At 46.9% G+C, this 576,716-nt stretch overlaps 2 protein-coding genes, 1 long non-coding RNA gene and 4 pseudogenes across 5 annotated transcripts; 3 read left to right on the top strand and 4 right to left on the bottom strand.

The window, feature by feature from the left end:
• The first annotated feature begins 52,494 nt into the window (after window positions 1-52,494).
• On the top strand, window positions 52,495-342,217 carry ARAP3 (ArfGAP with RhoGAP domain, ankyrin repeat and PH domain 3). Of its 3 annotated transcripts, XM_063928560.1 has the most exons (35): window positions 52,495-52,782; window positions 85,993-86,152; window positions 128,424-129,462; window positions 167,882-167,943; window positions 172,750-172,820; window positions 173,115-173,191; window positions 178,257-178,523; window positions 178,723-178,792; window positions 190,243-190,363; window positions 193,477-193,664; window positions 197,642-197,748; window positions 205,641-205,840; window positions 222,606-222,691; window positions 224,710-224,892; window positions 227,339-227,489; window positions 230,430-230,564; window positions 230,895-231,048; window positions 240,265-240,367; window positions 240,456-240,654; window positions 240,962-241,025; window positions 254,076-254,239; window positions 256,494-256,706; window positions 274,046-274,151; window positions 275,257-275,404; window positions 279,530-279,598; window positions 279,774-279,848; window positions 280,993-281,107; window positions 281,815-281,943; window positions 282,654-282,787; window positions 283,960-284,042; window positions 305,544-305,579; window positions 330,419-330,482; window positions 332,067-332,204; window positions 339,669-339,707; window positions 340,657-342,217. In XM_063928560.1, exons 3-35 carry the CDS (start codon window positions 128,501-128,503, stop codon window positions 341,272-341,274), a joined length of 5,331 nt encoding a protein of 1,776 aa, XP_063784630.1. In that variant the 5' UTR covers window positions 52,495-52,782; window positions 85,993-86,152; window positions 128,424-128,500; the 3' UTR covers window positions 341,275-342,217. The 3 variants fall into 3 exon arrangements, with proteins under 3 accessions (XP_063784630.1, XP_063784629.1, XP_063784631.1); XM_063928559.1 differs by lacking the exon at window positions 85,993-86,152; XM_063928561.1 differs by lacking the exons at window positions 85,993-86,152; window positions 339,669-339,707.
• Window positions 308,996-309,113, bottom strand: LOC134937241 (5S ribosomal RNA; annotated as a pseudogene).
• Window positions 310,275-310,392, top strand: LOC134936977 (5S ribosomal RNA; annotated as a pseudogene).
• On the bottom strand, window positions 315,470-324,054 carry LOC134935681 (uncharacterized). Its single transcript, XR_010180339.1, has 3 exons — window positions 324,005-324,054; window positions 317,401-317,484; window positions 315,470-316,212 (listed from the first exon to the last, which is right to left on the bottom strand). It is a non-coding gene; the product is annotated as an uncharacterized LOC134935681 (long non-coding RNA).
• A 1,793-nt stretch (window positions 342,218-344,010) lies between the features above and the next one.
• On the bottom strand, window positions 344,011-344,129 carry LOC134937436 (5S ribosomal RNA; annotated as a pseudogene).
• A 442-nt stretch (window positions 344,130-344,571) lies between these two features.
• LOC134937437 (5S ribosomal RNA) lies at window positions 344,572-344,690 on the top strand (annotated as a pseudogene).
• A 63,022-nt stretch (window positions 344,691-407,712) lies between these two features.
• On the bottom strand, window positions 407,713-423,687 carry LOC134935682 (proteinase-activated receptor 3-like). Its single transcript, XM_063930577.1, has 2 exons — window positions 423,491-423,687; window positions 407,713-408,898 (listed from the first exon to the last, which is right to left on the bottom strand). The coding sequence occupies exons 1-2, from the start codon at window positions 423,564-423,566 to the stop codon at window positions 407,859-407,861; spliced, it is 1,116 nt and encodes a 371-aa protein (XP_063786647.1). The 5' UTR covers window positions 423,567-423,687; the 3' UTR covers window positions 407,713-407,858.
• Window positions 423,688-576,716: the final 153,029 nt, after the last annotated feature.

The raw sequence follows: 576,716 nt of genomic DNA on the forward strand, positions 1-576,716 counted from the left end.
CCCCGGCACTTCTCCAAATAAGTTTATATTCACAGTGCTCCCAGCGCGTTGCCATGGTGACCGGCAAAGCCTGAACGTGTCACTTCCGGGCAGGCTGTGACGCCGAGACCGGAAGTGCGGGACGCCTGGACGCTCCGTGGTCTGCGCAGCTGGGAGTCGTGATTGTGGGGGTAAGTGGGGTTAATGTATGTTATTTATACACTTCTTTTTGCACTATTGAATTGTCTGAGGAAGGGGACACGTCCCTGAAACGTTACCTGTTGTTTCCATTAAAAATCTTCACGGGGCGAAGTTTGTTTCCACCCAGCTACAAGTCTGTGAGTGCCACCTGATTTTGTTTGGTATATATATATATATATATATATATATATATTTATTGTAATAGCTCTCTATTAATTGTTTTATATCACCCTGTTACTATCTCAAGTCATCCACTATCCACTCCTTGTCACCCCTGCCTCAACAGTCACCCACTATCTTCCCATCACCCCAATCTCCCACTATCTCCCTGTCACCCATTATCTCCCTGCCACCCCAGTCACCCATTTTTGCAGTGCACGCTGTCACTTTATAAATCTAATCTCATCAAGGGGTGCCAAAATCTATAGTCATTTACCAAAAAACGTAAGCTCGGGCTGGCCCTGTGCTCACCTCTTCTCAGATGCTGTGTCTAGTCCCTTCCCCAGCCATGAGCTGCCCTGCTGCTGCTGCATTCTGAGTATGCAGAGACGTCCCTCCTGCTCCTATACCCCATCGGCGCAGTAATGTGGGGTGGGAAGGTAGTGCAGTAATGTGGTGTGGGAAGGTAGTGCAGTAATGTGGTGTGGGAAGGTAGTGCAGTAATGTGGGGTGGGAAGGTAGTGCAGTAATGTGGGGTGGGAAGGTAGTGCAGTAATGTGGTGTGGGAAGGTAGTGCAGTAATGTGGTGTGGGAAGGTAGTGCAGTAATGTGGGGTGGGAAGGTAGCGCAGTAATGTGGGGTGGGAAGGTAGCGCAGTAATGTGGGGTGGGAAGGTAGCGCAGTAATGTGGGGTGGGAAGGTAGCGCAGTAATGTGGGGTGGGAAGGTAGCGCAGTAATGTGGGGTGGGAAGGTAGTGCAGTAATGTGGTGTGGGAAGGTAGTGCAGTAATGTGGGGTGGGAAGGTAGTGCAGTAATGTGGGGTGGGAAGGTAGCGCAGTAATGTGGGATGGGAAGGTAGCGCAGTAATGTGGGGTGGGAAGGTAGCGCAGTAATGTGGGGTGGGAAGGTAGCGCAGTAATGTGGGGTGGGAAGGTAGCGCAGTAATGTGGGGTGGGAAGGTAGCGCAGTAATGTGGGGTGGGAAGGTAGCGCAGTAATGTGGGGTGGGAAGGTAGCGCAGTAATGTGGGGTGGGAAGGTAGCGCAGTACGGTGGTGTGGGAAGGTAACGCAGTAATGTGGGGTGGGAAGGTAGCGCAGTAAAGTGGTGTGGGAAGGTAGCGCAGTAATGTGGGGTGGAAAGGTAGCGCAGTAATGTGGGGTGGGAAGGTAGCGCAGAAATGTGGGGTGGGAAGGTAGCGCAGTAATGTGGTGTGGGAAGGTAGCGCAGTAATGTGGTGTGGGAAGGTAGCGCAGTAATGTGGGATGGGAAGGTAGCGCAGTGCGGTGGTGTGGGAAGTTAACGCAGTAATGTGGGGTGGGAAGGTAGCGCAATAAAGTGGTGTGGGAAGGTAGCGCAGTAATGTGGGGTGGGAAGGTAGCGCAGTAATGTGGGGTGGGAAGGTAGTGCAGTAATGTGGGGTGGGAAGGTAGCGCAGTAATGTGGGGTGGGAAGGTAGCGCAGTAATGTGGGGTGGGAAGGTAGCGCAGTAATGTGGGGTGGGAAGGTAGCGCAGTACGGTGGTGTGGGAAGGTAATGCAGTAATGTGGGGTGGGAAGGTAGCGTAGTAAAGTGGTGTGGGAAGGTAGCGCAGTAATGTGGGGTGGGAAGGTAGCGCAGTAATGTGGGGTGGGAAGGTAGCGCAGTAATGTGGTGAGGGAAGGTAGCGCAGTAATGTGGATGGGAAGGTAGCGCAGTAAAGTGGTGAGGGAAGGTAGCGCAGTAAAGTGGTTTTGGAAGGTAGCGCAGTACGGTGGTGCGAGAAGGTTGCACAGTACGGTGGTGCGAGAAGGTAGCGCAGTACGGTGTTGCGAGAAGGTAGCGCAGTATGGTGGTGCGAGAAGGTAGCATAGTATGGTGGTGCGAGAAGGTAGCACAGTACATAAAGTAAGTAAAGTGGTGCGGGAAGGTAGCACAGTAGGGTGGTGTGGGAAGGTAGCGCAGTACCGTGGTGCGAGAAGGTAGCGCAGTAAAGTGGTGCTGGAATGTAGCACAGTAGGATGGTGCGGGAAGGTAGCGCAGTACGGTCGTGCTGGAAGGTAGTGCAGTACGGTGGTGCGAGAAGGTAGCACAGTACCGTGGTGCGAGAAAGTAGCGCAGTAAAGTGGTGCCAGAAGGTAACACAGTAGGGTGGTGCGAGAAGGTAGCGCAGTAAAGTGGTGTGGAAAGGTGGTGCAGTACTGGAGTGCGGGAAGATAGTGCAGTAATCTAGTTTTGGAAGGTAGCGCAGTAGTGTGGTGTGGGAAGGTAGTAATGGGGTGCCGGAAGGTAGCGCAGTACGGTGGTGTGGGAAGGTAGCTCATTAATGTGGTTTGGGAAGGCAGCGCAGTAATGTGTGGGAAGGTAGCGCAGTGCGCTGGTACGAGAAGGTAGCAAAGTAATAGGGTGCGGGAAGGTAGCGCAGTAATAGGGTGCGGGAAGGTAGCGCAGTAATGTGGTGTGGGAAGGCAGCGGAGTAATGTGGTGTGGGAAGGCAGCGGAGTAATGTGGTGTGGGAAGGCAGCGGAGTAATGTGGTGTGGGAAGATAGCGCAGTGCGGTGGTGCAGAAAGGTAGCGCAGTAAAGTGGTGCAGAAAGGCAGCGCAGTACGGGAGTGCAGGAAGGTAGCACAGTAATGTGGTTTTGGAAGGTAGCGCATTAGAGTGGTGTGGGAAGGTAATAATGTGGTGTGGGGAGGTAGATGTAGTGCAGAAATGTAGAATACAGAGGTAGTGCAGTGAAATAGTGTGGAGATATAGTGTGAGGAGGTAGCATAGTTATATACTGCAGGGTTGTAGTACAGTGATGTAGTGTGAATAAGTATCACAGTGATGTGTGTGGAGGTAGCTTTGTGATGTAGTGTAGAGAGGTACTGCAGTGATATAGTATACCACCACACCACCCCTACCCGCCCAGGAGAACTTCTCTATGGCTCTGATCACACTACCTGCGTCGGTACATAATGGGCCCTTCCGAAATCTCAGCTCCAGGCCCGTGTGGACCTTAATCTGGCACTGCTCCTCCTCTCTAGTGGATGGCCCAGGTTTGCAGACTCTGACACTGTGCCAGAGATTACTGTGCACGCATAGGCCTTGTACAAGTGGAAATCTCCAGGAAAATGGCTGCTGTGCCATTTTCCCTGTGATATATGCAGTGCCGTCGACCCAGGACTCCGGAAAGGTATTAAACACAGGTGCAGGGTGTGCGGTGTGGGGCCCCTTGGACTCAGGGGCCCATGTGAATCTCTCCTGTTTACAACGTACATTATAGTGAACCTATTAATAAATATTACGGGCAACTCCATAGACCGATGACAAGGTACTTTTCAAACTGGTACTGGGCTTGACACTTTCATGGTCATGATGAACAACACAAGGAACTATTTATTCATCAGTTATAGTAGCTTGTTAGTAGCTTTTCATTTTGACCATTGTACTGTCTTATTTCCATGTCTTATTTATTTCCATGTACTATTTATCTGGCTTACTGTAACAGTGCACCCAAAATGGCTACCTACTCAGGTACTCTAGTGAGCTGGATGAACAAGGCATGGATCTGATGACTTTATAAGGATTGCTTAACTTGTAGCTCACTTTATTGTTCTGTATCTCCCCCGATATGTGTCATCTCTTCCATGGATTGCCTATTCTGCCCAGTGTACCCTAGGAGCCTAAGATGGCTGTCTCACCTGGTACCTTTGTGGGTATGTGGAATAATCCTTGGAAATGACGATGCAAAATGTCTGTCACACCTCTGCCGATGATCCAAAATGGTTGCCACACCTCTGCCAATGACCCAAATGGCTGCAGCGCCTCTGCCTTATGGTTTCTGAATTTCCTAAAAATCTAAACCTCCGTGTTATTTTCATGGTTTCTGTATTTTATACAAAGGTAAAGGAATTTGAATCCTATTGGAAAAAATCGCTATAGTGGAATGTTGTACTTCCTAGATCGTTCTCGCTATCATTCAAACATATCGTAAAGCTGAATACTTAAAAATTCCTCAGATAAGGTCATATTAACTCAATAGGATAGACTGTCCTTACTATACTGACAAGGGGTCTGTGTTACATACTAAGCTCAATGATTTTCTTATAGGATTGTCAACATATTTCACAATGCTTTACAACCACAAAATCTGTGTTACAGTAAGCTGCTTTAAATATTTACCATGGATCATTCCGTAATAAACAGAACTTGAATAATTTACTTTTTCCTTTTCACAAACCCCTGCCTTCTTATATACAGAGAGAGAACAGTATACATTGCATAATCCAAACATAGGGAGACATTTAAGCAGTGATAAGAGTGGAGAAGTGAGCCAGTGGAGAAGTTGCCCCATCAACCAATCAGCAGCTCTGTATAATTTCATAGTATGCAAATTATAGATGTTACTTCAGTGCTGATTGGTTGTCATGGCCACTTCTCCACTGGCTCACTTCTCCGCTCTTATCACTGCTTAGTAAATGTCCCCCATAGTATCCAGTGGTAGTTCCAGAGGTGAGGCTGCAGCGCAGTCCAAAATTCAAATAGGGGAGACACACCAACTGCCACCCCAAACGCTGTAAAACATCGCCAGCCAGGACTCACTGATAGGGTAAAGCCATCGGGTACAGGCGCAGAAGCAGCAACAGACAGAGAACGTCAGGTCATCAGCCCGCCCCCCCAGCCATCAAACATCTATTGACTAGCTAGCTGTCTGCCTGCCTCCAGACTCATGTGTCATACAGTATATAACTGGCAAGCGTACAGATGTGTTGCTAAAGGGAACACTGTACAGATCAGCTGACTGGGCCGCTACGAGATCCGGTATGCCCCTATATTGAAAAAGGAGGTCATGGCTACACCCCATTGTTTGGTATTTACATCATGCTATGCATGCGGAGGGTGATGTGGCTGTGCCATCTTGCAGTGGGCTGTGGTTGCTTCTAAATACCAACCCTGATCCCCCAGAGACCCCTGGTGCCACTGTCTGCTGTTTTCGGGCGCCAGGACAAACTGCTGGACAGATAATGGTATAGTACTTCCTTCTCAGGTTTTTTTTTTTTTTTCAAATATATTTATTGGATTTTTTCAGAGAAGACATTGAGACAATTAGCACAAAATGTACATTGGTAAACAATACAGCATCTCGTGAAAGAGGCAAAAGAAGAATCATGAAGACATAGAAAGTAGCATACCATAAACCGCTGCCTCCTATACATAGTATCCTTACATCCCAGTAGGTATAATGAACCCCACATATTAGTAGTACATTATCCAATAAAGAAAATCTATGTTTATCTCATATCGCTGTGGTTATTTTCTAATAGAAACACACAAGAACAATAACCATACAAATACAATAGTAATTAGCAAGAGTATGAAAGAAGAGGAAGAGGGGGTGGGGGGATGGCGGTGATTAAGTGCATACAATAATCATCTGATCCGGTGGTGCATTAACAATGTAGTCTACCCAGCAGAGTTGGAATAACACTTAGCACCTTAAGTAGAACCACTCAGGTTAACTATACAAAGGAGAATCCTCACATATCCGACCTATGCCGTTTCCAGAGACATTAAGTATCAGGCCCCTTATCTATACACCGATATGCCCACCAATTCGTTTTATCAAATAGTTTAAAAATTCGTGTTTGGGTAGCGTCATCTAGGGTATCTATATATGAACCCCACTTCCTGTAAAATGAAATAGCCCCTTTTTCTAGGTCAGGTAAAGCTGTTTGTCTATCCATATATAGAGTTTTCAAGAGCATCGTCTTAAGTTCTGCTACAGAAGGAGAAGCCTTTGTGGTCCAATGTGACAGAATTATTTTCTTTGTAATAGTAACTATATTGACCATTACAGGCACCATTGCCTTCGACATGCCCTCAGTAACCCATTCAGTATAGTTAGCAAAAAGTAGGGGGTAACGGTAATAAAGATAAATTAAGTCCAAAAGTAGTATTTATAAATCTTAAGACTTTGTTCCAAAATTTCTTTATGACGCCACCCACCCAAAACTGATGTATAAAATCAGTAGTGAATCCCTTACATTTCAGACAGTGAACATTGGATTCAGGATGGAATTTATAGTAAATAGCTTGAGAGGCATAGGCTCTTTGTACCGTCTTAAAATGTACCTCCTGCAAGTAAGAGGATTTTAAGTATTTCATGGACATGTCATAAAAGGATAAAACCTGTGCATGAAATCATTAATGGAAAGATCCCAGTGCCATGATTTTTCCACGCTACTCCATATTTTAGGAGAATCCTTCTCAGGTTTAAACCCCAAACAAACTCTAATGAGGTAACTGACAGAACATTTTTTAAGTACTGCCTGATCAATGTAAAATGTATCAGATTGTGATTAGACAGTACTTGCCTTTGTTTTGTGCCTCCTTTCTGGGAAAGTCTGGAGATCCAAGTGACACACGGCGTGGGACCGTGATTCATATCGGGGCCTCCTTTGTAATTTACCTGTTTGGAGTAAAGATGTTCTCCTTGTAGCTTTTGCCTAAAGACAAGTAGAGGCGAGCTATCCCTCCTGATGAATACATATGATTTCCCGGAGCCTGGGATGGCAGCTGTCACAATACCGACAGGTGAGAATCCCGTCCCAAGAGCTAACTCTGCTCTCCCCTCCCTCACTCTAACCCAACTTTCCCGCAGCCTGACCCTAACCCCCGCAGTGGTGCCTAACCCTAACCCGGGGGGGGGGGGGGGGTTAGGGTCAGGCCAGCAGCATATATCTAACCCACCCTCCCCCACAGTCTAACCCTCCCTGGAGGTGCCTAACCCTAACTCCCCTACCCACAGCCTAACTCTAACCCTCCCACCACTGCAGCCTAATCCTAACTCTCCACCTGCAGCCTAAACCTAAATCCCCCCCATCTGCAGCTTACCAGTAGTGAAGTCCGGCGCATTCCGATCAGAGTCAGGATTCCAGCATCCCGCCGGTATCTTAACCGCATCCCCCTCCTGGGTATAGATCACTAAAGTGGTAGGTTTTTGTACCTGACATAAATTAAAAAAAAATCCGTTTTGTAATTCTGCTTTTTATTTTTCACTATATACAAACCTGAATATGATTAATGGCTGTTTCATTATAACTTTGTTTACCTATTCATTTATTTCTCATTTGACACCTTGTATATCCCGGTGTTTCAATAAAAATATTTACAAAAAAAAATGTGTTGAGATGAATTTATTTGACTGTTTATTTTTTAAAAATGTGGAATCTATCACCCATCAAAGATCATTTTCAAGTTGCAAACATTGTTGTCTTGCAGATATATTTATTGTTGAGTGACTGTCACTGCCCCCAGTTGTGTCCCTCACGCATACAGGAAGCAAGGTACACATTCCGGCTGTAGGATCTGCGCATACGTTGCTCTGCGAATGAGCCCCAATGATTAACACTGGGGGACAAGCAACAAATTTGGATGCAGGGAGAAGCAATTTTGGTTGTTGGGGGAAGCGAGGTGGCTAGCCAGGCGCGGTCTGTGGGTTTTGCCGCAGTTGCACTGGCAGACATTGTGCGCACCTATAGGGGCTGGTGCAATGTCTGATGGTGTGACCAATGTTTAACGGATGGGGTGTCTCAGTAGGAAGCCCATTGGCTGTTGCTTTAGCATAAAGATGCTTACACTGCTGCAATAACGTCCGCCTCTGAATCACGCCCTGTGTGTTTACGGTTAAATGACAGTCACTCTCCCACACAGGGTCCCAGGATAGACTGTAGATTGTCCTCCAGTAGCTGGTGGCCGGCAGTGAGATCGCCTCCTGGCTCCCAGTTCTGATCCCCTGCCTCACTCTCACCATGCCCGCTGTTCTTTGTGCTCTGCCAGTCCACGTCCTGCCCAGCAGATCTTCATAAGGAAACAAGAGCAAAACATCAGTTTATATAGTTAAAGAAATCATTGTCTGCGATATTCCCTCAAAGACGTGCGCAGTTGCTCAGACAGAGCATACGCTGGAAAATACTATAATCACTGTAATTCATATCCTGAGGAGGTTCCGAGTGGCTGCACGGACTGCATGGTGCCTGTCTGGAGCACTCCAGGCGGCACTGAAGCGATTCCAGCTGCAGGATGCCACCCGCCACCGCTCACACACCCCTAGTTACAGCCATGGTGTGTATTTACGCAAACCCTTGGGCACCCAGTAATATGGCTGACAAGCGTATCAGTGGCGGCTGCTGCCCCTGGGCTGGAGCTCTGTCCACACATTGCAGGGGGGAGCCAGTCAGCACATATAAACATACATGTGTTATTGTATGTAATATATGTGCTGGCTGCCGAAGCACGGGAGACGGCACTCTGCTTGTCTATCATCTTCTGTAAGCCCACCATCGACTCCCATTGGCTCACAGAAGTCTGGGGGCGGGCTTATAGAAGATGATAGCCGGCAGGTCAGCGATACACACAGCAGTGGATGCTGAACCCTGGGTAAGGCAGCCAGCACATATATTACATATATTACATACAACATCACATGCATGTTTATATGTCCTGACCGGCTCCCCCTGCAATGTGTGGTCGGAGATGCAGCGCAGGTGCAGCAGCCGACCACTGGTAACAGTACAATGACAAACAACTACACTAACTCTGTGGCAGAGGGTAGGACAGATACCATTAGCAGATGTGATGGGTATAACATTGACGCAGTCATGGCACCTGAGCGCAGACACTGTATGGCAGGATATTAATGGGCTCCAAGTAATATATGTATTTCTGGCAGATGTTACGCTCAGCGTAACATCATGCCTAAACAAGACTGATTATACACAGTTGTGCTTATGAGCAATTAACAAATGACTATTGTCTCTGGTGGCCGGATTTGTCCCCGTTTCTTCTCATGTGTGTTATACTAAATCACCATGAGTGGTCCCACCACCTGTGCCTACAGCCAGTTTACTACCATGAGTGGTCCCACCACCTGTGTCTTCAGCCAGTTTACTACCAATGCCGAACACAGTTGAGCGATTTTATTATTCTGCTCATGAGTCTAAATCACAACGCCCATGGGTACAGATAGTGTGCGCACAGAGTCAGAGGCACATGGGAGACACATGGTCTTAGAAATGTCTTGGAAAAGTGATGGTCGTTCCTGGGCGATGACAGGGAGGTGTCTTAGCGGATGCACTGACACGGTCTGTCTTACAGCTAGTTATAGTAATGGTGTGAGCGTGTTGTTGAAAGCAGTTGAGTACACAGATGCTCAACCGCTCACATAGGAGGCCAAACCTGCATGGAGAGACTGTACCTGCCATATGGCTGGTGCAAGTTGCAACAGTGCGACCAATGGTGGTGTCTAAATATGCACCAAGCCTTATTACAACATCTTTGGACGATGACAATGGACGTCTCTGTCCTTGCACATTTGGGCGCACAGATGTACACCAGGGGAAGGGCTCTGTAGCTGAAGGCACGCAAGTAGCCTACATAGTGCCGTACTGAGTGACACCCATCCAAGTGATACTACTAATTGGAGATATCACATTAGTAACCCCCACAGACTTCTATGAAGTGAAAATCCTCTTTAGTGTCAGATACACAAATATCCCCCTCGTCCTGTTGCACTTCCACTATAGCATCCTCAATTTCTATGTCACCATTTTTACTTGTACTGCTCATCCCCACATGTTCAGAGGATGCGGAAATGATGGAAGGAGGCTTTTCTATTAGTACAGTGTCAGAAATGTCAGACTCACGCATAGCTAACGTGGACACCCCTAGACTTTCCTCAGGGATTTTTAGCCTTAGTGGGAGGTTTTTTAGGCGGGGCACTGATTTGTCTGTTTTACAGGTGACACCTCTGCTAAACTCAGAGTAAGAAGGTGTGGCATCATCATATGAGGTTACAGAAGAAGATTACAGAGGTTACAGAAGAAGTGTTTGGCCCCAGCTTCCGGAATAGGCATTTTTCTAGTGCATGAAACCGCAGTAGCACTAGCTACCACTCACAAAGACCTTGACCTGAACCATTCCATGCCACTGTGTGTGATGTATGGCATGTTGCCAATTTTAAATTTTTTGGCACTAAATTTCTTCTTTAGAGGTGATGATGTTTTCTTTAACATTGTGAAATATTGTTTAGACTTTAGATGCACTTTATTAAACTTTCTGCCCCCTGCCCACCTTTAGTAAATGTGTAAGTACTATAATAATCACTGGCAGCAGCCATAGCACTAGTACTTGGTTGCTGCTTCTGCTCTTCTACCGACTAATCCTTATGGACTCACAGAGAGTAATGGTGGCACCAACTGAACGTTATTTTTTAACAGAGCCTGAACAACACCCAGGGGTCTCACACACCCTCACACATAAGGAAAGACCTTTTTGCCAAAATAGTTACTTTTTTTTTTACACTGTTGGCCTTAATCACGGTCTACCTTTAGCCTGTTGTCCTTTTGATGATGTTAACCTTGAATCCACCAAGATGAAATCTTGGAATCTCATGCTTGCCAATTCTGGATTGTGACCGGCCAGAAACATGGTGAAACTCTTTCTGAGAGGATGTCGTTAATTAAAAACACCCACTTAATGGTAAAAATCGCGCCCAGAAGACATAAATCGGAAGTGGAGAGCAAGCATACAAAAAAGCACACAGCATAGCACATATAGAAAAAGGTCCACAAAACCGTATAAATATTGTACAAGTATTGCGTATGCTAGACTAATCAAACACCGGGGCCAGACCAGCACCACACAGAGCTCATTGTCCACAATTGGTAGCACGCTGTGGGGAAACCAGAAAAACATTCTCCCGTAAAGTGCATGCAGGCGCATGCGCAGCAAACGCAACAGAGCTAACAGTTCCACAGTGAGAAGCATGCCAAAGGCGTGAGTTCCACTGTGCAATGTGCCAAAGGCGTGAGTTCCACTGTGAAATGTGCCAAAGGCATGAGTTCCACTGTGCAATGTGCCAAAGGCGTGAGTTCCACTGTGCAATGTGCCAAAGGCGTGAGTTCCACTGTGAAATGTGCCAAAGGTGTGAGTTCCACTGTGCAATGTGCCAAAGGCGTGAGTTCCACTGTGCAATGTGCCAAAGGCGTGAGTTCCACTGTGCAATGTGCCAAAGGCGTGAGTTCCACTGTGCAATGTGCCAAAGGCGTGAGTTCCACTGTGCAATGTGCCAAAGGCGTGAATTCCAGTGTGAAATGTGCCAAATGCGTGAGTTCCACTGTGCAATGTGCCAAAGGCGTGAGTTCCACTCTGCAATGTGCCAAAGGCGTGAGTTCCACTGTGAAATGTGCCAAAGGCATGAGTTTCACTGTGAAATGTGCCAAAGGCGTCAGTTCCACTGTGCAATGTGCCATAGGCGTCAGTTCCACTGTGCAATATGCCAAAGGCGTGAGTTTCACTGTGAAATGTGCCAAAGGCGTGAGTTCCACTGTGCAATGTGCCAAAGGCGTCAGTTCCACTGTGCAATATGCCAAAGGCGTGAGTTCCACTGTGCAATGTGCCAAAGGCGTGAGTTCCACTGTGCAATGTGCCAAAGGCGTGAGTTCCACTGTGCAATGTGCCAAAGGCGTGAGTTCCACTGTTTAATGTGCCAAAGGCATGAGTTCCACTGTGCAATGTGCCAAAGGCGTGAGTTTTACTGTGAAATGTGCCAAAGGCGTGAGTTCCACTGTGCAATGTGCCAGAAGGCGTCAGTTCCACTGTGCAATATGCCAAAGGCGTGAGTTCCACTGTGCAATGTGCCAAAGGCGTGAGTTCCAGTGTGAAATGTGCCAAATGCGTGAGTTCCACTGTGCAATGTGCCAAAGGCGTGAGTTCCACTGTGCAATGTGCCAAAGGCGTGAGTTCCACTGTGAAATGTGCCAAAGGCATGAGTTTCACTGTGAAATGTGCCAAAGGCGTCAGTTCCACTGTGCAATGTGCCATAGGCGTCAGTTCCACTGTGCAATATGCCAAAGGCGTGAGTTTCACTGTGAAATGTGCCAAAGGCGTGAGTTCCACTGTGCAATGTGCCAAAGGCGTCAGTTCCACTGTGCAATATGCCAAAGGCGTGAGTTCCACTGTGCAATGTGCCAAAGGCGTGAGTTCCACTGTGCAATGTGCCAAAGGCGTGAGTTCCACTGTGCAATGTGCCAAAGGCGTGAGTTCCACTGTGCAATGTGCCAAAGGCGTGAGTTCCACTGTTTAATGTGCCAAAGGCGTGAGTTCCACTGTGCAATGTGCCAAAGGCGTGAGTTTTACTGTGAAATGTGCCAAAGGCATGAGTTCCACTGTGCAATGTGCCAGAACGCGTCAGTTCCACTGTGCAATATGTCAAAGGCGTGAGTTCCACTGTGCAATGTGCCAAAGGCGTGAGTTCCACTGTGCAATGTGCCAAAGGCGTGAGTTCCACTGTTTAATGTGCCAAAGGCGTGAGTTCCACTGTGCAATGTGCCAAAGGCGTGAGTTCCACTGTGCAATGTGCAAAAGGCGTGAGTTCCACTGTGCAAGGTGCCAAAGGCGTGAGTTCCACTGTGCAATGTGCCAAAGGCGTGAGTTCCACTGTGCAATGTGCCAAAGGCGTGAGTTCCACTGTGCAATGTGCCAAAGGCGTGAGTTCCACTGTGCAATGTGCCAAAGGCGTGAGTTCCACTGTGCAATGTGCCAAAGGCGCGAGTTCCACTGTGCAATGTGCCAAAGGCGTGAGTTCCACTGTGCAATGTGCCAAAGGCGTGAGTTCCACTGTGCAATGTGCCAAAGGCGTGAGTTCCACTGTTTATTGTGCCAAAGGCGTGAGTTCCACTGTGCAATGTGCCAAAGGCGTGAGTTTCACTGTGAAATGTGCCAAAGGCGTGAGTTCCACTGTGCAATGTGCCAAAGGCGTCAGTTCCACTGTGCAATATGTCAAAGGCGTTAGTTCCACTGTGCAATGTGCCAAAGGCATGAGTTCCACTGTGCAGTGTGCCAAAGGCGTGAGTTCCACTGTGAAATGTGCCAAAGGCGTGAGGTCCACTGTGCAATGTGCCAAAGGCATGAGTTCCACTGTGCAGTGTGCCAAAGGCGTGAGTTCCACTGTGCAATGTGCCAAAGGCGTGAGTTTCACTGTGAAATGTGCCAAAGGCGTCAGTTCCACTGTGCAATGTGCCATAGGCGTCAGTTCCACTGTGCAATATGCCAAAGGCGTGAGTTTCACTGTGAAATGTGCCAAAGGCGTGAGTTCCACTGTGCAATGTGCCAAAGGCGTGAGTTCCACTGTGCAATGTGCCAAAGGCGTGAGTTCCACTGTGCAATGTCCAAAGGCGTGAGTTCCACTGTTTAATGTGCCAAAGGCGTGAGTTCCACTGTGCAATGTGCCAAAGGCGTGAGTTCCACTGTGCAATGTGCCAAAGGCGTGAGTTCCACTGTGCAGTGTGCCAAAGGCGTGAGTTCCACTGTGCAATGTGCCAAAGGCGAGAGGTCCACTGTGAAATGTGCCAAAGGCGTGAGTTCCACTGTGCAATGTGCCAAAGGCGTGAGTTCCACTGTGCAATGTGCCAAAGGCGTGAGTTCCACTGTGAAATGTGCCAAAGGCGTGAGTTCCACTGTGCAATGTGCCAAAGGCGTGAGTTCCACTGTGAAATGTGCCAAAGGCATGAGTTTCACTGTGAAATGTGCCAAAGGCGTCAGTTCCACTGTGCAATGTGCCATAGGCGTCAGTTCCACTGTGCAATATGCCAAAGGCGTGAGTTTCACTGTGAAATGTGCCAAAGGCGTGAGTTCCACTGTGCAATGTGCCAAAGGCGTCAGTTCCACTGTGCAATATGCCATAGGCGTCAGTTCCACTGTGCAATATGCCAAAGGCGTGAGTTTCACTGTGAAATGTGCCAAAGGCGTGAGTTCCACTGTGCAATGTGCCAAAGGCGTCAGTTCCACTGTGCAATATGCCAAAGGCGTGAGTTCCACTGTGCAATGTGCCAAAGGCGTGAGTTCCACTGTGCAATGTGCCAAAGGCGTGAGTTCCACTGTGCAATGTGCCAAAGGCGTGAGTTCCACTGTGCAATGTGCCAAAGGCGTGAGTTCCACTGTGCAATGTGCCAAAGGCGTGAGTTCCACTGTGCAATGTGCCAAAGGCGTGAGTTCCACTGTTTAATGTGCCAAAGGCGTGAGTTCCACTGTTTAATGTGCCAAAGGCGTGAGTTCCACTGTGCAATCTGCCAAAGGCGTGAGTTTCACTGTGAAATGTGCCAAAGGTGTGAGTTCCACTGTGCAATGTGCCAAAGGCGTCAGTTCCACTGTGCAATGTGCCAAAGGCGTGAGTTTCACTGTTTAATGTGCCAAAGGCGTGAGTTCCACTGTGCAATGTGCCAAAGGCGTGAGTTCCACTGTGCAATGTGCCAAAGGCGTGAGTTCCACTGTGCAATGTGCCAAAGGCGTGAGTTCCACTGTGCAATGTGCCAAAGGCGTGAGTTCCACTGTGCAATGTGCCAAAGGCGTGAGTTCCACTGTGCAATGTGCCAAAGGCGTCAGTTCCACTGTGCAATGTGCCAAAGGCGTGAGTTTCACTGTTTAATGTGCCAAAGGCGTGAGTTCCACTGTGCAATGTGCCAAAGGCGTGAGTTCCACTGTGCAATGTGCCAAAGGCGTGAGTTCCACTGTGCAATGTGCCAAAGGCGTGAGTTCCACTGTGCAATGTGCCAAAGGCGTGAGTTCCACTGTGCAATGTGCCAAAGGCGTGAGTTCCACTGTGCAATGTGCCAAAGGCGTGAGTTCCACTGTTTAATGTGCCAAAGGCGTGAGTTCCACTGTGCAATGTGCCAAAGGCGTGAGTTCCACTGTGCAATGTGCCAAAGGCGTGAGTTCCACTGTGCAATGTGCCAAAGGAGTGAGTTCCACTGTGCAATGTGCCAAAGGCGTGAGTTCCACTGTGCAATGTGCCAAAGGCGTGAGTTCCACTGTGCAATGTGCCAAAGGCGTGAGTTCCACTGTGCAATGTGCCAAAGGCGTGAGTTCCACTGTGAAATGTGCCAAAGGTGGGAGTTCCACTGTGCAATGTGCCAAAGGCGTGAGTTCCACTGTGAAATGTGCCAAAGGCGTGAGTTCCACTGTGCAATGTGCCATAGGCGTCAGTTCCACTGTGCAATATGCCACAGGCGTGAGTTTCACTGTGAAATGTGCCAAAGGCGTGAGTTCCACTGTGCAATGTGCCAAAGGCGTGAGTTCCACTGTGCAATGTGCCAAAGGCGTGAGTTCCACTGTGCAATGTCCCAAAGGCGTGAGTTCCACTGTGCAATGTGCCAAAGGCGTGAGTTCCACTGTGCAATGTGCCAAAGGCGTGAGTTCCACTGTGCAATGTGCCAAAGGCGTGAGTTCCACTGTGCAATGTGCCAAAGGCGTGAGTTCCACTGTGCAATGTGCCAAAGGCGTGAGTTCCACTGTGCAATGTGCCAAAGGCGTGAGTTCCACTGTGCAATGTGCCAAAGGCGTGAGTTCCACTGTGCAATGTGCCAAAGGCGTGAGTTCCACTGTGAAATGTGCCAAAGGCGTGAGTTCCACTGTGCAATGTGCCAAAGGCGTGAGTTCCACTGTGCAATGTGCCATAGGCGTCAGTTCCACTGTGCAATATGCCAAAGGCGTGAGTTTCACTGTGAAATGTGCCAAAGGCGTCAGTTCCACTGTGCAGTATGCCAAAGGCGTGAGTTCCACTGTGCAATGTGCCAAAGGCGTGAGTTCCACTATGCAATGTGCCAAAGGCGTGGGTTCCACTATGCAATGTGCCAAAGGCGTGGGTTCCACTGTGCAATGTGCCAAAGGCGTGAGTTCCACTGTGCAACGAGCCAAAGGCGTGAGTTTCACTGTGCAACGTGCCAAAGGCGTGAGTTTCACTGTGCAATGTGCCAAAGGCGTGAGATCCACTGTGCAATGTGCCAAAGGCATGAGTTTCACTGTGCAATGTGCCAAAGGCGTGAGTTTTACTATGCAATGTGCCAAAGGCGTGAGTTCCACTATGGGGTTCAGTATGGTATGCCGGCGGTCGGGCTCCCGGCGACCAGCATACCGGCGCCGGGAGGCCGACCGCCGGCTTACCGACAGTGTGGCGAGCGCAAATGAGTCCCTTGCGGGCTCGCTGCGCTCGCCACGCTACGGGCACGGTGACGCTATTTTATTCTCCCTCCAGGGGGGTCGTGGACCCCCACGAGGGAGAATAAGTGTCGGTATGCCGGCTGTCGGGATTCCGGCGCCGGTATACTGTGCGCCGGGATCCCGTCAGTCGGCATACTGAAGACCACCCCCACTATGCAGTGTGCCAAAAGGCGTCAGTTCCACTGTGCAGTGTGCCAAAGGCGTGAGTTCCACTGTGCAATGTGCCAAAGGCGTCAGTTCCACTGTGCAGTGTGCCAAAGGCGTGAGTTCCACTGTGCAATGTGCCAAAGGCGTGAGTTCCACTATGCAATGTGCCAAAGGCGTGGGTTCCACTGTGCAATGTGCCAAAGGCGTGGGTTCCACTGTGCAATGTGCCAAAGGCGTGAGTTTCATTGTGCAATGTGCCAAAGGCGTCAGTTCCACTGTGCAATGTGCCAAAGGCTGTGCATTCCACTGTGCAGTATGCCAAAGGCGTGAGTTCCACTGTGCAATGTGCCAAAGGCGTGAGTTCCACTATGCAATGTGCCAAAGGCGTGGGTTCCACTGTGCAATGTGCCAAAGGCATGAGTTTCACTGTGCAATGTGCCAAAGGCGTCAGTTCCACTGTGCAATGTGCCAAAGGCGTGAGTTCCACTATGGGGTTCAGTATGGTATGCCGGCGGTCGGGCTCCCGGCGACCAGCATACCGGCGCCGGGAGGCCGACCGCTGGCTTACCGACAGTGTGGCGAGCGCAAATGAGCCCCTTGCGGGCTCGCTGCGCTCGCCACGCTACGGGCATGGTGACGCTATTTTATTCTCCCTCCAGGGAGGTCGTGGACCCCCACGAGGGAGAATAAGTGTCGGTATGCCGGCTGTCGGGATTCCGGCGCCGGTATACTATGCGCCGGGATCCCGTCAGTCGGCATACTGAAGACCACCCCCACTATGCAGTGTGCCAAAGGCGTGAGTTCCACTGTGCAATGTTCCAAAGGCGTCAGTTCCACTGTGCAGTGTGCCAAAGGCGTCAGTTCCACTGTGCAGTGTGCCAAAGGCGTCAGTTCCACTGTGCAATGTGCCAAAGTCGTGAGTTTCATTGTGCAATGTGCCAAAGGCGTGAGTTTCATTGTGCAATGTGCCAAAGGCGTCAGTTCCACTGTGCAATGTGCCAAAGGCTGTGCATTCCACTGTGCAGTATGCCAAAGGCGTGAGTTCCACTGTGCAATGTGCCAAAGGCGTGAGTTCCACTATGCAATATGCCAAAGGCGTGAGTTTCACTGTGAAATGTGCCAAAGGCGTCAGTTCCACTGTGCAGTGTGCCAAAGGCGTCAGTTCCACTGTGCAATGTGCCAAAGGCGTCAGTTCCACTGTGCAATGTGCCAAAGGCGTGAGTTCCACTGTGCAATGTGCCAAAGGCGTGAGTTACACTATGCAATGTGCCAAAGGCGTGGGTTCCACTGTGCAATGTGCCAAAGGCGTGAGTTCCACTGTGCAATGTGCCAAAGGCGTGAGTTTCATTGTGCAATGTGCCAAAGGCGTCAGTTCCACTGTGCAATGTGCCAAAGGCTGTGCATTCCACTGTGCAGTATGCCAAAGGCGTGAGTTCCACTGTGCAATGTGCCAAAGGCGTGAGTTCCACTATGCAATGTGCCAAAGGCGTGGGTTCCACTGTGCAATGTGCCAAAGGCTTGAGTTTCACTGTGCAATGTGCCAAAGGCGTCAGTTCCACTGTGCAATGTGCCAAAGGTGTGAGTTCCACTATGGGGTTCAGTATGGTATGCCGGCGGTCGGGCTCCCGGCGACCAGCATACCGGCGCCGGGAGGCCGACCGCTGGCTTACCGACAGTGTGGTTAGCGCAAATGAGCCCCTTGCGGGCTCGCTGCGCTCGCCACGCTACGGGCACGGTGACGCTATTTTATTCTCCCTCCAGGGGGGTCGTGGACCCCCACGAGGGAGAATAAGTGTCGGTATGCCGGCTGTCGGGATTCCGGCGCCGGTATACTATGCGCCGGGATCCCGTCAGTCGGCATACTGAAGACCACCCCCACTATGCAGTGTGCCAAAGGCGTGAGTTCCACTGTGCAATGTGCCAAAGGCGTCAGTTCCACTGTGCAGTGTGCCAAAGGCGTCAGTTCCACTGTCAGTGTGCCAAAGGCGTCAGTTCCACTGTGCAGTGTGCCAAAGTCGTGAGTTTCATTGTGCAATGTGCCAAAGGCGTGAGTTTCATTGTGCAATGTGCCAAAGGCGTCAGTTCCACTGTGCAATGTGCCAAAGGCTGTGCATTCCACTGTGCAGTATGCCAAAGGCGTGAGTTCCACTGTGCAATGTGCCAAAGGCGTGAGTTCCACTGTGCAATATGCCAAAGGCGTGAGTTCCACTGTGCAATGTGCCAAAGGCGTCAGTTCCACTGTGCAGTGTGCCAAAGGCGTGAGTTCCACTGTGCAGTGTGCCAAAGGCGTCAGTTCCACTGTGCAATGTGCCAAAGTCGTGAGTTTCATTGTGCAATGTGCCAAAGGCGTGAGTTTCATTGTGCAATGTGCCAAAGGCGTCAGTTCCACTGTGCAATATGCCAAAGGCGTGAGTTCAACTGTGCAATGTGCCAAAGGCGTGAGTTCCACTGTGCAATGTGCCAAAGGCGTGAGTTCCACTGTGCAATGTGCCAAAGGCGTGAGTTCCACTGTGCAATGTGCCAAAGGCGTGAGTTCCACTGTTTAATGTGCCAAAGGCGTGAGTCCCACTGTGCAATGTGCCAAAGGCGTGAGTTTTACTGTGAAATGTGCCAAAGGCATGAGTTCCACTGTGCAATGTGCCAGAAGGCGTCAGTTCCACTGTGCAATATGTCAAAGGCGTGAGTTCCACTGTGCAATGTGCCAAAGGCGTGAGTTCCACTGTGCAATGTGCCAAAGGCGTGAGTTCCACTGTTTAATGTGCCAAAGGCGTGAGTTCCACTGTGCAATGTGCCAAAGGCGTGAGTTCCACTGTGCAATGTGCCAAAGGCGTGAGTTCCACTGTGCAAGGTGCCAAAGGCGTGAGTTCCACTGTGCAATGTGCCAAAGGCGTGAGTTCCACTGTGAAATGTGCCAAAGGCGGGAGTTCCACTGTGCAATGTGCCAAAGGCGTGAGTTCCACTGTGCAATGTGCCAAAGGCGTGAGTTCCACTATGCAATGTGCCAAAGGCGTGGGTTCCACTGTGCAATGTGCCAAAGGCATGAGTTTCACTGTGCAATGTGCCAAAGGCGTCAGTTCCACTGTGCAATGTGCCAAAGGTGTGAGTTCCACTATGGGGTTCAGTATGGTATGCCGGCGCCGGGAGGCCGACCGCTGGCTTACCGACAGTGTGGTGAGCGCAAATGAGCCCCTTGCGGGCTCGCTGCGCTCGCCACGCTACGGGCACGGTGACGCTATTTTATTCTCCCTCCAGGGGGGTCGTGGACCCCCACGAGGGAGAATAAGTGTCGGTATGCCGGCTGTCGGGATTCCGGCGCCGGTATACTATGCGCCGGGATCCCGTCAGTCGGCATACTGAAGACCACCCCCACTATGCAGTGTGCCAAAGGCGTGAGTTCCACTGTGCAATGTGCCAAAGGCGTCAGTTCCACTGTGCAGTGTGCCAAAGGCGTCAGTTCCACTGTGCAGTGTGCCAAAGGCGTCAGTTCCACTGTGCAGTGTGCCAAAGTCGTGAGTTTCATTGTGCAATGTGCCAAAGGCGTGAGTTTCATTGTGCAATGTGCCAAAGGCGTCAGTTCCACTGTGCAATGTGCCAAAGGCTGTGCATTCCACTGTGCAGTATGCCAAAGGCGTGAGTTCCACTGTGCAATGTGCCAAAGGCGTGAGTTCCACTGTGCAATATGCCAAAGGCGTGAGTTCCACTGTGCAATGTGCCAAAGGCGTCAGTTCCACTGTGCAGTGTGGCAAAGGCGTCAGTTCCACTGTGCAGTGTGCCAAAGGCGTCAGTTCCACTGTGCAATGTGCCAAAGTCGTGAGTTTCATTGTGCAATGTGCCAAAGGCGTGAGTTTCATTGTGCAATGTGCCAAAGGCGTCAGTTCCACTGTGCAATATGCCAAAGGCGTGAGTTCAACTGTGCAATGTGCCAAAGGCGTGAGTTCCACTGTGCAATGTGCCAAAGGCGCGAGTTCCACTGTGCAATGTGCCAAAGGCGTGAGTTCCACTGTGCAATGTGCCAAAGGCGTGAGTTCCACTGTTTAATGTGCCAAAGGTGTGAGTTCCACTGTGCAATGTGCCAAAGGCGTGAGTTTTACTGTGAAATGTGCCAAAGGCATGAGTTCCACTGTGCAATGTGCCAGAAGGCGTCAGTTCCACTGTGCAATATGTCAAAGGCGTGAGTTCCACTGTGCAATGTGCCAAAGGCGTGAGTTCCACTGTGCAATGTGCCAAAGGCGTGAGTTCCACTGTTTAATGTGCCAAAGGCGTGAGTTCCACTGTGCAATGTGCCAAAGGCGTGAGTTCCACTGTGCAATGTGCCAAAGGCGTGAGTTCCACTGTGCAAGGTGCCAAAGGCGTCAGTTCCACTGTGCAATGTGCCAAAGGCGTGAGTTCCACTGTGCAATGTGCCAAAGGCGTGAGTTCCACTGTGCAATGTGCCAAAGGCGTGAGTTCCACTGTTTAATGTGCCAAAGGCGTGAGTTCCACTGTGCAATGTGCCAAAGGCGTGAGTTCCACTGTGCAATGTGCCAAAGGCGTGAGTTCCACTGTGCAATGTGCCAAAGGCGTGAGTTCCACTGTGCAATGTGCCAAAGGCGTGAGTTCCACTGTGCAATGTGCCAAAGGCGTGCGTTCCACTGTGCAATGTGCCAAAGGCGTGAGTTCCACTGTGCAATGTGCCAAAGGCGTCAGTTCCACTGTGCAGTGTGCCAAAGGCGTCAGTTCCACTGTGCAGTGTGCCAAAGGCGTCAGTTCCACTGTGCAATGTGCCAAAGTCGTGAGTTTCATTGTGCAATGTGCCAAAGGCGTGAGTTTCATTGTGCAATGTGCCAAAGGCGTCAGTTCCACTGTGCAATATGCCAAAGGCGTGAGTTCAACTGTGCAATGTGCCAAAGGCGTGAGTTCCACTGTGCAATGTGCCAAAGGCGTGAGTTCCACTGTGCAATGTGCCAAAGGCGTGAGTTCCACTGTGCAATGTGCCAAAGGTGTGAGTTCCACTGTTTAATGTGCCAAAGGCGTGAGTTCCACTGTGCAATGTGCCAAAGGCGTGAGTTTTACTGTGAAATGTGCCAAAGGCATGAGTTCCACTGTGCAATGTGCCAGAAGGCGTCAGTTCCACTGTGCAATATGTCAAAGGCGTGAGTTCCACTGTGCAATGTGCCAAAGGCGTGAGTTCCACTGTGCAATGTGCCAAAGGCGTGAGTTCCACTGTTTAATGTGCCAAAGGCGTGAGTTCCACTGTGCAATGTGCCAAAGGCGTGAGTTCCACTGTGCAATGTGCCAAAGGCGTGAGTTCCACTGTGCAAGGTGCCAAAGGCGTGAGTTCCACTGTGCAATGTGCCAAAGGCGTGAGTTCCACTGTGCAATGTGCCAAAGGCGTGAGTTCCACTGTGCAATGTACCAAAGGCGTGAGTTCCACTGTTTAATGTGCCAAAGGCGTGAGTTCCACTGTGCAATGTGCCAAAGGCGTGAGTTCCACTGTGCAATGTGCCAAAGGCGTGAGTTCCACTGTGCAATGTGCCAAAGGCGTGAGTTCCACTGTGCAATGTGCCAAAGGCGTGAGTTCCACTGTGCAATGTGCCAAAGGCGTGAGTTCCACTGTGCAATGTGCCAAAGGCGTGAGTTCCACTGTGAAATGTGCCAAAGGCGGGAGTTCCACTGTGCAATGTGCCAAAGGCGTGAGTTCCACTGTGAAATGTGCCAAAGGCGTGAGTTCCACTGAGCAATGTGCCATAGGCGTCAGTTCCACTGTGCAATATGCCAAAGGCGTGAGTTTCACTGTGAAATGTGCCAAAGGCGTGAGTTCCACTGTGTAATGTGCCAAAGGCGTGAGTTCCACTGTGCAATGTGCCAAAGGCGTGAGTTCCACTGTGCAATGTGCCAAAGGCGTGAGTTCCACTGTGCAAGGTGCCAAAGGCGTGAGTTCCACTGTGCAATGTGCCAAAGGCGTGAGTTCCACTGTGCAATGTGCCAAAGGCGTGAGTTCCACTGTGCAATGTGCCAAAGGCGTGAGTTCCACTGTTTATTGTGCCAAAGGCGTGAGTTCCACTGTGCAATGTGCCAAAGGCGTGAGTTTCACTGTGAAATGTGCCAAAGGCGTGAGTTCCACTGTGCAATGTGCCAAAGGCGTGAGTTCCACTGTGCAATGTGCCAAAGGCGTGAGTTCCACTGTGCAATGTGCCAAAGGCGTGAGTTCCACTGTGCAATGTGCCAAAGGCGTGAGTTCCACTGTGAAATGTGCCAAAGGCGGGAGTTCCACTGTGCAATGTGCCAAAGGCGTGAGTTCCACTGTGAAATGTGCCAAAGGCGTGAGTTCCACTGAGCAATGTGCCATAGGCGTCAGTTCCACTGTGCAATATGCCAAAGGCGTGAGTTTCACTGTGAAATGTGCCAAAGGCGTGAGTTCCACTGTGCAATGTGCCAAAGGCGTCAGTTCCACTGTGCAATATGCCAAAGGCGTGAGTTCCACTGTGCAATGTGCCAAAGGCGTGAGTTCCACTGTGCAATGTGCCAAAGGCGTGAGTTCCACTGTGCAATGTGCCAAAGGCGTGAGTTCCACTGTGCAATGTGCCAAAGGCGTGAGTTCCACTGTGCAATGTGCCAAAGGCGTGAGTTCCACTGTTTATTGTGCCAAAGGCGTAAGTTCTGTCAAAGTCAGAAAAATATCTCTATGCACACTACCATATTTGCACCTCACACAGGTCCGTGCTGCGCATGCGTACGCTCTCCCGTACGTGCGCATACTCACAGTCGCGGGCACCCGCAGGCGCATGGTATGCGTATTTACGGTAGAGTTTATGCGATCGTAGCGTGCGACTCAATCATTACATATTTTCACTATATAATGTATTTTGTAGATCATGGTCCCTTTGATAGATTCTGCAAGTTTGGTTAATATAGAATGTTCATGAACAGAGAAATCCCTCTTTGTTTGATACGAAGGGTCAGACAGGAGTAATACAGTGGTGTTTAGTATCCATCGGAAGAATATTTAATTAGAAATATTCCGGTGTTGGTTTGAAGCAGATCAATCGCTCGTGCGAATAGTTATGGACATAAGAAGTTTATGAACATTTACTTTATTTGCACTTTATTACCCATGCGGCGGGAAACCCAGTTTCCCTCCCACCTGAGCTGTTGGAAATAGTCACAGCCCACCTGTATGAATCAACCTATGACCTTTTGTTATAATGCGAAGCCGAATTCCTGTGTCCAATGAACAATGAGATTGTAGGGACCATTGAATTGTATTGTGTGTGGGGCATAAATAGGCAAGCCGACCATATCCAACTTCACTCTCTTCAACGGTTCTCATTGCTGATAATCGTTAGCTGGATATCGAGGCGCATGCGATCGTTTCCCCTTGTGCGTAAGTTTTCTCCGTAATCATATTGTCTTACTGTGAGCCATCTCTCTCTCTCTCTCTCTCTCTCTCTCCATCTCTCTCTCTCTCTACTCTTTCTCTCGTATTTTCCTTTAATTGTATTGTATTGTATTTCCCGTGTAGTTATCTGGTTAGTTGGTTTATGTTATATTGTAGTGTATCATTTGTACTGTGATTCCTTTTGCAAGTATAATAGTTAAAATACATATAATAGGTTTTGGACCCTAAGCCCAGGTATCTGTGTATTCTTTATAGGGTTAAGTATTCTCTGAGCGTCGGTGACGCTCAAGCAGCTTTGTAGTTAATCAGGTTACACCAGGTTGCACTTACACTCTGTCTCCACACTAAGGTATACTGTGTATCTCATTGTTAAAGGTATAGATATAAAGGTTTTAACGTTGTAAGCGTCTGCACCGCTGGTGATCTCCTCGTGGTCCCGAGCGTACGCTACAGCGAATCATCACGTTAGCCGGCAGCCAATAGCGTGCCTGCCTGTGATCACTGGGCCGTAAGCGAACGTGACGCTTGAGCGTCTCGACTACGGTTGAGCGATCGCTACACAACTTGCGTACCCTTATGGTACTTCTTACGTAGATAGCGTATAGTGTTCTTAGACCTCTTAAAGTGTTTTATATACGATAAATATTTAGCTTTATCAATTGGCGGCTCGCCCGTCCTTCACATATCTGCACTAGGTAGATCAGCAGACATTATCCCTCAGCAAAGGGCGGGAGGTTGTATCCCTCGTAGTGCTGACAGGATAAGCGTCTGCTTCGCTTAGGTAAAGAGTGCTGAAGGAATCCGGGAACCGGAGGTAAGAACAAAACGCTAGTGTCTTTTAAAACTGTTTATTTTTCTGTCTTGCGTACACACGCACGCACACATATATATATATCTGCATTTCTTTTTCTTTTTCATTTTCGTATATCACTCTCCTGTCTGCCAGTTTTATAGTTGATAGAAGTGCTAAAAGAGAGTTGCCGTTATTTCATAGTTTAAGAATAGATAACATAGTTAAAGGATAGACAAACACACAGTTTTTGCCTGGGAGATAAGGCGAAGTCAGTGTGTTGTGTGGTAGATGATCAAGGATCATCTACATTGATAAAAGTATAAATTGTGTTACGGTGGATCTTTGCTTTGCGTATACGTGTCTATAACAAAGACCTGCGTACGCAATCCAAAGGCCGACGCACGCAGCGTATATTACGCAACGGAGCGTCCGGTTACGCCCACGTAGCTCAAGTCACGATAAGTTGATTTTTAACGCAAAGCGATAAATAACGCAAAGCGATAAATAACGCGAGGCGAGAAATAACGCAAGTCTATTTTTGGGTGTCCGAAATGTAATTAACAGATCCTGCTCCTAATTGGTAACACACCTGATCTAAAGAAAAATTTCTGCGCAGAAATAGAAATAGAAACAAAAGTGTACATGTGATGAGTGAGTGTTTTTACAATTTTTAAAGGTTGAACCACAAGAAAAGTCGAGTACTCGTGAGGTACATGCGTGTAAGTGACGTGCACGGTGGCTAGGGAGGCATCCCTGGTTAAATATACAATTTTGAGCATTAGAGTATAGCAGACCAGGAGGTCATACTGTAACAAGACCAGGAGGTCATAGCAGACCAGGAGGTCCAGGTACAGCCGACAAGGAAGTCCGCTATACAGTTCACAGGCACAACACCGAAAAGGGTTGGTGCAACACCCATATAGGCCATATAAGCTCTGGCTGAAGGAATTCGCAGTCGTAAGTTTCGATTCCATTGGTCTTTCCGTACATAAGCTTAGTTGTTTGTGTACTGAACGACTGGACCGCACGTAAGTGTGTGCAGTAGTTAGTAATCTGACCTAATACCATTAGAGTAAAGGGGTCACAAACGCTATTTGTACACTCTAACGTGATTTGTGTAATTTTTTTTATTTTAAGGGAAGTTTGCTGCTCACTCAGGAACTATCCAGCAACCAATAGTTACTGGAAAGAGTAAGTGTTCTTCGGATAACCCTCGCAGGTTCCAGTAAATAGAGGTTCAGGTCGCAGGGGCCCTAGGTCGAGTACGCCAGCACCATATCGGTGTGATCAGGTCGTATTGGTCGGCGTGGGCGAGTGAGTGGGGTACTCGGTAAACCGCCACCGTCAGCCTATTGTGGACATTTGGTTTTGCGTAAGAGTTGGCTAAATAAAGCAACACTTTCGAACTATGGGGCCACTTGTTCAGGTAGGGGGCGATCAACCTCGGTTCGGGTTGATTCAGTGGTCCGACCAATTGGGTCGGCCAGGTATATAATGTGTGAGAAATATGGAAGTCACACAGAAACTTTATGTGATGAATGGGAGAGAATGACTGTACATGACGGGGAGAAATTCCCAAGAGTAGGTAGCTTCAGCTCAGAAGTGTTACAAAATTTAAGGAGGAGGATATGTCTCATAAAATCAACAAAGAGACGAATCCAGCATTATGATTATTTACAGTTGTGGCAACAGGAAGGTGAGATACAGAGAGGTTTGGCTCAGGCGGCGGGATCTGGCTCTAACAGAAAACTGATTGCCACGGCCCCACCGCCACCATATATATCAGGAGAGAAGTTGATTGCGGAGAAAGACGCACTAAGGTGTAACACAAAATCACTTAGTAACTGTGTAAATGTTAATGATAATGTTAACCCATTAACCCATGCAAGTATTAACCCGTGCAAGTTGTACCCTGTTTTGAACTTTCCTCAGGAGTGTGATCAAGAGGACGAATCGGCAACGATTTCAGCGCTCTCTCTAGCAGCCACCATAGCAGAGACCACAGTAGGCACAGCTCCACCCACGAGATTAGTAAAGGCCCCTAGCGGAGGGATAGGTGAGGTCGTATCAACTGGTTGCCTTATTGACAGATGGGAAGGACCATACCAGGTCTTATTGACTAGCACTACAGCACTGAAGGTTGCTGAGAGAGAGACTTGGGTCCATTCATCCCACTGCAAGAAGGTTGCTGATCCAGAGAAGTCCCGTGATAAGGAACAGACGGTAGAGGTTGTATCACTGGAGTGTCTGTTCCAGGAGGACTGAGGCGGCACCTGAGCCTTGAAGACCGAGAGCTGTTGTCGACTCCCCACTCCCTTTTATTATTTTCCTCCACTTCCCATCCCCTCTCCCTCAAATTTCTTTTTCCTCCTTCTCATTCTTCTCCGTTCCCTCCTATAAGATGGACTTGCCCCAAGAGACTGTGATCCGGATTTTCCTGTTGACCATGATGTTGACCAGAGCAGTCTGTTCCGGCGAGAGTACCATGGAGGTCGATAGAGGTTCTGGAATGGGTTCTGATGATAAAGATGGAGGCGTAGTTTTCCAAGATCAACCTAACCAACAAGCAAAGGCGAGTATCAGAAAACGATCCGATAGCATTGACCATAGAAGGAATTGTGACGGATTGTTAGCTGAGGAAAACTGTATCTGTAGGCTCTGTAACAATGTCATTGAAGATGGGTGCATTAAGAAATGCCAATCCAGTTTTAATATCCATATGGACCGGCATCCATTGAGTGACTATCACTCCTTAGTGGGTAATGTGTTAAACAAAACAGATTGTTGGGTATGCTCTCAAGTACCTCAAGGTCATAGCAAATCAGGGCTAGTACCATTTCCTTTAACGATAGGGGAGGTACTTGAGTTAAATGGTGGGAGACCGGTGGACAGGAGGTTTAATATCTCCAGCCCTCCTAGTTTGAAGCTCCACCAATACCATGTGGATAGGTCCCTATTATGTTTCAACATCTCCAATCCCAGAAAGCCGGGAAATTGGGAAGTGTCATGGAGTAACCACACCATGACCTTTTCGCATAGAGCAGATAGAATGCCTACAGATACAGAGCTTGTACGCCACATAGCCAGTAGAGGAAAATCTTTCCGGTATAGGTACACCTTAGGAAATAGGATTACGAGAGTTGGAGAAGTATCACCAGGATACTGTGCACATATCATACAACCTGATACGTGTATTAAGCAGATGGAAGAATTAGGATTAGGAGAGTTCACCTGGAAGGTGTGTAATATGGTTATGTCCTTCTCCGTCCCATATGTTCTCCCCGATGATGCATATTTCATATGCGGGAGAAAGGCGTACAAGTGGCTTGCCCCAAACTCTGAAGGATTGTGTTATATTGGAAAAGTATTGCCTGAAGTGATGACTGTAACACATGATAAAATGAAAGACATACATCGTGGTGCCCAAGCTCCTTATACTCACACCCATTACGAGCACGTTGTTAAAAGGCACCTGATAGAGAAGACAGAGCATCCGGCCTCTGATCTAATAAGTGAATCCACCGGGATTCAATTCTTAATCGCGTTAGATTTCACCCGCACCGCTAGAGGAGTGCTAAATTATAAATACATATCGGCGCTCGCAAATTTGTTAGATAATATCACTGAAATGTATGATGACACGTTTAGATATACTGGAAGGGAACTTCAAGCTTATAAAACAGAACTGGTGCAGCATAGAATGGTTCTTAATTACCTCACAGCAGTGACAGGCGGATATTGTGTTACATTAGCAACACAGTACGGCGTGAAGTGTTGCACGTATATCACGAATAGCACCGAGGATCCGGTCGAGGTCATAGACCAAAAGATGGACGATATTCTCCAATTGAAGTGGGAATTTCGCCGAAAACACAATCTCACTCTTGCTGCTGTAGGTAATGAGCTGACTGGTTGGGTGTCATGGTTGAACCCGCGAAATTGGTTCTCCGGTTTGGGAGACTGGGCTCAAGGAGTCATAATGGATGTTGGGAAGTTTCTCCTATGTATCTTAGGTGTTGTCATATCAATTGGCTTGATATTTAGATGCGGTCAGGCTTTAATGAAGTGCAAACATCGTACCAGGGTAATGAGTTTGAGGAGTGAGGAAACTGTAATTAACCTGGATTTGATTTATGACCCAATGATAGAAACAATGATGTAATGAAAATGCGATTATACGGTCCGTTTCTTTCACCTGTTTTTCTGCTTTTCTCCAAGATAAAAAGACCCCCTTGGACGAGGAAGTTGACGAGACGCTATACAGACAACGGATAGACCAAAGAAGAAGTTTTGACCACTGTAGATACGGACATTTGATGAACTTTGCCATGGATCCCCAGTTTCCCTAGAATTCTTAAACTTACGCTAGCCCAACATTTTTTGTAAATCTAATGGCATTGACAAAGCTTTTTGCTCACACCTAATGGGCAACACAGCGCAAAGAAGACGACTTTCAACTGATACCGAACAAAACTTCAACCGACAGATGTACATTAACCTGACATAGAATACCACCGCATTTACCGTAATTATGTTTTTTCTTCATTTCTACAACCCTCAGGTAATGACACACATAGTATAGGGAATACAGGCACAGATATCAGCAATCACATATTCCCCCATTCATGTATCATCAACTAAAATGTGCTCCCCATTTTGTTCAAAATCCGAAAAGAGCTCGGTAAAGTTTGACAGCCCATCCACAGACCCGTACCACGGGATAAGATGGAATTCAAATGTATACTTCGCAATACCTCGAAGCTTGATTTACAACACGTACGGCACGATGATACATGACCCCCCAAACATGGACTCATACACACATGCTTCTGCTATCTCACTAGGTCATACCCTCTTCCCACCTACTCCTCTCTCCTCCCTTACCCAACCATGGATATGAATTAACCCCTGACATATATTTTTCTCCTTTTGAAATGTTTTAGAAGGTGGCAGTTATTATTGACTGCCAAAGGGTGGACTGTCAAAGTCAGAAAAATATCTCTATGCACACTACCATATTTGCACCTCACACAGGTCCGTGCTGCGCATGCGTACGCTCTCCCGTACGTGCGCATACTCACAGTCGCGGGCACCCGCAGGCGCATGGTATGCGTATTTACGGTAGAGTTTATGCGATCGTAGCGTGCGACTCAATCATTACATATTTTCACTATATAATGTATTTTGTAGATCATGGTCCCTTTGATAGATTCTGCAAGTTTGGTTAATATAGAATGTTCATGAACAGAGAAATCCCTCTTTGTTTGATACGAAGGGTCAGACAGGAGTAATACAGTGGTGTTTAGTATCCATCGGAAGAATATTTAATTAGAAATATTCCGGTGTTGGTTTGAAGCAGATCAATCGCTCGTGCGAATAGTTATGGACATAAGAAGTTTATGAACATTTACTTTATTTGCACTTTATTACCCATGCGGCGGGAAACCCAGTTTCCCTCCCACCTGAGCTGTTGGAAATAGTCACAGCCCACCTGTATGAATCAACCTATGACCTTTTGTTATAATGCGAAGCCGAATTCCTGTGTCCAATGAACAATGAGATTGTAGGGACCATTGAATTGTATTGTGTGTGGGGCATAAATAGGCAAGCCGACCATATCCAACTTCACTCTCTTCAACGGTTCTCATTGCTGATAATCGGGAGCTGGATATCGAGGCGCATGCGATCGTTTCCCCTTGTGCGTAAGTTTTCTCCGTAATCATATTGTCTTACTGTGAGCCATCTCTCTCTCTCTCTCTCTCTCTCTCTCCATCTCTCTCTCTCTCTACTCTTTCTCTCGTATTTTCCTTTAATTGTATTGTATTGTATTTCCCGTGTAGTTATCTGGTTAGTTGGTTTATGTTATATTGTAGTGTATCATTTGTACTGTGATTCCTTTTGCAAGTATAATAGTTAAAATACATATAATAGGTTTTGGACCCTAAGCCCAGGTATCTGTGTATTCTTTATAGGGTTAAGTATTCTCTGAGCGTCGGTGACGCTCAAGCAGCTTTGTAGTTAATCAGGTTACACCAGGTTGCACTTACACTCTGTCTCCACACTAAGGTATACTGTGTATCTCATTGTTAAAGGTATAGATATAAAGGTTTTAACGTTGTAAGCGTCTGCACCGCTGGTGATCTCCTCGTGGTCCCGAGCGTACGCTACGCTATAGCGAATCATCACGTTAGCCGGCAGCCAATAGCGTGCCTGCCTGTGATCACTGGGCCGTAAGCGAACGTGACGCTTGAGCGTCTCGACTACGGTTGAGCGATCGCTACACAACTTGCGTACCCTTACGGTACTTCTTACGTAGATAGCGTATAGTGTTCTTAGACCTCTTAAAGTGTTTTATATACGATAAATATTTAGCTTTATCAATTGGCGGCTCGCCCGTCCTTCACATATCTGCACTAGGTAGATCAGCAGACATTATCCCTCAGCAAAGGGCGGGAGGTTGTATCCCTCGTAGTGCTGACAGGATAAGCGTCTGCTTCGCTTAGGTAAAGAGTGCTGAAGGAATCCGGGAACCGGAGGTAAGAACAAAACGCTAGTGTCTTTTAAAACTGTTTATTTTTCTGTCTTGCGTACACACGCACGCACACATATATATATATCTGCATTTCTTTTTCTTTTTCATTTTCGTATATCACTCTCCTGTCTGCCAGTTTTATAGTTGATAGAAGTGCTAAAAGAGAGTTGCCGTTATTTCATAGTTTAAGAATAGATAACATAGTTAAAGGATAGACAAACACACAGTTTTTGCCTGGGAGATAAGGCGAAGTCAGTGTGTTGTGTGGTAGATGATCAAGGATCATCTACATTGATAAAAGTATAAATTGTGTTACGGTGGATCTTTGCTTTGCGTATACGTGTCTATAACAAAGACCTGCGTACGCAATCCAAAGGCCGACGCACGCAGCGTATATTACGCAACGGAGCGTCCGGTTACGCCCACGTAGCTCAAGTCACGATAAGTTGATTTTTAACGCAAAGCGATAAATAACGCAAAGCGATAAATAACGCGAGGCGAGAAATAACGCAAGTCTATTTTTGGGTGTCCGAAATGTAATTAACAGATCCTGCTCCTAATTGGTAACACACCTGATCTAAAGAAAAATTTCTGCGCAGAAATAGAAATAGAAACAAAAGTGTACATGTGATGAGTGAGTGTTTTTACAATTTTTAAAGGTTGAACCACAAGAAAAGTCGAGTACTCGTGAGGTACATGCGTGTAAGTGACGTGCACGGTGGCTAGGGAGGCATCCCTGGTTAAATATACAATTTTGAGCATTAGAGTATAGCAGACCAGGAGGTCATACTGTAACAAGACCAGGAGGTCATAGCAGACCAGGAGGTCCAGGTACAGCCGACAAGGAAGTCCGCTATACAGTTCACAGGCACAACACCGAAAAGGGTTGGTGCAACACCCATATAGGCCATATAAGCTCTGGCTGAAGGAATTCGCAGTCGTAAGTTTCGATTCCATTGGTCTTTCCGTACATAAGCTTAGTTGTTTGTGTACTGAACGACTGGACCGCACGTAAGTGTGTGCAGTAGTTAGTAATCTGACCTAATACCATTAGAGTAAAGGGGTCACAAACGCTATTTGTACACTCTAACGTGATTTGTGTAATTTTTTTTATTTTAAGGGAAGTTTGCTGCTCACTCAGGAACTATCCAGCAACCAATAGTTACTGGAAAGAGTAAGTGTTCTTCGGATAACCCTCGCAGGTTCCAGTAAATAGAGGTTCAGGTCGCAGGGGCCCTAGGTCGAGTACGCCAGCACCATATCGGTGTGATCAGGTCGTATTGGTCGGCGTGGGCGAGTGAGTGGGGTACTCGGTAAACCGCCACCGTCAGCCTATTGTGGACATTTGGTTTTGCGTAAGAGTTGGCTAAATAAAGCAACACTTTCGAACTATGGGGCCACTTGTTCAGGTAGGGGGCGATCAACCTCGGTTCGGGTTGATTCAGTGGTCCGACCAATTGGGTCGGCCAGGTATATAATGTGTGAGAAATATGGAAGTCACACAGAAACTTTATGTGATGAATGGGAGAGAATGACTGTACATGACGGGGAGAAATTCCCAAGAGTAGGTAGCTTCAGCTCAGAAGTGTTACAAAATTTAAGGAGGAGGATATGTCTCATAAAATCAACAAAGAGACGAATCCAGCATTATGATTATTTACAGTTGTGGCAACAGGAAGGTGAGATACAGAGAGGTTTGGCTCAGGCGGCGGGATCTGGCTCTAACAGAAAACTGATTGCCACGGCCCCACCGCCACCATATATATCAGGAGAGAAGTTGATTGCGGAGAAAGACGCACTAAGGTGTAACACAAAATCACTTAGTAACTGTGTAAATGTTAATGATAATGTTAACCCATTAACCCATGCAAGTATTAACCCGTGCAAGTTGTACCCTGTTTTGAACTTTCCTCAGGAGTGTGATCAAGAGGACGAATCGGCAACGATTTCAGCGCTCTCTCTAGCAGCCACCATAGCAGAGACCACAGTAGGCACAGCTCCACCCACGAGATTAGTAAAGGCCCCTAGCGGAGGGATAGGTGAGGTCGTATCAACTGGTTGCCTTATTGACAGATGGGAAGGACCATACCAGGTCTTATTGACTAGCACTACAGCACTGAAGGTTGCTGAGAGAGAGACTTGGGTCCATTCATCCCACTGCAAGAAGGTTGCTGATCCAGAGAAGTCCCGTGATAAGGAACAGACGGTAGAGGTTGTATCACTGGAGTGTCTGTTCCAGGAGGACTGAGGCGGCACCTGAGCCTTGAAGACCGAGAGCTGTTGTCGACTCCCCACTCCCTTTTATTATTTTCCTCCACTTCCCATCCCCTCTCCCTCAAATTTCTTTTTCCTCCTTCTCATTCTTCTCCGTTCCCTCCTATAAGATGGACTTGCCCCAAGAGACTGTGATCCGGATTTTCCTGTTGACCATGATGTTGACCAGAGCAGTCTGTTCCGGCGAGAGTACCATGGAGGTCGATAGAGGTTCTGGAATGGGTTCTGATGATAAAGATGGAGGCGTAGTTTTCCAAGATCAACCTAACCAACAAGCAAAGGCGAGTATCAGAAAACGATCCGATAGCATTGACCATAGAAGGAATTGTGACGGATTGTTAGCTGAGGAAAACTGTATCTGTAGGCTCTGTAACAATGTCATTGAAGATGGGTGCATTAAGAAATGCCAATCCAGTTTTAATATCCATATGGACCGGCATCCATTGAGTGACTATCACTCCTTAGTGGGTAATGTGTTAAACAAAACAGATTGTTGGGTATGCTCTCAAGTACCTCAAGGTCATAGCAAATCAGGGCTAGTACCATTTCCTTTAACGATAGGGGAGGTACTTGAGTTAAATGGTGGGAGACCGGTGGACAGGAGGTTTAATATCTCCAGCCCTCCTAGTTTGAAGCTCCACCAATACCATGTGGATAGGTCCCTATTATGTTTCAACATCTCCAATCCCAGAAAGCCGGGAAATTGGGAAGTGTCATGGAGTAACCACACCATGACCTTTTCGCATAGAGCAGATAGAATGCCTACAGATACAGAGCTTGTACGCCACATAGCCAGTAGAGGAAAATCTTTCCGGTATAGGTACACCTTAGGAAATAGGATTACGAGAGTTGGAGAAGTATCACCAGGATACTGTGCACATATCATACAACCTGATACGTGTATTAAGCAGATGGAAGAATTAGGATTAGGAGAGTTCACCTGGAAGGTGTGTAATATGGTTATGTCCTTCTCCGTCCCATATGTTCTCCCCGATGATGCATATTTCATATGCGGGAGAAAGGCGTACAAGTGGCTTGCCCCAAACTCTGAAGGATTGTGTTATATTGGAAAAGTATTGCCTGAAGTGATGACTGTAACACATGATAAAATGAAAGACATACATCGTGGTGCCCAAGCTCCTTATACTCACACCCATTACGAGCACGTTGTTAAAAGGCACCTGATAGAGAAGACAGAGCATCCGGCCTCTGATCTAATAAGTGAATCCACCGGGATTCAATTCTTAATCGCGTTAGATTTCACCCGCACCGCTAGAGGAGTGCTAAATTATAAATACATATCGGCGCTCGCAAATTTGTTAGATAATATCACTGAAATGTATGATGACACGTTTAGATATACTGGAAGGGAACTTCAAGCTTATAAAACAGAACTGGTGCAGCATAGAATGGTTCTTAATTACCTCACAGCAGTGACAGGCGGATATTGTGTTACATTAGCAACACAGTACGGCGTGAAGTGTTGCACGTATATCACGAATAGCACCGAGGATCCGGTCGAGGTCATAGACCAAAAGATGGACGATATTCTCCAATTGAAGTGGGAATTTCGCCGAAAACACAATCTCACTCTTGCTGCTGTAGGTAATGAGCTGACTGGTTGGGTGTCATGGTTGAACCCGCGAAATTGGTTCTCCGGTTTGGGAGACTGGGCTCAAGGAGTCATAATGGATGTTGGGAAGTTTCTCCTATGTATCTTAGGTGTTGTCATATCAATTGGCTTGATATTTAGATGCGGTCAGGCTTTAATGAAGTGCAAACATCGTACCAGGGTAATGAGTTTGAGGAGTGAGGAAACTAATTAACCTGGATTTGATTTATGACCCAATGATAGAAACAATGATGTAATGAAAATGCGATTATACGGTCCGTTTCTTTCACCTGTTTTTCTGCTTTTCTCCAAGATAAAAAGACCCCCTTGGACGAGGAAGTTGACGAGACGCTATACAGACAACGGATAGACCAAAGAAGAAGTTTTGACCACTGTAGATACGGACATTTGATGAACTTTGCCATGGATCCCCAGTTTCCCTAGAATTCTTAAACTTACGCTAGCCCAACATTTTTTGTAAATCTAATGGCATTGACAAAGCTTTTTGCTCACACCTAATGGGCAACACAGCGCAAAGAAGACGACTTTCAACTGATACCGAACAAAACTTCAACCGACAGATGTACATTAACCTGACATAGAATACCACCGCATTTACCGTAATTATGTTTTTTCTTCATTTCTACAACCCTCAGGTAATGACACACATAGTATAGGGAATACAGGCACAGATATCAGCAATCACATATTCCCCCATTCATGTATCATCAACTAAAATGTGCTCCCCATTTTGTTCAAAATCCGAAAAGAGCTCGGTAAAGTTTGACAGCCCATCCACAGACCCGTACCACGGGATAAGAAGGAATTCAAATGTATACTTCGCAATACCTCGAAGCTTGATTTACAACACGTACGGCACGATGATACATGACCCCCCAAACATGGACTCATACACACATGCTTCTGCTATCTCACTAGGTCATACCCTCTTCCCACCTACTCCTCTCTCCTCCCTTACCCAACCATGGATATGAATTAACCCCTGACATATATTTTTCTCCTTTTGAAATGTTTTAGAAGGTGGCAGTTATTATTGACTGCCAAAGGGTGGACTGTCAAAGTCAGAAAAATATCTCTATGCACACTACCATATTTGCACCTCACACAGGTCCGTGCTGCGCATGCGTACGCTCTCCCGTACGTGCGCATACTCACAGTCGCGGGCACCCGCAGGCGCATGGTATGCGTATTTACGGTAGAGTTTATGCGATCGTAGCGTGCGACTCAATCATTACATATTTTCACTATATAATGTATTTTGTAGATCATGGTCCCTTTGATAGATTCTGCAAGTTTGGTTAATATAGAATGTTCATGAACAGAGAAATCCCTCTTTGTTTGATACGAAGGGTCAGACAGGAGTAATACAGTGGTGTTTAGTATCCATCGGAAGAATATTTAATTAGAAATATTCCGGTGTTGGTTTGAAGCAGATCAATCGCTCGTGCGAATAGTTATGGACATAAGAAGTTTATGAACATTTACTTTATTTGCACTTTATTACCCATGCGGCGGGAAACCCAGTTTCCCTCCCACCTGAGCTGTTGGAAATAGTCACAGCCCACCTGTATGAATCAACCTATGACCTTTTGTTATAATGCGAAGCCGAATTCCTGTGTCCAATGAACAATGAGATTGTAGGGACCATTGAATTGTATTGTGTGTGGGGCATAAATAGGCAAGCCGACCATATCCAACTTCACTCTCTTCAACGGTTCTCATTGCTGATAATCGGGAGCTGGATATCGAGGCGCATGCGATCGTTTCCCCTTGTGCGTAAGTTTTCTCCGTAATCATATTGTCTTACTGTGAGCCATCTCTCTCTCTCTCTCTCTCTCTCTCCATCTCTCTCTCTCTCTACTCTTTCTCTCGTATTTTCCTTTAATTGTATTGTATTGTATTTCCCGTGTAGTTATCTGGTTAGTTGGTTTATGTTATATTGTAGTGTATCATTTGTACTGTGATTCCTTTTGCAAGTATAATAGTTAAAATACATATAATAGGTTTTGGACCCTAAGCCCAGGTATCTGTGTATTCTTTATAGGGTTAAGTATTCTCTGAGCGTCGGTGACGCTCAAGCAGCTTTGTAGTTAATCAGGTTACACCAGGTTGCACTTACACTCTGTCTCCACACTAAGGTATACTGTGTATCTCATTGTTAAAGGTATAGATATAAAGGTTTTAACGTTGTAAGCGTCTGCACCGCTGGTGATCTCCTCGTGGTCCCGAGCGTACGCTACGCTATAGCGAATCATCACGTTAGCCAGCAGCCAATAGCGTGCCTGCCTGTGATCACTGGGCCGTAAGCGAACGTGACGCTTGAGCGTCTCGACTACGGTTGAGCGATCGCTACACAACTTGCGTACCCTTACGGTACTTCTTACGTAGATAGCGTATAGTGTTCTTAGACCTCTTAAAGTGTTTTATATACGATAAATATTTAGCTTTATCAGTTCCACTGTGCAATGTGCCAAAGGCGTGAGTTTCACTGTGAAATGTGCCAAAGGCGTGAGTTCCACTGTGCAATGTGCCAAAGGCGTCAGTTCCACTGTGCAATATGTCAAAGGCGTTAGTTCCACTGTGCAATGTGCCAAAGGCATGAGTTCCACTGTGCAGTGTGCCAAAGGCGTGAGTTCCACTGTGAAATGTGCCAAAGGCGTGAGGTCCACTGTGCAATGTGCCAAAGGCATGAGTTCCACTGTGCAGTGTGCCAAAGGCGTGAGTTCCACTGTGCAATGTGCCAAAGGCGTGAGTTTCACTGTGAAATGTTCCAAAGGCGTCAGTTCCACTGTGCAATGTGCCATAGGCGTCAGTTCCACTGTGCAATATGCCAAAGGCGTGAGTTTCACTGTGAAATGTGCCAAAGGCGTGAGTTCCACTGTGCAATGTGCCAAAGGCGTGAGTTCCACTGTGCAATGTGCCAAAGGCGTGAGTTCCACTGTGCAATGTCCAAAGGCGTGAGTTCCACTGTTTAATGTGCCAAAGGCGTGAGTTCCACTGTGCAATGTGCCAAAGGCGTGAGTTCCACTGTGCAATGTGCCAAAGGCGTGAGTTCCACTGTGCAGTGTGCCAAAGGCGTGAGTTCCACTGTGCAATGTGCCAAAGGCGAGAGGTCCACTGTGAAATGTGCCAAAGGCGTGAGTTCCACTGTGCAATGTGCCAAAGGCGTGAGTTCCACTGTGCAATGTGCCAAAGGCGTGAGTTCCACTGTGAAATGTGCCAAAGGCGTGAGTTCCACTGTGCAATGTGCCAAAGGCGTGAGTTCCACTGTGAAATGTGCCAAAGGCATGAGTTTCACTGTGAAATGTGCCAAAGGCGTCAGTTCCACTGTGCAATGTGCCATAGGCGTCAGTTCCACTGTGCAATATGCCAAAGGCGTGAGTTTTACTGTGAAATGTGCCAAAGGCGTGAGTTCCACTGTGCAATGTGCCAAAGGCATCAGTTCCACTGTGCAATATGCCATAGGCGTCAGTTCCACTGTGCAATATGCCAAAGGCGTGAGTTTCACTGTGAAATGTGCCAAAGGCGTGAGTTCCACTGTGCAATGTGCCAAAGGCGTGAGTTCCACTGTGCAATGTGCCAAAGGCGTGAGTTCCACTGTGCAATGTGCCAAAGGCGTGAGTTCCACTGTGCAATGTGCCAAAGGCGTGAGTTCCACTGTTTAATGTGCCAAAGGCGTGAGTTCCACTGTTTAATGTGCCAAAGGCGTGAGTTCCACTGTGCAATCTGCCAAAGGCGTGAGTTTCACTGTGAAATGTGCCAAAGGTGTGAGTTCCACTGTGCAATGTGCCAAAGGCGTGAGTTCCACTGTGCAATGTGCCAAAGGCGTGAGTTCCACTGTTTAATATGCCAAAGGCGTGAGTTCCACTGTGCAATGTGCCAAAGGCGTGAGTTCCACTGTTTAATGTGCCAAAGGCGTGAGTTCCACTGTGCAATGTGCCAAAGGCATGAGTTCCACTGTGCAATGTGCCAAAGGCGTGAGTTCCACTGTGCAATGTGCCAAAGGCGTGAGTTCCACTGTGCAATGTGCCAAAGGCGTGAGTTCCACTGTGCAATGTGCCAAAGGCGTGAGTTCCACTGTGCAATGTGCCAAAGGCGTGAGTTCCACTGTGCAATGTGCCAAAGGCGTGAGTTCCACTGTGAAATGTGCCAAAGGCGTGAGTTCCACTGTGCAATGTGCCAAAGGCGTGAGTTCCACTGTGCAATGTGCCATAGGCGTCAGTTCCACTGTGCAATATGCCAAAAGCGTGAGTTTCACTGTGAAATGTGCCAAAGGCGTCAGTTCCACTGTGCAGTATGCCAAAGGCGTGAGTTCCACTGTGCAATGTGCCAAAGGCGTGAGTTCCACTATGCAATGTGCCAAAGGCGTGGGTTCCACTATGCAATGTGCCAAAGGCGTGGGTTCCACTGTGCAATGTGCCAAAGGCGTGAGTTCCACTGTGCAACGTGCCAAAGGCGTGAGTTTCACTGTGCAACGTGCCAAAGGCGTGAGTTTCACTGTGCAATGTGCCAAAGGCGTGAGATCCACTGTGCAATGTGCCAAAGGCATGAGTTTCACTGTGCAATGTGCCAAAGGTGTGAGTTTTACTATGCAATGTGCCAAAGGCGTGAGTTCCACTATGGGGTTCAGTATGGTATGCCGGCGGTCGGGCTCCCGGCGACCAGCATACCGGCGCCGGGAGGCCGACCGCCGGCTTACCGACAGTGTGGCGAGCGCAAATGAGCCCCTTGCGGGCTCGCTGCGCTCGCCACGCTACGGGCACGGTGACGCTATTTTATTCTCCCTCCAGGGGGGTCGTGGACCCCCACGAGGGAGAATAAGTGTCGGTATGCCGGCTGTCGGGATTCCGGCGCCGGTATACTGTGCGCCGGGATCCCATCAGTCGGCATACTGAAGACCACCCCCACTATGCAGTGTGCCAAAAGGCGTGAGTTCCACTGTGCAATGTGCCAAAGGCGTCAGTTCCACTGTGCAGTGTGCCAAAGGCGTGAGTTCCACTGTGCAATGTGCCAAAGGCGTCAGTTCCACTGTGCAGTGTGCCAAAGGCGTGAGTTCCACTGTGCAATGTGCCAAAGGCGTGAGTTCCACTATGCAATGTGCCAAAGGCGTGGGTTCCACTGTGCAATGTGCCAAAGGCGTGGGTTCCACTGTGCAATGTGCCAAAGGCGTGAGTTTCATTGTGCAATGTGCCAAAGGCGTCAGTTCCACTGTGCAATGTGCCAAAGGCTGTGCATTCCACTGTGCAGTATGCCAAAGGCGTGAGTTCCACTGTGCAATGTGCCAAAGGCGTGAGTTCCACTATGCAATGTGCCAAAGGCGTGGGTTCCACTGTGCAATGTGCCAAAGGCATGAGTTTCACTGTGCAATGTGCCAAAGGCGTCAGTTCCACTGTGCAATGTGCCAAAGGCGTGAGTTCCACTATGGGGTTCAGTATGGTATGCCGGCGGTCGGGCTCCCGGCGACCAGCATACCGGCGCCGGGAGGCCGACCGCTGGCTTACCGACAGTGTGGCGAGCGCAAATGAGCCCCTTGCGGGCTCGCTGCGCTCGCCACGCTACGGGCACGGTGACGCTATTTTATTCTCCCTCCAGGGGGGTCGTGGACCCCCACGAGGGAGAATAAGTGTCGGTATGCCGGCTGTCGGGATTCCGGCGCCGGTATACTATGCGCCGGGATCCCGTCAGTCGGCATACTGAAGACCACCCCCACTATGCAGTGTGCCAAAGGCGTGAGTTCCACTGTGCAATGTGCCAAAGGCGTCAGTTCCACTGTGCAGTGTGCCAAAGGCGTCAGTTCCACTGTGCAGTGTGCCAAAGGCGTCAGTTCCACTGTGCAATGTGCCAAAGGCGTCAGTTCCACTGTGCAATGTGCCAAAGGCTGTGCATTCCACTGTGCAGTATGCCAAAGGCGTGAGTTCCACTGTGCAATGTGCCAAAGGCGTGAGTTCCACTATGCAATATGCCAAAGGCGTGAGTTTCACTGTGAAATGTGCCAAAGGCGTCAGTTCCACTGTGCAGTGTGCCAAAGGCGTCAGTTCCACTGTGCAATGTGCCAAAGGCGTCAGTTCCACTGTGCAGTGTGCCAAAGGCGTGAGTTCCACTGTGCAATGTGCCAAAGGCGTGAGTTCCACTATGCAATGTGCCAAAGGCGTGGGTTCCACTGTGCAATGTGCCAAAGGCGTGGGTTCCACTGTGCAATGTGCCAAAGGCGTGAGTTTCATTGTGCAATGTGCCAAAGGCGTCAGTTCCACTGTGCAATGTGCCAAAGGCTGTGCATTCCACTGTGCAGTATGCCAAAGGCGTGAGTTCCACTGTGCAATGTGCCAAAGGCGTGAGTTCCACTATGCAATGTGCCAAAGGCGTGGGTTCCACTGTGCAATGTGCCAAAGGCATGAGTTTCACTGTGCAATGTGCCAAAGGCGTCAGTTCCACTGTGCAATGTGCCAAAGGTGTGAGTTCCACTATGGGGTTCAGTATGGTATGCCGGCGGTCGGGCTCCCGGCGACCAGCATACCGGCGCCGGGAGGCCGACCGCTGGCTTACCGACAGTGTGGCGAGCGCAAATGAGCCCCTTGCGGGCTCGCTGCGCTCGCCACGCTACGGGCACGGTGACGCTATTTTATCCTCCCTCCAGGGGGGTCGTGGACCCCCACGAGGGAGAATAAGTGTCGGTATGCCGGCTGTCGGGATTCCGGCGCCGGTATACTATGCGCCGGGATCCCGTCAGTCGGCATACTGAAGACCACCCCCACTATGCAGTGTGCCAAAGGCGTGAGTTCCACTGTGCAATGTGCCAAAGGCGTCAGTTCCACTGTGCAGTGTGCCAAAGGCGTCAGTTCCACTGTGCAGTGTGCCAAAGGCGTCAGTTCCACTGTGCAATGTGCCAAAGTCGTGAGTTTCATTGTGCAATGTGCCAAAGGCGTGAGTTTCATTGTGCAATGTGCCAAAGGCGTCAGTTCCACTGTGCAATGTGCCAAAGGCTGTGCATTCCACTGTGCAGTATGCCAAAGGCGTGAGTTCCACTGTGCAATGTGCCAAAGGCGTGAGTTCCACTATGCAATATGCCAAAGGCGTGAGTTTCACTGTGAAATGTGCCAAAGGCGTCAGTTCCACTGTGCAGTGTGCCAAAGGCGTCAGTTCCACTGTGCAATATGCCAAAGGCGTCAGTTCCACTGTGCAGTGTGCCAAAGGCTGTGCATTCCACTGTGCAGTGTGCCAAAGGCATGCAAGTGTGCATCCCACTGTGCAACATAAACAGGAAATAGCACAATTTGGGCTGCAGTGACAAAGATAGAGCCACAATAAGGTGCACATACCATAATACATTACACTGTGGAACTCAAGTGTGAATTACAGACTGAAAGTATAGATATATAGCTATAGTCCTGGGGAGAAAACACCTGAGGCCCCTGTATGGTATACAAAATACACACAGCACAGTATAGCATAGAATATCAGAATATCTATAAGGAACCAATATCTACTTATCTGTTCTATTCAGGTCACAGATTGTATAGAATCAAAATCTTAAAAAAATGTAAAAAGTAAAAAATAAATAACAACTATACATACAGTATATAGTAGAAGAAATGAACAGCCCTCCGGGACTTTAACTATCAAATATTTATTTATATTTCTCTTACGTCCTAGAGGATGCTGGGGACTCCGCAAGGACCATGGGGTATAGACGGGCTCCGCAGGAGACATGGGCACTCTAAAGACTTTAGAATGGGTGTGCACTGGCTCCTACCTCTATGCCCCTCCTCCAGACCTCAGTTAGATCCTGTGCCCAGAGGAGAATGGGTGCTCTACAGGGGAGCTCTCCTGAGTTTCTCTGAAAAAGACTTTTGTTAGGTTTTTTATTTTCAGGGAGCACTGCTGGCAACAGGCTCCCTGCTTCGAGGGACTGAGGGGAGAGAAGCAGACCTACTTAAATGATAGGCTCTGCTTCTTAGGCTACTGGACTCCATTAGCAGGGCCGGTTCTTAGCCTTGTGGGGGCGTGGCTTCAAATGGGGGCGTGGTCACGACGCTGAAAGAAAAAATAAATAAAAAAAAGTATACTTACCATCCCCGTTCCTGATCCAGACCGCTGCAGACCCCCATCCGCCGGCGGCGCCGCTCTTCTCCTCTCTTCAATCTATGGGAGAGACGTTATTACGTCTCTCCCATAGAACAGCATAGACACTAGAGGTCAATTATGACCCCTAGTGTCTGTGCCACTATGCTGTGCGGTGCGCGATGACGTCATCGCGCATCGCACAGCAAAGGTCCTCTACATGAAGGGAAACTAGACCGTAGCATCTAGTTTCCCTTCATGGAGAGGACCTTTGCTGTGCGGTGCGCGATGACGTCATCGCGCACCGCACAACTAAGGTCCTCTCAATGAAGGGAAACTAGACGCTACGCGTCTGGTTCCCTTCAAAGCGGGGGGGGCACAGCAGGGCACTGCGGGGGGCACAGTGGCGGATCTTGCCCTGGTGCGGCGCCCTTTCGGATGGCGCCGGCGCCCTCCGGAAGGCGGCGCCCCGGGCAAAAGTACCGCTTGCCCGTGGCAAGAACCGCCACTGTCCATTAGCTCCAGAGGGTCGGAACGCAGGTCTCACCCTCGCCGTTCGTCCCAGAGCCGCGCCGCCGTCCTCCTCACAGAGCCGGAAGATAGAAGCCGGGTGAGTATTAAGAAGAAAGAAGACTTCAAAGGCGGCAGAAGACTTCAGAACTTCACTGAGGTAACGCGCGGCTTGCTCCCACACGTACACACACAGCGGGCACTGTAAGGGTGCAGGGCGCAGGGGGGGGGGCGCCCTGGGCAGCAATATTAACCTCAAAGGGACACTGGCAGATGCATTAGATACTGCAGAGGCGGTGTATTAATAAACCCCCGCCAGTATAAATAATTTGAGCGGGACCGCAGCCCGCCGGTGAGGGGGCGGAGCTTGATCCTCCAGCACTAACCAGCGCCATTTTCTTCACAGCACACTGCAGAGAAGCTGGCTCCCCGGACTCTCCCCTGCTGAACACGGTTACAGAGGGCAAAAAAGAGGGGGGGGGGGGGGGCACATTTAATTGGCGCAGTGAGTGTATTTATATATTTATATAAAAGCGCTGTACTAACTGGGATTTTATTCCAGTGTCCGGTAGCGCTGGGTGTGTGCTGACATACTCTCTCTCTGTCTCTCCAAAGGGCCTTATTGGGGGACTGTCTCCATATAGATATATCCCTGAGTGTGTGGGGTGTCTCGGTACGTGTGTGTCGGCATGTCTGAAGTGGAAGGCTCACCTAAGGAGGAGGTGGAGCAGATGATTGTGATGTCTCAGTCGGCAACGCCGACACCTGATTGGTTGGATATGTGGAATGTTTTAAATGCAAATGTGGCTTTATTACATAAGAGATTGGACAAAGCAGAGTACTGGGATAAAACAGGAAGTCAATCAATGGCTTTGACTGTGTCACAGGGCCATTCAGGGTCTCAAAAACGTCCCCTGTCCCAAGTAGCAGACACTGATACCGACACGGATTCTGACTCCAGTGTTGACTACGATGATTATTTGAAAAAGCTTGGGAAACTCCAGACAAAAAACTGCAGATTCCCAAGAGGATTCTTATGGCGTATCCTTTCCCTGCACAGGATAGGGTACGGTGGGAATCCTCGCCCAGGGTGGACAAGGCTTTAACGCGCTTGTCCAAGAAGGTGGCGCTACCGTCTCCAGACACGGCAGCCCTCAAGGATCCTGCTGATCGCAGACACGAAACTACCTTAAAATCAATTTATACACATACGGGTGCTTTGCTCAGACCGGCAATAGCGTCGGCTTGGGTTTGTAGCGCTGTAGCAGCTTGGACAGATACCTTGTCAGCTGACATTGATACCCTAGATAGGGACACCATTTTATTGACCTTAGGTCACATTAAAGACGCAGTCTTATATATGAGAGACGCTCAGAGAGACGTTGGGCTGCTAGGTTCGAGAGCTAACGCCATGGCGATTTCTGCTAGGCGAGCCCTGTGGACCCGCCAATGGACGGGTGATGCCGAGTCAAAGAGGCATATGGAAGTTCTGTCTTACAAGGGTGAGGTTTTATTTGGGGAAGGTCTCGCGGACCTGGTTTCCACAGCTACCGTGGGTAAATCTACTTTTTTGCCTTATGTTTCCCCACAGCAAAAGAAAACACCACAATATCAGATGCAGTCCTTTCGGTCGCATAAGTCCAGAAGAGGTCGGGCCTCTTCCTTCCTCGCCAGAGGTAAGGGTAGAGGGAAAAGAATGCCTGCTACGGCTAGTTCCCAGGAGCAGAAGTCCTCCCCGGCTTCTACTAAATCCACCGCATGACGCTGGGGCTCCACTGAGGGAGTCCGCGCCGGTGGGGGCACGTCTTCGACTCTTCAGCCACGTCTGGGTTCAGTCAGACGTGGATCCTTGGGCGATGGAAATTGTATCCCAAGGCTACAAGCTGGAATTCGAAGTGCCTCCGCGCCGATTTTTCAAATTGGCTTTACCAGCTTCTCCCCCAGAGAGGGAGATAGTTTTAGCTGCAATGCAAAAGCTGTGTCAACAGCAAGTGATTGTCAAGGTTCCCCTAGTTCAACAGGGAAAGGGGTACTATTCAACCCTGTTTGTGGTTCCGAAACCGGATGGCTCGGTCACACCCATTCTAAATCTAAAATCCCTAAACCTGTACTTGAAAAAGTTCAAATTCAAGATGGAATCGCTCCGGGCAGTGATCTCCAGCCTGGAAGGGGGGGATTTTATGGTGTCACTGGACACATGTCCCCATATATCCCCCTCATCAGGCGTACCTGAGATTCGCTGTACAGGACTGTCATTACCAGTTTCAGACGTTGCCGTTTGGGCTTTCCACGGACCCGAGGATTTTCACCAAGGTAATGGCGGAAATGATGGTGCTCCTGCGCAGGCAGGGAGTCACAATAATCCCATACTTGGACGATCTCCTGATAAAAGTGAGATTGAGAGATCAATTGCAGAAAAGCGTGTCGCTCTCCCTGAGAGTGCTGCAGCAGCATGGCTGGATTCTAAATCTACCAAAGTCACAGTTGGTTCCAACGACTCGGCTATCGTTCTTAGGCATGATTTGGACACGGAACAAAAGAGGGTTTTTCTCCCAATGGAAAAAGCCCAGGAACTCCAGAACATGGTCAGAGACCGGTTAAAACCGAACAGAGTGTCAGTTCATCAATGCACTCGAGTACTGGGAAAAATGGTGGCGACCTACGAGGCCATCCCCTTCGGCAGGTTTCATGCGAGGACATTTCAGTGGGACCTTCTGGACAAGTGGTCCGGGTCCCATCTTCAAATTCATCAGAAAATAAGTCTGTCCCCCAGGGCCAGGGTGTCTCTCCTGTGGTAGCTGCAGAGTGCTCACCTTCTAGAGGGTCGCAGGTTCGGCATTCAAGACTGGTTTCTGGTGACAACGGACGCGAGCCTCCGAGGATGGGGAGCAGTCACACAAGGAAGAAATTTTCAGGGACTATGGTCAAGCCAGGAGGCTTGTCTACACATCAACATACTGGAATTAAGGGCCATATACAACGGCCTACGACAAGCGAAGAATCTTCTTCGCGACCTACCGGTTCTGATTCAATCAGACAACGTCACAGCCGTGGCTCATGTAAACCGCCAAGGCGGGACAAGGAGCAGAGTGGCAATGGCGGAAGCCACCAGGATTCTTCGCTGGGCGGAAAATCACGAAAGCGCTCTGTCAGCAGTCTTCATTCCGGGAGTGGACAACTGGGAATCAGACTTCCTCAGCAGACACAATCTCCATCCAGGAGAGTGGGGACTTCATCAATAAGTTTTTGCAGAGATAACAAGTCTTTGGGGACTTCCTCAAATAGACATGATGGCGTCACGCCTCAACAAGAAACTTCGGAGGTATTGTGCCAGGTCAAGGGACCCTCAGGCAGTAGCGGTAGACACCCTGATGACACCATGGGTGTTTCAGTCGGTCTATGTGTTCCCTCCTCTTCCTCTCATCTCAAAAATATTGAGAATCATAAGACGAAAAAGAGTGCAGACAATACTCATTGTTCCAGATTGGCCTCGAAGGGCCTGGTATTCATAGCTTCAGGAGATGCTCACAGAAGATCCATGACCTCTTCCTCTCAGGGAGGACCTGTGACTTACCGCGGTTACGTTTGACGGCATGGCGGTTGAACACCGAATCCTAGCTAGGAAAGGTATTCCAGAGGAAGTCATCCCTACTCTGATAAAGGCTAGGAAGGAGGTGACGGCGAAACATTATCACCGTATCAGGAGGAAGTATGTATCTTGGTGTGAAGCCAAGAATGCTCCTACAGAAGATTTCCACCTGGGCCGTTTTCTCCACTTTCTACAGACAGGAGTGGATATGGGCCTGAAGTTAGGCTCCATTAAGGTACAGATTTCGGCCCTATCTATATTCTTTCAGAAGGAATTGGCTTCTCTCCTAGAAGTCCACACTTTTGTAAAGGGAGTGCTACACATCCAGCCTCCTTTTGTGTCTCCAGTGGCACCATGGGACCTTAACGTGGTGTTACAGTTCCTAAAATCTCACTGGTTTGAGCCTCTTCAAACAGTTGAATTAAAATTTCTTACTTGGAAGGTGGTCATGTTGTTGGCCTTGGCATCTGCAAGGCGGGTGTCCGAATTGGCGGCTTTGTCTCACAAAAGCCCCTATCTGATTTTCTATGTGGATAGAGCAGATTTGAGGACTCGTCCTCAATTTTTGCCTAAGGTGGTTTCATCGTTTCATATGAACCAACCTATTGTGGTGCCTGTGGCTACGGGAGACTTGGAGGATTCCAAGTCCCTTGATGTAGTCAGGGCCTTAAAAATTTACGTAGCCAGGACGGCTCGAGTTAGGAAAACAGAGGCACTGTTTGTCCTGTATGCAGCCAACAAGGTTGGCGCTCCTGCTTCTAAGCAGACTATTGCTCGCTGAATCTGTAACACGATTCAGCAGGCTCATTCTACGGCTGGATTGCCGTTACTAAATTCGGTAAAGGCCCATTCCACTAGGAAGGTGGGCTCTTCTTGGGCGGCTGCCCGAGGCGTCTCGGCTTTACAGCTTTGCCGAGCAGCTACTTGGTCGGGTTCAAACACTTTTGCAAAATTCTACAAGTTTGATACCCTGGCTGATGAGGACCTCATGTTTGCTCAATCGGTGCTGCAGAGTCATCCGCACTCTCCCGCCCGGTCTGGAGCTTTGGTATAATCCCCATGGTCCTTACGGAGTCCCCAGCATCCTCTAGGACGTAAGAGAAAATAAGATTTTAAATCTTTTTCTCCTAGTCCGTAGAGGATGCTGGGCGCCCGTCCCAGTGCGGACAGATTTCTGCAAGGCTTGTATATAGTTGTTGCTTACATAAGGGTTATGTTACAGTTAAGATCAGTCGTTGGCTGATGCTGTTTTGTTCATACTGTTAACTGGTTGCGTATATTCCATGTTATACGGTGTGGATGGTGTGAGCTGGTATGAATCTTGCCCATAGATTAACAAAAATCCTTTCCTCGTACTGTCCGTCTCCTCTGGGCACAGTTTCTCTAACTTAGGTCTGGAGGAGGTGCATAGAGGGAGGAGCCAGTGCACACCCATCTAAAGTCTTTAGAGTGCCCATGTCTCCTGCGGAGCCTGTCTATACCCCATGGTCCTTACGGAGTCCCCAGCATCCTCTACGGACTAGGAGAAAAAGATTTACCGGTATTTTTAAAATCTTATTATAAAATTGCACAACAAAAAAAAAATCACTTCCAACAGTGTATCAGTGCACCAAAACAGTGTTTTTTTTTTTTGCTGTTTAAAATTATGAAAATACATATTTGAGTCTTAAAGTCCCAGAGTAGATAGATAACAAGTCCCCAATGACAGAAACACAGATAAGAAAAATTGCTTAGATAGATAGATATAGATAGATAGATAGATAGATAGATAGATAGATAGATAGATAGATAGATAGATAGATAGATAGATACTGTAGACGGTAGATAGATAGGCTCAAGATCAGAACATGGGACACCTTGAGCTACTACTACTATCCACGTGGACTATTGGGAATAGTTACCTGTGATGAGCGGAGCGAGCCACCTTGCCCTAAGCGTGGCAAATGTAGTGAGCATAAAGGGTACAGGTTTTTAATGTTCTGAACAAGTTTCATTATGTCCTGAAGCAGTGTAGTTAGATGTGTCCTTATATGTTGTTGCACTAAGCAACTTATGAGATCGACAGGTGTATGCGCACGCTCGTACCTGCGATCCATTTGTAATGCACTGAAGAGCAGCGGGAGCGAGTGTATGCAGCCTGGTGGCTTTTGCGACGTGTGCGCGCGTGTGTACACAGCGGAGCAACATTATGGGGGTAATTCCAAGTTGATCGCAGCAGGAAATTTTTTAGCAGTTGGGCAAAACCATGTGCACTGTAGGGGGGGGGGCAGATGTAACATGTGCAGAGAGAGATAGATTTGGGTGTGGTGAGTTCAATCTGCAATCTAAATTGCAGTGTAGAAATAAAGCAGCCAGTATTTACCCTGCACAGAAACAAAATAACCCACCCAAATCTTACTCTCTCTGCAAATGTTATATCTGCCCCACCTGCAGTGCACATGGTTTTGCCCAACTGCTAAAAAATTTCCTGCTGCAATCAACTTGGAATTACCCCCATTAAGAGGACACATCTGTATACTAACGGTATCCGGTCTCTAGGTTCACCACACTTAGGAGTGACATGCATTCGGTCGACCACTATTGGGTCGACATGGTTTCTAGGTCGGCATGGTTACTAGGCCGACATGTTCTAGGTCAACATGACAAAAGGTCGACATGAGTTTTTCACAATTTTTTGGAACTTTTTCATACTTTATGATCCACGTGGACTGCAATTGGGAACGATAACCTGTGCTGAGTGCAGCAGTCGCAGATCGAGGCACCTTATCCGAAGCATGGCGAGCGGACACGGTGCACTAATTGGGGTTCCCGGTCAGTCTCTGAAGAAAATGACACCAATTCCCCCCCCCCCCCAAAAAAAAAAAACCCGCATGTCGACCATTTGTCACATCGACCTTATGCTTGCGTCGACTCATTTTAGGTGTCGACTTAGTTACTGTCGACCGATAGTGGTCGACCTAGACACTGTTGACCTAAGTGTGGACCACACCCATGCTAACCCATGGGGTCCTAGGGACTGAACTTGAACCAGATATAGATAGATAGATAGATAGATAGATAGATAGATAGATAGATAGATAGATAGATAGATAGATAGATAGATAGATAGATCTCTCCACGGCTCTCCTCACTCGTGCCTCTGTCTTTCTGCTATCTCTTCCTGGATGTCCCAGCGCTTTCTTAAACTCAACATGTCTAAGACTGAGCTGGTCATCTTCCCACCCTCCCGCACAGCCTCACCTCCCACAATCTCATTATCCAATGATGGCACGACTATCTCCCCTAGCCCCCAAGTACGCTGTCTTGGCGTAATCCTTGACTCCTCCTTCTCCTTCAAACCACACATTCAGCACCTCTCACAAACCTGTCATTTTCATCTCAAAAACATTTCCAGGATCAGACCCTTTTCTCACCCAGGATGCCACTAAGATCATTATTCACTCACTGATTATTTCCAGACTGGACTACTGTAATCTCCTCCTAACTGGCCTCCCTGACAATTACCTCGCTCCACTCCGCTCTATCCTCAATGCTGCTGCCCGGCTTATCTTCCTCTCCAAAGCATTACGTCCACCTCCCCTCTTCTACAAGCCCTTCACTGGCTTCTCTTCCCTTTCAGAATCCATTTCAAGCTTCTCACACTGGCTTACAAAGCCCTCACCCACTCCTCTCCCATCTACATCTCTGACCTTATCTCCCTTTACTCTCCCACCCATCCTCTTCGCTCTGCTAATGCATGGACTCTCCTGTCTTCTGATTACTTCCTCCCACTCCTATCTCCAAGATTTTTCACATGCTGCTCCCAGTCTCTGGAATTCTTTACCTCTCCCCCTCAGACTCTCCACCTCTCTACAAAACTTCAAACAGGCTCTTAAGACCCACTTCTTTACCAAACCCAGCCAAATCTCATCCTAACCCTCTTTTCCACGCTCTCTATGTACCCCATCTGTGTCACCCCTGTCTGTCTACCCCTCCCCTTAGAATGTAAGCTCTCACGAGTAGGGCCCTCTTCCCTCATGTGCTTATCCTTTTCTTACTTTATTAATCCTCAACTGCCCAAATCACACATTTTTTTGGCCACCTGGAACTTATCTCTGTTGTTTACTGGTGTAGATATACTTAGTTACCCTGTACTTGTCCTAAATTGTCTTCAACTGTAAGTCACTGTTTTCCTGTTTTGATTATGTGCATATGTACTCGTAATTGGGCGCTGTGGAACCCTTGTGGCGCCATATAAATAAAGGATAATAATAATAGATAGATAGATAGATAGATAGATAGATAGATAGATAGGTATAAGGAGGATAGATAGATAGATAGATAGATAGGTATAAGGAGGATCGATAGATAGATAGATAGATAGATAGATAGATAGATAGATAGATAGATAGATAGATAGATAGATGATAGTTATAAGGAGGATAGATAGATATATTTGAAGGGTATCCGGACTACAGGACGACAACAAAAAGGTCGACACGCCTTAGGTCGACACCAATTGGTCGACACACCTTAGGTCGACATGGACAAAGGTCGACATGGAAAAAGGTCGACAGAATTTTTTCACTATTTTTTTCTTTTTTGGAACCTTTTCATACTTAACGATCCACGTGGACTACGATTGGAACGGTAATCTGTGCCGAGCGCAGCGGTAGTGGAGATAGGCACCTTGCCCGACGCATGGCGAGCGAAGCGAGCCATGCGGGGGACACGGTGCACTAATTGGGGTTCCCGTTCACTCTACGAAGAAAACGACACAAACCCCCCATAAAAAAACTCATGTTGACCTTTCCCATGTTGACCTTTTGTCCATGTCGACCTTTTGTTCATGTCGACCTAAGGTGTGTCGACCAATTGGCGGCGACCTAAGGTGCGTCGACCTTTTTGTTGTCGACCTGGAGTCCTAGACCCATTTGAAGCTGATCGTCCATATCACAAATCAATAAAAATCATTATTTTAAACAAAATGTGATCTGCAAAACTCAGATGCAATTTACTTTTTCAGGGCCACATGGGCAGAGCGACTCCCCGAGTATCGGGATCACCAGCAGAGGCGGCAGCAGGCTGCGGTATGTTGAGCGTGCGGAACAATCGGATCCGGGCGTCCCAGTGCCGCGCAGGGAGGGCTGGTAGCGCCCCAGCAGCAGCAGCAGCAGCAGCAGCAGCAGCACAGCCCACTGTGCTAGCAGTGAGTCAGGATACAGACAGGAGGAGGAGTGAGGGAGCCGCTGAGCTGATGGTTGCAGCCGTCTGCAGAGAGATAACTTCCCTCCTCCCCTCTAATTAGGAGGCAGCCTGGCGGCTTCTGTGAGGCTCATGCAGCCGGGGAGAGTGCCTGAGGACGGGGAGGCAGGGAGAGCGCACAGAGCCTGGAGTCCCAGTGCAGGGGCAGCGCAGCGGTGGCGCATCTGTGCGCCTTGGCGAAGTGCAGAAGAGAGATACTCAGCTTTAAAGTAAACAGGAGGATTGGACTGTCCCAGGGACCATCTGCAATATGCTGGGGACGTGGTGAGTAGCGCTGTACTGTACTGTGTGCTGTCTGCATTACACATTGACTAATAACCTATAGATAATGCATGCTTTTGTTTTATCTTAATAAGTTACCAACAAGAAATGTCTCTATGGTCCCCTGGAGTCTATATCTACAATGTAACTACTTTACTAAAATGAATCAGCATGCATGGGAGTTGCCATAGTAACTGCAGCTATATACAGTATATTACCCAGACATGTCTGTAGCTGGGATATTATTATCCACTACAACTGGCTGCTTTCTAAATATCTTACATACACTTATTGCTTACTGTTATAGATGCACTTTGCTGACCGAAATTATTGTCATCACCTAGGATGCAAAGTGATAGTCAGGGACTGTTGCTACTGAGCCAGGGCACAAATGCAGGTCTCAGGGACTGTTGCTACTGAACCAGGGCATATATGCAGGTCCCAGGGACTGTTGCCGCAGAGCTAGGGCACATATGCAGGTGCCAGGGACTGTTGCTGCTGAGCCAGGGCACAAATGCAGGTCCAGGGACTGTTGCCGTTGAGCCAGGGTACATAGGCAAGTCCCAGGGACTGTAGCTGCTGCGCCGGGGCACATATGCAGGTCCCAGGGACTGTTGCCACTGAGCCAGGGCACATAGGCAAGTCCCAGGGACTGTAGTTGCTGAGCCAGGGCACATATGCAGGTCCCAGAGACTGTTGCTGCTGAGCCAGGGCACATATGCAGGTCCCAGGGACTGTTGCTGCTGAGTCAGGGCACTTATGCAGGTCCCAGGCACTGTTGCTGCTGAGCCAGGGCACATATGCAGGTCCAGAGGACTGTTGCTGCAGAGCCAGGGCATATATGCAGGTCCCAGGCACTGTTGCTGCTGAGCCAGGGCACATATGAAGGTCCCGAGGACTGTTGCTGCAGAGCCAAGGCATATATGCAGGTCCCAGGGACTGTTGCCGCAGAGCGAGGGCATATATACAGGTCCCAGGGACTGTTGCCGCAGAGCTAGGGCACATATGCAGGTCCCAGGGACTGTTGCTGCTGAGCCAGGGCACATATGCAGGTCCCAGAGACTGTTGCCGTTGAGCTAGGGTACATAGGCAAGTCCCAGGGACTGTAGCTGCTGCGCCAGGGCACATATGCAGGTCCCAGGGACTGTTGCCACTGAGCCAGGGCACATAGGCAAGTCCCAGGGACTGTAGTTGCTGAGCCAGGGCACACATGCAGGTCCCAGAGACTGTTGCTGCTGAGCCAGGGCACATATGCAGGTCCCAGGGACTGTTGCTGCTGAGTCAGGGCACTTATGCAGATCCCAGGCACTGTTGCTGCTGAGCCAGGGCACATATGCAGGTCCAGAGGACTGTTGCTGCAGAGCCAGGGCATATATGCAGGTCCCAGGCACTGTTGCTGCTGAGCCAGGGCACATATGCAGGTCCCGAGGACTGTTGCTGCAGAGCCAAGGCATATATGCAGGTCCCAGGGACTGTTGCCGCAGAGCTAGGGCATATATACAGGTCCCAGGGACTGTTGCCGCAGAGCTAGGGCACATATGCAGGTCCCAGGGACTGTTGCTGCTGAGCCAGGGAACATATGCAGGTTCCAGGCACTGTTGCTACAGAGCCAGGGCACATATGCAGGTCCCAAGGACTGTTGCTACTGAGCCAGGGCACATATGCAGGTCCCAGGGACTGTTGCTGCTGAGCCAGGGCACATATGAAGGTCCCAGGGACTGTTGCTGCTGAGCCAGGGCACATATGCAGGTCCCGAGGACTGTTGCTGCAGAGCCAGGGCACATATGCAGGTACCCTGGCAAGAACATTAGGGATATTGTCTTTGGTGGCATGGCAACACCGTAATATCCCCTCGTATTACAGCTTCACTTAACTTCACTATTATAGGATTTCTGCTCTCTTCAAAGCATGGTGACATTATACCCCCAGAGGATAAGAATAGATGTGTGCATAAAAGCATTGCATAAAAGTGGGATGTTAAACATTCTGGAGACAAAACTCTGAATCCTTGTGCTGGAAAACTCAGCATCCTGGTGCTGGTCTTGGTTTTCTTGTGAGAGTCATGAATCACCCTGCTGCCCCCCAACCACCCATAATGACAGAGTAGACTCATCATGACTGAAGTGTTTGTTCAGAGTGATTTCTTGTGTGGTCTAAAAGATTGAGAAGCATGGTTACATTTGTGTATTCTCAAAAAGATATCTATCCGTCCGTCCGTCCATTTATCCATCCATCCATCCATCCATCCATCCATCCATCCATCCATCCATCCATCCAAAGATTTTGGCTAAATTAAGTATCTTACACTATTTCCTTGAGTTCCTGAACAGAGCAAATAGTGCATACACACGGTAAGATTTAGCACAATAGGATTTAGCATAAAGCTGGGTACACACTACAGCGATGTCGGCGCAATATGCCATTTCGTAACGACATATTACCTACATCGCTCAGTGTGTTCGGGGGATTACGCACTCCCGTGGACGCTAGCGACGGACACTTGGTTCTATGTGATGCATATAAAACCAAGCGTTGTCGCTAGCGCCCTGTATTATGTGAATGAAGGACGGAACATGTTTGTTCCGACCTTCACTAGCATCGCCCCAGTGTGTACACACGATCTAGGGTTGACGGGGATTTGTTCCAACATCGGAACGAATACCCGTCGCTCTAGTGTGTACCCACCTTAAGATATAGCATAAGATATGGCTTCTCAAGCCAAAGATCTCGCTCAGAATGGCCCTTCTGAGTGATATCTTTTATTTTCTCGTCTAGTGTGTATGGGCCTTCACTGTTGTGATGACACAAATTAAATACATTATCGAACGTTAAAATTCACGCGGTGCAATATGCACTAGATAGTGTTTGGGGCAGTACGGATGGTGTAATGGTTAGCATTACTGCCTCACAGCACTGAGGTCATGGGTTCGATTCCCAGCATGGTCCTAACTGTGTGGAGTTTGTATATTATCCCCGTACTTGCGTGGGTTTCTTCCGGGTACTCCGATTTCCTCCCACAATCCAAAAATCAGTGGCGTGCGGTGAGGTCAATGGCTGGGGAGGCACAAGCAGCTAACATCTCCCCCCCCCCCCCCCTCCCCAATAGAGTGGGGTGGGGGGGAAGTGTAGCCCCCCCCCTACATTCGTGAAACCAGCACCGGGCAGAACCAGCCAGGGAAGGGTAATGCCATAGCAGGGGAGACTCGGTATGGGGTCCCCCTGCCATGACATTAATCTGCCCCCCAAAACTAGTCAGCCCAGGGCTGGAATTCCTTGGAAGTGGGGGCCCCAAAAAATAAAAATGGAGTCCCCCTCCCGAGCAACAACAAATGCAGGTCCCAGGGACTGTTGCCCAGTGCTATGCCCCGCACCCTTGGTGGGTGTGGGGTTCATTGTTAAAATTATTCTTTACAGGTGGCCTACAGGTCCCAGCAAGCCTTGGAGAACCACAAGTACCAGCATGCCCGGACATAAATGGCCCGCTGGCACCTGTGGTCCACCTGTAAAGAATAGTAATATTGTTCTTTACAGGTGGCCAACAGGTCCCAGCAAGCCTGCCCCAGCATGCTGGCACTTGGAGAACCACAAGTGCCAGCATGCCCGGACATAAATGGCCTGCTGGCACCTGTTGTCCACCTGTAAAGAAAATATTAAAATAAAAACACCATACAGTCTTAAAAAGAAAAAAGTTTTATTGCACAGGGTCTTCACCTGGGGGCAGCGGCCTTTAAGCTCTTTTGCATGGCCGCAGCCTCCCCAGGGCTTCCGGCGTCTTCACCTGGGGGGCGCCACCTCCCCAGGGCTTCCAGCATTTTCCTCTGGCGTCTTCACCTGGGAGGCGGCGGCCTTAAAGCTCTTTTGCATGGCCGCCGCCTTCCCCAGGGCTTCCAGCGTCTTCACCTGGTGGGCGGCGGCTGCTAAGCTCTTTTGCATAGCCGCCGCCCATCCAGGACTTCCACGGTGTCTTCTCTTCAGGAGCTCTTCTCTGCTTCTCCTCCGCCGTCGGACTGACAGCCGCTCCCTCGCGCTGACTTATATAAGTCAGCCGGAGGGGACGGGGCGATGACGCAGCAAGTGATTGGCTCGCGGCGGCCATCTTGAATTTAAAAAATGACGCTAAGGCGCCATTTTTGAAATTGGTAATGCTCCGCTGCCAAACTCTGCACCGCCGCCCGCACCCACACCTCCGCCGCCTGCACTCCCGCTGCCCGCACCTCCGCCGCCAGCACCTCCGCCGACGCCCGCACCTCCGCCGCGCCCACAACAGTGATTGACAGCGGATCCAGTGACGGATCCGCTGGCCAATCACTGTGGCCTCACTGACAGGGGCGTGCTTTCATGGGTTGAAAGCACATCCCTGTGTGAAAGCGGCACCTCTAATGGTGCCACTTTCCCATGCTATTTCAATGGGCTTTTAATGCCCATTGCTAGGCCTCGCCCACGCCCGCCCCCCGCTCCCCATACCTTTCCCTATCTGACAGGGAGGCACCACGATCGGTGCCTCCCAAACACATTTTACACAATAGTAATGATTAGGATAATATAAAGCAAATACTTATGACACAGAATATGCGTCATAAGTATCTTCTTTATATTATTTTAATCAGTAATGACAGGGGAGGCACCTCCTCCCCTGCCTCCCCTGACTGCACGTCCCTGCCAAAAATATACCGGTAGGTTCATTGGTTCCCAACAAAAATTAACACTAGCATGAATGTGTGTGTTTACATGTGATGGGGAATATAGATTGTAAGTTCCACTGGGGCAGGGACTGATGTGAATGGCCAAATATTCTCTGTAAAGCGCTGCGGAATATGTGTGTGCGCTATATAAATAACTGATAATAAATGCTATCTAGCCAAAATTTTGCTGCATGTCATCCAATATAGAATATCGGATTCAACCCGGCGGATCACATACAATATAGTTCATACACACGGCTATCTATCTATCTATCTATCTATCTATCTATCTATCTATCTATCTATCTATCTATCTATCTATCTATCTATCTATCTATCTAAGCAATTTTTCTTATCTGTGTTTCTGTCATTGGGGACTTGTTGCATTTAAACGTATAGACTATATCTTGTAATGCTTAGAGATGTGTCCTAGTCAATTAATTATTCAAATACTGAATCCTTTCAGAAATCAGTCTACTGAATGCCAAACCTGAATTAAACCCCTCATTTGCATATTACAGTTTAGAAGCTGAGGAGGCCTCGATGACCAGATGTAACCTCATCCCTTAGATGCAGTAGCGCTGTGTCCTCGCAGGGAAATTAGGATTTCTGTTTTGTCCAGTGACTTTTCCCAGGTTTCCCAGACTCTCCCCCCCCCAGCTGAATACCAAACACAATCCTTGATTCTGTAGTCATAATGTATCTTGAAATAACATTGAGTAACCTATTTGTGATGAAAGTGTTCCATACACAGACAGTGTGACACAGGGATTGAATTGACAGTGTGGTGTATCAGCTTGTATGGATGGTATGTTATCAGTGAGGCTGTTCAATTTTTTATATGAAGGAGGGGGCGGAGGAGGGGGGTAAGGGGGCATAATCTTAAGCATAATAGAAATCTTTATCCAGAAACCAGGCTTAGAAAGTAGAAAGGAAGACAAGGGATTTCCTAAAATAAGCCCACTATTCTTTTAACAGGAAATAGCACTATAAGCTAGAGAAGAAAAATTATAACTGGACATGCCCTAAAACCACCCCAAACTTAAACCTCTGTTCTTTGCAGGAAGTGGCTGATTAAACTTTGCCAAGTCAGAAAAGTGCCTCCTGTGCACAGTTTAACCCTTTTGTTCCATTGTGGGTTTATTATGCAGTTACGGTGATTTTTATGTTTGCGCAAGTACAGATTGTCATGAGAAAGTAGCCACTTACAGTCGGTAAGATAGGTATGCACACAGTGCTAGAAATCCATGCATTTTCTTTCTGATTTTAGTTTTTTATCACTGGAATCCAAAGTCATCCTTTGTTTTGCAGTTACCGTAATCTTCCCTGTTTACAGCGTGACTTTTAAACCCAGTCCGCTAAGTGATAAAGTGCCGTGTTTTCTCTGTTTGGTAAGCCATCTGGTTATTTTTGTGAACTGTTTAACATAGTCAACAGTTCCTTACAGAACAGTCTTTATTATAGTACAGGTTGAGTATCCCATATCCAAATATCCGAAATACGGAATATTCCGAAATACGGACTTTTTTGAGCGAGAGTGAGATAGTGAAACTTTTGTTTTCTGATGGCTCAATGTACACAAACTTTGTTTAATACACACAGTAATTAAAAATATTGTATTAAATGACCTTCAGACTGTGTATATAAGGTGTATATGAAACATAAATGAATTGTGTGAATGTAGACACACTTTGTTTAATGCACAAAATTATAAAAAATATTGGCTAAAATTACCTTCAGGCTGTGTGTATAAGGTGTATATGTAACATAAATGTATTCTGTGCTTAGACTTAGGTCCCATCACCATGATATCTCATTATGGTATGCAATTATTCCAAAATACGGAAAAATCCGATATCCAAAATACCTCTGGTCCCAAGCATTTTGGATAAGGGATACTCAACCTGTAACAGATTACTAAGGGGTCTATTCATGAAGCAGTGAAAAGTGTGGAGAAGTGCGCCTGTGGAGAAGTTGCCCATGGCAACCAATCAGCTGCTCCGTACAATTGTATAGTATGCAAATTATAAATGTTACGTCAATTCTGATTGGTTGCCATGGGCAACTTCTCCACTGGCTCACTTCTCCACACTTTTCACTGCTTAAATTACTAAGGCCTCACGCCCTCTGATGTATACTACATTATTAATAAGCTTTATATTGCGTCAGTGCATTGCGCATCATTGCACAGAGAATGTCCAATCACTTATTATTTATTAACAGTTACTTCTATAGCGCACACATTTTCCGCACCGTTGCACGCATCTCGGGCGCAATTACACAGAATGCAATGCAGATATTCGCCCGTATGCAGCGTTGCAAATATCTATGCAGCTGCACCGCCACTCTGAATCTGCTTGTTAATCAACCCTGGGATGTAGTCAAAAGGTTGACAGCATGTTGACATAATGTCAACACTGCAATGTCGACAGTTATGGTGTAGATGTTCTTAAAATGTCAACAGGCAGTGTTCCGGTATCGACATTCTCACAATTGGGCTGCAGGGGTGCGGGCGGGCGCAGGGGGGTTGGGTTAGGCTGCGGGGAAGGTTAGGGTTATTCTGTAGAGGGGCAAGTTAAGGTTAGACACTAGGGGGAGGGTTAAGGGTTAGGAATAGCAAAGAAATACCAGCCGGAATGCCGGAGGGCTAACCTGAAAGTGATGGTCACATAACCGCTGGGACCCGGAGGACTTCGCTGGTGGCGCTGCAGCTGCCAGGAGAAGGTAAGTTAACGCTGAGCCACCAGGGTTGCGTTGGGTACGATATGTCAACATTCTAACATGTCGACATTTGATGACGACATATCGTACTCAACCCATCAGCCCAAAGTGCGCATTTAATCCTGCTTTAATAATTTAAAGGGAATACTCATCTACATTTGTTTATGTTAATCTCACTTAACTAAAACACAAACTGCTCAATGGGTACAATTATAGCTAAAGCAATGAGCACAAAAGTGTTGTGTCCAAATTTAGGTAAAAATAGAATAAATCACAAAGTATGAAGTTCTTGCAAGTTTTCATATACATTACATTTATAAAATGTAAAAAAAATCTATACTAAGTTACATCCTCATTTGGAATGATCAGATGGAATTATTTGTGTAATGAAAGGAATTCAATCGTTCCGCCCTGGTAATGGAACTAGTGTCTAATGCTGTATGTTCCGAGTGTCTGGGAACATTTTTTATCTATTTCACCATGAGAACAACTTGGTCGTTAAACAAATATTTCCAACTGGGTAAAATAAATGTATTTCCTGATAATCACTGGAATACATAAACAAATACAAAAAAATTGTCTCATTTATGACAGTTTTTTTTTTTTATTTTATCTTCCACCGAGTCTAAAAATTGCAATCAAGCTGCAATATTTACAATTGCAGTTATATAAATATAAATGTTTTCAGTTGCTTCACTTATTTGCAGCTGATAAAGTGGTCTATTTATCAGTATGTAGCGCTAACTGACAATCTATCTCAGCGACACCGGTTACAGTTGCGCAGGTATTTAAGATGCTCGGACTCCTCTGTGAGGGCTTTCTCCTAATGCTGCCAGTGAATGGTTGCAGTAAAGTATGCTGGTGATGTATATGCACAGTACTTATTATTCAGTTGTTATTCAGGTTTGTTAGCAAACCAAACAAGTAAGCAATTAGCAAGACCATGTTGCACTGCAGGTGGGGCAAATGTAACATGTACAAAGAGATTTAGATTTGAGTGGGCTCTATTGTTTCTGTGCATGGTAAATACTGGCTGCTTTATTTCTGCACTGAAATTTAGATTTAAGTTTGAACGCACCCCACCCACATCTAAATCTCTCTGCACAGGTCCATCTGCCCCACCTGCAATGCAACATGGTTTTGCCCAATTGCTAACTTTTTTTGGTTTGCTAACAAACCTGAATAAGGCCCCTTCACTCAGTGGGCATCCAGTGAAACATCTCCGGCTTAGTTTGTACCCCATCACCGGATATTTCTTAAGGTGGCTTTATGACAGTAATGGGCCCTACACACTGGCAGATCTCACTGCACGATATGAACGTTCTCGTTCATTAATGAACGAGAACCTGTTCATATCGTGCAATGTGTAGGCACCAGTGATTAATGATGCGCAGCCCCACGCTCGTTAATCGTTGGTGCACCGTCGCTTATGCATGCATGCCAATATGGACGAGATTGTCCATATTAGCATGCATTGCTATGGCGCCGGGTAACGGGGGAGGGGAGTGAAAAAACTTCACTCCCCCACGTCCCCTCCCACCCCCCCCTTCCCCGCCGCCTGGTCGCCCGTCTGCTGTATCGGTGGTCGGGCAGCTCGGCGGCGGCTCGCCCAGTCTGTAGGGCCCTTTAGTTTTGAAGTGGGTGAGCACATATTTTGTATTATTTATTTATTTTAAATATTTATTTTCAAAATGTTGCAATACAAAGTGTTCACAATGTAAATAAGAAGAGGTCACCCACATAGTGGAAATGAGACAACGGAATGCACTGGTGTACAAAAATACACATAGCAAAAAAGCAGTAGTCGCACCTCCCAGAATAGATAAGCTGGCTGATTCAGATGCATATCTCAACGCACACGGGTCTCATGGATTTTTGTATACTGTACATGTGCCAAACAAAGACATCTTGCTTCTACGCTTGCGCCGTATCAGGAATCCGCACACGGACAGAGATTGCTAGTGCCTACTGATTGATCCGGCCATTGACGGGATGCACTCTCCGTGAAATTGGCGCTAACTGGGAAGCGAACATGCGAGTGGCGTGGGAATTTTGTGGGCGTGTAAGACGACTTCCTTGTTCTATTGTAGTGTACAGAGTGGAGCTGGGATGTCTGTATCAGCTAGGGGGGCTGTAGCACCCCCCAAAAGTTACTTGCCTTGTCCTCAGCAGTCCATGGACTGGTGGGGACTCTCTGCAGCAGCTGCCAGTAAATTCAGGAGGTGACGCCGGTACGCGCATAAAATCCTGCTTTTTACTATTTTGGTAAAGTGCATTACTGGCAATACAAGAACCAGTATTTATAGTATGGACAAAAAAGAATCACATTTGCTTTTACTTGATATTTCAATTAATAAAAACTTTTTTGGGGGCGTTTGGGTTAAAAAGTAAACTGAAATGATAGAATGAGTAGGATGACTAGTAGAATTTTTTTAAACCCCCCGCACCCCCAAGGTATATGTAATTTTTGTGGGTACCGCATTAAATAAAATAATTGATATTGATGATGAGATGTAATAAGCGCAAATGTGAAAAAAATTACTTTCGGACAAGGGTGAGTACCCTCAGCAGTGACGGGTTTAAGCGATTTATGTAAAATGTTACATTTTCGCATTGTGTACGATAACAAATAAGTATTGCCATTTCATTTTAAAGGGGAACTAAAATGAACAGAAATGTTGTGCAACATGGAAAAATACCCTATTTTTATCGGTAGCATCTGCAGTTCAACTGCATGTTCATGTGTAAGAATAACTCCTGTCTCCATTTAGACTTCTTCTAATGAGCTATGCAGTGTCAGTTCCACTCATATCCACTGACGCTATAACGAACCTGTAACAACTCCACCCCCAACGGAAAAAAAACCCTAGCCTGTAACATGCAGTTAGGAGCTGATTGGTTAATACTCCAAGCACTGATAAATCTCCTCCATGGCCTGTAAAACGGCAAAAGCCGATTAGTTAGTACTTTATCTCTCTCCAACCCTTGATAAATATCCTCTTTAGTTGTTCATTATTTGCAGCTTCCCTATATTCAGTGCCCCCAAAAGACCAGAGAAGAGGCCAAATGGAATATTTTGTCTTCATACTACAAGGAACATATATACTCAACTGTCTTTGTAACTGTTACCTTATAGTTCCACTGCCAACATATTGGGACCAGTTCATGCTGTACCCTATAATTTATCATTTGTGCCTTGACTATGCTGTGGCTGTAATTAGGAGCATGTAGTTATCCACCGTCTCCTCTTGACATTATACGCCTTTTCCACTAGCTCAAAAAACACGGGTAAATGCACGGGGGCGCGAAGTTACCTGTGTTTTTTGCTAGTGGAAAAGGGTCCCTCTGCAAAAACCCGGATCAAGTGATCCGGGAATCCTACCCGGGTATCTTGCCGGGTTGAACACGAGTTCAACCCGGTAAGCTGTGCAGTGTAAATGGAAGCCGTGTCGATGCGACACGGCTCTTATTCACAGTGTATGGAAGAGCGGCGCTAGGAGGTCATGTGATCTCCCAGCGCCGCCCCTGCTGCGTCGCCAGCAGCGTCACCAACTCTGCAATATGCCGGGTTGGTGAGTGCAGTGGGAAAGGGGGCTGAGCACGGACCTCAGCCGGGTAGCACATGTGTCAGGCTCTCGGCTGCGACCCGTGCTTCTTAGGTGGAAAAGTGGTAATAGTAACCTCTCAGTTAATTTCTGTAGCCATAAACATCATGGCCACACTCGAGTGTTTTCTCCATTAGTGCTCATTGAAGGACAGAGATGGGAGCCTCATTAAAGGTACATAAGACAGAATAGCGCATGGACAGGCATTGGGCCACATCTTTCTTCCCACATACTGCAATGAAAGCTCATGCAATGGACTGGGAGTAAAAGAAATGCGGACTATCTCCTGACATAGCTGATGCTAACATCCCTCCTGGGCTGTCTCCCTACTATAGTCATACTGTCTTTACTCCCAAAGGGACAATATTGGAAGCTCTGTATGTGGCTCAAGGCCATGAAGGACTGAATAGCTCTGGTGGCCTTCACCAGCAAGCACATGTATTGGGATTCACAGTCAGACTTCTGATCTCAGTCTGCAACAAGCGCTCAAGGTGGGCACACACTTGACGATAAAGTAAACAACGTCTCTCATTTTGCCCTTCCTGAGTGACGTCGTTTACCATATCGAATAGTGTATGCGCTGCCGAACGACGAGCGATGCGCAGCCCCACGGGTCATTAACGACCCTCGCTGTTGGCCGGGCATGCAGCTCAAATTGGACTGTCGTCCAAAAACTGCATGCACGCCCCGGCCGCGGCATGACGTCACTAAGCGATATCTTGTGCATATCGCTCAGTGTGTACGCGCTGCTGTCGACCGCCCCGGCAGGGGAGGGAACACAAGTGACGTCGCTCATAGAGCACAACGCCTAGTGTGTACCCACCTTTACACTAGATTATTCCTAGTCCAGTCATCTTCCACTTCCCCAAACCTCTTCTTGTCCCAGGGTCTTCTTCCTATTAGCACAGACACCAATCAGACGTCACCTGTGATGTTTGCACTAGACAGATAAAAATGAATAGTTGGTTGTTTTATTGCAGTTCATTGTGATATTTGCATGTAAATGCTGTCTTCGTAAAGGGGTTTTAATTACTGTTAGAACCCAATCGTTTGCTCCCATATGCATTTTAGTTTGTGAAAGACGCACAGTTCCACCACTATAGCAAAATCTTTCATCTATATCAGAGATTTTCAACCTTTTACAACTCGCGGCACACTGAACAAGATGTAAATATTGCCAAGGCACACTCAAATATAATGGTGATGCATGGTGCAGTTGCGCGTCCTAGGACGTCATGTCGCAGCTTCTCCATAGGTAACGCCTGAGCCACATCTGAGAAAGCCAGAAGAGCCCAACATTGCCCGGGCCCAAAATTAGAACTGGCTCTGCAACCACTAAACCCACCAGTATTGATCGTTCCAGGGCCTCAGTAGCGGCAAAACACTGACGGGCCTGGCTGTGCTTCTACGGCAGCACATCTGGAGACTGCTCAGGGCACACTAGTGTACTACGGCACAGTGGTTGAAAAACACTGATCTACATGCTAGTGACAGATGGTACTAATGATTCATATAAGGCACAAATGAGGCTGGAAAAAGCTGCGTTTTTGAGTGAATAATACTAAAAACATTGCTCAGAGTGCAGGGGGTCTCTATTTACCGGCAAATACATTATGTGCACCTTCCTAGCCGGTTCTATACGGGATGCGGTTAACATCCCGGCGATCAGGATACTGACGCCGGGATCCCGACACCCGAAGAAATGCCGGTAGTTGGAATACTACCACCCGAGGGGCACCGGGCCCACGCCACACACTATGCTCGCTGCCAGGGTTCCGGCTGTCGGGATTTACATGCACAGGGAGAGATGTGTCAAGCCTTGGAGAGAGATAAAGTGGAGGCCACTAGCACTTTCCACTTTATCTCTCTCCAAGGCTTAATATACACAATCACAACCTTATCTCAGATATTCCCATTCTGATAAGCTGCTGAAACTTTTTGATATACATTATATAATATTATTATTACTATAAACAGTATATCAGATATTTTAGCAGCTCATCTATATCTGTAAACTCTGTTATATTTTATTTGTCATGGACCTTTAAGGGAGCCTTATTATTAAAGTTAATTATTGCTATTGTGTCTCTTATAACAATGATAATCATACGCTTAAAACTGTATGGCAGGGATTCCCAACAACGGTCCTCAAGGCACGCTAACAGTCCAGGCTTTAAGGATAACCATACTTGAGCATAGGTGGCTTAATTAGTACTAAGGGAAGGGGTGGGGACCGAACTGCACACCCTAATTTTAAACATAATATTTAGTGACAAACATATAGGGGGGGATTCAACTGTAGGCAAAATCTCATTTACCAACAGGTCATGTTTTCTGGATTTCTTTAATCATGCACAGGTGGGTTAATCTATTTTGCTCAGTTTCACCTGCTTTGACAGGCAGAAATCCTGAAAACATGACCTGTTGGGAATACTAGTGTTGAGGTTGAGAACCCCTTTTCTAAATAAAATGTAAATCACATTTAAATTAAATGTAAAGCTTATTCTGAAACTCCAAAGAAGAATTATTTAAAGCTGATTTCAAAGCAGTCCATTCTGCAGTAAGCTTGCGTTAACATGTATAATCTCCGAGGCCAAGTTATAAAACAAGACATTACAGGAGCCCAAAGAATAGATCCTTGTATGTTTGTTGTAGGAGTCAGTTTCAAAGTGTGAACAGTGGGCGAGAAAGGAAAAAGGGGAAAAAAAGCTTATTTTTTATAGTACGCCTGAGAATTAAGTGGGTTTGGGTTATATGAAAGACTGGGTGTATTGTTCAAACCATTGTTAAAGTTATTCATTATATAATTTCTTCCAATGACTGCATGTTGTGTAAAGCATCATTACGCTTTATAGTTAAACCAGGGCCGGATTAAAGCTAGTGGGGGCCCCGGGGCAACGAAGGTGTGTGGGGCCCCAACCAATAAAACTGCCTCTGCCTCCCACCACTGCCACTACAATGCCCCTAAGGCGAGCAGGAGAGAGAATGAGGGGAGTTGGAGAGAGACAAAGAGGGTGTCAGGGAGAAAAGAGAGATGGGAGCGACAGAGAGAGAGAGAGAGAGGGAATCAGGGAGAGAGAGGTGGGAGCGAGGAAGAAAGAGAGAAGTGAGAGAGAGAAAGAGGGTGTCAAAGAGGAAGGGTGTCAAGGAGAGAAAGAGAGAGAGAGAGAGTGGGAGGAGCAAGAAAGAGGAAGAGAGGTGTACTACCTGTTACAGGCTACAGCACAGGTCTCTGATGGGGGGTGGGAACTTCACTGCTGCCGGGAGCCGGTCAGGTAGGGTGCAAAGAAGACCAGGCCGGGGCACTGTTTGCCACAGTGTTGGGGCCCCCAATGTGTTGGGGCCCCTGGGTGACCTGCCTATAATCCGGCTCTGAGGTGATAAAGCTGATTATCTTTACAGGAATGAAAGCTATACCTTAAACATACCTTAAATACACTTTAAACCTTTAGCCGCAGCGGCCGCAATACATAATTCACACTCTACGCACCTTTTACGCTATTAGCGTACAGAGTCCCGTACAGTGTACGGACTTTACGTACACACGCTGCGCTGACGGTACAAAGTACTCACAGCGCATACACACCCAGAGATACACTTTAAACCTTCTACAGCAATGCTATGCAATAATAATACACTTTAAACCTTAGCAGGGCAATGAGGACACAACACCAATTGTGATTTTACCGCTGGGTTCCGACACCACAGTGGATTATTTCTGAAAGGGGGTTTACAATACAAATTATACAATACAATACAAGACAATATAACAGAATAATGGCTACAGGTCAATGTACATACGTGAGTATATTCGCGTGCGCTTCCCGGTCCGGTCCTCCGTCATCAAATAGATAACATTGTGAGTCTTGTGTGTGGCCAGGCTGCAGCAGGCTTTATTTATACAATTCTTCCAAAAGCAATACAATGGATACTGTAATCCCTTTGTCCATTGGACACAGGAATGCACTTTTACAGTACAGGAGAGGTCATAGGTCGATTTGAATAGGTGGGCGATGTCTTTCTCAACTGCTCTTGTGGGTGGTCTCCTCTGGATTCCCGCCGCATACATAATGTACAGTAAATACAGTTTATATCTATATTCTGCTTCTGCACATAACTATCCGCAGGAACATGCGATCTTCTGCAGACCAACACCGGAATGTTATCCTTAAAATACCCTACAGCTGGATACCAAATACCACCTTATAACCTTAGTCTGTCCCCTCTTATCCTGTAAAGGTGAATCCCTTTGTTCTGCAACCATTTAAACAGCTATAACTTTCTGATGTGGTGCAAGGAGACTATGTGTACATTGTGCACTATTTGGATTAAATATGTAATGTGTTTTGATGGCTCTCCATGCGTACACAAACTCTGCCGTAAATACCCATACCACGCGCCGATGCGCAGGACCGCGGGAGCGACCATACGCAAATTGTGGATATGTGCACGCACGGCAGAACAAGTGCACGCGCAGTGGGCATGTGTGTGCAGTTTGTACGTGATGTGTGTTCTGCACTATTTTTCGACTTTGACAGAGGTAAACCTACATTTTCTAAAGATCCAACCTGATAGCCATTTTAAAGCAAAAAATATATTTAATAAGTGAAACTTCAGCTGCCAAATGAATACTTTTAACTTATATGTATACTTATACTTTTATACTATCAACTGGTATTCAGGGATCCAGTATCTGCTGCATTCCCCTTTTCCGATAACAAAAGCAGCCGCCATGGGTTTCTAATACCATCTTCAAAGGTGTTCGCCATTGTAACCTATAGGTTACAGACTGCTAAAAATAGTCATCAGTCCGTCCATGCGCAGTATTGCGGCCGGCCCCAGAAACTGTAAGTAAAGTGATTGCTGTTGGTTTCAATCAAACGTGACTGGTTGCCAGTCTGGTGAGTATCAAATCACAAATTCAAAAAATGAAAACATAAAAAATAAATAAAAGTAGAAATAGAATAATGAATAAGGCGTAGCTAAGCGTTTCGTGATTCCTGACCACTTCTTTAGGTTGACCAGTCACTTTTGAATGAAACCAATATGATGTCATGTCGGACTACAGAAAGCTTTTCTTTGGAGATATAATTCTGATTCTGAGGTGGATGCAGGAGTGATCAGTACTGCGTCTCTGGTAGCAGCGGATCTGAGAAGTTATGTCGACATAAAAGGAAACACCCACTACCGGCTTCTCAGATCCACTGATTGCCCCTGAAGACGCAGCATCGGATCACCATCGCGACCATCGCCCAGATCATTGGACAGCTGTATAGCCCTAAGGTTGCTCAGAATGGCCAGCTGCCGAAGCATGTGAAACTGCAAATGATGATGCAGTCCCTGGCTCCGGCACCCCTCAGAAACAGAGGAAACTGGTTTTATAGTCACAATCACAAAACTCTTGCGCCTGTCAGTCAGGCTCCAGTTTTCTCCATACTGCGTCCGGCGTATGCGCAGTCAACAAACCATGAGACAACTGCGACCAATTTGACAAAATGTATGAATGTTTAATAAATATTGTATTTTTTACTAAAAGCATTCTCATTATCTTCTGTTTTACCTCACATGCTGTCGTTTCTCAAGAGAAAAAGAACTATGTTTTCGAGGTAGCGGGGAGCCACATTGTTAGAGTTGCGCTGTGCGCTTCCTCTGTTGTTCCCAATAGGCATTGGGACTCGGTGCGGTTCGTTATACCAAGCAGGCGTCCCCCTGTGTACCGCCTGGCGTGGAGGAACCATTACACTGTATCACCACTACTAATAATCTAATAATCATGTAGTACACACAGTGTGCGCATATACCTGGCGCACCACAATGCCCAGTATGACCCGAAAGCTCCTAGCTGCAACTGGGTAATCCTTACAACCTGTACCTGCTGATTACCCTGTGTTACCTGTTCCTGTTTTGTACCTGGTTAATAGACCACCCTCTGGTGAAGTCACCTGCCATGTGGACTAACACCACTGCCACCGCCCAGCGTAGTATCTGCCAGTACATGTGTGGTATGTGGTTGAAGCATGTAACGCACGTCTGCTCAGATGTTTACTGACAACATCCTCATATCTTACTGGTGTACGTAATACCTACACCTGCGCTGCCCAATGGTTTTCTGTATGTAGTCGCCAACATTAGTATCGACTAGGTGCTAAAACTCCCTCAGGACCAGGCATCTCATCTCCATATGCACGCTTCAAATAAGTACGAATGTCGGCCTACGCACCCACAGCGCCCTACTATGACACTCCCAGAAGACTAACCTGTACCGTAACCACCCAATTGCCGCCCCAAAATTCCCATTTTATGCAAAAAAAGATTTGTCATCAGATCAGAACAGGGAGCGAAAAATAAATAAAAGTAACATTGCACCTGGGCAAAACCATGCTGCATGGACCAAGATCTTTAATTTGTGATATATATATATATATATGTATCCTTCTGCAATCGAGACACATAGTGGTTGTTCACTTTATGACCATAATATTAACCAAGTTCATTTTATGCCCTAAAGTAGTGCCCTAGCTTATTTTATGCCCCATATAAACAAGGTCGTCTTAACAGCATTGTAGGCCCTGGGCAGAGCAATGTACTGGAGCCCCTATTCACCCATTCACGGGAAGAAAAGAAAAAACCCTCCATAAATGAACTCTTCTGTGCTGTTTTTTCATGTGCTTCCATACAGTGAATGGCTGTAAGCACTTTGAGTGGTGGATATCTCCAGCCATCCACCAATCAGAATGCTGACAGCCATTCACTGTCTGGCTGCAGGCTGGAAGACACATGGAAAATGCTGCCTGGCTGCTCTGATTGTGTGTTATTCACAATCAGAGCAGCTGCCCAGCATTCTCTACCCACCACCCAAGAAGCTCCAGCCCACCCCTGCTCAACGTGGGCCCCGGGCAGCAACCCAGTATGCCTATACTTTAAGATGGCCCTGCATATAAGTACCCCAGTTCACAATTTACCACACACTGGGGCAGATGTATTAACCTGCAGAAGGCATAGGCAAGTGATAAACCAGCGATAAGTGCAAGGTGATAAACGCACCAGCCAATGAGCTCCAATATGTAAATTAACAGTTAGGAGCTGATTGACTGGTGCGTTTATCACCTTGCATTTATCACTGGTTTATCACTTCCTTATGCCTTCTCCAGATTAATACATCTGCCCCAGTGTTCATATTATGCCACATTGTATTCCCCCCAATTCACAGTATGCCACAGTGTAATGCTGCCGGTACACATTATGCCACACGGTGCCTCCAGTTCATATTATGTCACACGGGGGGCAGGAACCAGCCAGCTCCTACCTGAGGGGGATACTTCCTAATGCAGGACATTCTATTTTGAGGGGAGATCTTCTTAATTCAAGCACATTGTCCCTCTCTGGGTCAGTCCTAATCTCCTAATTCCTGCCCCCCAACTTCACAAAGGCTGTTATCAAGGAGAAGCTACTTTCCGGCAGTGCTGGGTTTACTGATTGGCTTAGCTGTGTCTGTAAGGGATCAGTATGGAAAGCCGGCGAGCAGGATCCCGACGTTCGAAATACAGACATTGGATCCCGATAGCAAAGAAACCGACAGGGGTGAGTAAGGGGTACTATTCCCTCTCCCTTACCGCCCTAACCTTAACCCTCCCTACACGCTGCATAATCCTAACCTCCCCCTTAGTGCCTAACCATAACCTTCCCTCCCATCAGTGCCTAAACCTAACCTTCTGTCCCCGCTGCCTAAATCTAACCCTCCCGGGCCGCAGCCTAACCCTCGGCAGGGGGTGCCTAACCCTAACCCCCCCGTCCCTGCACCCTAACCCTCCTGGGACGCTGCCTAACCCTAAACCTTCCCCTGCAGCCTAAACCTAACCCCCCCCTTCCCGCGGCTTACCTCCTCAGCGGCACGTGTGAGGATGTTCGGCATCCCGGCTGTCGGGATTCCGATGCCGGGATGTCTACCTCATCGAGATACCGGTGTCGGTATTCCGAACAGTGTTGGGATTCCAGTGTCAGTGATCCTGACTGCATCCCTCTGTAAGCATGGAACAGGATTGTTGGAGATGGATCCTATCGGTGTGGAGCTTTGCTGAGAGGGAGAGATTGCTACTGACGAGTCCCGCTTGTCAGGCCTGGGCAATGGACCAAACCCAATTTCTTAGCAGGCATTTGTGGGACCTTGGTAGACGCCAGGACTTCTATTCCACTTAGAATCAGACCAGCAATGTTCAAGAGGAATGGGTGATTCTAGCAAATATCAAAAAGTAGTTCCCATATTTGTTTGAAGACCTATTTATTGTATCCTAACTCTGAGATGCCCCTTTGTAGTCAGGTTTATTTCATAGCATTGTTTATGACGTATGTTTTAGAATCCTCTGTATTTCTCTGGCGACCGTCCCCAGGTGGGAATCAGATCTGGCTTGTGGGCTTCGTAGAAAATAATAGTACAATACATTATTTGCAGTTAAATAAGGCTGAGTGTGACTGTTATTCTTTCTCCGGGGGAGAGGGAGAGGGAACGGGCGCGTGGGAGATCTGGGGAGAGGAAGGAAGTCTGAATTTTTAACAATAGCTGGAAACAGACAAGAAGATGGAAATTGGCAGCTAGCAGGCTGGACGCAGGAGCGCAGATGCTGGATTGCAAGAGTACAATCGATTACCATTGGCAGAACAAAGGCTGGCTTCATGTCTGCCCATTTATTTGCCTTTATTGTTCTGTATTTGCTTAGCGTGTGCCCGTCACATACATACTGTGCAGACAAGACATTTTGTAAGCTGAAGCTGTGTTCATGTGAATGTAATCTAGTTATTCAGTAGGAAACAGTGACATCATTGAGGTATGAGGTATGAGAGGCCTCAGTCACTGATTCCTACTGAATGAATATGCTGCAATCTTATATTTATTGGTTCAGCCCATACATCATATGTCTGCCTCTATTGTGTGTAGTACGTATGTTTGAACTGGTTACTGATGATCATTTATTACCAGTTATTTATATACAGTAGCACTCACATAGGGCCCAATGCAGACCTGATCGCTGCTGAGCGTTTCTGCAATGCGCACGCTCGTTACCAGACAACAACAGGCATCACCAAACAGCGACTGCTGGTGCGAAAATGTCAATCGCGCAGCCATTCACAAGATGATTGACATGAAGAGGCCGTTTGGGGGTGGTAACTGGCCGTTTTCTGGGAGTGTCAGAGAAAACACAGGCGTTCCCAGGGAGGGTGTGTGACGTCAGCTCCGGACCTGATCAGCCTGTTCTAATCGCACTGTAGGAGTGAGTCCTGGCCTGCGTAAAGCCTGCACACAGTGGAAATAACGGCCCTCATTCCAAGTTGATCGCTAGCTGCTTTCGTTCGCAGCGCAGCGATCAGGCCAAAAAACAGCAATTCTGTGCATGCGTATGGGGCGCACTGCGCACGCGCGACGTACTTTCACAAAAGCCGATGCAGTTTTACACAAGGTCTAGCGACGCTTTTCAGTCCCACTGCTGGCCGCAGAGTGATTGACAGGAAGTGGGTGTGTCTGGGAGGTAACTGACCGTTTTCGGGGAGTGTGTGAAAAACCGCAGGCGTGCCAGATAAAAACGCAGGAGTGGCTGGAAAAACGTAGGCGTGGCTGGGCGAACGCAGGGCGTGTTTGTGACGTCAAAACAGGAACTAAATAGTCTGAAGTGATCGCAAGCTAGGAGTAAGGCGCCCTACACATTAGGCGATGTGCCGCCGAGGTGCCCGACGGCCGATATGGCCGACGGGCGACCCGGCGGCGGGGGGGCAGTGACGGGGGGAGTGAAGTTTCTTCACTCCCCCCGTAACCCGGCTCCATAGACGTGCAGGCAAATATGGACGATCTCGTCCATATTGGCCTGCATGCACAGCCGACATGTCACCAACGATGAACGAGCGCGGGGCCGCGCATCGGTCATCGCTGGTGACTCCACACTGCACGATATGAACGTTATCTCGTTTATTAATGAACGAGATCGTTCATATCGTGCAGTGATATCAGCATGTGTGTAGGGCCTATAAGTCTCGAGCTGCTCTGAAGCTGCACAATCTGTTTTTGTAGCAGCGCTGCGATCCTTTCGTTCGCACTTCTGCTAAGCTAAGATACACTCCCAGAGGGCAGCAGCTTGGTGTTTGCACGGCTGCTAAAAGCAGCTAGCGAGCAATCAACTCGGAATGAGGGCCAACATTCGATGGTGAGGGAGGTGCAATCGGATTTGCAGCTGTCCGCTGACTGAGGGACATTTGTAGCACAGCGTACACATGCGATCGCACACTTGCACGGGTGAATATACACTCCCCTTAGGCGGCGACTATCTGATCGCAGGACAGCAAAATTAGCAGCCCAGCGATCAGGTCTGAATTAGGCCCATATTCTACAGCGCTTGTCCCAGTGGAGGTTACAGTCTATATTCTCTACCACATGTAAACGCACACACATTCATACTAGGGGTTGGGTATGTGGATAATTTTGTTAGACGCTAATTAACATACCAGTATATTTTTGGATTGTGGGATCTAATTGCTTTTGCACTTTTCCTGTGATCCAGATACTTGAGTTTGCGTATTTGTTTAATTCTAAAATTAGCATATGCGAGCACTTAATTTATTCACTGAACCATGCATGGAGTAAATATCTATATAATAATTATATAAGGTCTGTTGCCGCCACCTCAGTGAATGCACAATGGAAGCCTGAGCTTGTCTGCCCAAACAGCTCCCACTGCAAGGGAGACAGAACAGACCTAGAAGAGGAGGATCAGCTGTCGGGAATGGGGTAAGTATTGAGGGCGGGGGGGATGGAGAAAGGGAACAGAACAGAGGGACAGGCCCGGACAGAGTGGATAGGAGGTGAAGATTCAGCAAGCCCTGCAGAAGTGTGGAAATCACTATATGCTGATACTGTAATCTAAATTGCAGTGTAAAAATAAAGCAGCCAGTATTTACCCTGCACAGAAACAATATAACCCACCCAAATCTAACTCTTTCTGCACAAGTTATATCGCAGCGCAGCGATCGGGTCGGACCTGCACATGCGCCGGCGCATGCTGGGCGGCCGAAGGCCCTTGTATTGTAGCGATCGCCTCTGCCTGATTGACAGGCAGAGGCGGTCGCTGGGCGCCGCCGTTAAGCCGCCGTTTAGGGAGCGTGGTCCGGCCAGCGCAGGTGTGGCCGGACCGTTGTGGGGGGCGAGCCGTGGCGGCTGCGTGATGTCACACGCAGCCGCTGCGACCCGGGCAGCGAGGAGGTTCTCCCAGCCAGCCGCAAGAGCTGCGCTGGCCGGGAGTTACTCCTGAAATGCAAAAGCTTTTGCATTTCTGCGGGGGAGGGGGGGGGGGTTGGCACTGACATGTGGGGTGGACTAGCTCTGTGCTGGGCGTCCCCGCGCATGTCTGAGTGCCTGATCATAGCTGTGCACAATTTAGCAAAGCTACGATCAACTCTGAATGATCCCCATGGTTTTGCCCATCTGCTAACAAATTTGCTGCTACGATCAGGTCTGAATTAAGGGGGTCATTCCGACCTGATCGCACGCTAGCTATTTTTTGCAGCACTGCGATCAGATAGTCGCCACCTATAGGGGAGTGTTTTTTTGCTTTGCAAGTGTGCGAACGCATGTGCAGTCGAGCGGTACAAAAAAGATTTGTGCAGTTTCTGAGTAGCCCAGAACTTACTCAGCCGCTACGATCACTTCAGCCTGTCCGGTACCGGAATTGACGTCAGGAACCTTCCCAGCGAACGCATGGACACGCCTAAGTTTTTCCAAACACTCCCAGAAAATGGTCAGTTGCCACCCATAAATGCCTTCTTCCTGTCAATCTCCTTGCGATCGGCTGTGCGAATGGATTCTTCGTTAAATCCATTGCACAGCAACGATCTGCTTTGTACCCGTACAATGCGCCTGCACATTGCGGTGCATACGCATGCGCAGTACTGACCTGATCGCAGAGCAGCAAAACAACCTAGCGTGCGATCAGGTCGGAATGACCCCCTATGTGTACGGGAGATATTGTATAGTATACGCGCTCCCTCGGATCATATACAACATCAGATATCTTTTGTTCTGCACTTGAGAGCAGAAGATAGCTGCCAGGCCACCATGCCCTGGGATGGTGGTGGATGCGGTCATAGATGATGCATCATACAATGGCCCTCATTCTGAGTTGATCGCACGCTGCCGATTTTCGCAGCACAGCGATCAGGTTACTACTGCGCATGGGTATGCACCGCAATGCGCACGCGCGTCGTACAGGTACAAACAGCATTGTTGCTGTGCAATGCTTCTAGCGACAATTCCATTTGCACAGCCATTCGGAAGGAGACTGACAGAAAGAGGGCATTTGTGGGTGACAACTGACCGTTTTCTGGGAATGGTTGGAAAAATGCAGGCGTTTGCAGGGTGGGTGTCTGACGTCAATTCCGGGACCGGACAGGCTGAAGTGATAGCAAGTGCTGAGTAAGTTCAGACCTTCTCAGAAACTGCAAAAAACAAAATTTTTGTCCCGCTCGGCTGCACATGCGATCGGACACTTGCAAAGCGAAAACACTCTCCCCCGTGGGCGGCGACTATACGTTTGCACGGCTGCAAAAAGTAGCTGGCAAGCGAACAACTCGGAATGAAAGCCAGTGTGTATGCACTGACGATATATCGTTTGCGATGTTGCATCTGCCAGACATTGGACAGTGTGTACCCAGCCTTACTCTCTTAGTTGTCTCTGCTGCTATAAATCTACCAGTACATAGTTATTTTCTATGGCCCTCATTCCGAGTTGATCGGTCGCAAGGCGATTTTAGCAGAGTTGCTCACGCTAAGCCGCCGCCTACTGGGAGTGTATCTTAGCTTCTTAAAATTGCGACCGATGTATTCGCAATATTGCGATTACAAACTACTTAGCAGTTTCAGAGTAGCTTCAGACTTACTCGGCATCTGCGATCAGTTCACTGCTTGTCGTTCCTGGTTTGACGTCATAAACACACCCAGCGTTCGCCCAGACACTCCCCTGTTTCTCCGGCCACTCCTGCGTTTTTTCCGGAAACGGTAGCGTTTTTATCCACACGCCCCGAAAACGCTGTGTTTCCGCCCAGTAACACCCATTTCCTGTCAATCACACTACGATCGCCGGAGCAAAGAAAAAGCCGTGAGTAAAAATACTATCTTCATTGTAAAATTACTTGGCGCAGTCGCAGTGCGATTATTGCGCATGCGTACTAAGCGGAATTTCACTGCGATGCGATGAAAATTACCGAGCGAACGACTCGGAATGAGGGCCTATATTATAATTATATAACAATAGAGCATAAGCTCTGCAGGGCAGTCATCGTTACTCATCACCATCCGCATCCGCCATACCTAACTGTGTTTATTTAAAGCCTATTGTATTCATTGTTGCAAAGTCATCTATGATCCTGTAGCTTTCTGTAAATGTAAAGTGTGTATAAGAAAACAGAAGGTGCAGTATATTCACGTGGTGCTTTGAAGTTGAATTTAAATCTGTTCAGTCATTTGCACTTGCACAGTGTCAGAACTAATTCAGTGCCTTTTACACAAATCAACAAAAAGCCATTGATGTCTTGTAAGTTTCTGTACAAATATAGATTCACAGGACAACATTGATTGTCTACAGATGCACTGCATTTTCCACAGGAAGTTTGGGGATACAGGGTAATTTATTCCTTCTCATTTATTAAGCTGTCCCTGTACAAGGCAGAAAACAGTTACACATTATTAAGTGAAATATGGGATTATCACAGTATTTTTTTTCTATATGTGTAGCTGTAGCCATTCTATTACGGTAGGGGGATCTTACACAGTTGCACAATGGCTAGCAATGCTGCCTCGTAGTGCTTCTGATTATGGGTTCTGTTCCAAGTGAGTTGAGTTCGTATGTTCTCTCTGACGCCTCTACACACTCGGCGATCCGGGGAGGGGGGGGGGGGGTTAGTGACGAGGAAGTGGAGTTCCTTCACTCCCCACGTCACCCAGCTCCATAGCAGTGCATGATAATATGGACGAAATTATCCATTTTAGCCTGCATGCATAAGCGACCCGGCACCAACGATGAACAAGCGCGGGGCCGCGTGGTCGTTCATCGTTGGTGCCTGCACACTGAACGATATGAACGAGTTCTCGTTCATTGATGAACAAGAACGTTCATATCATTCAGTGTTATCGCCTAATGTGTAGGGCCCACAAGTTTGCCTTGGCTTCCCCAAGTTCTGGTATGCTGCCATATAATGTGTTGATCATTATTATTGACACTTACATTTTTTAATCTGTATAAATTATAGAAGAATAAATGAAGAGGAAGTAAATTACCTGTATAAAAACATCACTTGTGTCTTGACTATAAAAAGATTAACCTCCTCCACCACCAATCTATGGGGTATACAAATGGGGTAGCAAAAGGGGCAGTGGGTATAAATAAGGGGCTAGCAACAGTACCATGCATTCTGATCTGCTGTTACTCTTTATCAGCTATGTATTTTCCATAGTAAATATAACAGAGACTGTTGTTTTGGACAGGAGAGGCGGTTGTGCAAATATGCAGCCATGAAACAGCCCCTTTTGCTCTAATTTAGGTCACCTCCCAGTCTGCACCCTGAAACTCCCAGGGAGCACAAACTTCGTCTCAAGCATGAACAATGCCATACGCAATTACGAACAGCATCGGGCCCTTGGGTTTGTGCATTTTCAGCAAAGGGTTTCCAGGACTTTTTGTGACTATCGGAAACTTTTTGTCTGAATCCATTTAACCTACCAGCCTGTTTTTGGATTGTGGGGGTAACCGCAAGGAGGAAACCCACACTAGCCCTGGGAGTACATACAAGCTCCACACCAATAAGGCTTTGGTGGGATTCAAACCCAAGACCTCAGTGCTGTGAGGCAGTAATGCTGACCACTAATCCAAATGTGCGTCTTGATGGGTCATTCATGACATAATCTTTTCTCAGAGAATTGCGGTTTTGCGATCTGTCTGTTACCATGGTGTTACAATATCTACATTATGTCAGCGTATTACAGCTGCACTGATTTTTGTATTTTGACGGGTTCATTGTTGTGTACCTTGGCACAGTTTAGTGTTAAACTCACATTGCATACCTGCAGGCTCGCTGCACTCACAACGCTGCGGGCTCAGTGGCGAGTTACGTTTCTCTATCGTCCTTGTGGATGCTGGGGTTCCTGAAAGGACCATGGGGAATAGCGGCTCCGCAGGAGACAGGGCACAAAAAGTAAAGCTTTCCGATCAGGTGGTGTGCACTGGCTCCTCCCCCTATGACCCTCCTCCAGACTCCAGTTAGATTTTTGTGCCCGGCCGAGAAGGGTGCAATCTAGGTGGCTCTCCTAAAGAGCTGCTTAGAGAAAGTTTAGCTTAGGTTTTTTATTTTACAGTGAGTCCTGCTGGCAACAGGATCACTGCAACGAGGGACTTAGGGGAGAAGGAGTGAACTCACCTGCGTGCAGGATGGATTGGCTTCTTGGCTACTGGACATCAGCTCCAGAGGGACGATCACAGGTACAGCCTGGATGGTCACCGGAGCCGCGCCGCCGGCCCCCTTGCAGATGCTGAAGTAAGAAGAGGTCCAGAATCGGCGGCTGAAGACTCCTGCAGTCTTCTAAAGGTAGCGCACAGCACTGCAGCTGTGCGCCATTTTCCTCTCAGCACACTTCACACGGCAGTCACTGAGGGTGCAGGGCGCTGGGAGGGGGGCGCCCTGGGAGGCAAATGAAAACCTTTTTTGGCGAAAAATACCTCACATATAGCCCCCAGAGGCTATATGGAGATATTTAACCCCTGCCAAGATTCACTAAATAGCGGGAGACGAGCCCGCCGAAAAAGGGGCGGGGCCTATCTCCTCAGCACACAGCGCCATTTTCTCTCACAGAAAGCCTGGAGAGAAGGCTCCCAGGCTCTCCCCTGCACTGCACTACAGAAACAGGGTTAAAACAGAGAGGGGGGGCACTGATTTTGGCGATATTGAGATATATATAAAGATGCTATAAGGGAAAACACTTATATAAGGTTGTCCCTATATAATTATAGCGTTTTGGTGTGTGCTGGCAAACTCTCCCTCTGTCTCCCCAAAGGGCTAGTGTGGGTCCTGTCCTCTGTCAGAGCATTCCCGGTGTGTGTGCTGTGTGTCGGTACGTGTGTGTCGACATGTATGAGGACGATGTTGGTGAGGAGGCGGAGAAATTGCCTGTAATGGTGATGTCACTCTCTAGGGAGTCGACACCGGAATTGATGGCTTATTTAGGGAATTACGTGAGAATGTCAACACGCTGCAAGGTCGGTTGACGACGTGAGACGGCCGACAAACTATTAGTACCGGTCCAGGCGTCTCAGAAACACCGTCAGGGGCGTTAAAAACGCCCATTTACCTCAGTCGGTCGACACAGACACGGACACTGAATCCAGTGTCGACGGTGAATAAACAAACGTATTTCTCATTAGGGCCACACGTTAAGGGCAATGAAGGAGGTGTTGCATATTTCTGATACTACAAGTACCACAAAAAAGGGTATTATGTGGGAGTGAAAAAACTACCTGTAGTTTTTCCTGAATCAGATAAAATAAAATGAAGTGTGTGATGATGCGTGGGGTTACCCCGATAGCAAATATTGGCGTTATACCCTTTCCCGCCAGAAATTAGGGCGCGTTGGGAAACACCCCTTAGGGTGATAAGGCGCTCACACGCTTATCAAGTGGCGTTACCGTCTCCAGATACGGCCGCCCTCAAGGAGCCAGCTGATAGGAAGCTGGAAAGATATCCTAAAAAGTATATACACACATACGGTGGTTATACTGCGACCAGCGATCGCCATCAGCCTGGAGATGCAGTGCTGGGTTGGCTTGGTCGGATTCCCTGACTGAAAATATTTGATTCATATAGAGCATTTAATAGGATGCATTCTATATATATGTACGTGAGATGCACAGAGGGATATTTGCTCTCTGGCATCAAGATAAGTACGTTGTCCATATCACCCAGAAGATGTCATGGACACGACAGTGGTCAGGTGATACAGATCCCATACGGCACATGGAAGTATTGCCGTATAAAGGGAAGGAGTTAGTTGGGGTCGGTCCATCGGACCTGGGGACCACGGCAACAGCTGGGAAATCCAACCTTTTTACCCCAAGTTACATCTCAGCTGAAAAAGACACCGTCTTTTCAGCCTCAATCCTTCCTTTCCCATGAGGGCATGCAGGCAAAAGGCCAGTCATATCTGCCCAGACATAGAGGTAAGGGAAGTAGACTGCAGCAGGCAGCCCCTTCCCAGGAAAAGAAGCCCTCCACCGCGTCTGCCAAGTCCTCAGCATGACGCTGGGGCCATGCAAGCGGACTCAAGGTGGGGGGGTAGTCTCAAGAGTCTCAGCGCGCAGTGGGATCACTCGCAGGTTGACCCCTAGATAGTACAAGTATTATCCCAGGGGTACAGATTGGAGAGTCGAGACATCTTCTCCTCGCAGGTTTCTGAAGTCTGCTTTACCAACGGCTCCCTCCGACAGGGAGGCAGCATTGGAAACAATTCACAAGCTGTATATCCAGCAGGTGATAAATCAAAGTACCCCTCCTACAACAAGGAAAAGGGTATTATTTTTCCACACTATATTGTGGTACTGACGCCAGACGGCTTGGTGAGACATAGTCTAAACTGAAATCTTTGAACACTTACATAAAAGGTTCAAATCGAGATGGAGTCACTCAGAGCAGTGATAGCGAACCGGAAAAAAGGGGACTATATGGTGTCCCTGGACATCAAGGATTACCTCCATGTCCAAATTTGCCCTTCTCAACAAGGGTACCTCTGGTTCGTGGTACAGAACTGTCAATATCAGTTTCAGACGATGCCGTTTGAATTATCCACGGCACCCCGGGCCTTTTACCAAGGTAATGGCCGAAAAGATGTTTCTTCAAAGAAAAAAGGCATCTAAATTATCCCTTACTTGGACGATATCCTGAAAAGGGCAAGTTCCAGAGAACAGTTGGAGGTCGGAAGAGCACTATCTAAAGTAGTTCTACGACAGCACGACTGGATTCTAAATATTCCAAGAATCGCAGCTGTTTTCCGACGATACGTCTGCTGTTCCTAGGAATGATTCTGGGCATAGTCCAGAAAAAGGTGTTCCTCCGGGAGGAAAAAGCCAAGGAGTTATTCGACCTAGTCAGAAACCTCCTAAAACCAGGCCAAGTATCAGTGCATCAATGCACAGGAGTCCTGGGAAAAATGGTGGCTTCTTACGAAGCGATTCCATTCGGCAGATCTCAGGGGATTTGCTGGACGAATGGTCCGGATCGCATTTTCAGATGCATCAGCGGATAATCCTGTCTCCAAGGACAAGGGTGTCTCTTCTGTGGGGGCTGCAGAGTGCTCATCTTTTAGAGGGCAGCACACTCAGCATTCAGGACTGTGTTCTGGGGACCACGGATACCAGCCTGAGAGGCTGGGGAGTAGTCACACAGGGAAAAAATTTCCAAGGAAGTGTGGTCAAGTCTGGAGACTTCTCTCCACATGAATATACTGGAGCTAAGGGCAATTTACAATGCTCTGAGCCTAGGAAGACTCCTGCTTCAAAGTCAACCGGTGCTGATCCAGTAGGACATCATCATGGCGGTCGCCCACGTTATCAGACGGGGCGACACAAGAAGCAGGAGGGCAATGACAGCAAGGATTCTTCGCTGGGCGGAAAATCATGTGATAACACTGTCAGCAGTGTTCATTCCGGGAGTGGGCAACTGGGAAGATTTCCTCAGCATAAATGAATTCCACCCGGAAAAGTGGAAACTTAATCTGGAAGTTTCCACATGATTGTAAACCGTTGGGAAAGACCAAAGGTGGTTATGATGGCGTCCCACCTGAAGCGCCAGGTCAAGAGACACTCAGGCAATAGCTGGGACGCTCTGGTAACACCGTCGGTGTACCAGTCGGTGTATGTGTTCCATCCTCTGCTTTTCATACCCTATGTATTGAAAATGATAGGAAGGAGAGGAGTAAGAACTATACTCGTGGCTCCGGTTTGGCCAAGAAGGACTTGGTTCCCGGAACTTCAAGAGATACTAAGAAGGGTCTTGATTCGGCAAGAACCGTGTCTGTTCCGGGACTTACCGCAGCTGCGTTGACGCCAAGGCGGGTGAACGCCGGATCCTAAGGGAAAGAGGCATTCCGGAAGAGGTCATCCCTACCCTGGTCAGAGCCAGGAAGGAGGTGACCGCACAACATTATCACCACTTAGGTGAAAATATGTGCCAGGGTGTGAGTCCAGGAAGGCTCCACGGAAGAATTTCAACTAGGTTAATTTCTACATTTCCTGCAAACAGGAGTGTCTATGGGTCTCAAATTGGGTCCATTAAGGTTCAAATTTCGGCCTGTTGATTTTCTTCCAGAAAGAAATTGGCTTCAGTTCCTGAAGTCCAGAAGTTGTTAAGGGAGTACTGCATATACAGCCCCTTTGATGTCTCCAGTGGCACTGGGCGATCTCAACGTAGTTTTGGGATTCCTAAAAAATCACATTGGTTTAAACAACTCAAATCTGTGGATTTGATATATCTCACATGGAAAATGACCATGCTGTTGGTCCTGGCCTCGGCCAGGCGAGTGTCAGAATTGGCGGCTTTATCTCACAAAGCCATATCTGATTGTCCATTCGGACAGAGCAAAGCTGCGGACTCGTCCCCAGTTTCTCCTTAAGGTGGTGTCAGCGTTTCACCTGAACCAGCTTATTGTGGTACCTGCGGCTACTAGGGACTTGGAGGACTCCAAGTTGCTGGATGTTATCAGGGCCCTGAAAATATAGTTTCCAGGTTGGCTGGAGTCAGGAAATCTGACTTGCTGTTTATCCTGTATGCACCCAACAATGCTGGGTGCTTCTGCTTCTAAGCAGTCGATTGCTCGTGGGATTGGTAGCACAATTCAACTTGCACATTCTGTGGCAGGCCTGCCACAGTCTAAATCTGTTAAGGCCCATTCCACAAGGAAGGTGGGCTCATCTTGGGCGGCTGCCCGAGGGGTCTCGGCATTACAACTTTGCCGAGCAGCTACGTGGTCGGGGGAGAACACGTTTGTAAAATTCTACAAATTTGATACCCTGGCAAAAGAGGACCTGGAGTTCTCTCATTCGGTGCTGCAGAGTCATCCGCACTCTCCCGCCCGTTTGGGAGCTTTGGTATAATCCCCATGGTCCTTTCAGGAACCCCAGCATCCACAAGGACGATAGAGAAAATAAGAATTTACTTACCGATAATTCTATTTCTCGGAGTCCGTAGTGGATGCTGGGCGCCCATCCCAAGTGCGGATTATCTGCAATACTTGTACATAGTTATTGCTAACTAAATCGGGTTATTGTTGTTGTGAGCCATCTTTTCAGAGGCTCCGCTGTTATCATACTGTTAACTGGGTTCAGATCACAGGTTGTACAGTGTGATTGGTGTGGCTGGTATGAGTCTTACCCGGGATTCAAAATTCCTCCCTTATTGTGTACGCTCGTCCGGGCACAGTACCTAACTGGAGTCTGGAGGAGGGTCATAGGGGGAGGAGCCAGTGCACACCACCTGATCGGAAAGCTTTACTTTTTGTGCCCTGTCTCCTGCGGAGCCGCTATTCCCCATGGTCCTTTCAGGAACCCCAGCATCCACTACGGACTCCGAGAAATAGAATTATCGGTAAGTAAATTCTTATTTTCGCACAGGTTCTATTCCCACTCTATCGGTGTCGTGGACACCCACGAGTGGGAAGAGTCCCTGTTAGTCGACATGCCGACTGCCGGGATTTTCAGGAGGCGGGATGAGTCCACATTACTAAATCCCGTTTTGTCTTATGACAGTTGTTGCGTTTATTAATTCTCATCCAAGCTAGTTGCTGTCTTTTATCGTTTTTGTATCACAGAGAGGCGGCCGGTTGATGGTGGATATATAGGAGGAGAGGGTGTAGTATGGAAGGTAGATAGTAACTAGGTCGACAGGGTCTAGGTCGACCACTATTGGTTGACAGTAACTAGGTCGACAGGGTCTTTAGGTCGACATGGTCTAGGTCGACATGAGTTTTTTGTTTTTTGGGTGTTGTTTTCTTCATAGAGTGACCGGGAACCCCAATTAGTGGACCACATACTTACCTACTTTCTGGCAGCTCTCTCCGGGAGAGAGCTGCCAGGACGGCTCAATGGAGGGGCTGGGCTGGAAAATGACGAGAGGAGGGGGCGGGGAGGAGGCGGAACGGGGCGTGGCAGATGAGGAGGGGCAGAGGTGGAATGAGGGCGGGGTTACAGAGTTACACCATTAAGCCACGCCCCCCGCTCTGTAATGCCGCTATAACCGGCATTTTATAGCAGGGGGCGTGACTATGATGACGCTATTCAACAAGAATCGCGTCATCTACTGTCCGGACCGCCCACTTTACTCTCAAAGTGGGCGGCCGGGCAGGGGGTAACTTAAAAACCGGGAGACTTGTCTGCTCTTCCGTGGGGCCGGGAGGGTCACCCGATTTTCGGGAGCCTCCCGGCCATTCCGGGAGAGTAGGCAAGTATGGTGCACCATGTCCCCTCGCATGGCTCGCTTCGCTCGCCATGCTTCGGACAAGGTGTCTCGCTCCGCTACTACTTCACTCGGCACAGATTATCGTTCCAAACGTAGTCAACGTGGATCGCTAAGTATAAAAAAGGTTCAAAAATAGAAAAAAAAGTGTGAAAAACTCATGTCGACCTTTTGACCTGTCGACTTAGGAAATGTCGACCTAGAGACCCCGTCGACCTAGTTACTGTCGACCAATAGTGGTTGGCCTAGATAGTGTCGACCTAGTTACTGTCGACCTAGAGACTGGATCCCAGGAGGAGATTTATCAAAGCTTGGAGAGAGATAAAGCGGAGAAAAAAAAAAAAAGTATTAACCCATCAGCTCCTAATTGTCATTTTACAGACTGTGTTTGACAAGAGCTGATTGTCTTTAATAAATCTCCCCCATAGTACAGTAGGCTATGTGATTATTTGTTATATATTACAGTACATCTTATTTTGCATCATATTGGATGCACATGTTGTATAGTGATTGTGTATCATTAATAACAAAATGTTGCAAGGCCAAGTACACAGGCTGGGGCAGCGATAGAGCCCCATGAAACAGCAGATAAGCCACAACTGTTTGTGATAACAGTAATGGTGTGCTTACAGTTCATTTCTCAGCTGTTGTCACTTCCCTTTCCTTTTCCTTTGCATAAGAGCCCTGATGCCTAGTGCAGAAATGATGTCCAGGTTGGGAGGATGACGAGATCCTAGCACGCAGCGGTTACACTGACAGGGGCCTGCATTTCAGACAGATTTGCTTAGCAGAGAGCACATGTGGAGAGAGGAGATGGCCATCGCCAGAGATCTGATCCAGGTAACTGTAACCAGTGCTGGGAATGTCATATAACAGATAATAAAATCCATGTCTGCTGAGCTGAGTGCAGGTTCCTGTAACACCATACATGTAATATGCTGTCTGCATGTTCTTGTATACGAAGTCCACCTGAAAATGGGAGAAAACAAAGCTCTTAGTGCTAGCCGCATTCTTTACTTCTGAGCTGTTTCTGGCTTATAGCAGTAGGCAGGTCACCCTATACCGCCCACTGATCACCTGCAACACTGTGGCACTAAGTGTAATGATTTCTTTGTCTCTCTTTCTGTCACACAGACTTACTCAGCCATTGCGACCAGCTCAGTCCTTTTCGTTCCTGGTTTGACGTCACAAAGACACCCAGCGTTTGCCCAGCCACTCCCCCGTTTCTCCAGCCACTCCTGCGTTTTGCAACTCGAACGCCTGCGTTTTTCCCCACACTCCCATAAAACGGCCAGTTTCCGCCCAGAAACACCCACTTCCTGTCAATCACACTACGATCAGCACAGCGATGAAAAAGCTTCGTTATGCCGTGAGTAAAATACCTAACTTTTGTGTAAAATAACTAAGCGCACGCGCTCTGCGAACCTTGCGCATGCGCAGTAAGCGACTAATCGCAGTATAGCGAAAATCGGAAACGAGCGAACAACTCGGAATGACCCCCCATGTGCACTGCAGGTGGGTCAGATGTAACATGTGCAGAGAGAGTTAGATTTGGGTGGGGTGTGTTCAAACTGAAATCTAAATTGCAGAGTAAAAATAAAGCAGCCAGTCTTTACCCTGCACGTTAACCCACCCAAATCTAATTCTCTCTGCACGTGTGGTGGTGAAACTAAATTCGCCGTAAACCTATGGGGAATTATCGCCAGAAATTTTTTGCGGACAATAGCAAGTTTACGTGAGACACAATAAAGGCACAGTTTTTGCCGCCAAAATGGGTTATCGCAGCTGATTGAATTCACCCCCACCTCATTGTCTTTGTGAGTACGTTATTCCTAGACACACTGGGGTAAATTTACTAAAATGGGAGTTCTATCTAAGATGTTGCCAATAGCAACCAATAAGATTGTACTTCTCATTTATCTAGCACCTTCTAGAAGATAATACCTGGAATCTGATTGGTTGCTATGGGCAACATCCCATTTTAAATAGAACTCCAAAGTAAAATCCAAGGCCATTATTTTCAATCCCGGGTATCAGGATTGAAAACCTCCCAATCCCGGGATTGAGTTGGCCATTGAAAATGTTTTGTATTCATGGCCCAGCAGCACAGGCCCACAGGAAAAAAATATAACTATTATTTTTCCTGTGGGCCTGTGATGGGCCATGAATGTTATTTTATTCCTGTGGTGTTATGTTAGGACTCAGCCGGGGCCCCGACACCACAGGTAGAAAATAAATAACATTAATGGCCCAGCACAGGCCCGCTGCCCCAGCCCCCCACACACAACACAGAAATAAATAAAGCCCAGGCAGTGGCACTGTGTCACTGGGTCTGGGCCTGGCCTTTGTGGCACTGGTCTTCAGCAGCAGGACTCCCTCCTTCCGTCCCGACTCCCGCAACCCACTTTCATTGGCACTGGCAGAGTCATTAGGATGGAGCAGGACTGCTGTGCTAGTGCAGCTGAAGGGACAGGCCAGCGTGGGGCTGCTTTGTGTGACCTCTGACATCATGTGGCACAGCGCACAGAGCACAGCGTCTGAGTGCTCAGCACTGCCTGACAGAAAAAAAAACAGCACATGCACAGGGCAATCCCGAAATCCCAGTATTGGAACTTCCAATCCCGGGATTCAGGTCCCAGTAATTGTGGCCCCAAATCCCAGCTGTCATGATCCCGACAGCGGGATCCCGGCCACCAGTATGCCGGCAGTGGGGCAATCGCTAGAAATCCCTTTGCGGGCTCGCTGTGTCATGGACACCCATAGAGGGAGAAAAGCCTGCGGCGCCGGCATTCCGGCAGCAGCATTCCGGAGTCAGCATTGTGACCGCAGGGATCCCGACAGGCGGTCTCGTGATTGCCTCCATAACCATCCTATTGGCAATGATGGCTAATGGCTGTATATTATTTTGTACACTTCTTGGTATACTGGTTTAGGTACTGCTGGGAATTAGGTGCTGGGCACACCTGGGTGTAATAGGATGGGAACTAATGGTTGTTATATCATAGGTATAGCATAGACCTGGTATACTGTAATATGCTTGTTATAATATAGTATGATGGCCATTACAAGTAATTACACCTCTTGGCAATATGCTGGCCATTGATGTTGCATGATAGACTTCAGTGCATATTTGTGCAAAAAAATAATATATATATATATATATATATATATATATATACCTATATAATAAAAGGCTAACTGCTCCTCACCTCTGTTATGTGCACCAGTGAACACTGGAGGCCGCCACACAGACCAAATGAAAGTGATCATGCAGGGAGATGTTACAGCTTGCTGATAATTACATAAAAACACTGATCTGACTGGTTCACACTTGCTGAATATGGAGAGAGAGAGAGAGAGAGAGAGAGAGGGGGTAGGGATAGGTTTTTGGTGTGGCAGTTGCCATTTATAACAACCTTTCAAATTCAAAATTGACTGTATTTTCTATCCTTTTGTTTGACTGGATTTTCTATGGTTACATTAATCTAACGCTACTTCTCACCTCTGTGGTGCCACTGGCAGCCGCTGGAGGGACAAGGACACACAACTATGTACACTGTACCCCCATCATATACTGACCATATATACACACTGCACCCTCATACCCCTCCATATAGTGCCCCCTATATACAGGGCACATCCCTCCTCCATATACTGCTTCCACCATATACCGCATACTCTGCACCCCCTTCCTTCATATACTATGCTGCAACCACAGGTTACTTGCCATCCCGGGACTGGGCAACAAGTAGCAGCAGTAACCAGGAGACGGATGTAGGAACAACCAGATGGTCCCGCAGCGCTCAGGGTGGAGGCACCGGGGACACGTGTGGCCAGTTGCCAGTGGAGGGGGAGAAGGTAAATCAGTCTGGCAGGAAGGGGTGAGACCCTATGTGGGGTGAGCAGTGCGGTGACCGGGAGGAGGAGGGGTCGGCGCTGGGGCTGCAGATGATGCGGTTAAGATGGAGGCAGATAACCGGCTCACCTGCCTTATATATATACTGCACGCCAGTGGATGGGCGGGGTCCTGTGCTTGCCCCTCCCACACCCGCACAGGCCATGCCCAGACCTCTCAGGTCAGCTGCTGGTAGCTACTGTTGTCCTCTACCCCCAGACTAGGCAAGAGCTGTGCGGGGACTAGTGAGCTTACACGTGCCAGTAATGGTGTATATAGTGTAACATCATTATAGCCTGCCCATTACAGATATACTGCATCTATATATATAAAAGGCTAACACTACACCCTCAGCAGCATGACAGAACCCCAGCTCCCAGAGAGAGAGAGAGATGCATGTTCCTTTAATTTGCACAACCACATCCCTAACTTTTGTATTTAAAAGGGTGAGGAATGTCCTGACTATGAGAGTTTGAAGCGATAATGGGGTGGCACACCCCTGCAGCCTACCATTAATTGCATGGCCTACAGCAGGGGTGGCCAACCAGTCTGTGACAAAGAGCCAAAAAATAAGAATTTACTTACCGATAATTCTATTTCTCATAGTCCGTAGTGGATGCTGGGGACTCCGAAAGGACCATGGGGAATAGCGGCTCCGCAGGAGACTGGGCACAAAAGTAAAAGCTTTAGGACTACCTGGTGTGCACTGGCTCCTCCCCCTATGACCCTCCTCCAAGCCTCAGGATACTGTGCCCGGACGAGCGTACACAATAAGGAAGGATTTTGAATCCCGGGTAAGACTCATACCAGCCACACCAATCACACCGTACAACTTGTGATTTGAACCCAGTTAACAGCATGATAACAGAGGAGCCTCTGAAAAGATGGCTCACAACAATAATAACCCGATTTTTGTAACAATAACTATGTACAAGTATTGCAGACAATCCGCACTTGGGATGGGCGCCCAGCATCCACTACGGACTATGAGAAATAGAATTATCGGTAAGTAAATTCTTATTTTCTCTAACGTCCTAGTGGATGCTGGGGACTCCGAAAGGACCATGGGGATTATACCAAAGCTCCCAAACGGGCGGGAGAGTGCGGATGACTCTGCAGCACCGAATGAGAGAACTCCAGGTCCTCCTCAGCCAGGGTATCAAATTTGTAGAATTTTGCAAACGTATTTGCCCCTGACCAAGTAGCTGCTCGGCAAAGTTGTAAAGCCGAGACCCCTCGGGCAGCCGCCCAAGATGAGCCCACTTTCCGTGTGGAATGGGCTTTTACAGATTTTGGCTGTGGCAGGCCTGCCACAGAATGTGCAAGCTGAATTGTACTACAAATCCAACGAGCAATCGTCTGCTTAGAAGCAGGGGCACCCAGCTTGTTGGGTGCATACAGGATAAACAGCGAGTCAGATTTTCTGACTCCAGCCGTCCTGGAAACATATATTTTCAGGGCCCTGACTACGTCCAGCAACTTGGAATCCTCCAAGTCCCTAGTAGCCGCAGGCACCACAATAGGCTGGTTTAAGTGTAATGCTGAAACCACCTTAGGGAGAAATTGAGGACGAGTCCTCAATTCTGCCCTGTCCGTATGAAAAATCAGGTAAGGGCTTTTATAGGATAAAGCCGCCAATTCTGATACACGCCTGGCTGAAGCCAGGGCTAACAGCATTACCACTTTCCATGTGAGATATTTTAAGTCCACAGTGGTGAGTGGTTCAAACCAATGTGATTTTAGGAATCCCAAAACTACATTGAGATCCCAAGGTGCCACTGGAGGCACAAAAGGAGGCTGTATATGCAGTACCCCCTTGACAAACGTCTGAACTTCAGGAACTGAAGCTAGTTCTTTTTGGAAGAATATTGACAGGGCCGAAATTTGAACCTTAATGGACCCTAATTTGAGGCCCATAGACAGTCCTGTTTGCAGGAAATGCAGGAATCGACCCAGTTGAAATTCCTCTGTAGGGGCCTTCCTGGCCTCACACCACGCAACATATTTACGCCAAATACGGTGATAATGTTGCACAGTTACATCCTTCCTGGCTTTGATCAGGGTAGGGATAACTTCATCCGGAATGCCTTTTTCCTTCAGGATCCGGCGTTCAACCGCCATGCCGTCAAACGCAGCCGCGGTAAGTCTTGGAACAGACATGGTCCCTGCTGGAGCAGGTCCTTTCTTAGAGGTAGAGGCCACGGGTCTTCCGTGAGCATCTCTTGAATTTCCGGGTACCAAGTCCTTCTTGGCCAATCCGGAGCCACGAGTATAGTCTTTACACCTCTCCTTCTTATGATTCTCAGTACCTTGGGTATGAGAGGCAGAGGAGGGAACACATATACTGACTGATACACCCACGGTGTTACCAGAGCGTCCACAGCTATTGCCTGAGGGTCCCTTGACCTGGCGCAATATCTGTCCAGTTTTTTGTTGAGGCGGGACGCCATCATGTCCACCTTTGGTTTTTCCCAACGGTTCACAATCATGTGGAAGACTTCTGGGTGAAGTCCCCACTCCCCCGGGTGAAGATCGTGTCTGCTGAGGAAGTCTGCTTCCCAGTTGTCCACTCCCGGAATGAACACTGCTGACAGTGCTATCACATGATTTCTCTATCGTCCTAGTGGATGCTGGGGTTCCTGAAAGGACCATGGGGAATAGCGGCTCCGCAGGAGACAGGGCACAAAAAGTAAAGCTTTAGGATCAGGTGGTGTGCACTGGCTCCTCCCCCTATGACCCTCCTCCAAGCCTCAGTTAGATTTTTGTGCCCGGCCGAGAAGGGTGCAATCTAGGTGGCTCTCCTAAAGAGCTGCTTAGAAAAGTTTAGCTTAGGTTTTTTATTTTACAGTGAGTCCTGCTGGCAACAGGATCACTGCAACGAGGGACTTAGGGGAGAAGAAGTGAACTCACCTGCGTGCAGGATGGATTGGCTTCTTTGGCTACTGGACATTAGCTCCAGAGGGACGATCACAGGTACAGCCTGGATGGTCACCGGAGCCTCGCCGCCGGCCCCCTTGCAGATGCTGAAACAAGAAGAAGGTCCAGAATCGGCGGCATGAAGACTCCTCAGTCTTCTTAAGGTAGCGCACAGCACTGCAGCTGTGCGCCATTTCCTCTCAGCACACTTCACACGGCAGTCACTGAGGGTGCAGGGCGCTGTGAGGGGGGCGCCCTGGGAGGCAATGAAAACCTATTTTTGGCTAAAAATACCTCACATATAGCCTCCGGGGGCTATATGGAGATATTTAACCCCTGCCAGAATCCGTTAAGAGCGGGAGACGAGGCCGCCGAAAAAGGGGCGGGGCCTATCTCCTCAGCACACAGCGCCATTTTCCCTCACAGAAAGGCTGGAGGGAAGGCTCCCAGGCTCTCCCCTGCACTGCACTACAGAAACAGGGTTAAAACAGAGAGGGGGGGCACTAATTTGGCGTTAGAAATATATAAAAAAGATGCTATAAGGGAAAACACTTATATAAGGTTGTCCCTATATAATTATAGCGTTTTTGGTGTGTGCTGGCAAACTCTCCCTCTGTCTCTCCAAAGGGCTAGTAGGTCCTGTCCTCTATCAGAGCATTCCCTGTGTGTGTGCTGTGTGTCGGTACGTGTGTGTCGACATGTATGAGGACGATGTTGGTGAGGAGGCGGAGCAATTGCCTGTAATGGTGATGTCACTCTCTAGGGAGTCGACACCGGAATGGATGGCTTATTTAGGGAATTACGTGATAATGTCAACACGCGGCAAGGTCGGTTGACGACATGAGACGGCCGACAAACAATTAGTACCGGTCCAGACGTCTCAAAAACACCGTCAGGGGTTTTAAAACGCCCGTTTACTTTAGTCGGTCGACACAGACACAGACAGGGACACTGAATCCAGTGTCGACGGTGAATAAACAAACGTATTCCTTATTAGGGCCACACGTTAAGGGCAATGAAGGAGGTGTTACATATTTCTGATACTACAAGTACCACAAAAGAGGGTATTATGTGGGATGTGAAAAAACTACCGTCGTTTTTCCTGAATCAGATAAATTAAATGAAGTGTGTGATGATGCGTGGGTTCCCCCCGATAGAAAATATGGGCGGTATACCCTTTCCCGCCAGAAGTTAGGGCGCGTTGGGAAACACCCCTTAGGGTGGATAAGGCGCTCACACGCTTATCAGAACAAGTGGCGGTACCGTCTATAGATAGGGCCGTCCTCAAGGAGCCAGCTGACAGGAGGCTGGAAAATATCATAAAAAGTATATACACACATACTGGTGTTATACTGCGACCAGCGATCGCCTCAGCCTGGATGTGCAGAGCTGGGGTGGCTTGGTCGGATTCCCTGACTAAAAATATTGATACCCTTGACAGGGACAGTATTTTATTGACTATAGAGCATTTAAAGGATGCATTTCTATATATGCGAGATGCACAGAGGGATATTTGCACTCTGGCATCAAGAGTAAGTGCGATGTCCATATCTGCCAGAAGATGTTTATGGACACGACAGTGGTCAGGTGATGCAGATTCCAAACGGCACAAAGGTGTATTGCCGTATAAAGGAAGAGGAGTTATTTGGGGTCGGTCCATCGGACCTGGTGGCCACGGCAACTGCTGGAAAATCCACCGTTTTTACCCTAAGTCACATCTCTGCAGAAAAAGACACCGTCTTTTCAGCTTCAGTCCTTTCGTCCCTATAAGAGTCATATCTGCCCAGGGATAGAGGAAAGGGAAGAAGACTGCAGCAGGCAGCCCATTCCCAGGAACAGAAGCGTTCCACCGCTTCTGACAAGCTCTCAGCATGACGCTGAGACCGTACAGGACCCCTGGATCCTACAAGTAGTATCCCAGGGGTACAGTTTGGAATGTCGAGACGTTTCCCCTGCGCAGGCTCCTGAAGTCTGCTTTACCAAGGTCTCCCTCCGACAAGGAGGCAGTATGGGAAACAATTCACGAGCTGTATTCCCAGCAGGTGATAATTAAATTACCCCTCCTACAACAAGAAAAGGGGTATTATTCCACACTATATTGTGGTACTGAAGCCAGAAGGCTAGGTGAGACCTATTCTAAATCTAAAAAAATTTGAACACTTACAAAGGTTCAAATCAAGATGGAGTCACTCAGAGCAGTGATAACGAACCGGGAAGAAGGGGACTATATGGTGTCCCGAGACATCAGGGATGCTTACCTTCATGTCCCAAATTTGCCCTTATCACTAAGGGTACCTCAGGTTCGTGGTACAGAACTGTCACTATCAGTTTCAGACGCTGCCGTTTGGATTGTCCACGGCACCCCGGGTCTTTACCAAGGTAATGGCCGAAATGATGGTTCTTCTTCGAAGAAAAGGCGTCTTAATTATCCCTTACTTGGACGATCTCCTGATAAGGGCAAAGTCCAGGGAACAGTTGGAGGTCGGAGTACCACTATCTCGGATACTGTTACAACAGCAGGGGTGGATTCTAAATATTCCAAAATCGCAGCTGATCCCGACAACAAGTCTCCTGTGCTTAGGGATGATTCTGGACACAGTCCAGAAAAAGGTGTTTCTCCCGGAAGAGAAAGCCAGGGAGTTATCCGAGCTAGTCAGGAACCTCCTAAAATCAGTGCATCATTGCACAAGGGCCATGGTAAAAAAATGGTGACTTCCTTCGAAGCAATTCCAGTCGGCAGATTTCATGCAAGAACTTTTCAGTGGGATCTGCTGGACAAATGGTCCGGATCGCATCTTCAGATGCATCAGCGGATAACCCTATATCCAAGGACAAGGGTGTCTCTCCTGTGGTGGTTACAGAGTGCTCATCTTCTAGAGGGCCGCAGATTCGGCATTCAGTTTTGGATGTTGGTGACCACTGAGGCCAGTCCGAGAGGCTGGGGAGCAGTCACACAAGGAAAAAATTTCCAGGGAGTGTGATCAAGTCTGGAGACTTTTCTCCACATAAATATAGCTAAGGGTAAATTTATAATGCTCTAAGCTTAGCAAGACCTCTGCTTCAAGGTCAGCCGGTATTGATCCAGTGGGATAAAACATCACGGCAGTCGCCCACGTAAATAGACAGGGCGGCACAAGAAGCAGGAGGGCAGTGGCAAAAACTGCAAGGACTTTTCGCTGGGCGGAAAATCATGTGATAGCACTGTCAGCAGTGTTTCATTCCGGGAATGGAAACTGGGAAGCAGACTTCCTCAGTAGGCACGACCTCCACCCGGCAGAGTGGGAACTTCATGGGGAAGTTTTCCACATGATTGTAAACCGTTGGGAATTACCAAAGGTGGACATGATGGCGTCCCGTCTGAACAAAAAACGGGACAGGTATTGCGCCAGGTTAAGAGACCCTCAGGCAATAGCTGTGGACGTTCTGGTAACACCGTGGGTGTACCAGTCGGTGTATGTGTTCCATCCTCTGCTTTTCATACCTAAGGTACTGAGAATTATAAGACGTAGAGGAGTAAGAACTATACTCATGGCTCCGGATTGGCCAAGAAGGACTTGGTACCCGGAACTTCAAGAGATGCTCACAGAGGACTTATGGCCTCTGCCGCTAAGAAGGGACTTGTTTCAGCAAGTACCATGTCTGTTCCAAGACTTACCGCAGCTGCGTTTGACGGCATGGCGGTGGAACGCCGGATCCTAAGGGAAAAGGCATTCAGGAAGAGGTCATTCCTACCCTGGTCAAAGCCAGAAAGGAGGTGACCGCACAACATTATCACCACATGTGGCGAAAATATGTTGCGTGGTGTGAGGCCAGGAAGGCCCCACGAAGAAATTTCAACTCGGTCGATTCCTGCATTTCCTGCAAACAGGAGTGTCTATGGGCCTCAAATTGGGGTCCATTAAGGTTCAAATTTCGGCCCTGTCGATTTTTCTTCCAGAAAGAATTGGCTTCAGTTCCTGAAGTCCAGAAGTTTGTCAAGGGAGTATTACATATACAACCCCCTTTTGTGCCTCCAGTGGCACTGTGGGATCTCAACGTAGTTCTGGGATTCCTCAAAACACATTGGTTTAAAACCAGTCAAATCTGTGGATTTGAAGCATCTCACATGAAAAGTGAACATGCTCTTGGACCTGGCCTGGACCAGGCGAGTGTCAAATTGGTGGTTTTTTTCTCAAAAAAGCCCATATCTGTTTGTCCATTCGGACAGGGCAGAGCTGCGGACTCGTCCCCAGTTCTCTCCCTAAGGTGGTGTCAGTGTTTCACCTGAACCAGCTTATTGTGGTGTCTTGCGCCTACTAGGGACTTGGAGGACTCCAAGTTGCTAGATGTGGTCAGGGCCCTGAAAATATAGGTTCCAGGACGGCTGGAGTCAGGAAAACTGACTTGCTGTTATCCTGTATGCACCCAAAAAACTGGGTGCTCTTGCTTCTAAGCAGACTTTTGCTAGTTGGATGTGTAATACAATTCAGCTTGCACATTCTGTGGCAGGCCTGCCACAGCCAAAATATGTAAATGCCCATTCCACAAGGAAGGTGGGCTCATCTTGGGCGGCTGCCCGAGGGGTCTCGGCTTTACAACTTTGCCGAGCGGCTATTTAGTCAGGGGCAAACACGTTTGTAAAATCCTACAAATTTGATAACCTGGCTAAGGAGGACCTGGAGTTCTCTCATTCGGTGCTGCAGAGTCATCCGCACTCTCCCGCCCGTTTGGGAGCTTTGGTATAATCCCCATGGTCCTTTCAGGAACCCCAGCATCCACTAGGACGATAGAGAAAATAAGAATTTACTTACCGATAATTCTATTTCTCGGAGTCCGTAGTGGATGCTGGGCGCCCATCCCAAGTGCGGATTATCTGCAATACTTGTACATAGTTACAAAAATCGGGTTATTATTGTTGTGAGCCATCTTTCAGAGGCTCCGCTGTTATCATACTGTTAACTGGGTTCAGATCACAGGTTGTACAGTGTGATTGGTGTGGCTGGTATGAGTCTTACCCGGGATTCATAAATCCTTCCTTATTGTGTACGCTCGTCCGGGCACAGTATCCTAACTGAGGCTTGGAGGAGGGTCATAGGGGGAGGAGCCAGTGCACACCACCTGATCCTAAAGCTTTACTTTTTGTGCCCTGTCTCCTGCGGAGCCGCTATTCCCCATGGTCCTTTCAGGAACCCCAGCATCCACTACGGACTCCGAGAAATAGAATTATCGGTAAGTAAATTCTTATTTTTCCGCCCAGCGAAGAATCCTTGCAACTTCCGTCATTGCCCTCCTGCTTCTTGTGCCGCCCTGTCTGTTTACGTGGGCGACTGCCGTGATGTTGTCCGACTGGATCAACACCGGCTGACCCTGAAGCAGAGGCCTTGCCTGACTTAGGGCATTGTAAATGGCCCTTAGTTCCTGGATATTTATGTGAAGTGACGTTTCCATGCTTGACCACAAGCCCTGGAAATTTTTTCCCTGTGTGACTGCTCCCCAGCCTCTCAGGCTGGCATCCGTGGTCACCAGGACCCAATCCTGAATGCCGAATCTGCGGCCCTCTAGGAGATGAGCACTCTGTAACCACCACAGGAGAGACACCCTTGTCCTTGGAGACAGGGTTATCCGCTGATGCATTTGAAGATGCGATCCGGACCATTTGTCCAGCAGATCCCACTGAAAAGTTCTTGCGTGGAATCTGCCGAATGGAATCGCTTCGTAAGAAGCCACCATCTTTCCCAGGACCCTTGTGCATTGATGCACTGACACTTGGCCTGGTCTTAGGAGGTTCCTGACTAGGTCGGATAACTCCCTGGCTTTCTCCTCCTGGAGAAACACCTTTTTCTGTACTGTGTCCAGAATCATCCCTAGGAACAGCAGACGTGTCGTCGGAATCAGCTGCGATTTTGGAATATTTAGAATCCATCCGTGCTGTCGTAGTACTACTTGAGATAGTGCTACTCCGACCTCTAACTGTTCTCTGGACCTTGCCCTTATCAGGAGATCGTCCAAGTAAGGGATAATTAAGACGCCTTTTCTTCGAAGAAGAATCATCATTTCGGCCATTACCTTGGTAAAGACCCGGGGTGCCGTGGACAATCCAAACGGCAGCGTCTGAAACTGATAGTGACAGTTCTGTACCACAAACCTGAGGTACCCTTGGTGAGAAGGGCAAATTGGGACATGGAGGTAAGCATCCTTGATGTCCAGAGACACCATATAGTCCCCTTCTTCCAGGTTCGCTATCACTGCTCTGAGTGACTCCATCTTGAACTTGAACCTTTTTATGTAAGTGTTCAAGGATTTCAGATTTAAAATGGGTCTCACCGAGCCGTCCGGCTTCGGTACCACAAACAGCGTGGAATAATACCCCTTTCCCTGTTGTAGGAGGGGTACCTTGATTATCACCTGCTGGGAATACAGCTTGTGAATGGCTTCCAATACCGCCTCCCTGTCGGGGGGGAGACGTTGGTAAAGCAGACTTCAGGAACCGGCGAGGGGGAGACGTCTCGAATTCCAATTTGTACCCCTGAGATACTACCTGCAGGATCCAGGGGTCCACTTGCGAGTGAGCCCACTGCGCGCTGAAATTCTTGAGACGGGCCCCCACCGTGCCTGAGTCCGCTTGTAAGGCCCCAGCGTCATGCTGAGGACTTGGCAGAAGCGGGGGAGGGCTTCTGTTCGTGGGAAGAGGCTGCCTGCTGCAGTCTTTTTCCCCTTCCTCTGCCCCGGGGCAGATATGAGTGGCCTTTTGCCCGCTTGCCCTTATGGGGACGAAAGGACTGAGCCTGAAAAGACGGTGTCTTTTTCTGCTGAGAGGTGACCTGGGGTAAAAAGGTGGATTTCCCAGCCGTTGCCGTGGCCACCAGGTCCGATAGACCGACCCCAAATAACTCCTCCCCTTTATACGGCAATACTTCCATATGCCGTTTGGAATCCGCATCACCTGACCACTGTCGCGTCCATAACCCTCTTCTGGCAGAAATGGACATCGCACTTACTCTTGATGCCAGAGTGCAAATATCCCTCTGTGCATCTTGCATATATAGAAATGCATCCTTTAAATGCTCTATAGTCAATAATATATTGTCCCTGTCCAGGGTATCAATATTTTCAGTCAGGGAATCTGACCAAGCCACCCCAGCACTGCACATCCAGGCTGAGGCGATTGCTGGTCGCAGTATAATACCAGTATGTGTGTATATACTTTTTAGGATATTTTCCAGCTTCCTATCAGCTGGTTCCTTGAGGGCGGCCGTATCAGGAGACGGTAACGCCACTTGTTTTGATAAGCGTGTGAGCGCCTTATCTACCCTAGGGGGTGTTTCCCAACGTGCCCTAACCTCTGGCGGGAAAGGGTATAATGCCAATAATTTTTTAGAAATTAGCAGTTTTTTATCGGGGGAAACCCACGCTTCATCACACACCTCATTTAATTCATCTGATTCAGGAAAAACTACGGGTAGTTTTTTCACACCCCACATAATACCCTTTTTTGTGGTACTTGTAGTACCAGAAATGTTCAAAACCTCCTTCATTGCCGTGATCATGTAACGTGTGGCCCTACTGGAAAATACGTTTGTTTCCTCACCGTCGACACTGGAGTCAGTGTCCGTGTCAGTGTCTGTATCGACCTGAGGTAACGGGCGTTTTAGAGCCCCTGACGGTGTTTGAGACGCCTGTACAGGTATTAACTGATTTGCCGGCTGTCTCATGTCGTCAACAGTCTTTTGTAAAGTGCTGACACTATCACGTAATTCTTTCCATAAGACCATCCAGTCAGGTGTCGACTCCCTAGGGGGTGACATCACTAACACAGGCAATTGCTCCGCCTCCACACCATTTTCCTCCTCATACATGTCGACACAACGTACCGACACACAGCACACACACAGGGAATGCTCTGACAGAGGACAGGACCCAACTAGCCCTTTGGGGAGACAGAGGGAGAGTTTGCCAGCACACACCAGAGCGCTATATATATATAGGGATAACCTTATATAAGTGTTTTTCCCTGATATAGCTGCTGTATATATTTATCTGCCAAATTAGTGGCCCCCCTCTCTTGTTTTACCCTGTTTCTGTAGTTCAGGACTGCAGGGGAGAGTCAGGGAGCCTTCCTCCAACGGAGCTGTGAGGAAAAAATGGCGCCAGTGTGCTGAGGAGATAGGCTCCGCCCCCTTCTCGGCGGCCTTTCTCCCGCTTTTTTATGGAAAAATTGGCAGGGGTTAAATGCATCCATATAGCCCAGGAGCTATATGTGATGTATTTTTTGCCAAAAAAGGTGTTTTTATTGCGTCTCAGGGCGCCCCCCCCCCCCCAGCGCCCTGCACCCTCAGTGACCGGAGTGTGAAGTGTGCTGAGAGCAATGGCGCACAGCTGCGGTGCTGTGCGCTACCTTATTGAAGACAGGACGTCTTCTGCCGCCGATTTTCCGGACCTCTTCAGTCTTCTGGCTCTGTAAGGGGGCCGGCGGCGCGGCTCTGGGACCCATCCATGGCTGGGCCTGTGATCGTCCCTCTGGAGCTAATGTCCAGTAGCCTAAGAAGCCCAATCCACTCTGCACGCAGGTGAGTTCGCTTCTTCTCCCCTTAGTCCCTCGGTGCAGTGAGCCTGTTGCCAGCAGGTCTCACTGAAAATAAAAAACCTACTTTAAACTTTTACTCTAAGCAGCTCAGGAGAGCCCCTTAGTATGCACCCTTCTCGTTCGGGCACAAAAATCTAACCGAGGCTTGGAGGAGGGTCGTAGGGGGAGGAGCCAGTGCACACCAGGTAGTCCTAAAGCTTTTACTTTTGTGCCCAGTCTCCTGCGGAGCCGCTATTCCCCATGGTCCTTTCGGAGTCCCCAGCATCCACTAGGACGTTAGAGAAAACCTTGTTAGGTACGTCAAAGAACCGACATCGAGCCGAAGGTACGCATGCAAAAATGGAATGTGGCCTTGTGACCTGCTAGACCACTTCCATTGTATAAAATACATTGAAAAAGCCACTTTCACATAAAATAATTAAAAAAGCCAGATTCACATAATACACTTCAGCTCCCCATATGTCACTCCAGCCAACACCCTCCTGTCACTTCAGCCAGCTACCCCATGTGTCTCTCCTGCTACCACCCTCGTATGTCACTCCAGCCAGCTCCCCCATGTGTCACTCCTGCTAGGACCCTCCTGTGTCACTCCAGCCAGCTCTGCTTTGAATCACTCTAGCTCACCCTCATGTATCCCTTCAGCCTCCCCACCAATTTGTGCCATTGCAGCAGCCCTTAATGTGTCCTCTGTTTGCTGGTGGGTGCCTCACCTCTAGTATCTGGCTCCTTCAGTTTTCATTCTCCGTAGTGCTGCTGCTTGTCTGGAGTGCAGCGGTTTTTGTATTTGTTGTGGTCACATGATTTAAAGTGTTGGGAGCTACATTTGAATAAAGAAAGAGCCGCATGCGGCTCAAGAGTCACTGGTTGGCCACCGCTTGCCTACAGCTTGGTGTGCCACTGGCATCAGTGGCTGGATATCTCTTCATGTTCCTTACACGAACAGTCTATGGCCCCAAGCCCAGGGCATCATATCCTGTTTGGGATGGCTTACCTGTCACTGACTGCTGCTGATACACCAGACATCCCCACTCTAAGGCCGGCTACAAATCAGAACAGTGTGTAGCCGGCCGATCCGGTGGGCAGTGGGACCTTGTATGGAGGATGTAATGCTGCTTTCGGTAGCATGGCATTGTTAGTGATGTCTTCTGGTTGACGCAACAGTGATTCAATGACGGCAGTCTCCAACAGGAAGTTTTTTTATTAGGTCGCAATGACTTCTGGATTAAAGCTGGTCATTAGTTATACGGTAAGAATTGGATGATCACAATAATGATGAACATGGATGAATTTGTCTCCGCTCTCTCAAGATGGCTGCAGCATCCGCACCTCTGCATAGGCCTGGCGGTCCCCGGCTGCAACATCTCAAGCGCGATCTTGCGGTTTTCCACATTCACAGAAGCACCCGCTGCTGCGTGACTACCCGGTTCGCCCAGATCAGCTCTCCTGCTCTGCTCCTCGACACACATCCAGCTCCTTCAAGGGCTTCTCACCGCCCTCTTCTTCCCACAAGGTTTCGCTTGTTCTCTCCTCCACTGTCCCATCAGCCCCTGCCACCTCACGTGACCTGGCTCTGGACTGTCCCTTAACCCCCGCTGTGCCAGCCAAATGGATCATCAGGTTGCAAACATTGTCATTTATATTTAAAGGGTTTTGACCAGTTTTGGGTGCATGAGGACAAGTGAGAACTCTTAAGGTTGTTGTCAAAAGTGCATGTTGGTGACCTTCTAAAGCAGCTTGAGAGGTTTGGGACCCAGATCTCCATGTGTACCTGTCCTATGTTTGTTTTATGCCTGACGTATAGATCTGTATGTATACACTCATCCGCTACCTTCTAAAAAGTGTCCGTCTGACATTACAGTTTGCTATTTTAGTCTCCTTTTTATGCATTTTTGTGATTTTTGTCGCTTGGGCCCTTATGTGACGGGCTTCATTCCAAAAAGCACATCATAGTGTTCCCTTGAAGTCTAGTTAGAAGTCTGGTTATCAAACTTTCTTGAATGACTGCACCTTAGATTATCAGCATTTTTCCATGGCACCCCTAGGCCAAAAGTATCTTATTGTGAAATGTGGAAAAATCATTAAATTAAGTAAATTGTGATTACCTGTCACCCTTAGGGACAGGGTTGTGCTTCTGTTTGTACACATATTTTATGACCGGCATCCACTAGCACTGGTTTTGCCTATCACATGGATTATACACAGGGCGGGCGACAGGGGTTGTCAAAGGGGACACCTGTACCGGGCCCCAAGGATCAGAGAGGCCCCAAGTATATGCCACTTAATGTCCGGCAGAGATGTGAGCAAGGAATCATCATGGAGTTATTGGGGAGAGACAGACCGTGGTGTGTGTGGAGGACGAAGGAGAGATATACATATTTATATATCTGTATACTGTAGATAAATAAAAATATATATATATTTATTTAATAACCGTTTATTATATAGCGCAGCAAATTCCGTTGCTCTGAGGGGGCCCCAGAGATATCACTCTACCGGGCCCCAAGATGTCTGTTGCCGGCCCTGATTATAAATAATTTCTGTGGTGCCCCTATAAATGCCCAGCGGCACCCGCAGTTTGGGAAACACTGACTTGGACTACTATGCATATGGATATACATGGCATTCTGGGGATATGGCACAAAATGTCAACACTAGAATGTCGATATTGGTCTCAGTGTCGACGTCCCGAATGTTTGCATGGTCGTTATGTCGACATAATGTCAACATTGCCAGAATGTTCACATGGTGCATGTTAACTGTCGGCATGTTCACATAGAGTTTTCAGACAATTCTAGCCCTAACCTTTACCACAGTTGAGTCCTAAAATGGACTGTCGACATTCACAGTTGACATTATGCCCATGTCAACATTAATATCACAATTTAACTCTTGACATTCTAACTGTCGTCATAATGGCTGCATACACATTCTGGTTATCAGCTAAAATGAGTTTTGGATATGTCTGGTCATATCTAATCACAGATAGGGTGTAATTCTGAGTTGATCGCAGCAGAAACTTTGGGGGTCATTCCGAGTTGTTCACTCGTTGCCGATTTTCGCTATCCTGCGATTAGTCGCTTACTGCGCATGCGCAAGGTTCGCAGAGCGCATGCGCTTAGTTATTTTACACAAAAGTTAGGTATTTTACTCATGGCATAACAAAGCTTTTTCATCGCTGTGCTGATCGATTGACAGGAAGTGGGTGTTTCTGGATGGAAACTGTCCGTTTTATGGGAGTGTGCGGAAAAACGCAGGCGTTCGAGTTGCAAAACGCAGGAGTGGCTGGAGAAACGGGGGAGTGGTTGGGCAAACGCTGGGTGTGTTTGTGACGTTAAACCAGGAACGAAAAGGACTGAGCTGGTCGCAATGGCTGAGTAAGTCTGGAGCTACTCAGAAACTGCTAAGAAATTTCTATTCGCAATTCTGCTAATCTTTCGTTCGCAATTCTGCTAAGCTAAGATATACTCCCAGAGGGCGGCGGCTTAGCGTGTGCAATGCTGCTAAAAGCAGCTAGCGAGCGAACAACTCAGAATCACCCCCTTTGTTAGCAGTTGGGCAAAACCATGGGCACTGCAGGGGAGGCAGATATAACATGTGCAGAGAGAGTTAGATTTGGGTGGGTTATTTTGTTTCTGTGCAGGGTAAATACTGGCTGCTTTATTTTTACACTGCAAATTAGATTGCAGATTGAACACACCACACCCAAATCTCTCTCTCTCTGCACATGTTATATCTGCCTCCCCTGCACATGGTTTTGCCCAACTGCTAAAAAATTTCCTGCTGCGATCAACTTGGAGTTACCCCCAAAGTTCCTGCTGCGATCAACTCAGAATTACCCCCGTTAAACGGTATCCGGTCTTTAGGTCGACAGCACTTAGGTTGACATTCATTAGGTCGACCACTATTGGTTGACATGCTTTAGGTAGACATGGTCATTAGGTCGACATGGTCACTAGATTGACATGGCAAAGGTCGACACATGAAAAGGTCGACATGAGATTTTCACATTTATTTTATTTGTAAAAAATTTTTGTAACTTTTTCATACTTTACGATCCACGTGGACTATGATTGGGAACGGTATCCTGTGCCGAACGCAGCGGTAACAGAGCGAGGCACCTTGCCCGAAGCATGGCGAGCGAAGTGAGCCTTGCGAGGGGACACGGTGCACTAATTGGGGTTCCCGGTCACTCTACAAAGAGAACGACATCAAAAAGATATCGTTTTCCTAATGACCATGTCGACCTATTTCAGGTGTCAGCCTAGTCACTGTCGACCATAAGTGGTGGACCTAATGACTGTCGACCTAGTTACTATCGACTCTATGATCCACACCCTTATTAAACCACTGGATAGTTTCTCAGGCTAAACTTCATGTACAGTAACTCATTCCTAGTGAAACTCCCGAGTGTACTGAGGAAACTAGTGTGGATTCTTTGTTTTATTGTACAGCATGTTTGATAGGTAGTATTGTCTGCAACAGACCAGGACATACAGTATCCAGTGACGTATCTATAATGGGTGCAGTGTGTGCGGTGCACACCGTCCCCTGGGTCCAGAGGGGGCCCCCACCGCACACACTGCACCCATTTCTTCTATACTTGCCTTTCCGGCGTCCATCGGTGCCTGTGTGTGGGCCCCCTCCTCTCCTGTAGCCGTCACCACCGCTGCTAGTGCTCTCAGCGCTGAGACTCTGGCACAGTGCCAGAGTCTACAGAGCATGCGCAGGACTCCCAAAAAATGGCGCGGCAGCCATTTTTTCGGAGTCCTGCGCTGAGAGTGTTAGCAGCGGCGGTGACGGCTACAGGAAAGGAGGGGGCCACACACGGAGTCTGCACACGGGTCCCCTCCTCTCTAGGAATGCCTCTGACAGTATCTCTGCATGGTTTTAAGTCCATCAACAAGTCAGTCTTCTTATCTTTACATTCCAGCATTAGTGCAAACCCTGCTGTAGATGGATGAGCAGGCCTTTGTTCTTTCCATTAACTGAAGGTTACTGACCTCAGTCACTGGTGACATATGTATACAATGCACAGAATCCAGACAGGCTCATCCTGAATCACTGTGACCATACCTCCCAACATTGGCTGAAGATGAAGAGGGACACTATGGCACGGCGAAGCTGCATCCACCCGAAAAGGGGGCGTGACCTATAGAAAAGGGGGCATGTATTCGCGGGAGTGCCGTGATCGCGAGCTGTGCACCTGTTTTTCGTCACCATGGGGGCATGGCCAGCTCTCTGTGAGCTGCTGGCATGCCCCCTGTTCCTCCGTCTCTAGTGAATAGACGCTGTTCACCGCTGCTCAGCTAGGCAGAGCAGTGACTGCCAGGAGCCTCCCAACTGCCCCCCACTAACACACACCGCGGGGCACTGCGGCCCACGGGTGGGACAGCGGGACTGTCCCACGAAAATCGGGACAGTTGGGAGGTATGCTGTAAACCCACAATGCTGTGGTCAGGTGACATAAATATTTAAAGATGAATTATTTTTCCTTACCATAATCTCATATCATAGATCACTTAATACTTTCACAAATAAATGAAGGACTGGGGATCGGAGCACTTACCCTGGCGCAGTTTAGCATTCGGTCAGTTCAGTTACCCCAGAGACTGTATATCTGAAAGGGATGTAGTTATGTGACCGGCGATCAGGAGACCGCGGTAGATTACAATAGAGAGCAGTCTGTGTGATAGGGATTGTCAGCTTCCCTGTCTGAGCCTTGTTATAACTTGTTACTCTTTTTATAACGTTGTCTGTGTGCTTTAGCAGTCCCTTCTATAAAATGTAGCTGGATGATGTGCTGCTATGAACGGTATGCTGACAGACCTGTTCCTTGTCAGCTGAAGTCTGTGATCTGCACCACCAGAAGCTAGGGCAGCGCTCACTTCTGAGTGTAGGTCCTCAGCTGTCACTCACCAGGGAAAGGATGTCTTCAGGGGTGTGCTCCGGACTACTGTGGTCTCTTCCATCGGAACTCACTGACACAGCTTTCATGCATAGTTAAGGACCTGCAGCAGGATGGTGGATGCACTGCAGGGATACACACATCAGCTCTGGCTCCCTCGTGCTTCCGCTGACAAGATGCGGCCGCGTCACCACTAGCGCAGTTAGGGTCAGTGTGAGGCTCCTATTGATACACTGCAGTCATGTGGCGGCTAGCCGCACGCGCTGCTGTAACTGTCAGCTGCCCCTCTCCTCACACAGCGCAGGCAGAATCCCCTGGTCTGTCACAGATGGGAGAGACCCTGCCGCAAACTCACAGTCCAGAATTGGAGTCTCTGCTGGCCGGGTCACTTCACTTCTACTCTGTGGGAGTGGGATTACATTTTATCAGCATGTATAACTATAGGGTCTTTGTACTACGCCTGGGAGAGGATAAAGTGGAGAGAGATAAAATACCAGCCAACCAGCTCCTAACTGTTCTTTTTAAAACACAGCCTATAACATGGCAGATAGAAGCTGATTGGCTGGTACTCGCCAGCCTCCCCTTACCTCTGCCGCCGGCACATGATCAGAAGTATAGATTGTAAGCTTGCGAGCCGGGGCCTTCATACCTCTATGACTGTTTATTACCCAGTTTTGTTATATCATTGTTATTTCCAATTGTAAAGCGCAACAGAATTTTCTGCGCTATATAAGAAACTGTTAATAAATAATAATAAGTATCCCACCGGCTGACTCCACACTTCTATGAGGGGACCGCAGCTGTAGATGGGAATCGCCAGAGCTCTGGAATCGCATCACTGGAAGGGGAAGTATACATGAATTGCTACTTATTAAAGCTACAGTATATTGCATCAAAGTGATGCAATCTACAGTGATAAGTAACAATTCTGTTGTCACTTTCTTTATGAATAGACGCTTATATCAAAATAGGTTTTAGATAGATAGCTAGATAGATACAGACATGTTCATAGTACCTCAGGCTAAGAGGTATACTTACCAAATGTCGATTTTCATTTTTTTTTAATTGATGGTAATGGATCGAAATTGATGTTGTACTTCCAGGGCTAAAACACATTTATTTCCATTTAAAAATGAGTATTAAAAATCACCTTTTCGTAAGTGTGCGCTTCAGCTCCTGAAACCCAACATCGATTGAGATTGATTTTCATGATGAAAATCAATGAAAATCAGTCTTTAGTAGATAAGCCCTCCATCTGATGGATGTCAAGCAGGATTTCCCGCCCTTTTATGACAGGACACAAGTGTAAATAAATGAATACACAATATTAGTATGTAAATATGTGAACTATACCATAGATAACTGCATACAATTGGTTATTCCACAAGACATCAAAAATTCCCCATTTATTCCTTTTTTAGTTTACGTCTTTTGAATCTTTTAGAAGTTAGTGGGTGTAGGACAATGGAGAGAATGGGCACCTCAAACAATGCATCACTGTGAGAAACCTTTAATTCCCATATAATTAAAATACAGAATACGTACAGAATAAAAATGTTAAAGGTCTTCCTGTCTTGCTGAAGTCATGGACCAAGCTAGGCTGAGTCACTTAATTGTAATATAGACTCATGTCCTCCGATGTCTCACAGAAAATTCCTACTGCACTATAACTTCCCAGACTCATCCCGTCCATTTCCCACGCATTTCATCATAAAAATATCATAAGGCGGAATGGCCTAACCTGCTAAAGAAACATCTGATATACCTGGTGATCGCTATATATATATATATATATATACGTCTTTGTGCAGCCTGCGATCAGTTCTAAACTGCGTATGCACCACAATGCGCAGGCGCGTCGCATGGGTACAAACCGGATCGCTGCTCAGCGATGGGTTTGTGCGAAGAATCCATTCACACGGGCGTTCGCAAGGAGATTGACAGGAAGAAGTCGTTTGTGGGTGTCAACTGACCATTTTCTGGGAGTGGTTGGAAAAACGCAGGCGTGACCATGCGATCGCAGGAAGGGTTCCTGACCTCAATTCCGGTCCCGGACAGGCTGAAGTGTTCGCAGCAGCTGAGTAAGTCCTGGGCTACTCATTTGTACAGCTCTGCTACTTGCAAAGCGAAAATACACTCCCATATGGGCTGCGACTATGCGAACGCAAAAAATCTCTTGCGAGCAAACAGGTTTGAATTAGGCCCATTGACTCCATATATTTTAATGACCTTTGTATCAATGATATTTGATATAGATTGCTCTATTTAATACCATTGATACTAGCTTCATTATATATGGTCAGATTCTGGGTAAACTAGGAGGGGAAGGGCCTCCTTCAAAACACTGCTATGGGGTACACAAAGTTCTGTCTATGCCCCTGCCTGACTGTATGGCTAGTGTGGCTGTTTCTACCTTCCCCCAACGGAACATAGTAAGAATAGCTTATTGTTTCAATGTTTTTTTTATTGGATGGGTGTGCCTGAGGTACTGTGTATTATTGTGAATGTAAAGTGTATTGGGATGTCAGGTACAGTAGCATGCCACCGGCATGGTTATACAAAACTGAGACAGGATATCCCATGTTAATCAGCATCTGGTCTGGGGCTAGCTAGGGTGATGGTGTTAAGAGCAGTACACACGGGGAGAGATGTGTGCTGAGCGATGTCACAGACCGCTCAGCACACATCTCTCCCCCCTCCCCCCCCCCCCTCTGTGCTGAGCTGCATGCAGGCCAAGCTAGCACCAGCGATAGCGACGCGTGGGGCCACGCCTCGCTATCGATGTGGGGCATGCATACGGAGAGTTGTGTGCTTAAAATCTAAGCAATCTAGTAAGATTTCTTAGAGAACGGATCTCTCCGCATGCCAGATAACCGATAGCCATCTCAGCCCAGCGATCGCCTCTGCCCGATTGACAGGCAGAGGAGACCGCTGGGCGGGAGAGGGTGGGCTGGCGTTTTGGGTGCGCAGGCCGGGCAACGCAGGCATGCCCGGACCGTGCAGGATGGCGGTGGTGATGCCACACGCAGCCGCTGCGACCCAGACAGTGACGGGTAGCTCCCTGCCAGCGCACAGGAGCTGCACAGGTAGGGAGCTGCTCGTCAAGTACAAAAGCATCGTCGCTGTGCGATGCTTTTGTACTTGTGCGACGGTGCAGGGACTGACATGCGGGGCGTACTAGCCCTGTGATGGGCGTCTCCCTGCATGTCTGAGTAACTGATCGTAGCCGCTATGATCAGGTCTGAATTAGGCCTGTAAGCAGCACATCCTGCTCTTCTGTGTGTAACACCTTGTACTCCAGGATGGCTAATCCGTACCACTAACTGATGTGTAACATCCTTGTAAGAACAGTAGACACCATTCTATATACAAGATCCTGCATGACTGCTGTAATTCTGTGATTTATAGGTAAGAGCTAAACTCTAATCCACACCCCGACTTTCCTTTGTTAAACCTCTCACCCTGCCGGGTTCTCTGCAGTCTGGATCCAAAGTATAAGCGGCCTGGGGGAACCAGCCACAAGTCACCAGCAAAGAGGAGGCGGCCAAGTTGTAGCAGGAGGGGTTGTGTATAACGGCGGCTACTTCTCCACTGGCTCTCTTCACTCTTTTCACTGCTTCATGAATAGACCCCTTGGTCCCTATGGGCTACTCACCGCATTTGTAGCCGGCAGAGGGTTCCCCCGGATCCCTTCCCGGAAGTGGCCGATGCACATGTGCTGTCTTAGCTGACTGCGCAGCACCCTCAGCAGCCACTGCAGCAAATCTCAGGGTCGGGCTCCTTGTCCCTGCCTGTGCACAATCATAGGAACGCATATTGCAATGCGATCCCGGGTGGTAAGATCCAACCCAGATCTCATTCAATATGCAATATTTAATAAATGGGCCCCTAATTGTTAAATGGGGTCCTTGGTACACCGTCTCCATTCCTGTTGGCAGGGTGTTGATTAGCCAACAAACTTAGAAGTGGTAATTACTGTCCATTATTGTACTAGCACTCTGGTTATGTACTGGACACTCACATAACACTTAGGTTGAGCGCTATTAACCCAATCTTATCCAGGATATTTACCCTGATTCTGCGTGAAGCCCATTGTAATCTTAATGTCCTGCTATTTCTGGTTAATGTTATCCTAAAGGTTAATACAGTATAACTAGTGAGCTTCACGTTAATGTCTCACATTTCTACTAGGAACTTTGTAGGATCAAGGAGCAGAGGAGACTTAGATAAGAGATGGAAATGTCTACAAGTTACAGATTTCCCCCTTCCTTTATTTTTCTTGCGGGGTCTGTTTTTGCAGCAAAGTGACCTCTCTCATGCTCTGTCCGAGGACCCATGAAGATATTCTGGCGGCTCTCCTCTCCTGCTCAGAAACCTCAGAGAGCTAGCCTTAATAAGTCTAGACATAGACACTTTACTTTATACTTGTTTACAGAGAAAAGAGACGTCAGGTTTGTGTCTTCCCCACGTAAGATTTCTGCAATGTCTCCAATTGGCAGAAATATCTTCTTTGTTGCATCAACATGAAATCTATCAGCCGTTTCATAGAGTTTAGACATTTTCACATATTTGCATTAAAAATAAACAAATACAGGTGTGTATTGCGTGGTCAGCATACTGACGCCAGCATCATAGCAGCGGAATGCCGGCGGGCGCAAGAAGCCCCTTGCAAGCTCGCTGCGTTTGCCGCGCTGCTGGCTTGGCGGCAACTATACCGTGGACACCCATGAGTGGGAATAGTTCCTGTTGGTCGGCATGCCAACCGCTGGAATTGTGAGGATGCGGGATGTAGGGGGAGGTAATATGACTGGCGGTCTCCTGACTGTCGGTCACATAACTACATCGTTTTAGCGAGTCTCGTTCAGCGGGACCCCCTCGGCAGGAAGGAGCGCGCACATGGGCACCTATGGGGCCGTCCACACATATGCGGAGGCGCCACATCCACCAGCCAGATGACGGGACGACCGGATTTCAAGGAGAACACATTTGAATGTGCCACACTGTGTTGTACTTGAAGTCCGGTTGTGGCACCGCAGAACGGCATCCGGCGAAAAAGGCTATGGGGACAATACCAACCCCTACATCCCGCCGGCTCAAAATCCCGACAGTCGGCATGCCGACTAACAGGGACTATTCCAACTCGTGAGTGTCCACGTCACCTATAGAGGGGGAATAGAACCTTTGGCGAGCGCAGCTCGCCTCCAAACCCGCAGCGTTGCAACTGCGCATTCTGCTGCCAGGATACCGGCGGGATGCTGACCGCCGGGATCCTGGCGTCAGGATGCTGATCGCTGGGATCCCGGCCGCCAGTAACTCAACCCCAACCCACATAGAATATATATATGCAGAAAATAAAATCCAGAACGTCACTTACAGAGCTTTATGTAGATAAATAAAGGTGGTAATGCAATGCAGGAATACCTCCTTAATTAGGCCGATGTGGTCAGGCCCGGTGACAGGGGGAGTCAAAGGGGACACACGTCCCGGGCCCCGCCTCAAGGTCCAGACAGCGGGCAGCGGCGGTGGATTTCATCATCAGTGCAAACAATAATATATTGTTCCTGGCATTGCGACAGCCGCGGGTCGCCTGCTGTGTGGTTGAGATTTTTTTTTTTCAGAGTGCCCCCCCCCCCCCCGAGTCCTGTGTTCACACCTCAGTGCCCCCAGGTCACCTGTCATCCTGCCAGCCAGTCCCCGGCCGTTGCGTGTGCTGTGCGGTGCACTGACGTTGCACCGCAGCACCAGTCACGCAGCAGGAAGCTCGTCCGGACCACCCCTCCTCTTACAGTCCTCAGCGCACGCGGCCTCTCTGTCTCTGCTGTGCGAGTGAGGAGCCGCCGGTACGCCAAGCAGGAGCGGCCCGGGACACGAGCCTGGTCAATTAGCGGCTCCGGCGGCTGTGTCAGTGTGTTGCTGCTGCAGCCTGCTGGTAAGGCTTTTCTCACTTGCATAGGGATTTGGGTTTGGTTTAGGGCTTTAGGAAGGGTTTGGGGCGGGATGCATGCATCTGCATTCTGCACATTATGCATGCATCTGCATTCTGCACATATGGATGCATCTGCATGCATGCATGCAGGGTCGTATCTACCCATTGGCCAGGATGGCACTCGCCAGGGGCGTCCGGTCCGCTAGATACACCTCTGCATGCATGTGCATGCCAGATGAGATCAGACTCATCAGAGCAGAATGTCTGTGTGCGGTGGTGACTGGTCATTCAAGCTCAGCTGCTGCTCAGCACAGACAGTACAAAATTCCTGACCATTGTGGGTCTGTGAATCTTAATTTTGGGAAGGGATGATCCCATTATATCGGTATTGTATTGGGCAGGCAGGGTTAGGATCGGGTGACTGGCGTTGGTATCAGGATTTAGTTATGATCCCGACGGCCGGGATCCCGGTGGTCATCATACCGACGCCGGGATCCCGGCCGCCAGAATGCTGGCAGGGGGCCAAGGCATATTCCCACCCGTGGGTTTGGGCCGGGGGGTTGGGGGGGAGGGGGCGGTTGGTTGGGGGGCAATGGGCCCGCAGAGATATCAGTGTACCGGGCCCCAAAATTTCTGTTGCCGGCCCTGGACGTGGTAAAGTAGTAAGTCACAGTATAATATCCATACAGACACAGGTCCTGATTCATACTTGCACACAATTCTGATGTAGACGGTGCATACACCATGATCGCACTGCACATACGCCATGGTGACTTTGTGATACCACTCACTGTGAGATTTTAACGCAGAGTGATTGACAGGAAGGGAACGTTTGGGTGAGGTAACGGTGATTGGTTGCGAAGACGCAAGCGTGTTGTTTACGGGGAGTGTATCTGCTTTCAACTGCAATCATGTATTTTTATTATTTTTATCCTTCATTATTATTATCCATTTATATGGCACAAGAGATCCGCAGCGCCCAATTACAGAGTACATAAGCAAATAATCAAAACAGGAAAACAGTGACTTAAAGGGGTCTATTTACTAAGCCTTGGATGGAGGTGAAGTGGATGGAGATAAAGTACCAGCCAATCCGCTCCTAACTGTCATTTTTAAAACCCAGTCAGTATCATCACAGTTTGGAGCTGATTGGCTGGTACTTTATCTCTATCCACTTTATCTTCATCCAGAGCTTAGTAAATAGACCCCTTAGGGCCAGATGTACTCCTTAAAAAGTGATTTCACGGAGAAATCATCGTAAATATCCAAGGACTTACCTTTATCTTGTTCTACTCTACGCGGACATCTGATCAAAACCAACGGGTTGCATTCCTGCGCTGAGATACACACTAGATTGAAACCTCTGCAACTCTCCACTTAGAAGTCCTTCAGTTTGGAATCTACTGTGCTCTGCATTGGACATCCCAGACAAGGTACTGTGAACTACAATCTATATTTGGCTCCATCCAGCCCCTCACTTAGACATCATCCACCTCTGTTCTCTGAGCAAAAAAATAACTGACTTCTTGCATTAATCAACTAATATACAGCATATTCAGGCTCTGAATCACTGAAGGGTCACTGCTCACTTCAATTTGCAAGAGCCATTCCAAAGGACACATGTTATCACTACCCCCCCACAAGAAATTTACTTCAAAGGCCTCTCACACTGAGATCTGTCACACCTACACAACAGGAATTGGATTCTAACACCTCTCCACAAGTCTGCTTTTGACTAAATCAGCAACAGAAAAAGCAGTTATTTTATTTACAGTATCACTTGTTTCAAATATACCCATTGTATTAAGGAGCAGCAATAGGTTACAGCAACAACGATTATAGCGATTACAATCTAAGATGGCGCCGCAGATGGCTGCCTCGGAGCTACGCAGCTCAGCCAAAATACCTGTTTCCCCTTGTTTTCCCTTGCCCTTGTCTACCCCACCGGTGACCAAATACAGCAGGGAAGCCCTCCTAAGTTGGAGCGCTCCCGAGGTGCTCACCACACATTCGGGCCCGTCGGCGGGCGGATCAGCGGCCCTTGCAGCCCTCGCTGCCCTTGCTGCCCTGTGTGGGAAGGATGCAGACGTTGTGGACACCGAAGTGGATGACCGAGCGGCCGCGCCCCCCCCGCAGCCCAGGTGGCGACTGGCGGATGGATCACCGGCCCCGGAAAGAGAATGACGGAGGCCCTCATGTCGGCCCTAGTAGAAGGACCTGGACTCAGAGGAGAGGCTGTCGCGCAGGCGCCCTAGTGAGGTGGCGGCGGCGAGGGCACCGGTCTGCACTTCCCGCGATCCTGCTTTCGAATGTGTGCTCACTTGCAAACAAGTTCGACGATTTGTCCCTCCTTCTGGGCAGCACAGGGTCAGGCATTACAGGGTCATCCGTCCTCTGCTTTACGGAGACGTGGCTGGACGACCATATTGCAGACAAACCGATGTCTCTGCCGGGCTTCAGTCTCTTCAGGGCCGATCGCTCCAAGGTTCTCTCAGGAAAAACGAAGGGTGGTGGCATCTGCTTCTACATCAACGACGGATAGTGCACCAATGTCACGATCATAGGCAAATCATACAGCCCTCACCTGGAGATGCTGAGTATCAACTGCAACCCCTTCTATTCCCCCCGGGAATTTGCCTCTATTGTCCTTGTTGGAGTGTACATCCCCCCCCTCGCCTGTGCGAACGAAGCCCTGCACCACCTGGCCATATGTATATCCGACATAGAACAAAAACACCCAGACTCTCTGCTTATAGTACTGAGTGACTTCAACAGAACTAACCTGAGCAAGGAGCTACCTAAGTACAAACAACAAGTCACGTGTCCCACTAGAGAAGGGCGCACCCTTGATCACTGCTACACTACCCTCAAGTCTGCCTTCCGGTCTATCCCACGTGCTGCACTCGACCTATCTGACCACTGCCTCGTCCACCTACTTCCTACCTATACACAGAAGCTGAGAGCAGTTAAGCCTGTCGTTAAGACTGTTAAGAAATGGACCAATGAGGCCAAGATGAAGCTCCAGGCCTGCTTTGACTGCACGGAGTGGGGGGTCTTTGAAGCCTCGGCAACTGACCTGAATGACTTGACAGACACTGTCACATCCTACATCAGCTACTGTGAGGACATGTGTGTACCTACCAAGACTTACCGCATTTACAACAACAACTAGCCCTGGTTCAATGCCCAGCTCAGGCAACTTCGTCGAGCCAAAGAGGAGGCCTATAGCAGCGGTGACAGAGCACTATACAACCGTACTAGGAACTCTCTGACTAAAGGAATCAGGCTAGCAAAAAAGCGGTTCTCGGACAAGCTGACAAACGATCTCTCCACCAATGACCCCGTATCTGTATGGAAAGGAATGCAATCCATAACCAACTATAGGAAAACATCAAAGTCCACCGCCATGCACCAAGACCTTGCAGATGAACTGAACCACTTTTATTGCAGGTTCGCAAAAGAAGTCCCCTGCAACCCAAACAATCACCTCTACGATGCCCCGAACACCGACGGCCAACCCCAGGCACTGCATGTCACCCAAGAAGAGGTGGAGGCATTGTTCAAAAGGGCCAAAACCAGGAAAGCTCCGGGTCCTGACGGAGTGTCACCATCTGCCCTAAGAGCATGTGCGGGTCAGCTCGCCCCCATATTCACCAAGATCTTCAATAAATCGCTGGAGCTACAGAAAGTCCCTTCCTGCCTCAAAAGGTCTACTATAGTCCCGGTCCCAAAGAAACCCACTATCACGAACCTGAACGACTACAGGCCGATAGCACTGACGTCTGTGGTCATGAAAACGTTCGAGCGTCTGGTTTTGAATCACCTGAAAACTGTGACTGGCCCCCAACTGGACCCCATGCAGTTCGCCTATCGCTCGAATCGGTGTGTCGAGGATGCAGTCAACCTGGGCCTGCACTACATTCTACAGCACCTAGACATTCCCGGTACCTACGCGAGGGTCCTGTTTGTCGATTTCAGCTCGGCCTTCAATACAATCGTCCCCAGCATCCTCCACCCCAAATTACTTCGCCTAGGGGTCCCAGAAGCTACCTGTTCCTGGATAATAGACTTCCTGACAGATAGGACACAGGTGGTGAAAGCGGGGGAATTCACCTCTCAAGTGCGGTCCATTAGTACAGGGGCCCCTCAGGGCTGTGTCCTCTCACCCCTGCTCTTCTCCCTGTACACAAATGACTGTACCTCAGAGGCGCAATCAGTAAGGATCATCAAATTCGCCGATGACACCACCGTCATCGGCCTCATCAAGGATGGGGACGAATTGGCCTATAGACAGGAAGTAGACCGGCTGGCCCAGTGGTGCATCCACAACAACCTTGAGCTCAACCCCCTCAAAACTGTCGAGATGATAGTGGACTTCAGGAAGAAGTCATCTAGTGCACCTCCGCTAACGATTGCTGACAGTGTGGTATCGCTAGTGGACTCCTTCAAGTTTCTAGGGACCACAATCTCCAGGGACCTTAAATGGGGGTCCAACACTGACGCCACTGTTGGGAAAGCGCAGCAGAGGTTGTTCTTCCTCAGGCAACTAAGGAAGTTCAACATCCCACAGAAGCTTCTGCTCCTCTTCTACTCCGCGATTGTGGAGTCGGTACTGTGCTCCTCGATACTCGTATGGTACAGCTCCGCCAGCGCGAGGAACAGATGCAGGCTCCAAAAGGTGGTCAGAACCGCAGAGAAGATCATCGGGGCCGACCTTCCCTCAGTCCAGGACCTGTACTTGTCCAGAGCTAAAAAGCGGGCAATGAAGATAGTAAAAGACCAGCTACACCCCGGCCACAGCATGTTTAACTTGCTTCCTTCAGGCAGGCGTTACAGGGCTGTCCCCACCAGATCCACCAGAAGCCTCAAAAGTTTCTTTCCCCAAGCGGTCCGCCTGCTGAACTCCTGAACATTGACTGACTAGACGTACATGTAACTAACTTGTGTCCCTACGGTATACCTATCTGTGTAACTTTACTTGCCCCCCCCCCCACACACACACACACCTGCTTACCTGTTACCTACTTGGCTGTTGTATAGCAAACCGAAGACAAATTCCTAGTATACGCAAGTATACCTGGCCAATAAAGCTGATTCTGATTCTAAATTACCAGCCAATCAGCCCCTAGCTGTCATTTGTCAAACCCAGCTTGTACCATGCCAGTTAGGAGCTGATTGGTTGGTACTTTATCACCATGAAATGTAATACTTTTTTCTAACGTCCTAAGTGGATGCTGGGGACTCCGTAAGGACCATGGGGAATAGCGGCTCCGCAGGAGACTGGGCACATCTAAAGAAAGCTTTAGGACTAACTGGTGTGCACTGGCTCCTCCCCCTATGACCCTCCTCCAAGCCTCAGTTAGATTTCTGTGCCCGACGAGAAGGGTGCACACTAGGGGCTCTCCTGAGCTTCTTAGTGAAAGTTTTAGTTTAGGTTTGTTATTTTCAGTGAGACCTGCTGGCAACAGGCTCACTGCATCGAGGGACTAAGGGGAGAAGAAGCGAACTCACCTGCGTGCAGAGTGGATTGGGCTTCTTGGCTACTGGACATTAGCTCCAGAGGGACGATCACAGGTTCAGCCTGGATGGGTCCCGGAGCCGCGCCGCCGGCCCCCTTACAGAGCCAGAAGAGCGAAGAGGTCCGGAAAAATCGGCGGCAGAAGACGTTCCTGTCTTCAATAAGGTAGCGCACAGCACTGCAGCTGTGCGCCATTGCTCTCAGCACACTTCATACTCCGGTCACTGAGGGTGCAGGGCGCTGGGGGGGGCGCCCTGAGACGCAATAAAACACGATAAAAATACCTTACATGGCAAAAAATGCATCACATATAGCTCCTGGGCTATATGGATGCATTTAACCCCTGCCAGAATATACAGAAAAACGGGTGATAAGGCCGCCGAAAAGGGGGCGGAGCCTATCTCCTCAGCACACTGGCGCCATTTTCCCTCACAGCTCAGTTGGAGGGAAGCTCCCTGGCTCTTCCCTGCACTACAGAAAGGGTTAAATAAAAAGAGAGGGGGGCACTAATTAGGCGCAGTATTAAAACATACAGCAGCTATAAGGGGAAAAACACTTATATAAGGTTATCCCTGTATATATATATAGCGCTCTGGTGTGTGCTGGCATACTCTCCCTCTGTCTCCCCAAAGGGCTAGTGGGGTCCTGTCCTCTATCAGAGCATTCCCTGTGTGTGTGCTGTGTGTCGGTACGTTTGTGTCGACATGTATGAGGAGAAAAATGATGTGGAGACGGAGCAGAGTGTCTGTAACAGTGATGTCACCACCTAGGGGGTCGACACCTGAGTGGATGTACTGTTGAAAATTACGTGACAGTGTCAGCTCTGTATAAAAAAACAGTGGTTGACATGAGACAGCCGGCTACTCAGCTTGTGCCTGTCCAGACGTCTCATATACATTTCTGATAATACGAGTACCACCAAAAAGGGGTATTATGGTGAGGGAAAAACTACCTGTAGTTTTCCTGAATCTGAAAAATAACATGAGGTGTGTGATGATATGTATACCCTTTCCCGCCAGAGGTTAGGGTGCGTTGGGAAACACCCCCTAGGGGGGATAAGGCGCTCACACGCTTGTAAGAACAAGGGCTCTACCTTCTCATGAGATGGCCGCCCTTAAGGATCCTGCTGATAGAAAGCAGGAGGGTATCCAAAAATGTATTCACACACATACTGGTGTTATACTGCGACCAGCAATCGCCTCAGCCTGGAGGTGCAGTGCTGGGTTGGCATGGTCGGATTCCCTGACTGGAAATATTGATATCCTAGATAAGGATAGTATATTATTGCCTATAGAGCATTTAAAAGATGCATTTCTATATATGCATGATGCACAGCGGAATATTTGCCGACTGGCATCAAATATAAGTGCGTTGTCCAATTCTACCAGAAAAATGGTCAGGTGATGCGGATTCCAAACGGCAAATCCACGTTTGTACCCCAGGTCGCCTCTCAAAATAAGACGCCGTATTATCAGGCGCAGTCCTTTGTTGGCAAGCGGACAAAAGGTTCCTCTTTTCTGCTCGTGACAGAGGGAGAGGAAAAAGGCTGAAGAGATTACCCAGTTCCCAGGAACAGAAATCCTTTCCCGCCTCTGCAAAAGCCCTCAGTATGACGCTAGGGCCTTACAAACTCAGGCACGGTGGGGGCCCGTTCTCAATGAATTTCAGTGCGCAGTGGGCTCACTCGCAAGTAGACCCCTGGATCCTTCAGGTAATATCTCAAGGGTACATATTGAAATTCGAGACGTCTCCCCCTCGCCGTTTCCAAAAGTCGGCTTTACCGACGTCTCCCTCTGACAGGGAGGCAGTTTTGGAAGCCATTCACCCAGCAGGTGATAATCAAGGTACCCCTCCTGCAACAGGGAACGGGGTATTATTCCACACTATTGTGGTACCGAAGCCAGACGGCCCGGTGAAACCGATTCTAAATCTAAAATCTTTGAACACTTACATACAGAGGTTCAAATTCAAGATTGAGTCACTCAGAGCAGTGATTGCGAACCTGGAAGAAGGGGACTACATGATGTCTTGGGACATCAAGGATGCTTACCTTCATGTAAAAGTTTACCCTTCTCACCAAGGGTACCTCAGGTTATGGTACAGAACTGTCACTATCAGTTCAGACGCTGCCGTAAGGATGGTCCACGGCACCCCGGGTCTTTACCAAGGTAATGGCCGAAATGATATCCCTTCGAAGGAAGGGAATTTTAGTTATCCCTTACTTGGACGATTCCCTGATAAGGGTAAGATCCAGGGAACAGTTGGAAGTCGGTGTAGCACTATCTCAGGTAGTGTTGCGGCAGCACGATTGGATTCTCAATATTCCAAAATCGCCGCTGGTTCCGATGACTTGTCTTCTGTTTCCTAGGGATGTTCCTGGACACAGTCCAGAAAAAGAAAAAAAAAAAAAAAGGTGTTTCTCCCGGAAGAGAAAACCAGGGAGTTATCCGAGCTAGTCAGGAACCTCCTAAAACCGAACCAAGTCTCAGTGCATCAATGCACAAGGGTTCTGGGTAAAAATGGTGGCTTCCTACGAAGCAATCCCATTCGTTAGATTCCACGCAAGAACTTTCCAGTGGAACCTACTGGACAAATGGTCCGGGTCGCATTTTCAGATGCATCAGCGGATAACCCTGTCACCAAGGACAAGGGTATCCATCATGTGGTGGTTGCAGAGTGCTCATCTTCTAGAGGGCCGCAGATTCGGCATTCAGGACTGGGTCCTGGTGACCACGGATGCCAGCCTGCGAGGCTGGGGAGCAGTCACACAGGGGAGGAATATCCAGGGCTTAGGGTCAAGCCTGGATACATCACTTCACATAAATATCCTGAAGCTAAGGGCCATTTACAATGCTCTAAGCTTAGCAAGACCTCTGCTTCAAGGTCAGCCGGTGTTGATCCAGTCGGACAACATCATGGCAGTCACCCACGTAAACAGACAGGGTGGCACAAGAAGCAGGAGGGCAATGGCAGAAGCTGCAGGGATTCTTCGCTGGGCGGAAAATCATGTGATAGCACTGTCAACAGTATTCATTCCGGGAGTGGACAACTGGGAAGCAGACTTCCTCAGCACGACCTCCACCCGGGAGAGTGGGGACTTCACCCAGAAGTCGTCCACATGATTAAAAAACTCGACAGGTATTGCGCCAGGTCAAGAGACCCTCAGGCAATAGTTGTAGACGCTCTGGTAACACCGTGGGTGTACCAGTCAGTGTATGTGTTCCCTCCTCTGCCTCTCATACCCAAGGTACTGAGATTGATAAGATGGAGAGGAGAAAGCACTATATTCGTGGCTCCGGATTGGCCAAGAAGGACTTGGTAACCGGAACTTCAAGAGATGCTCACGGAGGATCCGTGGCCTCTACCTCTAAGAAGGGACCTGCTCCAGCAAGGACCCTGTCTGTTCCAAGACTTACCGCGGCTGCGTTTGACGGCATGGCGGTTGAACGCCGGATCCTGAAGGAAAAAAGGCTTTCCGGATGAAGTCATCCCTATCCTGATCAAAGCCAGGAAGGTTGTAACCGCAAAAACATTATCACCGCAATTGGCGAAAATATGTTGCGTGGTGCGAGGCCAGTAAGGCCCGACGGAGGAAATTCAACTGGGTCGATTCCTACATTTCCTGCAAACAGGAGTGTCTATGGGCCTGAAATTGGGGTCCATTAAGGTTCAAATTTGCGGCCCTGTCAATTTTCTTCCAAAAAGAACTAGCTTCAGTCCCTGAAGTTCAGACGTTTGTAAAAGGGGTACTGCATATACAGCCTCCTTTTGTGCCTCCAGTGGCACTTTCGGATCTCAATGTAGTTTTGGGTTCCAACAGTCACATTGGTTTGAACCACTTAAATCTGTGGAGTTAAAATATCTCACATGGAAAGTGGTCATGCTGTTGGCCCTGGCCTGGGCCAGGCGCGTGTCAGAATTGGCGGCTTTATCCTGAAAAAGCCCTTATCTGATTTTCCATTCGGACAGGGCGGACTTGAGGACTCGTCCTCAGTTTCTCCCCAAGGTGGTTTCAGCGTCTCACCTGAACCAACCTATTGGTGGTGCCTGCGGCTAGGGACTTGGAGGCCTCCAAGTTGCTAGACGTTGTCAGTGCCCTGAAAATATATGTTTCCAGGACGGCTGGAGTCAGAAAATCTGACTCGCTGTTTATCCTGTATGCACCCAACAAGCTGGGTGCTCCTGCTTCTAAGCAGACTATTGCTCGTTGGATTTGTAGTACAATTCAGCTTGCACATTCTGTGGCAGGCCTGCCACAGCCAAAAATCTGTAAATGCCCACTCCACAAGGAAGGTGGGCTCATCTTGGGCGGCTGCCCGAGGGGTCTCGGCTTTACAACTTTGCCGAGCAGCTACTTGGTCAGGAGCAAATACGTTTGTAAAATTCTACAAAATTAATATCCTGGCTAAGGAGGACCTGGAGTTCTCTCATTTGGTGCTGCAGAGTCATCCGCACTCTCCCGCCCGTTTGGGAGCTTTGGTATAATCCCCATGGTCCTTACGGAGTCCCCAGCATCCACTTAGGACGTTAGAGAAAATAAGAATTTACTTACCGATAATTCTATTTCTCATAGTCCGTAGTGGATGCTGGGCGCCCATCCCAAGTGCGGATTGTCTGCAATACTTGTACATAGTTATTGTTACAAAAATCGGGTTATTATTGTTGTGAGCCATCTTTCAGAGGCTCCTCTGTTATCATACTGTTAACTGGGTTCAGATCACAAGTTATACGGTGTGATTGGTGTGGCTGGTATGAGTCTTACCCGGGATTCAAAATCCTTCCTTATTGTGTACGCTCGTCCGGGCACAGTATCCTAACTGAGGCTTGGAGGAGGGTCATAGGGGGAGGAGCCAGTGCACACCAGTTAGTCCTAAAGCTTTCTTTAGATGTGCCCAGTCTCCTGCGGAGCCGCTATTCCCCATGGTCCTTACGGAGTCCCCAGCATCCACTACGGACTATGAGAAATAGAATTATCGGTAAGTAAATTCTTATTTTCAAGGCTTTGTACATCTTTCCCTCAGTTAAAGACAGTATGTGACAAGTACAGGGTATATAAACAGCTATATCAGCAGATAACACTGAAATAAGTATCAGGGTGGCAGAAAACCATGGGATTTGGTGCCGTCGAATATGGTTTAAGTAAGAAAAGGATAGGCACATGAGGGAGAGGGCCCTGCTCGTGAGAGCTTACATTCTTACATGTACGCAGAGAAACATGACTGCAGCGTCGCTGCTGCACGGCCAGTCTGCATGACCATACACTCCCATACAGCGCCCATTACACAGTTTATTATCAAATGAGCAAACAAGAAAACAGCACTTACAGTACAAGACAATATAGGACAGGTATGGAAAACCAGGGCTTAGGTGCCATCAATGGGAGTATGGAGTATAAGATAGTGTAAGTAAGAAAAGGAAAGGCACATGAGGAAAGAAGGCCCTGCTCTTGCGAGCTTACACATCCTCCGAATAGGGAGATGTACTAAGCAGTGATAAAAGTGGAGAAGTTGCCCATGGCAACCAATCAGCATTGATGAATCATATATAATTTGCATACTATAAAAATATACAGAACACATGTGTGGTTGTGCACAGGTTCTAGCGAAGTTATCAGTCGCACTGACGGCCGCAAGAAGATTGACAGGAAGGGGGCGTTTCTGGGTGTCAACTGACCGTTTTCAGGGAGGGTTTGCAAAAACGCAGGCTTGTCTGAAAAAACGCAGGCGTGGCTGGGCGTTCGCTGGGCGGGTGTATGACGTCAAATCCTGACACGAATAGGCTGAAGTGATCGCAAGGCTGAGTAGGTTCAGAATTACTCAGAAACTGCACAAACTGTTTTTGCAGAGCTCGGGTGCACATACGTTTGCACTTCTGCTAAGCTAAAATACAATGGGCGGCGGCATAGTGTTTGCACGGCTGCTAAAATTAGCCAGCGAGCGATCAACTCGGAATGACCCCCATAGGGCCTAGGGGCCGATTCAGACCTGATCGCTGCTGTGCGTTTTCGCACAGCGGGCAATCAGGTCTGAACTGCACATGCGTATGCATCGCAATGCGCAGGCTTGACGGTCCGCAGCGCCGGGACGGTGCAAAAAATCCCATTGCACCGGCGAACGCAAGGTGATTGACAGGAAGAGGGCATTTGTGGGTGTCAACTGACCGTTTTCTAGGGGTGTCTGGAAAAACACAGGAGACCAGGCGTTTGGAGGGAGGGTTTCTGACGTCAGCTCCGGCCATGATCATCGCACTGTAAGAGTAAGTCCTGGGCTGCGCAGAGACTGCACAAAATTAGTTTGTTCAACACATCCGATCGCACACATACACAGCGATTTCCCCCTCCCCCTGTAGGCGGCGACTACCTGATCGCAGGGATGTTCAAACTGAAATCTAAATTGCAGTGTAAAAATAAATCAGCCAGTATTTACCCTGCACAGAAACAATATAACCCTCCCAAATCTAACTCTGCACATGTTATATCTGCCCCTCATGCAGTGCACATGGTTTTGGCCATTAGCTAACAAATTTGCTGCTGCGATCAGATCTGAATTAGGCCCATATTTAGTCAAACTGTCACTGTACGGTTGCATATCTGATCTGTATATGTGTGAGGAATGCATAACACACAGGAAAGAGTCACAATACTTTATGAATGGCTAAACTTGATGGACCTGTTTTTTTGGGTTTTTCAATGGGGCTTAATTACAGGGCTGGATCTAGACCTTGCGGAGCCCCAGGTGAAAAATAGGGGCGTGGCTTCATGGAGACGGGGCGTGGTCAGTTATGCCCCCTGTAGCTGTGCCCACAGTAGTATTGCCCCCAGTACTGTGCCCCCAGTACTGTGCCTGCTGTAGAATTGCCCCCAGTACTGTGCCCCCTGTAGAATTGCCCCCAGTACTGTGCCCCCTGTTGAACTGCCCCCAGTACTGTGCCCCCTGTAGAGTAGAAAAATAAAAAATAAATAGTTAATACTTACAATCCCCGCTTCATTGTGCACCGCACAGCGCCCTCCGGAAGGCGGTGCCCCGGGCAAAAATCCTGCTTGCCCGTAGCAAGATCCGCTACGGCTTAATTACTTCTAATATCTCTTAAACTTAGTTATTCAAGAAATGTCGTCTACTTACAACTAACGTTACCCCAAGTGTAGCGCTATCACATTTATAATCTGCTGTCTGTTCTGGCACCTAGGGTTTGGTACCTCGAATGGGTCCCTTTCACCATTAGTAGCAGAAACCCCACAAATTGGCATAGGCAGCCAGGCAGTGGTTAATAATTAGTAAGTCATCATTAATAGTGCAGTGGCTGGCATTACTGCCTTACAGCAATGAGGTCAAGAGTTCAGTTCACAGTCCTGGTTTGTGGAGTTTGTATGTTCTCCCCGCCAGGGACTGATATGAATATGTGTGCACTGTATAAATAACTGTTAATAAATAAATAGTACCTATAACACCTTCAGTTGGAAAACTGGGTCTTATTAGGCTCCTATCCATGCAGACATGCTCCCATCATTCAAACCATTCCTTCTGTACATGCAGAAAACAAGCTTTTCGTTTGACAGGCCATACTGTATGTCTTTTAGGCCTGTTGTTGGGTACGTGCTTCTCCCAGCAGCATACCTCCCAACTTTGGGGTGTGGCCAAAGAAAAGGGGCGTGGCTTCATGGGGTACCCGCGATTGCGAGCCACGCCCCCATTTTCGGCACTCTGGGGGCATGCCCAGCGCTCTGTGACCCGCTGGCATGCCCCCTCTCCCTCTAACTCCAGTGAATAGATGCTGTGCGCATGCGCACAGCGTCTATTCTCCGCTGCTCTGCTAAGCAGAGCCTCCCAACTGCCCCCCCACCCCCACCGCGGGACAACGCGGCCCGCGGGTGGGACAGCGGGACAGTCCTCAAAAAACGGGACTGTCATGCGAAAATCGGGACAGTTGGGAGGTATGTAGCAGCTGCCACTGGAACATTCCATTGAGATATATATATATATATATATATATATATATATATATATATACACACACGCACACATATACACACACACCGTGTGTGTGTGTGTGTGTATGTGTGTGTGTATATATATATATTTGTTGAAATTAGAACTTTAACCTGTACTAGAGGCGTGCAAATCAACCACTACAAGGCACTTTTTTTTTTTGGGGGGGGGGTACATTGGGACTAATTCAGACCTGTTCGCTCACTAGGTTTTTTTTGCAGTCCTGCATTCGCATAGTCGCCGCCCATGGGGGAGTGTATTTTCGCTTTGCAAGTGTGCGAACGGCCGAACGCATGTGTAGCAGAGCTGTAAAAACAGATTTTGTTCAGTCTCTGATTAGCCCAGGACTTATTCAGCCACTGTGAACACTTCAGCCTGTCCGGGACCGGAATTGACGTCAGGAACCCTAACTGCAAACGCTTGGACACGCCTGTGTTTTTCCAAACACTCCCCGAAAACGGTCAGTTGAAACCCACAAATGCCTTCTTCGGGGTATATTTACTAAAAATACGAGTTTGTCCGATTTGTGTTTTTTTTTCTAAGTCCCAACACGGGAATTTACTAAGCCCAAATCTCGGCAGTGTTTGGGCTATTCATAATGGTTTTGACGGCAAAGTTCAGAAATACGAATGAATAGACCATCGGTCAAATGCGGCTGTTTGTTCATACAACATGGGAATTTACTATTAATTCGTATTTGGGTGTTAGTCTCTGAATGCTCAAGTGCGGGTGTATTTTTTTGCGATTCGTTAAAAAAAGCAGCAAAAAAACAGACCTGCTTTTTCCAGGCGAGTTTTGATAATCATGCACGGATCAGTGAGATCTGTGCATGGTTATCTATGGGAAAGGGTCTGTTTAGTGTAAAAACTGAAAAAATTTTTTTCGTGGGGTCCCCCCTCCTAAGCACAACCAGCCTCGGGCTCTTTGAGCCGGTCCTGGTTGTAAAAATACAGGGGAAAAATTGACAGGGGATTCCCCCATATTTTAACAACCAGCACCGGGCTCTGCGCTGCTCATAATGCACACAATGAAGCCCTGCACGGATCTCACAGAACCGGCCGGGATTCATTGTGTTTTGTCAGGCAGTGTTTTACTAATCACGCCCGTAAAACACTGCCTGACATTACGAATCACATCGACATCGGAAAATACAAATGTGGAAAACTCGGCAGCTTAGTATATGACCGTATCAGGATTCAAAAAGTTGCAGTAAAATGCACCCGATACCATTCGAGATCAAACACCCTTAAAAAACGGCAAAAACACGATTAGTAAATATACCCCTTCCTGTCAATCTCCGTGCGAACGGATCCTTCGCACAAACCCATCGCCGAGCGGCGATCCGCTTTGTACCCGTGCGTTGCGCCTGTGCATTGCGGTGGATACGCATGCGCAGTTTAGACCTGATCACTCGCTATACAAAAACACAGCCTAGCGATCAGGTCTGAATAGCCCCATTGTGCACAAGGACGCATCAATTACTCGCTTGTCCATGACCTCTGAAAAACACTTTTACCTCTTGTTCTGCAATTCTCTATTTGACCTCTATGAGGCCGCCATGTAACATAGAAATATAGAATTTGACGGCAGATAAGAACCACTTGGCCCATATAGTCTGCACCTTTTTTTTTTAACCTTTCGGTAACCTCAGCCCTATGTAGTCTGCATTCCCCATCACCTACTCTTATATTTTGCACCAGTAAGAGGTGGCAGTGCAGAATGACATTGCTGAGCTTGGGTGCCAACAGTAGCGGAACTTGCCACGGGCTTTTGCCCGGGGCGCCGCCTTCCGGAGGGCGCAGGGTGCCAACCGGAGGGCGCCGCACTAGGGCAAGATCCGCTGCTGCTGTGTGCCCCCCACTGCCCGCTGCCCCCCTGCTGCCGCTGGCCGCTGCCCCCCCGCTGCCGCTGTGAAGGGAAACTAGACGCGTACGCGTCTAGTTTCCCTTCGTGGAGAGGTCCTTTACTGTGCGGTGCGCACGCGTACGCGTCTAGTTTCCCTTCGTGGAGAGGTGCGCACGCGTACGCGTCTAGTTTCCCTTCGTGGAGAGGACCTTTGCTGTGCGGTGCACGATGACGTCATCGCGCACCGCACATCATTTCAGTCTGTACAGGGGGCGTAAATGACCACACCCCCTGTATGAAGCCACGCCCCATATTGCCGCCCCGGGGCGCATAGAGCGCCAGAACCGGCCCTGGGTGCCAACACTGTGATCTGGTGCCTTCTATTGATGTGCCTGGCCTAGATAATTAGGACCTGATGCCCCCAGATGAACCTCCAAACCCTAGATCAGTACCTTACACACGAATCTGTGTTTAGTGCTTTATTCAAATAAAATGATTTGGTTTTTATATAATATAATGTACAACTTCACTTTTGAATTCTGGCCTTTGTATTTCTAGGTTGATCCCGCCCACAGTGTGAAAATGGTCCATTGGCAATTTCTTTGGTGAGCGGCTGATTTGTGGCCACCGTAGCCATGACTTCTAGCGGCGATGAAGAGCTGGACATTTCTGATTGGCTACTTGGCATCCACCTTGAAAGGTACCAGGACAGCTTTAAGCAGCACGGCTACCACAGAGTAAGAGACATACTCTCAGTGGACAATGAAGTCCTACAACAAATTGGTGTTGGTGCCACTGGCCACAGAAAGAGAATCATGAGTCGGTTGCGACACATCTCCGATGAAACGAGATCGCTCTCCGCTTTGGGTAGCATGGAGAAAGTAGACTCTCTGGAATATTATAACCGAGATGAACAGGGCAGTGGACCGGGTCATAAAAATAACACAGATGGAAAATTAGGCGCTTCAGAACCCATCGCCAAGCCGGTGCCAAAACCTAGAACAGTGTTTAATAAAATGACTGCAACAGCAAATAAAGAGTTTGCACCAGCAGTGACGTCCACCACCATATCACCTGTTTGTTTAGACAACCATTTGATTGCCTCTAAAAAGTCTTGTATGCAGGAAACTGCTGTTCCAAGAGGAAGCAGCTTCGATTCAGACAACTGTAATTCGTGTACGGGGCCGAAGCCAGGAGGGGTGGAGCTGGAGGCCGGGACTCCTAAGTATACATCCGCTGGGGCTGGGAAACCATTTCATCCCACTTCTTCTCTGCCTGTGCGTCAGAACAAAGAATCTGCACAGCTTGGCTCGTCTTACCAGCAACATATGCTTCAGATGGAAGCGGATACCAAACAGAGCTCTGCATTATCGATTTCACCTTCCTTTGCTGGAATCAAAGAGGAAGTCACCTCCTTTTCAACCAGTCCGACTTCTCCACAGGAAACGCTAACAATGATATCCAATGAGATCTATTCCGGGTTTGGTCCCAGGAATGGGTCTTTCGGCTGTGCCACAGACATTGAAACCCCACAAGTACATTTAATCCCTCTTGACATGATTAGGCAAGAAACTGCATCAACACCAGAAAGAATAAAGTAAGTATAAAAATTTATACCACTTCATTATAAAGTACATGTTTTAATGTATATGTTTCATGGGGAGTTGCGATTACATGATGCGGTGACAAGATAATGTTGAAATATTCCAGTGGAGAATGGATTACTTGATACCTTCAAAAAACACTACATGTCCACTCTGTCTTTGCTTGACTCTGGGAGAATACTTAAAGAGTTGACTCTACAAAACAAAATAAAATCATTACTATGTACAAAAGTCAACATAGGCTAAAATTGACACAGAATTCTATAATTTGACGTTCGCTTTTTAATTGGCAAATACATAAAAACACATCTAATGCTTTTTAAACATCACGTCTTTGATGAGACATAATTACTATGTCTTCCTTCCGTCTTACACACAGTGTCTTAAAGCCTAGAAGCACCGCTATCCTTTAAAATTGATATTAAAAGCTGCAATTGTTGCAAGATTTCCCTAGAAAGGTTTCCACTTTATTTGGTTCATCCATTCTTTTTAAGAATATGCTACATATATAATATATCATTTTTTGGGGGATTTGGTTAGCTGTAAGGAATTTTATTCTACAACTAATATCATGTACTGTATGTAGTTTTTTTTATTTTATTTTAGACAAAGCTGTGTTTTGTGTGCATGCATAATTTATACCTATAGTTGATGTTCATCTGGATACTGTAGTGTTGGTTGCTGCAGCTGCATATGTAGAAAATTGAAAAAAACTAAAATCACACCCATAACACAAATTTTCAAATCTAATTCACGTAATCTGTGAAAAAAGCTCAGTAACAGGCATGGTTTTTTTAAATTAACCATTTGGATGCCGGAATGGTTTCCAGGCACTAAAAACTTGTCATTCAAAAATAATTTACGGCATACGATAAAACAAAAAAAAAAGGGATGTATAATTTGATCATGTGACCTGATCTTTTCAGTAACATTTTTAGACCTTTAATTAATTAATAAGGTGGTTTGTATAACGGATAAGAGGAGGTTAAAATAAAGTCTGCATAGGTCTTAGCGATGGGAACAGTGGGTTCCTACAGATAAGTGTACTGAGGGAGCCAAGCATGGAAGTCTTAGATAGTTTCCTGAAGTCAATGGTTAAGGAAAGGGTGGAGATCACGTTACAGCTGGACTCAGACAATTGAAGGAAGTCTTGACCTTGCTGAAATTATTATAATGACTTTATATAACTTGTTTAAAGGCAATAGCTACACCCAAGCTATACCTGTTTTGGGGAGAAAGATCCACATTAAATATTTTTCTGGTGCAATAGGATTCCCAAAATGCATGGATAATAGATACTTCTGCAGCAAGAGCAGGGTGGATGCATATTGTTACATCAGCATTTAAACCTGATTAGTGGCTGCTTCATTTAGATCGCCGCAGATGAGGAGTTCAACTCTAAAACCGGCCCAAATGAGGAACACACCGTTACCAAATCCAGGGTGGATACAAGATGGTGTTTCGCCAAGGCCTGCACCTGTAGGGATCTCTGCTTCACCGACTACTTCACGGTTGAGGACGACTGCATCGGTGAGACCAGTCCCAGTTGGTAATCAAACTCAGCTACTGCCAAACCAGAAAAGGAGTATTGCACCACCTACTTTTTCTACTGCTTCTCTGAGGCCGAATCCTGTAGGAGATTCAGGGTCACCCAGGCTTCCACGGACAGGGCATGTTGCTTTCCCACGACCTCCACCGATTGGGCATTCTGCTTCTCCAATGTTGCCCCGTGGTAGGAATTCTCCTTCACAACTGTCAAATAGCACAAAGACTGACGACATTCCTAGACCCTTAACTAATGCTCCATCTACCAAGCCTGTGAAGAGTAGACAGTCTACAGTGCGGCAAGAAATAACAGGAATCGGATTACTGCAGAGAACAAAGTCTGTCACAAGAAACACATTTTTACGACCTGCACCGAATGCCAGGAGCAATTCCACAAAATCTCCAGTGGTGGGGACAAATGACATTTCACACAGACCCAATCCAGTTGGGAATGCTGGTTCCTGTAACTTGCCATCGACTAATGTTCCGTCTCAGAAATCTTTTTTGCTGAGGTACACAACTCCAAAAAGACCTCCAGTGCAAAAAGTGGTTCCTGCAACACACTCTGGTCCCGTGAAACCAATTTCCCCTACACACTCATATTTATCAGAGCAAGATTACATGAAATTTGTGGTGACTGTCGGCAGTCCTGTCCCAAAGAGACCCACTACTTTGGGAATTTCACCATCTTCAACTCTTAAAAAAACATTTATTGGGAAACACGTGCCAAATATTCCCTCACCAAAAACAGCAGTAAGTAGCTTGCCTACGCCCAAATCTAAGGCAGGAGACCCCGGTCTCCCACATCAGGCATCGCTTGAACTTGCTGCTTTGCCAAAAGCAAAGTCAACTGGATGGGTCCCAAGGACAAAATGTACAGGGAATACTGCCGCACAAAAATCCAAAGTTATAAAAAAGGATTTGTTACTGAAACCAAAAGAGGCGGAACAGTGCACTACCGAAAGGACAAAAGTAAAGGGGAATAAGTTTTCATTGAAGCAGAAACCGTCGGAAAAATGTGGATTATCAGTGCAGAAATCACCAGGAAGTGTGACTTTCCAGAGGCCAAAGCTAACAGGAAACACTGGTTCACAACCGCCTAAATGCAGGAATGTTGCGTTGAGTATGAAAAACTCACAGCCAAGTGCTGCTTTGCAAAAGCCACTGGTGAATACTGAGGTAACAAGGCCTTCAAGAAATACTGGCATATCACTATCAAAAGTGATCAAGAATATTCCCTCAGCAAGACCAAAACAAAAGGACACAACAGTGACCAATACTACTGCAGCAAGACCACAACCAGTGGGAAATATTTCTTCTTCTGCATCTAAACAGAAAAACACAGTATCCTTAAACTGTGGAAAACCAAATGAAGGTATTGTCCGAACTCCACCGAAAACAATAGCTAGCCAGTTCTTGCCAAGGCTCCCATTTATACAGAAAAGGTCTCCTTCTAAAATGTCCCTCATGAACACTTCCGTTTCCAGAGCAGGAGAGAACAATTATTTAGTCTGTTCTCCAGGGAGGAAAACTGCTTCTAGTGTGACAGAGGAGGAGGAGGATGGTGTAACCTCATTGCAGGATTTATCTCCATTTGAGGACAGTGACGACTTGCACAAAACATATACAGACTCTTGGGAGATGAGCCTAACGGAAGAGTCTTTAGAGGCAGCACTTAGGGCCAATGCTGCCGCATTCAAACCAATTCAGGATGAACACTTAGTCCTGGTTAGGCCAAGGCTATTGGGCTCTCATTTAAGTGACACATTCTTTGAGCAAAAATTTTGGAGTTCCAAAACGAAAGAAGGGTAGGGATAAAAACTTTTCGAAAGAGTGTGAGATAAAAGGGGGAAATGTAGAATATTTTCATATATTTTTAGTTTTGAACCTTAAACCTCACCCTTGATTTTGGCAGCTTGATGTTGTTGTTGGCGCCTGTTTGTTTAGCGTGTTGTGTCTTTAGTGTTTGGAAATCAAATTTTAATTGCCAAGAAATTTTCCCTACCCCTGGCAAAATTTTGAGAAATCTGTGCTTTTATCATAAAGTAATTTTTTTGTGGACTTTTTGTGCATAAAAGGGATTGATACAGCCTCTAGGATTATATCTAGTATTATATCTGTACTTTTTGTGAGGTTCTCAAGGGTTCATGGGTAAACTGCATTGGTCTCACCCACACCTCCATGTCACAGACCGGACACAGGGGGCTATTCATGAAGCAGTACAAAAAGTGTGGAGAAGTGAGCCAGTTGAGAAGTTGCCCATGCCAACCAATTAGCTGCTACGTATAATTTTATAGAATGCATTTTATAAATGTTACCTCAACACTGATTGGTTGCCACTGGCTCACTTCTCCACTTTTTTCACTGCTTCATGAATGGACCCTTCAATCAAGTATCAACTACTGTAGCTTTAAAAGCAAATTACTCTTTAAACAGATACAGTAATGTGCAGATGATATGGAGGTAGGGCCGGGCCTACACCTAGGACTGTGTCAGCCCCGTCCACTCTCTGCGATACCCTGCCCAAAGATTCTTTATGAACTGGTGCAAGTTAGATACATTCATTCTACAAGAGAGTGAAAGTCAATGGTTCTGACTCTGATTGTGAGTTGCGAGCAAAGAAAAAAGAGAGTAAGTAACTTTGCACCTTGGTAAGACCATACTGCATTGCAGGTGGGCAGATGTAACCTGTGCAGAGAGAGTTATGGGCCCTACACAGTTAGTGATAACAGTGAAAGATATGAACGATCTCGTTCATTAATGAACGAGATATCGTTCATATCTTTCACTGTGTATGCATCAATGCTGAATGATGCGCGGCCCAGCGCTTGTTCATCGTTGATGCCGGCTCGTTTATACATGCATGCCAATATAGACAATCTCGTCCATATTAGCATGCAGGGCTATGGGGCCAAGTGTCGGGGGGAATGAAGAAACTTCTCTCCCACCGCCTCCTCGCCCGGCAATTGGCCTGTGTGTAGGGCCCATTACATTTGGGTGAGGTGTGTCCAGACTTAACTATAAATTATAGCATTTGTGGGCTACATGCAAAAGCAGTCGGTATTTATCCTATGTGCTATGCTATCAAATCATAATCAGCCACATTAGTTATCTTTGCAAAACAGTTGGGAGTGGTATGATGTGTTGACATTCATAATGTCGCCATTAATAATATCAACATTAGAATGTCGACTGCTGCAGCAGTTCTAGCAGCATCTTCTGGTCTCGTGGTCATGTGACTGTCATTTCCGGCTGAGTCATCTGATGGAGTGGCATTTGGGTGAGTACACTGGCCCTAATACTAATCCCTACCCATTACCCTCCCTCTAGTGCCTAACCCTACAATTCCTCAGTAGCCTTCCCCTAACCTCCTCCTAGTGCCTAACCCTCCCATCCTACAGCCTAACCTTAACCCTCCTGTCCTGCAGCTTAACCCTCCTGTTCTGCAGCCTAACCCTAACCCTTCTGTCCCGCAGCCCAACCCTCCCATCCTGCAGCCTAACCCTCCAGTCCTGCAGCCTAACCCCCCTATCCTGGAGCCTAACCCTAACCCTCCTGTCTTGCAGCCTAACCCTCCCATCCTGCAGCCTAACCCTAACCTTCCTGTCCTGCAGCCTAACCCTCCCGTCCTGCAGCCTAACTTTAACCCTCCTGTCCTACAGGCTAACTTCCCATCCTGCAGCCTAACTCTACTGTCCTACAACCTAACCCTCCCGTCCTGCATTCTATCCCTAACCATCTCGTCCTACAGCCTAACTCTAACCTTCCCATCCTGCATTCTATCCCTATCCCTCCCGTCCTACAGCCTAACTCTAACTCTCCTGTCCTGCATTCTATCCCTAACCCTCCTGTCATACAGCCTAACCTCCCATCCTGCAGCCTAACCCTGCTGTCCTACAACCTAATCCTAACCCTCCCGTCCTACAGCCTAACTCTAATGCTATGTACACATTATGCAATCCCATACTATACAATATCGTATGATATTGTATAAGATATCTTATCACATAGGATTGTGTGTACATGCTACAAACGCTGTCAAACGATGTCTAGAAACAAAGTCATCACTGGAGTTCTAAAGCACACAATATCGCCTCATCAAGATTGCATGCAGTCCGCTGTACGAGGTCGCAGGCGACCCGCGGGAGCGCGCGTCATACGTCGGATCATGCATACACATTATGCAATATCATTTAGGACTGAACAATATCGATCAGATTGTGAACGATATTGCATAGTGTGTATGGACCATAACCCTCCCATCCTGCATTCCATCCCTATGCCTCCCGTCCTACAGCCTAACTCTAACCCCCCTGTCCTGCATTCTATCCCTAACCCTCCCATACTGCATTCTATCCCTAACCCTCCCGGCCTACAACCTAACGCTAACCCTTCTGTCCTGCATTCTATCCCTAACCCTCCCGTCCTACAGCCTATCCCTAACCCTCCCGTCCTACAGCCTAACTCTAACCCTCCCGTCCTACATTCTATCCCTAACCCTCCCGTCCTACAGCCTAACTCTAACCCTCCTGTCCTGCATTCTATCCCTAATCCTCCCATCCTACAGCCTAACCCTCCCATACTGCATCCTATCCCTAACCCTCCCGTCCTACAACCTAACGCTAACCCTCCTGTCCTGCATTCTATCCCTAACCCTCCCGTCCTACAGCCTATCCCTAACCCTCCCGTCCTACAGCCTAACTCTAACCCTCCCATCCTACATTCTATCCCTAACCCTCCCGTCCTACAGCCTAACTCTAACCCTCCCATCCTACATTCTATCCCTAACCCTCCCGTCCTACAGCCTAACTCTAACCCTCCTGTCCTGCATTCTGTCCCTAATCCTCCCATCCTACAGCCTAACCCTCCCATACTGCATCCTATCCCTAACCCTCCCGTCCTACAACCTAACGCTAACCCTCCTGTCCTGCATTCTATCCCTAACCCTCCCGTCATACAGCCTATCCCTAACCCTCCCGTCTTACAGCCTAACTCTAACCCTCCCATCCTACATTCTATCCCTAACCCTCCCGTCCTACAGCCTAACTCTAACCCTCCTGTCCTGCATTCTATCCCTAATCCTCCCGTCCTACAGCCTAACCCTCCCATACTGCATCCTATCCCTAACCCTCCCGTCCTACAACCTAACGCTAACCCTCCTGTCCTGCATTCTATCCCTAACCCTCCCGTCCTACAGCCTATCCCTAACCCTCCCGTCCTACAGCCTATCCCTAACCCTCCCGTCTTACAGCCTAACTCTAACCCTCCCATCCTACATTCTATCCCTAACCCTCCCGTCCTACAGCCTAACTCTAACCCTCCCGTCCTGCATTCTATCCCTAATCCTCCCATCCTACAACCTAACTCTAACCCTTCTGTCCTGCATTCTATCCCTAACCCTCCCGTCCTACAGCCTATCCCTAACCCTCCCGTCCTACAGCCTATCCCTAACCCTCCCGTCCTACAGCCTAACTCTAACCCTCCTGTCCTGCATTCTATCCCTAATCCTCCCGTCCTACAGCCTAACCCTCCCATACTGCATCCTATCCCTAACCCTCCCGTCCTGCAGTTTATCCCTAACCTCCCCGTCCTACAGCCTAACTCTAACCCTCCTGCCCTGCAATTTATCCCTAACCCTCCTGTCCTACAGCCTAACCCTCCCATACTGCATCCTATCCCTAACCCTCCCGTCCTACAGCTTATCCCTAACCTTCCCGTCCTGCAGCTTATCCCTAACCTTCCCGTCCTGCAGCCTAACTCTAATGTCGACATTCTTAGAATGTCAGCATTTTGCCTGTCAACATTTTAACAATGTCATCATCATAACTCTCCCATATTATGGTGTTGACATAGTTATTGTCAACCTTATGACTGCATCTATTCCAACCAGTTCTTATTGTTCTGTTTTACACATTTATCCCTCAAAACTGTAGAAAGATGGCTGTATCCTTTCAAACTTTAACCTCTGCACCTGGTTTCCTGCAGGGAAAGTGTAAGAATGCAGTATGCATCAGAACTATATCAGCGTGAATGTCTCATGTATATGCTCTAGTTACTATACGCAGAGGGCTTCGGAAACTGTGATGTTGAAAACTGAACTAATTAGGAAATAACCTTTTGTGCAAGGTTGCAATGAATAGAAAAATGCTTGATGCAGCTCTCCAAAGAGGGAAGGGGTTACTGACGCATTCCGCCAAATTCTTAACTATTTCATTTCCAGGTTTCTCAGTTTAGCGTGAGCAGCGTTCATTTGTGTTCAGTACAGCATGACATGGAATCCCCTTCCCGTTCCCACCCCAGCGCTGTCTAAGGATAACGCAATAAGACAGTTATGTCAGAGATGTACTTGTATTAATCAGCCACCACTACTGGATAGTGGACAGCTAATCCTATATTTTTATTTTTACTTTTTTTTTCAAAGCACTTGTAAGATTGTATTAATGCTATATTTTTGTAGTCTTTTCTCGGAGGGATAAAAAAAAAAAAGAATACAATGATATGTTATATATATACTAATTTTAACCTTTGATGCAATAATTTGGAAATGCTAATTTTCTTCTATTGCACTTTTTATTTTTTTCTTGATGTTTCAAAAATTGTTTATTATATTATGTGCATGATGTGCGTGCCTCTGCTGCTTGTTTTGTGTTTTATTGCATTTAATACTGTGACCTGAAAACGCGGGAGTGGATAATAGGTCGATAGTCAAAAGCTCAACTGTATCTAGGGCAACACCAAATGGTCGACAGAGTCAAAAGGTCAACACCGAAATGGTCAACACATAAAAAGTGGAGCATGCAACCCCAATTAGTTTACAGCTATGGCTGAGCTTAGGTTACCGTTACCAGTTATAGTCCACGTGGATGGTAAAGTATGATAAAGTTGGAAAAATAAAAATAAAATAAAAAACATGTCAACCACTGTCATGTCGACCATGCTGTGTCGACCACTGACGTGTCGACATTTGGACCTGTGGACCTTTTGACCATGTCGACCATATGCATGTTGACCATTTGTTGTTGACTTATTGACTGTCAACCTTTTAACTGTCGTCCTATCATCCGGATAGCGAGTTTTAACTGACAGAACTCAGCACTTCCTGTTACGACTGTCCTTGAACCATTATTATTAAAATGATTGTTATATTTTTTTTTATGAAAGAGGGGCTGATGCATTTCACAATGCCTATTAAAGGACATCTTTAATTTTATATTACTGAACGTTTCTTTTTTATGACAAACGTACAATTTCAATACATTTTATTGAAGTCTTAAAGCATTAAGCATTACATTTCCCTGCATCTACATGACTGACAATGCGGGTAATTCAGACCTGTTCGCTAGCAAGCGATTTTTGCACTGCTGCGATCAGATAGTCGCCGCCTACAGGGTAGTGTATTTTAGCTGTGTAAGTGTGCGATCGCTTGTGTAGCACAGCTGTACAAACAGATCTTGTGCAGTCTCTGCGCAGTCCAGGACTTACTCAGCCGCTGCCATCACTTCAACCTGTCCGGGACTGGAATTGACATCAGGATCCCTCCCTGCAAATGCTTGGACACGCCTGCGTTTTTCCAAACACTCCCTGAAAACGGTCAGTTGCTACCCAGAAACGCCTTCTTCCTGTCAATCTCCTTGCGATCGCCCGTGTGAACGGATCCGTCGCACAAACCCCTTGCTGAGCGGCGATCCGCTTTGTACCCGTGCGACGCGCCTGCGCATTGCGGTGCATACAGATGCGCAGTTCGGACCTGATCGCAGGCTGTGAGAAAAGGCACAGCAGTGATCAGGTCTGAATTACCCCCTATGTACAATGCCGTCCCTACTTGTTCTCTGTAGGCCGGTTGTAGGAAGGATTGGGATTGTGACACGATGTACTGTATTAGTATTGCTGTAAGAGGTACAGACAAATCCCAAGCAGGGCCACAAATGACTTCATTTGCAAGGGAAGTTTTTTCCTATAATCTTTTCTCAATTGCTAATCAATCGTCAGTGTGTTCATTATGTTCCCTTTACTGTACATTGCATACTGACAGAGACTGTTCCGAGGTATAATGGGTCATTTATAAAAGCCCGTAATTTTAAAAGCTAAAGCAAATAAAGTGGAGAGAGATAAAGTACCAACCAATCAGCTCCTGACATTTTTCAAACACAGCCTGTAACATGGTTGGTTGGTACTTTATCTCTCTCCGAACTTTTATAAATCTCCCCCAAAAAGAGTTTGTCTATGGCCTGCCCAGTCAGGTGTGACGGAAAAAGAGTTTTGTTCCCCTTTCATGCCATGATTAATCAGATTGGAGGTAGACTGAGGTCTGATGATATTGCAGTGCTATAGTTTTCGGTAAAATACTTTGTTACTCTATGGAGCAGATTCATGTAGCCACAGGGTTTACTAATGGTCTATATGGGGAGGTGTACCTTGGAATGCACACCCTTATTCTAAATATAATAAGAGGTGCTACCATGATGAGACTTGTAGTTCCACAAAGAAAATAAAAACTTGCAGATGCATGCACACTATATAATACTAAGAACTGCTAATCAGAATAATTATAATAAACTCTGCAATCTAACATACATTAGAGCAAAATTGAGGTGCTTTGCATAATTTTTGGACAAAAATATAGGCCCACCAACCATGACCAGTTGACCTCATCTGGTGGGTACCTAACACTAAGGTTCAAGTTCAGGGCACGGGGCCCCCCAGGCCAGCAAGAGCCAACCGCCCCAAGGCTTACCACTAGTAAGAAGTTTAAGTGTTAGAAAATGTTTATCAAAAAAGGGGGGAGAGGAAAGAGAGACTCTGTGCTGGTGCACTCTTATGATTATTATTAGACAATAAAACTTAACTTTTAATTCATATATTTCAAATAGTGTGACTAAACAACAAAATACAACAGAGAGATTCTTGTACGATTACAAGATACCTTGTATGCTTGCAAATTATTTTGCATAATTCATTCCACATAAAAGGGGGTGTAAATAGTGAGTAAATACCAAGGTGAAAATTATTTTTTATTTATATCATTTACTTGGGTACATCTGTCTCTAATCAATATGTTGAGACAGATTTGTTCTCCCCAAAAGGTATCCTTATTTAATGGTCTATAGTTATAACGTGACTCTAAAGGTATGAATCCAGCAACCGCAGTAAGTAAAAATGTTGCCTATGTAGTTTCATAAGCACCTGCAGCTCTATATTTAGGCTGTGGTGTTACCACAACGCTTTTTAATTCAAAGGATTAATGCCTCTCAATAATCTGACCATTCAAATGATATTGATTTCAAAGCCAAAAACACATAGTGCCCTTTAAATGAAAGGACAGTGACCCTGTCCATATACATAACGTGCGCTAATACTGCTTCTCCCCTTAACAACTGTTCATACATTTACCGATTAATGCTGCTGCTGAAACTATAGCAGGTTATTTTTGGTATGGGCGCTTTATCTGAAGAATCAATGAAAAGTAGGATTTCAGTTAATAACCAATTCGATTTTAAGTTGTGCCCTTTAATGACACATTGGTTCTTCATATCTGCTTAATGTTTGCTATACTTTGGGAAACCTGCGTCATTTCAGTTTTTTATCTCACAGGATCTATTTCTTGAAAAAAAACGACAGTACAGTAATCTTTCCCACATAACACTCTTGGTATAGGTTATGCTGACCGGATTGGCTGCACATACAGTCCAAATCTATCACTGCATCTCTAGCCAAGATGTCAGCGTTATTCTGAAAGGGCATAAGGGCAGATACCTGTAACACTTCATCAGCTATTAGGTTTTAAGCCAATTTGCCACACACTTAGGAGGTCATTCCGTGTTGATCGCTAGCTGCCGTTGTTTGCAGTGCAGCGATCAGGCTAAAAATCGACACTTCTGCGCATGCGTATAGTGCGCACTGCGCACGCGTGACGTACTTTCACAAAAGCCGATGTAGTTTTACACAAGGTCTAGCGACGCTTTTCAGTCGCACTGCTGATCGGTGAGTGATTGACAGGAAGTGGGTGTTTCTGGGTGGTAACTGACCGTTTTCGGGGTGTGTGGGAAAAAAACGCAGGCGTGCCAGATAAAAACGCAGGAGTGGCTGGGGAAACGGGGGAGTGGCTGGCTGAACGCAGGGCGTGTTTGTGACGTCAAAACAGGAACTAAACAGTCTGAAGTGATCGCTAGCTAGGAGTAAGTCTCGGGCTGCTCAGAAACTGCACAATCTTTTTTTGTAGCAGCACTGCGATCCTTTCGTTCGCACTTCTGCTAAGCTAAGATACACTCCCAGAGGGCGGCGGCGGCTTAGCGTTTGCACTGCTGCTAAAAGCAGCTAGCGAGCGAACAACTCGGAATGAGGGCCTTAGTGCTATATTTAGAGATAGGAATACATTTATATAGGAAGGGCAATTGTTTGATAAATTATGTTGCATGGCGGGGAGTTGGGGTCAAATTTAAAATGTCCAGACAGATTTGTGGAGAGTTGTAGATGGGAGGTTCACCCAAGCTCACCTCTGATAGGCCTACTTATTATAGCGATAAAACACATTAGCGCTGCTTGCTATTTGCCAGTGGGCCAAGTCCGGACATCCAGTCCACTGCACATGTGTGAGCCAACATGTCATTGGCGTATCTGTAATGGGTACAGGGCACCGATATAGTTGTACTTAACTCTACAGAGCAGCAGAAATCACTGGGAAAATGGCGTTGCGGCCATCTTACCAGAGATTTACGCATGCAGAGTAGAAAAGTCCCCGGAAAAAAGGCGCAGGCAGCATGTTCCTGGAGACCTGCGAATGCACAACATACTCATGCACAAAGCCTGCGTCTTCTGTGCTCAGTGCGCTGCCAGAGAGGAGGGTCCCACACGGAGCCTGCATACTGCTCTCTCCTCTCTTAAATCGCCCCTGCAACATGTGGCCTGGCTGGCAAAGCGGTAAAAAGGACCCTTATTGCTGCCAGACTGTATCACCGGAAGCTGAGTGTCACCCTGTAGACCCATCGACAAAAAAGGTTTTCTATTGCCGCTATAAACCCACGCTTTGAGTGACAGTATTAAAGCAAAGCAGTCCCCTCTTTGACTGCTAAATGCAAAAAAATAGGCAATATGTTACCTGCCTGCAGAGGTTGCATTTATCTCACTTTGCATCACACCATGGTAGTTGCAATTGCTCCTGACTGTAAGTCACCCAATTCTGCACAGTGCCATTTATCACCATGACGAGGCCACACACACACGACGTTAGCCCAAGTGACCACTACCAGCTGCAATAATCCCAGCGTGTGGTCGGTATTATTCATTTACTGAAAATTATAAAATGAAAGTTTCTTGATGGACATTATGGGTTTTGCACCTTGTTATTGAATAACCCCCCTTGTATGTTAAAACGCGTGTATAACGGATTTCTATTTCTTTTTATTTATTGGTTGTAGAACACATCTGTGTCTGATAGATCTTCAGCAATAAAACAGAGTTGATCGCAGCAGAAAATTTGCTAGCAGTTGGGCAAAACCATGGGGGTCATTCAGCGGTGCGATCGGGTCAGCACTGCGCATGTACCGCAGTGCGCCGGCGCATGCCAATTGGCCTGAGGCCGTCGGGCCGCCTCTGCCTGATTGACAGGCAGAGGCGGTCGCTGGGCGGGGGGGGGGAGGGGGCGGAATTGCCGGACCAAACGGGGGGCGGGCCGCAGCGGCTGCGTGATGTCACACACAGCCACTGCAGGCCGTGGAGTGATGAGTAGCTCCCGGCCAGCACGCTAAAGCTGCGCTGGTCGGGAGCTACTCTTGAAGTGCAAAGGCATCGCCGCTGTGCTATGCCTTTGTACTTCTGCGGGGGGGATGCGGCACTGACATGCGGGGCGGGATAGCCCTGTGCTGGGCGTCCCCCCGCATGTCATTGTGAATGATCATATCTGTGCTAAATTTAGCACAGCTACGATCATCTCGGAATGACCCCCCATGTGCACTGCAGGTGGAGCAAATATAAGATTTGCAGAGAGAGTTAGATTTGGGTGGATTATACGTTTCCGTGCAGGGTAAATACTGGCTGCTTTATTTTTACACTGCAATTTATATTTCAGTCTAAACACACCCCACCCAAATCTAACTCTCTTTGCACATGTTATATCTGGCCCCCCTGCAGTGCACATGGTTTTGCCCCTTCACCATCCTCAGCCCACAGATTACGCCAGGTAGCCCTATATACACGTTACTCCAGGTAACCCTATAAACACATTTTACCAGGAAGCCCCATATACACATTACACCAGGTAGCCCCATGTACACATTACACCAGGCAGCCCCATATACACATTACGCCAGGTAGCCCCATACACACCGCCACATAGTAATTGGGGCAGTGCCCTGTCACTGCCTCCCTATCAACCCATATGCTGTATTCACCCTGGTGTGTCTGCCGCCACAGCTTCAAACTCTGCATCACTGGTGGAGTTGGGGGAATCCGCTATGGAGGTCAGTGAAGGAGCTAAAGTAGCCGGGACTCGGTAGCGGGCGCCCGGCATTGTCTGCACAACGTTAGTTGCTTGCGGCCCCTGCTTCCGAGGTTAGTGAATGTCCGATCCGCATGGCTATTAGAGCTGAGGCAGGTTCTATCAGCCACCGGCTCTTATGAAACTGATTATTAACCGCGGTCTGATTAAAAAAAATAGAAAAAAGATAGCAGGAATGCGGGCCTGGGACAGTGCAAGATGGGACACACACTTTAGCTTGTGTGTGTGTGGGGGGGGGGGGGGGGGGACATGGTTACATACTGTACACACTTGCACCTGGAACAGTATACGTGGGTACACACAAATTGTAGCTTCAGGGAAGGGGGGGAAAGGAACACACCAGGGCCTGGGATAGTACAAGAGGATGCACACATACTAGCTTCATGGGGGGGGGGGGGGACTTGACACTGGGGCATGGGACAGTACAAGAGGGCACACACACACTAGCTTAGTGGGGGGTTGACACTGGGGCATGGGGCAGTACAAGAGGGCACACACACTAGCTTCGGGGGGTGGGGGTTGACACCGGGGCATGGGACAGCACAAGAGGGCACACACACTAGCTTCGGAGGTGGGGGTTGACACTGGGGCATGGGGCAGCACAAGAGGGCACACACATACTGTAGCATCGGGGGGTTTTGATACTGGGTCATGGGAAAGTACAAGAGGGCGCACACACTGTAGCTTCGGGGGGGTGACACTGGGGCTTTAACAGTATAAGAGGGCACACACAAACACACATTGTAACTTGGGGCGGAGAGGAAGGTGTACATGCTGACACATACTGGAGCATGGGGGAGGACAGATAGCTATAGTGAGAAGCTGGGGCAAAGCAGTATTGTTCATAATGAGGTTGAGCTACGTGTAGGAGCTCAGTAAAGGGGACACACCTTTGACATAGTTGTGGCCGCTGCACTGTCTCTTCCCACCTTCCTCACCCACACCCATCGCGCACCGGAGATAAAGTGCTAATTGGTGAGAAGCAGACCGGCCCTGATTCACAGGACCCGCCACTCTGCTGCTCACCCTTCTTGCAGCTCCCGGACCCGGCGGCGCCCTCTGGCGGTTTCAACGCCTAGAGATTGCGCTCCACTGGAGCCGCCCTCCCTACCCCACTGCATAGACCCCATGGACTGTTATGGATCACACACTACAGCAGGTTAATCTGAGCTAGAGTTCTTTGCCTCAAAAAGACTAGGGGGGTAATTCAGGCCTGATCGCTGCTGTGCGTTTTCGCACAGCGGGCAATCAGGCACAAGCTGCGCAATGTATGCACCGCAATGGGTACAAAGCGGATCGCCGCTCAGTGTTGGGTTTGTGCGACGGATCCGTTCGCTTGGGCGATCGCAAGGAGATTGACATGAAGAGGGCGTTTGTGGGTGTCAACTGACCGTTTTCAGGGAGTGTCTGGAAAAACGCACCGCTGCCCCCACCCCCAGACACACGCACGCCTCTCCGGCGGTGGTGTCTCTCCAATTCGGCGCCGGCCCATGAGCCAATCAGAGCTCACGGACTAGCAGCTAAGGCTCTTGATTCACTACCGGACCACAAGCTTTGATTGGCTCACGGGCCGACGCCTAATTGAAGAGAGACACCGCCGCCAGAGAGTGAGCAGCAGCAGCAGCGCAGTGAGCGTGGGGTGGGGGGTAGGGGGCTGGTGAGCACTGTGGGGACATGTGTATCTGGCACTGGGGGCATAGCAGGCACTGTGGGGACATGTGTATCTGGCACTGTGGGGACATGTGTATCTGGCACTGTGGGGACATGTGTATCTGGCACTGGGGACATGTGTATCTGGCACTGTGGGGACATGTGTATCTGGCACTGTGGGGGACATGTGTATCTGGCACTGGGGACATGTGTATCTGGCACTGTGGGGACATGTGTATCTGGCACTGTGGGGACATGTGTATCTGGCACTGTGGGGACATGTGATCTGGCACTGTGGGGACATGTGTATCTGGCACTGGGGACATGTGTATCTGGCACTGTGGGGATATGTGTATCTGGCACTGTGGGGTCATGTGTATCTGGCACTGGGGGCATAGCAGGCACTGTGGGGACATGTGTATCTGCACTGGGGGTATAGCAGGCACTGAGGGGACATGTGCATCTGGCACTGGGGGCATAGCTGGCACTGTGGGGACATATGTATCTGGCACTGTGGGGTCATGTGTATCTGGCACTGGGGGCATATATGTATCTGGCACTGTGGGGGCATTTATGTATCTGGCACTGTGGCGGCACCCATTTTTTGGCGTTTTTATATGTATGTGGCACTGTACTGGGGTATTATATGTATGTGGCATTGTACAACATGAAGAAAAACGGGGTTATGATATGAGGTCATACCGAAAGGTCTGCACACAAAAATGGGGGTAGCTTTGTGACAACTAGGCCACACCCCCATATTTGAGCACGCATGATAGCGGCTCTTGCACTTGACTATAGATCTTTTCTGACTCTTTGCCTCTGACTGGTTGGCCACCCCTGTAATAGATAGAGTAATAGTGCAGAGAATAAAATGGAGGATATCACCCTTTCCCCTGCCACATGTCAAAAAGGCATAGGCAATCAAATGCAGATCTGCACAGAATAGAGTAGACCTAACCAGCAGAGTGCAGAGCATTAACTTGTCACATAAGATCACTAACAAGACAATATAATATAACAATAGAAGTGCTGTGGATCCAGTACACCCCCCCCCCCCTTCCCTCAATCTGATATCAACACACAAGAACAAACCCCCCCCCCCCCCCCCCCAAAAACAGAATCATTGTAATGCATAACAATTACACAAAATCCTGATGAGACATAAGAAGCGCAGTCACTGTAACTGGTCTGACAAATGTCTTAGCAGTTCCATCTTTAACTACCTTGACTGCTACTTTCAGAATCTTTCCATCTCCGCTGGCAAAAGTTGTGACAATTAGTCACATTGGCCACTCTTCGATTGATCTGCTTGTCTTTAATAGTACAAGGTCTTTTTCTTGCAAGTTAGTACAATTAGATTGCCATTTACTGTACAATGATTTTGAAGAGTAGTTAGGCACTCATGCTTCCAATGATTCCAAAAGGTATTGGCATGACAATGCACCTGTTTCCACTGGTGTTTGTAGAGGTCTTTATCATTAAAGTTTTCAGATGTAATGGTGGACACACCAGACTTTTGTGTAAGAGGTGTGGCTGGAGTCAAGCTGACTGGCATCTCTGGATCGGTAGAAATTGGTACAAGAGGTTTTGCTATGATGATAGCTGAAACGTTTGCTAAGAAAGTAGTCAACACTTTGAGTAAATTGTTTACAGTCGACATCTAGCAACATATAATCAAATCTTATGAGTGTCAATGTAGACCGAGCTGATCTCTTGTAACAGTAGTAACAAACAGTGTACTTGTGGGCGAAGCTCTGCATCAGATTCAGGGTTTATCAATTCGATAAACCTTGTGCTCTCTGCTGGTGGTTAATCCATCGGTTTCTTCTTTGTTTTACAATTCGAAAGAGTCTGGCAATGAGTGATTCATCATCTTGACATAACAAGAATGTTTTGACCCTGTTAACCAGGTGGTACTCATCAGAAGTGTTGCAGGAACTGACCTAGTGGCATGATCTGCTGGGTTTTTATCTGTAGGCACATAGTTCCATTGTTTCGTAAAGAAAGAACTTTACTACTGTTAGGTTCCTGGTGCTCAGAACAAGGGAGATGTTATAAAGAGAGTCCAGAGCACCAGGACGTAATGCTGGGAAAGGGAAACGGAATGGGAATAGCCCCTGGCACCCTACCTCCGTTGTTTTACCCGTGCTGTCAATTCACTCTTGCGAGACTATGGTTTCTTGGGCCCATGGCAGCCGCGTTTGAAGGGCGGATTAAGTCTGCCCAACTCCGATGCCCCCTCAGGTCTTAAGGAGAGACAAAGAGTGAACTGAGACAGGTTAATAACAAGGGGCCCTCTAACTGAAACAACCAAAGCCAGGGGCTACTGACTAGCCTAAAACTAAATGTATGTGCGGCTTGCCGCCAAAGGAAAAGAACAACAAAGGAAATGCTGACCACACGCCGACACAATACTTTTGTGTATCGGCGGTGACAGCATAAGCAGAACCCTCTGCAAAACACCAGTGACAGATATAACCAAGGAATACAGCGGCCTAGGCCGACGGACGCGGCAAAGCCGCTACTCACAGAACTGGTACAAATACTGGCAAACGGACAGGAACCCCCAATGCTGCCGACACAGACTCTCAGAACTGGAGGACAGGCAGAATCCCAAACGACAGACCGGTGGACACCAAGAAGCCAGAAACTCGACCAGGCATAGGCAAAGCCACAGGACTTCTGGACAGGAACGCTTCACGGCAGGACACGGGATCAGACACAGGAATCGACACAGGGACTGACACAGGAATCGACACAGGAAGCAGCTAGACAGACACTGCTAGACAAGAGCTCAGGAACTGGCAGGAACAAGCTCAGAACTCAAGCAGACTGGAAACCTAGAAATATCACCAGCGTCTGTGAATTGCACTCAGCCAGCATATAACAGAGAGGCCTAATTAATTATGTCATGCAGCTGCCCTGTTGCATGACTCCAAACTGACAAGATGCAATTAGCAGCCAGGTGAGGCTGAACACATGGGAACAAGCTGCAATTACACAGACTCACCACCGGCAACAAACAAGAGTATTCTTAAACAGAGCAACGGGAAATCCTGGCCTGCAAGACAACTTATAAACATAAAATACATAACCAAAATACAAAATGGAAATGAGCCACAGCCGTGGCTCATAACAACTACTCTGTTACCGACATTCATGTGGAATCTTCTAGTTTGGTTGTATATGTAACCTAGAACTACCTTACTATCTGTGTAGAATTTAACTGCATCTGGTTTGATGTCTATTTCTGCTAGTAAATGCTCTGCTATTTCAGCTGCCAGTACAGCCCCACAAAGCTCAAGTCTCGGAATGGTGTGTTGAGGTTGTGGTGCCAACTCAGCCTTGCCTACAATGAATCCGACCTGGCAAGCTCCTTTAGGATCTGTCATCTTTATGTAAGCAACTGCAGCTATGGCCTGTGTTGAAGCATCTGAGAAAATACAATTCTCCTTGCGTTTTGTTGTAATAAGTTATACAGAGGTGTAGTAACGTGGAACTTGGATTTGTTCTAGGGAACGTAAGGATTCCTTCCACATCCCCCATTCTTGTTTCCTTCCTAAAGGTAGTGGAGCGTCCCAGTCTTGTGACTCTGTAGAAAGCCCCCTTAGCAAAAACTTCCCTTGTATTGTTACTGGAGCTACAAATCCAAGTGGGTCATAGAGGCTCTTCGGGTGTATGGTCTTTCTTCTGTTGACACTTGAAATGTAAAGGTGTCTGTCTATATATCCCAACTTATTTCTAGACTGCGCTGAATTGGAGGAGTATCAATTCCTAGATCTAAGTTCTTTAAATCTGTTGAATAATCTTCTGAGTTGAACACTTTCTTAACTCGGGTACTGTCTGAAACAATTTTGTCTCAAATTAGCAACATCTGCCATTGCTTGAGCGCTTTTGAGTAGATTTATAGCTTCATCTTCAGTAGGCAGGGATTTAAGTCCGTCATCCACATAAAAGTCCCTCTCAATGAATTGCCTTGTATCAGCACCACATTCTGTTTCTCCCTCTTGAGCTGTTCTCCTAAGTCCGTAGGTAGCCACTACAGATGAAGGACTATTACCAAAAACATGCACTTTTATTTGGTATTCAATGACTTTATCCTGTACTTTGTTATTGCAGTACCACAGGAACCTTAAATAGTTTCTATTGTCTTCTCTAACAACAAAGCAGTAAAACATCTGTTGGATATCTGCTGTTATAGCGACACGTTTCTTCCTGAAGTGAATTAACACTCCCAGGAGGTTGTTTGTAAGATCTGGTCCAGTAAGGAGGACATTGTTCAATAAAGTACCTTGAAATGTAGCACTTGAGTCATATACCACCCTTAACTGACCTGGCTTTCGTGGATGGTACACTCCAAAGATTGGGAGATACCAACATTCTTCAATCTTTTCAAGTCCAGGAACTTGATTTGCATGGCCTTTGTCGAATATGTTTTTCATAAAGGCTACAAAATGCTCCTTCAATTCTGAATTATTTTCCAAGTTATCCTCAGCGAATTAATTCTTGCAAGAACTTGTTACTTATTGTTAGGAAGACGATATCTGGATGAACGAAATGGGAGTGGGGCAACCCAACGACTTGATTCATTTTTGAAATCTTTATCCATCATTTTTAGAAATTCCTTGTCTTCTATTAAAGGTGCAGTTTTATTGTCATCCTTTGTTGTCTGGAACACAGTATCACCAAGACCTTCGCCACCCTCCTCAGATGTAGTAAGCTCTCTGTCAGTATGATCCACTTGACCTTTTTGAACTGTTCTGGTTAGACTCTCTTTTATCAAGCAGTGATTAGGACATGGTTCAAATAGAGATACACAGCCATTTTTCAGCACATTTATTTTGAAGGCATTTACGTTATCTGGTCTGGCAACCTTGTTGATACAAACGTCACCCACTATCACCCATCCTAAGTCGAGTCTTTGGGCATAAGGTGCATTGTGAGGACAGTTGCATTGTTGTCAAACTTTGTGTACCCTCAGCATGTCTCTGCCAAGCAGAAGAAGAATTTCAGCGGCATCATCCAATGGTGGGATGTGATCAGCAATAACTCTCAAGTGCGGTTGATGATGTGCAACGTCAGGCGTAGGGATCTCACTCCTGTTTGGCAATTGATCACACTCTATAAGTGTTGGAAGAGGAAGTTTTAGGCTTCCATCCACAGTCTCTATTATGTATCCATTTGCTCTTCTTCCTAATGTATCTTTTGTATGTGTAAAGAGTGGGGTTCTCTCCTTTGATAAATAGGTCAAAGAACTCTGACTCAGCTAAAGATCTATAACTTTGATCATCCAAAATGGCATACATTCTGACGGATGTTTAAGGATGTCTTTTGAGATACACCTTGACCAGGCATATTTTTTAACAGGATCGACTGCTATCGCCTTCTTTGCACATGTTAGTACATGACCATTTTTTGATACTCCTTCTTCCGCCGTTCTTTGATACAGGACTGAAGGTGTTGGCATAATTTGGGTAAAAGGGGTCTGGGTGATTTGAGGTAAAGGTGTCTCGGTGTAAAGCTTACATGTTTCTCACTGTCACACTCCAAACATTTAATTATAGATTTACAGTCTCCAGAGAGGTGATTTGTAGAGGAACAGTATCGGAAACAGATTCCAAAGTTTTAAAGTAAATTCTGTCTCTCTTCTAAATTTTTCTCTCTGAAAGTATGACATTTCTTAAGAGGGTGTGGATTCTTGTGCAGAGGGCATTGTCTATCTGGATCCTCTACTTTATTACCTGCTTTGAAAGGAGAAGTCGCAAGTATGTTCGCCTTCGTCTTGTGTACTGAAATAGGTGTTCTGGAGGTATCGTAACCTTTTCACAGTTCTTTCACCCTTTGGATGACCTGGATTGGCTGTAATTTGGGCGTTAAGGACAAAACTTGGATCATTTTTTGTTTTTGCTAAACTGCGAATGAACTTTGAAAAGAAAAAGAAGGGAGGAAAAGCCACTTTATTTTCTTCCTTGTACTTTGAGCCTTGGAAAGTCCATTTTTCTTGCATGCTTTATGGAAGTTTCTCAACAGTGGGTTTCACCCCTTGAGCAGTATTTAAATAGCTCAGTCCTGGTAAAAATGGATCAAGCTCTTAATTTCTGATTATCTGTGTTTGGAATTTTGGGAAAGTTTCTAGCTTTGTTAAGAAGGGTTTCTACAATAACTGCTGGGTTACCGTAACACTCTTCAAGCCTTTCCCATATTAATTTGAGTCCAATTGAGGGATTATTCACATTGACTGACCTGAGTGTTTTCAAGTATCCTGAAGACGTACTCCTCAACCATTTTGCTAAAAGATCAAAGTTCTTCTCTTGCGGTGATGTTCAGGTCATTGATTGAGTTCTTAAAGCTGGATCTTCATGATGTGTAGTTCTCTGGACGGTCATCAAAATTTGTAAGTCCTGTGTTAACTAGCTCACGGCGAACCAAAGACTGTCATATCTAATTTAACAGCCTGTGTATGCTGAGGTGTCTTTAAGATGTTGTGCTTCAATGTATTACTTTGCTTATTTTGACTGATGAGTGAGTTTCTGACGATCAGGCATTTGTAGTATGTAAGCAGGTTTTCGTTCTTGAGAGTAAAATTGCATATCATTCAGCTGACTCATACTTGGTAGGTGGGCCTGATGAGGTGAATTTGCATGTGAGAAGCTTTGTAAATCGCTGTAGACGTTGACAATGTACCTGTTGGATTGTGTATTTAAAGGTTCAGCATTTACAACTGGTTCCTCATTGTCAGAGCAGGGTAAGCTTCTGTGCTTACTGGTATGACTTAGCACATATTCTCTGGTGCGTCTAGCAGGGTCTTCTGAGATAATTTGGCTACTTAGATCCTCTGTGCTATCTTTTTCTATTTCTGCTTCTTTTTCTTGATGCAGTGCATCTAAGCTTTCTTGTGGAGGATAACTTTCAGACACTCTACACTTTTTCTAATTTAATGCAATCTCCCTTTTTCCATAAGAGGATCGTGCATTTGCAGCATCAGCGTCCGCCCGTGCTTTTATGGCGGCATAGCTCATAGGCCCTCATTCCGAGTTGATCGCACCAAGCTACTTTTTGCTGCTGGTGCGATCAACTAATCTCCGCCTATGGGGGAGTGTATTTTAGCATAGCAGGGCTGCGAACGCTTGTGCACCCCTGCTTAGCTAAAAAAGTTTCACACAAAACAAGACCAGGGTAAGAGTTACTTACCCTGTGCGACGGCTTCAGCGATGAAGGTCCCGGTCCTGACGTCAGACATCCGCCCTCCGTTTGCCTGGACACGCCTGCGTTTTTCTTACCACTCCCAGCAAACGTCTGGAAACGGTGAGTATCAGCCCCGGAACGCCTCCCGCCTGTCCATCTTCTTGCAATCGCCGCTGCGATCACATTTGTCGCTGGCGTCGTCGTTGCCCGTCGCCATGCAACGATGCGCGTGTGCAATGCATCCACCGCGCATGCGCATTTCCAACCCGTTCGCACCGCAGCGAAGAACCGCTGCGTGCGAACTGGTCAGAATGACCCCCATTGTAGACATGCCGGAGTGATCTTGATTTTTTGTAATAATGCCTGGATGTACTAGAGCGTTGGGACTGAATTTCCCTTAAGCGGTCTAATCTAGTTTCAGCCTCTATGACTGCATTACATATGAGACTGTCACGTCCCTGATGAAGGTCTCTCTGTATGTCACGTTCCTTCAAGCTTTCCTTTCACATTTGTTTTGGTTAAAAATGTGGAATATTACTCTGACTGCAATCTATACTTCACATAACTGGACCCGAGTTGATCCAAAGTATTTAGAATTTGTTCCTGAACGCTGCTTGCATTTGACACTTTAAGCAAATTGGTTTCAGGCTATCCCAGGTATTTCTTGGTATACATCTCTCTCACTGGTGTATTTGTCCCTGGATTTTTCAGATAGGTTAACTGTGCGTATTGACTTAGTGCCATCTTGGGCCTGCTGGGGCGGTGGTGGGATTTCATCATCTGCAGTTTCAGCAGTTTCTACATAAACATCCTAGTGATATTTGGTGGACCCCCTTCTTTAAAGTAAACCTTCATTACCTTCACAACCAGAAATAAAGACACGGAGACTTGAATTTTGGCAGAAAAATTGCTAGCTATTTATTTGTCCCTAACCAATAGCAAACCTGTAAATAGAAATTTTTATTAAGATGCCGATCCAGCCGGCATATGGTGGCAGCAAAAAGAACGGCTCTATTAACCTAAATTAACCTTAAATTACTAAAACTTCGCAACGATCCTAATTTTAATACAACCATCACACACCGGTAATAGGTGACAACTCAACCCCCACAGTGACTACCCACCGCTCCTGGGTGCCCTGCCGCTGCCTTCCCGGACGGGTGGTCAAGCGGCCAATAAGTCGATGGAGGTGAGTGCACCTAAACCAATACTAAACTGTAAAACACTACAGTTTACCATACAAATAGAAAACTGCCGTTCTTTTCCGCCAAAAGCGAAAGACTCATCCCCAAAGTCTTCGCACCGCCACCATAAACCTACCCTAACTCCTGCAAAACGAAACCCAGATCCTCCAGAAAAAACATCATCCCCTCATTTGATAGATGTACTCCATCAGGCCGGAAAAGGTGGCTGTCTCTGAACCGAATCCTAGGGTGGCGAACCACCCTCCCTCCGTGGGACAGCACCCACTTCGCCACTGCCCCGTTCACCTTTTTCCGTGCCTCATCAATCTGGCGCCCATCCGCCACACCCCTCCAACTCAACCTCGGCACCATCAATGAAAAAACCAACACACAATTGGTCCATGCCGCGGCCACACTTGCCAGATCTTGTATCATGGCCCACCGCAGATCCAGGGATGTCCTCTTCCCCAGGTCGTTGCCACCTAGATGGACAACCAAGACCCTCGGGACTCCATGCTTGCTGGCCTGGCTAACTAGCCTACTCTTCAGCTCGCTCCACATCATCCCCCGCCAGCCAAGCCATCTAACACCCTGTGCTCCAGGCAACGCCTGAGCCCCCTCCGATGCCACAAACTTGGCCGCCCAGTACACATAGGAGTGGCCGACCACCCAAATAGCCAAATTGTCTTCAACCCAACCTGAAGGGGAAAAGAGGGGTAAAATTGATTACTAAAGCTTCATTAATTGCTTTCACCTGAAGGATCTGCCAAAAAGAAAAAACTTTTAGATCTCGCTATTGCAGCAGTCACGGCCTAGCCGATCTGCACCATGCTTCCTTGCCAATCTGAAGCGAACATATACACACAAAGGGGAAGTACAAAATAAATTCAAACGAAATTAAAAAGGGAGGGGGGGGGGAGGGATGGAGGGGGGGGTATAAAATGGGAAACACATGTAATAACTCAGCTGGAGGTGAAAGCGTAAAGACCTGCTGAGGGACTCTGATTAGAACAGATTAGCCGAATTGTAGATTAGAATTCAGTCCGTCAAGTCAGGCAAAAAATCGCAAAATAACTCCAGACCCCCGCTGCCGACTCATGCCAGCAACGACGAGTAGCTAATCCCTGAGTAGGATAAAAAGGGGGAACACCAACAGACGCACAATACCATAACTCACAGAACTGGAACGACATAATACATTGCAAATAAAACAAAGCACCAAGCGCAATCCGACCTCTCATGCAACGGGGCGAATATATCGTCTGTAACTTGACGACTTCCATCGCCCCACCGCCTGGATTTCCGTTCTGGACAAACCCGCTGCCGCAGCCGACGTCGCCGCGCCTATTCGAAAGGAATGGGTACCGAACGCAGCGGGTGGAAGGCCCAAGCCTGTCAAACAATGACTCATCATCCAACGAAACTGGTATTTCGTCACCGGCAGCCCGTCATAGTGCAATAGCCATGACCCCTTCCTAGCGGGCCGCACCGCCACATATTGCACCGCCAGACCTACTGGGCAAACGCTCTCCTCTTGCGCCGGAACCAAGGTGACCCAGCGACCTCTCCCCACTTGGTCCGTCTTAGAGCGCCGCAATCTGCACAGCAAGGACCTCTCACCCACTACCACGTCTCCGACCAGCATGCGCGAATCTGCTCTCTTGGAAGGCGCTACCAACTGCGATACCCTAAAGGCCCCGTGGTAAGCCATTGAGAACGCCAAACTGAACAAAAGCGTCTCATACCTGGACGACGCGACTCGTCCCACCGCCGCGATGACGGCCGGCAACAAAGCCGCATCGATGGGCCGCCTCCCATCTGGAGGCGTCGGCGCTACTCGCGCCCACCCTTTCATTGCCTTCCGTAGAACCTCGCTTTTCGTCACATCGGGGACGCCCCGCAGCTTGCAGAAAAACGAGACTCCAGCCAAGTACCGGGATACCACCGCACGGGACCTACCGGAAACATATAGCTGCCAAATAAAAGAAAGCATCAGCCGATGCCTGCTCTTACCTTTCTGCTGACGACCTTGGACGAACTCCTCCCATTCGCTCCAAGCTTGTCCATAAGCCTTGAGCGTGGCTGGCGCGACTGACCGCAACGCTAGACCCTCCAGTCCGGCCCGATCACCTGCCAAACATAACCGGGACAATGAAAACCTTGGTCGTCGGCCTCGGGCGCCAACAACCAAAACCTCTCCCACTGTCCTCGCGACAAAGCATCGGCAATTCCATTTTCCAAACCGGGCACGTGTTGTGCCCGGAACCATAGGTTCCTACGCAAGCACGTCAAAAGCAATTGCCCAAGCACCCGCAGAACCACCAGCGATTTTGCCCTCTGGTTATTAATCGCATGCACCACGCCCAGATTATCGCATCTAAACAATATGCTGCGATTAGCCAGCCGATCACCCCAGACCTCCAACGCTACCATAATGGGAAAAAGTTCCAGAAGCACCAGATCTTTTGTTAGACCCTCACTATGCCATTTTGCCGGCCAGGATGCCGCGCACCAAGATCCCTCCAGAAAGCAACCGAATCCAGAGGCACCTGCTGCGTCGGTGAACAGCTGCAACCGCTCGCTGCCCACCGCTGGCGCTTGCCATATGCACACTCCGTTGAAATCCTCCAGGAACGAGGCCCAGATGGCCAAATCCCTTTTTATTTCGGAGGACAAACGCACGAAATGATGAGGCCTGGCACACCCCGCCGTCGCCCTTTCAAGCTTCCGGCAGAAAACCCTGCCCATCGGTATTACCCGACAAGCAAAGTTCAGCATGCCCAGCAATGACTGCGCCTGACGCAGCGTGACTTTACGCGAACCTTCGAACCGGCAAATGGTCTCGTGGAGCTTCGAAACCTTGTCCCGGGGCAGGCGACACTCTCCCGCTACCGTGTCAATTTCAATCCCCAAAAATGACAAGCAGGAGGCCGGGCCCTCTGTTTTGTCCGCGGCCACAGGAACACCGAAATGGTAAAAGAGAGCTCGGATGCTAAAAAGCAAGTCGCCGCACCTTGGATCATTTGCCGGACCCGCACACAGGAAATCATCGAGGTAATGGGCAACCCCGTGACCCCCTGACAAAGACTCCACGCACCAATGAAGAAACGTGCTAAAGCGCTCGAAAAATGAGCATGAAACGGAACATCCCATCGGCAAACATTTGTCGATGAAATACTCCGCCCCAAACCGAAAACCCATAAAACGGAATGAGTCCGGATGCAATGGCAATAACCTAAAAGCTGACTCAACATCAATCTTAGCCATGAGGGCCCCGGTCCCGAAGCTGCGGACCATCCCTAGCGCCTCGTCAAATGACTGATACACCACCGAGCAATGAGCCGGCGGTATTGCGTCGTTGACCGACGCCCCCAACGGGTAAGACAGATGCTGAATGAGCCGAAAAGTGCCTGGAGTCTTCTTCGGAACCACCCCAACCGGAGAGATGACCAAATCATCTACCGGGGGTGACCTAAACGGTCCCTCCATCCTGCCCAACCTGACCTCCTTATCCACTTTCTCCCGTAGCACTACCGGCAAGGCTCGGGCAGATTGGAGGTTCCTTTGTGCCCGCACGGACACTTCACTCGCAACAGGCAAGCGAAAACCAAACTTAAAACCGTCGAACAAAAATTTTGCATCCCTTTTATTCGGATACACATCCAACCACTTGACCATCGCTTCCAGCTTAACTGGCGTTGGAGCTCTGCGGAGCGGTCCCGCTCGCTGCCTGCCTGGGGTACGCTTGCTTACCCCGAGTCCCCTGTCGCCCGCCTTTGAAACAAGAGGAGGCTGGGTGGGCTCCGCCATACTGCTGGCAGGAGTGTCGAAAACGACACTGCTTGCCAAAGGAACATGTTCCGCTGTTAAACGCGAAACACTTTCCTCGTGTGGCAGAACGCCCTCCCGCGCGAACGGCCAATCCACCTGTCCTGGCAAATCCTCCGTCCGCGCCGGACCCCTGGGCTGATGCCCCTGCGCGTCGCCCGCCCGCCCCCTGTTTCTGGGGCTCCTCCTCCTGTTGCGAGGCCCGGGTTACTTTAAGCCAGACCTCCACATCCTTAAATCCGAAGTCCATGACCCGCAACCCGTCCTGCTTCTCCCGGAACTCCTGATCATACCGACGCCACTCCGAGCCCGAGGATGTGCGCTGCAAGTCGTGTACGAGATGCAGATACCGGATGACATTCATGTGCTCTTCCGGCCTATCCTCCAAGTAGCACGCCGCAAACACCCAAAAACCTGCCAGCCAATTATCGAAGGACCTGAAAGCCTCGGCTCCAATGCCCTTCTTTGCGGCCGCCGCCTTGTAATCCTTCTTCATGGCCCTTGTTAACACGAACACGTCCACGAAGTCACCCCTCTGGATCTTCTTGCGGCAGCTGTCCCGCAGCCCCCGCATTACTGCGGTGTAGTCGCAGCGAACGACCCCTGGCAAATCGCGGCGCTTTTTGGCCCTACGAGCTTCCTCGCTGATCCGCTTGCGCCGCTTACGCCTCTTCTGCTGCTTTGCTGCCCGCCTGGCAAATTTCTCCGCCCTCTTTTTCGCCCTAGAAGTGCTACTTACTTCGGACGCCTGCGACGACAGAGAAGATGAAGAGGAGGAAGACGAAGAGCTGCGCGAACTCGAGCTCGTGGGAGAAACCGATACAGACTGTACCAACTCACCCGATGACGTCGACCGCTCCGAATTGGCTTCCTCATCCGATTCAGCCCATACATCGTCCTCCACGGAGTCTGCCATCCCTACTTCCTCGTGTTCCCCTGTAAAAGACAAAGCAGAGGAGGAGCCAGCCCGCGCTTGCGGCGCACACCGTGCCCTCCGCATGTGGGGCGCTGCGGCTGCGCGCCCTTGCCCGTCCTGTTCCGGCCCTAGCTCCAGCTCCGCCGCGGCCGCCCCAAGCTCCCGGCAGGCTCGTGCCATACGCTGCGCCGCTGAGGCCCTCCGCCTACCGGACCCGCCTGTCCCCGTAGGCTGGCCGGAATTCCCCGCCGCCCTCGGGGAGGCTACTGCGGCCAACGGCCCCAACGCTTCCACCACTGTGGCCAAGGCCGACGCCAGCGCCCCGGGAGGAACCTGTCCACCGCGACGCACGGCAACGGCCCCCGAAGAATCCCCGGCCCGCGCTTGGGCACGATCACGCTCCCGCCGTCGGTCAAACGTGACCCGGGGACCCAACGCCGTCCGCCTCGGTGGGAAAGCGGAGGCCCCCCTGCCGGACCACTCACTTTCCCCTTCCGAAAACGCCTCCTCCCCGAGCGGATCAGAAATATTCCCTGAACCTGGGGAGGATCCGCTGCAATGAGAAGCGGCGCGTGACGCGGCCCTGCGGCCGCTAATCCATTCTCTGTCCCCCCTCCTCCCCCGAAGGCCGCTGTATCCCGGCTCCGGTGAAGTGGTATGGGGAGACAGGGAAAACCGCGGCGCAGCTGCGCGGGTTCCCCTGCGCGGTCCGCGGTGGGCTCGCGCGCATACTGTGCGCGCGTCCCCCGACCGCTTGCTGCCGTGACCGCATCCGCCTGCCCTCTCCCCTGCTGATTTTGCCGCTCAGCGTTGTCCCCAGTCGACAAACGCTGCACCCTCCTGCTCCTACCTCTCCCCCTGCCGGAATCCGGCAGCCGGGGAGTTAATTGCACTGCCACGTCCTTTCGCCAATGATCCGCCGGCCGTTGTTACTAACCCAGCCGCCGCGCGAGGCTCCAGGACAGGCCCCGCGCGGCGACCATCCGACCCCCGTCGAGCCCTCTCCCCCTGCCCGGCACTGTCACCCGGCCGCTGCAAGGGGGGAGAGATCGGAGCCGCTCCTGCATCGCCATCCGAGCGCCCCCCGCGGCGCGCATGCGCGCGCCCGCGGGCGCCCGACGCCACCCCGGACTCTGCCGCTCCAGGAGGCGAGGGCCGATGCCCGTCAGCCTCCGGACGGCCTGCCAGCACCTCCGGTCTCCCACTCCGCCCGCGCCTGGCCGGCACGGCCGGCCCGGCCCCCAGCGGCGAGGCCGACCAGGCCCACCGCGCTACGCCCGCGTTCGTGGAGGCCCCGGGGGACGGAGCCCCATCCCCCAGGCCACCCACCTCATCACCCGGCCCAGCTCGATCGCCCGAACCGCGGTATCGAGCCGGAAGCCGGGCAGAACGCTGAGGGCGGGCGGACATACTGTCAGGGATATAACCCGGCAGGAGAGGAGAAATACAAACGTGGGTTACACTGATATAACTTGAAAAAGTGGGACACAATGTCTGCTGCTGCAGCACTTACCCCACAGGCAAAATCCTCACAAGAGAGAGATTTAAAATGGCCTCCCCTTACTTATATAACATGAACCCTCCCCTTCACAAAGGGCTGTACTTTCTTCACAGCTAGGTCCACCCCTCACCAGATGTTTAACTCTTTCCTCTCCTATGCAGTCAATTCTCTCTCCTTAGAATTATAGCAAACTTGTGTAAAGTTCTGACTGTATTGACGTAGGGTCTTGGATCTGTAATGGGTGAGATGGAGATTTTACCAGCCTGGCTGTAAAGCTTGAGCCCGCAGAAAGCTTAACTCCTTACTATTCTGACCCTCACTACATGTAAGTAGTGTGTAACTATCCATGTAGCTAAACCAAGTCCATCTCTTAATGCACAGTCTGTGACCTTCTGGAACTTCCGCCTTTTATTAATACAGACTGAAATGATTGTCCATTTAATATATATGTCATTCTCCAGTTTAGATCAATGTACATGTGATAACAAAATTAAATATGGTAAGAGATGTGTAAGAGCGGTAAGGAGATATAAACTTGTAGGGTGACAGCAGACTTAACACAGCCTGTCAACATCTAATACACAGATTAATTGAGCAGGGAATAAAATGGAGGATATCACCCTTTCACCTGTCACATGGCAAAAAACAGCAGCTAACAATGGGGGTATTTCCGAGTTGATCGCACGATGACGATTTATTTTCGCTGCGCTGCGATCAGGTCTCTACTGCGCATGCGTATGCACCGCAATGCGCACGCGCGTCGTACGGGTACAATGCGGATCGTATCTGAGCTATGGATTTAACAAAGAATACATACGCACAGCCGATCGCAACGAGATTGACAGGAAGAGGGCGTTTATGGGTGTCAACTGACCATTTTCTGGGAGTGGTAGGGAAAACGCAGGCGTGTCCGGGCGTTTGGAGGGCGGGTGTGTGACGTCAATTCTGGCACCAAAAAAGACTGAAGTGATCGCAAGGGCTGAGTAAGTTCAGACCTACTCTGAAAATGCACAAAATGTTTTTGTAGAGCTCGGCTGCACAACCGTTCTCACACTTGCAAAGCGAAAACACACTCCCCCATGGGCGGCAACTATGCGTTTACACGGCTGCTAAAAACAGCTAGCGAACGATCAACTCGGAATGAGGGCCAATATGCAAACAAATGCAGATCTGCACAGAATAGAGTAGACCTAACCAGCAGAGTGCAGAGCATTAACTTGTCACATAAGATCACTAACAAGACAATATGATATAATATAACAGAAGTGCTGTAGATTCAGTACAATAATAATAATAATAATAATAATAATAATAATAATAATATGTCATTCTACACACAGATGTCAGACCAGGGAGTGATTGCTCCATACACTATCAATTCCAGAGAACATGTGGTGCTATTTCAATATTTACGTAGTTGAGTGACTGTCGGGCAGCTGCACGTGCATACCTCCCAACATGAGCCACTCCAGGAGGGACAGATTGCTCTGCTTCTGGACTTCCCTCTTAATTTATGATTACCATCACCTGTGCTGAAACACCTTTCTTATCCATTAACCTGTTAAAAACAGGTGACAGTAATCCTAAATTAAGAGGAAAGTCCGGGAGCAGATCATTTTGTCCCTCCTGGAGAGGGTTATGTTGGGAGGTATGCACATGGGTCTTAGCCATGCCCACAGTGGCGATTGAATTGTTATTAGATGCAAATAAATCTTCACAGAAAGTGTAGTCGCAAGATATTAACATGTGCCGTTTTGTGGGAGGTACTGGAAGTGGCAGCCAAAATGTGGGCGTGTCAAGACCATTTTCAGGGAGTGTACCTACCTACATCTGTGAGCCCGTATACTAAATATGACTATAGCATATCAGTTCCCGTGGCTATTCTGCGCTACTATAGGGTCACTCAGATGGAGGATTATTGAAGGATCTGCGATGACTGCTGCGTGTTTGTACGCAGCTGTTTGCATCTGCGAAGTCGCCGGCGGGCGTCTCAATGCATTTCCAGGCGGCGCCGCATTAGCATATTTTTGCATAGCAGCTGCATAAAGAATTGCAGTTTCAATTGCATAAGCGATCACATCACAATCAATTTGTACGTAACAGCCGTGTTAAAATATGCAGGAGGTAAAAAAATATGTTCATTGCTGGCTTCTGCTTCTGCGTCCGAAGGCGCAGCATCGGGTTAACTGCGTGACGCAAGACTAAATCTGCATATCTGCAGATCAAAAACATTGGAGAATAGCGTGACCATCAAATTAGCATCCACCTCTGAATTGGCCCCATTGTGTCAATAAAGACTCAGAAGGCTCAAACTCCAAGCAGAGAAACTACAACAATTTTCTGTATAACAGTAATAAAATGATCCATAAAGGAGATACAATTAAAATTTAATAACGATATTTTTACTGTTCTCACTGCCATTTCAGTAGGTAACATTGACAAACAATAATTCACAATTAAAAAGTTAATATGGGAGTTATATTCAGTGGCAAATTTCCCATTAGGCATGGGTGGCTCTTGTTTGGGGGCGGCACTTGGATGCTTGTGTTGGTAACGTCAGCCAAAAATGTACCAGTAACTGCAATATATTTCCACTGCACTGTACCATATGCCATCATGAATGGAGTATAAATGGGTAAGACATGCATACACTGCCCCTGTAAGCTGTCCTGTTTAGTAAATATGTATAAAAAAAAGTCATAGTGGCTATTTGTATTATTTTATTAAATTGGCTATCATCAAATGAGGGCTTCTAACCAATCTACAAAAAAAAAAAAAAAAAATAGGCAGGTATGGGACAGCCGTTACTGTTGTGCCTAGGGGCGCCCTCACCCCTAAATCCGCCCCTGGTTACTTACTGATAAACCAGAGGAGATCACCCACATGGAGACTCTAATATTGAAACAAATATACTGTACATAAAAATGAACCACTACCCTGTGGAACTATATATTATAATGGATTCAGTATGCTTAACTGGTGGATGGAATGCCAGCTGTCAGCATCCTGAACGTCATCCCACCCGCCAGAATGCTGGCAGCGGGGCTAGCGTTAAGAGTCCCCTTGCGGACTCACTGTTCTCGCCACAGGATCTATTCCCACTCTATGGGCGGGATTCAAATCTTTTATTGCCCCTGAACTCCCGGCGATATCCTAAGGCCCCCTGTTATCGGGCTGATCGCCCATAAGAGACGGGTTTAGATGCTTAAAGCAGCTAAACCCGACTAAAGTCATGGGCGCGATCGCGAAAAGTCCCATTTGGGCGTCCAAACGGGTCACTTTTCGTGCATTTTAGCTCACCACCCCAGGGGGTGGCGAGCTGAGATGCTGATATCGCGCCCATCGGCAGCAACATTTGAATACTGCCGGCGGGCGCGATGGGAGCGGGAGGGGAGCTGCAAGATTTGAATCCCGCCCTTTGAGTGTCATGGACTCCCTCGATTGGGAATAGCCCTGGTGCACCGAGTTGGCGGCATTGCGGGCTGTAGGGATTCCGGCGTCAGTATCCTGACCGCCAGGAACCCGACCGATGGCAAATTAGACGCATCCCACTATAATAGGTGTGCACAAACAAGTACATACAGAACTGTGTGTTGGAACTGATAAGATCGGTTCATTCACGGGTGTGGATTATTAGACCTATACAAAAAAGGTCTACAGTCAATATGTTGACCACTAATGGTCGACATGGAATATGTAGACAGTAGAAAAGGTCGACAGGGTCAAAAGGTCAACATGAAATATGTAGACAGTAGAAAAGGTCGACATGGTCAAAAGGTTGACATGGAAATGGTCAACACAAAAAAAGGTAGACACTATTGATGTTGGTTTTTTTTGGGGTGTTTTGTCACTTTTTCCCACAAACAAGCCTCATTAGTGTATTGCGTCCCCTTGCATTGCTCGCCATGCTTCGGGCAAGGTTGCTATACACAATCGTAGTCCACGAGGATAGTGAAGTATGAAAAAGTTGGGGGGAAAAATGGGAAAAAAACATTGTCACTTTGACCTTTTGACCCTGTCGACCTTTTGACCCTGTCGACCTTTTGACCCTGTCAGCATTTTGAACTGTCTGCCTTTTACATGTCAACCTTTTGGCCCTGTGGACCTAATGCATGTCTACCATTAGTGGTCAACCATTGACTGTAGACCTTTTTAGTGTAGATCTATAGACCGAAGACCTTCAGCGCACAGCTGCATCAGGGTACATGACACTGTATTGAATACACAAAGGACCAGTCTTCAAACTACTCGCCAAGATACTAATGCATTCATTATATGCATTGAATACACTAAATTGTGGTGACTAGTTTATAGATTTACCCTTTCTATCAGCCCAACATGACAACATCACCTGAATGAAAAATGTGGGGAAGGTAATTTATCAGCTGCTGTCATTTTACAGACTGTGCTAGAAAAGTGGCAGTTATAAGTCAATCGGTTGCTATGGGCAACTTCTCTACCTTTCAGCTCTACAAGATTTGACAAATCTCCCCCTACGTGCAAGCAGTGAAGTTACTGCCTATAGGTCAGTTTGATCACATGGACATAACCCCCATACACTGCAGAAAAGTAATGGAGTTTAGGAAGAGGGGGAAATCTCCCTCAACTTGGTTTCCATAAATTCACGGGCACCCGGGTGCCCTCTTTCAAATTATACTGGCCCCTGTGATGTTAGTGTATTAGAATGCTTAATATTTGTAGACCCTCCCTTACTAACATGTGTAAGCCTGAATCTTCAGTGATGGTCCCTAGGACCAGGGGGATGCTGGGAAGTGGGTGGTCCAGTGTGCAGTGTGTCTGGAGTTGGCGATGGAATAAACAGCACAGCAGTGAACTCACATGTCTCTGTGTCCTGATGACTGGATTTACAAACATATGAACAAAACAGCCCCTAGTAGCTATTGTCTGGTGCAAAAATTAAGTTGTCCATAGATGGGGGCACTCCCCCATACTGACACCCACATACCCGGAGAACCCTTGTTTTAAAGAGGAGATTATCATCTCTCAAATAATTTGCTCCCCTTAGTAGCTACTGTATTTTCTGATTGCCAAACTAAAAATCTACAGATGTAGAATTGAGGTCTCCTCCATCTTGTGTCAATAACCGGTCCCCTCATTTCATGCAGTAGGTTTCCTAGTTTAAAAAACGCTAAAGTCTTGCTGGGCTAGCATACTATTCCTATACTTTGTAAGCATTTAACTTGAGACGGCTTTTTGCTCTTTTGAATGTACTCTACATTATGTTTGTTTTTGTTCATGTTTTTTACATTTTCAATTAAAAAGCTAATTTTTGACCTTCTTGGTTATATTGTATTTGACAAGTCAGAATAAGCAAAAAGACTAATGGTATTTTCTGAAAATGCTAAGTTTTCTGAAAAAAAAAAAAAGTTTCTGTGATTGCTGCAAAAAAAAAATCACCTATGTTGGAGTATTACAAGCGCAAACATTGAAAAATTGCCTCAGCTGCAAAAGGTTTAAGTATTTTTCTTCACTAAATCTAGTAATGAAACACGGAGGATAAAACCTGATCAAACAATGGGCTCTATTTACTAAGCCTTGGAGAGAGATACAGTGGACAGTCAAAGCACCAACCAACCAGCTCCTGTCATTTTTTAAGCACAGCCTGTAACATGACAGTTAGGAGCTGATTGGCTGGTACTTTATCTCCGTCCACTTTATGAACAGGAAGAATTGAATACAGCCCTACGGGCCTTATTCAGGTCGCATTGCAAATGTGATGCATACACAATTTTTGAGACGGGGCGGCAGCGCGCATGTGTTCACAGCTAGTGCGGTCGGGTCGCATTAACTGCGAACACTTCTGGCTGATTGACAGATTTTGTTCGCAGACCGTTGCAGGGGCAGTGAAAACGGGGGCGTGTCAGCTGCGTTTCCGGCTACTGCATGATGTTACACGCAGCTGCTCCGATCGATATAATGGTGGCGGGACTCCTGCGCCCCGGCAGTAGGCTTCCCTAGTTTCTGCGACCGCGCACTAATTGCGGCGCAATCGCAATTAGAGTGTGGTCACAGTTGGTAGGCGGCGGGTAGCATGCTCGGCGGCCTTGCCCTGCGGTGGGTGGGCCCCAGCATGTGAAAGAAAGAATTGCAAATTCTGCTTTTTAGCGGAATTTGCAATCCGTACTGAATAAGGGGGGTAATTCTGAGTTGATCGCAGCAGGATCTTTGTTAGCAGTTGAGCAAAACCATGTGCACTGCAGGGGAGGCAGATATAACATGTGCAGAGAGAGTTAGATTTGGGTGTGGTGTGTTCAATCTGCAATTTAAATAGCAGTGTAAAATAAAGCAGCCAGTATTTACCCTGCACAGAAACAAAATAACCCACCCAAATCTAACTCTCCCTGCACATGTTATATCTGCTTCCCCTGCAATGCACATGGGCCCTCATTCCGAGTTGGTCGGTCGCAAGGCGAATTTAGCAGAGTTGCTCACGCTAAGCCGCCGCCTACTGGGAGTGAATCTTAGCTTCTTAAAATTGCGACCGATGTATGCGCAATATTGCTATTACAAACTACTTCGCAGTTTCAGAGTAGCTCCAGACTTACTCTGCCTGTGCGATCAGTTCAGTGCTTGTCGTTCCTGGTTGACGTCACAAACACACCCAGCGTTCGCCCAGGCACTCCCACCGTTTCTCCAGCCACTCCTGCGTTTTTTCCGGAAACGGTAGCGTTTTCAGCCACACGCCCCTAAAACGCCGTGTTTCCGCCCAGTAACACCCATTTCCTGTCAATCACATTACGATCGCCGGAGCAAAGAAAAAGCCGTGAGTAAAAATACTTTCTTCATAGTAAAGTTACTTGGCGCAGTCGCAGTGCGAACTTTGCGCATGCGTACTAAGCGGATTTTCACTGCGATGCGATGAAAAAGAACGAGCGAACAACTCGGAATGAGGGCCATGGTTTTGCCCAACTGCTAACAAAAATCCTGCTGCGATCCACTCAGAATTACCCCCATGGTCCTTGGTCAAAATTAGAGATGTGCGGTTCGAATTTACACGGCTTTCAAAAACAGCAACTTATTGGTTATCCGGCTGTATTTTGGCTAGCCAATAAGAAAAATCAAGATAAATGTGAACTTGCGGTACTTTAGCGTTAAGAACTGAGTAAATCCGAACCCGCACATCTCTAGTCAAAATTGGAAAAGAGTAAATTTCAAGGACAAATCTTATAAAGCTGTCACTGAGACTGAGGGACAGGCAGCAGTTATGACATCTTATTCCCATCATTTCATACCCTCCAGCTGCACCTTTTTAGCAGGTACAATACCTTTTTTTTTTATGGTCTGTACCGATTTTTGGCTCACCAAACTTCCATTGAAAGTATAGGAAAAGGCCTTTTTCCGTGGCCACGCCCCCTTTCATCATTTGTACCGATTTTTATATGTAAAATGTTGGCGGGTATGTCATTTGTTAAATCAACGTGTGTGTGGTTTATAATGCAGTATATACAATACAATAAAATGTGCAAATCCAATGGCTGAATATTCCAACTGGATTAGATGGAATTTGTCATGTAAAATTTGAATGTTATAATCCTACATCTGAAATACATTGCTCTATCACAGTTTTTCTTAACCTCTGACCTCGAAGCACATTGACAGTCTACGTTTTAAGGATAGCTATACTTCAGAACAGGTAACTTAACTAGTGCCTCAGTCATTGTGATGTAATCATCTATGCTAAAGCATGGATAGCCTGAAAACCTGGACTGTTAGTGTGCTTTGAGGACCTAGATTGGGAAACACTGCTGTATCAGATCAGAGTTGTATGAAGAAAGCATTTTTTTTTTTTTTTTGCCATACAATCTAATTAAAATAATTGTATTTAAAATATGGGATTGTAATGCATATGTATCAATTGCATAGTTATGTGGTTGTACAGAAAATAGAACTTTGGTTAAAAGGAGAAAAAATCCTGACCTGTGTATTGCTGTCTGTAATCAGGTTTCCTTATTTTGCTGTATTGTATATCACAATAAGAAATGACAATGTTATTTATTATTAATATACACAGACAGTAACATGTTTCAGTCTATCTAATGAGCTTATTAAAAACTGTTTTTTTTGTTTGTTCATTTTTTACTAACAGCTGCTCATCATCTCCAGAGGTAGACTTACCTGTCGTTCCAGAAAGACCCACCTCTAGTTTAGGTAAGAGAATGGAATTGTGACTCTATTTTACCTATTTTTCCACCTTCCGCAAAAGCTGATATAAGCAAGATCGGTGAAGAGTTCACATGTGCTATGAGGTCGCATCGTACAGATATGTCAAGCAGAGGTGTAAATAATAAATTTACCAAACTTCCTAACGTTGTAGGTGATAAAATGGGTGTGGTCGTGTCACCATTGGGTTATGGTCATGTGATAGTGGAGGTGTGGGGTGTAAATATCACTTTTGAAGCTCTATGCCACAGGTTCTCAAACTCGGTCCTCAGGACCCCACACAGTTCATGTTTGCAGGTCACCTGTAGATTTTTAAAATGTGACAGTTGGTGATACACAGTGCAGCTGTGGGTGACATGGAAAACGTGAAACCATGTGGGGTCCTGAGGACAGAGTTTGAGAACCACTATGCTATACCCCTAACCTCTCTTCCTAGAAACAGCCATCCATTGTCATGTGCACCTGGTATGTAGAGCAGTGATGAACATATTGCCCATCATACTGACTATTAGGGCAAAGGCCTAAATTGGGACAGTTGGGAGTTATGTTTTACTAACAGCACAATAGGTGCAAAATATCCACTTATCCATAGTGACCATTCAGCCAACTGGCTTGCATATGGTATGACTTATCCCAATGAGATGCAGTAATAAGGTGGACATTCACAACACCAACAATCATGATGTTGGAACAGTGTTGACAGTTATTATATTGACACATTTGAAATGCGATAGACAACATGTCGACATCATCAGTGTGTCGATGTGTTCACAATGTCGGCATCTGATATTGGGTAGAGGTTTGGGTTAGGCTGTAGGGGATGGGGGGTTAGGGTTAGGCACCAGAGGGAGGATTAGGGTTAGACTGCAGAAGGGGGAGGGTAGGGTTAGGCAACAGGGAGAGTGTTAGGGATAAAGAACGGTGTTTGTCACATGTCTACGCCAGAACCTCTCCTGATGTGACCACCAGACCTAGAAGCCACCACTGCCATCTGGACCGGGTAAGACACTGCTAGACCACCAGGGTCCACATGATCAATGTAGACCTATTGTACCACACCCCTCCCAGTTTATCATACCTCCCAATGCCCAATTCAAGCAGGACATTCCTAATTTCAGGCTGTGTCTCACTAACTTATCCTGCACTCCTTTGTCCCATGATGGGAAAGTTAGGAGCTGTGTCCTGTTAATTGCTGATCTGGCGCACCATCATTACTCAAAAGTGCTGGCCATGCCTAGGAAGGGATGTGACAGACTCCCAACATGCTGTGTCATGGGTCTCCCTCTTGTACCTTGCCCTGGTTCCCCTACTTCAAATGTTGGGAGATGTTGGGAAATCCCTTACCAGGATTTTGACTGTCGGGATTCCGCTGTCATTCTGATGGTTGGGATAGTGAATGTTGGATTTCGATACCAGCCCATCCCTGGGCTCCTTGCTTTCTTTCTGTTTCTCTTATCTCTTCATTTACTGTGCTATCCTTGGAAAATGGCACAACATATCAACAAACATGTTTTGCAAATATAATTACATGTAATTTGTAATAATATACCTCAGCTTTAATGACAGATTTTGTAATTATATACTTGGTGCATTAAAGGCTTGAGATGGATGCATCAGCATAGTCTTGAAGTCTATATATGCTGAGCAAAATGATCTATCCAGGAGGAAGATGTTAGGTCGGCTGCTTCCAAACCGACAGCTCAGAAATCCAGAAACTGCAATGCTGGTAGTGAAACCTGGGGTCCATACAAGTGGTGCATTGTATCAAGTGGTTTGCAAAAAGGCACAGAAAGATGTGGTTCTGGTTGGTGAGGCTGCACAGATCTTACGTGTGCTGGTTATGATGCCTATATAAAGGTGCCTGATTTATAAATGATAGTAATAATGGGACCAAACTTTCCAATAGAAATCCATCTAGACACCTGTAAATGCCAAATTGTTTCCTTAAAAATATTTAAAATGCCCGCTCTAATATATATTGTAAACGCCTGCACCTCTTATTACCATGTGCCATGAATGTGCGCTATACATAGCAAAACACTGCATCCCATAAGAGAAAACAATACACCCACACATTATCTGAGTTCCAAAGCTCATTGATGTATATATTTGTTATTAAAAGGATATGGATTCAATATATTACAATGTACAGTATACACATAATTACATGATTACAATTTATACAGTAATCAGTTAATACATACAGTTACAGGCCAGCATACAACACCATTATCTTTCTCATATAAATTTGTCTCTCCATATCACTCTTGCTCTCTCTGTAAAATCATGTAGGCACTCCATCATCGTCTGGGACAAAAACAGCAACAGCCTCCTGTGTGATCAGCAATGTGTTATCTAGTTTTTGGGGGAGGGGACTTTCTCATTCATGATGAGTCACTAGTCTATTTGTATATGCTCCACAAGTTCAGCCTTGAAGACATCCAAAGGGGCTGGCCTGAGCTTCCTGTCCACTACCTGTTTGGAATATCTATTGTTCGAATAAAAGTGATTTTACCTTTCATACATTTAATCATAACTATTTGTTGCAATGTCCTACAACTTAATAACAAGTATCAAATGAATCTAACATTAATCTGGTTGCTTAAATACCAAATATGACAGGTGTATCTGGCTTCGTTCAAATAATACACATACATGACATTACTTCATTATATAATTTTAAATCATCAAGATGTCTGGCGCTTGATATTATTATAATTATGTGCTGTATGAAATAAGTGTCGAATCCATCTCTGTGGCATGTCCGTGTAAATGCGTGTGTTACCATATATATTGCTGTGCTCGTGCACGTATTTGCAAGTATAGCGACTTATATGTGTGTAGAGTTTGTATGTTCTTTCTATGTAATATTTTTGACTTCGACACACCCAAGATAAAATTGGATGCAATGCAAAGGAGCATTAGCAATTAACTTCCATCTGTGTGTCCTGAACTTACATGTCAGTGTGACCTATCCATCTCTCCAAGATTAAGGAGCCACACGTATAAGATGCCCCTAACTCAAATTACAGGGACAAGTTGTACGCATAGCCAGTATGACGCAATGAGAGATGCACTTTCCAATCCTACAACAGGCGGTAACAGTCTGTGCGTGAGGATTGGGTTACAGTCCTACAGTCTGCTATAAGATACGTGCAATTTGCGCCTCTTACAATCACTACACATTGGATGGGATTTTCCTTTGGACGCTCCGGGGAAGCACCCTGCTGTCTGTACATCCGTGTTACAGCTCCAGCAGACCCCAGATACAGACCCCGCTGATTAACGGACCAGGCACTGTTGGGTCTGCTCCGAGGTGCGCTGAGGGTCCATTGGTGGCTGGTATCCATTGTTGCTGTGGTGCCTTGCCCCCTGTGTCCTGGTCTGCAGCGGTTCGCTCCCCTTGCTCCCGCCGGCGTCTGCATGCTGGTGCTGCAGATGGATGCGGTGTCCCACGTGTTCCGAAGGCTCTGGAGTATGGGCGCTGCCATGTTTGGTTAGATCAGCTGACCATTGCATCACCAATGGAGAACCAGTTCCTGCACTCATGTCCAATCCGCTTCCAGTAGTTCCTATAAAGGGAACCTCTGCTGAGCCAGCAAGCTGCCAGTGCAATAAATCCAACAGCTTTCAGTGTGACTTGTGTACCTGTACTCCTCAGTGTCTTTCTTCTGAGATCATTCCTGCAGATTTGTGTCCAGCTAAAGCCTCACCTTACCAACCCGGTGTCCAGTCAAAGCCCCTCCAGTACCAGCCCAGTGTCCAGTTAACATCTCACCAGTTCCAGACCGGTGCCCGGAGAAAACCTCATTGGTTCCAGTTCGGTGTCCAGCTAAAGCCTTACTGGTACCAATGCGGTTTCCAGTCAAAGCCTCACCGGTACCAGCCTGGTGTCCAGTTAAATCGTTACTGGTTTCAGCCCGACATCCAGCTAAAGCCCCACTAATCCCAGCCCCATGTCCAGTCTATGCACCGTGGTACCAGCCCAGTGTTTAGTTAACATCTCACCTATACCAGAATAGTGTTCAGTGAACATCTCACTGGTACCAGCACAGAGGTCAATCTGTGTCTCATCGGTGCCAGCCCGGTGTTCAGCCAGTGACTCTCCGGTCCTGCCCAGTGTCCACCGAAAGAACAAGTTGTTTCAGACCAGTGACTTACCAAAGGCCACAGGTACCATACCAGTTAACATTTATCCGGTATTCTGTTACGTATACCCAGTATCACTCCAGTGGATACTTGATAGATACTGCGGTTCAGGAGATGGACACTAAACAGGTATAGAAGATTCAGAGAACTGAACTAAGGCTGCAGTATAGTAATGGTGCCAGACTGGTGCTGGAGGTTGCAGAGCGATGACTGTACTCTGGAGTGATACTGGGTATACGTAACAGAATACCATTAATAAGTTTATCCCTATGCCTTGCACAGTTAATCATCCTTACTTTAACAAGGAGAGGTTTTATTACAAAAGAGGAGGTAAGCAGGAACAAAGCCTAAAAGTTGACTACAGTGAGGCAGATGGACTTGATGAAGTTACTTCAAAACAATATATTTTATAAGAAAAAAAAAATCAAATAATCTTAAATTTCACGCTTAAAGTTATTTTTGCACAGTCAGCTTGCCACGAGGTCACTCTGTGATCCAGCGAGTGTAAAGTGATGGCTCCCCACGGCTTCCTTTTCATTGACATCAGAATATTTTAGAAGAATGCCTTTGTCGCTGTGACATTAAGAAACTTATAGTGTATCATATTTTTCTCTTTTGTACTGAGTTCTGTTTGTTCTAATTTAGTAACAGCTGAAGCAATCAACCCATACTGTGAAACTGTCTTCAACCGGAACCCTCCAACACAAGAATCAAAGGTAAGAACTGGGACTGACTTTGCCAAAATTCCAGGGGCGCATAAGATTGGTGATGTAATAGTGCAAACCGTTCCCAAGCCATAGAGTAGTAGTGATACTGGTGCACCAGCATGTCATGACCTTCTTACACTTTACAAAGTCCTGCTTGTTAAATGCTGACTACATTCATCTCACCACATTTGTTTAATGGGACAAGTTTAAGAGATTTGACGTTATATGTTAGGTTGTCTGTAATAATCGATTGATAAATGATTTTATCATTTAGAGTGATTTTATTTCATTTTCATTACACAGGATGCCAAGAACACCAAAATTAGAACCTGTGCCACAATGCCCATGTTTACTCCTGGCGAAGATCGAAGTCATCCCAGGTAACATTGTCATATTTACCATACTGAAAATGGTACTTTGGTGCCTACTTTTTAATTAATTAATTTTCTTTCTTTTATTTTTTTGGATACATTATATAGAATGAACTATGTAATAGTAATAATCCAGATGTCCACCCAATCTCATATGTAATTTAAGACATATATGATTTGCGCACCATTCATATTTATAATGGGTGCATGGTGTGCAGTGCATACGGGCTTCTGCGTCCGCAGGGGCCCTGCACTGCACGCCCTGAACCCAGAGTACTTTTCTTGTGCTGGCAAGTTATCTTCCCAGTAAACTCTTTGGGAGGATGACGCTACACAGTGAAGCAAAGACTCTGGCTGCCGGCACTGTGCCAAAGTCTTTGCTGTGTTGTGCTCACAAATCATCTTGCCTATTATTACTGGGAACATGGCACCATGTAGGAGGAGTGACCCGCTTGCTGGCGTAAGGGAAGATATGGGGCTGTGGTCTGCACTATGTTAGTAGAAAAAAAAGGTTTGCCTGAATAACAAGATTATATACATTACTTTTTGCATCTTAATTAGCTAACAGTGTACTAAGTACTTAGGATAAGTATTTTTTTTTTTTTTTTTTTGCCGCAAAGGAATTTATAAAGTAGCACATTAAGATGCATATTTTAAGAAAAAGTCACATGGTACGGCTAATTTTCAAAGTCTGTGGAGCTATTTGCCATGATTTAAGAATAGGTGTATCAGCTGACACTGTTTGAGAGAAGTTTAATGGAAGAATTATATAGAGTTAAATGCTAGTGTTGTCTTTTAAGTATTCATGCCCTGTTACTAGTTACTGTATTGTAGGGGATGGAGTTTGGGCGTGTTTAAGCTCATGGGTTTGTCCTTCGGAAGCTTCTATATCAACTTACCTGTTGGACAGCCCAACCTGCCTGCCTAGTTCTTGTTGAAGGCTTTAGCAAGAAAGAAAGGTTGCAGTTACCACCTTGCATTAGTTGTTGAGGTGCTCTCCACACCCATACAAGGGCTAGGCTGATTCTACCCTACTGGGGTCAGCGACCCCAGTAGTGCAGATGGGCATTATGTATAGTGTCATTGAGAGGGGAGTTGGGTATCGTCAGTGGAGTATGAAGGGATGGCAGAAGACCCCCATCTAGGCCTGGTGCATTGTTTTTGCGGATGGTAATACTGTGAGTAGGGTCATCCTTTCTTCTAGAGATGAGCGCCTGAAATTTTTCGGGTTTTGTGTTTTGGTTTTGGGTTCGGTTCCGCGGCCGTGTTTTGGGTTCGAACGCGTTTTGGCAAAACCTCACCGAATTATTTTTGTCGGATTCGGGTGTGTTTTGGATTCGGGTGTTTTTTTCCAAAAACACTAAAAAACAGCTTAAATCATAGAATTTGGGGGTCATTTTGATCCCAAAGTATTATTAACCTCAAAAACCATAATTTACACTCATTTTCAGTCTATTCTGAATACCTCACACCTCACAATATTATTTTTAGTCCTAAAATTTGCACCGAGGTCGCTGTGTGAGTAAGATAAGCGACCCTAGTGGCCGACACAAACACCGGGCCCATCTAGGAGTGGCACTGCAGTGTCACGCAGGATGTCCCTTCCAAAAAACCCTCCCCAAACAGCACATGACGCAAAGAAAAAAAGAGGCGCAATGAGGTAGCTGTGTGAGTAAGATTAGCGACCCTAGTGGCCGACACAAACACCGGGCCCATCTAGGAGTGGCACTGCAGTGTCACGCAGGATGGCCCTTCCAAAAAACCCTCCCCAAACAGCACATGACGCAAAGAAAAAAAGAGGCGCAATGAGGTAGCTGACTGTGTGAGTAAGATTAGCGACCCTAGTGGCCGACACAAACACCGGGCCCATCTAGGAGTGGCACTGCAGTGTCACGCAGGATGTCCCTTCCAAAAAACCTGAACCACTAGCCATGAACATAGGCCAGGGCCTCAGCCGTTCCTTGCCACTCCGTGTGGTAAATGGCATATTGGCAAGTTTACGCTTCTCCGACGACAATTTTATTTTAGGTTTTGGAGTCCTTTTTTTTCTGATATTTGGTGTTTTGGATTTGACATGCTCTGTACTATGACATTGGGCATCGGCCTTGGCAGACGACGTTGCTGGCATTTCATCGTCTCGGCCATGACTAGTGGCAGCAGCTTCAGCACGAGGTGGAAGTGGATCTTGATCTTTCCCTAATTTTGGAACCTCAACTTTTTTGTTCTCCATATTTTATAGGCAGAACTAAAAGGCACCTCAGGTAAACAATGGAGATGGATGGATTGGATACTAGTATACAATTATGGACGGACTGCCACGGTTAGGTGGTATAAAAAAACCACGGTTAGGTGGTATATATTGTAATACAATTATGGATGGACGGACTGCCTGCCGAGTGCCGACACAGAGGTAGCCACAGCCGTGAACTACCGCACTGTACACTGGTTGATAAAGAGATAGTAGTATACTCGTAACAACTAGTATGACTGACTATGACGGTATAAAGAATGAAAAAAAAACCACGGTTAGGTGGTATATATTGTAATACAATTATGGATGGACGGACTGCCTGCCGAGTTCCGACACAGAGGTAGCCACAGCCGTGAACTACCGCACTGTACACTGGTTGATAAAGAGATAGTAGTATACTCGTAACAACTAGTATGACTGACTATGACGGTATAAAGAATGAAAAAAAAACCACGGTTAGGTGGTATATATTATAATACAATTATGGATGGACGGACTGCCTGCCGACTGCCGACACAGAGGTAGCCACAGCCGTGAACTACCGCACTGTACACTGGTTGATAAAGAGATAGTAGTATACTCGTAACAACTAGTATGACACTATGACGGTATAAAGAATGAAAAAAAAACCACGGTTAGGTGGTATATATTATAATACAATTATGGATGGACGGACTGCCTGCCGACTGCCGACACAGAGGTAGCCACAGCCGTGAACTACCGCACTGTACACTGGTTGATAAAGAGATAGTAGTATACTCGTAACAACTAGTATGACACTATGACGGTATAAAGAATGAAAAAAAAACCACGGTTAGGTGGTATATATTATAATAATACAATTATGGATGGACGGACTGCCTGCCGACTGCCGACACAGAGGTAGCCACAGCCGTGAACTACCGCACTGTACACTGGTTGATAAAGAGATAGTAGTATACTCGTAACAACTAGTATGACACTATGACGGTATAAAGAATGAAAAAAAAACCACGGTTAGGTGGTATATATTATAATAATACAATTATGGATGGACGGACTGCCTGCCGACTGCCGACACAGAGGTAGCCACAGCCGTGAACTACCGCACTGTACACTGGTTGATAAAGAGATAGTAGTATACTCGTAACAACTAGTATGACTATGACGACGGTATAAAGAAAGAAAAAAAAATACCACGGTTAGGTGGTATATAATTATACAATTATGGATGGACGGACTGCCTGCCGAGTGCCGACTGCCGACACAGAGGTAGCCACAGCCGTGAACTACCGCACTGTACTGTGTCTGCTGCTAATATAGACTGGTTGATAAAGAGATAGTATACAACAATATACTACTATACTGGTGGTCAGGCACTGGTCACCACTAGTCACACTGGCAGTGGCACTCCTGCAGCAAAAGTGTGCACTGTTTAATTTTAAATTAATATAATATTATGTACTCCTGGCTCCTGCTATAACAACCTGCAGTGCTCCCCAGTCTCCCCCACAATTATTATAAGCTTTTATACATTGATGTGCAGCACACTGGGCTGAGCTGAGTGCACACAGACTGAGTCACACTGTGTGACTGCTGTGTATCGTTTTTTTCAGGCAGAGAACGGATATAGCAGAGAATGGATATATTAAATAAAAGTTAACTTAACAACAACTGCACTGGTCACTGTGGTAAACTCTGTCTGCACAATCTCTCTCTCTCTCTCTCTCTTCTAATCTATTCTAATGGAGAGGACGCCAGCCACGTCCTCTCCCTATCAATCTCAATGCACGTGTGAAAATGGCGGCGACGCGCGGCTCCTTATATAGAATCCGAGTCTCGCGAGAATCCGACAGCGTCATGATGACGTTCGGGCGCGCTCGGGTTAACCGAGCAAGGCGGGAAGATCCGAGTCGCTCGGACCCGTGAAAAAAAACATGAAGTTCTGGCGGGTTCGGATTCAGAGAAACCGAACCCGCTCATCTCTACTTTCTTCACCACTACTTTTTCTTAATTGACGTTAATCTAATATTAAATAAAGGCTGACCGTTTTCCCCGCCAATATTTACATTTGTGTTGTTATTTTAGTTACGTTTATGTCTGACAAGTGTGGGCTGACATCTGGAGTTATGGACTTTAATATCATTATATATATATGATAAAATATATAGTAATATATTCTTTATTAACAGTAATTTTCTCAGCCTACCTAGTGATCTCAGTGCTTTCATGTAGATCACACACAAATGTGGTACCCCATAAATGTGGTACTTACTCTCTAGGTAGGGATCTGTATTTAGGGATTAGGATGAGAGTCCCTTAGCCCCCTAGTTTTTATAGAAGTTTAGGGGAGTCAGACAATAGGGCTATTATTCCATTAAAACTTATGTGCCCAGGAGCTGAACTTTAAGTCACCCTGTCAGTCTTGCTGTCAGATATTTGGTGCCACTTTAGAAAAAACTTTTGGAATAACTGCTAGTGTGTTAGAGGACCGACTGCTGTGGGTTGCTCACTGATTGATGATTGTTCCAGTTGCTTATTCTGGACTTTCCACACCACAACAGAGAGACAGGGGTTCCCCAAAACCCAACACAGTAATTTACACAATAAATAAAGTGAACATTACTTTATTTATTGTGTCAATTACTGTATTGGGTTTTGGGGACCACCTGCCTCTCTGTTGTGGTGTGGGAAGTCCTGAAGAAGCGACCAGGAAAGATTTATCAAATGGTGAGCAACCCACAACAGTCAGTCCTCTAACACACTAGGGGTCACGTTACACAAATATTGATACTCTCACACAGATGAAAATTACCTTCAAATTAATATGTTTATATTTTACAGGAATATCGGTGATGCGGCCAAGGAGAGGAAGGTTGATGGCGAAGAAGGGAAAACACAGCGAATCACACAGATTATAAACAATGAGCAGGAGGGTTACTCCACTGTTGATTTGCCTGCTAATAACAAGAGGTTTAGCCTCCCCTCACACTTGTACAAAGATGAAATACTAGAGGACTTGACCATCTCACCGTATGCCAGTTTCACATCCATACATGACAAATCAAGGCCAGTGCATAGTGGGTGGCTGGACAAGCTATCTCCACAAGGGTAAGTCCTATTCTGGTTAATTTGTTAGCATTTACAGGGACAGTCATGAGCTTTAAATATTTGTCCCTGCATATGTTCCTCTCATTCATTAGAGGCCAACAGCCAATCAGACTCATGTTTTTCTGCAGGATTTTCTCCATTTTAACTGTGATACATCTTGCCCATAATATGTAATTAATTCCTACTTATAATTTTGCAGGAACTATGTTTTTCAGAGAAGATATGTAAGATTTGATGGCAAGAATCTAATGTATTTCAGCAGTGACAAGGTAAGGGGCAGATATCTTTTCACAGGCATTACCCTTTTTTTTTTTGTAAAACTGTTTTTATGTTCTTATTTTCATAAGGTAAAGAGTTACAAACAGTGGTGAGTCAAAAAATGCAAGAAAGGCAGAAATACATACATCCCCACAATCCAAGAATTGCGGGTATCACAGTACCTTACAGCGCGTATCAAATAGTTCTGCATATACTGTACTCATACACTATAAGCTAGATCAACCACTAATAAACATCACAAAATAATAAAGGGAAATACAAGAAGGGAGACAATTCACTCCGTAGTCGCGTGGAGTACACACATTACATACAATCCATGAACTCATGAACCTCCATGAACTCATCAACCTCAATGATCAAATGATCAAGGTGCATACGTATATTAGCATCTACACGTTTATAAAGAATCCAAGAGGTGTTTTCAAAGAGCCTTTCAATATGGCTCTGCGTAGCAATGTCTAGACTGTCAATGTAAAGCTCCCATTTCGAATAAAAGCGAGCAACACCTCTCTCAATGTCTGGCAAGGTGGCTTGGCGTACAAAATAGAGAACACGCAAAAGTAAATTTTTTAGTTGCCCTAAAGAGGGAGACGACTTTTTCGTCCAATGATTCAAAATAAGTTTGTTAGCCACCGTGAGAATGACCGTGAGAATGGGCATAACTCGCCTCCTAAGAGGCCAGCCCTCAAAACAATTACATAAACAGGCTATGGGGTCTCTGGCAACCCCCAGTGAGAGAGTTTGATTAATGAAAACAATAACTTTGTTCCAAAACGTAGCAATTTTCCCACATGTCCAAAAGCAATGAAAAAAAGATGACCTTGACACTCGGCATTTTAAGCATTCACTAGTTCCGTCCGGGATCATATGTGCCCTTTGGGCTGGGGCAATATAAGCCCTATGTAGTACCTTAAAATACACTTCCTGAAGCTGAGCTGAGTGTAAATATTTAAATGTAAACTGACAGGATTTCAGTAGGATAGGCTGCGCCGGGAAGCCCGGTATATCCCCCTCCCAATTAGAAACCGTACGGTTCCACAGTTTTTCCGTCTGCACCACCCGTATATGGTCATAATAGTATGATAATCGATAAGTAGAGGCATCCCTGGCGGGTGCCCCTCTGAATGTAAAAGGGGGAAGAAATATAGCCATTCCCTAATACCTGTGTGCCAGAATCCTTGTATAAGCGAGCCACCACATCTACGAAGGCAGACGGGGCCCCAAACCTATGTAGGGCATCGAATAAATGGTCCAAAGTCACCATATCGAATGCCTTTTCATCATCAAGTGACAGAATAACATTGGTGCCAGTATCTGAGGAAGAATGTAACCCCTGCATCACTGTTAAGACTTTTCTGATATTGACAACCGCCTGACGGCCCCAAATGAATCCTGACTGATCTGGGGGAACAATAGAGGGCAAAATAAGTTTCATCCTGTCAGCTAATATCTTTGTAAATAACTTATAGTCCGTATTGAGCAGGGAAATAGGCCTGTAGGATTCCAGGAGTTCCGGATCTCTACCCGGCTTTGGCAACACCCTAAGGAACGCTGAGTTAAAGAAACTAGGCAGAGCCTGACCTGAGAGCAATTCATTAAAAAATACCTTCAATGTGTCCCGGATATTGGGCAATAGGATTTTGTAATAATCATTGGAGATGCCGTCCGGCCCCGGCACCTTTCCAGTTTTCAGTGCCTTAATCACCCTCTCCACCTCCTCCCCCGAGATGGGTGCCATAAGGGAAGAGGCCTGGCTGTCAGACATCTGAGGTAAACTCATATTAGCCCAAAAGGCCTCTTTATTGGGTAAATGACTAAGGGGCTGAGAATACAATTGGGAGTAGAAAGAACTCAGGACCTCAGTGATCTCGGCATTAGTCCGGACTCTAGTACCGTCACTAGTGCGGAGGGATTTAATTACCGAAGAAGAGTAACGCCCTTTCAATAAGAAGGACAATAATGTACCCGGTTTATTACCATATCTATAAAATGAGGCATTCCTATAAAAAGTGTGTTTAGCTTCCAAGTGGTTCAGAATATTATCAAAAATGGCCTTTTTATTATTGTAATCAGCCCTATTAGTTGGGGTTGAGGATTGCTTAAACCTTTGAAAGGAAGTCGTCAAGTTAGCCTGGGCTTCCAAGTATGAGCCATCTAATTGCCTATCCCTATGTGCACAATAAGTCATAATAACCCCTCTCATGACGGGCTTAGATGCCTGCCAGAACGTCAAAGGCTTCTCAAACTCACAACTAGCATTATTGCTCTTGTAATCTAGCCGTGCTGCTTCCAACATGTTACGAAATTTCAGTGAATTAGCCAGATGTGCCGGGAACCGCCACTGCCTCACTGGACCCTTATCTACGTGTTCCGACGGACCCCTATCCACATGCACCGACAGTTTAATCCAACACAGGGCATGGTCCGAGATGCTAATGGCTTCGATCCTAGCATCCATGACTTTAGGGAACATATGTTCTGATAGTAGGTAGTTAATGCGGGAGAGCGTACCATATGCAGCTGATAAGCAAGTATAATCCCGTTCTAGCAGATAGCACGCCCTCCACACATCCACCACCCACAGTCGGCGTGTTAAATACGGGATACCAACATTTCTATCTAAAACATGAGACGAAACCACATTAAAATCCCCCCCTAACACAATATTAGAGTCTGTATGGCCATATAATTTGTTCAGCACATCTAGGAAAAATGCTTTGGGACGGTTGTTTGGAGCATATATGTTACATAGCAATAAGCGTGTGCAGTCTACTGTAACGTCTACAATAACATACCGACCCTGTGGGTCAATCCGTACAGAATGAACAGTATGAGATAATGACTGTCCAATTAATATGGCCCCCCCCCCCTGTTTCTTAGAGGAGTATGAGGCCAAGGCCAACACGACCACCGGAGTGTGTTAAATTTGGCCATCTCTAGAGGGAGGAGGTACGTCTCCTGCAAGAACGCTATATCCATGCGGAGCTTGTTTAGATACATAAGGATTTTCTTCCTCTTAGCCGGGGAGTTGATACCCCCCACATTCCACGTGCTAATTGTTAGAGAAGACATGCATCTAATCTAAACAAACCCATTGAAGTAATGACGAGTACATAAAGGAAGTAGTGGTCCAGCCACCGCTGCTAATTCCATTGCGACACTTGAGCAAACATGCAGGGGGGACAAGACAAGACACAAATAGGGTAACAGCACATAGAAAAAAAAGGACATAACAGGACAAGAGGCAACAGCTCGCCTCCACCGTCCAAGAAATAAGTACTTCCAGCCATATATAAACCCGTAAGGCTAACTTCAAACATGGCATGCTTACCCCTAGCACACCCCAGCCAATAGCAACATTCAAAAAGGTAAAAGAGAATCCCAGCTTCCACCCAGCCCAACTAAACAGAATAAACTGAGGCTAAGAAGAAAAGGGTTCCTGATACGTATAAATGAGATGAAAAACAATTAGGCAGTAATTCCCCGTTCATGGGTACCATACATATAGCAAGCATATGAACAGTCCCGGACGGAACCCCCAGGCCATCCATCAAGTATCGTTTGCAACCCCAGGCTCAGGGCTTATGAGGTGGAACGTGGAGAGGAAGGAGAAGATGAATGTCCCGATTTCCGCCCTTCAGACAGATATCAGCTGCGTCAGCTACATTAGAAAAGTCCCGAAAGGAGTCCCCCTCAAAGAGCCGTAAACGTGCCGGGTACAGCAGTGCAAACTTCCTGCCCTCCTGGACCAGGCGAGAGCAAATCTGGGAGAAGTCCCTGCGGGCTCGGGATACTTCCGCAGAGTAATCCTGAAAAAGACGAATGTCACCACCATCCCATGAAAGAGCCCTGTGTCTCCTGGAAGCAGACCAAATGGCTTCTTTGTGAAGAAAGTTTAAACAGCGAAAAATCACTACACGCGGCCTCGCATTCTGGGCGGTCCTAAGCGGTGTGCCCTCTCCACTACCATGTCTGCACAGGTATCTTGTATTTCCAACAACTCCGGGAGGGACATTTGTAAAAAATGGTACAGGTCTGGCCCTTTAAGAGATTCAGCTAAGCCCATGATCCTGAGGTTATTTCTCCTTGACCTGTTTTCATGTCGTCTAATTTATTCATAACTTGGTAATAAGATTTCTGCATAGTGTCAACATTCGTTTTTAATTCTGCCATATCTTGGAATACTTCCCCCTATCTTTGCTCAGTGGATAATACTCTCTGTGACAACTGTTTCAGCTGAGACTTAATGTCCTGTGCCATGAGGGGCCCCATTGTTACCTGGATTGCTTTCACCACATCTCCATACGAAACCAAAGCTGCAGGGTCAGGTGAGGCAGGCTGAGATCTGTCATCCAGCAGCGGTGTGCCCTCCAGTGTGTCCGGTGCGGCGGCCATGTTGGATTCTGCCCGGCGCCGCTCAGAGCGGGATCTCTGCTGCTTTGCCAGCATGGTAGAGGTGAGGAACTTCTCCATAAGATGGAGGAGAGTTTCCCCTCACCTAGGCTGCGGGAACTGACGGGATTAAAGCCGCTAATGCGGCACTGCGTGCTGTGCTGGCTGGGGTAACAGCGGAGCTCTCACACCAGGCACCCGATCACATGGGAGCCGGAACCGCAAGTCGGCATTACCCTTTTTTATGTCATCTGTACCATACCTCTCAACATTGCAGAGGACGGGGTTGGGACACTAGACCACACCTCCTTTTGTGCACATTTTGGGGTGTGGCTGAGCCCCATCTCTAGGAGCGTCTGCGCAGCTCACAGCCGGTTTCATCAGTGGGGTGCAAAAAAAGGAAGAAAAAATTCCCTAAGGTAATTCTCTCCAGGCGCTGACTGGGGAGGTTCAACACAGCAGCTAGATGAAGAGGTTGGTCAGACCTCACACGATAATACAAACAGATAAATAATCAGCGCTAAAAGGTCATAGATGAGATGAGTAGGTCAGTAATCATAAACATTTAATTCATATTAAAAAACAATAAAACATCCATATGGAATCAATAAAATAAATGAAGAATTAACCCTTAAAAAAGGGAGGAATATGGAATGTTACTCCCGATCACTTTACTCTCAAAATGGAGGAGATAATAGGACCTGTTCCTTTGATATAGTCCCCTTCTAGGTTTGTGCGGACCAGATAGATAGCCTGAACTAGGCAATAGTTACCACAAGTCTGTCCAAGGGTTTTTAAGCGGCTCAGCACTCCGCAAGATTGCAGTTCCTTGGTGAGGTGGAAGCAAGGCAATGTCCTCAGTTCAGATGGTATACCTCCAGCACAAGTCCAAGAAAAGCAGTAGTGGGGTCTTGGTTCAGGTCCTCAGGTCTCCAGATGGTGCACTTCTTGGATTTGCACCATCTGGAGACCTGAGGACCTGAACCAAGACCCCACTACTGCTTTTCTTGGACTTGTGCTGGAGGTATACCATCTGAACTGAGGACATTGCCTTGCTTCCACCTCACCAAGGAACTGCAATCTTGCGGAGTGCTGAGCCGCTTAAAAACCCTTGGATAGACTTGTGGTAACTTTTGCCTAGTTCAGGCTATCTATCTGGTCCGCACAAACCTAGAAGGGGACTATATCAAAGGAACAGGTCCTATTATCTCCTCAATTTTGAGAGTAAAGTGATCGGGAGTAACATTCCATATTCCTCCCTTTTTTAAGGGTTAATTCTTAATTTATTTTATTGATTCCATATGGATGTTTTATTGTTTTTTAATATGAATTAAATGTTTATAATTACTGACCTACTCATCTCATCTATGACCTTTTAGCGCTGATTATTTACCGGTCTCATCAGTGGGAACCTGTGGCCTGCAGTTGGGACAATGGGACAGTGCACGAAAAGCAATGACTGTCCCGCTACAATTGGGATGGTTGGGAGGTTTACCTTTTAATTTCTCTGTAGCCAAGCCTCCATGTACCAGTTTACACCTATAATTGATAATGAAAGCCAGGCCATGCCATTTGCAGTTTGGGAAGTAGACAAGTTTCAACACTTGTAGCTATCCTTTTTACTATTACCGCTATGCAGTGACGTGCTGTGAAGTCTTTGTCTCTGGGGAGGCACATGGATAGATAGATATATATATATATATATATATATATATATACATCTGCCCCCCTCTCTCACCTGAGATGTGCCCCAGAGTTTAGGCGCCGTTGCTGCTGCTGACTGGGGGATGGAGGAGGAACGAGAGGGGAGAGTGCTGGCCACTGCCGCCGCATGCACTACTGGTCTGGGCTTCCCAGGGCCGCCGCTGCTGCTGCAACAATAACTGCCGGGTTCCGCCGCAGCTTCTCCCCGTAGCATATGTGTGATTAGGCCAGCAGATCCAGCACTAGATCTACTGTCCAATCACATGTGCCTCACTGGCAGGGCTTGCTTTCCTTGCCAGCGAGGTACTTCTATAAGTGCTGCATTTCCCCTTTTGTAATGGACTTTTACAGCCCAGCGATTGGCCTCGCACCCTGCTTTGTCCCCATTCCCACTGTATATGGGAGGCACTAGCTATCAGTGCCTCCCAAACTAATTAAATGTTCTAAAATGATTAGAATAATATAAAGAGGATACATATGACACATAATATGTGTCTTATGTATCTTATTTGAATTATTTTAATCATTAATGACAGGGGAGGCACGTCCCTGCCGCTATGGCTAGAGACAAGGGAATTGCTCCAGAGCCTGATTGGACAGGTGCAGGGAAGGACCGTCCAATCAGACGCTGCATTCACTGTACAGTTCACTTCTCAGTCAGAGGAGATATGAATTAATTTGTGCTCAACGTGTCGTTTGCTCAGCATTGTGTCACCTGAAGGGGGAAATGTATCAAATCTCCTAAGAAATGGAGCTTCTACTAGTCATGTTCTAGAATATACTTGATAAATGATAGGTAAAAGCTGATGCTACGGGCAACTTCTCCACGTCTGCCTTTCTCCAGTCTTTTGACGGTTTAATACATTTAATCCTTAGTTTAATTTTAAAACTATTTCTCCCATGTAACGGTGGTTTCCACTAACATTTAATGGCTGCACACTCCTTTATAGTTATACTTATATATGTCATATAATATCATATATACATATAGATCAGTATTAGTTATCCTTTATTTCTCTTCTTGCTCGTTTATGTCTTCACCTAACCATACTCCTATATGTTCTTCTCTGTTGCTGCAAAGGAACTGGACGCAACGTGAGGTAATTTTACACTGGTGTTACACATGTAAGGATGGGTAGACACTAGAATGACGGGCAATCATACCAATGGTCAGTTCGAATTACCTTCAGCCCGGACCATGCAAGATTGGCCGTACAAACGACACAATGTAATGAACAACGGAACGATACCTCAGATGTATTATTTGTGTCCTCATCCACCTAGCCTCAATACACATGGCGTGAGTGAGCCGCAATGAGCGGTGCAGCATCTTTTTCTCGTCTTTTTGCTCAAATGTGCGTCTTATTCGCAATGCAGTTCACAATGCGACAAAGCCGCTTCACGATACTGTACTGATTTGATATGTGACACTTGTATATCTGTGTGCGACTGAGGGGGGATATCCTATTAGGCCCGGTAAAACATTGGGTGCGAAAAATGTATGTTTTTCGCAGTTTTTCCCGATGTTTCACCGATTTTACAGGCTATCCAGATTGATCGCCTGTAAAAAAATGTGTGTTTTCGGTAGAACCAGCCCCATTTTCGCATGTAAACGGGTCTGTTTCTGGAGATTTGGTTTTGCCTGCCTCAAAATCCCAGATGAGTGGGACAACCTCTAGTGTCCCATGCCCGCTGCAGCAGCAGCAGGCTGGGACTGCAGGCATCTGGAAGCTGCCCTCGGCGCTGTGACCCCCGGTGGAGGACCCCCGGTGGAGGACCCTCTCCTCTGCCCCCAGCAGCAGTCACATGACGGGTGAGCAGCCATGTGACCGGGGAAGCTGGAGGAACAGCACAGCACCGGGCGCTGTCAGGAGCCGGCACCCGGTGCAGCTTCAGGTAACCCCCGATAAGCAACCGCTCGTGCTGGATTATCGGGGGTAATAGGATAGCCCCCGGCGGACAGTTAGCCCTGGTAAAATACTGGGGCTAATTGGATATCCCCCTACGTCTGAATGAATCAATGCAGTCTTTTGAAGTGATTTTGTCACTTTGCATTACGACTAAAACGCACATTTGAGTAAAAAAGACGCTCAGCGCAAGCCGTGTCCCATGGTACCTGGTGCACTAAGAAGGGAAGTTTGGCATGACTGTAGCAATAGTGTATGAGGACACATCTGTACACGCCACTATATGCTGTCATCTAAAGTCTAAAAAGTAAAATTAGATGCCTATTTAACTGTAGATATGTTGAAGAAAAGCATCCACGCCCACTCACTGGAGGGACGCATATACCGATTGGTACCTATTGGTAGTGTTTGCTGTCTTTAAAGAGAAAAGAGAGGTCCAGATCCTCTCATGGTGAATCCAAAATGAAAGTTCCTTTTGGCGCAGGCGCTACCAATTGAACAGTCAGTATCACTTAAGGTGGGTGCACACTAGGCGATGTGCGACATAGCCTAGTGTGTCCCCCTCCCAGGCCGTGCCACCTGACGTGGGAATACACACTGTACGATATCGTTAGCGATATTGCACAGTGACGTCATGCTGCGGCCGGGCCGCGCATGCAGCATTGGACGATGAATCCAAATTGAGCTACATGCTCGGCGACATGAGGGTCGTTAAACGACCCGCAGGATCGCTCATCGGCTGTCGTCAGCAGCATACACACTGGGCGATATAGTAAGCGATATCACTCAGGAGGGTAAAAATTTGCAGTATCGCTTACTACAGTATAGGATGATTCAAGAGTCGCAGTATACCTTTTTGTTTCAAAAACTGTGCAGAAAATGGGAAAACTGACAGATTCAAGATGACCGATTTCAAGACGGCACCCATGTTCGGTGCATACCCTAAAAGATAGCCCACCTCACCCATACCTAACTGGAGTGTTAAGTCACAGTTTTTCAAACAAAAGGGTGTACTGCGACTTCTGAATCACCCTGTATATCGCCTAGTGTGTATCGCCCTTTTGTTGTAATGGCTTCAAGTATATTAAAAGTAGGAGTTACTTGAGTCTAGCTCTCAGACTCCTCTCTTTGGCACACTGCATCCCTAAGTCCCCTTATATCAGCCCGCTGGGTTTTCGCTCTCAATATATCCATAATGGTTTCTTTATGTTCTGTTGGAGCGTGATCAGCAGAGGAATTATTTTAGACGGGCACTATGCCAAAGAACTTTGCAGATATACAGTCTGTAGTTCACCATGTAATTATGGATTATAGAAAATGATTGTCTTCTGCGTTGTATCACTGTACGCTGCATTTACAGCCTTAGAATGTAATGATAAGCCGGACGCCTATTCTTTAGGGAACTTACCTGTTACAAAGTAGATCTGTGATTTTGTGCAGGTTTTTTTTGGGGGGGGCTTCATGTTCTGCCTTTCAGCCTTGTCTTTAATCATCAGGCAGAAACTGTATGTACCTTGCTTAGAGATAGTCTTTGGCTTTAATATGCTTTGTTCATTTAACACAGTTATGTCCATAGAGTAACTACAGGTTGAGTATCCCTTATCCAAAATGCTTGGGACCAGAGGTATTTTGGATATCGGATTTTTCCGTATTTTGGAATAATTGCATACCATAATGAGATATCATGGCGATGGGACCTAAATCTAAGCACAGAATGCATTTATGTTTCATATACACCTTATACATACAGCCTGAAAGTCATTTTAGCCAATATTTTCTATAACTTTGTGCATTAGACAAAGTGTATCTACATTCACACAATTAATTTATGTTTCATATACACCTTATACACACAGCCTGAAGGTCATTTAATACAATATTTTTAATAACTGTGTGTATTAAACAAAGTTTGTGTACATTGATCCATCAAAAAACAAAAGTTTCACTATCTCACTCTCACTCAAAAAAGTCCGTATTTCGGAATATTCCGTATTTCGGATATTTGGATATGGGATACTCAACCTGTATTTACTTGTATGGGAGGTCTTTGACAAGGAACAGTACTACCTGATGATTTAAAAAAAGTTTAGAGAGCATAGGAGAAAGGCACAAAAAAATTAGAATTAATCCATTAGGGTGGGTATAACTCAGCAAGTTACATTTAAAGTCTCAATGATTCCTGAAGATTACCGAGGGCCATTGCGCATCCCTGTGACGGGCGGCGACAATGCATGTGAATGTCAGCCTTATGAAATTTTAATGGTGTTGCTTTCTGCGCCTGCTTTGTTGACCATGGATAATAATGGGAATCAGGGTTCGATTCTGGAGCGGAAGCTTGAGAAACAGCGACAATATCCAAGGTAGAAGTTACCCACTGGTGACTCAGGGAGGTTGTGATGAAATATAACGATACAGGACTCCTAAGAGTCCCTGTTATTGCAATAAGTACAGTTATTCTGGACATATTTATCAAGCCTTGGACAGTGATAAATAGCACAGTGATAAAGGACCAGCTAATCAGCTCCTAACTGCCATGTTACAAGCTGTGTTAGAAAAATTACAGGAGCTGGTTGGTTGGTGCTTTATCACCGTGCAATTTATCACTCTCCAAGGCTTGATAAAGCTTGGCCTTAGTGGTCTTTTCATGAAACAGTGAAAAGCGTGGAAAAGTGAGTCAGCGGAGAAGTTGCCCATGGCAACCAATCAGTGTTGAGGTAACATTTATTAAGTATATTCTATAAAATTATACGTAGCAGCTGGTTGGTTGGCATGTGCAACTTCTCCACTGGCTCACTTCTCCACACTTTTCACAGCTTCATGAATAGACTTTAGTCTGAAGATGGAAGGCCCATATAAAACTCTTTTGTAGGGAACCTTCAAAAGATATTAGGGTACAATAATAACTATATCATGACATTGAACACCAACTTTGAAGATGAGGTTTACAGTTATTAATCCACATTTGCCCTATTGTTAGACCTCAATAACCTACACAGTCACTTAATATAAACCTGATATATAAAATTGTATTATGGATTTAAATTCATATATTTTTCTTTATGTTTTAGTTATAGTTCACCATAATTTCTGACTGTTAAAAATTGGTTGTTCTCTACAAACTTAATTTTGTTATACAATAATATATCAAAATAGGACTTTGGGAAAAAACAAACAAACATATTTATTAAAGTTAGCTGTTTTTATGTGTTTAATGTCACTGTTGTTATTAGCCACTTCCTTATTACAGCAAGTGTCATTTCTGACCTTTTGGTTAATGTTTTAAACCGCAATTGAACTGTCTGATTGTCATTAATGTAAAAAAACAAATCTGATGCATTGTTAAGCACAAAAGACCAAGCAATGATACACACAAATGTAATAAAACAAACCGCAATATACAAACCAAAATAAACCTGGTCTTCTCTTATTCACCGTAGGACATCTATTCCAAAGGTGTGATCCCCCTGACCTCCATTGAGATGGCCCGCTCCACCAAGGAAAACAAGTTTGAAGTAGTCACAAAACACAGGATTTTCGTCTTCCGAGCTGAAAGTGACGGTGAGTCACGCTGCTTCACCATATCTCCAGATTTATTACACTGCTTGTCATAGGCACTGAGGGGGGGAATGGGGGGGGGGTGTTACACCGTGTCTGGCCTCGGGCAAGTCCACCCGCATCCCACTCCCCAATACAGCGCAGCGGTACATCGAGCTGTTCAGTAGCAATCTCTGCACTATACCTTCATGTTGTACTGGGGAAAAAGGAGGGGTGTGGGGGGACGGAGTTAGTAATTTGGAGCAGAAACACTTCAGTATAAACTGTTTTAGTGGCATACCTCACAGGTTTATGTTCTCCCAAATCAGGAAAACTGGTCAGATCATATGGGGTTTGTCCCGCCTGCATGGCTCCGCAAATAGGGTATGGTGAGCTGTGTCTCCGTTTATGGCACAGGGTCCAGGGTACGGTAACATCCCTTCCCAATGGCACTTGTATATGGCTTGTGCCAGGCACTGACTGCAATGGGAGGGGGAGGCTCTGCATGGTGGTGGGAGGACCGCTGAACACGCCCCTCCTCAGTTCTTTAAACACCCCTGTGCCCCACCTAATTATAATTATTGGGGACAGTTGAGAGGTGTTTTCCAATGGGTATCTGCAATCGGGTGGCATTTGATATGCCGGCTGTGGGGATCCCGGCGCTCAGCATACGGGCGCCGGAATCCCGACAGCCAGTATACCGATAACTATTCTCCCTCTTGGGGGGTCCACGTCACCCCTAGATGGAGAATAAATAGTGCGACACCGTGCCCGCAGCATGGCGAGTGCAACAAGCCGGCAAGGGGCTCTTTTGCGCTCACCCTGCTGCCGGCATGCTGGCTGTCGGGATCCCGGCGCCGGTATGCTGAGCGCCGGAATCCCGACAGCCGGCATAATGTAGTACACCCTTGCAATCAGCCTTCATTAAGGCTAAAAAAATAATAATAATCATAATTACAGAAATCTATGTTAAGAATAGAATTTGTCATAATTTCTACACCGCATTTTAGGTGAAATGTAAAATAAATTTGTTATACAATGTAATCAATATAAAAGTTTCCATAGAAAGAGAGAATGCAGGCCTCTGTCTTCTAGAATGTTCTATACGTCGTGTTGACTGAGGTACATCCTGACTTATGACCTGCACTAGCTGCACAACAGGACGTCCTGCACCACAGAGCAGGATGTCTGGATGTTATAGGAAAACATGCTTTGCCACACATTTAGCAGGTCAGGAAGTGGGACGTTCAGGATGCTCTAAATCTATTTTATGCCTCTTTAATAAGTGTTTAATGCGTTTGCATCTCCAGGTTGTTGGGCATAAAGGTTGTTTGCCAACATTCTCAAAATAATTTTCAGGGACAATTTTGCTGCTGAACAGGGGCATCTAGGGGTTAATTCAGACTAGATCACTGTAGCGGCAGCGATCGCAGTCTGAATTTCTTTGTGGAGTGCGCTTGCATCTCAGGGCTGCAATCGCCACTACCTGATTGACAGGCAGAGGTGTTCGTGGGGCGGGAGGGGGCATGCCAACGGTGTTAGGGCGTGCCAGCGGTGTTAGGCGTGTCCAGACCGTTGCGGTGGCTTGCCAAGGTGGCTGCGTGACGCACGCAGCTGCTGCGACCCGGGACGCGGCGGGTTGCCCAGAGCTGCGCAGGCAGGGAGCTGCTCGTCAGATGCAAAAGCATCGCCACTGTGCAATGCTTTTGCTTCCGTGCAGGGAGGGGGGGGGGGGGGGCAGGGCCAGATATGCGGTGTGGACTAGCCCTGTGCTGGACGTCCCCCCGCATGTCTGAGTAAATGATTGTAGATGTGCTAGATTCAGATCTGAATTACCCCCTTAGCCCATAATTACCTACTCTCCTGGAATGTCCAGAGGACTCACTTATTCCAGATGGCACTCCGGGGGCAGTAGGCTAGGGTCCCGGATGCCACCCACTTCCCAAATTAAGCTGGAGGTGTAAGGGGTAGATGACGTGATTCGCAAAGAATCCTATTAATGTAGTCCCGCAAATAGCAGCATTGTATACCAGGGGTGCAGGGCCACTCTGACATGTATTACTGCAATAAGTGGCAATAAAGACTTAGGGGGGAATCGGTTACCCATGGCATGTCGACATTGACCACGGCAACTTTCATCATGTTGACACTAATGAATTGTTGACATGATAAAATTGTTTACAAATGTTCCCGACTAGCGGCGACTTACCTGGTACAGCGGATCCACCAGTTTCAGAGGTCACCCAAGAGTGACTTCCAGCTGTTCCTGCAGCGTTTGCAGCAGTGAGCATCACTAACCTCCATCAGAATCAGTTGCATGCAGTGCTGAAAGTAGGGTGGTATGGGGTGGTACGGAGTACCATTAAGAAATATGGTGATGGTACGCAGTACCAACAGCCCACCGCTGGGGCATAATTTATGAGGGTCATTTTTAGTAAAATGGTGTCAGTGGCATAATTGTGTGTGGCATAATATGCAATAGGCATTACAGTGTGTGGTATAATATGTAATAGGCATTACTGTGTGTGGCATAATGGGTAATGGGCATTACGGTGTGTGGTGTAATGGGTGTTACGGTGTCTGGCATAATGTGTAATGGGTGTTACAATGTCTGGCATAATGTGTAATAAGCATTACGGTGTGTGGCATAATGTGTAATGGGCATTACGGTGTGTGGCGTAATGTGTAATGTGTGTTACGGTGTCTGGCATAATGTGTAATAAGCATTACGGTGTGTGGCATAATGTGTAATGGGCATTACAGTGTGTGGCATTTATGTGTAATGTGTGTTACGGTGTGTGGCATAATGTGTAATGGGTGTTACGGTGTCTGGCTTAATGAGTAATGGGTGTTACGGTGTCTGGCATAATGTGTAATAAGAATTACGATGTGTGATATAATGTGTAATAAGCATTACGGTGTGTGGCATAATGTGACCATGTCCCTATTATCATGTAGCCACTCCCCTAGTTTCATGTGACCACACCTGCTCATGACACATGATCACGCCCATTTTTACTATCAGTACCACTAAGAAAAATTTCTACTTGCACCTCTTGTAATATATGATGTTGCAATTAGAGTGTAATACATTCTTTTGCGTCATCTAACACTTGTGCATCTGTTTATTCCCACAGTGCAAAGGTGCGAATGGTGCTCAACGATACAGAACAGAGTGAAAGAGCAGCGTATGTTTAACCCACGTGCACGCTCAAGTTGTGTCTTCACCGGCCAGAGGTCGGGCTACCTAGAGCTAAAAGGCTTCAAGTCAAAAATCTTTGCAGTCCTCACCACAGACGAATTGTGGGTTCATAAGAATGAACAGGTAAGATTTGGAGGATAGTCTGATGGAGGTCCAAGAGGTCTTCCCCTAATTCAGGTGTGACAAAGAAGCTGTGTAGTGGAAGCACACACAGACTCAGGACTTGTCCACTGCAGTTTATTCAGAATGACTGCAGACCAGTAACCACCACACAGTAAATGTTTACAGCCCTATCACTAGCTAATAGAGATCTACTCAGTGGCTTAAGTTCATTCCAGTTGCCCGGAGGCAAGATAAATATTGGTGCCCCCCCTATTTCCTATATTAAGATAAGTGTGTGTGTGTGTGTGTGTGTGTGTGTGTGTGTGTGTGTGTGTGTGTATGGAGTGTTCTGAAAAAAATGTATGTACTGTATTTATACATTTAAATGTCTTTTATTTTAAATCACACATTTCTTAGCAGTCATACCCAGGATTAGAACCCATGACCTGTTACACTGACAGCAGACACTTTACTGATGGAGTTATTTGCTCCTGTAGAGGAAGCATGAGAATTCTAATTATGTCTAATTGTCTGAGTGAGAAGTAACTTCATATAGTTAAAATTCTCATATTTCCTATACAGGAGCAAACCGCTTCACCAGTAAGGTGTCTGCTTATAGTGTAATAGGTCGTGGTTTCTAATCCTGTGTATGACACTTGTAAAATGTGTATATTCAGTATAATAAAGAGGGTGTGATTTGTAAGGTGCAGGGATCAGTGAGGAAGTCGGCCACTGAAGAGATAGCGGCAGCTATCAATTAATTTAATTCAATGGTGTCACAGAATGGGAGGAGAGGTGCCCCCTTCAGAGCTGGAGCCCAGTGGCAGATGCCTCCGTTGCCTCCCAGAGTTCTTCCTCTGGATCTACTCCATAGTCACTGGCCAGATTTACCAGCATTGGTCAAACAGATAAATAGCCCAGACCGTTTTTTATACCTTGGACTCCTCCTCCCCCTCCCAGACTGACAGGCAAGCGAAACACTCACCCTACCGTCATAAGGGAGCTCTTCACAGGTGCTCTGGTTGATCACTGCCATGCTTTCAGCTGCACCAGACTGCAGTGGAGAGGTGCATTGCAGGTAAGACACACATTTTCCATCCTCCGAATACATGACTTCCCTGGGTTTATCAGCTAATTACCCCTGGTTCCTCTGTAGCACACTGCTCCTATTGCCACACAGGAGAGTGTCTAGCAACTATGCACCCGGTGCTGAGTGGTCAGATCTGTATTGTGTATATTTTCCTGTATGCAGCGTTGTGCACATCTTGCCATGCTCCTGCCTGCTGTGTGCAGTCTTGGTTTTTTGCTAGTGTGTGCATTAGCACCTACCCTGTACTGAAATATATAGTTACACTTGGAAACAGGTGTACTTACTGTTAGAGGCGTGCTGCATCTTTCCTACATAGCCTCCAGAGAGTCAGGAGGCACCGCTTTCAACCTGCCTCATGCGTTATTGCGATTTACTGCTCGTCTTTCCTCCTAATCTGTCACAGGGCACGAAAGTGCACATGTATCTTTGACATGGGGAGACACATAGGAACCCACAAAATCCACTGTGCCACCACCACTACCTTTTTAAAAATTCCCACTGCCTGTTGTGCATATACAGTGAGGATTGGCAGCGTGAACCACAATGCCCAACACATACACTGTACTCACTTGGCTGCAACTGAGGAAATTCTTGTACTCTGTACATGCTGTTGCACATTGTTAACCCTGTGTTATCCTGCTATCTGCTTCTAAGGGTTAATAAACCAATCCCTTGTTAAGTTGATCTATCGCAAGGTTGGGGAAAAAATAATAAAAAAAAAAACCCACAACCTTTTTTTTTTTGTTTTAAACCTGTTTTTTTATGTTTAAAACCTTTTTTTTGCATTCATGTTTTAATGTCTTCCCTGGGGGTATGCAATTAGCCCCGATGTCGGCACTTTTCAGGGATAAAACCGAATCCATGCTAAGCATGCATCTTTTTCCCGATCACGGCCGCGAAAATACATCGATCTGTGACTTTTCATAGATCTCACATGTTTTCACCCAAAAATGGCAAATTTTTGGACAGAAAAGACAGGGGCTAATTAGAAAAAAAGGTGGATAAAAAAAGAAAAAGGGAAAAGCCCGAAAAAAATTTCAGGACTAATTGGATAGCCCCATAACAATCCAAAGTAATTAGGCTTTGTTATGATTTATTTTATATCTTTCAATAAAGCTAATTTTTTAAATGCTTATTATTCCTATTGCATCTGAATGTATGTGGATAGACTACTAAAGATATTAAAACATACAAAGTACACTTGGAAATATCTCAGTAGGACTGAACGTTTTGAATTGAAGTAAACACAAAGGAGATTAAACCATTAGGTATTTCTCTTTGTATTGCCTCTTTAATGTGTTGGAGTTTTTTACCCTTTAAGATTGACAATGTTAGTTGTCGTTTTATCCTGCCCTATAGTATTGTTAAGGAAGAAGTTTATGGAGTCTTAGCTGATGCTAGTCATATTTAGTACCTCTATGATCTGGTTCACCCTCCCTATTTCTCTGTTGTGTGTGTGAATTTACTGCTTTGGAACAGTTCACTCAAATGAAGACCACAAGCAACAAGAATGTGGAAGAATACCAGGGGAATTCCCATATAATAGGCTAATAGGCACCATGTCTGTAGTCACATAATGAAAAAAAAAACCAGAGTGTTTGGGGTTTTTTTTAGCAAAAAAAACCAATTTGGTTAAACCAGCTAAACCTGTTGTCATGTGGACTAATATCCATCTCACACTAATGCCATCTACCATTGCAGTATCTGCTAATATTTACGCTTATGCCTCATTCTGTATAGACCGCAGTTCCACAGGCATGCCTCCACTGATCTTACAGCCTGTTACAGCCCAGGCGTGCTATACAATCATCAGTGGAGATAGAATCAAAATGTGTGCATTACCCGTACATGTGTGCATTCATAGCAGGAGAATGCGCAGTGCGAAGCCCTGTGTGTAAACCTCAGTAAAGTGCATCACACTTGGTTATAATCCAAACATCCATGGTACAAACTAGAGTTGACTACACACTGCTGCCACTTGACTTAGCGGAATACATATGATATCCCGGAGGTCTGGATGCCGTCGGTCACATGATGGACCGCCGCATCCCGACACTGATTATGCTGACATCGGAGGGGTTAAGTATTTCTACCCCCTGTCCCCTAACACCCCTCTTCCCTTGTGCCTAACCCTAGCCTCCCTAATGCCTAACCCTAAAATTTCCCCCCCCTTCCCCCGGGCCCTAACCGCAAGGGTGAACCCCGAAACGTAACCTTCAGCAACCTGTCTGTTGGTGATCTGGCGCCTGTCTTCTGAGTGGTATCGGGATTCCGGCATTGGTCACATGGTTGCAGGCATCCCGACGTGCCGGATGCTTAGCAACATGTGGGTGGCAGTCCAGGTTGCACAAGCTCTGGCTGGTGTTGGGGTGTTTGGATCATATCCGACATTTACAAGATCTGTTTACAGATGGAGACTTGCCCATCTAGGCTTCTCTGCTGCACCTAGGTGCACCAAGGCTTATTAGCACAAGCCTTTCATCTATTGTTTTCAGCTGCAATACAATACAGAGACAACAATACAGCAGGGGATTGAGGGGCACATGTACTAAGCAGTGATAAAAGTGGAGAAGTGAGCCAGAGGAGAAGTTGCCCATGGCAACCAATCAGCATTGACATAACTTTTATAATTTGCATACTATGGAAGTAATTAGAGAGGAGGGCTCCATCTGTATATTGTCAGTAGTCGAATGTATAAATGGATGTTCACCTTTCACCCGCATTTACTGAGGATGCCTGATAACGACCCTATCAATTCTCACGGGATGTTTCTCAGTCATTACTTTCATGTTGGTGTCGCACACGCTGCAATATCAAACAGCATTACTTATAGCAAATACGGCAACTGCAATAAATATAATGTAATAAATTCAATAACAATGTCACTGATTGTACCTGTTTCCTGTAGTATTTCAGAATGGGCATCGGAATGTTTGTGATTGAAATGCACGGCTCAACCATCCGAGATGCACGCAACAAGACGTTTGAGTTAATCACGCCGCATAAAACCTTCAGGTAATAAAAAAAGAAATGGGTCTGGTTTGGATGAAGTCTGACAGGGTTATTTACTAACAAAGAGCAAGGGTTAAATGGATCAACTTGTGGGTTGCTAAAATCGCCAATTTTTGACAGGTTTGCCAGCAGAATGTAACATGGTAGTTGTATTAATGACAACACCCTGGGTTTTGCTTCTAAAAAAATGGCTGACTTAAATCCTGCCAGTAACATCACAGAGTATCGGCACATTCAAGAAACAACAGATCGATTTATTTAGCCACAAATTAGTGCTTAATGATAGTAGGAGCTACCATCGGCTCTAAAAGTGCGTACACACTGGCCGATATATCGGGCATTCTATTGAACGGCCGATATATCGCTGGTCCATTAGCCAGTGTGTACCAACGATCTGTCTGTGAAAGCTGCCATTCACAGACATATTGCGTTGGCCCTGCAACATACATGATGACCAATATATCTGCAGATATATTGGTGCATCGTTCTGTGTGTCCGCCCATACTCTTCCTGCACAAGCCGGTGGTGATTGACGGCTCAACTGGGTGGGCACATGCACATGCCCGCCCAGTTCGGGACGTTAGTCACGACGGATCGGGCAATGTGTATGCACAACACACTGCCCGATCCGCCTATAGATATCACTGACCTGGTTTGGGAGTGTTGTGGACTCGGGGCTTCTTCCGATGACCGGGAAGAGGAACCGCCACTGGGTCGTAGTAGAGATGGCCGGATGTAGGTCTTCCTCATGCAGAACTAAGACGGCAGGCGGGAGGCCCAGAGGAATTCTTGTAGGTCTCCTGTAAGACAAGACTTGTAGAAATAATGAAGGCTGGGGTACTGAGATATTGGAGACACTGTGGTATTGAAGGCACTGAGGTACTGGGAGTACAGGGAGTGCTGGGAGACCCTTGGAGGCACGGAGGTGTTTGGAGGCACGGAGGTGCTTGGAGGCACGGAGGTGTTTGGAGACACCGAGGTGTTTGGAGGGACGAGGTGCTTGGAGGCACGAGGTGCTTGGAGACACGGAGGTAACTGGAGGCACGGAGGTGCTTTGAGGCGCGGAGGTGCTTGGAGGCACGGGGTGCTTGGAGGCACGAGGTGCTTGGAGGCACGGAGGTGCTTGGAGGCACGGAGGTAACTGGAGGCACGGAGGTAACTGGAGGCACGGAGGTAACTGGAGGCACGGAGGTGCTTGAGGCGCGGAGGTGCTTGGAGGCACGAGGTGCTTGGAGGCACGAGGTGCTTGGAGGCACGGAGGTGCTTGGAGGCACGGAGGTGCTTGGAGGCACGAGGTGCTTGGAGACACGGAGGTAACTGGAGGCACGGAGGTGCTTGTAGGCACAGGATGCTTGGAAGCACAGGTTGCTTGTAGGCACAGGATGCTTGGAAGCACAGGTTGCTTGTAGGCACAGGATGCTTGGAAGCACAGGATGCTTGCAGGGACAGGATGCTTGGAAGCACAGGATGCTTGCAGGGACAGGATGCTTGGAAGCACAGGATGCTTGCAGGGACAGGATGCTTGGAAGCACAGGATGCTTGCAGGGACAGGATGCTTGGAAGCACAGGATGCTTGCAGGGACAGGATGCTTGGAAGCACAGGATGCTTGCAGGGACAGGATGCTTGGAAGCACAGGAGAAACGAAGATACTCAGGCATCGGATCTCTGCCTGGTATCTGATTTTAAATTCCCCGCCCTAGCCTGATTGGCGGAGCAGGCAGGTGACGTCAGACCTGCTCCGCCTCCTTGCCCTTGCTTGTGATGGCGGCGCCCTTGCTTCCGGGAAGCCGCCGGAGAGCAGCGCCGACCCGCCGCTGAAGCCGGAGACTGACAGGGGAAGAGAGGCGCCGGGCAGACCAGGCCACCCGCAGGGACAAGCGCGGTCGCCGCTGCCCGAGGTTCGTGACAGTACCCCCTCCTCCAGGAGTGGCCCCTGGACACTTCCCGGGCTTAGTCGGATGTCTGGAGTGGAAGATCCGAATCAGACGAGGAGCCGTTACTTCAGTAGCCCCAATCCAACTTCTCTCCTCAGGTCCATAACCCTTCCAGTCCACCAAGTACTGTAATTTTTTATGAAGATAACGAGAGTCCAGAATAGCTTTGATTTCAAACTCCGCTCCAGCTTCTGCCACTACGGACGTTGGCCTTGGGAGTGCTGAGTGGAATCGATTCAGTATGAGGGGACGGAGTAGAGAAACATGGAAGGCGTTAGGTATGCGAAGATGGGCAGGCAAACCCAGTTTACAGACCACAGGATTTAAGACTTGTAGCACAGGGTAAGGACCGATGAACCTTGGAGCGAATTTCATGGTGGGCACCTTCAACCGGAGATTCCGTGTGGACAGCCATACCCTGTCCCCAACTTTATATTGAGGTGCGGCTTGCCGTTTCTTATCTGCAAAGAACTTGTACCGAACAGAAACCTGCTTAAGATTAGCATGAACCTTTCTCCAAATTTGTCCAAAGTGTCGTAGAGTGGACGCTACAGCAGGAACCTCTATTATCGGAAGGCTTGGAAATTCCGGAACACGGGGATGGAACCCGTAGTTGACGAAAAATGGTGATTCCCCAGTGGAAGAATGAAACAAATGGTTATGGGCAAACTCCGCCCAAGGCAACAACTCCACCCAGTTGTCCTGTGAAGGAGAGAGATACAACCGAAGAAAAGTCTCTAGATCTTGATTGACTCGTTCCGTTTGTCCATTTGTTTGGGGATGATAAGCCGACGAAAACTTAAGTTTAATGTGTAGAGTTGAACAAAGGGCTTTCCAAAACCTGGCGGTGAACTGTACTCCACGGTCAGAAACAATCTCTTGTGGCAACCCATGCAAACGAAAATGTTCTCGGATAAACAATAGAGCCAGTTTCGGTGCTGTCGGAAGACCAGTCAAGGGCACAAAGTGTGCCATCTTCGAAAAACGGTCAACGATAACCCAAACGGTGTTGCAACCCTTGGAACAGGGCAAGTCAGTGATGAAGTCCATGGAAATGTGAGTCCAGGGTCTCACAGGGATAGGCAGAGGACGAAGTAACCCTGCAGGAGGCAGACGAGGAGATTTATGTTGTGTACATTGGGGACATGAATTAACGCAATCTTGTACATCCTTCCTCATGGTGTTCCACCAGTAAGACCTTTGCAGAAACTTGTACATCTTCTGAGCGCCGGGATGACCGGAAAACTTGGAGTTATGGACCCACCGTAGTATTCCTGGGCGGAATCTAGCTGGTACGGACATTCTTCCAGGAGGAGGAGCTGGAGTAGTTAAAGCAGCAGAGACAGAAACTGGATTCAGAATTAAACCCCGCTCCGGAGGTTCATCCTCGTCTGTGGGAACCTGTGAACGGGAAAGCGCATCTGCTTTAATATTGAGAGTCCCGGCACGGTACTTGATAATGAACGAGAATCGGGAAAAGAAAAGTGCCCATCTCGCCTGGCGAGGATTCAAACATTGTGCGGATTTGATGTACAGTAAATTCTTGTGATCCGTGTAGATGGTAAACACATGTTTAGCCCCTTCTAGAAGATATCTCCATTCTTCCAAGGCAGATTTGATTGCCAAGAGTTCCTGGTCTCCAATAGAGTAATTTCGTTCGGCTGGAGAGAATTTACGAGAGTGGAAGCCACACGGATGTAATTTCTTATCAGAGGAATGCTGGGAGAGGACAGCCCCCACCCCGACTGAAGATGCATCAACTTCTAAGAAGAAGGGTTCCTCGAAATTTGGTTGTTGGAGAACTGGAGCCGTCGTGAAAGCTAACTTTAAGCGAGAAAAAGCTACAATGGCTTCCGGAGGCCACAAACTAGGATTAGAACCCTTTCTCGTCAGGGCAGTAATGGGTGCAACAATGGTGGAGAAACCTTTAATGAATTTCCTGTAGTAGTTCGCAAAGCCCAGGAACCTTTGTATTGCTTTCAGGGAAAGAGGCTGAGTCCAATCACGAATGGCCGACAACTTTTCCGGATCCATGCGAAGCTCCGTCCCCGAGATGACATAACCGAGGAACGGAATAGATGTTACTTCAAAGGTACATTTGGAAAGCTTGGCGTAGAGATGATTCTCTTGTAAACGGTGTAGCACCTCTTTGACTTGAGTCCTGTGTTCGACAAGATTCTTGGAAAAAATCAGTATGTCGTCCAGATATACCACAACGCTCTGATACAGCATATCACGAAAGATTTCGTTGACGAATCCCTGGAAAACCGCGGGAGCATTACTAAGACCAAACGGCATCACCAAGTATTCGTAATGCCCATCTCGGGTATTAAAGGCAGTCTTCCATTCATCCCCCTCTCGGATGCGTATAAGATTATAAGCTCCTCTCAAGTCGAGTTTTGAAAAAATGCGGGCACCACGAACCCTATCAAATAACTCTGTGATTAGTGGCAAGGGGTATTTATTCTTAATAGTAATGTCGTTTAGGCCGCGGTAGTCGATGCATGGTCTCAACCCCCCGTCCTTTTTCTTCACGAAAAAGAAGCCTGCACCAGCAGGGGAGGAAGAGGGGCGAATGAATCCCTTGAGCATATTGGACTTAATATACTCCGACATGGCTTGAGTCTCGGGAAGAGACAGAGGATATGTGCGACCACGAGGTGGCGTCTTCCCTGGGACAAGGTCAATAGGGCAGTCCCAAGGCCTGTGAGGTGGTAACAGGTCAGCAGCTTGTTCCGAAAATACGTCCTTGTACCCTTGATATGCCTCCGGAATGTGCTCTTCATCCGTTTTGGAGGTAACACGGAGCGGACAAACAGGAGTAAGACAATTAGTGTGACAAAAGGAACTCCAGGACAGAATTTGTGACGACCTCCAATCGATGTGGGGGTTATGACTTTTCAGCCAAGGCATTCCAAGAACCAGATCATGGGGCATTTCTGGGATTACCAAGAGTTCCAAATCTTCCTGATGTAGAGCCCCGACCCGCAGCTTAACTGGCCCCGTGCGCCACATTATGAGACCTTTGGAAATTCTAGTCCCGTTGATAGCCGTCAGTGAAATTGGCCGCTCGATAGGCCGTAACTTTAAACCCAAACTTTGGGCACAGAAGGAAGAAACGAAGTTCCCTGCAGCTCCGGAATCCAATAGGGCTTCACAAGACCTGGAGACTGAATTGGAGACTAGAGTTACTGGAAGCAAGCAGTCCGAAGTTGGAGAAGCTTTTGTCGTAACTCCCAGCTTGACTCCTCCGGAACAAGCTAGGTCTGCCCGTTTCCCGGACGGACTTTACAAGATTTAAGAAAATGATCTGCGGCTCCACAGTAAAGGCAGAGTTTACCCTCACGACGACGCTGTCGTTCTTCCGGAGACAGTCGGGAGCGGTTAATTTGCATGGGCTCATCTGAGCTAGGTGAGGCCACCGGCCTAGGAGTAGGATTCCGGAACCTGGAACGATCCGAACGGTTACGTTCTCTTCCACGCTCCTGCATCCGAAGATCCACCTTGACGCAAAGGGAAATCAAATCTTCTAATGGATCCGGCAGATCTCTAGTAACCAGCTCGTCTTTCAGCCGGTCGGAAAGACCGTTCCAGAAGGCAGCTCTCAGGGCATCATTATTCCAGCGTAGTTCGGAAGCAATGGTCTGGAAATGAACCACGTACTGGCCCACGGAACGGGCGCCCTGCCGAACACGGAGCAAATCGGAAGAAGCAGTGGTCATTCTGCCGGGCTCGTCGAAAATCCTTCGAAAGGACGAGATGAAGTTGGTGTAGTTGGAAACCATGGGATCAGATCGTTCCCATAATGGAGACACCCAATCCAAAGCAGAACCTTCCAACAGAGAAATAATATATGCTACCTTGGACCGGTCTGTAGGAAAGTTGTGTGCAAGTAGCTCGAAATGTACCTCGCACTGGTTCAAGAAACCACGACAATTTTTGGGATTCCCATTATAGCGGGACGGAGTAGGCAACTGAAGGCGTGGAGTGACACCGGCCGATGGTTGAACATTGCTGGCAACGGCAACTGGTGCGACTGCTGGAACAGGAGCCGGAATTACTGAGGCCAGAGACGCCTGAATCTGATCCAGACGCCCGGACAACTGCTGGAGGTACTGCATCACCTGACCTTGTGCTGCTTCCTGACTTTGCACTCGAGAAGCCAGGTTCTGGATGGCACTAGAGTCCGTGTTCCGATCCCCCGAGTCCATGAGGCCTGAGTATACTATCACTGACCTGGTTTGGGAGTGTTGTGGACTCGGGGCTTCTTCCGATGACCGGGAAGAGGAACCGCCACTGGGTCGTAGTAGAGATGGCCGGATGTAGGTCTTCCTCATGCAGAACTAAGACGGCAGGCGGGAGGCCCAGAGGAATTCTTGTAGGTCTCCTGTAAGACAAGACTTGTAGAAATAATGAAGGCTGGGGTACTGAGATATTGGAGACACTGTGGTATTGAAGGCACTGAGGTACTGGGAGTACAGGGAGTGCTGGGAGACCCTTGGAGGCACGGAGGTGTTTGGAGGCACGGAGGTGCTTGGAGGCACGGAGGTGTTTGGAGACACCGAGGTGTTTGGAGGGACGAGGTGCTTGGAGGCACGAGGTGCTTGGAGACACGGAGGTAACTGGAGGCACGGAGGTGCTTTGAGGCGCGGAGGTGCTTGGAGGCACGGGGTGCTTGGAGGCACGAGGTGCTTGGAGGCACGGAGGTGCTTGGAGGCACGGAGGTAACTGGAGGCACGGAGGTAACTGGAGGCACGGAGGTAACTGGAGGCACGGAGGTGCTTGAGGCGCGGAGGTGCTTGGAGGCACGAGGTGCTTGGAGGCACGAGGTGCTTGGAGGCACGGAGGTGCTTGGAGGCACGGAGGTGCTTGGAGGCACGAGGTGCTTGGAGACACGGAGGTAACTGGAGGCACGGAGGTGCTTGTAGGCACAGGATGCTTGGAAGCACAGGTTGCTTGTAGGCACAGGATGCTTGGAAGCACAGGTTGCTTGTAGGCACAGGATGCTTGGAAGCACAGGATGCTTGCAGGGACAGGATGCTTGGAAGCACAGGATGCTTGCAGGGACAGGATGCTTGGAAGCACAGGATGCTTGCAGGGACAGGATGCTTGGAAGCACAGGATGCTTGCAGGGACAGGATGCTTGGAAGCACAGGATGCTTGCAGGGACAGGATGCTTGGAAGCACAGGATGCTTGCAGGGACAGGATGCTTGGAAGCACAGGAGAAACGAAGATACTCAGGCATCGGATCTCTGCCTGGTATCTGATTTTAAATTCCCCGCCCTAGCCTGATTGGCGGAGCAGGCAGGTGACGTCAGACCTGCTCCGCCTCCTTGCCCTTGCTTGTGATGGCGGCGCCCTTGCTTCCGGGAAGCCGCCGGAGAGCAGCGCCGACCCGCCGCTGAAGCCGGAGACTGACAGGGGAAGAGAGGCGCCGGGCAGACCAGGCCACCCGCAGGGACAAGCGCGGTCGCCGCTGCCCGAGGTTCGTGACAATAGATATATCTGCAAATCCATTGATCTACCAATATCAGAGTGTACCCACCTTTAGGGCATACTTGCCTACCTGACCCTCTCCATGAGGGAGAAAATGCTCTGTTCCTGGACTTTCCTGGTAATGTATGATTGCCATCACCTGTGGTGAAACACCTTTCTTATCAATTAACTAGCTCACCACAGGTGATGGCAATCGTACATTACCAGGAAAGTCCAGGAACAGAGCATTTTCTCCCTCATGGAGAGGGTCAGGTAGGCAAGTATACAGTAGGTGTAACTGTTTTATATGCTACAATAACACATTTCATAGCAGGACAGGACCAACCACTTAGAGATGGTGACCCCAAATCAGCAAAAATGACATTATCTGCATTAATGATTTATCACCATAACAAATAAGGGCATTTAATTGAATTGCTTTCTTGTTCAAATGTCTTAAACTATGGTGAACATTTATTTCCAGTTTCACTGCAGAATCAGAGCGGGAGAAGAAGGATTGGATGGAAGCCCTGCTGGAATGTATATCCGAGTCACTCTCAGACTATGAAGTGGCTGAGAAGATCTGGTCAAACAAAGCAAACAAGTCCTGCGCTGACTGTAAAGCCTTCAACCCTGACTGGGCCTCCATTAACCTGTGTGTCATCATATGCAAGCAGTGTGCAGGTGGGTGCTGGCCTGCGCTGAGTAACATACAGAATACCAACCAGGGGCGTTTTACCAGAGGAGGGGGTCCGTGTGCACCTTCGGGTGGGTCCCCTCCACTGTACGCCGCAGTAGTCTCCAGCATTGTGCCAGAGTCTACTGTGCATGAGCAGGTGTCCGGAAACATGGCGACCGCCATGTTCTGGAGACCAATTTGGCTACGCAGCATCCACTTCAGCAACAATTTTCCCGCAACAGCAGCTCCCGATGCTGGACTCCGGAAAGGTAAGTATTAAAAATGGTTGCACAGTGTGGGGACCCCTGGATCCAGGGCCCATGTGCACTGCAAACATTGCACCCATTATAGAAACGCCTATGATACTAACTGCAGATGCATAGTGGTAGACAGTGGCGTAAGTTTGTCCCAGATGCCCGGAGGCAAAATAAATATCAGTGCCCCCCACCTATATATAGACAAATATATATATATATATATATATATATATATACAGGTTGAGTATCCCATATCCAAATATTCCGAAATACGGAATATTCCGAAATACGGACTTTTTTGAGTGAGAGTGAGATAGTGAAACCTTTGTTTTTTGATGGCTCAATGTACACAAACTTTGTTTAATACACAAAGTTATTAATAATATTGTATTAAATTACCTTCAGGCTGTGTATATAAGGTGTATATGAAACATAAATGAATTGTGTGAATGTAGACACACTTTGTTTAATGCACAAAGTTATAAAAAATATTGGCTAAAATTACTTTAGGCTGTGTGTATAAGGTGTATATGTAACATAAATGCATTCTGTGCTTAGATTTAGGTCCCATTGCCATGATATCTCATTATGGTATGCAATTATTCCAAAATACGGAAAAATCCCATATCCAAAATACCTCTGGTCCCAAGCATTTTGGATAAGGGATACTCAACCTGTATATATATATATATATATATATATATATATGGATGCTGCGGCCGGCACTCCATATGAGCCTTTCTGGTAGCTTTCGCTGGTGCCCTCATAAGGTAATTCAATATCAATCCGGTGATGCGGCACTCATGCTGGTCTTAGAATGAAAAAACGGACAGCCGTCCAAATCTCTTCAACGTTTCAATTTATTTTTCAAATTGTCATCAGGAAGTAATTACTTCCTGATGACAATTTGAAAAATAAATTGAAACGTTGAAGAGATTTGGACGGCTGTCCGTTTTTTTCATTCTGAGACCAGCATGAGTGCCGCATCACCGGATTGATATACCGGTATATATATATATATATATATATATATATATATATATATATAGAGGTGGAGGGGCACCAATATTTATCTTGCCGAATATATATATATCCCACCATTCTTCGCAGGCATAACGGTGTATGCTTGAAGAAAATTCCAAAGGACAGCTCTTGCGACAAGAGCTGTTCTTTGCTATGATAGGAATTCCTGGAGTCCTATCTGCGCATGCGTGGGCAAACACGTGCCACTGGGAGGGATCTATTTCAAACATGGGAGAAGCCCATAGACACCATCTTAGCCAAAAAAAAAAAAAAAAAATATATATATATATATATATATATATATAGCTATATCTATTTATACATATATATATATATATGTTCAATAGGGATAAAGTCTCTGCGCCTTCAGTGCTCTGGTGTGGAAAATTCCTTCAATGTGCAGCTAATAATATATATGCGTACCAGAGATATGATCAAGATATGCCTGTAGTGGTATCTTTAAATGGTCGTCTTCCCTTGTCCTCTTACTCCATATACGGACACCCTCAGCGAGGGGTTTAGGTACAGTTATATAGGCAGAAAGGGAATATATGTGTCAGCAAAATGCTCTTAATATTATAAAGTGACCAGTGACTTGTTAGTGCCAATATTAAAAAAAATATTTATAGAAAAGTGCTATGTGCCTATAGTGTCTCAAAAACCACTATATTGAAAATGTGATTTCTAATGTAATCAGAATCACACCCAAGTGATAAAGTTTAAAAATAAGGAAAGGAAGGTAATAACTCACTCCTTTTTAGAATGCTGCTCCTAATTAGTGATTAGGTGGCGAGCGGAGCGGAGTGAGCCACCGAGCCCGAAGCGTGGCGAGCGAATCGAGCCCGCAAGAGTACTTTTCGGGTACCCTGTTCGGCCGTAGCTCCTCCCCCTGGTGACGTGTCTCCTCCCCCAGGTACTATACATTGTCAAGGAGTACCTTATAGGAGCAGCATTCTAAAAAGGAGTGAGTTATTACCTTCCTTTCCTTATTTTTAAACTTTATCACTTGGGTGTGATTCTGATTACATTAGAAATCACATTTTCAATATAGTGGTTTTTGAGACACTATAGGCACATAGCACTTTTCTATAAATATTTTTTTTAATACTGGCACTAACAAGTCACTGGTCACTTTATAATATTAAGAGCATTTTGCTGACACATATCTTCCCTTTCTGCCTATATAACTTGATAAAGCTAAATATTTATCTTATATAAAACCCTTTATGAGGTCTAAGAACACTGTACGCTATTTACGTATGGAGTACCGTAAGGGTACGCTCGTTGCGTAACGATCGCTTAGCCGTGGTCGAGACGCTCAAGCGTCACGTTCGCTCACGGCCGAGAGATCACAGGCAGGCACGCTATTGGCTGCCGGCTAACGTAATGATTCGCTATAGCGTAGCGGACGCTCGGGACCACGAGGAGATCACCAGCGGCGCTGACGCTCACAATGTTAAACCTTTAAATCTAAACCAAAAACAATGTAATATGCTGTAAAACCTTAGTGTAGAGATAGGGTGTAGATGCAACACAGTGTAACCTTATTAACTTAAAAGCTGTTTGAGCGTCACCGACGCTCTGTGAATACTTAACACTATAAGAAATACACAGATACCGTGCTTAGGGTCCAACGCCTAATATATATATTATGAATGTTATACTTGCAAAAGAATTAATACAATACAAGTCATACACTACAATATAACATAGACTACCTAACCAGATAACTACACAGGAAATACAATACAATACTATTACGTTTAAGAGAGTACGAGAGAAAGAGAAGAAGAGAGAGAGAGAGAGATATGGCCCATAACATCAAGAAAGACAATATGATTGCGGAGAAAACTTACGCACAAAGGAAACGATCGCATGCGCCTCTGGACATCCAGCTCCCGATTTTCAGCAATGATAACCGTTGAAGAGTGAGAGCTGGATGTGATCGGCCTGTCTATTTATGCCCCACACACAATACAATTCAATGGTCCCTACAATCTCATTGTTCATTGGACACAGGAATTCCTCCTCGCATTATAACAAAAGGTCATAGGTTGATTCATACAGGTGGGCTGTGACTATTTCCAACAGCTCAGGTGGGAGGGAAACTGGGTTTCCCGCCGCATGGATAAGTAAGTGCAAATACAGTAAATGTTCATAAACTTCTTATGTCCATAACTATTCGCACGAGCGATTAATCCGCTTCAAACCAACACCGGAATATTGCTAATTAAATACTCTTCCGATGGGTACTAAACACCACTGTATTACTCCTGTCTGACCCTTCGTATCAAACAAAGGGGGATTTCTCTGTTCATGAACATTCTATATTAACCAAACTTTCAGAATCTATCAAAGGGACCATGATCTACAAAATACATTATATAGTGGAAATATGTAACGAAAGAGTCGCACGCTACGAACACATGAACTCTACCGTAAATGCACATACCGCGCGCCCGCGGGTGCCCGCAACAGCGAGTATGCGCACGCACGGGAGAGCGCACGCATGCGCAGCGCAGACCTGTGTGAGGTGCAAATATGGCAGTGTGCATAGAGATATTTTTCTGACTTTGACAGTCCACCCTTTGGCAGTCAACAATAACTGCCACTTCCTAAAACATTTCAAAAAGAGAAAAATATATGTCAGGGGTTAATACATTTACATGGTTGGGTAGGGGAGGAGAGGAGAAGGTAGGAAAAGGGTATGACCTAGTGTGATAGCAGAAGCATGTGTGTATGAATCCGTGCTTGGGGGTCATGTATCATCGTGCCGTACGTGTTTTAAATCAAGCTTCGAGGTATTGCGAAGTATACATTTGAATTCCTTCTTATCCCGTGGTACGGGTCTGTGGATGGGCTGTCAAACTTTACCAAGCTCTTTTCGGATTTTGAACAAAATGGGGAGCACATTTTAGTTGATGATACATGAATGGGGGAATATGTGATTGCTGATATCTGTGCCTGTATTCCTTATACTATGTGTGTAATTACCTGAAGGTTGTAGAGATGAAGAAAAGACATAATTACGGTAAATGCAGTGGTATTCTATGTCAGGTAAATGAACATTTGTCGGTTGAAGTCTTGTTCGGTGTCTGTTGAATGCAGTCTTCTTTGTGCTTTTGCCCATAAGGTGCGAGCAAAAGCTTTGTCAATGTCCATAGATTTACAAAAGTGTTGGGCTAGCGTAATTTTAAAATTTCTAGGGAAACTGGGGATCTATGGCAAAGTTCATCAAAAATCTGCGTATCAGGTTGTCAAAACTTCTTCTTTAATCCATCTGTTGTCTGTATATCGGCTCATCAAATTCCTCGTCCAAGTGGGTCTTTTTACCTTGGAGAAAACGGAAAAACAGGTGAAAGAAACGGACCGTAGAAATCGCATTTTCATCACATCATTGTTTCTACATTTGGGTCATAAATCAAATCCATTGGAATTACAGTTTCCTCACTCCTTAAACTCATCACCCTGGTACTTCGTTTGCACTTCGTTAAAGCCTGACCGCATCTAAATATCAAGCCAATCGTTATGATAACACCTAAGATACATAGGAGAAACTTCCCAACATCCATTATGACTCCTTGAGCCCATTCTCCTAAACCGGAGAACCAATTTCGCGGGTTCAACCATGACACCCAACCAGTCAGCTCATTACTCACAGCAGCAAGGGTGAGATTGTGTCTCCTGCGAAATTCCCACTTCAGTTGGAGAATATCGTCCATCTTTTGGTCTATGACCTCGACCGGGTCCTCGGTACTATTTGTAATATATGTGCAACATTTCACGCCGTAATGCGTTGCCAGTGTGACACAATATCCACCTGTTACTGCCGTGAGATAATTGAGAATCATTCTATGCTGAACCAGTTCTGTTTTATAAGCTTGAAGTTCTCTTCCAGTATACCTAAACGTGTCATCATACATTTCTGTGATATTGTCTAACAAATTTGCGAGCGCAGATATGTATTTATAATTCAACACTCCTCAGGCGGTGCGAGTGAAATCTAACGCGATTAGAACCTGAATCCCGGTGGATTCATGGATCATTTCAGAGGCCGGATGCTCTGTTCTTTCTATCAGGTGCCGTTTAACTACGTGCTCGTAATGGGTGTGAGTATAAGGAGCTTGGGCAACACGGTGTATATCCTTCATTTTGGCATGTGATACAGTCATTACTTCAGGCAGTACTTTTCCAATATAACACAATCCTTCAGAGTTTGGGGCAAGCCACTTATACGCCTTCCTCCCGCATATGAAATATGCATCATCGGGGAGAACATATGGGACGGAGTAGGACATAACCATATTACACATCTTCCATGTGAAATCTCCTAACCCTAATTCTCCCATCTGTCTAGTACACGTATCAGCTTGTACGATATGTGCACAGTATCCTGGTGATACCTCTCCAACTCTCGTAATCCTATTTCCTAGGGTATACCTATATCGGAAAGATTTTCCTCTACTGGCTATGTGGCGTACAAGCTCTGTATCTGTCGGCATTCTATCTGCTCTATATGAAAAGGTCATGGTTTGGTTACTCCATGACACTTCCCAATTTCCCGGCTTTCGGGGATTGGAAATGTTAAAACATATGAGGGATCTATCCACATGATATTGGTGGAGCTTCAAACTAGGAGGACTGGAGATATTAAACCTCCTGTCCACCGGCCTCCCACCACTTAGCTCAAGTACCTCCCCTATCGTTAAAGGAAATGGTACTAGTCCTGATTTGCTATGACCTTGAGGTACTTGAGAGCATACCCAACAATCTGTTTGATTTAACACACTACCCACTAAAGAGTGATAGTCACTCAAGGGATGCCGGTCCATGTGGATATTAAAACTGGATTGGCATTTCTTAATGCACCCATCCTCGACTACGTTGTCACAGAGCCTACAGATACAGTTTTCTTCAGCTAACAATCCTTCACAATTCCTTCTATGGTCAATGCTATCGGATCGTTTTCTGATACTCGCCTTTGCTTGTTGATTATGTTGTTCTTGGGAAACTACGCCTCTATCTCTGTCATCAGAACCCATTCCAGAACCTCTCTCGACCTCCATGGTACTCTCGCCGGAACAGACTGCTCTGGTCAACATCATGGTCAACAGGAAAATCCGGATCACAGTCTCTTGGGGCAAGTCCATCTTATAGGAGGAAACGAAGAAGAATGAGAAGGGGGGAAAATAATTTGAGGGAGGGGGGATGGGAAGTGGAGAAAAACAATAAAAGGGAACAGGGAATCGACAACTGCTTTTGATCTTGTGATTCTCAATGCTCAGGTGCCGCCTCAGTCCTCCTGGAACAGACACTCCAGTGATACAACTTCCTCTACCGTCTGTTCCTTATCACGGGACCTCTCTGGATCAGCAACCTTCTTACAATGGGACGAATGAACCCAAGTCTCTCTCTCGGCAACTTTCAATGCTGTAGTGCTAGTCAATAAGACTTGGTATGGTCCTTCCCATCTGTCAATAAGGCAACCTGAGCGTAGAAAATTCCGTATCATTACATAATCCCCAGGTTCAATGTCATGACAATTACTGTCTGGTAAATCAGGAATCACTAACTTCAAATTATCATTTTGATTCCTTAGCTGTTTACTCATATTAACCAGGTACTTTACAGTCACTTCATTGTTACACTTCAAATCATCCTGAGGGTTAATCATAACATGCGGTTGTCGACCAAACAAGATTTCAAAGGGAGACAGATTAAGAGGGGACCTGGGTGTGGTTCTGATGCTGTATAGTACAATGGGTAGAGCTTCTGGCCATGTCAATCCTGTCTCTGCCATAACTTTGCTCAGTTTATTTTTAATAGTGCTGTTCACTCTTTCTACCTTCGCACTCGCCTGTGGACGGTGTGGAGTGTGCAGCTTGCTATCAATTCCCATCAACTTACACATTCCTTGAAAGACATCACCTGTAAAATGGGTACCCCTATCACTTTCAATTATTCTAGGGATACCATATCTACATACAAATTCCTGCACAATTTTCTTAGCAGTAAACATAGCGGTATTTGTGGCCGCAGGAAATGCTTCGACCCAATTTGAGAAAACATCTATACAAACAAGTACATATTTCAAATTTCGACAAGGGGGTAGTTGAATGAAGTCAATCTGTATTACCTGGAAAGGGCCGCCTGTAGGTGGGATATGAGATGGTTCTGTTGGTATTGCTTTTCCGATGTTCTTTCTCAAACAGGTAAGGCATGACATTGCTCTCTTACTTGCATGAGATGAAAATCCTGGGGCGCACCAATATGCTCTTACCAACTTGCACATTCCCTCCTTGCCCAGATGAGTCAGCCCGTGTGCTGCCTCAGCTAAACATGGAAGATATGCTCTGGGGGCCACCGGTTTACCTTGTCCATCCGTCCAGAGTCCTGAGGACTCCTGGCCATATCCCTTTGCCTTCCAGACTGCCTTTTCCTGTGTGGAACACAAATTTTGCATTTCACACAACTTCTGTGTGTTGATGGTATTAAATACCATCAGTTGCGTGGTGTCTGTCTGTCTGGGGATACCAGCTGCTAACTTAGCTGCTTCGTCTGCTCGGCTGTTACCAAGTGATACTGGGTCTTGGCTATATGTGTGTGCTTTACACTTGATAACAGCCACTCTGTCGGGTTCCTGTATCGCTGTTAGAAGCCTTTTGATGTGGGCTGCATGCGCTACCGGTGTACCAGCTGCCGTCATGAAATTTCTGAGGCGCCATAGGGCTCCGAAATCATGGACTACCCCGAATGCGTATCTAGAGTCGGTGTAGATATTGGCTGATTTGCCCTTAGCCAATTCACATGCCCTGGTTAGGGCGACCAGTTCAGCAACCTGGGCTGAGTGAGTTGGGCCTAGTGGTTCCGCTTCTATGGTGCCTTGGTCATCTACGACTGCGTATCCAGTACTCAAGTCTCCCGAGTCAGACTGTCTGTGACAACTACCGTCCGTGTAGAAAGTTAGATCTACATCTTCCAGTGGATTGTCACTGATGTCAGGCCTTGCGGTAAAATTTTGGGTCAAATATTCCATACAATCATGTGTGTCTTCCTTTGTGTTAAATTCTCCTTCCCCACCACTCTCATCCTCCACCCTTTGTGCCTGTCCAGGCACACCTGGGAGATATGTTGCAGGATTTAATGCACTGCATCTCCTTATGGTGATGTTTACGGGGGCCATTAGTGCCAATTCCCATCTTGTAAACCGCGCTGATGAGACGTGCCTGGTTTGGGCAGAATTTAGCAAGGCTGACACTGCATGTGGTGTATGAATTGTGAGGTTGTGACCTAGCACTACATCTTCGCTTTTCGTTACTAGCAATGCTATCGCAGCAACGCTTCGCAAGCATGTGGGGAGGGATCGCGCTACCGTGTCTAGCTGAGCGCTGTAGTATGCTACCGGCCTGCTGGCATCACCGTGCTTTTGGGTTAAGACGCCTGCCGCGCAACCAGCACTTTCTGTTCCGTACAGCTCAAAGGGTTTCCCATAGTCTGGCATACCTAATGCTGGTGCCTGCGTTAGGCACTGTTTAAGTCTCTCAAATGCCATCTCGGACTCGTCTGTATGCGAAATCCGCTCAGGTTTGTTTGAGGAGACCATCTCCTGCAAAGGTAACGCTAGAATGGAAAACCCTGGGATCCAGTTACGGCAATACCCACACATTCCTAAAAATGTTCTGATCTGTTGCTGGGTTTGTGGCAGAGTCATGTCTCTAATTGCTTGAATTCTATCAGCGGTCAGGTGTCTCAGTCCTTGTGTTAGACAGTGTCCCAAATATTTTACCTTAGTTTGGCATAATTGCAACTTGTCTTTGGAAACCTTGTGTCCTGTGTCTGAAAGATGAAACAGGAGCTGTTTCGTATCCTTCAGGGATGCTTCCAATGAATCAGAACACAGTAGTAGATCATCCACGTACTGTATTAATACTGATCCACTCTCTGGTTGGAAAGACTGTAAACAATCATGCAAAGCCTGGGAAAAGATACTTGGACTGTCTATGAAACCTTGTGGTAATCGAGTCCATGTGTATTGGACTCCTCTGTATGTGAATGCAAACAAATATTGGCTGTCAGGGTGCAGAGGTACCGAAAAGAAAGCGGAGCAGAGGTCAATAACAGTGAAAAATTTCGCAGTGGGAGGGATTTGCATAAGGATGACAGCTGGATTTGGCACTACGGGGAACTGACTCTCAACTATTTTGTTAATCCCCCTTAGATCCTGCACTAGCCGGTAACCCCTCCCCCCACTCTTTTTCACAGGGAAGATGGGACTATTGGCAGTGCTGGACGTTCTTACCAGAATGCCCTGTTGTAGCAAGCGCTCTATTACGGGATACACTCCTAACTCCACCTCTGGCTTCAGAGGGTACTGTGGGATTTTTGGAGCTATCCTACCATCTTTTACTTGTACAACTACCGGAGCTACGTTTGCCATTAATCCAGTGTCCTGTCCATCTTTAGTCCAAAGTGACTCTGGTATCTGGGATGTCATTTCTTCTACTTGGGATGGAGTCCTATTTGTCATAATGGTATGTGACATTAATTTTGATGGGGAGTCTAACATGTCTCGCACTTCCTGAGCGTGATTCTCAGGTATGTCCAAGAATACACCTTCAGGAGTACAATAAATGACACACCCCATTTTGCACAATAAGTCTCTTCCCAGGAGATTAGTCGGTGCCGATGCAGCTAGCAAAAAGGAATGCTTGGTATGTAACGGCCCTACTGTAATCTCGGCTGGTTTGCTAACAGGGTAGTGCTGGACTACTCCCGTTACCCCTATGGCTGGAATTGTCTTACCAGTGGTTCTCATGCCCACTGTCGAATTTATCACTGATTTGGCCGCCCCTGTATCTACAAGAAAGTTTAATGATTTACCAGCTACATTGATTGCAATTTCAGGTTCACTCCCAAGACTTGCAATCAATTTTACTGGCTGCAGATTACAGGTATGGCCACACCCCTATTGGGTATGGTGACCTCCCTGAATCCCGCTGGCAGCAACTGCTTGTGAAGGGGTTAAATGGGAACTACCAGTGGCTTGCCAGTCTCTGTTCGGGGGGTATCTTTTTGTTTCCCCTGTATGTGGCTCATAACTCCGTCTTTGCGGACCTTGCTCCCAATGTCGTGTGTCGTGTCGTTGTCTAGGGGGTTGATATGAGTTTTGTGAATTTTTCACTCTACAGTCTCGTGCCATGTGTCCCTGTCTATGACAAGAAAAACAAGTTACCACATTTGACTTACCCACAGGGTTTGGTGATTTATACAAAGGCTGCCTTGTGGTCAGGGCCTGTATACTTACGGCCATTAACTTATCCCCTTGGGACTCCCTGTGTCGGGTGATATTCCGGTCGTGATCAATAGCAGCCTCTCTCAAAGTAGCCACCGACAGACCTCGCCAACATGGTTGCGTGGTCTGTACTCTTGTCTTTAATGTCTCTTTTAAACCATCCATTAGTACAGATACTGCTACTTCTCGATGGTTTATGTTTGTTTTAATGTCCTCTATACCTGTGTACTTTGCCATTTCTAGTAATGCCCTGTGAAAATATTCTGCAGCAGTTTCTGACTCTTTCTGTCTAATGGAGAAAATCTTGTTCCACTTAACTACCGCTGGGAAATACTCCTTTAACTGTAAACTTATTCTTTTTACGTTATCTTTGTTGTACACATCTGTAAGAGGTACATCCTGATCTAATCCACAGTCAGCCAAAAATTGAGCTGCGTCGACATTTGAGGGTAAACATGCCCTCAGCAATACCTGCCAGTCTTTGTTATTGGGCTCTAAAGTGTTCCCTAGGTCTCTGATGTATTTCTGGCTGGCAACTAAGTCTTTCCTAGGGTCAGGGAACTCAGACACTATGGTTCTTAGTTCCATTCGGGAAAATGGGCTGTACATGGCAATGTTCCTAACAGGAGTGATTCCTGTTGTGTCAGTTTTCCCATTTGGCACTGCTATTACCCTAACAGGATTAAAGTTTACTAACATCACTCTGTGTAGGTTCTACAGCCTGTGGTGAAATGGTTTCAGCGTAGTGTATGGTGCCGTACTTACCTGTAGATACGACCTCACCTATCCCTCCGCTAGGGGCTTTTGTTACTAATCTCGTGGGTGGAGCCGTGCCTACTGTTGTCTCTGCTATGGTGGCTGCTAGAGAGAGCGCCGATATTGTTGCCGATTCGTCGTCTTGATCACACTCCTGGGGAAAGTTCAAAACAGGGTACAACTTGCACGGGTTAATACTTGCATTAGTTAACTTATTAACATTTACACAGTTGCTAAGTGTTTGTTTGTTACACCCTAGTGCGTCATTCTCCGCAACCAATTTCTCTCCTGATATGTATGGCGGCGGCGGGGCTGTCGCTATCAATTTCTTGATAGGATTAGATCCCGCCGCCAGAGCCAATCCTCTCTGTATTTCACCCTCCTGTTGCCATAACTGCAAATAATCATAATGTTGGATTCGTCTCTTTGTTGATTTAATGAGACATATCCTCCTCCTTAAATTTTGCAACACTTCTGGGCTAAAGCTACCTACTCTTGGGAATTTCTCCCCGTCATGCACTGTCATTCTCTCCCATTCATCACATAAAACCTCTGTATGTGAGCCATATTTTTCACACATTACGTACCTTGCCGACCCGACTGGTCGGTTTACTAAATCAACCCGAACCGAGGTTGATCGCCCCCTTCCTGAACAATTGGCCCCCATAACTTGCAGGCGTTGCTTTCACCACCTCTGACCTTATTTCAGGGTCTTCAGCGAACCCTTACAAAAACCAAAATGTTCACGATAGGCTGACGGTGGCGGTTTACCGAGTACCCCACTCACTCGCCCACGCAGACCAATACGACCCACACACTGCCTTAGTGCTGGCGTACTCGACCCAGGGCCCCTATGAACCTCTATTTACTGGAACATGCGAGGGATATCCGCAGAACACTTACTCTTTCCAGTAACTATTGGTTGTTGGACAATTCCTGAGTGACCAGCGAACTTCCCTTCAGAAAATAAAAAATTACACAAATCACATCAGAGTGTACAAATAGTTTTATGACCGGGATCGTACACAAATGGTACTGGTCAGATTAACTAATGTACACAATTACGTGCGGTACAATCGTTCAGCACATAAGCAACTAATCTTATGTACTGAGCGACCAGTGGAATCGAAAATTTCGGCTGCGAATTCCTTCAGCCAGAGCTTTATTGGCCTATATGGGTTTTTGCACCAACCCCCTGGGTTGTGCCCTTTTCTCTTTTATGGCAGACTTCTTAGTCTGCTGTCTGTAGTATGACCTCCTGGTCTACTATTCTCTACTGCTCAAATTTTATGTTTAACCAGAGATGCCTCCCTAGCCACCATGCACGTCACTTACATGTATGTACCTCTGCGAGAACTCGACTTCTTGTGGTTCAACCTGTAAAATTGTATAAACTTATATATACAAAACACTCACTCACCACACGTACACTTTTGCTTCTATTTCTATTTCTGCGCAGAAATTTCCTTTAGACCAGATGTGTTGTGAATTTGGAGAAGGATCTGTTAATCTAAATTTCGGACACTAAAAATAGATTTTTTTTCGCTATTTATCGCCTGATGCGCTACTTATCGCCTGTTGCGCTACTTATCGCCTGTTGCGCTACTTATCGCCTGTTGCGCTACTTAAAAATCAACTGTCGTGTGACTTGAGTTACGTGGGCGTACCCAGACGCTCCGTTGCGTAATTTACGCTGCGTGCGTCGGCCTTGGCATACGCGAGTCTCAGCCCTTTGTTAGAGACACGTGTACACAAAACCAATGTCCACCGCAACACAACTAACACTTTTATCAATGTAGATGATCCTCGATCGTCTACCGCGCAACACACCAATCTCTCCTTTTACCTTAAGTAGAGTTGCATGTGGGTTTTACACTTAAACTATGAAATAGCGACAAATCTCTCTTAGCACGTTTTATCAATTATAAAATGGCAAACAGGAGAGTGATATATGAAAATACACGAATGAAAAAGAAATGCAGATATGTGCGTGTGTACGCAAGACAGAAATAAACAGTTTTAAAAGACACTAGCGTGTTGTTCTTACCTCCGGTTCCGGATTCCTTCAGCACCCTTTACTAAGCGAAGCAGACGCTTATCCAAACAGCACTACGAGGAATATGACCTCCCGCCCTTTGCTGCTGGATAATGTCTGCTGAAATTACCTAGCAGAGATATGTGAAGGACAGGACGAGCCGCCAATTGATAAAGCTAAATATTTATCTTATATAAAACCCTTTATGAGGTCTAAGAACACTGTACGCTATTTACGTATGGAGTACCGTAAGGGTACGCTCGTTGCGTAACGATCGCTTAGCCGTGGTCGAGACGCTCAAGCGTCACGTTCGCTCACGGCCGAGAGATCACAGGCAGGCACGCTATTGGCTGCCGGCTAACGTAATGATTCGCTATAGCGTAGCGGACGCTCGGGACCACGAGGAGATCACCAGCGGCGCTGACGCTCACAATGTTAAACCTTTAAATCTAAACCAAAAACAATGTAATATGCTGTAAAACCTTAGTGTAGAGATAGGGTGTAGATGCAACACAGTGTAACCTTATTAACTTAAAAGCTGTTTGAGCGTCACCGACGCTCTGTGAATACTTAACACTATAAGAAATACACAGATACCGTGCTTAGGGTCCAACGCCTAATATATATATTATGAATGTTATACTTGCAAAAGAATTAATACAATACAAGTCATACACTACAATATAACATAGACTACCTAACCAGATAACTACACAGGAAATACAATACAATACTATTACGTTTAAGAGAGTACGAGAGAAAGAGAAGAAGAGAGAGAGAGAGAGATATGGCCCATAACATCAAGAAAGACAATATGATTGCGGAGAAAACTTACGCACAAAGGAAACGATCGCATGCGCCTCTGGACATCCAGCTCCCGATTTTCAGCAATGATAACCGTTGAAGAGTGAGAGCTGGATGTGATCGGCCTGTCTATTTATGCCCCACACACAATACAATTCAATGGTCCCTACAATCTCATTGTTCATTGGACACAGGAATTCCTCCTCGCATTATAACAAAAGGTCATAGGTTGATTCATACAGGTGGGCTGTGACTATTTCCAACAGCTCAGGTGGGAGGGAAACTGGGTTTCCCGCCGCATGGATAAGTAAGTGCAAATACAGTAAATGTTCATAAACTTCTTATGTCCATAACTATTCGCACGAGCGATTAATCCGCTTCAAACCAACACCGGAATATTGCTAATTAAATACTCTTCCGATGGGTACTAAACACCACTGTATTACTCCTGTCTGACCCTTCGTATCAAACAAAGGGGGATTTCTCTGTTCATGAACATTCTATATTAACCAAACTTTCAGAATCTATCAAAGGGACCATGATCTACAAAATACATTATATAGTGGAAATATGTAACGAAAGAGTCGCACGCTACGAACACATGAACTCTACCGTAAATGCACATACCGCGCGCCCGCGGGTGCCCGCAACAGCGAGTATGCGCACGCACGGGAGAGCGCACGCATGCGCAGCGCAGACCTGTGTGAGGTGCAAATATGGCAGTGTGCATAGAGATATTTTTCTGACTTTGACAAACTGTACCTAAACCCCTCGCTGAGGGTGTCCGTACATGGAGTAAGAGGACAAGGGAAGATGACCATTTAAAGATACCCCTACATGCATATCTTGATCATATCTCTGGTACGCATATATATTATTAGCTGCACATTGAAGGAATTTTCCACACCAGAGCACTGAAGGCGCAGATACTTTATCCCTATTGAACATTTTTACCTATGACTCATTGAAATATGAGTCAATAAGAAAGTCTATGCTGCAGCCCCTACACCTGGGAGTGCTGATGGGAATTGACATGAATGTTTATGCACGAATTATGTTATATTAATCCACCCATTGTAAACGTATAAGGTGTTAAGCGCTTGTTTTACATCCTTATTGCACACATATATATATATATATATATATATATATAACATATGCTGTGTACATATATATATATATATATATATATATCTCACAGTATATCACAACATATATTTACTAGAATATGGCAGTGCACTCAGAGAGGGAGAAAGGGAGCGTACGTATTTATATAGGCACGTACAGAACACAGACACCTCGTTCCTAATCTTCTCCTGGTGCCCCTTCTACTCCTCCTCCTCTGCACCAGTGAAAGAAGGCTCTGCTCTCCCCGTAGAGCGCCAGCCACAATAGGGAATCCGAGGTGAGCGTTGTAGCTGTACCGGCTGCTCTTATCATAACAGCGCCTCGTTTGTCTGTCCCCCCGTCCCTCCTGCAGCAGCAGAAGCTCCTCTCCCAACTTTCACAACCACTGCACAAGTGCTACGCTTTTCTGGAGGTGAGTGCTGGAGGGACCCCATCACAGTCTGCGACCGGCGGGCTTACTGTACAGGAATGAGTCAGTTTGACTCATTGCTGCCATCATGTAACTGGAGACAACACAGGCGAGGTGCCCCCTTCAAAGCAGGAGCCCGGCGGCAGCCGACTCCGTTGCCTCCCAGAGTTCTGCCTCTGGTGGTAGATTTACCAATCAGATTCTACTTATCATTTATCTAGCACCTTCCAGAGATAATAGCAAGAATCTGATTGGTTGCTAAGGGGCAACATCTCCACTTCTAAAACCCGCACCTTAGTAAATATACTCCTTAATGTACAAGTTGGAGAGTAGAATTCTACCTCCAGATTACCCAGCAATATGTATTTCTTGGAAAAAGTATGCAGACGCATTTAACTGGTGGCGCCTTATTTCACATTGTACTTTAACAACGTCATCTTGGGGGTGGTATGATTAGATTGACATGAGAATGTCGACATAGTCACACTGTCGACATGCAGCATTCGTGAATAATAAAGAAGAAAGAGGATCAATAATGGGTAAGGCGTGCAACTTTAGGATGCAGCTATTTTCAAATAAGACGCCATATTCAGAAATAAGCACTTAGAGTACGGGAATAGCTACCAATGGCACAGTATCTAAGCTGCGCCAGATGTATGAGGACACATAACGGCCGCGATGTAATGAAGTCCGGGTTCGGTGGCCGTGCGGGATACAGGCTGAACTCGGATGTTTTTTTAAAGAGGCAATCGTGCACAAAGCTAAACCATGCCTTGTACATGATTGTACCTTTAAGAAAATGTCCGAGACGGCCGCTGAAATCGGACTTTATTACATCCCACCCATAGTCTGTGTGCCTTTCATAATCAGCCTCGTTTCCCAATTCTGATGCTCATTGCAGCTGACAAGTATTCTTTTTCGTATCCCACTAATGGAGTGTTGCAGACAGTAGCATTATCTGCACCGTGCAATTATTTTTCTTGCATTTGTTTGAGTAAGGTACGGTTTTGAAGTATTCCCTTGAGAACCGAGACACGTCACTAACATGCTTATGTTTGTTCTACAGGTCAGCACAGAAGCCTGGGAACAAACGTTTCCAAAGTGCAGAGTCTGAAGCTAGACACCAGCATCTGGAGCAATGAGATTGTGCAGGTGTGACCCCCGTCTTTGTCTACAGATCAGATAGCTGCTACTTGCGTGAGACAGTAACTCATTATGAATGAAGTCTCACGGTGTATGTCTGGACAGGTCTATTCCTCCTGTCACTCTCCTCGCTCTCCTCGGGCCTGTCTTTCAAGCTGTTTGGGCTAAACCTATCACACGCGTCAGTAGCTTTTGCCCCTTGCAGTCACAGGTAGAGACACCTGACCTGGACATGTCACCATTGTTGCTGAACATTGCTAAATATCAAAGTCATTCACAGTGTGGCTTGTTGTCACAGGTATAAAGCCATTCAGTCATTGTCATGTAATTCCTTCCCCCAACCCAAGGTGTTAAGTTATTTTTCATTAATCCTTGTCTTAGAAGTTAGAAGTTCCCATTTAGGATCCTAATAAAACATTAGGCTTATAAGTTTCTAAACTCAAGGTGTCATACATGTATTTAGATATCTTTGTATTATTAGGCGTTATTAAATATTGAAATATATTTACTGTAAGAAAGGGATGGAGTTAAAGGGGGTAATTCAGAGTTGATCGCAGCAGCAAATTTGTTAGCAGTTGGGCAAAACCATGTGCACTGCAGGGGGGTGAGATATAACATGTGCAGAGAGAGATAGATTTGGGTGGGTTATATTGTTTCTGTGCAGGGTAAATACTGGCTGCTTTATTTTTACACTGTAATTTAGATTTCAGTTGGAACACACCCCACCCAAATCTAACTCTCTCTGCACATGTTATATCTGCCCCCCCCCTGCAGTGCACACGGTTTTGCCCAACTGCTAACAAATTTGCTGCTGCGATCAGATCTGAATTAGGCCCAAAATACCGGCTTCCACAAGAAATAGGTAGTTTTGATTATTCTTATGGGGGGGATAATTCTTCACAGAAGCGACTTTTGGATTATAGAGGAGAGCTGCAAGTGGTGGGAGCAGCAGTTCCCGTCATCATGGCTTTTGTGCCCACAACGTCATACCTGTAAATCATGGCATCTAACCTGCAGGGCACGAAGCCACGATACCCTGATTCTCAGCCTAGTGGGCAAGATCTGAGAAGGTTGACACGTGTTTGTTTTAATCAGAAAAATTCCTAGGTCCCAACGCACCCTAGTAACTTTTGACAATATTTGGAGAGTTCTAGGTTACCCAATCATCATTTTCCTGTCTGAGGCGCTCTTTAACCAGTGAAAATGAGCGTTTTAGCCAGCGATATGGCTTTTGTTTTCCATTTCGCCCTACCCATCAATGGGTTGACAGTAGTGTTCTCATATGACAACCCTACTGGTAGTCTACTTTCCCCGGCAAAGGCTGATCTCCTCCTAGGCATAGGGTAAACCTTACCATCTAGTACTACAGCTGTGCTTGTACTGTCACAATTTCTGTTCCATTATCATCATTTAGTTATACATCTTAAAAACAATAAAATAATACTTTATTCTTTGAATACGGTTTTTGGCATCTTTTTTTTTATTTTTATCAATTTTATCTATTTTTAACCTCAAAAGATTTTTTTTTCCACATTAGTGGAACTGAAAGCCCAACTGGGGATTTTCAGTTCCACTTCCCACACGAGAGCTGGCAACTATAGAACGTTACGCACATCTACAAAGACTAGTATAAATTTGTCATTGTTGTAAACTGCAGAATTAGCTTTTAAATAAACAATAACAAAAACCAGTGAGCCTCATTGCCATAATCCTGTCTGTATGAATTACTAGGCAAGTTAAATGTGTATGATTTACATGGCCATGCAGTTAATATGTCATGAAAGTAAATTAGATATGTCTGACCGTTATGTGGCCCAGGGCAATGAGTATATTAGAGGGGCCCCAGTTCTTGTGCAGGAGAATTGCCATTCGCAAAGTGCAGCCGAAACCGGAATGCACCATTTTTATTCTTTGCAAATCAGTGCAAAAATGCTCTCACGTGGTTTCTCTTCTCCAATGTGAGGAGAGAGGCCGGGGCTTTCCTGTTTGCTGTCATGTTTGTAATTGGCTGGTGATCACATTTACAGCTGTTTATCATCCTGGGCAATGATCGAGCAAACCGGTTCTGGGCTGCACGTGTGCCACCATCAGATGTACTCCATCCTGAGGATGGGATAGAGCAAAGACGCGACTTCATAGCACACAAGTACCGAGATGGAAAGTACAGGGGAACACACCCGCAATACAGCACACAGGAGGACATTCTCAAGGTATTGTTTGTAAACTTTACATCATGGGAATGATAAGTATCCTGTCGGTCTATAGCTAAACCTCTGTGTACAAGTGCTAACTTAACCAACAATACCAAAATCACCCTCCCTTCCCAAAGCCCTTAAAGAAAGACACCAGATTTGGCCACTAAGTGCACGCATTTTATAGAATAATTATAAAGCATAAAGAGGGGAGGGGGGCAGGTAAGTGCCAGATCGCAGCCACCTATCTATCAAATTAAAGTAACTGGAGGCAGATACTGGACCACAGATGCCACCTGGGTTGCCAGGGAACCACTCCCAATTTTGGCACAGCACTTGATCCTTGTCTCAGAATGTACTCAGGTCCCACGTGTAAATTGTAGTAATTAATATTTTTACGCACATTTGCTAAGAAGCTCTTGGCATGAGACAGGCTTTGAGAAGCGAACAGCTGGAAGCATTGGGATAGCGTAAGCGTAAGGCTACCAGACTGCTTTCTGGTTCGGGTCCTCAGCAGCCAAAGTACATGCGTGGCCGTCTCTCTCTCCGGAAGAACTTGTGGTATACTGTAGTAGCCAATAGACTACTTAGGATAGCGCCATGTAGTGATGCCGTTATCCCATCAGGGCCAAGCGTTCTGGAGCTAAGTACATATGACAGTTTTGTAGGCCCATAGAATTCTATTGGGGCTGCGACTGCTGTGGTCCATCCATACTAAATTCGTAGGATCCTTAATATTTGCAGGTATCCAGTGGAGACAACTGTTTTCAGGGAATATCCTGCAAATATTATTTGCTAAATAAGCCCCTCTGAGGGATGTCCACTATTGAGTAAAGTGCTGTAGGCAAGATGGGTTCATGTCAAATTGCAAAAACACAGATGCAGTTTGCATAAACTAAGTGGCTGGGCGGCCCTGGCTCACCTCCCTGCACTGTTGGACTGCATCTATTCAGGGATCACTTGTTGCTTTGCAGAGCAGAGTAGTGGTGATCAAAGGCTTCCCCAACCTCCCCCCGCCCACTGGACACTGCGCTGGAGTCTGGACAGTCTGAATGTATGCTATCAACTCTTAAGCTTACACCAGGAGCCTTTCGATTACCCATAAGGCCATACAGTGGCCCCTAGGGGGCCTGCACACTGCCATCCATTTTTCTCCCCACCCACCAAGAGCTATAAAAACATTTCCTCTTCCCTAGCCCCGTCTAAAGGGTCTTGCAATTCCCCCAATTTTGGTAGAACTGTATTAGTGGTGGTGGATACAACTTATGGTGGCTCCTGCCTGCTGCTCTTAGATTGCTGTGAGACACCAGGGCTCAGAGGAGCGTGTACTGAACCCTGATTGGTGGAGCCCACCACTTGTTCCTCTAACAAAAGTAAGGGGACTGGCTACAAAGGCATTTGGCTGCAGCAGTCAGACATCATGGAGGAGTAGGGAGCTGCTTCCATCCCCAGAGCAAGGTACCAGGGATACACATTGCTGTGTGCCTCAGTCTGTCTGCTGTGTGACCCCTCCCATGTGTATATGTAACACATCCTGGGTATATATCTATATGTGACCCCTCCACTCCCATGTACTCACAGTATATGTCTCTATAATTAAATTGTTTGCTGGGCATCTATACGAATAAGCGCCAGACGGAGCAATTCAATTGTTGGTCTGTTTGGGCGCCCTTTAGTTTTGATGCACCCAAAAGCACTGGGTTTAGCCGCGCAAAGCTGAGGAGACTGAGGTGAAGGAAATGCCTATTCATTTTGATTCTTCCTTACAGGTCATTTTGCTCCACTTTTTTTCTAATATGACCCTATCGTTTAACGCATGTTAGCCGTGGGTTTACCGTAGGAAGAAATGTGCTTTGTACCTTTATTTGTGCTTATTGTATGTATAGCAGGCTAAGTAAATGTTAGGGTATGAATGGGTTATGGGAGGGGGGGCCCAAACTAGTATCGTGCCTAGGGCCCCATGGGATCTTAATCCGGCTCTGCCTTCAGGAGGCTGTGTTGGAGAATTTTCAGCGGCCAGCTTTGTTGTAACTTTCTCTGAGTCAATGCCAATCCACGACTCAGGATTCTAGCGTTAGCGAATCACTAACACGACGAAAGACGCGCATGCGCAGTAAAGAAAATTTGAGACTCAAATTGCGTTTAGGACTGACTCTGAAAATGGCCCTTATAGTTTATCTTACCAATGCAAAATCACATTACATGCTATTTAAATATATAAATTATATGTGTGTGTGTGTGTGTGTGTGTGTGTGTGTGTGTGTGTGTGTGTGTGTGTGTGTGTGTGTGTGTGTGTGTGTATATCTACTAATCAATAAATTTGCTTTACTGATTTTTTCTTCATTTTATGTATTGTTGATAACAATGTATGTACTCGAGTGGCTGCAGCTGGCAAATGCGGTTAGAATGCCTTTTAATGTGCAGCGGTGTTGGAGACTGACAGTAGCATTGCCATGTTTTCCAGGTGCTCTGTGGTGCAGTTGCAGGACCAAACTTGCTGAAGACTGTAATGCAGTTTTTCTCAGATGCCGAATCCATTGGCGATCCATGTGACAGTCCTACACTCTCCATACAGGCAGCTGACAGCTGGAGAGCGAGCACCTACAGCATAAATAGTAATTATATCCCTGCCGTATTTCAGCCTACATTAACAGCCACTGAGAAAAGAAGACTTATTAGCAGATTTTTACGTTTTTATTCTGTAAATGTCCAGTAAAAATTTACAGCCGCTGGTGACTTAAGCCTAAAATGTTGTATATATTTACTAATATGAGGTAGCATTGTTAATTTCTGAGGTAAAAGAGGTATAATCCTAAAAATGCCTGTGTTTCTTACAAGCAGTGGGGGCAGCCATTTTTGTGAATCTAGTTGGCCAACTCACTAGGAATAATTTTTACACAGACTCATAAATATTCGTTATTAAAGGGTCTATTTACTAAGCCTTGGGTGGATATAAAGTGGATGGAGCTAAAGTACCAGCCAACCAGCTCCTGTCATTTTTCAAACCCAGCCTGTGACATGGCAGTTAGACACTGATTGACTGGTACTTTATCTCCGTCCACTTTATCTCCATCCAAGGCTTAGTAAATAGAACCCTAAGTCCCTCAGTAATGATATTGGTTCCTAGCAAACTGTTATGGCCCGTACACACTGGCCGATATATCGGCCGTTCTCTTGAACGGCCGATATATCGCGGGTCCGTCGGCCAGTGTGTACGGCCGATACGTCTGTGAACTCCGTCGTTCACAGACGTATCGTGTTGGCCCCGCAGCACAGCCGACGGCCAATATATCTACTGATATATTGGCGCGTCTCTGTGTGTGTACGGGCGGTCGGCCGACCACCCGTACACATTCTGCGGCGGCCGGCGGTGATTGACAGCTGAACTGGGCGGGCGTGTGTACACGCCCGCCCAGTTCATGACGTCAGTCCCCGACGGATCGGCCAGTGTGTATGCTCCACACACTGCCCGATCCGTCCAAAGATATATCTGCCGATCAATTGATTGGTAGATATATCTTCCACTGTGTACCCACCTTTAGATAGTATTAATTTGAGAAAATGGCTGTCCCCGCTGTGTGATATACTTTCGCCATCAAACGAAAAGGCAATCTATTGATAAAGGTAGTTATTCTGCTAAAGTCATCACCGGTATTCATCTGGGTGTTATCTAGCTACACCCGGTACCATCCAGGTAGTAAGGTGCTCTTAACCAGTATTTTGCTAGGGCCCTACGGGGTCTTGTGGCCTGGAGAAGTGATAAAGTGGAAGGTAATAACGCATCAGTCAGTCAGTTCCTAACTGTTATTTTTCAAACCCCGCCTGTAACATGATAGTTAGGAGCTGATTGGCTGGTGCTTTATCACTTCTCCAGGCTTAATAAATCTGCCCCTAGGTGTTGCCCCAAAGGCTTGCACAGCCCTGTTCTCTGCTGCACTAGACCCAAAGGTCCAAAAAAGTTTGGCTCTTTTAAATGACCATGAAATGCTAGAAAGTAATGTCTTTTCAATGAATAAACTCTCAGACATGAGAAATTATTTTCATTACATAGGCACATATAAACCGGATTTATTGCTCTCGGAACAATTCATTTTGAGTCACAATTTCCTTTTATGGCTAGATATAGGCTGTAGTGAATTCCTGGCAGTGTGAAATGCACATTTCTGTACCTTACACAATCATTCCTACACAGCAGCAGCATTCGTGCAGAACAATGGGGGTAATGTCTGCATGGTATCTGCGAGAGACGGCATATTGTCTGCTTACAATAGCCCAAAGCTTATGTGTTTCACTGCCCAGATCAACTTTGCTTACAAATTTCCTTTAGACTTTAGTTCCACTGAAAACAAGAGCTCATTGTTTCAGTCCACGGGCTGCCCACAGGGGGCTATTTCGGTAAGACGTTCTTTGCCTGAACCGTTTACATCTGATTCATAGGGTGAGATTCAAATGATATATCACGCCCAATTCCCTTTCTAAAATGATCTCCGATATCGCACATATTGCGTCCATAGTGATCAGGTTTAGCTGTGTAAAGGGTTGGGTGCCTCGCTACTACGGGGGTAGCGAGCTGAAATAATAATACAACATCCCTGAGGGCAGAAACAGAACGAGTGTGGAAAGCGGTGAAAATAATTGAATCCCACCCATAAAATTCAAAAGAAACCCCCACAACTCACACTGCAATTACTGTAGGTGCACTGTGGATACCACAGCGGCAAATTCTAAGTACTACTTTATTGCTTAATATCATGCAATATTATAATTATCAGGTGGAAATACAGAATTGAACCATAATCATTTATTAGAATGACATCTTAGGGCAGGGATGGGAACCTTCGGCCTTCCAGCTGTTGTTGAACTACACATACCAGCATGCCTTGCTACAGTTTTGCTATTGGGCCATGCTAAAACTGTTGCAGGGCATGCTGGGATGTGTAGTTAAACAAAAGCTGGAGGGCCGAAGGTTCCCAATCCCTGTTTTAGGGGGTTATTCAGAGATGGATGCAGATCTTTCTTCGCGGAGCAAGATATGCGTCCATCTCCTCACATGCTGGGTGGCCGCCCAGCACAGGGCAATGCCGTCGAGCATGTGTGTGGTTCTACCTCACGATGCGTCCGCAATTCAGTGCCACCTCGGGTCCCGTGCATACGGAATACATTTTAAAAGTAGACGGATAGAAGTTTACAAATACATTTGTAATTACAATCTGACCAACAGTAAGAGGATGATGTTCAAACGCAGATTAACAAAACAAGTTAAGCGACATGAAGAAACCTCAGGCTGCATTATTAACATATTATGACGTTTGCTGGCAAAATGATTAAACATGACAGTGGGGAGCTTCCATATTTTACTTGCTATTAATTAACATCGTTTTATGATGTTCTGTTATTTCCTTAAGAAGATGCCAAGAGAAAACTCAGCATATTTGACACATTTAATTAATTAATTTTATTAGTGTTCTCAGAGCTTGTACACTACTTACACATTGATCATTGATTATGTGACTGACCGTATCACTGACTATATGTTGTGCTTGTCACGTCTGCAGCAGAAGGCCTTCCCCCTGACGACTCGCACCAGTCTAGAGTGTACGATGAGATCATGCAGCCCGTGGTGCATTCTGGGTATTTGAACAAGGCTACCGGCGTGAGCAAGACTTTCACAGCTAAGAAGATGAAAGATGGTAAAGCTCTTTGTGATGTTTAATGCGAGGTGTTTGCAGTTAGTACTAAATTACTATTAAAAATTAGAGCAGCCAGCAGAATTATTACTAACGAGAACTGGTGTGTAATCATTATCAACCGGCTTCTGCTCAAAGCCTTCACGTAATGAAATCAGTGAAACTCCCTGCAGCTACTGTAATAAGCTATTATGGGGGTCGATGTACTCTGGGACTTATTCAGGATTGTTAGCAAACCAAAAAGTTAGCAATAGTAGGGCAAAACCATGTTGCACTGCAGGTGGGGCAGATGTAACATGTGCAGAATTAATGTGTAGCTTTGTCTTTGCTCAGAATTCCACAAACACTGGTGTGTCCTGGAAAAGTCCCTCATCTTCTACGAGAATGACAAAAGCACAGATCAAATGGGAAAGATCGAGCCGTCAGAAGTCGTTTGTATGGGAATAAATAAGGTGGACATCTTAAACAGCCCGGTCCCGGTGGAAAGGTATGAGTCCGGATCAAACGCGGCTTGCAGTGGATTAAATGAGGAATGTCAGTCATTCCTGGAAATCTGACCAACATAAAGAAGCATACATTAAGTACTACATGAAAGGTGTTTAATTCACTGGTTCCCAAACTCGGTCCTCAATGCACTTCAACAGTCCAGGTTTTAAGGATATCCATGGTTGAGCACAGATGGTTAAATGAAATTGACTGAAGTACTAAATAAGTCACCTGTGTTCCAGCATGGACATCCTTAAATCCTTAACTGTTATGCATGGGCGGATTTAGGAGTGAGGGCGTCCTTAGACACAAGAGTAACGGCCGCACCCCACCTGCCTAATTTTATTAAGTGGGTATAGGCCCTCATTTGATGATAGTCAATTTAATAGAATAATAAAAAAAAATTATTATACATATTTAGTAAGTAGGACAGCTTACATGGGCAGTATGTGTATGTCCTACCCATTTACAAGATGGCATATGGTACAGTACAATGAAAATATTTTGCAGTTATTGGAACTTTTTGGGCTGACAGTACCAATACAAGCATTCAAGTGCCGCCGCCAAAAAAGTGCTGCCCCTAGGCACAGCCACTGCTGTTATGCCGGGTACACACTAGAACGATGTATACCCAGATAGTATGCTGGACAACATATTGTATTTGCGGTATGCACTAGAACGATGTATACCCAGACAGTATGCTGGACAACATATTGTATTTGCGGTATGCACTAGAACGATGTATACCCAGACAGTATGCTGGACAACATATTGTATTTGCGGTATGCACTAGCACTAGAACGATGTAATGAATTACATTGCATGGCGCTGCATGCGATATCATCCGGTTGGCTGTGCAGCATGGCAGACTGAAGATATCACATGTGGAAGCACTTAAGAGCCCCATACACTAGAGCGATTATGCCCGATTTCAGCCCAATTCGGGCCGATATATTGGGTGACATCGGGCATTTTGGCTGTGTATCCAATCCGATGCGCGGCCCTATGAGCGTCGTATCGGATCCTCCAGATCACTAGTGCTGCACTCGTGATATGTTGGTTCCCGCAATCGTATGGAACCACTCCCGGGAAGCTCCTGGGAGAGTTCAAGAGAAATCACCCCGACTTCAGCCTCTAGACCAGTGGTTTCCAACGTTTTTTGAATCCCGGCACCCTAGAATATCAGAATTTCTCTTACGTCCTAGAGGATGCTGGGGACTCCGTAAGGACCATGGGGTATAGACGGGCTCCGCAGGAGACATGGGCACTCTAAAGACTTTAGAAGGGTGTGCACTGGCTCCTCCCTCTATGCCCCTCCTCCAGACCTCAGTTAGATCCTGTGCCCAGAGGAGACTGGATGCACTGCAGAGGAGCTCTGAAAAGACTTTTGTTAGGTTTTTTATTTTCAGGGAGCAATGCTGGCAACAGGCTCCCTGCATCGTGGGACTGAGGGGAGAGAAGCAGACCTACTTAACTGATAGGCTCTGCTTCTTAGGCTACTGGACACCATTAGCTCCAGAGGGTCGGAGCACAGGTCTCATCCTCGCTGTTCGTCCCGGAGCCGCGCCGCCGTCCTCCTCACAGAGCCGGAAGATAGAAGCCGGGTGAGTATAAGAAGAAAGAAGACATCACAGGCGGCAGAAGACTTCAGATCTTCACTGAGGTACCATGCAGCGGTAACGCTGTGCGCCATTGCTCCCACATTCACACACACTGACGGCACTGTAAGGGTGCAGGGCGCAGGGGGGGCGCCCTGGGCAGCAAGAATTACCTCAAGGGACACTGGCTGACATAGTATATACTGCGGAGGCTGTATATTAAAAAAACTCCGCCAGTATAAAGAATTTGAGCGGGACCGAAGCCCGCCGTTGAGGGGGCGGAGCTTGATCCTCCAGCACTAACCAGCGCCATTTTCTCCACAGCACGCTGCAGAGAAGCTGCTCCCCGGACTCTCCCCTGCTGAGCAAGTACAGAGGGCAAAAACGAGGATGGGGGGGCACATTTAATTGGCGCAGTGAGTGTATTATTGATCTATAAAAGCGCTGTACAGACTGGGATTTTGTTCCAGTGTCCAGTGGCGCTGGGTGTGTGCTGGCATACTCTCTCTCTGTCTCTCCAAAGGGCCTTATTGGGGGACTGTCCCCATATTTATTTATCCCAGTGTGTGTCGGTACGTGTGTGTCGGCATGTCTGAAGCGGTAGGCTCGTCTAGGGAGGAGGTGGAGCAGATGATTGTGGTGTCTCCGTCGGCGGCGCCGACACCTGATTGGTTGGATATGTGGAATGTTTTAAATGCAAATGTGATGTTATTACATAAAAGATTGGACAAAGCAGAGTCAGGGAAAAAGCAGGGAGTCAATCCATGGCTTTGACTGTGTCACAGGGCCCTTCGGGGTCTCAGGTAGCAGACACTGATACCGACACGGATTCTGACTCCAGTGTTGACTATGATGATGCACGGTTACACCCACGGGTGGCCAAGAGTATTCATTATATGATTATGACTATAAAAGATGTTTTGCATATCACAGAGGACTCCTCTATGCCTGACACGAGGGTATGCATGTTTAAGGAAAAGAAACCTGAGGTAACGTTTCCCCCATCTCATGAGCTGAACGCCTTATTTGAAAAGCTTGGGAAACTCCAGACAAGAAACTGCAGATTCCCAAGAGAATTATTATGGCGTATCCTTTCCCCTCACAGGACATTTTACGGTGGGAATCCTTGCCCACGGTGGACAAGGCTTTGACGCGCTTGTCCAAAAAGGTGGCGCTACCGTCTCCAGACACGGCAGCCCTCAAGGATCCTGCTGATTGCAGACAGGAAACTACCTTGAAATCGATTTATACACATACGGGTGCCTTGCTCAGACCGGCAGTAGCGTCGGCATGGGTGGGTAGCGCAATTGCAGCATGGGCAGATAACTTGTCATCTGACATTGACACCTTAGATAAGGATAGCATTTTATTGACCTTAGGTCACATTAAAGACGCAGCGTTATATATGAGAGAGGCTGCGAGAGACATTGGGCTGTTGGGTTCAAGAGCTAATGCCATGGCAATTTCTGCTAGGCGGTCCCTGTGGACCCGCCAATGGACGGGTGATGCCGATTCAAAGAGACATATGGAAACTTTACCTTACAAGGGTGAGGTTTTATTTGGCAAGGGCCTCGCGGACCTGGTTTCCACAGCTACCGCGGGTAAGTCTTCTTTTTTGCCTTATGTTCCCCCACAGCAAAAGAAAACACCTCAATATCAGATGCAGTCCTTTCGGTCGCATACGTTCAGAAAGGGTCGGGGCTCTTCCTTCATCGCCAGAGGTAAAGGCAGAGTGAAAAGAACGCCTGCTCCGGCTAGTTCCCAGGAACAAAAGTCCTCCCCGGCTTCTACAAAATCCACTGCATGATGCTGGGGCTCCACTGAGGGAGTCCGCGCCGGTGGGGGCACGTCTTCGGCTCTTCAGCCAGGTCTGGGTTCAGTCGGATGTGGATCCTTGGGCGATCGAAATTGTATCCCAAGGCTACAAACTGGAATTCGGAGAAGTGCCTCCTCGCCGATTTTTCAAATCGGCTTTGCCAGCTTCTCCCCCAGAGAGGGAAATAGTTTCAGCTGCCATACAAAAGCTGTGTCAACAACAAGTGATTATCAAGGTTCCCCTGATGCAACAGGGAAAAGGGTACTATTCAACCCTATTTGTGGTCCCGAAGCCGGATGGCTCGGTCAGACCCATTCTGAATCTAAAATCCCTGAACCGGTATTTGAAAAAGTTCAAATTCAAGATGGAATCTCTCCGGGCAGTGATCTCCAGCCTGGAAGGGGGGGATGTTATGGTATCACTAGACATAAAGGATGCATACCTTCCTGTTCCCATTTATCCCCCTCATCAAGCGTACCTGAGATTCGCTGTACAGGACTGTCATTACCAGTTTCAGACGTTGCCGTTTGGGCTTTCTACGGCCCCGAGGATTTTCACCAAGGTAATGGCGGAAATGATGGTGCTCCTGCGCAGACAAGGAGTCACAATTATCCCATACTTGGACGATCTCCTGATAAAAGCGAGATCGAGAGATCAATTGCTGAAAAGCGTGTAGCTCTCCCTGAGAGTGCTGCAGCAACACGGCTGGATTCTCGGCTATCATTTTTGAGCATGATTCTGGACACGGAAGACAGAGGGTTTTTCTCCCAACGGAAAAAGCCCAGGAACTCCAAAACATGGTCAGAGACCTGCTAAAACCAAAAAGAGTGTCAGTTCATCAATGCACTCGTGTACTGGGAAAAATGGTGGCGGCCTACGAGGCTATCCCCTTCGGCAGTTTCCATGCGAGGACGTTTCAGTGGGACCTTCTGGACAAGTGGTCGGGGTCCCATCTACAAATGCATCAGAAAGTAAGCCTGTCCCCCAGGGCCAGGGTGTCTCTCCTGTGGTGACTGCAGAGTGCTCACCTTCTAGAGGGTCGCAGGTTCGGCATTCAAGACTGGGTTCTGGTGACAATGGACGCGAGCCTCCGAGGATGGGGAGCAGTCACACTAGGAAGAAATTTTCAGGGACTATGGTCAAGCCAGGAGGCTTGTCTACACATCAACATGCTGGAATTAAGGGCCATATACAACGGCCTATGGCAAGCGGAGAATCTTCTTTGCGACCTACCCGTTCTGATTCAATCAGACAACGTCACAGCCGTGGCTCATGTAAACAAGGAGCAGAGTGGCAATGGCGGAAGCCACCAGGATTCTTCGCTGGGCGGAAAATCATGTAAGTGCTCTGTCAGCAGTTTTCATTCCGGGAGTGGACAACTGGGAAGCAGACTTCCTCAGCAGACACAATCTCCATCCAGGAGAGTGGGGTCTTCATCAAGAAGTTTTTGCAGGGATAACAATTCGTTGGGGACTTCCTCAGATAGACATGATGGCGTCACGCCTCAACAAGAAGCTTCAGAGGTATTGTTCCAGGTCAAGGGACCCTCAGGCAGTGGCGGTGGACGCCCTGGTGACACCATGGGTGTTTCAGTCGGGATATGTGTTCCCTCCTCTTCCGCTCATCTCAAAAATATTGAGAATCATAAGACGAAAAAGAGTGCAGACAATACTCATTGTTCCTGATTGGCCCCGAAGGGCCTGGTATTCAGATCTTCAGGAAATGCTCACAGAAGATCCGTGGCCTCTTCCTCCCAGGGAGGACCTGTTGCAGCAGGGGCCCTGCGTGTTCCAGGACTTACCGCGGTTACGTTTGACGGCACAGCGGTTGAACACCAAATCCTAGCTAGGAAAGGTATTCCGGGGGAAGTCATCCCTACTCTAATCAAAGCTAGGAAGGAGGTAATGGCGAAACATTACCACCGTATCTGGAGGAAATATGTATCTTGGTGTGATGCCAAGGATGCTCCTACGGAAGATTTCCACTACGGCCGTTTTCTCCACTTTCTACAGACAGGAGTGGATATGGGTCTGGAGTTAGGCTCCATTAAGGTGCAGATTTCGGCCCTATCAATATTCTTTTAGAAGGAATTGGCTTCTCTCCCAGCAGTCCAGATTTTTGTAAAGGGAGTGCTGCACATCCAGCCTCCTTTTGTGCCCCCAGTGGCACCATGGGACCTTAATGTGGTGTTACAGTTCCTTAAATCACACTGGTTTGAACCTTTTCAAACTTTTTAATTAAAGTTTCTCACTTGGAAGGTGGTCATGTTGCTGGCCTTGGCATCTGCAAGGCGGGTGTCCGAATTGGCGGCTTTGTCTCCCAAGAGCCCCTACCTGATTTTCCATGTGAATCGAGCAGAATTGAGAACTCGTCCACAATTTCTGCCTAAGATGGTTTCGTCGTTTCATATGAACCAACCTATTGTGGTACCGGTGGCTACGGGGGACTTGGAGGATTCCAAGTCTCTTGATGTAGTCAGGGCCTTAAAAATTTATGTAGCCAGGACGGCTCGAGTACGAAAAACAGAGGCACTGTTTGTCCTGTATGCGGCCAACAAAGTTGGCGCTCCTGCTTCTAAGCAGACTATTGCTCGCTGGATCTGTAACACAATTCAGCAGGCTCATTCTACGGCTGGATTGCCGGTACCTAATTCGGTAAAGGCCCATTCCACTAGGAAGGTGGGCTCTTCTTGGGCGGTCGCCCGAGGCGTCTCGGCTTTACAGCTTTGCCGAGCAGCTATTTGGTCGGGTTCAAACACTTTTGTAAAATTCTACAAGTTTGATACCCTGGCTGATGAGGACCTCATGTTTGCTCAATCAGTGCTGCAGAGTCATCCGCACTCTTCCGCCCGGTCTGGAGCTTTGGTATAATCCCCATGGTCCTTACGGAGTCCCCAGCATCCTCTAGGACGTAAGAGAAAATAAGATTTTAAACCTACCGGTAAATCTTTTTCTCCTAGTCCGTAGAGGATGCTGGGCGCCCGTCCCAGTGCGGACTAATTTTCTGCAAGGCTTGTATATAGTTGTTGCTTACATAAGGGTTATGTTACAGCTTAGATTAGTCTTTGGCTGATGCTGTTTTGTTCATACTGTTAACTGGTTCGTATATTCCATGTTGTACGGTGTGGATGGTGTGGGCTGGTATGTATCTTGCCCTTAGATTAACAAAAATCCTTTCCTCGTACTGTCCGGCTCCTCTGGGCACAGTTCTCTAACTGAGGTCTGGAGGAGGGGCATAGAGGGAGGAGCCAGTGCACACCCTTCTAAAGTCTTTAGAATGCCCATGTCTCCTGCGGAGCCCGTCTATACCCCATGGTCCTTACGGAGTCCCCAGCATCCTCTACGGAGTAGGAGAAAAATATTTACCGGTAGGTTTAAAAAAATAATAATTTTCACTGCACCCCTAAGCCAAAAATTCTTATTGCATTAAGTAGATCGCGTTTATATGTCATCCTTAGGGTCAGTTGTGTGATGAGGGACAAGATTTGCTTCTGTTTTGCCACATATTTTATGACTGGCAGCCACCAGCACTGGTTTTGCCTATTATATTGACCATGAATCATTCGAATTGGTCCTGGACCACCAACCCAGGGCACCCCTGTAAGTGTCCCGAGGCACCAAATGGGAGCCACGGCACACAGTTTGGGAACCTCTGCTCTAGACATATCGTTCTAGTGTATGGGGCCCTTAAGATTGGGTGTATACACTAAACCAGGCCTTGACAACCTGTGGCTCTCCAGCTGTTATGAAAATACAAATCCCAGCATGCCCTTCTACACTTTTGCTATCAGGAAATACTATAGCTGTGGTAGAGCATGCTGGGATGTGTAGTTTCACAACAGCTGGAGAGCCACCGGCTGGCCAGGCCTGCACTAAACGATACGGCCAATATGTCGTTCTGATTTGGCCGGAAACTATATATCAGGCTGAGAATGCTCTAGTATGTACCCGGCATTAGGGGGCCTTGAGGATTTTTTCACATTTACTTTGCTCATTAAGGATTCATTTGTTTACCTTACAGCAGTGGTAAACTCATTGTTATGACTGGGGACTGTTTACCATTTCCAGTTTAAGCGTCAACAGCAATTTATTGTATCTCGTCGTACAAATTTCAGAAATAATTAAACCACATGGGGGTAAATTTACTGAGGTGGGAGTTTTTTTTTAGAACTGGTGATGTTGCCAATAGCAACCAATCAGATTCTATCTATTATCTTCTAGAAGCAGCTAGATAAATGTTAAGTAGAATCTGGTTGCTATGAGCAACATCATCAGTTCTAAAACACTCCCACCTTACTAAACTGCATGTAACAATTAAGAAAAATCACAAATTAGTTAATTATGTTTAATAATGTGGTTTAAAGCAAGATATGTTAGTTGAAGGGAACAAATTGTTGAGTGTATGTGCTGATTGACACTATGTATTAGTGGGCACTGTAATACGGTCACTAAAAATTAATTAATAGGGAAATGATTGGAATAAATAGTTCTATGAAAAAGTTGTTAAGAAAATTATGTAGGAACTTATACATCCAATGCAAATCTAAAATACAGTAGTACTCAGTGTATGTACAGGCATATTTAAAACTGCTTTTCCTGCTTATATACTGAGTGAGATCAATCCTGGTACGAACTATGTAATCAGCTCGATTAGACAAAGTGTTTTTCATTGATTGTTATATGTACTGTTATATATATATGTATGTATCAATGTTGAAAAAAAATAAACCTATAAAAAAAAAGTACTCAAATAAAGAATAAAAAAATCCCACCTTAGTTAAATTACCCCATGGAGTATGATAGAATCCATCTATGTTTTTGAAAGTTGGAACTTGCATGAATTCTCAGTTCCGCAGTCTCCATCTTTGCTGTCATAATATGTTTTTTTCAGAGAGGGCTTTAGAGTAAGAATGAAGGAAACCCCAAAAAAATCCAGTAATTTGAAATGCATTTTGTAATCGATTTAGCCAAACTGACCAACCAAAATCACAGTGTGTCTGGCCAGAAGCTATTTATGTAGCCAGTTTAGAGCGAGAAGGCCAGAAATTGCTAGCTCCAGGTATATGTTGCGGACATGACCAACAAGGACAGTTAGCAGAGAATAAATGAAATTCATCCTCATTTCAGTTGTTTCAGCCAACCAGTGACCACTATTGTAGTGTTTGAGAGGCCATCTGCCAACTGTGCTAATGGGACTCAATGGAATGCAACCTAACTGCCGAATGGCTGGATCTGTACAATATGGCTCCCCTTGTGTGTGCTCAGCCTGGACACAGAGTCAAATAGTCAGCACTTGCAAATACTTAATAAAGCATATAATGAAAAGTCACGAGCCAGTAAGTCACACCTAAGTACCAGGTTGACCTATTAAGGAAGCAGCGTATACATTGACTCCAGTAGACAGATGCCAGTAGTCAGCTTTCTGCAACATGGCTGCCTGACTCCTATTAATCCGTAATACAGATCCAGTGGCAGATTGCCCTATCAGGGAATAGGGCATGTTCAGGTGAGCCAGTGCACCCCGGGATCTTCATATATTACCCAGGTTTGCAGCATAACTGGGCTATAGCACCCAGTGTATTTGGTTTACTAATATTATTAAACGTTGAATCTGTCTGCCACAGTGGGGTGTGACCGATGCGGGCCAATTGCCGGCTTTTTATTGGCCTGCTGCATTACACTCCCCCTTGGAACCTACATAGTGTGCCGCTAAACACAAAAATCTATTTTCATTACAGCCAACATATCATTTATCTAAGTAAGGTGACTGGAACCTGACCATGAAAAATGTGTCTATGTTTTAGGTTTCGCTTCACTTTTGAGATTTTCCTAGCTTCGGACAAAGTGCACCAGTTTGGAACCGATGCTCCTGAAACGCTCCAGACCTGGACCAGCGCGATAGGGAAGGTAAGGGGGTTTATGTTAGCAATCATTTAGAGCTATGTCTGGGAATTCTGTGCTGGGCCCCTGACATAAATTGCTCACCCCCTTGCAGTGGTTCACCCCGATCAGTTGTCACTGCCTCTTGGGGTACGAATTCCAGCGCGTGGGGAGGCTGCGCTACAAAGCCATGCTGAATCCGGATCAGTGGATGGAAGGCTTCTTCCTGCTACAGAAATGTCACCTCTTCATCTGCCCCGAGGAGCCAGGCGCAGCAGAGGACACAGTCAATCTACGTAGTCTCCAAGAGCTCAGTGAGTTCTATTACTTATAAAGGCAGATTTCCACTGTTGTGTTCACCAATGATAGCCTAGGTCCAGCGGTCACCTTGCATATGCTTCTCTATGGGTGTACTGTACCTGACTTCCAACCAGCACACGTCTGTAACCTCCTCATCCTCTCTTACATAGGTCCCCAGTACATGTTCCCAGGTTTACGTGGTGGTGCCTGTCATATAGATTATTGAATCCTATACAATTTTTAATATAATGGAAACTATACTGAAATATATCTTCTGTCCATATTGATTCTTGCTTTTCTTTTTGGTTTCTCTTTCACTAGCTGTATCGCCAAGTACAGAAAATTCAGAAAAAAAAGATATATTAATACTCGTTGAGAAAGGACGGTGAGTTATTTTGCTAACAGTATATCATGTTATTTAAAAAGTCACATGTGCCACCTAGTGGTCACTGCACAGAAGGCAGATCACATTTTAATTTGCAGCATGTTACACATCACACACAAAAATTACATATCTAATCCAGGGCTCTATTTACCTTATAGTTAAACTGGGCACTGTTCAGGTTCAGCCTTGTAAAGGGTTTATGTTTCTTATGCCATGTTTATTCCTTCTATTGTTTTGCTGCTTGTTTTGTACCAACTACCTATTGTTTCCCAGAAAATAATAAAACTATATTTGTTAAAATTCATACAGTCAACCTGTTCTGGTTTCTGTTGGCTTTGAACTTTGCCTTATTTATGGTAATTTCCCATGCTGGCCTCATGGAGGTGCTATTTCCCTTGGTTTGACCGTGATCGGTATGAAATACCTACAATCAAAACCCCGACAGCAATTGACCGACGGTCAAAATCCCGACGAGGGCAAAATCCCGACATGGTCAAAATACCGACATTTAAAATACTGACAAGGTCAAAAATCCGACAAGAGTTTTTCATTGTTTTTTTGGTGTGTATGTCGACATAAGTCGACATGGACACCATATAAGTATACCGCTTGCACTCGCCATGCTTCGGGCGCGGTGCCTCGCTGCGCTTGGCACACTATTATATTCCCTCTCCAGGTCCACTGGGATGGTAAAGTATGAACAAGTCGGTTTCAATGAAAAAATCATGAAAAACTCATGTCGACTTTTAGGCCTGTCAGCATTGTAAATGTCAGTATTTTGACCTTGTCGGTATTTTAATTATCGGTATTTTGACCATGTCGGGATTTTGACCTTATTAGGATGTTGACCGTCGTCAGTTGCTGTTGGGATTTTGACCATCGGGATTTTGATTGTAGGTAAATTGACCGCATCCTGTTCGACCATCACCTATAGAACATCCTCCTACAGATGGAGCCCTGCTCATCTATCCCTTTAATAGGATTAACTGAGCCAGTGCTCTCGGACTTAATCCCCTGCTGTATTGTTCTCTCTGTATTGTATTGCAGATGAGAACAATAGATGAAAGGCTTATGCTAATAAGCCTTGGTGCACCATGGCGCACCAGAGAAGGCTAGATGAGCAAGGCTCCATCTGTATCACCCACTGGAGCTTATGCTGCTCATACGTCCTAGAGGATGCTGGGGATGCTTCAAGAACCATGGGGTATAGACGGGATCCGCAGGAGACATGGGCACACCATAAGACTTTGATTGGGTGTGAACTGGCTCCTCCCTCTATGACCCTCCTCCAAACCCCAGTTGGATTCTGTGCCCAGGGAGACTGGTCACAAACAGGGGAGCTCTACAGAGTTTCTCTGAAAAAGACTTTATGTTAGGTTTTTTATGTTCAGGGAGCACTGCTGGCAACAGACTCCCTGCTTCGAGGGACTGCGGGGAGAGAAGCAGACCTACTTCTGTGAGTTCAAAGGCTCTGCTTCTTAGGCTACTGGACACCATTAGCTCCAGAGGGTTCGATCACTTGGTGCGCCTAGCTGCTCGTTCCCGGAGCCGCGCCGTCACCCCCCTTGCAGAGCCAGAAGAAAGAAGCCGGGTGAGTAAAAGAAGAAAAGAAGACTTCAGTGACGGCAGAAGACTTCAGGTCCTGAGGTACCGCGCAGCGGTCGCGCTGCGCGCCATGCTCCCGATCACACAGCGGCACTGACAGGGTGCAGGGCGCAGGGGGGCGCCCTGGGCAGCATGGGGACCTGAAAGGACTGGCAAAAGTATATGTAAAGTGCCTAGGCACTCAATATAGACCACCGCCAGTATAAAAATGTTAAATTGAGCGGGATCGAAGCGCGCCGGTGAGGGGGCGTGGCTTAGTCCCCACAGCTCTGACCAAGCGCCATTTTCTCTTCACAGAAGCTGCAGAGATACTGGCCCTGACCTCCACACTGCTGTACAAGTAACAGGGTGCAAAACGGGGGGGGGGGGGGGGGGGAGGGGGGCACAGTAGATTTGGTGCTATTATCTATATACTAAAAAAGCGCTAGCAGGGGGGGGCGTGGCCTGGACCTGGCTCTGTGCAGACGTGCAGTTTCAGAGCTCCTGTTGCCTGAGGCCAGATTTCTGCTTAATAATTGTTCCCTACGGCTTGTATCATCCTGAACTGCTCCACCTGTAGCCCTGCTTGGCGCGTGGGTCTCAGGGAGACTTTAAAGTGGTCCCCCGTGACGATAGACGACTGAGGCCTACCACCCCTGTTAAGACCGGGGCCTTGAGTTTGGCGCCTCCCCGGCCGTGAGCTCCGGGAGCGTGCTGGAGCCGGACCGGGATCGGTGGTGGCTCCCTCCCGCCCCGGACGAAGTTCTCCCGCTGCCTCCCGCCTGCTCTGGGGCTCCGGGACCGGCGGTGAGACCAGGGCTCCTCTCTCTGCCCTCCTGAGCCGCGGCAGCGGCGTGTCTGCGTCTGCCCTTCTCCTCCCGGCGGCCATCTTCCTCCACCCGACCTCCTCTCCGGCTGCCCCGACCTGCTCCGGCGGGCGCCGGCCGCGCTCCTCCGCACGCCAGATCATCTAGACGCCCTCCTATGGTGAAGTGGAGTGGCTTGCTGCCTTCTCCGGAGCTCCGGCCGTTCGCGGCCTATACCAGAACCGGGAGCCGCGGCCTGGATTTGAGCCTCCCCCCGCCGGAAGTGCCATATCAGCATGGAAACCCGGAGCTGGCCTTCCCTCAGCCTGCCTGCACTCCTGGGTGGCAATTATCATTTACCTGCTCCTCTCCTACCTGTTGACCCCTACATTTTGCTACAGGGGAGTACCTAGAGGGAAGTGTGCCCTATCAGTCCAGTCCTGTTTCCTATCATCTAAGGTGCAGTGCTGCTGGACTCTAGCTGTGTGCCTGACCTCTCACCCCTCTCTCCTGGAGCCTACCATCTGGGTGCCGCATGCTGGAGATGACCCTCTGCCTGGCCCTGTGTGACACCGATCTTCTGATGTAGTTCAGACCGCTTGTCCACCACCACCCGTGTTCTTTATGCTTACCTAACTCTCTGTCATATATTCTACGAGATCCTGAGCTTCTTTATCATCGTCATTCCGCCTACGGAACCTCATTTCATTGGAATGCCTCCAAAAAAGGTCAAAGGGGTGCTGCCTCCCAGAGTATCTTTTCCATCTCAGAAAGCGCCCCCTGCCGCCTCTTCTCTACGGAAGCCCCCGGTTGCCGCTTCCCCACAAGCTAACCCCTGCAGCCCTGCCTCTATGCCGGGGTTTGACCCTGATTCTGATGCACCTTTCACGGTCAAAACTCTGTATCAGGTCCTCTCAGCGTTTAAATCTGAGTTGACTCAAGATCTCACAGCCGCTGTTCGGGAGGTTAAGACGGAGCTGCACGCAATAGGAGACCGTACGGACCATTTAGAGAGGAAAGTAGAGGAACTGGTCTCGTCTCATGATGACCTCATAGCGGCCCACGATCAGCAGCAAAGTGACCTTGAGGCGTTTAAACTCAAGATTGCAGATATAGAGGACAGATCCCGGCGCAATAATAACAAGATCCGAGGCATCCCAGACTCCGTGCAGAATTCCGAGTTGGAGAATTACGCTACCGTGCTGTTCCAGAAACTTCTGCCTAGAGCCGACCCCAGAGACCTGCTTATAGACAGGATTCATAGACTGCCTAAACCACGCTCAGTTGCTCCCTCGCTCCCGAGAGATACGCTCATGAGAGTGCATTTCTTCACAACCAAAGAACGCATCCTGAAAGCGGCCAGGGAAGCGGGCGACTCCGAATCGGATGTGCTTGGCGGATTACAACTGTTTCCGGACTTCTCTGCTCTGACCTTGGCCAAACGACGAGCATTCCTTCCTATCACTTTGGCACTTCGCGACCAAGACATCACGTATAGATGGGGTTTTCCGGTGAAGCTCGTCATCTCGTATGAAAATAAGTTCTACACAGTGACTTCATTGGAGGCTGGAGTCAAACTACTGGCGGAGTGGGATATCTCTATCACGCTGCCTCCTGGATCCAAGAAACAGCCTACCCTTCAATCGGAATGGGTCACCGCCTGACGTTGACACCTTCAGCTTTGGTTTTCACTTTGGACTGTATCCTGTACCGTTATCACAGAAGGGACTCAGTCACTATCCTTGTTGGGGTCACGTGAGTTGCCCTGCTTGCAGTTGTGTTAATGGTGTCCCATCTCTCCATGTTTATATCTTAGATTATATGTATCTGTTTTTTCTTTTGTTCTAATTTGTATTGTTGGTAGGCATATTAGCTCCTGCTTTCTTTTCTTTTTCCTGTTCAGTTTCATGGGTGGTGGCGCTAGGCCACATGTTCCCCCCTGGTAATATACTACTGCATTTGTTTGCTTTCCTTGCAGTAGTTATGCCGACCCGATGTACTGGGTCGTTTTGGTTTGTTTCTTTCCTCTCCCCTCCCTTCACCCTTCCTCTTTCCCCCCCCACCTTCTATATTATGATGTAGGTATTCGCTGTTTGAGACAAATCTACCTCTGTATGTGTCAAGGTCTTTCACCACCCACAACATGTATTAGTTTGCTCCGATGGTTCAGGTCTTATCCATGAATGTCAAGGGGCTGAACTCATCTAATAAGCGTAGGCTGGCTTTGGGTTATTTTGCTAGGCATAAAGCTGATATTGTCACGCTGCAGGAGACACACTTTTCATCTGTAGCACCTCCTATTTTTAAAGATCGCAGACTCCCTCTAGGTTATTTTGCTAATGGCCCTTTTAAGAGGAACGGTGTGGCTATATTGTTTAGGGACTCCATCTCCTTTATTTTGCACTCTCAGATAGCTGATAAAAATGGCCGGTATCTTATATTGAGCGGCCTTTTAAAATATAAGCCGGTTACTCTGGTCTCAGCATATGCCCCGAATTCAAACCAAGTTGCTTTTATCCGTAAGTTATGTGTAGCTATTCAGAAGATTCATACGGGCTCCCTTCTTCTCACGGGGGATTTTAATTTAGTCCTTGACCCTAAACTGGATAGGTCTCCCAGGCCCTCTCCCTCCTCTTCAACCTCCCCCAACGCTCCCTCCTTAGCCTTTCGTAACCTCTTAGCTGAATTTGACCTCTATGACATTTGGCGAGTGCAAAACCCTACTGGTCGGGAGTACACTTATTATTCCCCCGTCCACAACTCTTACTCCCGTATTGATTTTATGTTTTCGGACAAATGGACCCTCCAGTTTGCCAGATCCATGGACATTCTCCCTATAACTTGGTCAGACCATGCCCCGCTGACTCTTAAATGGGATGTTGCTAGTCAACACTCTCCCCCCCCCCCCCCCCCCCCCCCCCCCCCCGCCCTTGGAGACTCTCTCCTCACTTGCTGTCTAACCCTGTCTCAAAAAAAATCATAGTTGACAGTATCTCATCCTATATGGAATTTAATTCCCCCTCGGACACGTCCACCCTGAACTTTTGGTGCGCACTTAAGGCCGTTACCAGGGGGGCAGCGATTCAGGCGGGAGCGCAGCTTAAGAAACTTATCCAACAACGCCAGTCCGATTTGGAGCTTAAGTTGAAGGACAAAAATCAATCTAGACCTACGAAAACCCTACAGAAGCAGTTAGCCGACATTAGGTCCCAACTCCAGAAAATACTTATGGAGTGCACCCAGGCCTCACTAAATAGGATGCGTCAGAAGTTTTATCTAGCAGGGAACAGGCCGGGGAAAATGCTTGCCCGTAAGCTTAGAGCTCAGCAGGCTCGGAATAGAATCAAGCTCATTGTATCCCCCACAGGCACCAAAATTTCTAACCCAAGGGAGATAGCGAATCAGTTTGCCAACTTCTACTCCCAACTTTATAACCTCTCGACTGATCCTTCTACCCCTCAGCCTACCCCCTCCTCTATCAACTCCTTCTAAGCTGATATAAACCTCCCAACTATCTCAGACGATCAATTAGCATTACTGAATGCCCCTTGGTCCTTATCGGAAACCCTTCAAGTGATCAAGTCCCTTCCTCGAGGTAAGGCGCCGGGCCCCGATGGCTTTATTAATGACTTTTATGTTTCGCTCCAAGACCTCCTAGCTCCCTCTCTGGTGGCAGTTTACAATGACATTACCTCTTGAAGTACCCTCCCTGAGGAGATGCTCGAGGCGCGTATTGTCACGATCCCCAAACCGGGCAAAGATGTGACCTCTTGTCAAAATTACCGTCCCATTGCGCTATTGAACGGGGACATTAAAATATATGCTAAATGAATAGCTTCTCGATTGAACGCCCTCCTCCCCTCCCTGATACATCCGGACCAGGTTGGCTTTATCCCGGGAAGACAAGCGTCTGATAATATACGCAGGGTTTCTAACCTTGTCGATTCCCTAGCCCCTAAGCATGGTCTCCTTCTGCTATCTTGGGACGCAGAGAAGGCCTTTGACCGCTTAAACTGGTCTTATATGCGAGAAGTTCTACTAAAATTTGGCCTGCGCGATCGCATCCTTTCTTCGATATTGGCCCTGTATAGCTCCCCGTCGGCCCGGGTCTTCAGTAATGGTTTTTTATCTCCTTTTTTTCCAATTTACAATGGCACCCGCCAGGGCTGCCCTCTCTCCCCTATCATTTTTGTACTGGCCATTGAGCCTCTGGCAGCTAGGCTTCGAGCGGACCCGCAGTTCCCTGGACTGCGATTAGGCGCCTCGCTACACAAACTGTGTTTGTTCGCGGACGATGTTCTTTTATTTGTAACGGACCCTTGCACTACACTTTCCCACTTGCACAACATTTTAGATATGTACTCTACAGCATCCTATTATAAATTAAACGCCTCTAAGACCGATGCTTTGCCCATTAATCTCACACACTCCTTGGCCCTCTTACGCGCTAAGTACCCATACAACTGGCAAACATCCTCGATACGATATCTAGGTATCTCCATCCCCCCATCTACCTCTTCTGTTTTTGAGGTTAATCTTCCTTCTCTGTTGTCCTCCCTTCAGCTGTTCACCAAATCATGGCTCAATTATGAAGTTTCTTGGTTGGGGCGTCTGGCCGCTTTTAAAATGTCGTTGCTCCCCAAATTAATGTTCCTGTTCCGAACTATCCCTTTTATTTTCCCCAAGAAATATCTAGATAAGGCCACTGCAGTCCTCACCAATTATATATGGTCTTCGCGCCCGCCTAAACTTGCTCGCGCGAGGATGTCTCTGCCGAGGAGAGCCGGTGGCCTGGATATGCCTAATTTACCACTGTACCAGGAAGCCTGCCTTTTGGCCCAGATTAAAGAATTCTGCAGAGATATGCGTCCGGGGTGGACGTGTCTGGAGGAGGCGGCCTGCCCCCGCTTTCCCCTGAAAGATCTCTTTTGGCTGCCCAAACCCCTTCGGCCACAGGGCTTAAACCTCCTTCCCTCTACCCGAGCCACGCTCCAGGTTTGGGACAAATTGACTGCGGCCATATCCCCTTCTTATCATAATATGTCTTTAGTATCACTACGAACGGTGGCAGCCCTAGTCCCTAATCTTAATCTGGCAGGCTGGCGGTCCAGGGGGATGGCGGTCCTGGGAGATTTGTTTAATGGGTCTGTGCTCGCCTCCTTTTCTGATATTCAGGGACGCTTCTCTTTGCCTGACTCTGAGAGGCTTCGATACTATCAAATCCATATTCAATTGTACTGGGTGGAGGTATTTGGGCTCATCAATAAAGTTCTGAATCTTGATTTGTCCCATTCCCCCCTTATAGCTTTATTGAATGTATACCCACGATCCGTGGGTGCACATTTACAATATGTCTTAGGACATATCTGTCTCGCTGCACGTGCGGCTTTAGCCCAAAACTGGAAACAGCCCACACCGCCTCCCCTATTGAAGGTTTTACACAAAATACAGCTGCACTTCTTGATGGAGACTGAGCACATCACATACTCCTTCACCGCTAAATCCCCCCTGGTGCGTTGGATGCCCTGGCATCTGTTTATCACGGAGGGTGAGGGTGCTACACTGATACTACGTTCCCCTCCCCCAGACATGCACCCTCCGGTCCTCTCGGCTGATGAGGCCCCCTCCCCCCTCCCTAAGCCTGGGATGGCCTTCTCTTTAGTGCTGTATTTATAATATGCCCATTGCCGCCTCTCCCCTATTTTTGTTTTTCTTTCACCTTGTATTACTATCTCTCATTATTTTAGGTTCACTGCAATTTCTTTGATGTACTTCTCTGATGTACCTGTTTGATTGATTTTGAACTGTTTGTACATGTTTGCCATTACATTGTCTCATGTATTCATGTACCTATCCCCCCCCCCCTTCTTCCTTCTGTACCCCTGTTTTGCAACACGAAAATTCAATAAAAACTATTGATGATAATGATAAAAAAAAAAGCGCTAGCAGGTCTGAGTCATTGTATGTAAAGTTTCAGTACCGAGTTGGGCGCTGGGTTGTGAGCTGGCAAACTCCCTCTGTGTCTTTCTAACAGGCTTTGCTGTGGGTCTGTCCCCTATAGCCCAGTGTGATTGTAGGTGTCAGTACGTGTGTGTCGACATGTCTGAGGCTGAGTGCTCTTCCCAGGAGGAGGCTGGCATGGGGACAGAAAAGGCTGTGGGAGTGACTGTGTCGGCACCGCCGACTGCTGAATGGGTAAATATGTTGAGCGTTTTGAATGCAAATGTGGCTCGGTTGACTAAGAGATTAGATAAATCAGAGTCTAAGACCCAGACATGGAGGAAATCCATGGAAGATGCACTGTCACAAGCTCAGACCTCTTCGGGGTCACAGAAACGTGCATTTACCCAGATAGCGGATACAGATACCGACACGGATTTGGATTCCAGTGTCGACTATAGTGATGCCAGATTAAATCCTAAACTGGCTAAGTGCATTCAGTACATGATTGTGGCGATAAAATACGTATTACATATCACGGAGGACCCTACTGTTCCTGATACTAGGGTCTGTATGTTTAAGGGAAAGAAACCTGAGGTAACGTTTCCTCCCTCTCATGAACTGAACGCTCTTTTTGAAAAGGCTTGGGAAAATCCTGACAAGAAGGTGCAGGTCCCCAAAAGAATTCCGGTGGCATATCCGTCATATCCGTTCCCCTCTGGGGACAGGGAAAAGTGGGAGTCAACCCCCACAGTGGACAAAGCTCTATCACGTCTGTCCAAGAAGGTGGCGCTTCCGTCTCCTGACACGGCAGCCCTAAAGGATCCTGCGGATCGTAAGCAGGAAAATACCCTGAAATCCATTTATGTCACTACAGGTTCGCTACTCAGGCCTGCCGTTGCTTCGGCATGGGTGAGTAGCGCTATTGAAAAATGGGCAGATAACTTGTCATCTGAGGTAGATACCTTGTACAGGGATAACGTACTTTTGACTCTGGGTCATATCAGGGACGCTGCAGCATATTTAAAAGAAGCTGCAAGAGATATTGGCCTTTTGGGATCAAGGGCCAATGCCATGGCTGTCTCGGCTAGTAGGGCATTGTTGATTCATCAGTGGAATGCTGATGCTGACTCGAAGAAGGCTATGGAGTCTCTACCGTTTAACGGTAGTGTCTTGTTTGGTGACGGCCTCACTGACCTGGTATCTACGGCTACCGACTTCTACCAAATCCACCGCATGACGCTGGGGCTCCTCTGCGGGAGTCCGCACCAGTGGGGGCACGTCTCAAACTCTTCACTCAGGTCTGGGCTCGCTCGGCCCTGGATCCTTGGATATTAGAAATAGTGACCCAAGGGTACAAATTGGAGTTTCAAGACGTGCCCCCTCACCGATTTTTCAAATCGGCCTTGCCAGCTTCTCTTCCAGAAAGGGAGGTGGTATGCGCTGCGATACTAAAACGGTGTCAAAATCAAGTCATTGTCACGGTACCCCAGTCGCAACGGGGGGAGGGTTTTTATTCAAGTCTGTTCGTGGTACCAAAGCCGGATGGCTCGGTCAGACCGATTCTGAACCTAAAATCCCTCAATTTCTTTCTAAAAAAACTCAAATTCAAGATGGAATCTCTCCGAGCAGTGATCTCCAGTCTGGAGGAAGGGGATTTTATGTTGTCGCTCGACATAAAGGATGCCTACTTACACGTTCCTATATATCCTCCACATCAGGTTTACCTGAAGTTTGAGGTTCAGGATTATCATTACCAATTTCAGACGTTGCCGTTTGGTCTGTCCAGGGCTCCGAGAATTTTTACCAAGGTTATGGTGGAAATGATGGTTCTCCTGCGCAAGCAGGGAATCACAATTATCCCATACTTGGACGATCTCCTCATAAAGGCGAGATCCAAGGAGCAACTGCTAAAAAACGTTGCGCTCTCTCTGACAATTCTGCAACAACACGGTTGGCTCCTAAACTTGCCAAAATCAAAATTGGTTCCTACGACACGGCTTTCGTTCCTGGGTATGATTCTGGATACAGAATTACAGAGAGTCTTTCTTCCAGTGGAAAAGGCTCTGGAAATACAGAACATGGTAAAACAGATTCTGAAACCGGCAAGAGTGTTGATTCTTCAATGCACTCGGTTGCTGGGGAAGATGGTGGCGGCCTACGAGGCCATTCAGTTTGGCAGGTTCCCTGCCAGGGTGTTTCAGTGGGACCTGTTGGACAAGTGGTCCGGGTCTCACCTGAACATGCACCGGAAAATATTCCTATCTTCTAGGACCAGGATCTCCCTTCTGTGGTGGCTGCACAGTTCTCACCTTCTGGAGGGACGCAGGTTCGGGATTCAGGATTGGATCCTGGTGACCACGGATGCAAGTCTTCGAGGCTGGGGAGCTGTCACACAGGGGAGAAATTTCCAGGGAAAATGGTCAAGCCGGGAAGCTTGTCTGCACATAAACATTCTGGAATTAATTGCCATTTACAACGGCCTTCTGCAAGCGGAACATCTTCTTCGCGGTCTGCCCGTCCTGATTCAGTCAGACAACATAATAGCAGTGGCGTACATAAACCGCCAGGGCGGAACAAAGAGCAGAGCGGCGATGGCGGAGGCCATGAAAGTTCTTTGCTGGGCAGAGAGACATGCAAGCGCTCTGTCAGCAGTCTTCATTCCAGGATTGGACAAATGGGAAGCAGACTTCCTCACCAGACACAATCTCCATCCAGGAGAGTGGGGTTTTCATCAAGAGGTCTTTGCAGAAGTGACAAGTCATTGGGGAATTCCTCAAATAGACATGATGGCATCTCGCCTCAACAAGAAACTTCAGAGATATTGTTCCAGGTCGAGGGACCCTCAAGCAATAGCGGTGGATACCCTAGTGACACCGTGGGTGTTTCCGTTGGTCTATGTGTTCCCTCCACTTCTACTCATTCCAAAGGTGATAAGGATCATAAGAAGAACAAGGGTTCAGGCGATACTCATTGTTCCAGACTGGCCAAGGAGGGCCTGGTATCCAGATCTTCAGGAGTTGCTCATAGAAGATCCCTGGCCTCTTCCTCTACGAGAGGACCTGTTACAACAAGGACCGTGCATGTTTTAAGACTTACCGCGGCTGCGTTTAACGGCATGGCGGTTGAACGCCAAATCCTAGCCCGAAAGGGTATTCCCAGTGACGTCATTCCCACACTTCTTCAGGCTAGAAAAGAAGTAACGGTAAAGCATTACCACCGTATTTGGAGAAAATATGTATCTTGGTGTGAATCCAAGAAGGCTCCTACGGAGGAATTTCAGCTGGGGCATTTGCTCCATTTTTTGCAAGCAGGTGTGGATGCGGGCCTAAAGTTAGGCTCCATTACAGTACAAATTTCGGCCTTATCAATTTTCTTTCAGGAAGAATTGGCCTCCCTTCCAGAAGTTCAGACCTTCGTGAAAGGCGTACTGCACATCCAACCTCCCTTTGTGCCCCCAGTGGCACCATGGGATCTTAATGTGGTGTTGCAATTCCTGCAATCTCATTGGTTTGAACGTTTACGTAAGGTTGAGTTAAAATTCCTTACCTGGAAAGTAGTCATGTTGTTGGCCTTGGCATCCGCAAGGCGGGTATCTGAATTGGCGGCTTTGTCTCACAAAAGCCCCTATTTAATCTTCCATGTTGATAGAGCGGAGTTGAGGACTCGTCAGCAATTTCTGCCAAAAGTGGTTTCATCGTTTCACGTAAACCAGCCTATTGTGGTGCCAGTGGCTACTGACGCCTTGGCGGAATCGAAGTCTCTCGATGTGGTCAGAGCTTTGAAAATCTATGTCACCAGAACGGCTCAAATTAGGAAAACAGAGGATCTGTTTGTCCTATGGGCTCTCAACAAGATTGGGGCTCCTGCTTCCAAGCAGACTATTGCACGCAGGCTCATTCTACGGCAGGATTGCCGTTACCGAAATCGGTGAAGGCCCATTCTACCAGAAAGGTGGGCTCATCCTGGGCGGCTGCCCGAGGGGTCTCGGTATTACGGCTATGCCAAGCTGCTACTTGGTTGGGATCAAACACTTTTGCGAAGTTTTACAAGTTTGATACCCTGGCTGAGGAGGACCTCTTGTTTGGTCAATCGGTGCTGCAGAGTCATCCGCACTCTCCCGCCCGTTCTAGAGCTTTGGTATAAACCCCATGGTTCTTGAAGCATCCCCAGCATCCTCTAGGACGTATGAGAAAATAGGATTTTAATACCTACCGGTAAATCCTTTTCTCTTAGTCCGTAGAGGATGCTGGGCGCCCGTCCCTGTGCGGACACTATCTGCAGTACTTGTTTCATAGTTATTGCTTGTGTTACACAAAGGTTGTGTTTCAGTTATGGTCAGCCTGTTGCTGATTTTGTTCAAGCCGTTGACTGGAATTCTGATAATGCCATGTTGTACGGCGTGTTTGCGGTGTGAACTGGTATGTATCTCACCCTTAGTTAACAATAAATCCTTTTCCTCGAAATGTCCGTCTCCCTGGGCACAGTTCCTATAACTGGGGTCTGGAGGAGGGGCATAGAGGGAGGAGCCAGTTCACACCCAATCAAAGTCTTAATGTTGTGCCCATGTCTCCTGCGAATCCCGTCTATACCCCATGGTTCTTGAAGCATCCCCAGCATCCTCTACGGACTAAGAGAAAAGGATTTACCGGTAGGTATTAAAATCCTATTTTCCTTTCCATGCAGCCTAATGGTGTCACGATTCTCATTCCCTCTAAAGGACACTGTACCTGCAAGGCTTTACACGTGCTGATTTTTTGGCATGGAGCACGGACATTAAGGCAGCGGCCTGCAGCGGGGAAAACATGTTACGAGACCAGCAGCTTAGTAGAAATGACATCCCTATCATCGTGGACAGTTGCATTGCTTTCCTTACCCAATACGGTGAGTCTTTTATTCTACGTATATTAGATCCAAGGTCCAATAAAACGCCAGAGAACTTTTTACTGCATGTAAATTGCCCCTTAGTTAGTATTCCTGATGAGGACTCAATTATTTAGAGTTTAAGTTGTGTTTTACTAACCTGGTGCAGAGAGCGTAGATGTACTCGACTAATAAAAGTAATGCCTCATTGGTTGCTATGAGAGATGACCAGCAAAATCCCATTGCATTACGCAGCAGTACTGGCTATATTGCAGAAGTGCAAAGTGGAGAACAGGTCCTTTCTATATAAGTCACGTGCAGTTCCGAATACGGGTGCTTTCAGACTGCGGCTGAATGCTGATGCGAGTATTCGCTCATGTCATTTCGTGCGATGTTTGTAAATTCAGTCTTCATGGATCGTTACAGATTATGGACAAAAATAGAGCCCCCCCCCAAAGAAACAGTCAAGTTTTCTTGTTTGGTTTGATATGGGAAGGCCAAGGAACCCTCTACGGCGATATTCTGCAGGCAAAATGTATTTATTTATTACTAGTTATTTATATAGAGCACACACATTCCGCAGCGCTTTTACAGAGCATATTTGCCCATTCACATCAGTCCCTGCCCCTGTGGAGCTTACAATCTATGGGGGTCATTCCGAGTTGTTCGCTCGGTAAAAATCTTCGCATCGCAGCGATTTTCCGCTTAATGCGCATGCGCAATGTCCGCACTGCGACTGCGCCAAGTAAATTTGCTATGCAGTATGGATTTTTACTCACGGCTTTTTCATCGTTCTGGCGATCGTAATGTGATTGACAGGAAATGGGTGTTACTGGGCGGAAACAGGCCGTTTTATGGGCGTGTTGGAAAAAACCCTGGAGTGGCCGGAGAAACGGAGGAGTGTCTGGGCGAACGCTGGGTGTGTTTGTGACGTCAAACCAGGAACGACAAGCAGTGAAATGATCGCAGATGCCGAGTAAGTCTGAAGCTACTCAGAAACTGCTACGAGGTGTGTAATCGCAATATTGCGAATACATCGTTCGCAATTTTAAGATGCTAAGATTCACTCCCAGTAGGCGGCGGCTTAGCATGAGCAAATCTGCTAAAATCCGCTTGCGAGCTAACAACTCGGAATGACCCCCTATATTCCCTATCACATGTGAACGCACACACATTCACGCTAGGGTTAATTTTGTTGGGAGCCAAATATATATTTTTGGATTGTGGGAGGAAACCGGAGTACCCGGAGGAAACCCATGCAAGTACGGAGAGAATATACAAACTCCACACAGTTAGAGTCATGATGGGAATCAAACCCATGACCTCAGTGCTATGAGGCAGTAATGCTAACCATTACACCATCCATACTTCCCCTAATGTACGCCATGCGCAACAGGATGAATGACTTGCGGAACTGTCTTGAAAATGTTGCGCTCATTACCAGTAGGTATAGGTTATGGTTTCCTTATTTTTTGAATCACTCGTAATCAAAATAAAAGTTTATTCCGCTGACTTTAGGAGAGCCTCAGTATGTATATACAGTACAGAGCCCTGATCTCTGGGTGTAGTATGGTCTGCCGGCGGCCGGGCTCCCAGCGACCAGCAAACCGACGCCGGAAGCCCAACCGCCGGCATACCGACAGCGTGGCGAGTGCAAATGAGCCCCATGCGGGCTCGCTGCGCGAGCCACACTGCGGGCATGGTGGCGCGCTTCTCCACGCTATTTATTTTCCCTCCAGGGGGGTCGTGGACCCCCACGAAGGAGATAAACTGTCGCTATGCCGGCTGTCGGGATCCCGGTGCTGGTATACTGTGCGCCAGGATCCCGACAGTCGGCAACCTGAAGACCACCCCTAATCTCAACATCACTGAGTCTACTCTGGGATTACATGAAGAGACAGAAGGATTTGAGCAAGCCTTTATCCACAGAAGATCTGTGGTTAGTTCTCTAAGGTGTTTGGAACAACCTCCCTCCCGAGTTCCTTCAAAAACTGTGTGCAAATGTACCTAGAAGATTTGATGTTGTTTTGAAGGCAAAGGATGATCACACCAAATATTGATTTGATTTAAGTTTCTCTTCTGTTCATTCACTTTGCATTTTGTTCATTGCTAAAAATAAACCATTAACACTTCTATTTTTAAAAGCATTCTTACTTTGCAGCATTTTTTCCACACCTGCCTAAAACTTGTGCACAGTATTGTGTATTGATGTATGTAACAGATATCTGTGTCAGGGTGTATATTCTGAGTGTGTTAATCTGAAATCCCATTGCAGGCCTTTGTCATGAGGGAATATATCGTAAAAATGGCGCCAAGTCACGGATAAAGCTGCTGATGGACGAGTTCCGCAGGGATGCACGGAACGTCAAACTCCGCATCAATGACAACTTCATCGAAGATGTGACGGATGTGTTAAAGAGGTTTTTCCGGGAACTCGATGATCCAATTTTCACCACAGAACTTCACCCACAGTGGAAAGAAGCTGCAGGTAAATCACCATTGACACATCATTGTATGAGGATCTTGTACTATATCGTAACCCTAAGAGTTTTTGCTTCTTACTATACAAGAAAAATCATTGCTAAATATCTTTCCTAATGTTATCCCTGTATTGTAGCACATGGGGCCGGATGTAATGGCTTGTGAGACGGCCGGAGCTCCGAGACTCCGCCCGAACTCGTATGTTTTTTTTTTTTTTAAATTCTTTATTTTTCATTTTGTAATATAGAACATTTTTCCAAATATGTCAACACACATATCAAAAATAGAGCGTATACAACAGTCTCATATCTTGTCAACTGTAAATATACAAAACATCAATAAATGGTTACGAAAAGAGAAATTAACAGATTCATATACGTTATCCTAAACCGTGCAACGTTCATAAAAAGTTACAGAATCTGGAATAAAGAGCAACTTCGGAGCAATATTGCATAGTAACACAGTATTCAGACAAAGTGTGAGGTCGCAAAAACCATTGAAAACAAACAAAAAGAGGGGGGAGACAAAGGGAAGAAGGGAGGAAGGAGAAGAAAAATGGGGGGGGGGGGGGCAACAAGCCACGGACGTAAAGACATTTAGAGGGCAGTGTGAGGGCCCCATGAACTTCCATATTCAGTGTGTATTCAGGGTGCATAGTCAGCATAGGTCTTAGTGGTCTTAAAGTCAATCCAGAGAAACCAGGTTGCCACATAGTCCGAATATTTGTCTAAGGCGGCAGAATAAACATCTTCCATATACATATAGAAGTCAATGCGCTGGAACCACTCCCATATTGTCGGTGGGTTAGTGGATTTCCAATGTACCGGGAGTATAGCTCTTGCCGCATTATTTAAATGCTTAAGAAGGGACTTCTTGTAGCGAGAAGGGGGTATATCTGAATGTGATAGTAGCCAGAAGTCCGGACCCAGTGGGACCGGGCTTCCCAAAATCTTTGTTGACAGGTCCATAATTGTGTTCCAAAATGGGATAATTAACGGACAGTCCCACCATATGTGGATCAATGTGCCAGTATCCTTACTACATCTCCAACATAGGGGAGAGACTGCGGGGTAAATTTTATGTAAGAGAGACGGGCATCTATACCATCTTGTCAGTAATTTGTATTGTGTTTCCACAATGTCCAGACTAGTGGAACACTGTGCCATAACCCTGCAATGTGTGTCCCATTGGATCTTGATTCCCCGATGTTTCAGATCTTTATCCCAGGCGTCACAGAAAGAGGGGACCGTAAGAAAAGAACTCTGTCGAAGAATCTTATAGATGCCTGACACCACATGTGAGGGGGCTATCTCCTGACTGCACATGGATTTAAAGGGAGTGAGAGCCTTATAAAGGTCTGTCGCCTCTCGCTGTGATGTAACAAAGTGGTGTACCTGAAGGTAGAACCAATAGTCTTTAGCGGGTATATCACCCGTTTTCTGTATTTCAGCGAACGTTTTGAGTTTGCCATGTGCAATCAAGTGAATCACCCTAGTCACACCCGCTCCCCCCCATCTAGAAGCAATCTTATTGGACCTGCCCGGGGGGAATAATGGATTGTCGAATATAGGCATAAGGGACGTTTGTTTAGACGTGAGTCCCATTTTATAACGAAGTGTCCTCCATAGAGCCAATGTGGGCCCCACAGTAAGATGTGGTGAGCGACCAAACCTAGGGGACCAGGGCACTGCCTGTAGGTTAAGATTAGTGGAAGAAGATTCCAGGTCGACCCACTGTTTCCTATGGGAAGCAGGGCGAGACCAGTCTATAATTCTATGTAGTAGTGCGGCATGGTAATATGTGGAAATCATAGGTAATTGTTGCCCGCCTTGTGATTTCAGCCTAGATAAATGGCTATGCTTGAACCTAGGCTTCCGGCCGTCCCAAATGAAATGGCTTATCGCCTTGTGTGCTTCGGCTAAGAATTGTGGGGGAAGTTTCAGAGGGATGGTTTGGAAAAGGTATAGCAACCTGGGGAGAATGTTCATCTTTACTATATTTATACGGCCTAGCCATGAGAATCTCTGCGTGAGCCAGTGCCTCATCTCCTGTCGCAATTTGCGCAATAAAGGAGTGTGGTTAATACTAGCTATAGTAGTGAGTGTCGATGGGATTTGAATTCCTAAATATGTAATATGGGATTTTTGCCATGTGAATTGGAATGATTGCGATAAGGAGGATACCGCAGCAGGTGGGAGCGTGACATTCATTGCCATGGATTTTGAATAATTAATTTTAAAATTCGACATGTCTCCGAATCGTATGAATTCTTTCATAAGGTTGGGTAGGGAAATCAAAGGATTTGTTATGACCGCCAATAGGTCGTCTGCAAAGAGGGCCAGACGATGCTCAATTTTGCCCACTCGCAGGCCCGTGATGCTAGGGTTGGATCTAATTGCCCGAGCCAGGGCCTCCATGCATAGAACAAAAATTAAGGGTGACAGCGGGCAACCCTGACGTGTGCCATTGGAGATTGATATGGGTTCAGAAAGAACGCCATTCACCCTTACCCGGGCCGACGGGGCTCTATATAATGAAAGGATTCTCTGCAAAAAAACATCTCCTAGACCCAAGCGTCGGAGCACTGCCTCCATAAAATCCCAATCCACCCGATCAAAGGCCTTTTCTGCGTCTGTGGAAAGAAGCATGAGGGGAGTATCAGTTATCTGCGCATGCGCTATCAGATCAATGACTCTAATAGTATTGTCCCTTGCCTCTCTGCCCATAACAAAGCCGACCTGATCAGGGTGTAGTATATCTGGCAGTAATGGTTTAAGGCGATTAGCCATAAGTTTTGCGAACAATTTAATATCTACATTTAATAACGATATCGGTCTATAGTTGGAAGGGAGCGTCGGGTCTTTAGAGTCTTTTGGGATGACAGTAATATGGGCGCTTAAGGACTGGCCTGATAGAGGAGTCGTTAATGAAATGGCATTGCAGGCCTGAAGAAGAAGGGGGCTGAGTTTCTCCTGAAAGGCCTTGTAATACGTGACTGGAAAACCATCCGGCCCTGGGCTTTTACCGTTAGGAGATGACTTTAGGGCAGCCAGCAGTTCTTCCCCAGTAAAAGGGTCGTCTAGGGCCTGAGCAATGTTTGCTGGGAGAGTCGGGAAAGTGATTTCATCTAAAAAATTTTGTATGTTGCGTATGTGATCTGTGCGTGCAGTTGATGTCCGCGTGGAGGTCAGATTGTATAAGGCTGAGTAATAATTGTGGAAAATCTCCGCTATCTCTGTATCAGAGGCCCGAGATATCCCGTCAGCGCCTGTGAGTTTAGATATGTACGTTAAAGATCTCTGAGCTCTAAGAGCACGTGCCAGGAGTTTACCAGGTTTGTTTCCCCATCTATGATATTTATGTCTGCATTTACGGAACGCCCTGCGGGTACCGTCACTAAGTAAAGTATTAAGAGCTTGTCTCGCTGTTTGGAGTTCGGCATAAGTATCCGACGCCAGCGTAGACTTGTGGGTCAGTTCCAGTTTTTTTATTTTTTCTAGTAAGGCATTTCTACATTCAACCTTCTGTTTTTTCAGACGTGAGCCTAATTGTATGCACTGGCCTCTAATCACACATTTATGTGCCTCCCATAGTACAACCGGGGATACATCGCCAGTTGTGTTCAAAGAGATGTAATCATCTATTGCTGTCTCAATTTGGGCTCTACAAACAGGGTCCCGGAGGAGTTGTTCATTGAATCGCCAGCGCCAGTGTTTGGGGGGAGGATGGCGGAGAGAAAGTGTGAGCGCAATTGGGGCATGATCCGATATTGTTATTTGGCCGATGGTCGCATCAATCAATAGATCTAGATGAGCATGGCTCACGCAGAGGTAGTCTATTCGGGAGTATGTATTATGTGGGGGTGAGTAAAAAGTATAATCTTTATCTGAAGGATGCAAAAGACGCCAGGCATCAACTAGTTGAAAATCATGTAGAACAGCTCTAAATCGTCTGGATTCTTTAAGCGTGTTCCGTGGAGACCCAGAGGAGGAATCTAAGCGAGGTTCAAGGACCCAATTAAGATCACCTCCCACTACCAAAGTGCCCATCAGGTTCTGCTCGATTAGTTCTAGTGAATCTTTAAGAAACCGAGTTTGGCCTCGGTTAGGAAGGTAGAGATTTACAAAGGTAAATGTCTGATGTGCTATAGTAGCTCTAACCAAAATCCCCCTCCCATCACCTATCAGCATTTCGGAGACAGCAATCTGAGATGTTTGGCAAAAAGGATAGCAACACCCCTAGCCCTCGCCCCAGAATAATCGTTAAAATAACCATTGGGGAAGTGACGGGAGCGAAGACCAGGGGAGGCCCCTCGTTTGAAATGCGTCTCCTGTAAGAAAATAACCTCTGCCCCATCAGTATGTAAGGTATGTAGCAGGCCCGACCTCTTTTCAGGGATATTTAAACCCTTCACATTGTAGGAAACAATTTTTAGGCTAGCCATACATAAAAAGTATAGGGATCAACTGGCTTAACGATATATCAGGACTACGACTCTGACTCTGACATAGTGCTGGATCATAAGTAACCTGAAATTGGTTGTGGCATAAAGGAGGGGGGGTAGTCGGGTAAACACATGAGGAAAGAAAGGAAGACATGGGTACATGAACATAGAGAAAGAAAGGGAGAAACCAAAAAAGAGACATAGACTTAGACAACAACATGTAGTGGTAATCTCTGCATTGATAGCCATGGGTATAAATTAAGCATCCCATGGTCTAAGAAATATACAGCAGAGAAGGGGGTCCAAAGGGTAACAGCGGGTTCAACAATATTAGATAGTTAAGTAAAGAGGTATTTGAAAGGGATACATCATGGTCAGGAAGGAGATGGGAGGAGGGAAATCAATCAACCGCCTCCCTCCATCTCGCCACCTAATCCTTTACGGCCCACAGGAAGCCTCTCAAGCCAATTACATTAATAACTTGTAATAGTGCGGGAGTGGTAGGCATTCTCAGGGTAATTGAAGCTCAAATTTGAAACAACCTATATAGAAAAAAAAAGATCAATGTGAGCCTTCAATAAGGTAGCATAAAAAGGATATCACAGTTTAGGGTGGCAGACGCATTCATGAGGTTTCAGATGTTTCATTGGATCTGCCCGCCCGGTTGCGTCGTCTGGAGGCTTCCACTCTTTTCCAAGGCTCCCTGCGGGGTAATGCCGTAGTGGGAAGCTGCAAAGGGTCTGTCCAATTTGGCAGTGAGATTAACGGTAGGCCCAGTGCCGTGCAGAATGCTGGGACGCCATCATAGTCTTCCAGGACATATCGGTTCCCATCGCGGGTAACTTGGACGCTTAGAGGAAAGCCCCAGCGGAATCTGATATCCTTCTTCCGAAGAGCTTCCGTGAGGGGGTGGAGGAGACGCCTCTGTTGTAAAGTCATCCAGGAAAGGTCATGGAAAATCTGGATTTGGTGGCCATTGAAAGCTATGTTCGAGGCCTGTCTGGACTTCTGTAGGATAGTCTCTTTCACCTGGAAGTAATGTAGCCGGCAGAGGACGTCTCTAGGCCGCTCCGTAGGTGCTCCCCTCGGTCGTAGTGCCCGATGTGCTCTGTCAAACACTATTTGAGAGCTGGGGTCGGCACCAAGAAGGTCGTTAAATATTGTAGTCAATGCCGCAACCAGGCCCTGGGGTAGCACATCTTCGGGTAGACCTTTGACCCTCAAGTTATTCCGTCTCCCTCTGTTATCTATATCATCCAGTCTACGCCTCATTTCAGTGGTGGTATGTGAGTATCGGGATACAAGATCGTGGAGATCTGCGAGCTTAGAGTCCGTTTCATCTCTGTGATCTTCCAGGTCAACTACTCTGTTTGCTACTTGCGTGAGATCAGATTGGATATTGGAGAGACTCGCTTGTAGGGAGTCATGGATTCTTTTTTCCATATTGGATAAATCTTGTTGGATGTCTTGGCGAGTCGGAAGAGAGCGTAGTTGTATGAGGACTGCCGCCATATCTGCAGAGTCTTTACTGGCAGATCCAGCTTGGCGATGTTTTGGAGAGGGCGGGACCCCGGTATCTTCCATGATGATTGGCGGCAAGTGATCAATGAGAGCGTTGGAGGTGGTAGGGTCAGGGACGGGGGTGCCAAATAGAGTATGGAAGGCTGCGGCTTGTGTGGCTGCGGATTTAACTTTTGATGCTTTACCAGAGCGGCGCCGTCTTGTCATTTGTCTAAGTGAAGAGAACAGAGTCCAGAACAGAGCCCCGAGGAAGAGAGCATTAGGACATATCCCAGTTAGAAGCTCAACCCGCTATCCCCTCTGCGTGGTTTGGTCTTAATGTAGCATAATATACGTCAGGCGAATGCCTGGAAATACCGAAGTCGGCAGTGCGGCAGCATATAAAACCCTGTTGGCCATATTCCGCTTTTGGGGCTCACATATCCCTGGTGGGGAAGCCGCGCCGACACCGGCGGCCGTTAGGAAGCAGTCGGAGGACGAGGGTCACAGGATCCACGACTCGGCCGAACCCCCCGTGCCCCGGTTAAGGGTCACGGGTGTCTGTGTGGCCGTCTCCCGGTCCCGAGAGTGTGGGGGCCAGTGGGGAGGTTTCAGGTCAGGAATTTAAGAAGATGTTCCAGACCATAAAGGATTCACCGATGCGTGGCCTCAGGCCCCCTATCGTCCCCGGAGCACCTGTAAGGTCGCCTCCATAAATTACCTCCGTCCGGAGGCTTCAAGTGTTCTGCCTTCACAGGCTGCGACTGCACTGAGGGGTCCAGGTGGTGAGGGGAACAGAGAGGTATAGAGAGGGAAGCACAGGTGTATGTGCCAAAACTTATGTGCAGCTCCCCCTCCCGTCCGGGAGTACAACCAGAATTTAGTCCCCGGCTCTTGCAAGGCGAGAGGGCCGCAACCCGCAGAGCAGGCCTAAACCTCCTCCCGATTCCGCGGCTCCCTCCCACCAATGCCCGAGCACGGGGACAGGAAGACTGGGGCACGTGTGTTGGGGGGCAAAGAGCCCCAGAGAGAATAAAGAAGGGGCACTCGCAGGGGTGCAGGCCAGGTTTCACAAGGGGCCAGGAGAGGCACTTCCTACCTCTCGGCCACCGGTTCCCGCCCCGGCTCGTCGGAGCTCCGTCACGGGTGTCCCCACCGCTGAATGCTGTGGCGCTGTTAAGGAGAGCGGCAGATCAGGTGTCCTGCGCCGCCGTCAGCCGCCTCGTGTCCTCCGGGTCCCTGCAAGATGGCGCGCGTCTCTGCTGCAGAGCCCGCTGTCCGGGACTCCAGGGACCGGCAACGCTACGTCCTCAGGGGTAAGCAGAGCTAGTCGGATGTCTGGTCAGCCGCACCAAGGGTCTCAGGATCGTCGGGAGGGCGTTCATGTACCAACGCGATTCCAGAGGTACTGGTCCGGATCCTCAGTTACTCCAGGCCCCGGCTTCGGTCTGGGGGGAGGGCCACAACCCGCAGGAGCGCTCAGAAGCACTCCCCGATTCCGCGGTGTCCCCCCAGGGCAGCTCAGATGGTCCCAGAGCGACAGGAGGGTGAAATATGTGAAGGTGGGTGAGCCCAAATAATGTAAAACGGGCTTTAAGCAGGGCAATATGTAGGAGCTCCTAGGCTGCACGTCTTTCTCCCTCAGCAGCCAAACCACGCCCCCATGTTTTTTTTTTTAAAGCTGCAAACGTTTACAAGGCAAAACCTGTTTGTGCTGGAAGGTAATCTTCCAGCAGCTGCCAATCTTATGGGGACCTCCCAACCCCTTGTTCCGTCCCTCAATGCCTGCCGTGTAATGTAAGGCCGGGATGTCATGCTGGTCCAATCACCAATGGTCTGATACTGTATATTGGCCATAGATGTTTGAGTGAAATGTGATTTATTTATTTTTTAAATTGTGTTGGAAAAGTTTTAAATAGAAGTTCTTAACCTAAATCATAGAAAAATAGACAATTTCTGAGTGTTTTTTGTAGAATATAAAAGCCGGTTAAGAACTTTACTGACAGCCCAAATGGGGCTCCATGCTCACAGTAGCGGCTCTTGCCATGGGCAAGCAGGCTTTTTGCCTGGGGCGCCGCTGTCCTGAAGGTGGCACTGCCGTGGCAAGAGCCGCTACTGGTGCCGTGCGGTGTGCCTGACGTCATCGCGCACCGCACGGCATTGTGGGTCTGGTGAGTATTTTTTTACTTTTTTTGTTTTGTTAAGCGGCGCTACTACGGGCATAAACACAGGGGGCACAACTCAACAGGGGGCAAAACTACTGGAAGCACAGCAACAGGGGGCACAGCTACTGAGGGCACCGCTACAGGGGGCACAACTACTGAGGGCACAGCTACAGGGGGCACAACTCTACAGTGGGCAAAACTACAAGGGGCACAGCTACAGTGGCATAACTGTGACCACGCCATTCCCCCATGAAGCCACGCCCCTATTTTTACGCGCACTAACCCTGTTTTACCTGTCGGGGGGGGGGGTCAAAGGAAACTTTTGCCCTGGGAGCCACACGTTCTAGAACCGGCCCTTCATGCACATGCCCCACTCCGACACTGCACAGAATTGCCGATGACCAGGTGCCAGGCGATAGCATCTACAACCCTTGAATACACTATGGTATGCCGGCGGTCGGGCTCCCGGCGACCAGCATATCGGCGCCGGGAGCCCGACCGCCGGCTTACCGACAGTGTGGCGAGCGCAAATGAGCCCCTTGCGGGCTCGCTGCGCGCGCCACACTATTTTATTCTCCCTCCAGGGGGGTCGTGGACCCCCACGAGGGAGAATAAGTGTCGGTATGCCGGCTGTCGGGATTCCGGCGCCGGGATCCCGTCATTCGGCATACTGAAGACCACCCCATTAAAATACACCATTTTAAAAAGTTAAATACAATAAAGAGTAAAGTGATCAGGGAGCATCCCTGCGACTTGGCCTGTGTGGCCTTTCCACATATACAGTTCTGTTTAATGTGCTCATTAATTAGCAACTATGTTTTGCACTTAATGGATACATGTAATAGCCTCTGAGCCAGTAACACAGCTGTGTGTCTTATATGTATCATAGCGGTTATTATCCAGCAGCAGGCACATGAGCCAGTGACACAGCTGTGTGTCTTATATGTATCATAGCGGTTATTATCCAGCAGCAGGCACATGAGCCAGTAACACAGCTGTGTGTCTTATATGTATCATAGCGGTTATTATCCAGCAGCAGGCACATGAGCCAGTGACACAGCTGTGTGTCTTATATGTATCATAGCGGTTATTATCCAGCAGCAGGCACATGAGCCAGTAACACAGCTGTGTGTCTTATATTTATCATAGCGGTTATTATCCAGCAGCAGGCACATGAGCCAGTAACACAGCTGTGTGTCTTATATTTATCATAGCGGTTATTATCCAGCAGCAGGCACATGAGCCAGTAACACAGCTGTGTGTCTTATATGTATCATAGCGGTTATTATCCAGCAGCAGGCACATGAGCCAGTGACACAGCTGTGTGTCTTATATGTATCATAGCGGTTATTATTATCCAGCAGCAGGCACATGAGCCAGTAACACAGCTGTGTGTCTTATATGTATCATAGCGGTTATTATCCAGCAGCAGGCACATGAGCCAGTGACACAGCTGTGTGTCTTATATGTATCATAGCGGTTATTATTATCCAGCAGCAGGCACATGAGCCAGTGACACAGCTGTGTGTCTTATATGTATCATAGCGGTTATTATCCAGCAGCAGGCACATGAGCCAGTAACACAGCTGTGTGTCTTATATTTATCATAGCGGTTATTATCCAGCAGCAGGCACATGAGCCAGTAACACAGCTGTGTGTCTTATATTTATCATAGCGGTTATTATCCAGCAGCAGGCACATGAGCCAGTGACACAGCTGTGTGTCTTATATGTATCATAGCGGTTATTATTATCCAGCAGCAGGCACATGAGCCAGTGACACAGCTGTGTGTCTTATATGTATCATAGCGGTTATTATCCAGCAGCAGGCACATGAGCCAGTGACACAGCTGTGTGTCTTATATGTATCATAGCGGTTATTATTATCCAGCAGCAGGCACATGAGCCAGTGACACAGCTGTGTGTCTTATATGTATCATAGCGGTTATTATCCAGCAGCAGGCACATGAGCCAGTAACACAGCTGTGTGTCTTATATTTATCATAGCGGTTATTATCCAGCAGCAGGCACATGAGCCAGTAACACAGCTGTGTGTCTTATATTTATCATAGCGGTTATTATCCAGCAGCAGGCACATGAGCCAGTGACACAGCTGTGTGTCTTATATGTATCATAGCGGTTATTATTATCCAGCAGCAGGCACATGAGCCAGTGACACAGCTGTGTGTCTTATATGTATCATAGCGGTTATTATCCAGCAGCAGGCACATGAGCCAGTGACACAGCTGTGTGTCTTATATGTATCATAGCGGTTATTATCCAGCAGCAGGCACATGAGCCAGTGACACAGCTGTGTGTCTTATATGTATCATAGCGGTTATTATCCAGCAGCAGGCACATGAGCCAGTGACACAGCTGTGTGTCTTATATGTATCATAGCGGTTATTATCCAGCAGCAGGCACATGAGCCAGTGACACAGCTGTGTGTCTTATATGTATCATAGCGGTTATTATCCAGCAGCAGGCACATGAGCCAGTGACACAGCTGTGTGTCTTATATGTATCATAGCGGTTATTATCCAGCAGCAGGCACATGAGCCAGTGACACAGCTGTGTGTCTTATATGTATCATAGCGGTTATTATCCAGCAGCAGGCACATGAGCCAGTGACACAGCTGTGTGTCTTATATGTATCATAGCGGTTATTATTATCCAGCAGCAGGCACATGAGCCAGTGACACAGCTGTGTGTCTTATATGTATCATAGCGGTTATTATCCAGCAGCAGGCACATGAGCCAGTGACACAGCTGTGTGTCTTATATGTATCATAGCGGTTATTATCCAGCAGCAGGCACATGAGCCAGTAACACAGCTGTGTGTCTTATATGTATCATAGCGGTTATTATCCAGCAGCAGGCACATGAGCCAGTAACACAGCTGTGTGTCTTATATGTATCATAGCGGTTATTATCCAGCAGCAGGCACATGAGCCAGTGACACAGCTGTGTGTCTTACATGTATCATAGCGGTTATTATCCAGCAGCAGGCACATGAGCCAGTGACACAGCTGTGTGTCTTATATGTATCATAGCGGTTATTATCCAGCAGCAGGCACATGAGCCAGTAACACAGCTGTGTGTCTTATATGCAGGGCCGGCTCCAGGCACGTTCGACTAGAGCGGCCGCGCAGGGCGCCACCCTTAATGGGCGCCGCGCGCTGGCGCCGCCATCTTTGTGCCTGGAGCCAGCCTGCAGTGCTTCATGGCCTGAACTCCTGTGTACGCGGCTGTGCGGCGCCGGCGTCTGACGTTAGACGCCGGCGCCGGGCAGCGAGCATAGCGCGCACACAGGAGTTTTAGAAGAGCCGCCCGCGTCCTCGGCGGCACTCACCCTCCCGCCACCACCGCAGGTACATGTGATGGATGGAGTGCAGCAGCCAGCTGCTAATGCATGTATGAAGGCTGTGGCACGTACTATGTGTAACGTGTCTGCCTTTGGTCCTGGATTAATAGACTGTAGATAAGGGTGACATGGATTTCCATCTGTTATTACACGAGCAAGGTACTGAAGCCTACTGCCACAGCGTTCTTGGCTACTCTTCTGATTAATGTCACCTTTGTGTGAACCTTAGGGAGATTTACATTTAATACCATTTGTTGCATACATGTGACATGTACACTGATTTATTGTATGGTGAACGATGCTCAGTGTTTATGTGATTGCTCAGTGCTTGTGATGCTCATGTGTATTATGTCCTGGTGATGTGGGTCTGTTCACAGCAATCTAGAAACAATTGCCGTCACTCCAAGTTAGATGCAAAAGACCGGCCAGTGCTGACAGAGTATCAGGTTGGTTACAGTATATTCATATGGATGTGCTTCCCTGGTCACCAATACATGTAGGAAATGCAAGAGCAATGGTCAAATTAAATGAGCACTTCCAGTGCTGTAAAAGGCTGGTTTAAGGTCAGTGTCTGCTACTACCAATGATATTGTCAATATATGCTCCCAGAACAACTAATGGGCCAAACCCACTGTAGTGCCCCCATTTCATATTATGCCACTGTGCCCCAAACGCCAGTGATGTAGTTATGGAGTCGTGTGTGAGCCCCTGGCTGCCATGCTGTTATTCCAGCACTGGGGCAACAGCAGAGTTACATAGACCACCAAATAGCCCCCCTGTCTGTCAGTGGCTGTTCCTGTACCACAGCTGCTGACCATTGCACTGGGAAATCCTCAGTAATACACCCAGGATATACTAACTGGCCTAAGAAGGAGGGATGTATCTGTCTTGTGGAGCAGATCATGTGAGATGATCCTCCTCCAAATGCCTTAATAAACTTGTTAGTCCGGTTACAATTAACCCCTACACCTCTGTCTGCCTTTCAGCAATATGATCAGTACTTCTCCCTGTGGGGAGTAGTAACATCCCTTTCTGCTAGCCCTGGTTACAGATGATGTTTGTTTGGGGATTTCTTCTAGCTAATTGCTCTTCATAAAGGGAGTACATCAGATGAGATGCAGGCAGTAGACCAGTCCTATTGATCTGCTTTGATGCAATTTAACGTGCCATGTAGACTCTCAGGCATTGGCGCAGAGCTTGATGCTTTAGGTTTCTGCAGTATAGCTATTGGATATGTAGAAAGGCAAGTTGTCCAACAAATTACAGTTTATACATTTAGCCACATGCAGCAACTTTGTTCATTAAAAAAAAAACGCATTTCAAATTTGTAAAGCAATGCAAACAGTAAAACTTATTTTGTTAAATACATTACCCTACTAGATGGCTTTCCTTGCTCGGAAAAGAAAGTGCACTGACATGACTGAGAGATGCCTCATTCAGAGGTTATGCTTGGTGGTAAACTGCTGTACCTGGTCGTTTTGGCTTCTGTGTTGTAATCAGAGGCAGAACTCTTGCACTGCATATCTTGCACTGTGGGGGCATATCTTGCACTGTGGGGGCATATCTTGCACTGTGGGGGCATATCTTGCACTGCATATCTTGCACTGTGGGGGCATATCTTGCACTGTGGGGGCATATCTTGCACTGTGGGGGCATATCTTGCACTGTGGGGGTATATCTTGCACTGTGGGGGCATATCTTGCACTGTGGGAGTAATTATGTATCTGGAATTGTGGGTGCATATCTGCACTGTGGGTGCATTTATGTATCTGGCACTGTGGGGGCATTTATGTATCTGGCACTGTGGGGGCATTTATGTATCTGGCACTGTGGGGGCATATCTTGCACTGTGGGGGCATATCTTGCACTGTGGGGGCATATCTTGCACTGTGGGAGTAATTATGTATCTGGAATTGTGGGTGCATATCTGCACCGTGGGGGCATTTATGTATCTGGCACCGTGGGGGCATTTATGTATCTGGCACCGTGGGGGCATTTATGTATCTGGCACTGTGGGGGCATATCTTGCACTGTGGGGGCATATCTTGCACTGTGGGAGTAATTATGTATCTGGAATTGTGGGTGCATATCTGCACCGTGGGGGCATTTATGTATCAGGCACTGTGGGGGCATTTATGTATCAGGCACTGTGGGGGCATTTATGTATCAGGCACTGTGGGGGCATTTATGTATCAGGCACTGTGGGGGCATTTATGTATCTGGCACTGTGGGGGCATATCTGCACTGTGAGGGCATTAATGTATCTGGCACTATGGGGGCATATCTGCGCTGTGGGGGCATTTATCCATCTGGAACTGTGTGGCCATTTATATAGCTGGCACTGCTGGGGGGCATGTCACGTGTAGCTGGCACTGCTGGGGGGCATGTCACGTGTAGCTGGCACTGCTGGGGGGCATGTCATGTGTAGCTGGCACTGCCGGGGGGAATATCATGTAGTGTTCCCGCTAGGCGTCTGTGGCTGGGCAGTGTGTCTCAGTGCTCTACCTGGCGCAAAGTGTCTAACGTGCTTTGCCTGGCGCAAAGTGTATAGGAGGTTCTACCTGGTGCAATGTGTATTAGCTGCACTACTGTGTGGTGTAATGTGAATTGCCACTATAATGTGGCTACGCACCTTCCCCACGAAGTAACTCCCCTAAATTTTTGCTGCGCGCCTTCGGCGCGCACTGTCCATGCTTTAGCGTGTGGAAATGGGAACAACAAGCATTACAGTATGTACATCATTTTGCCCACCTAACTTAAAAATGTGCCCTCCCTGTGATCAGCAACCTGCCCTAAAAAGTGAACACTATCATGTGTAGCTGGCACTGCTGGGAGTCATGTCACGTGTAGCTGGCACTGCTGGAGGGCATGTCATGTGTAGCTGGCACTGCTGGGGGGTGAGACCACGTCCACTTTTTCAGGAGGCCACGACCACTTTTACAGGAGCGCGCGCCGAAGGCGCGCGCATGGGGGTTGGGGGGGGGGGGCACTTTTACATATTCTCGCTCAGGGTGCTAGTAGGCCTGGAGCCGGCCCTGCTTATATGTATCATAGCGGTTATTATCCAGCAGCAGGCACATGAGCCAGTAACACAGCTGTGTGTCTTATATTTATCATAGCGGTTATTATCCAGCAGCAGGCACATGAGCCAGTAACACAGCTGTGTGTCTTATATGTATCATAGCGGTTATTATCCAGCAGCAGGTACATGAGCCAGTGACACAGCTGTGTGTCTTATATGTATCATAGCGGTTATTATCCAGCAGCAGGCACATGAGCCAGTAACACAGCTGTGTGTCTTATATGTATCATAGCGGTTATTATCCAGCAGCAGGCACATGAGCCAGTAACACAGCTGTGTGTCTTATATTTATCATAGCGGTTATTATCCAGCAGCAGGTACATGAGCCAGTGACACAGCTGTGTGTCTTATATGTATCATAGCGGTTATTATCCAGCAGCAGGCACATGAGCCAGTAACACAGCTGTGTGTCTTATATTTATCATAGCGGTTATTATCCAGCAGCAGGCACATGAGCCAGTAACACAGCTGTGTGTCTTATATGTATCATAGCGGTTATTATCCAGCAGCAGGCACATGAGCCAGTAACACAGCTGTGTGTCTTATATTTATCATAGCGGTTATTATCCAGCAGCAGGCACATGAGCCAGTAACACAGCTGTGTGTCTTATATGTATCATAGCGGTTATTATCCAGCAGCAGGCACATGAGCCAGTAACACAGCTGTGTGTCTTATATGTATCAGAGCGGTTATTATCCAGCAGCAGGCACATGAGCCAGTAACACAGCTGTGTGTCTTATATGTATCATAGCGGTTATTATCCAGCAGCAGGTACATGAGCCAGTGACACAGCTGTGTGTCTTATATGTATCAGAGCGGTTATTATCCAGCAGCAGGCACATGAGCCAGTAACACAGCTGTGTGTCTTATATGTATCATAGCGGTTATTATCCAGCAGCAGGCACATGAGCCAGTGACACAGCTGTGTGTCTTATATGTATCAGAGCGGTTATTATCCAGCAGCAGGCACATGAGCCAGTAACACAGCTGTGTGTCTTATATGTATCATAGCGGTTATTATCCAGCAGCAGGCACATGAGCCAGTAACACAGCTGTGTGTCTTATATGTATCATAGCGGTTATTATTATCCAGCAGCAGGTACATGAGCCAGTGAAGTCACTTGTTCCCATAGATAACATCCTGCTTCCTATAGAATTACAAGATGTATCTATGTTGTTCATTTATTTACCATAATAGAGGTTCTGCTCAGTAACCATGGAATTATATCTTGTGAAAAGCCACAAAAGGACAATAACACTTTCCCTTTTTATTACATTCATATTATATTTTGACTGTTTGTTTTATTTATCTTTCAAATCTCTAACTTACATACATCTCAGCATTTCAAAAGGCCAGAGGAACATTTAAAGGGTCACTAAACTGCAGAATTAAAATTTGCAGATATGAACCATAGAGGTTAAATAAATTGTTCAGTGTTACATTACTTTTCCATTGCAGCTCAGTAAGAAGTAATGTACAGTCGTATTACCCAACTACATTACAGTCAGCTGAAGCTGCTCTCAAATTAGTATTGCAGTGTCCTGATGGGATCTCACACTGCTGAGGATGCAGTCTTCTGAGTCGCTGTGACATCACTGGCCCACCCACTACAGAGTCTACCAATCCGCACTAGGCATTTCTGCAGCTCAAACGCTGCCTGCTTAGGTGGAAAAGCACCTCCCACCCTGTGGCAGAGCAGTCACAGAGAGCATGGTGGACGTATGTTGTCCAGTATAAAACACAGCAGTTACAGTATTTCAGGTATTGGCTTTTCCCACAATTATAAGGGTAGATCCAATTAGCCATGAGGTCCTGACAGTAGCATAACATGTTATGCAGTATTCACACGTGAGCTTTAGGAAATGATCTATGAGTAGTCGGATCCCCAGTCTGGTGGGAGGCATTTCTGTTAATCGCTGCTTTATATAACAGGGGAGAACTGTGCCACACACTCCTGCCACTGGTGTGTATGGCAGTAAAAGGGTAGTAGGAAGTGAAAGGGGCAGACTAGATGGGCCAAATGGGCAGACTAGATGGGCCAAGTGGTTCTTATCTGCCGTCACATTCTATGGGCGGTATTCAATTCTTTTTACCCCCCTTCCACACCCGCTCTGTTTCTGCTGACGGTCGTGGTATAATCATTTCAGCTCGCTACCCCCGGGATAGCAGGGGCACCCAACCCTTTACGCAGCTAAACCTGATTACTATGAGCGCAATATGAGCGATAACAGGGATCAGTTTAGAAAGGAAATTGGGCGTGATATATCATTTGCATACCGCCCTTAGTCTCTATGTTTTGTTATTCTAGAGAGGCATCATAGGGGTCATCCAAGTGATTTCAAGCTCATCCCAGCTCACCAGGTTGTGGCAAAGCCCTCTCCATAACATGGCCACACCCCTACATTACATAGCCACACCCCTCCCTTGACCCAATCTGCGCAGCTTGCCACCGAGCCCGCAAGGGGCTTCGTTGCGCTCGCCCTCCTACCCCGCCGGGATTAAGCCATACCCAACCCGTTTATACTGCCAAACTAAATACTTAGTGAATTGTGCTATTATTGACCTATGTTTGAGAAAAGACAATTATGTGGATGTTGATGCTGACAACACCCCTTCCTGCCACTCATATAAAAAAGGGAAAAGTCCATGAAATCCAGGAGTCTTGCAGACATTCCAGGAGAGTAGGTGATTACAGTATGATAAAGGGTTATTCATACTCAGATATTTATACTCCTTTTTTCTATCTAGCATCATTATCCCTATTTGTCATCCAATTGACTTATTTTTCAGAACATCCTGAAAGGTCAAAGAGATTGGAGAAATATATGGAACTGATTAACCATCTTCCGAAGGTCAACCGGGCTACACTGGCTGCACTGATTGGTCATCTCTACCGGTAATGAGATTTAATGATCTGAAATATTACTGTCAATTCCAAGGTGTGCAGAACATGCCGTATTATAATTATTATTATAATTATAATTATTATTATTATTATTACATTTTATTTATAGGGCGCCACAAGTGTTTCGCAGCACCGTACAAAGGACAGTACAGGGAGACAAAACTTAGCATTACAGTAAATAAATAACAGAAATAGAGTACTGGTAACAAAGAGCACCACAATTCTCAATACATAATACAGCTTAGATGTAAGTAGCGAGGGAGTAATCATTGTACTACTTGGGGCTGGCGGCCATAGATAGAGAGGAGCCTTTACCAGCAGGAGAAAAAGCAGGTAAAGATGGTCGCTGAGTGAAATGTGTCGAGAAGAGGGCTTAGACAACAAGAGGAAAGAGGGCCCTGCTCTGAAGAGCTAACAATCTAGTGGGAAGGGGCGACAGACAGATGACATGAGGTGCAAGCAAGCAGGAGGAAGCCTGATGGCAGTATGCAGGCAAAGCAGAGATGTTGAAGGCATGGGGCAGGGGGATGGAGGAGCAGCCTCAGGACTAGGTTATGCATCGGAGGGGTACGCTTTGATAAATAGGTGGGTTTTCAGTGCCCGTTTGAAGCTTTGCAAGCTCGGGGAGAGTCTAATGGAGCGAGGGAGCGGGTTCCACTGAAGGGGTGCAGCATGGGCAAAATCTTGAACCCATGCATGGGAAGCAGTGACCAAGGCAGAGGAGAGGCGGCGGTCATCAGCCGACCGTAGTGGGCGGGAGGGAGTATGAAGGGAGAGTAGGTTGGAGATGATAGTAACACAGACACTACAGCTGGCTAAACATCGACTGATCCCACCGCTGGGCCAGAGCGCCAGACTTACAGATCGCAACGATAGCGATAGTTATTGGACGGTTGAGTTTCAGCAAGAGTCTTGTTGTTTCAGTCTGTTGCATGGGGAGACGCATGGGGGGGGGAGGGGGCATGTTGTCATAAATCATTACAATGGCTTCAGTTCCTGCAGACTGTGCCATCTGCTCCAGTTTGCACCTCTTTCTGTGGCAATATAAATTAGTATCTTGTTGTTTCCAAATGTATTTCTCTATCATTTATCCCAGGGTCCAGAAATGTGCAGCTCTAAACCAGATGTGCACCAAGAATCTGTCCCTTTTATTCGCTCCCAGTCTATTTCAGACGGAGGGGAAAGGGGAACATGAGGTGAAGATAATGGAGGATCTGATAGACAACTATGCCAGCGTTTTCTGTGTGAGTGGTATTTTTTTATTGTGATTTTTGTGCACTTCTTGAGTTTACCTTCTGAGGATTTGTCACCTGTGGATTTATAACTGAGCAGCCTCCCACTCTGTTGAAACGTATCTTTCCCAGGCCAGTAGATGGCAGACTGAGGAGTAGCCAGACATCCCTTGGATACATCTTGCAGTCTGCACTTGCCTACTGTTTCCTGCTGTGTTCTAGGAGATCAGGGGGAGGGAGGTCCACGTGGGAGGGGCCTAGGCGACTCATGGGGGAAGGTACATGATTGCATGATTCACAATTAATCTCGTCATCATGTCCTACTCAGTTCACAGGAGAAGTGTATGGGATCCGGGAGTTTTGTCTACTCTCCTCCAGAGGAGCCAGGACAACTCCAAATTTGTACGTCCCTTGGAAATGCTGGGAGAGTAGACAAGCATGCATGTAACTGCAACCGCATGCATCATTCATTGCATTATCCCATCTGACGTGCAGCACATCAGATGGGAATATGCAGTGAACGATTGGCATGTAAACCCCCAGTCACTAGTACACTCTATACACTGCATACAATATAGATATCACTTAGTGTGTACCCAGCTATTATAGCGATAAGAGAGATTTTCATCTCTGCATATAGAAGTATTGTACCACGGATTTCAAGACACTAAGGCAGGGGTTCCCAACCTCAGCCCTCAAAGCACACTAACAGTCCAGGTTTTAAGGATAGCCATACTTAAGCATAGGTGACTTAATCAGTACCTCAATTATTTTGATTTAACCATCTGTGCTCAAACATGGATATCCTTAAAACCAGGACTGCTAGTGTGCTTTGATGACTGAGATGGGGACACACTGCACTAAGGGCCAATATATCAAGGCATATATGTTGGAAAGAGCACCCAGCTCTTACCTCAATTGCCCTCAGATGACTGCTTTGGCCAGTGACCAGAGTTGTAACAGAGCAAGTGTGTGCAGGGCTTGTAGCCCTGCCGTCTTCCTTTTGCCGAATTCTGAATCAGCTCTGCTCTATTATTGGACAAAACTGCGCTATATGTAGGGGTTGGGTACGGCATCTCGATGGTCAGAGTGCCGGCAGCTTGATCCTGATGGTGACAATGGCGTAAATTTTTGGTAAGCATTCTAAGGCTAACCCCTACCCTAAACCACCACTGCCACAGCCTAACCCTAACCATATCCCCCGAAACATAACCCTAAGCCCCTCCTCCTGCAGCCTCATACTTACCATTTGTAGTTGCCAGCATTTTTACCTGTCGGGATACTGCCGCCGGTATTGTGAGCTTTGGAATTCTGACGGTCTGGATGCTGACTACATCCCTATTTAGCAAATTAATATTAAAAATGGATAATTGGGTCTGAGTGGTATGTACTGTAGTCACTAAGTTGACATTCACAATGTCAACATCCATAATGACAGCATGGTTAAAATGTCAATACCTTAGGGGTTAGCAGTAGGGTTAAGGGTTGGGTTGGGGTAAGCAGTAGGGCTAGCAGTATGGTTAGGGTTAGTGATTGCATTAGGGGTAGCAGTGGGGTTAGCGGTAAGGTTAGGGTTAGTGGTTGGGTTAGGGGTTTGGGTTATGGGTAGGGTTAGTAGTGGGGTAAGCTTAAGTGGTAGAGTTAGGGTTTAGAGGTAGGGTTACTGGTAAATTTAGAGTTGGCAGTTGGGTAAGTGCTAGGGTTAGTGGTAGGGTTAGCAGTTGGGTTAGGGTTAGCATTAGGTTTAGTGGTTAGGGTTAGCAGTTAGGTTAGGATAAGTGGTTGGGTTAGGGTTAGTGGTAGGGTTAGTAGTGGGGTTAGGTTAAATGGTAGAGTTAAGGTTTAGAGTTAGGGTTAGCAGTAGGGTTAGTGGTAAAGTTAGGGTTGGCAGTTGGGTAAGTGCTAGGGTTAGGAGTTAGTGGTAGGGTTAGCAGTTGGGTTAGGGTTAGCATTAGGTTTAGTGGTTAGGGTTAGGATTAGTGGTTGAGTTAGGGTTAGTGGTAGAGTTATGGTTAGCAGTAGGGTTATCAGTTGGGTTAGGGTTAGTGGTAGGGTTAGGGTTAGCATTAGGTTTAGTGGTTCGGGTTAGCAGTAAGTTTAGGATTAGTGGCTGGGTTAGGGTTAGCAGTAGGGTTAGTGATAGGGTTAGGGTTAGCATTAGGTTTAGTGGTTAGGGTTAGCAGTAAGGTTAGGATTAGTGGCTGGGTTAGGGTTAGCGGTAGGGTTAGGGGTAGCAGTGGGGTTAGTGATTAGGTTAGGGTTAGCGGTAAGGTTAGGGTTAGTGGTTGGGTTGGGGTAAGCAGTAGGGCTAGCAGTATGGTTAGGGTTAGTGATTGCGTTAGGGGTAGCAGTGGGGTTAGGGATTAGTTTAGGGTTAGTGGTTGGGTTAGGGGTAGGGTTAGTAGTGGGGTAAGGTTAAGTGGTAGAGTTAGGGTTTAGAGGTAGAGTTAGTGGTAAAGTTAGAGTTGGCAGTTGGGTAAGTGCTAGGGTTAGTGGTAGGGTTAGCAGTTGGGTTAGGGTTAGCAGTTAGGTTAGGATAAGTGGTTGGGTTAGGGTTAGTGGTAGGGTTAGTAGTGGGGTTAGGTTAAGTGGCAGAGTTAGGGTTTAGAGGTAGGGTTAGCAGTAGGGTTAGTGGTAAAGTTAGGGTTGGCAGTTGGGTAAGTGCTAGGGTTAGGAGTTAGTGGTAGGGTTAGCAGTTGGGTTAGGGTTAGCATTAGGTTTAGTGGTTAGGATTAGTGGTTGGGTTAGGGTTAGTGGTAGAGTTAGGGTTAGCAGTTGGGTTAGGGTTAGTGGTAGGGTTAGGGTTAGCATTAGGTTTAGTTGTTCGGGTTAGTAGTAAGGTTAGGATTAGTGGCTGGGTTAGGGTTAGCAGTAGGGTTAGGGTTATCATTAGGTTTAGAGGTTAGGGTTAGCAGTAAGGTTAGGATTAGTGGTTGGGTTAGGGTTAGCAGTAGGGTTAGGGTTAGCATTAGGTTTAATGGTTAGGGTTAGCCGTAAGGTTAGGATTAGTGGTTGGGTTAGGGTTAGCGGTAGGGTTAGGGTTATCAGTAGGGTTAGTGATAGGGTTAGGTTTAGTGGTTAGGGTTAGCAGGAAGGTTAGGATTAGTGTAAGGTTAGCAGTAGGGTTAGTGATAGGGTTAGCATTTAAGTTAGTTACATTGTTACCTTGTCTGGTCAGTATACAGTATCTGGGGCATTTGTAAGTGCAGCTTATTGTAATCAATTTGTTAATTAAATGTTCCCATAAGAGCTGATTCTGAGTCGGATGGATCTCTTAGCACAGACAAGAATAAAGTTTGAGCATATAGTGAATGCACAGAAGTGAATATACAGTAAACATTGTTGCTTATCTCCGCCCAATTCTGAGTTGGCCGGATCTTGGTTGGATCTCTCTTTGTGTGAGATGGGCATTTTCGGGAATGGAACTGGGAGGTGGAACTGTCGAGTCTTGTGGGCGTGTCTTGTGCGTGTAGCTAGAGTTCCGTGCTAGTCATACATATGTAGATGGGAAGCCTGGGTCTGACTGTTCTCTCGCACACAACATGGCGCTGGTGCATCTGCCGATAATAATGATGATAATTGCGCCTGTGAACAGGAAACAGTGGGCAGCACGGTCTCCTGCTTGAAGCCGATTGGAAGATCGCTTTAGCCCTGCGGATCTTGGCTTTAGTATAAGTTAGTAAATCTGCCTACAGCGGCATCACACAACCATATACACTCTGCGTCTCACTCAGAGTCAGCCCCATAGTTTGTATGGTCTTTTGTAAATTATTAACTTGCCTTCTGCAGAACTGCACTAGTTACATGAGGCCGCAGACAATGGAGGACATTTACTAAGCAGTGATAAGAGCGGAGAAGTGAGCCAGTGGAGAAGTTGCCCCATCAACCAATCAGCAGTTCTGTATAATTTTATAGTATGCAAATGTTAGATATTACTTCAGTGCTGATTGGTTGCCATGGGCAACTTCTCCACTGACTCACTTCTCCACTCTTATACACTGCTTAGTAAATGTCCCCCAATGTCTGGTATGCAGTTTATAGTGGACTGACGAAAAATAGGGTTGCATATGCATTGCACTACTGTATGTTTGCTGTATACGCTGTCAAATGGGGAACATTGTTTTTTTTCTCCTTCAGATTGACGAAGAGCATGTTACGCAGATGGACTTGGAGAACAGCCTAATAACCACCTGGAAAGATGTCCAGGTAATGTAGCACAGTGATGTGATCTACACAGCGTGATCTACGTGCAGGTTCTGCTAAACATTTATGCTTCTTCTGTGTAGACTTGTCACATGTTTAATACATAGAAACTAACATGTTGCTATTTATTTAATGCAAATGTGCGCAAGACACAAAAACTTCACTTTTCTGCCAACAGTTATCCCAAGCCGGAGATCTGATTATTGAGGTTTACTTGGAAAAGAAGGAGCAAGACTGCTGTGTTACCTTAAAGGTCAGTAATTCTAAACACACTTATAATATGTCACTTATCCATTATATCAGTGTTTCCCAACCTCGGTCCTCAAGGCACACTAACAGTCCTGGGGATAAATTTTCTAAGATAGGAGTTCTATTTAAGATGGGATGTTGCCCATAGCAACCAATCAGATTACAGGTACAGATTCTAGAAGGTGCTAGATACATGAGAAGTAGAATCTGATTGGTTGCTATGGGCAACATCCCATCTTAAATAGAACTCCCATCTTAGTAAATGTATCCCCTGGTTTTAGTGATATCCAGGCTTCAGCACAGGTGACTTAATTAGTAGCTCAGTTATTTTGATTTAAACCATATGTGCTGAAGCCTGGATATCACTAAAACCTGAACTGTTGGTGTGCCTTGAGGACCGTGGTTGGGAATGCCTGCATTATACTATTGTCTTTCTATAGGCCTGCGTTTCTATAGGCCTGCGGCTACACTGTGGCGTCATTATTATGCTGCTGATATAGGAATTCATGGTAACCAGTGGCGTATCTCTAATGGGTGTAGCAGGGTCAAAACTAGGATTTTTCCACCCAGGGAAAAGCAGTAATGTGGCGCAAACCCCAAGACCCCTCTTCCCAGTGTAGCAGCCTGTGCCTGGAGTAAGACCCCGTTGATCTCCAGACAAGATACTAGTTTCATGCCCCTTGTCACCTCTCTCTTCATCCAAGCAAAGTTTAATGTAATCGGTCCACTGGGAGCTAGTCTGGAGAATTGGTTGCACAATGGATGACCCAGCTCTGTCACACCCCAGTAACGCCATGCACGCCATTCTATTGCATTGAAAGAGGGCACGTGATGGGCGGGTATGTTCATTGCAACATCCGCCAAGGAACGGAAGATGCTCAGACTGTTTTCAGATACAACAAAGTCAGATACATAAAGTTAGATGCAGAGAAACACACAGGTATAGATAAAACTGTAAATGTATGTAATAAGCAGAACGTGACTTTATGGGCCATATTCCCAGCTAGTGCAGATGATCTAACTAGATGATATTTTATACAGTTGGTAAATAACAATCTGCCCTTATAGAACAGCCTGACACAACAACACTGAGCTGTCATTCTCTGTATAATATTACATGAGTGACTTGTGACGCAATTCTCCATTAGGTCTCCCCAGTGATGACAGCAGAAGAACTGACCAATCAGGTTCTGGATATGCGGAATATAGTGGCCAGTATGGACATCTGGTTGACCTTTGAAGTCTTTGAGAATGGTGAACTGGGTAAGTGCTGGAATAAAAGCCATTATGCATTATGCTAGTAGATCCCCTTTATGAGTAATCAAAGCATTTGTTTTAATTGGAGTACATAACATTTATGGAGAACCCTTCTGCCTGCAAGTTCTCCCATTATAAATCCAGTCAGTGTGTTAGTCTGGAATCCTGTCTTGCCTGGTTATCTATCATTAGGCTGTCCTTACTGCCCCCTGATTGTGAGTCACATGCTGTTGCAACTGATTAAGGGGGACATTTACTAAGCAGTGATAAGAGCGGAGAAGTGAGCCAGTGGAGAAGTTGCCCCATCAACCAATCAGCAGCTCTGTATCATTTTATAGTTTGCAAATTATAGATGTTACTTCAGTGCTGATTCTCCACTGGCTCACTTCTCCACTCTTATCACTGCTTAGTAAATATCCCCAAGTCTTTTGCCATAGTCACATCTGCGACTTTATGCTAATGCTCGAATCATCATTTCCCAGGTGTACATCCATGTGTCTCATATGTGCAAGGACTGAGACACCCACTTTGCACACACACAGTAACATCTCCATGACCACCATCACTGTATGTGACTCGGTGTCAGACCCATAAAGTGTCACTACAGGGAACAGTAAGGAAAGACAGGCTGTGTCCCATGACAGGTGTGGGATTTAGCACACCACTATTTGCCACTGTATGCCAGTAATTGTTCTGTTATTGCCTCTGCCCAGAGAGACCTTTACATCCCAAGGAGAAGGTCCTAGAGCAAGCCCTGCAGTGGTGCAAGCTGGCGGAGCCCAGTTCTGCTTTCCTTCTTGTAAAGAAGATCTCCTTTGGTGAAGGAAGCTGCCTCTTCACAGGTGACCGGCAACTGCACATTGGGGAATGCATATAGGGGGTCATTCCGAGTTGATCGCTCGCTAGCATTTTTTAGCAGCCGTGCAAACGCATTGTCACCGCCCACTGGGGAGTGTATTTTCGCTTTGCAGAAATGTGAACGCTTGTGCAGCAGAGCGCCTGCAAAATCTTTTCGTGCAAATCAAGACCAGCCCTGTAGTTACTCTTCATGTGCGTTGATTCTAACGACGGAGGGACGGCTTTTGACGTCACACACCCGCCCAGCGAACGCCCAGCCACGCCTGCGTTTTTTCTGCCACGCCTGGGTTTTTCTAAGCACTCCCTGAAAACGGTCAGTTGCCACCCAGAAACGCCCACTTCATGTCAATCTTCCTGCGTTCCGCCGTGTGACTGGAATGTTCATTACACTCTGTGCAAACCCACAATGCTCATTGTACCCGTACGACGCGCCTGTGCATTGCGGTGCATGCGCAGAAATGCCGATTTTTTTAGCCTGATCGCTGCACTGCGAACAACGGCAGCTAGCGATCAACTCGGAATGACCCCCATAGTCACTGCGTTTATGGAAAATACAGTTCTTAAATGAATCAAACCAGGCTATGCCTGCATGATACTGACTGGGCAAAAGTATAAATGCATTGCGTAGAGAAAGGTCTAGGAGGCCTAATTATCAGTATCGCTCTGACAGCAACTTTTATTTTATTTTATTTAGGTACTAAGAGAGAAACGCCAAAGTGTGGACTGCTGAAGTGCAGAGAGGAGACGGGAAAGCTGCTGGGCAATAAGTTCCAGGATAGATATTTTGTTATACGGGACCACAAGCTTCTGCTTCTAAAGGAAAAAAAGGTATTGCAATATATAGAACTTACAGTAACTTTTATGTGAATCCAACATTTATAGAGTGCTGCCACCTAGTGTGGACACCAGGTCTGTGCGTGCCTTTTCTGTATGCCAGTAGGTTAGTATCAACTCAATTTTCACTTCACTTCTACCTAATTCAGTAGGTTCCCCCTTCTACCATCTAACTGACCCAAGTATGGCTATGTCTTTACCGCTGCCATCAGTTACACACAGCTGCTATAGGTCTACCGGAGAGGTCAGCCATAATGAAGGAAGTAACCCTTTGCCCATGGCAGTACCTTTCCCATTAAACATAATGGTAACCCACCCACATAGCAGTCACCCACTTCTGCACATCAAGCATATATGACACTTCCAATCAGAACAAGCCACCACACACCAATCCCTGTGTTCCCTTTATTTGGCATTCCCAAAGGTATATCCAGCCCATCTCTGTATGATGCACCCCGCTTCTACTAAACGTCATACACCCCCCATCTCCAGACTACTCTGCAACTGTTGCGAGCCACAAACATTTCCATCAGTCGCTTGTTTTCTGAAAGAGATCCATACATTTCTGAGATCTGCTCCTTTATAAACTTCTCTGACCACATCATTATGTACTGAGACCAACACCTGAGCCCCTATCTCCCCCCCCCCCCCCCCCCCCCCTTAGTTCCCACTTTAACAAGTAGGTAAGTCTTTGGAAAAAGCCATATAATATGATAAAGCCCACGGGCCAATGTTTTCTATGTACATGCAACCCAACAGGCTACAGAATTCAGTAAGTACATCATTGTTGGTGTCCCCAAAAACTGGCGAGCATTTAAATGACCTCTTTTCCCCAGTTCTGCTAGACAGAATCGAAAACGCCAGTGCGACTTCTCAATTGTCCCAGGAATCATTACGGTGGTTGTAAAGATCATTTGTCCACATACCTATATCAACATATTTTTTTCTTAATGTTCTGTCCAAGATGAGCCCCCAACCTTCCATTAAAGCCATGTTGTTAGCTGTTCGGGTAAAAGCAGTGTCTCAACTAGTGACATCACTGAGACACCGCTGTGCGTCTACCTCTTCCTAGTAAATCGGTTGTCTGCATTCACCTGAATATTGGTTCTGTGCACAGAATGGTTTCCTTTGATTGCAGCTGACAAATGAATATATTTATGTTACAGAGCTCCAAGCCAGAAAGAGAGTGGCCTCTTGAAACTGCTAAAGTTTACATGGGGATTCGGAAGAAGATAAAGCCTCCAACCCTGTAAGTACTGGAGCATTTAACTTTGTTGTTACTTACTAATATTGGTGCCTGGCTGGGAGGGTTCTCCCTTTCATCACCAATTCCATTTTTAAGTTCAGGGGGCTTCAGTTTAACAACTTTATATTTTTACTTAATTGTATCTTCTTTTTATAATCCATTTTTTCCAAACTTTTATAAAATGTTTGGAGAGGAGCAAAGCATAGATATACACAGTAGAAGTGATTAATGTAGAGAATGCAACGTCAATTACAATACAACATTTCACAAAATGTATGTAACAAGGAAATGAGAAAAGGAAAAGAGAAAGGTAGAGGAGAGAAATGGAGTGGTCAGTCACCAAGGGCCGAGGAGTGATCAGAAGAGGTAGGGTTCATAATCGACAAAACGAAGGATGTCTTGTGCAATTACAAAGGTCAAAAACTAAAACCGGTCTTAGTTGTACACGTGAAACGTTTAGGCAGAGGTTCTCAAACAAGGTCCTCAAGACACCCTAATGGTCCAGGTTTTAAGTATATCCATGGTTCGCACAGGTGGTTAAATAAAATTGATTGAGGTACATAATTAAGTCACCTGTGGCCAAGCCTGGTCCGTTGGGGTGCCTTGAGGATCGCTTTTGAGAACCTCAGCATTAAGGGGTAAGACACATAGGGGTGGTTTTGAAATCAAACCAGGTTGCAGCACATTTATCAACAGTAGAGAAAGTGATATCATCGATAGACATGTAGAAGTCCATCCTATGATACTGTTTAGTAATAGTCGGAGGAGGGAGGAACTCCAGTGCACTTGTGTTACCGCCCTTGCTGCATTATTGATAAGCTTGAGCAGAGATTTTTGTTGGTGGATACACAAATCTCAGAGTATGAAAGAAGCCAAAACCAAGGGAGTGACCAATGATTACTTCAGTTCAGTTTGGGTGCAAATTCTCTAGTACAATGTGAGGTCCCTTCCCGTCCGAGGTGCACCTGCCAATGTAGACAAGAAGTGGCGACTTTGAAGGAAACGCCAGTAGCTCCTAACATGGAGGATATACTCAGTCCTCAAAAGTTTACACTTGGCATTAGCAGTCACTAATACCACTGAAATCCAAGAGCGAAAGTCTTCTTGTTGGGCACCCAGAGATAACGAGGGGTTGTGTAGAAGGGATATAAGGGGGGAAGATGTTGGTGAGGAAATCCCTACCTGATATCTACTGTAAGGCACTGCCATGTGTAGTTACGTGACCGAAGGTATACTGCCAGCTACATCCCGCTCACCTCACTATCCCAACAGTCGGCATGCCGACTAGCAGGGACTATTCCTAGTGTCCACGACACCCATAGAATGGTAACAGAACCGGTGGCAAGCGCCCCCTGCCGGCCATCTAAATGTTCGGATCCCGCTGTCGGTATGATGACGTCACAAAATACCAACCCTATGTCCAGGGTGGGGCCAATAGTAGAGTGAACATCATTCTGAATTTTTTGGCGCCAAGGAAAGTATTGCACAGGAGAAACATCATTCTGTGCTCCACACCTTGGTGTTTCCAATAAAACAGGACTGTATGTTTAATTCTGGGTTTGACTCAATGGAGGTCGGGTTGAAAATTAGGAAAAATGTCATTGCACTGAACCAAGAGAATTTCTGAGAGGACCAGCTCACAAGCTCTCTACGTATCTTTTTCAGCAGGGGCACGTGATTGAGAGAAACAATTTGATTAGCATGTCTCGGGAGCAGGATCTCCATATATTTTTATTGGATTTTCTTTTGTTAGGACAACAGGGAAATTGACTAGGATGCACATAGTCTCGAGACTGAACTGGGCACCTAAGGATCCCCTTCGCCCATCTCCTCCTATGCTATGCACAGAGAGTTCTGCCAATCAGAGCTAACTGTACTAGGAGCACTGGCTGCAGAGACGGAGACACAGCTGTCTCGGGGGGTGATTCACTCCTGATCACTGCTGTTCGTTTTCATACAGCGGGCGATCAGGTACTAACTGCGCATGCGTATGCACAGCAATGCGCACGCGTGTCAGACAGCAACAAAGGGCATCGTCCGTCAACGACAGGATGGTGCGAAAATTCCGATCGCACGGGAGTTCGCAAGGTGATTGACAGGAAGAGGCCGTTTGGGGGTGGTAACTGACCGTTTACTTGGAGTGTCAGGGAAAACGCAGGAGTTCCCAAGCGTTTTCAGGGAGGGTGTCTGACGTCAGCTCCGGGCCCGATCAGCCTGTTCTCATCGCATTGTAGGAGTAAGTCCTGGGTTGCGCACACACTGCACACAGTGGATTTTTGCAGCTCTGCGTACACATGGGATTCCACACTTGCACTGCGAATATACATTCCCCCTTGGGTGGCGACTATCTGAACGCAGGACAGCAAAGTTTGCAGCCCAGTTATCAGGTCTGAATTACCTCCTTAGGGGGATATGTACTAAGCAGAGATAAAAGTGGAGAAGTGAGCCAGTGGAGAAGTTGCCCATGACAACCAATCAGCTGCTCTGTATACTTTTCTAGTATGCAAATTATAAATGTTACGTCAATGCTGATTGGTTGTCATGGGCATCTTCTCCACTGGCTCATTTCTCAACTTTTATCACTGCTTAGTACATGTCCCCATGAGTCTCAAGGAAAAATAACTTAGTCTGCCAGATGAGGTTATTGGTACTCAGACCCCTGTGTGCACTACTGCCTTTCTCTAACACAGTGTAGAAAATGACAACTTCTCCATTTTCTCACTAATGATTGCTACTGTACATCTCCACCTATGACTTTTACTTAAAGGAACATATACACAGGATTTTTTTCACTGTTAATAAAAGACCAGAACAGTAAGTTCTGCCCAATAACTGTAGTGTCTTTGAAGGGATGATAGGTACAGTAGGTACAGCAGTGCAATCATTTGTTCCACATTAAGTTGTTAAGGGAATTTTTAAATATTTGTGAAAGTTGATTATTGAACTTTTCATTTACTTTCACTAAAAATAGAATTAATTGTTTTCAGTACGTTTTGTATGTTTTTGTTTTAAGTAGGCTGCAATACAGACTTTTAGCCTGCAGATGGCAATGTTGCAGTTACTTTCTATAGATTCAGCTAAATACCTTGTTACATTGCAGTTTGAGATAATTATTGCCTTGTGACTTAAATCGATTAATTTCAAAGATCAGATCCCTCAGTTTCCTGACATGAAATGTTAGACTTAGCTGTTTGCCTCATTGTAGACTACCCTGAAATATAGAGAACCTAATTCTGCAGAGTTACTTCCATTACTGTATAAAACATAGGGCCTAATTCAGACCTGATTGCTGGGCTTATAATTTTGCTGTCCTGCTATCAGATAATCGCCGCCCAAGCGGAGTGTATATTCGCCCGTGCAAGTGTGCGATCGCATGTGTACACCATGTGCGAAAATGTCCCTCAGTCAGCTGACATCAGCTTTTTGGACCGTACATTAGACTGGATGGCTGTTTCCTGGGGCGTTCTAAAGATACCCTTATGTGAACGCGTGACAGAATTAATATGTAAGTGATCATATTATTATTATTATTATTATTATTATCCTTTATTTATATGGCGCCACAAGGGTTCCACAGCGCCCAATTACAGAGTACATATGCACATAATCAAAACAGGAAAACAGTGACTCACAGTTGAAGACAATATAGGACAAGTACAGGGTAACTAAGCATAACTACACCAGTAAACAACATAGAGATAAGTTCCAAGGTGGCCAAAAAACTGCAGGATTTGGGCAGTTGAGGATTATTAAAGTAAGAAAAGGATAAGCACATGACGGAAGAGGGCCCTACTCGTGAGAGCTTACATTCTAAGGGGAGGGGTGGACAGACAGTGGTGACACAGATGGGGTACATAGAGAGCGTGGAACAGAGGGTTAGGAAGAGATTTGGCTGGGTTTGGTAAAGAAGTGGGTCTTAAGAGCCCGTTTGAAGTTTTGTAGAGAGGTGGAGAGTCTGAGGGGGAGAGGTAAAGAATTCCAGAGAAAGGGAGCAGCACGTGAAAAATCTTGGAGATAGGAGTGGGAGGAAGTAATCAGAAGACAGGAGAGCCGGCGTGCATTAGCAGAGCGAAGAGGACGGGTGGGAGAGTAAAGGGAGATAAGGTCAGAGATGTAGATGGGAGAGGAGTGGGTGAGTGCTTTGTAAGTGAGTGTGAGAAGTTTGAATTGGATTCTGAAAGGGAAGGGAAGCCAGTGAAGGGCTTGTAGAAGAGGGGAGGTGGACGTAGTGCTTTGGTGAGGAAGATGAGACGGGCAGCAGCATTGAGGATAGAGCGGAGTGGAGCGAGGTAATTGTCAGGGAGGCCAGTTAGGAGGAGATTACAGTAGTCCAGTCTGGAAATAATCAGTGAGTGAGTAATGATCTTAGTGGCATCCTGGGTGAGAAAAAGGTCTGATTCTGGAAATGTTTTTGAGATGAAAATGACAGGTTTGTGAGAGGTGCTGAATGTGTGGTTTGAATGAGAGGGAGGAGTCAAGGATTACGCCAAGACAGCGTACCTGGGAGCTAGAGGAGATAGTCGTGCCATCAATGGATAATGAGATTGTGGGAGGTGAGGTTGTGCGGGAGGGTGGGAAGATGATCAGCTCAGTCTTAGACATGTCAAGTTTAAGAAAGCGCTGGGACATCCAGGAAGAGATAGCAGAAAGACAGTTGGAGGTACGAGTGAGGAGAGCGGGGGAGAGGTCAGGGGAGGAGAGGTAGATTTGAGTGTCATCAGCATAGAGGTGGTATTGGAAGTTAAAAGAACTAATGAGTTCACCTAAAGAGGACGTATAGAGTGAGAAAAGGAGAGGACCAAGAACAGAGCCTTGGGGGACACCAACAGTTAGTGGAAGTGGGGTGGAGGTAGCATCATGAGAGGAGACAGAGAAGGAACGATCAGAGAGGTAGGAGGACAGCCAGGAGAGGGCAGTATCACGCAGACCAAGAGAGTGAAGGATTTGCAGAAGGAGAGGGTGATCCACAGTGTCAAAAGCAGCAGAGAGGTCAAGAAGAATAAGCAGAGAGTAGTGGCCCTAAGTTTTGGCTGCATGGAGGTCATTGCATACTTTTGTGAGGGCAGTTTCAGTGGAGTGGACAGAACGGAAACCAGACTGGAATGGATCAAGCAATAAGTGAGAGGAAAGAAAGGCAGTGAGGTGATTATAGACAATACGCTCAAGAAGTTTGGAGGCAAAAGGGAGGAGAGAGATGGGTCGATAGTTGGAGAGAGTGTTTGGATCAAGGGTAGGTTTTTTAAGAATAGGGGAGACAAGAGCATGCTTAAAAGCAGAGGGCACAGTGCCTGATGAGAGGGAGAGATTGAGAAGGTGAGCAGGATTGGAACAGGCAGAAGGAGAGAGGTAGCGGAGGAGGTGGGAGGGGATAGGGTCAAGTGGGGAGGTTGCGGGGGGGGGGGGGGGGGGAGAACGGATAAGGGCCATGACTTCCTCACCAGATACATGGGAGAAAGATGTCAGAGTTGGTAAGAGGGAAGGGGAGGGGTGGCAAGAGAAAGGTGGTGGCTGGTTGCTGGTCTGGTGGGATGTGATGTCCTGACGTATGGAGTCAATCTTGGATGTGAAATAAGTGGCAAAGTCCAGCGCAGACAATGAGGAAGGGAGAGGGGGTGGTGGTGGGCAGAGAAGGGAGTTAACAGTGGCAAAGAGCCGCCGGGGGTTGGAAGACTGAGTAGAGATGAGGATTTTGAAGTATGATTGTTTAGCGAGGGAAAGGGCAGTACTGAAGGATGAGAGCATAAATTTGAAATGGCGGAAGTCTGCTTTAGAGCGAGATTTCCTCCACTGTCGCTCGGCAGTATGTGAGCATTTTTGAAAATATCTGGTGCATTTGGTGTGCTAGGGTTGAGGTGTTGATCTGCGAGGGTGAATAGTGGTTGGCGGAGCAACAGAGTCAAGGGCAGAAGTAAGAGATGCATTTTATAGGGTTGTGGCTTGTTCAGGGCATGTGAGAGAGAGAAGAGGAGAGAGAAGTGAGTCAAACAGAGAGGATAGGGATGAGGCGTCAATAGCCTCAATGTTACGCTTAGTGATGGTAGCCTTAGGAGGGCGAGATGGGGAAGCAGAGATAGATAAGTTGAAAGAGAGCAGGTGGTGGCCAGAGAGGGGAAAAGGGGAATTGGAGAAATCAGAAATATCACAGCGGTGAGTGAAAACCAGATCCAGTGAGCTCCCGTTCACATGGGAGGGTGAGGTGGTCCACTGGGAGAGACCAAGTGAAGAGGTGAAGTTAAGGAGTTTAGAGGCAGGTGATTTTGTGGGGTCATCGATAGGGATGTTGAAATCACCTAGAATAATGGAGGGAATGTCAGAAGAGAGGAAGTGAGGTAGCCAGGAAGCAAAGTTGTCGAGGAATTTGGAGGAAATGCCAGGTGGACGGTAAATGACAGCAACTCGAAAATTAGTATGTTGGTAGAGGCGTATTGCATGGACCTCAAATGTAGAGAATGTAAGGGATGGTTCTGGAGGTATAAGTTGGAATGTGTAGCTTGAGGGTAAAAGGATCCCAACAGCACCCCCATGGCGACCCCCGGGTCGGGGTGTGTGTGAGAATGTGAGGCCCCCAACAGAGAGGGCAGCAGGAGAAGTGGTGTCATAGGGAGTAATCCAGGTTCCTGTAATGGCCAGGAGGTGCAGGGAGTTGGAAATGAAAAGGTCATGAGTGAGGGCCAGTTTGTTGCAAACAGATCTGGCATTCCAGAGGGTACAGGATAGGGGGTAGGAGTTTGTGGGAGAGATGTGAATGAGATTAACAGGATTGCTGTAGCGTTGAGGTAAGATTGATGTGGAAGGAAGGGATAAAGAGGGTGTAATGATGGAGCTGGGGCCTTGGCTAGGAAAGGAGACTGCAGGAGTGAGGCAGGGAGGGAGTGTAGTATGATAGTGGTGGGGGAGAGGTGAGGGGACAGGTAGAGGAGGGAGAGAGCAGGGTTGAGTGGTGGGGTAGAGAGCCTGTGAAGGGGCAGAAGTAAATTGCAATGGGGAAACAGAAGAAGAGGGGAAGGGAGGCAGAGGGGAGGATGGTAGACAGAGGAGAGGAGAGAGGATGAGATGTAGGAGACTGGTAGAGAGGAATAGAGGTGGTAGCAGGGGACAGAATAAAGGATTAGGAAGACAAGGATTAATGGGGGTTGCCAGCCTGGCCATAGTGTGGATGGGGTAAATAGTGGTAGTAAAATGAGAATAGGAGTTAGAGTGGTGGCTGAATGAGAGAGCAGTGAAATTTGCAGAAACAAGTACGATTTGCAAGTATGTAATATATGGTTATTGCATACAAGGTTAACAGTTAGATGGAAAATTACACAGTGTTAGCAAACCGTAAGTCAGTGTTACTTCATTACAATGCTTCTCAGTGAAACATTTGTTTTCCAGGTATTTGCAGGGTCCTATGATCATATGTTATGAAGTTATCCCGTTGAATTATATATTGAAGAAATTATATCGGGGGTTAAAGATACCTTGTTTGGCCTGCGGGTTAGAACCCTAATGTAAATTCTTAATTACGAGGGTGTGTTCCCCGGTGTATTAGCTGCAAATCCGTTCGCACCTCACAAACCATCGAATGATTTTCCCACTGTGTACAGTCTGTGCGCAGCCCAGGACTTACTCCTACAGTGTGAAAAGAACAGGCTGATCGGGTCCAGAGCTGACGTCACACACACTCCCAGACAACGGCCAGTTACCACCCGCAAATGGCTGTGCGATCGAAATTTTCGCACCAGCCTTATGCTGTTTAACGATGGCTGTTGTTTGGCCATGCGTGTGCGCATTGCGGTGCATACGCATGCACAATCGATAATCGCCCGCTGCGCGAAAATGCACAGCAGCGATCAGGTCTGAATCGGGCCTATAGAGCATTACTCCCGCAGCAACATCTCTACCTAAAACGTTAGTAGTTTCCTTATTTGGAGTACTTTTCATTCTGTTCTGTGAATCAGAATCAGCTTTATTGGCCAGGTATACTTGTGTATACTAGAAGTTTGTCTTCGGTTTGATATACAACAGTCAAGTAGGTAACAGATAAGCAGGTGGGGGACAAGTAAAGTCACACAGATAGGTTTACCGTAGGGACACAAGTTAGTTACATGTACGTCTAGTCAGTCAATGTTCAGGAGTTCAGCAGGCAGACCGCTTGGGGAAAGAAACTATTGAGGCTTCTGGTGGAGCTGGCGGGGACGGCCCTGTAACGCCTGCCTGAAGGAAGCAAGTTAAACATGCTGTGGCCGGGGTGTAGCTGGTCTTTTACTATCTTCATTGCCCACTTTTTAGCTCTGGACAGGTACAGGTCCTGGACTGAGGGAAGGTCGGCCCCGATGATCTTCTCTGTGGTTCTGACCACCTTTTGGAGCCTGCATCTGTCCCTCGCGCTGGCGGAGCTGTACCATACGAGTATCGAGGAGCACAGTACCGACTCCACAATCGCGGAGTAGAAGAGGAGCAGAAGCTTCTGTGGGATGTTGAACTTCCTTAGTTGCCTGAGGAAGAACAACCTCTGCTGCGCTTTCCCAACAGTGGTGTCAGCGTTGGACCCCCATTTAAGGTCCCGGGAGGTTGTGGTCCCTAGAAACTTGAAGGAGTCCACTAGCGATACCACACTGTCAGCAATCGTTAGCGGAGGTGCACTAGAAGCCCCCAAAGCCTCCAGTGGCTCAGAGCCAGCTCATTGCAGCAGCCAATGTCCTGTGTGAATGAAACAGGCAGCGCGTATTTTATCTTATTTTTATTTGTCTTTCCCTTCTAACTTTCCAAGAACTTTGAATAGGAAGTTCAAAGTGGATGAGTATCAACAACACATACTGTATGGCCCAAACAGGGGCGTAGCCAGAACTTTGTGGGCCCCATAGCAACATTTTGAAGGGACCCCTTTCCCAGTGCTTCTAGAGAGACACCTCTCCGCAGCAGTTTATTAATGTTATGTCCCATAATAGTGCCCTCGTCCATTTTCTGAACCATAGTAGTGCCCTTGGTCCCATTATGTCACATTGTAGGGCTGCCAATAGACATAGGGGGTAATTCCAAGTTGATCGCAGCAGGAATTTTGTTAGCAGTTGGGCAAAACCATATACATTGCAGGGGAGGCAGATATAACATGTGCAGAAAGAGTTAGATTTGGGTGGGTTATTTTATTTCTGTGCAGGGTAAATACTGGCTGCTTTATTTTTACACTGCAAATTAGATTGCAGCTTGAACACACCACACTCAAATCTAACTCTCTCTGCACATGTTAAATCTGCCTCCCCTGCAGTGCACATGGTTTTGCCCAACTGCTAACAAAATTCCTGCTGCGATCAACTTGGAATTACCCCCATTATGCAGCACAGTGTCCCCAGTTCATATTATGCCACACTATAATGCCTCCACTTCATATTGTGCCATGTTACAGTGTCGCAGTTCTTATTATATAACATAATGTTCTCCACTTAATTTTATACCACATTACAATGAGGGGAATAAGCAGGTCCAAGGGCATAACTAGATATTTTGTAGGTAAGGGCCCCTATGTACCACCCAGAGGTGAAAAATATACAGATGTGTCTTTCCTGATCTTACACATGATACATATACAGGTGCGCATGCATGGCGGTAAGGATAAGCTGCATCTGCAATTACCCCATGCAATGCGTATTAGCTGCGGGTGCACTAGTTTGCGGGGACTTATACCGAGATCGCATTGCCATGATGCATACGTGCGTAACACCAGGAGGGACACAGCTGTGTATAACACATGTAACTGTGACAGGGAAGGTGGGCCCCTCTCGGCTCTGGGCCCCATAGCAGCTGCACACCCTGCACCTATGTTAGCTACGCCCTTGTATATAACACATGTAACTGTGACAAGGAAGATGGCCCCTCTCAGGTCAGGGCCCCATAGCAGCTGCACTGCCTGCACCTATGTTAGCTACGCCCTTGTATATAACACATGTAACTGTTACAGGGAAGGTGGCCCCTCTCGGCTCTGGGGCCCTTGCAACTGCACTCCCTGCCCCTATGGTAGCTACACCCTTGTATATAACACATGTAACTGTGACAGGGAAGGTAGCCCCTCTCGGGTCAGGGCCTCATAGCAGCTGCACTGCCCGCACCTATGGTAGCTACGCCCTTGGGTACATGATGATAAGGGATGATCTAGACATTGTGGCAATTACAGAGTCATGGTACAATGAAAATCATGACTGGGACATAGCTATACCGGGATATACTTTATTTAGGAAGGACAGAATTGGAAAAATCGGAGGAGAGGTAGCAATGTATGTAAAAAAAAAAAGCATAAATACTACATTTATACAAAGTAAGGAAGGTTTGTTCTGAACTGTTTGCCCGTGTGGCGCAATGCAGCCCGTCCACTACAAATGCCAAAGTAAAAATCACCAATTTTACAAGAGCAATATACAATGTGAGATATGGGGTGGTATCTGTCTATGTACAGGGCGCATATAAAATAATTATAACGTGGAGTACATCCCTTTTGTTAATGAGAAGATGGTATATCCTTCGTATGACAACTTGATGGTTTCTCTGATTTCTTCTTCCTCCTCTCGTAGAGTCATATAGTGATCCCAATGATCATATAAAACAGAAGTAAAGACAAAAATGTGTAGAACAGTTTGTCACCAATTAGTTATTTCCACAAATTTAGGAAATAGAAGGGCGTACCCCACTCACACAGAGACAAGTGAGTGGAAACCCATAAAGGTATCTTTCAACCAAGCAAATTTCTTTAGAGTGTTGAAGACTAAATTTCAGGAGCGTACCCAAAACTCACAATAGTGGAATGATGAGAAATCACATAAGGGTATCTTTAAAATCTTTTGATCTGTCAGAACTTGATGGTTTCTCTGATTTCTCTAACGTCCTAAGTGGATGCTGGGACTCCGTAAGGACCATGGGGGGATAGCGGCTCCGCAGGAGACTGGGCACAAAAGTAAAAGCTTGAACTAGCTGGTGTGCACTGGCTCCTCCCCCTATGACCCTCCTCCAAGCCTCAGTTAGATTTTTGTGCCCGAACGAGAAGGGTGCATGCTAGGTGGCTCTCCTGAGCTGCTTAGAGTAAAAGTTTATTTTAGGTTTTTTATTTTCAGTGAGTCCTGCTGGCAACAGGCTCACTGCATCGTGGGACTAAGGGGAGAAGAAACGAACTCACCTGCGTGCAGAGTGGATTGGGTTTCTTAGGCTACTGGACATTAGCTCCAGAGGGACGATCACAGGTTCAGCCTGGATGGGTCCCGGAGCCGCGCCGCCGGCCCCCTTACAGAGCCAGAAGAACGAAGAGGTCCGGTGAAATCGGCGGCAGAAGACGTTCCTGTCTTCAACTAAGGTAGCGCACAGCACTGCAGCTGTGCGCCATTGCTCTCAGCACACTTCACACTCCGGTCACTGAGGGTGCAGGGCGCTGGGGGGGAGCGCCCTGAGACGCAATAAAAACAGAAATACCTTAGGATGGCAAAAGAAATACATCACATATAGCTCCTGGGCTATATGGATGTATTTAACCCCTGCCAGTTTTCCAGAAAAAAGCGGGAGATAAGGCCGTCGTGAAGGGGCGGAGCCTATCTCCTTAGCACACAAGCGCCATTTTCCCTCACAGTTTCCGCTGGAAGGACGGCTCCCTGACTCCCCTGCAGTCCCTACAGAATCAGGGTAAAAACGAGAGAGGGGGGGCACTATTGGCAGCTAAATTATAAACAGCAGCTATAAAAGGGAGTAACACTTATATAAGGTTATCCCTATATATATATATAGCGCTCTGGTGTGTGCTGGCAAACTCTCCCTCTGTCTCCCCAAAGGGCTAGTGGGGTCCTGTCCTCTATCAGAGCATTCCCTGTGTGTGTGCTGGGTGTCGGTACGATTGTGTCGACATGTATGAGGAGGAAAATGATGTGGAAGCAGAGCAATTGCCTGTATTAGTGATGTCACCCCCTAGGGAGTCGACACCTGACTGGATGGTTGTATTTAAAGAACTACGTGACAATGTCAGCACTTTACAAAAAACTGTTGACGACATGAGACAGCCGACAAATCAATTAGTGCCTGTCCAGGCGTCTCAGACACCGTCAGGGGCGATAAAACGCCCGTTACCTCAGTGGGTCGACACAGACCCAGACACGGATACTGAGTCCAGTGTCGACGGTGAGGAGACAAACGTAATGTCCAGTAGGGCCACACGTTACATGATCACGGCAATGAAGAAGGCATTGAACATTTCTGACACTACAAGTACCACAAAGAAGGGTATTATGTGGGGAGTGAAAAAACTACCAGTAGCTTTTCCTGAGTCAGATGAATTAAATGAGGTGTGTGATAAAGCGTGGGTTTCCCCCGATAAAAAAGTGCTAATTTCTAATAAATTATTGGCACTATACCCTTTCCCGCCAGAGGTTAGGGCGCGTTGGGAAACACCCCCTAGAGTAGATAAGGCGCTCACACGTTTATCTAAACAAGTAGCGTTACCGTCTCCTGATACGGCCGCCCTCAAAGAACCAGCGGATAGAAGGCTGGAAAATATCCTGAAGGGTATATACACACATACTGGTGTTATACTGCGACCAGCACTCGCATCAGCCTGGATGTGCAGTGCTGGAGTGGCGTGGTCGGATTCCCTGACTGAAAATATTGATACCCTGGATAGGGACAGTATATTACTAACTATAGAGCATTTGAAGGATGCATTACTATATATGCGTGATGCACAGAGGGATATTTGCACCCTGGCATCAAGAGTGAGTGCTATGTCCATTTCTGCCAGAAGAGCGTTATGGACGCGACAGTGGTCAGGGGATGCGGATTCCAAACGACATATGGAAGTATTGCCGTTTAAAGGGGAGGAGTTATTTGGGGCCGGTCTATCGGACCTGGTGGCCACGGCAACGGCCGGAAAGTCCACCTTTTTTACCCCAGGTCACCTCTCAGCAGAAAAAGACACCATCTTTTCAAACTCAGTCCTTTCGTTCCCATAAGTACAGGCGGGCAAAAGGCCACTCATTTCGGCCCCGGGGCAGAGGAAGAGGAAAAAGACTGCACCAGGCAGCCTCTTCCCAGGAGCAGAAGCCCTCCTCTGCTTCTGCCAAGTCTTCAGCATGACGCTGGGGCTTTACAAGCGGACTCGGACACGGTGGGGGCCCGTCTCAAAAATTTCAACGCGCAGTGGGCTCACTCGCAAGTGGACCCCTGGATTCTGCAGGTAGTATCACAGGGGTACAAACTGGAATTCGAGACGTCTCCCCCTCGCCGGTTCCTGAAGTCTGCTCTACCAAAGTCTCCCTCCGACAGGGAGGCAGTTTTGGAAGCCATTCACAAGCTGTATTCCCAGCAGGTGATAATCAAGGTACCTCTCCTACAACAGGGAAAGGGGTATTATTCCACGCTGTTTGTGGTACCGAAGCCGGACGGCTCGGTGAGACCAATTTTAAATCTAAAATCCTTGAACACTTACATAAAGAGGTTCAAATTCAAGATGGAGTCACTCAGAGCAGTGATAGCAAACCTGGAAGAAGGGGACTATATGGTGTCTCTGGACATCAAAGATGCTTATCTCCACGTCCCAATCTACCCTTCTCACCAAGGGTACCTCAGGTTTGTAGTACAAAACTGTCATTATCAGTTTCAGACGCTGCCGTTTGGATTGTCCACGGCACCTCGGGTCTTTACCAAGGTAATGGCCGAAATGATGATTCTTCTTCGAAGAAAAGGCGTTTTAATTATCCCTTACTTGGACGATCTCCTGATAAGGGCAAGGTCCAGGGAACAGTTAGAAGTCGGAGTAGCACTATCTCAGTTAGTGTTACGTCAGCACGGGTGGATTCTAAATATTCCAAAATCGCAGCTGATTCCAACGACACGTCTCCTGTTCCTAGGAATGATTCTGGACACAGTCCAGAAAAAGGTGTTTCTCCCAGAGGAGAAGGCCAGGGAGTTATCCGAGCTAGTCAGGAATCTCCTAAAACCAGGCCAGGTGTCAGTGCATCAGTGCACGAGGGTCCTGGGAAAAATGGTGGCTTCTTACGAAGCGATTCCATTCGGAAGATTCCATGCAAGAACGTTTCAGTGGGATCTTCTGGACAAATGGTCCGGATCGCATCTTCAGATGCATCAGCGGATAACCCTGTCACCAAGGACAAGGGTGTCTCTTCTGTGGTGGCTGCAGAGTGCTCATCTACTAGAGGGCCGCAGATTCGGTATTCAGGATTGGATCCTGGTGACCACAGATGCCAGCCTGAGAGGCTGGGGAGCAGTCACACAGGGACAAAATTTCCAGGGCTTGTGGTCAAGCATGGAAACATCTCTTCATATAAACATTCTGGAACTAAGGGCCATTTACAATGCCCTAAGTCAAGCAAAACCCCTGCTTCAGGGTCAGGCGGTATTGATCCAATCGGACAACATCACGTCAGTCGCCCACGTAAACAGACAGGGCGGCACGAGAAGCAGGAGGGCGATGGCAGAAGCTGCAAGGATTCTTCGCTGGGCGGAGAATCATGTGATAGCACTGTCAGCAGTGTTCATTCCGGGAGTGGACAACTGGGAAGCGGACTTCCTCAGCAGACACGACCTTCACCCGGGGGAGAGGGGACTTCATCCAGAAGTCTTCCAAGAGATGGTAAACCGTTGGGAAAAACCAAAGGTGGACATGATGGCGTCCCGTCTCAACAAAAAACTAGACAGATATTGCGCCAGGTCAAGGGACCCTCAGGCAATAGCGGTGGACGCTCTGGTAACACCATGGGTGTACCAGTCAGTGTATGTGTTCCCTCCTCTGCCTCTCATACCCAAGGTACTGAGAATTATACGGCAAAGGGGAGTAAGAACGAAACTAGTGGCTCCGGACTGGCCAAGAAGGACTTGGTACCCGGAACTTCAAGAGATGCTCACGGAGGACCCGTGGCCTCTACCTCTAAGAAAGGACCTGCTCCAGCAGGGACCTTGTCTGTTCCAAGACTTACCGCGGCTGCGTTTGACGGCATGGCGGTTGAACGCCGGATCCTGAAGGAAAAAGGCATTCCAGAAGAAGTCATCCCTGCCCTGATAAAGGCCAGGAAGGATGTAACCGCGAAACATTATCACCGCATTTGGCGAAAATATGTTGCGTGGTGTGAGGCCAAAGAGGCCCCTACAGAGGAATTTCAACTGGGTCGCTTCCTACATTTCCTGCAAACAGGACTGTCTATGGGCCTAAAATTAGGGTCCATTAAGGTTCAAATTTCGGCCCTGTCGATTTTCTTCCAAAAAGAACTGGCTTCAGTGCCTTAAGTCCAGACGTTTGTCAAAGGGGTACTGCATATACAGCCTCCTTTTGTGCCCCCGGTGGCACCTTGGGATCTCAATGTGGTTTTGGGGTTCCTAAAATCACATTGGTTTGAACCACTCACCACTGTGGAATTAAAATATCTCACATGGAAGGTGGTAATGCTGTTAGCCCTGGCTTCAGCCAGGCGTGTCTCAGAATTGGCGGCTTTATCTTATAAAAGCCCTTACCTGATTTTTCACACGGATAGGGCAGAATTGAGGACTCGTCCTCAATTTCTCCCAAAGGTGGTTTCAGCGTTTCACGTGAACCAGCCTATTGTGGTGCCTGCGGCTACTAGGGACTTGGAGGACTCCAAGTTACTGGACGTAGTCAGGGCCCTGAAAATATATATTTCCAGGACGGCTGGAGTCAGGAAATCTGACTCGCTGTTTATCCTGTATGCACCCAACAAGCTGGGTGCTCCTGCTTCTAAGCAGACGATTGCTCGTTGGATTTGTAGTACAATTCAGCTTGCACATTCTGTGGCAGGCCTGCCACAGCCAAAATCTGTAAAAGCCCATTCCACAAGGAAGGTGGGCTCATCTTGGGCGGCTGCCCGAGGGGTCTCGGCTTTACAACTTTGCCGAGCAGCTACTTGGTCAGGGGCAAACACGTTTGCTAAATTCTACACATTTGATACCCTGGCTGAGGAGGACCTGGAGTTCTCTCATTCGGTGCTGCAGAGTCATCCGCACTCTCCCGCCCGTTTGGGAGCTTTGGTATAATCCCCATGGTCCTTACGGAGTCCCAGCATCCACTTAGGACGTTAGAGAAAATAAGAATTTACTTACCGATAATTCTATTTCTCATAGTCCGTAGTGGATGCTGGGCGCCCATCCCAAGTGCGGATTGTCTGCAATACTTGTATATAGTTATTGTTACAAAATTCGGGTTATTATTGTTGTGAGCCATCTTTTCAGAGGCTCCTTCGTTTATCATACTGTTAACTGGGTTCAGATCACAGGTTGTACGGTGTGATTGGTGTGGCTGGTATGAGTCTTACCCGGGATTCAATATCCTTCCTTATTATGTACGCTCGTCCGGGCACAGTATCCTAACTGAGGCTTGGAGGAGGGTCATAGGGGGAGGAGCCAGTGCACACCAGCTAGTTCAAGCTTTTACTTTTGTGCCCAGTCTCCTGCGGAGCCGCTATCCCCCCATGGTCCTTACGGAGTCCCAGCATCCACTACGGACTATGAGAAATAGAATTATCGGTAAGTAAATTCTTATTTTCTTCTTCCTCCTCTCGTAGAGTCATATAGTGATCCCAATGATCATATAAAACAGAAGTAAAGACAAAAATGTGTAGAACAGTTTTTCACCAATTAGTTATTTCCACAAATTTAGGAAATAAAAGGGTGTACCCCACTCACACAGAGACAAGTGAGTGGAAACCCATAAAGGTATCTTTCAACCAGGCAAATTTCTTTAGAGTGTTGAAGACTAAATTTCAGGAGCGTACCCAAAACTCACAATAGTGAAATGATGAGAAATCACATAAAGGTATCTTTAAAATCTTTTGATCTGTCAGATGCGTACCCCAACTTACACAATTTTCAGTTGGAACATATACATAAAGGTATCTTTTAAATTTTCTACCACCAAGGAAAATGCGTACCACAACTCACTGGATATGGAGGTATTCAACTCCTATCAGGGTATCTTTATCCTCGGTCTCAAGAAATTATATCACATAGGATACACGAAGAAAACAGGGAAGGATTCCTCTTTGTTTAGTTAAAACGGAGGTTTTTTTCCCCAAATGCATTAAAAAGTCAAAAGCATTTCTTCTTATGAACAGATGTCGAAATACACATGGCAAAAAATAAAAAAATAAAAATTCAGAAATAAATCCAAATCTGGTCGTCCCAGGCTACTCACAGTACTGTTTGTTCAACGCGTTTCGGTCTTTAACAGGACCTTTATCAAGTTCTTGCCCTTTGGGTGACCATAGAAACGGGAAAAGTCGATTATTCGTATTGGTGTGATATACAGGCCACCAGGTCAGGAAGAGGAACTCGACAAGAACCTATTGCAGGACATAGCTAAAATGGCATTAAAAGGAGAGGTAATAATCATGGGAGACTTTAATCTTCCTGATGTAAACTGGGAGGTGTCTGTTGCTAGTTCCACCATAAGTAGGGACATTTTAAATTCCCTTCAGTGAGCATCCCTCCACCAACTGGTGAGGGAGCCCACTCGGAAAGACGCAATAAATGGACTTAAACTTACAAATGGAGACAGAATATCGAACGTAAAAGTGGGTGAAAACCTGGGATCCAGTGATCATCAAGCAGTATGGTTCAGCATAAAGACAGAGACTGACTCATCCCATACAAAAACAAAGGTGTTGGATTTTAGCAAGGCTGATTTTGTAGGGATGGGAAAATGTGTAAGTGATTCTTTGGCAGAGTGGACGAACTTGGAAGCAGTGCAGGAGAGGTGGGAAACATTAAAATGTGCAATATTAAAGGCAGCAGACCTTTGTATCAAAAGTGTTAGGAAAAACACAAGGAAAAGGAAGCCAGTGTGGTTTGCAAAAGCAGTAGCAAATATTGTGAATGCAAAAAAGATGGCTTTTAGGAAATATAAGCAGACACAAAATAATGAAGACAAAGAGTTATATCTTCTTAGACAGAAGGAGACTAAGAAGGTAATCAGATGTGCAAAGGCACAAGCTGAGGAGAAAATGGCCCAGTCAGTGCGTAAAGGAGGCAAAACTTTTTTTTAGGTATATAAGCGAAAGGAGAAAAACAAAAGGCGGAATAATAAAACTAAAGACAGAGACTGGGAGTCTTGTTGAGGGAGAAAATTTAATAGCAGATCATCTTAATAATTATTTTTGCTCAGTATTTACTACTGAAAGAGAGGGGAAGGGGCCACAGTTAAGTTGCAGGGATATTCAGGAAAATTAAACAAGTACATTTACAGAGGAGAAGGTCCTAACAGAACTCTCAAAGCTGAAAGTGGACAAATCTATGGGGCCAGATGGGATACATCCAAGGATACTAAAAGAACTTAAAGAGGTGCTGGTAGCACCATTGACAGAATTATTCAACCAGTCATTAGCTACAGGAGTAATTCCAGAGGACTGGAAAAGAGCAAACGTAGTCCCACTGCACAAAAGTGGAAGCAAGGAAGAGGCAAACAACTACAGACCAGTAAGTCTTACATCAGTAGTAGGGAAATTGATGGAAACACTCTTAAAAGAAAGAGTTGTAGATTATCTCAAATCCGGCAATTTACAGGATCCCAAACAGCATGGATTCACTGGGGGGAGATCATGTCAAACAAATCTTATTGACTTTTTTGACTGTGTGACTAAAGTGATGGATAAAGGTGGAGCCATGGATATAGCTTATCTAGACTTTAGTAAGGCTTTTGACACTGTTCCACATCGCAGACTGCTAAATAAACTTGAAAGTTTGGGATTGGATATTAGGATTATTGAATGGATAAGATCTTGGTTGAAGGATAGAAAACAGAGAGTTATGGTAAATGGAGTGTATTCACATGAAGGAAATGTTACCAGTGGAGTACCCCAGGGATCTGTACTTGGACCAGTGCTTTTTAATATCTTTATTGGTGACATTGCAAATGGCATTAAAGGGAAAGTATGCCTTTTTGCAGAGGACACAAAGGTATGCAACAGGGTAGACACACTAGGTGGGGTAAAACAAATGATTGAGGATCTAGGTAGACTAGAGGAATGGTCAAGAGTGTGGCAATTACAGTTTAATGCCAAAAAATGCAAAATCATGCACTTGGGTCTCAAAAATCCAAAGGCTAAATATAGTATTAATGGCACTATACTGGAAACTACTGAGGAGGAAAGGGATCTAGGAGTCACTATTTCAGATGACTTAAAGGCAGGTAAGCAATGTAACAAGGCAATGAGGAAGGCTAATCAGATGCTTGGCTGCATTGGGAGAGGAATCAGCAGCAGAAAGAAAGAAGTAATAATGCCACTGTATAGGTCATTGGTACGGCCTCATCTAGAATACTGTGTTCAATTCTGGAGGCCATATCTTCAAAAGGATATTAATACATTAGAAACTGTACAAAGAAGGGCAACTAAAATGGTGCATGGCCTACATCACCAAACATACCCAGATAGACTAAGAAAGCTCAATATGTATAGTTTGGAGCAGAGAAGGGAAAGGGGGACATGATAGAAACTTTCAAATATATCAAGGGTTTTAACAAAGTCCAGGAGGGAAACATTCTCCAAATGAAGAGAAGCAATAGGACACGAGGAAATGCACTGAGACTGGAGGGGGGGGGGGGGGGGGGGGGGGTTCAGGGGAAATTTGTGGAAAAATTACTTCACAGAAAGGGTAGTGGACAAGTGGAATAGCCTCCCATCAGAGGTGGTAGAGGCTAAGACAGTAGAGCAATTTAAACATGCATGGGATAGACATAAGGATATCCTTACAAAGAAATAAGGATCAAATAAGGTTGGAGATAAAAATAATGTAAAAAAAAAAGGGGCAGACTAGATGGGCAAAGCAGTTCTTATCTGCCAACAAATTCTATGTTTCTATGTTTCTATATGTAACAGTTCACGAGTTGCAGGACCCAACGCTACTCCAGAGATTTACAGTAGCTGTTAGATTTAAAGAGGCAATACTTTAAAAGGCAAAATCAACATGGCGTTGCCTTTTAAAGTATTGCCATTTTAAATTTATAGACTAAATCGCTAAAATCACACAAGTTTCTGCAACTCGTAGTCTATTATATATGGGCCATTGTCTGTGTCAGGTAGTAGTATGGAGTGAACCATTATAAGTTTTGGGGAACCTTGCAGATTGGGGAGATTAGTTTCCATCTCCATAATTGTAAGTGTGGATTAGCAAAATGATGTCAAACCCTACTTACAACCTTTTTGGCTGCACCCTGCGGGAGGGGGCTCCAATGTTGGAGCAAGTGGGGAAAAGTGGCACAGCATAGGTGGTTGGGTGGGGGAGTGATTGCGGTTACTAATGAAAACACTGGTTATATCTGTAAATTGTCCTGAAATATGGGATATAAAAATCTATACAAGTAGGATCCTAGTAGCAGAATGTTAGCATAATATGGAACAGCAGTAAGCAACTAGATAAAGCACAATGTTGCTCTCCTGTTACTGTCTTCAGGTTGGCTTGTCCAGGACACAGCAGCTTCAGAAATCAGGTGGTAGCAAGTAAGCCCACAGGTGTCAGCAAGCTATTTTATGTGCACAGACGGCAAGCAGGTGAAGTTCAATCCAGGGGTTCAGAGTCCAAGGTATCCAGCAAGGGAGGAAGGACCCAGGCAGAAAGCAGGTTACGTTTATTTTATTGGTCATAATCCAAGTTATGCAGCAAGGTGTATAAAGGCACAAGCAGAAGTAAGTCACAAGCCAATCTAGGGATCAACGTTCAATATATCCAAAAAGCGCACTCTGAGAGCATTAACAGGAGATAGGGAGCAAGCATCCGACTAGTCACCTAGCACCTGGTGTGAGGGGAACCTTCTGTATAAGGTCAGAGAAGCAAAGTGTAGACACTTCAAGCAGCTAAACTGTGCGCAAAAAGTTCCTGGAGTTCCAGCCACCAGAAGGGCCAATGTGGCTGCTAGACTTGGGGACAGCACTCTAATGAGTGACAGCAGTAGGGCTCTTCACCCTTTGATAATTCTTTACTTGTGTACAGTATATGAGAGGTGTTTTTAAGCCGAAAACCTCATGTTTTTGTCTTCTTGCTGAAAAAAAAAGCAATTACTATTCTTAATCTGTAATCATAACTTTCTGGAATGTGTAAAAGTTTCTGGAATCTGTTCTAGGTAAATAAATACTGTTTGGAAAATTGGGAATTAACAATACAGCTTCTGCAGTACCACCCACGCCCAATAGGTGGTGATACAGAGCTAAATGAGTAAAATTTTTATTTTTTAACTATTCTGTGCCTTGCATGCTTTTTTAAGGCAAAGAAAATATACATTGTAACCTTGCCATTTGAATGATTTGTGTTTGTCCTTTCTATGTGTTTACATTTTACATATGCTACACATAGGCCTAAACTGTACAGCTTGCCATATTTTGAGATAAATTGGAAACCCACAATCACACCTTTTCCCTCCTGAAAGTCTTGCTCTTGCCTCTATTCACTGTCATAAAAAAAATAACTTCCTAAGTGCCAGAGTAAGTTTCCATGTTGATGTTTGTATATATTGCTAATTGCAATTTATTGGTTATTTTCCAGGTGGGGCTTCACTATTTACTTGGATAAACAGCAGCTGTAAGTATTCTGTTACTGTACCAATATACTTGTATGAGAACTGGTAATGACTGAAGGAGTTCAGTATGATTTACCGGCGGAACAGGATGCTGACAGCGGGGCGAGTGCAGATATCCGGTGGCTCACTGCACTCGCCTCAGGATATATTCCAACCCTATGGGTGTCGTGGACACCTGCGAGTGGGAGTAGTCCTGTTGCGCAAGGATTCTTGCTGGCGGCATTGTCGGCTAGTGGGATTCCGGGGTCGGTATTCTGATCACCGGGATCCTGACAGCCGGCAAATTACACGCATCCCAACTGAAGAGCCAATTTTCTGACACTAATTCACATTGGCACAAATGTCCTCGGGTTTTGCATGTGAACGTGCATCCACCCAGGATTTGTGTGTCTGTGGAAGCAAACTTACCAGGGTTCATTGCTGAGAGACGGGAATTGCTGGCTGCTAGGCCCGGCAAATTCCCGGCTCTTAGGGTGCATACACACTAGAACGACATTGAAAATGATGCAGTCATCTGCGACGGGACCCAACATTGGGAAATGCATACACACTTGCCAATGCCGAGTGTTACGCGGGCGGCCGTACTGCATTCGACAGCATGCCCTCTTCTACGATATCGCGTATTGGATCTGCATGCAGGTCTGACGGGTGCCGTTGCAGACGAGTCGCGGGGGTGAGCATTGTGCGATATATCATCTGTACACACTAGATGATATCGTTCTGAACCAGCCGATATTGGCCGGATCATATACAAGATGCCAAGTGTGTACGCAAGTCTGAAAGGGGTATAAGATCCACTGAATAGATCAGGGAGAATTTCATGTTTTAAAGATAATCAAAGTTTAAGTTAAAAAACAGCTTTATTTTCTCTTTACATTGTGTTTTCAGTTTGGACGATAAGTCACAGTATACATGTACATATCACAATCATAAAAGGTCTTATAGTAAAATAGAATTAAACCTAACAGTAACCAACATTAATTGTAATAAGTCTAGCTAATGTCTATCATCTGATTGGTTGCATTGGTTTATAGCGCATTTTTCTCTTTGTACCATGTTGTTAAATAGGTGAAATCACCTTATTTAATAGAAAGAAAACCCTGTGAGCAATGCATGTGGTAACCCATAGCAACCAATCAGATACCGGGCTAGATGCACCATCGCTTGGAAAGTGATAAAATGGAGAGTGAAAAAGCACCAGCCAATCAGGTCCTAACTGACATTTTTCAAACACAGCCTGTGACATGGCAGTTAGGAGCTGATTGGCTGGTGCTTTTTTACTCTCCATTTTATCACTCTCCAAGCGATGATGCATCTAGCCCATAAACTTTCTTTAGTCTGACAACTCTACAATGGTAGCATCTAGTGCTGGGTACACACTTTCCAGTGCCCACCCAGCTGTGACATCAGATACGACACATTGGACGGATGATTGGTATTTGTGTATCAGGGTTGTAGCCTGTGTGTATTGTGTGCATTTTCTATAAAACTAGGGATTGTGAGCCCAGAACGTAGATATCCTTCGGTATGCTGAAAATGGCCCCTAGCGAGGGGACTTTTTAAAGGCTTTGAGCAATAAACATCGCTATGTGAATAAGACACAAAAGCACACTCTGCTGATATGCAGCGTGCCTGTATTCTGTGTGCGACTGCAGCTGTATCTGCATCCGAAATTATATGTTCCAGTCTTTTCCAGGTTTCCATGAAAATAATGTAATGTAGCATTTCGTATGCAGATACAGCTGCAGTCGCACACAGAATACAGGCATCAGAGCTGTAACAGGGTCTCTGAGCGCCCTATGCTAGCCCCACCCCCTTTGTGCACGACATTGTGCATAGGGGGAGGGGCCATCATCAGCTGAAACTGCAGCAGTGACCAGAGTATCTTGAAGATGCTCCGGGCTGCTGTAAACATGGCACCATAGGACGCTACAGGCGTCACTGATGCAGTGTTACTGGCTGCAGGGTGCTGTTCCAGGTAACCTGCTAGCCAGAAGCAAGAGCCATGGAGCAGCAACAGTGCTGCCTATAGAGCCCTGTATGGCCACACCAGTCACACAGCCCTAGTTACGGCCCTGATAGGCATGCCACATATAATCAGCAGTCTGCTTGTGTGACTTATTCCAGACGTCGGCCAGGTGTGTACCCAGCACTAGACATCTAAGCCTTCAGCTGTGGCCCCAGCTCTCTCCTGCTTTATTATCAGCTTGTAACACTTGTTGAACATGTCATCTGATATTACAATTAGGTGTCTCTTTGATCAAATGTTATTCTAATTTATTACTGATATTATGTGTGTGTGACCTTTCTGAAGGTTAGAAGGCCACCCATGTGACCCATGAAGTGAATCACTGATCTTAGGTCTAATTTATTGCTATGGGTCATGGGTCCGGTTGCAAAGAAACAAAGCATTCAATGTACTGATGTTTGGTACATTGCGCATGTGCAGGATCTATACTGCGCGTGTGCAGGATCTATACTGCGCGTGTGCAGTATGAATCCTGCGTCCTCGGGTGCAGTGTGGCTGCAGGCGTCAGGTGCTGTACTGCGTGTGTGCAGTATGAGTCCTGCGTCCTCTGGTGCAGTGAGGCTGCAGGCGTCAGGTGCTGTACTGCGTGTGTGCAGTATGAGTCCTGCGTCCTCGGGTGCAGTGAGGCTGCAGGCGTCAGGTGCTGTACTGCGTGTGTGCAGTATGAGTCCTGCGTCCTCTGGTGCAGTGAGGCTGCAGGCGTCAGGTGCTGTACTGCGTGTGTGCAGTATGAGTCCTGCGTCCTCGGGTGCAGTGAGGCTGCAGGCGTCAGGTGCTGTACTGTACATTACTACTATGATGAGTGTGAATCCGCACCAGTATCATATAAATGTGTAAATATTGGAATGATAAGGTAACCAATATGTGAGCAGTTAGCAAGACAAGTTTAGAACTGCTTATCGATTGGTGGTGCTCCCAGAAATTTGTAGATGAACTACATTGAAAAAAAGAGAAAAGACAAATAACCTTTTTTGGGAGCACTCTTGAAAAATGTATAGGTGTGATAAAGATAGAGATATTGTAATTAAAACTTAACCTTTAATTGATCTTTGTATAAAAAAAATGTAATATAATATATAGAAAAATAAGAGAAATGGAAAGCAACGATACTCTTAGTAAAAGGATCTTGTTGACCTTTTTAACAAATGGGGTACAAGATCGTTATGTAGGTGAAAATATATGGGTATACCTTGGATAACTGCATCTGTTATAGTAAGGGACAAAGAAATGCCAGCAAATGATGGTCAAATCTGGGGATGGTGTCTGACTGCGGATAGAGAGATGAAGAAGAGAAGAGGGAAAAGAAAGAGAGAAAGAAAGAAAGAGAAAAGAAGAGAGAGAGAGAAAGAGAAAAGGAGAAGGGTGAAGAGGATGTTCTCCTTGGAAAATGGCCCACTGCACCTGGTATTCTCAGGAGGTTCCCCTTCCTAATACTGACCAGGCCATATCTGCTTTGCTTCCGAGATCGGACAAGATCGGGCGTATTCAGGGTAGTATGGCCGTGGGCCATTTGTTAAAGGAGAAGAAAGTTCCACTTCTGCTATCTGTACTTTACATTAAATCAAAACTGTTAATAGTTCGAAATTGTATTTCCAGATGAGAGAGTGTGTGAAGAAAAAAATATTGGAATTTGAAACCAGCGTTGTGAGAGAGACAGGAAAGTGAATACTGAAGTACCGAGATGACAATCCTTGTAGAAGCCAAACTGACGGAGCTATGATAGTGAAAGTATGCTCGTCAGAATCTTATTGATTAATAAATAAATAAATAAGTAAATAGACAATGTATTAATTGTTCTGAGAAAAAGTATCAATTAAATAAAAAATTGAGGGATCCAATTAGGGCAATGTAAAGTTGAGGTGAAACCGCTGAATAGTGCACACTGGGTTCATTAAATATACAAAAATTAATTCATTAAAGGCAAGTTCATAGCAGAAACACCAAAAAGCATAACAAGAAAAAATTAATTGAGCTCAAGGCTGACTCCAAAAATCACTGAAATCTTAATAGAGGTAAAGTTAGACATAGATTAATTTGATTGGTATTGACAAACTAGGTACATATATAAAGAGAGACACACTTTAAAGCTCAAGGCTGGCTCCAAAGCATTGCTGTGGTCCCTATAGTGATTGATAAATAGATATCAGGTATCAGAACAATTAATACATTGTCTATTTACTTATTTATTTATTTATTAATCAATAAGATTCTGACGAGCATACTTTCACTATCATAGCTCCGTCAGTTTGGCTTCTACAAGGATTGTCATCTCGGTACTTTGAATTAATTGTCTGTTAATTAACAATTATTTATCAATTAAGTCTAGGACACAATCTTTACGAATTATCAAATTATTCATTCATTTTTTTCATTTATGTCTGCACTGTCTTTTATTGTAAACAGTCAGCCAGCATCCAGCTCCTGTTGCGCCTTTCCATCAGAGTAATACCAGTCTATACAAATTGTTAGAAGACAGGATCCTACAATCATCACCAATTCATATTCAGTATTCACTTTCCTGTCTCTCTCACAACGCTGGTTTCAAATTCCAATATTTTTTTCTTCACACACTCTCTCATCTGGAAATACAATTTCGAACTATTAACAGTTTTGATTTAATGTAAAGTACAGATAGCAGAAGTGGAACTTTCTTCTCCTTTAACAAACGGCCCACGGCCATACTACCCTGAATACGCCCGATCTTGTCCGATCTCGGAAGCTAAGCAGATATGGCCTGGTCAGTATTAGGAAGGGGAACCTCCTGAGAATACCAGGTGCAGTGGGCCATTTTCCAAGGAGAACATCCTCTTCACCCTTCTCCTTTTCTCTTTCTCTCTCTCTCTTCTTTTCTCTTTCTTTCTCTCTTTCTTTTCCCTCTTCTCTTCTTCATCTCTCCATCCGCAGTCAGACACCATCCCCAGATTTGACCATCATTTGCTGGCATTTCTTTGTCCCTTACTATAACAGATGCAGTTATCCAAGGTATACCCATATATTTTCACCTACATAACGATCTTGTACCCCATTTGTTAAAAAGGTCAACAAGATCCTTTTACTAAGAGTATCGTTGCTTGCCATTTCTCTTATTTTTCTATATATTATATTACATTTTTTTATACAAAGATCAATTAAAGGTTAAGTTTTAATTACAATATCTCTATCTTTATCACACCTATACATTTTTCAAGAGTGCTCCCAAAAAAGGTTTTTTGTCTTTTCTCTTTTTTTCAATGCTGTACTGTACATTGTCAGTATGAATCCTGCGTCCTCGGGTGCAGTGAGGCTGCAGGCGTCAGGTGCTGTACTGTGCGTCTGCAGTATGAGTCCTGCGTCCTCGGGTGCAGTGAGGCTGCAGGCGTCAGATGCTGTACTGTACATTGTCAGTATGTGTCCTGCGTCCTCGGGTGCAGTGAGGCTGCATGCGTCAGGTGCTGTACTGTGCGTGTGCAGTATTCATAGTATCTAAGGTTGAAAAAAAGACAATTGTCCATCGAGTTCAACCTATTTGTGGTCTCCTATGCACGATTATTTTGTAGAAAATTTTGACTGAAGTTGATGACTGCCCTTACGTTTTCCCCCTCTTTTTTTATAATAACCATAGTGCGTGACTATGCCCCGTAACCCTGGATATCCTTATCCATTAGGAATTTATCTAACCCATTCTTAAAGGTGTTGACTGAGTCTGCCATTACAACTCCCTCAGGCAGGGAATTCCAAACACGTATCGTCCTTACCGTAAAAAGCCTTTACGCCGTATTGTGCGGAATCTCCTCTCCTCTAACCTGAGCGAGTGTCCACGAGTTCTCTGTGTTGATCTAACCAAAAACAGGTCCTGCGCAAGAGCTGTATAATGTCCCCTTATATATTTGTAAATGTTGATCATGTCCCCTCTTAATCTCCTCTTTTCCAGTGTAAACATGCCTAGTCTTGCAAGCCTTTCTTCGTATTCCAGCGTCTCCATACCCTTAATTAGTTTGGTCGCCTGCCTTTGAACCTTTTCTAGCTCCAGGATATCCTTTTTGTAGTAAGGTGCCTAGAATTGTACACAGTATTCAAGGTGTGGCCTCACAAGTGATTTATATAATGGGAGTATAATACTCTCGTCCCTATGAATCCTGCGTCCTCAGGTGCAGTGAGGCTGCAGGCGTCAGATGCTGTACTGCGCGTGTGCAGTATGAGTCCTGCGTCCTCGGGTGCAGTGAGGCTGCAGGCGTCAGGTGCTGTACAGCATGTGTGCAGTATGAATCCTGCGTCCTCGGGTGCAGTGAGGCGGCAGACGTCAGGTACTGTACTGCGTGTGTGCAGTATGCGTCCTGCGTCCTCGGGTGCAGTGAGGCTGCAGGCGTCAGGTGCTGTACTGCGCGTGTGCAGTATGAGTCCTGCATCCTCGGGTGCAGTGAGGCTGCAGGCGTCAGGTGCTGTACTGCGTGTGTGCAGTATGAATCCTGCGTCCTCGGGTGCAGTGAGGCTGCAGGCGTCAGGTGCTGTACTGCGGGTGTGCAGTATGAGTCCTGCGTCCTCGGGTGCAGTGAGGCTGCAGGCGTCAGGTGCTGTACTGCGGGTGTGCAGTATGAGTCCTGCGTCCTCGGGTGCAGTGAGGCTGCAGACGTCAGGTGCTGTATGGCACATGTGCAGTATTAATCCTGCGTCCTCGGGTGCAGTGAGGCTGCAGACATCAGGTGCTGTACTGCGCATGTGCAGTATGAATCCTGCGTCCTCGGGTGCAGTGAGGCTGCAGACATCAGGTGCTGTACTGTATACGTGCAGTATGAATCCTGCGTCCCCGGGTGCAGTGAGGCTGCAGACGTCAGGTGCTGTACAGCATGTGTGCAGTATGAATCCTGCGTCCCCGGGGGCAGTGAGGCTGCAGACATCAGGTGCTGTACTGTATACGTGCAGTATGAGTCCTGCATCCTCGGGTGCAGTGAGGCTGCAGGCGTCAGGTGCTGTACTGTGCAGTATGAATCCTGCGTCCCCGGGTGCAGTGAGGCTGCAGACGTCAGGTGCTGTACTGCGCGTGTGCAGTATGAATCCTGCGTCCCCGGGTGCAGTGAGGCTGCAGACATCAGGTGCTGTACTGTATACGTGCAGTATGAGTCCTGCGTCCTCGGGTGCAGTGAGGCTACAGGCGTCAGGTGCTGTACTGTACATTGTCAGTATGTGTCCTGCGTCCTCGGGTGCAGTGAGGCTGCAGACGTCAGGTTCTGTATGGCACATGTGCAGTATTAATCCTGCGTCTTCGGGTGCAGTGAGGCTGCAGACGTCAGGTGCTGTACTGCGCGTGTGCAGTATGAATCTTGCGTCCTCGGGTGCAGTGAGGCTGCAGACGTCAGGTGCTGTACTGCGCGTGTGCAGTATGAATCCTGCGTCCTCGGGTGCAGTGAGGCTGCAGTTGTCAGGTGACTGACAGTCTGCAGCCGTTTAGGAACGGGGCGATAATGAGCTCAGTTTCACAGAATAAGAGGCGTGTCACCTCCGTTTTCTTGGCGTGCCAAGGTCAGGGTCTCCATCTGCTATTGGAGATTTCCCGGCCATAGTGACGGAGCTGCAGCGGCCGCCGGTCTGCATAACCTGAGGGTCACTTAGCTGGCTGATGGTGTTGCAAAGGACACCAAGGAAGCAGCAGCTATACTCTTTCCATCCGTGCCTGAATCAGGCCCGATGTTATTGAGTTGGCCTCCATTGACACAGTAAGGTCCATGCATGAATAGTCCAGGAGGACATCTACTGCCCTCTTATGGCTGGTTCTGTAGAACATACTGTATCTCCCAACAAGTGAAGGCATGAAAGTGGGACACAGCCAAAAGGTGAGGTTGTCACGTCCTGTTAAAGGCATGGTCAATTGGTCATGTCACATTGGGAGTGGCATGTCTAGCGACGTTGCTGCTGAATGCATAGTGTGACTTACAGAGCTGCTCCTACCTTAAGATATATGTGATGGGGTTTCTGAGTGGCATTCTGGGGGGGGCAATATATGGCATATTGTGTGGGCATCAGGACATAATATGGGGGACTCTGTGTGGCATACTGTTTGGTCACTGTGATAGTATGGAGGCTCTGTGGCACACTGGGGGGGCACTGGGACATAATATTAATATAGAAAGGTTTGTGTGGCATACTGGAGGGGCAATGTGTGGCATTGGCACATAATAATATAGGGTTTCTTGCTGAGGGTGCATGGGAACATAAGATTAACATGGGGGCTCTGTGTGGCTTACTGAGGTGCAATGTGTGGCATATTGGAATAGGTTATTGTTTATACTGTACATTTTATTGGTTGGAGCTTCCACAAATTAGTTGCCCTGGGGCAACCACAAACCTTAATCCAGCCCTAGGCTTAGAAAAGAGGCTGCTGCCAGTGTTTACTCTTTATAAGTGCACCAACTAGAGAGACAATGAAACAGCTTCTCCCCAATAATTTGGTAATGTCCATTCGTGACAGAGCAAAAATAGACACTAAGAAAAACAAGTGTTGAAAGAGCAGCTGTGGTATTTACATCTCTGCTCAGATGACTGTGAGGGCCATGTGGAGAGTTGGCATCAGGAGTCACTTGTGGCACTCCATCATTATAGATCTAGCTGAGAAAGGGCCTCTCACCTGTGACCCCCTCACGTGATTTCAGAAGGTCCTGACAGTGGGCAGAGGGGATCTAGCACTACTGAACCCTACTGTTAGCCTGAAGCAGCGGCAGGATGTGCAGGAAAGACACCTGCCGCTCATTGCAGCACTATATGGGCCCCATCCTCTCCATGGTAGCAGGCGGAGCTATAAAGAAGGTGGGCCCACCAAGAATTCACATGGCCCCTCACTGGGCAAATCCGACCCTGGCTATTGCCATCTTTTAATAGCATTAGAGATGGTAGCCTATAGACTACAAGATTGCACGTTTTGGGTGGGGGGGGGGGGGGGGGGAATTGTCTTCATTATTTATATCCATGAAAAATTGAGTATTTCTTATTTCTGTGGTTAGAAATGATGGGGTCAATTCATTATCCTGGGGGGATGAGTTTCCATGGTAACAGTGTGGTAACACTGCAAGTGGCGCTGCAACTTCCACCCCTTGCAGCCTGGTCTTGCACCAGACTTGTGGGTTTTTGTGTACAGGCACATAGCCATATTTACTCACACCGCAAGGGGACTTACAGCTAATTTAATCGACCCTTATTCCTGTTGGGGGTAAATTATACATTAGCCCTATATATACTGTAGTCCTGAAATGACACACCCGCTGACGTCTTTCACATTTTCTCCTTACAGTATAGCTTTTGTTTTTGCCCAGAGAGACTCCTTGTGATACTTCAGTAAAGGTTATACGCCAATAAACGGTTTGTCTCAGTACCGGCAGATAAAGGAGAAAGGTTCAGGTAATTGAAACATAAGTAGAATGAGAAGAAGTAGAATAGGAGCAAATATCAATAGCTGTCAGAAAAGAAGGTTTACGGCTTATCCAAAGGATGCAAAAATGCAGAACGTTAATTAGCGCTGTGTTGATTGGACTCTGCAATAAGACAGTACGGGCTAGATATATAACAGTGCTAGTTCTATAAAGGTGCAAGTTTAGCGCTACACTTGTTCCTTTTTTTTAGAGCTTGCACATGTAATAGGATGCAATAACATGCAAACTACTAGGAAAACAGGTGACATAGGTTAAAATAAATGAGCTTACACAGGGGTGCATGAGAAGATGTGACCACAAAAAAAGTAAAAAAATTAACCAACATTTATCAAAACATTAATCCCCTGCTCTCGCCATTTCCAGGTTTGAGGTGGGCATGTGACCACATTGTAAAAATAAAAATCACAGAGATCAACACTCACAATAAGAAACAATGGGGTTTTATTTCATGAACTGATCATTGCATTTAAGCTTGCAGCCCACGTCAAGGGACCCCATTTTGCTGCAAGTCCTTAGGACCACACCACATGTTGCCAGACCTCCAGGGACCAATTAGCGATGTCACAAGCCCAGGAGAGGCGCTCTGTCCGGTGCCGTAGTGCTAAAATGCGCTGCTTTAATCTGTTGGATATGTGTTTGGTACCTCCTGCATTGACTGTGGATGTGATTTGAGCCAATGTCACTGGAGCAGATGGCTCTGGAGCAGTTATTGAACCAGGAGCCAGGGTACTAATCCACAGATAATGATGTAATATGCAGACAGCATTTTCTGGATTTAATAGGGCACCCTTAGAACTATTGGGCTGTCTAAATCGTGACTGGAGTTAGTGAAGGCTGGTTTGTCAGAATGGATCACGTGATACTGTCCAAGATGGTGCCCATGATGCAGAACCGCAGGAACTGCACATTACAGAAGGGTCTCAGGATTGCTCAGGTGGCCGCCGGAGACACAGATGGCAGTAAGGTGACACCTCCGGACCCAGTAATGGGGACATGGACATTGATGTGTGACAGCCAGTGGGGGTTGGCTGCACACTGGTAGCACGATGGGCATTCCGTCCTGATGTTACATATGGCTCCGCTGATAGTGATATAATAGGGCCAAAGTCTTCCGGAGTGTGGTCATGGATATTCTGTCCCAGCATGCAGCGCTTCCCTCAAACATATCCAGTCGTCAAGCAGCTTCTGTGGCCATTTTATACACAATTGCTGATAAAGGAGAAGACAAAAACCATATTACTATTAGTAGAGATGACCATAAGGGTCCAGTAAGGAGCTGACTGTCAGCTGATGCTAAATACTGTCTCTGTTGCTGCATAGTTACCTCACAACATAATTTATTATTAACGTCACACTGAGTGACACTGTGCCAGAGCAATAAGGGTTAAATTACCCATTGTTGGGTTCTTTCTCAGGGAATTTGCACATGGCCAGCCAGGTCACACTTCCTCAGTGGCACTGAAACCCCACTGATAGTGACCACACCTATGGTGGGCTGTCAGCTAAGAAGAGAGCTGAGAATACAGTCAGACCTGCAAGGGGCAGGCTGGCTACAAAATGACCAGTTGGGAGGCAGAGGGAGGTCTGTCCCAGGAGCAGGGCTGTAATTAATGATGTATGAGCTGTGCCATTGCGCAGGCCCCTGGGGACATCACCACAGCTGCCCCAGGGGACATCTGGTCAGTGCTGCGCTTCCCAGAGGGCTCAATACGTGAGTTTGTGCCCAGAATGGGGGATAAGATGTTTGTTGCTTTTTTTGCTTCATTTGAGCCGACAGTAAAGTGTAATTTATGTGTAATCTCTGAGTTGTTGGCTGGAGACCCTTATTTGCCACCACAAACTCTGCACCACTGACCAAACCTATCCAAGTATAATTCTCCAGTAATGTTGCAGTATTTTAAAACTATCGGAGAATACAGAAGAGCAATTGGGCCAAAAAGTTTTTTTTATCTCTATAAGAGTTGCTACATCTGTATAAAAGGGTGTGATTCGGGATCCCGTGGTCGGGATGCCGGTGGTCACATGACTGACACCAGCATCCCGACCCTGAGAATCCCAACAGGGGCTGGGTAATTACTTTACCCCTCCCCTGCTCTCTTCCCTAACCCGTCTGGGGTGGTGACTAAGGCTAGTACCCAGGGAGTGGCGGCTTGGTCTAAGACTCTGGGAGGGTGGGGCTTCAGCTAACCACTCTCTAGTGCCTAACCCTATCACCCCCTCCCCGGTCTTAACCCTAACAAGGTGCCCTTGGGATGTCGGCCTTTTGGTGTTCCGGCGTCTGTCACATGACTGCTGGTATCCTCAGTGCCGGGACTAACCGTAGAAAATTGTACATGTAAGTAACTTACAAACTGGAGCTCAGTAAACATTTACATTTGTACTTGTAAGTTTTCATACCTGAAAATCTGGCATGTATGTGAGGATGATGAGCATGAGGCCAATTGCCAGAATCCACTCCGCCACTACAGCGATGATGTTAACCTTAAAGGAAAAGAAGAACATGTAATAAGTTACTGTGTAATCACTGTATTATGGAAGCTGAGCTTTATCTCCCGCTGATACTCCATGTTACAGGTGCAGCAGATGCTGTGACACGGCGCTCCTGCATACTAGTTACACTCAGCTGGTCACACATGCAGAGGCGTTGTCAGTGCCCCTCCCCTGGTTACTCCACAGTGCATACAGATGGGAGTGACAGAGGGGAGGGGTATGGATAGTACAGCTGCTTAGGGATGGCCATCAGTGGGTTAATCGGTGGTTAACCTTGATGATATAAACTATTCACAGGTAAACAGTCAATGGTTTCAACCATCGATGGCCATCCCTGTGCTATAGATTAATATGCCGCCGGCCAATCAGAGCATAGGGTAGGGTTTCGTAGGTCCTCTGGGGAGCGGAGCTAGGCTCGTACCCGGCAATAAGCAGGAAGTTGAAAAAAAAAAAGCATTGTTGTCTCTATACCATCAATGGTGGAGAACCATTGGTTCTCTGCCATCGATGACAATACTATTTGACATTGTTCACCAACCATTGATGATTTGTAATCATCGCTGATCATCCCTACGGCTGCTTGTTTGTCACAGATGAGTTGGTCAGTTACACAGGAAACCAGCATAAGAAGTCACAGGATATAATATGCAATTGGATGTGACCTCTCCCTTGTGGGCGCTAGATCCTTTTGAATATCAAATCTCCAATAAGGATAACAGATATCAAATATGATAAAATGATAAAGTAAAAATTAAATTTAATATAAAAACAAGTGTGTGAACATTGGATATAAAATGTGATATAAAACATGAGGTGCAATCACAATGAAGGCAGGAAGATAATCATACCCATGGGGTGGGTGGGAGCCGCAGGTGTTGAGAAAAAGCAGAGTACTCCGGGAAATACCCTGCTAATGGCTCCGGAGATTAGATTCCCAATAGCCGTCCACGTGACCCTCAGCATACAAAAGGTGTCTGTCTTGATGGTGGAAAAGGCACAGCAGGGCAAAGCCTCATGTTTTATATCACATTTTATATCCTATGTTCACACACTTGTTTTTATATTAAATTTAATTTTTACTTTATCATTTTATCTAGAGATGAGCGGGTTCGGTTCTCCGAGATCCGAACCCCCTCGAACTTCACCTATTTTACACGATTCCGAGGCAGCCTCGGATCTTCCCGCCTTGCTCGGTTAACCCGAACGCGCCCCCGAACGTCATCATCCCGCTGTCGGATTCTCGCGAGATTCGTATTCTATATAAAGAGCCACGCGTCGCCGCCATTTTCACTCGTGCATTGGAGATTGAACGAAGAGGACGTGGCTGCGTTCTCTCCCTGAAAAGCTCTGTATCTGTGCTCAGTGTGCTGCAAATATCTGTGCTCAGTGTGCTGCAAATATCTGTGCTCAGTGTGCTGAAAATATCTACTTTCTCTGCCTGAAAACGCTCCATATCTGTGCTCAGTGTGCTGCAAATATCTGTGCTCAGTGTGCTGCATTGTGGGGACCACCAGTATATAATTATAGTAGTACAGTACAGTAGGCCATTGCTGTATCTTGCATCTCTGTGTCAAGTATACTATCCATATCTGTGCTGCATTATTGTGAGCAGTATATAGTAGGACAGTGCAGCATTTTGGTGACCAGCAGTATACATATAGTACAGTACAGTAGGCCATTGCTGTATCTTGCAACTCTGTGTCAAGTATACTATCCATATCTGTGCTGCATTATTGTGAGCAGTATATAGTAGGACAGTGCAGCATTTTGGTGACCAGCAGTATTCATATAGTACAGTACAGTAGGCCATTGTTGTATCTTGCAGCTCTGTGTCAAGTATACTATCCATATCTGTGCTGCATTATTGTGAGCAGTATACAGTAGGACAGTGCAGCATTTTGGTGACCAGCAGTATACATATAGTACAGTACAGTAGGCCATTGCTGTTGATATATTACTGGCATATAATTCCACACATTAAAAAATGGAGAACAAAAATGTGGAGGGTAAAATAGGGAAAGATCAAGATCCACTTCCACCTCGTGCTGAAGCTGCTGCCACTAGTCATGGCCGAGACCATGAAATGCCATCAACGTCGTCTGCCAAGGCCGATGCCCAATGTCATAGTAGAGAGCATGTAAAATCCAAAAAACTAAAGATCAGTAAAATGACCCAAAAATCAAAATTAAAAGCGTATGAGGAGAAGCGTAAACTTGCCAATATGCCATTTACGACACGGAGTGGCAAGGAACGGCCGAGGCCCTGGCCTATGTTCATAACTAGTGGTTTAGCTTCAAATGAGGATGGAAGCACTCATCCTCCCGCTAGAAAAATGAAAAGACTTAAGCTGGCAAAAGCACAGCAAAGAACTGTGCGTTCTTCTAAATCACAAATCCCCAAGGAGAGTCCAATTGTGTCGGTTGCGATGCCTGACCTTCCCAACACTGGACGGGAAGAGGTGGCGCCTTCCACCATTTGCACGCCCCCTGCAAGTGCTGGAAGGAGCACCCACAGTCCAGTTCCTGATAGTCAAATTGAAGATGTCACTGTTGAAGTACACCAGGATGAGGATATGGGTGTTGCTGGCGCTGAGGAGGAAATTGACAAGGAGGATTCTGATGGTGAGGTGGTTTGTTTAAGTCAGGCACCCGGGGAGACACCTGTTGTCCATGGGATGAATATGGCCATTCACATGCCTGGTAAAATTACAAAAAAAAATCACCTCTTCGGTGTGGAATTATTTTAACAGAAATGCGGACAACAGGTGTCAAGCTGTGTGTTGCCTTTGTCAAGCTGTAATAAGTAGGGGTAAGGACGTTAACCACCTAGGAACATCCTCCCTTATACGTCACCTGGAGTGCATTCATCAGAAGTCATTGACAAGTTCAAAAACTTTGGGTGACAGCGGAAGCAGTCCACTGACAACTAAATCCCTTCCTCTTGTACCCAAGCTCCTGCAAACCACACCACCAACTCCCTCAGTGTCAATTTCCTCCTTAGACAGGAACGCCAATTGTCCTGCATCCATGTCACTAGCAAGTCTGACGAGTCCTCTCCTGACTGGGATTCCTCCGATGCATCCTTGAGTGTAACGCCTACTGCTGCTGGCGCTGCTGTTGTTGCTGCTGGGAGTCGATCGTCATCCCAGAGGGGAAGTCGGAAGACCACTTGTACTACTTCCAGTAAGCAATTGACTGTCCAACAGTCCTTTGTGAGGAAGATGAAATATCACAGCAGTCATCCTGCTGCAAAGCGGATAACTCAGGCCTTTGCAGCTGTGTTGGTGTTAAACGTGTGTCCGGTATCCTCCATTAGTTCACAGGGACTTAGAGAATTGCTTAAAGTATTGTGTCCCCAGTACCAAATACCATCTAGGTTCCACTTCTCTAGGCAGGCGATACCGAGAATGTACACAGACGTCAGAAAAAGACTCACCAGTGTCCTAAAAAATGCAGTTGTACCCAATGTCCACTTAACCACGGACATGTGGACAAATGGAGCAGGGCAGACTCAGGACTATATGACTGTGACAGCCCACTGGGTAGATGTATTGCCTCCCGCAGCAAGAACAGCAGCGGCGGCACCAGTAGCAGCATCTCGCAAACGCCAACTCATTCCTAGGCAGGCTACGCTTTGTATCACCGCTTTCCATAAGAGGCACACACCTGACAACCTCTTACGGAAACTGAGGAACATCATCGCAGAATGGCTTACCCCAATTGGACTCTCCTGGGGATTTGTGACATCGGACAACGCCACCGATATTGTGCGTGCATTACATGTGGGCAAATTCCAGCACGTCCCATGTTTTGCACATACATTGAATTTGGTGGTGCAGAATTTTTTTAAAAATGACAGGGGCGTGCAAGAGATGCTGTCGGTGGCCCGAAGAATTGCGGGCCACTTTCGGCATTCAACCACCGCGTGCCGAAGACTGGAGCACCAGCAAACACTCCTGAACCTGCCCCGCCATCATCTGAAGCAAGAGGTGGTAACGAGGTGGAATTCAACCCTCTATATGCTTCAGAGGATGGAGGAGCAGCAAAAGGCCATTCAAGCCTATACATCTGCCTACGATATAGGCAAAGGAGGGGGAATGCACCTGACTCTAGCGCAGTGGAGAATGATTTCAGTGTTGTGCAAGGTTCTGCAACCCTTTGAACTTGCCACACGTGAAGTCAGTTCAGACACTGTCAGCCTGAGTCAGGTCATTCCCCTCATCAGGCTTTTGCAGAAGCAGCTGGAGAGATTGAAGGAGGAGCTAAAACGGAGCGATTCCGCTAGGCATGTGGGGCTTGTGGATGGAGCCCTTCATTCGCTTAACCAGGATTCTCGGGTGGTCAGTCTGTTGAAATCAGAGCACTACATTTTGGCCACCGTGCTCGATCCTAGGTTTAAAGCCTACGTTGTATCTCTCTTTCCGGCAGACACATGTTCAAAGACCTGCTGGTGAGACACTTGTCAACTCAAGCGGAATGTGACCTGTCAACAGCTCCTCCTTCACATTCTCCCGCAACTGGGGCTGCGATGAAAAGGCTAAGAATTCCGAGCCCACCCGCTGGCGGTGATGCAGGGCAGTCTGGAGCGAGTGCTGACATCTGGTCCGGACTGAAGGACCTGCCAACGATTACTGATATGTCGTCTACTGTCACTGCATATGATTCTGTCACCATTGAAAGAATGGTGGAGGATTACATGAGTGACCGCATCCAAGTAGGCACGTCAGACAGTCCGTACGTATACTGGCAGGAAAAAGAGGTAATTTGGAGGCCCTTGCACAAACTGGCTTTATTTTACCTAAGTTGCCCCCCCTCCAGTGTGTACTCCGAAAGAGTGTTTAGTGCAGCCGGTCACCTTGTCAGCGATCGGCGTACGAGGTTACTTCCACAAAATGTGGAGAAGATGATGTTCATCAAAATGAATTATAATCAATTCCTCCGTGGAGACATTCACCATCAATTGCCTCCAGAAAGTACACAGGGACCTGAGATGGTGGATTCCAGTGGGGACGAATTAATACTCTGTGAGAGGGGGATGTAGACAGTGAAAGGGGTGAGGAATCGGAGGATGATGATGAGGTGGACATCTTGCCTCTGTAGAGCCAGTTTGAGCAAGGAGAGATTGATTGCTTCTTTTTTTGGTGGGGGCCCAAACCAACCAGTAATTTCAGCCACAGTCGTGTGGCAGACCCTGTCGCTGAAATGATGGGTTTGTTAAAGTGTGCATGTCCTGTTTATACAACATAAGGGTGGGTGGGAGGGCCCAAGGACAATTCCATCTTGCACCTCTTTTTTTTTTTTTTTTTTATCTTTGCATCATGTGATGTTTGGGGCCAATTTTTTAAGTGCCATCCTGTCTGACACTGCAGTGCCACTCCTAGGTGGGCCAGGTGTTTGTGCCGCCCACTTGGGTCGCTTAGCTTAGTCATCCAGCGACCTCGGTGCAAATTTTAGGACTAAAAATAATTTTGTGAGGTGTTCAGAATAGACAGGAAATGAGTGGAAATTATGGTTATTGAGGTTAATAATACTATAGGATCAAAATTACCCCAAATTCTATGATTTAAGCTGTTTTTGAGGGTTTTTTGAAAAAAAACCACCTGAATCCAAAACACACCCGAATCCGACAAAAATTTTTAAGGGAGGTTTTGCCAAAACGCGTCCGAATCCAAAACACGGCCGCGGAACCGAATCCAAAACCAAAACGCAAAACCCGAAAAATTTCCGGTGCACATCTCTAATTTTATCATATTTGATATCTATTATCCTTATTGGAGATGTGATATTCAAAAGGATCTAGCGCCCACAAGGGAGAGGTCACATCCAATTGCATTGCTTGTCCCTGAGGAAGTCATTTAGGGGACCCCCATACCCTCCCTACGGCTTGCTTCAGATCTCATACAGCGCCACATTGCCCCCACTTTCCACAAAAACAGGATATAATATATTAGCTTTCATTACCCAGACTTCCTGGGACTATTAAATGCTACTTTCATATTGAGACAACTACACAGGAGACACATGTGTTAGTTTTATTCATTCGTTTGTGAGCTGTCCACCCATTAACGAGGTCTATATGTGGAAAGTGGGGGTTCTGTACGTTAGACACTTCAATTAAATTAATTCTCATTAGGCTTGCGTATTCTGTCTGTCATAATAATAATAATAATAATAACATGCTTGCTGACCTGGAATCTCTCCTGATGTGCCATAGCAGCACAGTTACATGTTATTACCGTCAGTATGTGGATGTGGAGCTCTGACACCTGCACTGTGCCACATGAGGATGCGGGGACACGGCCCACAGGAAACACTCTGTGACCAGGGAGTGGGGCAGGAACCAGGTTCTTGGCCATGTGTCTGGGCGCTGTCACGCTGAGTTGGGGTAACTGTACCGTCACTCAGGTGACAGTCTGCCCAGGTCAGTGTAAATGTGCAGCAGAAATGGGAGACACTATATATGTGTACCTGGGACACATTGATTACATACATGTACAGTGTATGAAACATACCTTCTGACACAGTGCTCCGTGACAGCCATGTATCAGTGTCACCTTACATGTAATAACTGAGAGGTGGATATATTCAGGAGAACATTATTTTAGCAAGATAAATGAAGTTAAACCAACCCTTACAGCGGGCGGTAATGGAGTCTGAGATCGCCGGGGGTGCGGGATGCCAGCTGACCTTGGGCATTTTTTTAAAGGGGCAATCACTTACAGGGCATGATTTTGCCTTGTAAGTGCTTGCCCTTTTGCTGTATACTATATACTGTAGGTCCCGCTTTATATAGCCTTGGAGAGTGATAAATTGTACAGTGATAAACTGCCAGCCAATCAGCTCCTAACTGTCATTATTCAAACACAGCCGGTAACATGGCATTTAGGAGCTGAGCTGATTGGCTGGTACTTTATCTCTGTGAAATGTATCACTCTCCAATGCTTGATAAATCTGGGCCCTAAATGTATAATTTCCCAAAATCCTGTAGTTTCCCCTCCAACATTCTTTTGTACATATTTACTATGCAGCACCTTTCACAGCCGCTGCATCCTTGACGGTTTTGGACGTTGGCCTTATAGAGGTATTCCAATTACATACAAACCCAGCCTGGTTTTGTATTTAATATTATTGTACCTTTAAATCCAGTTGCCAATGAGAGTATGAGATCCTGAGGCACGGGATCCCAGCGTTCGAAATACCGGCGCCGGTATCCCGCTGATTAAACAGCCAACAGGGGTGAGTAAGTGGTGTTCTCCCCAAACACCTAACCCTCCCTACCTGTAGCCTAACCTTAACCTTGCTCCTTGGTGCCTAACCCTCACCAGCCTCTGGAGGTGCCTAATCCTAACGCCCCCCCATCCCCGCTGCCTAAACCTAACCCTTCCCCTATACCCTAACCCTCCCTACCTGTAGCCTAACCCTAACCACCCCCTGGAGGTGCCTAAACCTAACCCCCCAACTCTGCTGCCTAAACATAACCCTTCCGCCCATAGCCTAACCCGCCAAGGGGGGGTGCCTAACCCTAACCCCATCTCCTCGCAGCCTAATCCTACCCCCCCCCTAAACGTAAACCCCCCTTGTGGTTTATGTCTCCAGCTACGTCTCTTCGCTCAGCATCGCGGCTGTCAGGATTCCTTCGCTGAGATGGTGCACCCATTTTGGATGCCGGTGTCGACTTTCAGAATAGTGTCGGGATTCCGGCGTCATATTCTGACTGCTGAGATCCCGATTGCCGGGATCCTGACTTCTTCCCAATCAGACAGTAGTTGAATCCAAATTGTCTATCACATGAAAAGGATACTGGTAATAAGAGCACATAATGCCACCAAACAGAACGCCAGCTTAAGGTGAATAATGATCTTGTTCCTGCCCGGCATTCTGTAAAGACATACAGCCTGACCGATGTTGTATATTATCGCACCTCCAAATGCCAGTATTGCTCCCATATAGTGCCAGTCTGAATTGTATTGCTCCTGAAATGAAAACACAAACCGTAATATCTTATAATTCCCTGTGCTGTAATCATTTACAGAATCATCAGACCAGTTATCTGAGCATATAATAAACTTCAATATAACACCAATCTATAGAAAAGATCTGAGTAACATGTTCTGATACAGCAATGATTTTTTCCAATGCTCCTTCAGATGTGCTGCGTAGTCGCAACATTTTTATCTCATGCGTGTGTGCTACAGTAAGAATCTATTCCATGAATGCACAAGTGCAGCCTTATCTGCTCACACATTCACAGTCAGGGAACCATGACACTGTTACTGGAGGCTATCATTACTTCCTTACATACTGCTGCTCCTATCGGGATGTGGTCTATATACCAACAGTCAGGATCCCAACACTCAGAAGATCTGCAGAATCCTGACCAATCCCGTGGTTGCGGTTACCTGCAGGCACTAGGGAGAGGGTTATGTTAGGCTGTGGGATGTGGGAGATTAGGGTTAGGCTTTGGGGGAGATTAGGGTTAGGCTGTGGAATGAGGGAGGATAGGGTTAGGCTGTGGGGGTGAGGGAGATTAGGGTTAGGCTGCGGAATGGGCTAGGTTAGGGTTAGGCTGCAGAATGGGGGAGGATAGGGTAAGGCAGTGGGGGAATTTAGGGTTAGGCTGTGGAATGGGAGTGATTAGGGTTAGGCTGTGGAATGGGAGTGATTAGGGTTAGGCTGTGGAATGGAGGAGATTAGGGTTATGCTGTGTGGGAGATTAAGGTTAGGCTGTGTGGGAGATTAGGGTTAGGCTGTGGAATGGGAGAGATTAGGGTTAGGCTGTGGGGGAGATTAGGGTTAGGCTGTATGGGAGATTAGGGTTAGGCTGTGTGGGAGGTTAGGGTTAGGCTGTGGAATGGGGAGGATAGGATTAAACTGTGGGGGTGGGGGAGATTAGGGTTAGCTGCGGAATGGGGGAGGTTAGGGTTAGGCTGTTGGGGTGGGGGAGATTAGGGTTAGGCTGTGGAATGGGGGAGGATAGGGTTAGGCTGTGTGGGTGGGGAAGATTACAGTTAGGCTACAGAATGGGGGAGGTTAGGGTTAGGCTGTGGGGGTGGGGGAGATTAAGGTTAGGGTGTGGGGGATATTAGGGTTAGGCTGTGGAATGGGGGAGGTTAGGGTTAGGCTGCGGAATGGGGGAGGTTAGGGTTAGGCTGTGGAATGGGGTAGGTTAGGGTTAGGCTGTGGGGGTGGGGGAGATTAGGGTTAGGCTGTGGGGGTGGGGGAGATTAGGGCTAGGCTGTGGGGGTGGGGGAGATTAGGGTTAGGATGTGGAATGGGGGAGATTAGGGTTAGGCTGTGGGGGTGCGGGAGATTGGGGTTACGCTGTGGAATGGGTGAAGTTAGGGTTAGGCTGTTGGGGTGGGGGAGATTAGGGTTAGGCTGTGGAATGGGGGAGGATAGGGTTAGGCTGTGGGGGTGGGGAAGATTACAGTTAGGCTGCAGAATGGGGGAGGTTAGGGTTAGGCTGTGGGGGTGGGGGAGATTAAGGTTAGGGTGTGGGGGAGATTAGGGTTAGGCTGTGGAATGGGGGAGGTTAGGGTTAGGCTGCGGAATGGGGGAGGTTAGGGTTAGGCTATGGAATGGGGTAGGTTAGGGTTAAGTTGTGGGGGTGGGGGAGATAAGGGTTAGGCTGTGGGGGTGGGGGAGATTAGGGTTAAACTGTGGAATGGGGGAGATTAGGGTTAGGCTGTGGGGGTGGGGGAGATTAGGGTTAGGGTGTGGAATGGGGGAGATTAGGGTTAGGCTGTGGGAGTGCGGGAGATTGGGGTTACACTGTGGAATGGGGGAGGTTAGGGTTAGGCTGTTGGGGTGGGGCAGATTAGGGTTAGGCTGTTGGGGTGGGGGAGATTAGGGTTAGGCTGTGGAATGGGGGAGGATAGGGTTAGGCTGTGTGGGTGGGGAAGATTATAGTTAGGCTGCAGAATGAAGTAGGTTAGGGTTAGGCTGTTGGGGTGGGGTAGATTAAAGTTAGGGTGTGGGGGAGATTAGGGTTAGGCTGTGGAATGGGGGACGTTAGGGTTAGGCTGCGGAATGGGGGAGATTAGGGTTAGGCTGTGGAATGGGGGAGGTTAGGATTAGGCTGTGGAATGGGGTAGGTTAGGGTTAGGCTGTGGGGGTAGGGGAGATTAGGGTTAGGCTGTGGGGGTGGAGGAGATTAGGGTTAAACTGTGGAATGGGGGAGATTAGGGTTAGGCTGTGGGGGTGAGGGAGATTAGGGTTAGGGTGTGGAATAGGGGAGATTAGGGTTAGGCTGTGGGGGTGCGGGAGATTGGGGTTACGCTGTGGAATGGGGGAGGTTAGGGTTTGGCTGTGGGGGTGATTAGGGTTAGGCTGTGGGGGTGCGGGAGATTGGAGTTACGCTGTGGAATGGGGAGGTTAGGGTTAGGCGGTGGGGGTGGGGGAGATTAGGGTTAGGCTGTGGAATGGGGGAAGTTAGGGTTAGGCTGCGGGAGGGGTGGGGTAGGGAGAAATACTTACCTGCAAGCCGTTGGGATTCTGGCCATCGGGAACCCGTTGTCAGTCTTCTGACTGCTGGTATTTCTCACCCAGCCACTCCTACCACCTTTTCCCTCACACAGCTGCCTCAGTTTCCCCATACAGACTGTACCTGCAGCTACATGCCCCTAGTCTGCCCTGTCAGTCAGTCTGCCTACAGCCACAATGCTGCATCTACTGTCAGTGGTCTGTTATTGACATGTATAATGATTCCTCTCACCCATTAGGCTAGCAATCAGATAGTCAGTATGTGTAGTGTAAGGTGCCTGCACTCTGTCACTGTGTATAGGATGTCTCACCTATTACATACCTGAATAAAAGCGACGACCATAATTCCCCCACAGGACATCCAGCCAATCAGGAGCATTACCTTGTGGACAACCGGATGGATCCCTCTTATGTCACCGCTCCGAATTGCCATGTACTTATAGTACACATACGTAGTGCCTGTCCCTGGAACAACAGCAATACATTATATTAGCCCATCAGCTTCACATATGCCCAGGAATAGGGAATGCGGTTATGTGTCTCTGGCGGACCCCTCACAATCCCAGCGGTTGGCATGCCGACCAATAGGGACTATTCCCACAACACCCAGCGTGGTGAGCCCAGCATGCCGGCATCGGTATGCTGTCGCCGGTCACGTAATACACACCCAAGAATAGAGATGCCCTCCGCTTATCACATTATTATATTGTGTACTATGTATATAATATAAATATTATATATATTATAACACTTATAGATGTCATCTACCAAGCAAAAGGCTCTATTAGATTCCTCACTATTTCTCTATTAGATCCCCGGACATAACTGGCTTATAGGTAATATCTCCTACTATAATGATCATAGCATGACAGATTATAATGCAACATAGGTGTGTGTATGTGTGTGTGTGTGTGTGTGTGTGTGTGTGTGTGTGTGTGTATATGTATCTATGTTTATATATGTGTGTTTATAAAATGTATCTATATATAGACAGTATGAGACGCTTACCAAGGAGGGCAGACACACAAAGCACCACCGTGAATACCAATGACTCCGGTCTGTTGACTCCGAGATCACTGGGGAAAGAATAAACCAATAACTGTGAATGAATCTGGTAGAAACTATCTCACTGTGGCATTTCCCCATTACCCAGGCCTAGCCAGCTTATCTGCCTGGTCTTAGCACCAGATGTATACAGTATATAGGTATTTCTTACCTGATATACAGAATAGATGTTATTAAATGACCCTGAGTTATGGTCATTGTCAGGGCAATGGCGATTCCCACACACGTCCAGAGAACCCAGAGGCCTGGTAGGAACGCCAAATCCTGAATCGCCATGATAGATACAGTATAATACGCCGATATACAATAACACACCAACACGTCTTCTCTCTACCACTCTCTCTCTACACTCACAGGAAAACTGTATTTTTTTTTTTGCACTAAGGCTCACAGCAGTGATGTCATACAAGCTCAGTGATGTCACAAGAAAGTAATTTGCATATTTAAAGGCATATGCTCAATTTTAGTGTAGCTATTTTGGTTACCATATATTTATGAAGTAAATGTAATTGTACTTTCTTACATATATTTCCCTGGCATTTCCATTGCGTTTTGGGGCAGATAGGGCTTTCTTTGGTAGGGCAGTGAAATAAATATATTTTCAGTTTAATAGCATTGTTCAGCACAAATAGAAACAATACTCCTTTCTATAATTCCTCCAATAGTGACTTTGATTTGCACATTTCCCAACCGTCCCAGTTTTAGCTGGACAGTCTTGCTTTTCGGCCACTGTTCCACTGTCCCACCTTCTCAGGATGAATAGGCTAATACTATCTGGGCCAAGGGGAAATCCGACAGAACAGCAGCCCCCATTGAAACGGACAAAGAGGGGAAATGTAATAATGTGTGAGAATCAGAAAGTGAGAGATTTTGTGACAGTTTTCCTGTGTTTTTTGTTTTTTTTGTTTTTTTTTTAAGTCGCAATCATTTACATGGCAAAACCAGGTTGGTGTCCCCTGTGGACCAGGCCAATTTTGTGTGTCCCACTAAACATCTGCTTATTCGTACTCTTAGTTGTATTTAGACAAATGTGACATCAGAGAGCAGCATCTACACTGTATTTAAATAACCATCACTGACAATTATACTACATATGGCATGGTGCAGAGTAATCCGCATGGTGCAAGGTGAAGATTTGCCACGTCCATAATCATATTTTATTTCTGCACTATAGCAATATAGACAGAGATGAAAATTTACCTAAAAGAAAGAACAGTGGCTTTGTGCACATATATAGTATGTGTGTGGTAACCCTTAGTAACCAGTCAATTTCTTCAAGTAACAGTATATAGTTGGCAGCTAGAATCTGATTGGCTGATATAAAATACTGCACCAAATACACTGATTGTGCTAGGAATAGACATTTTTTTATTTTGCAGGTACCTATGCTGCACAGCGCAGACAGAGATGTGGGACTGGATTACAAGTATCCTCAAGGCCCAGGTAATAATTCTAACACCGGTACTAGTATTTTAAAGTCCAAGTTGTCAGCTTGTCACTGGAGATTTAGGAGTTGGGAATGTAGCGGGTCTGCCCTCTATCTCGCATGGTGCCTGCAGGCCATAGCCAGATTAATGGGGGGATGCAGGGCATACTGTACCCCGGGCCCCCCATTGTCACGGAGCCCCCCGGCCAGAGTACACTGACATTACTAGCTTTCCCTCTTAAGCAGCAGAACCAGCAGCCAGAATGGGAGCAGGACAGTATTAAGTGCAGGCAGAGACACAGGAATATCAGGTTTCATGAGCTACCGACAGAGCTTTCTGATCAGAGGAGAGATAGAAGGGTGGAGAGAGCTGTAACATATGGATCCCAGCTTCTCCCTACCTGGGTGTCTGAGTTCTGTGTAAACTCTTATGCAACTAAACCATTTGGGTCTAGAGATAGAGACACACACAAAGAGTCCTCCTGAGTCCTGTCCCAGTGTGTAAGTAGTACAGAGGCTGCTGCTATTCTTGCATGTGACAAGATAACTTATTTTATTTTTCTATGTGTATTTTAAGGTTAAGTTGTGTTTGTTCTACTACAAGAAAAGTTTATAAAACAGTTGTTTTTCAATTAGGTGGAGCTATAAACAGTACCCAGGCATTATTAAACTATTAGTTAAAACTAATATACGCCATTGGTATAAATTTAATATACACAATCCATACCTCTCACCATGACTTATTCCAGGAGGAACAAAATGCTCTCTACCTGGACTTCCTTCTTAATTTATGATTGCAATCACCTGTGTTGAAATACCTTTCTTATCAATTAAATTGTTCAACACAGCTGACGCCAATCATATATTAAGTGGGATGTCCAGGTAGAGAGCATTGTGTCCCTCCTGGAATGGGACATGTTGGGAGGTATGCACAATTTAATATACATCCCCCTCCTTCCATCGGGGCCCCCCTGTCTAATGTGCCCCGGGCACCCCCAACGCTTAATCCGGCCTTGCTGCAGGCAGGAGTCAGGAGGACTGATCCCTGTGCCGTGTAGCCCCACCCTCTCCTCAGACCATGCCCCATTCTTCTCCTCCTCAGGCAGTCCAGTTGCTGCACTTAGTGCATTCTTAATGTTCGAGAGGGACCCCTAAGTGAGGGGGGCTGGGGATCGTGCCTCCTGTGCCACCCCACCCCCACCTCCCTTTCCCCTAATCCAAGGGATACAGAGAATCAGGTGTACTGTATACAAAAATGGATTCATCCAGGCTCATTCAGTTACTCAAGAGGTAATGCAGCTGCACAGATTTCTAGCCATTACGTTTTGGAAATCTGATTTGTTTTGCTGTAACCTCTGTGGGGTGCTACCTGAAACACGCATGATATCCTGGCCGGAAATCCCGCAATGCATAAGCTCCAAAGGTTCCACTAGAAGCTTGCGGCTAATTGAATCAGCCCCATAGAGAGTTTATTTCCCCCAGGAATATATTTTTTAATCTAAAACATCAGTAATACTACAATGGCCAATTAACTCACCAGGTCTGACTATAGTTGTGTTAATAGCAATGCTAAACTAAACCTTCCATCTCTCTTTTTCCAGCATGATGATCTCCGCCCGGTGATTTTAAGGCGTCACTCCTCCTCTGATGTGACCAAGCAAAAATTTGGTACCATGCCTTTAGTGCCAATTCGTGGGGATGACACCAATTCCATCATGGTCTCTGCGAATCAGACACTGGTGAGTTTCTTTAAAGCCACACCATGGCAGTCAAGCAGAGACAGAGCAGCTTTAAAAGGTATATTCCCAGGCAGCATGTGTTCTGTGCCATTACATGCACCCAGGTTAAAAAAAAACCACAAAGATATTCAGGGCCATCTTAACGTATAGGCACACTGGGCAACTGCCTAGGGCCCCAGAATTCTAGGGGCCTTCAAACAGGGACGAGCCTCCAAAAACAGAACTTCAGCAATTTGTAAATAGCATTCCTAAAATAATGTTCCACTGAATAAATAACTTATTTCCATAGTTATATAAAACAAGAATTTACTCACCGGTAATTTTATTTCTCATAGTCCGTAGTGGATGCTGGGGACTCCGTAAGGACCATGGGGATTAGCGGCTCCGCAGGAGACTGGGCACAACTATAAAGAAAGCTTTTAGACTACTGGTGTGCACTGGCTCCTCCCACTAAGACCCTCCTCCAGACTTCAGTTAGGATACTGTGCCCGGAAGAGCTGACACAATAAGGAAGGATTTTGAATCCCGGGTAAGACTCATACCAGCCACACCAATCACACCGTATAACTCGTGATACAAAACCCAGTTAACAGTATGATAACAACTGAGCCTCTCAACAGATGGCTCAACAATAACCCTTTAGTTAAGCAATAACTATATACAAGTATTGCAGACAATCCGCACTTGGGATGGGCGCCCAGCATCCACTACGGACTATGAGAAATAGAATTACCGGTGAGTAAATTCTTATTTTCTCTAACGTCCTAAGTGGATGCTGGGGACTCCGTAAGGACCATGGGGATTATACCAAAGCTCCCAAACGGGCGGGAGAGTGCGGATGACTCTGCAGCACCGAATGAGCAAACTCAAGGTCCTCCTCAGCCAGGGTGTCAAACTTGTAGAATTTAGCAAACGTGTTTGACCCCGACCAAGTAGCTGCTCGGCAAAGTTGAAGAGCCGAGACCCCTCGGACAGCCGCCCAAGAAGAGCCCACCTTCCTCGTGGAATGGGCTTTTACTGATTTAGGATGCGGCAGTCCAGCCGCAGAATGTGCAAGCTGAATCGTACTACAGATCCAGCGAGCAATAGTCTGCTTTGAAGCAGGTGCACCCAACTTGTTGGGCGCATACAGGATAAAGAGCGAGTCAGTCTTTCTGACTCCAGCTGTCCTGGAAACATAGATTTTCAGGGCCCTGACTACGTCCAACAACTTGGAAGCCTCCAAGTCTGTAGTAGCCGCAGGCACCACGATAGGTTGGTTCAGATGAAAAGCTGATATCACTTTGGGAAGAAACTGGGGACGAGTCCTCAATTCTGCCCTATCCATATGGAAAATCAGATAGGGGCTTTTACATGACAAAGCCGCCAATTCTGATACACGCCTGGCCGAAGCCAAGGCCAACAACATGACCACTTTCCACGTGAGATATTTCAAATCCACGGTTTTCAGTGGCTCAAACCAATGTGACTTTAGGAAATCCAACACCACGTTGAGATCCCAAGGTGCCACTGGAGGCACAAAAGGGGGCTGAATATGCAGCACTCCCTTAACAAAAGTCTGAACTTCAGGTAGTGAAGCCAGTTCTCTCTGGAAGAAAATCGATAGAGCCAAAATCTGGACCTTAATGGAACCCAATTTAAGGCCCATAGTCACCCCTGACTGTAGGAAGTGCAGGAAACGGCCCAGCTGAAATTCCTCCGTTGGGGCCTTCCTGGCCTCACACCACGCAACATATTTTCGCCATATGCGGTGATAATGGTTTGCGGTTACTTCTTTCCTAGCTTTAATCAGCGTAGGAATGACTTCCTCCGGAATGCCCTTTTCCTTCAGGATCAGGTGTTCAACCGCCATGCCGTCAAACGCAGCCGCGGTAAATCTTGGAACAGACAGGGCCCCTGCTGCAGCAGATCTTGTCTGAGCGGTAGAGGCCATGGGTCCTCTGACATCATTTCTTGAAGTTCCGGGTACCAAGCTCTTCTTGGCCAATCCGGAACAATGAGTATAGTTCTTACTCCTCTTCTCCTTATTATCCTCAGTACCTTTGGTATGAGAGGAAGAGGAGGGAACACATAAACCGATCGGTACACCCACGGTGTTACTAGAGCGTCCACAGCTATCGCCTGCGGGTCTCTCGACCTGGCGCAATATTTTTCTAGCTTTTTGTTTAGGCGGGATGCCATCATGTCCACCTGTGGCTTTTTCCACCGGTTTACAATCATTTGAAAGACTTCTGGATGAAGTCCCCACTCTCCCGGGTGGAGGTCGTGCCTGCTGAGGAAGTCTGCTTCCAGTTGTCCACTCCCGGAATGAACACTGCTGACAGTGCTAACACGTGATTTTCCGCCCATCGGAGAATCCTTGTGGTTTCTGTCATTGCCGTCCTGCTTCTCGTGCCGCCCTGTCGATTTACATGGGCGACCGCCGTGATGTTGTCTGACTGGATCAGTACCGGCTGGTTTTGAAGCAGGGGTTTTGCCTGACTTAGGGCATTGTAAATGGCCCTCAGTTCCAGAATATTTATGTGCAGGGAAGTCTCCTGACTTGACCATAGTCCTTGGAAGTTTCTTTCCTGTGTGACTGTTCCCCAGCCTCGAAGGCTGGCATCCATGGTCACCAGGACCCAGTCCTGTATGCCGAATCTGCGGCCCTCTTGAAGATGAGCACTCTGCAGCCACCACAGCAGAGACACCCTTGTCCTCGAAGACAGGGTTATCAGACGATGCATCTGAAGATGCGATCCGGACCACTTGTCCAACAGGTCCCACTGAAAGGTTCTTGCATGAAACCTGCCGAATGGAATCGCTTCGTAGGAAGCTACCATTTTTCCCAGGATCCGCGTGCAGTGATGCACCGACACCTGTTTTGGCTTTAGGAGGCCTCTGACTAGAGATGACAGCTCCTTGGCCTTCTCCTCCGGGAGAAACACTTTTCTCTGTTCTGTGTCCAGAACCATCCCTAGGAACAGCAGACGTGTCGTAGGGACCAGCTGTGACTTTGGAATGTTTAGAATCCAGCCGTGCTGTTGTAGCACTTCCCGAGATAGTGCTACCCCTACCAACAACTGCTCTCTGGACCTCGCCTTTATCAGGAGATCGTCCAAGTACGGGATAATTAAAACTCCCTTCTTTCGAAGGAGTATCATCATTTCGGCCATTACCTTGGTAAAGACCCTCGGAGCCGTGGATAGACCGAACGGCAACGTCTGGAATTGGTAATGACAATCTTGTACCACAAATCTGAGGTACTCCTGGTGAGGATGGTAAATGGGGACATGTAGGTAAGCATCCTTGATGTCCAGTGATACCATGTAATCCCCCTCGTCCAGGCTTGCAATAACCGCCCTGAGCGATTCCATCTTGAACTTGAATTTTTTTATATATGTGTTCAAGGATTTCAAATTTAAAATGGGTCTCACCGAACCGTCCGGTTTCGGTACCACAAACATTGTGGAATAGTAACCCCTTCCTTGTTGAAGTAGGGGCACCTTTACTATCACTTGTTGTGAATACAGCTTGTGAATTGCCTGTAACACTGCCTCTCTGCCTGAGGGAGTGGTTGGCAAGGCAGATTTGAGGAAACGGCGGGGGGGAGACGTCTCGAATTCCAGCTTGTACCCCTGAGATACTACTTGAAGGATCCAGGGATCCACCCATGAGCGAGCCCACTGATTGCTGAAGTTTTTGAGACGGGCCCCCACCGTACCTGGCTCCGCCTGTGAAGCCCCAGCGTCATGCTGTGGACTTAGAGGAACCGGGGGAGGACTTTTGCTCCTGGGAACTGGCTGTATGCTGCAGCTTCTTTCCCCTACCTCTGCCTCTGGGCAGAAAGGACGCGCCTTTAACCCGCTTGCCCCTATCGGGCCGAAAGGACTGTACCTGATAATACGGTGCTTTCTTTGGTTGTGAGGGAACATGGGGTAAAAATGTAGACTTCCCAGCTGTTGCTGTGGAAACGAGGGCCGAGAGACCATCCCCGAACAACTCCTCACCCTTATAAGGCAGAACTTCCATGTGTCGTTTGGAATCTGCATCTCCTGTCCACTGCCGAGTCCATAACCCTCTCCTGGCAGAAATGGACATTGCACTAATTTTGGATGCCAGCCGACAAATATCCCTCTGTGCATCCCTCATGTATAAAAGTGCGTCTTTTATATGCTCTACGTTTAGCAATATAGTGTCCCTGTCTAGGGTATCTATATTTTCTGACAGGGAATCTGACCACGCAGCAGCAGCACTGCACATCCAGGCTGAAGCAATAGCCGGTCTCAGTATAACACCTGTGTGTGTATATATAGATTTCAGGATAGCCTCCTGCTTTCTATCAGCAGATTCCTTCAGGGCGGCCGTATCCGGAGACGGTAGTGCCACCTTCTTTGACAAGCGTGTGAGCGCTTTATCCACCCTAGGGGATGTTTCCCTAGTGTTCACTCTAGGAGTGAAAAGGGGCAGGGCGCCGGACTCAGGGGGTCACATGTGCGCGCGCGTCGAAGCCGCGCGCGCGTCCGAAATGGGGGCGCGGCCACGCAAATTAGGGGGCGTGGCCACGCCTCCGTCATTTTAGGGGGCGGTGCGGCCCACAGACGCTACTATAGAGAGCGTCTGTGGCCGCCGACGTCACTGTTGGGGGCGTGCCCAGCACCTCCGTCGGTGCTGGGCTTCCCCCAGCCCTCTCCCAATGCGTGAATGGATGCCGCGTGCATGCGCACGGCATCTATACACGCCGGGAGGGCAGGGAGCGGGCGGCTGTTCTAGCAGGGCGCCGCAAAAGGGGCAGGGCGGGTTTTGCCTGTTAAAAAACGGGCAGGGCGCGGCGCCCTGCTAAAACAGCCTAGAGTGAACACTATTTCCCAGCGTGACCTATCCACTGGCGGGAAAGGGTACGCCATTAGTAACCTCTTAGAAATTACCAGCTTTTTATCAGGGGAAGCCCACGCTTCTTCACACACTTCATTTAACTCTTCAGATGGAGGAAAAGCTACTGGCTGCTTTTTCTCTCCAAACATTATACCCTTTTTTGTGGTACCGGGGGTAACATCAGAAATGTGCAACACATTTTTCATTGCCTCAATCATGTAACGTGTGGCCCTACTGGAAGTTACATTAGTCTCATCGTCGTCGACACTGGAGTCAGTATCCGTGTCGACATCTGTGTCAGCCATCTGAGGTAGCGGGCGTTTTAGAGCCCCTGATGGCTTTTGAGACGCCTGGGCAGGCACAGGCTAAGAAGCCGGCTGTCCCACAATAGGTATGTCGTCAAACCTTTTATGCAAGGAGTCGACACTGTCGCGTAAGTCCTTCCACAGCACCATCCACTCAGGTGTCGACCCCGCAGGTGGTGACATCACGTTTACAGGCATTTGCTCCGCCTCCACATAAGCCTCCTCATCAAACATGTCGACACAGCCGTACCGACACACCGCAAACACACAGGGAATGCTCTGACAGAGGACAGGACCCCACAAAGCCCTTTGAGGAGACAGAGAGAGAGTATGCCAGCACACACCAGAGCGCTATATAACTCAGGGATCCCACTATCAATGAGTGTTTTCCCTTATAGCTGCTTTTTTATATATATCATATATATATATTATCTATACTGCGCCTAAATTTAGTGCCCCCCCTCTCTTTTTTACCCTTCTGTAGTGTTCAGACTGCAGGGGAGAGCCAGGGAGCTTCCTTCCAGCGGAACTGTGAGGGAAAAATGGCGCCAGTGTGCTGAGGGAGAAGCCCCGCCCCCTTTTCGGCTGACTTTCTCCCGCTTTTTCTGGAATACTGGCAGGGGTAATTTTACATCTATATAGCCTCTAGGACTATATATGATATATATTTGCCAGCCAAGGTGTCATATATTGCCCTCAGGGACTCCCCCCCCAGCGCCCTGCACCCATCAGTGACCGGAGTGTGAGGTGTACATGAGGAGCAATGGCGCACAGCTGCAGTGCTGTGCGCTACCTTGGTGAAGACCGAAGTCTTCTGCCGCCGATTTTCCGGACCTCTTCGTTGCTTCTGGCTCTGTAAGGGGGACGGCGGCGCGGCTCCGGGAACGAACACCAAGGTCGGGTCCTGCGGTCGATCCCTCTGGAGCTAATGGTGTCCAGTAGCCTAAGAAGCCCAAACTACCACCTGTTAGGTAGGTTCGCTTCTTCTCCCCTTAGTCCCTCGCTGCAGTGAGTCTGTTGCCAGCAGATCTCACTGTAAAATAAAAAAACCTAAATATACTTTCTTTCTAGGTGCTCAGGAGAGCCCCTAGTGTGCATCCAGCTCAGCCGGGCACAAGAATCTAACTGAAGTCTGGAGGAGGGTCTTAGTGGGAGGAGCCAGTGCACACCAGTAGTCTAAAAGCTTTCTTTATAGTTGTGCCCAGTCTCCTGCGGAGCCGCTAATCCCCATGGTCCTTACGGAGTCCCCAGCATCCACTTAGGACGTTAGAGAAAGTAGCTTATAGATCTTACTAAATTTCCTAACTAGCGGCCCACCTGGGTGGCGAATGCGGATAAATGGGCAAATTCAGAGATGGGCACAATAGCACAGCTTCTTTGTACACAGCGGCTGTGATACAGTATGTTAACGCTTCCAGTAGGTATCTTAAGTGGAAAGACTCCCACTGCCGACTTTTGTGATCAGCTGGTGCTTCCGAAGATGCAGCATCAGAGCATCTGTGTAACCATCGGTCATTTCAGTAACCCTCAGGTAATAGGGTGGCCAGGATATTCATGCTCCCGGGGACAATGAAGCATTCTGGTAGATGCAGACACTGCAGACATATATTTATATACTCCTGTGGACAATGAAGCTTGTTGGGAGACGCAGACACTGTCCTCTGCACTCCTCGAAAGTGTGGCAGACATGCCTCTATTTCATGAATGCTGCCCTTCCCCCCCCACCTCCCCCCACCCATCCATATCCCCAAACGGCTTAGGGGGCACTGCGACTGTTGTCACATCACAAATCTACCTGTGTGCAGAAAAAATATCGGAGATGCGTGTAAATATTCTGTTTACGTGCATGTCTAAAGCAGGCCTGGAAAAGGAAATTTGTCTCTCTGATAGAGCAGCTGGAAATGCCGGGTTCCCAGGGCCTGTATGTGTGTGTGCAGCCATTTTCAGACTGCACTCAGGCCAAGAGCGGTCATTTTCTGACCACTGCTTCCACTGTACCAATCTCATGTACTACGATATTGGGACAATTTAAGCTTAATTGTACCCAGTGTTACAGCAAACTAACTAGAGAAATACCCATTTCATGCTCTAAAGTTGCCACTGTTGGTTTATTTGTGTAAATGTTTCCTTTTTAAAGTAATATGTAGAAAGGACCTTGAGCTTGAGGTGAACTTAAAACGCTCTACTGTCTGTTCTCACTACCACTTTCAGCAGGTTCCTGGGTGGTTTTCTCACCCTGGCACCTATATTTTAAAATGTCACCCACTTTCCTGTTCCTCTTTCATACATGATTTCTGTTCCTCAGCGTCGTCTCCACACACGAAGGACTCTGTCAATGTTCTTTGTAAGTACTTTGTAAGTTCTTTGGCAGTATGCGGTACTGCATATGTTTCTAACATGCTTTGCATGCTGCATGTCCATTTACTAGGCCACAGGTTCAGTATGACCCGCACAAGTGTCCTTTTTTGTTCCCATTCTGTTATCTGTAACCACTACTTCTGCAAGATATACAGGTTATAGGCAAAGACAACAAAAACTCACTTCATAGGGTGTTACACCGCCATGTGTAACCGGGACAGGCTGACTGCGCTATGGCGTTAGACTTCCCAATAGCCAGATTTATGCAAGAGGTATTTAGCACTGTTCCTCCAATGCATAAGATGCTCAACTGACATCTGGTGGATGGGTGCCGAGTTTCAGGTGACAGCCCACATTATCCTCTAAATATTAAATTGGCTTGAGATCCGGGAGTATATTTACTGATAGACTGCTTATCCATAGTTTTAAAACAGCAATAAGAATACATGCTAAGCAAGCCTTGTTTTGCTTTCTTTTTTTGCTATTGCCGTTTTAATACTATCGGCCAAAGCCTCCAATGATGAGCTACACCTGTGAGGAAGCCCTTGCTACCAATATTCTTGGTGTCCCCCATGTACCCAGGTGTTTCCATTTTTCTTTGTACTCTAGCTGTAAGTAATGAAGTTGTTAATGTAATCTATGAAACCTGTAAATCCACTCCTGCCCCCAGTATACAGATTGGAATAGACTTTGTAGACTGTACAGCTCTGTCTTTCCTGTAAAACTAAGGCATGTAAAATTAGTGTTTTTGGCGTTGGAGTACTAACTTGAATGCACTGCACTTGGCATGTACTTGGCATGTTCTTGCTGTGTGCAGTCACTCTCTGCATGAGTAATGACACCATTGCATACTGTTTATGCTTTCCTGTTACAGTTAGAACATTAAACGTTGCAATTATCTCATTTTGTTAACAAGAGTCATTGTCACTTTCTAGCCAATGAAGATGCACCAGGACTCCCTGGAGGAGCTCCAGGAAAAGCAGGATGATGAGCATGAGCCTGTGTATGAGGAGGTGGGGAATTTTCAGAGGGTTCCACCTCCAGAGCCCGACTGTATGCTGGCAACAGAACGACTTCAGCTGCCTCCTCCCTTGGACCGGACGAAAAAGCCAGTACTAAGCCAGAAACAAATAAAGCCCCCAGATTCTGAACCAACGATGCCCCGGTCGCCAGAGAGACCAGAAATGGAGAACTATAATAAGACTCATTCTCTAGACAGAAATCTTAGTGTCCCAAGTGACATCATTAGAACAACAATGCCTGATAGAGTATCTGGAGCTAGCATCATAAAATCCGCTTCTCTTGAAAAACAGATGGAGCCAAACTGGACTCAGAGCAGTCATGTGAGGAGCCAGGGGGGGAAAAGCACGCTGGACTTGAGCGCATTGCCATTGTTCTTTGAGCCGACAGCCCCCACAGATCCCAAGATTCCTGCATGGAAGAAGACATCTCCGCTTTCTAGTAATATGCAAGACAAACTTCTTCAGGAACTCAACACCATGCTCAGTAAGAAAAATGACCCTGGCTCAGGACCAGGACAGCAAGTGACGTGACTGAGTAACGTCACATCCCTATGAATATCTAGGACAACCGCGGACTGTAACAGCGCCCCGGTGTATTTCTGTACAGTGCGGACTGAGAAATGGCAATGGCAGTCTGAGCTCTCCTGGTTACAGGGGACTGACCTTTAGCTTTGACTTGTGTTATATGTAATCTAAATATATTATTTGTATAAACAGTAATTCATGGTCATCTATGTCCTCTGATCAGAAACAGGATGCAGCGGAAAGTTATACAACACACATTCATGTATAGAGTCCTTGTTGTGCCCAAACTATTTAATTCCCAGAACTACTAAGTTATATTCTGTATTCAGAAAAGGCTGCCAGGTGTAGTGTCATGCCCCCGGCTGATTTCCTGCAGCCCTGGCAGGGTTCCTGTCACCTGATGTAAAATGACACAGCGGCTGCAGAGTTTCCTGAAGGTTGCGACGACAAATTCTAACCCTCAGCATTAACTGGAGTCAGCAGTATACTCTATAGGAGATTGCGCTTGGACGTAAGGGGGCTACAGCAAATGCGCGTTTTGTAGACGGGTCTGGTGGGTTTTAGCAGGGGCATGCTCCGTGGCTGGGCACACACATTCACTGCCGGTACCAAGTGTAGATGGGATGGCTGGCTCCTGTGTGCTGATTTGTGTGTAAACAGAGACCTGTCGGTTTCATCTCTTGCATCAAGGATATCACTGGTACCAGTGTGTGCTGATAATGATAGCAGCTGTGGAAAGGGACAAGGCAGACCCATAGGTGTGTACTACAGGCACACATCTGCAGTGTGACAGTAATTGTGGCCAACTCTGCCTGCAGCTCTGAATCAGCCCGATGTGCAGTGACTGCCCGAGGTGAGGTTGGCAGCTAAGATGTAAGTGTATAGTGTATATGCGGGTGTGAGCTATGAGGGTTTTTTTTTGTTGTTAATTAAAAACATGTAAATATCATCCATGTGAATTCTTTACATCATCTGTTACAAATGGTAAGCCTGGTCCTATTGTGTTTTTTCACTACAGCATTGAAGACACCTGTGTCCTATCATATAGCTGCTGCGCCGCTTCCCATACCTTATGTATTGTGTAAAAGCAGACAATCAACACCAAGAAGAGATTTGTTTAATCAGATCACATACATTTCCAGACTTTGCCCCTGGCCCCTCCCCTACTCATCATGATTTTCTTCCTGCTTACATACAGGTGGAGGCTGAATCTGCCCAGCCTACACAGGTACAGGCATAGAGGCTTTGCCTATACCTCCCAACATGGCCCTCTGCAGGAGGGACACAATGCTCTGCTTCTGGACTTTTCTCTTACTGTATGATTGCCGCCACCTGTTTTGAACAGGTTAATGGATAAGAAATGTGTTTTAGCACAGGTGATGGCAATCATAAATTAAGAGGAAAATCCAGGAGCAGAGCATTCTGTCCTTCCTGGAGAGGGTCATGTTGGGAGGTATGTTTGCCTGAAGGATGGAAACATTGGTGATTAGATATTACCAGGACCATATCATACCTCCCAACATGACCCTCTCCAGGAGGGACAGAATGCTCTGCTTCTGGACTTCCCTCTTACTGTATGATTGCCGGCACCTGTGCTGAAACACCTTCCTATCCATTACCCTGTTCAAAATAGGTGCCGGCAATCATAAATTAAGAGAAAAGACCAGAAGCAGAGTATTTTGTCCCTCCTGGAGAGGGTCATGTTGGGAGGTATGCCATATGAGCCTACAGATAGAGCCATCTTTATCTTGGCCTTTAATAGGATTAATTGAGCCAGGGCAGTCAGACTTAATATCCTGCTGTAATGATTTAGGGAGCTATTTACTAAGCCTTGGATGGTGATAAAGTCACTGGAGATAAAGTACCAGCCAATCGGCTCCTAACTGTCATTTTTCAAACACAGTCTGTGGTATCAAAGGGAAAAAAAGAGACTCTTTTGTGGGCGCACTCTTATCTTAGATTGACATATGAGAAAATCAGAAAGTTCATCTAAAAATTAACTTTTATTAATATAATGACAGTAAAAATGTTCAGTGGTCAAAAGGCATCAAAGTAATAATCAAGCTTGATAGCAGTAAATTAGCTGATGTTAAATAATATAGTGCAGTACTACAGTATAATCAGTAATGATTATTAATAATTATTAATAATTAACAATAATTGAATGATAAAACTCGCATGATAAGTACCGGCTGCCGATGTCCAAGGTCTTAATGGGGGTATTAACCCAACCAATACGCGTGTCAGATAAGGCACTTGGGTGCACTAGCTTAATACTAGTGTAATTAGGGTGCCTGATGGTGTAATGTACCCAGCTGTCGTAAGTAAAGAAAGAGAAAGTATATGAAAAGAGATGGCAGAGTGAATCTGCTGTCAGTGTTATAGGCCCTACACACTGGCCGATTTTCTGAAAGATATGAACGATCTCGTTCATAAATGAACGAGAACTCGTTCATATCTTTCAGTGTGGGGACTCCAGCGATGAACGATGCGCGGCCCCGCGCTCGTTCATCGCTGGTCTCCCGTCGGCTGTGCATGCAGGCCAATATGGACGATCTCGTCCATATTTGCCTGCACTTCAATGCAGCCGCGTGACGGGGGGAGTAAAGAAACTTCACTCCCCCCGTCACTGCCCTCCCGCCGCCGGGTCGCTCGTCGGCCGTTTCGGCCGTCGGGCACCTCGGCGGCGCATCGACAAATGAGTAGGGCCCTTTAGTCTCTGAGCGTGATAGGCCAGTCTCTTCTCTACTAAACTGAGTATTCCTCAAGGGTCGCCCACTTGAGTACTGACCCAGCCCTACACTGATTAGCTTCCAAGATCGGACGGTTTTGGGCGTTACCAGTGTGGTATGATAGTAGAGACAGTAATGAATGATGATCCGATGCTTCTGGAATCACTGATGAGAGTTCACGAATTACATAGTAAAGCTGGATATGAAGTTCAGCAAGTGTTGAACAATGATCTATACCATAAATTGTCAATTTATGGTATAGATCATTGTTCAACACTTGCTGAACTTCATATCCAGCTTTAGAACGAACTGCCTCAGACTATATCAGATAATAGTTTCATCCGGCTATCAGATTTGAGGTATTGTTATCTACTAAGCATCTAGGAGCCTCATTTTTCTTCTGCTTGTTTCATTCTTTTCTCATTTTCATGGACTCTCACCACTGATTCAGGGTTCGTCCCTGTCTAACATTGGCAGCAGATCCATCTTATCCTTGACATCCTTTGATACTATGTAATTCGTGAACTCTCATCAGTGATTCCAGAAGCATCGGATCATCATTCATTACTGTCTCTACTATCATACCACACTGGTAACGCCCAAAACCGTCCGATCTTGGAAGCTAATCAGTGTAGGGCTGGGTCAGTACTCAAGTGGGCGACCCTTGAGGAATACTCAGTTTAGTAGAGAAGAGACTGGCCTATCACGCTCAGAGTCTAACACTGACAGCAGATTCACTCTGCCATCTCTTTTCATATACTTTCTCTTTCTTTACTTACGACAGCTGGGTACATTACACCATCAGGCACCCTAATTACACTAGTATTAAGCTAGTGCACCCAAGTGCCTTATCTGACACGCGTATTGGTTGGGTTAATACCCCCATTAAGACCTTGGACACCGGCAGCCGGTACTTATCATGCGAGTTTTATCATTCAATTATTGTTAATTATTAATAATTATTAATAATCATTACTGATTATACTGTAGTACTGCACTATATTATTAAACATCAGCTAATTTACTGCTATCAAGCTTGATTATTACTTTGATGCCTTTTGACCACTGAACATTTTTACTGTCATTATATTAATAAAAGTTAATTTTTAGATGAACCTTCTGATTTTCTCATATGTCAATCTAAGATAAGAGTGCGCCCACAAAAGAGTCTCTTTTTTCTCCCTTTGTTGTCTCCAGTTACCATTGACTCAGGGTGCACCACCAAATCAAAAATAAGAAAACAAGGTTTTCTTTATATCTGTCTATTTTGGTTATAATATTTATCTGTGATATTTATTTCAGACCGGTGCGGTATTTCCCCTCAGACCCTAACAGTCTGTGGCATGGCAGTTAGGAGCTGATTGGCTGGTACTTTATCTCCAGCGACTTTATCTCCATCCAAGGCTTAGTAAATAGACCCCTTAATCCCCTGATGTATTGTTCTCTCTTATTGTATTGCAGCTGAGAACAATAGATGAAAGGCTTATGCTAATAAACCATGGTGTGCCTAGGCGCAGCAGAGATGTCAAGATTATCGTGGCTCCCTGGTACTTAGTAAAATGATTTGGGGTGCTCATGTTACCACCCAAATACCTAACCACCCCACCCGCAACCTGACCATAAAACATACCTCCCAACATGACCCTCTCCAGGAGGGACACAATGCTCTGCTCCTGCACTTCCCTCTTAGTTTATGATTGCCGGCACCTGTTTTGAACAGGTTAATGGATAAGAAAGGTGTTTCAGCACAAGTGCCGGCAATCATAAATTAAGAGGGAAGTCCAGGAGCAGAGCATTCTGTCCCTCCTGGAGAGGGTCATGTTGGGAGGTAGGGTCAAATGCCAGGCATACACCTGGTTAGTGGCTGAGTGGCAGATGTACTAAGCCTTGGGAGAAAAATAAACTGACAACCAATTAGCTCCTTGCTGTTATTTTTAAAATTCAGACTGTAATATCTATGACAGTTAGGAGCTGATTGGCTGGTAGGTTATCTCCGTCCACTTTATCTCTCTCCAGGGCTTCGCATTGAAGCAGCACAAACATTGGGAATGCTTCTACACACTTAGACCTGGCTCCGCTGACAGATTTTAGCTAGGGGGCAGCAAACTACTCTAAATATCTGCCATCCCCAGTGAGCCCCTAGTAATGCAGTGTTATCCCATTGGAAATGCTGCCTGCCGGACAGGTTGTCCCATGGGGAGGTGTTTTATTATGTGCATGGGTGAGATTATGTTTTTCTACATGTAGAGGTAGGAGCCACCACTGGTTGGCTAGTACTTTATCTCTGTCTGCTTTATCTCGCTCCAAAGCTTAGTACATAGACTTCTTTGACTGCTTCCACCTTGTTTTACTTTCAGTTTCCTGATTAGTGTTGCTCTGCACTCTATGCCGGATGGTATTGAGGATCCGTTTGTCATCGGGGCATCTCATGTTTACCTACAGCATCTGTTTTGTTGCAGGGGACAAGTTATTGAGACAGGATTGTTAAGCAAACTGGATCAGAACATTTAAATTCCAATGTACTGATCCAAAATGTATCACTGAGGTGACAGAAGTTGATTCTGGTGCCTGGTTTTCAAATTGGAAACTGTGTGTTGGACACTGCTACTGCGGGATAATCTGCGAGACACTAATGGGCATAATTCAGACCTGATCGCTCCTCTGCGAATTTGCAATCGGATAGTCGCCGCCAAGCCAGAGTGAAAATCTGCCCCGTGCAAGTCTGCTTACGCCTTGCAAAAAGCTTTGCAAACGCCGGTCAGCTGCAAATCCGTTTGCAACCCGCTCACCATAGAATAATTTCTCATACGTCCTAGAGGATGCTGGGGACACTTCAAGAACCATGGGGTATAGACGGGATCCGCAGGAGACATGGGTACTTTAAGACTTTGAAAGGGGTGTGAACTGGCTCCTCCCTCTATGCCCCTCCTCCAGACTCCAGTTTAGAATCTGTGCCCAGGCAGACTGGATGCACACTGAGGAGCTCTACTGAGTTTCTCGGAAAAGACTTTATGTTAGGTTTTTTATGTTCAGGGAGCACTGCTGGCAACAGTCTCCCTGCTTCGTGGGACTTAGGGGAGAGAAGTCAGACCTACTTCTAGTGAGTTTAAAGGCTCTGCTTCTTGGCTACAGGACACCATTAGCTCTTGAGGGTTTGGAACACTAGGTACGCCTAGGGGTTCATTCCCAGAGCCCGCCGTCACCCCCCTTGCAGAGCCAGAAGTCAGAAGACAGGTGAGTAGAAGAAGAAGACTTCAGTGACGGCTTCTGAGGTACCGCACAGCGATCGCGATGCGCGCCATGCTCCCACACACAGCGGCACAGTAGGGTGCAGGGGGGGGGGGGGGGGGATAAAAATCCTCTTTTAGGCTGGCAATGTCAAATTGGAGTGCCTTGACACTAAATTCTTTGCTAGATTAAAAAAAAAGAGCGGGCTGAAGCGCGCCGTGCAGGGGGCGGGGCTTAGCCCTCACAGCTCTCTTCAGCGCAATTTTCTCTCCAGAGCTGCAGAGACGCTGGTCCTTCCTCACCACTGCTATATACAAGTAACGGTGCAAAACGAGGGGGGGCACAGTAAATTTGGTGCTAAATTAAGTGTTTATAAAGCGCTGCAGGGTCTGAGGCATTATATAGTAAGGTTTCAGAACCAGGACAGGTGCTGGGTTGTGAGCTGGCAAACTCCCTCTGTGTTTCTCTGACAGGCTTTACTGTGGGTCTGTCCCCCGCCCTTTAACTAATTTAACACCAACCATGATCAGGACACTGCAAAGACTCCCAGAGGAAGACCTAAACGGTTGAAACGCGTTGGAGGAGACGAACGAGGAACACCACACATCAGCGGACAGCAGGAGAGTGCTGCAAGACCTTCGGACCCACGGCGCAGACACCGGTAAGCCGTACAGATGGACGGGCAGCAAGAGAATCCTACAGGTGAGTTCTCCGTTGTGGGGAGGTGCGCTATTGCCACAGGCTCCAAACAGATCCTGCGACGAAGCTCCCTCCCTCGTGACCACGACTAGCCCGGCGAGTGTTTACGGGCTCACGGGGAAATCCGTAATAGGACGAACCGGCAGAGCGGGCACACAAACCAAGCGGCAAGTCTGTCCGGAGCCGCCGAGAGATCTCGCTGTCCCCCGCACCTGTACCCCTTATCACTGCGGCCGCAACGAGAGTGCACTCAAGTTACACCAGCTTTCACTTACAGAGGTACGGGACGCCGTCCTCTGTTATAAAGACAGACATTGAAAGGAACTTTTACAGACCGGTAAAGACCGGGGTTATCCTATACCCGTGAACCTTATTAAGGAACCACAAATTGACTTATCAACCATTTCCAGCATATTAGTCTGTGTGCTATTGCACACATGCTAAATACTACAAGGAATTGATTATTAAGATCAGTGGCACAAGGACTGAGTTATATGCTAAGTGCTCCCCATTGGAGCACAGGATCGTGAATTCCGTTTCATGCATTTTATTTCATTTTTTATTATTTCATTCTCATTTCACTTCATATTTGAGTGTGATTATTATCATTGTGTTATGCAAGTAAAACTTTTTCTTTATAGTATCTAGTTTACTGAGCTGTATTATTTCACAATCATTTAGAACTGTAGGGGATGAGCGCAGTCAGGTCAAGAACCATTTGCATTACGTTGTTCAATTTAAGGGCAAGGACACCCTTTGATTAGCAGCACATCCCAAACAGTCAAACTACCCCAGTGCGCAGATTACCCCCCATCTGTCCCCCTTTTGGCCCAGTGTGTCTGTGGGTGTCGGTACAGGTGTGTCGGCATGTCTGAGGCAGAGTGCTCTTCCCAGGAGGAGACTGTGTTAGGGGCAGAAACGGCTGTGGGAGTGACCCTGTTGGCACCGCCGACTCCTGACTGGGTAAATGTGTTGAATGCTTTGAATCCTAATGTGGCTCTTATTAATAAGAGATTAGATAAATCTGAGTCTCAGAACCAGGTATGGAAAATATCTGTGGAGGATGTGTTATCACAGGTCCAGACCCCCTCGGGGTCACATAAACGTTCGTTTGCTCAGTTAGCAGACACAGATACCGACACGGATACTGACTCCAGTGTCGACTATAGTGATACCAGATTAGACCCAAAATTGGCAAAGAGCATTCAGTACATGATTGTGGCAATAAAAGACATGTTGCATATCTCCGAGGACCCTGCTGTTCCTGATACTAGGGTCTGTATGTACAAGGGAAAGAAACCTGAGGTAACGTTTCCTCCCTCTCATGAACTGAATACCCTCTTTGAGAAAATGTGGGAAAATCCTGACAAAAAGTTTCTGATTCCCAAAAGGATTCAAATGGCGTATCCGTTCCCCCCTGGGGATAGAGAAAAGTGGGAGTTACCTCCCATTGTGGACAAGGCGCTATCACGGTTGTCTAAAAAGGTGGCTTTACTGTCTCCTGACATGGCAGCCCTTAAGGATCCTGCGGATCGTAAACAGGAAAATACGCTAAAATCCATTTACGTCACCACAGGTACACTACTCAGACCAGCTATAGCATCTGCGTGGGTGAGTAGTGCTATCGAAAAGTGGGCAGATAACTTGTCATCTGATATAGATACCCTGGATAGGGATACCATCCTTTTAACACTGGGTTATATCAGGGATGCTGCAGCCTACCTAAAGGAAGCAGCGAGAGATATTGGCCTCTTGAGATCAAGGGCCAATGCCATGGCAGTCTCAGCTAGGAGAGCATTGTGGATTCATCAATGGAATGCTGATGCTGATTCTGAGTTGGTATCTACGGCTACCGAGGGTAAGTCGTCATTTTTGCCTTATGTTCCTCCACAACAAAAGAAAGCTCACCACTTGCAGATGCAGTCCTTTTGGCCAAATAAATACAAAAAAGGCCGAGGTTATTCCTTCCTTGCTAATAGAGGAGAAGGTAAAAGATCTCTGGCCGTGGCAGGTTCTCAGGAGCAGAAGTCCTCCCCGGCTTCTGCCAAATCCACTGCATGACGCTGGGGCTCCTCTGCGGGAGTCCGCACCGGTGGGGGCACGTCTCAAGCTCTTCAGTCAATTCTGGGGTCGTTCGGCCCTAGACCCGTGGATTTTAGAAATAGTGTCCCAGGGGTGCAAACTGGAGTTTCAAGACGTTCCACCTCGACGTTTTTTCAGATCAGCCTTACCAGCTTCTCTTCCGAACAGGGAGGTAGTTTGCGATGCAATACAAAAGTTGTGTCTGAATCAAGTCATTGTCAGGGTTCCCCTGGCACAACAGGGAGAAGGCTTTTATTCAAGCCTGTTTGTGGTCCCGAAGCCAGACGGCTCGGTCAGACCAATTCTGAACCTAAAGTCCCTCAATCTTTACCTAAGAAAATTCAAATTCAAGATGAAATCTCTCCGAGCAGTGATCTCCAGTCTTGAGGAAGGGGATTTCATGGTGTCGGTCGACATAAAGAATGCCTACTTACACATCCCCATATATCCTCTGCATCAGGCTTACCTGCGGTTTGCTACTCAGGATTGTCATTACCAATTTCAGACGCTGCCGTTTGGTCTGTCCACAGCTCCGAGGATTTTCACCAAGGTAATGGCGGAAATGATGGTTCTCCTTCGCAGGCAAGGAGTCACAATTATCCCTTACCTGAACGATCTTCTGATAAAGGCGAGGTCCAAAGACAAGCTGGAGCAGGACATTGCGCTTTCCCTGACAGTTCTGCAACAACATGGTTGGCTCCTAAACCTGCCGAAGTCACAGTTGAATCCGATGAAGCGGCTGTTGTTTTTGGGAATGATTCTGGACACGGAATTAAAGAGGGTTTTTCTTCCAGAAGAGAAGGCTCTGGAAATTCAGAGTTTGGTCAAACAAATTCTGAAACCAGCGAGCGTATCAATTCATCAATGCACTCGGTTGCTGGGGAAGATGGTGGCGGCCTAAGAGGCCATTCAATTTGGCTGATTCCATGCCAGGGTGTTTCAGTGGGACCTATTGGACAAGTGGTACAGATCCCATCTGCACATACACCGGAAAATAATCCTATCCTCCAAGACCAGAATCTCACTCCTGTGGTGGCTGCGCAGCTCTCACCTCCTAGAGGGACGCAGGTTCGGGATCCAGGACTGGATCCTAGTAACCACGGATGCGAGTCTCCGAGGCTGGGGAGCAGTCACACAGGGGGAAAACTTCCAGGGAAAATGGTCAAGCCAGGAAGTTTGTCTACACATAAACGTTCTGGAGTTAAGGGCCATTTACAACGGCCTTCTTCAAGCGGAACGTCTTCTTCGCAACCGGCCCGTCCTAATACAATCGGACAATATAACTGCAGTAGCGCACATAAACCAAGGCGGAACAAAGAGCAGGGCGGCAATGGCAGAGGCCACAAAAGTTCTCCGCTGGGCGGAAAGACATACAAGCGCTCTGTCAGCAATCTTCATTCCAGGAGTGGACAACTGGGAAGCAGACTTCCTCAGTAGACACGATCTCCATCCAGGAGAGGGGGATCTTCATCAAGAGGTCTTCACGGAAGTGACAAGTCTTTGGGGAATTCCTCAAATAGACATGATGGCGTCTCGCCTCAACAAGAAACTTCAGATATATTGTTCCAGGTCGAGGGACCCTCAAGCAATAGCGGTGGACGCGCTGGTAACACCATGGTTGTTTCAGTCGGTGTACGTGTTTCCTCCGCTTCCACTCATTCCAAAGGTGCTAAAGATCATAAGAAGAACAAAGGTTCAGGTGATCCTCATTGCTCCGGACTGGCCAAGGAGGGCTTGGTATCCAGATCTTCAGGAATTACTCATAAGAGATCCCTGGCCTCTTCCTCTACAAGAGGAACTGTTACAGCAGGGACCGTGCGTGTACCACGACTTACTGCGGCTACGTTTGACGTCTTGGCGGTTGAACGCCGGATCCTAGCCCGAAAGGGTATTCCCAGTGAAGTTATTCCCACACTTCTTCAAGCTAGAAAAGGAGTAACGTCTAAACATTATCACCGTATTTGGAGAAAATATGTGTCTTGGTGTGAATCCAAGAAGGCTCCTACGGAAGAATTTCAACTAGGGAGTTTTCTCTATTTCCTGCAAGCAGGTGTGGATGCGGGCCTAAAGTTAGGCTCAATTAAAGTACAAATTTCGGCCTTATCGGTTTTCTTTCAAAAACAATAGGCCTCCTTTCCAGAAGTTCAGACTTTCGTGAAAGGAGTTTTGCACATCCAACCTCCATTTGTGCCCCCAGTGGCACCATGGGATCTTAACGTGGTGTTGTATTTTCTTCAATCACATTGGTTTGAACCTTTACAGAAGGTTGAGTTGAAATTTCTCACTTGGAAAGTGGTCATGCTATTGGCCTTAGCATCCGCAAGGCGGATGTCTGAGTTAGCGGCTTTGTCTCACAAGAGTCCTTATTTAATCTTCCATGAGGATAGAGCGGAGTTGAGGACTCGCCAACAATTTCTGCCGAAGGTGGTTTAATCGTTCCACATGAACCAGCCTATTGTGGTACCAGTGGCTACTGACGCCTTCGCGGAGTCAAAATCTATCGATGTTGTCAGGGCCTTGAAGATTTATGTCGCCAGAACGGCTCAACTTAGGAAAACGGAAGCAGACTATTGAGCGCTGGATCTGCAATACGATTCAGCATGCTCATTCTACGGCTGGATTGCCGTTACCGAAATCAGTGGAGGCCCACTCTACCAGGAAAGTGGGCTCATCCTGGGTGGCTGCCCGCGGAGTCTCGGCATTACAACTCTGCCAAGCAGCTACTTGGTCGGGTTCAAACACTTTTGCGAAATTTTACAAGTTTGATACCCTGGCTGATGAGGACCTCATGTTTGGTCAATCGGTGCTGCAGAGTCATCCGCACTCTCCCGTCCGTTCTAAAGCTTTGGTATAAACCCCATGGTTCTTGAAGTGTCCCCAGCATCCTCTAGGATGTATGAGAAAATAGGATTTTAATACCTACCGGTAAATCCTTTTCTCTTAGTCCGTAGAGGATGCTGGGCGCCCGTCCCAGTGCGGACTCTAACTGCAGTTGTTAGTTATGTTTTCAGTCACACGGGTTGTGTTACGTTATGGTCAGCCTGTTGCTGACGTTGTTCATGTCGTTGACTGGAGTTTTCTGTTAAATGCCATGTTGTACGGCGTGTTTGAGGTGTGAGCTGGTATATGTCCCACCTTAGTTAACAATAAATCCTTTCCTCGAAAATGTCCGTCTCCCTGGGCACAGTTCCTATAACTGGAGTCTGGAGGAGGGGCATAGAGGGAGGAGCCAGTTCATACCCCTTTCAAAGTCTTAAAGTGCCCATGTCTCCTGTGGATCCCGTCTATACCCCATGGTTCTTGAAGCGTCCCCAGCATCTTCTACGGACTAAGAGAAAAGGATTTACCGGTAGGTATTAAAATCCTATTTTTTCCAGTCTGTGTGTAGCCCAGGACCTTCTCCTACAGTGCGATACAAACAGGCTGATCGGGCCGGAGCTGACGTCACACACCCTCCCTGAAAATGCAGGTCCCTCCTTGCAGTCCTTTTGTTTGGCAAGGTCCAGAGGCAGGGGCCGAGGGGTCTCCACTACTTCCAGAGGATCTCGTGGTAAGTCCCGTAAACCTGCAACTGCTGTCTCCCTGGACCAGACCACCGGATCCCCTGCCTCCGCGAGACGGTTAGCCCCAGCAGCAGGGCGACTTTCAGGTGTGTGCTCGCCTTCAACACGTCGCCCACGTGTGGGCAGAGTCCTGACGGGATCCTTGGGTGAGGGATCTCATTTCCCAGCGATACCGGCTGGAATTTCAAGCACTTATCTCCGAAAGCCCTGATTTCTCTGTTATGGTGGCTACAAGTTCCTAACCTGGTAGAAGGCAGGAATTTCGATATCCACTCGTGGATTTTACTGACAACGGGGCCCAGTTTCAAGGTATATGGTTGGTTCAGGAATCTACTCTACCAATAAATGTCCTGGAACTCAGGGCAATTTACAATGTCCTTCTGCAAGCTTTCCCATCTCCCGAGGGATCGAGGTTCAATTGGACAACGCCACGGCGGTGGCGTACATAAACCGACAAGGGGGAACAAGAAGCAGTGCAGCGATGCGAGAAGTGTCAAAAAGGCAGAGGCGATCGCAGGGCTGAGACAGCCGTCGGCTGTCTGTCATGCACAGTTCAGACCTGATCAACTGCTGTGCGAAAAGGCACAGCAGCGATCAAGTCTGAATTTGGCCCATGGTTTTGCCGAACTGCTAACAAATTTGCGGCAGCGATCAGGTCTGAATTAAGGGGGTCATTCCGAGTTGTTCGCTCGTTATTTTTTTCTCGCAACGGAGCGATTAGTCGCTAATGCGCATGCGCAATGTCCGCAGTGCGACTGCGCCAAGTAAATTTGCTATGCAGTTAGGTATTTTACTCACGGCATTACAAGGTTTTTTCTTCGTTCTGGTGATCGTAATGTGATTGACAGGAAGTGGGTGTTTCTGGGCGGAAACTGGCCGTTTTATGGGTGTGTGTGAAAAAACGCTGCCGTTTCTGGGAAAAACGCGGGAGTGGCTGGAGAAACGGAGGAGTGTCTGGGCGAACGCTGGGTGTGTTTGTGACGTCAAACCAGGAACGAAACTGACTGAACTGATCGCAGATGCCGAGTAAGTCTGGAGCTACTCAGAAACTGCTAAGAAGTGTCTATTCGCAATTCTGCTAATCTTTCGTTCGCAATTTTGATAAGCTAAGATTCACTTCCAGTAGGCGGCGGCTTAGCGTGTGCAAAGCTGCTAAAAGCAGCTTGCGAGCGAACAACTCGGAATGACCCCCTAAGCCCTTAGAACAGTTTCAAACGTCAAAAATTCTCAAGGTAAATTCCAGTAACTTGTCAGCGAAGAAAACTGTTGCCCAGAACATAACTCTTCGGTTTCATTTGGAGGGCGATGTGAGAGATTCTCTGCCTTTCTATGGGGGGACAGCGGGTGTGCAACCCGATTTTCGGGAGCCTTCTGGCCTTTTGGGGAGGGCCGGCAAGTATGCCTCACCATTAATAAGTGATAATATGACATTAGTCCTATAGTGGTATGTAGACTGAAAGACATAGGGGGTCATTCCGACCCGATCGCACGCTGCAGTTGTTCGCAGCAGTGCGAATGGGTCTGCACTGCGACCGCAATGCGCAGGTGCGTTGTTGCCCGGCGACAGTCGCCGCTGGGCAGCGACGAGAATACAGAAGATTGCGTTCGCAGCAACGAACGCAAGAAGATTGACAGGAAGAGGCCGGCCGGGGGTGTCAACTGACCGTTTTCTGGGAGTGCTGAAGAAAACGCAGGCGTGTCCGGATGTCAGCAGGGAGGGATCCTGACGTCAGCTACAAGAAGATCCATCGCAGCGCCTGAGTAAGTTTTGAGCTGTGCAGCGAGTGCACAAACTTTTTGTTTGTGCAGCTCTCTGCACAAGCGATCGCTCCCCTGCACACCCCTAATTCCCTCCCCTGTAGGCGGCGATTACCTGGTCACAGCAGTGCTAAAAATAGCCTGCGTGCGACCAGGTCGAAATGACCCCCATTGTGTTTATTTGAATACATTAGGACATATCTATTAAATGTCATTTGGAAGAGTTTCTCTCTACTGAACTTAAATCCTGTGAAGAGTGTTAATGCATATTATTGCAAGATTTATTTACATGCATTTACAAGGTGGTATTCAAATGATACATTCCCGTTATCGCACATAGGTGGTCATTCCGAGTTGATCGCTCGCTAGCAGTTTTTAGCAGCTGTGCAAACGCTAAGCCGCCGCCCACTGGGAGTGTATTTTAGCTTGGCAGAAGTGCGAACGAAAGGATCGCAGAGCGTCTACAAAGTTTTTTTGTACGGTTTCAGAGTAGCTTGCGATCACTTCAGACTAAGAAAAAACAATTTGTGTTCCCTAATGCACACACTGAGTGAAAAATAATACTACATAATAATCAGATAATACGGAGCTCTTAGTTACGTATATCTGCAGATATAGGGTTAAGCCCCCAGGCCGATTGGCAAGGCGTCTCCGTCACTGGGGGTCCCTAATACTAGGTATGGGTCCGGGGTGCAGGACCCCATCACGTCGGCACAGGTCGGCTACCCCAGGTCAGCACACAGGTGAAAATTAGGGGTTAATAAGAAGCACATAAGTGCTATGTAAGTGAAGTGTGATTAAAATATTACAAACATATATACAAAGTGATAGAAAAAATAATAAGTGCCAATAAAGTGTTAGGGTGTGCCGACCTGAAGCCGCCCAGCCATACCAACATAGGGGCCACCGCACCCCACACCCACCCCATAAATAGTTATTATTATTATTATTACATTTAATTTATAGGGCGCCACAAGTGTTTCGCAGCGCCGTACAAAGGACAGTACAGGGAGACAAAACTTAGCATAACAATAGATAACAAAAATGGAGTGCAGGTAACAAAGAGCAACACAATTCTCAAAACATAATACAGCTTAGATGTAAGTAGCGAAGGAGTAATCATTGTACTACTTGGGGCTGGCGGCCATAGATAGAGATGAGCCTTTACCAGCAGGAGAGAAAGCAGGTAAAGATGGTCGCTGAGTGAAATGTGTCAAGAAGAGGGTTTAGACAAGAGGAAAGAGGGCCCTGCTCTAAAGAGAGCTAACAATCTAGTGGGGAGGGGCAACAGACAGATGACATGAGGTGCAAGCAGGTAAGCCTGATGGTGGTATGCGAGCAAAGCAGAGATGTCCAAGGCATGGGGCAGGGGGATGGAGGAGCAACCTAAGGACTAGGTTATGCATTGGAGGGGTACGTTTTGATGAATAGGTGGGTTTTCAATGCCCGTTTGAAGCTTTGCAAGGTCGGGGAGAGTCTAATGGAGCGGGGGAGCGCATTCCAATGAAGGGGTGCAGCACGGGCAAAATCCTGAACTCGTGCATGGGAAGCAGTGACCAAGGCAGAGGAGAGGCGACGGTCATCAGCCGACCGTAGTGGGCGGGAGGGAGTATGAAGGGAGAGGAGGTTGGAGATGTAGGGAGCAGTGGAATTAGAGATGGCCTTGTATGTGAGGGTGAGGAGTTTGAAGAGGATTCTGTAGGGGAATGGGAGCCAGTGTAGATTTTGTTGAAGGGGAGTGGCAGAAGTGGTGCGGCGGGAGAGGAAGATGAGCCTAGCTGCAGAGTTGAGGACAGATTGGAGGGGAGCGATGTGGGAGCAAGTGAGGCCAGTGAGGAGCACATTGCAGTAGTCAAGTCGTGAGATGACCAGTGAGTGGATGATTAGTTTAGTTGCACTCTGGGAGAGAAATGGCCTGATGCGAGCAATGTTGCGTAGCTGGAACCGACAAGATTGCGCCAGAGCTTGGATGTAGGGTGCAAAGGAGAGGGAGGAGTCAAGAGTGACGCCCAGGCAGCGGAGTTGGGGAACGGGGGAGATGATAGTGTTGTCAACAGTGATAGAGATGTTTGTAGGGGGTGTTGCTCTGGCTGGGGGAAAGATAATAAGTTCAGTTTTATCCATGTTGAGCTTCAGAGAGCGCTCAGACATCCAGGAGGAGATGGCAGAGAGGCAGCTGGAGACCTGAGAGAGGACAGAGGGGGACAGATCAGGAGAGGAGAGGTAGAGTTGTGTGTCATCAGCATAGAGGTGGTATTGAAGGCCAAAGGAGTTAATGAGCGCACCCAGGGAAGAGGTGTAGAGGGAGAACAGAAGGGGGCCTAGGACAGAACCCTGAGGGACACCAACAGGAAGGATGGAAGGGTGTGAGGTGGTTCCGGAGGCAGACACAGAGAAGGAGCGGTTAGTGAGGTATGAGGTAAACCAGTCAAGGACGGTGCTAGAGAGGCCAACATTTTGGAGTGTGCGGAGGAGGAGAGGGTGATCCACGGTGTCAAAGGCAGCAGAGAGGTCCAGAAGGATGAGCACAGAGAAGTGGCCCTTGGATTTGGCCGAAAGCAGGTCACTGGTGACTTTCACCAGGGCAGTCTCGGTGGAGTGGAGTGGGCGAAAGCCAGATTATAGTGGATCAAGGATGGAGTGGTCAGAGAGGTAGCTTGTGAGACGGCTGTAGACCAGTCGTTCAAGTAGTTTGGAGGCGAAAGGGAGAAGAGAGATGGGGCGGTAGCTAGTGAGTGATGAAGGGTCGAGGTTGGCTTTTTTGAGAATAGGGGACACCAGAGCATGTTTGAATGGTGAGGGAAAGATGCCAGTAGAGAGCGATAGGTTAAAGAGGTGAGCAAGGTGGGAGCATGCAGAGGGGGGGAGGGAGCGGAGAAGACGGGAGGGGAGGGGGTCCAAGTGGCAGGTTGTGGGGGGAGAGGATAAGATGAGGGAGTGGACTTCCTTGTCTGAGGTGGGACGGAAGCAGGACAGAGTGGGATAGATGGACGGGAGGGATGGTGGGTGCAGGGGGGCAGCAGAGGGGTGACGGGAGGAGATGTAATTTTGAATATCCTCAATTTTGGAGATGAAGAAGGAGGCAAAGTCAGTGGGAGTGAGGGAAGAGGGGAGGGGAGGAGGAGGGGGGCGAAGGAGAGTGTTGAAAGTTTCAAAGAGTCGGCGTGGACTGGAGGACTGAGAAGAGATGAGTGTTTGGAAAAAGGATTGCTTGGCTAGAGAAAGAGCAGAGCTATAGGAAGAGAGGATAAACTTGAAATGGAGAAAGTCCGCCAGAGAGTGGGATCTCCTCCAGGAGCGTTCTGCAGACCGTGAACATTTTTGTAGGAATCGTGTGAGTTTGGTGTGCCAGGGTTGAGGTTTGGAGCGGCGGAGGGGGACAGATGAGAGGGGGGCCACAGAGTCAAGAGCAGCAGTAAGGGAAGAGTTATACAAATATGTCTGGGTCTAATTGCCCAGTGTAAGGCCACATGATAATAGCTCCTACAGTATCTGAGAGCCAGCTTACCTGGAGACACCCCTAACTTCTCCAATGGCACTCTGGAGTCAGCAATCCCTCCTAATGCTGACCCATCCATGCCTCTCTAAATACAATGCTATATGTGCATTGGATCACTTCAGACTATTCAATTCCGGATTTGACGTCACACACCCGCCCAGCGTTCGCCCAGCCACGCCTGCGTTTTTCCTGGCACGCCTGCGTTTTTCAGAACACTCCCTGAAAACGGTCAGTTGACACCCAGAAACGCCCACTCCATGTCAATCACTCTGCGGCCACCAGTGCGACTGAAATGCTTCGCTAGACCCTGTGTGAAACTACATAGTTCGTAGTAATAGTATGTAGCGCGTGCGCATTGCGCCGCATGCTCAGAAGTGCCTTTTTTTGCATCATCGCTGCACAGCGAATGAATGCAGCTAGCGATCAACTCGGAATGACCACCATAGTAATCAGGCTTAGCTGCGTAAAGGGTTAGGGCGCCCCTCACTACCCCAAGTGTAGCGAGCTGAAATTATAATACCACCACCGTCAGCAGAAACAGAACAGGTGTGAAAGTGGTGAAAATAATTGAATACCGTCCACAGTCTCTTTATCCTTGAATAACTGAGCTGAAGTGGTTGTACAGACATCCTGGTTACAGAATAAATGGGTTGGGTTTATGTGACCGACAGTGGGATCCCGGCTGTTACATGGCCGGCGGGGGGGGCGAGCGCAACTAAGCCCCTTGCGGGGCTCAGCGGCAGCAGTCTCATCACTCTCACTCAGGAGCGGGCTAGGTCAGGGGAAGGGGGGGGGGGGGGTAGAATAACACAGATCAATGGCTATCAAGCAGCAGGGGCTAACAAAAAATGGCTGCACCCATAGCAGGCTACTGATCGACCAATAAGGAGCCATGTTTCCTTTCTCTGGAACCCAAGGGGTTGGAGAGTGGAAAAAAGAAGAATTTACTCACCGGTAATTCTATTTCTCGTAGTCCGTAGTGGATGCTGGGTACTCCGTAAGGACCATGGGGAATAGACGGGTTCCGCAGGAGACTGGGCACTCTTAAAAGAAAGATTAGGTACTATATCTGGTGTGCACTGGCTCCTCCCTCTATGCCCCTCCTCCAGACCTCAGTTAGGGGAACTGTGCCCGGAAGAGCTGACATTACTAGGAAAGGATTTGGAATCCAGGGTAAGACTCATACCAGCCACACCAATCACACCGTACAACTTGTGATAACTATACCCAGTTAACAGTATGAACAACAACTGAGCCTCATTCAACAGATGGCTCATAACAATAACCCTATAGTTAAGCAATAACTATATACATGTATTGCAGAAAGTCCGCACTTGGGACGGGCTCCCAGCATCCACTACGGACTACGAGAAATAGAATTACCGGTGAGTAAATTCTTATTTTCTCTGACGTCCTAGTGGATGCTGGGTACTCCGTAAGGACCATGGGGATTATACCAAAGCTCCCAAACGGGCGGGACAGTGCGGATGACTCTGCAGCACCGAATGAGCAAACTCAAGGTCCTCCTCAGCCAGGGTATCAAACTTGTAGAATTTTGTAAAAGTGTTTGATCCCGACCAAGTAGCAGCTCGGCAAAGTTGTAAAACCGAGACCCCTCGGGCAGCCGCCCAAGAAGAGCCCACCTTCCTCGTGGAATGGGCTTTTACTGATTTAGGATGCGGCAGTCCAGCCGCAGAATGTGCAAGTTGAATCGTGCTACAGATCCAGCGCGCAATAGTCTGCTTTGAAGCAGGAGCACCCAGCTTGTTGGGTGCATGCAGGATAAACAGCGAGTCAATTTTTCTGACTCTAGCCGTCCTGGAAACATAGATTTTCAGGGCCCGGACTACGTCCAGCAACTTGGAATCCTCCAAGTCCCGAGTAGCCGCAGGCACCACAATAGGTTGGTTCAAATGAAACGCTGATACCACCTTTGGGAGAAATTGGGGACGAGTCCTCAATTCTGCCCTGTCCATATGGAAAATCAGATATGGGCTTTTACAGGACAAAGCTGCCAATTCTGACACACGCCTAGCTGAGGCCAAGGCCAACAGCATGACTACCTTCCACGTGAGATACTTCAACTCCACGGTCTGAAGTGGCTCAAACCAATGTGATTTTAGGAAATCCAACACAACGTTGAGATCCCAAGGTGCCACTGGAGGCACAAAAGGGGGCTGAATATGCAGCACTCCCTTAACAAACGTCTGAACTTCAGGCAGTGAAGCCAGTTCTTTTTGAAAGAAAATAGACAGGGCCGAAATCTGGACTTTAATGGATCCCAATTTTAGGCCCATAGTCACTCCTGACTGAAGGAAGTGCAGAAATCGACCCAGCTGAAATTCCTCTGTTGGGGCCTTCCTGGCCTCACACCAAGCAACATATTTTCGCCATATGCGGTGATAATGTTTTGCTGTCACATCCTTCCTAGCTTTAATCAGCATAGGAATGACTTCATCTGGAATGCCCTTTTCCATTAGGATCCGGCGTTCAACCGCCATGCCATCAAACGCAGCCGTGGTAAGTCTTGGAACAGACAGGGCCCCTGCTGTAGCAGGTCCTGTCGGAGCGGCAGAGGCCAAGGGTCCTCTGAGATCATTTCTTGTAGTACTGGGTACCAAGTTCTTCTTGGCCATTCCGGAACGATGAGTATAGTTCTTACTCCTCTCTTTCTTATTATCCTCAGTACCTTTGGTATGAGAGGAAGAGGAGGGAACACATAAACCGACTGGTACACCCACGGTGTCACTAGAGCGTCCACCGCTATCGCCTGAGGGTCCCTTGTCCTGGCGCAATATCTTTTTAGCTTTTTGTTGAGGCAGGACGCCATCATGTCCACCTGTGGCCTTTCCCAACGATTTACAATCAGCTTGAAGACTTTTGGATGAAGTCCCCACTCTCCTGGGTGGAGGTCGTGCCTGCTGACAGTGCTAGCACGTGATTCTCCGCCCATCGAAGAATCCTTGTGGCTTCTGCCATCGCCATCCTGCTTCTTGTGCCGCCCTGTCGGTTTACATAGGCGACCGCCGTGATGTTGTCTGACTGAATCAGCACCGGTTGGTTTTGAAGCAGGGGTTCTGCTTGACCCAGGGCATTGTAAATGGCCCTTAGTTCCAGAATATTTATGTGTAGGGAAGTCTCCTGACTCGACCACTGTCCTTGGAAGTTTCTTCCCTGAGTGACTGCCCCCCAACCTCGGAGGCTTGCATCCGTGGTCACCAGGACCCAGTCCTGAATGCCGAATCTGCGGCCCTCGAAAAGATGAGCACTCTGCAGCCACCACAGCAGAGACACCCTGGCCCTCGGGGACAGGGTGATCAACCGATGCATCTGAAGATGCGATCCGGACCACTTGTCTAACAGATCCCACTGAAAGATCCTTGCATGGAACCTGCCGAAGGGAATTGCTTCGTAAGAAGCTACCATCTTTCTCAGGACTCGCGTGCAGTGATGCACCGACACCTGTTTTGGTTTCAGGAGGTCCCTGACCAGAGATGACAATTCCTGGGCCTTCTCCTCCGGGAGAAACACCTTCTTCTGTTCTGTGTCCAGAATCATGCCCAAGAACAGCAGACGCGTTGTAGGAATCAGCTGCGACTTTGGGATATTCAGAATCCAGCCGTGCTGTTGTAGCACTTCCCGAGATAGCGCTACTCCGACTAACAACTGCTCCTTGGACCTTGCCTTTATAAGGAGATCATCCAAGTACGGGATAATTATAACTCCCTTCTTCCGAAGGAGTATCATCATTTCGGCCATTACCTTGGTAAATACCCTCGGTGCCGTGGACAGACCAAACGGCAACGTCTGGAATTGGTAATGACAGTCCTGTACCACAAACCTGAGGTACTCCTGGTGAGGTGGGTAAATGGGGACATGTAGGTAAGCATCCTTGATGTCCAGTGACACCATAAAATCCCCCTCTTCCAGGCTTGCAATAAACGCCCTGAGCGATTCCATTTTGAACTTGAACTTCCTTATATAAGTGTTCAAGGATTTCAAATTTAGAATGGGTCTCACCGAACCGTCTGGTTTCGGTACCACAAACATTGTGGAATAGTAACCCCGTCCCTGTTGAAGGAGGGGAACTTTGATTATCACCTGCTGAAGGTACAGCTTGTGAATTGCCGCCAGTACTACCTCCCTTTCCTTGGGAGCAGCTGGCAAGGCTGATTTGAGGTAACGGCGAGGGGGAGACGCCTCGAACTCCAGCTTGTATCCCTGAGATACCACTTGTAGAACCCAGGGATCCAGCTGTGAGCGAACCCACTGGTCGCTGAAGTTCCGAAGACGCGTCCCCACCGCACCTGGCTCCACCTGTGTCATGCGGTGGACTTAGTGGAAGCAGGGGAGGATTTTTGTTCCTGGGAACTGGCTGTCTGGTGCAGCTTTTTCCCTCTACCCCTGCCTCTGGGCAGAAAGGACGCGCCTCTGACCCGCTTGCCTTTCTGAGGCCGAAAGGACTGTACTTGATAATATGGTGCTTTCTTAGGCTGTGAGGGAACCTGAGGTAAAAAAGTCGACTTCCCAGCTGTTGCTGTGGATACGAAGTCTGAGAGACCATCCCCAAACAATTCCTCACCCTTATAAGGCAAAACTTCCATGTGCCTTTTAGAATCAGCATCACCTGTCCACTGCCGAGTCCATAATACTCTCCTGGCAGAAATGGACATTGCATTAATTCTAGATGCCAGCCGGCAAATGTCCCTCTGTGCATCCCTCATATATAAGACGACGTCTTTAATATGCTCTATGGTTAGCAAAATAGTATCCCTGTCAAGGGAATCAATGTTATCTGACAGGGTATCAGACCAAGCAGCTGCAGCACTACACATCCATGCTGAAGCAATTGCAGGTCTCAGTATAGTACCTGAGTGTGTATACACAGAGTTCAGGATAGCCTCCTGCTTTCTATCTGCAGGCTCCTTTAAGGCGGCCGTATCCTGAGACGGCAGTGCCACCTTTTTTGATAAGCGTGTGAGCGCCTTGTCCACCCTAGGGGATGTTTCCCAACGTAACCTGTCCGTTGGCGGGAAAGGGTACGCCATTAGTAACCTCTTAGAAATCACTAATTTCTTATCTGGGGAACACCACGCTTCTTCACACAATTCATTTAACTCATCAGATGGGGGAAAAGTCACTGGCTGCTTTTTCTCCCCAAACATAATACCCTTTTTTGTGGTAACCGGGTTAATGTCAGAAATGTGCAACACATTTTTCATTGCCGTAATCATGCATCGGATGGCCCTTGTGGATTGTACATTTGTCTCATCCTCGTCTACACTGGAGTCAGACTCCGTGTCGACATCTGTGTCTGCCATCTGAGGTAGCGGGCGTTTTTGAGCCCCTGATGGCCTCTGAGACGCCTGGGCAGGCGCGGGCTGAGATGCCGGCTGTCCCAAAGCTGTTCCGTCATCGAACCTTTTATGCAAGGAGTTGACACTGTCGGTTAATACCTTCCACATATCCATCCACTCTGGTGTCGGGGCGACATCACACTTATCGGCTCCTGCTCCGCCTCCACGTAAGCGTCCTCATCAAACATGTCGACACAGCCGTACCGACACACCGCACACACACACAGGGAATGCTCTGACTGAGGACAGGACCCCACAAACTCCTTTGGGGAGACAGAGAGAGAGTATGCCAGCACACACCAGAGCGCTATATAACAGAGGGATTTACACTAACACAAAGTGAATTTTCCCCCAATAGCTGCTTATATCACCTTTTGCGCCTAAATTTGTGCCCCCCCTCTCTTTTTTACCCTTCTTGTAGTGTATACTGCAGGGGAGAGCCTGGGGAGCGTCCTTCCAGCAGAGCTGTGAAGAGAAAATGGCGCTGGCTGTGCTGAGGAAGATAGCCCCGCCCCTTCAGCGGCAGGCTTCTCCCACTTTTTATAATGTTAATGGCGGGGGTTTTTGCACATATACAGTGTTATACACTGTATTATGTGCTTTTTGTGCCAAAAGGTATACTTATTGCAGCCCAGGGCGCCCCCCCCCCCCAGCGCCCTGCACCCACCAGTGACCGGAGCGTGTGGTGTGCTGTGGGAGCAATGGCGCACAGCTGCAGTGCTGTGCGCTACCTTATTGAAGACCGGAGTCTTCAGCCGCCGATTTTCTCCTGTTCTTCCGTCTTCTGGCTCTGCAAGGGGGACGGCGGCGCGGCTCCAGGAACGAACGATCGAGGTCGGGCCCTGTGTTCGATCCCTCTGGAGCTAATGGTGTCCAGTAGCCTTAGAAGCACAAGCTAGCTGCAAGCAGGTAGGTTTGCTTCTCTCCCCTCAGTCCCTCGTAGCAGTGAGTCTGTTGCCAGCAGATCTCACTGAAAATAAAAAACCTAACAAATACTTTCTTTTCTAGTAAGCTCAGGAGAGCCCACTAGGTGCATCCAGCTCTGGCCGGGCACAGATTCTAACTGAGGTCTGGAGGAGGGGCATAGAGGGAGGAGCCAGTGCACACCAGATATAGTACCTAATCTTTCTTTTAAGAGTGCCCAGTCTCCTGCGGAGCCCGTCTATTCCCCATGGTCCTTACGGAGTACCCAGCATCCACTAGGACATCAGAGAAAGAGCGTGGGGCATATAGGGTTTTCTACCAGATCTGCTTAATGTAAAGGGAGATGGATGTTTCCTTCGGCTGGGTCCACTCTCAGCTGCAGCACACAGTTGACGTCCTACCCGGCTACCAGCAGCCCATGAGGAGTAAAGAGGCACACTGACAGCAGGTAATATTCAGCACTGGGCACACTATAGTACTGTGCAACGCTGGGCACGCCATAGAACTGTCCAGCAGTGGGCACACCGTCATACAACGGCTTCAGCGTTCTGTGTTTGGTGGGCTATGACTCCTAGTAACATTGTATTCAGTTACAGACATGTCCCCCCAGTGTCGGACTGGGGTATGAACGGCCCACCGGGGGGATGCAGTGGTAGGGGCCCATGTTTAGGGGTGTGGCCACTCTCCCGGGAAGAAGGGTGGGGGTGGCTAGCTGCCACAGAGGCTTTGTTAATAATTGGAGAGTGCTTGATCTGGGCACCTGATATATTTATATATTAAGTACTGCTAGTGTTTGCATGATAATCAGGCCCAGTGCTACCCGCTCAGCGAAGGGGATGCAGTGCAGGGAGGCGCTAGGTTGGAGGGGTGCTTACTCTGCTCTGCATCCCTTCCCTGCTGCTGTGCTGCCCTGTCCCCCCTGCTGCTACTGCCGGCTGCTCTGCCTGTTACTGTGTGACAGGCAGCAGCGCCGGCAGCATGAAACGCCTACTCCCCTCCCCTGTGTGACAGAGGCTGTGTACAGATCCGAAGAGGGGGCAGGGCTACATGAGACGTAGGGGGAGGAGATACACGGGATGGAGCGGGCGGAGCTACATGGACCAGGCAGCTGTACAGAGGGAGAGTAATTACAGTGGCGGCCAGCCAGACTTGGGTAAGTGGAGGGTGAGAGAGAAGTGTGTGTGTGTGTGTGTGTGTGTGTGTGTGTGTGTGTGTGTGTAGGGTGGGGGGGTGTATGTGTGTGTGTGTGTGTGTGTGTGTGTGTGTGTGTGTGTGTGTGTATGGTGGGGGTGTGTATGAGGTGTGTCTGTGCGCGCGCACATTATGACGCTACTACTGGGGGGGGGGCATTACATTTACGGATGCTACTACTACTGGGGGGCCATTACATGTAAGGACGCTACTACTACAGGGGGGGGGGGGCATTACGTATAACAACGCTACTCCTGGGGGAGGGGGCATTACGTATAAGGACGCTACTACCGGGGGGCATTACGTATTAGGACGCTACTACTACAGGGGGGGCATTACTTATAACAACGCTACTACTGGGGGAGGGGGCATTACGTATAAGCACGCTACTACTACTGGGGGGGGGCATTACGTATAAGGACGCTACTACTACTGGGGGCGAACATTACATGTAAGGATGCTACTGTTCCTGGGGGAAGCATTATATGTAAGGACGCTACTATTCCTGGGGGAAGCATTACATGTAAGGACGCTACTACTACTGGGGGGGCACTACATGTAAGGACGCTACTACTACTGGGGGGGCATTACATGTAAGGACGCTACTACTAATGGGGGGGCATTACATGTAAGGATGCTACTACTACTGGGGGGTCATTACGTATAAGGATGCTACTACTGGGTGGCATTACGTATAACAACGCTACTACTACTGGGGGGCCATTACGTATAAGCACGCCACTACTACTGGGGGGGGCATTATGTATAAGGACGCTACTACTACTGGAGTTGCATTACATGTAAGGACGCTACTACTATTGGGGGGGCATTACGTATAACAATGCTACTACTAATGGGGGGCATTACATGTAAGGACGCTACTACTACTGGGGGGGCATTACGTATAAGGACGCTACTACTACTGGGGGCGAACATTACATGTAAGGATGCTACTGTTCCTTGGGGAAGCATTACATGTAAGGACGCTATTATTCCTGGGGGGAGCATTACATGTAAGGACGCTACTACTACTGGGGGGGCACTACATGTAAGGACGCTACTGCTACTGGGGGGGCATTACATGTAAGGACGCTACTACTAATGGGGGGGCATTACATGTAAGGACGCTACTACTACTGGGGGGGTCATTACGTATAAGGACGCTACTAATACTGGGGGGGCATTACGTATAACAACGCTACTACTACTGGGGGGGCATTACGTATAAGCACGCCACTACTACTGGGGGGGCATTATGTATAAGGACGCTACTACTACTGGGGGGGCATTACATGTAAGGACGCTACTACTATTGGGGGGGGGCATTACGTATAAGGACGCTACTACTAATGGGGGGGGGCATTACATGTAAGGACACTACTACTGGGGGGAGCATTACATGTAAAGACGCTACTACTACTACTACTGGAGGGCCATGATGCTACTACTACTGGGGAGGGGGACATTACATGTAAGGACGGTACTACTACTGGGGGGCATTACATGTAAGGACGCTACTACTACTGCGGGGGCATTACATGTAAGGACGCTACTACTACTGGGGGAGCATTACATGTAAGGACGCTACTACTACTGAGGGGGCATTACGTATAAGCACGCTACTACTACTTGGGGGCATTACGTATAAGGATGCTACTACTACTGGGGGGGCATTACATGTAAGGACGCTACTACCACTGGGGGGCATTACGTATAAGGACGCTACTATTACTGGGGGACATTACATATAACTATGCTACTACTACTGGGGGGGCATTACGTATAAGGACGCTACTACTACTGGAGGGGACATTATGTATAAGGACAGTACTACTACTGGGGGCGCAATACGTATAAGCACGCTACTACTACTGGGGGGCATTACGTATAAGCACGCTACTACTACTGGGGGGACATTACGTATAAGGACGCTACTACTACTGGGGGGCATTACGTATAAGGACGCTACTACTATTGGGGGGGCATTACGTATAAGGACGCTACTACTACTGGGGCGGGCATTACGTATAAGGACGCTACTACTACTGTGGGTGCATTACTTATAAGGATGCTACTACTATTGGGGGGGCATTATGTATAAGGATGCTACTACTACTGGGGGGGCATTATGTATAAGGACGCTACTACTACGGGTGGGGCGTTACGTATAAGATGAATAAGATTGTGCTACTGTGTGGCGTAATTTTAAATGGGTGTACTATTGTGTGGCCATGCCCCTTCCTTGTGAGACCACAACCCTTTTTACGGCGCGCGCTGACTCTTTGTGAAACATGGGAGGATTCAAATTTATAGTTTGCAGGGGGGCGCCGAACACCCTAGCACCGGCCCTGATGACAATGTACCAGCTTAACAACAGCAATGCAAAACAGAAAATACACCATAGTCCTGTGCAGTATCAGGTAACATATGTATAATGTATACTTCAAGTGCACAGTCTAGAACTTGATCCCTAGAGGAGAAGGTTTGCCCCCGAACACCCTAACACACTAGCACCAGCTCTGATGACAATGTACCAGCTTAACAACAGCAATGCAAAACAGAAAATACACCATAGTCCTTTGTATTCCAGACCCGTTCGGACGGCTGCAAAAAAAGCAGCGTGCGAACGGGTCGGAATGACCCCCATTGGGTCCGAGTTGATCGCTCGCTAGCAACTTTTTGCAGCGCTGCGATCAGATAGTCGCCACCTATGGGGGAGTGTATTTTAGCTTTGCAAGTGTGCGAATGCTTTTGCAGCCAACGGCACAAAAACGTTTTTTGCATTTTCTGAGAAGCTCTGGACTTCCTCAGCCGCTGTGATCACTTCAGTCTTTTTGGTCCCGGAATTGACGTCAGACACCCGCCCTGCAAAAGCTTGGACACGCCTGTGTTTTCCCAAACACTCCCAGAAAACGGTCAGTTGACACCCACGAACGCCCTCTTTCTGTCAATCACCTTTGCGATCGGCTGTGCGAATGGATTCTTCGCTAAATCCATCGCCCAGCACCGATCCTCTTTGTACCCGTACGATGCGCCTGCGCATTGTGGTGCATACGCATGCGCAGTTTTGCCGAGATTTAACCTGATCGCAGCGCTGCAAAAAGTTGCTAGCGAGCGATTAACTCGGAACGACCCAGCATACAGTACCACATCTTATACTTCACTTGGGTGCATAGAGGCAGTCTTAAGAGAGGAGGGGGCCCGCGTGCAGACTCCAGGTGGGCCCCCTCCTCTCCACAGCACCATAGGCTCCGGCATTGTGCCGGAGCCTACTGCGCATGAGCAGGTCTCCGGAAACATGGCGCCCGCCATGTTCGGATACAAAATTTGTACCGCGTATGCGCGGCAGCCATTTTAGAGGTGATTTGTTTTTTGCAATGGCTGCAGCGCCTGACGCTGGACTCCGGAGAGGCGAGTACTAAAATATGGGTGCAATGTGTGCACTGTGGGTCCCCCCAGGGGCCCATATGCACCGCACACATTGCAGTCATGATAGAAACGCCTATGCATAGAGGGTGGTTTGATCAATCTCAGCCATAGAGAGTTGACATTTTTGGAAAAGATTAGACGTATTGTGACTAACATGACTTTGGGTAGAAAAAAGCCAGGATGCATTGGGACCCCTACACTTTGCCCTAAAATGAAACCAGCCTGTTTTAGAAACTCAGCAGCTTCCTATGCTGATGTCACGTGTGTCAGCAACACCTGAGACTAAGCAGAACTTATTTAAAAACCCGTAAGTGAAACTCATACTGTGATTGCACAAGGTTAATTATGAATGTGGGGGTCATTCCGAGTTGATCGCTCGCTGCCGATTTTCGCAGCGCAGTGGTCAGGTGAAAAAACTGCATTTATGCGCATGCATATGGCCCGCAATGCGCACGCGCGACGTACGGGTACAAAGCTCTTTGTGGTTGAGCTCAGGTTCTAGCAAAGTTTTCCTTCGCACTGACGGCCGCAAGAAGATTGACAGGAAGCGGGCGTTTCAGTGTGTCAACTGACCATTTTCAGGGAGTGTTTGCAAAAACGCTGGCGTGTATGAAAAAACGCAGGCGTGGCTGGGCGTTCGCTGGGCGGGTGTGTGACGTCAAATCCGGACACGAATAGGCTGAAGTGATCGCAAGCGCTGAGTAGGTTCAGAGCTACTCTGAAACTGCACAAACTGTTTTTGCAGAGCTCGGCTGCACATGCGTTCGCACTTCTGCTAAGCTAAAATACACTCCCAGTGGGCGGTGGCATAGCGTTTGCACGGCTGCTAAAAACTGCTAGCAAGCGATCAACTCGGAATGACCCCCTATGTTGGGACTTCTGCAAAGTCTGCAGGTTATCAAAACAACAGGACAAAATACAATTTTTGTTCTAAATCAGATCAGTAAGAAGTCACTTCTGCCCCTTATGCAGGTACAGATGTTGGAGCATGTGCAGGCAGACTTCACCGGAGAGGGTTCCTGCAGATCCCTCTCACCAAGAAATCTGCAGAATGCATTCAGTGGATTGGTAAATTCGGCACTGAAGACCTCTATTGTGGCTGCTTTGGTAAGAAAATGAGGATCCCCCGTAGATACATTCAGGGGATACATGATATTTGCTGATACCCATCATGCAGTGTGTTCAGGCGGCACCATATGTCAGGCCGGCAGATTGATATGTACCCGGTTTTACACAGTCCTGTGACTATATATTGCTGGGGGAAGTGACATCACAGGTTTTCCTCTTTAGCCCATTATTAGGGCATTTTGCACTTTAGCAACATGAAGTTTGTATTATATTTATGTAGTAATGTTTAAATGGATTCAGTATGTTATCCCTGCTGTCAGGATCCCTGCAGTCAGGAGACAGATGCCGGGATACCAACAGCTGGAATACCAGAGTAGATCGCAGCTTGTGCGCTCGCTGCAATTTTCTGCGATTTGGACCTGGTGATAACGTTATATTCTCCCTCAGGTGGTGGCGTGGACCACCACCCAAGTAGGGATTCTGGCAATCCCGACAGCCGGTATTTCACCGGGTGTCGGGATTACGACGTTGGACGCCTAACAGTCGAGATCCCGACAGCTGGCAAATTGACTGCCTCCCATTTAAATTTCTATTCTTTCTGTGGCAGTGATGTTCCCAAGTAACATTGCAATTAGTTGAAACATTTTTAAACAAGTATTCTTAGAATTTCGCTGTTTGCCAAATACAGGGTTAAAAAAAATCCCCATAATCTTCACTGTAAATGCTATATGCTGCAATAGTAGTGTCAGGAACAGAATCTAATGGTTCCTCTAATCCTCTCTCAACTGCTGATGACAGAATGGATTAGCGGTATTAAGACACTCAGAAAAGCACTTTTTTAAAACAGCCGGATAGATCTAGGAGTCAGCTCTCTGGCAGTGTCATTTTGGCTGTCACATATGGGCCATTGTTTGTCCAAACTGGTAGTATTATAGATCAGACCATTAGACATTTTGGAAAACCTTGCCTTGGCACCGTGGTCGGGCATCCGGGATACAGTTAATAACTTAATATACAGGCTGTTGGGATCCCGGCGTTCAGAAGATCGATGCCGGTATCCCGACAGCCGGTAAAATGCAGACCGCAGCTCAGTATTCCCACTCCACGCCACCACCCGAGTGGGAATAGATCTCACTGCGCTCGCTGCCAGGATTCCGCCTGGCAGGATGCCGCTATCTCCATCCCGTCAGTCGGGATTACATATGTATCCAGTGCATCCACCTTGCAGCTAGGCGCTAATTCAGATGTGGACGGAGGTTGCACTAATATGGTAATGCAGCAGGAGGCGTCTTATATAAGTAGACACCTCCCGCAAGCATTTATGCTACAGTGCTGGATCCTAGGATGCAGCATCAGATCACCTGTGACACTATCGGGCGGCTGCGTAATCCATGGGGTGGGCCACCTAAGATGGCCGCTGCAGCTATGCCCAAGATGCCAGGAAATCTCTATCTTCTAACAGAGGGGGTCATTCCGAGTTGTTCGCTCGCAAGCTGCTTTTAGCAGCTTTGCACACGCTAAGCCGCCGCCTACTGGGAGTGAATCTTAGCTTATCAAAATTGCGAACGAAAGATTAGCAGAATTGCGAATAGACACTTCTTAGCTGTTTCTGAGTAGCTCCAGACTTACTCTGCATCTGCGATCAGTTCAGTGCTTGTCGTTCCTGGTTTGACGTCACAAACACACCCAGCGTTCGCCCAGACACTCCTCCGTTTCTTCAGACACTCCCGCGTTTTTCCCAGAAACGGCAGCGTTTTTTCACACACACCCATAAAACGGCCTGTTTCCGCCCAGAAACACCCACTTCCTGTCAATCACACTCCGATCACCAGAACGAAGAAAAAAACTCGTAATGCCGTGAGTAAAATTCCTAACTGCATAGCAAATTTACTTGGCGCAGTCGCACTGCGGACATTGCGCATGCGCATTAGCGACTAATCGCTCCGTTGCGAGAAAAAAATAACGAGCGAACAACTCGGAATGACCCCCAGAGATCCTTGCCTTGTCACTCTCCCCAGACACACTTCCATTTGTGGGAAATGGCGGCCATTGCTGTCCCCTCATGGCTGCAGACTATCAATCTACTGATGTCTGCAGCCGAAGTGCATCTAACAACGCAGGACCCGTATTGCATATGCACAGTACAGTTGTGACATATGCGCAAAGTACCAAACATCGGATCTTTGCATCATGTCCTTCGAGATCTGAATTAGGCCCCATTAGCACAAATGATCAATGAACACATACAGAACCAGACGTGGCTATGGTTCGATTCATCCTGCAGGTATAGATGAGGATAGCTGGGCCCATACATAAATGCAGACAATTACTGCTGGTGTACAGGCTAACTGACCTCCAAACTACAGTGTGTAAGGCAGCTTCTATCTGCAGTCTGTAAACTGATAATTGAGGAAACATAAAATAGTGTATGAGAAGTTAAATAATGTGCCTCATAGACTCTTGCTCAAGTCACGGCAAACAGCCCCTCTTGTGGTGCTAGGTCCTGTGCGTCTCGGTCACAAAGCTTCTTTCTTCCTCAAAATTTGTATTTTATTCGCATTAATTAAACAACTGGAAGTGATAAACTATTTAGCTAGCTTGCACTGATGAATCGCATGTGCAACACTTACTGTACATATCTGTGTGCAACCGAGTCTGAATCTGTATACGAACTGCTATGATGCTGGGGGGCTTTTTCTCACGCTAAATTCCATTGTGCCACTTCTGCAACTTTGTGCTTGTGTAAACTGTAAAACTAATCTCTGTCGCAGACCAACGTCTCTAGTATACTTTGAAAAATACGAAACGTCTTGTGCTGTGTTGCTAGGTGCGGGGTTAGACAGGCTTACAGGGAAACCCCCGGTGTGCCCCACTGTCCTGTGTCCCCACCTCCTCCTATAAGGATCAGGTTCCAGACTATGTTCTTGATTTATACATTATACATATGTTACCTTATACTTCACAGGACTATGGTTTATTGACTACAGTGCATTGCTGTTATTAATCTGGTACATTGTCATGCATGCACTAACAGTATTTACTGAATATATTTATCAAAGGGCCCAACCATGCATTCTCTAATTGTTAGGAAAACCAATGTAGTGGCTGGCCACACCCCCTCTGGAGACTTATCACACCCCTAAACATGGGCCCCTACCACTGTGTTCCCCCGATAGGCCCTTTATGGCCCAGTCTGACACTGGCTAGGTGTATGCATTGAGGACACATCTGTTAGTGACTTTTGACCGAAGCCTTTTTTATTTTTGAAAAGTAGGCTATGATCTGTGCACATATACAATTCCATCTGTGTCAGTAATAACACACAAACCACAAGAGGAAACAGTCTATGCGCTCATAGGATGTAACACAAATAACCCACTGTCATGTGCCAGACACGGCATACTGTTTATATGCGCAGGAATGAAAATTAATGTGCTTTTGACTCACGAAAAGTCTAGACTTAACGCCAACCTAAAATACTTTATAGCAGTGATGTAAGTCTCATGTGTTTATAGCAGATCTATTTATATTGTAGATTTGACATTTATGTATAACGAACAACAAACTATTAGGCCAAGGTTACATATACGTGCATACACAAAGCTGCCTATTCGTGATGATTCCGCAATGTTCTCTGGACTAACTGTCATTTTTCAAACTCAGCATGTGACATGACAGTTAGGAGCTGATTGGCTGGAACTTTATCTCTGTTCACATTATCTCCATTCCATTGCTTAGTAAATACACCCCTATATATCATTGCCCCTTTAGCCGGGTTAGCTGCTTCAATAAGCAGCCGCCTCATTGTATCTAAAAGTGAACTGCGAACCTTAACCTGTGACTTATTCTGAATCAGCTGCAGACGCGAAATGCGTCCAACTCCGCAGAGATAACAAATGCGCTGTGTAAGTAACAGGAGCAGCAGGCGCAGAGGTGCTGGGAATATAATAGGATGTGTGGCTTGACTATGGGGGTCATTCCGAGATGATCGTAGCTGTGCTAAATTTAGCACAGCTACGATCATTCACAGTAACATGCGGGGGACGCCCAGAACAGGGCTATCTCGGCCCGCATGTCAGTGCTGCCCCCCCCCCCCCCCCCCGCAGAAGTGCAAAGGCATAGCACAGTGCCGATGCCTTTGCACTTCAAGAGTAGTTCCAGACCAGCGCAGCTTTATCGTGCTGGCCAGGAGCTACTCATCGCTCCCCAGCCCGCAGCGGCTGCGTGTGACGTCATGCAGCCGCTGCGGCCCGCACCTGTTTGGTCCGGCCACGCCTGCGTTGGCCGGACCGCGCCCACGAAACGGCGGACAAACACCGCCATTCCGCCCCCCCTGCCCAGCGACCGCCTCTGCCTGTCAATCAAGCAGAGGCGATCGTAGTGGCCCGACGGCCTTCGGCCATCTGGCATGTGCCGGCGCACTGTGGCGCCGGCGCATGCACAGTTCTGACCCGATCGCAAGATAAACTGCAGCGTGCGATCGGGTCAGAATGACCCCGAATGAGTACAAAAAATGCTAATAATTACAGTCCACCCTAATGTTCTTGTGTCTCCCACCTCAACCATCATCAGTATCGGCAGTTGCACCAGCCCCATACAGGGTACAAGAGAACCATCAGAAACTTCCCTCTGCCGTTTGCGCAACACAGAATAGAACAGACATACAGCTACATACTCACGAGACTCCTATGACAATCCCATGAGATGATTCTGTTGTGTGTGTGACCGCGAATGCCCATTTTCCATGAAGTGAGTTCCATTCAGGATTGCTATTTGTGGCTCATAAGTTCTCTTTATCTTGTAAAACGAGTATTCAGTTCATCTGTACTCTTGCTTGTAAATCCCAGTTGCAGCACTTTAAATGTATTTGCATTAATGAGTGTGACTCAGGTTATGTCCACCCTAGTGGGCTCATATGGCTCATATTATAGAGCATCTTGGCCAACGTTTGCATCAACTTGCCCACAACAAGCCCAAACTGTACTTTGGGGGGTCTACAGGCGCCCCCCAAACATCGGCCCTAAAAAATGTCACAACTTGCATTTCAGTCCAAAGTTGTATGAGGTCCTGCAAGTGTAAGCCGTCTATTAATTTATTGTGCTTGACATTAACAATACACTTTAAATTAGCTTATCAACTAAAAATAAAGACACGGACACAACTGCGTTGGATTAACTGGTCATTGAATTTATTAATTGGAATGACCTTATTCGTAGTGGGTGGCCAGGAAGACGCTACAACTAACCAGCTCTAGTCACAGATCTTATAAAATGGCGGCGACTAAACACCTCAACTGAAATGGCGACGACTGAAATGCCCCATCTATGTATGTATCAGCATAAACTGTGTTGTGAAGGTCTCACCATCCTTTACTATAGCACAGTGAGGACGCTCCTGAGGGAAGCGTCCATCGCTCCCCCCCCCACAAGGGCAGGACACAGTCGCCGTCCTTCAAAAGGGGTAAGTGCCCCACAACACCACTTTTGCTACACGTGACCGCTGGCCAGTAGCGCCTTCCCGCCCACTAATTCTGAAATATATATTAGTAAGCCAAATCAAAAAGAGCCAAATTCAAGAGCCAATAGGATGGGTGGGTTCTTCCAAATCGACAAGAGGAAGGATCCTGGTCAGCTTCTCCCTACATACACTAAAATCACTGTCTCTATACTCACTGATAGGCTGGCCCTAACCAATTACAACTCACTACAAACCTTGATCTACCTAGCAACAGATGACAAATTAAGCCAATCACAAAAATTCAAGCCCCTTATATAGATTTCGTGCCTAGGCACTTTGGATATATACAGTAGCTTGTTAAATACAACATTTACCTAATTTAGTGATAATCCTGCAGAAACTGCTGAAAGGTTATATAGACAGACAGACAGACAGACAGACAGACAGACAGACGAATTGTATATACGAACACATTTTCTACAATTTTAAAATTGCTCTTATATGCTAGAGCCAATGAACATGGTGATGCAAAATTTAAATCCTGTTGTAGAGTGGAGATTTAAAAGGGGCAGACTAGATGGTGGCCAAGTGGTTCTTATCTGCCGTCAAATTCTATGCTTCTATGAGATGCCTGGGTGCCCCTTTAAAAATATCTCCCTCCACCTTTTTTATGTGGCTTTAAAAATCTCACTTTGCCAATGCCACTTGTCTTTCTTGCGATGAGGACGAGGCTTTGATGCCGTGAATCATTTAATCGGCCCCCATCTACGCTGTGTGAGGAAAAGAGGCCTTTCTGTATATCTCTTCTCGTTCTTTTGTAGCACACAGGGCAGACCCATGATGTTGTCATTAGAGATGAGCGCCGGAAATTTTTCGGGTTTTGTGTTTTGGTTTTGGGTTCGGTTCCGCGGCCGTGTTTTGGGTTCGACCGCGTTTTGGCAAAACCTCACCGAATTTTTTTTGTCGGATTCGGGTGTGTTTTGGATTCGGGTGTTTTTTTCCAAAAAACCTAAAAAACAGCTTAAATCATAGAATTTGGCGGTCATTTTGATCCCAAAGTATTATTAACCTCAAAAACCATAATTTCCACTCATTTTCAGTCTATTCTGAATACCTCACACCTCACAATATTATTTTTAGTCCTAAAATTTGCACCGAGGTCGCTGTGTGAGTAAGATAAGCGACCCTAGTGGCCGACACAAACACCGGGCCCATCTAGGAGTGGCACTGCAGTGTCACGCAGGATGGCCCTTCCAAAAAACCCTCCCCAAACAGCACATGACGCAAAGAAAAAAAGAGGCGCAATGAGGTAGCTGTGTGAGTAAGATTAGCGACCCTAGTGGCCGACACAAACACCGGGCCCATCTAGGAGTGGCACTGCAGTGTCACGCAGGATGTCCCTTCCAAAAAACCCTCCCCAAACAGCACATGACGCAAAGAAAAAAAGAGGCGCAATGAGGTAGCTGTGTGAGTAAGATAAGCGACCCTAGTGGCCGACACAAACACCGGGCCCATCTAGGAGTGTCACTGCAGTGTCACGCAGGATGTCCCTTCCAAAAAACCCTCCCCAAACAGCACATGACGCAAAGAAAAAAAGAGGCGCAATGAGGTAGCTGTGTGAGTAAGATAAGCGACCCTAGTGGCCGACACAAACACCGGGCCCATCTAGGAGTGGCACTGCAGTGTCACGCAGGATGTCCCTTCCAAAAAACCCTCCCCAAACAGCACATGACGCAAAGAAAAAGAAAAGAAAAAAGAGGTGCAAGATGGAATTGTCCTTGGGCCCTCCCACCCACCCTTATGTTGTATAAACAGGACATGCACACTTTAACCAACCCATCATTTCAGTGACAGGGTCTGCCACACGACTGTGACTGATATGACGGGTTGGTTTGGACCCCCACCAAAAAAGAAGCAATTAATCTCTCCTTGCACAAACTGGCTCTACAGAGGCAAGATGTCCACCTCATCATCATCCTCCGATATATCACCGTGTACATCCCCCTCCTCACAGATTATCAATTCGTCCCCACTGGAATCCACCATCTCAGCTCCCTGTGTACTTTGTGGAGGCAATTGCTGCTGGTCAATGTCTCCACGGAGGAATTGATTATAATTCATTTTAATGAACATCATCTTCTCCACATTTTCTGGATGTAACCTCGTACGCCGATTGCTGACAAGGTGAGCGGCGGCACTAAACACTCTTTCGGAGTACACACTTGTGGGAGGGCAACTTAGGTAGAATAAAGCCAGTTTGTGCAAGGGCCTCCAAATTGCCTCTTTTTCCTGCCAGTATAAGTACGGACTGTGTGACGTGCCTACTTGGATGCGGTCACTCATATAATCCTCCACCATTCTTTCAATGGGGAGAGAATCATATGCAGTGACAGTAGACGACATGTCCGTAATCGTTGTCAGGTCCTTCAGTCCGGACCAGATGTCAGCATCAGCAGTCGCTCCAGACTGCCCTGCATCACCGCCAGCGGGTGGGCTCGGAATTCTGAGCCTTCTCCTCGCACCCCCAGTTGCGGGAGAATGTGAAGGAGGAGATGTTGTTGACAGGTCGCGTTCCGCTTGACTTGACAATTTACTCACCAGCAGGTGTTTGAACCCCAGCAGACTTGTGTCTGCCGGAAAGAGAGATCCAAGGTAGGCTTTAAATCTAGGATCGAGCACGGTGGCCAAAATGTAGTGCTCTGATTTCAACAGATTGACCACCCGTGAATCCTTGCTAAGCGAATTAAGGGCTCCATCCACAAGTCCCACATGCCTAGCGGAATCGCTCCGTGTTAGCTCCTCCTTCAATGTCTCCAGCTTCTTCTGCAAAAGCCTGATGAGGGGAATGACCTGACTCAGGCTGGCAGTGTCTGAACTGACTTCACGTGTGGCAAGTTCAAAGGGCATCAGAACCTTGCACAACGTTGAAATCATTCTCCACTGCGCTTGAGACAGGTGCATCCCACCTCCTATATCGTGCTCAATTGTATAGGCTTGAATGGCCTTTTGCTGCTCCTCCAACCTCTGAAGCATATACAGGGTTGAATTCCACCTCGTTACCACTTCTTGCTTCAGATGATGGCAGGGCAGGTTCAGTAGTTTTTGGTGGTGCTCCAGTTTTCTGTACGTGGTGCCTGTACGCCGAAAGTGTCCCGCAATTCTTCTGGCCACCGACAGCATCTCTTGCACGCCCCTGTCGTTTTTTAAAAAATTCTGCACCACCAAATTCAAGGTATGTGCAAAACATGGGACGTGCTGGAATTGGCCCAGATTTAATGCACACACAATATTGCTGGCGTTGTCCGATGCCACAAATCCACAGGAGAGTCCAATTGGGGTAAGCCATTCCGCGATGATCTTCCTCAGTTGCCGTAAGAGGTTTTCAGCTGTGTGCGTATTCTGGAAACCGGTGATACAAAGCGTAGCCTGCCTAGGAAAGAGTTGGCGTTTGCGAGATGCTGCTACTGGTGCCGCCGCTGCTGTTCTTGCGGCGGGAGTCCATACATCTACCCAGTGGGCTGTCACAGTCATATAGTCCTGACCCTGCCCTGCTCCACTTGTCCACATGTCCGTGGTTAAGTGGACATTGGGTACAGCTGCATTTTTTAGGACACTGGTGACTCTTTTTCTGAGGTCTGTGTACATTTTCGGTATCGCCTGCCTAGAGAAATGGAACCTAGATGGTATTTGGTACCGGGGACACAGTACCTCCAACAAGTCTCTAGTTGGCTCTGCAGTAATGATGGATACCGGAACCACGTTTCTCACCACCCAGGATGTCAAGGCCTCAGTTATCCGCTTTGCAGTAGGATGACTGCTGTGATATTTCATCTTCCTCGCAAAGGACTGTTGGACAGTCAATTGCTTGGTGGAAGTAGTAAAAGTGGTCTTACGACTTCCCCTCTGGGATGACCATCGACTCCCAGCAGCAACAACAGCAGCGCCAGCAGCAGTAGGCGTTACACGCAAGGATGCATCGGAGGAATCCCAGGCAGGAGAGGACTCGTCAGAATTGCCAGTGACATGGCCTGCAGGACTATTGGCATTCCTGGGGAAGGAGGAAATTGACACTGAGGGAGTTGGTGGGGTGGTTTGCGTGAGCTTGGTTACAAGAGGAAGGGATTTACTGGTCAGTGGACTGCTTCCGCTGTCGGCCCAAGTTTTTGAACTTGTCACTGACTTATTATGAATGCGCTGCAGGTGACGTATAAGGGAGGATGTTCCGAGGTGGTTAACGTCCTTACCCCTACTTATTACAGCTTGACAAAGGGAACACACGGCTTGACACCTGTTGTCCGCATTTCTGGTGAAATACTTCCACACCGAAGAGCTGATTTTTTTGGTATTTTCACCAGGCATGTCAACGGCCATATTCCTACCACGGACAACAGGTGTCTCCCCGGGTGCCTGACTTAAACAAACCACCTCACCATCAGAATCCTCCTGGTCAATTTCCTCCCCAGCGCCAGCAACACCCATATCCTCCTCATCCTGGTGTACTTCAACACTGACATCTTCAATCTGACTATCAGGAACTGGACTGCGGGTGCTCCTTCCATCACTTGCAGGGGGCGTGCAAATGGTGGAAGGCGCATGCTCTTCACGTCCAGTGTTGGGAAGGTCAGGCATCGCAACCGACACAATTGGAGTCGGACTCTCCTTGTGGATTTGGGATTTCGAAGAACGCACAGTTCTTTGCGGTGCTACTGCTTTTGCCAGCTTTAGTCTTTTCATTTTTCTAGCGAGAGGCTGAGTGCTTCCATCCTCATGTGAAGCTGAACCACTAGCCATGAACATAGGCCAGGGCCTCAGCCGTTCCTTGCCACTCCGTGTGGTAAATGGCATATGGGCAAGTTTACGCTTCTCCTCCGACAATTTTATTTTAGGTTTTGGAGTCCTTTTTTTACTGATATTTGGTGTTTTGGATTTGACATGCTCTGTACTATGACATTGGGCATCGGCCTTGGCAGACGACGTTGCTGGCATTTCATCGTCTCGGCCATGACTAGTGGCAGCAGCTTCAGCACGAGGTGGAAGTGGATCTTGATCTTTCCCTAATTTTGGAACCTCAACATTTTTGTTCTCCATATTTTAATAGGCACAACTAAAAGGCACCTCAGGTAAACAATGGAGATGGATGGATTGGATACTAGTATACAATTATGGACGGGCTGCCGAGTGCCGACACAGAGGTAGCCACAGCCGTGAACTACCGCACTGTACTGTGTCTGCTGCTAATATATAGACTGGTTGATAAAGAGATAGTATACTCGTAACTAGTATGTATGTATAAAGAAAGAAAAAAAAACCACGGTTAGGTGGTATATACAATTATGGACGGGCTGCCGAGTGCCGACACAGAGGTAGCCACAGCCGTGAACTACCGCACTGTACTGTGTCTGCTGCTAATATAGACTGGTTGATAAAGAGATAGTATACTCGTAACTAGTATGTATGTATAAAGAAAGAAAAAAAAAACACGGTTAGGTGGTATATACAATTATGGACGGGCTGCCGAGTGCCGACACAGAGGTAGCCACAGCCGTGAACTACCGCACTGTACTGTGTCTGCTGCTAATATATAGACTGGTTGATAAAGAGATAGTATACTCGTAACTAGTATGTATGTATAAAGAAAGAAAAAAAAACCACGGTTAGGTGGTATATACAATTATGGACGGGCTGCCGAGTGCCGACACAGAGGTAGCCACAGCCGTGAACTACCGCACTGTACTGTGTCTGCTGCTAATATATAGACTGGTTGATAAAGAGATAGTATACTCGTAACTAGTATGTATGTATAAAGAAAGAAAAAAAAACCACGGTTAGGTGGTATATACAATTATGGACGGGCTGCCGAGTGCCGACACAGAGGTAGCCACAGCCATGAACTACCGCACTGTACTGTGTCTGCTGCTAATATAGACTGGTTGATAAAGAGATAGTATACTCGTAACTAGTATGTATGTATAAAGAAAGAAAAAAAAACCACGGTTAGGTGGTATATACAATTATGGACGGGCTGCCGAGTGCCGACACAGAGGTAGCCACAGCCGTGAACTACCGCACTGTACTGTGTCTGCTGCTAATATAGACTGGTTGATAAAGAGATAGTATACTCGTAACTAGTATGACTATAAAGAAAGAAAAAAAAACCACGGTTAGGTGGTATATACAATTATGGACGGGCTGCCGAGTGCCGACACAGAGGTAGCCACAGCCGTGAACTACCGCACTGTACTGTGTCTGCTGCTAATATATAGACTGGTTGATAAAGAGATAGTATACTCGTAACTAGTATGTATGTATAAAGAAAGAAAAAAAACCCACGGTTAGGTGGTATATACAATTATGGACGGGCTGCCGAGTGCCGACACAGAGGTAGCCACAGCCGTGAACTACCGCACTGTACTGTGTCTGCTGCTAATATAGACTGGTTGATAAAGAGATAGTATACTCGTAACTAGTATGTATGTATAAAGAAAGAAAAAAAAAACCACGGTTAGGTGGTATATACAATTATGGACGGGCTGCCGAGTGCCGACACAGAGGTAGCCACAGCCGTGAACTACCGCACTGTACTGTGTCTGCTGCTAATATAGACTGGTTGATAAAGAGATAGTATACTCGTAACTAGTATGACTATAAAGAAAGAAAAAAAAACCACGGTTAGGTGGTATATACAATTATGGACGGGCTGCCGAGTGCCGACACAGAGGTAGCCACAGCCGTGAACTACCGCACTGTACTGTGTCTGCTGCTAATATAGACTGGTTGATAAAGAGATAGTATACTACTAATATTATATATACTGGTGGTCAGGTCACTGGTCACTAGTCACACTGGCAGTGGCACTCCTGCAGCAAAAGTGTGCACTGTTTAATTTTAATATAATATTATGTACTCCTGGCTCCTGCTATAACCTATAACTGGCACTGCAGTGCTCCCCAGTCTCCCCCACAATTATAAGCTGTGTGAGCTGAGCACAGTCAGATATATATATACATTGATGCAGCACACTGGGCTGAGCAGTGCACACAGATATGGTATGTGACTGAGTCACTGTGTGTATCGTTTTTTTCAGGCAGAGAACGGATATATTAAATAAAACAAACAACTGCACTGTCTGGTGGTCACTGTGGTCGTCAGTCACTAAACTCTGCACTCTCTTCTACAGTATCACAGCCTCAGGTCAATCTCTCTCTCTCTCTCTCAACCCTAATCTAAATGGAGAGGACGCCAGCCACGTCCTCTCCCTATCAATCTCAATGCACGTGTGAAAATGGCGGCGACGCGCGGCTCCTTATATAGAATCCGAGTCTCGCGAGAATCCGACAGCGTCATGATGACGTTCGGGCGCGCTCGGGTTAACCGAGCAAGGCGGGAGGATCCGAGTCTGCTCGGACCCGTGAAAAAAACATGAAGTTCGTGCGGGTTCGGATTCAGAGAAACCGAACCCGCTCATCTCTAGTTGTCATCTGTGTCATCATTCCACACACACCTCCCCCCCATCCGCACTTGTTCTCTGGAGGTTAAAAAGCAACAAGTTAAGGTTTTGCAGTGTTTGCTTACTCTGTACTCATTACACCTAACATCTCCCCTCTGTAAACTACATTAATATAACTCTACATACATGCTAAGACCAAAGCTGAATTTGCAGGTCAGCCATCTTGTGCTGAGAACTGGAGCAGAACACGACATCTCCGGGATCCATAGCATAATCTGGGGAAAGTCATGGGAAAAGCAATCCATCCGCCCAAGACTGTTTTTGTCATGCCCGAAGATATAAGGTTCTATGTACCAGGTGTTGAATAGAGATAAAGTGGAGAGAGCTAAAGTGCCAACCAATCAGCTACTAACTGTCATTTTTCAAACACAGGGGGCTATTCAGAGCTCAACACAGACGAGCGTCTGTATGCAGCGGCTGCATTCGGAGGGTCTGCGCACGCACACCGGCCGCAGTACGCCTGCTTGGCGGTGGGGTGGCGGGAGCGTTTTTATGGTGGCTGTGTGACGTCACACGCAGCTGCTCTAAAAGAAAAATGGCGCCGGACCGTCTGCCAGCGCATTCAGAGGTCAACTTTAAATCGATGCGTCCACAATTTAATTGCGAACGTATCGTGAGGCGGCGCCACACTCATGCCTGGCGGCCTTGCCCTGTGCTGGGTGGACCCCGACATATTAGTAGAGGGACGCAGATCTGGCTGCGGGAAGCAAGATCTGTGTCCATCTCTGAATGAAGTCCACAGCCTGTAACAGTTAGGAGCTGATTGGCTGGTACTTTATCTCTGTCCAAGGCTTGGTACTTAGACCCCTAAATGTGGTGTTAATGTTTGTTAATGCACTAAATAAATTCAGCTTATATGAACAATTACTATATTTTTTATGGGGAGCATTAGACTATTCACAAGCTGGCTGTTCAGGCCCGCAGGCAGGTACTGTCAAATAAGACAGTACAGAACGTGGTATGTAGTGAAATTAGTTTATGAAATGCGACATCGGTAGCTTGTGACGTATTGCCATATACAGTAGACTGATCAATGATTTAACACTGACAGTACTGCCTCTCATAGGCGAAACTAGAGATCTGGTAATGGGTGGTCCCAAGTAGAGAAAAAATTCTTACTGGTACTGTGTGTGTGGGCGTGGCCATGTGTCACAAGGGGCATGGCCAATGTAAATAGGTGTGTGTCAACGTGATACGCTCCATTTCCCTTCACTCTGAGAACATTAATTTCCATTCCATATGCACCTTACCTTAATGGTGGTTTCTCACAACAGATGGGAAACCTCTGAAGAAATGTCCTCCCTGGTGAGACGGCGTCTTCTTTAGTCGGTATTCACTATTCATGTAGGAAATCACATGGTCTGGCAGATGATGGTTTGTGTAGGAATATAACCAAAGTCATTGTCATACAACAGAGAGTCATGCCACCTGACCTACCCCCTGCATCTCCCAGCTACACCATTATCTCCCCCCTGGGTCTCTCAGCCACACCGTCATCTCCCCCCTGCATCTCTCAGCCTGCCCACTTTAATTCTATGTCTCTCAGCCTGCCCCTCATTCACTCAGCGTCTCTCAACTTGACCTCCCCTCCTTCACTGTGTCTCTCAGCCTATTTCACTCCTCAGCCTGCGCCCCCCCTCCTTCACTGTGTCTCTCAGCCTACGGCCCCCCACTCCTTCATTCCGTGTCTCTCAGCCTGCGCCCCCCCTCCTTCATTCTGTGTTTCTCAGCCTGCAACCCCCCCTCCTTCAATGTGTCTCTCAACCTGCGTCCCCCCCTCCTTAATTCTGTGTCTCTTAACCTGCGTCCCCCCATCCTTCATTCTGTGTCTCTCAGCCTGTGTCCCCCCTCCTTCATTCCGTGTCTCTCAGCCTGTGTCCCCCCCTCTTTCACTGTGTCTCTTAGCCTGCGTCCTCACCCTCCTTCATTCTGTGTCTCTTAACCTGCGTGTCCCCCCCTTCTTCATTCTGTGTCTCTCTCACCACCCCCCCCCCCCCCCAAAAAAAAAAACCCAACCCACAGCTTTTCATCTGGCTGTCTCAGAGACAGAGACACTGGCTGACGGATGGCCACACTGCAATTAGTTTGGACTCCTGGCCTGGGCTGTCGTCTGCCGGTATCTGCACAACCATTTGCACTACTGCCGCAGCCCACGCCCACAGTCAGACAAGCGAGCGGGTGGGCGTGCAGCCGTGGAACTTCAATCAAGGCAGCTCCACCTCAAGGCTGTGGTGACCGGGCAGGTGCGGCATGCGGCATGACGTCATCTAGTCACGCCGCAATAGAATTCAACACACACGGGGCCCTGGAGCAGAGGAGCTGCAGCGCGGGCCGAGTATCGTCCTCCCGGCCAGCAAATGCATTCGTGACCATGAGGACACTAATTAAACTAATGCATTCATAAATCGAGTTTTGGGCTAATGGGTGGTCCGGTACACCCCAGGACCACCCCTAGATTCGCCTATGCTGCCTTTATAGCTATAAGGTGACTGTACTGTAGTCAGAGCCTGTGACAGTGGAATGGCCTCCGTCCTCCTGCCCACACAGGCTAAAAAAATAAATAGTGGTGACATCACAAGCGCTGCCGGCACTGAGAATACAGCAGACAGTAGCTTATGCAAGCCACACACATGTTCATATTACAGATGTGTCCACATATACGCATACCTTCCAACTGTCCCGATTTTCGCTGGACAGTGTCGTTTTTTTGGGACTGTCCCGCTGTCCCACCCACGGGCCGCAATGTCCTTCGGTGGGGGGTGGGGCAGCTGGGAGGCTCCTGTCATCGCTGCCCTGTTTAGCAGAGCAGCGGTGAATAGACAGAGGGAGGGAGCATGCCAGCAGCTCACAGGGGGCATGCGAGCAGCTCACAGAGGGCATGCCCCCTCAGTGCCAAAAATGGGGGTGTGTGGCTCATGATTGTGGCACTCCCACGAAGCCGTGCCGCTTTTTATAGACCACGCCCCTTTTGAAAATCCGGCGTGCCTTCGTCGCGCAAATGTCCCTCCCAGGGCCGGCTCGAGGCATGTTCGACTTGAGCGGCCACGCAGGGCGCCACCCTTGAAGGGCGCCGCACGCTGGCACCGCCATGTCGGAGCCTGGAGCCGGCCCTGTCCTGTAGCCTGCTGTCCTCCCGCGCCTCCTGCTTGTACAGTGAGCTGTGCGCGCTATGCGGCGCCTTCGTCTGATGTCAGACACCGGCGCAGCACAGCGCACACAGTTCTGTTTCAGACAGCGTCGCGCACAGCAGCACTCCCCCTCCCTCATAGTCGGCAGAGCAGGTACTGGGGGCATATGTGGCACTGTGGGGGCATTTATCTGGCACTGTGGGGGGCATTAATTTATCTGGCACTGTGGGGGCATTTATCTGGCACTGTGGGGGCATTTATCTGGCACTGTGGGGGCATTTATCTGGCACTGTGGGGGGCATTCATTTATCTGGCACTGTGGGGGCATTTATCTGGCACTGTGGGGGCATTTCTGGCATTGTGGGCACATTTATCTGGCACTGTGGGGGGCATTAATGTATCTGGCACTGTGGGGGGCATTTATCTGGCACTGTGGGGGCATTTATCTGGCACTGTGGGGGCCTAGGGGCATTAATGTATCTGGCACTGTGGGGGCATTTATCTGGAACTGTGGGGGGCATTTATCTGGCACTGTGGGGGGCATTAATTTATTTGGCACTGTGGGGGGCATTCATTTATCTGGCACTGTGGGGGCATTTATCTGGCACTGTGGGGGGCATTAATGTATCTGGCACTGTGGGGGGGCATTAATGTATCTGGCACTGTGGGAGGGCATTAATGTATCTGGCACTGTGGGGGCATTTATCTGGCACTGTGGGGGCATTTATCTGGCACTGTGGGGGCATTTATCTGGCACTGTGAGGGGGCATTAATGTATCTGGCACTGTGGGGGCATTTCTGGCACTGTGGGGTCATTTATCTATCTGGGACTGTGGGGGCATATCTGGCACTGTGGGGGGCATTTATGTATCTGGCACTGTGGGGGCATTTATGTATCTGGCACTGTGGGGGCAATTATGTTTCTGGCACTGTGGGGGCATTTATGTAACTGGCACTGCTGGGGGGCATGTCATGTGCATTTGGCACTGCTGGGGGGCATGTCATGTGCATTTGGCACTGCTGGGGGGGCATGTCATGTGCATCTGGCACTGCTGGGGGGGCATGTCATGTGCATCTGGCACTACTGGGGGGCATGTCATGTGCATCTGGCACGGCTGGGGTGCATGTCATGTGCATCTGGCACGGCTGGGGGGCATGTCATGTGCATCTGGCACGGCTGGGGGGCATGTCATGTGTAGCTGGCATGGCTGGGGGGCATATCATGTAGTGTTCCCGTGTCTCAGTGCAATACCTGGTGCAATGTGTCGCAGTGCTCTGCCTGGCGCAAAGTGTCTAACGTGCTCTGCCTGGCGCAAAGTGTCTAACGTGCTCTACCTGTCGCAGTGTGTATAGGAGGTTCTACCTGGTGCAATGTGTATTAGCTGCACTACTAATGCGAAAGGTCCATGATTTCGAACGGAGCAATAAGAATTACAGTATGTACATCATTTTGCCCTTCTAACTTAAATATGTGCCCTCCCGAATGCAAAATGTGCCCTCCCCGTGATCAGCACCCCTGCCCTAAAAAAATCCTAGAGTGAACACTATCATGTGTAGCTGGCACTGCTGGGGGGGCATATCATGTGTAGCTGGCACTGCAGCGGGGCATGTCATGTCTATCTGGCACTGCTGGGGGGTATATCATGTCTATCTGGCACTGCTGGGGGGCATGTCATGTGTAGCTGGCACTGCACTACTGTAGACATTATGGGCCTAATTCTGAGTTGATCGCAGCAGCAATTTTGTTAGCAGTTGGGCAAAACCATAGGGGTGATTCCGAGTTGTTTGCTCGCTAGCTGCTTTTAGCAGCATTGAACACGCTAAGCTGCCGCCCTCTGGGAGTGTATCTTAGTTTAGCAGAATTGCGAACAAAAGATTAGCAGAATTGCGAATAGAAATTTCTTAGCAGTTTCTGAGTAGCTCCAGACCTACTCACAGATTGCGATCAGCTCATGCCGTTTCGTTCCTGGTTTGACGTCACACACACGCCCAGCGTTCGGCCAGCCACTCCCCCGTTTCTCCAGACACTCCCGCGTTTTTCCCTGACACGCCTGCGTTTTTCCGCACACTCCCAGAAAACGGGCAGTTTCCGCCCAGAAACACCCACTTCCTGTCAATCACACTCCGATCACTTCAACAAAGAAAAATCTTCGTTCGGACGTGAGTAAATCTACTAAGTTTTGAGCTAAAATACTAACCGCATGCGCATTTTTGCCTTAATCGCTCCGTTGCGAAAATCGGCAACGAGCGAACAACTCGGAATGACCCCCCATGTGCACTGCAGGGGGGTCATATATAACATTTGCAGAGAGAGTTAGTTGGGTGGGTTATTTTGTTTCTGTGCAGGGTAAATACTGGCTGCTTTATTTTTACACTGCAATTTAGATTGCAGATTGAACACACCACACCCGAATCTAACTCTCTCTGCACATGTTATATCTGCCTCCCCTGCAGTGCACATGGGGGGTCATTCCGAGTTGTTCGCTCGCTAGCTGATTTTAGCAGCATTGCACACGCTAGGCCGCCGCCCTCTGGGAGTGTATCTTAGCATAGCAGAATTACGAACGAAAGATTAGCAGAATAGCGAATAAATAATTCTTAGCAGTTTCTGAGTAGCTCGAGAATTACACCTACACTGCGATCAGCTCAGGCCGTTTAGTTCCTGGTTTGACGTCACAAACACGCCCTGCGTTCGGCCAGCCACTCCCCCGTTTCTCCAGACACTCCCGCGTTTTTCCCTGACAAACCTGCGTTTTTTAGCCAACGCCGGGAAAACGCTGAGTTACCACCCAGAAACGCCCCTTTCCTGTCAATCATTTACCGAACACCAGTGCGACTGAAAAGCGCCGCAGACGCTACAGCAAAACAGATACGTTTTTAGTAAAATAACTAAGTGCATGCGCTCTGCGTACCTTGCGCATGCGCAGTAAGCGACTAATCGCAGTATAGCGAAATTCGGCAACGAGCGAACAACTCGGAATGAACCCCATGGTTTTGTCCAACTGCTAACAAAATTCATGCTGCGATCAACTTGGAATTACCCCCATTGTGTGTAAGGAACACTACTGTAGCTGTTATGGGTAATGCTGCTAATTTTTGTGCGTAGAGGGGGTGTGAAAATATATTTATTTATAGTTTGATGATATGAAGTTGTGAGGCCCCGCCCACTTTTCCCAGGAGGCCACGCCCACTTTCCAGGAGCATGGAAGGGGGCGCTTTGAAATTTTCTTGCTCAGGGTGCTAGTAGGCCTGGAGCCAGCCCTGGTCCCTCAGCCATCACAAATGTAGGGAGGTATGCATCCGCCTATCCTCTAGTAGCCCTGTTTGGCATGCCACTGAGTCTGCAACTACTGTAAGCCACACCACTTGTCACCACACATTTTTAAATATGCGTTTTATTCACATATCTGATGTGACAAAAGTACAATCCACATATACCCTAGCTAGACACTGGCATTGTGTGTAGTTGCTGATTATGACTCAGACACCAACCTGTGTAAAAACACAAAAGACTGAGGACTGATACAAGCGAGCAGTGCACTCGTCATTGTGCTTAATCTATGGCTTTATATTATTCCTTTGTGACACAAATAGTAAGCAGGAAGTGATCGGACTTATATCCTGTCACTCTCACTTATGGGGAGGTTTATCAGAGCCTGGTAAGATTTTGGGGCATATTCATCATGAAAAAACTGTGCAATGAGAATTTTTAGTTTTCAGTTCTCATTGAATTCTCTTTTTGAGAAGACAGTTTTTAAAAAAGTAGTGATGTGCACCGGAAATTTTTCGGGTTTTGTGTTTTGGTTTTTGGATTCGGTTCCGCGGCCGTGTTTTGGATTCGGACGCGTTTTGGCAAAACCTCCCTGAAAATTTTTTGTCGGAATCGGGTGTGTTTTGGATTCAGGTGTTTTTTTACAAAAAACCCTCAAAAACAGCTCAAATCATAGAATTTGGGGGTCATTTTGATCCCATAGTATTATTAACCTCAATAACCATAATTTCCACTCATTTCCAGTCTATTCTGAACACCTCACACCTCACAATATTATTTTTTAGTCCTAAAATTTGCACCGAGATTGCTGGATGGCTAAGCTAAGCGACCCAAGTGGCCGACACAAACACCTGGCCCATCTAGGAGTGGCACTGCAGTGTCAGACAGGATGGCAGATTTAAAAAATAGTCCCCAAACAGCACATGATGCAAAGAAAAGAAGAGGTGCAATGAGGTAGCTGTGTGACTAAGCTAAGCGACCCAAGTGGCCGACACAAACACCTGGCCCATCTAGGAGTGGCACTGCAGTGTCAGACAGGATGGCAGATTTAAAAAATAGTCCCCAAACAGCACATGATGCAAAGAAAAAAAGAGGTGCAATGAGGTAGCTGTGTGACTTAGCTAAGCGACCCAAGTGGCCGACACAAACACCTGGCCCATCTAGGAGTGGCACTGCAGTGTCAGACAGAATGGCAGATTTAAAAAATAGTCCCCAAACAGCACATGATGCAAAGAAAAAAAGAGGTGCAATGAGGTAGCTGTGTGACTAAGCTAAGCGACCCAAGTGGCCGACACAAACACCTGGCCCATCTAGGAGTGGCACTGCAGTGTCAGACAGGATGGCAGATTTAAAAAATAGTCCCCAAAACAGCACATGATGCAAAGAAAAAAAGAGGTGCAATGAGGTAGCTGTGTGACTAAGCTAAGCGACCCAAGTGGCCGACACAAACACCTGGCCCATCTAGGAGTGGCACTGCAGTTTTCTAGCGAGAGGATGAGTGCTTCCATCCTCATGTGAATCTGAACCACTAGCCATGAACATAAGCCAGGGCCTCAGCCGTTCCTTGCCACTCCGTGTCGTAAATGGCATATTGGCAAGTTTACGCTTCTCATCAGATGCTTTTAATTTTGATTTTTGGGTCATTTTACTGAACTTTTGTAGTATACTTGACGACACAGAGGTAGAGCAGTGGACTACTGTACCGTACTGCTATATATATATATATACTGGTGGTCAGCAAAATTCTGCACTGTCCTCCTACTATATACTGCGCACAACTAAAATGCAGCAAAGGTATGGATGCATAGTATACTTGACGACACAGAGGTAGAGCAGTGGACTACTGTACCGTACTGCTATATATATATACTGATGGTCAGCAAAATTCTGCACTGTCCTCCTACTATATACTGCGCACAACTAAAATGCAGCACAGGTATGGATGCATAGTATACTTGACGACACAGACGTAGAGCAGTGGACTACTGTACCGTACTGCTATATATATACTGGTGGTCAGCAAAGTTCTGCACTGTCCTCCTACTATATACTGCGCACAACTAAAATGCAGCACAGGTATGGATGCATAGTATACTTGACGACACAGAGGTAGAGCAGTGGACTACTGTACCGTACTGCTATATATATATATACTGGTGGTCAGCAAAATTCTGCACTGTCCTCCTACTATATACTGCGCACAACTAAAATGCAGCACAGGTATGGATGCATAGTATACTTGACGACACAGAGGTAGAGCAGTGGACTACTGTACCGTACTGCTATATATATACTGCTGGTCAGCAAAATTCTGCACTGTCCTCCTACTATATACTGCGCACAACTAAAATGCAGCACAGGTATGGATGCATAGTATACTTGACGACACAGACGTAGAGCAGTGGACTACTGTACCATACTGCTATATATATATACTGGTGGTCAGCAAAATTCTGCACTGTCCTCCTACTATATACTGCGCACAACTAAAATGCAGCACAGGTATGGATGCATAGTATACTTGACGACACAGAGGTGGAGCAGTGGACTACTGTACCGTACTGATATATATATATATATATACTGGTGGTCAGCAAAATTCTGCACTGTCCTCCTACTATATACTGCGCACAACTAAAATGCAGCACAGGTATGGATGCATAGTATACTTGACGACACAGAGGTAGAGCAGTGGACTACTGTACCGTACTGCTATATATATATACTGGTGGTCAGCAAAATTCTGCACTGTCCTCCTACTATATACTGCGCACAACTAAAATGCAGCACAGGTATGGATGCATAGTATACTTGACGACACAGAAGCAGAGCAGTGGACTACTGTACCGTACTGCTATATATATACTGGTGGTCAGCAAAATTCTGCACTGTCCTCCTACTATATACTGCGCACAACTAAAATGCAGCACAGGTATGGATGCATAGTATACTTGACGACACAGAGGTAAAGTAGTGGACTACTGTACCGTACTGCTATATATATATACTGGTGGTCAGCAAAATTCTGCACTGTCCTCCTACTATATACTGCGCACAACTAAAATGCAGCACAGGTATGGATGCATAGTATACTTGACGACACAGAGGTAGAGCAGTGGACTACTGTACCGTACTGCTATATATATACTGGTGGTCAGCAAAATTCTGCACTGTCCTCCTACTATATACTGCGCACAACTAAAATGCAGCACAGGTATGGATGCATAGTATACTTGGCAACACGGAGGTAGAGCAGTGGACTACTGTACCGTACTGCTATATATATACTGGTGGTCAGCAAAATTCTGCACTGTCCTCCTACTATATACTGCGCACAACTAAAATGCAGCACAGGTATGGATGCATAGTATACTTGACGACACAGAGGTAGAGCAGTGGACTACTGTATCGTACTGCTATATATATATATATATATATATATATATATATATATATAGTGGTGGTCAGCAAAATTCTTCACTGTCCTCCTACTATGTACTGCGCACAACTAAAATGCTGAACAGGTATGGATGCATAGTATACTTGACGACACAGAGGTAGAGCAGTGGACTACTATACCGTACTGCTATATATATACTGGTGGTCAGCAAAATTCTGCACTGTCCTCCTACTATATACTGCGCACAACTAAAATGCAGCACAGGTATGGATGCATAGTATACTTGACGACACAGAGGTAGAGCAGTGGACTACTGTACCGTACTGCTATATATATACTGGTGGTCAGCAAAATTCTGCACTGTCCTCCTACTATATACTGCGCACAACTAAAATGCAGCACAGGTATGGATGCATAGTATACTTGACGACACAGAAGCAGAGCAGTGGACTACTGTACCGTACTGCTATATATATACTGGTGGTCAGCAAAATTCTGCACTGTCCTCCTACTATATACTGCGCACAACTAAAATGCAGCACAGGTATGGATGCATAGTATACTTGACGACACAGAAGCAGAGCAGTGGACTACTGTACCGTACTGCTATATATATACTGGTGGTCAGCAAAATTCTGCACTGTCCTCCTACTATATACTGCGCACAACTAAAATGCAGCACAGGTATGGATGCATAGTATACTTGACGACACAGAGGTAAAGTAGTGGACTACTGTACTGTACTGCTATATATATATACTGGTGGTCAGCAAAATTCTGCACTGTCCTCCTACTATATACTGCGCACAACTAAAATGCAGCACAGGTATGGATGCATAGTATACTTGACGACACAGAGGTAGAGCAGTGGACTACTGTACCGTACTGCTATATATATACTGGTGGTCAGCAAAATTCTGCACTGTCCTCCTACTATATACTGCGCACAACTAAAATGCAGCACAGGTATGGATGCATAGTATACTTGGCAACACGGAGGTAGAGCAGTGGACTACTGTACCGTACTGCTATATATATACTGGTGGTCAGCAAAATTCTGCACTGTCCTCCTACTATATACTGCGCACAACTAAAATGCAGCACAGGTATGGATGCATAGTATACTTGACGACACAGAGGTAGAGCAGTGGACTACTGTATCGTACTGCTATATATATATATATATATATATATATATAGTGGTGGTCAGCAAAATTCTGCACTGTCCTCCTACTATGTACTGCGCACAACTAAAATGCTGAACAGGTATGGATGCATAGTATACTTGACGACACAGAGGTAGAGCAGTGGACTACTATACCGTACTGCTATATATATACTGGTGGTCAGCAAAATTCTGCACTGTCCTCCTACTATATACTGCGCACAACTAAAATGCAGCACAGGTATGGATGCATAGTATACTTGACGACACAGAGGTAGAGCAGTGGACTACTGTACCGTACTGCTATATATATATATATACTGGTGGTCAGCAAAATTCTGCACTGTCCTCTACTATATACTGCGCACAACTAAAATGCAGCACAGGTATGGATGCATAGTATACTTGACGACACAGAGGTAGAGCAGTGGACTACTATACCGTACTGCTATATATATACTGGTGGTCAGCAAAATTCTGCACTGTCCTCCTACTATATACTGCGCACAACTAAAATGCAGCACAGGTATGGATGCATAGTATACTTGACGACACAGAGGTAGAGCAGTGGACTACTGTACCGTACTGCTATATATATACTGGTGGTCACAGCCAAATTCTGCACTGTCCTCCTACTATATACTACAATGCAGCACAGATATGGAGCGTTTTTCAGGCAGAGAACGTAGATATTTTCAGCACACTGAGCACAGATATTTGCAAGCACACTGAGCACAGATATTTGCAGCACACTGAGCACAGATATTTGCAGCACACTGAACACAGAAACTAAGAGAACACAGCCACGTCCTCTCGCTATCATCTCCAAAGCACAAGTGAAAATGGCGATGATGCGCGGCTCCTTATATAGAATACGAATCTCGCGAGAATCCGACAGCGGGATGATGACGTTCGGGCGCGCTCGGGTTAACCGAGCAAGGCGGGAAGATCCGAGGCTGCCTCGGAATCGTGTAAAATGGGTGAAGTTCGGGGGGGTTCGGATCTCGAGGAACCGAACCCACTCATCACTATAAAAAAGTGATAATTTTCCCCTCGGCACCTCCCTGCACCCACTGTCGGCAGTGTGTCCAGCTGCCCGGCTCACCTTGATGGTATGGTTCATAAAACATGGTAAAAAATAACACAAACTCCACCGCCACCGCTAAGTTCCAGCTCCATGTGTCCCGCTGGCCAGCTCACCTTTCTACAGCCGCAGCTGCCTCACCGCCGGCTCTGCGTGCCCTGCTGTACCTCGCCGCAGCCGCTCCACCGCTCCCAGTGCCGGCTCCATGTGCCTCGCTTTTCCTCGCCGCACCCGCCCCAACGCTCCCAGTGCCGGGTCTGTGTGTCCTGCTGTACCTCGCCGACGGCCCCCTTTCCCCGCTTCCCTGCCGCCAGCTCCTTTACGATCAGGGCTGCCGTGCTAACAATGCAGCTGGGGCCCCTCTCCTCCGCTTCCCAGCTGCCGACTCCTTTATTTTCATGGGGCTGCAGAGCTCACACTGCAGCTGCGGCCCCCACATCACTGCAGTGTCCCTCCCAGGCGGCTCGTAATTGCCGGGGCAGCCCAGGGGGAACACAATAGCTCCCGTAGTCGTGGTTCCAAACCCCCATCTGCTTCACAAGCTGCCGTCTAAACGGCAGGATGGCGAACAAATTGTCAATCAAACAAAAAAAAATGCTTTTTTCGGAGTTTAATGAATGTCACAATTTCTACATCTCATGGGGAGTGTAGAAATAGTATCCGGTCTTTAGGGCGACAGCACTTAGGTCGACACTCATTAGGTTTACCACTATTGGTCGACATGGGCACTATAGCGACATGGCAAATGTCGACACATGAAAAGGTCAACATCAGTTTTTCACCCCAAAAAATTTCCTTTTCCCCCCCTACTTTTCCACTTTACGATCCGCGTGAACTACGATTGGGAATAGTAACCTTGCCCGAAGCCGCGAGCCATGCAAGGGGACTCGGTGCACTAATTGGGGTTCCCGGTTACTTTACAAAGAAAACGATACCCCCCCAAAAAAACTAACTCATGCCGACCTTTTGTCGTGTCGACCTAATGACCATGTTGACCTATTTCAGGTGTTGACCTAGTCACTGTCAACCAATAGTGGTCGACCTAATGACTGTCGACCTAGTTACTGTCAACCCAACGAACCACACCCTGTAGAAGTTGTGACATTTTATTGATAATAAATAGGCCTCATAAAGTGCAGAGAAACAGGGGCGTCGTTATTCTCTATGACACTTGGGTGTAGCCCACCTATGAATCTCAGCCTTTGCAGGACCTACTGCTAGACCCAGGGCTGCCATCAGAAATTGTGGGGCCCGGGACTGACAAAATAAACAGGGCCCCTCCCAAAAAAGATTCTGCCGCACTGCTCCACTCCTATGTGATGTCATACATTGTGACATTACATATAGGTGGGGTGTTGCGGACCAGTTTACAGAGAACTGATGTGCAGATTAGGCTTGTTTTAAGAAGTCCTCCCAGGGCATCAGCCTGCTGTTGATTCACAGACTGCTGCAGCTTGACAGGTATTGGCGGTAGGAGCCAGAGGTGGGCCCCCCTCTCTGTAAGGGCCCGGGACACCAGTCCCCACAGTCCCCCCCTGATGGCTGCCCTGACTAGACTACAAGGCGTTTGCTTGGTGTATTTATAGGTGTCCCATTTACAGAACAGCTACATGGACAGTAGGGGCAGGAAGTTGCAGCCAGGCTGTAACAGTGCACGTGGTCAGAGCTCCTATTCTGGGAAATTCCAAATTCCTCTTAGGCACCATGACTGAAATGGTCTGGTTTTCTTATAATATAGAGTGAATAAAGAAAAATGTTAAGCAATATAGTGCTCCTGGCATGACCACTATGGGGCTTCTCAGCAAGGTTGGCGTGGTGATTAGTATTACTGAGGTCATATGCTCCATTAGGGATGTGGTCAGTATCCTGGCAGTCAGAATAGCAACAGTGGCATCCCGATGATCAGAATCCTGACTGCTCTCAATGGTAAGCACTGGGGTTGAGGTTAGGGTTAGGGACTAGGGGGAGGGTTAGGCTGGGGGCCAGTTAGGGTTAGGCTGCAGGAGGGACAGTTAGGCTGTAGGAAGGGTGGGTTAACTACTATAGGTCAGGACCGTAACTAGGTGTGTGCGGAAGGTGCATTGCCCACAGCGCACTTGCCCTGTGGGTGCACCTTCTACATACACCCCGAGTGGCCGAAAAATATCCCTCCCGCTGACGGTCGCCCTCCCGCTCCCGCTCCCCTGTTCCTTGTGCCCGCAGCAGCCCCAAGCTCCAACCAGCTGGAGCCGCTGATCGCTCGCTGTCATGCTGTGTCAAGTCAGCAGCAGCGCTGAACAGGATATCCCCACTGCGCTGCTGCACTCCCGCTGTCCGCCCCCTCTCTTCCTGTGAAGTGGACAGACTGTGCAGAGGAGTCAGGAGCTGGCAACAGCGCTGGAAGAACGTACACATCACGTAAGTGCCTACACAGATACTACACTACACTATATTACACTACACTTCGCTACAATACAATACACTACACTATATTACACTACACTTCAGTACACTACACTACACTATATTACACTACACTATACCACAGTACACTTCACTACTGTATACTACACTACACTATATTACACTACACTTCACTACAGTACACTACACTATATTACACTACACTTCACTACACTACACTACACTACACTACACTATACTACACTACACTATACCACAGTACACTTCACTACACTACACTACACTCTAAGGGTAGGGGGGGTGTAAGGGGGAATCTGCCTGCCGTACTGTGTAAAAGGGGGACATATCCTGCCGTAATGTGTAAAAGGGGGTCTCTGTCTGCCGTAACGTGTAAAAGGGGGACTCTGCCTGCCGTAATGTGTAAAAGGGGGTCTCTGTCTGCCGTAACGTGTAAAAGGTGGACTCTGTCTGCCTTAATGGGTAAAAGGGGACGCTGTTTGCCGTAATGTGTAAAAAAGGGGACTCTGTCTGTCGTAATGTGTAAAAAAGGGGACGCTGTCTGCCGTAATGTGTAAATAAGGGGACGCTGTCTGCCGTAATGTGTAAAAAGGGGAATCTGTCCGCCTATATGTGCAAAAGCGGCTCTACCTGGTGTAGTGGCGCTACTGTGTGGCGTAATTTGAATAATGAAGACTACTTTGCACCGTTATAAGAATTGGTATTATTTTGTGGCCACACCCCTTCCCCATGAAGCTACGCCCCTATATTTTTTGCGCGCACCTACGACGCGCACTGCCCCTATTTTACATGGGGGGGGGGCGCCGATGCCGTTTCTTGCACACAGCGCTAAAATGTATAGTTACGGCATTGCTATAGGTACAGGGGATGCGGCTGCTACAGGGCCTGGGATAACTGCAGGGCTGCTGCCCTGCACCCAGTCATACTGCAGCATACAGGCTTCCCCACCGCTACAGCAATGAATGCGTTCCCGGCTGTCCTCGTTATCTCCCTTCCTTCCTACTGTGACTGCACGTGTCACACCCCCTGGGATGTGATCAGGTGGAGCTGCAGCTCCAGGCTCCCCATCAAAATAGACCCATAGCATCTGCTGCTGTGCTGCAGACAGGATTTTATATTCCTGATATAGTAGCTTCTAGTGTCCATCCGAGACCCCGCCTTCCTGACTGCAGGTCGCAACGCCTTTTCCCTCCCTGCAATATCGGGCTAGGCGGGGCTGGGGGGCAGGACGGGTCTTCAGAGGAAAGCCACCAGACACTATGCCGATTCCGACCATTGCAGGCCATAAAGTGAGCTTGCCCTGCAGTTATGCTGCTGACTCCCCATGGGAGGGACCTGGCACACACATCTGGTCTGTCTCACTTTCACCTTATCCCTTCCCACCACTCACATTGCCCTTCCTTCTGCTGAATTCTCTCGTCCCTGTTTCTTTCTCCATAGCTCCACTTCTGGTGGGGGGTTGCATGCCTGCGCTAGTAATGAGAGGGCCAGGTCTTCATGGGCCATGCACTGCCTATCCAATGTTACAAGCAGCACACACTGTGGGGTATGAAGCTGAGGGCTCAGTACTCAAAGCTGTTGAGGGATGGGTCTGCTGCCCTACTGCTGCTTCACCTGCATGGGAGGGCTGTCCCTTGGCCGTGAGACCAGTTGTCAATCTATGCATGATCTTACATCTGCGGAGGTAATTCAGACCTGATCGCTCGCTAGCATTTTTTGCAGCGCAGCGATCAGGTCAGAACTGCGCAGGCGTATGCACCGCAATGCGCAGGGGCGTCGCACAGGTACAAAGTGGATCGCCGCTCAGCGATGGGTTTCTGTGAAGAATCCATTCGCACGGGCGATCGCAAGGAGATTGACAGGAAGAAGCCATTTGTGGGTGGCAACTGACGATTTTCAGGGAGTGGTTGGAAAAACGCAGGCGTGTCCAAGCGTTTGCAGGGAGGGTTCCTGATGTCAATTCCGGGCCTGGACAGGATGAAGTGTTCGCAGCGGCTGAGTAAGTCCTGGGCTACTCAGAGACTGGACAAGATCTGTTTGTACAGCTCTGCTACACATGGGTTTGCACACTTGCAAAGCTAAAATACACTCCCCTATGGGCGGCGACTATCTGTTCGCAGCAGTGCAGAAAAACCCTAGCGAGCGATCAGGCCTGAATTAAGCCAATTGTACCCAGTGGAGCAAGTAGAAAAAATGTCTTACAGGTACTGTATGAGCGTGCCGAAGGCGAGCACGCCAAAAATGGGTGTGGCCAAATGCTGCATGGGGCGTCGCCAATTAAAATGGGGGCGTGATACACATATGGGGGGGGGCAGATACGCATATGACCCCAATAGTGCCAGATACACGTTGCCCCACAGTGCCAGATATACATTGCCCCACAGTGCCAGATACACATTGCCCCACAGTGCCAGATACACAAATGCCCCCACTGTGTCAGATATACATTGCTCCCCCAGTGCCAGATACACAAATGCCCCCAAAGTGCCAGATATGCCCCCAGTGTCAGATACATATATGCCCCCAGTGCCAGAAACAGAAATACCCCTAGTGCCAGATACATATGTCCCCACAGTGCCAGAAATGCCCCCAGTGCCAGATACAGAGATGCCCCCAGTGCCAGATACAGAGATGCCCCCAGTGCCAGATACAGAGATGCCCCCAGTGCCAGATATGCCTCCCAGTGCCAGAACAAAGTTCAGGAGGGAAACATTCTTCAAAGGAAGAGAAGTATTAGAACTCGAGGACATACACTGAAACTGGAGGGAGGCAGGTTCAGGGGAAATGTAAAGAAAAATTACTTCACAGAAAGGGTAGTGGATAAGTGGAATAGCCTCCCATCAGAGGTGGTAGAGGCCAAGACTGTAGAGCAATTTAAACATGCTTGGTAGGTATAGGCATATGAACATCCTTACAAAGAATTCAGGTTCAAAAAGGGTTGAGATTACCTAAAGGATAAAAAAAGGGGCAGACTAGATGGGCCAAGTGGTTCTTATCTGCCGTCAAATTTTGTTTCTATGTTTCTATACAGAAATGCCCCCACAGTTCCAGATATGCCCCCAGTGCCAGAGAGAGAGATGCCCCCAGTGCCAGAGATGCCCCAAGCACCAGGTACACATGCCCCCCCTTCCTCTGCTGCTTACCGCGCTGCTGCTGTCGTCCTGTTCCTGTGTGTGAGGGGAGGAGAGCGTAGCGTGTGCCTCTCCTGCCCCTCAGTCTCCAGCAGCGGTGCGGGTGTCACTCTACCTTCAATTAGGCGCCGATCCATGAGCCAATCAAAGCTCGTGGTCTGTCAACCAATCAGGAGTCTTGGCTGCCGGTCCGCAAGCTCTGATTGGCTCATGGGCCTGCGCCGAATTGAAGGTAGACACTGAGGGGCAGGAGAGGTGCACGCTGCACTCTCCTCCTCCCCTCATGCAGCAGCGGCGCGGTGAGCAGCGGAGGGAGGGAGGGAGAGAGCAGCGGCCCGGCAGCGGTGGGTATGGCACACCCACAGCTAAATTCTTAAGGGTACCCACCCACTTATACCACTGATTGTACCTTAGCAAAAGTTACACCAGAGTGTAAATTGACTACAAGAACAGGAAGGGAGGGGGGGGGGGCGCTTCAGGCGTGTGTTAATGTTCTCCCTGTGGTTCTGTGGGTATACTCAGTGTACTCTGGTTAACCACACTGCAAAAACATACTAGTACAGTAGGTTAATTAGCTGCCAAATCGTATATTCTGACTACCTCTGTATTTGCTATGTGGAACTTACTGTGCTGTGACCTGCCCTCCCTCTTCTTTCCTTTCACCTAACAGGTGTTTTGAACATTTTTAATAACAAAAATGATCTGAAGAAGCTTCTGATAACACTGTAAGCCGTAAAATGTGTTAAGGAGCTGATCCGGAGGTAACTCTGGGACAGATGTATTAACCTGGAGAAGGCATAAGGAAGTGATAAACCAGTGATAAATGCAAGGTGATAAACACACCAGCCAATCAGATCCAATAGGTAAATTAACAGTTAGGAGCTGATTGGCTGGTGCGTTGATCACCTTGCACTTATCACTGCTTTATCACTTTCTTATGCCTTCTCCAGGTTAATACATCTGCCCCTCTGTGCTTTATTTGCATTATCACATCTTCGTACAGATACAGCAAGACAGGAGTGGATTGGGAGGCTTATTCCCCACTTTGGAGGCTAATTTCCTGCTAATTGTACAACATACTTGCCTACTCTCCAGGAATGGCCGGGAGGCTCCCGAAAATCGGGTGACCCTCCCGGCCCCCCGGAAGAGCAGGCAAGTCTCCCGATTTGACGGGGTCCCCCCTGCCCGTCCGCCCACTTTGTGTGTAAAGTGGGCGGTCCGGGCAGACGATGACGCGATTCTTGCTGAATCGCGTCATCATAGCCACGCCCCCTGCATTGTAATGCCGGTGATCGCGGCATTACAGAGCGGTGGGCGTGGCTTAAAGGAGACATCACCGTAACCACGCCCCCGTCCCGCCCTTGCTCCGCCCCGTGCCGCCTCCGGCCCACCCCCTCCATTCGTCAGAGTGCTCCCGGCCCGCCTGTTGAGCCGACCTGGCTGCTCTCTCCCGCAGAGAGCAGCCAGAATGTCGGTAAGTATGTTGTACAAGCAGAATAGGATCTTGTGGGGGAGGGAGATCTTGGACTACACAGGCTAATTACACATATAGGGGGTAATTCCAAGTTGATCTCAGCAGGATTTTTGTTAGCAATTGGGCAAAACCATGGGGGTCATTCCGAGTTGTTCGCTCGGTATTTTTCTCTCGCAACGGAGCGATTAGTCGCTAATGCGCATGCGCAATGTCCGCAGTGCGACTGCGCCAAGTAAATTTGCTATGCAGTTTGGTATTTTACTCACGGCATTACAAGGTTTTTTCTTCGTTCTGGTGATCGTAATGTGATTGACAGGAAGTGGGTGTTTCTGGGCGGAAACTGGCCGTTTTATGGGTGTGTGCGAAAAAACGCTACAGTTTCTGGGAAAAACGCGGGAGTGGCTGGAGAAACGGAGGAGTGTCTGGGCGAACGCTGGGTGTGTTTGTGACGTCAAACCAGGAACGACAAGCACTGAACTGATCGCACTGGCAGAGTAAGTCTCGAGCTACTCAGAAACTGCACAGAGAAGTTTTTTCGCAATATTGCGAATCTTTCGTTCGCAATTTTGATAAGCTAAGATTCACTCCCAGTAGGCGGCGGCTTAGCGTGTGCAAAGCTGCTAAAAGCAGCTTGCGAGCAAACAACTCGGAATGACCCCCCATGTGCACTGCAGGGGAGGCAGATATAACATGTACAGCGAGAGTTAGATTTGGGTGTGGCGTGTTCAATCTGCAATCTAATTTGCAGTGTAAAAATAAAGCAGCCAGTATTTACCCTGCACAGAAACAAAATAACCCATCCAAATCTTACTCTCTCTACACATGTTATATCTGCCTCCCCTGCAGTGCACATGGGGGGTCATTCCGAGTTGTTCGCTCGCAAGCTGCTTTTAGCAGCTTTGCACACGCTAAGCCGCCGCCTACTGGGAGTGAATCTTAGTTTATCAAAATTGCGAACGAAAGATTATCAAAATTGCGAATAGACACCTCTTAGCAGTTTCTGAGTAGCTCCACACTTACTCGGCATCTGCGATCAGTTCAGTGCTTGTCGTTCCTGGTTTGACGTCACAAACACACCCAGCGTTCGCCCAGACACTCCTCCGTTTCTCCAGCCACTCCCGCGTTTTTCCCAGAAACGGTAGCGTTTTTCGCACACACCCATAAAACGGCCTGTTTCCGCCTAGAAACACCCACTTCCTGTCAATCACATTACGATCACCAGAACGAAGAAAAAACCTCGTAATGCCGTGAGTAAAAAACCTAACTGCATAGCAAATTTACTTGGCGCAGTCGCACTGCGGACATTGCGCATGCGCATTAGCGACTAATGGCTCCGTTGCGAAAAAAAAATAGCGAGCGAACAACTCGGAATGCCCAATTGCTATCAAAAACCCCCATAGTAAGAGGTGCTACCATGCTGAGACTTGTAGTTCCACACAGATAGAGAAAGTACAGTGCCGACGCACAATACCAAGCCCCGCTAGTCAAAATAATTATAATAAACTCTGCAATCTAATATAGAGCAAATAGAGGTTCTTGGTATACGATTGTCCCAAAAATACTAGCCCACCAATCAGCATCAAGCATCACGTCATCTCATCGCTCAGCGGCTTACCACATCCTGTAAATGGGTCCCGGGTCAGTAAAACCCTGTTAGGTACCTGACAAGAATTCCCGTGTGACAGGACGTGGGTCAACCTTTTTCCACTGAGCTAAATCCTGGGCTGCTGCGCAATAACCCGGGATTTTCAGATCCGTGGAAAAGGTGTACTGGCGACCTCGTCTCTGGTGGGTTCATAATACTAAGTTTAAACTCGGGGTGCAAAACCCCAACAAGCCGGCAAAAGCCAGCCACCCCAGGGCAGCACACTAGTGAAAAGCTGAGGTGTTAGTGAGTGTTAATAAGTAAGAAGCAAAAGTTATGTATTAAAAAGTGTTACACAGGTGAAAGTAGTTACTAAGGGCGGGATGTACTGTCACTGATCGCCGCCCCTTGCCACCTACCGCAGCGATGCTAATCGCATATGTACTAACATATGTGATTAACATCGCAATGCGGTATACGAGGCTTCCGCGATGTTGTCTGCAGGGTCAGCGTGGGTCTCCGTCACCTCCTAGACCCGGGAGGTATGCCGGGGTGGGGAGGTCATCGTGAGCGACGCAGGGCAGCAGCGGGATGTGGCGGCGGTAAGAAGCCCATTAGTGATACCCTCGGTGGCGAAAACCCGGCGGCCGGGGGTTAGTACATATGAAAATGCGGTAAAAACCCCCAAAACGGGGGTTTTACCGCATTGTCCCTTTAGTACATCCCGCCCTAAAATACTAAAGTCTAGTATTAGTAGAAAAAATATTAAAGAGTGTTAAAATGCTAAATTAAATGTTATAGTGTGCCACACCCAAGGCAACCCGGCCGCACCAATCTATGAGGAGCCGCGCCCCAAACTCCTAAAACTGACAAATTGTACAATTATTACCCTCATTGTGCCTTAAGTTTCAATATGCAGTCTGTGAGTACCAGAGACTATGGGGGTCATTCCAAGTTGATCGCTCACTAGCTAGTTTTAGCAGCCGTGCAAACGCTCTGCCGCCGCCCACTGGTTATTGTGCATTTTAGCTTAGCAGAAGTGCGAACGCTTGTGCAGCCGAGCTCTGCAAAAACAGTTTGTGCAGTTTCTGAGTAGCTCTGAACCTGCTCAGCACTTGAGATCACTTCAGCCTATTCGTGTCCAGATTTGATGTTATACACCCGCCCAGCGATCGCCCAGCCACGCCTGCGTTTTTTCAGACACGCCTGCATTTTTGCAAACACTCCCTGAAAACGGTCAGTTGACACCCAGAAACGCCCCCTTCCTGTCAATCTTCTTGCGGCCGTCAGTGCGACAGAAAACTTCGCTAGAACCTGTGCACAACCACAAAGGGCTTTGTACCCGTACGTCGCACGTGCGCATTGCGGTGCATATGCATGCGCAGAAATGCCGATTTTTAGCCTGATCGCTGCGCTGCAAACAACGGCAGCTAGTGATCAACTCGGAATGACCCCCTATGTTAGTTAAAAACATTCAGGCCAGGTGGGAGGAGTGTCACTCCAAGCTGAAGGAGTCCCAGCCTTCATATGTACTATGTACACTGAAGTACCTATTTCAATAATAAAAAAGTATTTCAATAATTTAAAAAAAAATAGCTTTTATCATTTTTTTTAAAGATTTTTTTATTTTATTACCCCCAAATCACCTTTGTTCTACTTGTTTTGCATTTTTCGTTTAATTACGTCATAATGAAATAAATTCAAAAACATTTTACATTATTTAACTTTTTTTTAAGATCTACAAATCAGCATTTTGACACCTTTTAAAAGTGTGCAGTACTTTCCTTATGCCCACTAACAGCCTTCTATATGGTCCTACTAATGATGCTGTCACTCTTTTGGGGTCCAGGAAGGTCTTCCCACTTTTTCATGCTCTTTTCCCAATTCGCCTTTTGGACAAAATTCGCACACATTCACTGCTAGTGGTGCAAACTGGCATTTCTAATTAAATTGTGTGAATCTCTGGTGCACGTATGAGGGCAAAGTGTGCGAGCGTAACTAAGTGAGTTTGCCTTCTGTAAACTCACGCCTAATTGAATTAGCCCCAACTGTACTAACCAAACAAACAAAGCATATCTGCATCACTGATTTACTAAAAACTGTGTGGATTACTGTGGAACTAATTGTAATGTGAAAAGAGGAGAATTGTCACAATAAGTGACGTGGTCTATGGGGATGATTAAGAGGCGATCGCTGCAACGGCAGCGATCGCAGTCTGAAGCCTATTGTGCTAAAAGTATCTCACTGGTGCGATTGCCTCTGACTGATTGACAGGCAGAGGCGGTCGCGGGATGGGAGGGGGTGTGCCAATAACGTTAGAACGTTGTCGGTGGGGCGCGGTCCGGACAACGCAGGCGTGTCCGGACCATTGCAGGGGTGGGCCGCGGCAGCTGCACAGGCAGGGGGCTGCTAGGCGGGTGCGAAAGCACCAAGGTACACCACTGCAGCTGCACGCGGAGATGTATACATCTATTAATCACCCATAAATGAGTGTGAATGGTTATGGTGCAAGCCCAGTTCTAAAAAATCTGCAAGACGTGTCTGCAGAACAGTAGCGGATCTTGCTACGGATATGCAGGATTTTTGCCCGGGGCGCTGCCTTACGTAAGGGTGCCGCCGCCATCCGGAGGGCGCCGCCGCCATAGCAAGATCCGCTACTGGTACCTCCGGTGCTTGGTAGATGCTGTGCAGTGCGGTGATGCCGTGCGGTGCGCAATGAAGTCATCGCGCACTGCACGGCATTGTGGGAGCGGCATATAGACACTAGGGGTTATGATTGACCTCTAGTGTCTATGTGGTGCTATGGGAGAGACGTAATGATGTCTCTCCCATAGATCAGATGAGGATTGCCGCCGGCAGCTGGAGATGGATGGCAGCAGCGTTCGGGAACCAGGAGCGGGGATGGCGAGTATTAATTAATTTTTTTTTGTAAGCGGCGCACCTCTACTGGGGGCACAAACGGGGGCACAACTCTACTGGGGGCACAAATGGGGGCACAACTCTATTGGGGGCACAAACGGGAGCACAACTCTACTGGGGGCACAAATGGGGGCACAACTCTACAGGGGGCATAACTGACCACGCCCTTTTATGAAGCCACGCCCTATTTTCACCCAGGGCGCCACAAGGGCTAGAATCGGCCCTGCCGCAGAACGAACGTTCAACTCTATATAAGCCCCACAGTATGTAGGTAATAAGTACATATTTTATTTTATTATATTATATAATATTATGAAATAACAGTTCTATAGAAGAAAATCTTTATTGTCAAAACAGTAAATTTCTCAGTCACTATTAGTAACTATCGCCAAAGAGATATATATTGTAATTAATTTATAACAGACTCTAAATATACTGTATATATATTTAAGTAAACATTTTAATTTGTCAGTATGGTATATAGATCCCAGATAAACAGTTTTTCTCCAGGTGTTAGTCTAATAAGCATCCGTTCTTCTTACCATCTCTTTATTGTCTGAAGAGCATGGAATCCTAGTTCTTTTAGTGCTCTCACTTGATTCGCTGTTTCCTTCTTTGTTGATACAAAGCGTATCTTTTACCATTACCCAAAAGTCATTTGAAATATAATAGTAGATAAAAGGGTCAATACAACTGTTAAATGACGTCAAAGACAGAGCCACAGTGTACCATATATAGAGTTGATTATGGCAATCCCAGTCTGTCTCCAAGTAATGAAGGATAAGTAAAATATTACTGGGTGTAAAGCACAGGATGAACATGAGGAGTACCAAAATGATTAGTCTTATCACGTGTCTATGAGATTCCCTGTTCGTTGCCAGAGTCACCAAAATTGGCACATACGAAAACAAAATGGCTACCAAAGGAATAACATATCCAACGATAAAAAGTACAATAAAATAGTTGGTGTACCATTCGTAGCCCTTGCAGTGTGGCCAGATTTCATGGCAGGTCGTAATACCTGGGCTGGTAAATGTTTTTGTCTGAGGCACAAACAGAAACATTGATACGCCGGCTATTACCACCAACCAAATTCCAATGGAAATAGCCGTAGAGCTTCTCCAACTCCTCACGCCTTTGGACCAAAAAGGATGAACCAAAGCAAAGTAACGGTCAACACTAATGACTGTGAGAAAGAAGACGGAGCAATACATGTTTCCATAGAACACAGCCGTGACAATCCGGCACAGAGCTTCACCAAAAATCCAGTTGTTCCCCAGGAAGTGGTAAGTAATCTTAAAGGGCAACGCCAACATAAATAGCAAGTCAGCGGCTGCCAGGTTCATTAGTAAGAGCGTGGACGGGATCTTCTTGGCTTTGAAAACGAGCACCCACAAAGCAATGCCATTGGCTGGAAGGCCCAAAATGAATACGATACTATAGAAGGATGGGACAATGGTGGTTGCCATGGTAGATTCCAGGTGTCCCCGAATGTCATCGTCTAGAATTGAAGAATTACAATTATCCAGGCGTGTGACTCTGCCTTTTTTCTTAGCAGCTGTAAGGAAGAGGTAACATTAATTCATTTTCATATACTTGAACATGTATTTGAAGACATCATTTTAAAAGAATAGAGTTACTTGTTTCATGTAAGCAGAACTCTTGGAAATGTTTCATATTCTAGATTTCTTGTCTAGCCTTTTCCAACAGAGAATCATAGAAATATCTGAGGTAAGTCTTTCATTGAAATTACTTATATGCAGACCATTTTTGGAGGGGCAGTTTTGATTATTTGCCACACGCAAAAAAGACATGGGGGGTAATTCCAAGTTGATCGCAGCAGGAATTTTGATAGCAGTTGGGCAAAACCATGTGCACTGCAGATGGGACAGATTTAGCATGTGCAGAGAGAGTTAGATTTGGGTGTGGTGTGTTCAATCTGCAATCTAAATTGCAGTGTAAAACTAAAGCAGCCAGTATTTACCCTGCACAGAAACAAAATAACCCACCCACAGCTAACTCTCTCTACACATGTTATATCTGCCTCCTCTGCAGTGCACTGCACATGGTTTTGCCCAACTGCTAAAAAAGTTCCTGCTGCGATCAACTCAGAATTACCCCCATGGTCTGACTGACTGCATGAGTGGAACAAACCAGGAGTGACCTTTGGTGGGAGAGGCCATTTTTTCCATCAAAATATTGGGAATATGACTCTACCTGTACATCATACTTACTGATTCCTGGTCTGCCCCTTTGCGAAGAGCCACCCAAGATTTGTTGTTCCGGTAGAGTAGACAAGCATGTTCCATGTACAGCCAGCAAGAGAGATACAGTATTTGGCCAGATGTATTAAACCTTTTAAAGGGGACTAGCTGTTATGGGCAACTTTTCCACCTTCCTCTTTAGGATAGTTGATACATCTCCCCCACAGTGAGGAGCAGCGTAACGCAAAGTTATGATAATAGAAGCCTGCAGAATAGTCACACTACTCTTTTGGACATGTGCAAAAATTAGATTTTGTTTTGCGGCGTGAGATTAAGGGAATAGCATAAAGGAGAGGGGGTGACATTTTCAGGGGTGTTTCTTGTGGATAGAGAAGGAAAAAAAGGGTGCTCCTCAATAAAGTGCAATATGTACGAATCAACGTTTGTCTTGCCAGTATTGATTATTTTGGGAACTTGTGAGTGTTACTGTACGCCATCCTGAGATAGCGTACAGTCCCCAATAGTGTTCACAAGCTTGCAGCAGTGGAATAATTTTCAGATTCCTCCCTGCTGTGTCTCCACTGCCTTTGGCTCTCAGCTTCACCTCTGCCCCTCCTTGGTACCAGCAGCCTGTAATGGAACACTAGCAGGCTAGAAGGAGAGTGAAGTAGAGACAGTGCTGGTGAATGGGAGAGGAGGTTGCAGGGACACTGTGGGTGACGGGAGAGAGGAAGCTGCGGGGACACTGTGGGTGATGGGAGAGAGGAGGCTACGGGGACACTGTGGGTGACGGAAGAGAGAAGGCTGCAGGCACACTGTGGGTGACGGGAGAAAAGAGGCTGCAGGGACACTGTGGGTGATGGGAGAGAGGAGGCTGCGGGGACACTGTGGGTGACGGGAGAGAGGAGGCTTCAGGGACACTGTGGGTGACAGGAGAAAGGAGGCTGCAGGGACACTGTGGGTGACGGGAGAAAGGAGTCTGCGTGGGCAGAGCCGGTCATAGGCATAGGCAAACTAGGCAATTGCCTAGGGCATTTGCTATGCCTATGGGCATCAGCAGCTTCTGCTGATTAAAATGATATGCAGCATGCCTATATTCTGTGTGTAGCATTTCATATGCAGATACAGCCACAGTCTCACACAGTATATAGGCATGCTGCATATAATTTTAATCAGCAGAAGCTGCTTGTGCATCCTAGCTACATAGCAATGCAAATAAGATGCATTTTAATATAAAAAAAGGTGCCCGACATTAGCATTGAGGCAAGATTTATGAGGACACATCTGTATCCAATCAGAGGCAGAGCTCACAGTGTTAGTGGCAGTGTGAGTGCTGTGTGCATGTGAGTGGGTTGGTTGTGCAGTAGTGTTCAGATTATGTGTAAGGAGCATTATGTGTGTCATGTAAAAATGCATTAATCATGTGCAACATATGTGTAGGGTGCACTATGTGTGTCATTTTGTGTATAAGGACATTAATAATGTGCGGCATATGTGTAACAGGGTACTACTGTATGTGTGTCATTATGTGTATAGGGGCACTAATAATGTGCAGCAAATGTGTAGGGGGCACTGTGTGTCATTATGTGTATAAGGGCATTAATAATGTGCGGCATATGTGTAAGGGACATTATGTGTAAAAGGGCATTAATAAAGGTTGTCATATTGTGTAAGGCGCATTATGTTTATAAGTACATTAATAATGTGTCTCATATGTGTAGGGGCATTACTGTGTGGAATGTGTGTAAATGCATTACTAATGTGTGGTATTATGTGTAAAAGGTGCTCTACTATGTGGCATTGCATATAGAAAGGGCATTACTGTGTCATCTAATGTGAATAAAGAGCAATAGGGTGTGATGTAATGTGAATCAGAAGCTGTACTGTGAGGAGTTACATTGATAAGGTAAAGTGATACTACTGTGGGATGTAATGTGAATTATGGACACTATCTCATGATCATATGTGAATAAAGTTGCAGTATTGTGTGGCGTAATTTGAATTGGGGTTACTATTGTGTGGCCATGCCCCTTGCCAGCAAAAACACACCCCTTTTTGGGCTGTGCGCCAAATGTGTGAACTGTTCCTATTTAAAATATAGGAGGTACAAACACCAAAATAAGGACTGTTATGGGTGAGGGGTAATGGTGCTGGGAAAGAGGAGCAAGGTCAGAGGTAGAACCAGCGGTGGTGATAGGGGGCACCAGCCAAAATCTTGCCTAGGGCATCATATTGGTTAGGGCCGGCTCTGTGCGTGGGCGCTGCAGGTGACAGGAGAGGGGGCTGCTCGGATACATTCCATGTAGTCTCCTCCATGCAGCTTTTCGGAAGTGATACATAAGGAAAGCAGAATGATGAATGGCAGTGATTTTTACTATAAACATGCGGCGAGTTAGATACATATTCCACGCTAGTCTTTTTTTTTTTATCTATCATCATGAATAGGCCCCTAAAAATATTGATAAATCAGTAGTAAAAACACAATTTCATACATGGTACATAAAATACACCTAAGAAGTGCAGATGTATCCTCATTCACCGAGCGGTTTTGTGCCACATGTGATGCTTGGCGCCACTTAGACGCTGCACCATGGGGAGTTATTTCTACTTTTTTCCTACATTTTGCATCTTTTACTCATGATAGCTACACACAATGGTGATCTCAGTGCACCCGGCACACCAGGCTAGCATTCTTGGTGCCCAGGAATTGGTGTACAATCACAGACCTAGCATAACTTTACATGGCGTCAGGCATGGTAACTCATATCGGAAATCTGTCTTCTGCCTGTTTACTCATATTACTGTAGACTGAGTCACAGAGAGAAGCTACAGGAAATGCCAGCAGTCAGGGCACACGTGCTTTGTACACTTGTCGCATTAGTGATGCAACTAAGATGAATATTATGAAAAGTCAGGATGGTTGTCGCGGCTAAGTCACAAAGTCCGATTGTACAAAGGTGTGTATGTGGACACATCTGTAGCAGCAGTTTCATAATTAACACTGGAGGTAATTCAGACCTGATTGCTGCTGTGCGTTTTCTCACAGCGGGCGATCAGGTCCAAACTGCGCAGACGTATGCACTGCAATGAGCAGGAGCCTCGCATGGGTACAAAGCGAGTCGCCGCTCAGCGATGGGTTTGTGCGACGGATCCGTTCGCATGGGCGATCACAAGGAGTTTGACAGGAAGAAGGCGTTTGTGGGTGGCCACTGACCGTTTTCAGGGAGTGGTTGGAAAAATGCAGGTGTGTCTGTGCGTTTGCAGGGAGGGTTCCTGATGTCAATTCCGGCCCCGGACAGGCTGATGTGATCGCAGCAGCTGAGTAAGTCCTGGGCTGCGCAGAGACTGCACAAAATCTGTTTGTACAGCTCTGCTACACATGCGATCGCACACTTACACAGCTAAAATACACTCCCCTGTAGGCGGCGACTATCTGATCGCAGCAGTGCAAAAATCGCTTGCTAGCGATCAGGTCTGAATTACCCCCACTCTGTGTCCATTGTGTAGATTGTATCTGTGAGAAACAGAGAATATACCGCTCCCCAGAATGGAGAAGTGGTAGTAATAGCAGAATGTAAGGTGAATAAAGTCCACAAAGTTACTCAGCCTCAGAATTATCAAACCACACACTTCCACTATAAACTAATAAAACAGATAATTATGGGGCAACAGACTACCGCACTGGGCTGATGCAGTTCTGAAGCTGCTTAATGAGTGCCGGTAAGTACTCATCCCAGGGGATCCATTCATCATAAGGACGACAGTAACCACTTCAGCATTTCTAATGTCTACACCAAATATGTCAACATGGTTCAAACTGTCATCAGAATGCCGACATGTTCACAATGTAGACATCTGAAGTGCTGTCAATCGGACAATGACGACTGTTAGAGCTAGGTGCTGTTTGGAGAGTTAGGGTTAGCCTGCGGGGGGAGGGGGGTTAGGGTTAGACTGCATGGGAGGGGGAGTGGCCTTATGGTTAGGCACTAAGGGGGGTTTAGAGTTAGGCAAAAGGTATGACACTGCTAGACCACCAGCAAACTTTTGTCAACAGTTCACCGTGTCGACATACAACATCCATATAGACATGACAGATGTCAACATAGTAACTGTCGACTAAGTGCTCAGCTTAATGCCAGACGTTACCAGGAGCAAAATGTACGGAACCATATTTACTGACTTTTTTGAATTTTCCTATCCTAGAGAAGCCGGGAGAGAAGCAGGTGGGCTGTGATGGGGGCGGGGCCGGCCTAGTTGCGTTATTAGGCTCCTCCTCTTTTGGTTTTTATGTCCCATTCTGCCCACTTGACTAGGAAGTGGGCTTGATGTGGGAGGGGTGCCTACTCTTCCAGGGGTGTGGTGGATAACCCGAAAGATCTGGAGTTCCCTGCAGGTTCCTGGAGAGTAGTCAACTATGACATGAACCAATGGCTGCAATAAATAAGTATTTTCCAACAAACTGAGATCCTCTCTCCTTCGTCAATGTTGTTTAGTGACGGAAGACAGGTTAACAAACACTTCATGAAAACAAAACATCTGTGTTTAGCCTGGGAAGTTTTCAGCAGATGCCTTAATTTGTAAGTAATGCATTGCTATTGTAACATCTATGCAAATACAAATAGCCTCAGGCTTAGGCGTATGTCTCAGAGGCCTATTATTATAATGTAATTTATAGGGTGACATAAGGTGTCCGCAGCACCATATAGTGATAAGAATACAGGGGGGATATTTATCAAAGTTGGAGAGAGATAAAGTACCAACCAATCAGCTACTAACTGCCATGTATGTGTTTGAAAAAAGAGTCACTGAATGTGCTAATTGGTTGATACTTTATCTTTGATAAATCTCCCCCACAATTACACAAGTACTGTATAGCATCAATACATGGAATTCCCATAAGCACAATGACAAAACCAAAGACAGTGAAAGCAGGGAGGAATAGTATCCGGTCTTTAGGTCGACAACACTTAGGTCGACACTCCATTAGGTCAACCACTATTGGTCGACATGCATTAGGTCAACATGGTCATTAGATCGACATGGCAAAGGCGGACACATGAAAAGGTCGACATGAGATTTTCACATTTTTTAACTTTTTCATACTTTACGATCCACATGGATGCAACAAAAAAAGGGGGATACCAAGAGTGGTGCTTGGGCGCGTTATGGGCTGTTGTTCTAATGCTGCTGCTAAACAACAGGATTAGTCAATCCTGATACCTGGACATGCATACAAAGAAAGAAATAATTAATAGCAGCGCTAAATTCAATGAATTAATAAAAAGTGAGATGGATTGAATGAAAACAGATTAAAATATTTAATAATAACTCTGATTAGTAACCAATAAAAAGTCAATATGACCACCGGCAGAATTAATGAACCAAAAATGTCCATTCCTTTTAAATAACTGGACACCAGTTTAGGCAGAATATATAGGCTTAGGAGCTGATTGCACAGTCCCATAGGAATATTACCGCTTCTTATGCTGCTGGAGGGAGAAATAACCCATAGAAGATCCTTCAATTGGGAGTTGGTAGCATGTTCTCAATCCTCACCAGTATGCGGAGCTTGGCTTGCGGGAAAGTCCTTGGTATTAATTCATTGAATTTAGGACGATCCACATGGACTACGATTGGGAATAGTAACCTGTGCCGAGCGCAGCGCACCTTGTCTGAAGTTCGCTCGCCATGCGAGGGGACGCGGTGCACTGATTGGGGTTCCCGGTCACTTTACGAAGAAAAAAACACCAACATTTTTATTTTAAAACTAATGACCATGTCGACCTATTTCATGTGTTGACCTAGTCACTGTCGACCCATAGTGGTTGACCTAATGACTGTCGACCTAGTTACTGTCACCCAACGATCCACACCTAGGGGAATAGAGGGTATGATAATGGGGCTCACTGCCTTGCTGTGTAAGTGATTGCCCCTTTAAAAAAATGTCCGTGTTCAGCCGACATCCCGCACGGCCGTCGATTCGGGCGCCATTACACCTGGCCCCTTATGTTAATATTGAAGTGTGACACTCTTTGACGTTCTGCGGGACCTAGTTTGAGAAACACCGCTGTATGTTATTCAATCAACATATCCTATTCCGCTGATTAATGCCAAAAAATTGTCATGTTTTATAGGTAATGTTAATGCTGCTTCGTTCTGTACCTGCCCCACTGTTATAGAATACTGTCAGTTTCCCTATTGCTGCAGATGACATTCGTTAAGTGCTTATCTTTTTTTAGTAGTATATGTTTATACTAGGTGCTTCATCGCGCCCTACGGGCGCTCTTCACACCGTCGCAAGGGGCTACGCCCCCTTAACCCTTGCATGCCTTTCTGGCGTTCAATATTTGTATTATATGGAGTATTACCTGCATTCCAATATTAGTATTTAAATATTGCACAATGAAAGGACGTGCGATGGTGAAGGAGGCGCAGCCCATTGCGACGGAGTGAACAGCACCTGCAGGGCACGATGTATAGAATGTAGCGGGTGCCGGGAGGACTGCGGATGGGGGAGGGTGTCTGTAGACGCTGCGGGTGGAGGGGGGGCGGATGCGGGGTGGGGGGGCCCGGATGGGGAAGGGTCGGGAGGTGCTTCGGGTGGGGGAGGGGCAGAGGAGTGGGGGCTGCAGATGGGGGAGGGGTCCGGAGGCACTGCAGGTGGGGGAGGGGCAGGGGTGCCATGGGTGGGGGAGGGGCAGGTGTGGGGTTGTTGCGGATGGGTGAAGGGTTCCAGAGGTGCTGTGGGATGGGAAGGGGCGGGGGTGCCGGGGGTGGGGTAGGGGGTCCGGAGGCGCCGCAGGTGGGGGAGGGGAAGGTGCGGGTTGTGCAGCGGATGGGGAAGGGGGTCTGGAGGCGCTGCAGGTGGCGGAGGGGCAGGTGCGGGGGTGCCGTGGGTGGGGGAGGGGTGGTCGAGGGGGGGGGGATCGCGGATGGAGGAGGGAGTCTGCAGATGCTGTGGGCGGAGGGGGGGCAGGTGTGGGGGGAGACATATATGGGTGGTGGATGGTGGAGGGGGTCTGGAGGTGCTGTGGATGGTGGAGGGGTGGGGGAGTGGGAGCCATGGTTGGTGTAGGGGGTGTGGAAGGGAAGGTGCGGAGGTGTGGTGCATTGGGGAGGGGTCTGGAGGCGCTGCGTGTACTGTACCTGCCAAAAAGGTAGTTGGAGGGTATGCAGTAATAGGGCCAGGACAGGGTGACAGGGTCAGAACAGGGGTGACGGGGCCAGGACAGAAATGACAGGGACAGGTTAGGGGTGACAGGGCCAGGGTAGGGGCAGCAGGACCAGGACAGGGGTGACAGGGCCAGGATAGGGGTGACAAGGCAAGCACAGGGGTAACAGGGCCAGGATAAGGGTGACCGGGCCAGGATAAGGGCGAAAGGGCCAGGATAAGGGTGACAGGGCAAGGGCAGGGGTGACAGGGCAAGGCCAGGGGTGACAGGGCAAGGCCAGGGGTGACAGGGACATGACAGAACACAGGGCACGGGAGAGATTGGTATTAGGGACAAAACAGTGGTGACAGACAGATGTGTCTTACCGGAGTCACTGCTGCTGGCTGCTGCTGTTCCACTCCAACCTGTTGGGATCTGCTGCTGGTGGAGACTTGGCATGGCTGACTCTCTCAGGCTGGAGTCCTGCTTCCTCTGCCCATCCACATCCCTCCCCCCCCCCACTCCTCAGTCACACCGCGGACCTCGCGCGGCTGCCGGGCACTGTGGTAAGGGGAGACTGGGAGTGACTGGTTAGCCCCCAGGAGACGCTGCGGCTGGAGGGAGGAGGAGGTCATAGCATGCACGCGGCGCAGACCTCGCGGCTGCCGGGCAATGTGGTAAAGGGAGACTGGGAGTGACTGATTAGCCCCCAGGAGACTCTGCGACTGGAGGGAGGAGGGGGTCGGTGCCTGCAAGCAGCGCGGACTTCTGCAGCGCTGCCCGCCAGCTAAAGTGTGAGAAGGACCTGGACGCACATCACTGCGGGCGGCAGCGCTGCAGCTAATGGTGGGGTTGCCGGGGGTGGAGATAACAGAGGCAGTACGGAACCTGCACAGCGGCAGATGCCCCACAAAACTGCAGCTAAGAAGTGTGGAGTGTGCCAGAAAGTGACGCTCCTCCGCGCCAGAGAGCCCCTGCTGAGTATGCTGATGTGGGGGGTCAAGTACACAGTGAGCCGGTGCCCGTCTGTCTGTACGGCATACCCCCTCACACACCCCCATACCTCCCAACTGTCACGATTTTCGCGGGACAGTCCCATTTTTTTGGGTCTGTCCCGCTGTCCCACCCGCGGGCCGCAGTGTCCCGCGGTGGGGGGAAGGGGGGGGGCAGTTGGGAAGCTCCTGTACTCGCTGTTCTGCTTAGCAGAGCAGCGGTGAACAGACGCTGTGCGCATGCGCACAGCATCTATTTAGTGGAGACAGAGGGAGAAGGGGCATCAGGGGGTACAGATTAAGGGGGGGTCCGGCAGCAGAGCCGGATTAAGGGGGGGCCTAGGGGCTATGTACCGCAGGCCCCACAGTTTTAGGGGCCCCCCCGGCTAGAGTAGCTCTGTCCCAGCTCTGAAGCTCCCCCGTCCTGCCAGCAACAGCAGCAGCATTGTGCTACAGTCTGCACACGCTGCTGCGTGTTGGCAAGTCTGTGGTGTTGCAGGGAGGCAGCAGCCTCCCTGCTTTCTTCTGCCTGTGCGGGTGTGTAGAGGGGAGCGACCACCCCCTCTGGATTTACCCCTAGCTGAGGGGCCAAAATCCCATTAAAAAAAAAAAACAGTTCCCGGATTTTGCATAAGGGGCGTAGCCACGCGTCCCGTGATTAGGCCACGCCCCCAAACCCACAGCAGGCACAGCAATGAGATAGGGACCCCCTGTCTCAAGTGCCCTGGGCCCCCCGGACTCATAATCCGTCCCTGGGGGCATGCCAGCAGCTCACAGAGCGCTGGGCATGCCCCCTCACTGGTGAAACCGGGAAGCCACGCCCCCTTTTCAGTGGCCACGCCCCCTTTTCGCCGAACGTGTCCCTCCTTCTGCCTGAAGAAAGCTGGGAGGTATGCACCCCTGCCTGTGCCATGCCCATACCATCTGCTTCTTTTCCTAGTCTCCTATAGATTTGCCCAGATCTGTGACTCATTTGACTAACTCCACCCAGTGTTGTGACTCCGCCCAGCATTAGCAAATGAGGCACAAAGTCACAGATCTGGGCTATTATATAGGAGATTATGGGCATTTATTATAGGCATAGCTAAATTATTTATCTTAAATATTTGAAATAGACGAGATGTTGTGCTAATGACCATTGTTAAAGTGAACAGTTTGTCCTTTAACACCTCTGGGAGCCTACAGACATAACTGCACATTAAACACTGTAAAATTCCATAAAAAGCCAGAATTCTCACAAACAAACAGCTAAGGGTTCATAAATCAACAGTAAAAAAAAAACTATGCAGTAATTTTGTCCAGGTCTGAATCTGACATCTGTAAAAGAAGGCAGAGATTCCTGACAGCATTAGCTGACAACCACTGACTCTTAGCTGACAACCACTGACTCATAAGCATATAGTAAAATGGGATGCTGAACCTCATCTTTTAGCCTTGCTGCGAATAAAGTATTCTTGGATTACAGTCACTGGGGCTAATGCACAGTTAAATCCCACCATCGATAGCCACCCATCAGTTACCGCCCAGGAATGCCCTTCGACACTGCATTGATCTCCATGCAATTCTGTTTTGCATCCTCTGGTGGTAACCGGATGGCCTTTCGGATGCTTGCACCATATGTTTTACTTGCATCCACCTCTGAATCACCCTCAGTGTGTGACTTTAGGTACAGTATGTACTGTTCACAAATGTGCTGCATTATATCACAAGGCTGCTTGTAAGTTTTAGCTGTGCCCTGTTTTTAACTGCTTGTTCCCCTTTTTGAAAGTAGCTGGAATGGTGAGATGGCACAGTGGTAAGCATGGCTGATTTTGGTATTTAGGTTTGATTCTATCCAGAAATCTATTGCAAAGCACACCAATATATGGGGTTGGGTATGATATGCTGACAGCCTTAATATTGAGGTTGACCGTGCTGACATTCATCATGTAGAGAGTGATGAAATGTTGACATGGCAGACTGTTGACATATCGCCTCTGTGTCTTACTTTCACCTGGCAGCTGGATCCCAGCGGTCATGTGACCATCACTAATCCTTAACCCTACCCTTAACCCTCCCTCTAGTGCTAAATCATAACCTCCACTCCTTCCGCAACCTAACCCTAATGTTGATATTCAGCTAATGCCAACATTTCACCTGTCGACATTCTGAAAATGTTAAAATGTCGATAGGCAATGTGTTGACATTTGCCAACATAATAACTAGCTTTTTTACTACATCAATAGGCATTTCTAAAATGGGTGCAAGGTGTGCGGTGTACACGGGCCCCTGTACACCCTGCACTATTATACTTACACCTCGGGAGTCCTGTGTGCCAAGTGAATTTCACATGCGTACTGGAGATGTCCCCGGGAACATGGCATGGAAGCCATGTTCCCGGAGACCTGCGCATGCACAGTAGGCTCTGGCATAATGCCAAAGTCCACTTGCTGCCAGAAAGGGGGCCCGCAATGAAGGCCGCACGCGGGCCCCTTCCTCTCTTAAAATTACCCTGACAACATCCCCAAAATATCCGAACCCCCCCGAACTTCACCTATTTTACACGGTTCCGAGGCAGCCTTGGATCTTCCCGCCTTGCTCGGATAACCCGAACGCGCCCGAACATCATCATCCCGCTGTCGGATTCTCGCGAGATTCGTATTTTATATAAAGAGCCTCGCGACGACGCCATTTTTACTCGTGCATTGGAGATTGAACGGAGAGGACGTGGCTGCGTTCTCTCCCCGAAAAGCTTCGTATCTGTGCTCAGTGAGCTGCAAATATCTGTGCTCAGTGTGCTGCAAATATCTGTGCTCAGTGTGCTGCAAATATCTACGTTCTCTCCCTGAAAACGCTCCATATCTGTGCTCAGTGTGCTGCAAATATCTGTGCTCAGTGTGCTGCATTGTGGGGGCCACCAGTATATAATTATAGTAGTACAGTACAGTCAGTAGCGGATCTTGCCACTGGCAAGCAGGACTTTTGCCTGGGGCGCCGCCTCCCGGAGAGCGCCGCACCAGGGCAAGATCCGCTGCTGCTGTGCCCCCTGCTGCCGCTGGCCGCTGTGAAGGGAAACTAGACGCGTACGCGTCTAGTTTCCCTTCGTGGAGAGGTCCTTTACTGTGCGGTGCGCGATGACGTCATCGCGCACCGCACAGCAAAGGTCCTCTCCATGAAGGGTACTAGACGCTACGCGTCTAGTTTCCCTTCGTGGAGAGGACCTTTGCTGTGCACGATGACGTCATCGCGCACCGCACATTTCAGCGCTACAGTAGTCTGTACAGGGGGCGTAAGTGACCACGCCCCTTGTACGAAGCCACCCCCACCGCCCTATTGGCACCCGGGGCGCACAGAGCCCCAGAACCGGCCCTGAGTACAGTAGGCCATTGCTGTATCTTGCAGCTCTGTGTCAAGTATACTATCCATATCTGTGCTGCATTATTGTGAGCAGTATATAGTAGGACAGTGCAGCATTTTGGTGACCAGCAGTATACATATAGTACAGTACAGTACAAGTAGGCCATTGCTGTATCTTGCAGCTCTGTGTCAAGTATACTATCCATATCTGTGCGGCATTATTGTGAGCAGTATATAGTAGGACAGTGCAGCATTGTGGTGACCAGTATACTACAGTACAATAGTCCAATGCTGTTCTCACTGCTCAGTGTCAGTTCTCCGTAGTATCATCAGTGCTCAGTAAAATCAGTGCTCAGTATAATCAGTGATTGATCAGTATAATCAGTTCTCAGTATAATCAGTGCGCTGTTAGACATGCGCCCATTTTCCGCCATTAGTGCATTGGGATTAGACAATTGATGAAGTTATTGTGTACCCGGTACAAAATCCTATCTAGATTCCCCTTCATTAGGCAGGCGATAGCGAGATTTTACCAATTAATATCAGTGATTTATAATTAATTATTAATTACAGTGATCTTGCCAAATGATTCCAGTGATTTTGTCATGTTCTTCCAGTGATTTGGACCAATAAAACCATTGATTAGAACGAATAATTCCTGTGCTTTTGTCATTTTCTCCCAGTGATTTGGACCAATAATACCATTGATTAGAACAAATAATTCCTGTGATATTGAGGTGTTTGTGTCGCTTAGCTTAGACATCCAGCGACCACAGTGCACCTCTTTTTCTCTTTTCTTTGCATCATGTGCTGTTTGGGGACTATTTTTTTAAGTGTCATCCTGTCTGACACTTCCGTATATGTCCAGTGGTACTGCCATTTGATATAATTCCCGACATTACTGCCATATAATTCCAGTGATTTTGTCATTTTCTTCCAGTGATTTGGACCAATAATACCATTGATTAGAACGAATAATTCCTGTGATTTTGAGGTGTTTGTGTCGCTTAGCTTAGCCGTCCAGCGACCACAGTGCACCTCTTTTTCTCTTTTCTTTGCATCATGTGCTGTTTGGGGCCAATTTTTTTAAGTTCCATCCTGTCTGACACTGCAGTGTCACTCCTAGATGGGCCAGGTGTTTGTGCCGCCCTCTTGGGTCGCTTAGCTTAGTCATCCAGCGACCTCGGTGCAAATTTTAGGACTAAAAATAGTATTGTGAGGTGTTCAGAATAGACTGGAAATGAGTGGAAATTCTGGTTATTGAGGTTAATAATACTATAGGATCAAAATTACCCCCAAATTCTATGATTTAAGCTGTTTTTGAGGGGGTTTTGAAAAACACCACCCGAATCCAAAACACACCCGAATCCGACAAAATATTTTCAGGGAGGTTTTGTCAAAACGCGTCCGAATCCAAAACACGGCCGCGGAACCGAATCCAAAACCAAAACACAAAACTCGAAAAATTTCCGGTGCACATCTCTACTATGAACTGCCATTATTTTAGTTTGGAGTAGAGGAGGGAAAGGGGGAACATGATAGAAACTTTCCAATATATTAGGGGTACAGGAGGGAAACATTCTTCAAAGGAAAAGAAGTATAAGAACAGGAGGACACATGCTAAAACTGGAGGGAGGGAGGTTAACTGGAAATTTGAGGAAAAATTACTTCTCAGAAGTGGTAGTGGACAAGTGGAACAGCCCACAATCAGAGGTGGTAGAGGCTAAGACTTTAGAGCAATTTAAACATGCTTGGGATAGGCATAAGGATATCCTTACAAACACCTAAAGAATAACTAGGTTTTGTGGTTATTATAAGGTTAAAAAAAGGGCAGACTAGATTGGCCAAGAGGTTCTAATCTGCCCTATGTTTCTATTGTAAACACACCCAGTATTTAGCTACAATATGAACCTTTCAATGTTTGTTTGGATGAAAACCAGTGCCAGTAATCACCTACAGCTGATACAGGATTCAACGTACGGTCCACACTATGGATAAGTGCACAGACAATTATGTTATTAGTTTTGAAAATAATTTCACTGATTTATTACTTGTTTCTGGAACAGTTTAAAACCAGCCCACAAGAAGAGGCGGCTGTACTGCGTACCCCTGAGTACCACCATAAACAACAGAGCAATGAGTCTTCCATATATGTACTAGGAGCAGACTGATAGAAACTGTGAGCACATAACGGGTTATCTATGAAAACATATACAATAATCTAGACGAAGAACGCTTGGAGAAGAGCTACATATGGTTTTTCTGCGCTAACATCTGCTTTAAATTCATGACCTCTTTATAGTTGAAGGTCAAAGAGATTCTTCTAAAATGTGTTTTGCATTTGCTGCTGTTCACAATAAGCCTGGCAAATGCATTAATGGTTGGGCAACATTTTTAAAAACGTGCAAGTTGAAGATTCAGAAAGAAGACATTTAAAGGACAGGGCACACAAACGAGTTGCTTTTACCTTTTGCGCAGGCAGCCTCGGAGAGGTCCAGGAGGCTACAGACAATGACAATAACACATAGCGCACGCAAAGACATTCCGAAATGCTGCAGTCTTGTATCTCTTTTCCTCCAGCTCCTTCGTCTCCTTCCACTCTTGCTCAATTGTTCTGTTTAACTAACGGAATACATCTATCACCAGACCTCTGAGGCTGCAGTGTCATCTGTTGCTTGCGTAAATGAAAGTTAAAATGTAAAATACCTCCCCTCACATCCTTTTTCCTTAATGGGTAGCAGTGCTACCATGCTGGTTGCCTTATTGTGTGGCTATGTATCTTACTATGTTTTGCTTATAGCAATAAAGTGCTGCAGACTACACATCCCCCCCTGCATATAATACTGTAAATTAAGAAAGCTAATTTATATATATATATATATATATTGGCACGTGACAGTATAGCATGTTTAAAATATATTATTATTGATCATGTACCAGCCAATTTGAGAGGGGGCAATACAGATGGGTCCACCGTTATCTTGAGTAGTTTTCTGTGCCTAGTCACAACATGATTTATTAGCATAAACCCTTCATCTATTGTTCTGTATACAATACAGAGAACAATACAGCAGGGGATTAAGTCATTACAGCAGGGGATTAAGTCATTACAGCAGGGGATTAAGTATGACTGGCCAGTCACAGTTAATCCTATTAATGGTCAAGATAAATGTGGACCCATCTGTAGATCTTTGCGGCTTTTGCAGAAAGAGTCAAAATGGATTCATGAACTTCAAACATTGTCTCCAAAGGGTCTCAATGAGACATTGGGGTTGCATTGTTTTTTATAGTCTAATTAGACGATGGTCCGTGTCAGAAGGCTTGATTGTGGAGTAATATTTTGTGTTGGACATTTTATGCTTATATTGCAATTTTTCAGGTTGGTCTATGCATGTTATGACTGTATCTGTGCCTGAGCTACATCTGTTTTTAATTTTATGTTATGTGTGTTTCTTTGTAATGTTATACTCTCTGTGGTTTTACATGTTGCATTTTGCATTGACTTCAGGGTGACGCTTTTGGTAGGAGGGACGGCAGGATGACGTCATCTGTGGGCGTCTGAACGCCGGGTCCACGCCGGAGCTCACCGCACATGGGAAGGGGATATAAGGTATGTGGTTACTGTCAGTGGCGGAACTAGCGAGCGGTGGGCTCAGGTGCGACAAAATGCTTTGGGCCCCCCCCCCCCCCCATCCCATTCAAGTCCACCCCCTCACCCCGGGAGAGGATCTGGTGAGGGGGACCTGCTCAGGGCCAGAGAAATGGATACCTAGCAACAGTGCCGTAACTAGACATTTTAGCACTGTGTGCAAGAAACGGCATCGGAGCCCCACCCCTGCATGGAAAACAGGGGCAGTGCGCGCCGTAGGCATGCGCAAAAATACATAGGTGTGTGGCTTCGTGGGGAAGGGGCGTGGCCACAAAATAATACCAATTCATAAAACGGTGCACAGTATTCTCCATTATTCAAATTACGCCGCACTGTAGCATCACTACACCAGGTAGAGCCCCTTTTACACCTTACGGCGGACAGATTCCCCTTTTTACACATTACGGCAGACAGCGTCCCCCTTTTACACATTAAGGCAGACAGCGTCCCCCTTTTTACACATTAAGGCAGACAGCATCCCCCTTTTTACATATAACGGCAGACAGCGTCCCCTTTTTACACATAACGGCAGACAGCGTCCCCTTTTTACACGTAACGGCAGACAGCGTCCCTTTTTACACATAACGGCAGACAGCGTCCCTTTTTACACATAACGGCAGACAGCGTGCCCTTTTTACACATTACGGCAGACAGCGTGCCCTTTTTACACATTACAGCAGACAGCGTACCATTTTTACACATTACGGCAGACAGCGTCCCTTTTTGCACATTACGGCAGACAGCATGCCTTGTTACACATTACGGCAGACAGCGTCCCCTTTTTACACATTACGGCAGGCAGATTCCCCCTTTTTACACATTACGGTAGACACTGTCCCCCTTTTTGGAAAGAAAGAAAGAAAGAGAAGAAAGAAAGAAAGAAAGAAAGCAGCACAGGGGTCAGGTTAGCATTACAGGGGGTCAGGTCAGCAGTATATGGAGTCAGGTCAGCAGTATATGGGGTTAGGTCTGCATTACAGGGGGTCAGGTCAACAGTACAGGGGGTCAGGTCAGCAGTATATGGGTTCAGGTCAGCATTACAGGGGGTCAGAACAGCAGTATATGGGTTCAGGTCAGCATTACAGGGGGTCAGGTCAGCAGTATATGTGGTCAGGTCAGCAGTACAGAGGGCCAGGTCAGCAGCACAGGGGTCAGGTCAGCAGTATATGGGTTCAGGTCAGCATTACAGGGGGTCAGAACAGCAGTATATGGGTTCAGGTCAGCATTACAGGGGGTCAGGTCAGCAGTATATGTGGTCAGGTCAGCAGTACAGAGGGCCAGGTCAGCAGCACAGGGGTCAGGTCAGCAGTATATGGGTTCAGGTCAGCATTACAGGGGGTCAGGTCAGCAATATATCGGGTCAGGTCAGCAGTACAGAGGGCCAGGTCAGCAGCACAGGGGTCAGGCCAGCAGTACGTGGGGTCAGATTAGCATTACAGGGGTCAGGTCAGCAGTATGTGGGGTCAGGTCAGCAGTACAGGGGGTCAGGTCAGCAGTATGTGGGGTCAGGTCAGCAGCATGTGGGGTCAGGTCAGCAATACAGGTGTCAGGCCAGCAGTACAGGGGGTCAGGTCAGAAGTATGTGGGGTCAGGTGTGCAGTACAGGGGTCAGGTCAGCAGTACAGGGGTCAGGTCAGCAGTATGTGGGGTCAGGTGTGCAGTAGAGGGGATCAGGTCAGCAGTACAGGGGTCAGGTTAGCATTAAAAGGGGTCAGGTTAGCATTACAAGGGGTCAGGTCAGCATTACAAGGTGTCAGGTCAGCAGTATGTGGGGTCAGGTCAGCAGTACAGGGGTCAGGTCAGCAGTATATGGGGTCAGGTGTGCATTAGAGTGGATCAGGTTAGCATTAAAAGGGGTCAGGTTAGCATTACAAGGGGTCAGGTCAGCAGTATGTGGGGTCAGGTCAGCAGTACAGGGGTCAGGCCAGCAGTACAGGGGGTCGGGTCAGCAGTATGTGGGGTCAGGTGTGCAGTACAGGGGTCAGGTCAGCAGTACAGGGGTCAGGTCAGCAGTTTGTGGGGTCAGGTGTGCATTACAATGGGTCAGGTCAGCATTACAAGGGGTCAGGTCAGCAGTATGTGGGGTCAGGTGTGCAGTACAGGGGGTCAGGTCAGCAGTATGTGGGGTCAGGTGTGCAGTACAGGGGTCAGGTCAGCAGTACAGGGGTCAGGTCAGCAGTACAGGGGTCAGGCTAGCATTACAAGGGGTCAGGTGTGCAGTATGTGTGGTCAGGTCTGCAGTACAGGGGTCAGGTTAGCATTACAAGGGGTCAGGTGTGCAGTATGTGTGGTCAGGTCTGCACTGCAGTACAGGTGGTCAGAGCTGCAGCATAGGGGGGCAGGTCACAGAGGCAGTAGCTGCCAGGCGGAGTCACTGACCGTGTGGGAAGCGGAGCAGGTGCCCAGCCCCAGGAACGCGATGCTCTTGCCGTCACTCAAGGGTAGGCGGTGGCTCTCCGCTGTCAGATCCATGCCGGGACCCGGAGAGACACACTTGCTGGAGACTGCACCAGGCCCGGCCACCTCGTTACTGGCACTCCAGGGGGCGGGGAGAGGACGGAGCCCGGGGAGGCGGAAGACCCGGCGGAGACCCAGCATCCGTGAAGATATTCAAGCACCACAGCCACTCGGGCTCTGCTGCCGCTCTCGCTGCTGCTGCCTGCATCTCCGTCTGAGGACCGGGGAGGAGCGCGCAGCGCGCCTCTCCTAACCCTCGGTCCAACTCTGGTAGGCCCAACCCTCACACAAAAGAGGGCATGGCTAAGAACCAGTAGGGCCTACCGGTGATCTCCTCGGCTCCCCGGTGGCCCAGTCTGAGCCTGGCTGTGTGCTGCGGGCAGCGGTTGCCCACAGCACACAGCGGCATGTAATGAGTCAGTTTGACTCATTACATGCCTTGGGCCCCTGGACAGAGGCGGGCCCCAGTGCAACGCACTGGTTGCACTGGCGGTAGTTCCGCCTCTGGTTACTGTGTCTGTTTGAACCTGAGGACGAAGTGATTAAAGCTTCGAAACGTTGTTTCTGCATAACCTGCTTCTGTGTATTTGTATTACCGGAGTGCCGCCGACTGGACGCTATATATATATATATATATATATATATAACAGGGCCGGTTCAGGGGCTTTTTGCGCCGCGGGTGGCAATAGGGGGTGTGGCTTCATACAGGGGGCGTGGTCAGTTACGCCCCCTGTACAGTAGTAGCGCCGCTGAAATGATGTGCGGGGTCATCGCGCACCGCACAGCAAAGGTCCTCTCCACAAAGGGAAACTAGACACTATGCGTTTGGTTCCCTTCGTGGAGAGGACGGGAGGGCAGCGGGACACAGCAGGCAGCGGGGGGCACAGCAGCAGCGGATCTTGCCCTGGTGCGGCGCCCTCCGGAAGGCGGCGCCCCGGGCAAAAGTCCTGCTTGCCCGTGGCAAGATCCACTACTGAGATATATATATATATTTATATATATACAATAGCAAAAAAGAGGCGGCACTCGGAGACTTGAAGGTGCAAGTAAATTGTATTCCACAAAAAGAAGTCTCCTAACATTCTCAAAGGACTTGGGAGGGGGTTTCATTTTGGTCGACTCCCCATTTGTTTCACCTCTTGGGGTCTATTCAGCAACTACGTTGATATGGACCAAATATTTTTGACCAATACAGTTTTCCCGCTATTTATGAAAAAACTTCTCAGGGACAGTGGTTGCGTTAACAACTGTCCCTGCGTAGTCCCCGCAAGCAGTTTTGCATTATTTATTTACAAAGCTGTGTAATTATACTGCCGACAGCACTGAGAGTGTAATGCCAGAATGAGGGGAGGAGAGCGGGAGGAGTTGCAGCTGGCTGCAGGGACTAAGGGGTCTATTCATGAAACACTGAAAAGAGCGGAGAAGTGAGCCGGTGGAGAAGTTGCCCATGGCAGCCAATCAGTGTTGAGGTAACATTTCCAAAGTGCACTCTATAAAATTATACATAGCAGCTGATTGGTTGCCATGGTCAGGTGGCATTATATTATGTAAGCCTTTAGGGATTTTTTTTAATGGTTTTATACTACATGATTACCAGAAAATATTAAACGCTGTAGAATGCAATGAATTGCTCTCTATAGTGCGATGTTGTAGGAGTCGGGTATTAATGTAAAAATTATGTAGTTACTGTATCTTCTCCGTTAGCCCTTTCCTGGGGATACAGTTAGATTGCCAGCAGTCGGGATCCCAGCGGTCAAGATACAGATGACTGACAATGCAGCCAGCTGTAATAACGGCTAACAGGGCTTATTCCCACTCGTGGATGTCCACGGCACCCATAAAGTGGGAATAGAACCTGTGGCAAGCGCAGCTTCGTTGCGCTCACCCCCCTGACGGCATTCTAGCAGCCAGGATCCCGGGATGACCGTCGGGATTTTGAACGCTGGCAACCCGTACCCAACGTCTTTCTTACATAGCTGGGATACTTAAATCATGTGTAACCATTTGTTTCCACATGATGTAAGTAAAATTTTGCTTGCTGAATACAAACACAGGCTTTAGTATAGGTAGGCCTCTATATCAAATATGATGGGGGTCATTCCGAGTTGTTCGCTCGTTGCTGATTTTCGCAACGGAGCGATAAAGGCAAATATGCGCACGCGCATGGTACGCAGTGCACATGTGCTAAGTATTTTAGCACAAAATTTAGTAGATTTACTCACGTCCGAATTAAGAATTTTCATCGTTGAAGTGACCGGCGTGTGATTGACAGGAAGTGGGTGTTTTTGGGCGGAAACTGACCGTTTTCTGGGAGTGTGCGGAAAAACGCAGGTGTGCCAGGATAAAACACGGGAGTGTCTGGAGAAACGGGGGAGTGGCTGGCCGAACGCAGGGCGTGTATGTGACGTCAAACCAGGAACGAAACGGACTGAGCTGATCGCAATGTAGGAGTAAGTCTCGAGCTACTCAGAAACTGCTAAGAAATTTCTATTTGCAATTCTGCTAATCTTTCGTTCGCAATTCTGCTAAGCTAAGATTCACTCCCAGAGGGCGGCGGCTTAGCGTGTGCAATGCTGCTAAAAGCAGCTAGCGAGCGAACAACTCGGAATGAGGGCCATGGCAGAAATGTTGATCTCAGAAGATATTAGTTTGTGTACGGGAAAAAACAAAGTGCAATGGCACTGAGGAAAGACTAGAGCTCTCACAGCTGCTGCTTTCGTGAAAACATCTGCCTGGTTTAAACAAAATCAGGAATAAACAAAAGAAAAAGTCAGTTCATGTAACTAATAATTAGAGATGAGCGCCTGAAATTTTTCGGGTTTTGTGTTTTGGTTTTGTGTTCGGTTCCGCGGCCGTGTTTTGGGTTCGACCGCGTTTTGGCAAAACCTCACCGAATTTTTTTTGTCGGATTCGGGTGTGTTTTGGATTCGGGTGTTTTTTTCAAAAAACCCTAAAAAACAGCTTAAATCATAGAATTTGGGGGTCATTTTGATCCCATATTATTATTAACCTCAAAAACCATAATTTCCACTCATTTTCAGTCTATTCTGAATACCTCACACCTCACAATATTATTTTTAGTCCTAAAATTTGCACCAAGGTCGCTGGATGACTAAGCTAAGCGACCCTAGTGGCCGACACAAACACCTGGCCCATCTAGGAGTGGCACTGCAGTGTCACGCAGGATGGCCCTTCCAAAAAACCCTCCCCGAACAGCACATGACGCAAAGAAAAATAAAAGAAAAAAGAGGTGCAAGATGGAATTGTCCTTGGGCCCTCCCACCCACCCTTATGTTGTATAAACAGGACATGCACACTTTAACCAACCCATCATTTCAGTGACAGGGTCTGCCACACGACTGTGACTGATATGACGGGTTGGTTTGGACCCCCACCAAAAAAGAAGCAATTAATCTCTCCTTGCACAAACTGGCTCTACAGAGGCAAGATGTCCACCTCATCATCATCCTCCGATATATCACCGTGTACATCCCCCTCCTCACAGATTATCAATTCGTCCCCACTGGAATCCACCATCTCAGCTCCCTGTGTACTTTGTGGAGGCAATTGCTGCTGGTCAATGTCTCCGCGGAGGAATTGATTATAATTCATTTTAATGAACATCATCTTCTCCACATTTTCTGGATGTAACCTCGTACGCCGATTGCTGACAAGGTGAGCGGCGGCACTAAACACTCTTTCGGAGTACACACTTGTGGGAGGGCAACTTAGGTAGAATAAAGCCAGTTTGTGCAAGGGCCTCCAAATTGCCTCTTTTTCCTGCCAGTATAAGTACGGACTGTGTGACGTGCCTACTTGGATGCGGTCACTCATATAATCCTCCACCATTCTTTCAATGTTGAGAGAATCATATGCAGTGACAGTAGACGACATGTCCGTAATCGTTGTCAGGTCCTTCAGTCCGGACCAGATGTCAGCATCAGCAGTCGCTCCAGACTGCCCTGCATCACCGCCAGCGGGTGGGCTCGGAATTCTGAGCCTTTTCCTCGCACCCCCAGTTGCGGGAGAATGTGAAGGAGGAGATGTTGACAGGTCGCGTTCCGCTTGACTTGACAATTTTGTCACCAGCAGGTCTTTGCACCCCAGCAGACTTGTGTCTGCCGGAAAGAGAGATCCAAGGTAGGTTTTATATCTAGGATCGAGCACGGTGGCCAAAATGTAGTGCTCTGATTTCAACAGATTGACCACCCGTGAATCCTTGTTAAGCGAATTAAGGGCTGCATCCACAAGTCCCACATGCCTAGCGGAATCGCTCCCTTTTAGCTCCTTCTTCAATGCCTCCAGCTTCTTCTGCAAAAGCCTGATGAGGGGAATGACCTGACTCAGGCTGGCAGTGTCTGAACTGACTTCACGTGTGGCAAGTTCAAAGGGCATCAGAACCTTGCACAACGTTGAAATCATTCTCCACTGCACCTGAGACAGGTGCATTCCACCTCCTATATCGTGCTCAATTGTATAGGCTTGAATGGCCTTTTGCTGCTCCTCCAACCTCTGAAGCATATAGAGGGTTGAATTCCACCTCGTTACCACTTCTTGCTTCAGATGATGGCAGGGCAGGTTCAGTAGTTTTTGGTGGTGCTCCAGTCTTCTGTACGTGGTGCCTGTACGCCGAAAGTGTCCCGCAATTCTTCTGGCCACCGACAGCATCTCTTGCACGCCCCTGTCGTTTTTAAAAAAATTCTGCACCACCAAATTCAAGGTATGTGCAAAACATGGGACGTGCTGGAATTTGCCCATATTTAATGCACACACAATATTGCTGGCGTTGTCCGATGCCACAAATCCACAGGAGAGTCCAATTGGGGTAAGCCATTCTGCGATGATCTTCCTCAGTTGCCGTAAGAGGATTTCAGCTGTGTGCGTATTCTGGAAAGCGGTGATACAAAGCGTAGCCTGCCTAGGAAAGAGTTGGCGTTTGCGAGATGCTGCTACTGGTGCCGCCGCTGCTGTTCTTGCGGCGGGAGTCCATACATCTACCCAGTGGGCTGTCACAGTCATATAGTCCTGACCCTGCCCTGCTCCACTTGTCCACATGTCCGTGGTTAAGTGGACATTGGGTACAACTGCATTTTTTAGGACACTGGTGAGTCTTTTTCTGACGTCCGTGTACATTCTCGGTATCGCCTGCCTACAGAAGTGGAACCTAGATGGTATTTGGTAACGGGGGCACACTGCCTCAATAAATTGTCTAGTTCCCTGTGAACTAACGGCGGATACCGGACGCACGTCTAACACCAACATAGTTGTCAAGGACTCAGTTATCCGCTTTGCAACAGGATGACTGCTGTGATATTTCATCTTCCTCGCAAAGGACTGTTGGACAGTCAATTGCTTACTGGAAGTAGTACAAGTGGGCTTACGACTTCCCCTCTGGGATGACCATCGACTCCCAGCAGCAACAACAGCAGCGCCAGCAGCAGTAAGCGTTACACGCAAGGATGCATCGGAGGAATCCCAGGCAGGAGAGGACTCGTCAGAATTGCCAGTGACATGGCCTGCAGGACTATTGGCATTCCTGGGGAAGGAGGAAATTGACACTGAGGGAGTTGGTGGGGTGGTTTGCGTGAGCTTGGTTACAAGAGGAAGGGATTTACTGGTCAGTGGACTGCTTCCGCTGTCGGCCCAAGTTTTTGAACTTGTCACTGACTTATTATGAATGCGCTGCAGGTGACGTATAAGGGAGGATGTTCCGAGGTGGTTAACGTCCTTACCCCTACTTATTACAGCTTGACAAAGGGAACACACGGCTTGACACCTGTTGTCCGCATTTCTGGTGAAATACTTCCACACCGAAGAGCTGATTTTTTTGGTATTTTCACCAGGCATGTCAACGGCCCTATTCCTCCCACGGACAACAGGTGTCTCCCCGGGTGCCTGACTTAAACAAACCACCTCACCATCAGAATCCTCCTGGTCAATTTCCTCCCCAGCGCCAGCAACACCCATATCCTCCTCATCCTGGTGTACTTCAACACTGACATCTTCAATCTGACTATCAGGAACTGGACTGCGGGTGCTCCTTCCAGCACTTGCAGGGGGCGTGCAAATGGTGGAAGGCGCATGCTCTTCACGTCCAGTGTTGGGAAGGTCAGGCATCGCAACCGACACAATTGGACTCTCCTTGTGGATTTGGGATTTCGAAGAACGCACAGTTCTTTGCGGTGCTACTGCTTTTGCCAGCTTGAGTCTTTTCATTTTTCTAGCGAGAGGCTGAGTGCCTCCATCCTCATGTGAAGCTGAACCACTAGCCATGAACATAGGCCAGGGCCTCAGCCGTTCCTTGCCACTCCGTGTGGTAAATGGCATATTGGCAAGTTTACGCTTCTCCTCCGACAATTTTATTTTAGGTTTTGGAGTCCTTTTTTTACTGATATTTGGTGTTTTGGATTTGACATGCTCTGTACTATGACATTGGGCATCGGCCTTGGCAGACGACGTTGCTGGCATTTCATCGTCTCGGCCATGACTAGTGGCAGCAGCTTCAGCACGAGGTGGAAGTGGATCTTGATCTTTCCCTAATTTTGGAACCTCAACATTTTTGTTCTCCATATTTTAATAGGCACAACTAAAAGGCACCTCAGGTAAACAATGGAGATGGATGGATACTAGTATACAATTATGGATGGACTGCCGAGTGCCGACACAGAGGTAGCTACAGCCGTGGACTACCATACTGTACTGTGTCTGCTGCTAATATAGACTGGTTGATAAAGAGATGTAGTAGTAGTATGTATGTATAAAGAAGAAAGAAAAAAAAACACGGGTAGGTGGTATACAATTATGGACGGACTGCCGAGTGCCGACACAGAGGTAGCTACAGCCGTGGACTACCGTACTGTACTGTGTCTGCTGCTAATATAGACTGGTTGATAAAGAGATGTAGTAGTAGTATGTATGTATAAAGAAGAAAGAAAAAAAAACCACGGGTAGGTGGTATACAATTATGGACGGACTGCCCAGTGCCGACACAGAGGTAGCTACAGCCGTGGACTACCGTACTGTACTGTGTCTGCTGCTAATATAGACTGGTTGATAAAGAGATGTAGTAGTAGTATGTATGTATAAAGAAGAAAGAAAAAAAAACCACGGGTAGGTGGTATACAATTATGGACGGACTGCCCAGTGCCGACACAGAGGTAGCTACAGCCGTGGACTACCGTACTGTACTGTGTCTGCTGCTAATATAGACTGGTTGATAAAGAGATGTAGTAGTAGTAGTATGTATGTATAAAGAAGAAAGAAAAAAAAACCACGGGTAGGTGGTATACAATTATGGACGGACTGCCCAGTGCCGACACAGAGGTAGCTACAGCCGTGGACTACCGTACTGTACTGTGTCTGCTGCTAATATAGACTGGTTGATAAAGAGATGTAGTAGTAGTATGTATGTATAAAGAAGAAAGAAAAAAAAACCACGGGTAGGTGGTATACAATTATGGACGGACTGCCCAGTGCCGACACAGAGGTAGCTACAGCCGTGGACTACCGTACTGTACTGTGTCTGCTGCTAATATAGACTGGTTGATAAAGAGATGTAGTAGTAGTAGTATGTATGTATAAAGAAGAAAGAAAAAAAAACCACGGGTAGGTGGTATACAATTATGGACGGACTGCCGAGTGCCGACACAGAGGTAGCTACAGCCGTGGACTACCGTACTGTACTGTGTCTGCTGCTAATATAGACTGGTTGATAAAGAGATGTAGTAGTAGTATGTATGTATAAAGAAGAAAGAAAAAAAAAACACGGGTAGGTGGTATACAATTATGGACGGACTGCCGAGTGCCGACACAGAGGTAGCTACAGCCGTGAACTACCGTACTGTGTCTGCTGCGACTGGATGATAAATAATGATATTAAAAATATATATATATCACTACTGCAGCCGGACAGGTATATATTATATAATGACGGACCTGCTGGACACTGTCTGTCAGCAGAATGAGTTTTTTATAGAATAAAAAAAAAAACACCACACAAGTGAAGTCACACGACGAGTGTTTAACTTTTTCAGGCAATCACAATATAGTATACTATACTACTAACTATACTGGTGGTCAGTGTGGTCAGGTCACTTGTCAGTCACACTGGCAGTGGCACTCCTGCAGCAAAAGTGTGCACTGTTTAATTTTAATAATAATATGTACTCCTGGCTCCTGCTATAACCTATAACTGGCACTGCAGTGCTCCCCAGTCTCCCCCACAATTATAAGATGTGTGAGCTGAGCACAGTCAGATACGAGTGTTTAACTTTTTCAGGCAATCACAATATAGTATACTATACTACTAACTATACTGGTGGTCAGTGTGGTCAGGTCACTGGTCAGTCACACTGGCAGTGGCACTCCTGCAGCAAAAGTGTGCACTGTTTAATTTTAATAATAATATGTACTCCTGGCTCCTGCTATAACCTATAACTGGCACTGCAGTGCTCCCCAGTCTCCCCCACAATTATAAGATGTGTGAGCTGAGCACAGTCAGATATATACATAGATGATGCAGCACACTGGGCTGAGCAGTGCACACAGATATGGTATGTGACTGAGTCACTGTGTATCGTTTTTTTCAGGCAGAGAACGGATATATTAAATAAAACTGCACTGTCTGGTGGTCACTGTGGTCAGTCACTAGTAAACTCTGCACTCTCTACAGTTCTACAGTACTCCTAAGCTCCAGTAAATCAGGTCAATCTCTCTCTCTCTCTCTTCTAATCTAAATGGAGAGGACGCCAGCCACGTCCTCTCCCTATCAATCTCAATGCACGTGTGAAAATGGCGGCGACGCGCGGCTCCTTATATAGAATCCGAGTCTCGCGAGAATCCGACAGCGTCATGATGACGTTCGGGCGCGCTCGGGTTAACCGAGCAAGGCGGGAAGATCCGAGTCGCTCGGACCCGTGAAAAAAAACATGAAGTTCGTGCGGGTTCGGATTCAGAGAAACCGAACCCGCTCATCTCTACTAATAATCCCTCAGATTATAAAGGGAGCCAGATAGTTAATATCTTTGGGGGGAGTGGAGATGTGTACCAGTGGAGAACTTACCCGTAGAAACCAATCAGCTTTGAGGTAACATTTATCAAGTGCGTTCTCTTTTTACTGCTAGATTAAATATAAGTAAAGGTTTGTCAATGAATCATATTATACGTCATCAAAAGTGAATCACATCGATTTACATATCAGCTGGAGCAGAGAGGCTACTGTCTCTATGTAACCCTAATAATGATAAACAGAATACATAGTTCACGCCAGTAATATTACCACTCTGAAGGAGACAATAGAGGTCAGTATCCGAACTTGGCAATGTCCCAGAATCAGGTCCCTATCACTGGTCCATGATAACAAATTATTAAACACATCTAAACACAATCAACAAAAAAAGTTTATTTGAATGGAACATTGGCCCTCATTCCGAGTTGTTCGCTCGCTAGCAGATTTTAGCAGCATTCCACACGCTAAGCCGCCGCCCTCTGGGAGTGTATCTTAGTTTAGCAGAATTGCGAACGAAAGATTATCAGAATTGCGAATAGAAATATCTTAGCAGTTTCTGAGTAGCTCGAGACTTACTCCTACACAGCGATCAGCTCAGCCCGTTTCGTTCCTGGTTTGACGTCACAAACACGCCCTGCGTTCGGCCAGCCTCTCCCCCGTTTCTCCAGACACTCACGCTTTTTATCCTGGCACGCATGCATTTTTCCGCACACTCCAGAAAACGGTCAGTTTCCGACCAGAAACACCCACTTCCTGTCAATCACACTCTGATCACTTCAACGATGAAAATTCTTCGTTCGGACGTGAGTAAATCTACTAAGTTTTGTGCTAAAATACTTAGCGCATGCAGTGCGTACCATACGCATTTTTGCCTTAATCGCTCTGTTGCGAAAATCGGCAACGAGCGAACAACTCGGAATGACCCCCAATGTCCAAACTGTTCGGGCTAGATGCATCATCACTTGGAGAGTGATAAAATGAAGAGAAAAGGCACCAACTAATCAGCTCCTAACGGTCACAGGCCCTGTTCGAAAAATGGCAGTTAGGAGCTGGTAAGCTGGTGATTTATCACTTTCCATTTTATCACTCTCCAAACAATGATGCATCTAGTCCTTCTTCTTTACCACTTTATGATAATTACTAGTCTAGTAGACCCAGTATATGTCGGGTCAACTCAGTCCCCTCCTCATCCTCCCCGTTCCACCCTCCAATCTGTTCAGCCCACGTCTTTCTGCTGTTCTGGCCCCCAACACCTCGCTCCCCCGTCGTCCTATCCCACCGCCCAACGCTATGCTCCCCAGCTGCCATACTTACCCCATTGTCTTCTAGGCTCCATTGTCTTCTAGGCCCAGCCCATTAGCCTTTGGGATGTACTCCCATTATATGGGGCTCATTTATCAATGAGTGATAAAACTTGTTGTGAATGATAAAACGAGTTGCGTATGATAAATGGTGCTCCCAACTGTTATGTGTTTGAAAAAAATGACAGTTGGGAGCTGATTGTCATCGCGTTTTATCATTCACAACTAATTTTATTACTCATTGATAAATGGACCCCTATGTCTTTTGTTGTTCTTCCGTCCAGTCGAAAATCCTGCTGGCTTTGTAACTGAATTGAAAAGTTGTACAGTGAATAGGACAAAGGTGCCATAATATTATCACAAAGAACAAAAGAGTTTTTTTTTTAATATGTTAATTAAAATAAGAATTTACTTACCGATAATTCTATTTCTCGTAGTCCGTAGTGGATGCTGGGGACTCCGTCAGGACCATGGGGAATAGCGGCTCCGCAGGAGACAGGGCACAAAAATAAAGCTTTAGGATTAGGTGGTGTGTACTGGCTCCTCCCCCTATGACCCTCCTCCAAGCCTCAGTTAGGATACTGTGCCCGGACGAGCGTACACAATAAGGAAGGATATTGAATCCCGGGTAAGACTCATACCAGCCACACCAATCACACCGTATAACTTGTGATCTGAACCCAGTTAACAGTATGACAAACGTAGGAGCCTCTGAACAGACGGCTTACAACAATAACAACCCGAATTTGTTTGTAACAATAACTATGTACAAGTATTGCAGACAATCCGCACTTGGGATGGGCGCCCAGCATCCACTACGGACTACGAGAAATAGAATTATCGGTAAGTAAATTCTTATTTTCTCTAACGTCCTAAGTGGATGCTGGGGACTCCGTCAGGACCATGGGGATTATACCAAAGCTCCCAAACGGGCGGGAGAGTGCGGATGACTCTGCAGCACCGAATAAGAGAACTCAAGGTCCTCCTCAGCCAGGGTATCAAATTTGTAGAATTTTGCAAACGTGTTTGCCCCTGACCAAGTAGCAGCTCGGCAGAGTTGTAATGCCGAGACCCCCCGGGCAGCCGCCCAGGATGAGCCCACTTTCCTTGTGGAATGGGCCTTGACAGATTTAGGTTGTGGCAAGCCTGCCACAGAATGTGCAAGTTGAATTGTGCTACAAATCCAACGAGCAATCGTCTGCTTAGAAGCAGGAGCACCCATCTTGTTGGGTGCATACAATATAAACAGTGAGTCAGACTTTCTGACTCCCGCCGTTCTTGAAATATATATATTTTCAATGCCCGGACCACGTCCAACAACTTGGAATCCTCCAAATCGTTAGTAGCCGCAGGCACCACAATAGGCTGGTTCATGTGAAACGCTGACACCACCTTAGGCAGAAAATGAGGACGCGTCCGCAGTTCTGTCCTGTCCGTATGGAAAATCAGATATGGGCTCTTATATGATAAAGCCGCCAATTCTGATACTCTCCTGGCTGAAGCCAGGGCCAGTAGCATGGTTACTTTCCATGTAAGATACTTCAACTCCACCGATTTGAGCGGCTCAAACCAATGGGATTTGAGAAAATCCAAGACTACATTAAGATCCCACGGTGCCACTGGGGGCACAACCGGGGGCTGTATATGTAGTACTCCTTTTACAAAAGTCTGGACTTCAGGAACTGAAGCCAATTCTTTCTGGAAGAAAATCGACAGGGCCTAAATTTGAACCTTAATGGACCCCAATTTGAGGCCCATAGACAATCCTGTTTGCAGGAAATGTAGGAATCGACCCAGTTGAAATTCCTCCGTGGGGGCCTTCCTGGCCTCACACCACGCAACATATTTTCTCCAAATGCGGTGATAATGTTGTGCAGTCACCTCCTTCCTGGCTTTTACCAGTGTAGGAATGACCTCTTCCGGAATGCCTTTTTCCCTTAGAATTCGGCGTTCAACCGCCATGCCGTCAAACGCAGCCGCGGTAAGTCTTGGAATAGACACGGTCCCTGCTGAAGCAGGTCCCGTCTTAGAGGTAGAGGCCACGGATCCTCCGTGAGCATCTCTTGAAGTTCCGGGTACCAAGTTCTTCTTGGCCAATCCGGAGCCACTAGTATCGTTCTTACTCCCTTTTGCCGTATAATTCTCAGTACTTTTGGTATGAGAGGCAGAGGAGGGAACACATACACTGACTGGAACACCCACGGTGTTACCAGAGCGTCCACAGCTATTGCCTGAGGGTCTCTTGACCTGGCGCAATACCTGTCCAGTTTTTTGTTGCTGAGGAAGTCTGCTTCCCAGTTGTCCACTCCCGGAATGAATACTGCTGACAGTGCTATCACATGATCTTCCGCCCAGCGAAGAATCCTTGCAGCTTCTGCCATTGCTGTCCTGCTTCTTGTGCCGCCCTGTCTGTTTACGTGGGCGACTGCCGTGATGTTGTCCGACTGGATCAACACCGGCTGACCCTGAAGCAGGGGTTTTGCCAGACTTAGAGCATTGTAAATCGCTCTTAGCTCCAGTATATTTATGTGAAGAGACATCTCCAGGCTTGACCATACTCCCTGGAAGTTTCTTCCCTGTGTGACCGCTCCCCAGCCTCTCAGACTGGCATCCGTGGTCACCAGGACCCAGTCCTGTATGCCGAATCTGCGGCCCTCTAACAGATGAGCACTCTGCAACCACCACAGAAGAGACACCCTTGTCCGTGGCGATAAGGTTATCCGCTGATGCATCTGCAGATGTGATCCGGACCATTTGTCCAGCAGATCCCACTGAAAAGTTCGTGCGTGGAATCTGACGAATGGAATCGCTTCGTAAGAAGCCACCATCTTTCCCAGGACTCTTGTGCATTGATGCACAGACACTTTCCCTGGTTTTAGGAGGTTCCTGACAAGTTCGGATAACTCCCTGGCTTTCTCCTCCGGAAGATACACCTTTTTCTGAACCGTGTCCAGAATCATTCCCAGGAACAGCAGACGTGTCGTCGGGGTCAACTGAGATTTTGGAAAATTCAGAATCCACCCGTGTTGTTGCAGCACTAGTCGGGTTAGTGCTACTCCGTCCTCCAGCTGTTCTCTGGACCTTGCCCTTATCAGGAGATCGTCCAAGTAAGGGATAATTAATACGCCTCTTCGTCGCAGAAGAATCATCATTTCGGCCATTACCTTGGTAAAGACCCGAGGTGCCGTGGACAATCCAAACGGCAGCGTCTGAAACTGATAATGACAGTTTTGCACCACGAACCTGAGGTACCCTTGATGTGAAGGGCAAATTGGGACATGCAGGTAAGCATCCTTTATGTCCAGGGACACCATAAAGTCCCCTTCTTCCAGATTCGCTATCACTGCTCTGAGTGACTCCATCTTGAACTTGAATTTTTGTATGTACAGGTTCAAAGATTTCAGATTTAGAATAGGTCTTACCGAGCCGTCCGGCTTCGGTACCACAAATAGCGTGGAGTAATACCCCTTTCCCTGTTGTAGGAGGGGTACCTGACTATCACCTGCTGAGAAAACAGCTTGTGAATGGCTTCCAATACCGTCGCCCTGTCTGAGGGAGACGTTGGCAAAGCAGACTTTAGGAACCTGCGAGGGGGAGACTTCTCGAATTCCAACCTGTAACCCTGAGATACTACCTGCAGGATCCAGGGGTCCACCTGTGAGCAAGCCCACTGTGCGCTGAAATTCTTGAGTCGACCCCCCACCGCTCCTGAGTCCGCTTGTAAGGCCCCAGCGTCATGCTGAGGGCTTTGCAGAACCCTGAGAGGGCTTCTGTTCCTGGGCAGGGGCTGCTTGCTGCCCTCTCTTACCCCTTCCTCTGCCCCGAGGCAGATATGACTGTCCTTTTGTCCGCTTGTTCTTATAGGACCGAAAGGACTGCGGCTGAAAAGACGGTGTCTTTTTCTGTTGGGAGGGGGTCTGAGGTAAAAAGGTGGATTTTCCGGCAGTTGCCGTGGCCACCAGATCCGATAGACCGACGCCAAATAATTCCTCCCCTTTATACGGCAATACTTCCATATGTCGTTTGGAATCCGCATCACCTGACCACTGTCGCGTCCATAAACTCCTTCTGGCAGATATGGACATCGCATTTACTCTCGATGCCAGAGTGCAAATATCTCTCTGAGCATCTCGCATATAAAGGAAAGCATCCTTTAATTGCTCTATAGTCAATAAAATACTGTCCCTATCCAGGGTATCAATATTTTCAGTCAGGGAATCCAACCAGACGACCCCAGCACTGCACATCCAGGCTGAGGCTATGGCTGGTCGCAGTATAACACCAGTATGTGTGTATATACTTTTTAGGGTAGTTTCCAGTCTCCTATCAGCTGGATCCTTGAGGGCGGCCGTATCAGGAGACGGTAATGCCACTTGTTTTGATAAGCGTGTGAGCGCCTTATCCACCCTAGGGGGTGTTTCCCAGCGCGCCCTAACCTCTGGCGGGAAAGGGTATAATGCTAATAACTTTTTTGAAATTAGCACTTTTCTATCTGGGTTAACCCACGCTTCATCACATACATCATTTAATTCCTCTGATTCAGGAAAAACTACAGGTAGTTTTTTCACCCCCCACATAATACCCCTTTTTGTGGTACTTGCAGTATCAGAGATATGCAAAGCCTCCTTCATTGCCGTGATCATATAACGTGTGGCCCTACTTGAAAATACGTTTGTTTCATCACCGTCGACACTAGATTCAGTGTCTGTGTCTGTGTCGACCGACTGAGGTAAAGGGCGCTTTACAGCCCCTGACGGTGTCTGAGACGCCTGGGCAGGTACCAACTGGTTTGCCGGCCGTCTCATGTCGTCAACTGATTTTTGTAATGTGCTGACATTATCACGTAATTCCATAAACAAAGCCATCCATTCCGGTGTCGACTCCCTGGGGGGTGACATCACCATTATCGGCAATTGCTCTGCCTCCACACCAACATCGTCCTCATACATGTCGACACACACGTACCGACACACAGCAGACACACAGGGAATGCTCTTATCGAAGACAGGACCCCACTAGCCCTTTGGGGAGACAGAGGGAGAGTTTGCCAGCACACACCCAAGCGCTATAATATATATGGGAACAACCTTATATAAGTGTTGTTCCTTATAGCAGCTTAAATATATCAAAATATCGCCAAAAAATGCCCCCCCCTCTCTGTTTTACCCTGTTTCTGTAGTGCAGTGCAGGGGAGAGTCCTGGGAGCCTTCCTCACAGCGGAGCTGAGCAGGAAAATGGCGCTGTGTGCTGAGGAGAATAAGCCCCGCACCCTATTTCGGCGGGCTTTTCTCCCGGAGTTTTAGATATCTGGCATGGGTTAAATACATACATATAGCCTCAATGGCTATATGTGATGTATTCTTTTGCCATAAAGGTATTAAATATTGCTGCCCAGGGCGCCCCCAGCAGCGCCCTGCACCCTCCGTGACCGCTTGGTGTGAAGTGTGTGACAACAATGGCGCACAGCTGCAGTGCTGTGCGCTACCTTCATGAAGACTGAAGAGCCTTCTGCCGCCTGTTTCTGGACCTTCAATCTTCAGCATCTGTAAGGGGGGTCGGCGGCGCGGCTCCGGGACGAACCCCAGGGTGAGACCTGTGTTCCGACTCCCTCTGGAGCTAATGGTGTCCAGTAGCCTAAGAATCCAATCCATCCTGCACGCAAGTGAGTTGAAATTCTCTCCCCTAAGTCCCTCGATGCAGTGAGCCTGTTGCCAGCAGGACTCACTGAAAATAAAAAACCTAAAAACTTTTTCTAAGCAGCTCTTTAGGAGAGCCACCTAGATTGCACCCTGCTCGGACGGGCACAAAAACCTAACTGAGGCTTGGAGGAGGGTCATAGGGGGAGGAGCCAGTACACACCACCTAATCCTAAAGCTTTATTTTTGTGCCGTCTCCTGCGGAGCCGCTATTCCCCATGGTCCTGACGGAGTCCCCAGCATCCACTTAGGACGTTAGAGAAAAAAGGGGTGAGATGTACTCAAGGGAAAATGCGGGAACCACCCCCCTTCCCAAAAACGGTAGTTTTCGACGTTTGCCGCATTTCGCATATGTTCTAGGATGCAGTACCCTATAGAAGCCTTCCGCCTTTCACCCAAAGCTGCAGCCCGACTTTTACAACTGGACAGACCCGGCAATAAGATGCTAGCAAGGGAAGGGGAGGAGCCGTGGCTGCAGCTGGACAGTCCCGGCAATAAGGTGCTAGCAGGGGAAGGGGAGTAGCCGTGGCTGCAGCTGGACAGACACAGCAATACGATGCTAGCAAGGGAAGGGGAGGAGCCGGGGATGCAGCTGGACAGTCCCGGCAATAAGGTGCTAGCAGGGGAAGGGGAGGAGCCGCGGCTGCAGCCAGACAGACCCGGCAATAAGGTGCTAGCAAGGGAAGGGGAGGAGCCGCAGCTGCAGCCGGACAGTCCTGGCAATAAGGTGCCAGCATGCACAGTGTGAGGAAATCCTTATAGACACCTCAGCTGCAGGGGGGGGAAATATAACTTTTTACGAAAATCTGATATTTTTATTAGAGAGGCATGATGAATAGTGAAAAAAAGGGAAATGAAAAGGTGAGAATTGAAAATGAAAAATTCTCATTTCACAATTTTTTAATAATGAATATACACCTTAAAGAGGTACAATAGCTAAGGGATGTTTTATTTGGATAAACATTATTTAAAATGTGTCTGTGGAAATACATGTTCCAGCATGTGTTGTCTGCCATAAACTGGAGAATGGCTGTCAGTGCAGTTCTCCAGTAGCTGTCAGCAGAGAAATCAGTGCTGGTTACTAATAATAGTAGTAACCAAATCTTTCACTATCACCTACAACATTCTTGTGTGACAGACTTGAGAAAGCGCTTCCACTGAATTGGGTGAAACTTGGGTGTAATAAGTGGCATTTTGGGTGCAAAAAGTCTCGCTAAGGATATCATATACAGTAGGAGGAGGTATGAATGAAAGAAAGTGAAGACTATCACACATAGGTCAGAGACAGTTCGTATACTCTGTACTAAGCTCGCAGTCAGTTTACGGTACATGAAATATTAGGTGCAGCTGGATAGCGTTTCACAAATATTCTAAATATGAGACAATCTACTGCATACACTGCATTTCAGATTCTCAGATCCACCCCCCTCTCCCCTTCTCTCTCCTGCATGACTGTTTATCTCTCCACCTATCTCCTTCCCTCTCTGCCTGTCTCTCATTCTCACTCTTTCATGGCCTGGAGGAAATATGGGAGGGGCAGGGAGGATATTGAACTGCACCCCATGATTCTAAACATAATAAGAGGTTTTGAGACTTGTAGTTCCACACAGAAAAAGGCAGATGCACACTCCATAGGTCTAAGCACTGCTAATCAAAATAATGAAAATAACTCTGCAATCTAACATATGACTCGCAGGGTTTAGAGCTATAGAGTGTGCATCTGCATTTTTTTTTCTATATGGTCCGGAGGCAGCAAGAGGGGTCTGCGATTGCACTGTAGCAAACTTCTCTCTGTATCCCTGTGACACAGAGCCCCTGATTACCAATATGGCTTCTCATGGGGGATGGTCACAGCACCAATGTAGGCGGGAGAGCAGGATCCCCTATCCCGGGATGCAGTCGGAATGCCGACTGCTGGGATTCTGGCAGTCGAAATACTGACAATTAAATCCCGACACCCGTTGGAATCCCGACGCCGGACCTCCGAAAGGGGTAGGTGACCGATGCCGGAATCCCGACCGTAAGTATAGCCGCTCGGTTTAGGACCAGGGGAGGGGGTTTAGGTTTAGGCTGTGTGTGTGTGGGGGGGGAGGTTAGGTTTAGACTGTGGGAGGGAGGGTTAGGGTTAAGCTCCCCCAGAGGGGGGTTAGGGTCATGCTGTGGGAAAGGGAGGGTTAGGTTTAGGCAGCGGGGATGGGGACTTAGGTTTAGGCTCCTTTGGGGGGTGGTTAGGGTCAGGCACTAGGGGGAGGTTAGGATTAGGCTGCAGGAAGGGAGGGTTAGGGGGTAGGGGAGGGAAGAGAACACCACACACTCACTCCTGTCGGTCTTTCCAACATTGGGATCCTGGCATCGGTATTATGACTGCCAGGATCCTAAACCCCCTATCCCAACTATAGGGCAAACCTTCTAAATAGGACAAGGGACAAGTAGAAGTATTGCCCATAGCAACCAATCACATTCCACCTATCATTTTATAAAATGTACTAGATAAATCACAGCTACAGTAATATCTGATTGGTTGCTATGGCGACACCTCTACTTGTCCTCTTTAGAAGTTTTGATAATGCTCCCACATGACTCGTTCAGTTGAAGTCTGCTCATTGAACTGTAAGCGCGATGGTTTCCGGATGATAGGTCGACAGTAAAAAAAATCTACAGCCAAGGATATAGCATTTAAAGGAGAGAATTTTAGAAAAACCATGAATTAGTTGTTATTTAGACTTAAAAACATCTGGGTCATTATAGTTAAACTATAGTTACATAAAGATTAGTGTAAGAATTATAATACAGGTTGAACTCTATGAACATTTTGTCTTTTCAACCTCAACTATGTTACTATGTTATGTCAATAGGTCAACCTCAAATGGTCGACATGCATTAGGTTGACAGGTACAAAAGGTCAATATGTAAAAGGTAGGCAGTACAAAAGGGTCAAGAGGTTCAAAAGGCCGACATGACAATGATAAAAAAACACATATGGTCGACATAAGTTTTGTTACATTTTGTTTTTAACTTTTTTTTTTCAAATTTTTCATCATTTACCATCAGCGTGGACTACAATTGGGAATGGTAATCTTGCCCGAAGCGTGGCGGTACACTAATAGGGGTTTATTGTGTGGAAAAAAATAAAATTGTGTTAACATTTTTTGTGTTGACCATTCCCAGGTTAACCTTTTGACCCTGTTGACATTTTTAACTGTCTACCTTTTACCTGTAGACCTTTTGACTCTGTCAACCTTTTCCATGTCGACCATTTTGGGTTGATCTACAGTATTGACTGTAGACCTTTTTAAAGTAGATCTAATGCACCAAAGCCAGCCCACCCAGGAGGACACTGGGTCGGTGTGAGGGTAGTGGCTCTTCTTACTGCCATGTAAAGAGTCCGATCATCTCAGCAGGTACTGGCACAGCTCCGGCTAATGCATCTCGCTCTCAGGGGATCTCACCTGCATTTCATAAAGTAATAGTAGTAGTAATAATATGCAAACCTTAAAGTTCCCAATGATACTATCTGTTTGGAGATGGATCAGTAAGTATCAACTGATAGGCTGAGTAATTTATCCATTTCTACTTACAGTCATTCCTTCCGATGTACAGTCATTGATGTACATACTGTATCGGTGAGTTGATCTAATCTACTCTGCCCAAAACCGGCATGTACAGTGTTAGGACGTAAATCTTCCAGACTGGTGCAGTGTGTGCTGTGTGGACCCCCCTGGACCCAGGGGCCCGTGTTCACCGCATACATTATAAAAACGCCAATGGCCCATCCACTCCACTATAAACAACTTTTTATTCTCACACACACCTACAACTTCACAGCGGAGTATGCTGTGCGACATTCCTGTCAGGTAGGTCAAAAGTCAAAAACTGATACACTTGCTAGGTATGAATTCACCAATGCAGCGGTGCAAATATCCTCACTGTAGCTGGGGAGAAGTGGTGCATTCGATATAATATCCCGGTGGACGAGATGTCGGCGGTCAGAATACCAACAGCAGCATTTCAACCATTAGGATCCTGACAGCTCCACAGAAAGTACCCTAACCCTCCCCTGCCCCCTACTCTAACCCTCACTTGTGGGTGCCTAAACCTAACCCTTCCCATTGGTGCCTAACCCTCCTTCCTCACTGCCCTCCCTTACCCTTATAAGTGCCTATCCCTAACCCCCCTCCTTGGTACTTAACCATCCCCTTCCCGTCCCTGTACCCTAGCCCTAACCCTCCTTCTAATGCCTAAACCTAACCTCTCACCCCTCGCAGCAGGACATGAGCGCGTCCCGCTGAAAGAATGATCGGGACTCCGGGTGTCGGTATTTTGACACTGGTATCCCGTCCTCTGTTAAGATTTTGATGGCGGTCTTATGCCACCGTTCGGGATTCCGGCATCGGTATTTGGACTGCCGGGATCATATCCGGCAATATTTTATCTACATCCCGAAGTAGTCAAGCAATGCCATGCCACGCTGTGCTCTCAGATGATGCCCCACAGAGCATGGGCGGCAGGTAGAGCAACATTAGTGAGCTCTTCACCACATTTTCCTGTGAGGCCTGTGATGCCATCTTCCACACCTGAGCCTTGTATGTAGTTATAGTTGCTGTTATTAGACCTCTCCCTTTGCCTAGTGTATACGTCTGCCTGTAATATACACTGGGCAATAGAAGTGGGTTCCAGATGATAGGTCGACAGTCAATAGGTCAACCCCATATGGTCAACATGCATTAGGTTGACAGGTACAAAAAGTCCACATGGTAAAAGGTCAACATGTAAAATATCAACAGTTTCAAATGGTCAACATGACAACGGTCGATACATATATGGTCGACACAAGTTTTTTACATTTTAATTATAAGTAAACAGTTGGGGGGAGGGTTAGACAGAAGGAAAGAAGGGTACAAGGGAAACAGAGGGGAGTGCAGCTTCAAACAGCATAATAATTAGTATACAAACAAGCAGTAAATACAGTACGTCAAACCATCAATGCACAAATCTAGAACAACTAACGCTGTCCTGTTAGATATCTCAGGGCACAAGAAATGTGACCAAATATAGTTAAGGGATACGTGACCCCCCAAATATCAAACCGTTTTAAAAAGCCATATGTCAGAGGGGGAGGAGCTCTATGATAAGTCAACCAGGGGGCCCGTGATTCTGTGAAGGGTGATGATTTACATTCGACTACACTGGACAGCAATTCCATATGATACGCAGAAGCGTATCTAAGGTAGGGCGAGTGGGGCACGTGCCCTGGGCGCCTTGGCAGGCCCAGGAGAGGGGGGCGCCGCCGGCGGCCAAGGCATCATGCCCCACTCGCCCCTGTCAACCCGAAATGTGAGGGAAGGAGAGCGCAGCGTTTCTCCCTCCCCTCAACGCCGCTGCCAGCACTAGCAGCGCTGCTGTGTCCGGTCTCCGGCGTTAGCCAATCAGAGCTTGCGGACTGGCTCCTGATTGGCTGCCGGTCCGCGATCTCTGATTGGCTAGCAAACCGGCGCCAGACAGCCGCCGGAGACCTGGAGCGGTGAGGGGAAGGAGAGGCGCTGCGCTGCACTCTCCTCCCCTCACATAACAACAAGCGGCCGGTGAGTGACTGGGGGGGTGGGGCGGCGGCGGCACAGTGGGGCATGTATCTGGCACCAAATGGGGCATGTAACTGGCACTGAGTCGGGCCTGGCACTGTGGGGCATGTAACTGGCACCAAATGGGGCATGTAACTGGCACTGAGTGGGGCCTGGCACTGTGGGGCATGTACTGGCACTGTGGGGCAATGTAACTGGCACTGTGGGGAATGTATCTGGCACTGTGGGGCAATGTAACTGGCACCAAATGGGGCATGTATCTGGCACTGTGGGGCAATGTAACTGGCACTGTGGGGCAATGTAACTGGCACTGTGGGGCAATGTATCTGGCACTGTTGGGCAATGTATTCGGCACTGTGGGGCAATGTATCCGGTACTGTGGGGCATGTATTCGGGACTGTGGGGCATGTATCCGGCAACGTGGGGCAATGTAACTGGCACTGTGGGGCATGTATCCGGCACTGTGGGGCATTGTATCTGGCACTGTGGGGCAATGTAACTGGCACTGTGGGCCATTTTCAGTGGCCACACCCCTTCTGGAGTGTGGCCACACCCCTTCTGGAGTGTGACCACGCCCATTTTTCTGGCGCACGCACATGCTTCTTTTTGTGTGTGTTTTTTTTTTTTTGGGGGGGGGGGAGCGCCATTTTCCATCTTGCCCTGGGCTCCGAAAACCCTAGCTATGCCTCTGATGATACATATCCCATACAGCAGCGGTAATGGCAGCCATGGATGGAACAGGGTGGAATTACCAGTGGCAAGCAATTCTACATTTCGTTGCGTTAAGGGAGAGGTATTTCTAAGCAAGAAAAAAAATATTTTGTTTCCCCCAGCACTCTGAATGATAACAGTAACCAGATTTAAATCCTACACAATATTACAATTCAGAGATCTTGGTTACATATATTTGCGCAAATGTATAAATAAGCCCCCAAGCTGTGTCAAGGCCTCACTGTATATTGGGGGTCCCTAATGCTATATCTAGGTGCAGGGTGCGGCAACCCAAAAATCAGCATAATCCAGAAAGCCCAGGGCAGCATACCAGTGAAAAAACTATAACGTTAATAAATTAGTTTTAGGAAGCCGAAGCTATATACAGAAAGTGATACAAAAATAATGAAATGTAATTATAATAAAGAAATAGCGTTAGTGAAGAAATTAGTAAGTGATAAGTGTTAATAGAATGTAAAGGTATGCCACACTAGAGCCATCCAGCCCAGCCAATCCACGGGTACCACACCCCACACCTCCATTTCCCCATTTTGGGTCTATGATTATCCAGCAAGGAGCCAGCATGATAATGGCTCCTTACTTAATATATCTAAGCTAAGAATTACCTACCTTGGAGCAATGCCATAGTGCTCCATATGGCATATCAGGACTTGCACCTCCTCCTAATGCAGGATTCTATCTACCTCTCACAACAGACATACTCATATATAGTGGTAGATGCTCAATTAGCTTAGTGATATCACTCAGGTGCATGCAAGGGAGGGGTATTCCTAAGCAAGAAAAATAGCATTTTATTTCCCCCGGCACCCCGAATGAAACCAGTAACCAGATTTAAATCCTACACAATAATACAATTCAGAGATCTTGGTTACATATATTTGTGCAAACGTATCAATAAGCCCCCAAGCCGCGTCAAGGCCTCTCTGTATATTGGGGGTCCCTAGCGCTATATTTAGGTGCAGGGTGTGGCACCCCAAAAATCAGCATAAGACAGAAAGCCCAGGGCAGCATACCAGTGAAAAACTATAATGTTAATAAATTAGTGTTAAGAAGCCGAAGCTATATATAGAAAGTGATACAAAAATAATGAGATATAATTAAAATAAAGAAATAGTGTTAGTGAAGAAATTAGTGATAAGTGTTAATAGAATGTTAAGATATGCCACACTAGAGCCATCCAACCCAGCCAATCCAGGGGCACCACACCCCACACCTCCATTACCCCAATCTGGGTCTATGATCATCCAGCAAGGAGCCACGTGATAATTAGTGATGAGCGCCTGAAATTTTTCGGGTTTTGTGTTTTGGTTTTGGGTTCGGTTCCGCGGCCGTGTTTTGGGTTCGACCGCGTTTTGGCAAAACCTCGCCGAATTTTTTTTGTCGGATTCGGGTGTGTTTTGGATTCGGGTGTTTTTTTCAAAAAACCCTAAAAAACAGCTTAAATCATAGAATTTGGGGGTCATTTTGATCCCATATTATTATTAACCTCAAAAACCATAATTTCCACTCATTTTCAGTCTATTCTGAATACCTCACACCTCACAATATTATTTTTAGTCCTAAAATTTGCACCGAGGTCGCTGGATGACTAAGCTAAGCGACCCTAGTGGCCGACACAAACACCTGGCCCATCTAGGAGTGGCACTGCAGTGTCACGCAGGATGTCCCTTCCAAAAAACCCTCCCCAAACAGCACATGACGCAAAGAAAAAAAGAGGCGCAATGAGGTAGCTGTGTGAGTAAGATTAGCGACCCTAGTGGCCGACACAAACACCGGGCCCATTTAGGAGTGGCACTGCAGTGTCACGCAGGATGTCCCTTCCAAAAAACCCTCCCCAAACAGCACATGACGCAAAGAAAAAAAGAGGCGCAATGAGGTAGCTGTGTGAGTAAGATTAGCGACCCTAGTGGCCGACACAAACACCGGGCCCATCTAGGAGTGGCACTGCAGTGTCACGCAGGATGGCCCTTCCAAAAAACACTCCCCAAACAGCACATGACGCAAAGAAAAAAAGAGGCGCAATGAGGTAGCTGACTGTGTGAGTAAGATAAGCGACCCTAGTGGCCGACACAAACACCGGGCCCATTTAGGAGTGGCACTGCAGTGTCACGCAGGATGTCCCTTCCAAAAAACCCTCCCCAAACAGCACATGATGCAAAGAAAAAAAGAGGCGCAATGAGGTAGCTGTGTGAGTAAGATTAGCGACCGTAGTGGCCGACACAAACACCGGGCCCATTTAGGAGTGGCACTGCAGTGTCACGCAGGATGTCCCTTCCAAAAAACCCTCCCCAAACAGCACATGACGCAAAGAAAAAAAGAGGCGCAATGAGGTAGCTGTGTGAGTAAGATTAGCGACCCTAGTGGCCGACACAAACACCGGGCCCATCTAGGAGTGGCACTGCAGTGTCACGTAGGATGTCCCTTCCAAAAAACCCTCCCCAAACAGCACATGACGCAAAGAAAAAAAGAGGCGCAATGAGGTAGCTGTGTGAGTAAGATTAGCGACCGTAGTGGCCGACACAAACACCGGGCCCATTTAGGAGTGGCACTGCAGTGTCACGCAGGATGTCCCTTCCAAAAAACCCTCCCCAAACAGCACATGACGCAAAGAAAAAAAGAGGCGCAATGAGGTAGCTGACTGTGTGAGTAAGATAAGCGACCCTAGTGGCCGACACAAACACCGGGCCCATTTAGGAGTGGCACTGCAGTGTCACGCAGGATGTCCCTTCCAAAAAACCCTCCCCAAACAGCACATGACGCAAAGAAAAAAAGAGGCGCAATGAGGTAGCTGTGTGAGTAAGATTAGCGACCCTAGTGGCCGACACAAACACCGGGCCCATCTAGGAGTGGCACTGCAGTGTCACGCAGGATGGCCCTTCCAAAAAACACTCCCCAAACAGCACATGACGCAAAGAAAAAAAGAGGCGCAATGAGGTAGCTGACTGTGTGAGTAAGATAAGCGACCCTAGTGGCCGACACAAACACCGGGCCCATTTAGGAGTGGCACTGCAGTGTCACGCAGGATGTCCCTTCCAAAAAACCCTCCCCAAACAGCACATGACGCAAAGAAAAAAAGAGGCGCAATGAGGTAGCTGTGTGAGTAAGATTAGCGACCGTAGTGGCCGACACAAACACCGGGCCCATTTAGGAGTGGCACTGCAGTGTCACGCAGGATGTCCCTTCCAAAAAACCCTCCCCAAACAGCACATGACGCAAAGAAAAATAAAAGAAAAAAGAGGTGCAAGATGGAATTGTCCTTGGGCCCTCCCACCCACCCTTATGTTGTATAAACAAAACAGGACATGCACACTTTAACCAACCCATCATTTCAGTGACAGGGTCTGCCACACGACTGTGACTGATATGACGGGTTGGTTTGGACCCCCCCCAAAAAAGAAGCAATTAATCTCTCCTTGCACAAACTGGCTCTACAGAGGCAAGATGTCCACCTCATCATCATCCTCTGATATATCACCGTGTACATCCCCCTCCTCACAGATTATCAATTCGTCCCCACTGGAATCCACCATCTCAGCTCCCTGTGTACTTTGTGGAGGCAATTGCTGCTGGTCAATGTCTCCGCGGAGGAATTGATTATAATTCATTTTAATGAACATCATCTTCTCCACATTTTCTGGATGTAACCTCGTACGCCGATTGCTGACAAGGTGAGCGGCGGCACTAAACACTCTTTCGGAGTACACACTTGTGGGAGGGCAACTTAGGTAGAATAAAGCCAGTTTGTGCAAGGGCCTCCAAATTGCCTCTTTTTCCTGCCAGTATAAGTATGGACTGTGTGACGTGCCTACTTGGATGCGGTCACTCATATAATCCTCCACCATTCTTTCAATGGTGAGAGAATCATATGCAGTGACAGTAGACGACATGTCCGTAATCGTTGTCAGGTCCTTCAGTCCGGACCAGATGTCAGCATCAGCAGTCGCTCCAGACTGCCCTGCATCACCGCCAGCGGGTGGGCTCGGAATTCTGAGCCTTTTCCTCGCACCCCCAGTTGCGGGAGAATGTGAAGGAGGAGATGTTGACAGGTCGCGTTCCGCTTGACTTGACAATTTTCTCACCAGCAGGTCTTTCAACCCCAGCAGACTTGTGTCTGCCGGAAAGAGAGATCCAAGGTAGGCTTTAAATCTAGGATCGAGCATGGTGGCCAAAATGTAGTGCTCTGATTTCAACAGATTGACCACCCGTGAATCCTTGTTAAGCGAATTAAGGGCTCCATCCACAAGTCCCACATGCCTAGCGGAATCGCTCCGTGTTAGCTCCTCCTTCAATGTCTCCAGCTTCTTCTGCAAAAGCCTGATGAGGGGAATGACCTGACTCAGGCTGGAAGTGTCTGAACTGACTTCACGTGTGGCAAGTTCAAAGGGCAGCAGAACCTTGCACAACGTTGAAATCATTCTCCACTGCGCTTGAGACAGGTGCATTCCACCTCCTATATCGTGCTCAATTGTATAGGCTTGAATGGCCTTTTGCTGCTCCTCCAACCTCAGGGCAGGTTCAGTAGTTTTTGGTGGTGCTCCAGTCTTCTGTACGTGGTGCCTGTACGTCGAAAGTGTCCCGCAATTCTTCTGGCCACCGACAGCATCTCTTGCACGCCCCTGTCGTTTTTTAAATAATTCTGCACCACCAAATTCAAGGTATGTGCAAAACATGGGACGTGCTGGAATTTGCCCATATTTAATGCACACACAATATTGCTGGCGTTGTCCGATGCCACAAATCCACAGGAGAGTCCAATTGGGGTAAGCCATTCCGCGATGATCTTCCTCAGTTGCCGTAAGAGGTTTTCAGCTGTGTGCGTATTCTGGAAAGCGGTGATACAAAGCGTAGCCTGCCTAGGAAAGAGTTGGCGTTTGCGAGATGCTGCTACTGGTGCCGCCGCTGCTGTTCTTGCGGCGGGAGTCCATACATCTACCCAGTGGGCTGTCACAGTCATATAGTCCTGACCCTGCCCTGCTCCACTTGTCCACATGTCCGTGGTTAAGTGGACATTGGGTACAGCTGCATTTTTTAGGACACTGGTGACTCTTTTTCTGAGGTCTGTGTACATTTTCGGTATCGCCTGCCTAGAGAAATGGAACCTAGATGGTATTTGGTACCGGGGACACAGCACCTCCAACAAGTCTCTAGTTGGCTCTGCAGTAATGATGGATACTGGAACCACGTTTCTCACCACCCAGGATGCCAAGGCCTCAGTTATCCGCTTTGCAGTAGGATGACTGCTGTGATATTTCATCTTCCTCGCAAAGGACTGTTGGACAGTCAATTGCTTGGTGGAAGTAGTAAAAGTGGTCTTACGACTTCCCCTCTGGGATGACCATCGACTCCCAGCAGCAACAACAGCAGCGCCAGCAGCAGTAGGCGTTACACGCAAGGATGCATCGGAGGAATCCCAGGCAGGAGAGGAATCATCAGAATTGCCAGTGACATGGCCTGCAGGACTATTGGCATTCCTGGGGAAGGAGGAAATTGACACTGAGGGAGTTGGTGGGGTGGTTTGCGTGAGCTTGGTTACAAGAGGAAGGGATTTACTGGTCAGTGGACTGCTTCCGCTGTCACCCAAAGTTTTTGAACTTGTCACTGACTTATTATGAATGCGCTGCAGGTGACGTATAAGGGAGGATGTTCCGAGGTGGTTAACGTCCTTACCCCTACTTATTACAGCTTGACAAAGGGAACACACGGCTTGACACCTGTTGTCCGCATTTCTGTTGAAATACCTCCACACCGAAGAGCTGATTTTTTTGGTATTTTCACCAGGCATGTCAACGGCCATATTCCTCCCACGGACAACAGGTGTCTCCCCGGGTGCCTGACTTAAACAAACCACCTCACCATCAGAATCCTCCTGGTCAATTTCCTCCCCAGCGCCAGCAACACCCATATCCTCCTCATCCTGGTGTACTTCAACACTGACATCTTCAATCTGACTATCAGGAACTGGACTGCGGGTGCTCCTTCCAGCACTTGCAGGGGGCGTGCAAATGGTGGAAGGCGCATGCTCTTCACGTCCAGTGTTGGGAAGGTCAGGCATCGCAACCGACACAATTGGACTCTCCTTGTGGATTTGGGATTTCGAAGAACGCACAGTTCTTTGCGGTGCTACTGCTTTTGCCAGCTTGAGTCTTTTCATTTTTCTAGCGAGAGGCTGAGTGCCTCCATCCTCATGTGAAGCTGAACCACTAGCCATGAACATAGGCCAGGGCGTCAGCCGTTCCTTGCCACTCCGTGTGGTAAATGGCATATTGGCAAGTTTACGCTTCTCCTCCGACAATTTTATTTTAGGTTTTGGAGTCCTTTTTTTACTGATATTTGGTGTTTTGGATTTGACATGCTCTGTACTATGACATTGGGCATCGGCCTTGGCAGACGACGTTGCTGGCATTTCATCGTCTCGGCCATGACTAGTGGCAGCAGCTTCAGCACGAGGTGGAAGTGGATCTTGATCTTTCCCTAATTTTGGAACCTCAACATTTTTGTTCTCCATATTTTAATAGGCACAACTAAAAGGCACCTCAGGTAAACAATGGAGATGGATGGATACTAGTATACAATTATGGACGGACTGCCGAGTGCCGACACAGAGGTAGCTACAGCCGTGGACTACCGTACTGTACTGTGTCTGCTGCTAATATAGACTGGTTGATAAAGAGATGTAGTAGTATGTATGTATAAAGAAGAAAGAAAAAAAAACCACGGGTAGGTGGTATACAATTATGGACGGACTGCCGAGTGCCAACACAGAGGTAGCTACAGCCGTGAACTACCGTACTGTACTGTGTCTGCTGCTAATATAGACTGGTTGATAAAGAGATGTAGTAGTATGTATGTATAAAGAAGAAAGAAAAAAAAACCACGGGTAGGTGGTATACAATTATGGACGGACTGCCGAGTGCCGACACAGAGGTAGCTACAGCCGTGGACTACCGTACTGTACTGTGTCTGCTGCTAATATAGACTGGTTGATAAAGAGATGTAGTAGTATGTATGTATAAAGAAGAAAAAAAAAAAAACCACGGGTAGGTGGTATACAATTATGGACGGACTGCCGAGTGCCGACACAGAGGTAGCTACAGCCGTGGACTACCGTACTGTACTGTGTCTGCTGCTAATATAGACTGGTTGATAAAGAGATGTAGTAGTATGTATGTATAAAGAAGAAAGAAAAAAAAACCACGGGTAGGTGGTATACAATTATGGACGGACTGCCGAGTGCCGACACAGAGGTAGCTACAGCCGTGAACTACCGTACTGTACTGTGTCTGCTGCTAATATAGACTGGTTGATAAAGAGATGTAGTAGTATGTATGTATAAAGAAGAAAGAAAAAAAAAACACGGGTAGGTGGTATACAATTATGGATGGACTGCCGAGTGCCGACACAGAGGTAGCTACAGCCGTGGACTACCGTACTGTACTGTGTCTGCTGCTAATATAGACTGGTTGATAAAGAGATGTAGTAGTATGTATGTATAAAGAAGAAAGAAAAAAAAACACGGGTAGGTGGTATACAATTATGGACGGACTGCCGAGTGCCGACACAGAGGTAGCTACAGCCGTGAACTACCGTACTGTACTGTGTCTGCTGCTAATATAGACTGGTTGATAAAGAGATGTAGTAGTATGTATGTATAAAGAAGAAAGAAAAAAAAACCACGGGTAGGTGGTATACAATTATGGACGGACTGCCGAGTGCTGACACAGAGGTAGCTACAGCCGTGAACTACCGTACTGTACTGTGTCTGCTGCTAATATAGACTGGTTGATAAAGAGATGTAGTAGTATGTATGTATAAAGAAGAAAGAAAAAAAAACCACGGGTAGGTGGTATACAATTATGGACGGACTGCCAAGTGCCGACACAGAGGTAGCTACAGCCGTGTACTACCGTACTGTACTGTGTCTGCTGCTAATATAGACTGGTTGATAAAGAGATGTAGTAGTATGTATGTATAAAGAAGAAAGAAAAAAAAACCACGGGTAGGTGGTATACAATTATGGACGGACTGCCGAGTGCCGACACAGAGGTAGCTACAGCCGTGAACTACCGTACTGTACTGTGTCTGCTGCTAATATAGACTGGTTGATAAAGAGATGTAGTAGTATGTATGTATAAAGAAGAAAGAAAAAAAAACACGGGTAGGTGGTATACAATTATGGACGGACTGCCGAGTGCCGACACAGAGGTAGCTACAGCCGTGAACTACCGTACTGTACTGTGTCTGCTGCTAATATAGACTGGTTGATAAAGAGATGTAGTAGTATGTATGTATAAAGAAGAAAGAAAAAAAAAACACGGGTAGGTGGTATACAATTATGGACAGACTGCCGAGTGCCGACACAGAGGTAGCTACAGCCGTGGACTACCGTACTGTACTGTGTCTGCTGCTAATATAGACTGGTTGATAAAGAGATGTAGTAGTATGTATGTATAAAGAAGAAAGAAAAAAAAACCTCGGGTAGGTGGTATACAATTATGGACGGACTGCCGAGTGCCGACACAGAGGTAGCTACAGCCGTGAACTACCGTACTGTACTGTGTCTGCTGCTAATATAGACTGGTTGATAAAGAGATGTAGTAGTATGTATGTATAAAGAAGAAAGAAAGAAAAACCACGGGTAGGTGGTATACAATTATGGACGGACTGCCGAGTGCCGACACAGAGGTAGCTACAGCCGTGGACTACCGTACTGTACTGTGTCTGCTGCTAATATAGACTGGTTGATAAAGAGATGTAGTAGTATGTATGTATAAAGAAGAAAGAAAAAAAAACCACGGGTAGGTGGTATACAATTATGGATGGACTGCCGAGTGCCGACACAGAGGTAGCTACAGCCGTGAACTACCGTACAGTGTCTGCTGCGACTGGATGATAAATAATGATATAAAAAATATATATATATCACTACTGCAGCCGGACAGGTATATATTATATAATGACGGACCTGCTGGACACTGTCTGTAAGCAGAATGAGTTTTTTATAGAATAAAAAAAAAAAACACCACACAAGTGAAGTCACACGACGAGTGTTTAACTTTTTCAGGCAATCACAATATAGTATACTACTAACTATACTGGTGGTCAGTGTGGTCAGGTCACTGGTCAGTCACACTGGCAGTGGCACTCCTGCAGCAAAAGTGTGCACTGTTTAATTTTAATATAATATGTACTCCTGGCTCCTGCTATAACCTATAACTGGCACTGCAGTGCTCCCCAGTCTCCCCCACAATTATAAGCTGTGTGAGCTGAGCACAGTCAGATATATATACATAGATGATGCAGCACACTGGGCTGAGCAGTGCACACAGATATGGTATGTGACTGAGTCACTGTGTGTATCGTTTTTTTCAGGCAGAGAACGGATATATTAAATAAAACTGCACTGTCTGGTGGTCACTGTGGTCAGTCACTAGTAAACTCTGCACTCTCTACACTTCTACGGTACTCCTAAGCTCCAGTAAATCAGGTCAATCTCTCTCTCTCTCTTCTAATCTAAATGGAGAGGACGCCAGCCACGTCCTCTCCCTATCAATCTCAATGCACGTGTGAAAATGGCGGCGACGCGCGGCTCCTTATATAGAATCCGAGTCTCGCGAGAATCCGACAGCGTCATGATGACGTTCGGGCGCGCTCGGGTTAACCGAGCAAGGCGGGAGGATCCGAGTCTGCTCGGACCCGTGAAAAAAACCATGAAGTTCGGGCGGGTTCGGATTCAGAGAAACCGAACCCGCTCATCTCTAGTGATAATGGCTCCTTAATATATCTAAGCTATGAGCTACCTGCCTTGGAGCAACGCCATAGTGCTCCATATGGCATATCAGGACCTGCACCTCCTCCTAATGCAGGATCCTATCTGCCTCTCACAACAGACATATATAGTGGTAGATGCTCAATTAGCTTAGTGATATCACTCCGGTGCTTGCAAGGGAGGGGTATTTCCAATGCACAAAATGGAAAGCTGCTCAATCAGATTGTAATGTCACTCAGGTGCTAAAAGGGAGGGGTAATTCTGTGTAGGAAAAAACTATGTGTTCCCTAATGCACACCGAGTGAAAAATATTACTACAAAATAGTCAGATAATACGGAGATCTTAGTTGCGTATATCTGCAGATATAGGGTTAAGCCCCCAGGCCGATCGACAAGGCTTCTCCGTCACTGGGGGTCCCTAATACTAGGTATGGGTTCGGGGTGCAGGACCCCACGATGTTGGCACAGGTCGGCCACCCCAGGTCAGCACACAGGTGAGAATTAATAGGGGTTAATAAGAAGCACAGAAGTGCTATGTAAGTGGTGTGATTAAAATAATATATACAAAGTGATAGGGAAAATCATAAGTGTTAATAAAGTGTTAGGGTGTGCCGACCTGAAGCAGCCCAGCCATACCGACACAGGGGCCACCGCACCCCACACCCACCCAATAAATAATTACAAATATGTCTGGGTTAAATTCCCAGTGTAAGGCCACATGGTAATGGCTCCTACAGCATCTGAGAGCCAGCTTACCTGGGGATACCCCTGGCTTCCCCTATGGCACTCTGGAGTCAGCAATCCCTCCAAATGCTGACCCATCCATGCCTCTCTAAATACAATGCACAAAATGGAAAGCTGCTCAATCAGATTGTAATGTCACTCAGGTGCTAAAAGGGAGGGGTAATTCTGTGTAGGAAAAAACTATGTGTTCCCTAATGCACACCGAGTGAAAAATATTACTACAAAATAGTCAGATAATACAGAGATCTTAGTTGCGTATATCTGCAGATATAGGGTGAAGCCCCCAGGCCGATCGACAAGGCTTCTCCGTCACTGGGGGTCCCTAATACTAGGTATGGGTCCGGGGTGCAGGACCCCACGATGTCGGCACAGGTCGGCCACCCCAGGTCAGCACACAGGTGAGAATTAATAGGGGTTAATAAGAAGCACAGAAGTGCTATGTAAGTGGTGTGATTAAAATAATATATACAAAGTGATAGGGAAAATCATAAGTGTTAATAAAGTGTTAGGGTGTGCCGACCTGAAGCAGCCCAGCCATACCGACACAGGGGCCACCGCACCCCACACCCACCCCATGCTGAGCCATTCCTGGACCCAGGGCCGGTTCTACACTTTGTGGCGCCCAGTGCGAAAGTTTCCACTGGCGCCGGAGGCGTGCACAAAAAATAGGGGCGTGGCTTCATAGGTGAGGTGCGTGGCCACAGTTATGCCCCAAATAATTGTGCCCCCCAGTTGATTTGCCCCCAGTAGATTTGCCCCCAGTAGCTGTGCCCCCAGTAGTGGTTCCCCCTATTGCTTTTCCCCAGTAGTTGTGCCCTCTGTTGCTGTGCCCCAGTAGTTGTGCCCTCTGTTGCTTTGCCCCAATAGTTGTGCCCTCTGCTGCTGTGCCCCCTGTTGTGCCCTCTGCTGCTGTGCTCTCTGTCGCTGTGCCCCCAATAGTTGTGCCCTCTGCTGCTGTGCCCCCAGTAGTAGTGCCCTCTGCTGCTGTGCCCCCAATAGTTGTGCCCTCTGCTGCTGTACCTCCTGTTGATGTGCCTCCTGTTGTGCCCTCTGCTGCTGTGCCTCCTGTTGATGTGCCCCCTGCTGCTGTGCCTCCTGTTGATGTGCCCCCCCTGCTGCTGTGCCTCCTGTTGATGTGCCCCCTGCTGCTGTGCCTCCTTTTGATGTGCCCCCTGCTGCTGTGCCTCCTGTTGATGTGCCCCCTGCTGCTGTGCCTCCTGTTGATGTGCCCCCTGTTGTGCTCCCTGCTGCTGTGCCTCCTGTTGATGTGCCCCCTGCTGCTGTGCCTCCTGTTGATGTGCCCCCTGCTGCTGTGCCTCCTGTTGTGCCCCCTGCTGCTGTACCTCCTGTTGATGTGCCCCCTGCTGCTGTGCCTCCTGTTGCTGTGCCCCCTGCTGCTGTGCCTCCTGTTGTGCCCCCTGCTGCTGTGCCTCCTGTTGATGTGCCCCCTGCTGCTGTGCCCCCTGTTGTGCCCTCTGCTGCTGTGCCCCCCGTCGCTGTGCCCCCAATAGTTGTGCCCTCTGCAGCTGTGCCCCCAATAGTTGTGCCCTCTGCTGCTGTGCCCCCAATAGTTGTGCCCTCTGCTGCTGTACCTCCTGTTGATGTGCCACCTGTTGTGCCCTCTGCTGCTGTGCCTCCTGTTAATGTGCCCCCTGCTGCTGTGCCTCCTGTTGATGTGCCCCTCTGCTGCTGTGCCTCCTGTTGATGTGCCTCCTGCTGCTGTGCCTCCTGTTGATGTGCCCCCCTGCTGCTGTGCCTCCTGTTGATGTGCCTCCTTTTGATGTGCCCCCTGCTGCTGTGCCTCCTGTTGATGTGCCCCCTGCTGCTGTGCCTCCTGTTGATGTGCCCCCTGTTGTGCCCCCTGCTGCTGTGCCTCCTGTTGATGTGCCCCCTGCTGCTGTGCCTCTTGTTGATGTGCCCCCTGCTGCTGTGCCTCCTGTTGATGTGCCCCCTGCTGCTGTGCCTCCTGTTGTGCCCCCTGCTGCTGTGCCTCCTGTTGATGTGCCCCTTGCTTCTGTGCCTCCTGTTGATGTGCACCCTGCTGCTGTGCCTCCTGTTGATGTGCCCCCTGCTGCTGTGCCTCCTGTTGCTGTGCCCCCAGTCAAACACACACAAAAATAAATAAAAAATACTTACCACTGCCCCGCTCCCGACCGCTGCTGCTGCTCCATCTGGCCGCCGGCTCTTCTCTATGGGAGAGACATCATGACGTCTCTCCCATAGCAGCACCGCACTGACACTAGAGGTCAATACTGACCTCTAGTGCTGTCCCTGGAGCCGGCTACAGCGGACACCCACACAGCCCACGGCGTCTGCTGCAGCTGGGGGAGCGGGGAGTGGGCAGGCGGCGGTGCCTGCGGGGTGACAGCAGCCGCGCCCCCAGGCCGCAGCGCCCCGGACGCAGGCACTGCTTGCCCACACCAAGGACCACTCCTGCCTGGACCATGGCCATGCCTCCTCCCAGTGTCAGTCAGGGAAGAGAGATGGCGCCGGCTGGGACTGCAGATCTGCCTGTAGCAGCACACTGCTAAAAGAGAAGCCACAGGTGGGGATCAGGAGGAGAGTGGCAGGTTGAGGGTGTGAGAATTTTGCTATGGGGCACCCTAAGGTCTAGTTATGCCCCTGAGCAGTGCAGTTGTGATAGCCTGGCAGCGGCCAGTTCATCAGTGATGTTTAAAGCATTGCACACCAGGCCGTCTCATCACATAAGCAAGCAGTTTATTCACAGTTCAGGCAGGGTTATAACGACAATAACCTTTGATTTCTGGTTCTCCTCTCTCCAGCGTAATATTCATATGGGTTACATCAGGTTACATTTCCTTTAATTCGCTTCAATGGCAACAACAGCATAAACAATGATGGGACAGAATTACAGTACATACCAGCGCAGTCTCTGGGAATCAGTAGTGCAGGGGCTGCACACTGAGATTCATTTCGGTGCGTTTTCCCCCAATTCGCTTGGGGATATCTGCAGTCTATATAAACGGGATTTCTCATGGACTCATCATTGGGGGCCTTCTGCCACAAGTGGTTTCCTACCACTCACCCAGATAGTCCTCCCCCGAAGACTCATACCTCACGTCCTGCTTCTAGGGTACCCCTGAAGGTGGGGATCCCCTTTGTTTGTTCCCCTGATTGCTCATGCTGTTGCTGCTCTCACACTGCAAATCTGGATAGCTCTTGCTCTTCATAGCAGCACCTACATGCTGCTCCATAATGCCAGGGGCTGTGGAGTAGAATGCATGTTCCACAGCCCTAGCATGGGCTCTCATCCCTGGTCACTTAGCCTGTGTCTTCCATCCTCAGTCCTCAGCTCACACTGAACTCTACCCTGTGCTTTTTTCCTTCTACTCAAAACCCCCCTACACTTCCTGTCCTAACCCCCTACATGTGGCAGGATCTGCAAGTAACTGGTTTAACTACCATAAACTCCCCCACTCACTGATAAGAATCAAAAGGCTTTTGGAACTTTCCAAAATCTGTTAACATTCCAGTATGCCACACAGTGCTTCCTCTTCATGACTGCAGTTCCAGGCCCATATACAACCGTGGTTGTGTCTTTGTTCCCCTCGTGGAAAGGACCAGGAAGTGACAGCATGAGAGGGCAGAAGAGAACTTCCGCACTTTCAACACATTACTGTTTTATCCATTCTCAGTTTGTTTTAGGTTATTTTGTTTTATCTATGCACCATTGTACCCTTGTGGGTTCGCTTCACTCGTTGTCTCGCTCTGCTCACCGCAGGTTACTATTCCAAATAGTTGGTGACATGGACCCAGGGGATTATGGGAAAGGTCTTCTCCGCGAAGGGTAACTAGACGCTGGCTACATAACATCACAGAGGATTTCAGACAGAAAAACTTATCAGATCTTCATCCAGTGGAGATCAGCTTATTTAGAATAGTAGGAACTTAGCATTGCGCTCCCTGCTTCAAAGATGATAGGATTTGGAACACCTCGCTATGGCCTATATTATACAGTACGGTACAGTAAATCCCCTACTAGTGTGTGTTTATTCTGAATAAACGTATCAATAAACATACACCACCACACAGCCAGAACTGTTCTAGAATTCCACCCTGCTGATTCACCGAACAAATAGCAACAGAAGAGAGGAACATAACAACCTAACAGGATAAACTCATAATTAATAGTCATGAAATGCAAATAATATACAAAACCTGCAGTAGTGACATAAACTTTTCCGATTCCATATTGTTAGCATTCGTGCCTTTTGTTGGGCGCCAAATATAGTGAAAATCTACAGAAATTTCTTCCGCAAGAACTTTTGATCTAAGTGCATTAGTAGTCTGAGTACCCAGGAAATTCCAGAGCAAAGGTGGTCATTCCGAGTTGTTCGCTCTGTATTTTTCTTCGCATCGCAGCGATTTTCCGCTAATTGCGCATGCGCAATGTTCGCACTGCGACTGCGCCAAGTAAATTTGCTATGCAGTTAGGTATTTTACTCATGGCATTACGAGGTTTTTTCTTCGTTCTGGTGATCGTAATGTGATTGACAGGAAGTGGATGTTTCTGGGCGGAAACTGCCCGTTTTATGGGTGTGTGTGAAAAAACGCTACCGTTTCTGGGAAAAACGCGGGAGTGGCTGGAGAAACGGGGGAGTGTCTGGGCGAACGCTGGGAGTGTTTGTGACGTCAAACCAGGAACGAAACTGACTAAACTGATCGCAGTTGCCGAGTAAGTGTGGAGCTACTCAGAAACTGCTAAGAAGTGTCTATTCGCAATTCTGCTAATCTTTTCGTTCGCAATTTTACTATGCTAAGATTCACTCCCAGTAGGCGGCGGCTTAGCGTGTGCAAAGCTGCTAAAAGCAGCTTGCGAGCGAACAACTCGGAATGACCACCAAAGTTCATTGTTCTGGGAAAAAGCATACATTCTGTGTAAGAGGACTATATATCTCTGGTATCCAGCATGCAGTCTCTCAGGGTAGCACCGCCAACTCAGACACAGTGATGCGCCCATAGGTGTGCAGTACAAGGGCACTGCCCCCCGCCAGCCCCAATGTGCAAAGTGTCAGCTCGGAAAATACACCCCCCCCCCCTTCCTCTCTAAAGATGATCAAGGGCCAATTTTGAGGCTATATGACCATGTGACCTGTGTGGGTGTGGCCAGTGTCAAGTGGGCGTGTGCACCAACAACACTAAATTCTCCCTAAATATATACAAATTGCTAATTTTGTGAACAAAATAGATATAGAACTGTAATACTTATGATTTATGGATTGGTAGCTGGCCATCATGCTTTCTGATGACAGCTTTATTTTATGTGAAGGTGTGGGGCTGCAGTACCATCAGCCCAATGCAGTCTGGCCATGGGTTGGCTCCGTGATCTGCAACACGAATGGGCACAGACTGCCTCATGTATGCTGCATCTATACACAGACAGAGGCTGAGCCATCTGATGCAGTAATAGGCTGCATTGCCCTTAATCAGGGGCTGATTGGCCATAGGGCTCACCAGGGAGATACCTGGTAGGCTGACGTGTCTGTGGGGCCTGTTTTGTGTGTAGTCATGTGGCCCCATCCCCCACATGACAGGCAGACCACGGCACTCATTACACTACATTGTCCCCATTCATTCTGTTATTCCATCTCTGCAGTACAGCGACTCTGCCATCCAGTGATGCTGCCATGGCTACACAGTATGTTATACCTCTTGTATGGAGAAGTGATAAAGCAGTCATAAGTGGAAGGTGATAATGCACCAGCCAATCATTACAGGTTTGAAAAATGACAGTTAGAAGCTGATTGACTGGTTATCACCTTGCACTTCACTGCTTTATCACTTCTCAAGACTTAATACATCTGCCCCGTTGTTCCCAATCTGATGTCAGACACAACTGAAGCAAACGATGCAAGGAAGGCCGCTATTGCGTACAATTAGGGCCTAGGAGGAGGGTTTCCTCAACAGGCCCCATCCTCATCAGACCGCACCCTCATTAGGGCTACTTACATAAAGTTCCCAGGCTGGTTTTCCATCCCAATCTGCCCCAGCTCCTTTGTCTGGTGCCCCCTGCATGTGGGAGCCTTCAGCTCTCAGAAGGGTGGTGCTATGCTCCCCTTCCCCCATTGTGTTGTGCTTCCCATCCCACACAGCCTCATCCTCAGTTCACTTAAATGTCTCTCCAGTCCCAGCCCACATAAATGTCTCTCCAGTCATAGCTCCAAAACGTTGGTAAAATAGTGCCCACTAGACCCGGAAATCCAGCAGTCGCAGCTCATCGTGAAGGACACCTCTGATCGCAAGACCTGTTCTTCACAACACTATGGCATATGTTAGTACATATGTGATTAGTGTCGGAGCAATGTGTGGTGGGATGTACCGCAACAGGTTGGTACATCCCAGACATTGTCTGAAGTTCACTCACCTGACTTACCTTGCAGCTTGCATTCTGACCTCTGTAGCTTCTCCATAGAAGTTCAGCGATGCAAATTCAATCCACGGAATTACATCGCTATACTAAGTAAATATGGTATGTAAAGTCTGATTCAGAGGTAGACTCTACTTTTCGGCGCATCTATTTTTATCTATTTTACTTATCTATGAGCCTAATGGATCGCTATTGAGGCTGAAATAACAATTTCTTCAAAACTGCGACTGCTAAAAATGGCATGTGAAGAGCTGGCCAGAAAGGATAAAAGATACCTACCGATTTGATCGCAAATCTGCATATGCATTAGCAGAATCGCAACGCATATGCAAAAAAAGTGCACCATCGACAGTTGCGGCTGACCCATGCCTACTCAAAATAATGTGTATGCACTGCAGTCGCACCGGGCGCCATGTTCTTCATTGCAGCGTTCGCAGACGATGTCAGATACATGCCCCGGAAACAACCATGACTCGTCTGTGTTTTCCCAACCACTCCCTATAAACTCCATGTTACCACACATGAACGGTCACTTCCTGTCCATCAAATTGCAATCGTTTTACACTTTGACTGACGATAATCGCCCAGTGCGTGCATTCTCACATTAGCAAATGATAGTGAATCAGGCCCTATTTTTACACTGCGTAACCGAGAATGTATGGTAATACTGTACCGTAGCCGATAGTGTAACTAGAGATGAGCGCCTGAAATTTTTCGGGTTTTGTGTTTTGGTTTTGGGTTCGGTTCCGCGGCCGTGTTTTGGGTTCGAACGCGTTTTGGCAAAACCTCACCGAATTATTTTTGTCGGATTCGGGTGTGTTTTGGATTCGGGTGTTTTTTTCCAAAAACACTAAAAAACAGCTTAAATCATAGAATTTGGGGGTCATTTTGATCCCAAAGTATTATTAACCTCAAAAACCATAATTTACACTCATTTTCAGTCTATTCTGAATACCTCACACCTCACAATATTATTTTTAGTCCTAAAATTTGCACCGAGGTCGCTGTGTGAGTAAGATAAGCGACCCTAGTGGCCGACACAAACACCGGGCCCATCTAGGAGTGGCACTGCAGTGTCACGCAGGATGTCCCTTCCAAAAAACCCTCCCCAAACAGCACATGACGCAAAGAAAAAAAGAGGCGCAATGAGGTAGCTGTGTGAGTAAGATTAGCGACCCTAGTGGCCGACACAAACACCGGGCCCATCTAGGAGTGGCACTGCAGTGTCACGCAGGATGGCCCTTCCAAAAAACCCTCCCCAAACAGCACATGACGCAAAGAAAAAAAGAGGCGCAATGAGGTAGCTGACTGTGTGAGTAAGATTAGCGACCCTAGTGGCCGACACAAACACCGGGCACATCTAGGAGTGGCACTGCAGTGTCACGCAGGATGTCCCTTCCAAAAAACCCTCCCCAAACAGCACATGACGCAAAGAAAAAAAGAGGCGCAATGAGGTAGCTGTGTGAGTAAGATTAGCGACCCTAGTGGCCGACACAAACACCGGGCACATCTAGGAGTGGCACTGCAGTGTCACGCAGGATGTCCCTTCCAAAAAACCCTCCCCAAACAGCACATGACGCAAAGAAAAAAAGAGGCGCAATGAGGTAGCTGTGTGAGTAAGATTAGCGACCCTAGTGGCCGACACAAACACCGGGCCCATCTAGGAGTGGCACTGCAGTGTCACGCAGGATGTCCCTTCCAAAAAACCCTCCCCAATCAGCACATGATGCAAAGAAAAAGAAAAGAAAAAAGAGGTGCAAGATGGAATTATCCTTGGGCCCTCCCACCCACCCTTATGTTGTATAAACAAAACAGGACATGCACACTTTAACCAACCCATCATTTCAGTGACAGGGTCTGCCACACGACTGTGACTGATATGACGGGTTGGTTTGGACCCCCCCCAAAAAAGAAGCAATTAATCTCTCCTTGCACAAACTGGCTCTACAGAGGCAAGATGTCCACCTCATCTTCACCCTCCGATATATCACCGTGTACATCCCCCTCCTCACAGATTATCAATTCGTCCCCACTGGAATCCACCATCTCAGCTCCCTGTGTACTTTGTGGAGCCAATTGCTGCTGGTCAATGTCTCCGCGGAGGAATTGATTATAATTCATTTTAATGAACATCATCTTCTCCACATTTTCTGGATGTAACCTCGTACGCCGATTGCTGACAAGGTGAGCGGCGGCACTAAACACTCTTTCGGAGTACACACTTGTGGGAGGGCAACTTAGGTAGAATAAAGCCAGTTTGTGCAAGGGCCTCCAAATTGCCTCTTTTTCCTGCCAGTATAAGTACGGACTGTGTGACGTGCCTACTTGGATGCGGTCACTCATATAATCCTCCACCATTCTATCAATGTTGAGAGAATCATATGCAGTGACAGTAGACGACATGTCCGTAATCGTTGTCAGGTCCTTCAGTCCGGACCAGATGTCAGCATCAGCAGTCGCTCCAGACTGCCCTGCATCACCGCCAGCGGGTGGGCTCGGAATTCTGAGCCTTTTCCTCGCACCCCCAGTTGCGGGAGAATGTGAAGGAGGAGATGTTGACAGGTCGCGTTCCGCTTGACTTGACAATTTTGTCACCAGCAGGTCTTTCAACCCCAGCAGACCTGTGTCTGCCGGAAAGAGAGATCCAAGGTAGGCTTTAAATCTAGGATCGAGCACGGTGGCCAAAATGTAGTGCTCTGATTTCAACAGATTGACCACCCGTGAATCCTTGTTAAGCGAATTAAGGGCTGCATCCACAAGTCCCACATGCCTAGCGGAATCGCTCCGTGTTAGCTCCTCCTTCAATGCCTCCAGCTTCTTCTGCAAAAGCCTGATGAGGGGAATGACCTGACTCAGGCTGGCAGTGTCTGAACTGACTTCACGTGTGGCAAGTTCAAAGGGCATCAGAACCTTGCACAACGTTGAAATCATTCTCCACTGCACTTGAGACAGGTGCATTCCACCTACTATATCGTGCTCAATTGTATAGGCTTGAATGGCCTTTTGCTGCTCCTCCAACCTCTGAAGCATATAGAGGGTTGAATTCCACCTCGTTACCACTTCTTGCTTCAGATGATGGCAGGGCAGGTTCAGTAGTTTTTGGTGGTGCTCCAGTTTTCTGTACGTGGTGCCTGTACGCCGAAAGTGTCCCGCAATTCTTCTGGCCACCGACAGCATCTCTTGCACGCCCCTGTCGTTTTTTAAAAAATTCTGCACCACCAAATTCAAGGTATGTGCAAAACATGGGACGTGCTGGAATTGGCCCAGATTTAATGCACACACAATATTGCTGGCGTTGTCCGATGCCACAAATCCACAGGAGAGTCCAATTGGGGTAAGCCATTCCGCGATGATCTTCCTCAGTTGCCGTAAGAGGTTTTCAGCTGTGTGCGTATTCTGGAAAGCGGTGATACAAAGCGTAGCCTGCCTAGGAAAGAGTTGGCGTTTGCGAGATGCTGCTACTGGTGCCGCCGCTGCTGTTCTTGCGGCGGGAGTCCATACATCTACCCAGTGGGCTGTCACAGTCATATAGTCCTGACCCTGCCCTGCTCCACTTGTCCACATGTCCGTGGTTAAGTGGACATTGGGTACAGCTGCATTTTTTAGGACACTGGTGACTCTTTTTCTGAGGTCTGTGTACATTTTCGGTATCGCCTGCCTAGAGAAATGGAACCTAGATGGTATTTGGTACCGGGGACACAGTACCTCCAACAAGTCTCTAGTTGGCTCTGCAGTAATGATGGATACCGGAACCACGTTTCTCACCACCCAGGATGCCAAGGCCTCAGTTATCCGCTTTGCAGTAGGATGACTGCTGTGATATTTCATCTTCCTCGCAAAGGACTGTTGAACAGTCAATTGCTTACTGGAAGTAGTACAAGTGGGCTTACGACTTCCCCTCTGGGATGACCATCGACTCCCAGCGGCAACAACAGCAGCGCCAGCAGCAGTAGGCGTTACACGCAAGGATGCATCGGAGGAATCCCAGGCAGGAGAGGACTCGTCAGACTTGCCAGTGACATGGCCTGCAGGACTATTGGCATTCCTGGGGAAGGAGGAAATTGACACTGAGGGAGTTGGTGGGGTGGTTTGCGTGAGCTTGGTTACAAGAGGAAGGGATTTACTGGTCAGTGGACTGCTTCCGCTGTCACCCAAAGTTTTTGAACTTGTCACTGACTTATTATGAATGCGCTGCAGGTGACGTATAAGGGAGGATGTTCCGAGGTGGTTAACGTCCTTACCCCTACTTATTACAGCTTGACAAAGGGAACACACGGCTTGACACCTGTTGTCCGCATTTCTGGTGAAATACCTCCACACCGAAGAGCTGATTTTTTTGGTATTTTCACCTGGCATGTCAACGGCCATATTCCTCCCACGGACAACAGGTGTCTCCCCGGGTGCCTGACTTAAACAAACCACCTCACCATCAGAATCCTCCTGGTCAATTTCCTCCCCAGCGCCAGCAACACCCATATCCTCCTCATCCTGGTGTACTTCAACACTGACATCTTCAATCTGACTATCAGGAACTGGACTGCGGGTGCTCCTTCCAGCACTTGCAGGGGGCGTGCAAATGGTGGAAGGCGCATGCTCTTCACGTCCAGTGTTGGGAAGGTCAGGCATCGCAACCGACACAATTGGACTCTCCTTGTGGATTTGGGATTTCAAAGAACGCACAGTTCTTTGCGGTGCTTTTGCCAGCTTGAGTCTTTTCAGTTTTCTAGCGAGAGGCTGAGTGCTTCCATCCTCATGTGAAGCTGAACCACTAGCCATGAACATAGGCCAGGGCCTCAGCCGTTCCTTGCCACTCCGTGTGGTAAATGGCATATTGGCAAGTTTACGCTTCTCCTCCGACAATTTTATTTTAGGTTTTGGAGTCCTTTTTTTTCTGATATTTGGTGTTTTGGATTTGACATGCTCTGTACTATGACATTGGGCATCGGCCTTGGCAGACGACGTTGCTGGCATTTCATCGTCTCGGCCATGACTAGTGGCAGCAGCTTCAGCACGAGGTGGAAGTGGATCTTGATCTTTCCCTAATTTTGGAACCTCAACTTTTTTGTTCTCCATATTTTATAGGCAGAACTAAAAGGCACCTCAGGTAAACAATGGAGATGGATGGATTGGATACTAGTATACAATTATGGACGGACTGCCACGGTTAGGTGGTATAAAAAAACCACGGTTAGGTGGTATATAATACAATTATGGATGGACGGACTGCCTGCCGAGTGCCGACACAGAGGTAGCCACAGCCGTGAACTACCGCACTGTACACTGGTTGATAAAGAGATAGTAGTATACTCGTAACAACTAGTATGACGACGGTATAAAGAATGAAAAAAAAACCACGGTTAGGTGGTAGGTATATAATAATAAATAATACAATTCTGGTCGGACGGACTGCCTGCCGTGTGCCGACACAGAGGTAGCCACAGCCGTGAACTACCGCACTGTACACTGGTTGATAAAGAGATAGTAGTATACTCGTAACAACTAGTATGACGACGGTATAAAGAATGAAAAAAAAACCACGGTTAGGTGGTATATATTATAATACAATTATGGTTGGACGGACTGCCTGCCGAGTGCCGACACAGAGGTAGCCACAGCCGTGAACTACCGCACTGTACACTGGTTGATAAAGAGATAGTAGTATACTCGTAACAACTAGTATGACGACGGTATAAAGAATGAAAAAAAAACCACGGTTAGGTGGTATATATTATAATACAATTATGGTTGGACGGACTGCCTGCCGAGTGCCGACACAGAGGTAGCCACAGCCGTGAACTACCGCACTGTACACTGGTTGATAAAGAGATAGTAGTATACTCGTAACAACTAGTATGACGCCGGTATAAAGAATGAAAAAAAAACCACGGTTAGGTGGTATATATTATAATACAATTATGGATGGACGGACTGCCTGCCGAGTGCCGACACAGAGGTAGCCACAGCCGTGAACTACCGCACTGTACACTGGTTGATAAAGAGATAGTAGTATACTCGTAACAACTAGTATGACGACGGTATAAAGAATGAAAAAAAAACCACGGTTAGGTGGTATATATTATAATACAATTATGGTTGGACGGACTGCCTGCCGAGTGCCGACACAGAGGTAGCCACAGCCGTGAACTACCGCACTGTACACTGGTTGATAAAGAGATAGTAGTATACTCGTAACAACTAGTATGACGACGGTATAAAGAATGAAAAAAAAACCACGGTTAGGTGGTATATAATACAATTATGGTTGGACGGACTGCCTGCCGAGTGCCGACACAGAGGTAGCCACAGCCGTGAACTACCGCACTGTACACTGGTTGATAAAGAGATAGTAGTATACTCGTAACAACTAGTATGACGACGGTATAAAGAATGAAAAAAAAACCACGGTTAGGTGGTATATATTATAATACAATTATGGATGGACGGACTGCCTGCCGAGTGCCGACACAGAGGTAGCCACAGCCGTGAACTACCGCACTGTACACTGGTTGATAAAGAGATAGTAGTATACTCGTAACAACTAGTATGACGACGGTATAAAGAATGAAAAAAAAACCACGGTTAGGTGGTATATAATACAATTATGGTTGGACGGACTGCCTGCCGAGTGCCGACACAGAGGTAGCCACAGCCGTGAACTACCGCACTGTACACTGGTTGATAAAGAGATAGTAGTATACTCGTAACAACTAGTATGACGACGGTATAAAGAATGAAAAAAAAACCACGGTTAGGTGGTATATATTATAATACAATTATGGATGGACGGACTGCCTGCCGAGTGCCGACACAGAGGTAGCCACAGCCGTGAACTACCGCACTGTACTGTGTCTGCTGCTAATATAGACTGGTTGATAAAGAGATAGTATACAATACTACTAATATACTGGTGGTCAGGCACTGGTCACCACTAGTCACACTGGCAGTGGCACTCCTGCAGCAAAAGTGTGCACTGTTTAATTTTAATATAATATTATTTATCATGTACTCCTGGCTCCTGCTATAACAACCTGCAGTGCTCCCCAGTCTCCCCCACAATTATAAGCTTTATATACAATACATTGATGTGCAGCACACTGGGCTGAGCAGTGCACACAGACTGAGTCACTGTGTGACTGTGTATCGTTTTTTTCAGGCAGAGAACGGATATATTAAATAAAACAAACAACTGCACTGTCTCTGGTGGTCACTGGTCACTGTGGTCGTCAGTCACTAAACTCTGTCTGCACTCTCTTCTAATCTACAGTATCACAGCAATCTCTCTCTCTCTCTCTCTTCTAAATCTAATCTAAATGGAGAGGACGCCAGCCACGTCCTCTCCCTATCAATCTCAATGCACGTGTGAAAATGGCGGCGACGCGCGGCTCCTTATATAGAATCCGAGTCTCGCGAGAATCCGACAGCGTCATGATGACGTTCGGGCGCGCTCGGGTTAACCGAGCAAGGCGGGAAGATCCGAGTCGCTCGGACCCGTGAAAAAAAAAGTGAAGTTCGTGCGGGTTCGGATTCAAAGAAACCGAACCCGCTCATCTCTAAGTGTAACACCATTCAAAACTGTAATATTTTACAGATAAGCAAACTCTTCAGAAAACATTCAGTACTTGACCATATTTGCTCATATGCGTGTACACTAGTAAATCCTATTCAAAGTTATTACTGGCTTGCTCATATAAATGAGGTGGCAACTGAAATTTTCTTCTCCCTGTTTTTGTATTTTATATTTCACATCATGCGGAACATCTACTGCTATCTTGTACTGCATGGAGAAAGGTAGCAAGAAGGTAGTGTTGTATCTTGGATATGGAAGAAATAGTATGCACTATCAAGGGAGCGCTGGAACCTTATTGGATTTTAAATGTATTTAGTTTATTTATACTCCAATTTACAACATAAGACATAAAACCATATATAAATTCATGTGTAAAAATACTATAATCCACATACAATAACTCATAAAAAATTGCCCTTAAAGTTCATTTGTAAATAATGTCCATAAATTATCTTTTATATACTTAGTAACAATTGTTACTCTTGGACAACCGTCTCTTTAAGAAAGCCGGGATACAAAGTTGCAGTCATTAATTATAGCCACTTGGTGAGATTGATAAAATTGACAGGGGGAGAGCGCTGTGTATTCAACTGTCCACAGCGGTATGCTACGACCCCAAATTGTATATTGCCGTATTGTGTTTCTTTAGCCGGAATAAGGATTTAAAGTTGATAATTTCAATCTCTTATAAGCTTTTTGCTGCTGACAGGGGGAGTCCGCTGTATTAGATTTTAGCCGCAGCGATACACTCCACCCCTGTGCTGTCTAGCCGCAATAGTTGTCACAGGTTACTCACGGCTGTAGCGGCTTTGAAATAAACAGGGTGCGGACCTCCTTAGCTCGGTCCCGCTATAGCCTTTACCCTGTTTGAAGGCTCTCCGGCAGTCAGAGAAGGTAAATAATAACGGGCAGCAGGATGCAGATGCAGGTGCTGGTGCCTTCCTTACGCGTTTCTCCGCTAAACTGGCAGGCGGTTTCGTCAGAGGATATTCTCAGCAGCAGTATCTTGGATGATGTACATGCCACTATATGTGCATTGTAGTTAGAGAAGTATGGATGGGTCAGCATTAGGGGGGATTGCTGACTCCAGAGTGCCATTGGAGAAGTCAGGGGTGTCTCCAGGTAAGCTGGCTCTCAGATGCTGTAGGAGCCATTATCATGTGGCCTTACACTGGACATTCAGACCCAGACATATGTGTAATTATTTATGGGGTGGGTGTGGGGTGCGGTGGCCCCTGTGTCGGTATGGCTGGACGGCTTCAGGTCGGCACACCCTATCACTTTGTATCACACTTCACCTACATAGCACTTATGTGCTTCTTATTAACCCTTATTCATTTTCACCAGTGTGTTGACCTGGGGTAGTCGACCTGTGCCGACGTGATGGGGTCCTGCACCCCGGACCCATACCTAGTATTAGGGACCCCCAGTGACGGAGATGCCTTGCCGATCCGCCTGGGGGCTTAATCCTATATCTGCAGATATACGCAACTAAGATCTCCGTATTATCTGATTATTATTATGTAGTATTATTTTTCATTCAGTGTGTATTAGGGAACACATTGTTTTTTCTTACACAGAATTACCCCTCCCTTTTAGCACCTGACTGACATCACAATCTGATTGAGCAGCTTGCCAATATACTGTGTGTGCATGATGTACATTTTACCTGTATTAGGAACCTCTGTGTGGGTTTGGCCAAGGCTGTAGTGAGGACAGTGTGGTCAGTGCCTTTGCTCTTGTGCTGTCATGTGGTGTAATTCAGGAGCACCCGCCAATAGATTATACACACGTGCCACACCTGGATGTCCCCAGCTCGCCATCGCCTATATACAGGTGAAGGAGATGTCACAATGTCTCATCCCTGGAAGAGTGAAGCCAAGCGGAGATGTAAAGGAGCAGCAGACCCGCCATATGCCCAGAACAGTGGCAGAAATCTAAAAAAGTAAACTGTGGCTGGGGACTCCAGACACGCAGCTAAGATGGCCACCACTGAATAAACTTTCATGCTGCAGCGCAATCAGTGGGATACATTGGTGCCATACGCTTGATGAGAACTACAATAGTTGTAATTTTTTTCATATGAACGTCTGAGCATAGGATATTATGATAACATCAATTCCAGGGGCGTTTTAAGAGAGGAGGAGGCCCGTGAGTAGCCTTCTGCTTCAGGGTCCCCCTCCTCTCTGACTGATGCACAGGATTTAATACTTACCTCTCCGGAGTCCCCAGGCGGTGCCATCCTGAGAACAGACTCTATTGCGCATGCGCAAACCTCCGGGAACACGGCGCGGCTGCCATTTTCCCAAAGATTTTGACAATGCGCATGCGCGAAACTCCAGAAAAATGGCCGCCGTGCCATCTTTCCGGAGTTTTCAGCAGGCGCAATAGAGTTTGTTTCCCCTAGTGTTCAAACTCTATTGCGCTGCTGAAAAGGGATGGCTCCGACAGGGGACTCCAGAGAGGTAAGTATTAAGCAAATGGGTGCAGTGTGTGCGGGGTGGGCCCCCCTGGACCTGGGGGCCCGTGTTCCTTGCACACACTGCACCCAGAGCCGGATTAAGGGGGGGGGGTACGGGGGTTCAGTACAAGGGGGGCCCCCGGCCAAAGCACACATATGGCTTCCAAACTGAGTTTATTTGTTATTTTTACAGGCGTCCCCCGATGGGTCCCCTCAGTGCTAGAGGAGACTGTGTGGCCCCTCCCCCCTTTTGTCGGTACCTGAGGCATCGTCACTGCCCCTGGATTGTGCAGCCGCCAAATCAGGGGGATTGTGTGTGTGCCGCGTGGGAGCCGGGAGGAGGAGATCCACAGCTGCAGCGGTACTGAAGACGGGAGGAGGGGAGGTAAAAAAGTTAAAGTGATTATTGCGGGTGTGGTGGACGCAGGCGGCACTGGATAGCGGCGGCTCTATATCTTCTCACCCTGCACTATATAGTCTATGTGCCATGAGTGAGGATTGCAGTGAGCAGCGAGGGGGCCAGTCTGGTGACTGGTCTGTACTTGTGTGAGGAAGGAGCAAGCACTGGCTGCCCGGGACCCTGACTGGTCACTCACCTCTGCTGTATAACGAATTTTATATATATATATATATATATATATATATATATATATATATATATATATATAATGCTGCTTCACAATTATGTGCTCCTCCCCTGCTTGCCTGAGGCCCCCAGCTTTCACATCCTTTTCTGCTTTTTATTTATTTAATGGATTACGTTTCCTGTTAATTTATTTAATGTAGTGCAGTTAGATAACAGGCAGTATACATTTACGGTGATTAGATTGGCTGTTACATACCCCCCTCCCCCAATATCATTTATTTTGTTTGCAATTGCGGGCTTGCTGAATGGGGTGGTCTTCAGTATGCCGACTGACGGGATCCCGGCGCACAGCATACCGACGCCGGAATCCCGACAAGCCGGCATACCGACACTTATTCTCCCTTGTGGGGGTCCACGACCCCCCTGGAGAGAGAATAAAATAGCGTGGTGCGCGTAGCGCGCCACCGTGCCCATAGCGCGCCACCGTGCCCGTAGCGCGCCACCGTGCCTGTAGCGTGGCGAGCGCAGCAAGCCCGCAAGGGGCTCATTTGCACTCGCCACACTGTCGGTAAGCCGGCGGTCGGGCCCCCGGCGCCGGTATGCTGGTCACCGGGAGCCCCACCGCCGGCATATCGTAGTGAACCCGCTGAATGACGAGGGGAAAGTCCGAAGGAGTAGGGAAGGGCCCCCCTGTGTTAAGTTCCCCGGGCCACCCCAAGGCTTAATCCGGCCCTGACTGCACCCATTATAGAAACGCCAATGATCAATTCTATGTAGATTGTGCAATAAAATGCATAAAACGTGTTTTAGTGGTAGATGTAGAAAGCTCCTCGGTATACAGGGGGTCATTCCGAGTTATTCGCTCGTTATTTTTTTCTCGTAACGGAGCGATTAGTCGCTAATGCGCATGCGCAATGTCCGCAGTGCGACTGCGCCAAGTCAATTTGCTATGCAGTTAGGTATTTTACTCACGGCATTACGAGGTTTTTTCTTCGTTCTGGTGATCGTAATGTGATTGATAGGAAGTGGGTGTTTCTGGACGGAAATTGGCCGTTTTATGGGAGTGTGTGAAAGAACGCTACCGTTTCTGGGAAAAACGCGGGAGTGGCTGGAGAAACGGAGGAGTGTCTGAGCGAACGCTTGGTGTGTTTGTGACGTCAAACCAGGAACGACAAGCACAGAACTGATCGCACTGGAAGAGTAAGTCTCGAGCTACTCAGAAACTGCACAGAGAAGTCTTCTCGCAATATTGCGAATCTTTCGTTCACAATTTTGATAAGCTAAGATTCACTCCCAGAAGGCGGCGGCTTAGCGTGTGCAAAGCTGCTAAAAGCAGCTTGCGAGCGAACAACTCGGAATGAGGGCCACAATTTCTAAGAAAATGTAAGTATTTGGCTCCATCAAGTGGCCAATTTTCAGTAGTGCAGGAATATTTGTAAACTGGATCATGGGCACCAGAAGACAACCATGGCCCTCATTCCGAGTTGTTCGCTCGCTAGCTGCTTTTAGCAGCATTGCAAACGCTAGGCCGCCGCCCTCTGGGAGTGTATCTTAGCTTAGCAGAATTGCTAACGAAAGGTTAGCAATTCTGCTATTAAATATTTCCCTGCAGTTTCTGAGTAGCTCCAGACCTACTCCTAGATTGCGATCACTGCAGACTGTTTGGTTCCTGGTTTGACGTCACAAACACGCCCTGCGTTCGGCCAGCCACTCCTGCGTTTTCGTCTGGCACGCCTGCGTTTTTTAGTACACTCCTGGAAAACGCTCAGTTAACACCCAGAAACACCCACTTCCTGTCAATCACTCACCGATCAGCAGAGCGACTGAAAAGCGTCGTACGGCCCTGTGTATAATTGCTTCGTTTTGTGTGAAAGTACTTAGCGCGTGTGCCCTGCGGCCCATACACATGCGCAGAACTGCCGATTTTTAGCCTGATCGCAATTCTGCTAAAAACGTCAGCGAGCGATCAACTCGGAAAATAACCCCCCATGACAAACAGAAGTGTAACTGCAAATTACCATGCACCAAGCCAAATATAAGGGGGTGACCCCTTTCAGAGTTACTGATGAATGAGTCACCCACAGAGACCTGGCCAAGTTATGCCTCTTGTGGCTTAAGAAAATTACTGATTTCTGTAAAAGTTGGAACTGGTTATTTTCCATTTATAGTTTTTCAAAGAAAGTAGTAAGTGGTTAAAGTGAGAAAGCTGAATGGGGGGAGGGAGGTTCACATTACAGGTCAACAGTACAATACACAATCTAAGAGAACAATAAAGCGGCATAACAATATAAATAGTACAAACCATCACAAAGTGTACACAAGAGAAATATTGATTTTTATTTTAATGGTCATACACAATTTTCGTTAGCCCATAGTGCTACAGGTGTGCATAAATATCAATGGCTTACTGGGACAGGCAGCTATAGTGGAAGTCGTAAAAAGGTTTATTGTTCTGGTTTCCCTATATCACACGTTACATAAAATAGGGGGTAATTCCAAGTTGATCGCAGCAGGAAATATTTTAGCAGTTGGGCAAAACCATGGGGGTAATTCCAAGTTGATCGCAGCAGGAAATATTTTAGCAGTTGGGCAAAACCATGGGGGGTAATTCCAAGTTGATCGCAGCAGGAAATATTTTAGCAGTTGGGCAAAACCATGGGGGTAATTCCAAGTTGATCGCAGCAGGATTTTTGTTAGCAATTGGGCAAAACCATGTGCACTGCAGGGGGGTAGATATAACATGTGCAGAGAGAGTTAGATTTGGGTGGGGTGTGTTCAATCTGCAATCTAATTTGCAGTGTAAAAATAAAGCAGCCAGTATTTACACTGCACAGAAATAAAATAACCCACCCAAATCTAACTCTTTCTGCACATGTTATATCTGCCCCCCCTGCAGTGCACATGGTTTTGCCCAATTGCTATCAAAAATCCTGCTGCGATCAACTTGGAATTACCCCCTATGTGCACTTTCCAGGGGGGGGGGGGGGGGTAGATATAACATGTGCAGAGAGAGATAGATTTGGCTGTGGTGAGTTCAATCTGAAATCTAAATTGCAGTGTAGAAATAAAGCAGCCAGTATTTACCCTGCACAGAAACAAAATAACCCACCCAAATCTAACTCTCTCTGCAAATGTTATATCTGCCCCCCCCTTCAGTGCACATGGTTTTGCCCAACTGCTAAAAAATTTCCTGCTGCGATCAACTTGGAATTACCCCCATAATGCCTCTTATCTCTCTCTTTTATTTACTCCTGTACTGCCTAGGAAAGTAATGATAAACTTTGGGGCAGATGTAATTACTGTGAAATAATCTGTGCATGACACAACATATTTCTGCCAACAACATTGGAACATCTCATGCTATTCAGTTACAAACGATTATGGGGTCTATTCATGAAACAGTGATAAGAGTGGAGAAGTGAACCTGTGGAGAAGTTGCACATGGGGGATCAGTATGATATCCCGCCGTGTGGTATCCTGGCGCTCAAATTACCGACGCCGGGATACCGAACATAGAAAGACCGACAGGGGTGAGTTAAGGGTGATCTACCCTCTCCCCACCCCCCTAACCCTAACCCTCCCTGCCCGCTGCCTAACCCTAACCCCCTGGGACACACAGCCTAACCCTACCTCTGGCAGCCTAAAGCCACCCCCCGCGGCTTACCTCTGCTGCGGTGCGCTCTCTCCTTGTTCGGGTTTCCCGGTTGACGGGACTCTGGCATCGGGATCTTGCTCTCTTTCTGGATGCCAGTGTTGGCATTCAGACCGATGTCGGGATTCCGGCGTCGGGATTCTGACTGCCTTGTTCCCGACAGCCGGGATCCTGACCGTGGCAACCAATCAGCTGCTCCATACAGTTGTATAGTATGCAAATTATAAATGTTACTTTAATGCTGATGGGTTGCCATTTGCAACTTCTCCACACTTTTCACTGCTTCTTGAATAGACCCTTAAATTTTCAACCACCTCGCAGGCTTTGTACATTAAAGCTGGGTACACACTTGTCCAACTCCAGATCAGACTGTTAATACTGCAGACCTGGTTACAGATTCTACATCCAATCTATGGCCGTTATTCAGAGATGGACGCAGACTCTGTGTTCGCATGCAGCGGGCACATCCATCCGTCTGTGTACTTGCTCTGGTATTAGTGCGTGTGCGCGACCGCCACCATGTGATCGCATCCCGGAAGGATGGGAGTGTGACAGACGTGTCGGTGAAGTGTTTGCCAGCAGTGTGCCTGATGAAGAGATGCACACTAAAGCCATCGCGGATATACAGTGCATGATACATAAGATTTTATCACGCAGATACAGTTTTTATCCAGGGCTTATCCACCTGACTGACAGCTACAATAGCATCCAACGTGACCTAAAGTTTTTTATATAGTAAGCACAATACTATGATAAAAATCATTTCTATGTACATTGCACAATTTTTAAAATGTATTAAAAAAGCATAATACTTGCTTTAGTGGTAGGTACAGTATGGTGCGGTACACACTAGAGCGATGTCGGCAAGATATACCATTTCATAACAACATATTGCCAACATCGCTCAGTGTGAACGTGGGATTGCGTGCTCCCGCTGACGCTTGGTTGGATGTGCTGCACGTCCAACCAAGTGTTTTCGCTAGCGTCCTGTAGTATGCAAAGGAAGGAGGGAACACGTTTGTTTCATCCTACATTAGCACCTCCCCAGTGTGTACACATGATCTGCGCTGATGGGGTCAGAACGAATCCCCGTCACTCTAGTGTGTACCGCGCTTTTGTCTGGTTTTATCATTTTTAATGCTCCTGGCTACAATTTCCAAGAAAATGTAAGTATTTGGCTCCATCTAGTGGCCAATTTTCAATAGTGCTGGTACAGTATTTGTAAATGGGATCAGGAGCACCATTGTGAGCTGCAACACCCTTGACAAATAGAAGTGTAACTGCAAATTATCGTGCTCCAAACCAAATATAAGGGGGCCCCACCCTTCAAAGTTACTGATGAATGACCCCCCCCCCATCTAATCCAGCTCCCAACAATGTTATATTAGTTCCTCATTCTGTGCTGCCATCTGCCTCAATTCCAAGGTGCGCTTCTATGAAAAAAGGGTTGTCATTCAGAGTGTAGACTTTGGGCCAGATGCATCATCGTTTGGAAAGTGATAAAATGGAGAGTGAAAAAGTACCAGCCAATCAGCTTCTAACTGCCATTTTTCAAACACAGCATGGCAGGTGGGACCTGATTGGCTGGTACTTTTTCACTCTCCATTTTATCACTTTCCAAACGATGATGCATCGATCTAGCCTATAGTCTGAATGTCGACATTCAGGGTGCTGGATGTTCATCAATTCATTAGGTGACAAGTCAACATCCACAGTGCCGACCCTGATATTTTTGTTTAAAACTCACCCTAACCTTAACCCTAATTGCAGGCAGGGGCGTATTAAGAGAGGAGAGGGCCTGTGTGTATTTTCCGGCTGGCCGCCGGGCAGAACTTCAGTGAGCAGACTCTCGTGCTGTGCCAAGGTCTACTGCGCATGGACAGGTGTCCTGGGGTAGGTCAAACAGTATAATATACAATCTAAGAGAACATTAAACCAGTATAACAATATAAACAGTGTCAGATTAAGGTCCACATGGGCCTGGAGCTGACATTTATGAAGGGCCTATTTTATGCCGCCGCAGGGGATGCGAAAAACACTGTGAGGGTGTGGCTAGTGATGTGGTGGGTGTGGTTGATGTTGTTGGGTTGTGGTCTGCACATGGGGTATGAATAGCACCTAACTTGAAAAATCTCAGTCTCCCTCCCTCCCTTCTTCACATATATCAGTAGTGTAATGTGAGAATCTATAGATGAACATAGGGATACTGTACACCCCTTGTTGACCGTAATTTGAAAAAATAAATAAAAAAGAGGCTACAGGTCAGAAATTTTTCTATATTAAAAAAACCCTTACCTTTTTAATAATATCTATGCTGAGAAAATATTAGATCAGGAATGGTGGATTGTGGGGTTGGATAGGGTTGGACGGGGGGGGGGAGTGTCTAGACAAGGTAGAGCAGGGGAAGACTGAGGTGACCCAGCATATAGTAGTGTGTGTGTAAATATATATATATATAATATATATGGGTGATTAATCTTGACATTAGTGGGTTAAAAGGCTGTCTGAGGAGCTCCTCCCTGGCTGGTGTGGACTACAAGTCCTATGTGTATCATCTGACCCACGAAAGTTGAGATTGATGTAATGTAAGAGTTTGCTTTTTTAATCAAAAATAGGATTTTGGTTACCTACCGGTAAATCCTTTTCTCGTAGTCCGTAGAGGATGCTGTGGTCCCCATTAGTACCATGGGGTATAGACGGGTCCACTAGGAGCCACTGGCACTTTAAGAGTTTCAGAGTGTGGGCTGGCTCCTCCCTCTATGCCCCTCCTACCAGACTCAGTCTAGAAACTGTGCCCGAGGAGACGGACATCTTCGAGAGAGGATTTAACACAGATAGTGGCGAGATTCATACCAGCTCACACATACAAGGCACACCAAGCTAGCTTATCTTGAAAACTCAGCAACTGCTAAAACATTACTTACCAAGTAACAATGCAGTACATAACTAACCAAAGTCGTACAGAACCAGATAACGGTTGCAGGAAAACGAAGCGCTGGGCGGTTGCCCAGCGTCCTCTACGGACTACGAGAAAAGGATTTACCGGTTGGTTACCAAAATCCTATTTTTCCTTACATCCTAGTGGATGCTGGGGTCCACATTAGTACCATGGTGATGTACAAAAGCTCCCAGAACAGGAGGGAGAGCGCTGAGGCACCTGCAGAACTGATTGACTGAACTTCAGATCATCAGAGGCCAAAGTATCAAACTTGTAAAACTTTGCAAACGTGTTCGACCCAGACCAAGTTGCAGCTCGGCAAAGTTGCAATGCCGAGCACCCCGGGCAGCCGCCCAGGAAGACCCCACCTTACGAGTAGAGTGGGCCTTAACAGATTTTGGACACTGCAGTCCTGCCGTAGAATAAGCGTACTGGATAGTGAACCGAATCCAGCGAGAAATAGTCTGCTTAGAAGCAGGACACACAATCTTCTTGGGATCATATAGGACAAACAGAGAGTCCGACTTTCTGTGACAAGAAGATCTCTTCACATATATCTTCAGAGCCCTTACAACATCCAAGGACTTTGATGTAATTGAGGAGTCAGTAGCTACTGGCACCACAATAGGTTGGTTGATATGAAATGCTGACACAACCTTCGGAAGAAACTGCTGTCCGGAGTTCAGCTCTATCTTTGTAGAAGATCAAGTAAGGACTTTTACAGGACAAAGCCCCTAATTCCGACACACGTCTAGCAGAAGCTAAGGCCAACAACGTGACCGCCTTCAAAGTAAGAAATTTGACCTCAACCTCCTGTAGAGGTTCAAACCAATCCGACTGGAGAAACTGCAACACCACGTTAAGATCCCAACCTCAGGCCCATATCCACACCTGCTTGCAGGAAGAGGAGAAACCGTCCGAGTTGAAACTCCACCATAGGAAACTTCTTGGATTCACACCAAGAAACATATTTCTTCCAAATACGATGGTAATGTTTAGACGTTACCCCTTTCCTAGTCTGTATCAGGGTAGGAATGACCTTCTTCGGAATGCCCATCCGAGCTAGTATCAGGCGTTCAATCTCCATGCAGTCAAACGTAGCCGCGGTAAGTCTTGATAGGTGAACGGTCCCTGCAGCAGCAGATCCTCCCGAAGAGGAAGAGGCCTTGGCTCTTCCTGCTAGAGATTCAGAAGGTCCATGTACCAAGCCTGCCTTGGCCAGTCCGGAGCAATGAGGATCGCCTGCACCCTTGATCTCCTTACGAGCTTTAGAACTCTTGGAATGAGTGGAAGAGGTGGAAACACATACACCGACCGGAACACCCACGGAGACACCAGGGCATCCACTGCCACTGCTTGTGGGTTCCTCAACCTGGAGTAATAGCATCGAAGCTTCTTGTTGAGATGAGAGGCCATCATGTCTATTTGGGGTAACCCCCAAAAGTCTGTAATTTCCTTGAACACCTCCGGATGGAGAACCCATTCCCCTGGATGGAGATCGTGTCTGCTGAGGAAGTCCACTTCCCAGTTGTCTACTCCCGGAATGAAGATTGCTGAGAGTGCCAACGCGTGCCTTTCTGCCCAGAGGATGATTCTTGTCACCTCTGACATTGCAGCTCTGCTCTTCGTTCCGCCCTGTCAGTTTATGTCGGCCACTGTCGTTACATTGTCCGACTGCACTTGAATGGCCTGATTTCTTAGAAGATGGGCCACCTGAAGAAGACCGTTGTAGACGGCTCTTAATTCCAGGATGTTGATGGGCAGCCCGGCTTCCAGACTTGACCACCTTTCTTGGAATGTTTCCCCCTGAGTGACTGCTCTCCAGTCCCGAAGGCTCGCATCCGTGGTTAGAAGGACCCAGTCCTGAATCCCGAACCTGCGACCCTCCAGAAGGTGAGGCAATTGGAGCCACCAGAGGAGTGAAATCCTGGCATTTGGCAACAAACAAATCCTCTGGTGCATGTGGAGATGAGATCCTGACCACTTGTCCAGGAGATCCAGTTGGAAGGCCAAAGCATGGAACCTCCTGTATTGGAGAGCCTCGTAAGAGGCCACCATCTTTCTCAAAAGGCGAATGCAGTGATGAACTGACACCCCGGGCTGGCTTCAGTACATCCCGGACCATTGTTTGTATCACCAACGCTTTTTCCTGCGGGAAGAAACCCCTCTGCACTTCTGTGTCGAGGATCATCCCCAGAAAAGACAACCTCTGGGTCAGTTCCAAATGTGTCTTTGGGAGATTCAGAATCCAACCGTGGACTCTGAGTAGGTGAATTGTGAGAACAATGGACTGCAACAGCTTCTCCTTGGATGAAGCCTTTATCAGCAGATCATCCAGATATGGAATGATGTTCACTCCTTGTTTGCAGAGGAGAACCATCATCTCTGCCATCACCTTGGTGAACACCCTCAGTGCTGTTGAGAGGCCAAATGGCAGGGCCTGGAGATAAGCCTGATGCGGCAGCCAAATCGGAATGTGGAGGTACGCATTCTTGATATCCAGGGATACCAGGAATCCCCCCTCTTCCAGACCTGATATCCCCGCCCTGAGAGACTCCATCTTGAATGCCTTTAGAAAGTGGTTCAGTGATTTTAGGTTCAGAATGGGCCTGACCGAACCATCCGGTTTCGGTACCACGAAAAGGTTCGAATAGTAACCTGTGGTTTGTAAATGAGGAGGAACTGGTACAATGACCTGTGCCTCCGCCAACTTCTGGACAGCTTCCTGTAGTACAGTTCTGTAGAACTGGCAAGCCTGTTTTGAAAAATCGGTGAGGAGGGAGATTTTGAAATTCCATCCTGTATCCATGGGACACAATATCTATCACCCAGGGATCCAGGCCGGATGATACCCAGACGTGACTGAACTGTCTGAGTCTCGCCCCCACCGGCCCCACCTCCAGGCCGCGCGTCCAGGCCGCGCGGTCCACCGTCATGCGGAGGACTTTGGCGTACCTGAAGCAGGCTTTTGTTCCTGGGAACCTGCAGCAGCAGGTTTCTTGGATTTAACTCGACCTCCCCTAAAGAAGGTATTGGACGGTTTGGCCTTTCTTGGCTTGTTAGGCCAAAAGAACTGAGATGCTGATGAAGAGAAGTATTTCTTCGGAGCAGGAGCAGCTGAGGAAAGAAACGGAAACTTACCCGCTGTAGCCGTGGATATCCACGCATCCAAAGCTTCCCCAAAGAGAGCATGACCTGTGTAGGGTAGGGACTCCACACTTTTCCTGGATTCCGCGTCGGCAGACCACTGGCGCAGCCACAGTCTCAGACATGGAAGAGAGCCCCGCAGCCATGGAACCCAGGTCTTTCATGGATTCTACCAGAAAACCTGCTGAATCATGAATGTTACGCAAAAACAATTCAACATCCCCTCTATCCATCGTATCCAAATCCTCTAGTAAGGTAGCTAACCACTTTACTATAGCCCTTGCAATCCATGCACTAGCAATAGTGGGACATAATATGGCCCCTGAAGCAGTGTACATTGATTTAAGTGTATTATCAATATTTCCATCAGCCGGTTCCTTTAAGGCGGTAGATCCTGGAACAGGTAAAACCACCTTTTTTGAGAGATGCGTCAACAATAGGCGGGTTTTCCCATTTTTTTTCTATCCTCCTCAGGGAAAGGAAACGCTGCCTGGACCCTTTTAGGGATCTGGAATTTTTTCTCCGGGTTTTCCCATGCTTTCTCAAATATAGCATTCAATTCCTTTGACGCAGGGAAAGATAGCGAGGCTTTCTTATTTTCAGTGAAAAAAGCCACCTCAACCTGCTCAGGTGTGGTATCATTTATATTTAACACATCCCTGATAGCCTCTATCCTTAAATGCACCCCCTTTGCAAGAAAGACAGACCCCCGCAACACATCCCCATTACTGTCTGTGGTATCAGAATCGGTATCCGTGTCATCTTGCGTGATGTTAACAAGCGCACGTTTTTTGGGGTATATAGCGGGGCGTCCAGAGGTACCAGAATCGGGCCATACTGCCATGGAGTTCTGTAATACCTGGGTTGCAGACCCGTTACTCGCAACCCTGTCAGATATCTGAGTAATCCAAGATTTTATAGAGGAAAACCATTCAGGCTCCCTTGCTGGAATCTGTGCTAAACCAGTGCTATCCTGATTACATGGAATGGGATCATCCTGTGAGAACATATCCTCCGCATCATATGACACAGTGTCCCTGGACATAGCTAAAGGAGACCACCAAACACTCCACACACACACAGGTGAGGTCAGACAGAGTTTCCCTCCCAAGAATGGCAAGAGAGACACAGAGATTGGAGCCAACCCACACACAGCGCTTTTACCAAAGGGAGACCCCTTGTCAGCGCTGACTGTGCACCTTAATAGGATACACAGTTGTATTGCAGCCTCCCCCTCCCCTTCTACAACCCCCTGGTACCGTTTACAGATAGCTGGAGTTGCTGTGGAGGGACCTTTTTTCCTGGTCAGCTGTGCAGGCAGGAAAATGGCGCTGAAACGCTGCTGGGTCCGCTCTGAGGAGAAGCTCTGCCCCCAAAATGGCGCTGTCTTCCTGCTCTTCTTCTGCTTATACTGGCCTGAGGATTTAGTGCTGGCTGAGATCCTAGGACCCCGACAGGCTTCTGGACCAGTGTAGGGTGTAGCGCTGGCTCAGGGCGCCCCTCACAGCGCCGCACCATGTACCGCTGAACCATCCCCGGAGCGCAGTTAATACTGCGCTCCTACCCTGTTGCCGCCATCTTCACACTGACCCCCTGCTTGCTAGGGGGGTTGGTGTCTCACTCGCCACTGATTCTTCAGCTCTGCAAGGGGGTGGTGGCATGCTTCTGGGGCGAGCGGTCCCCTGTAGCGGAGAACGATCAGACCCCTCTGGAGCTCAGTGTCCAGTCAGCGGAGACAGTGGCTCAGACCCCGCAGGGAGGACACTGCTCTTCCCCTCAGTCCCTCGCTGCAGGGAGGCTGTTGCCAGCAGTTTCCCTGTAAAACAAAAAACTCTAAAACAACATTTTACTAGGAAAACTCAGGATAGCTCCGGGCACATTTTCTAAACTGAGTCTGGTAGGAGGGACATAGAGGGAGGAGCCAGCCCACACTCTCAAACTCTTAAAGTGCCAATGGCTCCTAGTGGACCCATCTATACCCCATGGTACTAATGTGGACCCCAGCATTCTCTAGGATGTAAGCGAAAATAATTTTAATACATTATCTGAAAAAGATTGGAACTAATGAGTGTTATCGTTTGGTTGATTCTTGGTACGAGGGTTTATGATGCAACTGTGTAATTTCACGAACTCCACTCCCCGAGCGGAGTACTATGGACGGGCGGAGGGGGAGCAGCTAATTGACGGGGGGAGGAGGAGAAGCTAATGCTCCCAGCACATGAAATCCCTGGCAGCAAGCATGACACCCAGCGCATGAAATCCCTGGCAATGAGCATGACACCTAGTGCATGAAACCCATGGCAACAAGCATAAAACCCAGCGCATGAAACCCCTAGCAACGAGCATGACACCCAGCACATGAAACCACTGGCAATGAGCATGACACCCAGCGAATGAAACCTCTAGCAACGAGCATGACACCCAATGCATGAAACCCATGGCAACGAACATGACACCCAGCACATGAAACCCCTGACAACGAGCATGACACCCAGCGCATAAATCCATGGCAACGAGTGGGTAATTTAAAAGTAATTAGAAAGCCTTACTGTAGCACATAATGTATCACGGGCATTGCGGTGTGTGGCATAATATAGTGCAGAGGGCATAATATGGTGCAAGCGGCATTACTGTATGAAGCTTAATATGGTGGAATGTTTTTCCTGTGTTGGCTGAGGTCTGTTGGCACAGGATCAAAAACTGGGGTGACAAAATTATGCACACTGATCACTCTGGCGCTGGGCAATTAAGTATTATAATTAGATTCTCTATGTGGAAACAGGGGAGGAGTATTCACAATCTCGAGCACAGTTTAGATAGAATGGTGGAGGAGTTGCAGGGGGGATCACTGGTAGACGAGAATGATCAGGTAGACAGCTGGGTCATGGTTAGAAGTAAGAAGAAGAGAGGGAGGGAGAGACCGGACATCTCTGATCTGCCAAACCCCAACAAATTTGACCGACTGGACGAAGATTCTGAGGATGGCAGTGAGGAGATGACGGAACTGGAGGAGACTGTTCCCTCTAGCAACCAGAGGAGCGGTCTCCCCCGGTACAGATGGGGAAAAGGTTAGTGAGGTACCTAGTCAGATTGTGGTGGTAGGGGATTCTATTATCAGGAGGACAGATAGGGCAATCTGCTACCAAGACCGTGATCGCCGTACAGTTTGTTCTCTTCCGGGTGCTCAGGTACGACACATCGCGAACCGGGTAGATAGATTGTTGGAAGGGGCTGATAAAGACCCGGTTGTGTTGGTGCATGTTGGCACCAATAACAAAGTTAGTGGTAGGTGGGATGTCCTTAAGAAAGACTGTAGGGAATTGGGCAAGAAACTTAAGGCAAGGACATCTAGGGTAATATTCTCTGAAATATTACCAGAGCCATGTGCTAGCCCAGGGAGGTAGATGGAGAATAGGGAGGTAAATGTGTGGCTTAGAGACTGGTGTAGGAAGGAGGGGTTTGTGTTCTTGGTACACTAGGCGGACTTCTCAGTCAGACACCATCTTTTTTGTCGCGATGGATTGCACCTGAATGACGGGCTGCTGCGGTCCTGGGGGGCAGGATGGTTAGAAGGTTGGAGGAGCTTTTAAACTAGGAGCCTGGGGGGAGAGTTTAGCTAGAAGCTACGGGTCAAGCAGTGAGAACAGTAAGGATGGGGGTAGTAAACAATTTGGGGGTGGAGAAGGGGGGAGCAAAAGATCAGCCGGCAAGGGCAAGGGTATTTGAATGGATATTGGCACCAGAAATATGGACACAGGTATTGTCCAAGATAATCCCTATTACCTAATGACGAATATGGCTAAACAACATGGTATATAGAAAATGATGTCTATAGAATAAGGGAAGATACTAACATCAGGGGGGGTTTAGAAAGTCTTAATAGGTCAAGTAGAGATAGTGGTGCGGAAGGCTGTATTAAATATGATGGGGGTGGAACGGGAGAGAGGAGGAGAATAACAGTCGGTAAGCGTAATTCTAGAAAGGCACTTGTAAATATAGATAAGATACCATTAAAACACATAGGCAATGGAGAGGCTAAGCTAAAATGTATGCTTGCGAACGCAAGAAGCCAATCAGGTAAAATGGGGGAATTGAAATGGCTTGTATCAAAGTCTAAGTATGATATTATAGGTATTACGGAAACATGGAGGGACGACTCTCAGGACTGGGTTGCGAATTCGGAGGGATATTCTCTTTTCAGGAGGGATAGGGCTACGAAAAGGAGAGGAGGGGTATGTCTCTTTGTTAAACCATCTCTAAAACCAAACTTAATAGATGGTATTTACGAGGTGACTGGAGATAACGTGGAGTCGCTATGGGTTGAGATCACAAGTGGGGGAACGGAAGCAAAGAAATTAGTCATTGGCACATGCTACAAGCAACCAGATATTAGCGTACATGACGAGGAACAACTCTTGCAGCAAATTGAAAAAGCTGCGGGAATGGGGGGCATCCTAGTGTTAGGGGATATTAACTATCCTGACATAAATTGGAATAGCGATTCATGTGTAAAATTAGGAGCAGCAGGTTCTTAAATACATTAAAGGATCAATACTTGACTCAATTAGTCGAGGACCCAACTAGGAGTAAAACTATTCTGGACCTAGTTATTACCAATAATGTGGACATTATATCAAACACTAAAGTTGGGGAGTCCTTGGGAAACAGTGACCACTATATGGTCACATTCGACATCAGTTTCAAGAAACATAACTATAAGGGAGCAACTAAAACATTTAACTTTAGAAAAGCTAACTTCAATAAGCTAAGACAGGCACTAAACGACATTGACTGGGAAGTTTTGTTTCATGGTAAAGACACATCGGAAATGTGGGATGCTTTAAAAGGGTTGCTTGATAGCAATATTCACAAATTCATTCCCATGAGCAGTAAACGCAGAAGTACTAAGCACAAACCAATGTGGCTTAATAAGGAGGTCAAAGAAGCAATGGCTAATAAAAGGCGTGCTTTCAAAACATTTAAATCTAATGGAGGGGAGGAGTTTTTCCAGTATTATAAGGAATGCAATAAAGAATGCAAAAAAGTAATAAGGGCAGCTAAAATTAAAAACGAAAAAAGAAATTGCTATAGAGAGTAAAACCAATCCTAAAAAGTTTTATAAATACATAAACAGTAAAAGGTTAAAGAAGGAGAACATAAGCCCATTAAAAGATGAACTGGGAGCTTTAATAAACAATGATAAAATAAAAGCGGAAATACTGAACAGTTTTGCTAGTAGAATACACATGCATCGTAATGCTTCAGTAATACTTGAACAACTCTCTAATACAGTAGGTATGTTTTTGTTTTGTTTGTTTTTTAAAGTTGCTAAAACTAGTGATGTGTTCCATAGAGATGAGCGCCTGAAATTTTTCGGGTTTTGTGTTTTGGTTTTGGGTTCGGTTCCGCGGCCGTGTTTTGGGTTCGACCGCGTTTTGGCAAAACCTCACCGAATTTTTTTTGTCGGATTCGGGTGTGTTTTGGATTCGGGTGTTTTTTTAAAAAAACACTAAAAAACAGCTTAAATCATAGAATTTGGGGGTCATTTTGATCCCATATTATTATTAACCTCAAAAACCATAATTTCCACTCATTTTCAGTCTATTCTGAATACCTCACACCTCACAATATTATTTTTAGTCCTAAAATTTGCACCAAGGTCGCTGGATGACTAAGCTAAGCGACACTAGTGGCCGACACAAACACCTGGCCCATCTAGGAGTGGCACTGCAGTGTCACGCAGGATGTCCCTTCCAAAAAACCCTCCCCAATCAGCACATGACGCAAAGAAAAAAAGAGGCGCAATGAGGTAGCTGACTGTGTGAGTAAGATAAGCGACCCTAGTGGCCGACACAAACACCGGGCCCATTTAGGAGTGGCACTGCAGTGTCACGCAGGATGTCCCTTCCAAAAAACCCTCCCCAATCAGCACATGACGCAAAGAAAAAAAGAGGCGCAATGAGGTAGCTGACTGTGTGAGTAAGATTAGCGACCCTAGTGGCCGACACAAACACCGGGCCCATTTAGGAGTGGCACTGCAGTGTCACGCAGGATGTCCCTTCCAAAAAACCCTCCCCAATCAGCACATGACGCAAAGAAAAAAAGAGGCGCAATGAGGTAGCTGACTGTGTGAGTAAGATTAGCGACCCTAGTGGCCGACACAAACACCGGGCCCATTTAGGAGTGGCACTGCAGTGTCACGCAGGATGTCCCTTCCAAAAAACCCTCCCCAATCAGCACATGACGCAAAGAAAAAAAGAGGCGCAATGAGGTAGCTGACTGTGTGAGTAAGATTAGCGACCCTAGTGGCCGACACAAACACCGGGCCCATTTAGGAGTGGCACTGCAGTGTCACGCAGGATGTCCCTTCCAAAAAACCCTCCCCAATCAGCACATGACGCAAAGAAAAAAAGAGGCACAATGAGGTAGCTGACTGTGTGAGTAAGATTAGCGACCCTAGTGGCCGACACAAACACCGGGCCCATTTAGGAGTGGCACTGCAGTGTCACGCAGGATGTCCCTTCCAAAAAACCCTCCCCAAACAGCACATGATGCAAAGAAAAATAAAAGAAAAAAGAGGTGCAAGATGGAATTGTCCTTGGGCCCTCCCACCCACCCTTATGTTGTATAAACAAAACAGGACATGCACACTTTAACCAACCCATCATTTCAGTGACAGGGTCTGCCACACGACTGTGACTGATATGACGGGTTGGTTTGGACCCCCCCCAAAAAAGAAGCAATTAATCTCTCCTTGCACAAACTGGCTCTACAGAGGCAAGATGTCCACCTCATCATCACCCTCCGATATATCACCGTGTACATCCCCCTCCTCACAGATTATCAATTCGTCCCCACTGGAATCCACCATCTCAGCTCCCTGTGTACTTTGTGGAGGCAATTGCTGCTGGTCAATGTCTCCGCGGAGGAATTGATTATAATTCATTTTAATGAACATCATCTTCTCCACATTTTCTGGATGTAACCTCGTACGCCGATTGCTGACAAGGTGAGCGGCGGCACTAAACACTCTTTCGGAGTACACACTTGTGGGAGGGCAACTTAGGTAGAATAAAGCCAGTTTGTGCAATGGCCTCCAAATTGCCTCTTTTTCCTGCCAGTATAAGTATGGACTGTGTGACGTGCCTACTTGGATGCGGTCACTCATATAATCCTCCACCATTCTTTCAATGGTGAGAGAATCATATGCAGTGACAGTAGACGACATGTCCGTAATCGTTGTCAGGTCCTTCAGTCCGGACCAGATGTCAGCATCAGCAGTCGCTCCAGACTGCCCTGCATCACCGCCAGTGGGTGGGCTCGGAATTCTGAGCCTTTTCCTCGCACCCCCAGTTGCGGGAGAATGTGAAGGAGGAGATGTTGACAGGTCGCGTTCTGCTTGACTTGACAATTTTCTCACCAGCAGGTCTTTCAACCCCAGCAGACTTGTGTCTGCCGGAAAGAGAGATCCAAGGTAGGCTTTAAATCTAGGATCGAGCACGGTGGCCAAAATGTAGTGCTCTGATTTCAACAGATTGACCACCCGTGAATCCTTGTTAAGCGAATTAAGGGCTCCATCCACAAGTCCCACATGCCTAGCGGAATCGCTCCGTGTTAGCTCCTCCTTCAATGTCTCCAGCTTCTTCTGCAAAAGCCTGATGAGGGGAATGACCTGACTCAGGCTGGCAGTGTCTGAACTGACTTCACGTGTGGCAAGTTCAAAGGGCATCAGAACCTTGCACAACGTTGAAATCATTCTCCACTGCGCTTGAGACAGGTGCATTCCACCTCCTATATCGTGCTCAATTGTATAGGCTTGAATGGCCTTTTGCTGCTCCTCCAACCTCTGAAGCATATAGAGGGTTGAATTCCACCTCGTTACCACTTCTTGCTTCAGATGATGGCAGGGCAGGTTCAGTAGTTTTTGGTGGTGCTCCAGTCTTCTGTACGTGGTGCTTGTACGCCGAAAGTGTCCCGCAATTTTTCTGGCCACCGACAGCATCTCTTGCACGCCCCTGTCGTTTTTTAAATAATTCTGCACCACCAAATTCAAGGTATGTGCAAAACATGGGACGTGCTGGAATTTGCCCATATTTAATGCACACACAATATTGCTGGCGTTGTCCGATGCCACAAATCCACAGGAGAGTCCAATTGGGGTAAGCCATTCTGCGATGATCTTCCTCAGTTGCCGTAAGAGGTTTTCAGCTGTGTGCGTATTCTGGAAACCGGTGATACAAAGCGTAGCCTGCCTAGGAAAGAGTTGGCGTTTGCGAGATGCTGCTACTGGTGCCGCCGCTGCTGTTCTTGCGGCGGGAGTCCATACATCTACCCAGTGGGCTGTCACAGTCATATAGTCCTGACCCTGCCCTGCTCCACTTGTCCACATGTCCGTGGTTAAGTGGACATTGGGTACAACTGCATTTTTTAGGACACTGGTGAGTCTTTTTCTGAGGTCCGTGTACATTCTCGGTATCGCCTGCCTAGAGAAGTGGAACCTAGATGGTATTTGGTAACGGGGGCACACTGCCTCAATAAATTGTCTAGTTCCCTGTGAACTAACGGCGGATACCGGACGCACGTCTAACACCAACATAGTTGTCAAGGCCTCAGTTATCCGCTTTGCAGCAGGATGACTGCTGTGATATTTCATCTTCCTCGCAAAGGACTGTTGAACAGTCAATTGCTTACTGGAAGTAGTACAAGTGGGCTTACGACTTCCCCTCTGGGATGACCATCGACTCCCAGCAGCAACAACAGCAGCGCCAGCAGCAGTAGGCGTTACACGCAAGGATGCATCGGAGGAATCCCAGGCAGGAGAGGACTCGTCAGAATTGCCAGTGACATTGCCTGCAGGACTATTGGCATTCCTGGGGAAGGAGGAAATTGACACTGAGGGAGTTGGTGGGGTGGTTTGCGTGAGCTTGGTTACAAGAGGAAGGGATTTACTGGTCAGTGGACTGCTTCCGCTGTCACCCAAAGTTTTTGAACTTGTCACTGACTTATTATGAATGCGCTGCAGGTGACGTATAAGGGAGGATGTTCCGAGGTGGTTAACGTCCTTACCCCTACTTATTACAGCTTGACAAAGGGAACACACGGCTTGACACCTGTTGTCCGCATTTCTGTTGAAATAGTTCCACACCGAAGAGCTGATTTTTTTGGTATTTTCACCAGGCATGTCAACGGCCATATTCCTCCCACGGACAACAGGTGTCTCCCCGGGTGCCTGACTTAAACAAACCACCTCACCATCAGAATCCTCCTGGTCAATTTCCTCCCCAGCGCCAGCAACACCCATATCCTCCTCATCCTGGTGTACTTCAACACTGACATCTTCAATCTGACTATCAGGAACTGGACTGCGGGTGCTCCTTCCAGCACTTGCAGGGGGTGTGCAAATGGTGGAAGGCGCATGCTCTTCACGTCCAGTGTTGGGAAGGTCAGGCATCGCAACCGACACAATTGGACTCTCCTTGTGGATTTGGGATTTCGAAGAACGCACAGTTCTTTGCGGTGCTACTGCTTTTGCCAGCTTGAGTCTTTTCATTTTTCTAGCGAGAGGCTGAGTGCCTCCATCCTCATGTGAAGCTGAACCACTAGCCATGAACATAGGCCAGGGCCTCAGCCGTTCCTTGCCACTCCGTGTGGTAAATGGCATATTGGCAAGTTTACGCTTCTCCTCCGACAATTTTATTTTAGGTTTTGGAGTCCTATTTTTACTGATATTTGGTGTTTTGGATTTGACATGCTCTGTACTATGACATTGGGCATCGGCCTTGGCAGACGACGTTGCTGTCATTTCATCGTCTCGGCCATGACTAGTGGCAGCAGCTTCAGCACGAGGTGGAAGTGGATCTTGATCTTTCCCTAATTTTGGAACCTCAACATTTTTGTTCTCCATATTTTAATAGGCACAACTAAAAGGCACCTCAGGTAAACAATGGAGATGGATGGATACTAGTATACAATTATGGACGGACTGCCGAGTGCCGACACAGAGGTAGCTACAGCCGTGAACTACCGTACTGTGGCCCTCATTCCGAGTTGTTCGCTCGGTATTTTTCATCGCATCGCAGTGAAAATCCGCTTAGTACGCATGCGCAATGTTCGCACTGCGACTGCGCCAAGTAACTTTACTATGAAGAAAGTATTTTTACTCACGGCTTTTTCTTCGCTCCGGCGATCGTAATGTGATTGACAGGAAATGGGTGTTACTGGGCGGAAACACGGCGTTTCAGGGGCGTGTGGCTGAAAACGCTACCGTTTCCGGAAAAAACGCAGGAGTGGCCGGAGAAACGGTGGGAGTGCCTGGGCGAACGCTGGGTGTGTTTGTGACGTCAACCAGGAACGACAAGCACTGAAATGATCGCACAGGCAGAGTAAGTCTGGAGCTACTCTGAAACTGCTAAGGAGTTAGTAATCGCATTATTGCGAATACATCGGTCGCAATTTTAAGAAGCTAAGATTCACTCCCAGTAGGCGGCGGCTTAGCGTGTGTAACTCTGCTAAATTCGCCTTGCGACCGATCAACTCGGAATGAGGGCCTGTGTCTGCTGCTAATATAGACTGGTTGATAAAGAGATGTCGTAGTATGTATGTATGAAGAAGAAAGAAAAAAAAAACCACGGTTAGGTGGTATACAATTATGGACGGACTGCCGAGTGCCGACACAGAGGTAGCCACAGCCGTGAACTACCGTACTGTACTGTGTCTGCTGCTAATATAGACTGGTTGATAAAGAGATGTCGTAGTATGTATGTATGAAGAAGAAAGAAAAAAAAACCACGGGTAGGTGGTATACAATTATGGACGGACTGCCGAGTGCCGACACAGAGGTAGCCACAGCCGTGAACTACCGTACTGTACTGTGTCTGCTGCTAATATAGACTGGTTGATAAAGAGATGTAGTAGTATGTATGTATGAAGAAGAAAGAAAAAAAAACCACGGGTAGGTGGTATACAATTATGGACGGACTGCCGAGTGCCGACACAGAGGTAGCCACAGCCGTGAACTACCGTACTGTACTGTGTCTGCTGCTAATATAGACTGGTTGATAAAGAGATGTAGTAGTATGTATGTATGAAGAAGAAAGAAAAAAAAACCACGGTTAGGTGGTATACAATTATGGACGGACTGCCGAGTGCCGACACAGAGGTAGCCACAGCCGTGAACTACCGTACTGTACTGTGTCTGCTGCTAATATAGACTGGTTGATAAAGAGATGTCGTAGTATGTATGTATAAAGAAGAAAGAAAAAAAAACCACGGTTAGGTGGTATACAATTATGGACGGACTGCCGAGTGCCGACACAGAGGTAGCCACAGCCGTGAACTACCGTACTGTACTGTGTCTGCTGCTAATATAGACTGGTTGATAAAGAGATGTCGTAGTATGTATGTATGAAGAAGAAAGAAAAAAAAACCACGGTTAGGTGGTATACAATTATGGACGGACTGCCGAGTGCCGACACAGAGGTAGCCACAGCCGTGAACTACCGTACTGTGCTGTGTCTGCTGCTAATATAGACTGGTTGATAAAGAGATGTCGTAGTATGTATGTATAAAGAAGAAAGAAAAAAAAACACCACGGTTAGGTGGTATACAATTATGGACGGACTGCCGAGTGCTGACACAGAGGTAGCCACAGCCGTGAACTACCGTACTGTACTGTGTCTGCTGCTAATATAGACTGGTTGATAAAGAGATGTCGTAGTATGTATGTATGAAGAAGAAAGAAAAAAAAACCACGGTTAGGTGGTATACAATTATGGACGGACTGCCGAGTGCCGACACAGAGGTAGCCACAGCCGTGAACTACCGTACTGTACTGTGTCTGCTGCTAATATAGACTGGTTGATAAAGAGATGTCGTAGTATGTATGTATAAAGAAGAAAGAAAAAAAAACCACGGTTAGGTGGTATACAATTATGGACGGACTGCCGAGTGCCGACACAGAGGTAGCCACAGCCGTGAACTACCGTACTGTACTGTGTCTGCTGCTAATATAGACTGGTTGATAAAGAGATGTAGTAGTATGCATGTATAAAGAAGAAAGAAAAAAAAACCACGGGTAGGTGGTATACAATTATGGATGGACTGCCGAGTGCCGACACAGAGGTAGCTACAGCCGTGAACTACCGTACTGTGTCTGCTGCGACTGGATGATAAATAATGATATAAAAAATATATATATATCACTACTGCAGCTGGACAGGTATATATATTATATAATGACGGACCTGCTGGACACTGTCTGTCAGCAGAATGAGTTTTTTATAGAATAAAAAAAAAAACACCACACAAGTGAAGTCACACGACGAGTGTTTAACTTTTTCAGGCAATCACAATATAGTATACTACTAACTATACTGGTGGTCAGTGTGGTCAGGTCACTGGTCAGTCACACTGGCAGTGGCACTCCTGCAGCAAAAGTGTGCACTGTTTAATTTTAATATAATATGTACTCCTGGCTCCTGCTATAACCTATAACTGGCACTGCAGTGCTCCCCAGTCTCCCCCACAATTATAAGCTGTGTGAGCTGAGCACAGTCAGATATATAATATATACATAGATGATGCAGCACACTGGGCTGAGCAGTGCACACAGATATGGTATGTGACTGTCTTGTACTCCTGGCTCCTGCTATAACCTATAACTGGCACTGCAGTGCTCCCCAGTCTCCCCCACAATTATAAGCTGTGTGAGCTGAGCACAGTCAGATATATAATATATACATAGATGATGCAGGCATGCAGCACACTGGGCTGAGCAGTGCACACAGATATGGTATGTGACTGAGTCACTGTGTGTACCGTTTTTTTCAGGCAGAGAACGGATATATTAAATAAAACAACTGCACTGCTGGTGGTCACTGTGGTCAGTCACTAAACTCTGCACTCTCTTCTACAGTATCAGCCTCAGGTCAATCTCTCTCTCTCTCTCTCTCCTAATCTAAATGGAGAGGACGCCAGCCACGTCCTCTCCCTGTCAATCTCAATGCACGTGTGAAAATGGCGGCGACGCGCGGCTCCTTATATAGAATCCGAGTCTCGCGAGAATCCGACAGCGTCATGATGACGTTCGGGCGCGCTCGGGTTAACCGAGCAAGGCGGGAAGATCCGAGTCGCTCGGACCCGTGAAAAAAAACATGAAGTTCGTGCGGGTTCGGATTCAGAGAAACCGAACCCGCTCATCTCTAGTGTTCCAGCCCCTGTCATGGGTTGTAGTTTTGCTTTTGGATCTCCTTCGTGTTTTGGATCTGTATTTGGTTTAGCCAAAACCATCCTTGCGGGGTTTGGATCTGTAGTTTTTTTACAAAAATCATAAAAACAACTAAAATCACAGAATTGGGATGTTTTTGTTCTTACAGTATTATTAACCTCAAGACAGGGTTGGACTGAACCACAGGGTTTCCCCAGGGAAACTACTGGTGGGCCCCACTGCCAGGGCCCCCACCTCCTCTAGGAAACAGGTTCCAGACTCTGCACTTGAATTATACATTATTCATATGTTACCTTATACAGGTTGAGTATCCCATATCCAAATATCCGAAATACGGAATATTCCGAAATACGGACTTTTTGAGTGAGAGTGAGATAGTGAAACCTTTGTTTTTTGATGGCTCAATGTACACAAACTTTGTTTAATACACACAGTTATTAAAAACATTGCATTAAATGACCTTCAGGCTGTGTGTATAAGGTGTATATGAAACATAAATGAATTTTGTGACTGCAGATACACTTTGTTTAATGCACAAAGTTATCAAAAATATTGGCTAAAATGACCTTCAGACTGTGTGTATAAGGTGTAGATGAAACATAAATGCATTCTGTGCTTACACCTAGGTCCCATCGCCATGATATCTCATTATGGTATGCAATTATTCCAAACTACGGAAAAATCCCATATCCAAATTACCTCTGGTCCCAAGCATTTTGGATAAGGGATACTCAACCTGTACTGCACAGGACTACAGTGCATTGTTGTTATTAATCTGATACATTAACATGCATGCACTAGCAGTATTTGCTATATTTATTTATCAAGGGCACCAGACCGTGTACTCGCTAATGGTTATCCAAACCTCTGTGATGGCTGGCCACACCCCCTCTGCAGACTGGCCACACCCCTAAACATGGGCCCTTATCACTGCATTCCCTCGTGGGCCCTTCATTCCCCAGTCCGACACTGCCTTAATAACATTAATTTCCACTAATTTCACAGTGTGACACATTGTTTTCATCCACTTTAGGCCAAAGGCTGCAGCAAGCTGGCTGGATAACTAAGCTAAGCGACAGAAGTGGGTGGCACAAACATGTGGCACTTAAACTTCCAGCATGGCACATCTAGGAAACAGAGTGGCACTGCAGTGGCAGACAGGGTGCCAGTTTAATAAGCTATGAAAATGTTTGTCGCCTACACAAGAAGACAGTCAGCAATGCTCCAAGCAGTGCATAATGCAAAGAAAAGAGGCGCAAGATGGAATTGTTCTTGGGCCCTCCCACCCTTTTGTTGTATATATTAAACAGGACATGCACATTAACAAACCAATCACTTCAATGACAGGGTCTGCCACTTGTGGCAGAAATTATTGGTTTGTTTGGGCCCCCATAAAACAAGCTGCCATTGGTCTCTATGTACACAAACTGGCTCTAGATAGGCAATACTTGGATGAAATTGGGGGGTACCACCTACAGTGTCACAATCCATGTATGATTATTACACTGTAGTACTACCTACAGTGTCACAATACGTGTATGAATATAACACTGCAGTACCACTTACAGTGTCACTACACTTGTATGAAATTGGGGTGCGACCTGCAGCGTCACAATACTTGTATAAATATTGGGGGTCATTCCGAGTTGTTCGCTCTGTAAAAATCTTCGCATCGCAGCGATTTTCCGCTTAATGCGCATGCGCAATGTCCGCACTGCGACTGCGCCAAGTAAATTTGCTATGCACTTAGGAATTTTACTCACGGCATTTTCATCGTTCTGGCGATCGTAATGTGATTGACAGGAAATGGGTGTTACTGGGCGGAAACAGGCCGTTTTATGGGCGTGTGGGAAAAAACGCTACCGTTTCCGGAAAAAACGCAGGAGTGGCCGGAGAAACGGGGGAGTGTCTGTGCGAACGCTGGGTGTGTTTGTGACGTCAAACCAGGAACGACAAGCAGTGAAATGATCGCAGATGCCGAGTAAGTCTGAAGCTACTCAGAAACTGCTACGAGGTGTGTAATCGCAATATTGCGAATACATCGTTCGCAATTTTAAGATGCTAAGATTCACTCCCAGTAGGCGACGGCTTAGCATGAGCAAATCTGCTAAAATCCGCTTGCGAGCGAACAACTCGGAATGACCCCCATAGTACACTGGGTCTGACCTGCAGTGCTACAATACTTGTATGAATAATATTACACTATGGTCTGACCAGCAGTGACACATATAGTACACTGGGACTAAGCACACACAAAAAAAATAACAATATTGCAAGGGAAATGGCTGTGCCACTGGTATGTGAGGAAAATGGCTGTTTCACTGGTATGTAAGGGAAACTGCTGTGCCACTGGTATGTGAGAGGAATGGCTGTGCCACTGGTATGTGAGGGAAATGGCTGTGCCACTGGCATGTGAGGAAAACTGCTGTGCCACTGGTATGCGAGGGAAATGGCTGTGCCACTGGTATGTGAGGGAAATGGCTGTGCCACTGGTATGTAAGGGAAACTGCTGTGCCACTGGTATGCGAGGGGAATGGCTGTGCAACTGGTATGCGAGGAGAATGGCTGTGCCACTGGTATGCGAGGGGAATGGCTGTGCCACTGGTATGCGAGGGGAATGGCTGTGCCACTGGTATGCGAGGGGAATGGCTGTGCCACTGGTATGTGAGGAAAACTGCTGTGCCACTGGTATGCGAGGGGAATGGCTGTGCCGCTGGTATGTAAGGGAAACTGCTGTGCCACTGGTATGCGAGGGGAATGGCTGTGCCACTGGTATGCAAGGGGAATAGCTGTGCCACTGGTAAGCGAGGGGAATGGCTGTGCCACTGGTATGCTGCGAGGGGAATGGCTGTGCCACTGGTATGTGAGGGAAATGGCTGTGCCACTGGTATGTTAGGGAAATGGCTGTGCCACTGGTATGCGAGGGGAATGGCTGTGCCACTGGTATGTGATGGAAATAGCTGTGTCACTGGTATGTGAGGGAAATAGCTGTGCCACTGGTATGTGAGGGAAATGGCTGTGCCACTGGTACGTGAGGGAAATGGCTGTGCCACTGGTACGTGAGGAAAATGGCTGTGCCACTGGTATGAATTGCTGTGCCACAGATATGTGAGGGGTATTGTTGTACCACTGGCATGTGAGGGAAATGGCTGTGCCACTATTATGTGAGGAAAATGCTGTGCCACTGGTATGTGAGAGAAATTGCTGTGCTACTGGCATGTGACAGAAATGGCTGTGCTACTGGTACGTGATGTAAATGGCTGTGCTACTGGTATGTGACGGAAATGGCTGTATCACTGGTACATGAGGGAAAATCACTGTGCTACTGGTGTGTGAGGGAAATGGCTGTGCCACTGGTATGCGAGGGGAATGGCTGTACCACTGGTATGCGAGGGGAATGGCTGTGCCACTGGTATGTGAGGGAAATAGCTGTGCCACTGGTATGTGAGGGAAATAGCTGTGCCACTGGTATGTGAGGGAAATGGCTGTGCCACTGGTACGTGAGGGAAATGGCTGTGCCACTGGTATGTGAGGGAAATAGCTGTGACACTGGTATGTTAGGGAAATGGCTGGGCCACTGGTACGTGAGGAAAATGGCTGTGCCACTGGTATGAATTGCTGTGCCACAGATATGTGAGGGGTATTGTTGTACCACTGGCATGTGAGGGAAATGGCTGTGCCACTGTTATGTGAGGAAAACTGCTGTGCCACTGGTATGTGAGAGAAATGGCTGTATCACTGGTATGCATACCTCCTAACTTTAGAAAGTTGGGAGGAGGAACACAACGCATGACTGAAATTAGGGGGCCTAGCCTCACAGGAAGGGGGCATGGCCTTGCAGAGAGTGCCACGTTCGTGGGCCACCCCCCAGTTTTTGCCGCTGTGGGGGCATGCCCAGTGCTCTGTGAGCAGCTGGCATGACCCCTATCCCTCTCTCCCAGTGAACAGTCTGCTAAAATTGGGACAGTTGAAAGGGATGGGTATGTGAGGGAAATCACTATGCTACTGGCATGTGACGGAAATGGCTGTTCAAGTGGTACGTGATGGAAATGGCTGTGCTACTGGTATGTGAGGGAAATGGCTGTATCATTGGTACATGAGGGAAAATCACTGTGCTACTGGTGTGTGAGGGAAATGGCTGTGCCACTGATATGGGAGGGAAATGGCTGTGCCGCTGATTTGTGAGGGAAATCGCTGTGCCGCTGATTTGTGAGGGAAATGGCTGTGCCACTGGTGTGTGAGAGAAATGGCAAGAACTCATCTATAAACTCTCACTGCTGGTCATTCTTGACACACCACCATTAGCGCACCATCAACACATGCCCTGTATGGCAGCCGAGGGTAGGATTGAGGGAGGAATGCTCTCTGTGTGGCCGGAGTGGCCCATCTGGCATTTGTCAGAAGTCCCAGATGGACAGTCCGGTCCTGCGTGTGACTTAAACCAGACCCTATATGTTTTCTCCAACTTATTTATTGTTGAAGTTTTACTGTATGTAGTGTTTCTTTCTTTGTACTGGTTCCACTGTGGCTACTCAGCAGTTCAGTGATTTGGGCTGGAGTTGTAATAACCGTATTATTAAGTTTTAAATAATATTATGAATTCTGTGTAACATATATATTAATTTTGTTTTCTATAGAACATCACGTATAAAATAAACCCAAAAAGTTTTGTTCATTAAACATTTTTTTTTCTTATGCATTGATAGATGTGCCAGACATCCTATTTTTTTCTATATTTTCTTCTATGTTTTTCGGGAGTCTTGATTTCCTAATTACATCCTGACAGCACTGCCCACACCACTACATGTTGATTTATTACATTACATGGTACATGTTTTAAGGATAGTGTAGGCTATCGCTCCACATTTTTTCCAAAAATTACTCATCTTTAAATAGAATAATTTATTAAACGTAAACTAAATCAACAATAGTTTTTGTGTAAAAAATATATTTTTGAAAATTACAAAAATATATCGGTTTTACTTTATTTTTGCCTGACTGTGATAGACAATTATAAGACGCTGGAATATGTCCTAGCTTTAATTTCTTCTGTGATACATGACGGGGACTGTGACGGTTTTATTTGTGCTTTTATATTTATTATATAGTATTCTGCTTTTTATTTATATACAGTTTTTTATGCCATTTTTATAAAATTTTTATTTATTTTTTATTTTTTTATTCCTGCACTTACACCTTTCATACACCAGATGTGTGCTATTGAGCTAAAAATGATTTTAGGTACCGCAGTGAGGTCAGCAGATTTTAATTGGTTGAGGAAGGCAGATGACTTCCTGTTACCAGGGTAACTGCTCGGCCTACTTCCACCGTAGTGCTCACCCCCTCCTTCCTGGTCCCCACCTTATCTTGATGACCTAGACTGTAGGAGGAAAAGAAAACAAGGCGCCATGTTTGCTGGAAAAAGAAAAAAAAAGCAATGAATGAGTGAATGAATGCAGATGCTTAGGCTAAACATAGAAAAGGTGTTAGCACTGCAAGATACAGTATTCTATATATTGTGCCATCATAAGGAGAAGTAAAACTGCTTGCATCAGGCATGTATATAAAAAGCATGCACCAAATCAAAATATATTATTTTATATGTCTGATTTCTAAGATTCAATTTTTTTCCCCCTTTGAATCTGTATTAATGAAAATCACAGTATAACACGCCAGATCTGTGAACTGGTTCTACTGTTGGATACGTGGTGTATTAATACAGTACGCTGCAGGATTTTTCCTGCATGAATAATGGAGTCAGTAATGTCTGACGTTTAATGCAGAGTGTGGCAACCTGTGACTGTACAGCACTTGTGGAACTAAAAGTCCCTGCATGACCCGATAGACAAAAGCTGAGCATTTTGAGACTTGTAGTTCCACAGCAGCTGGGGGGGGGTTGCCTATGTTTTTGTGTAGTTAAAATATCCTTAAGTAAAATATATATATATATATATATATATATATATATATATAATTATAATACAACTATTTAACCCTAGGTACTATATATACAGGTTGGGCACTTTGTGATAAACAGTAATGGGTTAAGACTTAGGTCGTCATACATTTAGTAGCATAATCTAGGTAATTAGGCTATATACAAAAGAAATAATGTGACGTTAATACTCTGCACACCATATGTTCTGCCTGTTATAGATCTTGGCAAAAATTAACAAGAGAGTAAGGGATGTGATTGAACTTGTTAGGGGAACCTCCCAGCGATTGTGGTTTTATTAATGTCCTAACTGAAAGCTGTGTAAGCACAAACAGAACTAGTTAATGGCACAATGAGTCTTTGTTTTACTTTATCCCACAGGGCACGCCAGATGTGAGCAGGATGAATGTGCAACGTACTCTATGATAGATGACTTCACGACAGATTATATTTAATTGTTCAACAATAAAAGAAAAAAGTTTTAGGGAATTTCTGATTCCAAAGTGCTTTCCCTGGTGATTCTTCATGACCTGTTCCTTTTTTGTATCCTATACAGGGCTTCCATCAGAAATGGTGGGGCCCAGTACAAATGAAGCATGGTTCCTCCTCCACCCTCCTGCCCATGCCACCAACATGGTGGATGCGGAGCTGAAACACTGAGCCCTGGCATTCACATCGAGCGCATGCTACGATGCCCCCCTTAGTACTCATATACACAAAAAAAAGGAAAAAGAAAGTTAAACAAATGTAAAATATTAAAAAAAAATTATGTTTTAAAAGCTATGCTGATCAGAGTCTGACAGGGGGCCCACTGGCCACCATTACTCCAACCAGGGCCTACTCAGTGGCGTATCTATAATGGGTGCAGTGTGTGCGGGCCCCTGGGTCCAGAGGGGGCCCACACCACACACACTGCACCCATTTCGTCTATACTTACCTTTCTGGCGTCCATCGGCATCTCCACGTGTGGGCCCCCTCCTACTCCGTAGCCGGCAGCGCAGTTAGTGCTCTGAGCACTAGAGAGACTCTGGCACTGCGCCTAGGGTTGTCACCTCTCCCTGATTTCCTGGATTCTCCAGGATTTGGTGGCATACCTCCAGGAGGCTTTTCCCTTCACCCGGATTCCTGGTTTCTCCAGGAATAAGGGGACCCTGGGAGCACCAGCAGTGCTCCTTGGCAGCCGAGGAATTCATTGAACTACAGTGACTATCTCGCAAGATGATGACATCAAATCTCGCGAGACTGTGTTCAGCCCAGACAGAGCCGAAGTTGCCGTTATGCTGCCATCGGCAGCTCTTCCTCAGCGTTTTCCCGGGCTGCGCCTGTGGACTGCAGACTGAGCCGAAGCTGCCGTGACGCTGCCATCGGCAGCTCTTCCTCAGCGTTTCCTCGGGCTGCGGTGGTGAAGTAACGCCGGCCCGGCTCATGTGAGAAGAGCAACGAGAACTGTCAGGCATGTCACACATATATTTATTGGGCGGTGGATCTCCAGGAATCGATGATGCATGAGGTGGCAACCCTAACTGCGCCAGAGTCTAAAGCGCTTGTGCATGTCTCCGGAAAAATGGCCATCGCGCCATCTTCCCGGGCACCTGCGCAATGCTGTTGTCTATGGCACTGTGCCAGTCTCTCTAGTGCTCAGAGCACTAACTGCGCTGCCGGCTATGGAGGAGGAGGGGGCCCACAAGCGGAGACTGCACACGGGTCCCCTCCTCCGTAGATACGCCCCTGGGCCTACTCATTATTCACAGGCAGACATCTGCCTGTCAGGGCTGGATGAAGGTTTGTTGGGGGCTCGATCTACCAACAGGTGTGGGCCCCTACCAATAAAATTGTCATTACGATATACTGATGATGTTATTAAAAAGTATACTGTAATGTGTGAATACTTCCTGCACCAAAAATGTGATAATAAACAAACTGTAGTGCCCTCAGTTGTCATTACGTCCCACAGAAATCCCAGATCATATGTGCCACAGTGTATTATAAGGACTTCTATCCAGGGGTGTAGCGAGGGTGGCTCTGGTGGAGCGCGAGCTCCGGGTGCCGAAAAAGTTAGAGGGCGCGCTGCCACCCCCTCTTCCCGCGGGCCACTGTACTGGCAGCCGCAGAGCAGGAGGAAGAGAAGCAGCAGGGGCTCACATTTGGAAACTAGGTAGGGATCGGGACAGGCCAGAGGCGACAGCAGGAGACACTGACAGTCAACACATGCCAGAGCTCTGCCTGCCCTCTTTATATGGCTCACTGTCTACTTGTAGCTGTGCAGCAGGGTTACATTTGTCCTGCAGCACTAATCTCTGCCAATGCTGCTGCAGCTACTCTTTCCTGTCTCCTTTGGTGCATTAATATTATTGAACGTTTTAAGGAGTTTAGGTCTGTGGGGGGTCACATTTGGGGCATTGTTTTCATTGAGGCATTGGGAGACGATCAAATTTGGAGGCTTTAATTTTAGTGAGGAATTTCAGGGGGTTGTGAGGTTAAGTCAGTCGAGGCATATATAGTGTTTCTCATACGTCCTAGAGGATGCTGGGGATGACATCAAGACCATGGGGTATAGACGGGATCCGCAGGAGACATGGGCACTCTCAAGACTTTTCATTGGGTGTGAACTGGCTCCTCCCTCCATGCCCCTCCTCCAGACCTCAGTTTTAGAAATGTGCCCAGGCAGACTGGATGCACTCTGAGGAGCTCTACTGAGTTTCTCTGAAAAGACTTATGTTAGGTTTTTTATTTTCAGGGAGATCTGCTGGCATCAGACTCCCTGCTTCGTGGGACTGAGGGGGCAGAAGCAGAACCAACTTCCTAAAGAATTTCATGGCTCTGCTTCTGGCTGACAGGACACCATTAGCTCCTGAAGGGTACTGAACGCTAGCCGTGTCTAGATGCTCACTCCCACAGCACGCTGTCACCCCCCTCGCAGAGCCAGAAGTCAGAAGACAGGTGAGTATGAGAAGAATGATCTTCAATCAAGTAAGTGAAGGCTGAGCTGCGGCTGGCGGGAGCGCAGCGCACCATTGCTGCCCACACACACAGGCACTGCAGGGTGCGGGGGGCGCCCTGGGCAGCAAGAAAAATACCTCAAACTGGCTAAAAGGAGTCATAAGATGCCACTGGCACAACCCTACCCCCGCCAGTATAAATATTATGTAGTATACTGAGTGTAAGGATGCGCCATTGCGGGGGCGGAGCTTCTTCCTCAGGCAGCCAGCACACTACTCAGCGCCATTTTCTCTCTCTCCTCAGGCTGCAGAGAACACGCTGGTCCTCTCTTCCACTTCTGACAAGTACAGGGTGCTATTAAGGGGGGGCACAAAGCGATTGTGGTGCATTTAATAGTGTGAATTACTGTTTAAAAGCGCTATTTGGCTGTGGGCATTCTGTGTTCAGAGGCAATAATGGCGCTGGGATTGTGAACTGGCTGCTCCTATCCTGTGTCCCTCTGACAGATTTTACTGTGGGTCTGTCCCCAAAATAAGTCCCAGTGTGTGTGTGAGTGCGCTGTACACGTGTGAGGCATGTCTGAGGCAGGGAGTTCCTCCCCGGAGGAAGCTATTTTAGGGACACAGAGTTGTAATGTGGTGGCGCTACCGGCACACCAAGAGCCTGCATGGGTGAAAGAGATACGTGACAGTATGCATCTGATTAACCATAGATTAGATAAGTCTGAATCTAAGGCTGCATGCTGGAGAAAATCTGTGGAAGATGTGATTTTTCAGGATGCTGTTATTCCTTATGCGGGCGGCCCCTCTGGGTCACATAAGACACCATTTGCAAATGTTGTAAACACTGGTACCGACACGGATTCTGATTCTTGTGTCGACGATAGTGAATCCAGAGAGATAGATCATAAATTGGCAAAAAGTATACAATATATTATTGTGGCTATAAGGGACGTGTTGGAGGTTACAGAAACCACTCCTGTACCTCAGGAGAAGGCTTATTTATGTAAGGAAAAGAAATCCAAAGTCACGTTCCCTCCTTCACACAAACTAAATGCTCTGTTTGAAGGGAGGTGGGTGAATCCTGATAAAAAATTTCGTATTCCCAAAAGGATTCACATAGCTTACCCTTTCCCGGCTGATGACAGAAAAAAATGGGAGTCACCTCCTGTGTTAGACAGTGCACTTTCCAGGTTGACAAAGAAGGTAATTCTCCCTGCTCCTGGCACGGCTTCTCTTAAAGAGCCAAGAAAAATAGAATAGTACAAAGCAATACAGCGCACTCTCAGGGACCATGTGTCCTTCCACCAAATAAATATAATAAAATAAAGAAATTCACCCTTTAATTGTCCGATTTCTCAAACTGGCAGAATGATCTTATTCAAAAACATCCACAGAAGTTAATCTGAAAAGACAAGTATTTCTCATCTCCCCCAGATTTTTACAGAAAACAGGGTCAGAGAAACACAATTAACCATATAGTGTAGTAGGCCTTTTAATAGCATGAGAATAGGGGTCTCATAATGCACTTACAAAAGTGAGAAGAATAATTGCATTTGTATCATACACAGCACTTCTGCTCCCAGTAGATGGCTCCTTTCTGCTTCTAGTTTTTAAACCAGACCATGAACCTGGGAAGACATAAGCCAGAAACATTTATTACCAAATGCACTTACAAACAAACATGAAAACAGGCATAAACAAAGTGCTCCAAATAGGCATAGCAGCGGACATGTACAGGATCCCTGTCACCTTCCTAGATGGAACCCAAAAGGAGGGGGTTCAAGTATGGACTCTCAGCCCCAAGGAACAGGTCACCCAATGTCCGTTTGCCTGGAGTTACAACTTCCCGCTTTTTTTCATGATATCTCCTATGCAAGATAAGTATGTAGCTCCAGGCAAACGGACATCGAGTGACCTGTTCCTTGGGGCTGAGAGTCCTTTCGGCCCAATAAATACAAAAAGACGAGAGGCTCCCCCTTCTTTGCAGGTAGGGGAAGGGGAAGGGGAAAGAAGCCCACAGCAGCTCCAGGTTCCCAAGAGCAGAAGTCTACCCCTAATTCTGCCAAATCCCCAGCATGACGCTGCAGCTCCCTTGCGGGAGGACGCTCGGGTGGGGGCACATCTCAAACTCTTCAGCCAGGATTGGATTCTGTCTGGCCTGGATCCCTGGGTGTTGCAAATAGTATCCCAGGGATACAAACTGGAGTTTCAAGACGTTCCTCCATGCCGATTTTTCAAACCGACCTTGCCAGTTTCTCCGCCAGAAAGAGAAGCAGTAACAGCGGCAATCCAAAAATTATGTCAAGACCAGGTCATAGTCCTGGTACCGTTGTCACAACAAGGGCGGGGTTTTTATTCAAGCCTCTTTGTTGTTCCGAAGCCGGACGGCTCGGTCAGACCGATCCTAAATCTAAAAGATCTGAATTGCTACCTGAAAAGGTTCAAGTTCAAGATGGAATCACTTCGGGCGGTGATTGCCAGTCTGGAGGAGGGGGACTACTTGGTGTCGGTGGACATAAAGTATGCTTACCTGCATGTTCCCATTTATCCTCCTCACCAGGCTTATCTGAGATTCGTGGTTCAGGATTGCCATTACCAATTCCAGACGTTGCCGTTCGGTATCTCCAGGGCGGCGAGGGTATTCACCAAGGTGATGGCGGAGATGATGGTCCTCCTTCGTCAGAAAGGAGTCAATATAATTCCTTATCTGGACGACCTCCTGATAAAGGCGAGATCCAGGGAGCAGTTGTTACAAAACATATCACTCTCTCTGTCAATATTCCAACAACACGGGTGGATCATAAATTACCAAAAGTCACAGTTGGAACCGAAGACAAGGTTGTCTTTCCTCGGGATGATTCTGGACACAGAAGTTCAGTGAGTATTTCTTCCACTGGAAAAGGCAATGGAAATCCAGAAAATGGTAAAACAGATATTGAAACCATCAATTGTGTCGATCCATCAGTGCATTCGGTTGTTGGCGAAGATGGTGGCGGCCTACGAGACCATACAGCTTGGCAGGTTCCATGCTAGAGTATTCCAGTGGGACCTGTTGGACAAGTAGTCGGGGTCACACCTACACATGCACAGAAAGATAATCCTGTCGTCAAAAACCAGGATTTCGCTCCTGTGGTGGTTGCACAGTTTTCACCTGCTAGAGGGACGCAGGTTCGGGATTCCGGACTGGGTCCTAGTCAGGGCCGGTGCTAGGGTGTTCGGCGCCCCCCTGCAAACTATAAATTTGCGCCCTCCCATATTCGCGCCGGGAAAAGGGGTGTGGGCTCACAAGTAAGGGGCATGGCCACACAATAGTACCCCCATTTAAAATTACGCCACAATGTAGCACAATCTTATTCCTCTTATACGTAATACCCCACCCGTAGTAGTAGCGTCATATGTAATGCACCCCAGTAGTAGTAGCATCCTTATACATAATGCCCCCCAGTAGTAGTAGCATCCTTATACATAATGCCCCCCAGTAGTAGTAGTATCCTTATACATAATGCCCCCCCAGTAGTAGTAGCATCCTTATACATAATGCCCCCCCAGTAGTAGTAGTATCCTTATACATAATGCCCCCCCAGTAGTAGTAGCATCCTTATACATAATGCCCCCCAGTAGTAGTAGTATCCTTATACATAATGCCCCCCCAGTAGTAGTAGCATCCTTATACGTAATGCCCCCCCTGTAGTAGTAGCGTCCTTATACGTAGTGCACCCCCAGTAGTAGAAGCGTCCTTATACGTAATTCACCCCTAGTAGTAGTATTGTCCTTATACGTAATGGCCCCCCCAGTAGTAGTAGCGTCATTACGCATAATGCCCCCCTGTAGTAGTAGCGTCCTTATACGTAGTGCACCCCCAGTAGTAGAAGCGTCCTTATACGTAATTCACCCCTAGTAGTAGTATCGTCCTTATACATAATGGCCCCCCCAGTAGTAGTAGTATCCTTATACATAATGCACCCCAGTAGTAGTAGCATCCTTATACATAATGCCCCCCAGTAGTAGTAGTATCCTTATACATAATGCCCCACCAGTAGTAGTAGCATCCTTATACGTAATGCCCCCCCTGTAGTAGTAGCGTCCTTATACGTAGTGCACCCCCAGTAGTAGAAGCGTCCTTATACGTAATTCACCCCTAGTAGTAGTATCGTCCTTATACGTAATGGCCCCCCCAGTAGTAGTAGCGTCATTACGCATAATACCCCCCTGTAGCAGTAGCGTCCTTATACGTAGTGCACCCCCAGTAGTAGAAGCGTCCTTATACGTAATTCACCCCTAGTAGTAGTATCGTCCTTATACGTAATGGCCCCCCCAGTAGTAGCGTTGTTTCACAAAGTGCCCCCCCAGTAGTAGTAGCGTCCTTACATGTAATGCCCCCCCCTAGTAATAGCGTCATTATACGTAATGCCCCCCCAGTACTACCATCCATAAAGTGCGCGTACACAGACATACCTCACACACACACAATTCACACATATATACACACACATACACACCCACCATATACACACACCCACCATATACACACACACACACACACACCATATATACAAACACACACTTCTCTCTCACCCTCTACTTACCTAAGCCAGTCTCCCTCGGTACAGCAGCCTGGTCCGTGTAGCCCCGCCCCATTCTGGACCGTTTAGCTCCGCCCCCTTACGTCCCGTTTAGCTCCGCCCCCTTCCGTCCCGTACACAGCCGCTGCCACACAGGGGAGGGGAGGGAGGAGGCTTTTCACGCTGCAGGCTTCGCTGCCAGTGACTGTCACAGTCATACAGTGACAGACACAGCAGCAGCAGGGGGACCAGGACGGCGCAGCAGGGAAGGAATGCAGAGCAGGGGGAGCGCCTCTCCCTCCCAGCGCATCCCTGCACTGCATCCCTTCGCTGAGCGGGTAGCGCCGGGCCTGGTCCTAGTAACCATGGATGCAAGTCTCCGAGGCTGGGGAGCAGTCTCTCAGGGAGAAAACTTCCAGGGACGTTGGTCACATCAGGAAGCCTGCCTTCACATAAACGTACTGGAGCTAAGAGCCATTTACAACGGCCTTCAACAAGCGGTACATCTTCTTCAAGACCGTCCCGTGCAGATCCAGGTGGACAATGTAACAGCAGTCGCATACATAAACAGGCAGGGTGGAACGAAAAGCAGAGCGGCAATGGCAGAGGCGACAAAAATCCTCCGCTGGGCAGAAAAGCATCTACAAACTCTGTCGGCCATATTCATTCCGGGAGTAGACAACTGGGAAGCAGACTTCCTCAGCAGACACGATCTCCATCCAGGAGAGTGGGGCCTCCACCAAGAAGTCTTCACAGAGGTGACAAGTCTTTGGGGAGTTCCTCAAATAGACATGATGGCGTCTCGTCTCAACAAGAAGCTTTAGAGATACTGTTCAAGGTCGAGAGACCCTCAAGCAGTAGCAGTGGATGCACTGGTGACCCAGTGGGTTTTTTCCGTCAGTGTATGTCTTCCCTCCACTTCCGCTGATCCCAAAAGTACTCAGGATCATTATAAAAACAAGGGTTCGAGCAATCTTTATTGCCCCAGACTGGCCAAGGAGGGCTTGGTACCCAGATCTTCAGCAGTTGCTCATAGAAGATCCTCTGCCTCTTCCTCCTCGAGAGGACCTGCAGCAGCAGGGGCCGTGCATGTACCAAGACTTACCTTGGCTACGTTTGACGGCATGGCTGTTGAGCGCCATATCCTAGCCAGGAAGGGTATTACCAAGGAGGTCATCCCCACCCTTATTCAGGCCAGAAAGGGAGTAACGTCAAAACATTACCACCGTATTTGGAGAAAATATGTGTCTTGGTGTGAATCCAAGAAAGCTCCTACGGAAGAGTTTAACTTAGGGCGTTTCCTCCATTTTTTGCAGGCTGGTGTGGAGGCGGGCCTCCGATTGGGATCAATCAAGGTCCAGATTTCTGCCTTGTCAGTGTTCTTCCAAAAACAATTGGCCTCTCTTCCAGCCTCCATTCATGCCTCCAGTGGCACCATGGAACCTTAACGTGGTATTGCAGTTCCTTCAATCGGATTGGTTTGAGCCTCTACAAAAGATAGAGTTGAAGTTTCTCACTTGGAAAGTGGTGATGTTTTTGGCTTTGGCATCCGCAAGGCGGGGGTCTGAGTTGGGGGCCTTGTCTCACAAGAGCCCTTACCTGATCTTCCATGAAGATAGGGCAGAGTTGAGGACTCAACAACATTTTCTTCTGAAGGTGGTTTCATCTTTCCACATAAACCAACCTATTGTAGTGCCAGTAGTTACTGACACATTCACTGATTCAAAATCTCTAGCTGTGGTTTGAGCTTTGAAAATCTATGTTGCTAGAACGGCTCGTATACGGAAAACAGAGTCCTGTATGCTCACAACAAGATTGGCTATCCTGCTTCCAAGCAGACTATTGCACGTTGGATCAGAAATACGATTCAGCAAGCTCATACTACGGTTGGATTGCCGTTACCGACGTCGGTAAAGGCCCACTCTACTAGGAAGGTGGGCTCATCCTGGGCGGCTGCCCAGGGAGTCTCGGCATTACAACTTTGCCGAGCAGCTACTTGGTCAGGGTCAAACACATTTGCTAAGTTCTACAAGTTTGACACCTTGGCCGATGAGGAACTAAAGTTTGGTCATTCGGTGCTGCAGGGTCATCCGCACTCTCCCGCCCGTACTGGAGCTTTGATATAGACCCCATGGTCTTGATGTCATCCCCAGCATCCTCTAGGACGTATGAGAAAATAGGATTTTGATACCTACCGGTAAATCCTTTTCTCCTAGTCCGTAGAGGATGCTGGGCGCCCGTCCCAGTGCGTACTTTACCTGCAGTTTAGTTATTAGACTTACACAAGTTGTGTTATCTTGGTTTTCAGCATGTTGCTGCAATTGGTTCATGCCTGTTGGCGTGTGTTATGTTGAATGCCATGTGTGTGGCATGGTTGAGGGTGTGATTTGGTAGATATCTCACCACTAGTTAAGTAATTCTTTCCTCGAAATGTCAGTCTCCCTGGGCACAGTTCCTACAACTGAGGTCTGGAGGAGGGGCATGGAGGGAGGAGCCAGGTCACACCCAATGAAAAGTCTTTAGAGTGCCCATGTCTCCTGCGGATCCCGTCTATTCCCCATGGTCTTGATGTCATCCCCAGCATCCTCTACGGACTAGGAGAAAAGGATTTACCGGTAGGTATCCAAATCCTATTTTTTAATATATTTGAATTAAAGTAAATTGTTCAATACAGCTGTGTGTAAGGGGCTCAACTATAGTGTGGCATAATGTGCATAAGGGGTACTACTGTGTCTGTGTGGTGTAATGTGAATAAAGGACACTACTGTGCGGTGTCATGTGAATTGGTACTATTCTGTGGCCATGTCCCTTTCCAAACAAGCCATTGTTTATTTATTTTTACCATTTATATAGCGAACACATATTCTGCAGCGCTTCACAGAGAATATTTCGCCATTCACATCAGTCCCTGCCCCAGTGGAGCTTACAATCTATATTCCCTATCACATTTACACGCACACACATTCACACAAGGGTTAATTTTTGGTGGGAGCCAATTAACCTACCAGTATATTTTTGTATTGTGGGAGGAAACCGGAGTACCCGGAAGAAACCCATGCATGCACGGGGAGAATATACAAACTCCACAGTTAGGGAAATAGTGGGAATCGAACCCATGACCTCAGTGCTGTGAGGCAATAATGCTAATCATTACACCATCCGCACTGACCCTATTTTAAACATTGGTGAAAAGGAAAGTTTTGCCCTAATCTCCACAAGGTCTAGAACAGGCCCTGTCACATTTTAAGATTTTTAAATATTGTTTATTTTCAAATGTAACATGCCACCACATGTTGTCTAAGTGCCCAATTCAGTAGAAGGGAGGGGGCGCCAAAACATACCCTTGCTCCGGGCACCATGGCACCTAGCTGCGCCTCTGCTTCTATCTATAAACTTCAAAGACTGGAGACTGTGAAATTCTTTGCGGTTAATTTTCAGGTGTCACTGACTGCCCCCTGTACCGGTACCCGATATTATTTTCTTTTACTGCTTTGCTTGTTTTCTTGTTGTCCATCAGTTCCACCTCCATTCCCTGAGGTGACAGCACTTTGCGCAAACCTGATTTTTGCAGTTGAGGGATTATGGTCGGGACTGCCCATGTGCTGGGATGGTCTTACAATGGCAGATGCAGGGAGGGTTTAGTCACAAAGTGATTGACAGTCAAAGACCACTTAGGGGAGGTAACAGGGGAGCGGTGGGGGCATGTTATTGCTTGCGACTATGATCCCATATGCATTTACAATAGCTCCATTGTCTAACTTCCAGCGCCCATGCTGCACATGATGGTCAATGTTCGCCCAATGTGCATCCAATGGTTGCATCTTTGTATTCAAGCAGTGGTACATAAACACTGCCTCTATACTATTCCATTTTCTAAGAAAGCTGCCGCTTTCCAGCGGTTCTGGTTGCAGGATTTAAAAGGGCAAATAATATTAAATGCAAAACCAGTAGTATTTTGCATTTAATATTAATGCCCTTTTAAATCACATAGTGGAAATACAAACAGCTGGGTTTTGAAATGCTGCTGCTTTATAATATACACCATAGACTTTTGTGCTAACGTCATAGAAAACAGGTCTACTTCCAAAAACTTCTACGCAGATCATTTTTCAGCGATCGTGTGATTCAGTCTGGTGCCAGCTAACTCTTTCTGCGGGGCGATAAGGGAGCTGTGCTCCGCTTATCTCCCCAATTTATTAGCAGTTCTGTCAGCAATGTTTCCTGGACTTCCAGATCTTGCTTTACTTCAGCAGGTGCCTCCAATTTCCTTTCCTTTATACTTTTTCTGACTTTGGGAATTCCAAGCTGAAAGCATTAAGATTTCCTTTTATATCCTCCCCCTGCTGGGTATTAGTCAATTACCTTTATTGTCCAGTCATCAATCAGCTGCCTAGAGGAGCCCATGGTTGTTGAGGTAATAGAAAAAAACATCCTGAGAGGTTAGCCGGGTCAGAGTATGTGTTCCACTCTGGAATTGTCTTCACCTGGGTAATTTAAGATGGTTTAAAGCCATAAAAAGCATGTACAAATCAACTTGACGGGTTCCCAGACTTTTGCATAGGGAACATTAACATTTTTTAATGTGTTAAATTCAGCTTTCTACCCAGCAGACATTGGGCCTCATGTTCAGTTAAATTAAAATTGTGTGTTCATACTGCAGAGTGCGATCCAGACATTGGCATTTCTAAAATGGATGCAATGTGTGCAATGCACACGGCCCTCTGCAATCCACACTGCACACACTGCACCCATATTTTAATACTCAGCGTCGGGCGCTGCTCTCGCGCCTCAAATCGCAGCCAAAATGGCTGCCGTGCATGCGCAATAGCCAAATTGGTCTCCAGAACATAGCGGGCTCCATGTTTCTGGAGACCTGTGAATGCGCAGTAGACTCTGGCACATTGCTGGAGACTACTGCGCCAGGCAGAGGAGGGGACCCACCCAGAGGTGCACATGGGCCCCCTTCTCTGTTAAAGCGCTCCTGGATCAAGAACTGGGCAATTCCAAGGAAATATGGATATAGAGCCTAAAACATAAAAATCAACTCGGGTACCAGATGTTGGCGTTATTAATCAGCAGACGTGCTATATTTGGCTAATAGAGGAAAATTTTTTTGATTTGTGAACTACTACCACATATTAGTGCTCCTTAAACTGTTCTCTGAATGAAAACAATATTATGGGCAGGTTTTCATTCATTTGCATATAAAGCAATGAAAATGTACGTTTGATTAAATTATTATCACATGTATGGCCGGATGTAATGAATTCTGAGATCGCCTGAGGTGCGGGATATCAGTTGATTTTTGACGTTTTTTTAAAGGGGCAAACACTTATAAGGCAAAACCATGCCTTATAAGTGATTGCCCCCTTAAAAAAATGTCCGAGATTGGTGATGAGGTGTTCTCAGACGTCTTACATCTCGCCAAATATCTCAATATCAGGGTTAATAAAATGGCAATAAGGCAATTTAACAGCCATAAATAATTATCTCTCCATGATATGCTTAAATTAAAACATACAGCAGTAAAGGTGATTTCATTACCAAAAAAGGTTAAAAAAAAAGTTTGATTATGTATTCAGATTTTGAGATATTACCTCAAAATTCAGGTTTAAATTAGAGATGAGCGGGTTCGGTTCCTCTGAATCCGAACCCGCCCGAACTTCATGTTTTTTTTCACGGGTCCGAGCGACTCGGATCTTCCCGCCTTGCTCGGTTAACCCGAGCGCGCCCGAACGTCATCATCCCGCTGTCGGATTCTCGCGAGGCTCGGATTCTATCGCGAGACTCGGATTCTATATAAGGAGCCGCGCGTCGCCGCCATTTTCACACGTGCATTGAGAGTCATAGGGAGAGGACGTGGCTGGCGTCCTCTCCGTTTAGAGAAGAGAGAGACACAGTAGAGACGAGAGAGACACAGTAGTAGTAATTTTGGGGAGCAATATTAGGAGGAGTACTACTATACTACTATACTACTTGCTGAAGTGATATAGAATTATAGATTAGATAGTGTGACTGTAAGTGTATTGTATTATCTGACTTGTGGGGGAGACACTGACAGTGGGGAGCAGTTAGAGTCTGAGAGCAGGACTCAGGAGTACATATAACGTACAGTGCACACTTTTGCTGCCAGAGTCAGTGCCACACTGCCATTGTTGTGACCACACTGACCACCAGTATAATAATATATTTTGTGATTGTCTGCTTAGGACTCGGAGTACTAGCTGCAAGTTGCAACGTGAGTGACCTGACCACCAGTTTAATAATCAATCACCACCAGTTTAATATATATATATATATATATATATAATTGTATATAATATATATATATATATATAATATTGTATACCACATACCCGTGGTTTTTTTTTTTCATTCTTCTTTATACATACTACTATAGTAGCTTACTGTAGCAGTCTGCGGTGCTGCTGACCTGACAGTGTCCAGCAGGTCCGTCATCAGTCATTACATAATAAATATATATAGTACCTGTCCGGCTGCAGTACTAGTGATATTATATTGATTTCATCTCATTATCAATAATTTATCATCCAGTCTAGACTCTATATTAGCAGCAGACACAGTACGTTAGTCCACGGCTGTAGCTACCTCTGTGTCGGCACTCGGCAGTCCATCCATAATTGTATACCACCTACCCGTGGTTTTTTTTTTCTTTCTTCTTTGTACATACTACTATAGTATAGTAGCTTACTGTAGCAGTCTGCGGTGCTGCTGAGCTGACAGTGTCCAGCAGGTCCGTCATCAGTCATCATTACCTAATAAATATATTATCTACCTGTCCGGCTGCAGTACTAGTGATATTATATATACATACATATATATATTGATTTCATATCATTATCATCCAGTCTATATTAGCAGCAGACACAGTACGTTAGTCCACGGCTGTAGCTACCTCTGTGTCGGCACTCGCAGTCCATCCATAATTGTATACCACCTACCCGTGGTTTTTTTTTTCTTTCTTCTTTGTACATACTACTATAGTATAGTAGCTTACTGTAGCAGTCTGCGGTGCTGCTGAGCTGACAGTGTCCAGCAGGTCCGTCATCAGTCATCATTACCTAATAAATATATTATCTACCTGTCCGGCTGCAGTACTAGTGATATTATATATACATACATATATATATTGATTTCATATCATTATCATCCAGTCTATATTAGCAGCAGACACAGTACGTTAGTCCACGGCTGTAGCTACCTCTGTGTCGGCACTCGCAGTCCATCCATAATTGTATACCACCTACCCGTGTTTTTTTTTTCTTTTTTCTTTGTACATACTACTATAGTCTAGTAGCTTACTGTAGCAGTCTGCGGTGCTGCTGAGCTGACAGTGTCCAGCAGGTCCGTCATCAGTCATCATTACCTAATAAATATATTATCTACCTGTCCGGCTGCAGTACTAGTGATATTATATATACATACATATATATATTGATTTCATATCATTATCATCCAGTCTATATTAGCAGCAGACACAGTACGGTAGTCCACGGCTGTAGCTACCTCTGTGTCGGCACTCGGCAGTCCATCCATAATTGTATACCACCTACCCGTGTTTTTTTTTTCTTTCTTCTTTGTACATACTACTATAGTATAGTAGCTTACTCTAGCAGTCTGCGGTGCTGCTGAGCTGACAGTGTCCAGCAGGTCCGTCATCAGTCATCATTACCTAATAAATATATTATCTACCTGTCCGGCTGCAGTACTAGTGATATTATATATACATACATATATATATTGATTTCATATCATTATCATAGAGTCTATATTAGCAGCAGACACAGTACGGTAGTCCACGGCTGTAGCTACCTCTGTGTCGGCACTCGGCAGTCCATCCATAAGTATACTAGTATCCATCCATCTCCATTGTTTACCTGAGGTGCCTTTTAGTTGTGCCTATTAAAATATGGAGAACAAAAATGTTGAGGTTCCAAAATTAGGGAAAGATCAAGATCCACTTCCACCTCGTGCTGAAGCTGCTGCCACTAGTCATGGCCGAGACGATGAAATGCCAGCAACGTCGTCTGCCAAGGCCGATGCCCAACGTCATAGTACAGAGCATGTCAAATCCAAAACACCAAATATCAGTAAAAAAAGGACTCCAAAACCTAAAATAAAATTGTCGGAGGAGAAGCGTAAACTTGCCAATATGCCATTTACCACACGGAGTGGCAAGGAACGGCTGAGGCCCTGGCCTATGTTCATGGCTAGTGGTTCAGCTTCACATGAGGATGGAAGCACTCAGCCTCTCGCTAGAAAAATGAAAAGACTCAAGCTGGCAAAAGCAGTAGCACCGCAAAGAACTGTGCGTTCTTCGAAATCCCAAATCCACAAGGAGAGTCCGACTCCAATTGTGTCGGTTGCGATGCCTGACCTTCCCAACACTGGACGTGAAGAGCATGCGCCTTCCACCATTTGCACGCCCCCTGCAAGTGCTGGAAGGAGCACCCGCAGTCCAGTTCCTGATAGTCAGATTGAAGATGTCAGTGTTGAAGTACACCAGGATGAGGAGGATATGGGTGTTGCTGGCGCTGGGGAGGAAATTGACCAGGAGGATTCTGATGGTGAGGTGGTTTGTTTAAGTCAGGCACCCGGGGAGACACCTGTTGTCCGTGGGAGGAATATGGCCACTGACATGCCTGGTGAAAATACCAAAAAAATCAGCTCTTCGGTGTGGAAGTATTTCAACAGAAATGCGGACAACAGGTGTCAAGCCGTGTGTTGCCTTTGTCAAGCTGTAATAAGTAGGGGTAAGGACGTTAACCACCTCGGAACATCCTCCCTTATACGTCACCTGCAGCGCATTCATAATAAGTCAGTGACAAGTTCAAAAACTTTGGGTGACAGCGGAAGCTGTCCACTGACCAGTAAATCCCTTCCTCTTGTAACCAAGCTCACGCAAACCACCCCACCAACTCCCTCAGTGTCAATTTCCTCCTTCCCCAGGAATGCCAATAGTCCTGCAGGCCATGTCACTGGCAATTCTGACGATTCCTCTCCTGCCTGGGATTCCTCCGATGCATCCTTGCGTGTAACGCCTACTGCTGCTGGCGCTGCTGTTGTTGCTGCTGGGAGTCGATGGTCATCCCAGAGGGGAAGTCGTAAGACCACTTTTACTACTTCCACCAAGCAATTGACTGTCCAACAGTCCTTTGCGAGGAAGATGAAATATCACAGCAGTCATCCTACTGCAAAGCGGATAACTGAGGCCTTGGCATCCTGGGTGGTGAGAAACGTGGTTCTGGTATCCATCATTACTGCAGAGCCAACTAGAGACTTGTTGGAGGTACTGTGTCCCCGGTACCAAATACCATCTAGGTTCCATTTCTCTAGGCAGGCGATACCGAAAATGTACACAGACCTCAGAAAAAGAGTCACCAGTGTCCTAAAAAATGCAGCTGTACCCAATGTCCACTTAACCACGGACATGTGGACAAGTGGAGCAGGGCAGGGTCAGGACTATATGACTGTGACAGCCCACTGGGTAGATGTATGGACTCCCGCCGCAAGAACAGCAGCGGCGGCACCAGTAGCAGCATCTCGCAAACGCCAACTCTTTCCTAGGCAGGCTACGCTTTGTATCACCGGTTTCCAGAATACGCACACAGCTGAAAACCTCTTACGGCAACTGAGGAAGATCATCGCGGAATGGCTTACCCCAATTGGACTCTCCTGTGGATTTGTGGCATCGGACAACGCCAGCAATATTGTGTGTGCATTAAATATGGGCAAATTCCAGCACGTCCCATGTTTTGCACATACCTTGAATTTGGTGGTGCAGAATTATTTAAAAAACGACAGGGGCGTGCAAGAGATGCTGTCGGTGGCCAGAAGAATTGCGGGACACTTTCGGCGTACAGGCACCACGTACAGAAGACTGGAGCACCACCAAAAACTACTGAACCTGCCCTGCCATCATCTGAAGCAAGAAGTGGTAACGAGGTGGAATTCAACCCTCTATATGCTTCAGAGGTTGGAGGAGCAGCAAAAGGCCATTCAAGCCTATACAATTGAGCACGATATAGGAGGTGGAATGCACCTGTCTCAAGCGCAGTGGAGAATGATTTCAACGTTGTGCAAGGTTCTGATGCCCTTTGAACTTGCCACACGTGAAGTCAGTTCAGACACTGCCAGCCTGAGTCAGGTCATTCCCCTCATCAGGCTTTTGCAGAAGAAGCTGGAGACATTGAAGGAGGAGCTAACACGGAGCGATTCCGCTAGGCATGTGGGACTTGTGGATGGAGCCCTTAATTCGCTTAACAAGGATTCACGGGTGGTCAATCTGTTGAAATCAGAGCACTACATTTTGGCCACCGTGCTCGATCCTAGATTTAAAGCCTACCTTGGATCTCTCTTTCCGGCAGACACAAGTCTGCTGGGGTTGAAAGACCTGCTGGTGAGAAAATTGTCAAGTCAAGCGGAACGCGACCTGTCAACATCTCCTCCTTCACATTCTCCCGCAACTGGGGGTGCGAGGAAAAGGCTCAGAATTCCGAGCCCACCCGCTGGCGGTGATGCAGGGCAGTCTGGAGCGACTGCTGATTCTGACATCTGGTCCGGACTGAAGGACCTGACAACGATTACGGACATGTCGTCTACTGTCACTGCATATGATTCTCTCAACATTGAAAGAATGGTGGAGGATTATATGAGTGACCGCATCCAAGTAGGCACGTCACACAGTCCGTACTTATACTGGCAGGAAAAAGAGGCAATTTGGAGGCCCTTGCACAAACTGGCTTTATTCTACCTAAGTTGCCCTCCCACAAGTGTGTACTCCGAAAGAGTGTTTAGTGCCGCCGCTCACCTTGTCAGCAATCGGCGTACGAGGTTACATCCAGAAAATGTGGAGAAGATGATGTTCATTAAAATGAATTATAGTCAATTCCTCCGTGGAGACATTGACCAGCAGCAATTGCCTCCACAAAGTACACAGGGAGCTGAGATGGTGGATTCCAGTGGGGACTAATTGATAATCTGTGAGGAGGGGGATGTACACGGTGATATATCGGAGGGTGATGATGAGGTGGACATCTTGCCTCTGTAGAGCCAGTTTGTGCAAGGAGAGATTAATTGCTTCTTTTTGGTGGGGGTCCAAACCAACCCGTCATTTCAGTCACAGTCGTGTGGCAGACCCTGTCACTGAAATGATGGGTTGGTTAAAGTGTGCATGTCCTGTTTATACAACATAAGGGTGGGTGGGAGGGCCCAAGGACAATTCCATCTTGCACCTCTTTTTTCTTTAATTTTTCTTTGCGTCATGTGCTGTTTGTGGAATGTTTTTTGGAAGGGCCATCCTGCGTGACACTGCAGTGCCACTCCTAGATGGGCCCGGTGTTTGTGTCGGCCACTAGGGTCGCTTATCTTACTCACACAGCTACCTCATTGCGCCTCTTTTTTTCTTTGCGTCATGTGCTGTTTGGGGAGGGTTTTTTGGAAGGGCCATCCTGCGTGACACTGCAGTGACACTCCTAGATGGGCCCGGTGTTTGTGTCGGCCACTAGGGTCGCTTATCTTACTCACACAGCTACCTCATTGCGCCTCTTTTTTTCTTTGCGTCATGTGCTGTTTGGGGAGGGATTTTTGGAAGGGCCATCCTGCGTGACACTGCAGTGCCACTCCTAGATGGGCCCGGTGTTTGTGTCGGCCACTAGGGTCGCTTATCTTACTCACACAGCTACCTCATTGCGCCTCTTTTTTTCTTTGCGTCATGTGCTGTTTGGGGAGGGTTTTTTGGAAGGGCCATCCTGCGTGACACTGCAGTGCCACTCCTAGATGGTCCCGGTGTTTGTGTCGGCCACTAGGGTCGCTTATCTTACTCACACAGCTACCTCATTGCGCCTCTTTTTTTCTTTGCGTCATGTGCTGTTTGGGGAGGGTTTTTTGGAAGGACCATCCTGCGTGACACTGCAGTGCCACTCCTAGATGGGCCCGGTGTTTGTGTCGGCCACTAGGGTCGCTTATCTTACTCACACAGCTACCTCATTGTGCCTCTTTTTTTCTTTGCGTCATGTGCTGTTTGGGGAGGGTTATTTGGAAGGGACATCCTGCGTGACACTGCAGTGCCACTCCTAGATGGGCCCGGTGTTTGTGTCGGCCACTAGGGTCGCTTATCTTACTTACACAGCTACCTCATTGCGCCTCTTTTTTTCTTTGCGTCATGTGCTGTTTGGGGAGGGTTTTTTGGAAGGGACATCCTGCGTGACACTGCAGTGCCACTCCTAGATGGGCCCGGTGTTTGTGTCGGCCACTAGGGTCGCTTATCTTACTCACACAGCTACCTCATTGCGCCTCTTTTTTTCTTTGCGTCATGTGCTGTTTGGGGAGGGTTTTTTGGAAGGGACATCCTGCGTGACACTGCAGTGCCACTCCTAGATGGGCCCGGTGTTTGTGTCGGCCACTAGGGTCGCTTATCTTACTCACACAGCTACCTCATTGCGCCTCTTTTTTTCTTTGCGTCATGTGCTGTTTGGGGAGGGTTTTTTGGAAGGGACATCCTGCGTGACACTGCAGTGCCACTCCTAGATGGGCCCGGTGTTTGTGTCGGCCACTAGGGTCGCTTATCTTACTCACACAGCTACCTCATTGCGCCTCTTTTTTTCTTTGCGTCATGTGCTGTTTGGGGAGGGTTTTTTGGAAGGGACATCCTGCGTGACACTGCAGTGCCACTCCTAGATGGGCCCGGTGTTTGTGTCGGCCACTAGGGTCGCTTATCTTACTCACACAGCTACCTCATTGCGCCTCTTTTTTTCTTTGCGTCATGTGCTGTTTGGGGAGGGTTTTTTGGAAGGGACATCCTGCGTGACACTGCAGTGCCACTCCTAGATGGGCCCGGTGTTTGTGTCGGCCACTAGGGTCGCTTAGCTTAGTCATCCAGCGACCTAGGTGCAAATTTTAGGACTAAAAATAATATTGTGAGGTGTGAGGTATTCAGAATAGACTGAAAATGAGTGTAAATTATGGTTTTTGAGGTTAATAATACTTTGGGATCAAAATGACCCCCAAATTCTATGATTTAAGCTGTTTTTTAGTGTTTTTTAAAAAAAACACCCGAATCCAAAACACACCCGAATCCGACAAAAAAAATTCGGTGAGGTTTTGCCAAAACGCGGTCGAACCCAAAACACGGCCGCGGAACCGAACCCAAAACCAAAACACAAAACCCGAAAAATTTCAAGTGCACATCTCTAGTTTAAATTAAAGTTTCCAAATAAAAGGCAATTATATAAAGGAGATAATCCTAAAACAATTTCCAGGCTGTAATTTGAGGTAACGGAATGACATTACAGTTGAGTCCTCATATAACCAGCTTCAATACGTCAAATGACACGAGACACCTGACGCGAGACACCTGGCGCAGGTCACCCTCCAAGTCCTGTGCAACTCTGCTAGTAATAGCCATCTTTTCTTTTTAACCAAAAATGTGTCTTAGTCACAATGACTGTACTGACTAATGTGGTATAATGCGACACGTGTATGTCTGTGTGCGACTGAGTCTGTACAAACAGCACCATGGAACTTGGTATGGAAAAAAGCCATGGGCGCTGCATCGTAACACTTCGTATGCAGATTAGAGATGAGCGGGTTCGGTTTCTTTGAATCCGAACCCGCACGAACTTCACTTTTTTTTCCACGGGTCCGAGCGACTCGGATCTTCCCGCCTTGCTCGGTTAACCCGAGCGCGCCCGAACGTCATCATGACGCTGTCGGATTCTCGCGAGGCTCGGATTCTATCGCGAGACTCGGATTCTATATAAGGAGCCGCGCGTCGCCGCCATTTTCACTCGTGCATTGAGATTGATAGGGAGAGGACGTGTCTGGCGTCCTCTCCATTAGAATAGAGATAGATAGATTAGATAGAGAGAGATTGTGCAGAGTCGCAGACAGAGTTAGTTTACCACAGTCAGTGACCAGTGCAGTTGCTAGTTAACTTTTATTTAATATAATATATCCGTTCACTTCTCTCTGCTATATCCGTTCTCTGCCTGAAAAAAAAAACGATACACAGCACAGTCAGTCACACAGTGTGACTCAGTCTGTGTGCACTCAGCTCAGCCCAGTGTGCTGCACAGTCATCAATGTATAAATTAAAAGCTTATAATTAATTGTGGGGGAGACTGGGGAGCACTGCAGGTTGTTAGCAGGAGCCAGGAGTACAATTATATTAATTAACAGTGCACACTTTTGCTGCAGGAGTGGTGACCAGTGCCTGACCACCAGTATAGTATTGTTGTATACTACTAATATCTCTTTAAATATCAACCAGTCTATATTAGCAGCAGACACAGTACAGTGCGGTAGTTCACGGCTGTGGCTACCTCTGTGTCGGCACACGGCAGGCAGTCCGTCCGACCAGAATTGTATTATTTATTATTATATACCTACCACCTAACCGTGGTTTTTTTTTCATTCTTTATACCGTCATAGTGTCATCCTAATTGTTACGAGTATACTACTATCTCTTTATCAACCAGTGTACAGTGCGGTAGTTCACGGCTGTGGCTACCTCTGTGTCGGCACACGGCAGGCAGTCCGTCCGACCAGAATTGTATTATTTATTATTATATACCTACCACCTAACCGTGGTTTTTTTTTCATTCTTTATACCGTCATAGTGTCATCCTAATTGTTACGAGTATACTACTATCTCTTTATCAACCAGTGTACAGTGCGGTAGTTCACGGCTGTGGCTACCTCTGTGTCGGCACACGGCAGGCAGTCCGTCCGACCAGAATTGTATTATTTATTATTATATACCTACCACCTAACCGTGGTTTTTTTTTCATTCTTTATACCGTCATAGTGTCATCCTAATTGTTACGAGTATACTACTATCTCTTTATCAACCAGTGTACAGTGCGGTAGTTCACGGCTGTGGCTACCTCTGTGTCGGCACACGGCAGGCAGTCCGTCCGACCAGAATTGTATTATTTATTATTATATACCTACCACCTAACCGTGGTTTTTTTTTCATTCTTTATACCGTCATAGTGTCATCCTAATTGTTACGAGTATACTACTATCTCTTTATCAACCAGTGTACAGTGCGGTAGTTCACGGCTGTGGCTACCTCTGTGTCGGCACACGGCAGGCAGTCCGTCCGACCAGAATTGTATTATTTATTATTATATACCTACCACCTAACCGTGGTTTTTTTTTCATTCTTTATACCGTCATAGTGTCATCCTAATTGTTACGAGTATACTACTATCTCTTTATCAACCAGTGTACAGTGCGGTAGTTCACGGCTGTGGCTACCTCTGTGTCGGCACACGGCAGGCAGTCCGTCCGACCAGAATTGTATTATTTATTATTATATACCTACCACCTAACCGTGGTTTTTTTTTCATTCTTTATACCGTCATAGTGTCATCCTAATTGTTACGAGTATACTACTATCTCTTTATCAACCAGTGTACAGTGCGGTAGTTCACGGCTGTGGCTACCTCTGTGTCGGCACACGGCAGGCAGTCCGTCCGACCAGAATTGTATTATTTATTATTATATACCTACCACCTAACCGTGGTTTTTTTTTCATTCTTTATACCGTCATAGTGTCATCCTAATTGTTACGAGTATACTACTATCTCTTTATCAACCAGTGTACAGTGCGGTAGTTCACGGCTGTGGCTACCTCTGTGTCGGCACACGGCAGGCAGTCCGTCCGACCAGAATTGTATTATTTATTATTATATACCTACCACCTAACCGTGGTTTTTTTTTCATTCTTTATACCGTCATAGTGTCATCCTAATTGTTACGAGTATACTACTATCTCTTTATCAACCAGTGTACAGTGCGGTAGTTCACGGCTGTGGCTACCTCTGTGTCGGCACACGGCAGGCAGTCCGTCCGACCAGAATTGTATTATTTATTATTATATACCTACCACCTAACCGTGGTTTTTTTTTCATTCTTTATACCGTCATAGTGTCATCCTAATTGTTACGAGTATACTACTATCTCTTTATCAACCAGTGTACAGTGCGGTAGTTCACGGCTGTGGCTACCTCTGTGTCGGCACACGGCAGGCAGTCCGTCCGACCAGAATTGTATTATTTATTATTATATACCTACCACCTAACCGTGGTTTTTTTTTCATTCTTTATACCGTCATAGTGTCATCCTAATTGTTACGAGTATACTACTATCTCTTTATCAACCAGTGTACAGTGCGGTAGTTCACGGCTGTGGCTACCTCTGTGTCGGCAGTCGGCAGGCAGTCCGTCCATCCATAATTGTATTATTATTATAATATATACCACCTAACCGTGGTTTTTTTTTCATTCTTTATACCGTCATAGTGTCATACTAGTTGTTACGAGTATACTACTATCTCTTTATCAACCAGTGTACAGTGCGGTAGTTCACGGCTGTGGCTACCTCTGTGTCGGCAGTCGGCAGGCAGTCCGTCCATCCATAATTGTATTATTATTATAATATATACCACCTAACTGTGGTTTTTTTTGCATTCTTTATACCGTCGTCATAGTGTCATACTAGTTGTTACGAGTATACTACTATCTCTTTATCAACCAGTGTACAGTGCGGTAGTTCACGGCTGTGGCTACCTCTGTGTCGGCAGTCGGCAGGCAGTCCGTCCATCCATAATTGTATTATTATTATAATATATACCACCTAACCGTGGTTTTTTTTTCATTCTTTATACCGTCGTCATAGTGTCATACTAGTTGTTACGAGTATACTACTATCTCTTTATCAACCAGTGTACAGTGCGGTAGTTCACGGCTGTGGCTACCTCTGTGTCGGCAGTCGGCAGGCAGTCCATCCATCCATAATTGTATTATTATTATAATATATACCACCTAACCGTGGTTTTTTTATACCACCTAACCGTGGCAGTCCGTCCATAATTGTATACTAGTATCCAATCCATCCATCTCCATTGTTTACCTGAGGTGCCTTTTAGTTCTGCCTATAAAATATGGAGAACAAAAAAGTTGAGGTTCCAAAATTAGGGAAAGATCAAGATCCACTTCCACCTCGTGCTGAAGCTGCTGCCACTAGTCATGGCCGAGACGATGAAATGCCAGCAACGTCGTCTGCCAAGGCCGATGCCCAATGTCATAGTACAGAGCATGTCAAATCCAAAACACCAAATATCAGAAAAAAAAGGACTCCAAAACCTAAAATAAAATTGTCGGAGGAGAAGCGTAAACTTGCCAATATGCCATTTACCACACGGAGTGGCAAGGAACGGCTGAGGCCCTGGCCTATGTTCATGGCTAGTGGTTCAGCTTCACATGAGGATGGAAGCACTCAGCCTCTCGCTAGAAAACTGAAAAGACTCAAGCTGGCAAAAGCACCGCAAAGAACTGTGCGTTCTTTGAAATCCCAAATCCACAAGGAGAGTCCAATTGTGTCGTTTGCGATGCCTGACCTTCCCAACACTGGACGTGAAGAGCATGCGCCTTCCACTATTTGCATGCCCCCTGCAAGTGCTGGAAGGAGCACCCGCAGTCCAGTTCCTGATAGTCAGATTGAAGATGTCAGTGTTGAAGTACACCAGGATGAGGAGGATATGGGTGTTGCTGGCGCTGGGGAGGAAATTGACCAGGAGGATTCTGATGGTGAGGTGGTTTGTTTAAGTCAGGCACCCGGGGAGACACCTGTTGTCCGTGGGAGGAATATGGCCGTTGACATGCCAGGTGAAAATACCAAAAAAATCAGCTCTTCGGTGTGGAGGTATTTCACCAGAAATGCGGACAACAGGTGTCAAGCCGTGTGTTCCCTTTGTCAAGCTGTAATAAGTAGGGGTAAGGACGTTAACCACCTCGGAACATCCTCCCTTATACGTCACCTGCAGCGCATTCATAATAAGTCAGTGACAAGTTCAAAAACTTTGGGTGACAGCGGAAGCAGTCCACTGACCAGTAAATCCCTTCCTCTTGTAACCAAGCTCACGCAAACCACCCCACCAACTCCCTCAGTGTCAATTTCCTCCTTCCCCAGGAATGCCAATAGTCCTGCAGGCCATGTCACTGGCAAGTCTGACGAGTCCTCTCCTGCCTGGGATTCCTCCGATGCATCCTTGCGTGTAACGCCTACTGCTGCTGGCGCTGCTGTTGTTGCCGCTGGGAGTCGATGGTCATCCCAGAGGGGAAGTCGTAAGCCCACTTGTACTACTTCCAGTAAGCAATTGACTGTTCAACAGTCCTTTGCGAGGAAGATGAAATATCACAGCAGTCATCCTACTGCAAAGCGGATAACTGAGTCCTTGACAACTATGTTGGTGTTAGACGTGCGTCCGGTATCCGCCGTTAGTTCACAGGGAACTAGACAATTTATTGAGGCAGTGTGCCCCCGTTACCAAATACCATCTAGGTTCCACTTCTCTAGGCAGGCGATACCGAGAATGTACACGGACGTCAGAAAAAGACTCACCAGTGTCCTAAAAAATGCAGTTGTACCCAATGTCCACTTAACCACGGACATGTGGACAAGTGGAGCAGGGCAGGGTCAGGACTATATGACTGTGACAGCCCACTGGGTAGATGTATGGACTCCCGCCGCAAGAACAGCAGCGGCGGCACCAGTAGCAGCATCTCGCAAACGCCAACTCTTTCCTAGGCAGGCTACGCTTTGTATCACCGCTTTCCAGAATACGCACACAGCTGAAAACCTCTTACGGCAACTGAGGAAGATCATCGCGGAATGGCTTACCCCAATTGGACTCTCCTGTGGATTTGTGGCATCGGACAACGCCAGCAATATTGTGTGTGCATTAAATATGGGCAAATTCCAGCACGTCCCATGTTTTGCACATACCTTGAATTTGGTGGTGCAGAATTTTTTAAAAAACGACAGGGGCGTGCAAGAGATGCTGTCGGTGGCCAGAAAAATTGCGGGACACTTTCGGCGTACAGGCACCACGTACAGAAGACTGGAGCACCACCAAAAACTACTGAACCTGCCCTGCCATCATCTGAAGCAAGAAGTGGTAACGAGGTGGAATTCAACCCTCTATATGCTTCAGAGGTTGGAGGAGCAGCAAAAGGCCATTCAAGCCTATACAATTGAGCACGATATAGGAGATGGAATGCACCTGTCTCAAGTGCAGTGGAGAATGATTTCAACGTTGTGCAAGGTTCTGATGCCCTTTGAACTTGCCACACGTGAAGTCAGTTCAGACACTGCCAGCCTGAGTCAGGTCATTCCCCTCATCAGGCTTTTGCAGAAGAAGCTGGAGGCATTGAAGAAGGAGCTAACACGGAGCGATTCCGCTAGGCATGTGGGACTTGTGGATGCAGCCCTTAATTCGCTTAACAAGGATTCACGGGTGGTCAATCTGTTGAAATCAGAGCACTACATTTTGGCCACCGTGCTCGATCCTAGATTTAAAGCCTACCTTGGATCTCTCTTTCCGGCAGACACAGGTCTGCTGGGGTTGAAAGACCTGCTGGTGACAAAATTGTCAAGTCAAGCGGAACGCGACCTGTCAACATCTCCTCCTTCACATTCTCCCGCAACTGGGGGTGCGAGGAAAAGGCTCAGAATTCCGAGCCCACCCGCTGGCGGTGATGCAGGGCAGTCTGGAGCGACTGCTGATGCTGACATCTGGTCCGGACTGAAGGACCTGACAACGATTACGGACATGTCGTCTACTGTCACTGCATATGATTCTCTCAACATTGATAGAATGGTGGAGGATTATATGAGTGACCGCATCCAAGTAGGCACGTCACACAGTCCGTACTTATACTGGCAGGAAAAAGAGGCAATTTGGAGGCCCTTGCACAAACTGGCTTTATTCTACCTAAGTTGCCCTCCCACAAGTGTGTACTCCGAAAGAGTGTTTAGTGCCGCCGCTCACCTTGTCAGCAATCGGCGTACGAGGTTACATCCAGAAAATGTGGAGAAGATGATGTTCATTAAAATGAATTATAATCAATTCCTCCGCGGAGACATTGACCAGCAGCAATTGCCTCCACAAAGTACACAGGGAGCTGAGATGGTGGATTCCAGTGGGGACGAATTGATAATCTGTGAGGAGGGGGATGTACACGGTGATATATCGGAGGGTGAAGATGAGGTGGACATCTTGCCTCTGTAGAGCCAGTTTGTGCAAGGAGAGATTAATTGCTTCTTTTTTGGGGGGGGTCCAAACCAACCCGTCATATCAGTCACAGTCGTGTGGCAGACCCTGTCACTGAAATGATGGGTTGGTTAAAGTGTGCATGTCCTGTTTTGTTTATACAACATAAGGGTGGGTGGGAGGGCCCAAGGATAATTCCATCTTGCACCTCTTTTTTCTTTTCTTTTTCTTTGCATCATGTGCTGATTGGGGAGGGTTTTTTGGAAGGGACATCCTGCGTGACACTGCAGTGCCACTCCTAGATGGGCCCGGTGTTTGTGTCGGCCACTAGGGTCGCTAATCTTACTCACACAGCTACCTCATTGCGCCTCTTTTTTTCTTTGCGTCATGTGCTGTTTGGGGAGGGTTTTTTGGAAGGGACATCCTGCGTGACACTGCAGTGCCACTCCTAGATGTGCCCGGTGTTTGTGTCGGCCACTAGGGTCGCTAATCTTACTCACACAGTCAGCTACCTCATTGCGCCTCTTTTTTTCTTTGCGTCATGTGCTGTTTGGGGAGGGTTTTTTGGAAGGGCCATCCTGCGTGACACTGCAGTGCCACTCCTAGATGGGCCCGGTGTTTGTGTCGGCCACTAGGGTCGCTTATCTTACTCACACAGCGACCTCGGTGCAAATTTTAGGACTAAAAATAATATTGTGAGGTGTGATGTGTTCAGAATAGGCTGAAAATGAGTGTAAATTATGTTTTTTGAGGTTAATAATACTTTGGGATCAAAATTACCCCCAAATTCTATGATTTAAGCTGTTTTTTAGGGTTTTTTTAAAAAAACACCCGAATCCAAAACACACCCGAATCCGACAAAAAAAATTCGGTGAGGTTTTGCCAAAACGCGGTCGAACCCAAAACACGGCCGCGGAACCGAACCCAAAACCAAAACACAAAACCCGAAAAATTTCCGGCGCTCATCTCTAATGCAGATTCAGACTAAGGGGTCTATTCATAAAGCAGTGAAAAGTGTGGAGAAGTGAGCCAGTGGAGAAGTTGCCCATGTCAACCAATCAGCATTGAAGTAACATTTATAATTTGCATACTTTACAATTGTACGGAGCAGCTGATTGGTTGCCATAGGCAACTTCTCCACAGGCTCACCTCTCCACACTTTTCACTGCTTCATGAATAGACTCCTTAGTGGCACACAGATATACAAGTATCACATACTGTATCAAATTAATCATATCAGTCTCCAGTGCATTCTAGAGGTATCACATTGCGACTATGACTGATTTTTTGGGGTAAAAAGATCCGAAAGACACAACCAGCAATAGAAGAGTCCCACGGGACCTGGTTTGCCGAGAGGGGCTGTTTGGCGCATCAATAATGCATCAATAATGAATGAGAGAGGGGTGTATCAAGAGAGGAAGAGGTCCGTGTGCATTCTTTGTCCAGGCACCCTCCTCTCTAGCGGGCAGAGCAACAGATTATGGACACTAGGGTTACTAGGAGATTCTAGCACTGCCCCAGAGTCTAATGCGCATGCAGTGATTTTCCTACTGCGCATGCGCAAAACACTGGGGAAATGGCCACAGCACCATTTTCCCAGTGGTTTCTGCAGCCGATGCGGGACTCCGGATTGCAAGTAATGAAAAAAATGGGTACAGGGAGTGTGGTGCGGAGAGAGTTAGATTTGGGTGTTTTATTTTGTTTCTGTGCAGGGTAAATACTGGCTGCTTTATTCTTATACTGCAATTTAGATTTCAGTTTGAACACACCCACCCAAATCTAACTTTCTCTGCACATGTTACATCTGCCCCACCTGCAGTGCACATGGTTCATCCCATTAGAGAAAAATTTTGCTGCTGCGTTCAGGTCTGAATTAGGCCCAATGTTTGACTGTTTATGTCAACTTTTATTCACAAGTATTCCAATTACACTGCTATTTTTTTTGTTTGGTGCCTGGAATGTTAGTATTGATTTTGGTTATGTTGGACGTGCTAATTCCAAATACAAAAACAGTTTTTCTCTAACAGCTATACTTTCTGCGCATGCCCAAGCTGCAGCACATCGCCATCTGGGCGACCTTCAGTCTGAGCAGAACGTAATTCGTCCTGGTTGTCAAAAACTTTCTGGGCAACCACAAAGGTCAAAACTATGCTGAGCTAGTAAACAACATGCTCATTAATTTCAGAGACCTTGGATGTACTATGAGCATAAAAGTTCATTACTTACACAGCCACTTGGTCTGTTTCCCAGAAAATTTGGGCGATATGAGCAAAGTGCACGGTGAAAGATTTCACCAGGACATTAAAACAATGGTAAATCGCTACCAGGAAAGATGGGATATACATATGATGGCAGATTACAGCTGGAACTTACAAAGAGACTGTCCAAACAAAGTCCATTCAAGAATTCCCACAAAAGAAGCTTCCTAAACTAATTTTGTTTTCATTCATGGTTTCATTTTATCATTGTGACGGAAAAGTGTAATTTGAGTCACAATAGTCGCTACTGCAATGTTAGTATGTTTTATTGATGTCACTAAAATATTCTAGAAAATATTAGACTATGTTTTTTTAACATTTTGTGTTTTATTATGTGAATTATAGGCCTAATATGAAATAAGGTAACACAAATCAGACGATGTTTATATCTCAAAAATTAAAGCTGATAGGTGAAAATGAATGTTATATTTGAAATCAGCACACCAAATATACATAAAATCAGCTCAAAAATCCTCGGCACCAAAACATGTGTTGGGCTGTGTTATTGAGCCATGTTAAAATGTTGCAAAATTGTGTAATTTTGTCCTTAAATATTTTGTAAAATATAGTAGGAAATATAAGTAGTAATAGTTGCATTAGTAGGAAGGAAGCAAACATCTTGTAATCAGTACATTTTACAATGGTTATTACCCGCTTGGTGATTCCGTTACCACGGCATGGTGACTCTGATACTTTATTAAAAAATGTGCCTAGGTTACACAAAGTGTCACACTTTTACCATACTTATGTAGATGTATGCTCATGATATCCCTATTGTACCATCCGTACTACATCCGTACTACAGGCTTGGACTGGCCCACAGGGGTACAGGGGAAACCACCGGTAGGCCCCACTGCCTGGGGGGCCCTCCTCCTCTAGGGATCAGGTTCTAGACTGTGCACTTGAATTATATATTATACATATGTTACTTACCTTATACTGCACAGGATTATGATGTATTCTCTACAGTACACTGCTGTCATTAATCTGGCACATTATCATGCATGCACTAGCATTAATTACTATATAAATTATCAAGGAGTCCAGACCAGGTACACTGTAATGGTTAGCCAAACCTTTGGAGGCTGGCCACACCTCTAATCATGGGCCCCTACCACTGCATACCCCCGGTGGGCCCTTCATGCTCCAGTCCGACACTGCATGGGTAGTATGGATGGTGTAATGGTTAGCATTACTGCTTCTCAGCACTGAGGTCATTGGTTTGATTCCCACCATGACCCTTTCTCTGTGGAGTTTGTATATTCTCCCCGTACTTGGGTGGGTTTCCTCCGGGTACTCCGGTTTCCTCCCACAATCAAAAAATATACTGTTAGGTTAATTGGGTCCCAACAAAAATTAACCCTTGTGTAAATGTGTGTGCATGTACATGTGGTAGGGAATATAGACTGTAAGCTCCACTGGGGCAGGGACTGATGTGAATGGCCAAATATTCTCTGTAAAGCTGCAGAATATGTGTGCGCTATATAAATAACTGGTAATAAATAAATAATATTGTGCATTAAAATTGTGAAATCTAGCATTAATTCCATATCAATTGTGTGCACACACAGAGTAACAAGTCTCATGAATGGTGATTTCGTTACCGACTTTAAAAGCTAGACTGATTTATCAAGGATAACGTACACAAGATGGATTTTAATGTATAGGTCAACAGTCGACCCCATATGGATGACATGCATTAGGTTGATATGATCAACAGGTCAACAGGTAGACAGTGCTTAATGTCCACAGGTACAAAAGGTCAAGGTTGACATGCCCATAGTCAACTCAAATGGTCAACACCAGTTTTTTGTTTATTCATGTTTCTCCAACCTTTGCTTGATTTACTATCCATGTGGCCTACGAATGGGTATAGTAACCTTGCCCTAAGCATGGCGAGTGAAGACAACCCGCAAGTGTGCACGTTTCCACTAATTGTGATTAGGTATGGTTAAACACACCGAATGACACCCAAAAAACTAAAAAGACTTGTGTTGACATGTATCTGTCAACCTTACCCATTGTCGACCTTTGACCCTGTCAACCTTTTGACCTTGTTGACCTAATGCATGTTGACCATACGGGGTCAATCTAAAGACTGTCTATCTATACAGTGTAAATCTTCCATACCACACCCACACAATACCCCATAGCCACACACACATGCTGCCCTATTGCCAACCCCCCACACTCCCCCCCACTCACACACACCCACCCACCCACACACTAGCCCATAGCCACACACACACTGCCACAGACACTCACACTGCCCAATAGCCAGACACACACACCCTGCACCACCCCCTCGCAGCTCCAGCCTCATCTTCCGCTCCCCTTGCATCCCAACAGTTTACCATTCTGTGGGCGCTGTTTGCCTGGAGGTGGAGATCGCAGAGGCCCTTGCAATGAGAAAGGGCCTGAGTGGCAGCAGTGTTGATCGGGACAACCGGCAGACAACCATGGTTGGAGGGACAGAGCCGGCAGTGGAATTTCAAATTTGTCACTGGCCATGAGCCAATTGGAGCTTGCAGACAGGAAGCGAATCAGGAGCTCCCAAGCGGCAGCTCCAGCTTGGCTGCTGGTCCGTGAACTTGGATTGGCTTGCAGCAGGAATTCATTTTAAAATACCGCTGTCGGCTCTGTCCCTCAATCAATGGTTGTTTGCTGGTGGTCCCGATTAACACTGCTGCAATTTTGGTCCAGGCCAGGGACTGAAATCCCATCCACCCCCCCTTACTGGCGGCCCTGCCACCTGATTTTTGAGACACTGTGGTTTTGGGGTACCCATATGAAGTTAGACCTGAAAAGAGGAATGGGAACCATTTTGCGCAGAAGTTGTTATTATGGACCCCAACCTTTGTAGTTTGGGCCCAGGCTGTTACAAAAACACTCTTTCACCATACATATGTATGTCTCCATGTTTTATTTCAGATTTAGAGGGTAATTCTGAGTTGATCGTAGCAGGAACTTTGTTAGCAGTTGGGCAAAACCATGTGCACTGCCGGGGAGGCAGTTATAACATATGCAGAGATAGTTAGATTTGGGTGTGGTGTGTTCGATCTGCAGTGTAAAAATAAAGCAGCCAGTATTTACCCTGCACAGAAACAAAATAACCCACCCAAATCTAACACTCTCTGCACATGTTATATCTGCCCCCCCTGCAGTGCACATGGTTTTGCCCAACTGCTAACAAAGTTCCTGCTGCAATCAACTCAGAATTACCCCCTCCGAGTTGTTCGCTCTGTAAATTTCTTCGCATCGCAGCGATTTTCCGCTTAGTGCGCATGCGCAATGTCCGCACTGCGACTGCGCCAAGTAAATTTGCTATGAAGTTAGGAATTTTACTCACGGTTTTTTCTTCGTTCTGGTGATCGTAATGTGATTGACAGGAAGTGGGTGTTTCTGGGCGGAAACTGGCCGTTTTATGGGTGTGTGTGAAAAAACGCTACAGTTTCTGGGAAAAACGCGGGAGTGGTGGAGAAACGGGGGAGTGTCTGGGCGAACGCTGGGTGTGTTTGTGACGTCAAACCAGGAACGACAAGCACTGAACTGATCGCAGATGCCGAGTAAGTGTCGAGTTACTCAGAAACTGCACAGAGATGTCTTATCGCAAAATTGCGAATCTTTCGTTCGCAATTTTGATAAGCTAAGATTCACTCCCAGTAGGCGGCGGCTTAGCGTGTGCAAAGCTGCTAAAAGCAGCTTGCGAGCGAACAACTCGGAATGAGGGCCTTAGAGTATGAAGGTTTGTTACTTGATACAGAGAGACATCTGTGGGTTAAGCATCCATACAGATCAGACCACATGTGACAGACAAATTGGATTTTAATTATTTTATTTTATCCAGCCCCCTATAAAGCCAATGCAATGAAACAAAGTTTAAAACCAAAATCTACACAAACCCAGCACTAGTAAAACTTACGCAAGAACCACCTCCCTCTGTGTCACTAAAGAATACTGGAAAAGAACACATTAGCAAAAATAAGTTTGCAAAGTATTAGGCAGCTGTACACAAGCTATTATTTGGTAAATCTGTTTTTCTCATGAACAGAACATTTAGATGAACTTAGGGGGCCATTCCGAGTTGTTCGCTCGGTAAATTTCATCGCATCGCAGCGATTTTCCGCTTAGTGCGCATGCGCAATGTTCGCACTGCGACTGCGCCAAGTAAATTTGCTATGAAGTTAGGTATTTTACTCACGGCTTTTTCTTCGTTCAGGCGATCGTAATGTGATTGACAGGAAGTGGGTGTTTCTGGGCGGAAACTGGCCGTTTTATGGGCGTGTGGGAAAAAACGCTACCGTTTCTGGGAAAAACGCGGGAGTGGCAGGAGAAACGGAGGAGTGTCTGGGCGAACGCTGGGTGTGTTTGTGACGTCAAACCAGGAACGACAAGCTCTGAACTGATCGCAGATGCCGAGTAAGTCTCGAGTTACTCAGAAACTGCACAGAGATGTCTTATCGCAATATTGCGAATCTTTCGTTCGCAATTTTACTATGCTAAGATTCACTCCCAGTAGGCGTAGGCTTAGCGTGTGCAAAGCTGCTAAAAACGGCTTGCGAGCGAACAACTCGGAATGACCCCCTTAGTTGCACGTTATATGAGAAAGTATAAAACGTTAGCGTCTTACACAGAGCAGGGAACATCTCCTGTGGTTCGGAGATTAAGCTGCTTTTAAGAAGAAATAAATTGGGCTTTGTATTTTGGAGGATCGTGAAATTGTAGCTATTTTTGAAGTGAGCAGATCAAAGGCAGATTGTGGAAGCTAAATTTAAGCATGTGTGTTTAATGGACTTCTTAACAGTTAAACCATGAATCCTTTCAGAGGAGCACTGGGAAGATTTCCCCTTTCTGCAGCTGTACTTAACAATAAAGAAAGTTTCAGTGTCCAAAGCAAAGTGTGGTCAGGTCTGTGACTACCTAAATGAACTGAAGTGGTGTACTAATAAAAGCTCACTTAAACACTATTCCTGCAATAGACAATAATGAAGAAAAGACTTCTGCTTATTGAGTTTTGCTAATCTGGAAAAGAAATGAATATCAGGTATCAAATAAAGAAAAAGATAAACACACAATTTTTTTTTTGAGGTATGGGAAAGCTTTATTGACTCCTAATCTATCTCTGTCAAGGAACATATTCAGAAATACTTCCAATCCACACTCTGGTTTGAAAACTGTATGTTCCTAAAGGACCCCCCTATCATTAAATTACCTTTTTTCTTCTTCTTTGTTTAATCACTTGAAACACAGATGCACGTACAATTTTTGTTTATTATATTTGTAATACAATTTTATTTAAAAAAATGATAGTATATAAATATTATAATTTTTACCAATGTTAATATAGTATGTATGAAATACATACATTTTACCGGCAGAAGGCATCCCGTCTGATGGAATCCCGTCAGCGAGGCACCAAGTCCCCTCGCAGGCTTGCTGCGCTTGCCGCGCTTTAGGCTCGGTGTCTCGCTGCACTCATCACAGGTTATATTCTCACTTAGTTGATGGCATGGGCCCACCAACCGAGTGGGAATACTCAGAGAAGGTCAGGATTCTGGGCGTCAGTAATTCACCGGCTGTTGGGATTCCGGCGTCGGTCTCCTGATGCCGGGATCCCGACAGCTGGTATTTTTATTTTATTTTAAAGTGTCTTTATTGCAAATTGTACAATAGAATTCAACGATTGAATAGCACAAAAAAAAAATTAATGCATACATTTTCAAACATTTTCTTCTTCCAGGTTTAACAATATAGATACTTGTATCTGTTTTTGTGTTGTCAAGAAAAAAGAAAAGAGGAATAACATTCATAAAATGACAATATTGTGTTTACAAATATGGTCTCATGGTGTTTTCTTGTGGACTAGTAGTATACTCATGGTGTTTTCTTGTGAACTAGTAGTATACTCATGGTGTTTTTTTGTGGACTAATAGTATACTTTTAAACAGTTATATATTAGAGATTTCTTGTGAAGACAGCTGGGCCAAATTTAATAGAGTGAGAGTTTCAGAAAGTGAGAGATTTGATAAGGTTTTGTAGTTTTTTTTAAGGTGGTAAGCTTCATTTATTTAATAGCAGGAGTCTTGGGGGCGGTGGTGGCGGGGCAGAATATACCCCCTTCAATAAACCACAACATCATAAAGGTGTGACCTTGGGTGTACCATTTGTGACCAGCACCATCACCATCCAAACTTCTACAGTCAGGACTTTTGTGGACCTTTCTTTCTGTGAACCAGGACTCCAGTGCCAGCAGTGCCACTGACGACAAATCTTCCTTGGAGACCTCAACCATTTGGAACACAGAATACTTGCCAAAACTAGGATTCCACCACTGGTGTTTGTTGCCCTCTGTGAACCAGGACTCCGTCATCTGTTGCCGTTGCCACACGAACCAGTTTTTACTGGAGCCTCCCAAATTGGAACACAGCTTTGGTAAAACACATCTAATTGGATGATTCATCCTTATTTTGGTCCTTATTAGTGACTGTATTATTATTGGTGCAAGAATGCAAAAGGGTCATTAAGTACACCAAGGTCATAGTAGTGAGACATACATGAGTATGAAGTTCTATCTATATTTATTATAGTGTTATTTTAACCATCTTTTATCGTGTAATTCATTTTCTACATAATTAAACAAATTTATTGTGAAAAGTATTCTGTGTCAATCTAGCGCTGTACAAATTTATCTTTTTCTCTACTTTGGTTTTTAAGGGTTTGACTATCCCTTATATATACAGCTGCTGGGCTAAGCTACTCGTCACAGCGCCTGACCATATATACTTGATATATATAATCCCTGCAGTAGCAAATTAGTCTCAAGAATATGGCGGGCGCCATGTTTCCTGAGACTTGCTCATGCGCAGTAGACTCCGGCACATTGCCGGAGCCTACGGCGCCGTGGAGAGGAGGGGGCCCACCCGGAGCACTGCACACGGGCACCCTCCTCTCATAAAACACCCCTGGGGAGAGGACAAGGGTAGAAGTTGCCCATAGTAACCAAATTCTACAGTAGCTAGCATTTATCTAGCACATTCTATAAAATGATACCTAGAAGCTCTGGCCAACTTCACCTTTCCTCTTTAGAAGGTTTGATACCTCTCCCCCATTGATATAAACACCAATGAAAATATTGTTTAAGTGTAAATCAAGAAAATACAAAAAAATCTTCTTGGTTACAAGTTTCTTTTCTCTACCCCACGACATTTCCAGAAATATATATACTGTATATACTGTTTATTTAGCCTATACATCTTTTGCATACCTCCCAACATGACCCTCTCCAGGAGGAACGCAATGCTCTGCTCCTGGACTTCCCTCTTAATTTATGATTACCATCACCTGTGCTGTAACACCTTTCTTATCCATTAACCTGTTCAGCACAGGTGGCGGCAATCACAAATTAAGAGAAAAGTCCAGAAGCAGAGCATTGTGTCCCTCCTGGAGAGGGTCATGTTGGGAGGTATGCTTTTGTGTTCATTAAGGCTTTGCACTCATTCTCCGTTTAATGGTCAGACCCTAATTCTAACAACCAATTCCAAACCTTATATTTTTTTTTAATGTTTTTACTTTTTAGAGTTCTATAAATATAAAACTATTACACAATAGAAAAGAAAAAAGAAAAGAAGAAAAAAAAAGAAAAGGTGATATTTCATGTCTGTCTGCCGTGGTGTGTAGGGGAGCAGGTGTGCATCAATAGACAGCACCTAGAAGCACTTGCATACAATGGTTAACTCTCAGGAGGTTTGTCTGCCTCCCACCTGTTGCTTAGCTGTCAGCCTGCAATATGTTCCGCGTCAGCCTTGATGTTCTTGGCGGTTATGTACAGTATGAAGGCCAGGCTTGCTAATAGGGACATGAAACAGATTGGAAAGGAAAATACAATTCTTGAAATTTAACCATTTGCTTTCAAAATACAGCAGTAAGAGGGAATATATATGGAAAAGGTGCTATGAAAGATAATAATGTAATAAATAATATACAGAGTGAGGCAAAAAACCTGCACGGAGTATAATTTATTTTCAGTTGGTTTGAATATGCGTCCAGATGGTGGCCTTCATTTATGATACACATTTGTAGTCCACGTCTGAAGTTTCGCATCACTCGGTGGGTTATTTCCAGCGTTATCACTGCAGTTTCCTGACGAAGATCACTTTCATTTGTGTGGTTATGTTACCATACAGAATTTGTGTTACTGGGTGGAAAATAATCCTCACCAGCTTCATGAAAGCCTCTACATAGCCAACGGGGCCATATGCGGGTGTTATCTGCGATGGTCGGGATGGCGGCGGACACATAGCCAATTGCGGCATCCCAACTTTTAGAATGCCGGCATGGGACAGGGTAACTAATTTACCCCTCCCCCGCCCACTACCCTAAACCTAACCTGCCTGGGGTGGCAACTAGGGCTAAGGAAACAGGGTATCCGTTCACATGGTCGACCATGTTATGGTCGACAGTCATTAGGTCGACCACTATTGGTCGACATTGACATGGTCGACATGGACACATGGTCGACACATGAAAATGGTCGACACATGAAAGGTCGACACATGAAAAGGTCAACATGAGTTTTTTTAACTTTTTTTTCTTTTGGGGAACTTTTCCATACTTTACGATCCACGTGGACTACAATTGGAACGGTAATCTGTGCCGAGCGAAGCGGTAGCGGAGCGAAGGCACCATGCCCGAAGCATGGCGAGCGAAGCGAGCCATGCGAGGGGACGCGGTGCACTAATTGGGGTTCCCAGTCACTTTACGCAAAAAACGACACCCAAAAAGTTAAAAAAACTCATGTCGACCTTTTCATGTGTCGACCTTTCATGTGTCGACCATTTTCACGCGTCGACCATGTGTCCATGTTGACCATGTCAATGTCAACCAATAGTGGTCGACCTAATGACTGTCGACCATAACATGGTCGACCATTCATACCGGAACCAGGAAACAGGGCGTGGCGGCTACGTCTAATCCCAGGGGTGGCATCTTAAGCTAGGCACACAGGGGGTGGTGGCTATGGCAACCCTCCACCCCCCTTTGGTGCCTAACCACCCTCCTTGGGCACTAACCTTCTCCCGAATATTTACTGTTGGGATGCTGTCGGACGGGGTTCCTGTGCCGGGATTGCAAGTGGTTTCAGGATTCCAGCATCAGTCACCTGAGGGTTTCGGGATGCTAACCGCATCATCGGACAGCTGAGGTCTACAAAAATCCACCAAGAACCATTAATGAACTGAAGGCTGATGCTATACACCAAGAAGTGACCATATCATATTCAAAACCAGATGAAAATAAAGTCTATTCCATGCACTTTTAGATGATGTATTATGTACACAACATTTTTTTTAAATTAGAGTTTGATTTGATTATTGAGTTTGATTTAAATTGTCAAACCAAAAAGGTTCAAGTCAGGAATGATTGATTGATTTATTTACATTAATTTTATTTTAACATTACTTATATAAATCAGAAGCATTTGCTGCAATTCTCTCATGTCTGACCATACAATACTGTAGCACCAGTAATGACCGAGCGTCCCAGCTCAGCAGAGATGAGTGAGTCACTTGTGGCATGATTCACTATACTGTAGTCAGCGCCTATTCCCAGTAAATCCATTTTTTTTAAATTAATGGCACAATATTGGGATCTTCCCAAGATGATTCACCTGCTACAGATCGTTATTTGTAGGAACGTGATTTTCTGTGTTCTCATCTGTCAGTTATATAAGTATGATGTCATTGTTTTATCTGAGGATCCCTATAAGATAGTCACCTATTTTTCATCACGAGAATTAGAAATCTCTGAATCAATGAAAAAAAAAAAAGTATATACAGCAAGGCATTAGAGGCACCAGGTGTCGCTCCACCTCAGATGCCCATCCCTCAGAATGCCTCCCGCGCAGGTTCTGCACCATAGTTACTGTCTATTTGCTTGTACATATCAGTGGCAGGCTGGGAGTGAGGTGCAGCACTGTAACATCACAGCACACCAGTACACTGACAGCCAGTTACTGACATGGACCTCCCAGCAGATAAGCCGCTCCACATCTTTGGCAGGAGCCAGGTTTCCTTGAGTGGGTTACGTTTGCTCCCTCGAAAGCAGAGGGCCAGTAGAGGGATATTGGGCTGGGAGACTGGACTAATGGGGGTATATTTACTAAGCTCCCGATTTTGACCGATTTGGTGTTTTTTCATCAAAGTGTCATCTTGGGAATTAACTAAACTGAAATCTCGGCAGCGATGAGGGCATTCGTATTTTTTTGGAAGTCAAAGAAAAAAAATAAGAATGAATACACCATCGGTCAAACACGCCTGTTATTTTATACAACTTGGTAATTTACTAAAAATTCTAATTCACCATTACTGCCAGCAATAAATACAAATCGTAAAAAAAAGCAGTTTTCAAATAGACCTGCTTTTTTTTTACCGTGTTTCTGATAGGCATGCACGGATCCGTGAGATCCGTGCATGTTTATCAGTGGGAAGGGGTGTGAAAGAGTTTAAAATCTGGGGAAAAAATTGCGTGGGGTCCCCCCTCCTAAGCATAACCAGCCTCGGGCTCTTTGAGCCGGTCCTGGTTGTAAAAATACGGGGGAAAAATTGACAGGGGTTCCCCCATATTTTAACAACCAGCACCGGGCTCTGCGCCTGGTCCTGGTGCAAAAAATATGGTGGACAAAAGACGTAGGGGTCCCCCATATTTTTAACACCAGCACCGGGCTCCACTAGTCAGAGAGATAATGCCATAGACGGGGGACACTTTTATATTGGTCCCTGTGGCCCTGGCATTAAATCACCAACTAGTCACCCCTAGCCGGGGTACCCTGGAGGAGTATCTGCCAGGATATCGTATATATCCCATGTACAGTAAACCATTGGTTCTCGTACATCTCTGAATTAGCCTCCTCCTACCTCTCTAGTACCACCTATTTTAATTATACACCTTTTCATTTTCTATTCCAATATACCAATTGGTATTTATAAGTGAAATACTGTAAATCAGACTTAGAGGAGATGGGGACTGTCCTTATTACACATGCTACTTTTCTGTGGGTGAATCGCTCAGTTATATTTTTGGGGGAATTTGTTAATAAGTCTTACTTATATTTCATTATGAAAAGACTTACCAAGTAACGGATTGCAGATAATGAAAAAGTTGGACATGGACAGCTAAGGAATGTCCAACATAAGACACCGCCAATGGGAAGAGGCAATTCCATTCAGTTAACAGTTCATGTTGAAGGATATTCTCACAGATACTTGCGCCATGTGGTGAGGAAAACTATCCAGGGATCTATAGGTTAAGAATTAGCTTTTTTTCCCAGCATCTCACGACTGCTCTGAGACGCACGTGGTTTCCCAGTTGTAGAGCTTGTGTGAAAACTGTTCCGGATTTGTTCCACTGTGTAATGTGAAACATGTGTGCCTAATGCCACTGCATGGTCGGTCGGCTCTTCTTGCAAGCATGGAGTTCCATTGTTCTACAGTACATCAGAATGGAGTACAGCAGTAACTCACGTGCTGCATTGCATCATTCTCTGTATGTGAGGAGATACAGTTCTATGATCAATTTCATTGCTATTTAAAGTACATTTTTGCGGAAACTAGTACTATGAAGTTCGTATACAGTTAATTGAAGCAAATGATATACTCATGAAAGTAGTTATACGTTTTGACTTTTTCATATCTATTTTATTTACTTTGACATTTTAAAATCATCCGTTCTCTAATAAAATTTTTATTGATTATTAAAACATTTTTTGTAATAACATAATGTATTAAAATAAGAGGGGTATACTGTATGGGGGACATTCATCAAAGCTTGGAGAGAGATAAAGTAGAGAGAGATAAAGTACCAACCAATCACCTACTGACTAACATTTTTCTAGCATAGCCTGTACAATGACAGTTACTAGCTGATAAGTTGATAAATCTCCACCTAAATGTGCACTTTATACAGTATAGCCCTTATTATAAAGTTAAGCTAGGTGCACACTATACAATTATTGTGCTGATTTGCCAATAATCGGGAGATTGGACAAGCTTAGTGTGCATGAAGGCTCATTTTGACGTTTCGGGAAAATCTCGGCCACAAACATGAACGATCGAATTTCCAATCTGTTGTTCCAAAGCAAAAATCTCAGCCACAGTCTCCACATATTGGCCATTGTGTGTTCATTTTCAATAATCTGGCCATATGTCCAGGTGGGTAAATCGAGTAGTGTTTGGTTGAGGCCCATTTTTTCCACTGGCAGATTTCTCGAGATTTCTGGAGAATGTGGGCGATTTTTCAGGGGATAAAAGTGTGTAGCACAGATATTGGTACCTAACACTAGGCGACTAATCGTCCCTACCAAATATATCTGCCAGTGTGTACTTAGCATAAGTCTGTTTACAAGGTACTCTTTCTACTGAAGGATGGCCATTTTTATGTTATCTACCGTCTCCTACTGAAAATATAGGGAACTATTGTTTCTTTTTGCCATATGCTGAAAAGGTTAATATTCTTTGTTGCTTTTATTAATTTTTAGAGCTTTACACAGTGAGTACAATGCAGATTTACACGGAAATCTGTTGTATATTCACCAGTATGCAGAATTGTGCAGATCATGCCTTATCTTAACAGTGCGCACTTTCACCTACCCAATAATAGGTGCCACGGCCATACCTAGAGATGTGCAGGAGGTACAGGGCCCCTGGAGCTGCACCATTGCAGCCTCACGTCACCTGGAAAATAGCACCCTGTAGCCAGCAGAGCTGCTGCAGAACCGCCTGGAGTGTCGAAAGGATGCTCTGGGCGGTGCTGATCTTCCTCCTGGTGCCGCCCCCTTTTACAGTGATGTCATATGTTTAGGGGGCGTGGCAAACACAGGGCAGAAATCACCCTGCTCCGGCTCTTATATGTGCAAATGATGTTACTTACGGTATTAATGTTTACATCCAACGCTGCACATTGGCACGCCCTCACTAGTGTACTGAGTATATGCAAGTGCGAGAAAAGCAGAGCCCATCTTTAACCCTCTTCAGCCATAAGTGTAGATGCACTTGAAATGCACATGGTTATGCATCTCTTGTACTTAACACACAGGGCCGCTATCAGGGGGGGACTGCTGGGACTCCAGTCCTGAGCCTGGACAGAGAGGGGGCCCGCAGAATTAGGGAGACTTTTTTCATTCATGAAACTTACTATATGCTAGTCACTATTAATTCTGTATGTCAACTACTAGGCAAAAAAAAGATGTCATTTACAATCATAATGGGTAAAAGGCACAATAATTTGCCCGGGGAAAGGGCATACCTATTCCGTCAGTCCTGGGCCCCGCAATTTCTGATGGCAGCCCTGCTTATGCATCTTCGGTCCCAGAGAGTGCCCAGCACAAAAACACATTGACGCCAACCAGTGTACACAACTGGCCCCACTGCTCCACACTCTGCATTGTATGCTGCTGTCATACAGACAGGAGCTTAACTCGGATATTGATGGCTTTAAACCCTACATGCCAGATATGAATGCTGTGGTAGGATTGTGCTGTGTAACGTAGTATTTTACAAGCTTTTGCTAAAGCCAACACTGAAGACATCTGAAGTATCCTGAAGGAATGAAGGTCATAAAAAGTGTTTTCTTTGGGAAAAGCACATGTTGTTTTTTCCAGTCTTCTCTCCCAGCACAAGAGTGTTAAAGGTCTCTAGGTCAGTTCCTCTGGGAATATGGTCATCCATTAGGCAACATCCTCTGCAGAGGTTTAAAAAAAAAAAAAAGTAAGAAAGAAAGAAAAAAGTTGACGTTAGTACATTTGAAGCTCTTTTACATTTTGTTTTAAAATCTTAAAAAATGTGGAGACAGAAGAGAGATTACATTTCAGCAAAGTCAGACTGGTTTTATTAGTTCCACATTGTTGGGAGACAATAACAGTGAGACGCCGAGCTGCAGTAAGTCGGCCAGGCAGAAATGCTGTTCTTATTAAAAAGAATGTGCAACATCTGAATTTAATCAGACCTCTGTCCCAGTATCCTCTGCAGTAATAAGAGCTAGTCTACGCTGAGGGTAGAAGTATTCAGGTTATTCATATATATTTCCTCATTTTTGGCGCTTTCCATTACTTTAGCGACATTGGGGTATATTTACTAAGGTCCCGATTTTGACCGAGATGACGTTTTTTCTTCAAAGTGTCATTTCGGGAATTTACTAAGCAAAAATCTCGGCAGTGATGAGGGCATTCGTAATATTTTGGAAGTCCTAGGAAAAAATTACGAATCAATACACCATCGGTCAAATACGCCTGCAATTTGGTAGAAATCGGTCATTTACTAAAAAGTTAAAATCACAAACACTGCCGACAACAGCCAAACACTGCCGTGCTGAAATACAAATCGTGAAAAAGTGCTAAAAAAAACCAGACCTGCTTTTTTATCCCGTGTTTGGATAGGCATGCACGGATCCATGAGATCCGTGCATGTTTTTCAGTGGGAAGGGGTGGGAAAGTGTTTATTTAAAAAAAAAAATGCGTGGAGTCCCCCCTCCTAAGCCAAACCAGCCTCGGGCTCTTTGAGCCGGCCCTGGTTGCAAAAATATGGGGGGGAAAATGCCAGGGGTTCCCCCATATTTAAACAACCAGCACCGGGCTCTGCGCCTGGTCCTGGTTCCAAAAATACGGGGGACAAAAAGCGTAGGGGTCCCCCGTATTTCTGAAACCAGCACCGGGCTCCACTAGCCAGATACATAATGCCACAGCCGGGGGACACTTTTATCTAGGTCCCTGCGGCCCTGGCATTACATAACCAACTAGTCACCCCTGGCCGGGGTACCCTGGAGGAGTAGGGACCCCTTCAATCAAGGGGTCCCCCCCTCCAGCCACCCAAGGACCAGGGGTGAAGCCCGAGGCTGTCCCCCCCCCCCATCCAAGGGCTGCGGATGGGAGGCTGATAGCCGTTTTGTCAAAAAATGAATATTGTTTTTAGTAGCAGTACTACAAGTCCCAGCAAGCCTCCCCCGCAAGCTGGTACTTGGAGAACCACAAGTACCAGCATGCGGAGGAAAACCGGGCCCGCTGGTACCTGTAGTACTACTACTAAAAAAATACCCCAATAAAAACATAAGACACACACCTTGAAAGTATAACTTTAATACATACATCCACACCTCCATATACACATACTTACCTATGTTCACACAAGGGTCGGTCCTCTTCTCCATGTAGAATCCATGGTGTACCTGTTGAATAAATTATACTCACAAAATCCAGGGTAGATGGCTCCTCTTTTAATCCATTTGTAATCCAGGTACTTTGCAAAATAACAAAACGGACACCCGACCTCGCACTGAAAGGGGCCCCATGTTTTCAGATGGGACCCCTTTCCCCGAATGCCAGGAACCCTCTCTGACTTATGTCTAAGACGGTTCCATCAGCCAATCAGGGAACGCCACGCTGTGGCATCCTCCTGATTGGCTGTGTGCTCCTGTACTGTATGACAGGCAGCACACGGCAGTGATACAATGTAGCGCCTATGCGCTCCATTGTAACCAATGGTGGGAACTTTGTGGTCAGCGGTTGACCGAAAGTAACTTCACCGCTGACCACAAAGTTCCCACCATTGGTTACAATGGAGCGCATAGGCGCTACATTGTATCACTGCCGTGTGCTGCCTGTCATACAGTACAGGAGCACACAGCCAATCAGGAGGATGCCACAGCGTGGCGTTCCCTGATTGGCTGATGGAACCATCTTAGACATAAGTCAGAGAGGGTTCCTGGCATTCGGGGAAAGGGGTCCCATGTGAAAACATGGGGCCCCTTTCAGTGCGAGGTCGGGTGTCCGTTTTGTTATTTTGCAAAGTACCTGGATTACAAATGGATTAAAAGAGGAGCCATCTACCCTGGATTTTGTGAGTATAATTTTTTCAACAGGTACACCATGGATTCTACATGGAGAAGAGGACCGACCCTTGTGTGAACACAGGTAAGTATGTGTATATGGAGGTGTGGATGTATGTATTAAAGTTATACTTTCAAGGTGTGTGTCTTATGTTTTTATTGGGGTATTTTTTTAGTAGTAGTACTACAGGTACCAGCGGGCCCGGTTTTCCTCCGCATGCTGGTACTTGTGGTTCTCCAAGTACCAGCTTGCGGGGGAGGCTTGCTGGGACTTGTAGTACTGCTACTAAAAACAATATTAATTTTTTGACAAAACGGCTATCAGCATCCCATCCGCAGCCCTTGGATGGGGGGGGGGGGGGACAGCCTCGGGCTTCACCCCTGGTCCTTGGGTGGCTAGAGGGGGGGGACCCCTTGATTAAAGGGGTCCCCACTCCTCCAGGGTACCCCGGCCAGGGGTGACTAGTTGGTTATGTAATGCCAGGGCCGCAGGGACCTAGATAAAAGTGTCCCCCGGCTGTGGCATTATGTATCTGGCTAGTGGAGCCCGGTGCTGGTTTCAGAAATACGGGGGACCCCTACGCTTTTTGTCCCCCGTATTTTTGGAACCAGGACCAGGCGCAGAGCCCGGTGCTGGTTGCTTAAATATGGGGGAACCCCTGACACTTTTTTCCCCATATTTTTTCAACCAGGACCGGCTCAAAGAGCCCAAGGCTGGTTTAGCTTAGGAGAAGGGACCCCACGCAATTTTTTTTTGGATTTTAACACTGATTACAATTTTTTAAAAGGTGCACAATGAAGCCCAGCACGGATCTCTCAGATCCGGCCGAGATTCATTGTATTAAAGTCGGCAGTGTTTTACAAGTCACGCACGTAAAACACTGCAAAAAAAACCGAATGACATCGATATCGGTAAATCCGAAAATGCAGAATACGACAGCTTAGTAAATTAGTCGTAATAAATTCAAAAAGTTGCAACTTTACACTTTCGATGTCATTCGTGATTGAACTTTGACCTCAGACGGGAAAATACGAATTTTAGTAAATATACCCCATTGTGTTTGTTGTTAGGTCTGTTAGTCAGTCAGTACGGTTGACACAGTGGTTAGTCATCACTGCTTCATAGCCCTGAGGTCATGAGTTCAATTCCTCATCAAAGTGTAGTCAGAGCTTGTATGTTTGGGTGTGTTTCCTCCAGGTATTCCGGTTTCCTCACACACTCCAAACACCCTGGTAAGTTAGCTGGCTTCTGACCAAAAAGGTTTTTATTTAACCCTGGTGTGTATGTGTACCCATGTGATAGGGAATATAGATTGTAAGCTCCACTGTAGCAGGGACTGGTGTGAATGACTGAAATATTCTCTGTAAAGTACTGCACGTTAAGTGTGCACGATATAGATAGTATATTACCGCAATACGCTTAGTCAGGGGCACATTACGAGATGAAGGGGGCCTTGTGCAGCCTCCGTCGGGGCAGCTGATAATAAATAAAAATACCTCTGTGCTGACTAGGAGAAAACTGCGTGGGTTTCATGTTGCCTTTTTAAGCTCTTACCCGACCATGAGTGATGTCACAGATACAGTATCTCGCGCCCCATTAGGATGAGACATAGGCCTATTCATGAAGCAGTGAAAAGGGTGAAGAATTGAGCCAGTGGAGAAGTTGCCCATGGCAACCAATCAGCATTGAAGTAACATTTATAATTTGCATACTATACAATTGTACAGAGCAGCTGATTTGTTGCCATTAGCAACTTCTTCACAGGCTCACTTCTCCACTCTTTTCACTGCTTCATGAATAGACCCCTGAGATACTGCCAGTGTGCTGTATTGAGAAAGGATGATAGGAGAATTACTGTAGGTTATAAATGGCGTGTGGCGACGATAAAATTGCTGCTGTGGAGAATTGTTACCTCTGCAGCCAGACTTACTAGCAGAAATTGAAGTGAGAATCCCTTTAAGTAACCGACTTTACATATTAAAATAGCAAATGAGATACCAACCAGCCTGTATGAAGTTAGTGCCGCGGTACAATAGTCCATAAACAACTTCTTGGGCAAAATAGTGTCAGCATGTTGATATAAACACAGATTAAACAAAAGATATTTCCATCCTGTAGAATGTGACTTGTTATTCACAAAGCCAGTGGTTTCCTGATGTTGATGAAGGCCATCTGCTGACTCCGTCCTTTGTCCAGGGAAACAGATCCCTCTGTCTTTCATCCGTGTAAATATCCTACTTCCTACAACACCGCATATTATATTTCCTAATGACTTTTTATATAAGCTTCAAGAACGTCATTAAAAGACTTAAAGCAGCATACGGTCCAAAATACATTATATTTACAGGTTTATAATTCAATTATAGCTGTAAGTTCTGAATAGTGTAAGAAGATTTAACACAAACTGAAATACAGGTTACAATTTAATAAACTGGCAACTAAGAAACAGTCAAAGTAATGTCGTAAGAGGGCGCTGCACGCAAGCATATAACTTTGTGAATCTTTATTGTTTGGGGACGGAAATAATGATTTGACTCAGTGCTTACAATAATGTATTGTATAACCAGAGAGCAAAATATAGTCCAGATCAATGGAATGCTTTGTTCAAACTATTGTACTATCATTTATCAACAATTCGGAGTTTGACCTCCTGTCGCTGACGTCCTGACACTGGCGTTAACCATTTGAGCTTATGGTCTACACTCTAAATAGATTTCCTGGAGAGGGATCCAAAGTATCCTTCCCCCTCACTTGTGCTCGCACATGCTCAGTTTGATAACTGCACATGTGCATCGCAGTAGGGCTGCTGGGTTCCGAGCCTGAAAGTAAAGTGTTTGCATTAGCAATCACTTTACATCTTATGTATTGCAGGGATGGGCTCCTATTAGACAGGGACGTGCAGTGAGCACAAGCAAAACATGTGCAGAGAGAGTTAGATTTGGGTGGGTTATATTGTTTCTGTGTAGGGTAAATAGTACTGGCTACTATATTTTTACACTGCAATTTAGATTTCAGTTTGAACACATCCCACCCAAATCTAACTCTCTCTGCACGTTACATCTGCCCCACCTGCAGTGCACATGGTTTTGCCCAACTGCTAACAAATTTGCTGCTGCGATAACTCTGAATTAGGCCCATTGTACACAGGTGCAGAGGTATATACTGCTGGACTTTTTACTCCAGAGTTTTGATTATAAAAATGATTAGAATAATACAACGTAGATATTTATAATATATTCTTTGTATTTTTCACATACTTTATATTTTCCAAACACTAGCTTATACGTTAGTATGACAGAAAAGGCACTGCCTCACTTGCCTCACCCCACCACACGTCACATAGGCCCTGGCCACTGCATATGATTAATGATGCATCTCTGTGATGCTTAATTTCTTATTGCTGTGTTAAGAAATTAGAATTGTTGGGTCCAATTCCCAATAATTGCTAAATATGCCCTAAAGTGTTGATTTATTATTTATTATTAACAGTTTCTTATATAGCGCAGCATATTCCGTTGCGCTTTACAATTAGAACAACAGTAATAGAACAAAACTGGGTAAAAACAGACAGACATAGAGGTAGGAAGGCCCTGCTCGCAAGCTTACAATCTATAGGGAAATAGGAATTGATACAGAAGGATAGATGCTACCTATTGCATAATGGTCCACCAGATTCTTAATGGGTTGTATGATATGATCACCCCGCAATGTTGGCCAAGTGTCAGGAGGGTGTGAGAGTAAAGAAAGACAAGATATGTGATGCTATGTATGTATACTGTACAGAGAGGATAAGCTGCAGTCTTGCCGTAAGTGCTACTGATATTTGCCTCTTCAGGAAAGCGAATCAAATTCCAGAACCGCCCACATAACTTTCATAAACCTTCCTATCAAATTGCATCCACTCTGTACAGTCCACACATATCCTCACGTCTTCTCATCCTTCCTTTCGACCCCGGTTCATCATTGCTTTATGACCATATCATACAGCCCACCAAGAACCTTTGCAATCTGGTGGACAACTATGCAATAGATAGCACCTATCCTTGTGTATCCATGCCTAGTTCCCTATAGAGTGTAAGCTTGCGAGCAGGGCCTTCCTACCTCTATGTCTGTCTGTTTTTACCCAGTTTTGTTATATCACTGTTTTGTTATATCATTGTTATTTCAACTGTAAAGAGCAACGGAATTTGCTGCGCTATATAAGAAACTGTTAATAAATAAATTTGTGAACTACATTACCCATAATCCTCAACCAGTCACAGCCAATCTCTACATAAAGAATGCAGACCTCACAAATAGAAATAGATAGAATCTGGCTTTGGTCACTATGAGAAATGTTCCTGTGAAATCGGTTCTCCCTAAAAAGCCTGCAGTGTCTGGAACAAATCAGAGTCATTATACAGAAGTCAACACTGCAATATGTTTTGTTTCAGTGTGGTTAATGTATATATATTCTGCTTTCCTTTACGCCACACATGACCATAACAATGCACTTAATGTTTGCCATCTATCTCTTCATTATTTATGTTCCACCACAGAATCTGGGTCAATCGCAGTACCCAATTTCAGCCAGCAGATGGTGCCATTGCCAATGTCTAGGTTTTTTGTTGAGCTTTAAATCAGTGACAGATGTTCTAATGTGCTTGTATAGATTTAGGTTTCATCCTAGTCGTCTCCTTGACAACGGGGAGTCACAGGATGCTGATGAACATGTAGCATTAACCCTTTATTCACTGCCCTCAGGAGAGGGGAGGAAGGAATAGTCTTTGCTGGCGGTATCCTTTTTCCTGTTACCTCCTTTTTCTTTGTGGTGACAGCATCACTTGCAGCTTCCTGTCATTCTGGGCTTCTCTGGATGGAGGAAAACAATTGGCCAATATTAGCACTTGGCAGTAGGAGCTACTGCTTTTTTGTTTTCTTAATATGGACATAGAGGAAAGGATTTTCTATACTCACAGCTGCCGCAGAGAGGGAATACAGGGGTTACTGTGCTATACGGTTTCATTAATGCAGGGTTTTATATGTCTGTTTACGAGTCTCCTGTCGAGACAGAGACTTTGGGGGCAGGGATCTGCGTTCATCCATCCACCTAAAAACCTAATTCCAGCTAAAGGTTTCCCATTTAAACCTCAATCCCTGCAGCAAGGGTGGGTGGTGTTATACTGCACGCTTGTTAACACGCAGAATGTTATTTAATCCATTTGGCAGGCAGAAGTATCTGCACTTGATGGCGGATCTATTTTGTCAGGGTGACCGAGCGCGCCGCTCCTCTGCGTGTGATCAGTTATTTTTAAGATAAGAATAAATAATAAAAATAGAAAAAAATCCATCACTTTTTATTTCCTAATAGAACCCAAACACGGATGTCTTTCCATTTCTTATTTAAATTCCGTATTTCCTGTTAAAGGAAAAGCAATGATACAAAATCTAGAAAAGGACAATGCTCGTCTTTATGCGTCCATTGGTGATCAATAACACATGAGCTGCTTGGTAATTACAGGGAGAACAGGAAAGGCTGTATCTGGCCGGAGACCCGGAGGCTTGATCCTCGCAGGAAGCTGCCATTTAAATATTTTAACATAAGTATAAAGGAATCAGAAACGTATTACAAAGGTAGAAGGGAAACAGCTGGCTGTATTTAGTTGTCGTGTCCTGTTGATCCCAGATTTGCATTCAGTCTCCCCGTGTTTGTGAGCGGATGCCGAGACTGCAGCAGCCTAGGTGGGGGGATTATCGGTCAGAATCGGACAGCCTCATTTCCGGAAGTATAAGTCAGAGGACCAATTGTTCGATTGTGTGAGTTCATTAAATTATGGTGTGTGAGCTAATGTATCTGACCTCAGGGAGAGGAGACGCAGGGAGTGAATGCTGTGTCTGTCAGATATTCTGCTCCTGATGATAACCATAACACAAAGAATGAGCTTTGTGCATCAGTGAATCGCATCCTTGGTTACTTTTCAGCAATCTGCAAGAAATACATAACTTAAAGGGGACATGTTCTCTGGGGCTAATTCAGGTTGGATCGCAGTGTACGATCCAACCGCAAAAAATTACAAAAGAGAGGCAGGCGCTAGCGCAGCGCCAATCCTGCGCCTGCATTTTCTGTGGTGGGGCCACAGAAAATGCAATTGCCTGCCTGTCAAGCGGCAAGGCTCCATTTCCAGGGGAGAGAGGGCGCTTTGGGGGGGCAGAGGCCGGCAAACGTGGGGCAGTGCGGCGCAAATAGTGGCGTAGCTGGGGCATGATCACGGCGGACACATACCGTGACACGCATCCGCCGTGATCGGAAACATGGCGGCGGGCCTTCTGCAGGTGTAGCTAAGCTGCACCGGCATGAGTCATCCTTAATTTCTGCTAACAAGCAGAAATTGCGATGCAATCGCAATTTCTGCTCGTTGAAGTGGAGGGAGGGGTCGGTCAGCATGCTGGGCGACCTTGCCCTGCGATGGCCGGCCCCCAGCATGTGAACAGAAGGATTGCAGAATTTGCAATCCTTACTGAATTAGGCCTTCTATCTATAAATGTGGTGTACCACTGGCATAGCTATAATGGGTGGCTGCACCCAGTGACGGATATGGGCATGAAGGGCCCACCGGGGGAATTCAGTGGTAGGGGCCCATGCTTAGAGGCTTGGCTAACCATTACCACATGGTCTGAGTCCCTTGATAAATGTGTATAGTAAATACTGCTAGTGCATGCATGATATTGTACCAGACTAATATCAGCAATGTTTTGCAGAAATGTGCAGTATAATGTAACATATACATAATGTATAATTCAATTGCACAATCTGGAACCTGATCCCTGCAGGAAGTTACTGAGTTACATAATCAGCTAGTACTTTCACCTGCCCTATATTATATATGCCCCCAAGGAGCTTGCATTATCGTGAATAGGCTCTTATTGAGCCTTGTCTACATGAAAACACCCAGGGGGCAAATTCATCATCACTCAAATCATCACTTAAATTCTACAAAAGTAGGTGAAAATGAACATTTTCACCTACTTTTATAAAATTCAAGTTCTGTGGCCATGGCCGTAACTAGGTGTGTGCGTAGGGAGCAGCGCACATAGCGCTGCAGGGTAGGGACGATGTTGATGGCACTTGTCAGTTATCTGTTTGAAGTACTTTCACTTGCAGCTTTCCCCCTTTTTGAAGCCCAGCATCTCCTGACTGCCCCTGTCTTCTACCCTGACCCCTTCTGTCACTAATACCTATACAGCATTCATGAACTCAACTTGAGATTTCCTTGTTATTCAGTCACACTGTCCTTTATTACATTTCAAGTTGCTGACATTCCTGGGATTCCAACCCATTGCCTGTGGCATTGCAGCCAGACAATTTATTCATTGAGCTATCTGCCCTTGCATAGAAAGCTAGGAAATTCTAAGATAGAGAATTTTAACTATTTGAAACTTACCTTGTACTTTGTGGAAGAAATGATCAGCATTGCAGCTGAGCAGATCTATGTAGTGTGTGGCTGCAAGAGAGTGGATGTGTGACTGCGCACTACATAGATCTGCTCAACTGCAATGCTGATTATTTTTTTACAGTGTACCAGTAGCTTCATATAGTGTTCATAGTTTTTATGTAGGATCAAATGGCTCAATGAGTAGGGCGTTTGATTACAATCCAACAGGTTATAGGTTTTAATCCTGGGTATGGCAGTATATTTAAATGTGTATTGTAACTGAAGGGTATTGTAACTGAACAACAATGAGCTCTCAAGTCAAGTGCATGAATGTGGTATAAAGAGGATTTGTGTCCAAATCCATTTTTTTTTTTTTTGCAGTGGTCTATAAATGTGTGTGTATTATATATGTTTTATGGGCCTTTCCCTAGAGACCTCCTGCTGAATCAGTTAATATTCTTAAATTGTATATTTTATACTTTCTCTCCTGGGATTTTTTCACACTTTGAAATATGCACTTTAGATAAGGTTTACATAATATATTGCATACTAACCTTTTACAGAGCGTTTTTTTTATTTATATTTTTTAATCTCATCATTTTGTGCTTTTTATAGTATTGTAAAAATAAAATTATTTTATTTTAATATATACAATTATCATGTGGTAATTGAGATTGCAAATATTATACCGCTGGTCGCTAGAACCCCTATTCGGTATTTATATATATAAGATGTAATAAACAGACAGAGAGGAGGGGGGTGCAAATCCCCACCCCTAAATTCCCTTCCGCACACTGAAAATTACCTCTATCCATCCCTGAACCTATCTGGTAATAAAATTCAGAGAATTAGTCACAAATGTTTGCAAACACATGTTTAGCTGCTGGCCACGTCACGGCTTCTCCGATACAGCAGTCCTAACCTACATAATAGCAGTGCCCACATGGGGCCATGTAATTTGTCACAGTAGGCCTCATGATATATATAAGATGTACAGGTGCACTTTTAGTCCATATGATATAAATCTCTTTTCCCAGGAAAAGGATTATGCAGAGTCTATGTCCCAAAGAACTGCATCCAGCACTAGATCCTCTTAAAGAACCGCATCTTCTCTTTATATAATCTCCGGCCCCCAAGAGATGAATTTAACTAGAAAAAATGGATGAAAAGAGGGCGCCCATAGTGCAAATCAATTTTATTCACTTAAAAACAGTTCTTGTAGAAAACAACAATACAAATTGCAGCCTCGTACCAGGTATCTCACCGCTGTGGGCTGGATACCACAAGATGTAAAACAGAAAGCCTCGGCAATACTGGAACACTTCACTAGGGAAAGGAGTCAGGACCATACACCGTATCCACTCTTCACCTTAGGATCCGTCTGGACACTGCTTACCACCAGCATGAAGAACAATATTCTGGGCACAAACACCACGTAGGATAGGCCATGTATATATAGAATGTGGGAAGGGGCATCATAGAATGGGCTTTCTATGGGATCAATCTTGTCATGCCCCTTCCTCACGAGGCATGTGCCTTATGTCCCTATTGAAAAGGGTGGGTGAGTGTTGGGAAGGGGAGCAATGCTCTCTCTGGCACAGGGCACCAAAAAGTCTAGATACGGCTCTGTTTGTGGCCATTCATCATGAAGATAAAGCAGTAGATATCACAGATATCTCTTGCTCACCTGTCTCTCCAGAGCTGGCCCAGCGTCCCCATACACTAGTATGGGGACCTCATTATCAAGCTCCGAAAGCTTGACTGCGAGAGCATTCACCATCTACAGAAGGCGAGTGCTCCCTCACCCCCGCTGGTTATCTATGGGAAGCATGCCTGGTCAGGGATGCTGACGGCTGTACCGGACCCAGGTAAAGGACCCGGCAGGCCAATGCAGGGAGGTGTGGCCAGCTCCCCTCCTTAGTAAATTTGAAAAAATGAAGTATTTGTGCGGCCACTACCTGGATCTGTAACATACAGTGTATGACTGTTGGTAACACACCTGTGCACCTGCTAGGTGGTATAGAAAATAAGAACTGTTACAGGTCCTGAGGACCAGGGTTGACAAGCGCTGACCTAGATAAATACTCACCATCAACTGCTCAGTAAAAGTATTTAGATAAAATGTAAAACATCGTATGTCCTTTCAAGATATGGGGGGAGATGTATCAAACATTGGCGAGAGATAAAGTGGAGAGAGATACCAACCAATCAATTTCTATCTGCCAATTATCAACAACAGCCTATAAAAAGGGCCAGTTAGATGCTGATTGGGTGGTACTTTATCTCTCTCCACTATATCTCTTTCCAGGCAGTGATACATCTCCACCATGGAAACTTTCACATATACATTTGTGAACGTTAACTGTAACTGTTTTATGAAAGTCATCTTCTATTGTTGGCTTAATGGTTCTCTAGTCCTTCAGTGCTTGTGTCTTTTTGTCTTCTGTATCCATTCAATTCTTTCAGCTATTGACCAGTGCAGCTGGAATATAGAGAGAAGACGGATGAAGAACCGAATGAAGAGAATGGGAGAGAGAGAGAAACAGAGAGAGAGAGAGAGAGAGAGAGAGAGAGAGAGAGAGAGAGCGAGAGAGAAGATGAGAAAAGGATACAATTAAATTACATGAGAAATTATTTTTTTTAATGCCAGATTCGTATCTCAAGGTCCCCCCTGCAGATTACAGCACAAACATTTCTTTTACACGGGAACAAAAGCAACATTTTTAGCCTGCGACACCATTCAGCATATCGGAAAACAAACAGAGTCCTGGCACAGGAAATTGATCCGCACTGCAGCAAAGGGGTGAATGCACTACTGAAGGTCAGCGAGAGATTCCCATAACTCACTCCCTGTGCTGTGGATCTGGCACCCTTCCTATCCGCAATCATTCTGTGTGCAGCTTAGTGATACTAATAACAATGATACATAGCAGAGGCGCCCTGAGCTCTCTGTAAAGTACTGTTATTTTATGATTAATAAGAAAAGAAACCACTGACGAGCGGGGTGACCTGCAGGGATAATGTCATATAAGAACGGTCAATGACTGCTCTCTTCTTCAGAGGGATTTCACATTCTGCAGCCAAGAAGCTTGCAGTACATTTAAAGGAACACTGTACCTACTGAGTTGAATTAAATGTGCTTTTATTTGCAATGTTTTACAGAGGATGTTCAGTCATTCACATAATACTCAGACCCAGAGGAGCTTACAGTCTAAATTCTCTACAGAAAAAAGAGAAAATGCAGGTGCACACTCTAAATACAAATCACTGCTAATCAGAATAACTATATTAAACTCTGCAATATAACATAGAGTACATTTGAGGTGCTTAGCATAATTTTGGCCAAAAATTTTGTCAAACCACCAGGGACCTGACTATGGTTCCACCAACCGCCACTTAGTGACCTCACTAAGGCTCAAGTTCAGTACACAGGCCCATATGGTGTGACTGAGCTGATCCAAGACGAGTAGTGTACTGTCTTTTTCTTTACATTTATTTGCATTGCAGATGCAGTGAAACACTGCTCACAGTGTTCTACAGACACGGGCGACAGGAATTAGTTTTAAATACATACAACAAAGTTGTCAAACATCAAGTTGATCAGTGCATGTTAGCAATGCAGTTTTGTCTCTTCCATTGGTTTTATTTATGCATATAAGATGCAGACTTTGAGGAAAACAGATGCTCATGTGGTCGAGTCACCTTTAACCAGGCTTGCTGAGAGGGGCTGTACAGCGCAACCGAAGCGACAGTGCATGAGGGGACGTCTGTATGGGGAAAAGGAAACACAAACCAGAAAGAAGGTGAGGAATAAAACAGAGATGAGTCTGGGAGAAGGTTAGTGGTAAGTAGGGAGAGGAAGGGGAGAACTGTGAAAAGTATCAGTGGATCTTCCATAAGAATCATAGGGGTCTATTCAGTGTCGGACTGGGGCATGAAGCGCCAAGGGAATGCAGTGGTAGGGAACCATGCTTAGGGGTTTCTCCAGCCTCCAGAGGTGGTGTGGCCAGCCAACACAGAAGCTTGGCTAACCATTAGAGCGAACGTGGTCTTGGCCGTTTGATAAAGATATGCATGGTAATGTATCAGATTAATAAATGCAATACACTGTAGAAAATACACCATAGTCCCGTGAAGTATAATGTATCATATGTATAATTCAAGTGCACAGTCTGGACATTGATCCCCAGAGGAGGAGCTGGGCCCTCGGTCAGTGGGGCCCACCAGGGGTTTCCCCTGTATCCCTGTGGGTCTGTCCAACCCTGGGTCTATTTACTTAGCCTTGAATGGAGGTAAAGTTGACGGAGATAAAGTACCAGCCAACCAGCTCCTAACTGTCCTTTTTCAATTCCAGTCTGTGACATGACAGTTAGGAGCTGATTGGCACTTTATCTCTGTCCAATTTTTCTCTATCCAAGGCTTAGTAAGTAGACCCCAAAGTCTTGTATCCTGGACTGTACTGAGGGCGGTTGGACTGGTACAGCCACCCAGGTCACAAGAACCAGGGGCTGTCACTGCTGCACTTTATTTGCCCTAGTGGCACCTTTCACAGCTCATTACAGAGCCATCTGTCCATCCCCAAACTTTCCGCTGGTTATTCACCATTGGACTGCTCTTTGTACTTACCGCCTTGGAGCCTATCTCAGCCAATAGGGTAACGCTGCCAGTGCAGAGAGGAGCTTGGTCTCTGCCCGTGCCAGCTATTAATTTTATTCTGATGCTTCTTTGTCAGGAAGCGTATCAATAAAACTTTCTCACACCATGAAGAATTGTTACCTCATTTTCCAGCTAATCCATATTAAACAACATAACATAACCATTCCTGAAACATTGGCAATGAAGGTGGCATCCAGTGCATTCTTTATTTTTGTTTAGTTTTTGTAACTGTGGAGATAATAGATGTTTTACACAACATTTAGTAAATTTCACTGTTGTCCCAGGCACCCCCAGCATTGCCACTCGGAGACAGAGGTACATAATGGAGCAGATCAGACATCGCAAAGGTTTCCACTTGTACCCAGAACTTCTTAATTAATGGAAAATCCCATAGGCAAAGATGGACTAGAGCATTTTGGACATTTAGCATCACTGATCGTGTCGCTATCCTGCTATCTAGTGGGAGACAAGTATCGGCTGTAAAAGATTAAATATATAATTTCTCCACTTTTATTCTCCTCTTCATTTTCTTCTTCCACAGACCGCTCCTGATCTTCTCCATCGCCACCGATGCTGGAAATACCGGTCCTCTTCATTTTCTTCTTCCACAGACCGCTCCTGATCTTCTCCATCACCACCGATGCTGGAAATGCCGGTTGGTCTTGAAGGCCATTTGAATTTCCACCATGCTCTAAAGAGTGGTGGTGGTGTTGCTGTCATTGTGAAGAAAAGCAAGAAAAAAAGCCATTTGTTTCCCCCAGCACCCTGAATGATAACCGTAACCAGATTTAAATTCCACATAATAATAGAATTCAGAGATCTTCGTTACACGTATTTGCGCAAATGTGTGAATAAGCCCCAAAGCCGCATCAAGGCGTCTCTGTATATTTGGGGTCCCTAGCGCTATATCTAGGTGCAGGGTGTGGCACCCCAAAACACCAGCATAAGCCAGAAAGCCCAGCGTAGCATACCAGTGAAAAAACTATAGTGTTAATAAATTAGTATTTAGGAAGCCGAAGCTATAGAGAAAGTGATACAAAAATGAAATGCAATTAAAATAGAGAAATAGTGTTAAAAAATTAATAAGTGAAAAGTGTTAATAGAATGTAAGGGTATGCCACACTAAGGCCATCCAGCTCAGCCAGTCCAGAGGCACCACACCTCACACCTCCATTACCCCAATCTGGGTCTAAGATTAACCAGCAAGGAGCCACATGATAATGGCTCCTTACTACAATATGTCTAAGCTAAGAGCTACCTATCTTGGAGCAACCCCATAATGCTCCATGTGGCATGTCAGGGCCTGCACCTCCTCCTAATACAGGAACCTCTCTGCCTCTCACAACAAACATATATATAATTTTTTAACACTATTTCTCTATTTTAATTGCATTTCATTTTTGTATCACTTTTTCTATAGCTTCGGCTTCCTAAATACTAATTTATTAACACTATAGTTTTTTCACTGGTATGCTACGCTGGGCTTTCTGGCTTATGCTGGTGTTTTGGGGTGCCACACCCTGCACCTAGATATAGCGCTAGGGACCCCAAATATACAGAGACGCCTTGATGCGGCTTTGGGGCTTATTCACACATTTGTGCAAATATGTGTAACGAAGATCTCTGAATTCTATTATTATGTGGAATTTAAATCTGGTTACGGTTATCATTCAGGGTGCTGGGGGAAACAAATGGCTTTTTTTCTTGCTTAGAAATACCCCTCCCTTTCGAGCACCTGAATGATATCACTAAGCTAATTGAGCGTCTACCAATATATATGTTTGTTGTGAGAGGCAGAGAGGTTCCTGTATTAGGAGGAGGTGCAGGCCCTGACATGCCACATGGAGCATTATGGGGTTGCTCCAAGGTAGGTAGCTCTTAGCTTAGACATATTGTAGTAAGGAGCCATTATCATGTGGCTCCTTGCTGGTTAATCTTAGACCCAGATTGGGGTAATGGAGGTGTGAGGTGTGGTGCCTCTGGACTGGCTGAGCTGGATGGCCTTAGTGTGGCATACCCTTACATTCTATTAACACTTTTCACTTATTAATTTTTTAACACTATTTCTCTATTTTAATTGCATTTCATTTTTGTATCACTTTCTCTATAGCTTCGGCTTCCTAAATACTAATTTATTAACACTATAGTTTTTTCACTGGTATGCTACGCTGGGCTTTCTGGCTTATGCTGGTGTTTTGGGGTGCCACACCCTGCACCTAGATATAGCGCTAGGGACCCCAAATATACAGAGACGCCTTGATGCGGCTTTGGGGCTTATTCACACATTTGCGCAAATATGTGTAACGAAGATCTCTGAATTCTATTATTATGTGGAATTTAAATCTGGTTACGGTTATCATTCAGGGTGCTGGGGGAAACAAATGGCTTTTTTTCTTGCTTAGAAATACCCCTCCCTTTCGAGCACCTGAATGATATCACTAAGCTAATTGAACATCTACCAATATATATGTTTGTTGTGAGAGGCAGAGAGGTTCCTGTATTAGGAGGAGGTGCAGGCCCTGACATGCCACATGGAGCATTATGGGGTTGCTCCAAGGTAGGTAGCTCTTAGCTTAGACATATTGTAGTAAGGAGCCATTATCATGTGGCTCCTTGCTGGTTAATCTTAGACCCAGATTGGGGTAATGGAGGTGTGAGGTGTGGTGCCTCTGGACTGGCTGAGCTGGATGGCCTTAGTGTGGCATACCCTTACATTCTATTAACACTTTTCACTTATTAATTTTTTAACACTATTTCTCTATTTTAATTGCATTTCATTTTTGTATCACTTTCTCTATAGCTTCGGCTTCCTAAATACTAATTTATTAACACTATAGTTTTTTCACTGGTATGCTACGCTGGGCTTTCTGGCTTATGCTGGTGTTTTGGGGTGCCACACCCTGCACCTAGATATAGCGCTAGGGACCCCAAATATACAGAGACGCCTTGATGCGGCTTTGGGGCTTATTCACACATTTGCGCAAATATGTGTAACGAAGATCTCTGAATTCTATTATTATGTGGAATTTAAATCTGGTTATGGTTATCATTCAGGGTGCTGGGGGAAACAAATGGCTTTTTTTCTTGCTTAGAAATACCCCTCCCTTTCGAGCACCTGAATGATATCACTAAGCTAATTGAACATCTACCAATATATATGTTTGTTGTGAGAGGCAGAGAGGTTCCTGTATTAGGAGGAGGTGCAGGCCCTGACATGCCACATGGAGCATTATGGGGTTGCTCCAAGGTAGGTAGCTCTTAGCTTAGACATATTGTAGTAAGGAGCCATTATCATGTGGCTCCTTGCTGGTTAATCTTAGACCCAGATTGGGGTAATGGAGGTGTGAGGTGTGGTGCCTCTGGACTGGCTGAGCTGGATGGCCTTAGTGTGGCATACCCTTACATTCTATTAACACTTTTCACTTATTAATTTTTTAACACTATTTCTCTATTTTAATTGCATTTCATTTTTGTATCACTTTCTCTATAGCTTCGGCTTCCTAAATACTAATTTATTAACACTATAGTTTTTTCACTGGTATGCTACGCTGGGCTTTCTGGCTTATGCTGGTGTTTTGGGGTGCCACACCCTGCACCTAGATATAGCGCTAGGGACCCCAAATATACAGAGACGCCTTGATGCGGCTTTGGGGCTTATTCACACATTTGCGCAAATATGTGTAACGAAGATCTCTGAATTCTATTATTATGTGGAATTTAAATCTGGTTACGGTTATCATTCAGGGTGCTGGGGGAAACAAATGGCTTTTTTTCTTGCTTAGAAATACAGCTCCCTTTCGAGCACCTGAATGATATCACTAAGCTAATTGAGCATCTACCAATATATATGATTGTGAAGAAAAGAGCAGTTGGGGAAATCTGAATGTCCTTCCATCCAGGGTGTTGGACCTTCCACAGATACATGATCTTCATCTGTGCACGAGTCTCGACAACAGATTTCAGATTTTGAACCTAAATATCGGTGGCCATGTCTCAACATCATGGGTGTCAAGCAGCTTCTCAATTTTTTTATTCAAAAGACTTCTAGCTATGAGAATAATTGTCCCTGTTAATATCCCTGTTTTCCAGTATTGATCAACTAAATTGCTTGTGTTTAGTGTGTTTTATACAATTTTCTTCTGACATTTATTGCTATTCTCTATTTTAGAAATCAACATTTATTTAAAATGGGATAGCCTTGCTCCAAGATCCATCAAAACTGTATTGTGCATAATTGGGGCTGATTTAGAACTGGACGCAAGTCAGTTTTGCTTATACATATTGTGATTCCTAGTACTCCATATACATTGGAGCTGAGCAAACGCATCTCTGGGTGATTCATAGATACATAGGGGGATGTGAGGGGACAGAGACAACTGGGGGGAATACAAGAGGAGAGAGAGAATATAGGGAGAGACAAGAGGACAGAGAACATAGGAGGACATGAGGGGGGAGAAAGAAGATAAGGAGACACAAGAGGAGAGAGATAATAGGGAGACACAAGAGTAGAGAGAGAATATAGGGGGACACAAGAGGAGAGAGAACATAGGGTGACATAAGAGGGGGAGAGATAGAACATAGAGAGACACAAGAGGAGAGACAGAGAATAAAGTGAGACACAAGAGGAGAGAGAGAATATAGGGGGACACAAGAGGAGTGAGAATATAGGGGGCATGAGGGGGAGAGATAGAATATAGGGGGACACAAGAGGAGAGACAGACTATAGGGAAACACAAGAGAAGAGAGAGGGGGACATGAGTGGGTGGGAGAGATAGAATATAGGGGGACACAAGAGGAGAGACAGAGAATATAGGGGACAGAAGGAGAAAGAGAATATAGGGGGACACAAGAGGAGAGAGAATATAGGGAGACACAAGAGGAGAAAGAGAATATAGGGGGGCACAAGAGGAGAGAGAGAATATAGGGGGGCACAAGAGGAGAGAGAATATAGGGGGACATGAGAGGGAGATATAGAATATAGGGGGACACAAGAGTAGAGAGAGAATATAGGGGGACACAAGAGGACAGAGAGGAAAAAAAGGGGGAGAGGGGGTAGAGTGAGAACATAGGGGGAGAGAGCAGTTAGTGTAGTGAGGTCAATGGATGGGGAGGCACTGGCTAGTATCAGAACCAGATACACACACATATATTTGATTTGGGGTGAGTTTTGACTTTAAAAATGATTTGAATAATGCAAAGATGATATTTTATGAGTTACACATATTTGTGTTATTCTAATAATTTTTATATTCCCCTGTCTACTTTGACCGCACGTCACTAGAAGAGAAAATATAGCCGTAGACAAGAAAACAAGAGAAAGAGCAGGGGAGGAGTAATTCTAGAAAGGCACTTGGAAATAAGGATAACATACTATTAAAACAAACGGGCAAGGGAAATATTAAGCTAAAGTGTATTCTCGCGAACGCCAGAAGCCTATCAGGTAAAATGGGGGAATTGGAATAGCTTGTATAAAAAAATCAATATGATATTATAGGTATTACGGAAACATGGAGGGACGACTCTCAGGACTGGGTTGCAAATTTGGAGGGATATTCACTTTTCAGGAGGGATAGGGCTACCAAAAGGGGAGGAGGGGTATGTCTCTATGTAAACCATCTCTAAAACCAAACATAATAGATGTTTTTTACGAGGAGACTGGAGATAACGTGGACTCACTATGGGTTGTGATCACAAGTGGGGGCATTGAAGCAAAAAAACTAGTCATTGGCACATGCTACAAACAACCGGATATTAGCGTACATAACGAAGAATAACTCTTACAGCAAAATGAAAAAGCTGCGGGAATGGGGGACATCCTAGTGATAGGTGATTTCAACTATCCTGACATAAATTGGAGTAACGATTCATGTGTAAAAGCTAGGAGCAGCAGGTTTCTAAACACATTAAAGGATCAATACTTGTCTCAATTAGTCGAGGACCCAACCAGATGTAATAATATCCTGGACCTAGTTATTACTAGTGATGAGCGGGTTCGGTTTCTCGGAAACCGACCCACCCGAACTTCAGCCTTTTTACACGGGTCCGAGGCAGACTCGGATCCTCCCGCCTTGCTCGGTTGACCCGAGCGCGCCCGAACGTCATCATCCCGCTGTCGGATTCTCGCGAGATTCGGATTCTATATAAGCAGCCGCGCGTCGCCGCCATTTTCACACGTGCATTGAGATTGATAGGGAGAGGACGTGGCTGGCGTCCTCCCTGTTATAGTAGAAAAGAGTGACTTAGTTATAATTGTGGGGAGGATTGGGGACGGGGAGCAGCTGTTAGGGAGTACAGTGCAGGGTTTTGATTATAATACCACCAGTGAGTTTAATCCGTTTCTCTTCCTGGAAAAAACGCTCCACCATATTTGTGCTCAGTGTGCTGCACTGCTGCATGATATATCTGTGCTGAGTGCACTGCTCACACTGCCTAATTGTGGGGACTGGGGAGCAGTTATAGCAGGAGTACAGTGCACAGTTTTGCTGACAGTGACCACCAGTCCAGTATACGTTTGTCTGCCTGAAAAACACTCCTGTGGTGGCTTTTTTTTCCTTCATACTAGTTTAGCAGTCTGCTGACAGTGTCCACCAGGTCCGTTATTATTATACAGTATATTATATATATATATAGCAGTACGGTAGGCCACGGCTGTACCTACCTCTGTGTCGTCAGTGCACTCGTCGTCCATAAGTAATATAATACTATACATCCATCTATATTGTATACCTGTGGTGGCTTTTTTTTTCTTCATACTAGTTTAGCAGTCTGCTGACAGTGTCCACCAGGTCCGTTATTATTATACAGTATATTATATATATATAGCAGTACGGTAGGCCACGGCTGTACCTACCTCTGTGTCGTCAGTGCACTCGTCCTCCATAAGTAATATAATACTATACTATCCATCCATCTACATTGTATACCTGTGGTGGCTTTTTTTTCCTTCATACTAGTTTAGCAGTCTGCTGACAGTGTCCACCAGGTACGTTATTATTATACAGTATATTATATATATATATAGCAGTACGGTAGGCCACGGCTGTACCTACCTCTGTGTCATCAGTGCACTCGTCGTCCATAAGTAATATAATACTATACTATCCATCCATCTACATTGTATACCTGTGGTGGCTTTTTTTTTCTTCATACTAGTTTAGCAGTCTGCTGACAGTGTCCACCAGGTCCGTTATTATTATACAGTATATTATATATAGCAGTACGGTAGGCCACGGCTGTACCTACCTCTGTGTCGTCAGTGCACTCGTCGTCCATAAGTAATATAATACTATACTATCCATCCATCTACATTGTATACCTGTGGTGGCTTTTTTTTTCTTCATACTAGTTTAGCAGTCTGCTGACAGTGTCCACCAGGTCCGTTATTATTATACAGTATATTATATATATATAGCAGTACGGTAGGCCACGGCTGTACCTACCTCTGTGTCGTCAGTGCACTCGTCCTCCATAAGTAATATAATACTATACTATCCATCCATCTACATTGTATACCTGTGGTGGCTTTTTTTTTCTTCATACTAGTTTAGCAGTCTGCTGACAGTGTCCACCAGGTCCGTTATTATTATACAGTATATTATATATATATATATATATATAGCAGTACGGTAGGCCACGGCTGTACCTACCTCTGTGTCGTCAGTGCACTCGTCCTCCATAAGTAATATAATACTATACTATCCATCCATCTACAATGTATACCTGTGGTGGCTTTTTTTTTCTTCATACTAGTTTAGCAGTCTGCTGACAGTGTCCACCAGGTCCGTTATTATTATACAGTATATTATATATAGCAGTACGGTAGCCACGGCTGTACCTACCTCTGTGTCGTCAGTGCACTCGTCGTCCATAAGTAATATAATACTATACTATCCATCCATCTACATTGTATACCTGTGGTGGCTTTTTTTTTCTTCATACTAGTTTAGCAGTCTGCTGACAGTGTCCACCAGGTCCGTTATTATTATACAGTATATATATATATATAGCAGTACGGTAGGCCACGGCTGTGCCTACCTCTGTGTCGTCAGTGCACTCGTCGTCCATAAGTAATATAATACTATACTATCCATCCATCTACATTGTATACCTGTGGTGGCTTTTTTTTTCTTCATACTAGTTTAGCAGTCTGCTGACAGTGTCCACCAGGTCCGTTATTATTATACAGTATATTATATATATATATATATAGCAGTACGGTAGGCCACGGCTGTACCTACCTCTGTGTCGTCAGTGCACTCGTCGTCCATAAGTAATATAATACTATACTATCCATCCATCTACATTGTATACCTGTGGTGGCTTTTTTTTTCTTCATACTAGTTTAGCAGTCTGCTGACAGTGTCCACCAGGTCCGTTATTATTATACAGTATATTATATATATATATATATATATATATAGCAGTACGATAGGCCACGGCTGTACCTACCTCTGTGTCGTCAGTGCACTCGTCGTCCATAAGTAATATAATACTATACTATCCATCCATCTACATTGTATACCTGTGGTGGCTTTTAGTTGTGCGCATTAAAATATAGAGAACAAAAATGTGGAGGTTAAAAAAATAGGGAAAGATCAAGATCCACTTCCACCTCGTGCTGAAGCTGCTGCCACTAGTCATGGCCGAGACGATGAAATGCCATCAACGTCGTCTGCCAAGGCCGATGCCCAATGTCATAGTACAGAGCATGTAAAATCCAAAACACGAAAGTTCAGTAAAATGACCCAAAAATCAAAATTAAAAGCGTCTGAGGAGAAGGGTAAACTTGCCAATATGCCATTTACGACACGGAGTGGCAAGGAACGGCTGAGGCCCTGGCCTATGTTCATGGCTAGTGGTTCAGCTTCACATGAGGATGGAAGCACTCATCCTCTCGCTAGAAAAAAGAAAAGACTTAAGCTGGCAAAAGCACAGCAAAGAACTGTGCGTTCTTCGAAATCACAAATCCCCAAGGAGAGTCCAATTGTGTCGGTTGCGATGCCTGACCTTCCCAACACTGGACGGGAAGAGCTTGCGCCTTCCACCATTTGCACGCCCCCTGCAAGTGCTGGAAGGAGCACCCGCAGTCCAGTTCCTGATAGTCAAATTGAAGATGTCAGTGTTGAAGTACACCAGGATGAGGATATGGGTGTTGCTGGCGCTGGGGAGGAAATTGACAAGGAGGATTCTGATGGTGATGTGGTTTGTTTAAGTCAGGCACCCGGGGAGACACCTGTTGTCCGTGGGAGGAATATGGCCATTGACATGCCTGGTCAAAATACAAAAAAAATCAGCTCTTCAGTGTGGAATTATTTCAACAGAAATGCGGACAACTGGTGTCAAGCCGTGTGTTGCCTTTGTCAAGCTGTAATAAGTAGGGGTAAGGACGTTAACCACCTCGGAACATCCTCCCTTATACGTCACCTGCAGCGCATTCATAATAAGTCAGTGACAAGTTCAAAAACTTTGGGCGACAGCGGAAGCAGTCCACTGACCAGTAAATTCCTTCCTCTTGTAACCAAGCTCCCGCAAACCACACCACCAACTCCCTCAGTGTCAATTTCCTCCTTCCCCAGGAAAGCCAATAGTCCTGCAGGCCATGTCACTGGCAAGTCTGACGAGTCCTCTCCTGCCTGGGATTCCTCCGATGCATCCTTGAGTGTAACGCCTACTGCTGCTGGCGCTGCTGTTGTTGCTGCTGGGAGTCGATCGTCATCCCAGAGGGGAAGTCGGAAGACCACTTGTACTACTTCCAGTAAGCAATTGACTGTCCAACAGTCCTTTGCGAGGAAGATGAAATATCACAGCAGTCATCCTGTTGCAAAGCGGATAACTCAGGCCTTGACAACTATGTTGGTGTTAGACGTGCGTCCAGTATCCGCCGTTAGTTCACGGGGAACTAGAGAATTGCTTGAGGTAGTGTGCCCCCATTACCAAATACCATCTAGGTTCCACTTCTCTAGGCAGGCGATACCGAGAATGTACACAGACCTCAGAAAAAGACTCACCAGTGTCCTAAAAAATGCAGTTGTACCCAATGTCCACTTAACCATGGACATGTGGACAAGTGGAGCAGGGCAGACTCAGGACTATATGACTGTGACAGCCCACTGGGTAGATGTATTGCCTCCCGCTGCAAGAACAGCAGCGGCGGCACCAGTAGCAGCATCTCGCAAACGCCAACTCGTTCCTAGGCAGGCTACGCTTTGTATCACCGCTTTCCAGAATACGCACACAGCTGAAAACCTCTTACGGCAACTGAGGAAGATCATCGCAGAATGGCTTACCCCAATTGGACTCTCCTGGGGATTTGTGGCATCGGACAACGCCAGCAATATTGTGCGTGCATTACATCTGGGCAAATTCCAGCACGTCCCATGTTTTGCACATACCTTGAATTTGGTGGTGCAGAATTATTTAAAAAACGACAGGGGCGTGCAAGAGATGCTGTCGGTGGCCAGAAGAATTGCGGGCCACTTTCGGCGTTCAGGCACCGCGTACAGAAGACTGGAGCACCACCAAAAACACCTGAACCTGACCTGCCATCATCTGAAGCAAGAGGTGGTAACGAGGTGGAATTCAACCCTCTATATGCTTCAGAGGATGGAGGAGCAGCAAAAGGCCATTCAAGCCTATACTTCTGCCCACGATATAGGCAAAGGAGGTGGAATGCACCTGTCTCAAGCGCAGTGGAGAATGATTTCAACGTTGTGCAAGGTTCTGCAACCTTTTGAACTTGCCACACGTGAAGTCAGTTCAGACACTGCTAGCCTGAGTCAGGTCATTCCCCTCATCAGGCTTTTGCAGAAGAAGCTGGAGGCATTGAAGGAGGAGCTAAAACAGAGCGATTCCGCTAGGCATGTGGGACTTGTGGATGGAGCCCTTCATTCGCTTAACCAGGATTCACGGGTGGTCAATCTGTTGAAATTAGAGCACTACATTTTGGCCACCGTGCTCGATCCTAGATTTAAAACCTACGTTGGATCTCTCTTTCCGGCAGACACAAGTCTGCAGAGGTTCAAAGACCTGCTGGTGAGAAAATTGTCAAGTCAAGCGGAACGCGACCCGTCAACATCTCCTCCTTCACATTCTCCTGCAACTGGGGGTGCGAGGAAAAGGCTATGAGCCCACCCGCTGGCGGTGATGCAGGGCAGTCTGGAGCGACTGCTGATGCTGACATCTGGTCCGGACTGAAGGACCTGCCAACGATTACTGACATTTCATCTACTGTCACTGCATATGATTCTCTCACCATTGAAAGAATGGTGGAGGATTATATGAGTGACCGCATCCAAGTAGGCACATCAGACAGTCCATACGTATACTGGCAGGAAAAATAGGCAATTTGGAGGCCCTTGCACAAACTGGCTTTATTCTACCTAAGTTGCCCTCCCTCCAGTGTGTACTCCGAAAGAGTGTTTAGTGCCGCCGCTCACCTTGTCAGCAATCGGCGTACGAGGTTACTTCCAGAAAATGTGGAGAAGATGATGTTCATTAAAATGAATTATAATCAATTCCTCCATGGAGACATTCACCAGCAGCAATTGCCTCCAGAAAGTACACGGGGACCTGAGATGGTGGATTCCAGTGGGGACGAATTAATAATCTGTGAGGAGGGGGATGTACACAGTGAAAGGGGTGAGGAATCGGACGATGAGGAGGAGGTGGACATCTTGCCTCTGTAGAGCCAGTTTGTGCAAGGAGAGATTGATTGCTTCTTTTTTGGTGGGGGCCCAAACCAACCAGTCATTTCAGTCACAGTCGTGTGGCAGACCCTGTCGCTGAAATGATGGGTTCGTTAAAGTGTGCATGTCCTGTTTATACAACATAAGGGTGGGTGGGAGGGCCCAAGGACAATTCCATCTTGCACCTCTTTTTTCTTTCATTTTTCTTTGCGTCATGTGCTGTTTGGGGAGTATTTTTTTGAAGGGCCATCCTGCGTGACACTGCAGTGCCACTCCTAGATGGGCCAGGTGTTTGTGTCGGCCACTTGTGTCGCTTAGCTTAGTCACACAGCGACCTCATTGCGCCTCTTTTTTTCTTTGCGTCATGTGCTGTTTGGGAAATATTTTTTTCAAGTGCCATCCTGTCTGACACTGCAGTGCCACTCCTAGATGGGCCAGGTGTTTGTGTCGGCCACTTGGGTCGCTTAGCTTATTCACACAGCCACCTCGGTGCAAATTTTAGGACTAAAAATAATATTGTGAGGTTTGAGGTGTTCAGAATAGACTGAAAATGAGTGGAAATTATGGTTATTGAGGTTAATAATACTATGGGATCAAAATGACCCCCAAATTCTATGATTTAAGCTGTTTTTTAGGGTTTTTTGAAAAAAACACCCGAATCCAAAACACACCCGAAACCGACAAAAAAAATTCGGTGAGGTTTTGCCAAAACGCGTTCGAACCCAAAACACGGCCGCGGAACCAAACCCAAAACCAAAACACAAAACCCGAAAAATTTCCGGTGCACATCACTAGTTATTACCAATAATGTGGACATTATATCAGACATTACAGTTGGGGAGACCTTGGGAAACAGTGACCACTATATGATCACATTTGACATCAGTTTCAAGAAGCATAGCTATGAGGGAACAACTAAAACATTTAACTTTAGAAAAGCTAACTTCAATATGCTGAGACAGGCACTAAACGACATTATACGTAACAGTAGGAAGGATAGAGAACCCCTGCGCCCTACGCGGCAACAGTCGAGGTGGACTCTGGATGTCACTCAACACCCCTAAAGCAAGATATACAACAAAAAAATAGTTTGAGTCTTTCCTCAGCTGCGCACTGCTAGTCATATAATGTGGGACATTAAGTGTGGGGTGAATATTGTCATACACTGATAATTATAGAATATACATACAATAGTATTAATTATACCAAATGGATCTTCCCAGAGTCCCTTGGGTGTTATCCTTCAGTCCTTTTATAGTCTCCGTGGGTTCAGATATGAAAAACAGGAAGAAGAAAACCAAAAAAACCAAGCTTAGTTCCTTATGTCTATCGAATATCCTGATGCTATTGTTGAAAAAATGGAGTCGTATTCTTTTTCCCCTACGGGATGTGGTTACT

The sequence above is a fragment of the Pseudophryne corroboree genome, chromosome 6 (genome assembly GCF_028390025.1).
Source record: "Pseudophryne corroboree isolate aPseCor3 chromosome 6, aPseCor3.hap2, whole genome shotgun sequence".
NCBI classification, from domain to species: Eukaryota; Metazoa; Chordata; class Amphibia; order Anura; family Myobatrachidae; genus Pseudophryne; species Pseudophryne corroboree.

Excerpts from the sequence above, each read along its gene's own strand:
- ARAP3 (XM_063928560.1), top strand. The coding sequence starts at position 128,501 with ATGACTTCTAGCGGCGATGAAGAGCTGGACATTTCTGATTGGCTACTT. Across the intron at positions 205,841-222,605 it reads CATATGCAAGCAGTGTGCAG|GTCAGCACAGAAGCCTGGGA; the intron begins GTGGGTGCTGGC and ends TTTGTTCTACAG. Across the intron at positions 256,707-274,045 it reads ACAGTGGAAAGAAGCTGCAG|AACATCCTGAAAGGTCAAAG; the intron begins GTAAATCACCAT and ends CTTATTTTTCAG.
- LOC134935682 (XM_063930577.1), bottom strand. The coding sequence starts at position 423,566 with ATGTCTTTGCGTGCGCTATGTGTTATTGTCATTGTCTGTAGCCTCCTG. Across the intron at positions 408,899-423,490 it reads CGAGGCTGCCTGCGCAAAAG|CTGCTAAGAAAAAAGGCAGA; the intron begins GTAAAAGCAACT and ends TCTTCCTTACAG.